The following is a 576716-nucleotide window of genomic DNA, read 5'->3' on the forward strand; positions in this document are numbered from 1 at the left end:
AAAAAGGAAAACGTTGCAAAAGAAAACTAATTCAAGCAGAAATGCAATATGATCTCACTGCAAATCCTCCAAAGAGAGTAAAAGACGTTAATACTTCATCAATTACTAAAACCAAAGAAGAATCTAATACTCAAAGTAACTCAGTTACTTCTTCAAAGAAGCAACACACACTCCGAAAAAATGACTTGGACACAGAACTATCTGGTCCATTCAAATTTTCAAATATAACTGGTGTAAATTGCTACGCAAATGTAGCAATCAATATTCCATTTCAATTGCCACCAATTGTTGACAACATTTACATACACAGTACAGACCAATTGTGTTTGCAAATGTTAGTCCTTCATAGAAATGCAACCAACAATCCTGACAACAAACATAGTGTTCATGGATTAAGACAAGAATTGGACTACTGTGCTGGAATGGTGAAATTCACTATAAACTCACAAGAAAATCTGCAAGAATTTCTAATGTACTTAACTTACTACAAGTACCGGAAAACAAAAACATACCTATAAATGAAATCTTCCAGAATTCATACATATGGAAACATACATGCACTGTCTGCAACAATATGCAACACGAAGAAATCCCTAATGAACGTTTTGTGTATGTATTGATACCTAACTGTGAATCCGTTCCATTTCAGGAATTTGTACAAAATGCAAACCATGGCAGATTATGTACTACCTGCAATTCAGATAATCGCGCCACCTTACTAATACAAACACATAGTAAATACGTAATACTAATGCTTCTACGTTACAATGCAGATGGTACCAAAAACAACTGCAAGCTGACTGGATTTACACATCGTCAAGTATCACTTGGTAAGAAAAACTTCACAACAATAGGTGTAATCTACCATGCAGGAGTCACAACCAATGCAGGTCACTAACTGCATATATAAAAAAGAATTGTGAATGGTTCGAATGTAATGATAGTACCATTACTTTAAAGCAAAGATACCAGAAAATCTTATAAACACTTATTTAATATTCTTAAAATCAAAATTTAATAACTAATCTGTGCATAAACATTAATAAAACTTCAATTAAAAAACTATAAACAGTTAGAATACGCCAACAGGTATCTAACTGCCCCAAGATTCTGCAACAACCAAACAGATAAATCAATACCACTAAATTATAAGAAGAAATAAACAGAATACGCCAACAGGTATCTAACTGCCCCAAGAATCTGCAACAGCCCAACAGATAGATTAGCAACTTGAGAATATAAATAAACTATAACCAGTTACAATTCAGCAACAAGTATCTAACAATCTGCAACAAGCTAACAGATAGAACACTAGCTAGAAACAACAGGTAAACACTGAAAAAAACTAAATAAATTTTACTGTACCAAAACAGAAAAAGTTTTTTTTTTTAATCCAACATGGATTTTTTTCCCCACAGACCCAATGATTTTAGCAACAAACACAGAAACTGAGCAAATTGCACAATACACTGGTTTGTAATCTACTAAATATGAGGGTCGAAATGAATCAGAAATGTCTATTATTCAATGTTATAAGTCTTTATAAACTACCAACACTAACATGATCTTTTCTTTTATCACAGAAATTGACAAAGAATATATGTACTCCAGTTACCAAACCAAACAGTAGGTATATTATAATAAATACAACTCGTAAATACTGCTCTATAACACAACCATTGAAGCAAACATATACCGTACACCACAATACAAAAAGTTTGCTTACATGGATATGTTATACTGCAGTGCTTGTTACCAAACTCTAAAATCTTAATGACATGACATAGCCAAAACTTCACAAACAAACTATACAAATCAAACAGTACATAAACTGTAGATTTGCAAATATTTCATACATATTCCATTCCATGGGTGTGATCTATGGTTGTGATATGCTGCGGTGGTTGCAGAAAGGGTCTAGATTCTTGGGTGCATGGCCTACGGCCTTCGGCCATGCACCAAAGACTCTAGGCCCTGGCCACAACCACCACAGCATATCACACCCATAGATCACACCCATAGAATCAAACATTTTAACTATGCTATAAGGGTCATTTTTTATGTCCGCGGACACTGCGCGTGTTCTAAGAACAGTTTCATTTTGCTTGCGTACAGCACGGACAGGTATAGTGTCCTTAGGGCACCCCCATTTTGGATAATTATGGACATCCCGGACACTGCACATGTTCTTAGAACACTTTCAACTTGCCTGCGGACAGTACGGACAGGAATACTGTCCTTATGACACCGCCATTGTGGTTAATTACGGACATCCCGGACACAGAATGTGTTCTAAGGACAGCACAGACAGGTATAGTGTCTTTAGGACACCCCCATTGTGACTAATTACGGACATCCCGCATAGCGCGGCTGTCCGCGGACAAGGTGAACACAATGGGGGTGCCTGCCACCTAAATAAATACAGCATTTGACCCATCTCTTACTCCCCCACCCTCCCCAAACACTCTTACACACCAACACACTTGCCAAAGTTGTATTTCCCCCCATTTGTCACTGCGCTGTCCGTGGATACAAGATGGCGGGCGCATCGGAATAATCTGATGCACTTCAGGCTCTTCACCATCCAATCAGCGAACACGTTGTGTGTCCGTGGACATTACGTGCGCCGATTAGCCAATCAGTTTCCTTTCCGCGGAGCGAACAGGGAAATGTGTCAGCGGAGCGGACATAGATATCACACATTTTTTTAGACCTACTTTTTGATTGTTTTTGACCAAATTTACAAAAGCACACTTTCGGGACTAAGCCACTGCTCCTGCCGCAAATTTGGTGAAAATTCGTCCAGCGGTTTGGGCTGTAGGCGTGAGCAAAATTTTTTTTCCCCATTCAGTCTATGGGAAAAAATTAGGTTTTGGGACCTCCTCTATAACTTTGCTCCCCCTGGACCAAACCTCACCAAACTTTGCAGAGTGGGTCATAAACTTTTTTTGCAAAGTTTGGTGAAGATTCGTCCAGGGGGAGCAAAGTTATAAGCCACCCAAAAAGTGCTCTTCCTATGGGATTAGCAACGTAACCATAACTACACAGCCACTACCGTGACTGTGTAATATTCAAGAGAAAACTTTAAGTTGCAGGGACATTAAGGTGAGAACGTAATGCAAAAAACCCTCTGAAATTAATCTAAAGCACCCTTAACTTTGCACCCCCTATTACGCACAATGATGATATCACAGAAGACATCACTGATGACATCACTAATACACTACAACAGTAACCAGCACTAAGCATGGCCTTTGGCCATGGTGCAGGGGCATGCCCACCTATATTTTAACACTTTAATGAGCCACTAGTCATAGTCTTTGGCCTTCGCCAGTGGCTACGGCCTTCGGCCGTGTCCATTGTAAATTATACAAACTAATCAGCCACTAGCCATGGCCTTCAGCACAAGAATAGCCAGTCGCCACGGCCTTCAGCCATGCTCACTGTATATTCTAGCATATAAATGGGCAACTAACCATGTCATTTGACTACAGCCTTCGGGCATCCCCACTGTATATTTTAAAATATTAACGTGCCACTAGCCATGGCCTTCAGCCATGCCCACTGTATATTTTAAAACTAACGTGCCACTCGCTATGGCCTTCAGACATGGCCAGTGGGCACAGCGTAGACCATGCCCAGTTTATATTTTACAACACTAACTGTTAGGGAGAATTCTCTGTTTAGGCTGAATTTCCTAACCTAGTGAGTCCCCCAGCAGCTTTGCTGGATTTTTGGGGTTTATTTTTTTCTCCTGCCAAGAGTGAGACTCTTTTACCCTCACTCTTGGACATGATTTGAGTGTGTTTCTTTGAATCTAGAAGTGTTTAATGGGCTATGGGGTCTTTTAATCCATAGGGTTTCATGTGTTTGTGTAATGTGTTTTACACAGCATCCTCAGTGCAGTGACACAGGGGTGTCTTAATGATCCCCCAGTATAGACTCCATACCCTGGGACTGACTACTGTCTCCCAGGGCATGTAAAGTCACCATTGACTTTACTAGTCTTAAATTCTGAACAGAACCAGTAGAAACCATCATATTGTGGACGTACTGGCTGGGGCAATTCGATTGCCCCAGGGTCTGTTAGTCGAGGGGGCACGTCTCCCTCCCCCCTGATCGAGTTTTGGCTGGTGGCAGTGGATACTACCTTTTATATTCAACCGTGAATATTTTCCTATGGGATTTCCCATTGTTTTAGGCTACTATCTTTATTTAATTATTTACGGTAGCCTCGAACATACCGCCGGTTTATTTAATTAATATTAATTCTCCGGTTGGTATTTTTTGCCAAAACTTGATTCTAAAATGGTGTTTGTGTTCTCTTCTGTGACTCCAACCCAAGTCGAGCCCTTTGTTCCACATTTTGGCGGGCTTCTCCACAGAAGCCCTCCAAAGTGGTGCCACTCTGTCTGGGGTACTTAGGAGGGGTGGAGGGGAATGTAGGCACCCTGGACTGAGTTGCCTAGGCAACTCAAGTCACACTCCATCCTGATTGGCCCAAGTGGTGAGCCGGCCGGCTCACCACTTAGCATGTTTGAGTGATAGCTAGGCTGGGTGAATGGGGGTTTGCTGCATAAAAGCAGGGCTTTGGGGACTGGAACTTCAGAAGTCGCCACAGGACCTAAGAATCCAACGAGGGAGAAGCTGAGCTGGCCTGCCACGACACCACCACCGGTGGAGCCGTGCTGGACCGCCTCACCACTTTTCCCAACGACAGAGGAGATCTCCCGCCGGAGAGTCTTCTTCCTTTGACTGGTGGGGATAACCAGTTTCACCGTCTTTTCGCTTTCCCGACGTACCTCGTGGCCGCCTTGCCCGTGCCAAGCACCCCAGCAACCGGGATACCACGTTCTACCACAACCGCGAAACCAAGGTACCACCTTTAACCGGAAAACTCTGCGGCTGGTTTCTTCCCTGGTAGTGCAACGACCTTCATCTTTCCTCCAAGTCGAGATCTTCTCTTCCCCTGGACGACGACGCAACTTGCTCCCACTACCAGGAATAACTGCCACCGCTGGAGGATCCTTCCCACTTAAGGTACCGTGTCCCGCCTGGCTTCCCTTGCTACCGACTGTACGGGGTAGATTTAGCCCCCGGCTTTCAAACCTGGGTTAGCCTGGGGCACCTTGGCTAAACTTTTCTAAGCCTCTCTAAACTCTTCTTGAACCCTCTGCAAGACTTTCTAAGCCTAGTGCAACTGTGTGATCTTGGGCGCATTTGTGCTCTGCTCCCTCTAAGAGTGGGCCCAGCCTTTGGACTTTGGCTCACCAGTGACTTTTTGCTCTCTGCCTTGCTAACAGTGTTCCTGGATCATAGAGTGGTGTACCTCTTCATATTCTGTCTTTTTCCCCCCCTTTCTCACAAACTTATTAGAGTGCAATCTACTTAAGCGCTCACCTCTGTATGAAAATAAGTGGTGTTTTACTGTGATTTATCTAATAGGGAAAAAGGGGTGTATATATCATAATAGTAACTGTGTTTAGAATATTTTTCAATAAGAGTGCTGGAGTGTTTCAACTGTGTGTTTTTAAATAAATAATTATATACTTTGATACCAAAGCTCTGGTCAGTGTTTGCTTGTATTATTGTATCTGAGTGCCTATTGAGTATACTTTGCATACTGCCTAACTCTTCTTGAGGGAAGTCTGACTGCTCAGCCACAGCTACCAGGTAAATCTGGGTGGTGCAGACTGCTACCAAGTGGGTTTACGGCCAACACCTGTAGTCTTAAATCTTTTGCAGTGTTCCCTAAGGGAACTGCACAGGTTTCTGCCTAACACTGGTGTACAGCGGTGGGATTTGTATTGAGTATACACTTTAGAGTACTTTAGGATACCTTAGTACAACTAACCACAAAGCTTAGCACTGAAAAAGTAATCTTTCTACATGTCAACTATAGAAACCTATAGTCAAGAGTCCCTTGCTACAAAAACTGCTGATTGTTTAAGAGTATTGAATAAGCATAAGAACCTCCTGACTAAAGGCAAGAAAATGGAGTTAATAGAAAGGTTGTTAGCTAACCAAAGTCTGCATGATGGGTCTGAGGAACCTAACATGCCAGAAAATGTAGATAACAGTATAGAAATTGATATTGATCAGAATGTTGATAATCTTGAGGAAGAGTCAGAAGAGGAGGGTGAGGCTGCTGTGACTGTCCCCCCTAGGCCTCTGTATGCTCTACCTGCTGTACCTACTGGGCCTTTACCAAGTCCCACACTAAGTCCTCAATATCTCGAATTAGAGAAAATGAAACTTGAACTAGAGTTCAAGAGACTGAATACTCTGGCTGAACAGAGACATCAGGAAATGAATCAAGAACTAAGGCTAAGGGAAATGGAGCTCAAGCATGAGCTAGAAATAAAGAAATTATCTGTCGAAAATGCTTCTCTCTCTGGCTCCTCTAGAAGTTCCAGTCCTAAAAGACCCCGGATGCCTACAGAATTGGTTGATATGTATGAACCTAAGTTGGATGTGTTGGATTGGTTGTCTCTGTTTGAATATAATCATGGGCTCCAGAACATCACAGGAAATGACTTGCTCACCTGGTTGTTCTCTAGGCTTCCCCTTGTTGCAACTGATGTGGTCATGGAGTTGGGGGAGGAGGATAGGAAAGAGTATGAATGTGTAAAACTAGCTTTGATAGCTAGGTTTGAGAAGACCCCTTCCCAGTATCTTAAGAGGTTTAGAACCCTCAAAAAGCATGATGGTACCCCTTGGGCTACCTGGGTGAGTGAAGGGTTGAACAACTTAGAGGGATGGATTAAGGGTTACAAAGTGAACACTTATGAAGGTATGAAGAATCTTTTTATGTTGGAGTCAATTTATGATGCCTGCTCTCCTGAGCTCAGACAGCCCTTGGCTGATTCAAAGGAATTAGATTCCCGAAAGCTAGCTAAGGCTGCTGACTTGTGGGTTGCCAACAGGGCACCTCACAAGGATTCTGGGGTAACTCAGAAAAAGGATGAGGGGAAACAGCCTAAAAAGGACTCCAAAGAGAATTCTAATACTGCAAATTCCAAAGAAGGCCCCAAATAAAACCAGAAGGGTAAGCCACAAGGGAAACCACAGCAGAATAGTGTCTCCTCTGGTGCCAAACCAGAGGGAGGTCAGACCAAGCTTCCATTCCAGAAGGCATTTGGAAAATGCTTTGTTTGTGGCTCTACTGACCATGTGAAAGGAGATCCCAGATGCAAGGGTAAACCTTCAGGGATCCAACTTGCCTCCTTAGCCTTCGCTCCAGAAGAGGAAGTCCCAATGGCAAGTGGAACCTTTCTACTGCTGGCTGATGAACCCATTGGTGTCTCAGCCAGTGTTTCTTTAGTCTCTCTGGGGGTGTGGGAACAACATAATTTAGATGTGTATAATTCTATCCCAGATAATACTAAAGAGTATTATAAAGACAGTGTCCAGGTGAATGGTCATGAGACTCCTGCCATTAGAGACACTGGGGCCAGCATAACTGTGGTGGATGAATCATTTGTCAAGGCAGAGGATGTTGCTAAGGCACCCAAATGCCCCACCAAGTTAGCTGGAGGGCCTGTGCAGATGTGTCCCCACTTACCAGTTCTCATCCACTGTAATGACATGGCTGTAGAAATACCTGTCAGTGTACAATGTGAAGTGTCAGGTAGGGTTATGTTGGGTAATGATCTAAAAGCTCTTGGAGTTGTGTCACATACCCCCAACCACCTATTAAAAGGTTACAGGAGCTCACAAAACCTGCAAGAGAGAAAACCCTGAGAGGGTTATCTCAGGAGATGATGGCAGAGATCACTCCTTTACCACTGGAGCAACTCACTGCAGTAACTACCAGATCAGGAGCAAAAAGGCAACCCAAGACTCCTAAGAAGAAGTCAACAGCAAGCACTCCAGTGCTTCCAACAGTTACACCTGTAACTCCACCTCCAGTTGAGGCTGAGAGGGAGGTACAACCCTGTATGGTTGAACTAGACTCTGAAGAAGAGCTAGTGGGAGGCCAAAAACGTATTGGAGATCTAGACCCTGAAGACCATCCGGAGCTGCAGTCTTTACTGGCAGAAGGTGGACCCAGCAGGGCAGCTTTCTGTAAGGGACAAAGAGAATGTCCAACTCTGGAGGGTCTCCACCAACAGGCAGCTGCTCAGGCTGATGGGCAAGAGCCTGGGAAGTATAGGTTGCACTGGGAAGATGGCCTCTTCTACAGTGAACCAACTGAGTCTGAACCTGGAGACTACAACGCCTTGTAGTGCCTCAAGAAAACAGACAACAGTTCTTGCACTTAGCCCACGAGATTCCTGTGGCTGGTCACTTGAGTTTCAAGAAGACCAAGGAAAGGCTCTCACTCTACTTCTACTGACCAAAAATGGGGGCCGAAGTAGATAAGTTCTGCAAGAGCTGCCATACCTGCCAAACTTCTGGTAAGGTTGGCGCCAAGAATGTGGCACCATTAGTGCCTCTCCCAGTTGTGGGAGTCCCATTTGAGAGGGTAGGGATTGACATTGTCGGTCCCCTTGATCCCCCTACTTCCTCAGGCAACAGGTTTATCCTTGTTGTAGTAGACCATGCTACTAGATACCCTGAGGCAATACCTATGAAAACTGTTACAGCTCTCGCTGTGGCTGAGGCCCTCCTTGGTATTTTTACCAGGGTTGGGTTTCCTAAGGAAGTAATATCCGACAGGGGGTCAACCTTTATGTCCCACTACATGAAAGCCATGTGGAAAACCTGTGGAGTTACTTACAAGTTCTCAACCGCCTACCACCCCAAACCAATGGGCAGGTGGAAAGATTTAACAGAACCATGAAGAGCATGATAGGTGCTTTAGAGGAACCCCTGAAAAGAAAGTGGGACCTTCTACTGCCATGCCTTCTCTTTGCTTATAGAGAAGTCCCTCAGGAGGGAGTAGGTTATTCTCCCTTTGAACTTCTCTATGGCCATCCGGTCAGAGGTCCATTGGCCCTGATTAAGGAGGGGTTGGAAGGCGCTCATCACCTCAAGCCAGTCAGAGTGACTGACTATGTGATAGGTCTCCGAAGGAGAATGTCACACATGATGGCAGAAGCTAGTGATAACCTGAAAGCCGGACAGCTTTTGGTCCAGCATTGGCATGATCAAAAGGCTAACATGGTTGAGTTCACTCAAGACCAGTTAGTTCTCGTTATGCTCCCAACAAGGCAGAGGGCCTTGCAAGACAAATGGATGGGGCCCTTCAAAGTTGTGGGAAAACTTGGAGAGGTCAACTATCTGGTGGATCTTGGCAGACCCAGGGAAGCTCCTAGAGTCTTCCACACCAACCGACTGAAAGCGTACATCTCCAGACCTGAAGTAGGCTCCTTGCTCCTAGCTTCAGCAGCAGAGGAAGAAGAGAGTGAGTCTCTCCCTGATCTCCTCAGAGGTGTACCTTTAGATGAAAAAATTGAAGGAGTCAATCTCTCTTCAGATCTGACACCTGAGCAACAAGAGGAGTGCAAATCTATGTTAAATCAGTTTGCCTCCCTGTTCTCACTCTCACCAGGCTTGACCCCTTGAGGACAGCACGAGATACTCAAGGGTGACTGTCTGCCAGTCAAAAGCAGAGGATACCGAATGTCAGAAAATGTGAGAACCCATATTCAGGGGGAGGTCAAGAAGATGCTTGATCTCGGGGTAATAGAACCCTCTACTAGTCCATGGTCTAGCCCAGTGGTGTTAGTACCAAAGGCAGGATCCAAAGACTTGAGATTCCGTGTGGACTATAGAGCTCTTAATGCAGTCACCAAGACTGATGCCCACCCTTTACCTAGGACAGATGAGTTGGTGGATAAACTTGGTGCAGCCAAGTACCTCAGCACATTTGACCTTACGTCAGGCTATTGGCAAATAGCCTTGACAGACCATGCCAAGGAGAAAACTGCATTTTCCACCCCAGTTGGCTTGTACCAGTTTAAGGTCATGCCTTTTGGATTAAAAAATGCACCTGCTACATTCCAAACTATGGTAAAAACAAGTTCTGGCTGGGATGGAGGACTTCTGCATGGCATAGTTGGATGACATTGCAGTCTTCAGCCACTCCTGGGAAGATCATGTGAACCACCTAGGACATGTTTTGCAGGCTCTTGGACAGGCCAATTTGACTATCAAGGCAGGTAAATGCCAGATAGGTCAAAGGTCAAAGTAAGGTGGTCTACCTTGGACATGAGGTAGGAGGTGGAGAAATAAGGCCTTTGCTCAGCAAGATTGAAGCTGTGCAAAATTGGACAACACCTGCTACTCAAACCCAAGTGAGAGCCTTCCTAGGCCTCACTGGGTATTACAGGAATTTCATTGAGAACTATGGGACCATAGCTTCTCCACTGAATGTAATCTCCTCTCCAAAATTCCCAAAAAAGGTCAAATGGAATGAGGAGTGCAATCAGGCCTTTGAAAAACTGAAGAAAGCTCTTTGCAAAGCTCCAGTATTGAGAGCTCCTGACTACCACCAAACTTTCATTGTACAAACTGATGCTTCCAATGTAGGTATAGGTGCAGTTCTTAGCCAACTGGATGAGAAGGGTAGGGAGCACCCCATTTGCTTCATCAGCCGTAAGCTGAAGGATCCTGAGACAAGGTGGGCAACAATAGAAAGAGAATGCTTTGCTATTGTGTGGGCACTGAAGAAGTTTAGGCCATACTTGTATGGTTCTACTTTTGTCATTCAGACTGACCACCAACCCTTGAGATGGTTAATGCAAATGAAGGGAGAAAATCCAAAACTATTGAGATGGTCAATCTGCCTGCAAGGGTTTGATTTCACCATTGAGCACAGGTCAGGGTGTCACCATCAAAATGCTGATGGACTCTCTAGGATGTATGTCATCGACTAGAGGTATGAGGTTCATCCAGGAGTGGATTCAATCCTCCTGTACCTTAGTCTGGGGGGAGGAGTGTTAGGGAGAATTCTCTGTTTAGGCTGAATTTCCTAACCTAGTGAGTCCCCCAGCAGCTTTGCTGGATTTTTGGGGTTTATTTTTTTCTCCTGCCAAGAGTGAGACTCTTTTACCCTCACTCTTGGACATAATTTGAGTGTGTTTCTTTGAATCTAGAAGTGTTTAATGGGCTATGGGGTCTTTTACTCCATAGGGTTTCATGTGTTTTTGTGATGTGTGTTACACATCACCCTCAGTGCAGTGACACAGGGGTGTCTTAGTGACCCCCCAGTATAGACTCCATACCCTGGGACTGACTACTGTCTCCCAGGGCATGTAAAGTCACCATTGACTTTACTAGTCTTAAATTCTGAACAGAACCAGTACAAACCATCATATTGTGGACGTACTGGCTGGGGCAATTTGATTGCCCCAGGGTCTGTTAGTCGAGGGGGCACGTCTCCGTCCCCCTGATCGAGTTTTGGCTGGTGGCAGTGGATACTACTTTTTATATTCAACCGCGAATATTTTCCTATGGGATTTCCCATTGTTTTAGGCTACTATCTTTATTTAATTATTTACGGTAGCCTCGAACATACCGCCGGTTTATTTAATTAATATTAATTCTCCAGTTGGTATTTTTTGCCAAAACTTGATTCTAAAATGGTGTTTGTGTTCTCTTCTGTGACTCCAACCCAAGTCGAGCCCTTTGTTCCACTTTTTGGCGGGCTTCTCCACAGAAGCCCTCCAAAGTGGTGCCACTCTGTCTGGGGTACTTAGAAGGGGTGGAGGGGAATTAAGGCACCCTGGACTGAGTTGCCTAGGCAACTCAAGTCGCACTCCATCCTGAATGGCCCAAGTGGTGAGCCGGCCGGCTCCCCACTTAGCATGTTTGAGTGACAGCTAGGCTGAGTGAATGTGGGTTTGCTGCATAAAAGCAGGGCTTTGGGGACTGGAACTTCAGAAGTCGCCACAGGACCTAAGAATCCGATGAGGGAGAAGCTGAGCCGACCTGCCATGACACCACCACCGGTGGAGCCCTGCTGGACCGCCTCACCACTTTTCCCAACAACAGATGAGATCTCCCGCCGGAGAGTCTTCTTCCTTTGACTGGTGGGGATAACCAGTTTCACCGTCTTTTCGCTTTCCCGACGTACCTCGTGGCCGCCTTGCCCGTGCCAAGCACCCCGGCAACCGGGATACCACGTTTTACCACAACCGTGAAACCAAGGTACCACCTTTAACCGGAAAACTCCGTGGCTGGTTTCTTCCCTGGTAGTGCAACGACCTTCATCTTTCCTCCAAGTCGAGACCTTCTCTTCCCCTGGACAACAACGCAACTTGCACCCACTACCAGGAACAACTGCCACCGCCACCTAAACTTTTCTAAGCCTTTCTAAACTCTTCTTGAACCCTCTGCAAGACTTTCTAAGCCTAGTGTAACTGTGTGATCTTGGGCGCATTTGTGCTCTGCTCCCTCTAAGAGTGGGCCCAGCCTTTGGACTTTGGCTCACCAGTGACTTTTTGCTCTCTGCCTTGCTAACAGTGTTCCTGGATCATAGAGTGGTGTACCTCTTCATATTCTGTCTTTTTCCCACCCTTTCTCACAAACTTATTAGAGTGCAATCTAGTTAAGCGCTCACCTCTGTATGAAAATAAATGGTGTTTTACTGTGATTTATCTAATAGGGAAGAAGGGGTGTATATATCATAATAGTAACTGTGGTTAGAATATTTTTCAATAAGAGTGCTGGAGTGTTTCAACTGTGTGTTTTTAAATAAATAATTATATACTTTGATACCAAAGCTCTGGTTAGTGTTTGCTTGTATTATTGTATCTGAGTGCCGATTGAGTATACTTTGCATACTGCCTAACTCTTCTTGAGGGAAGTCTGACTGCTCAGCCACAGCTACCAGGTAAATCTGGTTGGTGCAGACTGCTACCAAGTGGGTTTACGGCCAACACCTGTAGTCGTAAATCTTTTGCAGTGTTCCCCTAAGGGAACTGCACAGGTTTCTGCCTAACACTAACCAGTCACTAGCCATGGCCAGTGGCCACAGCCTTTGGCCATGCCCACTTTATATTCTAACATATTAATCGCCCACTAGCCATGGCCTTTAGCGGCCTTTGTCCACTGTATATTTTAAAACACTAATGGGTCACTAGGCATGGCTATCGACCAGGCACACTATATTTCACAAAACTAACCTGCCACTAGCTATGGCCTTTGGTGATGGCAAGTGATCACAGCCTTCGTCATGGCCAAGTTCATAGCCTAAATAGTTATTAAGATAATCAAAGTTTTTATGAGCTAACTTATAAATGATGTTATGTCTAATGTTGTTACTGGTGTAATCTGTTATGTACCATGTATTAGTGTTGTCACCAGTGATGTCATCGGTGATGCATTCTGTGATGTCATCAGTGAACTCATAAAATATGAAGTTTAGTTAGTAATGTGATCTGTGATGCCATCTGTGATGTCATTGTGGCCATAGGCTATGAAACAGTGGGGGTGAAGTTAAGGTGGCTTTAGCTAAATTTCAGGGGTTTCATTGTGTTTCCTGCAACTAAAGTTTTTTTCCATATATATATATATATATATATACTCAGTGAAAACACATTGTTAAAGGGACATTATAGTTAAAAGTAAAACCAAAAACCCTCCAGAAATTCGCCAGTTATGGTAAGCTAAGCAACCATAAACCTGCCAGCAGGTAACCCCTTTGCATTCTTGGAGGACAGTGCTCATCATATACTCTTGTTGGTCAGTGATCATTTTCACTCTGTTGTAATTCTTAGATATACATGTTCAGAAGCCAAAGAAAACTCCAGCGACTCTGACAGACTTTACATTGTGCATCTGTAAAATAGTCATACTTTGTTGTGTAATAAGTACCTCTTTAACTAACAGTTTTCACCCGTAGACCAATGTTTGATGGATTAATACAGGTACACTCTCAGATACTCGTTCCAAAGTAAAATTGAAAACAAATACTCTAGGTTGATAGTTCAAATACAGATTGACAATATTCTCTTCATTGCTAACCCTCTTTGAACCTAATTTTCATACTCAGAACATAATGCAGACGCATTTCGGATTGATAATTCTTCACCAGGGCGTGCGTTCCCATTTATATTCCACAAGGTAACATACTTTTTCATCTGTATACCTATAACACAGACTAGACTCAATGTAAACTCCCACTTCGTTAACTAATAAACCATTCTAATCATTACTCAGGGACAAGTGTGTAAATGAACACTAACCTCTTCTGTTAGCACTTGGCCACAAGGGCTTCCAACCTCAAGTGATAACTTCAATAGATATTCAATGTACCCATCCTTCACACAAACACTCATTCATAGACACTTAATGAACCATAGGTATCACAAACCATCTACTCACACTGTATGTGTACTGCCCGGGAATCTCGCATGGCATCCGCTGTAAGTTCCTGATTCTCTCCGTGTGCACCTTCAAAGGAATATGCATGGACAAAACCATTTCAGTGAGCCATGCGGTGTAAGACTCTACTGTGACATAGTGAGAGGATAATTGTGCATTATCTGTATGACAAGAACATTACTAGGTCACACCAGAGCTAATGTGTATGCTTAGAGCTCGCTGTGCTATAAACATTAAAAACATGAAAAAGTTCCCCTCTCCAAGTATTCTCCCTTCTCATCCAATCCGAGTGGTCTAAACAGTAAACCACCCTGTTCCGCTCAAGTTGCGTGCTGCGACCTAGGTTCTTCACTGAGCCGATCTCGCATTCTGCTATGCCTTTCATTATGACAGTATATTAATGATTGTCCTCCATTCTTAACTAAATGCTGCTCCGGTAATTTCCTAGTGTGGCTGCCGACATTGAAACCGGCCATTAGCCCCACACAAACTGTTTATGCTCTAGGTTGCCTAGGCAACCAGACGCAAGCATGGACGCTCGCTAGCCTTGCCCCCGGCCATCTTGGTAGGGGACAGCATGTTATTGTCTAGGAAGCTATCACTCCTATGAATAACTTGGTTTCTTCACAATACACGGGGACGGGGCACAAAGGTCATGCAAGTCGACCTGATGCCCCGCCCCCTTGTAAATCAATAATGAACAACGGTGCTAGTCCATGTGCGAGGAACAGCGCTGGAAGCGGCAACCATATAGGGCTCATTTCCATTAAGTGCCATCTAATTTAAAGCCATCCATAAGGGATTGCTGAAGCATAACTGTCTGCCACCAAAGGGCTTGCCTGGATACCATAGTGGGGGCATCCTGGGTCACTGTGCCCATACCGTAACAGGGCTGCTCCAGTGTCCTAAAGGGTAAGTGGTATAATCTGTGAGTTACATGTCCCCACAGGCATTCCAATAAACACAGCTGCACACGGCCCCTTCCCCAAATATGCAGGGTTATGCTGTTTATGTGCATCTCCTCAAACCATCAATTTGCCACAATGTTATCTCACACCTACATAGGGAGTACAAAGCTAATGCCATAAGTGGATGTTGTGTCCCTGTCTGACTCCAAAGTGGAAAGTCAGCTCCCAATCTCACACTTCCATCGTAACTTCGAACAAGCACTTAACTCAAGGAAACCAGGTATCCCAGTGTCTCTGCCTGGCTTCAAAGCTGAAAGTCAGCTCCCATTCAAGCACATTTATATGGTACATAATCCCAGCACTATGCATATGGAACCAGGATGATTCCTATTTATTTCAAAAGGCTGATCTTATTGCAATTTCAAAGCTAAAACAACGATGTAGGCTATACAAAACACATCAAGTCAAATTCGCAATTCACCCTCGGGGGCTGAGACAATCCAGTCTCTCTATCCATGAAATCTCTTCTGAAGTAGCTTCCTGTTAAGGACTCTCCCCATCCTCTTGCCTACTGTGACTTGTTCCAAAATGACACATTTCAGCAGTGCAATGCTGTTTATGGGCTCCACAAAGTGGGTTGCTACTGGAGATTTGAGATTCTTGGTTCTTATGTTGGATTTATGTTCTGTCCATCTTGTTTTAGCCTTCCCTGTAGTTATACCCACATAGTACAGGTTACACTGACCTTTTAAAGCATACACCACATTAGTGGAATCACAGGTACACGAGTGTTTGAGTTCTATTCTGGTACTCAAACGGGGGTGTCTGATTACATTGCCTCTGATGACATTGCTAGAATGTTAGCAGTTTAAACAAGGTAATGTGCCTTTGTGTGCCGCTTCTTGGGCCTTTTTTGTGGGCAATCCTGCTCTCACAAGTGTGTTTCTGATAGCCTGGCTATTCCAATAAGCAACCATAACTCATGCCACCACTGTGCACTGCTAAGACTAACACCCAGGACATGAAAGATGACATCAAGAATATCATTGATGACATCACTGATGACATCCCATATCTGTGAAATTTGTTTACTGACATGATTAGGTTACTTTTTTGTTTTTACTGACAATGAAAATTTCCAAAATGGAAAAGGTGCTACGTATCTACACAACAAACTTTTTGTATGTTCTTAAAGTACTTTACTTAGAGTTTAATCTGAGTTCATAGTGCACATGGGTCAATAAGCAGGCCTCAAACACAATGCATGTGTGTAGATGATGATTAACTCTAATGTTATTGTCATTTTTTGGTGTTGTTTGATTCTTCCGTACGTTAATTTCTCTGTATGTGCCTCTAATTTGTATGCATTCTGGGTTTGTATATGTATTTCTTCTACTAACACAAGTGTGTGGTAAATTTGCAATTGTTACTTATTTATACCATGTTTAACATTACTCAAAACTCTCATAAGGTAGTATTTATTATTTTACTATCGGAAATTACCAGATAAAAAATATTGCACTTCTATGGTGCATGCTGCAACCATTGCCTAGATGTATGTATGATTAGGTTTGTCTATTAACAACAACACTCAAATGGAATGTTTTGTTTACATGAATACATTCTTTAACACAATAAGTAGTTCATGATAAGTCTCCCAATCACCCCTAACATAGTAATGGTTTTTACCCTTACATCTCAGAATGTGCATGGCAAACGGGACTTTACTGGGTCTACTGCGGTTCAGGCAGATCCCGTCATTGCCGGTCTAGTGGTTAATGCGTCCTCTACGCATCTACCAGAAGGAGTGCGTCGAAGGGAAACCGCCGACACGCCCCCAGCGAGCAACGTACACACGTTAAAAGAGGAGAACGCGGACTGCAAGTCACGTCACTACTCTGCTAGAGAGTACGAGACGCTCCGTAAGTACGCATCAGGGCTAATCCAAAAGTTTCATTCTGTTGTTGATCTGTTTAAGATTCTGTCAGCCTTTGTAAGCTTACACACCTTTCTTTACTGCCTTATTCAAGGATCAAGGACTTGCTTCAGTGGACGCGTGATATCCACCCTCCATTCTATTCCATCAGCTTCTGTTTTCAGCTCTGGTTTTCTACATACCAGTAGGCACGTCTTTAGGGGCATACTTGTTAGTCTTATCTACCTCCACTGTTGGAGAGACACTATCCGATTCCTGTTTTCTTCCTCGCCCTCTAGGAAACAGCAATTGTCACAGGAATCACATTTACCAGCTCCGGGACTACCATTCCCAGAATCCTTTTCCGGACGCGATTCACACTCCTTCTCATTCTTACAGGGAGGCGCCGCTTCTTCTCCGTGCAGGTGGATAGTCTTTCTTTCTCATCTTTTCTCGACAGTATAGAGCCTTCTGCTATCAATCTATTTTTACAACCTCTGCTTTGTCTCTTAGCTTTCGCAGGCTTAGGGAATTTCCTCCTCTACCTCCGTCATTGAAATTCCAGTTCATATTGCATATCTGGTAAGGGGTGGGGAGACTCTTTGTAGCTTCAGTTACCCTTCCTCTTGGCAGTGTGTAGCTAATGATTGTTCTTTAACCTATTGTGCAGCTGGGCGAATTAGAACACGCAGCTACTCCTTCACCTGAAAGTAAGAACCCCTGGCTGGTTCCATGAGAAGGAAGGCGTTTATCAACGCTCCTTAGCAGCTCAGCACAGGGTTTTTTCCCCCTTGAGGGTTTCCCTGGGGTTCTCTTCGGGAGCCTTCTGGTGCTTTCCGCGCAGGGTGTTCCAGGTGAATCCTCTTTCTCGTCCGGGTACGGTGCCATCCACCCTTGCGCCTGTCTCGACGAAGACAAAGTAGGAACCGCTGTCAGACTGAATTATCTGTATATTGTTGGCACTCGAGAACTAATCAAGGTTGATTAAATACGTAATAGTTACAGTATTACAAACATCTTGTTACCAACATTATAAAAACAACCCCTTGTAGGGACTCTTTATTACAATGTATTTAATATGTGATCACATCAGTGCTGTCATCAATGACATTTGTGATGTCACCGATCATGTGCTGGTTGTTAGTCTTAGCAGTGCACGGTGGTGGCACGAGTTATGGTTGCTTAGTTTATCATAAAAGGTGAATTTCTGTGGGTTTTCGGTTTTACTTGTAACCATAGCGTTCTTTTAGCAATGTGATTTCATTGAATTTCATAGGTTTTTATTAGTGCAACTTAACCATAACGTCACTTTTACAATGTTTTTTCACTGAATTTCATAGGTTTTATTAGTGCAACTAAACCATAAGGTCCCTTTAACAAAGTTGTTTCAGTGAATTTCATGGGTTTTTACCAGTGCACCCTAATTTCCCACAATTTACTAATATCATACTTACCCCAAGATAGCAACATTTCTGTTCAATTTAGAAAGTTTCACCTTAAAGCTCTGCCATTCCCCACCTTCAAGCATAATTTTTAGCACTTCTATACACTTTTTTCTGCTTTTTCCACTGTTTTTGTGTTCGCCAATGTTCGCAAACATTTGACATCACTGCAGACCTTTCCAGACAATGTCAAGTGACCTCACGCGTGGCATGATGACGTGTTTGCGAACACATCTGCACTTTGCAAACAGATCTGTGCTTCGCGAACAGTTTGGAACTGCATTTTTCAGCTCATCTAGGAACTTTGAAGCTCACCTTTGCCCTTTGCCCTGTACCCTTGCACTGCTCCTACACATATTCTTACTCATTATCCTTTAACAATCTAGCACACAGCACATAATTGGACGAATATCAGCAAAGCTGCTATTTATCATCAGCTATTGCCACCCCTCCTTCCCAAGAGCTACCACCACCAACTGGAGGACCTACACAATGAAAGAAGCACAATACTTCAAAAGGCAATGAAGAGGACCACAAAGATGAAGTAGAGGGAGTGCCTACTTGTAGCACCCAGAGAGAATCATGGGTGTGGAAGTTCTTTACAACTGTTGGGAATGTACCAAATGCTAAAGCTACCAAAGTGAAATGCACTGTACTCTGTGATGGGCTAAATTGCCAGAACCCCCATGAGACCACCTGCATGCGTCACCACACCAATTCCAACCACCGCAAGGCTCTCATAAAGGCTGTTCCTTTCTTAGGAAGTAGTAGGCTGTCTTCCTCGATCTCATCTTCCTCAACCAATACTGCAACCTCACAGCCGACTTCTGTGGCACACAAAATCCCACCAGCTACCTCGCAAGGCTGTTTATCCATATCTTTCGAAGACAACACTACTCTCTATATACTGCAACACACCACTCTGCGGGGGGGGGGAGCAATTTCAAAGTGCTTTTGAAGCTGTAATCAAGGAACATGAGAAACACTGCCCTTACCTTAGATGTAACACACACCCAACCTCTTCCCCTGTCTACCTGTCCCTCCATATTTGTGCTTGGTGCCCCTTCCCTCATTTCCCATCCCCACATTACTTTCTGGCCTCTTCTGCAAAAAAAAAAGAAACATTAGAAAAAGCTTCATTTAGGTAGCAACTTTCACAATTATACAATAGAACTAAAAAATAAGCTTATAGACGCCATCTACTTTAGATTTTTCAATGAAGTATTTAGATTCAATAAGATTCTCCAGCATACCCATTAGCAGTTTCCCCTATCCTAATGGAAATAATGGACAATTGTATACTAGAGAAAAAGAAAAAAACACAAACAATTTTCGGTCTGAAATTCTCTAGTATACAATAAACACATACTCCATTGCCCTTTATGACTATCCACAGTCTCTCAATTCCCCTGTCTCGCACACGCCTTATCAGAAAACCCAAATTGCACATGCACACAAGACAGCCTTTCTACTCTTCTTACTGCTATGTTTGTAACATTCCCTCATTGCCTGCTTTAAACCATTCAACCGTCCCTTTACCAAAGTTTTTTCTCTCAATTGAATACATTTTTATTTGTAAGTGAAAATGTTTCATAATGTTACATCACTATATATAGGTTATTAATAATTCCTCTTTTAACATATATGAAACAGTTATAAACCTCCTTTAACAAACACATTTTTTGCAACACATACTTATGTGTATCGTTATCAGCAGCGCATGGTGGGGATGCAAGTCATTGTTCAATTGCCTTGGGCATGAGACTCAACCATGACCCCAGCCCCACCAAACCACCCCCGTTATTCACTGCACCTACCCAGGATCCCAGTTCATTGTCCACTATACCATCATAATGTAATCAATGGCCAGTGCTCATGGCTTGCATGGCCAGTCTCCACAATCCATGGTACATGGGCTTCGGCCATGCTGCATACCCCAAAAAGTAAATCAGAGTAGGCAGAGTAGGCATTCATTCTTGCCGAGGGCCGGGCCCATGGTTCATGCACCAAGCTTCTATCACAATTTTTGTGACACTGCCCACGGCAGAAAAGTTACATACCTATTTTTTGTACTTAAGTCTCGACACGTTCGAAAAAATAAAACAGGACAGATTTTCAAAAGCATCCTTTCAGGTCCTTGCTGATGTTCCTCACACAAGTTTGCTGCAATCCCATCCAGCACTCCGGGCTACAGCTGCAAGCAGAATTTTTTCCCATTTAAACCTAGACCTTCAGTCATACTGCATGCCCCAATAAGTAAATCAGAGAAGGCATTTGTCCTTGCAGAGGGCTAGGCCCATTATCCATGAATCAAACTTACATCACTATTTTCTGTACTTACATGTGGACACTTTGCAAAAATACAACACAAAACAGATTTGCAAAAGCATGCTTTCAGGTCCTTAATGATGCTCATTGTGCAGGTTTTTTAATTCAGTACAGCACTTCAGGCTGTGGCCTTAACCAAAATATTTTTGCTATTCAAACCTAAGGCTTCGGCCATGCTGCATGCCCCAATAATCAAATCAGAGTACAAGATCATCAAGTAATTGCAGGATAGTATAATACGTAGATCACTATACTTCATCTAGTATTTTAAATGGATTACCCTGCTGCTAGTGATGGGGTTCTTTTGTGAAAGTGCCCTTCCTTCTTCAAGTGTTAGGCTTCGAATAGGAGAGTGAACCCTGTTCACCTTAACGCTGGGTTATTCTTATTGTCATAATAAAGCAGTCTTGAAAACCATTATTGGTGCTATATTTATTGTTAAAAGACATCCGACATGTGTTTCGATGCTCTAGGGTGCTTTCTCAATGCGTGTGTATTAAGGACCAGTCATTGCTGCGAGGTTGTGGAAATGAGTCCGGCATGCAATCCCACTATCCTGTCCCGGAATGGTAGCAAATAAAGGTGATTAATGATTTGAAGGGGTGGCCTGATTCGGCACCCTCTGTAATTATCTGCTGATTAGCATTGTCTCCGAGTGTATGCAGCGGTAGTCACAGCGATCTGTTGATGGAATCCTGTGCAGAAATTCGAGCTCTAGCCACGGGCAGAATTTTAGCCACGGGCAGAATTTTAGCCACGGGCAAAAATGAAATCCCATTTAAACCTATCCCAATTTTGAAAAACTTGACCACATAGCCAGTCCCTGGTGGCAATGCTCACTTTAGCCCGATTGCCAGTCCCTTGTGGTCATGGCTTTTAGCTATTGCAGGCCCTGTAAAATATATATATTACATAGCCTGCAGTAGCTGCCATGTAGTTATGGTTAAGTTGTTAAACTCATAGGAAGAGCACTTTTTGGGCAGCTTATAACTTCATCCCCCCCTCCCACACGAATCCTCACCAAACCTTGCAAATAAAGCATATGGCCCACTCTGAATTTTTTGCAAAGTTTGGTGAGGTTTGGTCAAGGGGGGGAATTTAAATGGGGAATCCAAAAATTATTTTTTTCCAATAGACTGAATGGAGAAAAATGTTTCGGTCACGTCTACAGCTCAAACTGCTGGACGGATTTTTACCAAATTTGCTGCAGGAGCGGCAGCTTGGTCCCGAAAGCGTGCTTTTGTAAATTTGGTGTAAATCCGTCCAGTAGTTTTTTTTAGAACAACCAAAAAGTAGGTGCGATATCTATGTCCGCCGCCCTATAAAATAAATAAATATATATATATATATATATTTTTTCACTGAAAAAACTTTGCTGAAGGGACGTTATGGTTACAAGTAAAACTGAAAAATCCTTGAAATTTGCCAGTCATGGTATGCCAAGCAACCAGAACTCGCTCTGCCTCTGTGCCCTGCTAAGTCTAACACCCAGGACATCAAAGATTACATCACATATCTAGCCCGCTTCTTTTTATTCACTGACATATGTAAACCACATGATTTTGTTCACTGATAGAGACAATTTTACCAATGACAAGGTGTTACATACGTCCACATTAACATTTGTTTATGTTGTTAAGGCACTTTCCTTAGGATTTGGCCTCAGTTCATGGTACACATAGATGGAGAAATAAGCAAGCCCCAAACACACAAATCATTTGTGTACTTCATGATATAGTCTAATGTTACTGTCATTTTTTGGTGCTGTTGTTTCTTTCCTTCTTACTTAGGTTTCCTTGTATGTGCCGCAGATTTGTATGCATTGTAGGTCGTGATGTGTATTGTTTGTACTAACACAAGTATGTAGTAAGTCTTCAATTATTAGCTATTAGATGTTAGCTATAAGGGTCCTGATTAACAGAGTGTTTTCCAATGGGATTGTGTCATTATAAAAGTCTTCTGTGAATCAGGCACTAGCTATTTATTCCATGTTTATCATTACTGACAACTCTGATAAGGTCCCATTCATTATTTTACTATCCAAAATTACCAGATAAAAAATATTGTAGTTCTATAGTGCATGCTGCAGCAATTGTGTATTTATGATTAGATTGCTGAAGTAACAAAAACACTCCAATATTATGTTTATTAGAGATGAGTACATTCTTTAATACATTAAGTAGTTCATGATGGATCTCCCGATCACCCCTCACATCTTGTTACTAACATTATAAACACAACCCCTTTTAGCAACTTTTATCACAATTAATTTCATACGTGATGTAATTGGTATTGTCATCAATGATATTTGTGCTGTCATCTTTGATGTCCTGGGTATTAGTTTTAGCAGTGCACGGATGTGGCGTTAGTTATGGTTGCTTAGCATACCATAACTGGCAAATTTCAAACGTTTTTCGGTTTTACTTGTAACCTTAAGTTTTTTCAGTGAATTTCATGGATTTTTGTTAGTGCAACTTAATTATGACGTCCCTTTAACAGCTTTTCTTCGGTGAATCTCATACATTTTTACTAGTGCCCCTTTAATCTGCTACAAATGCTTTATATTATAGCCCGCAGCCCACCAATATATCAGATATGGAGCCGTGGACAGCGTGGCAGTCCGCAGACATGAGGCTGCATATACAAGGCTCAGAATCATAGGGGAGAACCAAATTAGACGTGCCCAGCAACCATCAAAACAGATGTACCTAAAATCACAACTAATATTTACAACATGCAGATAGACCTTTTTGGTACAAACACAAACTATTTTATTTAAAACACATTACAATGGAATGCACCAATCTCAAACTATAAATGTACGCTTCATATAATCTCCTCACTACAACTCAGCATGCAGATTGAGAAACACCAGGTGCTTATTTGACAAAACATTTTCACTAAATAGTAAGTGCATTGTATTTATTTCTCTATTAAAACATTCATCATGTAAACATGTGTTATAAGGCAGAACCCCTTTTTCACTCACAGAAATGGCAAGCATACTTGAATGGTTAGAGGAGAACCTCCGAAAAGAAGAAATGAGGTACAATAACATGTCCAATGGTATACAATAGATTTTTTATTTTTTTTGTGTTTACTTGTATTACAATTTTTACAAAAAAGTTTCCGTTGGTTGCATGTTTGAGTGAAAGATAAAACTTCCTCTGGCTTCTTTTTCCTTTTTTTCCCCTTAAAATCATCAGTTTCTATTTGTTCCCCGTTGGATTTCCTTTCAAATCCAAGCTTTCAAAGAACTTGGCTGTTGCCACGGTCAATGTCGTGTAATCTCCACTCATTAGGTTATTCCACCAGTCATCTTCACTTGTGGTCAGATGTTTGAGCCCATGTGGTCGTAGGTAAATTGTTCTGAATTTGTCTGTACTTGGGCAGTGAAGGAGTAGGTGTCACACTGTTTCGGTCTCCAAACTGTTACAGTACCGACAGTTGGTATCTTTTGATTGCTTTCTTTGGAATAGAATTTCTTTCGTCTTCAAGACGTTCAAACGTGCTCTTCGAAAAATTGTGCGTAGTCGTTTATCTGGAAATTTTTTCAGGTAGTTTCTTATCTCATCAATCCTTTGTGTATTGATTGTGTGATGAGTCTGGGATGTGTGCTCCTCTGCTTTTTCCAGCGTGTCAATCCAATCTTGAGTTTTTAATTTTTTCTTAATTTTTCCAGGAATACATTCTATGTCCCATTCAGAGCATCCAATTTTTTCTGATTGTTCCAGTAATTTGTTGTGCCAAGTCGTCAGCATTTGGGTTTTTTTGCTCTTCATTTCGTCATGGATGATGTCCAAGATTTTGGGCCGAGGACTCCTTAGAATTTTTCCCAGAAATAATAAGCTGTTTCTCTCTACTACAGATTTTAGTGATTGGAGGCTGAGTTCTCGTCGGATGACTGGTATGGGAGTAGAGTTCGGGAGTCGCAACACTTTGCTCCAAAAGACGCCTTCCAATTTTGCCCATAAAATCGATGGAAGATGTGGCATTGCCTCTGCCCCTTAAATTATGGCCGGTACAGCTTTTGCTTTAAAAAATGTGATTATTGGGTGGATTGTGAATTTGCCGAATTTTCTATCCAGGGACAATGCTTGTGCTGCAAGTGTCTTAGTCTTGATGAATAGGTGCTCTTGCATCGTTATTTCTATTCGACTACGAGATATTTTCACTCCCAGATAGGTGAAGCTTTTTACTGTGTCCAGTTTTTCCAAGTTTGCGAACCACTGAGATCTTTTGGTTGGTTTTGATGTTTTTTCCAGAACCATGATTTTGGTTTTTGTTGTATTTAGTTCCAAGTTGTTTTTCTTCAGGTAGGTTGAAAGGCTGTCCAGTTGCCGCTGCAGACCGATAGCTGTTTGGTCCAGCAATAAGATGTCGTCCGCGTAGAGCAGTCGTGTTACTTTCGACTCTCCGATTTTGGGAGGAAATGAGCGGGTGTCGTTTTCTGCTTCCACTATGTCTGCCATGTATGCCTTGTACAATGCCTGGGTCAGGGGGCAGCCTTGCTTAACCCCTCTGGCCGTTTTTTATGGTTTTTGACAACAGGCCGGCCTCATTGAGGCGTACTCTGATTGAGGTATCACTGTACATGGCTTTGACTGGGTCTAGAAGTGATAATGGACATTTTTGTTTTTCTAGTTTTCTCCATAGTTTGTTCCTGTTTACGCGGTCAAATGCTTGGACCAAATCAATCGAGGCTATTTATATTGTTGGCTAACCCTCAAAAGCTTTAGACTTCAGGATGCTAAGCATCATGATGTTAACCGAGGTGCATAGGTGCTTTTCAAAACCTGATTGTAATGGATCTGCTGTCTTTGCCTCTTTCTGCCATTTCCGAAATTCATCCAACACCAAGGAGCCGAAAAGTTTTCCCAGCACGTCCAATTGTGCTATCGGCCTGTAGTTTTTTGATTCGTCTCTCGAGCCCTTCTTGTAAATTGGGACGATGTTTGCTGTTTTCCATGTAGCAGGGATAGATCTTGTAATCCTGCATCTTGTGAAGATTTCCGTTATTAGCGGTGCCCAGGTTTCTGTGTCTATTTTAAGGTCGATGTTTGAGATTCCATTGGGACCTGGAGCACAGGAATTGTTTAGCTTCTTTATCTTCTCCAGAATGGCCTGCTCGGTGTGTACGATCCATTCGCTTGTGCCTCCTTTGCCTGGTATGTTTGCTTTTGGAGTTGGTTCCTTGAATAGATTGGTGAAGTGATCCAACCATTTGTCTTCAGAGACGCTGTTGGTGGTGGTCTTGTCTGTGACTGATGATTATCATCCAGAAATCTTTAGAATTCTTTTTGCAAACTGTTCTCAACATGGTCTCTGCATCTTCTTGATACAGTTTCCAACGAATTGATTGAAGCCATGACTTGTAGTTTTTTTTCTGTTTGTTTGCCAAGTCAAGATTTTCTTGTGTTGCATTTGTTTGAGCCCTCCTTATGACTTTTCTGAGGTTGGATTTCTTTAGCCTCAGTTCGTCATTGTGTTTATGTAGATGAGTTTTTTCTTATCTTCTTGTCTGTCTTGGATGTGAATACGGAATGAGAAGTGGGCAATAGTCCACTTTATCTGTGATATTATTAATGATGTTGTGTCTGGTTTTCTTTTTGTAAATCGCTGTGATGGAAATTATGGCTTGTGTTGTCAATTGTAGCCGGTTTCCTTGTGTGTTAGTTTCTATCTTTTGTGACATTATCACCGGCGAACATTTAGTTGTATGCCATGTTGCTGTTAATAAATTATGGTCACTTTGAGTGGTTTTCACTACCTCAAAACTCGATTAGTAAATATAGACCCTTAGAAGCGAAGATGTGATCAATTGTGCTTGTGTTTCCTTCGCTTTCCCATGTCGGAATCCTGGGTCGAGCTGTTTCTAGGGAGTTGAGATTATACAATAGATATTTTAATATAAACAAATAATGTATTTTGTACCTTACTAAAATAATAATTTCTATCACTCTTACACTACATAGTTTTCATGAAGAAACCACGCTTAGTTGAATTATACCGAATCCCCAGAATCACAAAGCCCTATCCCCAACTGCAAATAATCAAGCATGAACTTGTCCAACAAATTAGATGAACTTAGCAATGATTTGAAAGAGTTTGTACATATGTGAGAAATCCTGTCATTTAAAATGGTCCCCATCACTGTCCTTCTTTCACATGTCCCCTTGTCTCCAGCAATCATCCTAAGCAACATTTTAATGAAAGACGCTTTGATGAAACTTCACTCCCTTCCTCCCCTCACAATTATTGTACAAATGTTCCTGATTCTCCCATTTATGTTTCCCATTCTGATACCCCATGCCTTTCTTGCATCCCATACTGCATATCAACTCCACAGACAAGTAGAAGTGCTTGGCATGATACTTCACATGTGTCAACAAGCAACAGCACGACTAAATAGCTTAGAAAAATGTATCTCCAACACAGCCAGATTGGAGAAAATATTGACTGTCTAAACTGCAGAGTAATGCTAAAACGTGACCTTGACATAGAACAAAGTTTGGCGAATGGAGCAATTGGTACAGTTGTTGGCTTCCAAAGATATCCACAAGACAACATTCAGTTTGTCAACATCCACTTTGACAAACTTGCAAAAGTTAAAATAATTGACCAGATAATAGGATGTTTCCTTCTTTTCAAAGACATATAAGTATGCAGAGAGCAATTTTCTCTATCTCTTGCATATGCTGTCACTATTCACAAATCACAAGGTCTAACCCTAGATCAATCATTGATTGACATTGGCAGCACAGTCTTTAAAGAAGGTATGAGCTACGTAGCACTTTCACATCTGTGTACACTCAATGGTCTATTCCTAGTTAACTTTGATGCAAACAAAGTCAATGCTGACATTCCTTGCATCCTGGAATACAACAGGCTAGGGGCACTACACACCCCCATCTCGAGTTGTACCCTGTCCCCCCAAAAAAGAAACATTTTAAAAGACAAATAATAGAAACAGAAGCTATAGCAGATTAACCAACAATACCACTAAAAATACAATGACCAATTCCTTCTGCATCAAATAAAACAATCACAAAACTGTCTAGTACTAAATCAACTGCACATCCATCAGAAAAGAAACACACAAATCTCTCTTCTCCACAAACATCTGCAGGCCCATCAAATGATCCACAAACAGAACTCTCTGGTCATCGTCTTGTGGCCAATGCTGGAATTGACTTTTATGGACTTCATTGATTCACAGTGCGTCACCCTTTCTCAACTCTCATGCTGGACTTCCTTTGCATATTGTGCTTATGGTGGGCCTAAATCATGCTGTTCCCAGCTTCATCTTGCATCCTGCATGCAACATTATGTGTTACGACTGGCTTCTGCAATTGTATTTGCTCTCCCCTCTTGCTTCTCCACTCTTTTTGACTACTTACTCTCTGTTCTCCCCTCCTCTCCCTTTCTTCCTTTTCGTATCTCCTCCCCTTACTTTTTTCTATGTACTTACTTTATCAGAATTGTCCCCGGTTCTAGTATGATAGCAACCTCATCTGTCTCCTCACCCCTCCCCTTACTTGCCCCCCCCAAGCACCATCTGAAATGTCATCAGGCCTAGTATGATAGTCGCTTGTGTTCCTCCCCTCCCTTTCTGCACCCCTCTCCCTCACATTTTGTTTTTCTCTGGCTCTACCAGATATGTTGTGAGGCCTAATACGGTCATCACCTGTCTGTTTCCATTTCCTTCCCCCTTCCGCCCTCCCCCCCATCCTTATCTATTTCTTAGCTCTTGCACTATCTGAAATGTGGTCGATAGTTAATTTCACATCCTTACTGTTCATGGCCTGTAAGAATGTCGTTGTATTTTCCCTTGTTCGCTCCTTTGCCTTGAAGTGCTTTGAAACACATTTGTGTATAAGCGCTATATAAATAAACTATCATATAATTTAAATTCAGAAACACACTGGAGTAAATTGTTATGCAAATCTTCCCTTTCAATTGCCACCCATAGTTCACAACAATTACTTAAACGGCTCGGAGAAGTTGCGTTTGCAAATGCTCGTCCTTCACAGAAATATCACAAATTTTCCTCACAACACTTACAGTGTCTCAGGTATAAGGCAAGAATTGGACTAATGTGCAGGAATGGTAAAATCTACCATAAACACAGGAAGATCCACAAGAATTATTAATGTACTTTCTACAAGTAATGGAAAACAAAAACATCCCTATGAATGAAATCATCCAGATTTCATACACGTGGAAACGTATATGCTCTCTGCAACCATGTTTCACAAGACCAGATCCCTAATGAACGGTTTGTATATGTATCCACATCAAATTCTGAATCCATTCAATTTCACCAGCTTCTTCAGAATGCAAATCCTGGCATTTTATGCCCTTCTTGCAATTTAGACAATCGTTCTACCATACAAATAAACTCACATAGCTAATATGTCATATTAATGCTTCTAAGGTACAATTCAGATGGTACCAAAACTAAATAAGCTTACAGGCTTCACACACTGCCAAGTATCTCTTGGGAAAAAAACCTTCACAACAGTATACACACTGGTGCCGCAACCACTTCAGGGCGCTATACTGCATATGTCAAAATAAGAAGTGGTTGGTTTGAATGTAATGATAGCTCTGTTACTCCAAAACATAGGTTGCCTGCAATTTTAACAAATGCCTACTTAATAGTCCTGCAACCCAAATGTAGTCACTAAACTATAGCACAAATAAGTGAGAATATGCCAGCAGGTATTTAACTACTTCAATCATTCCCTTAAGCACACCATACTTCAAACAAACATACTATCACCCTTACACTCATGTAACTGTAATCAGGCTTTATTTTAAATCCACTATGGATTTCTTTTCCCAATGACCCAATGATTATTTAATGTCAATACAACACCAGTGTGTCATACACTAATGTTGTACCAAACATAGTACTTAGAAAGCACTGTTTATGAGGGTCTAAAAGGGAAAATGTATGTTTAAATGTGTATACAACTACAGCTTTCGAACTATCCTGCTTAACCAATTGTACTGTTTTTTTTCCACAGAAAATAAACCAGCGATTGCAGCTTTACAATGCTACAACACTAAGTAACCACAACAATTATAATCAAATACATATTCTATAAGCACTATCCTCAATTGTACTATAATCATAAGTACTATACACAGTTCAATCATGTAATTCCTCCATATTGCAAACACTATGTACTCCCACTACATTACCTACAATTACTATACACATATTCCTACTAATGTAATTATGGCCATACTTCTACTACATTACCTATAATTACTATACACATATTACTGCTGCAGTGGTTGTGTCCAGTGCACATATACTTGGGGACATGGGCTGCGGCCATGCCCCCCAGAATCTGGCCGCTGGCCTTAACCACCACAATACAACTACATAAGAAGTACGTACCATACACCGGCAACTAATAAAACTCACTCTGACCCCCTGCAATCGAAATGATGTCTGCGGACACCGAAGTTGACCGTGGACTCGGCGGCATTTCCAAACCCTTTTTTCATCTACATAAACAGCTCCACATTAGCTTCTTTCCACTTCCCTTCCATTTCTATGCCCTCTGTTAGGCAGAATTGCATGCAGTACCCTCTGGGACCATCACATACAATTAGGACTACAGGTGTAAGTCAAACCAACCTTTGGTATAAGTCTGTACCACACAGTTTTTGGTAGAGATCTGAGCCGCCAGGCTTATCTCAAGGGTGAATGTGAGCAGTACAAGAAGTTACAAAGAGGTATTTCAGTCACACTGGTTCAAGTAGACACTTATATTCAAGGTTTATTGGTAGAAACACTTATTAATTTATTACACAATAATTTAGAAAACATTTCACTAGAAGAAGAAATCTTATTATTTACCAATACACTTACAAAACTCCAAGATTTTGAGACAGTTTGAGCTCCCCTGAAATAGGAGTCAAATGGCAGTTCAGTTACTTATAGTTTCAGTTCACTGGAAGCGTTCAATGCAAGTCAATAGGCCTAGACCAAAGTCAATGGGCTAGGGTTCAGGATAGGAAAGAGCCGTTCTGGTATCAAACGTTAAAGTCTTTGCGAAAATTCTCACAAGTAGTTTAGGTGAAAAAGAATCGTTTGTTGGGTCACAAGCTGATTATGCCTGCAAGTTGAGAAAGTTTCACAAACTTTCACCGCGAGAGTGGCGTTCTCTCAATCGGGTTGGCACAGTCCCTGAGTATGAAGAAACAAATGCAGCTGAAGTCATTGGTTCCTGGCAGTTCCTGCAGATCTCACTGTTCCTGAGACTTAATCGTGGGGACAAGAGGGAGGATGTCGGGGGACTCCTGCACTGCACGGGATCGTCAAAAAAGCAAACAAGATTGAGTTACTTCAGTTCCAGTAGCTGTAGATTAAATCGCACAAGCTGGTGTCCCTCTCCCTGGTTAATCCTAACCAGCCTTGAGAATGGTATCCAGGTGGCTTACGAGTTGATTGGTCCCACCAACTCAAAGGATGAAGTGGTCTTTGAAGGGGCTTCTCTGTCGAGATGAACTTGGCAATTCGGACCTGCAGCAGGGCTTCACGGGGCAAACCAAAGGTCCAGGAGTTGCAGCAGCCATCCTCTTCCGACTCGTCTTCGTTTTTTTCGTTCCAGTGGTAAACTCTGCTTTCCAGTCAAAGAGACTCGCTTTTTAAACAGTTTTCTCCCATTCATTGCAGGCTAGCTGTCACTCACCCAGCAGGGTGGCTGTCCTTGCTGGACAGTCTGCCAGGCAATCACGCCAAGGTGCATTTGGGTCTCCTATGAGACTAAGCACAGGGAGTTTCGGGCACCTCTCTCACTTTCTGCCCACCACAGACACTCAGACGCCAGAGGCGGACTTCAGTCCTGAAGCCCGCCAAAGGCATACGAACAAAGGGACCAGAGGGACCAAGCCTGGTTTGGCGCGCAGAGGCAAACACTAGAAGGAGTTTTCCAAAAAGAAACGGTGAAAAAAGAAGTCCGGGACCCGTTTAAACAAAGGGGCTTAAGGCGACATTTTGAAAAACATGGCTCCCGTGATTTTTAGCTAGCTGGTGTTCGCAGTCAGGAAAAATCATGGAAGTTCATTTTAAAACCACTGCCACCAGCTTTTTCAATAGGAAAGGGAAGCATTCGACTGCTACATGAGTAGTTAGACATAGGGGATACTATGTAACCCCTCCAGCAGATGGTGTGTGCAGAGTCTATAAATTTGGAAAGTGTAGGAAAGTCAATGTTACTTTACATTCTCGGGGAAAAAGTAGTTTATCCCGGAGAAGGTATTTATCCCTGTGTCACTGCACAGAGGGTGCTGTGTAACACACATGAAAAGATGCCTATGGCGTTATCTTAAAAATCCATAATCAAAGAACACAGAAAACAAACAGAATCAAAAAGTACAGAGTCCCAAAGTTCAGCAAAAGAGCTGAGGGTCTCTAACGTAGAGAGGAATTAGCACATTTTGAGAATTCTCCCTAAAACCCTCTTCCAGTCATCAAATAACCCCAAATGTTTATTCCAGGCTGCCCATACACAGCACTATCCATGAACTACTGTGGTGTCCGCAGACAGTTTCAACACCTGCCTGGCCTTTTCCAACCTACAAAAACAGCCCCATATCATATTTTCCACACCCCCACCTTCACAGCCCCCTTTCCACCACCAAATGACCCAAAATGTGTTTTCCAGACTTTTTCCCCACTGCGATTTCCGCAGACACCAGTGAATGTCTGCGGATCCAACATGAACGGTGTTTCCAAAAATATGGCGCACCTTATGCTTTTTAACATCCAATCAGCATACGCACCTGAGATCTGCAGACTTCACTTCGGCCCGTGGACCAATCGGAGGCCCATCCGCAGAGCGAACCGGGAAGCAAGTCTGTGGACCGAACCCAGATATCAAACTTTTTTCGAACTTACTTTTTGGTCATTTAAAAAAAAAACGACTGGACAGATGTACACCAAATTTACAAAAGCACACTTTTGGGACCAAGCCGCCACTCCTGCCACTAATTTGGTGAAAATCCATCCAGCGGTTTGGCTGTTGGCATGAGCAAAATTGTTTTTCCATTGCAGCTATGGGAAAAAACACAAATTATGGCACCCCCATATACTTTTGCCCCCCCCTTGACGAAACCTCACCAAACTTCACAGGATCAATTTGACTGCCATATACTTTCTTTGCAAATTTCCGTGAGGATTCGTAAAGGGGGGCCCAAGTTATAAGCCGCCCAAAAAGTGCTCTTCCTATGGGTTGAGCAACTTAACCATAACTACAGGGCTGCTACCGCTATATATATATATATATTCACTGAAAAAACGTTGTTAAAGGGATGTTATGGCTAAGTTGCACTAATAAAAACCTGTGACATTTAATGAAAAAAACGTGTTAAAGGGACGTTATGGTTTCAAGTAAAACTGAAAACCCTTTGAAATGAAATTCGCCAGTTATGTTAAGATAAGCAACCATAACTCGCGCCACCAACGTGCACTACTAAGATTAGCACCCAGGACATCAATGATGACATCACAAATGTCATTGATGACATCACTGATGACATCACATATCTGGGCCACTTGTTTTTGTTCACTGACATATCTAGGCCAGGTGTTTTTTTTCACTGACACTAATGTCTCTCCGTTAAAGTTAATATCGGACAATTTACTGGACGGTGCATTTGTCTGCCTTTTGCATTTGCTGTCTGTTTTTGGTCTATACCGTATATGTGGCAGAAATGCTTCAATTTAAGACCCCTTAATATTCACTGTTTTCTAAAATTAAAATGGTGCTATATATCTAGATGTTAACCTTGTTGTATGGTCTTAAACTACTTTCCTTATGGTTTGGTCTCAGCTCATGGTGCACATACAAGGGGCAATAAGCAGCCCTCAAACACACAATTTATTTGTATACATAAAGATAAACATTCATGTTATTAATATTTTTTGGTGATGCTGCTTCTTTCTTCCTTACGTTAGTTTCCCTGTATGTGCCTCTGATTTGTATGCATTTAGAGTTTCATATGTATTGTTTGTACTAGCAGAAGTGCATAGTAAGTCTTGAGGTTTTGGCTAGTTATTACATGTTTAACACCAATAACTCTCCCAAAATGACTTACCCGGTCCTCAGCACATCTAGATGTGCCAGACTCAGATCACGGACCTACACCACCCCACCTTGTCCAGACTGGGATAACACCAAAGCTAAGCAATCCAAACTGATCCCACTACAGGGTAGCAACAGAACCCAAAGACTTAGGTCCTGATTTATAAACCACCCTGGCATATTTGTCCCGGCTACACCTACTACCATAGGCACTGTATACACACCAGCCTACCAAGCTAAACCATCCAAAATGACCACCATAACCAAATAACAAACCACCCCATTGAGATTTGTAACACATGCTTAACACCCTCAGTCCAGTCGCCACCCTCCCATGTACCTCAAAGCAGCGCTCATTAATGCACGCTCCATAGCCGCCCATGCCACTAAAATTCATGACCATATTATTGAGCAACAACTAGATTTAATCGTGGTGACTGAAACTTAGCTTCACCAAGCTTCTGGACCAATACTCACCATTGCTATTCCTCCGGATTACACTATCCTTAGGACTGACATAATGAAGTCAGTAGGTGGGGAGTAGCCATTATTGCTAAAACCCAACTTAAAATAAGAGCTTTCCCTATCAAGAACCCAGACGGGTACGAAATTCTATTAGCCAAACTAGCTACTAACCTCAAAACTACTATCAATATAGTAACTATTTACAGAGCACTCGTGAACACACCCACCCATGCGAAAGGGAGAACGTTAGATTGGATACTACCGCTCAATACTTCAATATCCATAGATTCCATTAACACATTACTTTGGTCAGACCACCATAGTGTACATTTCTCTATCACTTGTAATGAACCAGATTTACCTAAACCTACCACGTCAGAATCTTATGTAACTAGAAATATCCGCAAACTCTCAGCAGAAAACCTTAACCCAATGCTAACTAATGCCCTCAATGACAAAAGGATTAACAATGAGAATCCCTGTGCCCTGGCTGACATTTACCACAAATGCCTTACTAATACAATAGATCCCTAGCACCTTGTGCCACTAAAACTAGACGCATGGACAAAAAATCATCCTTCTGGTTTAACGATGAATTAGTTTCACTTAGAAGAAGTAAACGGTCATTTAAACACCGCTTTAACAAAAACCACACTCCAGAGGCCGCTGCAATGCCTTCTCTGATACAAAAGAGTTATTCTCCATCCTCAAGGAGTTGGAAAACCCTATCCCAATTATTAATCCGGTTCAACCGAGTCAAGAATGGTGTACAACTATTCAAGATGCCCTCGCCACCAAAATGAAACTCTTACAAAATAAAATGATCTCTAAAAGAAATCTGCTATCTGAAAAATATATCACCTCCAACCAACTCACTAAAACCATAGTAGACATCACTCCCACCTTCAATTTCGCCCCAGTATCCCAAGAAGTAGTACAAAATACCATAGCCAAACTACAAGCATCAGACTGCAAAGGAGACAACTTCCCAGCACATCTAGTCAAACTATGTGCCCCTACCCTCACCCCTATTATCACCAATTTTGTGAATTCTTCTTTCAATTCTAACCTGGTCCCAGCAAGCATTAAAAAAGTATGGGTCACGCCACTATTAAAAAAAGCCTACGCTAGATCCACTAGCCCCCACCAATTATCGCCCCATAACTACCGTCCCCTTCCTTCTGAAAATCATCGACAAACTAGCATACAACCAAATACAAACCCACCTTGAACAAAACAACCTACTAGGAACTAGACAATCTGGGTTCAGGCCCAACCATAGTACTTAGACAATTCTCATGGATTTGAAAAGCCAAATAGATACTATCAGAGATACAGGAAAAATGGCTACATTACTGGATTTATCAGCAGCATTCGACCTTGTAGACCTCGACAAACTCTGCGAAACTCTAAAAAAAAGACTTTAACTTCTCAAACAATGCCACACTTTGGATCAAATCCTTCCTAGGTGAAGGAACATCCAGTCACCATTGGAAATGATGCTGCTGATCCCATAGCAGTCCCCATAGGAGTTCCCCAGGGATCATGCCTTTCCCCCACCCTTTACAAAACCTATGCTAAACTCCTATTCTCAGCACTAGAAAATATGGGTGTCCTCTACACACATTTTGCAGATGACACCCAGATCCTTATCCCCATCACTGGGGATTACACCCGAGATACCCATACCATCAATAATGTCTATGCCATTAATCAAAACTGGATGGCTTTGAACAACCTTTGTCTCATTGATGAGAAAACAGAGATTCTTATCGTGGGCTCACAAAAAAGAATAAGCACCCTACATCCTGACTACTCACACATCAACATAGACGATACCCTAATCCCAGTACTCAAGCAAGTCAAAACTCTTTGGGTATATATAGACACCGACCTCACCATGACCTCTCATCCTCCACAGCAAACAGCTAAACTTATCACACTCAGTCGCCAATTCCTCACTCCTACAAACTGCATCACTCTCGCTAGAGTGCTGATTCTCACAAAACTTGATTACTGCAACGCCCTTCTACTAGGAACCGCCAAAACAAATATCAGCAAGGTACAACTACTGCAGAATAAAGCCCTTAGAGTGGCTTTAGGTATAAAGAAGTCTGAGCACATTTCCAACATTAGGCGAGAAAATCACTGGCTGCCTATCGAAGCCAGAATCATTTTCAAACCATTATGTGTTGTACATAAATGCATTACGAACGAAGCCCCCAGCTACCTCAACAACACTATCAAGAAAAAAACCTCTTGCAGAACCCTTAAATCTAATAACTCACCTCTTTAGGAAATACCACAATACAAAAAAAATAGAGCAGGAGGAAACAGTTTCAGAGTCCTAGCCCCAACTCACTGGAATGCATTACCACTTAGTATTAAAAATGAGGATACCTTATCAGGTTTCAAAAAAGCAATGAAAACTTGGTTGTTCAACAAATACTGACTCCTGCGAATCCCAATCAACCTGGGCACCAGTGTTCTCGACGTATCTAATCGCAACATTAAATGATGGTCCTATTTTTATATGCATGTCTCAGCGGTCTACCATGTCTGTAACAAGAGTTATAAATTGAATTGCTATTGCTTTTTTCATTGATATGTAACATTGTATAAGAAATGTTATAAGCTGTCTGTAACCTCGCCGTGATACCTGTAGGTTTGGGCAAGTAACAAATGTAATAATAAAAATAAAAAAAAATAAAAAAAGAAATTACTCAAATCTCTGATAATGTAGCATTCATTATGTTACAATCCAAAATTACAAGATAATAAATATTGTATTTCGATGGTGCATGCTGCAGCCATTGCCTTTGTTTATGTATGATTAAGTTCCCGTATTAACAACAACACTGCAATGTAATGTTTTGTTAGAGGAGTACATTTTTTAATAGATTAAGTAGTTCATGATAGGTCTCCCGATCAACCCCGACATCCTGTTACTAACATTCTAAACACAACCTCTTGTAGGGGCTTTTCATCAAAATGTATTTCATATGTGATGTCATCAGTGATGTCATCAATGACATTTGTGATGTCATCTTTGATGTTCTGGGCATTAGTCTTAGCAGTGCACGGTGGTGGAGTGAGGTATGGTTGCTTAGTTTACCATAACTGGCGAATTTCCGAGGTTTTTCGGTTTTTCGGTTTTACTTGTAACCATAATGTCCCTTAACAAAGTTTTTTCATTGAATTTCATAGGTTTTTATTAGTGCAACTTAATCATAAAGTTCCTTTAACAAAGATTTTTCAGTGAATTTCATGTGGTTTTACTAGTGCAAGCTAATTTCCTACGACTTACTAATATGATACCCCAATGTTGCAACATTTTTCTCCAATTTACAAAGTTTCACCTTAAAACTCTCCCATTTCGCATCTTCTAGCATCATTTTTAACACTTGTATACACTTTTTGCAACTTTTTCCACTATATTTGCGTCCATCATCGCGGACCTCCAGAACAGTGTCACGTGACCTCGCACACGCAGCATGATGACGTGTCCATGAAGTCCTCTGCAATTCGCGATCAGGTCCATGCTTCACGGACAGTTCAGAACTGCACTTTCTGCTGATGTAGCAGCTTTCAAGCTCAAAATGTACCCTTGCACAGCTCCTACACTTATTCTTACTCAGTATCCATTAACAATTTAGCACAGAGCACATACTTGGAAGCTACAGCAAAACTGCTATTTATTTTAAAAATGGCATCAGCTATTGCCATCCCTCCTCCCAAAGAGCCACCACCACTGCCACCACCAGCTGGAGGACCTACGCAACAAAAAATGTGCAGTGCTTCCAAAGACAATGAAGAGGACCAAGAAGATGAGGTAGAGGAAGTGCCTACCTCTAGAACCCAGAGAGAATCATGGGTGTGGCAGTTCTTTACCACTGTTGGGAATGTACCAAAGGCTAAAGCTGCCAAAGTTAAATGCACTGAGTGCAACGTTGTACTCAGTCGCGGACTACCTGGACAGTACTCCTATGGGACCACCTCCATGCACCGCCACACCCAATCAAACCACTGCAATGCTTTCAGAAAGGTTGTTCCTTTCTAAGCAAGTAGTAGGCTGTCTTTCTGCACCTCATCCCCGTCAACCAATACTGTAACCACAGAGCCTACTTCTGTGGGACACAAAATCCCACCAGCTACCTTGCAAGTGATAAAAGAGGCTGTTGATCCATATCTTTCGAAGACAACACAACTCTGTATATACTGCAACACACACACCACTCTGCAGGAGCGAGCAATTTCAAAGTGCTTTTGAATCTGTAATCTAGGAGCATTAGAAACACTGCCCCCTACTTAGATATAACACGCACACAATATCTTCCCCTATCCACCTGCCCCTCCATATTAGTGGTTGGTGCACCTTCCCTCATTTCCCCCACCTTACTTTCTGACCCCTCCTGCAAATAGAAAAAAGGTTCCTACACCAACCACCTTTCACAATTAAAAAATAGAAGTAAAAGAAATAACCTTATAGACTATGTCTACTTTACATTTCTCTATAAAGTAGATAGACTCAGTAAGATTCTCCAACATTTCCATTAGCATATTGTGTTATGCTAATGGAAGTTATGTGGCGTTTATCCCACATTCCAGAGGCTGTAACAGGCGATAATGGCTCAGCAGCCCAGGTTTTTGGCCCAAGTGATGTGAGGGCGGATAACAAGGGCTCCCGTCTATTATCCCACATTCCAGCCACTGCAATGGGGGGATGAAGTTCATTAGCACCCCGGGTTGCCAAAGCAGTAAACCGGGGTGCTAAAAAAAGCATTTTCCTTCCTACACTGTCTTGCTGTAAGCAGGAAAATCCTTTTCCAAGATGGCCACCATGGAAAGGGAAGCCGGGGCTCCAAACAGAGCCCCTCTTCCCTTTCCATGGCAGCCTGCAGAAGGTAAAAAAGAGAAACCCCTATGACCATATTAAGCTTCCACACACCAACTGTAGCTTCCACTCACCAACTGCCACGTAACAATCTTTTACAAATCTTTTCTATCTACATTCCCCTTACTTATCTCAAAAAATGTTACACAATGCTCCTATAAATGCACATATGCATTATGCAGTGAGAGAAGTGCATACATGGAAGGGGCAGTACAGATGGGCAAGTGCTCATGAGAACCCAGGAGGGAAATGGCAAGGTATGCCAAGGTGGGACCCCACTGGATAACTACTGGAGCAGAGGAGTCCAAAGGGTGGGATGCATCTTAGCCATAACACCCCTATAACTAACTTTTTTCTGTCATTGTAATATATGTTTGTAAGTAAAAATGTTTCATGGTGTTACATCACTGTATATAAGTTATTAATAATTCCTCTTTTCACATATATGAAAGAACTGCAGAGCTCCTTTAAGAAACATATTTTTTGCAACAAGCGGCAGTACAGATGGGCAAGTGGTCATGAGAACCCAGGAGGGAAATACCAAGGTATACCAAGGGAGGATGCCACTGGGTAACTATTGGAGCAGAGGAGCCCCAAGGGTGGGATGCATCTTACTGATAACATCACTTGAACAAAGTTGTTTCTGTCAATTTAATAGATTTCTATAAGTCAATTTTTTCATGGTGTTACATCACTGTATATAAGTTATTAATAATTCCTCTTTTCACATATATGAAAAAATGATAAAGCTCCATTACAAAACATATTTTGTGTAACACATACTTACGTCTGTTATCAGCAGCGCATGCTGGGGATGGAAATCATTGTTCGATTGCCTACAGCATAAGGCTCCACCATGACCTCAGCCAAACCAAACCACCCCTATTATTCACTACACCTACCCTGCATCCTAGCTCAGTGTTCACTATACCATAATAATGTAACCTTACTTTCACATTTAATTTGAATATTTTAAGTGTGATTACTGCATTATTCTTTCACATTTGTTTTGAACATATCACTAAACAAAGTACTTTGCCATGAATCCTCAAGCTCACTTGAAACTAGTTGAACTTTATTTCCTTTATCACTGTGTCTGTCATTTCAGTGGAGTGTACTTCTTCGGTACTAAAAAAAGAATATATATGCAAACTCAGTATTATTGATTTCTTTATTTTTTTATTAGATGTTTTTGTTTATTACAAACCTTTTACCTTTCCAAACATAGAACATGCTAACATCCACATACAAAAGGAAAAATGTTCTGCATTAAATGTCTTAACAAGACATTAAAAATCAAGAATACTTCAGTTCATCATTAAACCTATACACATCAACCAAAAAAACATGCAATAAATCACTCATTCTACAAATCTCTCCAACTTGTCCTTCAACTTAACATTTTCCATACTTTTGTTGTCCCCGATCACTTCATCTAGAAATTGTATCCCTGCAAAAAGCCACTCAAAGTGCCACCGCCCCCAGAAACACATCTGCCACCAAGAATCTACATCTTAATTGTTAATAGGTAATTTGATTAATTCGTAGTTTTAATGTGGCACATCTAATCAATTAATTTTCTTGCCTTTCCATCAATTGTTTGGTGCTTTTAGTGCATTGTTGATAAATGTTGCTACTACTGGTTATTTTAGATAAGTGAGCATTGTAATTGTTGCATGCTCTGCAGTGCTTACAATAATGGCAGCCACCATTAGTAGATCCTTCAGGGTTTGCGATAACCAAGCTTTCTGGGCATCAGATGGGGTATACATTACCAGGAACTTGCAGTGGGGGGCACCTAAGGAATCACAATCTAAAGTGCAAAAGATTTATGTGGAATAGAATGCTCTATTTGGAATATTGAAATGCTATGCAGGAGTACGGGCGTAAGTAGTAGCAAAATGACTTACTCTGACCTCACACTTCCACAAACCAACAGTCATCTGTGAGGGTCAGAAAGGAGAGCTAGACGCAAAGTTGTAATATTTTCAACAACAGACATCTTTATCAAAGAAAAGGGGTTGGATAAAGGTGTTCTTGTGCCTATGCTAAAGAGTGTTTCCCTGCCTAGGAGGCTAAAACTAAAGATCAGTCTGTGTTTCGTTGTCAAAATTATGCAAACTGTCCTTGTGGCCAAAACGGATCTAGCCCTCACACGAAAATCAAAAGGTGTAAGGTAAATGTCTCTGTTTTTTGAGTTAGCAAAAAGTGTGTAAAAACCAAAATGTAAAAATTCAACAAACAATCCAGTAATCCAGAAGGTAGTTCCCTTCCCTTGGATTGCTTCAGGTAGAACAGTCAAGGGGTCTTTTCAACTAATTATTCTTTAAGAGTGGCAGAAATGTCTCTTGCACACAAAACTTTCTTCAGAATGGCAAAAATATCTTTTGGAACAATATCATAGTGTGTCCTTTCCACAATAGCTTTTAAAGGATGACTAAGGTGTCTCTGTCACACAATAACTTCTCATAGGCATTTCCTGGTATACTCTCCTACTAGGTATCTTTTCAAAATATCTTTTTCCTTTTAATATGGATTACCTGGTGTACTCCCCTGTCAGGAATCCCTCCCCCTGGGTTTTGCAGATCTCCTGGTATACTCCCTTGCCAGGTATCTTTCTTGCATAAGGCCCACTGCTTCTATCACAAGAACTTTCCACAATGTTCTCTTTTAGTATAACACAGTTGTACTCCTTCACTGTTTATTCTGCTTTACTTTAGATACTAGATGTTCCAACTTTACCCATAGTGACATCTCATATATGAAGACGTGTATAAGTTTTGTTTGTTAACTTCTTCATTGGTAGTTATTTGCTTGTGGCAATGCTTTTTCCAGTTTTCCCCAGATAGACATCTCATATATGGAGAATTATACATATATTGCATTTGAACTTCTTCTTTGCTGTTCATTTTCTGGTGATAATATTTTCTCCAACTTTCCCCATATTGAATTCTCTTATAAGAGGACTTGTGTGAATCTCGTCTTTCCCATTTATTTGGTCAGTATTCAAAACAGGTAGTTAATTGTCCATGTGCTTGACTGTATGCCCCAGGTACCCAAACTCCTCTGGGCAGACTCACTGGTGTTACACTGATGTAGTGCCACATTCACTCTGGGAAGGCTTCCTCTGTTCGGCAGACCTTCGCCCAGTTCCCACACCGGCTTTGCATTCTCCCACCGGCATAACTGCTTCTGTTCCACAGGACCGCCTCCCCAGGAACCTCGCTGCCATGGCTGGTGGCGCAGCTGTCCTCTCACAGCACCCGCTGTGCTTCACCCAGTCTCCTGCTTCTCTGCTAAGGCAGGCTTGCAAGCGGTTGCTTGAAAGAGCCTGTCTCTCTTAGCACAGTCCGTTACTGTGCGCTTGTGTCTGCCTTCAGTTCTGCTTCCCGCACTGCCTGCTCTGCATCTCTCGTCTCCACCTGTCAATGGAAGGCATTCCCCAGGTTTAAAGGTACAGCACAACTGATTTTCATTATGACAACTAGTCCACCCATTTGGCTTGGGGTTTCCTTCAATCCACAATAACTCCTTCCTCCTCTTCATCGTCTCTGTACTTAAGGCTTTGTGGGAGTTGGAATCCATATGAACATTAGATCTTTTAAAGCTGATTTGTTTGCGATCTTTGTTTACATAGACAGGTGATGTTATGTGAGCAGTATATGTACTGGTAGTTTGCTCAGATTGACAGTATGCAATCAGCACTTGAAATTTAATTGTTTTCTTTAGAAAGTGGGGGAGTGTACAGTGTCTCTCCTAATAGAGTCAACGCCTCTTCCCGCTGGTCATCCCCTCCAACATAATTCTCCCACAGAGTACAACCCCAGGGTCAGGATCAGGTAGCGGCTGCCATTCCCTGGCCATGTGGGGGGGAGTCCACCAAAGGGGAATCAGTGATGACTCAGCAGGATTCATCACACATCCCAATTGGGGATCGAGGATCAACCAGGGTCAGTTTTACTGGCGATGAAGATCAGCAGTGAATTTGCTGGAGGGACGAGCAGCTGTTTGAAGGTGGAAGAGGGAATAAAGAGTGTGTATTTTGAGCCAATGCATGGTGCCGCAGCAAGCACGTTTGAATGTGCAATTTGTGTTCAAAGACCTTGATGAGTGCCAATGGCAGCTCAGGTGGGTCCTGATGATTCGATGTGGTCGAATTAAGGTTTTCAGTAGTTCAGCGGCAGGAAATGCATTAATAATGGCTGTTTTAATGCTCAGGGGCTGTGAGTCCCTGTCAGAGAGGGTGTCCGGGACAAGTGTAGTCCTTGTTCGCGGGCTCCCAAAGCAAGGAAAACTGGCACACACTTCCAGGGGTCCTTCACAACGATGAGGTCCTGGGCAGCAGTGTGACTGGCAGAGATGCCTGTTTTGTTCCAGCAGCAGGTTCACCCCCTACGTGCCCTGTGATGAGTAGGGAACAGAGCTCGCATCTGACAAGCACACTCAGTCTTCACCTCAATGGTGGAGAGCTTTGGAAAGTCAACTGTCCCAACAGAGGTCCAATGAAATTCTTTCTTAGGTGTTTGCTTCAAAGTGAATTCAAACAAGGAGTGTGAGACTTCTTCTTTTAAAGGCAAAACTCTTCAGGTGTTTGGTCAAAAGCAAGCCTGCTTTAAGGGTCCAATCCGTATCCTTTGAGCAACTGGACTTTGCCTCCTGGCAATATACCCACATTGCTTTGTGCTACAGGAAGTGGATGGGGGGCAGAAAGGAAAGATAGAGGCACAGAGAAATACAATCGTGGAAACTTCCTTCAGTTGTAAAGATATCCCTCTTTCTACATTAATCCCACCCCTTCTCAATAGAATCAAATGCCCTTTGGACTGCAGCACCATGATTGTGAATGGGTGTGCCCTTTGATTCCTGTTCTTAGGACATTTTCCTGTGGAGTGGCTGTCGCTCTGGGGAGGGTGTTGCCTGCCCCCACATAGAAACAAAGAGAGGCCCTCCCCAAGGCTACAATCTTGCTGGCAGCAGCAAGGACTGCCTAGCCGGGGCAATACACATAGTCCTTCCACAGCTGAGCTGGGCTCACAGGGCTGATACATGTGTGATATCAATGAGATGTAGATGTAATGATTTTGAGAAATATGACCTACCATACACTAACTCAGGTATGGGTTATCTATACAGTGTTAAGTGTCACCAGGACAGTAAACCCATAATTATATGGTTTTGGAAAAAAGGTGCATATTTTACATGCAGCCACTGTGTTGCAGTGACTGACTGTCACTACAGCTGTCAAGAGGGCACCTGTGTCATGAACCTAATCTGTGCCATGGGAGAGCAGGGGCTGCAGATGAGGATAATGATTCAGCCAGGCAGAGGTGTGTACTATGATTTTGGCATGGGGTTTAGGGAGAGGAACCTTATGAGAGAGAATTAATTGCATCATTTTATGTTTAAATAAAACAAATTTAAAAAGCAAGGGCTTCTACAATCATGGGACATGACAATCCTTTGCAGTGAACTAAACACAAGGCAAGTACATTCAGACTTCTCTCATTAAAGTTCAGCTTTTCTCTGGTTGGCTTTAGAAAGTCCCTGCAAAACTCTAGTACAACTATTGTCTGGGAATTATGTTAAAACTAACATAAAACAGTACATTTAATCTAATGTCTGGTCAACTTGTGCTCATGTAAAACACATGAATTAATAATCTGCGCTAAGCTGGATGGGTTTGGCCTAAGGACCCTGCTCAGGATAATGTTATGGCAGTAAGATGATTGATGTGTGGAATAGTAGCACCAGGTGTACTGGGACTAAAACCACTCCATTGAGGCTCAGGAGGCTGAAGACAGTACCGCTGTGAGCTGAAGCACTATTTGACATCAGGACACTGTAACAAATCCAGGGAATTCGTCCCATCTGCCCCAGGGGGAGCCACCCCATTTGGAACTAGGTAAGTGAGACTGCTAAACTTAACACCCCAGAGGGGAGGGCAATCTGGATCCCACTGGGGGTGTCTCCCCATCAGAAGGCAGTCAATCCCAAAATATGGGTATGTGTTTTGCTCCCTTGTACCCAGAATACAATATATGTGTTGGTTACATGGGTATTGACGCATGACTTGAGTTACCAATTCATATACCTAAAAGTTGGTATGGTTCCTGACCCTGTTCAGTCACTGTCATCAAACCGACCTGGAGAACAGGGCCTTAGCCCTCCCCCTCACTACAAGGAGAAAGGAGAACCCATCCACATTGATAAAAGGGAACAGAGAGACCTTTGGAGCCACATGCAGGACACTGCTCGAAGGAGTTGGTGCTTTGACCCAAAGTGGAGTCTACAAAACACCAGGCACAAAACTCTGCAGGAGAGGATAAAGAGTTTCAGTGCAGCTGGCTCAGCGGAGAGAGCCTGACCCCCCCCGAACTACTGTGAGACATGGTGCCACCACCAAAACCCTGATAGGAACTGCAGGGAAGTGAACATCTGGTCCAACAGAAACAAAGGATGCTGAAGGAAGGAGAACACAACACCTCCCCAAGATGCCAGATTGCAGGATCACTGCCTGAAAACACCAATGCAGGGTGAGTACCAAATAACCCTGAAGCAGGGTGATAACCAGACAACGCCAAGGCGGAGTGACCACCAGATAACTCAAAGTGGGGTGAAAACACAATCGACCCCGAGGGAGGGTTAAAACCAGATATCCCCATGGCGAGAAACGAGTGATACAGGCCAGAGTTGGGCCAAAGAGCGGCAACACCCAGTATGAAACCTGAGACCCCAGGGAGGGGTATCCAACAGGAATAGTGGAACAAACAGCATAATAATCACTGGAATGTAAGGAATGTAAGGCCCGGTGATGACCGGCATAGGATACTTTTCCACCCATCGACTAAACAGATTCATCACTCCCAACACCTGTAACCAGCAGTTCCCGCCATACTGATACTGTCAGTTTGACGGATGGGACTGATTTTCCTGGTTTGTGCAGACAGCAAAGGATGCAGTGCTCATTAATGCCTGCACAACTCTACCTAAGCCTGGTGTATACCATCCCCCTTGCACATGGGGTTTTATTGAATTTTCCCCCAGATGCGCAATGTCATGTGCTGACATTTATTAAATACCAATATGCTCCACTCGCTTCGCAAACTCTCCCCAAACTCCCTCTTTATTCTGGCTTGCATCCTATCTTTGCTGAATTCCCTGTCCCTGACCAATGTAACTAATTAACAAGTACTATTTTACCCCCTGTAATGCTGTTACCTCTACTACCTTATCTGCCACCTCATTCATTCCCCTTGCTACCAGATTCCCCCTGTGAGAAAGGCATGGTATCAAGCAGTAGACAGACACAATGGATTCAAGTTTGAAAACCTCTATTTATGAATTTGGTTTGGATGGTGAAACTCCTAATTTGCCCTAACTCTAAAATGGGAGTAATCTCTATAATAATAAATACATACAAGTCACTCTGATCAAAATAAAAAAAGGCCTATTCTAAGAAAACCTAACCTTTCCCTCCTGCTCAAGATAACAAATGTGTTAAGGGAATACAAAAAGGAAAATACTGTGTCAAAAATAAATGTCAGAATGGCTTTAGCACCAACACCCCAGTTGGATTGCACCGTTCTATCAGTCTTGCACACTTTGGGTTACTGGTACAGTTCAATCTCAGGCTTTTAACTCTTGGTAGTTCAATCAATTCTTGGGCTTCAGCCGACCTTGTCATCAATACTTAGTTCATGTGCTTTCAATTTTTCACAGTTCTGCACAGGCTTCCCTCTGCTGGGATCAAGACGTTTTATTCGTGGGGGGTTCCCTACCCCACGTTTCATCCAAGATATATTTCACTGTCGAAGACTTTCGAAACTGCAAGGAATTTACGTAGACCTCTGCATGACCACTTCGACCTGTCTTTTCATATTCCTTCAATTCCCAATCTTTTCTTGCAGAAGCAAGGCCTCTTGGTACTTGTAGTTCTTATTTTCTTTCACTTGCTTTCTTGGCCTTCTCAAAAGTTCTCATATTCAACTTTTACCCTCTTGGCATATTCCACAATTCACATATTTAATTTTCCTCTTATTCAACTTTCTTTTGTTTGATCTTCACTTGCAATATGTTTCAAAACAAGTATACAACATTTCGCAGAGACTTTTGAATGTGCGCCTTCCTTGCGCAGACCACTCTGCTACTTTGTTTCCTTTCCCTTTTACAAGTGTCCTCTTCATTCTTTATCGGCACATGTGCAACCTTCACCTTTCAAATCACAGTCACTTTCTATATAACATCAACCAGACTTTTGTTTCTCTTGATAACTCACCGGTTGGGCTAAATTACTTGCTTTCATCTTTTCCTCGCACTTCAAGGCTGTTACCACAATCTCCTCTGCTCATCCCCAACTCTGCCGTTCAACAGGGAGGGGCACAGGCTGTTTCCTAGCTCCTGGAAGGTTTCTTGTGTCTGCTCGCTTAGCTCTACTTTTCTAACACTCACAGCTTCCCGAAAGCTTGGAAATTTCACCTGGCTTATTCTTGATTCTCACAATTGTTGATTAGCCTATTGGCCTTCCAACTCCCACATCCTGGTTCCCCTCAGAAGAGCTGTTCCTTCACTTACCCAGCCTCGCTCAAAGTGTGCTTGTACGTCCCACCTTTCATTTTCACAGGGAGTCTTAATAAATAGCAGGTGTAATTTATTAGAGCTATGTGCGTGGCTCTGCCTGGCCTCATTACAGGGACAAAGCCAATGCAAGTCAGGGGAGGTAATTCTTCTAACCTCATGCCTCATCTGCCTTGGTGCAGTACTTTTGTCAAAACAAAGTGGGGAGGAATTATGGGAGTTGTAGTTTCCCACACAATAAACAGGGATATGGTTTAGATGTGTTGTGGAAAAAGGGGGATACCATGTCTCGCCATTGGGTGTTTCTCCCCCACTCCCCGAGGACCCCCTACCCAGGTGATACCCCCTCGCTTGCCCACCCCTAGTGTCGGGATACAGAAGTAATGGCCTTTCCCTGGCCACCTGAGTAAGGGATCCCTTGGGACTAGATTGTGAAACACCCTCTGGTTTTTCACACACCCTTGTATGAGCTTGGCACGTAACAATTACATTACGGTAAGGTGAACATCGAGAATAGAATAGGACTATAGTATCGGCCGGGTTAGTGATGGGTGGGCTAGTGGATGAAAGGAATCCCACCAGATTGTCTTAAAGTAGCCTTAAAATGACAGTTTGCACCAAAACAAAACTAATCATTAATGCAAATTGCTACAGGGTTTAAACATAAGTTGTGCAAGATCACATTTTCTAGTTACTTTCACTGTGACTACAAATTGCAAAAGGACTGTGTCTAACAGTGTGAGCGGGATGCGTCAGTGAAAGACCCCAGAAGCCAATCCCATCAGTGAAAAGACCCCCAGAAGCCAATCCAGACGGGAACTACTGAACTAGGTACGGTTCCATGGAAACGGGTAAACGAAGTGCTGCCTCACAAGCAATGAGGTGAGCAAAGTTTGCATAAAGGTCTGAGAGCGGCGCCAGTTGAATTTATGCCAGGGGTTACAACTGCAATTAACAAACAGCAGAGACCCGGGTTAACCCTGCAAGAGAACGCAGAACAGCCACATGGTGGATTTGAATTCGAACACTCGACTGCGACTCCGCCACACAGCCGGCTGGGAAGCAAACACTCACAATGGAAATGGGAGGGAAAGGAGAGAGCGGGGAAGTGGTTTCTCTGGCTCCGGTCTTTGCAGATCGAGAGAAGGGGAACGAACAATGACCAGCCTGCAAACAATAACGCAGAGTCGGAGGAACCAGATGACGGATACATTTTCCTAACCGCTTCCATACCCGAACTACTTAAACCTGGGCCTCATCATTATTCTCCTTATCAAACGGATCCAGGTGGTTCAAAGACTCTGCATGCCCTGAAGTCAGCGGCTGCACGTGTTTCACCGGAGCCAATGGGAGAGGGACCATGGCAAGCCCCAATCAGATGGGAAGGGGGCGGGGCTTGGAGGTGTATATATAAAAAAAATCATGTCACACAATCGCTGATTGGCCAGAAACTCTCCATCCCCTATCCAAGCTAGAAAGCAATAACGGACTGTGTGTTGTTCACCCGTTCACTTGCAGAACAGCCGAGCAGAGGAAGAGAGCCACACCAGAGATGCTCTAGGCCTATGAAGACTAAACTTCAGGCACAACAAGTGCATCATTATCTAAGAAGCTCCAGAAGGACCGTTTTGGTTGAGCAGACTGAATTAAGTACCTGAGTTCTGGAAAACAACTTCTTCTGTTTTTCTTTTTAATAACGAGACGTTCTGTTTCAGTTACCACAGCCATTCAGCCTCATCCTTACACACTGGCATATGATTTTTAACAATAATCTAATAATATCTTAGTTACCCATCTGCGGACAAACACAGTGTTTAAACATAAACAAAGATTTGCTCTCCTACTTAGAGAGGTGTCTGTTTTTCCTAAAATTAAGATCTCTGAATATCCATATAGAGTTAACACAAAGACGTGCCAATAACAATTGCGCTTGTCCCAAAGTGTTAAATATGTACCAAAGAAAATTAAGCACACAGGGCCCGATTCTGAACTTGGCGCAGTGAATGTGCTAAAGAGCACGATCCATTGTGCCAAAACAGGACGCCCAGGCTCCACCAGTATTCTGAAGTGGGCCTGGGCGTCCTCATAGTGCACGACAGTGCACCTTCCGGATTGCGCCTATTTTTGTCATAACAGGTGCAAACCTGAAATCTCAGCAGCATTTTTGTAAAATAAAGGCATTCATTATTTTACAAAAATTCTGCCGAGAACACGGGTGTATATAAACACTTTCATACACACCAAAGTAAGCAGCTGCAACGTTACAGAATACAACGTTGAAGCTGCTTGCTTTAGTGTATGTGAAAGTGTTCATATACACCCTGAATATGAACACCTTGATATACACCAAAGCAAGCAGCTGCTTACTTTGGTGTGTATGAAAGTGTTCATATGGACCACGGGTGTATTCAAAAACTTTCATGTACACCAAAGCAAGCAGCTTCAATATTGAAGCTGCTTGCTTTGGTGTACATGAAAGTGTTAATAAACACCCTGCACTGCCCCAAGGCTTCTTTTGGCACTCCAATATAATGGCACCAAACTGGTACTGTATATGTGTGCTATTTTAGCGCACATATAGAACTGGAGGAGTGCCACAAGAATACCCTTCTAAAAAGCCAGGTAAGGAATGTGGCAGTTGCTAGGTTGGTTTCCAACCCATTCTAGCAACCACCACATTTATTTCAAATGAGGCGCATTCCTTCCAACTTTGGAAGAATGCGCCACCTTCAGAATAGGTCTTAAATACCGAAACATGTTGTTAACCCTTTTAACAACCTTTTCAGTACTTAAGACCAGGTTGAGAATCAGGCCCTCAGTGTGCCAACATAATTTATTGTGCATATTTAATATTCGCCTTGTGATTGGCAACGTTCGCCTCATGATTGCCAACACGTATGTCAACCTATTCGGTCTTTTTCAAGGCAAAACAGAATTCTATTTGAATAACCAGTCACATTAAAAATAATCACAAAAATGTACATACACCAACCGGTAACAAAGTGTTTTTTTATAGCATATTATACAATTTACAGTATTCCATTTGCATTATCAGATATTTAACAATGTTCAATTGACATTAGTAGAGGAGGGGACAAAAGGGGAAAAGAAAAAGATAAAAAAGAAAAACTGATTAGCCGAAAAACATTAACATCACTCAGCATTCATTGTCCTCTTTAAATTTCCAATTGGCCAACATCTTTACAGTGGTCTAAAACCTCACAGTTCAAGCTAGATACTAGTATACTGACATGACGTCCATTTGAAGAACGATTCAATCTTTTAACAGAGACCAATATTTCATTAATGAGACCTGTCATATCACAATGACCCTAAGATTCAAAACAATACATACTACAGTAGTGAACCTATGCGTAGCACCAACAGTAGAAATTATCTAGCATCTCGAAAAAAACCTGCTTGCTCGAAAGCAGGACACCCCTTTAGAATGGAAAAAGTTTGCATATTGGTCAATTAGGCCACTTACCCTAGAACTTTGAGTATGGTCCTCACTGCTCGATTTGACGGTGAATAACTGTAGATAGTCAATATTCAATTACTCTGAAGGTAAATAAGAGGGAATGTGTATTATTATTTCCCCCTTTAATTATGCTTGCTTAGTATTTAGATTGTGTTCTCATATCACAATGGTATATAAAGTGAGATTATACTATCTAATCTTCATATTCTGGTCTAACCCATTTACTTATTTTAAAGATGCTAGAGTATTCCAGAGTACAAAAATTTAAGTTGAGATCTCAAACGTGTATCCCGGTCTAGGGCAGCTATTATAATGATGAGTCAGCAGTAACACCAGCCGTACGTCAAGATAATTTTACATGTTGGGTACAACACCCTTAGATTGCAAAAACACTTTTGACTCTTTCTCCAAATTATGATACAGTTTGAATTCTTTTCACAATGCTTCTGCATTCATTGATACTTTTGTCACCAATGTTTTTCCAACTTCACCACATGGCAACGTAATGTAATCACAGCCATGACATGCACATAGTTCGCTCTATAAAGATCGCCTTAAGGTGGCTACAAATAACAAAACGAAAAAAGACCAAAATATTGCACTGCGACAGAAGATTCAAATCAGGTACAAATCGAAATTGCAAAGAACTTACACTGAAACTGCCTGAGTTTCAACTTTTCTGAAATGGATTAAATGGAACATAACCACTCGGTTTGCCCTACATAAATCACGTTCCAGATTATTCAAAGTGTATGTGATATACCCGACTAACCAAGTATCTCTTTTCTAATCACCAGTCTGTGATCAAAATATGTCTATGACTGAAACATTACAGAAATTATTGTCCCATGTGTGTACAACTAAAGTAACAATAACAATGTATGCACCCAAATTCAACACTATACTACCTTTCATCCAAACAAAACTGTATTGGTACAACTGTGTGCTCTGCCGATCCATAAACCTCTCCCAGCGAGCATCCTATGTACTCAAGACTAATAGTCGGGACAACAATGCCCATGAAACATGCTCAACCCCCCATGTGTACTTTCCCGAAAAGGAAGACAACTGCTTATCTTACCTTACATCATACCGAACGTAGCGCATGTCACACGTTTGGATATTTCAAGCTTCCGACCCGTAACCCATTTCCCAAGCATTACATTCCGTCGTGCTGAGGTAATTAAACATAAACTCATGACTATTCTAAAATGCCCTTTTCATAATGGTATTGTGGCGGCCATGTTCAATAGATTTCACCAAAACTGAATTGTTGGTAGTATATATGTGTCTCCTTTAATACAATTCCACTGTATGTGCCACATCTAGAATCTGAATTACTCATTTATGTCTGATAATACATATTGAATAAGTGCAGTTCTATTAATAAACAAACAAAATCCTCATAAAAACTACTCAAACTGATAATATCTGTGTAAACAATCCCAGTAAAGGAATATGTCGTACCACCACCAGACGAGTGAAAAATAAAATGAAAAGGTGAGAAGAAAAAGTGAGAAATGCAAATACAAATGGAAATTAAAAAATTAAAAAGGAAAAAACCCAAAAAGGGTGAAAATCCAAACATCCTAATAGACAACCACTTTTTTTTTTTACAAGAAACAACTAAGTGACCAATCCACATTCATTCCAAGGGGAAACATGTTCTGTAATCTAAAAATCCGAAAAGCTTCTCTTTGTAAAAGTCTTTTTTGTCTGCTCCCACCCTGGGGATGTTGTGAAACCGTTTCTATGACTTTAAATTTCAACAGAGTCACTTGATGGCCCATCTCAATACAATGTTTTGCCACAGGTGATTTTAAATTGCAATGTTTTATATTGCCTTTGTGTTCCCCAATTCTTTTTTTAGGTCATTCTGGTCATCTCTTATACATATAACTTGCCACATGGGCATTTTATGCTGTATACGGTGTAATTAGTCATGCATGTGGCAAACTGCTTCAGAACAATGTGTTCTCCTGTTCGGGCGTGGTAACAAACATATTTCCCTGAATAACATTATTGCAATTAATACAATTCAGGCAGGGGAATGTCCCCGTGCAACGCGTTTATAAATAACTCTGTTGCAACCCCCTTGTGGTAATGTCTGCACAAATGAATATATCTTGTATGTTTGTTGTCGCGTACATGCAATTTGTTGGAATTCTTTCCATATCTTACTTAAAGCCATGTCAGTTTGTAGAATTGGCCAGTATTTCCTGAAGGCTTTAATGATGTTTGATGCTAAAGGCCCAAACGTGAGAGGTAAGACGAGTTTAGGGGAACTGTGCTGATGTTCCCGATATTCCAGTGGTTCTGTCCTGGTTTTCAACCATGCTTGATCGGTAGCTTGCACGATCACTTCTCCAGGGTAACCTCGGTTTGAATTTTTTGTAAGGTCACTTCTTTTTCCAAATCCTGATCATGTGTACAAATCCTTCGTACCCTCAAACATTCTGAATACAAAAGATTATGTAACAATTTCCTTGGATGATGTAAATTCCAATGCAATAATGAGTTTCTATCAGTTCCTTTATGGTGTACAGTGAAGCACATTTGGTTGTCGTGTGTGAACATCACATTGGTATCAAGAAAATGGATCTCTCAGTCAGAAAAAGATAAAGTTAATGTAATTGTATCATGCACTCGGTTCACATAGATCGGAAAAACAGACAACTCTGTTTTCAGATCCTCTTCAGAAGCAGAAAGCATTATCTATGTATCTTTACAATTTGGAAGAAAGGGGGAATGTCATGGCTGAGTCCAAAATGTTCTCATTCTCAAATTGCTGCTTGAATATGTTTGCATACACTGGTACAAATTTTGCCCCCATGGAGGTGCCTTTCGTTTGTTGGTAACAGAGTTACCCAAATTTTAAATAACTGTTAGTTTTTTTTAAAACAATTTTTACTGATTTTTTCAACAAACAAATTTCAATCAACATTCCCGACAGTTTGGTTGCAAGCTTTACAACATGTGTTTACGTTACTTGTTACTGTCTTCCCCCCTCCCTTCCTTAGTTTGAGCTTATTCCCATGTTTTCTAGTTATCCTGTTTTGGGGGAATCTTCCCTTTCTGGTCTCCCAGCCGTGTCTTGTACGCTTAGGCTGGACTGGGTGGGTCCCAACAGTGCAACCACCAGTTGTCGCCATGTTAGCAGAGGTCCCACTTCCTGGGGAGGTCATGCCACCATACTTCTATTCTTGGTCTGTGGCCTGATTTCCAACTCATGGCTATTCGGAGTTTAGCCAGGATGTAGGCCAAGTCCCTGAGCTTACTCACATGCCTCAGGTTTCGTGGTCTGGTGAATTCTCGCAGCATGCATGCCCATACAGACTCAACCTCCAGTTTTACCCCCTTCTCAGTTAGGTGTTGGTTGACTTCCCCCCCAGAATGTTCCCACCTCCAGGCATGCCCAGAACATGTGGATCATCCCCGCATTCACCTCCCCACACTTGAGGCATGTCTGTACACTCGTGTTCCCAAATCTAGCAATTATCTGGGGGGGTCATATATGCCCTATGGGTTTTGTATAGTTGAATCTGCTGTAGTCTAGAGTTCCTGGAGACCTTTTTGTGGTACCTCTGTGCCCTTTCCCATTGTCCATCTTGCATAGGTGTCCCAGCTTCCTCCTCCCAATCCAGTCTCAGCTGGGTCACTTCCTTACCCACTCTGGACATCAACAGTTCATAGATCTGGGATATCTCATGCCCTCCTTCCGAGATATCATATATTGTTTCCATTGCCGTATCAGGCTGCTTTGCTAGCGCTATTTCTGGCCACGTTTCCTTCACTCTTTGGACTACTGTGGTGTAAGTAATATATTGCCCCGGGTGTAACCCAGTTTCATCGACTATTGTTTGAAATTCCAGTGCCTTCCCCTCCTGCAATATGTCTCCCAGGGTTGCCAGGCCTACCTGTTCCCAGTACCTGCATATCCCCCTACGTAATTGTTCATCGACCCCACGTAGCGTCACTAGTGGTGCCTGGGGAGAGCACGGGGGCAGGTTGCCCATGACTCGGCACGCTTTATGCCACGTCTCCCAGCCCAGCTGCAATAGTCGAGTGCCCTTTTAGCTCCGATTTGGGTAGCCATATTAGTTCTTTCAAAAATTACGGGTTGCATTCGTCCCGTAACAGTCTGGATTCCGCCGTCGTGTATTCTGCCACCTAGCTACATATTGCAGCTGCCCTGCCAGATGGTACATCTCACAGTTTGGCAGGTTTATTCCCCCTCTGTCGTATGAGTTTTGCAATTTCAATAAGGAGATTCTATTCCTAGTGTTGTGCCACAGGAAGCCCCTGCACAGGCTCTGGAGCTTGGCGAAAAAGCGTTTGGGTGGCATATATGGGATGTTAACAAAGAAATGCAATAGCCTGGGCAAGACCACCATCTTCAGCAGCGCAGCCCTCCCCACCATATCCAGGGGGAGCTTTGTCCAGAACCCCATGCTGTTTTTGATATTTTCTATTGCTTTTTCAGTGTTATATTTGTGCTTGTCTTCTATTGTATGGTATATGTTGATCCCCAGGTATCGGAACGTGCTGGTTTCCCATGCTGTTTGTTTGGTCGGTAGGTTTTCTCGTGGGATTCCTTTGTATCTTCCCAGAGGGAACATGCATGATTTCTTGGGGTTCACCGCTATGCCGGAGAGTGTTGCATAACAATCCATCACCTCCAGGATGTATTGTAAATTCTCCTTCGGGTACCCCAGGTACAGCAACATGCCATCAGCATATAATGATATCAGATGGGGCCCCCTTTAAGTGTGCATCCCTATTTCATCATATTGTTGCCTCAGATATATTGCTAGAGGTTCAAGTGCCAGGATATACAGCATCGGGGACCACGGGGCAACCCTGTCTAGTGCCTCTGCTGAGCTGCCATTTATCTGAGATGACGGCTCCCATCTTGACCCTAGCCAGAGGGGAGCTATCAACCAGGTTCACCCACCTCAAGTACCCAGGCCCCATCCCACACTCTCTCATCACTGCCATCAGCCTGGGCCATCTCACAGAATCAAAGGCCTTCACCGCATCCAACGAGAATATTGCGGCTTCCCCTGGGTCGCCTTGCATCTGTTCTATTATATGGTGAAGCCTTCTGTGGTGGTCCGATATATATTCCTGCTTGGGACATATCCCGTCTGATCGGGGTGTATGAGCTTATTTAACACCAGTTTGAGTCTATTGGCCATCACCATTGTAAGAATTATGCTGTCCTGATTTAGCATGGACAGAGGTCTGTATGACCCACATTCGGTACTAGGCTTGTTGGGTTTGAGTAGCGGAATTATTGTTGCCTCCCTTAGGGATTCCGGCTGGCTTCACTTTTCAAAGGCCTCATTTAGCATTGCTAATAACGCAAGGGTCACCTCCTGTCTGTATGCTTTGTAAAATTTGCCGGGGAGCCCGTCCATCCCAGGGGCTTTACCTGTGGGCAAGTGTTTAATCACCATCTCCAGCTCCTCTGTTGTGATTGGGGCTTCCAGGTTTTCCCCATCTTCTGCGCTTAATTTTGGTAATCCTATATCCTCCAACGTCTCCTGAATCTCCTGCTCTGCTTCCTCCCCAGTATCCTCGTATAGGTGCTGAAAGAAGGCGAGGAAAGCCTCATTTACGCTCTCTTGAGTGTCACATAGGTGGTCTGTCTCCGCTTTTATCGCTCTGATAGCGGGTCTAGGTGTCTCATTTTTGTATAGCCATGCTAGCAATCTCCCCGGTTTATCCCCTCCCGCATGTTGTCTTTCGGTATATTTTCTGTAATCCAAGTTGCATAACGTGTCCCAGAGCCTGCTGCTTTCTTGGTGTAATTGACTCATAGTCTCAGCATCCTCTTGTGAGGTATTACCTTTATGCATTATTGTTTCGATCTTCTTTTCAGTCTCTCGTAACTCTCGTGTGATGCCCCTTTGGAGCCCTTTGGACTTGGATATGGCCGCGCCTCGCACTACCACCTTAAATGCCTCCCACAGGGTGCCCTCTAACTCTACGCTGTCATTGTTGTTTTCAAAGTATTCAATTATCTCCTCCCTCAGGTCTTCCTAAAATGCACTATCTTTCAGGGCTTCTGCCCTGAGCCTCCACGTTGGGATTCTGGTCCGGGTGGGGGGTGTCGCCACGCCAGAATCGAAGAGGAGTGGTCTGACAGTATTCTTGCTTTATATTCTGCGCTCACGGTTTCCTGGATGATTTCCGGCGTGGCAAATATATAGTCTAGTCTCGTGTAAAGCCCCTGGGGGGCAGCATAGTGCAAACAATGTCTATCGTACGGGTGTTGTTGCTTCCATACGTCCTCCAGCTGAAAGTCTCCCAGCAGGGTCTGTAGGGTACTAGCCGCGGCGGTGGGTCTACCTAATTTCGTATCTGATCTATCTATTGTGGGATTCAGCGTACAGTTAATGTCCCCTCCCCTCCCCCCCAAACCCTCCCACTCCCCATATGACGGTGCCTCCCTGATGTGGGCTGCTTTTGCTATATAGTGCCTTGAAGTAGGCTACCATATTCTGGTTAGGGGCATATGTGTTAATAATGCTGAGCTCTCCATTTTCAAGCATCCCTCTCATCACTACCATCCTCTCGTCCTGCTCCTCTGTGGTCTGCAACACCTGGAAGGGCACATGTGGCGCTATCCAAGTGAGCACTCCCCTGGCATATGCCGAGTATGTTGCCCCCACAGTGGTTCCTCTCCACTTTTTTTTTAAAACCTCTAGTCTCTCTTTAATAAGGTGAGTTTCCTGCAGCAGGGCAATGTCTATCCTTTGTCTTCTCAGGTACATCATGACCTTGTTTCTCTTCATATAGATGTTGAGTCCCCGAACATTCCACGTTACTATTCTGAGGTCCCCCATCTCCATCTGTAACCCATCCCATCTCCACCCCATTTTGTCCTGTGCCCCTATATTCATTTGTGTGAATATTAACTCGTTCCCTAACTATATTCACTACAAACTTCCCAACTCTCCCACCTCCCCCCACCCTCCCAGTCGCCAACTGTTTCCAATCCTTCAACTTCCAACCATCACCATCACCATCCCCTTCCCTTCCTCCAACTCCCCCAAACTGTTGCCCAGCTCCATAACTGGATCTCGGGCTTCCCCGCATCTAGCCCTCCTCTCGGAGCTACTGATATTTGGTGCTCTGCAGGGGGATACCGCTCTAGCAGTGTCCCAACTATACTACCTATAGGGGGATGGTAGCGTGTCTCCCAGTGCTTCTTCCTGCCCAGCGCTATGAGCGCGTGCTTGTTACTAGTGCCAGTTTCTATATTCCAGTTCCAATGTCACATGCAAGCTTTACTTATCTCTTGTATGTCAAGGCTGTGTGCCCATCCCGGCATGGCGAGGCCCTGGCTCACTTCTCAGTCGACTTCTCTTTTTGGGCTTCCATTCCGGTTGGGCAATTCTTCGAATCTAGCCAGGCAGTCACATCCTTGGGTGTTTCAAAAAATTACGCTTTGTTCTGTGGAGCTCTTTCATTTTCAATGGGTAAAGTAGCATGTACCTGTAGTTTGCTTTGCGCAACCTTCTTTTCACTGCAGTGTAGTTCATGCGTTGTCTTTGTACCCAGGGTGTAGTCAGGGTATGCAGTTATGGAGGCTGATGCCCTGTTTATGGTTCCCCCTTTACGGAAGTGCTCTAGAACCTTCTCCCTAGCCTTGTAATTCAGTATTTTGGCAATGATGGGTCTTGGCTGGGCTCCCGGTGGTGGTCTCCTGGATAGGGCTCTGTGCGCCCTCTCGACTGCAACTCCTGACTCAGGGCGCCTCCCGGAATCTCCTGTAGTAGCATGTTCTCCACATAGTTAGTTGGATCTGCTCCTTCCTCTCCTTCAGGAAGTCCTATGATGCGTACGTTGTTCCATCGGGCCCGTCCCTTGGCTCTGTCTTCAAAGTTGCGCATCTGCTGTTGTAGCACGTGGATGTCATTCTTGTTGGTCGTGCTCGTGGTTGCATTGGTTTTCAATTCCTTCTCGAGTGTCCCCGTGCGCTCCGCCAATGCTCGCACCTCTTGCCGCAGTAGATCGACGTCTATGCTTACTGCGTCTATTTGTTTCTAGTGCTCAGGTCCGAGATGGCGGTGTTCATTTTACTCTCCCATGCTCCTTTCAGCTCGGAGATAGCGTACAGTATTTGCTGGTTGCTGGGTGGAGGCTGTTCATTTTCTCGCAGATCCTGCCCCTTTCCGCTGTCCCCCAGTATGCCCTGTGGAGTTTTGGCGAAGTCTTCCAGGGTGGACTGCTTCCCCTTGCTTTTGGGCTGTTTGGATGCCATCTTCAATTTGGCCACCTCCAGGTAATGGGGGTTATGATGGGGATGTGGGCCTCACTACAATAGGCCTCTATGTGTGAGTAATCTGCCTTTTTGATCTCATCAACTACAGGACTCGCCGCTTCCTCCTCCCGGTGCTTACTTCCCAACTGCTCTCTGTGCTAGCTCCTCCGGTGTGGCGTGCTGTATGCCTTCCCGCTCTCCGGCACACTGGCTGGAAGATCTGTGGCTCCCTTTCGGAATGCGCTCTGGTTGACTCTGCCCCGTGTCCGCAGGTGCCTCTCAGAGAGCCCACCTGTTCCCTGGCTTGTCAAGCTACGCCCCCTTCAGGCTCTTACCGCGTCCAAGGGTTTCGCTGTGGATGGGCTGCAGCTGGACTCCTGCTTTCTCTCCAACTGTCCTCGTCGCTGTAGGGGAGGAGTGGTCCAAGGGACCCCCCCGGCCTACATCTCCAACCCAGGTGAGGGCCATGGCTCATCGGGCGTCCCCTCCTTACCACCCGGGCCCAGGTGGTGAATGGCTCGCCTGCTGAAGACATTGCCCACACGTATTGAATTTAGCTAGGCCTCAGAAAGCATTTTGCTTAATAAAGATGGTGTGAGCGTGGCGCACTGTAGTGCGGCCCCCACCCTCGGAGAGTTTCAATTATCCCTGTTGCCGCAGCACCCTGGCAGATCCGCTGTGAGCACGTTCCCACGGACATGAGCTAGCATAAGATACTAACACTGTAACATTTCACCGTCCGCAGTGTATCACTGCTCCCAGAATGACCCGGTCAGCAAGGCCTGGGCGATGGGAAGATCTGTAGAATGGTCATTTGATGAAAGCAGAAAGGTACCCAAATATGAATGTCAAAAAACACTTTTAACACATGTATCCTCTCCATACAACCACTTTTACTAAAGAAACCTGTAAAATTGTGTAATTATCGTACATGACACCAGCTGTGAAGGACCCACACCCCTGCAGGGGTGTGCAAATGATAAAAGCATTCCGGGGGATTATTCTTTATATGTATCATTGAAAGCCGTACACCCCGCGGTCCCGCGCCATAACTGAACTAATGCTGCTAGAGTACACAAGAAAGCGAATGTAACCATACAGAGGGCACATGTGAAGAGTGTGCGAGAATGCACTCGTCGCGCGTGTATGTCTAAGCCCCTTACATGCCACCACCGTCACATACGGTGACGGGTCATTTTCTATGTACTCCACCAACCTCAATACTACCTCACTTACTACAAATGTATATGCATATAGCTAAATACTGTAATTGTTGAAACATAGTGTACGAATAAGGTGCTCAGACTGGATATAATTGAGACGCCTCTAGCAAAATGAAATGTATGTTTTCAAGTAATTCAAACAAATATTATAAAGTGTTATAATGATTGTGATGTTTTCGCCTCCAAAAAACCGGCAACACGCGAGGAAGATACGTTTGTGAATATTTGCAAGGCCATTTCCCCTCCCACCCTGCGAAGACTGCCAAACATGAAAGCAGTGGCCCGCGCCGCGCTGCCCCACCTCCCCCAACTAGACTGGAGCCGCTTCAAAGATGTGTAGCCCCCTCTGCACCACCCAAGGCCCCGGGCCGCCACCTGCATTATTTACATCACAGCAGTAAACCCCTGCCTGAACCCACACTTCCAAAGGCGCCCCCTCGTAAACCCCACAACCCACCAGATCATCTTAGACTTATGGCCCTGTGCAATCAGGACACCCAACACTGTGGCAACACACAGCGGCACATTCATAACCACATCTAACAAGACAGGGAGGCATGGACCGTTCGTCCCGTGCCCTGAAGTTTAGCCCCTCAACCTATGGCCCCGGTCAACAGGACACTGGTAACCTTGCCCTGACGAATGACCATCAGACCCCTCACAAGGTGCATTCCTCCTGTGTTGCATTAACCTGTAGAATAACCTATTGGAAGATTTACTAAAGAAGATAATATTGTAATGACTGAATGACTGCGGTGTGCATGGCCTAGGGCAAATAAGTCAGGAAAAGACATTCATCTCTGACACTGGCCGCGATGGCACAACAACACCGCCCGGATGAACTCTGCCAACCTGCCAGGCCCAGCCCAACCCACGAGGCTGACCAGTGACGTTCTCCAGCCACGGCCAACCACATCGCAGCAGCACCTATAGTTAGTCGTCGCCACCCAATCCCATTGAACTTGTGCCCCCTATAGTGTATAGGTTCTTATGACGTTTTTTGTAAATATATACGCCTGTCTTTGCTATTGTCAGACAGAGCGCTCTCGGAGTTTGCAGAGTTCTTTGCATGCCCAATTCTGATTGATAAACTCCCATTTAAGCTCACCCGCACTCTGTCTTGGCTTTATTCCTGACTTGGGAGAGTCCGTCATTGTCTCTCATTGCGGGGAGGATCGTGCTGGCTGGGGACGCTCACCTTCAGTGGTGACCCCGAAAGCGTGATTATTTCTATTATTTTTTCCCGATCTAACATTACCGTCCGGGGCTGACTGTTGAGCTGACGGCGACACTGCCTGGACGGACCCAGTTTCGGAGACTATCGGTTCAAGACGGGCACGTGAGTATTGAGTGCGAGCGATTGTAAAGGGAGTGGGGGAAGAAGTGTAGGCCAGGGAACGAAGAGGGGGTACGCAGATCTACTAAGGATCATCCTAAAATTTCCTTGCTTTTTCTTTGCATATGGCCATTAGGATTAAGAGGTGAATAAGAGATAAAAGTGACGGGAACCTAGCTCCGAAAGGGGGTGGAAGGCGGCGCCGCATAGTGCTATCTTGACTAGTACTGGGAATATATGAAGAAGTGGAATATAAGATAAAAGTGTCCAGCAAAAGGGGGCACTGAGAATATATTAGTGACCGCTATTACTTCTTTCTTTTCTTTTCTTTAAGGTTAGGGGGGAAAATAAAAGTGAGATTAGTACAAAACTTAGGGAGAAAGTAAGAAAAAGAGAGTCCTACTATAAGAGGGAAGAGCAGACCAATATATATATATATGCGCATCCATACATCCGAATAAGAAGGACAGGGACAGCCGGCTAGGGAGGAAAGGGAGGACAGTTTGATTTGTGAATAGAGTGTTACCAGGAGGTGTGTGCGCCTCGTATGTGTCAGACGACAATCTGATGTTGTAAGTGTGTAAAATGGCTATAAATGTATAGAAATCGAATGGTCATGGTAAGTGTGACCGGATAGAACTTTTTGTAGAAAAGAGCGACAAGGTGAAGAGAGTGTGTACCTATTTGATTTCCGGGTTAAGGTTGTAGAAATAACTGATGGTTTGCTCTTGTATGTGCCCCCCCAAAGAGAATAGAATAGATACTGTGTACAGCAAGTTTTGTATTGCGCAAGTAGGGGGCAGGGCACAATGGAGCCCATTAGTGAATGTGAAGTAAAAGACGAAACCCATAGTGGTAAGAGGTTTACAATGTAATTGTGAACACACAGAGAGAAACAAGTACTAGGAAAATACACAAGATGGGGGCCGAAACACCCTTATCACATATATGTAAGAACCTACCAGGCTACGCGGAGCGAATTAAGAAATATCATGACCAATGGATAACCGAGTTGAAGGGAGAGGGGTTACCCCAGATATGGCCCGAGGGAGGGTCATTTGATAAAAGTGTTCTGGATATGGAGGCCACATGCATTTGTTTGAAGTACAAGGGGAAGCAGTTGCAAAATAGGAGAGAAGTATTAGATCTCTGGAGGTTATTTGAAGAGATACCACCGCCTAAAGCACCAGCATTAAATCCTGATCTCCCGTCCACCACAGACAATCCACTGATAATACAGAAAGATGTTAAAGAATTGTCAAGTGTAGCGCCACCGGTAGAGGTAATAAGTTTGTACCCGATATTAAACAAGCCTGTGCCCGCAGAAGGATACAATGACCCCACTTATGTGCCTCCCCCGACAACTACTACACCCCGCCGGCCCACAGCACCCCCGCCATATGAAAGTACAAGGGAGCGAACCCAGGCAAGTACACAAAGGGTGGACATAGAGAAACTCACAGATGATTTACAATCAAGACTCTCAATAGCAAAAGATGAGCTCTCGAGGATAAAAGACATGTGTGAACAAACAGCACTTAATGCGGCTAGATCAGGGTGCACGTCTAGAGCGCCGGGTGAGAATAGAAAACTTGAAGAGGGGTGGAAAAAAGGTGAGATACTGTTCAGGATTGAAGAAGAACCGACACGAATAATCGAAATAGGGACACGAGAGGGAGATATTGACAATGAAGAAAGGCCTATAGGGGACAGAGAGGAATTACTATGTGATATAAGGGACGATTTAGAAGAAAGCGACAGGTTGAGCATGGCAATGGGAGGGGGAAGCGAAGGGGGGATGGTACATGTTCAATGAGAACACTGGATGATGAGTGGACGGGGCGATTAAGGAACAGGGTGGGGAAGATGGCATCACTGGGGACCTCAGCAGCCAAAACGGGTCCAGATGCAACGACAAAAGGAAGGCTACAGCTCCCATTGATACATAGGGGAGGAGGGAGGCCGAATTATATCCCATGGGCCCAGATGGATAAAGCCAATTTACTAAAGCTGTTGCCCCCGTTATCGGGAGGGGCGAGCAAGTGGATATACGCCTTTGAGAAACACACTGCCGGGGTACCCCTAGCAATAGGAGATGTTAAGAGCTTGCTTGTATCAGCAGTGGGGGATCAAGCTGAGAGAGTATGGGTCAAGGCCGGTTTCCCAGGAGTAACATTAGACTGCGACCGCCATGATGGAGCCTCCTTTAAACACAGTGCGTGCCAGGGTGTGGGATGCCTTGCGAGAAACGTTTCCAGACACGCCAGACTTACAGTCAGTAATGCAGTGTACAATGAATGACGGGGAGGAGGGTATGGATTACATTTTTTCGGGTCCAAGAGATGTGGAGAGCAGAAACAGGTACGCCCTGGTATCAATCGACATCTTTATTTTATTTCATTATAAAAAGAGGGCTCCCCAAAGAAGTGCAAAAGGGGCTCGACAAATAGCAGGTATTGAGGCAAAGGGATGGCCTGAGATTCAGAGCATAATAGTGCACCATTGTAAGCGAATAAAGGAAAGGGAGAAGGAGGTGGCGCAGAGGAGATTGGCAGACGAAGCAAAGCTAGTGCAGACAAAGTTGGTGAAGGTCGCAGCGGCTGTAGCCGCACTCCGCCACAGCAGGGAGGGAGATGAGGAGGAGGAGGGTCTGATAGCCATACAAGGAAGGATGGCAACTAGTTGGGCTGGAGCCGGACAGCGGCAGTGGAATGAGCAGGAGACAGGCGGAGGGTCGCAGTGGCAGGAGTGGGCCCCTCGAGGAGGATGAGGTGGGTACAGGGGCCGAAGGGGTGGACCGGGATACGGAGGAATGGGAGGAAATGGATGGCAGGGCCCTAGAGGTGCACAAGGGAGTTGCTGGAACTGCGGAAGATGGGGGCATTACTCTAGGGAGTGCAGAGCTAGACCCAACAACGGGTTGCAAGAGGTAGAACAGTATGGCCATCCCCACCCGGGGAGCCCATATGGTCTTCCAATGGGACAACAACAACTGAGAAACCCAGGCCAAGGTAATACTGAGCAGCAACAGGGGCACCAGTATAGAACACAGAACCACCCACAAAACAATGACAATATGCAGTATACACCAGGCAACCCTTTCGCGACAACAGCAAACGGGGCCCCCGCACCAGCACCTTACAACGGCATGTCAGTGGTTTCAGGAAGTGTCTTTAATCAGGGGGGGTGATGAGACACCCCGCATAGGACAGCCCACAGAGAACACTTGCGTGTCCAGTTCTATCTACAACCTACAATGCAGCAGAGGAACCATTGGTAGGGGCGCAGATAGGAGACAAGCAGTTCATATTCATGGTTGATTCGGGAGCGGAGAAATCATGTATCCGAGAGGGCCGGTTCCCGTTATCCAACAGGAAGTTAGAGACGCAGGGGTTCTCTGGGGCTGAAATTGAAGTCCTTACACAGAAGCTTTGGATGTAACAGTGGGGGGTAAAACTGTAAAGACACCCTTACTGTATTATGAACACTCACCAATAAATTTATTAGGGAGGGATCTCCTGAGTAAACTTAACATGACCATATCATTTATCGAGAGAGGAATAGTGTGTTCTACACCCGGGATATGCCCCTTGCATGCGATGTTGGTAGTGCAAGCCTACACAACCACACAGGAAGTACGAGGGTTGCCGGAAAATGAGGAAATGTTTATTGAAGGGCTAAAGACTTTGGCCCTCATAATTCCAGAGCTAAGAAGAATGGACTGGAGGATTCCAGCGGAGTTCCTCTTCCGTCCCATAGTGTGTCCCGACACAGCACCAGGATCAGTGGTATCATTAGACTTGCACGCTGTACAGGTATCAGCGAAAAGGATCGGTGTGATTGGAGTGGATAGGGAAGGATGTGAGTGGCGTACAGTAGTGTGTACAAATGCCAACATCGCCCTACGAGAGTTAACAGATGAGGATCTCTTTTCAGACACAGAAGGGGATGGTGAGATAGTAATGGAAATAGCGATGCCCTGTGACATTTTGATTCAAGCCAGGGAAAACCAAGTCCAATTGATGGCAGTGGTAGGACCACCGCCGTCATTTTTTGATGATGACATGAGGCTTGTACCAAATAATTTGTGGACAACAGGCCCCCATGATGTAGGGCTGTTGCATGGAGTACAACCTGTGGTAATAAAGTTAAAGCAAGGAGCAATTTTACCCAGAGTGAAACAGTATCCATTGTCCCGTGAGGCTGAAGAAGGGATAAGAGACCATAAATGCACTACTAGCACAAGGGATAATAGTGCCTTCAACCTCCCCATGTAACACATGTATTTATCCAATCAAAAAAGCAAAAGGAGTGTCTTGGAGGATGATACAGGACTTACGCCCCCTAAATGATGTAATTCAGAAGGAGTTCCCTCTGGTCCCGAACCCTGCATCAATATTATGCAGCATCCCGAAAGTGGCATCACATTTCACAGTAGTAGACTTGAAAAACGCATTTTTCTCAATACCCCTGGCTGAAGAGAGTAGATACCTTACAGCATTCACACTGGGGGGTAAAAGATATGAACATTGCAGACTACCAGAGGGATACTGTGAGAGGCCGAGCATATTCAACCGCATATTGCATGAAGACTTGGGAAACCTATCAGTTGAGAGTACGATTATTCAGTACGTAGACAATTTATTGGTGTGTGCACAAGACGAAGTAACATGTAGAAAGGATTCAACAACGCTCCTGACTCTACTGGCCAACAAGGGGTACAAGGTAGACAAGGAGAAGTTACAGTACTGCCTGACAGAGGTCTTATACTTAGGACAACTGATATCAAAAGATGGAAAAAGAATAATCCCCGACAGGGTAGAAGCGATAAGATCTGTAGGAGAACCCACAACAGTGAAAGACATGCAGAAATTCTTGGGAATGTGCAACTATTGCCGAGCCTGGATATTAGACTATGCAGCATACACGAGGCCCATACTACAAGCACTCAAGGAAGCACAACAGGAAAATAAAAAAATAGAATGGTCAGAAGAAATGCGCGCGTCATTCCAATCATTAAAAGAATTAATTTCAAGCGCTCCAGTGCTAGCAAACCCTGATTATGGACGCAAATTTTACCTATTCTCACACTGCAAGGGAACACAGATGACAGCTGTACTGACACAAAACACGTCCCTAGGACACAAGCCTTTGGCTTACTATAGTGGTACTTTGGATGCCGTGATGCAAGGCCATTTCACGTGCGAGCAATCACTCACTGCAGCCGCGTTCGCGATTGAGAAAAGTGCCACAATAGTAATGGGTTGCCCTGTAACATTGTTTGTGGAACATTCATTATTTGCAATACTTGAGAGGTCAAAAAGCACACTGACAACACAGCGGGCAACAGCCTACGAGATCATATTGTGTAGCGTCAATATCCATGTGGTGAGATGCAAGACAGTGAACCCCGCCACATTCATTACAGAAGCGTGCACACTAGAGGACATGCAGGACCACGATTGCGCAACCTACACAGGAGAAAGAGGGGAGGACACAGTGGTGTGTGAGAACGCTCTGAGCGAGGGGGAAGTGTACTTCGTGGATGGGTCTGCATCGATTGATGTGGACACGGGAGAAAAGCATGTTGGTATGGCGGTGGTGAGATTAGAAGACGGTGAGTATGAAACATTAGTTCAATACCGCCTCCCATCACATTACTCCGCACAAGCAGCAGAACTGATTGCGCTCATAGAAGCACTGCATGCAGCAAAGGGTTGCGCAGTGAAAATATATACACAGACTCAGCTTACATGATGACAGTACATGGAGGTCTAGCGAGATGGGGGCGGAGGGGATTTCGATGGGCAGACGGAACACCAGTACAGCATGCGGAATTGTTGAAAGAGTTAATTGAGGCCCTACAAAACCCTACTGCAGTAGCAATAGTTAAGTGCCAAGCACATACATCGAACACAGACGTTGTGTCTTTTGGGAACGCGGCAGCGGACGCTGCCGCCAAGGAGGCTTCCCATTTTCAGAAATATGACGCAGGTGAGTACATGCTGCAGCATAAGACAAACGAAGAGCCCCCAGAAGGGTACAACATGATGCCCATATCACAAATACTAGAATTACAGGAAGGAGCTAGTGAAGACGAAAAATTGATGTGGACAAAACGAGGGTGCAGCAAATCGGGAACAGACTTACTATGGCGGCAAAATAACTCAGGAAAAGTGGTAATGCCAATCCAGTTACTAGAAATTGCGTTAAACAACTACACTTCCCTGCACATAATACCAAACAGCACATTGCAGCAGAAAAACAAGAAGAATGATTCGTGCCCTGTCTCCAGGAGCACGTATCTCGATTAGCAATGGAATGCACAACATGTCAGATCTACAATTCAGGAATGACATTACGCACACTCCGGGGAACAATTCCTAAACCCATTTGCCCATTCAGAGAGCTGCATATTGATTACGCAGACATGGGGGAAAGGTGTAATGGCGCACGGTACATGATCGTGGTTGTGTGCCCATTCTCAAGATGGGTGGAAGCAGGACCATTTGCACGGCCTGATGCCAAAAGCGCCGCCAAGTTCCTAGTGAGGGAAGTGTTCCCGTCCTGGGGAATTTGTGAAGTGATTCGCTCAGACAACGGCACTCATTTTGTGAATGAACTTTTCAAGGAAGTCACTACATTATTGGGAATAAAACATAAATTGTGTTCGATTTATCATCCTCAAAGTAATGGCGTAGTGGAAAAGATGAACGGACTGTTAAAGGGCAGGTTATCAAAACTATGCTTTTCATTAAAGAAGAATTGGATCTACTGTCTGCCCCTTGCGCTATTTGAACTGAGAAATCGGCCAAGTAAAGATCACCATTTGTCCCCGCACGAAATCGTGACTGGGAGACGAATGCACACAGCACACTCTCCACTGCACGAACACTCAGATGCACACAGGAGCGCCGCGATATTGGGAGAAGAATTCACGGACTATTTGAAAAAATTAACAAGGGCAGCGCGCGCAATATCAAAGCAGCTCTCCCCACCCTTCACTAGAGAGGAGGGAAACATAACAGGGTCTGTCACAGAGCCTGAACAACAGCTACAGCTAATGCCGGGCGAACTAATTTATGTCAGGAGTTTTGTGCGTCGATGGAATGCACCACGGTTCCACGGCCCATACGAGGTAGTGTTCTGCACGCCCACAGCTGTAAAAGTGAAGGGCTTGAGGTACTGGGTACACTTGACAGATGTGCGAAGAGCTTATAATAATGTGCAAGAGGAGGCAGATGAGGAGGCACAGACAACAGCAACCGATTCGACTGAACAGAATGTCTGAATATTAACTTGTGTTTGTGCGTCAACAATGAACATGAATGGGAAAGTGACTGATGAAGTATTGCTGCATTCTCTTTTTATATATTACTGGAAAAAAAAAGTTTTTTTTTGGACTTATATGTAATTAATGAAGTAATCAAATTATGACATGTTTAGACCCTTGTCTGTGAATACCCTTCCCTACAACCCTACCCGCTTCCATTACCCGTCAATATATATTGGCACTAATGGTGCCAACAAAATGTTTACATGCATGCACTTAATGCACTTTTATATCTCAAACAGGAACTACCATGGCATCTAACAGGCAGCCTGCAACGGATAGAATTAGTAGAATGAGAGAATTATTAAATGAGAGATGCAGATATTCGTATGAGTGCGGATTATCTGTGTGCATTATGATGTTTTTTATGCTAATGTTTGGTCTGGTTACATATTGGTTTGTAGCGTTCATCTCTATCGAGATGAACGAGGGGGGAGGGATTAACAGCACTGGGATTAACAGCACCACTGGGACCAATGTAAGTGCAAGTGTCAATATGAGGGAAGGTGATTTTCTGGTATGGGATGGAACTAAACTTGTATGGGGTTATCACACCACACCATCCAATGCTGTCATATCAGAAAAGAAAGAGCCACAGGGTGGAATGCAAAACAACACAGTGTCTCCACCAGTGATGTATAGGTATAATGCTTGCAGTTTAAATGACCGAAACCCGTCTGCCATATCGTGGTTGTATGATACCCCCACCAGTCAACCTGCCCCGTCTTAAAAAACAACCTGCAAGATAAACTCAGGTACGAAAAGGAAAAGATGCTAGCAGCACACAAAATCTTATACGATGAATGGGCCAAGGGGGGCGGGAATGAGAAAGGGGGTCTATTTTTTCCCTCGCCCAGGAGGCTGGGAAGTACATAAGGAACAAGAACAACAGACTGAAAAGGGAAACCGGGAGGAGGAAGTATGATGAGTACTGTGGGTTAGGATTAGATAAAATGGAAGACCCACGACACCCCCACCAGACAAATAAGTGGTATGCAGATATGAGTGCCACCGCAAAGCAAACAACAAATGAGAGCCGTTATGTCTGCTCCCTCATTCCTCATGCTTCAGGTACACCCAAAGTATTGCTACCCAAAGAGTTGCCAATTATAGATGCCCAATGTCTCCTCCATCTCATGTTATGCAGGATTAAGAACACCTTCCAGGCACATGAAGTTACTTTTAAAATGCTGCAGAACGAGAAAACTTGCTACCCAAAAACGGCAGGGGTGGTATGTCTGGAAGAACCATTTTTTGTAATAGAAGGGACACTTTTTTCAGACAACAAGTGGAAGGATGAAGAAGTAATGTGCAAAGCTGAAGCACTGAGAGGTGTGGCACCAGAGAAACTGCAGTGGATAGAAGAAACATGCACACCAGTATGGAGGGAACACATTTCAAAACTAACTTGGGTAACCGCCATTGAAAAACCCTTCAAACTACAGAGTGAAATAGACTATGAACTATGTTTCAGAGGAGAGGGGAAAATCACCATGGGAACAAACAAGAGCTGCAACAAGACCCTCACCATCCCAGATCTGAGAAAAGGGACAGCGGCCCTAATGGACACGTACTGGGTATGCGGCAATCAGGCATACCTGCACCTTCCCTCGCATTGGGGTGGCAGCTGCTCAGTGGCCACTCTACACTCAGCCCTAATGGTAATACCAGAAAGCCACATCGATGGAAGCAAAAGGACACAGGAGCGCATACAACAGAGTGCAGCCCAGCCGACTGCGGAGTCACAAATGTATGTCCTGTCCTCCGGAAACAAGGGAGAGGTGCTGACCCGTAACAGAAGAGCATCAAATTACATATCAAAGGCATCATCAGAACTGTTGGCTCAGATCCCAGACAGATATCGATTATTCAGCTCAGCAGAAACATTCTTTGCCTCACTCATCTCAAGTGTCCAAGCAAGGGCAAACGCAAAGTGGCTCCAGATAACACGTTGGGAACTGATTCAGCTGGCCAATGACACTGAAGAGGGGTTCAACGTAATAAAATGGAACTAAGGGCTTTACGGCTGATGACAATGCAAAACAGGTATGTCCTGGACCTGTTGACGGCGATGGATGAAGGTGTTTGCCAAAAAATTGGAAGTGCCTGTTGCACTTTCGTACCTTCCGAAGATGCAGAAAACGGCTCCCTGTCCCATGTGATCGAAGCAGTGCACGACCTAGGAGAAAAAATGAAAATGGAAGGTGGAGCAGAAGACAGTACGTGGTTCGATAACATTTTCTCCTGGGTCCCCTCGTGGCTTGGAACAACCGTGAAATTTTTGATGCCAGCTGTGGTGTTCCTCCTTTTTGTTTTTTGCCTGTGCCAGGTGGGTCTTCGATGTTGCGCTAACGCAGTACCTAATGGTGCAATGATGATGGTGACAATGGGCAACACTCGTGGGACAATGCATAACATGCAGGAAGTGCAGGTACAAACAGGAACAGATAACACACCAAGATATCAGCTGGTGCCTATCTATCACGACAAAGATATCGTAGATAAAGCATGGCACACCACCATTAGAGAGCCCTGTGTACTAGAATGGTACCAAGAGGTGTGGGTAGATCTGGTGGGAGATGGCGGATGTATATACCTGACTTGTACCCCAGACGAATATGCCAGAAGAGGGGAAAGTTTACGGGGGTGTCTAGAGCATGGATGCCCATAAAAGGCACACCTGCATGGGATGAGGCGGTGATGGACGAAGCAGAATGCAGAAGGCTGGAGGAGTTAAAGTATTCGTTACTTAAGTAACGAAAGGGGGGAAATGTAGGGGAGGAGTGGTCCAAGGGACCCCCCTGGCCTACATCTCCAACCCAGGTGAGGGCCATGGCTCATCGGGCGTCCCCTCCTTACCACCCGGGCCCAGGTGGTGGATGGCTCGCCTGCTGAAGACATTGCCCACACGTATTGAATTTAGCTAGGCCTCAGAAAGCATTTTGCTTAATAAAGATGGTGTGAGCGTGGCGCACTGTAGTGCGGCCCCCACCCTCGGAGAGTTTCAATTATCCCTGTTGCCGCAGCACCCTGGCAGATCCGCTGTGAGCACGTTCCCACGAACAGGACGGACATGAGCTAGCATAAGATACTAACACTGTAACATTTCACCGTCCGCAGTGTATCACTGCTCCCAGAATGACCCGGTCAGCAAGGCCTGGGCGATGGGAAGATCTGTAGAATGGTCATCTGATGAAAGCAGAAAGGTACCCAAATATGAATGTCAAAAACCACTTTTAACACGTGTCCTCTCCATACAACCACTTTTACTAAAGAAACCTGTAAAATTGTGTAATTATCGTACATGACACCAGCCGTGAAGGACCCACACCCCTGCAGGGGTGTGCAAATGATAAAAGCATTCCGGGGGATTATTCTTTATATGTATCATTGAAAGCCGTACACCCCGCGGTCCCGCGCCATAACTGAACTAATGCTGCTAGAGTACACAAGAAAGCGAATGTAACCATACAGAGGGAACATGTGAAGAGTGTCCGAGAATGCACTCGTCGCGCGTGTATGTCTAAGCCCCTTACATGCCACCACCGTCACATACAGTGGCGGGTCATTTTCTATGTACTCCACCAACCTCAATACTACCTCACTTACTACATATGTATATGCATATAGCTAAATACTGTAATTGTTGAAACATAGTGTACGAATAAGGTGCTCAGACTGGATATAAATGAGACGCCTCTAGCGAAATGAAATGTATGTTTTCAAGTAATTCAAACAAATATTATAAAGTGTTATAATGATTGTGATGTTTTCGCCTCCAAAAAACCGGCAACACACGAGGAAGATACCTTTGTGAATATGTGCAAGGCCATTTCCCCTCCCACCCTGCGAAAACTGCCAAACATGAAAGCAGAGGCCCGCGCCACGCTGCCCCACCTCCCCCAACTAGACTGGAGCCGCTTCAAAGATGTGTAGCCCCCTCTGCACCACCCAAGGCCCCGGGCCGCCACTGCATTATTTACAGCACAGCAGTAAACCCCTGCCTGAACCCACACTTCCAAAGGCGCCCCCTCGTAAACCCCACAACCCACCAGATCATCTTAGACTTATGGCCCTGTGCAATCAGGACACCCAACACTGTGGCAACACACAGCGGCACATTTATAACCACATCTAACAAGACAGGGAGGCATGGACCGTCCGTCCCGTGCCCTGAAGTTTAGCCCCTCAACCTATGGCCCCGGTCAACAGGACACTGGTAACCTTGCCCTGACGAATGACCATCAGACCCCTCACAAGGTGCATTCCTCCTGTGTTGCATTAACCTGTAGAATAACCTATTGGAAGATTTACTAAAGAAGATAATATTGTAATGACTGAATGACTGCGGTGTGCATGGCCTAGGGCAAATAAGTCAGGAAAAGACATTCATCTCTGACACTGGCCGCGATGGCACAACACCACCGCCCGGATGAACTCTGCCAACCTGCCAGGCCCAGCCCAACCCACGAGGCTGACCAGTGACGTTCTCCAGCCACGGCCAACCACATTGCAGCAGCACCTATAGTTAGTCGTCGCCACCCAATCCCATTGAACTTGTGCCCCCTATAGTGCATAGGTTCTTATGACGTTTTTTGTAAATATATACGCCTGTCTTTGCTATTGTCAGACAGAGCGCTCTCGGAGTTTGCAGAGTTCTTTGCATGCCCTATTCTGATTGATAAACTCCCATTTAAGCTCACCCGCACTCTGTCTTGGCTTTATTCCCGACTTGGGAGAGTCCGTCATTGTCTCTCATTGCGGGGAGGATCGTGCTGGCTGGGGACGCTCGCCTTCATCGCTCCGCCTCAGGCTTCCTTTGTCCTTATGCCACCATCTTTTGTATCCCACGGCAAAGTGTCACAGAACCTCAGATGTGCATAGTCGGCTTCCAGCTCCTCGGGTGTCCGTGGGCTTGCATACGCTGAATGCCCGATGCATTCATACATCCATTGATATCGCTTAAAGCTTTCCTGCTGGATTCCATATGCACTTAATTTCCAGGATAGTGGCCGGATCTGCAGGAGCACTCGGGAAACGCAACCTCCTACGTGGCCATGTAGCCAAACCCCCTATCCCCCAAAATAACTGTTAGAAACTGGTGATTTACAGCAATTACCTGATGTCTATGTAATGTTCTGGTGACTGCCTCAATCCCTTTTTCATGCAGGAAATGTGTGTAAAGGCAGGAGACATCCTAAGACACTAGCCAACATTTTCTTGAAGGAATCAGCATTTGTTCCAACATAACGATTAAATGGGTTGTCAGCCACCTATTCAAAAAGATGTAATAAGGCACAAGCCACATCACCAACCTAACATTTACTTTCTCGCGAAATTATACTAACTAGTCTTGATTTCTGGTCTAACCTATTTACTTATCCTACTATGCAAGCAAGACCTTTAAAACCTAAATACTCTAAAAGCAGAATAAACTGACAAGAAGTTAAAAACTAATATGAAAAAGTGGCTCCATGAACAGAAGATCGAACTAAGATAGGCCTGCACACACAAATCAAATGATCTTCCCTCCCCAGCCACGACTCCTATACTTGACTCCAGTGGTAGAAGTGTACAAAACAAAGTAGTGGAACTGTGACCTCAGTGGGGATGGGGTAGGCAGGAGCATAGTGAAACATATGACAAGGAGCTGTGGCTGGGGTAGGTGGAATGGATGAAAGAAGGCAGTGCCCCTGTATTACTTTTGTTTTTTTCTTGGTGAGTCAGTTAGTGGGATCATTTATATATTGCCTAGATTCGCTGATCATAAATGCACTACAATTCATACCTAACATCTTTCTGAACAAACACTGCTTCAATAGAGCCCAGGAACTAGAAAAATCATGTATTGTCATGAACACAATTGGGCAATTTACTCCAAACCCTGGGTCCCAAGAATGAAAGTCTTATCTCCTGTGGCCTAACAAGAGAGTTTTAGATATTAATAGTTTATGGTCCTGCATAGACCATGTACCAGGTGGTGCTATCCGGAAGGTAGGGCAAAGCAGCTGCATGGATGCATTTGAAAAGGATACAAAGAGTTTTCAATTTAATTCTACACTCAGCTGGAAGCCACACCCGGTGCTTGTGAAGAGTATCAACATGATTACTTTTTCTACGTTCAGAAACCAATCAGTTTTGAGCCACCTGGAGGCTGCTAATACATTTCATTAAAGGACCCTCCAGGAGTCCATTGTAATAGTCCAAGCGACTTGTCACTAATGCTCCTTCTACAAATGTCCACTTATCCAGGAGCATGAATGGACAAATCCTATATAGCCTCTTGATATTAAAAAAAAATCCCCAGTGAATGGCATGGCCCTTCAAAAACTATGTTGTCTTACTATTTTCCGGAGATGACAACTTGACAGATTTTCCAAAAATCAGGGGAAGATGGAGTGCGAGGAGAGATTCTTTCATAGTATTAGCAGGACTTCTTCTGCCTTCCCTTGGATAAGATGAAGCTAGCTAGAATCCAACCAGACACGGTCATTTAGGGTTAATATATATACAGCCAGATTTCAGTTTACATGCAACTGCTTTAAGATGGTAAAGTGAAGAGGTAGCCATTCAATTCAAAGGTACAGTTCCTGAATAGTGAATATGGTAGTAAAATGTAGCAGAACTGTTAACAGTCCAAAATAAAAAGTGGAACTCTGCTCCCAAACGTTCCCGCTCACTTTGATCTCTACTTGACTCTACCAAACATAGACTGTTTGACTAACTTCCGCCACAGTAGGCCACATTTAGATATTATCGGACAGCCTTGACTCTGCTAAAGGTTAACAGACTTGTACCTACATCCACTTAGTTTATGTTTGTTATACTGTGAAAAGCTTTCAAGCACCAGAATTGTAGTTACTCATGGTGCCTTTGCAAGTGTCACCCACACTATGTAACCCAACTGTTAGCTGAAATATCGGATCCTGACTAAGTAAGCAGGCAAATTGTGTGTGTAACCTCAACCTATGCTTCCTATCCTTTGTACATATATCATGCAAGCACTTTGAAGCTGAGCCCTTTCAAGTTAGAGCATTATAAAACTCAAACATGCATTTGCCCTTGAGTGTGCAAATATCATGCTCAGCGTCTCCTACTTCAGCATTAGTAACATTACCATATAAGTGGAGGGCAACATTGCAATATCACTTACTTGGCCTGCAAGGGGTAATGGGTATGGACTATGACTGGCATTATACCCATATAGTATTAGGGCAAAGAAGATATGTTTCGGAGTTCCAATAGGCATAAACCTTCACAAATGATGTGATAACTCGCTGCTATACACAAAACGGTTTCACCGAGCACTTGCATAATTCTACCCAACAATAGAAGGGTGGGGTAATCTTGGAGACACTTCAAAACAATTAGGTACATGCCGATTAATGACATTTTCTTAAACTGCTCATAACATAATGGTGAGGCTTTTAATATGTTTTGCTTGCAAAGAATTGTTGGTATGCAAATATCTCTCACTTTTTACAGAGCCCTGTGAACTAGTATTGGAGGCTAGCACAAGAGTCGGGGGAGGTGTGCGGGTGGAAGGGCACAGGAGCACATTCCTTCAGATGAAGAACAAATAAACTTTCAAAAACCCAGTAAGATGTTTTGGCAGTACAGTACAGTGAAGGACTTGTGTTGTTGGTTTGCTAAAGTACAGGAAACTGCACCTTCCGTTTCTTTCTATGTTCCGCTGCTATGGGCTTTTCAATATGATCAGGTGTTCTGTATTTAGCATCCCCATGCATCTGGTTTAACCGAGAACAGTGAATTGCAGAAGAGGGAGCCCAAATTAAAGCTGAAGGCACACAATCTGTTGCACCCATGGGCATTGCCGCTATCAACTTAAAAGGCAGACATATGTAGGGGGGTTTTGACATAGCTCCACAAGACACGTTCAGTAAGGCTCTTGTTGAGTTTTGTCTAGTTTGTGGTGAGAAAGGGTGGCTATAACTATAAGCTGTATTATGAGCCCTGTCATTTCACTTCCTATGTCAGGGATACAAGCAGGTCTCTGATAAGATTTTATTCCCTACAAAACATTAATAAGATTGCCAGTAGGAATTCTTCATGTTTATTAAAAAATGTTCTTCCCTTTCAAATTCCTCTTGAGATTGGGCAGTAATATTATTAGAGTTCCTTACTATGCCACTGCTCTGCTGGTTACTGATCAACTTAATATCAACATATCAGTGGACCTTTGAAAGTAGAATCAGGGGGTAGGCTCCTAAATGTTAATCGTATCCCCTTTTTGTCAGGGACATTTTTCTGTTTTTGCGATGTAAAAATGGGTGGTGTGTATGCCTATTACCTGTAAGGTAAATTTTGAGTAAGTGTTGTCACAACTCTACGTAATGCGGATAGTAAGCAAAAGCCCAGATATTCTGATTCTTCTGTGGTGGTTATTCTGATGGAGTGATCATCCTTACACAAGTTATGAGAGGTATGTACTCCTTTGAATTGCCTCATTAAAGTGGCATATGATTTCTTGTTGACATGTTTCCGACACATTTGTTTTAGTTGCCATTATTTCATCTGCGGACATTGTTTTCTGTCTGAATCTTTTTACCTCCACATCAGTGATAAGCAATATTTGCTTTTCATAATATACTTGGATGTTTTTTTTTTCCCCAATGGCATAAAACCCTTTCTAAATCATCTCTGAGAAGTGTCATCAAATGTCTATACTGAGCATACAATGCTTTTTGTGTGCATAAATTGCTTTGTACAGAAGTACTTTCGGTAGGCACTATGTCAGATCTTGAAGTCTTTGAATGGTTGATGAGCTCTCCTTATAATCACATATAGAACATTTGTTTTTGAGCCTATATGTTATAGAATGTGCTGTAAGATGCACCAGTTACACTGATTTGCAAAGAATTGAAGTGGTTGGGAAAGGGTTCGGAGAAGGTAGCTCACTAACTCCACATGCTCACAAAGTGGCTTATCTAGTTAGTCAGTTGCACGCATAGAAAATAATGTGCGCACGAAAGCCAAAGATTTCAGCACTTAGAGAAAAATTGTTTGTGTGCACATTGGCCACAAGGGCATTGCAAGCAATAACCGTGAATTATCTCAGAGACGGTTATCAGGGGGTGACCGCTTGGTAGCCTCCATTAATTGATTGAGTAAAGATTTGCCCAGTGCAATACCAGAGTTTACAATTAATTGAAAATCTTCCAGCCATCACACTTCTGTTTTGCCTGAGTAAGGACCTTTGGCAGTATCCACACACTCCAGATGTTTATAGGCTGAGTTCATTGCTTGAAGAAAAAAAAAAGAAAAATGTATCTTTCTATTTGTTTTACTTTCAGCTATGTTTATGCATTATAGATACCACCATGCATGCATACACATATACTTGGCCTGGTACAGAGAGACAGGATCTGGGACAGGCAATAGCTTGCCTTGCGGGGATGGCCAGGTTGATCCCAACATCCAGCTATCAAAATTTTAACCAAAGCAATTTTAATATACTCTAATAGAGCTAGAAATACCACAATTGCTGGCACCAGATATGCACCCCATACATCCCCATTAAAGGATTTCAAGTAAATTCAATCCAATATCTGCACCCCAAATGATTCCTTTATTGATATTTTTGTCACTACCTCACCAGTTTGGAAGGGTGTCATTTGCATGCCTGATGCTTTCTTTGGTTGTGGTAACTATTTTTCAGGCTCCTTTTCTGGAATCGAACCATGATTTGCTGTTATTCATGATTGAGATGACAGGCATAGAAGGTACCATTGAAAGTAAACATGCAGACATCCAAGTGTGTCATCGTTATCACTGTCAAATGCAATCTTCTCAAGGTTATCCAGGGTCAACTAAGTGTTAGTGCGAGCCAGGATTTGTCTGTCTGGAAAAAGCATGCATTCATCAAGGGCAGCAGTCCAGATGCACTCCAGAATTACAAGTTTATGGGAGAAATCAAAAGAACCATAATATATTTAATGAGCCATTTGCAGTTTCACTGTCCCAGAATTCTGTACTTTCATGATCTCATCTACGATACAAGCTTTTGCTATTGGAAGGATCAACCAGGTAGTATCCCTTGCTAGAAGGTAGTTGAGTGGGAGATTCTGCTCACCTTCAATGGATGTTCTGACCCTGGATGCTGTGAGACATGAGCATCGAATCACCCTGATGCATGCATGGTTGAGCAGGTTGGTCACATGAGTGTGTCGTGCCCAGCCTGCGCTAAATTATGGAGAAATGCACTCGGTGAAGAAGAGCAAACAATGGCATATGGAGGCGACATCACCATGGCGAAGTCAAGACATGCGACATCCATTCTTATTCTCTGTGTGCTGTCCATTTGGGGGGGGGGGGACCTACACTCCACTTTGGAGGAGAACAAATTGGGATCTGCAAGGTATGTACCATACTGAAGTTCCCTGCCTGACATTTGGGGTAAATGGTGGGCAGGTAACAGGAGCTGCTGCCAGCTACACAATGCTGAACCCAGTGTCAATGTGGGGAGAATTCCCTGGCATACCCTGCCATGCCCAAGTCAGTTGGCAAGGGCATTCGACATAGAAAGAGAACATGCATCTGTATTTTAAGGGATGCTCCCAATATAACTAGACCACCCTAAATCAGCTACACACATTTTATGCAATGGCAACTAAAACGAGCTACATGGCTACAGAATGATTGGCTTACACAATCAGATATCAAAAGTGAGCGGTCATGCTCTCAGAAACATTCAGGATCCCAGACCACGTAACAGTCAAACAATACCAGGAGGGACCAGAGGAAACGAAGCTATGTGAGAACAGCATCCCCATGCATGCAAAGGAATTCGGACCAGTTCACTAGGAAAATTATCAACAAACCCACGTGTTTTTGTCAGTTTTTTTTTTTTGCACATTTGCATTTTAAACATTCCTTTTTTGCCACCATCTTTTTTTAAGTGTTTTTTTCCCCCAAATCCCACACACTATATATATATAAATAAAATCAGTAAAACCGAATGGGGCAGCAAGAAAAGTGCACGTTTAAAAAGCAAACGTGTAAAAAGCCAGCAGAGAAAACGTGGCAAGCGCCACCAACATTTAGACAATGTTTGGGTACTTGGAGCATGGGGGGAGCTGTTTTGGATTCAAACTGGAGAAAGGCAGCTGCAGAGGAGGAGGCAGGAAGAAGCTAGTGAAACATAAGTAGGTGAAGGAGGTGGCCAATTGTAAGGAGGGGAATTAGGCTCTGATAAGGAACTTCAGGAGTATTTAGGATGAGGTGCTATGGAGTAAGGAGATGGCGTGTAGGAGCTGGAAAGGAACAAGGTGGTGGTAGGGTGAAACATTGGGAAGTGAGGAGAAGGTGGTAAATGGTAGGTGATGAGGCAGAGTGTTACGTAACATGAGGAGGTGGAGAACAGTCAGGAGGAGCACATAGGAGGGAACCCTTGGGGAGGCGACTAGCAATACATTCAAGAAGAGGTACAGACATATATTGAGAGAGCAGAAGAGAAACAGAGACACCCAAACTTTGTGAGAGGAGAAGAGGTGGAGACACCGCCACATGGTGAGATATCAAGGAGGGGAAGGAGAATAGGAGAGGAGTAGAATAGGCCACCTTCAGCATGAGACCATTGCATCCTGTTCAAGAGGCAGAGGATAATGGGGTGTTGAGGACTAAAGTTGGAACACAAGCAGGAAGGAGAACAAACCCAGACATCTATAGTCCAGCGCAGGACGATAGCCTCCTTTTGGAAGCTCTGGGATTTGACTTGATAATACCCATCCCCATCTTCCACTGCCTGCTGGCTCAGCCTCACAGGCAAGCACGAAGGGCCTGAAACACAAAAGGAGGGGGGTCTTACAGGAGTCCAGGAAAAGAAACAGGACAATAAGACTAGGGGCTGAAGAGGTATATATATCTATCTCTCCATTAGACAAACATAGAACAAGGCCCATAACAATAGCAAAGGGATCCATTCTTTTAAAAAAATGAATACCATGGCATGTATTACAAATGGCTATAGCCCTCAAAGCTTCATGAAGATTTGCATTGCTTAAAGCACAGAAAATACAGAGCTGCAGAGAGCAGACAGTAAATAGCAGCCAATGTTATTTACAAAAAGTAGGGGCCTGAGCAAGCCAAGGTGCAGTGCTTTAGCAGAATCAAATAGTGGAATATATTATTTCCAACAGTCTTGTTCACAAATGAAACTGGCATAGAGTCAGAAAAAAATAAGCTAGACGAGTTAGCCAATGAAAAACCTTTGGCAGTTTTCTGGAGAATGTGTCATCCCGCTAACTGCTTTTTTCAGGTTTTAAGGTTGTGAAATATCTTGTGATTCAGTGAAATTTGAAAAATAGCAAAGACGTACTGATTAGCATAAACGAGGTCATTGTGACAGGAAATTATCATGTGTTTCAGGAAGTGTTTAGGGCCAATGGAAAACAAGCAATGTGTTTTACCTTTATGAAAATTGGACTATCAAAATATAAAGTTCATATTAGCTTAACATTATTGTGTAATTCATGTCATCTTATAAAACTATGATGGATGAAGAAATGCAGTGAGATATTCTTGTTTTCAGCTTGTAAGAAGGTTGATTAAACAAAATGCTCCCAGCCGAATGTCTTTGTGTCTTTTCCTTGCACGGTATGTATTTTTTCCAGGGATGGCGACTACAAGGAGTTATGGCTAAGAAATAGCCTCTTTAACAGAGCCAACAAATAAGTGTGTGGACAGTGACTAAGAATTGATAATAAATTCCCACCCAGGAACCCCAAATTGATAACAAAATCAAGATACTCCGTCATAGGAACCCTAAGGAGAAGCCATCTTTCTGGTGTGTCTTATTTTCACGAGTTATCCCAATCTGTGTAGCCATCCCCAATAAACATGTGTTTTCCTTCTGCACCTGTCTCACATTGGTTCTGCTCAGTGGTGACAATATATATAAGTCAAAACTGTTCCAGTTGGGTGGAAGCTCATTGCTTGGAACAATGGCCACAAGGCCAAATAGTCCAGCCCTATACGCAGTAGGTTTGCCAAATGAATTGCATGGTGTGGAATGGGTAAGATTCACACAGGCAGGCTCCTGATGTCTGCATTTAAATTCATTCAGCTCATTGTGATTAAATCCCATGTATGAGTTTGGGAAGCAGCAAGAAGGTCCCCGAAAGCCGAGGAGACCCCCAGCCATGTCATGTCATTCCAGGAGGTGGAAAATGGCAGTACCCCAAGGCTTTCCCCATTCACAGGCTTCAAGATTGTGTTGAAGATTACCCCTGTGAAGAGACGGAAAGACATGATTTTCCCCACAAACAAACTGACAAAAACCAACAGGCTGATGCTCGAAACCTATGAGGGAGGCTTTCCCTGAGTCGTCTAATGAGGGGTGTGAGGAGACCTAGCCTTAGTGAAGTAACAGGGCCTCCACCAAGTTAGAGCAAACTCTCTCAATGGGTAACATAACAGAGCAGTCAGGATTCATTCTTAATAGGATAAATAAAGACATCCAGCACAAGGTCCAAGTGCCAGCAGGACAAGTCGTTCCGGACATGTGGCGCGTTATAAAAAATAAAGTAAAGTTATGTAAAGAAGAGCTGGTGGCACTGGGAGCCCAAGGCACATTCTTTCCCAAAGAAAACATGCAGTTTCTAGCTGTTTCAAAGACTATATTGTAAAATAAGCAGTTCACTTTATTAATGGCCACTTCATGCCATCCACCAGCACTGAAACAATCACTTCCCTGCAGTCAACTGCTGAGACTACACATAATAACTTCCTTTGATGAAGACTTCACACAAGTGGCTAATAAATTGATTCAAGTTACTATAGACCGGTTACTTTCAAGCATGTTCCCAAAAGAAATTCGGCATCAGCAGAGCTCTAATGTTAAAGTCTGTTGATATAAGAGCAATGGAACTTGCTTTTGCTCAAACATTCAAACGATTACATGTAAGACTCAAAAGGCATCATTACCTCCACATCCACTCTTCCTCGTCCCACTTCTAACTTCATGAGGCCCCTGCCTCCAACACAGGACTGTCTTCTATTTCTTTTCTCCCATATAAGTTATTCCCCTTAATCCCCTGCTTACAGTTTAAAATATCCAAGCCGGAGCATGGCACCCCTTCTCCCCCCTGTACGGAGTGAGAGGAGGGGCGTCAGTAGTGTGACGAGAAAGAGAAGGACTAAGAGTAATGTAGATTACCAGTAAGCGATAGGAGCATTTTGCAACATTGGAACAGTTTACAATCAGACGATGAAAGGTCACGAATCACCACTCAACCGCCCTTGCTGGCTCACAGACAGCAGAGAAGCATTAGTGGCATCTTGGTCAAAGCAGGCATCATTTCTCCAAAACCAGATCAACATTTTTCTGGCCATGCCTTTGAAAGGCACATGTCCATGTCTTTCATCCTGAGTATGCAATAATGTCACAAAAGGATTTTTTTTTTTTTTTTAGAAATGCTCATGCCAGTAAGGCAGGACGGTTGCTACAATGTGTCTGTGTTAACTTGTGTGCATTGGAGAAACGACACATTTGAGACAGTTATATAATGCACATGAAGCGTTTTCCCGGTAGTTTGTTATTTGTCCATGAGGTGGCGTAGTTGTGCTTGCTTTGGGATTTAGTACTTGATCTCCGGCATTCTCGCAGATCAGGTCATGAAGCACCACTTAAAGAACATTTATGTTTTGTTTTTTTCCTTAGAAAGCAGTCTCCTTGTAAACTCAATGAGGATTTTTTATGGGATGTTTTCTCATGACAGGTGCACCAATGTGTTATATGTTTGTTATTTAAGGAGACCGATTGCCTTCATATTCATGCCCAATGGGAGTCGTTTCCAAAGGCACAGGTGGTAAAAGTTGTAAACAAGGAGTAAGATCAGGGCGTAGAGAAGTGGAAGCCTTGCTTAACAGCTCCTGCTAATTTCGAAAATGTTTTGCAGGCGGAGTGGGAGTCAGGACAAGGAATCAGTACCCCTCTTCTTTGTACGCCTGCATGCGAGTCTCGTTCAGGCGTAAAATTAACGAAGTCCGTTGCAATCTCCCGGCATGGAGCATCTGTTAAAAAGATGTCGATTGCATGGTAATACATGCATCTGTTAAAAAGATGTCGATTGCATGGTAATACATTGTAAATGCCACCTGCAACGTGCTATTTAAAAGGTGGCATTTATATATTTTACAAAACGAATTGCAAAAGTCAAGAGTACCGGTGAGTTCACCTCGTTTTACCCCTTACTTTTATACTAACTTTGCAAAAGTCAAAAATAACATGCCGGGAACCTAACAGAACGTAGGAACTAACGTTAGTGATCCCCCCTCATGCAATTAGCATTTTTTGTAAAATGTACTTTTGTGTCATTTGTCAGTAATTATTTGTTCATGTTTTTAACGCCACCATTTCCACCTGAAAGGGGCTCTAGGAAATATGGAAGCTCAGCACATGGGCTGCATTCGCTGGTATAAGCTTGCCCCACGCAATCAAGTACTGTTTGACCTTGGCCCCTTCGCGCTCCTCCTTCACCCCTTAGCACCCGCGTAACCCACACTTGTGAGTTTCAATAAAAAAATTTTTTAAAAAAACTCTTACCTTGCTGCCCGACTCCACACTGTTGCCATCATTACGAGTCCGGCTGTAGCTGTGTCAGTAAATCTGGCGGACTGCCGCCGGACTCAAACAGTTACCGGCGCCTGGCTTGCCGGTAACACCGGGGTATTACAACCCTGGTTGCCGGTAAATCAGGCACTGGTAATTATGTTGTTCCCATTCCCATAGAGCCCCCACAGGACTCTATAGGAGTGGGGATCACTGAAACACCGGCACCGTTGATAATGGTGCCGGTGTTTCAGTGAAAGTCTGCGGGCAGGTGCCGTTCTGGCCACCTAGGCAGTCCTGGAGGGCAGAATAGCAACCCGCCAGCAAACTCGTAGTTTGCCGGTCTGGAAACAACGGTGTTGGTAAACTTACCAGCACCGTTGTTTCCGGACCGGCAAACTCGCAATGAGGGCCTGTATTTTCAAAGTCTTTTTTCCTTGATGACATCACATTAATAACAGTGTCAGTGTTTCAGTGAAAGGCGGCGGGCGGGTGCCGTTTTGCCCGCCAGGGCAGACCTGGTGGGTGGAACGGCAACCGGCCCAAAAACTCGTAGTTTGCCGTTCCGGAAACAACAGTGCCAGTAAGCTTACCGGCACCGTTGTTTCCAGACCGGCAAACGCATAATGAGGGTCTGTATTTTCAAAGTCTCTTTTCCTTGTTGATGATATAACACTCATCAACAAGGAAAACAGATGTCTAAAATACAGTGCAGGAAGGTAAGATTTTTTAAAAAAATGTAAACACATCCTTAGAATCCATGTATGAGCTACATAGGTACTAATGGCGATATAACCCTCAGCGGTGGGCCGACTGTGTAGGTAATGGCATTGTCATCTGCGTAAAGGGACCGTCACTTAATCTGGGCTCTTAACTTGGGTGGCGGGCTGCTACTGGCAGGGTCAACCCACTGCTTCCGGTTATATCGCCTCAGTATTAAACCTGTGCAGTGAAAACACATGACATTTGCTTTGTCGTGTTTTAGGCAGTGAGAACGAGCAGCCAGGGTGTTCTCATAGCATGCAGCCATTTTAAGGTCAGGGTCTTGGTTTTCAGTGACGAGCTTACATCCTGTTGGGTCCTCTGCATGCAATGTTTTACTTTTACACAATGGAGTGGAAAATGAAAAACAGATCAATTTGCCTTTATAGTTTCATTTTTAATCTCTACTGGCCTAGGAGTTGCCTTTCCTGCGGGAATATATGGGCAGATAGAGCCTAGGTCTGGCATAGCATTAAGATACAGGATTAATGTGTGTGCCAACCTGATTGAAAGAGACTACAGGGAATCATTCCAATTCCTCTGTTCAATCATGGGATGGAAAGATTTAAATTTGGGGAGGCGGGGATGTCATCACCCAGCTTATCTGTGAGTTCTCTGACTCCACAGAGGTAGAAGAGGAGGCAGAGATAATGGGTTTGGGTCTTTGGGAGTAAGGTCTTGGCCTCCCAAAGAACACGTAGAAACACCTCGCCTCCCTGAGCAGCAACAGCCAGAACGGCCTCCAACATCTGAGGAGACACTTAACAGTACACCCTGGGAGGAATTTGGCATTTCCAACCCCAGGAACCAGCCCTGCAGACCTCTGTTGATATAGCTATTGCACACAATGAATAGGCCTGCTCTACTGAATTACAAAGAAAGGAGCCACACTCGCTCCAACCTACTGGTGCCAGTGAAGTTTAGGAAGGCGGTCCTAAAGATTTCACGCTCCCATTGCTCCGCAGGGCAGAGGGTAACCAACATTCAGGCCAATGTCCTTCGCTGTTGTTGTCTAGGCAGGATACTCCATGCGATCAAGCAGTATTGCCTGCAATGCCCCCGATGTCAAAAAACTCCCCAGCAGGTATGAGCAAATCGCCTCTGCTAGTACTTCTCATTATTGACAAACTATTTGCAGGCATTGGGCTGGGCATCTCGTTGAGCAAACTCTTGAGAAGTTTGCCCCAGAAGATGGTCGAAAAGGATGCAGGGAATTTGGATAAGCTGCTACTCTGGGCACTGTTCACTGCCAGGACAACTCCACAGGCCTCAACAGTATACTCACCTTTCAAGCTGGTCTATGAAAAAAGGCCATAGATGTGCTTGACATTTTCAGGGAAGCCTTGGAAGGACCACAGGGAACAGGGGAATATACTATCAAATGCATTCAAGCCACCCACGAAAGTCTATGGCTTCTTCAGTCTCTTGCTCAACAACATCTGAAAGTCAAGAGAAAAAAAAACGTTGGATGGCAGCTGAACTTCCAAGATTTGCTGGATGGGATGACTTGTTTCCAACTCTCACAAATAAGTTAATAGCCAAGTGGAACGAGCCCTATGAAATGATCCACATCTTTAATGTGTAGCAATAAATTGGATTTCAATTATAGATTCTACCCTAGTGAGATACCACCAATTTAACCTCCTCTACTGATATAGTCCCACTGCACAATTCTGTGCAAGAAAACAGGCAGTTTTGTAAAACTCAAATTTGAGTAAAATTAAAGTTAAATCCAGACATAGGTGGTCCCCAGCTTCATGCGCTCGGGGTGACCTGCACACCACTTTAGCTCCGGTGCCTTACAGGTAAGGTTAGCAACTTTAGGACAGCTGCATGCCTTTTGTAACCTTTTGGGCCATTAAGCAGGACTTTCTCTGAACCAATGCTCGGTGTACTCATCACAACCACAATGCGCCCACTTCCTGCCTCCAACCCATCCGCCCACCTCCCTTCCCGCCCCCTGATTGGCGCTAGAATCAACCTCGCTACTGCTGGTATCTAGGCCCACTCAGGGTGACCTGCACACTACTTTAGCTCCAGTGCCTTGCTGGTAAGATTAGCAACTTTAGTGCAGTTGCGTACCTTTTGTAACCTTTTGGGCTATGTAGCAGGGCTTTCTCTGAACCAGCACTCCTTGTGCTCACCACGACCCCCATGTGCCTGCTTCCTGCCATCAACCCATCTGCCTGCCTCCCTTTCCAGTCCCGTCCCGATTAGTGCCAGAATCCCATTTAGAACCACCATCCAGGGCAGCCTCTTCCGGGGCAGCCCTGGGTAAAAGGCCACAAGACAGAAGGGCTGCTCCTGAAGAAGCATCATCAGTCCATGTTTACCGTGTTCGCCCGAGAAGCCTGCTGCAGTCAACCAGCAGCAACTGGCAAGGTAAGTGGGGTGTGGGTGGGGGGGAGTACAGCCATTACTGCATTCCAGTAAAATCCCACCACTCTGATTACCTACTAGAACATAGATAATTTCTGTCAGTCTGCCATGTTTCATATAGCCATCTGTGTCAGACAGACATATCTCACATTCAGGCCATTTGTATTAGTGAGCCATATCTTGCATTTAGCTCATCTGTGTTAGTGACCCCCCCCCCCCCATATCTCACATCTAGCCCATTTGGGTTAGTGAGCCATATATTGCATTCAGCAAATCTGTGTTAGTGAGCCATATCTCACATGACCCAATCCCGTCCTGACCCTAGTCCCCTCATCTCCCATTCCTCCATTTTCTCCACACTGCACCTCTTGCCCTCAACCTCCTCCACCTTCCTCTTTGCCCCCTCACTCCAACACCCCGTATCACTCACAACCCTGCCCACCCAGCACCTACACGGACACCCCACCAACTACCCTGCATTCTCATCAACACCGGGTCAGTATCCAAAAATAAATTCCACATCTCTGACCTCATCACAGAAAAAAACCCAGACATCCTTTTCATTACTGAGACCTAGTTTGCTGAAGACTACGAGCCCATCGCACACAAAGCCTTCCCACCTGGCTACAACATTCATGTCCGTACAGATCGCGAAGGGGGGGGGGGGGGGGGGGGCTTGCGATACTACACAAACACCAATTCCCACTAATAATTAAGGACACTGCAACCAACACCACAGACTTCAAATCCCTCATGGCAAAACCGCAACTCTCACCCTCCACCTCCCACAGATTCCTACTCATTTGTAGACCCCCTGGCTACAACAAAAACTTTGCAGACGCACTTGGTGAAGCACTGGCCACCAACCTAATCCTACATCCAACACTTAACATTTTAGGGGATTTCAACATATGGTTTGACTCACCCTCAAACCATATGACCCGATCCATCATAGAGAACCTACAATCACTCAACCTGACAATACATCTCCATACCCACCCACGAGTGGTCACACCCTCAATACAATCTTCAGCACTAAAACATATCTATTTCGGCCCCTATCATGGACTGATCACTCAGCAATTTACTTTTCCATACCACTGAGGACACCAGATGGCTGTCAAGGCCACACATGACCACCTCCCCTATCATTCAACTATGGAATAAAGTTGTAATCACCCCAGATCTAGCACACTCACTCCTCAACTCTCTCCATAGACTTTCCCTCCAGGAAGGACCTCCAACAATCGAAACTTTCGACCTCTGGCTCACGAACACCCTCACTCTAATGAAATCAGATCAGGACCAACACCCAGGTGGTTCATTACCAAACTCAAATCACTAAAAACCCTCAAACATCGTCTGGAACACGCCTTGAGAATGGACTCTACAGCACAGAACAAAACTGCCCTAGCAAGAATAACCAGAACATACAGAGTGGAAATCAGAAAAACCAAGAAAGAATTCTATGGGAACAGAATCCTAAATGTTCGAAACCCAAGCAAGGAACTACATAGAATCATATCCGAATTCAAATCCCCAGCATGCTCGAGCCACTCCCCAACAGTCTCCCAAGCCCCATGTGACACCTGATCACAGCAATTTCGCTATTGACAGACACTCTGCTATCATCTCTAAATTGGAACACATACCCGCGCCACTAACCCACCAACATACTGACCTTCCCCAAAAACCCCACCTCACTTCAAGTCTTTCTCTCCAATCTCACACCAGGAGTTCCACTCATCCTTGCAGACAGCTGCCCTTCCGCTCCCCTGAGGACTCCTGCCCACCCACACTCCTCAAAAACATCCTAGCCTCTACCTGCACATGTAGTATTGCAGGATCAATCCTCAGCCACTCACTCACTTCAGGATCTTTCCTGGAAACCCTACAAATTTCCTACATCAAACCCATTCTCAAAGAACCGACACTCGACCCACTCCTCCCCCAGAACTACCGGCCATTCTCCAACACGTGCTTCTTTTCCCAACTCATTGACCACGCAGCATACAAGCAGCTTGGCCTATTCACTGAAGCCACCAATCTCCTAGACCCTGCACAATCGGGGTTCAGGCCACTCAGGTGAACAGACTCGTCCCCATTGTCTTTCTGGGACGACCTAAAAAAAAAAACATCCGACGCAGAAGGCTGAGGTGTACTCTCCTACTGGACCTCTCCACAGCCTTCAATACCATAGATCACACTATCCAACTAGAGAGGTTATAAACACTAGGAATCAGAAACAGTCCTCTCACGGATCTCCCCTTTCATCTCAAATCACTCACAAATCATGCACCTCCACCAGTTCACATCCATCTCACAACCAGTAAGAAAATGTGTCCCACAAGGAGCATTCCTTTCTCCCCTAACCTTCCACTTTTACCTAAAACCCCTGCCCGCAATTATCCGCTCATACAATCTTACGTGCTAAAACTACACAGACACCCACATCATCCTTAAAATCACCAAAACTCAAGGCTCCGGCATCCCGGACGTGTCGTTATGCCTATCGGATATTGTCCGATGGATGACAACCAACCACCTCATCCTCCTCAATCCTGGGAAAACTGAAATCCTAGTTTGCAAGAAACAGCCGTCCTTCCCCAACAATTCCGTGGCCTCAATCCCTAGGACAAGTACTAGCAACTTCAAATGTGGTAAAAAAAAAACCTGGGATGCACATTGGACACAAAATTATCCCTCACCCAACACACCACCTCCATATCTAAAATCTGTTTCTTCCATCTACAGATCCTCAGGAGTATTTTGGAGTATTTTGCCTTACCTCACCTATCCCCACTGTTTTTCAGCCATCAACTCCATCTTCCTGTCCGCCCTAGACTATGTAAATTGTCATTACCTAGGCACCCCAGCGTTTAAACTAAGGAAACTCCAAAGAATCCAAAACGTGTCAGCACACCCGCTCATTAACCTACCCCCAGAAAACACATCAGCCCTACACTAAAAGTCCTCTATTGGCTCCCGATTGGTGAACACACTACCTTTAAAGCCATGTGCATCACCAACTGCACCATCCACAACTCCGGCCAGGAGTCCCTTCAAGACAAAATCCAGCCCTCATGGAATCTCAGATACTGCATAGCATATCGCCTAGTGGTCCCACTTCACAACTCCTCCAGGCTGGGCAGGTCCCCATTCTCTGTTCAAGCGCCAATTATTTGGAACCATCTACCTCTCCACATCTGCAATACTGAAAATCACCTGAAATTCAGTAAGGCCCAAAAAACCTGACTCTTTCCAACTTCTCCTGAACACCTCCCCCTCTCTAAACTACACTGCTGAACCGAACATTCCTATACACCAATCATATCTCTTATGCCCGTAGCATTCGCAGCAGCTCACCTTGACAAACTGTCACCCCAACAACATTCCTACCCGATAAATACTGCATGGAAGCCAGCAGCATTCACTGAGGCACACCAAAATAAACCTTATCCCCCCCCCCCTCCAACTAAAACACAAACAGCAGTATTCGCATCGGCTCACCCTAACAAACTATTGACACATAAACAACACTACTCCTACCTGGCAAATACACCAGGGAAGCCAGCAGCCTTCGCTGTGGCACACCGCAATAACCCTCACTCACCCTCGCCGCTCAGACTTTTGCACCCGATAGACCATGAATAATGAGACCATGCTGTCCACATTGGACAAAGAACGCAGCCAAACTACAAAGCATACAGTACGTATACCTTACAACACGTCGATGGACCCACGCCACAGGCACGGCCAAACATCTATGCACCGTAGAATGCAGCTAAGGCTATGCCCTTCTGGTCTAGCAGCGCACATAGCCGTCCACACTGGCACACCCAACGTACCTCAAAACCTCTGCCACTACATAGAGCGACTACTAACGAAAAGAAAATTCAGTATAGCTGGCCACTCATGAACTCTTGGCACTCTATCCCAAACCACCAACAGCACCCGCCCATGTGCCTGACCTTTCGGCTGCTTAGTGGAGCATAGCCAGCCACCTAAGACCTAAACTGGCAAAAATGCACACAAGCATCTCTTAATGGAAAACTCTTAGAACCTCCACCACATTGATTACGGTCACTGAGGGCGATCCAACCACAAAGCACATTGAGGCCATACAAATGGGGAAAGGGCATTATATAAATAACCGAATACAATACAATGTAGCCCATTTGTATTAGTGAGCCATATCTTGCATTTAGCCCATCTGTGTTAGTGAGACATATCTTGCATTTAGCTCATCTCTGTTAGTGAGCCATATCTCGCATTTAGCCATTTGTATTCGTGAATGTTGGAGTATTTAATAAAGGTCCCACAGACAAAGTAGTTTGAATTGGACCCGCCGTATTGGGGACTGGGATATTAGGGATGTTGCAAATTGGCAAAAATATAGTGTAGTTAATGTGAATGGGATAAATGTTACTTTTAAGGTTATTTGTGTAAGATGATGCATTTTTAGATTTGCACGTGTGCAGCAATGTGATGGCAACTTTGTTGATATGGTATAAATACAATATAAATACATGGCGTGTGACTCACCCTTAACGAGAAGCAAAGAGTTAAACATGTGCATGCGAGATGGAAGATTGTGAATGGAGATTGCAATTAGGGGACATAGTAGTCTATAACACACACATGCATGAACATACATACACAGGAAGCTTTTTGGGATAGTTGGGAGATATGAGGAATATTATGAATAAATGATTGTGTGTCCCCTCATTGTGGGGAGTCTGTCTGAACCACCAAAGCTTGGATCTGCAAGGTGAAACTTTGAATGGCCAGGCTGAGAGGGAGCAGCAGCTGCGGTCAATTTCGACCAAGCCCGTTTTATAGGATGCTGCTATTATAGAACAGAGATATAATCTCTGTAAGTACATGGGAGCCTCTTATTGAATGACTGAGGGATTTTGGCTACCTGGTAGGGCTGGGTTTAAGGGCCGGACAATTAACCTATTGCAAGGGTTGTTTGCAGGGAAGATGCACCAATAGATCACAGATTTTCAATTGAGCTGTCAGGGTGTGGGTTGGGACCATGTGGGCTGGAATGGTAAGTCGTATAGTTTAGAATGAAATCTGGACCCCAACAAGGTTGAGCAATAGAACCATCAACAATAGATCAAAAGAAAGTTTGTTTGTTCCCCTCCCCTTCACAGCAGTGGCATTTTTATAGAATGGCCATGTGCATCACAAGTAGGGATAAAGGTGCCCAACCAGATGTAACCGTAGTAATTGAAATGGTTTGCAAGTTGTAGGAGATGGGGCTGTGACCAAATATGGAAGGACCCAGAGAGGGGTGTAATGTAAATATGAAACATGTAATTATAAGTTTAAAGAGGATGGTGCTTAGATGAATGTATCCAATGAGAAGCGTGGGAACTGAAGGGAATATGGTTACATTGTATAGATGTAACCAGTCATGTGTCGGGGGTTGACTTTGTAATGAAACCTGTGGGAGTATTAACTGTTACAAATTGTATAAAATGCGTGTTCTTTGTGTGGTGCTGGGAGAGTTTGACTCTTTGATGTCATCAAGCCCCTTGCGGCCGTTTGTCCGTAAAGCAAGTTTATTGTACAAACATGCACTTGCTCTTTAAGTGGTGGGCCTACTTTGCATTATGGTGATCAAAGGCCCACTCCTAGATTTGGCATCCCTGGGTGGGCACTAGGCTCTCTAAGACGATAAGGGTCTCCGGTCTGCCCAGCTCGGCTGCAGCGCTTCTCTCTGGGGACCAGTCTTTCATGCATGACAAAGAGGTCTACATGCACCATATTGGTTAGCGGCCAATCTGACCCCCAGAGGTGTGGTACTGTGGCCCAGCTGTGCAGGACAGATTAAAGGAGCACCACTTCAGGCGCACTTTGGGGTTCACTTTCAAGTGAGTGTATCTTTGCCAGGTAAAGCAAGACAGTAACAAGGGGGAAGAAACAGGTTTTTATTTTGTTCTTGGAAAGGGCAATATAGGGGTGTGTGTGTAGAGTTAGATGAAGTTAAGTAGGTTGCAAGAGTGCATGTTGTTGGGGGAGTGGATGGATTGATTATGTTGCAAGTTTTTTTTTACCTAGCTTGTTATTTTAGAGGTGTGGTCTCCTGCACATCCATTGTAAGGATCAGTTTGCTTGTATGGTTGGCAGAGTCATGGTAAGTCCACCTGTAGATACCTTTCTGGAGTATACCCTTGGTAGCCCCCTACTTTATAGTGATTGTGCAGCCGAAGCCTGCACCTCACTTTTTCTTGGCTAATCGAAGTAGTGAAAGCTCCTGTAGTTAGGAAAAGACAGCACTGTAGTTAAGAGTGTTGCACTAGTAAAGAAGAGATTTACAGCTGTGTTGTAGCAGAAAACATTGCACTCCTTTTTTGCTCAAGAGAAGGAGAAATCTCATTAAAGAGGATTTTGGCCGGCGTGTGTTTTGATAATATGCTGGCTTTTCTGTATGCCTGAGGACTCTAAGCACCAAGACGGTTGTGGTGAATGTGGGAAATTCCTTTTTTTGAAAAGGGAAAACAAAAAGGGATTTTTTGGGTAGTGATTTCTTGTGCTGTGGGTTTGGTTCTTGGGGTTTATATCATGATTTTTAAAAATGGGGTTGAGTTCGTTTGGTTTCAAGTATGGAGACTCCATTGAATCATTTATGCCAGGTGCTACCCGGGTATAAGGTAAAGATTTTTAAATAGCATTGAGAAAGGTTGAGGGAAACAGAAGGCAAAATGCTAAATACTTGGCCTAAAGATGAGTCTTAAGATAGGGGTAAACCAGCGCCAAAATAGGAGCTGAAGGAACAAGAGGGAGGGAGAACCGTAAGGGAAATGAGCAATAAAGAGCTCTGAAGGGCGGAGGTGCCCCGCCACCAAAATATAACAGATTGTGGGATGGCAGGGGAGAGGCCAGAGCAACAGAAATGGGAAGAAGCAGTAAGGTTAGTGGAGAATCAAGTAGCATGGTTAGGACAGAAGGAGTGAAGAACAGGAAGAAGCAAACAGGAAAGTGAAGGAGAATGAGAAAGGCGATGGAGGCATGTTCCGATCCTTGTTAGGTTAGATAAATTAGTTATAAAGGGAGTAAATGTGGATCTGGAGCAAGGATGTGCCATCACAGGGACAGAATCAGAACGGGGGAAAAGTGGCATGCTACAACAGTGCCGAATACACTTCCATCCCCATAGAAAGATTAGGGGATGTGGTAACAGGAACAGGAGGAGGAAGAGGATTCTTGGGGAGAATTCTCATAAATGGTTGATTTACCTTACCTACTGAGTCCCTCAGCAGCTTTGCTGGATTTCTAGGATTTATTTTTTTCACCTGGTAAGAGTGTGAACCTTTTTTCCCCACTCGTACGTGTTTTGCTATGTGCATTTCTACTTTGTGTGATCTTGGGCACTGGAGCCTCACCTACTCAGGGCACCATATTCTCATGTGTGTTACACAGCACCTTCAGTGCAGTGGCACATGGTTGTCTTTGAGACTTCCCACCAACTCCATTTTCTGGGGCTGACTACTATCCCCCAGAAAAGGGTAAAGTTGCCATTAACTTTAGTCACTTTAAACCACAGCCCCAGTACACCCCATCTTACATGGAGTATTGGAAAGGGTTACCTCTTATCCTTTTTTGTCTGTGCCTCTTGGAGCATTGTTTCGCTCCCTTTACATTAAGACTTGGCTGGTGGCACTGATGTCTAACTTTTCTACCGCAATCATCTTATATAAACGTGGTATTGTTTTAGGCTATTATATTAGCCTCGAACATAAACCCGCTTGACCAAATACACTTTATTTTGGCTCCGGCTGGGTTTATTCCCCCATTTCTTTTTGTTAAAGTTTTTCTCTGCGCACCAAACCGGGGAGGACTCCTTTGTTTACTGTCTTTTTGCGGGCTTCTGCACAGAAGCCCTCCTAAAGGCACCTGAAAGTCTAGGTAGGCAGGATGTGAGGGAGGGATCTTCGGACCCCTGCCATAGGTTCCCTTGGTAACCCAAGTCGCATTCCTGTTTGATTGGCTGAGGAGACTGTCCTTGCCAGGACAGCCACCCTGCTGTGAGATTGACAGCCAGGCTGCATGAAGGGGGGAAAACTGCATAAAAATCAGGTCTCTGGGACTGGAAGAGCAGAGTCGCCACTGGAACAAAAGAACCAACGAGGAACTGGCAGAAGAGGACCCCTACAACGACTGAACCGCCCAGTGAAGCCCTGCTGCAGGTCCGAATCTCCAGAATCCGACAGGGAAGATCCTCCAAGAAACCTCTTCCCTTGAGCTGGTGGGACCAACCAGTTCACCCAAACTGCAAGCCAGGACCCCTCCTCTGGTCTAATTTGCTGTACAGAGCTACAGTGGGCCGGATTAGCCAGGAAGGTCGGACCCTGCTTGGGTTTTAAGGAGCGCACCTTTTATTTGTTGCTTTGCTCTGCTGCCGGTTTCTTCCCTGGGTAGTGCAGGACCCTCCAGTCTTCCTACTTATGATCAGTCCAACAGTTGCTTCAGGAACCGTGAGCCTGCAGGAACTACCAGGAACGTCTGCCTCAGCTACAGCTCCCTCTCTGGTAAGGTACTGTGCAAATCCGGTTGTTCGTTTCGTTCAGCCGCGGTGAAAATGTTTGAAATCTTTCTCCAATCTGAGGGCTTGTCCTTCACTTCTCTTTGAACTAACTTTTCTACCAACCAACCTCGTCCAGAAACCGTGCCACGAACATTACCGCAAACTACACTGAACTGTATTATCTTGAGCAAAAGACTTTTGAACCATTGACTTTGGCCCTAAGCCTTTTCTATCTGATTTTATCATTGTAATCTCTTGTTCGCTTGCCCTGAGTACTTACCTGTTGGTGTAGATTCATTTGTTAACTTCCGTCTTTCCCTCCCTTTTAAATTGCTAGAGTGCCATTTTGCTCCCACATCATTTTGTGAGCTTAACTTGTCTGGAATTTAAGGGAAGTGGTGTATTAAGAGTGATTTTTAGACTGCTTACAATGGTGTAATGTTATACAACTGAAGAGTGAAATAAATGTATATTTTACTTGAAAACCTTGAGTCAGTGTTTGCCCGAATCATAGTAATTGCTGTCCTTTGTGTAACTATTTGATACTGCTCTCTTACTCTCGAGATAAGTCTGGCTGCTCTGCTACCGCTACCACTTTAACTGTGTAGTACAGGCTTGTACCAAAGGTGAAATTGTACACTTGTAGTCTTAATTGTGTGTGGTGTTAAAGGGTACTGCATATAATTCTGCCCAACAAGGATGCATAGGAAACATATGATTAGCAGGGAGGGCAAGAGGTAGTAGTTGCGCCAAGTAAACCAAGTAAAGCAAACCAAGTAGTAACCAAGTAAAGCAAACCATGGGGCATTTGGATGCACCGTGAAGCTCACATGACTGTAGGTAGAGCCCAAGGACAGATATGGAAACCGAGGTAAAGGTAGGGGCAACTGAATTACCATTCGCGAAGGGTCAGAGGAAGATGAATTCGGTCCTGTGGTCATACATGGACTAGAATAATCTAATGAAGACGGGTCCTTCGCTCCCTGCAGGGGCTGGGAAGTGGATTTATGCTTCGGAACTTGCTGGTTTCACATTAGCGATTGATGACATGAAAAGCCTTTTCACAGCCTTTATGGGGGAACAAGCAGATGAGCTCTGGACAAAAGCAGGATATCTAGAGGTTCAATTGAACACAAATACCCATGATGGAGCCGCCTTTAATAATTATAGGGCACAGGTTTGGGGCCTTGCTGATGATGTATCCCAATATGCCTGACAGTTACTTACCAACTGGTAACGTTCTGTTCACTGGATGTTCCTCCAACATATTCCACATCTTTGACATGTAATGTTCACAGCTGTGCTACTTCGGAAATTCTTCGGCAGAGGACGTCCTGCATCGATGGCGTTGGGTCGATGTCCCTAGAAGGCCTCCGTTGAGGGCGACATCCACGGAAGTTCTAAATAGGACGCACAGCGCCCATAGCCTCAGTTTATGTTTTTTTTCTCCATAACGTGTGACTTACTCGTAAACAATGCAGTTTGACTGCACATAGCCCTGAGGGAACGCAAGCTGCAATAGCATAGGAAATTCTCCAGAGGGGCAGGCGATGTGGAATACGTTGGAGGAGCATCCAGTCAAAAGAACGTTACCAGTTGGTAACTTGTGCTTCGAATGGATTGTGTCCTCCAACGTATTCCACATCTTTAACAGACTCCCAAAGCAGTGCCAGTCTTGACCAGGAAGTGTATTCAGGGAGTAATATTTGACAAAGGTGTGGATAGAAGTTCATGCATCTGCATCACAAATATTCGCTGGAGGGCTGTGGAAGTAGCCACGCCCCAAGTGGAGTGAGCGTGCAAACCCTCAGGAGGGTGCATTACTGTAACATTCAGTAATGGTGAGGATAATCCACATGGACAAGGTCTGTTTGGTAACAGCCTGGCCCAATTGGTGTCCAGTGTACCCCACAAAGGGTTGATCATTCACTCTGACCCAGGACATCCTAGAAATGTAAAAGCTCAGAGCTCTCCTAAGGTCCAACCTATGGAGTCGCTCTTCTTCCTTACCAGTAGGAGGAGGAGGAGAGGAAGCACAACCTTCTGGATCAAATGAAACTCAGACACTACCTTAGGTAGAAAGGATGGACGTACCCTCAGTACAACCTTGTCCTTGTGGAACACAGTAAAGGGTTGCTTAGATGAAAGTGCCTGCAATTCACTCACTCTGCGAGCGGATGTAATCACAACCAAGAAAACAGTCTTGAAAGAGTGCAAAGGTTCAAACGGAGCACCCATCAGGAATTTCAAGACCAAATTCAGATCCCATACCGGCACCTGAAACGGGGACGGTGGGAGCACATTAGTGAGCCCTTTGAGAAATCGGGAAATCAAAGGAATCTTAAAGTAAGAACACTATTCAGACGAGTGCTTGAAGATAGACAGCGCTGCCAGGTAACCTTTAATGGTACCTACTTTAAGACTCCTGTGGGCCAAAGAAAGCAAGAAAGTCAGAACCATGGGAATGGAACACTGAAAAGGATCGACATCACGTCCTCTGCACCAGTTGCAAAACTTACGCCAATGGCAACGGCAACGGTACAGGGACTTGGTTGCCGGCTGCCTAGCCGAAAGCAACACCTGCATCACGTCATCACCAGGTCTCAATCCTTATTTCTCAACCTTTCAGAAACCAAGCGTGAAGTTTGAGAGTCTTGACCTCTGGATGGAGAACCCCCCCTCCCCCAATTTTGCCCCTCTGCACAGCGGGAGTGACCCTACCTCCCCCCCTTTTTATTACCAGTCACCACTGTAATCTTGAAATGTTTTATGGCCCTTAGAAATCTGTTTTTTGCCACTGCGTCCACTCTTTCCTTTTAGATTGAGGGAATGAAAAAGGGCCAGAAGTAAAGTGGGGCACATCGACTGTTTCAATATGCAGAAGTGCATTGGCTATGCATTAAAGAGTTAATTCTATGTCAAGACCGGAGACTCGGATTATGCCTTCTTCCTTTACTGAAAGCTCGAGCAGCATACAAAAAATGTTTAACATCACAACACAAAGGAGAACAACGTAACCAAAAATCTACATTTCCCACAATAAACTCCCAGGTTGTAGTTGTCACAGTTTTAAAGTCACATGACCTCCTCAACCAATACCATCCGACACAGCCTCTTCTCCTCTCATGTCCTTCTGTGTCCTTCCCCTTTCTTGCTGCTCGGGCAGCCAGATAAGTGCCTTTCTCATTTTGCATATGCATGGAGCCCTACAAGTGTAAATGACTATTTTATTGGTATTTACAAGGAGTAAAGTGTTAGGAGTAGCGGGACGCGAGCGCAGCGTTTAGTTGAGGTTTGGCGGAGCATATCTGCACTGCTGAAGAATAGCGGGTTACGACCACAGCACAGCCTCGTAGCTCAGGCAGCGCAACTCGATAACACAGCAAGGGGGCACGGTAGCACACTACGACACAGGAGGGCAACGGCACCTCACAGGTTCCGGCGTTCAGTGGTCACAGCGTATAGTAGTGCGACAGGCGCAGATCGGTGTGGAGTACTTCAAAGGGAGTTGAATTAAATCACGCGGGAACGGCGTTAAGATTTATGTACAAGCGGCTGACAGATAAGCAGTGGAACCTTGTGAAATTTCGCCATCTAGTGGCCATTCAGATTATTGACCCCAGAAGAGTAACTGGGGGAGAAACTGTTCGGTGCACGTACAGAGGCAGCAGCCAGGAAAACAAGTGCTAGGCACCAGATAACAGGCACAGACCCAGGAAAACCTGCTAGTTGGTACGCCCAGACCCACTTAACTGCATTAATTGACAGGAGCAGGCCTGATGCACCTGCAGATAATTCACCTATAGAAAAATGCATAGCTCCAGTGAAGCCGAGGAACCCCATACCAGCAGACAGTGGTCGTCAGCCAATAAGGCTAGAGCAGTACAATGTGTACCGGGGACAGGTGTGGGGGGGGAGCAGCGCATGGCAGGAACCTGGTGGAGGATCTCATTTCATTCTCTCAGGGGATGTAAGCCCTGAGAGGAGAAGCCCCAGAGAGGTTTCGCAAGGGGCATGGGGGAAGAAAGAAGGCCCTTAAGGTTCGCAGGTACCCAACACCCCCACCCCCCCCCCCAGGCTCGCCACGCAGGCTTAAGGTGACAAAAGGAGGTGTCTTGGGAGAGGAGGGGCACTGCATATACAGAAGACTAGTTCTATTCAAAGGACAAATGGGGGCGGAATGGGACGATTTGTCCGAATGTAGCTCACAAGGAGCAGATACATCACCTTCAAGCCCTCCTGTAAGGCATTAGGCTGCGAAGAAAAGGGATGACGAAGAGATTGGGGGGAAGTATTTGACCCCGAGTCGCTCATTCACCCGAGGTCAGCGGAGTGGGAGCCGCCAGCCAAGATTGGCAATTACATGAAGAAGAGAATAAGGTGCTCCCTATCCAAGGAAGCCAGAAGCAAGTTAAGGGCGGAATGTCCCAGGCCTTGGGTCCCAGATAACATGGCCGAGACAGCAGCGGTAGATGAGAAAATGATGTCCTCCATGGGGCGGTAGGGCAGCAACCTCAGGAAAGGAATTGAGAGATCCTGGAGGTCCTGCCAGGACAAGCTCCTGGATGCCTTGGGTCCATTGACCAAGACCTGGCAGATGGTGGAAGAGGCCAAGCAACCTGAACAGAGGGTGACCCCCGAGATATTGGCAGGCTGGGCTGAGAGAGCTATATGCCTGCTTGGCAACACCGACAGTGCGATTACAACCGAGAGAAGGAGGTCCATCCTGGTAAAGATCGACCCAAAAATGGGTGAATTGGCCATGGCGGAGTCGATCGCCAACAGTAAAGGGAAGCGGTTTGGAGATACCTTTATAAAAAGGAGATGGCAAAATTTGCCAGTAGGCAATCTGCGATAGACAAGGTGCAAGCCTTGCTCAAAACGATATTAGGCAGCAAGGTTTTCGGCAGGGCTGGCAGAGGCCGCTCTGCCCGCTTTTTCTCTTCCTTTAACCCCTACGCCAGTCACAGAAGCGGGAAGCGAGTGGAGAAATCAAGAGGAACGCCGACCTAACCCCTTCTTTCAATAAAGAGGAAGGGGCAGGGGTAGAGGCTGGAGAGGAAACGGAGGCCAACAGGCTAACACAGGCGAGCCAAAATGCAGAAACATATGCACACGAGGGAGCAAAGGAGACCCCACTAGTAGGGAGGAGAACCGCTCTTTATTTAGAGAAATGGTCAGAATTGTCAGGAGATACATGAGTAAGAGAAACGGTCTGAGGTTTCAAGTTAGATTTCCGGTGGGAGCCAATCCAGACAATGGAACCGAGACCCATAATGTTTTAATGAGAGGAAGATCTATTAGACAGATATCACACAGCTAGAGATAAAGAGCGATCGAAGGTGATGGATCCCGGGAAGGGTTTTGTGAGCAATAGGTTCTTGGTCACGGGCAAGAAGCACAGACCGGTGATCAACCTGAGGAACTTGAACGAGTTTTTAGTGTACAGGCACTTCAAGATGGAGGCAATCCACCTACTCTGGGATGTGTTAGAGAGCAGACAGGTTGGTCAGGATAGATCAAGGACGCATATCTGACGATTCCAGTAGTGCAGGAGGACCGGAGATACTTGCGGTTCTGGTGGAGAAACAGGAGGTGGCAGTTCAGATGCCTACCATTTGGTCTTGCATCGGCCCTGTGGGCCTTCACGCAACTGATGTGAATGGTAGTAACTCAACTCAAGGAGGAGGGCATCAGGTTAATAATTTACTTGGATGACTTGCCTGATGGGGCAGGACAAGCAGAGGTTGATACAGCAACCTGAGCAGCCAAAGCAACCAGCTTATTACAGGAGCTAGGATTCCTGATAAACTGGGGAAAGTCAGTGTTGGTTCCGGTTCAGACGATCAGATTCCTGGATTTTGTAGTAGACACAAATCGGCCACACTCAGCTTGCCCATTGACAAGGTGAATGCGATCAAAAAGGAAATCCGCTTGATGATTTCGAAAGAAGAAATACATTGCATTACGGGGTACTGCAGCACCTCAAAATGCTACATTTGAAGGGGTTGTCTTACGAACAGAAGGTGCCAATATCCACGGAGGCGAGAACAGAGCTGTGGTGGTTCGACCACATGGAGGCTTGGAATGGGAGAGCAATATTTGGCTCTGCCCCGGACCTGGTCAAAATCGGATGCCAGCCGCTGGGGAGCTCGGTGTGGAGAACCAACAATGGGAGGAAGACGGTCAGGAGAGGAACTAGAGCTCCACATCAATGGATTGGAACTTCTGGCAGATTCCTTTGCAGTGAGATGTTGGGCCCAGGACAGGGTGAACTGTTGTGTACTGCTGAAAATTGACATTGCGGCGTTCAGATAAACAGGCTAGGAGGGACGAGGTCCTGACTGTTGGCGGTGATGGCGAATGATTTCTGGCACAAGTGCCTAAGGAACAAGGCCAGCGTCGCAGCGGAGTATCTTCCAGGGATGTAGTTGCAGACTGGAACTTAAGACACCTGAGGGATGCCAGCGACTGGAAATTGGACAGGTCGGTCTTCGAGACCTTGGTGTTGAGGGGCAGATCTCTTTGCATCTAGGCTGAACATACAGTTGGAGACCAGATCCAGCGGTGGCATCGGATGTGTTTTTTACAGTCATGGGGTCCAGGGAAGGAGTACGCCTTTCCTCCATTCGCCATTATCCCTGAGAATGATAGCGCAGGTCAGGAGACAAGCAACGATAATATTGGTAACGCCACACTAGAGGAGTCAGGTGTGGTTTCCGGATCTTCTGGAAAGGTCTTTCGAAGACCCGCTAGTGTTACCACAGTTCAGGGAACTGATTCTGAATCCAGTGGGAGAGTGTCACCCACTGAACCAATCAGGAGAGTTGAGGCTGATTCCATTGGGCGATTTCGGGAATGCCTGGCAGAAGCCAGGTCTATCGAGAGAAGCTGCTAGGTTTATCGAAGAAGCATGGTCAAGGTGGTCTAGATGGTGTGTGGCACAGCAGATACATTCCAAAGGAGCAGATGTCACTCAGATAGTGAACTTTTGGCAGCGCAGGGCATGGCGTATAAAACAGTGAAACCTGTAGATTGGCCATTTCAGCAGGTCACCCCAAGATAGATAATGTTGCAGTAGAACATCCTCTTGTATGTAGACTCCTCAGAGGGGTGAGGATGTTGAAACCCCCTTTACCTAGATACACCCAGATGTGGGATGTGAATTTAGTGATGAACATGTTCATTAGCTGGCCGGATAATGATAGACTAACTAGGAAGGCATTATCGGCAAAACACACAACTCTTCTATGTCTTATATTATGAAAGAGGGTCTCAGATGTGAGGGCTCTGGGCAGACAGGAAGTCATTTAACCCAGGAGTCACCTTTTGGGTTAGCAGGAGAACAAAGACAAGCATACATGTGGTGTCATTTGCAGCTTTCCCAGACAAACCTAAATAATGTCCAGTCAGGCGTTTAAAGAAATATGAGGTGACAAATTAGCTTAGGCCTGCAGATGTTTCACAGTTCTTCAAAGCTCCTAGGAAACCATTCAGGGGAGTTGCGGGGCCAACCTTTGCCAGATGGGTTTGATGGTGCATGACCCAGGCAGGCATTGATACTGAAGTGTACGGGGCGCATTCCATTAGAGGTGCCATGGCATCCAATGCAGGGGTTAGATTGGAAGATATTCTCAAGGTAGCCAAGTGGTCGACGTTTAAACCGTTTTATTTCAGACCCATTGAGGGGGATGTGTACGTTGGTGTTAGGTAAGCTTTAAACAAGCATAATCCGAGCCTCTGGTCTGGACATAGAATACTGATTTTCCATACTAGCGTTATAGAAATTCAAGATTCTATTAAAGACATGGAGACGAAGGATTATCCCACTCATGTAATCGTTTATGAAATGTATTTCTGTGGAACTGTTGTGTTGAGTGGATGAATATTAACAGGACATCTATTGCAATTACTTACTGGAGATAATGAATTATGGCAACGATTACCCACCCTAAAACAGTATAACCAAGAAGAACAAGTTACTTCTTACCTTGTAACGTTCTTTCGACGGGATGTTCCTCTGACATATTCCTCATCTTAGATATCTCCTTCCAGCTCTGCTGGCCTCGGAAAATGTTTTCTCTAGAGGGCGCTGCGCGTCGACGTCCTCCGAGTCGATGTCCCTCGACAGCCGCCATATCGACGTCATCCTGCCTATAAAGGCCGCGCACAGAGTCCGTTGCTCAGTTCCGTTTTGTAGCCCACAATAATACTTTCTGGACTAACTAATCACCCTGAAGGAGCGTAAGCTGCAACAACAAGGGAAGTAGAACTGCGGGGATGGATGGGAGGGTCGATGAGGAATACGTCGGAGGAACATCCCGTCGAAAGAACGCTACAAGGTAAGTAGTAACTTGTTCTTCGAAGGGATTGTGTCCTCCGACATATTCCTCATCTTAGATAGGCTCCAATAGCAGTATTCTATTATCGGAGGAGGGAGTACAGACTGCACGCTGTCTTCTATTGATGAATAGAATGCAGTACAGCCCTTCCAAACCTAGTCTCTTGACTGGAGGAGGAATCCAAATTGTAAAAACGTGTAAAGGTATGGACAGACGACCATGTAGCGGCCGCACATATGTCTTTAACCGGCACGCCTCTTTTGAGGGCCGATGAAGCTGCAATACCTCTGGTCGAATGAGCCCTAAGGTTTTAAGGGGGCTCTTTCCATGCCAGTTTATAACATTCCAGAATGGCTAGAATGATCCATCTGGAAATGGTCTGCTTAGTTATTGGTAACCCCAGCTTGTGACCTGCGTAACCTACAAACAGCTGGTCTGCCTGTCTTATCCTGGATAGTCTACTGATGTAAAAACTTAAAGCCCTCCTAGGGTCTAGCCTGTGTAACCTCTCTTCCTCTTTCCCCGGGTGAGGAGGAGGATAGAAAGATGATAGGGTAATCTGAGTGATATGGAATTCAGAAACCACCTTTGGGAGGAAATTAGGCTTCACTTGCAGGACAACTTTGTCTTTGTGAAATATTGCGTGAGGGGGTTTACAAGAAAGAGCTTGTAATTCGCTCACCCTTCTAGCAGATGTAAGTGCTATTAATAAAACAGTTTTAAGGGTAAGGAATCTTAACAAACAAGAATGGAGAGGTTTGAAAGGTGTACCCATCAGGAAAGTTAGTACTAAGTTTAAATCCCATAGGGGAATTTGGAATGGTCTTGGGGGATAAACATTGGTTAACCCCTTTAGAAACTGTATTACCAAGGGTAATTTGAAATAGGATGGTTCGTCCGCAGTACGCTTAAAGATGGATAGCGCTGCGAGATAGCCCTTAATGGTGCCAACTTGAAGGCCTGAATTTGCCAAATGTAGTAGGAAGGACAAAACCATTGGTGTACCACATGAAAAAGGGTCGATATTCTGTTCTCTACACCAGCTGCAAAATCTGTTCCAACGGCAGCGGTATAAAGACTTTGTTGCTGGCCTCCTTGCCGAAAGCAACACCTCCATATCATCATCAGGGAGGTCCCAATCCTTGTACCTCAGCCTTTCAGAAGCCAAGCGTGAAGGTTGAGGGTTTTGATGTCTGGATGGAGAACCTGACCTCCCCTTCTGAGAGAGTAGGTTCTCTCTGAGTAGAAGTCGAATTGGAGGGCAGATGGACAAGTCTAGAAGGTCCGGGTACCACGTTCTCCTGGCCCAATCCGGGGCAATTAGGATCATGGTTCTCCGGAATCTTCTCAACCTCCTGATCATTTGAGGAATGACAGGGACCGGTGGGAACGCGTACAGAAGAGGAAACTCCCAGTCCACTATGAACGCGTCTCCCAGAGCTCCTCTCGGGGGAAATTCCCTTGAGCAGAACAGGTCGCATTTCCTGTTTAGGCTGGTGGCGAACAGATCTACCTGAGGGGTTCCCCAAAGGGTGAAGATCTCTTGAAGGACTTCCTGAGCTAGCTCCCACTCGTGGGAGACACTGTTCTGCCTGCTCAGAGCGCCCGCTGTCAAGTGCTTCTCTCCGGCTAGGTGAACTGCCGATAGAGAGATTCCTTCTTGGATTGCCCAAAACTAGAGCTGCATCGCCTCTCTGGACAGGGGCAGTGATCCTACGCCTCCTCTTTTGTTGAGGTAATGCATGGCCACCGTGTTGTCCGTCATTATCAGGACGTTCTTCCCTTGTACAGCTGGCAGGAACGCCTTCAGCGCAAGTCTGATGGCTCTCAGCTCTAACAGGTTGATATGTAGTCTGGACTCCGATGGAGACCAACGACCGCTGATGGTCAAGTCGTTGGCGTGGGCTCCCCACCCCGTGAGTGAGGCATCCGTGACTACGGTTATCTCCGGCCAGGGTTGCCAAAACTGTTCTCCTTTCAGAATGTTCTCCTGACAGGCCCACCACTGAAGGTCTCGAGCCACCCTGCCGGGAACCTGAAGAAGATCTGTCATTCTCCCTGAGAATTGTGACCACTGAGTCCTCAGTGCCCACTGGAGGGATCTCATTCTCAGGCAAGCCTCAGGCACTAGGAAAATGCAGGATGCCATGAGGCCTAGCAACCTCAAAAAGTCGAAGGCTGGGAGACGTTGGGCATGTTGGAACTTGATAACCATCTGTAGAATATCTTGAGCCCTCACCTCTGGTGGCGAGGCTTTTCCCAGGGAAGTGTCCAGGATCGCTCCTATGAACTGGAGTCTCTGCGATGGTATAATTTGTGACTTCTTTAAATTGAGGGAGAAGCCCGGTCTGTGAAGGAAGTGGCACACGTGATTTAGCTGGATCTGAGCTTGTTCCGGAGAAACAGCCCTGATCAACCAATCGTCCAGGTAGGGGTAGACGTGAATCCCTTCCCTCCTTAGACTTGCAGCCACTACCGACATTAACTTGGTGAAGACCCTCGAGGCGGAGGTCAGCCCAAATGGCAGCACTCGAAATTGATCGTGAGAGTTGCCAATTGCGAATCTCAGGTATTTCCTCTGTTTGAGATGGATAGGCACATGGAAATAAGCGTCCTGAAGGTCCAGAGATACCAACCAGTCCTGGAACGAAGGGCCTGGAGGATCTGAGAAAGAGTGACCATCTTGAATTTGTCTTTTCTGAGGAATCTGTTCAATTCTCGCAAGTCCAAGATGGGTCTCAGTCCTCCGTCTTTCTTTGGAATGAGAAAGTAAGGGGAGTTCCAGCCCTTGTTCCTCTCCGCTACAGGTACCGGTTCTATGGCACCTTTCTCTAGCAGGTCCCAAATTTCCTGCAAGAGGAGCGGATCTGGAGCTGAGAGCTGATCCCCGGTGGATGACGGAGGTATACGTAGGAAAGGCAGGCAGTAACCTTGGGCAACTGTTTCCAATGCCCAAGCATCTGACGTGATAGCCTGCCATACCGCCAGATGTTGAGTCAACCTGCCTCCTACAGGTTTCTTGTTAGGGAAGTCCTCAGAGTGGTTTTGGGGCGGCTGATGCAGATGCCAATGGATAGAGGTACCTGCTGTTGCTGCGGCTTTTGAATATCTACCCCGTCCACCTTGGGTAGTTCTTTGTCCCCTTTGAGCCGGTCGTCCTCTACCTCTTCCGAATGCGGAGTAGAAGCGAAAGGACTTGCCCCTCGCAGAGGTTCCTGTGGGACGAAAAGGAGTCTGACGGATTGCAGCTCCTAGGGATTTTGCTGCTGCTTTTGAAGTTTGCAGTTTCTCTAAACTGTCATCCGCCTTTTTCCCGAACAAAGAAGAGCCATCGAATGGCATGTTCAAGAGCCTGGCTTGCACATCTGGGGCAAAACCAGACTCTCAACCAAGCGAATCTCCTGGTTGATGTACTTGCCGCCATTGCTCTGCTGATACGGTCAGCCGAATCAATGCCCGTCTGGAGGGATTCGCACATAGCGTCTTTACCGTCCTGTATAATATTCAGGAACGCATCCCTTTCTTCTCCCTCCGGGATGCAGTCAGCCGCTGTAGAAGCACACTCCCAAAGTGTATGGCTGAACCTAGCAAGAGTGCAAGTAGCATTAATAGATTTTAACGCCATGCTACATGCTGAAAAGACTTTCTTTGCCAAAGTATCATATTTTTTATCGTCCCTGTCCTGTGGGACGGTAGGATAAGCCGTCTTGACATCGGTAGAGGATGCTGACTGTACCACCAGACTTTCTGGGGATGGGTGTTTAGACAAAAACTCTGGGTCTGTAGAAGATACCCTGTACTTTGTAGACAGTTTTTTATTTACTGCTGGTACTACATCTGGGGTTTCCCAGTTTGTCATGATCTTTCTCTGAAGAGCTTTATGAAAAGGCACCACAGGATTCTCCTGTGGGCCTTTGTCAAGAATATCCGTGAGGTCATCTTGTTGGAAAGATTGTGAAGGTGCAGACCACCCCATGAACTCGGTGATCCTGGCCATTAAGGCTCTATAGGGGGTTTCAGCATGCTCCCCCCCCGGTCTGGCTTAGCAAACTCCACCTCAGGGGAAGTGTCTAACCCACTTGCCTCATGTAAGGAATCATGAAGATCCTTTAACCTGCGCTCTTCAGAGGAAAATTCCTCTCTAATTGGGGTTACAGGTCCCTGCAACTCAAATGTGTCTTCCTGTTCAGACAATTCACCCTCTTCCAAAATTGAGGACATAGTTCTCAATTGTTCTGAACTCATAAAGGGAGTAAATCCCATTTCCAAAGCAGAGGGTGCCGAACTTGTCATTATCGGCCTCGAAAACGATGTCGTCAACGCCGAAGACCTCGACAGAATTGGAATTCTACTCGACAATCTCGAAGCCATCGACGTCGAGGACCTGGGGATAGTCACTGGGTGTGTCGTAACCGTGACTTTTCTTGGCGTCGACGCCGGTGTCGAAGCTGGTGTCGAGTCGACAGACCCGTGTGTCGAAGGTCCCTTCGACAATGGCGTCGAAAACATCGACCTCGACGGAACCCTCGTCGACGGAACCTTCGAGGAAGGTTTGGAGGTCATAGTCCTACTCTAGGGTTCGAGACACGCTCGAGAGGATTCCTTCGCCGGGTACTGCGACTCGCGGCGTTTTTGACCTTCGGTTCTTTCGACCAGAGCATCGCTCTCGGCAGTCTTCGAGGGGGTCGAGGCCGCTTTCTCGAAGACGCTCATCATATTTTTGCAGAATTCCTCCCATTCAGCCTGGGAACTATGTTTCGTGGGGCAAGGGATTCTTTTTGGCGAAACAGAGGAAGAGGAAGACGGAGAAGGGGATCTTCGACGTCTCCTCTTCGAGTGCTTCGATCTCGAGGAGTGATGAGACCCACTCCGAGTCCTGGAGCGCGAATGGTGACGAGGAGACGAATGTCTCGACTTCGTCGACGAAGAAGAAGCTTTAAAAAAGTCTTACCTTTCTCCAGCTTCCCCCTACGCTCCTTCAGGGCCTTAGCTGTCATGGACATACAGTCCTCGCATTCCGAACAATGGTGTTCAGCTCCCAAACACCACAGACAAACTCTGTGAGGGTCAGTCAACGTCATCTTTTTCCCACAATCTCGACATTTCTTGAAGCCAGGTTCGAGGAGTTGTCGGTTCCGATGAGGAAGCCATCGAGTACGGATCGAATGACTCGAGGTAAATAGGATTAATCTGACTAAGAACTGAGAACCGAGCAACGGTATTCCGAGGCACTGAGTAAGCGCGGAAAAACGGAACTGAGCAACGGACGCTGCACGTGGCCTTTATAGGCAGGATGACGTCGATACGGCGGCTGTCGAGGGACATCGACTCGGAGGACGTGGACGCACAGCGCCCTCTAGAGAAAAATTTTTCCGAGGCCAGCAGAGCTGGAAGGAGATATCTAAAATGAGGAATACGTCGGAGGACATAATCCCTTAGAAGGTTTTGTTTGGATTGCGTTGCAGGTACAGAAGGGAAGAATGCAGGATCTTGAGGAACATAAGGTGGAGGTTTTGCCACAAGGTTTTAAGTTAAGCAGGATGCAGACAGAGGAAGGACACAGAAGGACATGAGGATAAGAGGCTGTGTCTGATGGTATTGGTTGAGGTCATGTGACTTTAAAAGTTCATGGACATAAAAGAACGAACTACACACAGGAGTTTGTGGGAAATGTAGTTTTCTGGTTGCTGCTCGAGCTTTCAGTAAACGAAGAAAGCATAATCCTTCGGCTCTGTCTTGAATAGAATCTTGACTTTCTATAAAAACCAGTATGGAAAAAAATCAGTATTATCCACAATGCTTTCTGGGATTAATGCATAATGCAAACACAAAAGATGATACTCTTTCCGCACTGCATACAGGCCAGATTTCAGGACACCTATCAGAGCAGTTTTGAGTCTAGAGATGGACTTTGTTCTTATTATAGATCCACTACATCCCTTACAGATGGCAAGTGAAAATCGCAATATCTGAAACTAAAAACTGGAAGAACTGTTGCTAAGCTCCCAACAAAAAACAAGAACTGACAGTATCCATCCACTATTGCTTCTCCGATTGAAGTCTGTTCAAATCTGGAGCGTGGTTTAACTCTAGATTGACTTTTTATTCAGAAGTGGCCTGTAATGCAGGAACTCCTCCGAACTGCCAGGGGCAGTGCCATAAACACAGGCACACCCGAGTCTGAGCAAGCAAGAGTCTGAGAAGACGGACCTGCACTCAAGGCATTTACAGGTATTCATTTGTATGTGGCTATTGTCTGTTGTTCGAGCTTGCTCAAATCAGCTGCCATGGTTCTATTCCAGAACACGATTTTCCATGAAGCCATATTGAACACGCGTCTCTTCGTTCTGAATACAAACACATTTTCAAGACCTAGTACATCTTTCCCAATACGAGTCACGTATTTTGCATTTGTATTTATTGAATTTTATATAGCGCTTTCAGCCAAAGTGCTTTACATAGAACAAGCAATACATAAAGCAAAAAGAATTCATTTCATGAATCATGTAGCAGAGAACAATATAAAGAACAATTTAACATGAAAGACACTAATATAGACTTACACATAGCTGGACAGTGATCAAAATCAGCCGTTGATGGTCTGGCAGGTGACTGGAGTAGGTGGGAATTTAAGGAAGTGCGGAAGGAGGAGTAAGAGGTGAAAGCGGAGAGGCAGAAGGTTCCAGTGAAGTGGAGCAAGAAGTTGGAAGGAACGGAAACGGGATTGTGCACAAGGGGCGGGCGGAACAGTAAGTACGGAGTGATCAGCGGAGTGGAGAGAACGAGGGAGAATAGGAGAGGAGGGAAGCAAGTTAGGGGTCGGGCAAGTCCATAGAGAGATTTTAAGACAAGACAGAGGAAGTTGTACTTGAGTTGAGAATGGAAGGAGAGTCAACCCAGTGAGGTAAGTGATGGAGAGTCCTGGTGGGAGAGAAGACAGAACGGTAGAAGGATTTAAGAGGGGCTAGGAGTGAGGAGATTAATGAAGAAATTAGAAGTTTAGTGGCGTGGAAAGTAAGAAAGGGATGCATTTTCCGTATGTTGTATAGGTGGAAGCGACAGGCCCGGGAGGTAAGATGTGGTGAGTGAAGGAGAGGTTAGAGTCGAGGTGGAGACCAAGATTGTGGGCAGAGGGGGAGATGGGAGGGAGGAAAGAAAGGAGAAGGAGGAGGAAGGGTATTAGCAGGAAAGAATAGAACTTCAGTTTTCTCTGTGTTCAGGGTAAAAGTGGGAGGACATCCAGGATTTGATGGCAGTGAGGCTGGATGAGAGTTTATGATGGATGCGGGGGGTGAATGAGAAAGAAAAAGCGATTTGTCGTCAGCATAGAAGTGGTGAGATACGTCAAAGGCAAAGATAATAGGGGCGAGAAGGGAGGTGTACAGAGAGAAGAGAAAAGGGCCAAGTATGGAGCCTTGGGGGACGCAATACTCGAGAAAGCAGGAGAGGGAGGTGCAGACGCCCCAAAACACAGCAAAGGTGCAGTTGGATGGATAGGAAGCGAACCAATCAAGGACAGAGCCAATGAGGCCAAAGAAGTAAAGAGTGACCTACTTTGTCAAAGGCGGCTGAAAGGTCAAGGAGAATAAGGACAGAAGAGTATTTGGATTAGCGGGCTGTGAGGAGGTAGGAGAGATGTAAGCAGAGAGTTGAGAGTAAACAAGGCTTTCAAGGAGCTTAGATAGGAAGGGTAAGAGGGAGATGGGGCAAAAGTTTGAAACCAGGAGAGGGTTTGCAGAGGTCTTTTTCAGAATGGGAATGATTATTGCGTGCTTGAAGGGAAAGGTAGCGGTAGCAAGACAGATGTTGAAAAAGGAGGTAAGGTACCAGGAGCGGGTAGACTTGGTGATGAGAGAGGTGGGAAGGGGATCAACGCGAGCAACGGTTGGGTGGGTTTTGGATAGGACAAGGGAGACTTCAGAGTCAGAGACAGGAGTGAAGTTAGATGGTGGTGGAGGGGGTTGTGGGAGATGGGGAGGGAGAGTGTATGATGGTGATTGTAGAATGTGTTGATGTAGAGTGTACTCGAGGAGAAAAAGTTAGCGAGATCAGTAGACGAGAGGTGAGGCAACAGATCAGGAGTGGGGGAGAGGGAGAGTCAGGGTTTGGAAGATACAGAGGGGGTGGGAAGATGGAGTGTGGAGAAGGTCTGAAAAGGAAGTTTGTTTAGCATATTTAATGCAGTTGTCAGAGAGCGGTAGGAGAAGTAGCCTGGTTAGCTGGAGAGCAGTTTTTGTGCCAGCGCCTATCAAGGCGGCAGAGAAGGTGGCGCATTGTGGAGAGAGCCAGGGTTGGGCAGGTTTGCGGGAAGGGCAGGAGTTGAGAGGGTAGAGTTAGTAAAGACTGGACGCGAGGGAGAAGGAGTTTGAATGTAGCCTCATTCGCAGAGAGTGGAAAAATGAGTGGGAGAGTTGGTGCAGTTGTCATAGAAAAGTGAAGAATTTAAGTTAAGCAGGTTGCGTCGGGAGAAGGAGGTGGAGGGGTGGGGAGACAGTAAAGAATGGTCGGACATAGCTAGGGAGGTCAGATACAGAGGAAGCTGTAAAAGAAGAAACAAAGATTAGGTCTAGAGTTGAGCCGGAAGTGTGAGTGGGTGGAGTAGGGAGAGGCGTAAGTAGGTAGGAGTAGAGTGTTGAGAGGAAGGGGGGGTGGGGGGAGATAGGCGAGTGGTGGAGAGATGCAGGTTAAAGTCACCAAGCATGATCACAGAGGTGTGGGACTAGGTGAGATGTGGCGAAGGAGGTGGTCATTGTCATAGAAGGATCCAAGCGTGCCAGGTGGACGGTAGATAATGAGAAAGGATATGGGGTGAGGTGAAGATTTTGTACATTTATTCGAAGGAGGGAAAGTCTGTGAGAGGTACAGGACAGGGAGCGGATAGGAACTTTGCGTGATGTAGACCAATGCCACCACCACGTCCGGTGGTGCGGGGAACATGGGTGAATGAAAAGGAGGAAGTGAGAGATGCAAGTAACACCATTTATCTTGTATTTGAAAAACACCACCTAGTCAATTACCTGTATAAAAAGGTACATTGTACATGTTGTTCCGAAAGATTGCCAACTGTCTATTAAACAATGCTTTGCCCTTTATTCCCTTAGTATTCTAATCAATACCACAAGCTCTGACTTGGCCAGCAAGTCTAGCTACTTCCTAAATGGGAGCGTCTTTTGTCATCTTTCTACACTTCCTGCAAACCGAATCTGTGGCCGTGCGTGCCCAGTGCCGAGTAGGATGTGCGGGACAGACGGGTAATGATAGATAGGGAAGTCGTCGCTAGAGTGTCCACATCGTACTGGAGGATTGAAACAAACCCAGTTGGGGGAAGTGCTGCCCCAAAGACAAGGAAGAGGTGGGAGCTTCAGGGAAGTAGAAAGCGGCAGATGAAGATCCACTAAGGACCGAGTGAGTGCCCCCACTATTTATGAACAGTCTGCACAGTGCATGGACAGGCTGGGTGCCCACCATCAAAAGTTATTTCTCCAATACAACCTCAAGGCCCCTCTGCAAGTACACCCGCTCACATGGAAATACTCCTACCACAGGAACCACTCAGTATCGCTACATGAATTATCCCTAGCTCTAGGCACACCAGCCACTCATCTCTGCATCAGACACTTAGACATGCACCACCCAGGACTCCCGAGTACTCTAAACTCCAGGTACACCACAGGGTACCATTATCATAGTACCCAACTTGTTTCTGCACCAACCACAGCAACTCTTTCCAGTACCTTCAACCTATGACATTTTCCTCAAGTAACCCGAAGCACTGCTAGGGCACCAACATTAAACTGCTTTTCAGGTATGCCCTGCATATCTGCAGCCACATCAAAGTTCTCCACATGGCCCCCATCTTATAACCCCAGCACCAAGGATGGCTCTTAAAAAGCATCGTTACAGTAGCCCCTCACCACAAATCCCTCGTCCACATATGGGCCTTCTTTACCAGGCTAGTGCTGCCCTCATACCACATGCTCTGTCCAAGTCTCTACCACCCCATTAAGTATGCACCTCACTGAGCTACTCTTCTGCCCCCCCACCCCCATCATTTCAGTTCCACCTCTAGCTAACATGGCATCACACCCAATAAACTCCCACAATTACAAATCACTGCACTAAAATACACACTTTCAGTGACCTAAACAGAATCCATTAAAGGTCTACCTGCATGACAGACTGCCAATCACTTCACCCAATATCACTATGAGCTGCTAGCAATTAGTTCAACCATACAACACCCAAGAAAACATTAGCTGACACCACCCGCCCCAACAAAAACCAAAATAGCACAAACACATGTACCATTTACAAGTTTGGCACCAACCTACAAATTCACCAGATCAACTACATAGTTCTACACTCAAGAGCACTTGCATCTTCAGTTTCACATAGCAGCGTGTGAGCGTAGCAACCAAACTCTGTTATGGGAATGTTCCAATTCCATTTTTTTTTAAACGACGTAATCTGAATGATTGCGCAGGTGTGTGGGAACGTGTAGGTGTCACTTCCCTGTCCAACAGGCATGACCTGTTAAGACATGGTGATAGAGTTGAGCATGTCAAATTAGATCTGTCCGACAAAACATTTGTAGCACACAATTTACTGTTAATTTATAGTCCAATATTTTGTAGTTGTTGCACAGCTATATCTTTGGGAACTGCAACATTACACAGTACATCTGCCCATTGTGTCTTTCAATTATCCAGGTGAAGTAAGAGGCAGGTTCTGAGGAAGGAATGACCAACAGTAGCCATCCCTGCAAAAAGACTTAGGTTTTCCAGCTTTTGTTAACAGCCATTAGTACGTTTTGGAATAGTCAGTTTCCACCCATCAGCTTTTACAATATAAATTCTCTTGTTTTTTTCACTGCATCTTCTTCTTGGAGTTCACTCAAGATTCCACCAGTAGCTGCTTTTACTCGCTACCTTTCTTTTCAAAGCCTCAATTAGTCCCTCTGCATCACCATAGGGTTTGAAAAGTCTGTTGCCTCTTATTACTTTTTCTTGGCTGCGGGTATGAAAAATGCAAGTTTAAACTTTATAATGTTACTGCCAATACAACAAACATTTTGCTTGAGCTGTACACTGGGGGTAAGTGACTCCCGCTAAGGGTGATCGTATCAGTCCCCTTCGATTTTTGCTTATTCTTGCTGTCCTTAGTACTCCCCCCCCCCCCCCCCCCCCAAGTCTCCCCCATGCAGCTAGTGTAGCTGCTCACATACTGACCCCGACTACGGTCCCAGGGCATTCAACCCATAGCGCTTTGCCAATAACAAGATAAAATCAGTAGACCATCTATACTTTAGAGTTACTCTAGAGGAAAGATGCTGTAAAAGAGAGGCGGGCATTGTGCAGCATTCTATGTGTGAAAAAAGGGAATGCCTCCACTAAGGGACGTCAGATGTACCCTCCACCACCCCCTCCCCCAACATCAAATAGATGAACCAAAAAAAAAAAATAATACATTGCTTACCTGACTAGAAAAGCACAACTGCCTTGAAATCCTCTGCACATTTCTCTTCTACTATCTTCAAGACCCTTTATCATCCATTCACAATTAACTTAACCGGGAATTGCCATGGGCTCAAATTCCCCATCCCTTCAAATACACAGAGAATTGTCGGAATCAAAGGAAAGCACATAAGAGTGCCATGATGCAAGTTGTTGCCTAAAAGAAGAAAAAGTTAATTTAGTATGCACCAAGTATTTGTGAACCAGGTCTGTACCCAAAACCATCAATTCATAGTGGGCTTGCTATGGATGTTCCTGCCTGATATGTCCCGATTTGTGAGTGAAGCGCCTCTTGTTGCTTGGTATCTTCCTCCAAGACTTCACCCATCGTGGCTTTAACTAGTTGCATCTGCTCGCTAATAAAATTAGGAGGTGGGTGTTCTGGAGAGGCAATAAGTTCTTAACTGCAGAGCTCTTGTACCTAAAATGCTGCAGTCATTTTGTGTGTGTCCTTTAAACAAGCACCGGTTTCAGTTTCAACCATAGAGAGTCCCAGCTTGTAGACCGCAACATGTATATGAAATGATAGGGACCAGAAAAAGGAGGGTATGCAGGGCCAGAACCCATGACTAAAGCGATCTTTGGGGGTTGGGGGAGAGAGGAACACAAAGTATTACACCTTAGCAGGAAGGCCTTTGCTAATAAACATCCAGAAGGGTCAGAAGTCACCCCCCACCCCAGAAAACATTACTACTGTGCCATAAATGATGCATTACAGCTGAACTAGTGCAGCGCTCATAGCAATGAAAAATTCCTGCAAAAAACTAAAACCAAGTCATGGGTAAATTTTGCAGAGGCATGGTTTCTCACATGCGCCACAGCACGATACATGTAGATAACGTATTAAAGGGTCGGCTGCACCCATCTGAGGAAGGCATGAACCCATTTGTGTGAAACATTGTGGGGGCACTGGAGCAGCCACAGCGGGTAGCCAGTAGGAGCATTTATCTCCTACTTGGTGACAGTTTGAAAGCGATCAGCCTGATCTGTAGAACAGTCATTGTGTGGAACTGGGAAGGAGTCGCCCAACCCACAAAAAGGGAGCTTCTGTATGCTGAACAGCTAGGGTTCCTTAAGACAGTGGCTTGAAGGATTATGGTGAATGTTTTGGATAGAAAATATAAGCATTTGTGTGGGGAGGGGGGGGGGGGGGGGGGAGAACCAAAACTATATTTTACTCAAGGGGGCATCTGGATAAAAAGACTTGAAGTCCACTGCCTTAAGGGAATTCTTCTTTAATGCAAATTCAGTCGCTGGACAATTAAAGGATGCCACTTTTTTTGTTGGCTGGTGTTCAATGGCTTAAGTGAAAGCAGTAATCAGGTTGAAGAGAAATAAGGGGGTGTGGGGGGGGGGGAGCTCATCTGTTCACCGTTGGTTAGAGGAGCCCTTTTCTCTACCTTATTAATGTGAGCTTAGATGGCCAATATCTACAACCATTCTCTGTGTGCTGAATCACAGCAGCTTTTGTAAAGTAAAGCACAAAGCGCCCTGTGCCCAGAAGCAGGAATGCAGGAAGAACGCATTCATCAGGGCATTTCAACCATTCCCAGACGTGGGACATGGCAGCGTGTGCAGCACACCCCGTTCCACACAGCGGCTCAAACAGTCTGCCACACACTACCTCAGCCAGCTTTCATGCCAGCCAAACAAAACTGCCACTTGGCACCTTGCTTCAGAATTGAGCAATATTAAGATGCTGCAAAAGAAACGCATGCTTCCCACGAGCTACACAAACAATCCCAAAAAGGGAAATCTATGACAGCGGGCGTCTGTGCAATGACATGCAGAGGTCTCACAACTTATTGAAAATAAGCACTGTGCCCTTTATATACAATAGACATTCTCACAGGGGCTGTGCAACAAGACGACAGAGTCAAACCTTGAGTATCACTGTGCCCATGAAACTCTTTCCTTCACAGTAAAGCACTGCAATGATTTTGCTCGTGCCCACTGAAGGTGTGGTCATGTGTATGAGTTGTATATGCACCGTACCGTACAAGGCAAGCACATGGATAATTGACCACTTTAAAAAGCAACCAGGGATTTTTCAATGGTTTGTTTAGTACATTAAGCGTCTGCCGTTCAAGCCCATATGTGCACTGTCCTCCCTAGGGACCGTGGGAGGGTCTAAATGCTCTTCCAAACTAGCAATCAATTGTTAACATAGCGGTGCCAGCAAGATATTTGCCTTTTAAACACACCATTTCTTGATAGTCACTCTACAGCGGTGGTCTTCAAACGTTTGTTGACCCACAGCCCCCGAAAAAGTACCTGGCTTGGCCCCCCGCCCCATAGACATGGACTCCAAATGTTTATCGGTTGCAAATGGTTATTGCCCGCTGGTGTACAATGGTGCCCCAAATGGAGGTGAGGGTGCCAAACATCAAATTCTCTCAAAATCATCACTTTCAATAACTCAAATTAGATTAGAGGGCAAATATTTGTAAACACAGCATTCAGAATGTTTTGCTACAGAGGACTTCACTAAAAGCAGTGTTGCATATTTTTTTCCTACCGTAACGTTTGACCTGTAACAATTAGTTTCTTAAGTACAACACGATTACTATCAATGCAGTCACTTGTAAGTTGGACAGTGGCATACTGGAGAACTAGTGTGAAGGATGGGCCTGTCCTTCAGCAGCCAGCATGTTACTATTGGGTTAATTTTTGCAATAGACGACCACAAGTTTTCTTCCAGCTTTGACCGATATTTAGTCTTTATTGCTGAGAATCCAATCTCAGAAAAGGTATGAGGTGCTGAAAGGTAACAGTACATTTGGATAAAAGTAGGAAACTGCATTTTGGCAAAATCCACCGAAAGACAATTTTTTGAATTGGCTCTCCAGTAGGTGGTGACTTCGAAGCTCCATTGGTACTTCCTGGGGGTGCATTGGGAGGTGGCCCCTATGTCTGCTAGGAAAGGCTGAACCACTCAATCATTGATGCTACAATTGTCCTCTGGAAAGTACTGGTTCTGAGATTGTTTCCCATTAGTTCAGCAACACATGAAAGATCATCTGCTACTAATGGAAAAGCATCGGAATGCAGACATCAACCCTCCTCCTCCAAAGCTCCAGCTTCTTCTAGAAGGCTGATATGTTTGTGTTCATAGCTAATGATGTGGTTTCTTTTCTGTGCCTTGCAGGGAGATGTTTAGAAAATGTAGCTTTTCAAAGAGGTCACCATAGTAAGGCAACAGTACAAGCCAGTGTGAATCACAGAGGCTCTTTCGCCTGGTCTAAACCCAGGAGAAAGTGCCTAACTTTGTTCCAGAGTTCCTAAACGCGATTTAAAACCTTTCCCCCTGGAGAGCCACCGGACCTTCGTGTGAAACAAATCATGATGTTCAGCTCCCATTTCTGCATATAAATGTGGCAAAGACGGGTCCCTGTGCAGTGCATCCAGATAGGATTTTGCAGTGAGTATTTTACTCCCGTATTTTAGAGAGTAAATCCAATTACAAGAGAGTAAATGATTTTCCTCCTTTGCAAGAGACTAAAAAAAACAAAAAACTGACAACTATCCAATATGTGCGTAAAATTAAAAAACAGTTCGAAAACATAAGTGAAAAAGCAGCCATAATTCAAAGTGGTTCGAAATAGTTTATTGCACTTGTGGAAAACATTTTCCCCACACAAGAACCTTGTAGATGTATACTATCCAATCTCCATGATACTTGGGCACAAAGTTACTACAGATGCCAGCTAGTTACATCGGGTGATTCATAAATAAAAGTCCCTCGCTCTACCAGAATCACTTCTCTGCCTCTCGGGGCTACTGTTGCTGCCTAGCACTACCTGCCTGACAGCCACGCCATATTTTTGCACCATCTCTCCCTCCCTTTGCTACTTTGTTTCCCCAGTCTCTCACTTTCTGATGCTGTTCCTTGCACTCTGTGATGCCACATATTGCGGTCCGTTTCTCGTTTACTCTGGATCTCCCATCTCTGCATTCTATTGTTGCTTTTTCCCTCCTATATCTCACTATCCGTTAATATAATGCCTAGTCCTCCCTCGTGTCATTTTTCTGGCTATATCGGTTTTGTAATTTTCTCGGTTGTGGTTGCTACTCCTTTTGATAATCTTTCTTGTACTGTCTTATGCTATTGGCCTGTCCATCTCTAGTCTTGCTTTTCTATTTCCATCTCTCCCGACCTGCTATTGATCTGTTTTATTTCACTGATTTCAAATGTCTCTTTTGCTCTGCTTCTATCCCTCACTCCTAGTGTGTTTGTCCTATTAACTCAGTTTCCCCTTCTCACTTGCTGTCCCTATCACGTAACTCATGGCTCCCTCTTCCTGTTGCTCGATTTCTTGTTTTGGATTGTCTAGTATGTCCTCAGTCCCTTCTCCTGCCCATCCCCGCCACAACTGTGTTTCTGTATTGCTTAAGAGTTGCTCTTCCTCTCCTGTTTGTCTTTTAACATAGCAACAATAAATATCCAAAAAGCTGAAAATGCCCTTTCTATTTAAAAAAATCTAGTGCAGCTTTACCATTGGGTGCTAATTTTTAGATGTGTGCACACCTTTTAGCCATTAGGCTGGGAATTATAGAGTTAGAGGTTTGTCTGATCAGATGCAGCACTTGCTTTATTGTAGATGCTTTACCAATACTTTATGCCATTACAGGTACAAGAGCCCATATGAGAGATGTGCTCTGTGCCAGTACAGGCATAACCGCCTCAATGAGGTGTGTATTCTGAGCCATTACATGTATAGCAGCACTGAAGAGTTGTGTTCTGAGCCATCACAGGTATAGCAGCCCAGATAGATGAGGAGTCCTCATTAGAGGTGCTTCTTCTGAGCCATTACAAGTATAGTGGTCCTCATTGGATTTGTGTGTTCTGCTTCTGAGCCATCACAGGTATAGCAGCCCTGAGGAGGTGTGGGTTCTGAGCCATTACAATTATAGCAGCCCAAATTAGAGGTGTCGGTTCCCAGCCATCCCAGATATAGTAGCCTCAATGAGGTGTGTGTTCTGAATGGTTACAAGCACAGCGGCCACGAAGAGTTGTGTTCTGAGCAATCACAGGTATAGCAGCCCTGATTTGTGTGTTCCGAGCCATTATAAGCATAGCTGCCCTTAAGAGTTGTGATCTGAGCAATCACAGGTATAAGCCATTACAAAAAGAGCATCCCGGATGAAATGTGTGTGTTCCAAATCACTGAACATTTAGTAGTCCTTTTGACAAGTCGAAAGTTAAGTCAACTGTGTTACAATTGAATGTTACCTGCATCTTAAATGCAGGTCTGATGCAGACTCATTAACTCAACTATTGCTTTGAAATGTGCTAGACTTTTTGGCAGTGGGAATCAGTAATCAAACATGGGAGAAACAGAAGTTTTGAAAATCTCAAGAACGAGTAGAAGGTATTGCACAATATGACAGCAATACCATCTTCTCACACGGTCAGAGGTTGGTGGGAAGAGCTCAGATACTGTTCTTGCTCTGTACTTTAGCGCACTGCAGAAAATGCCAACGCATGTTCCTGCTGAAATTCAGGTGCTCTCCCAAAACATAGCATTATGCCCACATTTCTTAGCAGTACTGATATCAGCCCTGCTGTGAATATTGGCATTGTGCGATAACATGAAAACGGTATAGCAGCTCCGTTGATAGATTAGGCTTCTTTACCTGAATATATAGCAGTCCAGTTGAGAAGTACAGGCACAAGCTGTGTCACTGAAAATATATACAGCACTGCTTCTACCAGTATCCTTTATACCTGCTTGCGGTGGGTGGTCAGAAAGGGAGTTAAGTTCAGACCACATGCTTAGCGATGCAATTGGTGTGCTTCTGTGAGGACGATTACTAATTATGACATGTCCATGCTGCTGCAACTGCACTCCCTCTATTAAAGCCAATAAAGCAGAAATTCAGCCCTTGTTTAAGGCCATTTTCATTTTACACAATGCTACATGTGTCCTAAAGCAAAGTGATAAGCATGTTCATGATTCAAGATGTTTTAATAACACTAACCTACAAAATGCAGGCAGTTGAATAAAGTGAACACAGCACAAATTCCCTTTTGCATGAATCAGAAAGTATTATCTTGATAGAATCAGAAGAGCGTTAGAAAAAATAGAGTTAAAAAAATTAGGACTCACAGTTGCTTCTTTCAAGGAACTGTGTCGATTAAAGTAAAGTGTGTATTTGCAAGCTGCTTCTAGTCAGGCTGTCACTAGTGAGCTCCATGATTTATAGTGGTGCTGCCATAAATAGCCTGTATAAGTGGTACGCAAGGAAGAATTAAAAAGGCCTGTATTGACATTTCTGGGCGTAAAAAGGCCTCATGCACACCTTATCGGGAGGGCTGAGTGCATCTTAATGTACCATTTTACAAAAGAAGTCAGCAAACCTGAGAGTCCATTCCCAATATTGCGCACAGGCAAAGCGTGTGTCTACGATATATGTGGAGCTACTGCCAGCATTTGCTTTTAAGACAGCTCTAGCATCACACATTGAAGAAGCACCATCCATGCAAATACCACACTGCAGTTCTGCCCCGAAATGGTTCACAAAATATATTTCTCCAATATCTCTTTTCCACGGTAGTACCTCATAAAAGCAATCAAATGTGCTTCTTTTGAAATGTCAGTGACCTCATCCAACTCTAGGGCAAACTGTTTCAAGTGCAATATCAATTCTGTACTGATAGAGGACAGGTCAGTGATGCGGCGGAAAATTGTGGCGTCAGACATAGCAATACTTTTGCATTTCTCGGCTGCACCGTCACTAAGCATTACCCGGTTGACAGTGAGAATTGTTGGCAGAATTACTTTCTCAGCATCTGTAAAGGGCTTTTTAGTTTTTGTCCATATAATGTGGCAAGAAGCTTTCAAAGCATTTGCAGGTACTGAGGCCACCTTTAACAGTGTCTTTCTGCATGCTTTGCAGCTGCCGTACAAACAAATCCTGCATCTTTGTTGCTAAATCGGCCCGTTTTGTTTCCAAATGCCACCTTAATAGTGTTGGCTTCAGGCTTGCTAATGTAGCACTAAAAACCACAATGCAGCTTTACTTGTCCAGCAACTGCGATCCATGTGAACCCAGAGTCCAAATAAGACATACTAACGTGTTTTTGCATTTCTTTTGTCCGTTTCCATCGCTCATTCTGATTTTGATTTGAGATTCCTACCATCTTTGGGTGCTAGGAAACAAGCCAGTTCTATGTGATATTTCTGCACCTTAAAGCCGAACACAATAGAGCGATTTTTTCTGCCTTTTTTGCATTGGCTTTAAAAAGGCAGAAATATCACATAATTCCGCATCCACTCATTAATCGGGGGGTGGTTAACCCCCAATTTCCTCACCTCCCGCCAATCAACACACACCACACACACACTCCAAAACTCACCTCTCCCTCGTGCAATGACGCTGCTGGGGCTTACAGCGCCTGTCAGCCCCTGCGCGCACTTGTGTGCGGCAGGGGTTTGATAAGCACGATAGTTCAATTGAGAAAGACCGCTCTCTGCGGTTATGGAGCAACCTTTCTAAAATGAACGATCCCCCCCCCCGCCCGCCCCTCTCCATCGGTACAGTGAAAGATCTTTTCACTTAGTACCAATGATTCATCTAAAAAAGGAGCCTGAATCTGTGAAAACATTGCAAACCCCCACTTTAAGTCACATTCGTATTTAAAAAGCATTTTCAGTTCTCAAAAATTAAAAATGCTACAAAAGATTTAAAATGGCACACATGAAAAGGCTGGGGAAAAATAAATGAAACACACATTGATACAAGTCTCATAAGGCTCCCTGTTCAGATCGTGAAGTTCAAGCTCCAATTTCTTTTTGAAGTGTGGTCCTGGACTAGGCCACAGATGGCGGCGAAAACCACACCTGATGCACATTGCACAGGGCCGATATAACCCTTCAGCACTTCTACTCAACCAATAGTACAGAGGGAAAAGAAATCCTTACTAGCCTGTGTGACTGGGTCAAGTGCTTCACTGGATTTTTCTTGCTGGGCTACAGGTGGTTAGGCTGACACACCGACGCTTGGAGCGATGCTGCTGCAATGAAAACAAACAGTTAGCCAAGGATACATGGGTCTACTTGAGACTTCAAAATTAAGATTAGATGAGCAGGGGTTAAAACCAGCTCTTGTGCGTTAGGCATCCGCTAGTAAGTAGAACATAACACTGGGAAACCAGCAGAGTACATAGTGTATATAACTCCCATATGAGACGTGAACCTTCAGTACCACCCCAAACTGGACATGAGAAAGACCAGCCTCAAAAATAGTTTTGAAATCCCAACTATTGATGGGGGATTTCTCTTACGTGAAATGACCGAAGGGGATCTGATCTTTCTGGTGTCCACTCTTGCAAGATAATATTTCAAGGTGCCAGCCCAAAAGAGGCAGACAAGTTACATCTGTCCTCCTGAAGGGACAAATCGCATCCCTAATGGTTGATTCTACTTCACAGAGGTTGGGTTCACTCAATGCCAGGGGGATTGAATTTCTCTAAATAAGAGATCACTAGTGATGGAAGGAATTTAATAGGCTGAAATTGCACGTTTTATTCTTACAGGAAACTCACTGGGCTAGGGATAGGGAAATGGCATTTAAATCCAGGTCCATACAGGAAGTCCTCCGTGCCTCCTTCCAGTCCAAAAAAAGGGAAGTAGCAATCCTTCTGTCACCTAAAGCTCACTTTGTACCTAAAGCCCAACGTAAGGATCCGGGTGGCCGCCTTGTAAAGATGAAAGATCAGGGGCAACAAAGTAACGTCAGTATCAATTTATGCCTCCAACGAGGCACAGGACCAATTTTGGGGAGGGATTAAAGCAAAAATCATGGCTTTCACAGAGGGGTTCATCCTGGTGGGTAGCAATTTCATCATGGTCCTCCATCCCTAGTGGGACAAGAAGTCTGAACGCCCCTACTCTGACATGCACATCCAGAAAAGGATGGCTCTCTTTTCACACTACGAATGGGGAACTTGGCCTTCGAGACGGTAATTCCTCATGGCATGGACGAGGCACCCTCTTTACATTCTTTTCCACCCCACACTCCTTTTCTAGGATTATGTCCTGGTTGCCAAAACATTGTGCGAGAACAAGACTTCATTCCATGGTCCGATCATGACCTAGTTAGGGCCCAAGTTGGAATCCCCCAGGGTGCGCCCGATACCACTAGGTGGACTTGCAACGACCTGTTGAAGGACGGAGTCAGCCCAAACCCTCCTAGCAGCCATAAATAATTCTTTTAAAGAAATGACAACTGGCAGGTGGGGGTTGCGGGAGTTTGGAGGCCTTTAAAGCTCCAGTCTGGGGGTCCTAATGAGTATGGGGGTAATGGGAAAAGTCGGAGCCAAGGAGGAGAAACTGCTTAGAGACAAAATAGAGGCGATCTGACCGGGGGCCGGGGGGGTATGAGCTCCAAACAACTCGAGGCAAAACTCGCCGCTCTATTGGTTGGGCAGACTGAAAGGAAACTGGACTTTCTGAAACAAATATATGGAGAGGGGTGGGGGATGGAGAAGGCAGATCGAATCTTGGCTTGGAGGCTGCGTGAGCTCATAAATAGTAGGAGTCTCGATACGGTGCAACTACCTTGGGGGGTGGTGGGGGGTTGGAGCAAATGTCTAGACGACCCGGGAATAGAAGAGCAATACCGTCTGTACTAGGAGCGTCTCTACACATCTACGTACGTGGGAGACGGGTTGAGGTCGATAGTTTTTTGGACGACTCTTCTGATCCCTCGCCTCTCTCCGGAAAAGGCTGACCTCCCCCCACCCCCCTACACTAGGTCTATTTTTGTCCAAATTATTCAATGTGGTTCTGGACTCTGGGACTCTCACTCGGTCCATGTTAGTCGCAAATAGCCTGGCCCAACACCGCCCCTCACTAATTAATGGTGATCAAGTGGAGTTTATCCCAGGAAGGCAGGTGTCCGACAATAGGAAATCCCTGGACCTGATGTATGACGCCTCCAGCAATAACGTAGAAGCTGATCTTCTCGCACTCGACTCTGAAAAGGCCTTCAACCGTATTGAATGGTCCTGCACGGGCAAGGATCTGCAGAGGATGTGTTTGGGGGGGTGGGGGAGATTTAGTGGGTCGATTGCAGCTTTGTACAATGGCCCCTCCGCTAGGGTGGCAATTAACAGGGCCCTCTCTGCTCTGTTCCCCCTCTTCATGGGGTACTCACCAGGGATGCCCCATCTCTCCACTTCTATATGCTCTCGCAATGGAGCGCCTCGCCATAAGCATAAGATGCCACCGGGGGATCACAGTCGCTGTGGGGATCTCGACTAAGCTCTCTTTGCAGACAATATCCTCATTTACCCGACTAATTTAAACGTCCTTCTCCAGAGGCTTCTAGACTTGATAGATTGTTCTTCAGCCTGGAGAATGAATGTATCAAAATACTGTCTCATGCCTATGGGGAAAGGAGCCAAAGACATTGGGGGGAGAGAGTCTGAGGGGCATCAGAGCTGAGCGCACAGCTACTCCCTACCTGGGAGTCATTCTCCAGAGGGACTTGGGTAACCTTTTTGATCTCAACTCCCCCATTCTTTCCAAAGTGAGGTCGGACCTCCTCCGATGGGCCCCCCTGACCTTCATGGTTTGGGCGCATGGCGACTCTAAAAATGAACACCCCCCCGCCTTGTTTGTTTTATTTATTTCTATAGCGCTCCAAACCCAGAGGTAGAAAGGCGCTTAAAGAAGATGGTAACGTAATTGTGAAATATACAACTTACAGTTGTATTTTGCAAATTGTATATTGCTTAACATATAATTTCAATATACAGCCATTTACAGAATACCGACGTAGTCAAGCAGTGGGAGGTGTACGCGTATGTCTGGGTGGTACTTTAGTATCAAATACAGCAGTTTACAGAGCAGAGGGAAGTGAAGCCAGGTGTCAGTGGTGCTACTCTTTGTTGAGGAGCCAGCTGATATGTTTTGTAAAGATCTGGAAGGACTCGATAGTTTTGATGTTGAATGGTAGGGTGTTCCAGAGTTGGGAGGCAAGTACCGTGAAGCTAACCCCTCCAGCTCGTTTTAAGTGGAATCTGGGCACTGTCAAGCATAGAGTGTTGGAGGATCTAGTGGTTCTGGTGGCTGGTTTCATGGTGGATTTATTAGTTAGATATGGTGGGGCTAAGTGATTAAGGGACTTGTATGTGAGGCAGATGGTTTTCAAATCAATTTTCTGGCATATGGAGAGCCATTTGCAAGATTTCCTAGCAGTGGAGATATGCTCTCGCCTAGGAATGTTGAGGGCTACGCACAGTGCATTATTTTGAAGTACCTATAATTTGTTAATTATGGATTGGTTAGCACCTAGGTACAGGCTGTTGCAATAGTCCAGTTTGGATTTTATGAGGGCTCTGGCAAGAGTGATGCAGCTATTGGGTGATAGAAAAGGTCTACTGGCCCTGATGAGCTTGCCGGTGCAGGCTGAGGCAATCATATTGGTTTGTTTGGAGAGGTTAGTGTTGGTATCAAGGTAGAAGCCGAGGGTTTTCACGCTTTTGGCAATGGGGATGGTGTGACCATCGATCGTGATGTTACTGTAGTTGGGATTAAGTTTAGTTAGGTTGCTGGGGGAGCCGAGAAGGAGGAGCTCTGTCTTCTCATCATTCAGGCAGAGGCAATGAGAGGCCGTCCATGCCTGAATGATGGAGAATATTTTGTTGATCCGGGTGACGTCTGCTTGGTAGTTGCCTGTGATAGTGAGGAGTAGCTGGGTGTCATCTGCGTAGTTCGTGTAGGTGACACCCAGACGGTCCAGTTGGTCAAATAGAGGCTTTGTAAATATGTTCTACAAAGTGGGGGATACACAGGAGCCTTGTGGGACCCCACATGAAATGGGGATGGGGTCTGCTGCAGCTGTTGAGAAAACCTGCATAGTTCTATTTGCCAGAAAGGATTGTATCCATGTGATGGCAGAGGAGGAGAAGTGAGCTGCAGTGGCTACAAAGAATTTTGTGGTCGACCATGTCGAAGGCCGCTGAGAGGTCTAGGAGGAGTAGAATCGCGGCATTGCCTTGGTCTTTAATTTCATCAATCTGACTTTTGAGATCAACAAGGGCAGTTTCTGTTCCGTGTTGTGGTCTGAAGCCAGATTGACGTATTCCTAGCAGTTGGTTGGATTCCAGGTATTCCTGAATTTGGATGTAGGCGACTGTCCAGGATTTTTGGGACTGTTGTGATAGGTCTGTAGTTGGTGGGTCTGGCTGGGTCCAGGGATTGTTTTTTCAAGAGTGGGAGAACCCACGATATGTTTTAGGTTACTGGGGACCGAGTTATTGATGAAAGATAGGTGAATACGTTTGGTGATGAAGGGGGAAAGCCCTCTAGCTGCGTCTTTTATGATCTGGGCGGGACAGCTGTCCCTTTTGCAATTCCATGGTTTTAAGGAGGTGATGCTTTTTTGAACTTCAACCGTAGTAACGTTCTTGAATGTGCAACCGTAGTAACTTTCTTCAATGTGAAGCCTGATCTGGTATTGTTGGGTGTAGGTAAGCCAGGGTTGGTGACCTTGTTATTGGAGAGTTGTTGGCGTTTGTCCTGAATTTTGGTTTGGAGTCCTGTGATTTTGTTAAGGGCGTTTTGGATGCTGGTGCACCAGGGTTTGTCTTTCGAGCAAGTGTTGGTGGTGAGTGGGGGGGGTTTCTAGTTTTTAGAATTTTAAATATTTCTTTAGTGGAGGACCCTGCCTGATCAATCCTGATGATGTATACATCTTTTTGGTGCAAATGATCTCACTTTTGTATAGAGGATATATTCGTGAGATTAGATTTGTTTTCTGCAGAGGGGCTGGTTTTCCATGCGAGTTGTGCTTTAGCTTTCTTTTTTGAGTAATTTAAGTTGTTTGAAGGTGACAATCAGTAGGTTTAAATCAGCGTTGGCTGGGAGAGCGTTGAGGATAGGTAGGACCAAGGTTAGGACTTCGGCAGTAATGTTGCGTTTGTTCCTGGTAGGACAGGCTGGTGCCAGGGGGCACTTTTTGGGTAGTACATGATTAATGTGGACCTCAAGAGGGATCAGGTGATTATCTGTCCATGCCAGAGGTTGCGGGTCCTTACAGGTTGTTTGCAGTTGTAAGTCGCAACCCAGTCAAGGATTTTGCCCTTTTAGTGGGTGGGGTGGACATGGAGTTGTGCGAAGTCATGTTAAGACATCAGCTAGGGATGCAGCATGTGCGTCATTCGGGTCCTGGTAACCAAGGTTAAAGTCCCCCAGGATAATCATTTGTGCTGAGGGTGGAGTTTTTAGCAATGAGAGATGTGAAGTCTTCTTTAAAGACCCCAGGGGGAACTGGGGGTCTATATATGAGGTGGAAGGTGATTGTACTTGTGGGGGAAGTTTGCAATTTGGCTGCGAGTATCTCGCAGGATGTGAATGACACCGAGGAGACTGATCTGAAGTCTAAGGAAGATTTGGAGATGATCGCTACGCCTCCTCCCCTAGCGTTAGGTCTATCAACTCTGAGGATAGAGTATTTGTCCGGGATTGCTAGCGATAAGTGCGGTCCAGACGCTTCAGGAAGCCAGGTTTCTGTTAAGGCTAGGAAGTCGAGATCATTGGTAAGAATGATGTCGGCGATTTCTGTAGGGTGGGCAGCAAGGGGTCTGACATTGAGTAGGGATCCTTTTAGTGGGGGTGGTATGGGCTTATTAGGTGCATTGTGCTTCATGCTGGTTTTGGTATTAGGTTTGGCATTAGGCCTACTTGTTGTAGTGGGGAGCCTGGTGCCTAGTCTGTCGTTGCGGGCTATGAAGTTAGGAGTGAAGGAGGAGGGGGTTGGGCCAGGAGGCTTGGATAGGGCAGGATGTTTAGTTTTCAGTGTGGTGTGGTTAGGCTTAGCTTTAGGTCTAGGTGGCTGTGTGTTGGCGTTGGATGGGAGGCCTGTGTTTACGGGGGATGTACATGTTTGGTGGCGAGTGGGTGGGAAGTTGGACAAGGATGGTAGGAATGGTGTGGGGCAAGGGATGGGGTGGTGTCTTGGACATCAGAGTTTGGCTAGGCCGTCCTTGTAGGCTATGTAACTTACCGCTGCAGGGCACGTTGTCCAACGTGATACAGAAAGGGAACATACGAGCGAACCAGGAGATCATGGTCTGGCTACGAGGGTGCGTAGTGCTGGAGGCTAGAGTTGTAGCGCTAGTTGGAAGAGCAACCCAAGCTACGACTAGCAAGTAGCTAGTTTGAGCTGGAAAGGGGGGTGGGGGGGGGGGGGGGAAGTCTATAGGGCAGTAACAATTCCGAGTAATACACTCAAGCTAAGGCGCAGAGGGGCAGCTTCTAGAGTTAGAGTACGATATTTAAGCTAAAAAGCAATGGGGCAACACCTAGATTCTAAATAATATATTTGGCTAAAATTGCAGTGGGCAATGCCTAGATTCAAAGTAGCACATTTGGCTAAAAATGCAAGGTGGCAACACCTAGATTCAGAGAAGTATAGTGTGTCTAGGGAGTGAGCATACATACTTAGCAGTCATAAAGGCGCACAGTGATGGGCAGAATGTGAGGTGGGGAGAGGCCCAGAGGTATGCTTAGTACTAGTTTCAGGTGTCAGTGCAAAGCTATAGGTTAGTTGCACAAAGCAGGTAACTAGGCAGAGCACGGGACCTTCTGCAGGCATCAGGTACAGCAAAATGTTAAGGTGCGGCAGTGGGCTGGGTGTTTGATACCAAAATTCTAAACATAGCATGTAATGGCAGTAGGCTAGGTGTTGCGTGCGAGTGAGAAGATACAGCATTAAACTTGGCACAGATTTCAAGACAGCCAACTGCTATGCCCTAAGTGCTAATGCTAAATGCAGATGTCTCGGCACGGTTGAGTTAGTTCAGTTAGGGAGTCAGGGCACAGGAATAAGCAGGATATACAGTACACGTGTTCAGGCACCACAGGGAGCTTGATGCTGCTTGATAATGAGGTACAGCGGTATGTTAGCAGATACGTAAACAGTGAGGTTGGGATACTTGGAGAAGGGACAGGCGGTGTGGTGGGTTAACGAAGAATGGCAGATAGTGTCACAAAGTTGTTGCACTTAAATTAAATGTTAGCGGCGTAGTAATACGCAGGCAGATACTATGTAGTGCAGCGTGATTGAGTAACGGTCGTCCAGTCACCGTGTGATGTTTGCACGATTGCACAGTACCTGGTGTGTTGCAATGGTTGACGACATCATGTTGCAAGATGATCCGGCACAGTGAGAGGGCAACATCCTAGAGGAGCAACACGAGACGTTTTGTTTCAGAGATTTGGAGGGGAGATGATAATATGAAGGGAGCAGGTACGAGGGTCTTATCAGTTGTGATGAAGCACATGTGCAGGACCCAGGGGGGAGTCGTAGGGCTTTCGGGCAGCGTTCCTGGCCCAGGCTCAGGTGGCTCACAACAGGCTCTGGACAAGGAGCCTTGGTGTGTGGCCTTGATTGGCAGAAGAGTAGTCGATGGGCCAATCAGGCCAAGCCTAGTCCCTTAGGAAGGTAGTGTGATCCGGCGAGAGATGGCAGTCGGCCATTTTGGAGTTGGTTTGGCCTCCACGAGGCTAATGGCAGCCAATACAAAAATGTGAATTACACGGCAGCATTCGTAGCGATCTGCAAGGTGTACTCTCCAAGCACCTTCCAGCGAAATATAGGCAACAATGCAGATATCGAATTTACTCGAGATGGCAGGCTGAAAGATGGGGAGTGGCGGACTGGGCAGCAGGGGGGGGGGGGGTTCATCCTTGGCCTCACCTGGGCTGGAGGCAGCACTGCTCCTGCAGTGGTGGGGGTCCTGTGCCTCCGGGATGTCACTCGAACTTTATCTTTTTACCTCTCTCCCGGTTATCATTCCATAGTCATTTTTCAAAACCCTGCATTCCATGGACCTGAGATTCGTCTGGAACGGTAAGTCAAGAATTAAATTTACCATCTTGCTTCTCCCCAAGCCCCAGCAAGGCTTTGTCCTCCCGGATCTCCGGCAGCATTATAAAGCAGCCCAGCTTAGGGATAGGCTGGAGCACCCGAGAGATGAAATGCGTACCTTCTGGACGTATATAGAGGATAGCCACACACAGACCCCAGAAAAGTAAGACCTTTTGTGGGCTTCGCCCAGAGATCTTCCAGACAAGGTTAGAAACCATCCGACGGCGTCTGTCCTTTGGGCTCAATGGAGGCGTGGTTCAGTGAACAAATCCCTCTCCCCCTGGCCTTCCCCCTGTCCTACCTGTGGGGCCCACCCATTGAGCTGGGTGAGCAGGGTTTCCGAGATAGCCAAAGATGGTCAGACATGGGCCTTGAACGTGCTGCCCAGCTGTTTCACCAGAACGCCTTTGAGTATGATGCTCTAGCTGAAGCCATGGGGGACCACCCGATGTCGATATTTGATTACCTTAGAGTAAAAGGGATTCTGACCAATCCAAAATAGTGCGAATCCTTTACCCTCCCCCTCAAACTCCTTGAGAAAATGTTAGTTGAGGCCACCTCGGGAAATGTATCTCTGTCCAAGAAATATCCCGTCCCGGGAGGATAACTCAACGGCAACATGCACGCCTTGGAAGCAAGACGACACAAAGCAACACAGGTTCGATCCCTGGGTCCGTGCTTAGAAACCTCTGGGTGTAAGTGTGTTATAAATACGCAAGAAAAAAAAAACAATTCCCGTAACAGCGCCTCGATGCCCGTTGGCTGTGTGAGCGCATTAAAAATGCAAATTACACAAATATATAAAGTCTTGGTCGTAGCGCAGCTTGAAGGCAGGCAAGGGTTCAAGCATTTTTGAGGCAGCGCTGGAAGAAACGACTTGGTCCACAATCCATGGGGCAATACTCTTGGGTTCTCTCTATATGTCAGCCATGGAGCACAACTACAATGTTCTACATGCTTGGCACCTCCCCCGGTCAGGCTAGCAAAAATGTTGGCAGTGTTGCCCCCATGTGAGAGAGAATGTGGGCAACAGGGGTCCTGGTTCCACATTGTGGGAATGCCCCTCTATTCAGATCTATCGGTCGGAACTCTTGAGCTGGATCAAGGATATAGTGGGCCTCTCCCTTCACTTACACCCTATTGTTCTCCCGTTTGGTATTCCCCGCCAAGCTTCAGACTTCCCCAAGGCTGTTCAGGCCATGTTGAGGGCGGAGAGTGCCTTCCAGGGTATAGTGGCTTGCTAAACAGCTATTTTCACTTACGAAAAAATGACGGCGCCGACCCATTATGATATGCTATCTCCCATGACACGATTAAGGCCTCCTACACGAGGCCTGTGGTACAATGAGACTTGAAGATTGCTCCGCTGAACTAGCCCATTTGATAGTTTTGTAAATCTCCCTCCTTCTCCTGCATGACTTCGCATTCTATGAAGCAAACTAGTCAGCCCGATGAAGGGTTATGGTCCCGAGTTTGTGCTATCTGTAAACCCATGGCCCAGTTGGGCCCCAATTGTGTTCGAGCGGGGGTTGAGGGGGAGGAGAAGGATAATATCGATTTGTGGTACGATTAGAACACCACTCACAGCAAAATGCTATAGTTTTTAAAAATGGCATTCTTACCGTTGGCAAATCCTACTACAGATGTCAGGATTTTTTATGGTGCCATTGCTGCTGGGGGACATGGCTTCCAAGATGGGATGATAGAGCCAATTTGTGTTCCTGCAATTGAAAAATTACAATAAAAAAATAATAAATAGTCGTACCCGATTGAGCGCACCAATGTTTGCACACTACACTCGTAGGCACACATAAGGGACCCAGGGTGCAGGGCCCTACTGGGAAATCTCCAAAGTTCCCTATAGGCCAGTCCACCCCAGCTGGCAGAGTGCACAACAGTCAGAACATACCTGGAAACGTGACTCAGTATAATATATTCAGTCAGAGAGAAACAAATAATAGCGCAAGAGAAAGAGCATTAGCTTGTATTTTTGACCCTTTCTAATAGTTGAGAAGTCCAGCCTGCTGGGATTCCAATCATTCATCTACATATCTTACATAGAATCCGACAAAGTAGTAACTCACCGAGCTTAACATCAAGTAATCGCCATGTAGCTTTTACTGCAGTTCGGTGACAGTGCCGACGTAGCAGCAGACTGCCATGGCAGACACGAGGGCCCCATGCAGGCGAAGGCCTGGCGCACACACAGCAGGACGATATACTTTAAATCACTTCTATGGCAGTGGTCCACCCAAAGTACTATTGGTAATGCAGCGATTTTAGTACACCAAGGGATGTATAGAGTCACTCTCTGTTAGATGGCTACCGGGGTAGCTCAGCAAGTTGACAGACCGTTGCTGAGACGTTATATGGAAAATATAGTTGTGTATTGATAGTTTCTTTTAATGTGTTTAAGGTTGAATTTAACCAAAACAAGAAATATATGCAAAATGTTTTGCAATTACTTATTTTAAAAAAGGAAGCGCTATAAAAATGTGTTTGGCCATGGGATGGGCAATGGGTTTGGGTATTTCTGCCTCTGTAGTGAAAACCAAAAGTTGGCAGCCACAAACTCAGTTTATTTTCCCCAATAACTGCCGTCAGCATAACAGACGCATTAACTTGCGACTAACCAGTTTGAAAAACCTATCTTTATAAATATAATCTGTGATAAAACACAAAGCAAGGGGCACACAAATTACAGAGTATTGGTGCTGTGCTCATACCAAAAAAAATAAAAAATAAAAAAATCCAAAGAAAACTAGTGAGCACAAGTTTCAACAGCGTGAGTTTCGAAATAACTTTTTTCCCCATTAACATGAAAATGTGCATTTGAACAACAATAATGTGTCCACATGTAGAATGCCTGCTTTCAACAGTGATCACCCCCCGGCCCGCCGCCACAAAGATGCTCATGGACCATTGATTTCTGTGGTGTCCCTTTCAGGACAGAAGAAAACAATGGGATGAGCAAACAGAGCCAGGAAATGCACGAGTGGCGGCTGGGGAAAGGAGCACTGTAGATTAGGTCACCGAGCCTCCAGTCTCCCTCTGCAAAGCAAAGGGGGGGGGGGCTTGGTAAAGCCTGGTCATGGCCGAGGCAGGCCGGGTCCCGAGATCCAGCTAGACATCTGATGCCGGATCTCGGCCCCGGCCAGAGCCGTCCCATGGACCGAAGGGGGTTTACAAGGCAGAGGGGCCAGTGTTGTACGATATCTGGTTCCCCCACAGCAGATTGCAGGAGCCAAGCACTCTGCCATGGGGGAGCCGGATTACAACACTGGCAAGGCAATGCATTCTTCCGTCCCTGCTAGCCTCCTTCAATCAAAATAAAGCAAACAACAATATTATGGTTAAATTGTTACCTGGCAGGAATTAAAAAGGTTGAAGACCTGTTTGAAGCAGAAAGGTGGAAAGCATTTCAAGAATTAAAAGTCAAATACAGCACATCTGACTGCACTTATGGTGAATATCGGAAACATGCAGCGAGCCTGCGAAAATGAGATAATTCAGACTTAATGAGTATCATTAAGAAAATAGGCACTCAAAAGAATATGGCATCAAAAAATGTATACTCTGTTAAGCAGGAATTCAGAGGGAAATAAGATCCTGACAGCATGGTCTGCATGCCTAGATGAAGAATTGATGCAAGGAAGATGGGAAGCTGTGTGGAAACATCCAGAGGATGTCCTTAAATATAGGAGAAAGAGCAGGTCAAATGAAGATATTGAACAGAGTATTTTGGACACTGGTTTGAATGCATTGGAGCACATGTTTTGGGAATGCTAGAAGGTGAAAGATTTTTGGAAAGGAATAACCGTGATGAACAGATTAGTGACTGGAGAAAAGGATTTTAACTTCGAGACACTGATCCTGGGAGAAGATTCAATCCTAGAAGAGTTAGGACATCACCACGTAACCTGGATCACGAAGAGAGCTTCAGCAGCAAAAAAGATAATATTGCGAAATTGGAAGTCGGGTGGTTACCCAAAACTGGACATGGATGGGAAGAAATGTATTCAATTTGTAACATTGAAAGAGTGGTGCCAAAAATGCAAAAAAGGAAGCCCTCAAGAAATTTGGGGGAGGGATTCCTAAATTTGAAACTGGATTAAGCTTGTTTCAAGAAGAGGAGAAAACAGAAGTACAATTTTCAGTATATATTTACTGAAATTGATAATTGAGCTCTATGGAGGTATACGTTTTTTTTTGGCCCCTTTTCTTGTTCCTTCTTCTCCCCCTTCCTCCTGGATCTTAGGTTTGGATTTCATAGCTGGTTGCGCGATTGGGGGAGGGAGATGGTTATGTTAATGTTGCATTTAGGAAGGTTACTTTCGTTATGTTGAAGTTATTGTATGTTAATTGGTCTATTGGAAAAAATTGAATACAGTAGTTTAAAAAAAAAAAGAAATAAAAATTAAAAATCAACTGCTTTCCTCTGCGAGCAGGTCACGTGTAGAGGTCATTAGTGCTATGGTAGTCGGGTTTGTTTTTTTTTGTAGAAATTATTGGTGGGAGGTTGGGCAGATTCTAAATGAAAAGGCGTTGGGGACGTCATTCCGCCGGTTTCTTGTCTACAAATGTGGGCAGGTATGCGCTCATTTTTGCCTTCACAACGAGTTAACTAATGAAGGGCAGACATTATGGCCTCTGCTATGGAAAAAGTGTGCTATGCCACATGTGGATAAAAATAAAATATGGGTTGTGCGAGAGATTATTAGCACGTTGATAATGCAATCAGTTTAAAAAGACGCTATATATAATAAATATGACTGAGGTATAGCCTGTGGTCGTGGGCAGTAGCCAGATTGTCTGGGTCATGGCATAAGGTCATGACACGGACAATCTGGCTACTGGCCATGACCGCAATGGACAAAAAATATATATATATTATATATATTACAGCCATGGTAGTATATGTACCATTCTGATTTTTTTTTGCAAAGTTTGGTGAGAATTGGTCCGGGGGTGGGGGGGGGGGGGACGGGTTTGCGAGAGGGCAAAGAAGGAGGGGGGGGTCCGAAAATTTCTTTTTTCCCCATAGACATAATGGGGGAAAAAAAACACTTTGCTCACGCCTATAGCCCAAACCGCTGGACGGATTTTCACCAAATTTGCGGCAGGAGCGACGGCTTGGTCCCAAAAGCGTTTTGTTAATTTGGTGAAAATCCGTCCAGTAGTTTTTTTTTAAATGACCAAAACGTGAGGCAAAAAATGTAGTGATATCTATGTCCGCTCTGCCGGCTCACTTCCCTGTTCGGTCCGCGGACTGGTCTCCAATTGGCCAGAAAAATTCACTGACTTTTGCAGGGTCCGCGGACATCGGGACGCACCCACCGATTGGCTGGTGGGAAAACGTGAAATGTGTCGGTTTTCCTGAAGCACCCGTCATCTTGGATTTGCAGACTTTTTTGGGGTCCTGACAGCAATGAAAACATTTTTTTTTAAAATCAGCATTTCACTTGTCAAACTCAAACAATCAATCTCTGGGGATGTGGGGGGGGGGGGGATGAGGATTGGATATGGCCATAAGAAGCCAAAAAACGGGTTGTTTCACCGCCCCCGAAAGTCCGAACACTCCAGATGTCCTGGGGTAGTGCTGTGGTGTTCGCGGACACTTCAGATGTACCTATCTGCACCTATTTCTGCATTACAGGGTTGGGGAAAACCAGTTTTTTGGATGGCTTACAACTGTTGCGCCATCCAATGCAACTGCATGTAATTTTGCAATATTATTCTAAAACTAATCCTGAATGTTTTTGCAAAGTTTTGCAGGATTCTGTCAAGAGGGGGCAAAATTAGAGGGGGTCCCAAAATATTGTAAAGTCATAAACGTGGTGTCATTTGACGAATCTGCACAACATATGGAAAAACTATTTTGGATCTAGATATAAATGGTTTTCTAAAGTTTGGTGGAATTTTCTCAAGAGGGGGCAAAATACGAGGGGGGGGGGTCTTATTATGCTATTTTACAATGTGGACAAAAGTCATACCTTTGGTGACTGAGGTATAGCCTGTGGTCGTGGGCAGTAGCTAGATTGGGTCATGGCATAAGGTCATGACGAGGACAATCTGGCTACTGGCCATGACCGCAATGGACAAAAATGGTTTTAAAGTGGCTATGTCTACCTGGGACGGCTATCTGGTAAAGTTATTCAAAGGTAGGATAGGTTTGAAAGGGAGAAAAAAAAAAGTGCTTGTGGTAATAGGTTCATAGGGTTTTGCAGGCTGCCATGGCAAGGGAAGAGGGGCTGTGTACGGAGCCCTGCCTTCTCTTTCCACGTTGGCTGTCTTGTAAAAGGATTTTCCTTCCTGCGGCGTCCCGCTATAGGAAGAAAAATCTATGTTTTAGCACCCTGGGTTCCCACTTTGTTTATATGAACAAGGAAGGACCAATCAGGGCCGGGGGAGGCGGGATTTGCAGGTCCAGGCCTCTTGGGCATTGACCTACATGGCAGCAGTGGAGTCAGCCGGAGCAGACAGCTAATTCATATCAGCCCTGTCCTAGCCGAGTACTGCTCACAAAACAGACATTAGCAGGATGTCCAAATGCTGTGGCGGTAGAATGGTGTCACCTCAGTAGCCACAATACAATAACATGGCTTATATTTACAGTTAATGTGCTACCAGGCTGACTAGGGTACACAATTATGTTCTGACCAGAGATGCAGAAGATTAAATAGCCGCATCTGCCTGTTGGAACATTGTGTTCCAGTAGCTGTCAGCAATAATGCCCACATGACCTTTGAACCTGCCCTGCGGCCACTGCAAAGCAGTAGCTGGAGATGCAAGGAAAGTGGTGGCAGCAAAGATACATAAAAGCACTATGCTTTTGGCATGGTGCATTACAAAAAAAAGGATGAGGGGTCTGGTTAGCAGCCCAATATTTCACAAACCTAATTATCTGCATCATTTTATTACTAAAAATAAAAAAGGTAAGGCTTTCAAATTTGCAGATGGCATTCTATCACACACAGTCAGACACTCTACTAAAAGTACTAGTTTAACAAGTGACTAAACTGCCAAAATAAGACATCCCTACAACTTACTGGACCACAACATCTCCCTCCTATCCCTGCAATTACTCTAAGGGTGAGAATGTGTGTCCTTTTCTGCATAGGAATGCATAACATCTCAGCACTTGAGGGGTTTTAAACAAGGAATTCTGAACACATGCATTTAAGCAGACACATGCATTTAAGCAGATACAAGCACAACCAGCCCCATCTATCCTGTTCCTCCCAATTCAATTCCCCATTAGTAGTTTTTCCTTCTTCACTTACATCTTTCCAGCACTTGATCTGACCGCAGACTTCGGTTTGAAAGCCTAGAGCATGGAGAATACCCAGGTCTCTAAGCAAGCCCCAGCAACAGAAAACTGTACACAAGTAACTGCACAGGAGAAAGGAGGATTCAATATGCTATCATGGGTAGGATCATTTGCAGCAGTAACCACCGCTAGCCAGACAGTGTCTCTAACCAGGCATCATGCACCAATACACACAGCACCGGTCCCGTTACTGGGCAGCCCCTAGTCTTCTGTTCTACAGAGAAACACCATACCACCTTATCTTTGATTGCACCAACATTGCCCCGCCCTTCCCCCGCCCTTTTCCGGTCAGCGCGACGCGCAGATGTTGCTCTCTCTACCTCTGCACATGGCGCCCGTCACCGCACCGGTTCACTTCACCGCCATCCACTAGTTAGCCCAGTGCTATTTTATACACCTTCAAAGTTGCAGAATTTCTTCTCTTTTACAACCTCTTGCTGCCTTCATGACTTCGACTTTTTAAACAAAAGATGAACAGTTTTTAATCTGATCACACTCCTTTATGTTTTTGGTGGAGTTAGGCAGTGAGCAATGCTATATGCCGGGGCTCAGGCACCGCTGCAGTTGGGGGTGGTGAAATGAGGCGACACTGCGTTGTGTTTATCAAGAAAAATATGTGAAATATAATTAGAAGGATTTGAAAACCCTTTTAAAACCATGTAATCCCTGGCTATTTTTCTTAAGTGTTTATTTTTTTTAATAGTTCTTATATATATTATGCAACCTGCAGGCTCCATCATTTGTACGGCGCACTGTCACCAATCGGAATTGGTGCGCAGGAGCTCAGGCAGATCTGCCCAAGTAAAAAAGGAAAAACTTCCTGGAATCATTCTGAAGTCATCCAGTGACTCCATCCATGGCTAGTTTAGGGAGATCATCCAAAACCATTTCGATGTATGTGTAGAGGCCACAATATTTAAATGCGAGGACTCTAGAGTTATCACAGAAACTTCTCCAGGAACTACTCCAGGATGAGGTCCGGTTACTTCCAGTGATGATCTTGTATTACTCCAGGGTGACCCCATGACAACTACATTGGTTTGAAATTGTAAAAAATTATTGCAGATCATGTTGTTTCCAAAAGATTTAGGAAAAGGGTTTTGATTCCTTGTGTGCAAGACGGGTGGTATTACTATAGGGCGAGTGTAAAGACTTAAGGATAGTTTACTAAAGAGAATTTGCAGCCATTACTTTCCATCTTTGCTAGAGCACTCAAATGTCATTAACTAAGTTAGAGGATTTAGTACACAAAACTACAAATCCAGCCCACAATGTCTGACCCAACCTGTAACCTCCCTCATTCCAGTTATCACCTCTGGTTAACATGGCATCACACCAAATAAACTCCCACTTACAAATCACTGCACTAAAATACACATTTTGTGACCTAAACAGACTCCATTAAAGTTCTACCTGCATGACAGACTGCCGATCATTTCACCCAATATCACTATGAGCAGCTAGCAATTAAGTTCAACCATTCACAACACCCATGAAAACATTAGCTGGCCCCCCTGCACCCCCTAACAGAAATCAAAATCATATACCATTTACAAGTTTGGCACTAACCTACCAAATCACCAGATCAACTACACACAAGAGTACTTGCATCTTCAGTTTCACATAGCAGTGCGTGAGCTATAATTACCTTGTTGATTAGTAGCAGGGGCTGAAGTAGCAACCAAACTCTGTTGTAGGGATGCTCCAATTCCATTTTGTAGGGATGCTCCAATTCCATTTTTTTTAAAGACCGCAATCTGAATGATTGCGCAGGTGTGTGGGAACGTGTAGGTGTCACTTCCCTGTCCAAACAGGCATGACCTGTTGAGAAGACATGGTGATATAGTGGAGCATGTCAAATTAGATCTGTCCGACAAAACATCTGTAACAGACAATTGACTTATTTTATAGTCCAATATTTTGTAGTTGTTGCACAGCTACATCTTTGGGAACTGCAACATTACACCAAGACATCTGACAATTTAGTCTTTCAATTGTCCAGGTGAAGTAAGAGGCAGGTTCTGAGGAAGGAATGAACAACACTAGCCATCCCTTCCAAAAGACTTAGGTTTTCAAGCTTTTGTGAACAGCCATTAATATGTTTTGGAACAGTCAGTTTCCACCCATCAGCTTTTACAATATAATCCCCTTGTTTTTTTCACTGCATCTTCTTATAGTTCACTCAAGATTCCACCAGTACCTGCTTTTACTACCTTTCTTTTTAAAGCCTCAATTAGTCCTTCTGCATCACCATATGTTTTCAATATTTCGTCAAATGTTTTCTGTCAGGCAAGTTGAAACTTCATAATGTGACTACCAATACAACAAACATTTTGCTTGAGCTGCACACTGGGGTAAGTGACTGCCCTAAGGGCGATACGATCGGTCCCCTTGGATTTTTGCTTATTCTTGCTCTCCTTGGCACTTTCACTCCCTCCCTCCCCACAACTCAGTCTAGCTGCACACATACCCTGACCCTGGACTACGGTCCACGAGGGCTTTAAACCCATAGCGCATTGCCAATAACAAGATAAAATCAGTAGACCATCTATACTTTAGAGTTACTCTAGAGGAAAAATATGCAGTAAAAGTGGTGGGCAGAAGGGACGTCAGATGTACCCTCCACCCTAGGGATGTACGGTATACCGTTAAAGATACCGTGAACCACTTAATTGAACAAAAATAACCATCACATTGTTTATACCGGTATACTGTCTATACCGTTAAGTGTGCTTTTCAATCTGATTTGGAAAGGCTGCAGTAAGCAAGTGCGGCGCAGTCTGTGTCTTGCACTGTTGGATGTGCCATCTGCCACGCAGTATCAGTTGGAACAGTTTTTAATGCCATTCCATAAACCACACGTGCCCGACACAAAATCAGTATGTTAGCAATAGGAAGAATAAATACAGTGCCAAGAAGGAAAAGGGTTTCTTTGGGTTGGCGGCTTTGGGGTTTATATATTTATAATGGATAATGTTTGCTAAACATATGACAATGGGGGATTTCCGTGGTTCTATCATTGAATTTACATATAATAAGTCACACTGCGGAATTCACTCATCGGTGGGTATTCCCCCACTGCCAAAGGGTAAGATGTCTGTGATTACTGAACACCTTTTGGCCCTCAAGTAAACTAAAAGGCTGTAACGTAAAGAGCGTGCGTGTTTATGTGCATGCGCACAAGCGTATACTACCATCAGCCTCCATTGATCTGTGGCATGCAGGCTATAAAGATGGCAACATGTTCATCTTCACCATTAGCCAGTGGGGGAGCTAAAAGCTTAAATGACCACTTAAGAAAAGCTATTCAGTTTGCTTTGCCAGTCGCAGCAGGGCTCCTCCTCCTCTCTCCACAAGTGTGTTTGGTGGAAGCAAAGGGTGGCATTTCAGTAGAAAGTATGTTGTAAAGCCCAATTCTGGCCCTGGGTGCCTGTTTTTGTTTGTGATGAAAAATCTGACAATTTATGACCTTTTTAGAAAATATTTGTTAAGATTGGATTACTCCACCTGCTATACCGTCATTTGGCAAGAAGGTTATCGTACAGTCATAAAACTAATACCGTGACAACCCCCCAAAAAACAAATAGATGAACAAAACAAAAAAACCAAAAAAAAAATACACATTGCTTATTTGACTAGAAAAGCCCGACTGCCTTGAAATCCTTTTCTTCACGTATTTCTCTTCTTTCTTCAAGACCCTCTATCAGCCATTCACAATCAACTTCACCGGGAATTGCCATACGCTCAAGTTGCCCATCCTTTCAAATACACAGAATTGTCAGAATCAAAAGATAAAGAGTGCCATGATAAGTTATTGCTTAAAAGAAGAAAAAGTAAATTTAGTATGCACCAAGTATTTGTGAACCAGTTCTGTACCCAAAACCATCAATTTATAGTGGTCTTGCTATGGATGTTCCTGCCTGATGTGTCCCGATTTGTGAGTGAAGCGTCTCTTGGTGCTTCATAACTTCCTCCAAGACTTCACCCATTGTGGCTTTAACTAGTTGCATCTGCTCGCTAATAAAATTAGAGGTGGGTGTTCTGGAGAGGCAATACGTTCTTAACTGCAGAGCTCTTGTACCTACAATGCTGCAGTCATTGTGCGTGTCCTTTAAAAGACAAGCACCCATTTCAGTTTCATAAATATAACCATAGAGAATCCCAGCTTTCAGACAGCAACATGTACAGGAAACGATAGGGACCAGAAAAAAGGAGGGTATGCAGGGACAGAACCCATGACCAAAGCAATCTTTGTGGTTTAAGGGTCAGGGAGGGGCAGGGGATGGGGGGAGGGGACAAAAGTAAATATTAGGCCTTTGCTAATAAACATCCAGAAAGGTCAGATGTCTCCCCACGCCCCAATAAACGTTGCTACTGTGCCATAAATGATGCATTACAGCTGAATTAATGCAGCACCGATAGCAATGGAAAATTAAAAACTAAATTCATGGGTACATTTTGCAGAGCCATGGTTTTTTACATGTGCCTCGGCCAGATACATGTAGATAAATTACTTAAGAGGGTCGGGTGCACATATCTGAGGAAGGCATGGACCCATTTGTGCAAAACATTGTGGGGGCACTGGAGCAGCCACAGCATTAAAGCCAAAGGGGGCAGCCAGTAGGAGCATTTATCCCCTACTTGGTGACGGTTTGAAAGTGATCAGCCTGATCAGTAGAACAGTCATTGTGTGGAACTGGAAAGGAGTTGCCCCGCCCACTAAAAGGGGGCCTCTGTATCCTGAACAGCTAGGGTGCTGTTAAGGCAGCGGCCTTCAAACTGCCCCCTAGTGGGGGGCTTGAAGGATTATGGTTACCGTTTTGAATAGAAAACAAGCATTTGTGGTGGTGGTGGGGGGGGGGCAGAAACTATTTTACTCAATGGGGGCCTTCGGACAAAAAGACTTGAAGAGTTCTGCCCGTAGCATTTGAGTGTAGATGCTCTGGCCTTGGCAAGCACCTTACAATCCGCTGGGAGGTCGTAGCCCCCAAACTCGTGCAGCAGGAGCCAGGCCTTCAGGTTCAGCGATCCTGGGTCGTGGTGCAGAATCGCCCTTTCTTTCCTGGCAAGAAGATATGCGACTGCCGGAAGCTTGACTGGAGGGAACGCTGACATGTCCAGAAGGTCTGGGTAACATATCTGTCTCGGCCACGCCGGTGCAACGAGGATTATCCTGCACCGGGACCATCAGAGTTCGAAGAAGCAACGGAGGGAATGCATACAGAAACAGGCCGTCCCAGGGGAATGAGAATGAGTCGACCATGCTGCATGGCTGGGGAAGCCTGCTGGCGAACCTCCGGCACTTGGTGCTCGTCGCAAACAGATCGATCTGGGATTGCCCCACTTACTTGGTCCCGTCGAACTTCACTCGTGGCAAGAGCGCCGCTCCCTGCCAGCGCCATAGGTCCTGCGCCTCTTTGGAGAACGCCAAGGATCTGGACGTCCCTGCTTCCTGATGTAGAACATCGTGGTGGTGTTGATCCGTGAAGACCCGTACCACCTTGCCCTTGAGGGACGGCAGGAAAGACCGGAGGGCCCAAAACACTGCCCGCAGTTCCAACACAATGTGCAACGTCTTCTACTCTGGCAGCCACAAGCCTCTTGCGTGAAGACATCCGGTGTGCGCCCCCCCATCCTTACAGAAAGGCGTCCGTCGTGACTGTCTCCTGATGAGGTGGGGTCTGGGAAACAGCACCCGCGGAAAGATGTGCACGTACTCCCCCACCACTATCGCTCGACAGAAAGTCTATATGAGAGTCTAATCTTGTCCTCGAAGCTGCCCGACACCTGAATCCAACGGGCATTGAAGAACTCCTGCAGTGGACGCATCCGTAGCCTGCACAGCCGAATGAGGTATATGCATGACGACATGCCGAGCAAGGACTTGATGGACCTCACTCTTGCGATCGTCTGGGCCAACAGCTGTTGCACCTTGCCCAAGATGCCCACGATCCTCTGACTGAGGCACTAGGCACGACAGCGTTGAGTCGGGATCCCAGAAACAGAGCATCCAGCAGGACTTTTAATAGTTCACCGAGAATCCCAGATCCTTTAGGAGTTGGACAGACCTCGCTGTGTGTTCGACAGCGATGTCTATAGAGCTTGCCCGTATGAGCCAGTCATCCAGGAACGGGTACACGTGGATCCCTCGTAGACGCAGCTGTGCCGGCTCCAGGCACTTGGTGAAAACTCTTGGCACTGACTTCAATCCGAAGGGAAGGGCCTGGAACTAGTAATGTTGCCCTTGAACCACGAAGCACAGAAACTTGCTGTGGCCCATGGGGATGTGAAAATAGGCACCCTCCAAGTCCAGCAACGACAGAAAATACACCTCTTACAGCTGTCCTAGCACATGCTGAAGAATCGCCACCCAAAGCTTTTGCAACTTGATGTACTTGTTCAGACGGCAGAGGTCTAGGATAGGCCTCCAACCGCCAGTCTTCTTGACGAAGTAGTAACAAGAGTACACTCTTGAGCCTCTTTGGGATGACCTCCATCGCACCCTTTTTTTAAGCATGGCCCGCACCTCCAGCTGAAGCTGGGAGATGTGTTTTTCCTGCCGGGCCACTGGTGGTAAACTCCCGGGTGTACCCGGGGGCGAGAGCATCCAGCACCCAACTGTCGGTGGGGATGGTCTACCACACGCTGATGAAGTTCGCCAGCCGGCCTCCCACCGGGGTACACAGGTGGGGGCCCAACGTCACAGCCGGTTCAATCCTGTTCCGCCCTCGAAGCGCCACCCTCCAGATATGGCGCAGCCCCTGTAGGTCTCTTGGACCGACGAGTGGGAGGGTTGATGGTAGGACGAGGTACCTCCACCGAATCCTTTGGAAGAACCATGGGACTTGCTGACGGAAGTCCGAAAGGAAGGTAGTCGCTGTTCTGGGGGCAGTGGACACGCAGGGCTTAGCCTTATGTTGGGCCCCCGTGGGAGGAACGCCCTCAAAAGGTCTTAGAAGACTGCTACGGTTTCTTCTGGGCAGGGGAGGCATGCTGCCAGGACTCACCCAGAGCAGGGGCCTTAGCCTGCAGCCACTCGTTCAGGCGCCTGCGTCGGTGCGGGGCACCATGTCCTGACAAAACGTACATTCATCCTCAATGCGTGTCGGGTCTGCATGCAGACAGTAAGGCACAGGGAGTGCCCGTTGTCCGAAAAGATGTTCCGCAGCCTGGACAAATTTTGAACAGGGGTGCAGAGCCCTTCTTATCCGCCATGTCCACGCGGCATAGGCCATGAAGAAGCGTCTGGAACCCTCCAAAAAGGTACGACAAAATTCGCCCTTAAGGGGCGCTGAAGAATTTGAAAAATGGGTCCCCATCAATCGGAAGGTAGATCGATGGAGCTTGAGGCTCGATTGACCCAAAACAATTAATAAAAATAAAACTCTTAGAAAGAGCGCAAAATGCTGTAAAAGCCCGAGTGCTATGAACGAGGACTCCCACCATTTGAACATGCGGTAAAAATATGAAGATGGCTGTCAGAGGAGGGGCTTGGGTAGAAGGCAGTCATTGACTGGGGGCCAGTATGAGCCAGAGACCAGTGATTGGAGGAGAAAGACAGTTCAGAAGTTAAACTGATTTTTTCCTTTACAGAGGATTCCCCACCGACAACTGGGAATATTCATGAGCATGTGAATCCATGCCAGACCCCATACAGGAGGAAGGTATATTTCTCGGCTGCACCGTCACTAAGCATTACCCGGTTGACAGCGAGAATTGTTGGCAGAATTACTTTCTCAGCATCTGTAAAGGGCTTTTTGTTTTTGCCCAGTTAATGTGGTTAAGAAGCTTTAAGAGCATTTGCAGGTACTGAGGGAACAGTTTTAACAGTGTGCTTCTGCATGCCCTGCAGCTGCTGCACAAACAAACCCTGGGTCTTCGTAGCTAAATCGGCCTGTTTTGTTTCCAAATCCTGCCTTAATTGTGTTGGCTTCAAGCTTGCTAATGTAGCACCACATGCCATACACAGCCGCTTAACTTGTCCAGCAACTGCGATCCAGGTGAACCCAAAGTCCAAATGACATGCATTACTTACCGTAAAAGCATTTCTGATGATTGTATCTGCTTAGATTCACATGCTGTGCATATGGTCCGACAGCCAGTGGTAACCGCAGAGTAGTGCATCTGGTCTTTCGGGGACCGAAAGGGGGCGTCGGCATAGGCGTGTGAAACACTATCCCTATTGTGACGTGTGTAGTACCCAAAATCTCACGCGCCGAGGTCCCTCCGATTGTATTTTTTCTGCCATGAGGGAGCCCAAGGCTATAGTGAGTACATGAAGAGAGAAAGTAGTAAGACGTCTATGTTCCTCCACCCCGAGCAGGGAGGGCGCATGTGAATCTAAGCAGATACAATAATCAGAAATGCTTTTACGGTAAGTAATGCATGTCTTCTGATGCTTGTTAATCTGCTTAGAATCATATGCTGTGCATAGACTAGCGCGCGGTACCTGGAGTTGGAGGTGGGCTGTGAGAAGGAACAGTAGAAAAAAAAAAGATGTCTTAGTACTGCTTGTCCCACCTGAGAATCAGACCTAGAATGAGTGTCTAGGCAATAGTGTTTTGTAAAGGTGTGTACAGAACTCCAGGTTGCCGCTTTGCAAATGGACTCTAAGGGAACATTAGCAATGAATGCTATGGATGCCCCAGTGCCTAGAGTAGGATGTGCTCTAGGCTTGAAGGGCAGTTCTCTCTTTGCAAGAGAGAAACATAGTGTGATGCATTTGACAATCCACCTTGATATTGCTGATTTAGAGACAGGATCCCCTTCTCTACCAGCTGCCACTGAAACAAAGAATTGTTTAGTTTTCCTCAGTGGTTTAGTTCTGTCCATGTAGAACATAACTGCCCTGCGCACATCTAGGGTGTGAAGGCTTCTTTCGGCCATGTTAGTAGGTCTCTGGAAGAACATGGGTAGTTCGAATGACTGGTTCACATGGAACTACGAAATACATTACGGTGCAAATCTGGGATGTGTGCGCAGAACTACCTCATCTTTGTGGACTGTAACAAAGGGGTCCAAAACCAAGAGGGCCTGTAGTTCGCTAACTGTTCTGAAAGAAGTGATAGCTACTAGAAAGGCTGTCTTGTAAGTCAGGTCTTTCAGACTAGCTTTATGCATAGGCTCAAAAGGGGGTCCCATGAGCCTGGTTAAAACCACATTTAGATCCCACCCAGGGGCTGGGTGAGTGACGGTGGGGGGGGGAATACATTCTTTTAACCCCTTCCATAAAGGCTTTAATCACAGGTATTTTCCACCACGACACCTTCTGCTGTGACGTGGTGTAGGCTGACAACGCCGCTAGGTGAACGTTTAAGGAATTGAAGACTAACCCAGGGACCAACAGATGGGTTAGATATAACACAATGTGTGAAGGCGAGCTATTGGTGGGATTGATGCCTTTGGAACGGCACCAGATGACAAAACGTTTCCATTTGCTGGCATAGCAATAACGCGCATTCGGCTTTCTTGCCTCCCTTAGTATGTCCATGCATCTTTGAGGGAGTTGCAGATGTCCAAACTATGACTTCAGGAGCCAGGCTGCTAAGTTCAGAGTTTGTGGGCATGGGTGCAGAGTCTCCCCCCTGTCCTGAGACAACATGTTGTAAGGGCAGGGCAGCTTGACTGGTGGGGAGCGGGACATTTCCATCAGGTGCGTGAACCAAGGCTGGCGGGCCCACATGGGAGCCACCAGAATTATGGTGACTGGTTCCTGGTGCATCTTGTGTACTGTCTTGTTCAGAAGTGGAGTCGGGGGAAAAGCATAGACAAATTTCCCAGACCAAGTTATCCAGAGACCGTTCCCCTTGTATCGGTTCTGGGGGTACCTGGAGGCGTAATCTTAGCATTGGGCGTTCTCCTGAGTAGCAAACAGGTCGATCTCTGGAAACCCCCATTTTGCAAAGACGTTGGAGTTGTGCAGTCGCCATTCGTACTCTTCTGGCAGAGGAAAATCTCTGAGTACGTCTGCCAGAAGATCGAGTTCCCCTGGAACATGTTGGGATATCAGGAACATCTTGTGTTTGAGAGTCCATATCCAAATGTTTAGGGACAGCTTGGATAGCCCTGGAGAGTGAGTGGCCCTTGTTTGTTCAGGTAATACATTGCTGTTGTGATGTTGGTTAGGACCAGCACGGTCTTCCCTTGCAGTTGCTCCTGAAAGGCTTTCAATGCTTTGAACACTGCTAGTAGCTCCAGTAGGTTTATTTGGTTGGACGCTACCCCCCACCCCGTGAGAGATGCGTCTGTCGTGAGTGGCTTCCACTGCAAAAGTGGTGAAGGTTTTCCCCTTCAAGAGGTTCTCTCTCGACCACCACTGCAAAGAGAGAACGATGGCTGGCGAGACAACTAACAGATCTCCCCATTGTCCGCTGGCCTGACACCACTGGCTGTTGAGCCACTCTTGCATGGGACGCATGCACCATCATCCCTAGCAAACGCATAGCTGGGTACCGTCACTTCTCGACTGGATACATACTGAGGAACGAGAGCGCTAGTTCTGAACCCTCTCGCTGGAATGGAAGGCTAGACCATCTTCCGTAAGAATTAGAGCCCCCAGGAACTGTTTTACTTGTCTGGGGACTAAGCTGGATTTCTTTTCGTTGATAAAAAAAATCCCAGGCTAGGTCTACTGTTTCTTGGGTATTCGAAAAACAAACGTCGAACGAGTCCCCCCGTGATAAACCAAACGTCAAGGTAAGGGTAAACTGGAACTGAAAGTCTGCGCAGGTGTGCCACTGCCAGGACCTTGGTAAACACCCGTAGCGCCGAGGCTATGCCGAAGGGGAGTACCTTGAACTGGTAGTGTTTGTCCTGAATCACGAACTTTAGGAATTTTCTGTGCGCTGGCAGCATTGAAATATGAAAGTATGATTCTTTCATATCCAATGTTGTCATGAAGTCCACCTGTTTTAGCAATGGGATCACCTCTTGCAGTGTTACATGAAAAACTTCTGGGGCTTTATTAACTTGTTCGCTGGGCGCAGGTCTAGAACAGGACGCATGGCGAGATCCTTTTTGGGTACAAGGAACTACACTGAATAGATACCCTCGTTTACCTGAAGAATCGGGACGGCTTCCATGGCGTCCTTTCCCAGCAGCGCTTCCAACTCTTGGACCAGGATCTGCAGATGTTCCGGTGAAAGGCGTCGATGTTTTGGCGGTCTGAACTGTGGAGGTCGGGCCAATTCTATGCAGTAACCGTGGGCGACCGTCTTTAAGACCCACTGGTCTGAAGTTATCCCCTCCCATGCCTTGAGGAAAGATGTTAGTCGCCCCCCCCCGACCGGGGAGACATGGGAGGGGACCTGGACTTGGTGGTCATTTCTGACCCGCAGTTGACGCTCTTCTGGAATTGGAGCCTCTGCCGCTATTCTTTCTGCGCTTCTGACCCCTCTGGGGGTAGCAAGTGGGGCTTGCAGCAGGTTGACTTGAGTTGAAGTTGCCCGTGCCGAAATTGAGCGGCGCAGGCTTGTCCTCGAAAGGACCGCCGAGAATTGCTGCCCCTCTGTGAAGAGGGTTTCTGGGAAATTTGGTGCATCGAAATAGTCTCGTGCTCCATCTTGGCTGTCTCCAACGCATCGTCTACCGCCTTCCAGAAGAGGGTCGGCCTCTTCGATGGGTTTGTTGATAATGGATGCCTGGGTCTCAGGCCTGAAGCCCGACGTGCGCAGCCACGCGTGCCTCTTTAGGAGTTCCCTATGCGAGAGACCTGCCTGCTGTCTCTGCGGTGTCCAGGGTATTCTTTACCACATTCTGATTGGCAAGTTTGCCCTCCGAGACAATGGCGAGAAGCTTGGCTCTGGTTGGTTCCGGAACCTCTCGAAGGCCTTCCTGGAGTAGGTTCCATTGGGCGTCGACGTAGCTTGCCAGTAACGTTGTGTTATTGGCAATCCGGACGGTATAGGCCGCCGCCGACGTAACCCGTTTGCCTAAGGCGTACAACCTTTTGGACTCCTTGTATGGGGGTGACTCACCCGTGGCAAGGGGAACCCCTGCTCTCTTGCGAGTGTTGGTCACCACCAGCGAGTCTGGGATTGCGTGTCCTTTGATATAAAGCCGGTCGGTGGGGGAGGGTCAGAAAAGCTTTTCGACCCTTGGGTTCACAGCCCTAGTCTGAGCGGGTGTGAGTAAGGAAGGGGCCAGCCGTCTCTTTACAGAGCTCAAGGGAGGGATAGACTGGCTTGCCGGAGGCTTTTCATTAATGTCCTCCGCAAAATCTTGTTCGGGCAAGGCTTCAAGCGTGGCAATTTTAAAGAATACTGCTGCTTTTTTCAACATATTGTTGAAAGCCATTTGATCATCCACCGGGGAAGCTTGTCGAATTGGGGTGGATGGGGGGGGGGGGGAGAGTCGAGGCAAACGATAGAGTTGTGATCGTCTTGTGGGTGTCCTCCCAGTTGTCCGTTGCTCCTTGATCTGGACATCTTCTTGATAGTCAACTTGGTGTTGGACATCTAGGTGTTGGACATCTTGTGTTTGAGGATTAGGGTCTACCCGAGCTTTTTTCAGCGGAGGTTGATCAGAAGCCCTGAAAAACTGCTCCAGCCGATCCATACACCCCTCGAATTGCTCCGTGGTCCACTTGGATGACCCAAATGGGCCTAGCTGCGTAGGAACCGTGTTCTCCGCCCCAAGGTGTTGAGAGGATCTCCTCAGGGTGCTTGAGAGGGGTACCTGGCTTTCTTCGTAAGAGTCTTCGGGATCGTCTTCCAAATCCGTGGAAAACTTTTAGGCGGATTGGCCCATAACTGTGGGCGGAACCGGTACTAGGCCCACCGCCGTAGCAATCCTATTGATGCTCTTACAGATAGTCACTGAATCTTCGGGAGACGCTGCCTCCGATGATGTTTTGGCAGTGAAAATGTCTTCCGCGGCTCCAGAAGGGCCAGCGGATGGCTTCTCGGGTAGAGGCCTACTTGTAGTTTGAGCCTGTATGGGCCTTGGAAACCATCGAAGTTTCTTGTTCTGAAACTTCGGCGCGTGTAGCTTGGGGAGTAGCGCCCTTGTTATGTTTGTTATGCTCAGTCGTCATGCGCTGCTGCGGATGCGGGGAAGGCTTCGGATCAGACCGATCCGTGGGCGTTGCAGAAGTTTCCGGCGGACCGTTTGGCGCTTTCGCCTTATTCGCCGAAGTCGTCGAGGAGGGCACTTGGGTTGTGTGCTTTGTGCGGTGCGATTGTACGCCCGTGTCACCGGGTGTGGTCCCTGTAGCAAGACCAGAGTCGAGCCAGGAAGGGTGTGGCGGCCATAGAATAGTCGCCCTCAAGGTTTATAACGTCTGCGTTGGACGTTTGGTCATCCGATGTACCCCTGTCACTTTGGCTGTTGTCGCGGCAGGGGAGTCAACATGCGTGACATTACGTACGCGGCCCACCGCTTCAACCGGCGCACCTTACACGACGTGTGCTCGGCTTTCCACGGATATCTGACCCTACACACAGGGCAGAATCTAAATGGAGTCCTTTCCATAGCAGAAGGGAAGGGTGACCAGACCAAAAAGGAAAGCAGTGCAAAAGAGGAAAGGCATAATAACAGTATGGCAAACCCCAAGCCCACTCTCCCTACTGTGGAGGCCGGCCAGAAGGCCCGACCACGTGGAAGTCCGAACGCCAGATCTTAGGCGCCGTAACCCACAGCCGTAGACGATTCCCCCGTAGTCTTCGTCGAAGATGTTCTTGATGGGCGAAGTGACTTAACGGGGGATTAAGCCGATAATTCGGTAAGATAAACAATGTCTCATGAAGAGCTCCGCTATAGGGCGACCAGTTACCTGGGCGGAAAAAACTATCTGAGGGACCTCAGCGCGTGAGGGATTTTGGGTACTAGATGTCACAATAGGGATAGTGTTTCAGACACGCCTATGCCGAGGTCCCCTTTCGGTCCCCGAAAGACAAGATGCAATACTCCGCAGTTACCACTGGATGTCGGACCATATGCACAGCATGTGATTCTAAGCAGATTAACAAGCATCAGAAAAGAGATTTCTGTGTTTTTGCATTTCTTTTGTCCGTTTCCACCTCTCCTTCTGCTTTTCATTTCAGATTCCTACCATCTTTGGTTATAGTTACTAGGAAACGAGACCGTTCTGTGTGATATTTCTGCATTTTAAAGTCCAAACACACAAAACAAAAAAAAGGCCTGTTTTTTTTGCCATTTTTTGCATTTGTTTTAGTATCACATACTGCCCCACTCCTTCCCCACCCGCTCATTAACTCGTTAATCGGGGGCTGGTTAACCCCTGCCCCCCAAACAAGCACCTTACCCACACTCACTCCAAAACTCACCTCTCCCTCCTGCAATGACGCCGCTGGGGCTTACAACGCCCGTCAGCCCCTGCATGCACTCGTGTGCGGCAGGGGTTTGACAAGCATGATAGTTCGATTTAGAAAGACTGCTCTTTGCGGTTATGGAGCAGTCTTTCTAAAATAACCACCCCTCCCCCACAATCGGTACAGTGAAAAAGATCTTTTCACTTAGTACCAACGATTCATCTAAAAAAAGGAGCTGAATCTGAAAACATTGCAAAATTAAAAATGCTTCAAAAAGACTTAAAATGGCAAACACCATTTGCAAAGACTTAAAATGAACCACATGAAAAGGCTAGGGAAAAAAAAAAACAAAAAAAAGTCCCCAAAAAAAAAAAAACATGTGAACAGCTTGGGGGGAGGAGAGGGGGAGAGGAGGAAACTGGTCAGAAATACCAGTTGCATTAAAAAAAGAATGAAAACACCACGTTGATACAAGTCTCAGAAGACTCCCTGTTCAGATCGTGAAGTTCTAGATCCAATTTCTTTTTGGAGTGTGGTCCTGGACTACGACACAGATTGGCGGCGAAAACCACACCTGGATGCACATTGCACAGGGCCGATATAAACGTTCAGCACTTCTACTCAACCAATGGTACATAGGCAAAAGAAATCCTTACCTGCATGCATGACTGGATCAAGTACTTCAATGGATTTTTCTTGCAGGGGCACAGGTGGTTAGGCTTGGAGCGACGCTGCTGCAATGAAAACAAACAGTTAGCCAAGGATACATGGGTCTACCTGAGACTTCAAATTTAAGATTAGATGAGCAGGGGTAAAAACCACCTCTTGGGTGTTAGGCATCAGCTAGTAAGCAGGACATAATGCTGTTAAACCAGGAGAGAGTACACAGTGCATGCAACTTCCTTTCTCATCTCCAGTTTGGGGCGGTACTGAAAGTTCAACTCATGTGGCACCAGCCTCAAAAATAGTTTTGAAATCCTTGACTGACTCCCAACTATACCTTTAAAATTGTCCCACCATCACCCACAGCAAAATACAGTTTTTTTTTTAAAAAAAAGGAATTTTTACCGTCTGCAAATTCTACTACAAATGTCAGGATTTTTTATGGTGCCATTTCTGCTGGGGGACTTTGCTCCCAAGATGAATTTGTGTTACTGATTGAAAAAGTACAATAAAAAAAAAACAAAAAACAAAAAGATGTACCAGATTGACCATACCAATATTTGCGCCCTACACTCATCGGCACACATCCTCCCCCGCACGCAAGATGGACACATAGGGTGCAGGGCCCTACCATGAAATCTCCAAAGTTCCTTATAGACCGCCAGTCCACCCCAGCTAGCAGAGTGAACAGAACAGTCAGAGCACATACCTGAAAATGTGACTCATTCAGTCACAGAGACAGACAAATAATAGAGCAAGAGAAAGAGCGCGAGCTGGTTATTTTTTACCCTTTCTATTCCCAGGCTAGAATAGTCGAGCAGTCCAGCCTGCTGGGATTCCAATCATTCATCTACATATCTTACATTGAATCCAACATGGTAGTTGTTTAACTCACCAAGCTTACTTTCATCGAGTAATAGCCATGTAGCTTTCACTGCAGTTAGGTGACAGCGCTGACGTAGCAGCAGACTGCAGCGGCTGCCATGGCAGGGACGAGGGCCCCATGCAGGCGAAGGCCTGGCACCCACAGCAGGACGATATACATGAATTCCACTTTAAATCATTTCTATGGCAGCAGTGCAACCAAAGTACTGTTGGTAATGCAGTGATTTTAGTACATCAAAGGATGCATAGACTCGCTCTATAGGGGTAGCTCAGCAAGTTGACAAGACCGTTGCTGAGACGTTATATGGAAATCATAATTATGTGTATTGATATATTGTTTCTTTTACTGTGTTTAAGGTTGAATTTAACCAAAACAAGAAAACGTGTTAATCAATGACTTTTGCAATTACTTATAAAAAAGGAAGCACAATAAAATGTGTCTGGGGATGGGTTCGGCTATTTTTGCCTCTGTAGTGAAAATCAAAAGTTGACAGCCACAAACCCAGTTTAATTTCCCAATAACTGCTGTCAGCCCAACAGAAGCATTTGTGACTAACCAGTTTGATAAACATAACATATTTATAAATATAATCAGTGATAAAACGCAAAGCAATGTGCACACAAATTACAGAGTATTGGTGTGGTGCTCGGACCGAAAAAAAAAAAAATTAAAAAAAAAAAAAAATCTAAAAAAAACAAATCACAAAAGAAAAACTAGTGAACGCAAGTTTCTGCAGCGTTTGAGTTTAGAAATTACTTTTTCCTATGAACGTGTAAAATGCACATTTGAACAACAATAATGTGTCCAGCATGTAGTGTGTGCTTTCAACAGTGAATGCACTCCACCACCCCATTGACCATTGATTTCCATGGTGTCCCTTTCAGGACAGAAAAAAACAAACGGGATGAGCAAATAGAGCCAGGACATTCGCGAGTGATAGCTGGGGAAAGAGCACCGTGTAGATTAGAACACTGAGCCTCCAGTTTCCCTCTGCAAAGCAGGGGGCTTGGTAAAGCATGGTCATGGCTGAGGCAGGCCGGGTCCCAAGATCCGGCCAGACATCTGACGTCGGATCTCGGGCCAGACCAGAGCCGCCCCATGGACCAGAGGGGCAAGCAAAGACAGGGGGGCCGGTGTTGTATGATATCTGGTTCTCCCACGTCAGATTGCTGGAGCCAAACAATCTGCCATGGGGGAGTCGGATATCATACAACATTGGCAATGCATTCTTCGGCCCGCTCGCCACCTCTCCCCAGTGGCCGCCAAGGTGGGGGCACCAGCATCGCAGTGATATGGCGCCCCCATGCTTGCCTCTTCTCCCCACGCATTCGCCATTGTGGGTCTAAGGGGGAGAGGGAAGCAGAGGGACCGGAAAGAGACTTAACTACTTGCTCTCGGCTCTACGCCCAAATGTGGTGTGGTGGGCTGAGCCGAGAAGCAACCTCCCTTACCAGGAAAAAAGGCACGGACCAGCAGGAACACAGCATGCACGCGCTATCCAAATGCAGGAAAGCGCACGCCCAGACTGCGTTTATTTCCTGTTTTGTGGCCATGTCACACTGGCTGGGCATGGTGATTCAGTGGCTCGCCATGCACAGTTAAGTGAGGCAAACAAAGTATTTTCTCACGATCCTGGATCGCACTCCCCACAGATTGAAGACCTCTTCCTACAGTATGGCTACTTTTAAGGTGAAATACTCAATTGTTATCTTGCTGGCGACTCTGCATTTTCACTGTGTACTAGCAAAGTATACATGAACATGCAGGCACCTAGTCAGTAAGACAACGCAGGGAATACAGACATACAGCGGAAGAAAAACATCTGCACTTAAATTTCCTTGGCGGCCACAAATCACTTGTTTGTGGGTGGGGGGAGCCAGGATGGGGATAATACCAGCCAAGAAGACACAAAGAACCGCTGTTGCTACAACCAAAATCAAAATAGGAAAAATAAACCTACCAGCACCCAAATATACAATAAACCTGGCGCTTCGAAACACTGCCAAGATGTAGAAGCGCCATATAAATAGACTAGGGTGGCCAACTGTCACGGAATTCGCGGGATTGTCCCGCAATTAGGGACTCCGTCCCGCCGTTTGCAGAGTGGCTGTGTGGGACGCAGGTTGTCCCGACTTTCGTCAGGACAACCTGCCTCCAGCACAGCCACTCTGCAAATGGAAGTGGCCATGCACACAGCACGGCGCTGCCGCCTGCTGCTTTCTTTCTCTGGGCTGCTCTGCAGCCCTGGATCCTTTTGAGCCTCCAGGTCAAGCTGTAACGCTCCGACACCTGGTTTGATTGAAATGCTAATGCTTTGTTCCTGGGGTCCTGATGGTCATGTTTACAGTTAAAAAACGTGACCATCACCTCCCAAGGACAAACCATTTCCATTTCAGTTAAGCCAGGTGTTAAGAACATTAAAAAAAATGTACATTTAAAAAGGTTCGGGTCAAATGTGAATGACGTTGGTTGCGACATCATCGCTGCCTTGTGGGCAAGTGTCCTGCTAAAGACTATCAAAGAGTTGGCCACCCTAAAATAGACACAAAAAATACGTGCCCGTACACAGCATGGAGTGATCCTTCCTCTGTGAATCTCCTGCTAAGCACTATAGACGTCCTACGCGAAAGCGTCCCGATTTAACAGAAATACGTCATGACGCTGTAAAGGCCTTTTTAGAAAGTATCGGCAAACGTTTAAACAAACGCACCATGGCAGGGTGTCATGGGGACTTTAAGTGAACAACCCCCTCCCCGGGGAATACCAAGTCCCCCGCCCCCAATACAGGAGAAAAAATAACTTATGCTGGAAATCCGTACCCAAATGCGTCTGTATGCATAAAACACATACCCCCTCCCCCACCCCATCTGCTGCAGATACATCTGCCACACACAAGAAATCCTCCAACCATCCCCTCTCCAGTGGGGAGAATTATTAACTATTCGCTGTACTGTTCACTGGTGCAGTGGAAATCCCATTGGGAAGGGAGGAACACGCGGCCCACGCCACAAAATACATTTCCCACGGGCAAATCGCCTTTAAGTAAATTAACCCCTGATGCACATTACACATTCCCAAAACACACAAAAATACTACCTTCCCCCGCTATGCATTAATGTAACAATGAACATAAGAACACTTTAAGACTAACCATAAACCAAACTCTAATAACAAGCAACTATACGAAATGTGGTTTGTAAAAAAAAAAAGGAATCTCTCCCGTTGAGTCCTGTAACGCTTCGCCTTCTCTCTCCGTCCCGCTTGTCTAACGCCTAGTTAACTTGCATGCCTACCCGCTCATGCAAAAAAAATGACGAAGTGAACGTTGCAGAGCACGTGATGCGGATCACGTGACGACGTGGGGTGGAGCGTTGCTATGGTCCGTTTCTCAAATGGGAACTAGACACTACCCTTTACGAAACGTCATATCCTGATTCTAGGCAGAATCAGGTGAGTGCGTGCGATTCCGCTCTTGTAGTGAATTTTATATGCATTTCTTTTAGCATCCATTCACTTAGACGTTCTCATCCCTTCGTTATATTGTTAAGAGGAGTCCTTTTGCCACCTCTGGAAATGCAAGTTGAAGCTGTATTTCGTTGTATTGTACTTATCACATGTTGAAATTAAACCTTGTAAGTACGTTAATTTCTAAACATCTGGTTTTGAAATTACACAGGGCAGCCTGTTGTTGGTATTGTAGACTCAGTAGCTGCTACGAAGCTCATTTATGGTATGGTTCAGGCTCTGGAATGCTCACAGACGCAGTAGCTGCTGTGCAGCTACTATACAGACCCTGCTCTGGTGGAAGTGACTACATATATGATAATAAGGCCCGCTGCTTGACCCTGGTGACTGCCCAAGGCTCAATTGCCCCTGGGGGTGAAATTGCCCCGGCCCCTTGAGTGCAAAATTTCCCTGGTTGTGGGGCGAGATTGCTGTGGGGAGAGTAGCCGCAGCAGCTGCTGACTGGCAGTCACATAGTACTTGCGTAATGTTATGGAAGTCAGAGGCTCTCTGAACTTTCGCACTTAGTCTCCGGGTTTAACCCGGAGACCAGGTTTTTATGCTCTTCTCCAGGTTTCCCTGCGCATACTAATTTGTTATTGTTAATGCCACTATCACCACCGTAGTGGTCCACTGGCGGCTCTGAAAAAGGGAGAGGGAGGTGAGTTAGTGGGAATGAGCTGGAAAAGTGCAAGATAGCAGTGATGTGCTGTTGGCAGCCTGAGCACGGTGGGTCAGTTGGCTCTGCTTGGGGTGTTTTCCGGTTAGTAGTAGTCGTGTGCTGTTGTGCAAGTCTATGTGTGGTTTGTTTTGTTGCTGCAGTGTAGTGAAGTTTGTGCGGTTTGCTGCAATTAAAGCTTGTGGTTCTGTTTGGTTTGAGAGGTGTATGCAGAGGAGTGACATTGTTAGTGGGTTGGTTATTGATTCATGAATGCACGCTTGGTCTAGGCTTGGCAGGAGAGTCGTATATCAATCATTGAATAACATCTCTATCTAGATGCGATGCAGGCTACGTTGAGGATTCCAACAAAGTGCGGCATATGTTGACATTTACAATTCTATCTAGATGTGGCGCATGCTAACGATTATTACACCTGTCAAAGGTGACATAGGCTGACCTTGACCGTTTTCTATAGGTTAGTAAACATTGTCACTAGTTAACATTGGCTTTGCGGACCTATCAATGATATACAAAGTGCTATACAAATGCCAAGCAGCATAACATAACAGTATGTTGGTGCATAGTGTAGAGCAACATTTATGGTAGTCCATGTTATGGAGGGGTAGGTAGAGTGGCAAGGGCTTTCTGGAGTAGAGTGATTGCTCTACCTCCCACCCATGTGCCATACTTACAGTTTTGTTGGTGTCTATTAGCTGCTAGCTTCCTTTGCTTCCCCTGCGGACACCGGCAGGCATCTTTGAGCTGCCAGTGCAGGAGCTGCCCTTTACCTTAGAGCCCTTAGCTGCAGGGCAGCCAGGCAGAGGGCTGCATTGGTTGGGTTAATTAAGACCAGACAATCAGCCAATCACTGGGGAGGGAGGTCCTGGAGGCAGGCAATGTAAAAAAAAATCTGTTTTAAATTATTGCGTATGGTACACTGTTTTATCAGAAAATGAAGTATGTTTATAGCCACTTCCCTTTCCGCTCATATTGACGTCATTTTTTTTGTGTGGCAAGTGTATGCGGGAGGGTGGATGAGTCTTGCTGAAAAGGGGGCGGTGCATTTGTGAGGTCATTCCCTGGGATTCTCGTCTAGAAATGTAGGCAGGTATGGTGGGGGCATAAAAGGGAGCCTTTACTGGTGGCCACCAGCCTTGGTAATCAAGCCAGAACAATACACCACAGAGGAAAGAAGACGGCTGCCTTTGAGCGTTCCCGGCTTCCCGCCCGACACTTCAATTGCTTTCTACCCGTGCGCAAAGAAAGAAGACTTCATTGCCTCCCGACTCGCTTGTGTGCAGAACTACTCAGAAAGAAGGTAGGTACAACCTGATGCTTCTGTTGACATTTAAAAAAATCTTCCTTTAAACTGTGTACATAGTGTTTGGCTAGTGCTCAAACAGTAGTTTGCATAGTTCGGAGTGCATTCTGCACAAGAACAGGTAAATGGGAATATTTTGTTTTCCACTTTCCTAGCCCAGAATTTTTTCCAACGTGTAGACGTCTGCCTCGGTTGGATCGAGTGAGTGTATTGCAGTCGCTTTGCTGTGTTCCTGCTTTCCCTTTTTAAAAGATGTCCCGCGCCTGAAAGGGTAAATTGCAGAACGTAGCATCACTCTGTTCTGGCCCAAAAAAGTCTAAATGGCAGAAACATTTCTCAGTTAGAGTTGAAAACGTATATTGGAAGTTGCTGCTGTTCTGGACACCTTCAGCCACAACCTTTCTTCTTTTATGGTTTTAATTGGACAGGTTTGAAACTTGTACTGTTTTCTGCAGTTCGGAGAACTTCATTTGTTTAGAGTTAGGATTCAGGGCAGGAACATATGAAACTATTACACTTCTTTTCATGGTTCCATTGAAGTTTTATCGCCATGCAAATTGTTCTTTGTCTTGACGGGAGTCCTTTCTCGTACTGAGTTGGCTGCAGTGCTGCAGCTAGGAATTCCCAACAGGGTGAAGCTGCGCTGTGTACACATGGGCCTATGGTAAAGTTCCCCATAAACCAAGGGGAATATATTTGATGAGAATGTTTGCTTTTGCTCAGTCCCGCGGACCAAATCAGAGTTTGAGCTTTGATGGTTTAACTTTATTTCATTGTTTAGAACAGTAAAATGGTACTCCTTTCATCGGCACGGCAAGGATGATGGACAGAAAGGTTCTTGCCAGAATTCAAAAACGCAGGCAATGCAAAGATCTCTGGAGGTTTACATGCATGTGTAACTGGCCCTATGGGGTGAGCCGGTTGCTTGGACAGATGTAAATGTTTCCTGCTGCACAACATTAATCAGAGTTGTGTGAATATTTGACCACTAGTAATGCATTGAGACCAATTCCCCACTCTTTGTCACATGCTTTTTTCCACACTCTTGTTTCTTTAAAATAGGCAGAAGAAGCACTCTCTAATCCACTCTTACAGGGAACTGCCATCTTTATGTGTTTCATTTTAAATTCCTGTAAATTTTATATAAACACGCCTACATGCAATCTGATATGAGGTTTATTATTTCAGTCCAGAAATTGGACTACTTTGAGATCCTGTTGTGTGGGATGAATTACTTTGAAAAAGTTTGATGGACGGATGGTATAGTGAATGGGTTCCACTTCCATTTAATAAGTGACCAAATGTAAGGTCTCTTTCACTGTAAAGCTCAAATAAGGACGGCCATGCGGAGTGAAAGAGATTAAAGTGGGACAGAAAATGAGATGGTCAAGGAAAAGGTGAGGAAAGCGAGATTAAGAAGGGGGGAACGAAAGGGGAGAGATTGCACATGAGAAATGGAAGCAATGGGCGCTTAAAGGGCAAGAGTGAGATGGAAGAAAGATGAGTGTAGGGGTAGATGCGACTGGCAGGAGGAGGAGGAGGAGTTGAAATTTAACTGGGAGAGAGCACTGTGACCAGACTGGGTAGAGACCACTTTATCACACTTGCTGTGAAATGCACACCAGGATGAGCAAATTGGCTAAGCTCCAGGGCTGCAGGAGGACTCTGTGAAGTGGAGTCCAGCTCTCCATGCTCACATCAGCTGAATGCCTCTTTTTGATGTTTCGTCAGAAAAGTTGTTTGCTGACCTTAGACTTTCCTTTGTCACAGAGCACCCTGAGGGTACTGAAATGTGAACGCTCGTAGATGTGCCGGTAGGCTGTAGTGACCTGCAGCCTATTTGGAAAGTTGGTCCTAGGTGAAGTGGGGGATGCTCTTACCTTCAGGCCACACCCTGCATTTTATTTACCTTCATGCCCCTTGCTTCACTCTGGCCTTGTAACAAAGCTCGCCAGTGCTCCTGTGGTGTTCTGGTTCCTCACCTCTGTATTGTATTAGATCGATTGAGTTTCTGGTCAGATGCTTATTGCCAATTTGACCGGGAGGCTGGCATCTGTGGATAAGTAGGATGTTTCCACTGTATGGCTATGTGAAATGAGTAAGCAGCTGTGATGACCTTCTGCCCTTTCCTTACGAACAAATCAAACAATCTGAAAGCACCATCACTTTAAAAGTGACTTTGAAATGACAAATGGCTCTCCAAAAACTGCTCAACAATCTGACCTGTTTGAGGTCATTGGTGAGATGTCATTGAAAGGAAACTCTGTAAACAATTTCAAGCAGCCCTTTCTCTGAACCAAAAGTTATTGCCTCTCACAAACCTTAAAGTGCAGTTCGTGGTAATGAGTGGAGTTTCCAGACTAAACTTTTACCCCATTTGCCAATTCAGAGCCTTGTTTTGTTGTAGTTGGGTAAAAGCGTATTTGGTTGAGAGGGATTGACACTTGCAATGTGAGATGGTGAACTGGAACCTGTCAGCCAGTCGTAGGAATTGGCATATATCGTATTTGTACAAATGCTAGAAATGTTTTGTTCAAATAGGTACGGCCATGATGTAGCCTCTCCCAAATTTGGCCCACGTTCAACTCGGCACCTTTTTAGAATGGAGCCTCTTTACCGCTACTTTGCTTCGCAATGAATGCATCATTTAAACTGAAAAGACTTTAAAAAAAGGTTTGTGGGGAGTTTGGATTATTCCTAGCAAGAATATTGCAACATGTTATAATTGGGCCATACTTTCTGGCTATTTCTTTTACTTCAGGCGTTTGAACGTACTGGCAATGTCGAAACCAATAAGACCTTTGGGAGCACAGAACCAGCAGAGAAAAAAACAAGTGGCGCAAGGTATCAAAAGTGCCAAAGTACTGTCCTCATTCTTCAAAAGAAGGAGATAAGCGCCCTCCCCAAGGCCAGGCAACAGGCATTCCTGAGGAAACAGAACTGCCTGTGGTCATGCCACAAGTTTCAAGAGATGAGGCCTCAAGAACCCAAGCACTAGAGGGCAATGATGACCAACAGGAACAAGGCACTGAAACATGTTGGTTTGAAGACATTTCTTTATGGCCTAAATCAATGCCTGGACATGTGCATGATCAAATTGTAATGGGAGGGCCACAGGCTATGCCACCTCCTAGTTATTCATACCCAAAGGATGACAAAAATATACACTTTTCTTCTTCATATAGGCTCATGGTATTACCTAACAAAGAAACAGTCTCGAGGACATGGCTGCAATATTCTATTTTGACTGATAGTGTACTGTTTTTCCTGTAGGCTTTTTGTCCCTATGCCAAAATCAAAACTTAGTGATGGCATTAATAACTGGAAGGATATTGGTAACTATTTGAAAATGCAGAAAGGGTCTCCTGAACATGCCAAATCCAGTGGCAAGTGGGTGGATGCTGAAAGGTGCCTCACGGGACATGGTGGTATTGATTCTCTCATGCAAGATCAAATACAGGCAGAGACCAAGAGTTGGCGGGCTGTGCTTGAAAGAATTATGTCAGTTGTTGGCTTTTTCTGTCCAACAATTATTTGGAATTTCATGGCTCTTCAAACCAGTTATTTATCCCAAACAATGGACATTTCTTAGGCCTTGCTGCACTACTAGGGAAATATGTTCTGATCATGATGGGTCATTTGCATCGAGTGACCTCACACGAGATCCACAGTCACTATTGCGGAAATGTTTTCAGAATTAACTAATTAGCTTATGCAATTTTACAAAGGGTGAAGGCTTCAAAATATTCCGTTATTTTGGATTGTACCACAGATATCAGCCACACCAAGCACAACAGTCTTACACTGTAGGAATTGTGGCTATTACAGGCAAAGACATTTCTGTGAAAGAATATTTTATAGGGTACCTCCCTGCAGACTAGACATCTGGTGAAGGACTTGCAAACCTTCTGTATTCTGAAATGTCAGAATGCAGTCCAGAGTTGGACAACTTCCGTGCTCAGGGGTATGATAATGGTGCAAACATGATTGGGCTAAACAAAGGAGCTCTCGAGCAATACCCCCATGCATTTTTCTAACCCATGTTGCTGACAGTCTTTAAATTTGGTTGGCGATGCTTCCAAATCCTCCGTGAAATCTGTATCTTTTTGGTGTACTTCAGAGACTCAATAATTTGTTTGCAGCTTCAACCAAAAGCTGGAACATTATCAGTGAGCATGTAAAAAATCTTTCCATGAAAAAGGTCTGTGAAACACGATGGGAACGCAGAATTGAAAGCTTGAGAGTAGTGCAGTATCAATTTGTTGAGATACACGCAGCACTCATGAGCATTGAAGAAAGTCAATGACCCAACATTTTCCCCGGAGGCTGAAGATTTCAGTTTTACTTGTACTTAAATTGTGAGGTATGACCTATTTCAGGTGAACATTGTAAGAAAATCCATGCAGTCCAAACAAATTGATCTGCCAGTCTGCAATGACCTGCTTAAGAACTGCATTGCCTTTGTCAAAAGTTATAGTAGTGTTGGTTTGAGTACAGCAAAAGAAAGAGCCTTACTTTTAAGGCACCCTACTTTTTAAGGAAACTGAAACGCTTAGGAAAAATAAGAAAATGTTTGCGTATGGGACTCAGGACGAGAGCCCTGAGAATGAAGAAGAACCTTTTAAAGTAACCATATTTTATACCCTGATGGACGCTGTAACTACTTCGCCTTAAAGGCTCTTTTCCCAGTTGTCTGCGCACAATACAAGCTGGAGTTTCATGTACAACATAAAGTTCTTGCCTGGAAAAGAACTGATGCAACTAGTGCAAGCCACTGGAGCAATTGTTAGCAAAGGGTGGTAATAGTGCACCAGAATCTGATATAGAAGGTTTCCCATTTGCGCGAGGAACTGAGACTTATCCAGCCATCGTTTCAGAAGAGTTCTATTATGCCACTTCAATTTTTGCAGCACATTCATCACACAAAAACACATTGGTTGTTTCTAAATGTGTGGGTTGCAATGAGGCTCTTACTAACAATTCCAATTACAGTGGCAAGTGGCAAGAGTAGAATTAGTAAATTGAAACTGATAAAAACGTACTTGCGCTCCACAGTGGCTGAGAAAAGGCCATCAGCCCTTGCAATACTTTCAATTGAGGGTGAACTTGTTGAAGAAATTGATTATGCAGCGGCAATAAATGCTTTCACAGCAGCAAAGTCAAGGAGAGTGCCCTTAACATAGACTAAAAATGGACACAAAACTTTGTACTATATACTGTTTGTGTACTCTGCTTTGTCTGAGAAATTACTGCAAAGTTCTTGAATCATGATGTAATAAAACCAATTTCATTTGTTAAGCAGTGATTTATTGACCTTGGGTAGGAGTTAGTTAACATTGTAGTTTGGGAGTGGCCCGCGGGCGGAGGCGCTTTCTATTGTTTGCACTGGGCACCAAATGGACTAGAAACTACCCTGATAATACCTGCACAGGCTAATGATTGCAGACGTGTACTTTCTCCAGCTCCTCTAGTTTCGTTATGTCCCCATCACCTACTGGACAGTCCTGCTCGCATAATGCTCAACTGCGACTGAATGGTGTTCGATATCTTGTCCCCAAAATTCTGAAAGCATTGGCGAAGGACCTCCTTGGTGACCAATTAATCTTTTGCAGTGCCTGCCAGCGCCCCCAGATCCTCTCCTGCCCGGGCCCATGATCTCCCCCAGCCAGTACCCCGCTTTCTCTGTGCAGAGCCTCTGCAGTTTGCTCTCCTGTGGTTTCTTCAGACTTGGGGGCAGCTTGCATGCCCTTCCCCTTGTTATTGGACATAGTACGTAGGCAGGTCTGATGGGGGGGGAGACCCTGGCCCCGCCTCTTCTCCCTGATACTGTTTTGCATCCTTTGGACCTCCTCTGGACATTTTTACAAGGCGTAGGAACCTCCTCCCTGCGCTGCTTTGTGGGCCTGCCCTTGACTTTGCGGGGAGAGGGGGGTTGGAACTCCCCTCTAACTGTGCGCAGTTGAGCCACTGTTTGTCCTCCTCGGGGTTTCAAAAGACCCTCCTCCTGGCCTTGGTGCCAGGAGCACTCAGCCCTGAGCCCAACCAAATGGCCTCTCGCTTATTTTTCCTTGCCCACCATGGATGTAGATGGACTCTTTAACCCTTTATTCGGCCTCTTGATTGGCCCGGGAGGCCGGCTCTCCACCGGTCACTGTCTTCTATGCGCGGTGCACCTCTTTCTCCCTTGCTGTGGTTCTGGATGGGAGATTGCTGCCTGAGGCACGATATGCAGTTCCAAAATCGAAAATGTACCTCAAATGGGCCTCCAGCCTCCCCAGCTACAACACCACAGGGCCTCCCCTGGTCTTCGCTTCAAAGCTTGGGCAGGGGCCCTCCTGCCACCCTCCCCCACACCTCAATGTCGCTCTGCTCAAAGCTGGTGATCACTGCCTGGTGATCACTGCCTGCACTGACCAGCCACTGGCTGCTAGCGCCCTTTCCTTGGGCCAGGGCGCACGCTGACCTGTGATGGTTCTCTCCCCCCCCCGAACCCTCCTCCCCAGCAAGGGAGAGTCTAAGTCCCCCAGTGATCCGGGCTGTTGCACTGCACCACTGCAGCCTACATTGATAAATCCTCACCTGGAGAAGGCTCTTTTAATCTATCTTTAATGTCTTTGGCACGGGGAAGGGGGGGGATCCTGATCTCCCCTCGGTGGCCATCTTAGAATCACGCTGCACTTTTTAATGGGTATCCATCACAGATGCCAGTACAGCATGATTTTTATTTTTTTTATAAAGGATATGTGCTTTTATGTGGCTGCACTGGCATTTTGGGGCACCCCAGTCCAGCCATTCTTTGCTGTGGCATGACATTTCATGTTTTTTCCCTGTGATTCTATGACAAAACAAGCATGATGAGTGTTATTCTGTGTCTGGAATTGCATTTAGGGCAGCCAGTCAAGCCATTTCTTACTGTGGTGTGGCTTTTCTCACTCGGTATCAAAGGTAAAGCAAACATGATAACCATTATTACACACCTAGACTCGCCTGCATTATGCAGTGTTTGGGCATGTTTTCTTATTGTGACAAGACATTTTTAAAGGCAAAGCCAACAGTAGTGTGAGACAGAGCCATGATGGGCATGTTTTCTTATAGTATCATTACTGGCATTATGTTATGTACAGTTGATTTGTACCGCACCACTGCCACCCAGGGGCAGTCTCTAGGCGCTCCAGTGGATCTTCAAAAAAGTGGGGTGGGGGGGTTAGTGGGGGAAAACGGTGAGAGGATAGGTTCCGAACCAGGAGAAACTGGCGTCTGTGAATGTTTTGCATGTGGTCACTTGTGAGCTGCCTCGCACATTGTAACCGTATGGGTAAGAATCCATGCCTCAGGTGTGTGGTAGTGTTTTGCCTTGGTGTTAGTGTTGTGTGGTTATGATAGGTTGGTTGTGTGCACTGGTTAGATAGTGTCCATAAGGGATTCAGTCACAGGTGGTCGTAGCTGTAAGGTAGTCTGGCATCTTGATGTTGTTGCATTTTGGATGGTATTGGGCTATGTGGGTGGTTCACTCTGAATGCCGGCATAGTAATCGTTATCTGTATGTTTACAAGTGTGACTAGTCCAAGATCTGGTGTAGAAGCATCAGTTATGTAGGAGGAGCAGGAAGGGAAGAGGGTTCGTAAAGTCTGTCAGTTTGTTGTGGCCTCTGCCGCTTCACGGTATTTAGCCTGGTTCTTGTTTGCAGTTCTTAGGCCCCTCTCATCTCCTCTCTAGTTGGTTTGTCTGCGTTTTGTTGTTGCTGGTGTCCCTTTATAGGTTGTCATTGTCTGTTGAAGAGCAAGGTTTTGAGAAGTTTCCACACAGTGATGTGGTCTTCTGTGGTTATAATTACTTTGCTAACACCTGGAACAACGTGCCCAATTAGACGTGAGAACGTTGTTCCGACAAATTTCCTTTTGTCTTGGTGCTTTGCCTCCATTTGTAGGTCGTTGCTGGATCTTAGTTCCCTTCCTGGGCGATACCGGCTAATCTTGTCTTGGAGGAATTCCACTCCTTGTCTGTGCAATGCTTTGTGGGCGATGCAGAGCGCTTTGAATTGGATGCACTTTTTTTTACTGGTAACCCTTGTAGTGTTTTCAATGCTCTGGTGATGTGGTCTCTTCTGTTTACTCTTAGTAGGATCCTGGCTGCTGTATTTTAAACCCTTTGCGGTTTCTTGGTGAGTCTTTCTGGCATTCCTAGGTAGAGGTTGTTTGCGTAGTTAATTCGTGTGAGTATCAGGGATCTGAGTAGTTGTAGGAGGAAGAAGCATCTTTTGGCAGTTGTTTTGACATGCGGTTCCTGTGATAGTCCGTTGTCATGAGTATTCCTAGGTTGCTTACTACATTGGTAGCCTCTGGTTGCGTTCCCATGCTGATTTGGCCAGTCCAATTGTGCGTTTCATCTGTCGAAACCTGCGGGTGAGAGCATTATTTCGTTTTTTTACAGTGTTCAGTTAGAGGTTGTTCGTTGTCATCCATGTCTGTGAGGCATTTGTTGAGGGTTGTTATATTGTTCCTGTGTTCTGTTTGTTTTCACATTCAGTTGTGTCGTCTGCATAGTTGTAGGCGGTAAGTCCGTAGGATTGAATGATTTTAATCAGTGGGCACATGTAGATGTTGAAAAGTAGAGGGGAGAGGCTAAAACCCTGTTGGACTCCGCAGGATATATTTCTGGTGTTTGAGGTGAACGGTGGATGAGGATGAGCCAGATGCTTGCCACTACCGCTCTGCAGCTTTGCACTTGCGTTTCAAAGCTGCCGAGTCCTACCAAGAGTTGCATTTGGAGGCATGTTTTGTCTGGATCCTCATGACAGGGCAAGGATGTGCAGGGTGTTGGAGATAGAGAGATTGAGGTTAGCTAGAACGGAGTCAGAAGGAGAGGCCATTAAAGGGTGAAGAGGAGGGATGAATGAACAGGCAAATGCAGCGACTGACACACGCTTCATTGGTCGAATGACTAAGAAGGAGAGTGTCAGTGCGGGCAGAGGCATCATCGGGGATCTGGGGAGCTTAAGGTGGGAAGAGAGGGAGAGAGTGGTCAGACCAGGACAGAGGGGTAGTAAGAGGATTGGAGAGTGTGGTTGGGCTAGTGGGAAGGATGGTGAGGGAAAGCGTGTCGCAGAGGTCGTGAAAGAGTACAGTAGTCACATTGAGAGTGGAGACGGATGTTTAAATCCCCAAGAAAGGGCCTGGGATTGGACAGGATCTTGTAGCCCTCAGGGAGAAGTGTCAAAAGCAGTGACAGAGCTGGCCCTGGAACACGTCTCAGTGAGAGCAAGGACGTCACGGTCTCCAAGGAGGATACATATGAGTGTGTGATAGTTTAGCTAGAGTTGAGGCTAGCTAAGTGAAGCAGGTTCCCCCTTTTAAATGATTTGCGGGGGGGGCACCGGGCTGGGGTGTCGCCACTGGGAAGGAGATGAGGGGTGGGGGGAGTTGGAGAGAAGGAAGACTCCTTTCAAGAAGGAGGAGTTTGGGCTGAGAGCCCTGGGCCATGATGGTGCCATTGTTATAGACATTAATGATGCATTTGGAAGATGTGACGTCAGCCAAGAGCACTTCCCATCTGGTGCCACCAGTAATGGGTGAGGAAGAGATAGGGGAGAGAACAGAAACCATATGGGGACTTTATAGGTTAGAGGAGGGAACATCAGTGATGGTCTGTCTGGATCAAGCATTGATGTAGGTGTCTACAACGGGCTGACCAGGGTTGGAAATCAGGAGTGCCTTTTTAAATGTCTTCCTTCCAAACTTCGTGAGAGAGGGTGGATAGGAGATGGATATGATATGATAGGTTATTTATGACACGCTTAATACCCAAAGGTTTCTAATCGCGGACCCGGGGATCGTACCTGTGTTGCTCCGTGTCGTCTTGCTTCCAAGGCGAGCACGTTGCCGCTGAGCTATCCTCCCAGGGAAGCAATTAGAATAGATGGGAAAGATGGAGAGCACCATGGGGGAAGAGACAGAAAGGTGTGGGTGGGGTCGGAGGATAGCAGGGGAGAGGGTTGGAAGCACTATGCAACAGTAGAATCTCACCAGGCAGCTAAGCAGACAGGCAATGAACACACTGGAACTGGCCAGATTCAAGAATCATTCAGAATTTGGAAAGTGCACCTAAAGGCAAAATTTGCCAGAAAGCACTAAAAAGCAGTACAAATTGGAATGAGTGTGCCTGGGAAGGAGGAGAAAAACAAATTGAAGGCGATTCATCTTCAGTAGAGGATGCTGATGGCTATCAAGACTATGACCGCATAGTGGACCACTGTAGCAGAACAGCTGTCCAGTCGGCAGCACAATTACCCATAACTTGGGTGACATGTTTGGTCTCGATGGCATAAGGCACCCGAAATCGACAGTGACTACTTTCACCGGGACTAGCTCTTGTATGGCACAGCGGATTAGGATGTGGTAGGAGAAAGAAGTGCACTTCCAGATGAAAACGGAGTCTCCAAAGTAATGGACACACCAGAACTCGATGCGAAGATGGTCACGTTTGTTCGACCAAAGACATCAGGCGAGACCTGGACCGAGCCTGGAAGAATTGCCAAGACAAGGTCCTCAACCTAGCCGGACCTCTGGCAAAGATAATGAACTTGGTGGAGAGAACCATGGACACTGGCGAACCCATGCATGCTCCCACCCTGGCTAGTTGGGCGCAAAGAGCTGTATGCCTGCTCGGCATTGCCAGCTGCACTGAGAGACTTCTGCTGAAAATAGTCAGTAAGCTGGGAGCTCTCACCAAATATGAGGTAGGTTAAGCTGCTCATGGACTATTTGGTGAAGCTTTCGCTAAAGAGATGTCCTGATTTGTAGGGACTTTTACTACACAAGAGAGTGCAGACGTCAATTTGCAAAATATTTGCTGGGTAACGGTTGCCACAGGCCGATCGTTTTGGGTCGACAAGGAAGCCCCAAGGTCCGAGTGTCCAATATTGGGAATGTCTGCAACAAGCTGCCTTCTTTCTGTCCAGAGGGAGAGTTCTGCATGGACAGAGAGGACGCCAAGGCTATAGACAGAAAAGCTTCACCAGTGGTAAGTGCACAGCACGAGAAGTAGCCCCAAGTGGGAGTTGGAACAGAGCAATGTATAGCCAAATGGCAAGCGCTATTGGATGATGCTTGGTTTTTGCGGACGGTGTCAGGCTTCAGGCTAGAGTTCATAAGCCACCCGCAGCAGAGGCGGCTTCATGCGAGGTTAAAGATTTGAAAGGAGGACGAGATTCTTCTTGACAGGGAATTGGACAGCCTAGTAGGAAAAGGGGCGATAGAACGATGTTCGTGGGAACGAGCAGGGTTTTACAGCAATATGTTCCTGGTACACAGTAAAGGGAAAGTGCAAACAGTGATCAATTTGAAGGAGCTGTACAGTTGCTTTTCTACAGACATTTCAAGATGGAGGGTATTCCCCTCCTCTGGGACATTCTGCACAATGCAGATTGGCTAGCAAGGCTAGCTTTGAAAGATGCCTATCTGACCCATCCCAGTGACGTCACAGCACTGCGCATTCACCAAAGTTATGCGGTCAGTGGCACAAGCTGTCCAAGTGAGGCAGATCAGGATCATCGTCTATCTGGACGACTTTCTGATTGTGGCACAGGACAAGTCAGCACTGACCAATCGGGTACAATGGGTGAGTGCTCTACTGATCTCATTGAGTTTCCTAGTACATATGGAGAAGTCTGAGTTGGTCCAAAGGCAGCGGATGGATTCCTGGGTCTTGTAATAGACACCATAAAGGCCATGTTAGAACTGCATCAGCTGAAGGGGTGCAATCAAGAAGGGGCTGAGAGTAGTGCTTGTGAAGACCCCATATTTTGATTTGGAATCTAGCCAGGATAGTAGGGCTCCTAGCATCCTCAATTTAAGTCATATTCCCCAGGTGCTACAGAGGTTCAAGAACAGACACTTGTGTCCGATATCATCAACCTATGACCTTCATTAAGTTACATTTGGTTGTTCTGTCTAGTGACACAAATTGTAAAAATTCTCTGGGACATGGCTATGAGAATTCAGTAGACCTGGTGTGTTCGGACCATTAGGGTACAGTGTATTATCCTTAAACTCTGGATTTTGTTATCACTTTCTGTTGCTCTTTCGTGGTTTATTTCTTCTGGCCAGTCCTAGACACTCCTGGGTATCCATGTTTTCCCTGCATTTCTCAAGTCACCCCCAAGCATGACATAATCCCGTTCGGTGCTTTGCAAATAGCTGCATGGCCATTCTAGTGTGGTATTGATATATCCCTCAAGACAGTTAGCAAGGTCATTGGGCTGTGACCACAGGGTGTTATCTGGGTAACAGCATCTGTTCGTTGGGTACCTTTTTGCTTCTCCTACCTGTTATTGCACATCTGTTTGACTGCTTTCATCTTTCCGCCGAGGAGTGCCACTACCTGTCATAACGGTAAGATATTTGTTTTTATTGTCACGGGAAAAACAGGTGATAATTAATTAAATGATATATGCACCAGAGTAATACCAGGAGGATGAGGCTAGGAAACCAAATTCAACCAAGATGTACAAGCCCTGATGTCATCCATGACGTAAACATTGTCCGATGTTGTCTTTAGCATCCTCCTTCCTCTTCCATGTCCATTGTAAATGTGTCCATCTGCTTGATAGCTACAGTCAAGGCCCCATTATCTGCATGGTTGGGAGGCATGGAGGTACAGCAGGTGCCTCCTATTTTCCTGCAGACCCCGCCCTCCATTGCTGTAATTGAGTGTCGTGATTCCTGCCCCTCATGTCCCCAGCCTCCAAGATGTCAGGCTGGAGCCAGGCCACGATCACCTACATGGCCCTCAAGGGCCTCTCCATCCCTCCAAAGACCCACTTGGAGTCAGACTTGGCGCTTGTGGCACCAGACTCCCTCATTCCCATAGGATAACATTGGGGATTGGACTTGTAGTGCATTGATGGGGACAAGATGGATGCCCCCACATATTTCGGTTCCCAGAACTGCATGTGCAGTTTAGTCTTTTGGGTGTGGTTCAACCCAGAGAGACCTGGGATACCCAGAGACTATTTAAGTCATGCCCAGGCTGAGAAACATTCTTTGTGTTTTCTGCACCTGCAGCGTGACACTCACCGTGTTTGCATCGGTCTCCAGTAGGCCTGCATCTTTCTTCTGCGCTCAGCACCTGCAAGGACAAGAACACAGTTGGGAACAGCCTTACCTTGCGGCGCTTCTGCCCATCACTCATCGCTCCTTCTGTTCTGCGGGCATCTTCGGCGGTGTCATTCCCATCCCGGCACGCCACTTCCTAAGGAAAAGGGAAAAGAACAGAAAAAAGGCATTAGTAAGCATTCAGCAAATCTTTGCTTATTTTTAAACTCTGTACGAGCTTCAAACGCTTACCTGAATCCCAGCCGCTCTGGGGGAACTCTGTCTCCGGAACTTCTCATCCATCTGCAAGAGGGAAAAGACAATCCAGGTTAGCGTGGAAACATCTAGAGGCGCCGCATACCGCGCTTACTCACCGCATTTCTTCTTCATAACCGGCATCCATGCTGAAAACGTCACAGCACCTAAAAGACACAGAAAAAGAACTCCGTTCAATACAAATACAAAAGGGTCGCATCGCGCTCTCACTCACCTTCAGCGCTACTCCTCTCAGCAGCACGTCGCCATCCCCGGATGCCGGCCATCATCTAAGGAAGGAAAGGAACGAAGTTGGAGAACTGTTCAAAAGACTCATTATACTTACCTGTCGGACTCTTGTCAGTGAAGTAACTAGGCAGCAACAAGCCCGTATCGATCAACGCACCCCTGTGCTGAAAGCAGGACGGAGGGCACACTTTTTCCAAGAAAACAAGGCCCAGTCTCCAGTCGAGTAGACTCCAGGGAAGGGTTCGAGGTTTTAAGAGGTCAGAACAGGTTGAGTGACGTCCCCGTGGATACCAGGTGAGCGTTACATTGAGTCAAACATCATGTGATTTTGGAGTGCTATGATCCTGCTTGCACAGAGTTCCTCACTCTCTGCATTTAATCTGTGTTCATTTGCATTTGAGAGCTCCATCAAGTTACTGCGGATGAGCCATTTAGAGTTGGTGGCCACTTGTATTCCAGGGGCCAGCAATAAGGTGAAAAAGACTTCTGTTTTGGTGAATAGGCGCAACTGGGGTGGCATATTTTCCAATGTTTCATCCGATTTCTTTGAAAAATACCTGGACCTCTTCTTTCTTTGCAACTCTAGGTGAGTGAAAATGTCATGCATTCGTTGGAGGTTGTTCAAGGGACTGGGACTTTCCTTTTGGTAATTTGATGTGCTTCGCAGGAATGACCATGAGCGGTGCATGTAGGGTGGCAAGAGAGCAAATTCCATTCCATGATTGTTGCAAGTAGTGGTAGGCCTTACTGCCACACTGCCAGAGGATGTCAATTATGGCAGCTGTGACTTTATTCAAAGCTTCCATCTGGTATGTCCGGTTGCACTTATTGTTGACGCCAATGGGCACACTGCTTTTGCATCTGAAACAAAATGAAGATCGAGTGAGTGTCTGTACTTTTACAGGTTGTTCATGTTGATGCAAACTTGTCAACTTGTTCACATGTAATGCTCACACATGTCTGCACAGTTCATCTGTCCGCTTTACTACTTCCCTAAATCCCATTATTCCCTCAGTGTTGAATACTGCTTGTGCCTTTACCCACTTCTTGATCAAAAATGTTGCCCCTTCTTTCACCATCAGTGTTTTTTCTGGACAGTGTGCCCTCTCGCTTTCCTATCTTTTTTCCATTCTTCAGATCGTTTTTCCATTCTAATATACATTGCGTCTCCCTTTGCAGGTTACAAAATGTGCCAAGCACTGTGCCTTTAAAGTCAGCACTTCTGTGATAATATTCTGGGGGTGCCAACCGCATGTGGGAGAAGCCCACAAATGTAGCATGACTCATTTACCTGGGCCCTAAGATTGTACCACAAATTCGTGCCCTCTGAGTGATGTATATCTAGTACGCCACTTGTTTCTGTACTCACTTGCCTTCTATGTCTAATCGTAATGTTTTTTCTAAGTGTGAATACATTTTCTACCTGTGAACCGTTTTGTTTACTACCTCAAAGTCCTAATCTTAACAGCTCTGTTAGGAGGATAAGAGAAAAGAAGAGAGAAAATACACATACTTGAGCCTTCTGCATATAAATAGTTGCACTTGTCCTGCTATGCCTGACGGGCCTTGATTTCTTCTTGTATTTGTTTTGTATAATCAGCTTGTGTGCTCCACTTTTGTTGTTTGTTCCGGTGTTAGAGATGGTTGTTCATCAGAGTTGAGGTCCTGTGCTTGTCTTTCCTCAGGTCAGTCGGGTGCACCCAGGCAGATAATCTTTGAGCTTTGCAGCAGTTGTGGTGGAAAGCTCCACCTTGTGTGGTCTGGTGAACTTCGGATCACTCCATTTACATAGGTGTGGACTTGCATAGACCTTGTCAACACATTGTAGCTGCAGAGGTTCCTCTGTTGTGGCGTCTTGTTAATCCATTGGGGCCCTTTTATTTGCCATGATGTTTATTTGTGAAGAAATTAACTTTGCGCAGGTTGACATGGTCTTAATCTAGACATTGAATTCCTATATACTGCCATGCGTCTGACACTGTTCGTGAGGGCACAGCCGGTTCATACGTTCTCCTGCCTGGCACCACCTCATGGGGTGCAAGGTGGTGGTCTTTGCTAGACTGGTTTTCTAAACTGAATAGTGGCAGGCAGTGAAGCCAGCTTCTTTTTGTGTTAATTGCAAAGTTTGGGCAATTTTAATTTTAGGAGGCGATTTGGCCTCTCTACCATCCCATTTGCCTGTGGGTGATATGCAGTACACAATTTAAGCCTAATTCGTAGCAGTCAAGAGATCTCTTCCAAGAATTTATTCACAAAGTGGGGACCATTATCTGACCTTGGCTACCCTATCTAGGAAACACTTCCCTTATAAAGAGCCTGGCAGCAGATTTAGCATCTGCATTGACACAAGGACCTGCCTCAATTCAACTGGAGTATGGACAAACTACCACTAGTACATACATGTATGTGTTGCAAAGGTTCACCATATCTATTTAGTCTATATGGAGTCGGTTGAATAGGGCCTGTGGGGCAGGGGCAATGTTCCCTTGAGTGTATGTCCTGGATGAAAGTTGTGACATGTAGTGCTGGTAGCCATGAATTTGTCAACTTGTTCTGCCAAATGTGGTACAAACCATTCCTCACTTATGTCTGCTCAAATGGCTGCTCATTTTACCAAAATTGCTCCCGTCGTCTTTTTCTGCCATTTTAGGGTTCCTTCTCCTTTCTTATTCCTTTCCCTGACCTCCAGGGTGGTAAAGTCCTTTGTGTGATTTTTATCTTTGACGGGAGACCTCTGTCAAGCCCGCCCTGGCTCCAGAGTGTCTGTGAAGGCATGAAAGCGAGGGAAGAGTCCAAATGGCTGCAGCCATTTGACTTCCAGCCTGACTGTGTTAATTAAGTTCAAACTGGGAGGCTGGCTGTACTGAAAGGACTAAGTTTGAATGTTGCAAGTCTTGTTTGATTGGCTGGGTTCCTGCATAAAAGTCTGATCCTGGAAGCTGAAGAGGTAGTCGACCACTTGGCCTGAATTCGAAGAGGAAGATGAAGAAAATGCAGCTTAGATTATTGCCAGCGACCAGAGAGCCTGCTGTGTAGCCTGAGCCTGCTGTTACCCTTCCTTTCAAGTGACCTGCGGACTCAGGAAAACGACGACCCCGAGCCTGGTGAGATCCACTAGACACAAGAAGACCTGCTTTTTGATCATCCCATATCGTGCTGCGTCCTTCCAGGGCTGCAATACCCGCGGACCTCGAGCCATCGTACGGTGCATGGTCTTTCGAATTCCGCATCTAGCTGTACCTTTGGTGACCTGCTGCTGGACCTCCAGATACATGATTCCAGTGCTTAGGGTCTGCTCAGCAGAGGGCTGCACCAGATTCGCAACACCAATCCAATCGGAGATATTCAGTCTTCTTCTGGTGCCTGAAAAGGGAGCCAAAACCACAGAACTGCGAAGAAATTCTTGCCTGTGGCCTTCCCGAAGATCCCTGCTGCAAAGCACTTCCAGTGTACTGTCTTCATGATGAAGGAATTCGGCCACAAGGTTTTTAGTCTGCAGATCGTGAAGTCTTCTGGCTGCAACTCTTCTTCTGTGCTAAGGTACTGTGTTGGCTGGGTTATTTGCTTACCTTAACTAAGCCTGTGCGATTTCCATAAAGCTTTGCGGTGTTGTGATTGAAAGTCCTATCATCCAGTTCACCCAGACCTAGTGCTGTAATCCTCCCAGTGTCTTCTCAGATGTCCCTGGACTCTAACTTTAAAGCAAAATATGTATTGTTTGAACAGCCTTCCACAGGAGCTCTGACTTTTGCCTGCAACTGAGCCCTATCTCACCCTGCCTACAGCTGGCTCCTAGACCACTAGGGTTCTTCATCTACCCCTGACTAGGGTTCTTCATCTACCCCTGCAATAGAATAGGGAAGGACTAGATAAGTAAAGGATTCTGTCTTGAAAAGGATAACGGGTTTAGGGAGAATTCTCAGAAATGTGCTAATTCCCCTCTACCTTAGAGGTCCCCAGCTCTTTTGCTGGACTCTAGGACTTATTAATTTTTAACCTGAGAGAGTGAGACCTTTTTCCCACTCTCATGTATTTTCCTGTGATTTAAACTCTGTGTTTCTTTTGGTTTGGGAGTCTGACAAACTCATCTTTTTACAAGTGGCACAAAGCACCTTCGGTGCAGTGGCACAGGGAAGTTTTTCAGATTTTCCCAAGGCTTAAATACATTCTCTTGGATAACTACTGTTTTCAAGAACAGTGATGTGTAATTGACTTTACTTACATTTGTAACTTTCTAGACCCAGCACACACTATCTTACAATAGGGTTTTGTTGGGGTTACTTAGTATCTCCTTTGTTTAGGTTCTCATGTAACATTTTTATGTTACCCTTTCTACAATTAATGGCTGGTGGCAGTGGTTTACGTTTTACTACCATTGTGTTTTTACAGTGGGCTGCATTCGCAGCTGCTGTAAGGCACCCATGGGTGCCCATTTTGTCAAAATGGCCCCCGTCTTCTTTTTTTGCCATTTCTTGCTGGAAAGGTCCTTCTTGAGATTTACTCTGCGTGCCAAACAAGGTTTGGTCCCTTTGTTCGTTTTGTATTTGGCGGGATTCACGAGTGAAGCATGCCTGTGGCTCCAGTGTGTCTGGCAGGGACAGAAAGTGAGGGAGTTGCCTGAAACTGTTTGCTTAATCCCCTTGGTTACAGGAATGCACCCAAAGGTGATTGGCCGGCTGGCTGTCCTCGGAGGACAGCCACCCTGCTGTGTGATTGACAGCGAGGCTGGGATGAATGGGAGAAACCTACCGAAAAGGCAAGGCTTTGTGGCTTGGAAGGCAGAGTCGACCACTGGACGAAGGAATCCAAAGAAGAACTTGGAAAAGACGCCTGCTGCAACTCCTGGACCGTTGGTTTGCCCAGTGAAGCCCTGCTGCTGTGCTGAAGCTCCGAATTCGCCTTGACTAGAGAAGCCCTGCAAGGACGACTTCTTGGTGGGACCAATCGACCCCAAAGTGAACTCGTCTGGACATCATCTCAGAGCTGGCTGTACTTCCACTGCTGCTGGAACTGAGGTGCCAGGGAGAGGAATACCAGATTGAGTGCATCACTTTTAAGTCATACCCGAACTCCAGGAAGATCCTCCGGACTCCCAGGAAGCAGGACTGTCCAAGCCTGAGCCACCTCAACAGAGTGCTTGACCCAAGATGCAAGGAAAGTCCACAGTGGTAGCTGCGACCCGTGATTGTGCTATTTGCTGAGACGCGAGGAGCTGAAACCGCGAAGTGCCGCTGAATTGAAGTTTCCCCATTGCTGCCGCTGACCTTCCCATTGCAGTGCAGGAGTCCCCAGATAGCCTCCCTCTTGTCCCCACAACTGAGACCCAGGAACAACAGGATTCGCAGAGCTGTACAGGAACAGAAGACAGCTGGAACCATTTCTTCTATCCAAAGGTACTGTAAAACTTAGGGGACTTACCTCTTGTTGTGTAGCCTCACTTTTTCTCAGTTGAGACTAGTCTTGGTTGCCTTTGCAGAGTTGCTTGCAGCTTTGCACCTCACAAGCCTCCCAGCTTGTGGCCCTACATGTATTCTATTTTTTCTACAAAGATGTCTAACACATTGTGCAAGACTTTTAATTACCTGCAAAAAGTGCTCCAGCTCACCTAGACTTTTTTTTGTTCTATTACATTGGCTGTCTTGGCTCTCTGAGAGACTCTTCTTACCTCTGACTTTGTGCTTCACCTTTCCTCCAGGAAAGGGTTAATTTACTTTGTATTGGGGGTTAAAAAGTACTTAATTTGTGTAACCTTTGTTTTATTCCCAAACCGTTTTCTTTAACACCAAACTCAGAATTGCTTTAAATGTACCAGTGATATATTAGTGTCCTAGTTATTTGTCACCTGTGTGTACGAAGTCTGTGTGCTATCCCAAATGGGAACTTGCTGATTTAAAGAAACTGAGTGTGTATTTTGGAGTGTATTTGTATGTTACTGCTATATTGCCCCTTCTGAAGAAGGCTTATTGAACTGACTGTTAAATACATTAATAATTGTTTAATCAAGAAACCTTGCGTGTAAGAGTTTATTTGAATACCTGTCACTGTAGACCTCTGTGTAAGAACACTACTGCTCACATTGACCCCTCTTGAGATGATCCTGGCTGCTCAGCCACACACTACCAACCTGTGCAGTACAGACTTATACCAAAGGTTTGGTTCGTATTACCAGGAGGTCATGGTCGCTGTAGTCTCCCAAAGGGTACTGCACACAATCTTGCCTAACATGGGTGTTAAAAAGTACTTACTTGTGAAAGATTTGATTGGTAACTGTCGCTTTGAGATTGAGCAGTAACAAAGGTTCTTATTTACCTTGAATGTGGGTTGCAGCCAAGTGTATGTAAGGTTATTATACTCACCTGTGAATTGGTTGTGCCTCTTCCCCAAGAGTAATGCTGTTGGCTTCTGTTAGGGAGAATTCTCTCTTTAGGCTGAATTTCCTAACCTATTGAGTCCCCCAGCAGCTTTGCTGGATTTCTGGAGTTTGTTTTTTTCTCCTGCCAAGAGTGAGACTCTCTTTCTCCCACTCTTGGACATGATTTATGGTTCCTTTGACTGTTAATGTGTTTTATGGGCTATGGGGTCCTTTGTGTTTTTTACTAGGTGTGTTACACCGCACCCTCCGTGCAGTGACACCCCACCATAGTGTCACCCCACCATAGAATCCATAACCTGGGACTGACTACTGTCTCCTAGGGCATGTAAAGTCACCATTGGCTTTACTAGTCCCAAATTATTAACAGAAACTGGTACAAACCATCATATTGTGGACGTACTGGTCGGGGCAATTCGATTGCCCTGGGGTCTGTTAGTCGAGGGGGCACGTCTCCGTCCCCCCTGATCGAGTTTTGGCTGGTGGCAGTGGATACTACTTTTTATATTCCACCGCGAGTTGCCTATTGAGTATAGCTGTTGTCTCTCATTGGCAAGAAGCCATGCTTTGACTCCGTTTCTGAAGCGGTAAAAGGAGGGTTCAGCTCTGAGCGTGGTGGGGAGGGAAGTTCCAAAGCTTAGATGCGAGTACGGTGAACCTGGTGCCACCTGCTTTTTGTAGCTTGAATCTAGGGATGATTAAGGTTTGTGTTGAGACTGATCTAGTTGGGCGGGATGGAATGTGGAACGAGAAGTTGTCTGATAGGTATCCGGGTGCTTGGTTGTGTAGACACTTGTGTGTAAGGGAGAGCGTTTTGTAATCGATTCTTTGAGGTATGGATAACCATTGATTAGAGCGTCTGATGTTTGATATGTGGTCATACTTGGGGAGGTTCAGTGCTGATCTAAGTGCATTGTTTTGGATTATTTGAAGTTTGTTGATGTTCTTGTTGCTTGTGCCCGGATATAGGGCATTGCAGTAGTCGACTTTCGAGTGTACAAGTGCTCTGGCTAGCGTAATGCAGTTAGGGGTCGAGAGGTAGGGTCTACACGCAGTGATGAGCTTACAAGTGTAGGCAGTGGCGGATGAGGTGGCATTGATTTGTCTGGTCAGAGTGAGGGAGGAGTAGAGATAAATTCCTAAAGTTTTGACGTTGTTGGAGGTTGGGATGTTATTGCTGTCAATAGTGAAAGATTGGTATGATTTGTTGAGGTTGTTGAGTCTGATTTGAGATCCTAGGAGGAGCAGTTCAGTTTTGTCGTCGTTGAGACATAAGCCGTGGTTAGCCATCCATTCTTGTATGATGGAGTATATGTTAAGTACAGCGTTGTCAGTGGCATAGTCTCCAGTTAGTGGTATGAGTATTTGGGTGTCGTCTGCGTAATTAGTATATATGATGCCTAGTTGGTCCAGTATGTCAAATAAGGGTTTCGTGAAGACATTGTAGAGTGTGGGTGAGACACATGAGCCCTTGGGGACGCCGCATGTGACGGGGGCTGAGTGGGCGGCTGTTGTAGGAGCGAAGACCCTCATGGATCGGTTATTCAGGAAAGACTGGATCCATGCGTTTGCTTTGTCCGAGAAGTTGGCTGCTGAGGTTAGGTGTTGGCATAGTATGTTGTGGTTTACCAGGTCGAAGGCGGCAGAAAGGTCAAGAAGTAGAAGGAGGGCTAGTTTGCCTTTGTCTTTGAGATTGTCCATTTGGGTCTTGAGGTCGATAAGGGCGGTCTCTGTGCCTGATTGCCTAAGTCCTAATAGGTTTTTTTTTCAAGATGGTCCTGTATTTGCAAGTAAGTCGCTCTGTCGAGGATTTTTAGTAGGAAGGGAACGGTAGTGATGGATCTGTAGTTTGTGGGAATGTTGGGGTCTAGAGTAGGTTTCTTGAGGAGAGGTAGTACCCACGAGTCCTTTAGGTTGTTGGGAACTATGCTGGAAGTGAAGGAGGAATTGATGAGCGAGGTGATGAACGGGGCAAGATTCTTGGCCGCCTCTTTAATGATAGGGGCTGGGCAAATGTCTTCTTGACATTTAGAAGGTTTGAGTGAGTTTATTATGTCTTCAACCTCCTTGATAGTGATGGTTTAGAATTCGAATGGGTTGTTTTTGGCTTGGCAGGTAGAATTAGTAGGTGATGTGAGGTTGTTTATGAGGGGGAGGCTTGCTTTTTTAGACACAATTTTGGATTGTAGCATGACAATTTTGCCCAGGAGGGCTTCTTGTATTTTGGTGCACCAGGCAGTGTCTTTGGTACAGGTGTCGGGTATGGGAGATGGAGACTCAAGATCTCGGAGAATATTAAAGAGCTCTTTGGTGTTGGATTTGGCTTTGCTAATTCTGTCGTTATGCATGTTTTTTTTGTTTGTATAATGGATGACTTGTAGGTGAAGGAGGCAATTGAATAGGTGGTTTTGTTGTTAATGGAGGGAGATTGTTTCCAGGTTAGTTCGGCTAGCCTTTTATTTTTGCAGAGAATTTTCAATTCAGGTGTGAACCATGAATTAAGGTGTGCTTGTGGTTTGGGTTTGTGTAATTTGAGGGGAGCTATGGTATTGATGGCCTTAGTGATAGTTGAGTTGTATAGGTCGACTAGGTCGGTGGGATTAGTGAGGGTAAGCGGGAAGTCGATAATGGGTTGGAGTAGAGGGATGAGTTTCTCAATGTGATGTTTTTGCTGTTTCTTGTGAAAGTGGGAGGTGCAATGGGCATCGGTGTTGGAATTTGTTTGCCTTTGTTAATGGTGAAGGTGATGAGATGGTGATCGGTCCATGCGCATGGTGTATTAGCAAGGAGAAGTGTGTTGCAATTCAAGTCTGCGATCCAGTCGAGTGTACGGCCTTTGTTGTATGTAGGCTGGGTGACCTGATGGGTAAATCCTAGTTCAGAAATGGTATTTGCTACCAAGCTGGCTTTATCATCTTTCTCATTATTGAGGCCTAGGTTGAAATCGCCAAGAATAAGTATCTCTGTGTAGCACTATGTCTTCATTGAATGAGGAGATGGGGCCTGGAGGTCTGTATATGAGGTGGATGGTGATGGTGCTAGAGTGAGTGGCAGATAGTTTAATGGTGAGTAGTTCAGCAGATGGTAGGGTTTGGTTTGATATGTGTCTTATGTTGATCAAACTTCTTGCTATGATTGCTACACCTCCGCCTTTGGCAGATTCTGTCCGAGCGGTAGATGGTGTAGTCATTAGGGATGGCTAGAGCTAGTGTAGGGCCTGCAGCTGCATGGAGCCAAGTCTCAGTGAGGGCAAAGAAGTCTAGATTGTTGAGCGAAATGATGTCATCAATGTCTAAGGCGTGGGCGACTAAGGATCTTGCGTTGATTAGAGCGCCTTTGAGCGTATCGGTAATGGGTTAGCAGGTTTTTCTGGTGGAGGAATAAGTGAGTGCAGCAATTGGGTGGGGTGTGGTTTGTTGTGGAGTTGCTTTTGTATGTGGAAGATTTTTTAGTAGTAGTTTTGCATTTCCTTACGCTCAGTGTTGTGTTAGGCATGTACAGAGTGATGTGTGTCCTGGTTCTGAGGCGATTGTGTCTCGGAATGCCTGTGCAGGGATGCAAGTTCGATATGGGATTGTTTGGGGTGGGCAAGGGGTCGAGTGTAGATTCGATGGGGGTGTCTGAGTTTGTGCTATTGGTAGTTTGATTGTGTCTGGTTGGGAATGGGGAGAGGTTGGGTAGGAAGGGTGTGGGACATGGGATGGGGTGGTGCCTGTGGCAGACTGGCCTGCTGAGCCCTTTGGGGTGTGACAGGAAGTGCGCTCCTGTCCATGGCAAGTCAATTGGTACCAGGCAGAAGGGAAACATAATGACGAACCAGGCTGGCATGATTTGGCGCCAACATGTGTGGGCGTGTTGTGTATGGATGGAGGTTTGACTGCAAGGGTGGTGAATACAAGCTGACACTAGTGCGTCTCAAGAAGGGAGAGACCTAGATGCAGTTTTTATAGTGTAGTCGGTCTAAATAATCTAGGACATTGTCGTTACAATATGATAGAGGTCACCTAGATGCGATTTTCAAAGTATGCCCAGTAAATGCAGGCTAAAAACACTTTTGAAAACAATGGAATATAAGGTCACCTAATAAGGTCTTGCTTCACATGATTTGTTGGTATTTTGTCTAGCATAAGTCTGCCCTAGCAATGCAAAGCCAGCCTTAATATGAAGTGGACCAGGCGAGTAATTGGAAATTCTGAGATTAATTTGGTTGTCTATCTTGTTGGTGCTGCCTAAACGCGTGTTTGGTTGCTCCCAAGGCTGAAGAGAGCTTGAAACGTAACAACAAAGAAAAGGTCCAAACACTGTTTGACAGGCGCTCCAAAGCAAATGTTTTATTTGTCTTGTTAAAGAAAAAAGTGTATTCTCTTGTACATCATCAAAGAGAATATGTGTTGCCTTATTTTGCCCTCTACATGTGTTTTCCCACTTTGATTTTAGTGGTTCATCAGGAGGTAAGTATGCATATCATATCTAGCTATTGTGAAGAAGAAAAAAGAAGAGAAAAAGAAGAATAAAGATATTTCAATTTTTTTGAAAAAGAGAAGGAAAATTCAATTTTTGAATTAAAATGTAAGTTTAAAGTATTCACCAACTTGATGTGCTAATGGCGCAAACATAATTACTAAATAAACATAAAAAATTACAATTTAGGTCAGACAAAGTGACATTGGTCATTTTGATTGTAATAGCTGTTGCTTACCTATACAAACAGTTAAACCAAAGGTAAAAGCTATGAATTGAAACAAGATATGTATCAAAAAAATCTTACTGATTAACAGTTTTCTTGTGGCTCATAGGTGTAAATTGGATGGTTGCATTCCTTAGCATCTTAGTTGGTAGGTCTTTTACTGAGGTTTTTGCTTCGCATATAGTGTGTGGCAGTTCCTATTTGGTTAGAAAACACAGAGACTGTGTTTGTAACATGGATACAAATTATCCATCATTCTATTAAAAAAAAAAGAGTTACAACAAGCTTATATGAGGTCAATAGGTTTCCTTATTTGCTCACCTGGATTTCTCCTGGGGTGCGATTCCACCGGATTACAAGGTGTAATTGGAGCTGCTCATTTAGGCCATCTAAGATGGCCGCTATTTATGTAAGTAGGACGGCGTATGGTTGGTAACTGTCACTTTGAGATTGAGCAGTAACAAAGGTTCTTACTTACCTTGAAGGTGTGTTGCAGCCAAGTGTATGTAAGGTTATTTTACTCACCTGTGAATTGGTTGTGCCTCTTCCCCAAGAGTAATGCTCTTGGCTTCACTATTCTTGTTAGGATATAAATGTATGAGTGCCCCAATAGGGTCTTGCTTCACATGACTTGCTGGTATTTTGTCTAGCATAAGTCTGCCCTAGGTTATTTGCTGATGGCTCCTTTAAAAGATATATGGGTTTTACCTTGAGTTAGCTGTGTGCCATCCTAAAATAAGTTAGCTATTGCTTACCTCAGCCTGTGTCCAACTGATCTGAAAAGCAACTCAAATAGTACATTACATTAGGCTTTACCTGCCTAGAATAGCTGTGTGCCATTCTTAAAAAGTGTTCTTTGGGTGTCGCTGACCTTGGTCTGCCCAGTGCAATCCTAAATTAGTGTAGAGTACTTGGTTATCTTAGTCTTTGTTCCACTGAGCGGAAAATCAACTTCTTCTTCTTCTTCTTAATTAATGAACGCGTGGGCGGACCCACGCAGGCGCTTCCCCATCCAATTGGATGATGTGCACCTATCCACTATTCAGCATTCAACCTACGTAAAACTCACAATTCCTCCCACCGTCCTGTCTGCCTCACAAAATCCAACAACACACTACTCCTCCTCCTGCCACTCACCCCGTCACCTCCCAACAAAGCCTTCCCACTCAACTCAGCCACACCTTGCGCAGACAATCGAACCCTCATCAATTCTCTCTCTACAGCGTATCTCTCACACCTAAACAGAAAATGTTCCACAGTCTCAGGCTCTCCACATACCGCACATTCCCTCGACTCTCGTTTCCCAACTCTAAACAGATATTCATTCAGCCCCACATGCCCTATTCTCAATCGATTCAGCATTACCTCCTCCCCCCTCCTCCATTCTAGAGGAAAATCAACTGTAATTGTAAATTACACCAACATTCTTACTCACCTAGTATAACTATGTTATCCTAAAAGTAGTTATAGGTTTATACTGTTCCTTTTAATCTGTGTTCCACTATTCAGAAAAGTATCCTGGCAATCATTGTGGTGTGTTTTGATAAATGTGTTTGACTCTATGACCAGTACTTACCCCAGAACTTAACTTGGCCTACTTTTTGTTTCTATTGAATCCTTGGGTTCAGTGTACTTTCCTACAGCCCTCTCTCCCTCCTAAAATAAGTGTGGCTGCTCCGTCTACGCTACCATATACTCAGGTGGTACAGCCTTATACTAAGAGTGGAGTCTTGTACTGTCTCAATTGAATGCTTTTACTAGGCCCTTAGTTGGACTTCAGAAAAACTGGCCTAACAGTTGTCCCTGTGTGAAAGCGATCATTTGTATTTGTCCTACATTCTGGGGTTGTACAGACCCAGGGGGCATACACTGGCATGGGGGCTGCAGCCTGCTATGCATAACCTGTGTCCCTTGTGTGTAGTATGGAGCTGGAGGTGCTCCTGGATGATTTTGCATTGGGGGGAGGGTCTACTGCAACAGTCCTCACTGAGACATGTCCCATTTTCCCGCATGTCCTACAAGTTCAACCACATTGTGGCCCTAATCCTCCAAATACTCACCCTTGTCTTTTCTGTGGGTTGCCTCGTGCTTCTTGGTCGCCCTTCCCTTATCTCTCCTGTTGTCTTGTGGATTTCCCCAGTTGTGTGATGGTCCTGATTGCTGAGGCGTGTCTGTGGGGTTTGTCACTACTGCACCCTCCATAAGGACTTTCGCTAGCTTCTTCTGCACTAGTTTGGCTTCTGCTTGCGGCTCTTTCTCTTCCGCTGCTCTTTCACTCTTGCGCTTGCAAAAAATGCACTGTGTGCCTGTATTTCTATCCATCCCTTTGCTTCCATACCCACGATACTATCCAGCTGTGCTTGAAATTCAGTAAGTAGGCCCTTCCTTCGCACGTGGTAGAAGAATCCTATGTTTTGTTCCCACATTTCCCCTGTCTCTTCTCGCCACATTGTCTGAATGGACTGAAAGTAGAATGCAGGGTTTTCATCATGCCTCATAGTTCGTGCCATTAGATTACCTACATCAGGTCTGTCAGGGTACACCCTCCTCAATGCATCCCATACGCAGGGACGGCAGTTATTAAATCTCGCACCGTCATGTGCTTCACCCTCTAATTCAACCCCTGGGCACCCTGCTCGTTCCCATATTGTGTTTGTCTGATCTCCAATTATGCCAGCTAATAAGCTCTTAATGTCTCCAATTGCTAGGTTAACCCCTGCTGTATACTCATCTATTGCACTAATCCGTTTACCTGCTCCTCCTGTGAGAGGTGGTAACATCTTGATTAAATTATTCTTAGTCACATGCAGCCATGGTACATATTGCGATATGCCCACTCCTTTCTGCATCAATGGAAACTGCCTTCTCTGCTTTTGGCTATGCTACGTCATAGCCTCATTCTTTCTAACCTCTGTTCTAGTTCGTGGTCTCATTTGTCTCCCCCATGGAGTTCTCTCTTCCTGGCCCTCCCCTGTTTCCCAATTCTCCTCCCCTTCCTCTGGCTCAATCTCACTTTGTTTTATCTGTCACATAATCTACATCCCGCGGGTCTAATTCTTCAGTTTCTACTTTTACATCATTTATTACCGTGTTATGCAATTTCGTTAATCTCTCCCGCTGCCCATGTTTTGGCATCTACTATTGGACAAGGCCCTTCCCTTTTTCTAGTCTCCTTTTGCTCTGTCTTGTGTATCGCTGCGTCTATATTTTTGCTTGCTTTGTCTAATTTGACTATTGCTTAATTTGATCTGTCACGGTGCGCTTGCTACTTTCGTTTTTTTTCGGAGTATGCAGGTTGCTTATTTATTGTGCATTTGTAGGGCGCTTATACATCAAGAAATTGTGTCTCAAAGCACCCACAGGGCAAGGGGGAAGGAACAAGGGGTCCAAACAGGACAATTGGAGTAAAAAACAATGAGCAAAAGGTGGAGGCGTTCCTACTAGTCCTTGTGAACATTCTGAACTTAAAAAGTGAAGCAGGAAAGGATAGGGGAGGAGGCTAAGTGCTAGAGGTTGTGCTTCTTTGATTTTTAATTAATTTCTGCTGCTAATGCGTGCGTGTTGAATTGAATTCGTGTACTTGTGAATTTTATTTCGAGGGGATTGGGTCCTCCGACGTATTCCATATCTATGACAGGTAATGTCCACAGCTGTGCTGCTTTGGAAAATCTTCAGCGTCTGCGTCCTGCGTCGATGACGTCGATGCGCCGTCCCCGAGGACCTCCTCCGACATCACCCGATGTGATAAGTAGGACACACGTCGCCCATAGCCTCAGTTCCGTTTTTTCCGCGAATGTGTTCGCTTCGTGAATCTCGGTACGCCTCGTCTCTTTGGAGTTTGCTGTTTTCTTCTCGATTCGTTGAACCTGTTCGGTTTTTTGTGAAGACCTGTTCGTGGCGATGTCTACTTTGTCTTCAACCCCGCGTCCGGGCTTCAAGAAATGCAGGGACTGTGGGTCCAAGATGTCGGTCACGGACTCGCACGACGCCTGCCTCTGGTGCCTCGGGGAGGCCCACGATACGGACGACTGTGTTGACTGCTAGTCGCTCACGGGAAAGGCCTTGCGGGAACGCAAGAAGCTGTCGGTAGGTCAGGTGTCTAAGCCCCGGAAGTCGAGGTCTGCAGGGCTTTCGACGGATGACTCGAGGGGCGCCTCTCCGTGTCATCGTCGGAAGTTCAGTGGGTCTCCTTCCAGGAGTTGGTCTCGCCACTCCTCCGCCTCTTCGAGGCATTCCCAGAAGCGCCGGCATTGGTTGCCTTCCCCGTCCTCTTCTGAGGACTCCGCCTGTTGGCGGGTCGCTTATCCCTCCATGCAAGCGACACCGGAGGAATGGGCTTCCTTCGGGAAGCAGATGCTAGCGATTCTTAAATCGCAGGGCACCGGTCCGTCTGCGCCTCCGAGTGGGGTTGGTCGGCACCGGTCGAGAGACACCGCTGGTACGGCTTTGGGCTCGGGTGGTCGGCACAGCTCGCGGAAGAGGTCCCGCTCGGACAAGGGTAGCCGTTCTCGCCATGCCCGTTCCAGGTCCCGGTCCTCGACGCGCTCGAGACCTCGTGATCCTGTGCCGTCTTTGCAGAAGACGTCGACGCCTGTGGTGCCGAGGTCGTCGACGATTTCTCTCGAGGCTCCGCCTCCGAGGGGGTCGTCGACACTGTCGGCGTCTAGGTCTTCGAGAGACCCACTCGGAGCTCCGGCTTCGAGGCCTGTGTCGGTGCCGTCAGCGCTGCAGCTGACATTAAAGCCGTTTCTGTCGACGCCGACTCGTTCGGCGCCCTCAACGCCTTTCGAGGCGGTGGTGTCGGAGGGGCCCCGTGGCAAGGGGTTAGCCCCTAGAAAGGCTCTGGCTAAGGTCAGGCACTGCTCTGGTCCCCAGATGTCTTCCTCTCAACGCCTGGAGTACATTTCAGAGGGTGATGAAGGCTCTGATGACGGCTTGCTTCCAGTTACGGTACCAGATGAGCTTATCTCGGGCCATAGCCAGTTTGATGACCTGAGGCAGTCACTGCATGATGCCAGTGGACTGGACACCTCTCCGGAGGTGGAGTTTTGTAGGCCGGAGACTGGCACTCATGCCGATTCTTGTTATCAGCGCCTTATGTCTCGGGTCACCGAGTACTTGGGTTGGTCAGCTCCCCCATCGGAGTTCGTTCGGGATGATCTCACGGACGTTCTTGATCTTGGTCCTCCCACTGACCCGGTTTTGCCGTTTCATATGGCTCTGCAGAGAAGGGTGGCGGCGGCGGCTTGGACTGCTCCGGAGAGTCTCCCGGCAGTGGGCAAGTCTTTGTCGTGAAAATACCATCCAGCCAGTAGCGACCCCTGCTACTTGTCCAGGCATCCCACTCCAGAGAGTTTGGTGGTGCAGGCGGCTACGGCCCTTTCAGTTTCGGGTCCTGCCGTTCGGATTGACCTCCGCCCCGAGGGTTTTCACCAAGCTCATGCTGGTGGTGGCAGCGCATCTCAGGAAAGGGGGGGGGGATTCACGTCTACCACTACCTGGACGATTGGTTGATCAGGGGGAGCTCTCCCGAGCAAGTCCTGGATCATCTGTCCGTCACCTGCCACTCCCTTCACAAGCTGAGCTTCTCCCTCAATTTACGATACGTCCCTGGGGCAGTGTTTTCCTCCCCAGGTGAGGGTTCTTCACATTCAGCAGATGGTGCACAAGTTTCAACTTGCACAGAATCTCCCAGCGTCCAAGTTCTTGAGACTGCTCGGCCTCATGGCATCCTGCATTCTTCTGGTGCCAGAGGCTCGTCTGCGGATGAGATCTTTGCAGTGGGCACTCAAGCTCCAGTGGTCTCAGTCCTCTGGCAGGCTGTCGGACCCTGTTCAGGTGCCGCCCTCGGTCTCCCAGGACCTTCTGTGGCGGGCCGTCTAAGGCAATCTGATGAAGCGGTTGCCCATTTTGCCTGCCCTGGCCGGAGGTGACAATCGTGACGGACGCATCCCTCACGGGATGGGGAGCTCATGCCAATGAGTTGACCGTCAGCGGTCGTTTGTCTCCGTCGGAGTCCAGACTCCATATCAATCTGTTGGAGCTGAGGGCCATCAGGCTTGCCCTGAAGACTTTTCTGCCGACTGCACGAGGAAAGAGTGTCCTGATTCTAACGGACAACACAGTGGCCATGCACTACTTCAACAAAAAGGGGCGAGGGGGGGCAGGGTCACTTCCTCTGTGCAGGGAGGTGATGCAGCTCAAGTTCTGGGCCATCCAGCAGGAAGTTTCAATCTCGGCTGTTCATCTGGCTGGAGACGACAACGAGACAGCGGACGCTCTGAGCAGGCAGAGCACGATCTCTCACGAGTGGGAGCTGGCTCAGGAGATTCTCCTGGAGATCCTCGCCCTTTGTGGGACCCCTCAGGTAAATCTCTTTGCCTCCAGTGTCAACCGGAAGTGTTTTGCTCACAGGAATTTCCTCCAAAAGGAACCTTAGGAGACACGTTTGTGGTGGAGTGGTCATTCCCACTGCTGTACGCATTTCCTCCAGTCCCCGTCATCCCGCAAGTACTGCAGAGGTTACGGAGGTTCGGTTCCCGGATGATCCTCATTGCTCCGGCGTGGGCCCAGAGGACGTGGTACCCGGACCTTCTCGACTTGTCCATCTGCCCTCCACGTCGTCTTCCCTACCGAGACGATCTGCTCTCACGGGAGGGGGTGGGGTCAGGGTCTCCATCCAGAGGTCAGATCCCTCAACCTTCACGCTTGGCTTCTGAAAGGTTGAGGTATAAGGATTGGGACCTTCCTGAAGACGTGATGGAGGTGTTGCTCTCGGCCAGGTGGCCGGCAACACAGTCTCTGTACCGTTGCCGTTGGAGAAAGTTCTGCGACTGGTGCAGAGTTAAGAATGTGGATCCTTTTGAATGTGACATTCCCATGGTTCTGTCTTTTTTGCTTTCTTTGTCCCACAGGGGCTTGCAAGTGGGGACCATTAAAGGTTACCTGGTGGCGCTGTCCATATTTAAGCGCTCGTATGAAGAGTGTTCCTATTTTAAGATTCCTTTAATTTCTCAGTTTTTGAAAGGGCTCACTAATGTGTTCCCTCCGTCACCTTTTCTGGTGCCCGGTTGGGATTTGAACCTTGTTCTTAAGTTTCTTATGGGTGCTCCGTTTGAGCCTTAACATTCTTGCCCTTTGAGACTGCTAACTCTTAAAACTGTGTATTTGGTTGCGGTTACTTCCACTCGCAGAGTGAGTGAGTTACAGGCACTTTCAGTTAAGCCAGCCTTCACTGTGTTTCATAAGGACAGGGTTGTCCTTCGAGTTCGTCCTTCTTTTCTTCCGAAGGTGGTTTCGGAATTTCATTTGAGCCAGAAGGTTGTTCTTCCGGCGTTCTATCCTCCTCCACATCCTGGTAAGGAAGAGCAGAGGCTCCATAGGCTTGATCCTAGGAGAGCGTTGAGCTTTTATATTTCGCGCATGTCCCGGGTCAGAGTGGACGATCAACTTTTCATTGGTTACGCTGGAAAGCATTTGGGACAAGCTGTGACGAAACAGACTTTGGCCCTCATTACGACCCTGGCGGAAAGCAACTGACCTGACCGCCATAGCGTAAATAGCGTTTCCGCCATGGCACGACAGAGTAAAGTGCGGCTAATTCTGACCCATCGGGCACGAGCAGTACACCTTGGCGGAAGTGCAAAGTCTGCGATGGCGGAAATGTCCCCAAAACGCCCCTCACCGCCGTCGTACGGCTACCTAGGTGCAATTCCGCCACCGGACATAGCGGTCACCGTAAAGAGCGGCAATCGTAAAATACGGTGACCGTAAATATACGGAAACGGAAGCAAAAACATGGTCCCGGAACGGGAAACAGCACGCCGTACACCTATAAAATCAGAACATTCACACAACCATTAAAAACACTACCCTGAGAGACATCCCAACCCGTCATCCACCCTAGTGAAACCAAAACAATGGGAAAAGTAGCGAAAAAAGCGTGCGACCGCAAGCGGCAGGTCCACTTCTCACGTGAGGAACTCACGGTGCTCACAGAGACCCTCCAGGAGAATGCTGCCGTCGTCTTCTCGACGCAAATGACCAGGACGGCACTTGCGAACAAGAAGGCCATATGGGCCCTGGTGGCACAGCGGGTAAGTGCGGTGGGGACCGCACCCCGCAACCCACAGCAATGCAGAAAGCGATGGGACGACTTGCGGATACGCGTACGGAGCATACTATCCGCCAGCAGTAACATTGCCACAGCTACCGGGGGAGGATCGGAATCACCCATCAAGCTGACCCCTTGGGAAGAAATCTGTGCCTCCACCATTGGAATGGAGACCATAGAGGGAGTCGGAGGGATGGAGAAAGGAGTGCAGACATCCGAAGAATCAGGTAGGTGGCCCAAATAAAACTATGCTAAAACCACAATGTCCAATCATGTGAAGTACCATGTGTCCACATAGTGCAACAGAAACACATGTCCAGGAGAACGTCCACTTACATTGGCCTGATAGCGGACATTAAAAGTCAAATTAAATAAATAATTAAAATTCCTAAAAACACCCTCTACACGTGCAGCAGGCACCCCCTAACTGCAGGCTGCAATACAACTGCACCCTCAATCCACACAAAAATGAAACCACCTCCAAGGCCCTGACCCAAATCACCCTCAGGTACCACCCCAATGCATGTGATACATTGCCATTCCAATTTCCACAGACCCATTAATAACGCTCGCCCTCCTTTACTCCACCACAGGGTCCGATTCAAACGACGAGCTCCAGGACACCCCTACCAGCACACCTGCAAAGAGGGCCAAGACCAACGGCCAAAGACCCTCCACCTCAGCTGCACGCATCAAGACACGGCAGCAGCACAAATCAAGTGGCAGCACACAGGAGGGGACTTCAACAGGCACCCCAGCAGCCAGCATGGCCACAACACCACCACCACCACCACAGGCCCCCCCCAATGGATGCCACAGAAGGCACTGCTTCTGGTGGCAGCAGCACCATAGGTGACACTGCATTAATGGCAGCATGCTCCGACACAGAAAACGGTGATGTCGATGTACGATCCATCCATGACCTGTCTCAATCCCCCTGTTTGTTTCATCCCGTACAACATGAGGATACCACGCAGGGGCACTCACAAGACGACGACTGGCCATCCCCCACAAGCCCTGTGTCAAGGCAACATGAGGTGATCAGCCCCTCTGTGACACCACCGCAAATGGCCATGGCCCAGCAGAGGCAACAGTCCCTCGACCAGGTGATCGTGCAACAGCAGCAACTGGCCACGCTCCTCAAGGACCATGCTGATGAATGTGGGGGTACCAAGGCAGCCATAGAAACATGTACAGAGACACTAAGGGCAGAAATGGAGAGAAGCACCGAGAGCCTGAGAGTACAAATGGAGAGAAGCACCGAGAGCCTGAGAGTACAAATGGAGAGAAGCACCGAGAGCCTGAGGGGGGAACTGCATGCGACGTCCAAAGACGTATGTGCTGAACTTGCCGCTGTGCGCCGTGTGCTCACTGAGCTCTCACAAACCCTTAGGGACATGCATGGACGTGAGCAGGCAGAGACATCATCCGTTGCAAGTTCCGTCCAGGGCAGCCCCCAACGTAGATCTGGGAGGAACCTGCGCTCCACAGGCAGGGGTGCCCCTGATACCCGGAGAGGGGGCTTGCAATAGCGTCTGCCCACTGACAATGAGCATCCTTGGACACTGGTGTTCGGAGGGGAGGTAGGAGGGTGGAGGGGGTGTGTTGGGCTTACTTGGGTGGCGGGTCGATGGGGTGTGTAACACAATTTCACATTTGCTATAAACATTTCACAATCATCCAATGAGATGTGTGGACATTGATCTTTGTGTACGAGGCCATCATAGGCGTACAGTTCATATTGTGCATGTTCCAGACACACACAGTGCCACAACTCCCGTGTCCATGTATCAACCACCAGGCGTGAGTGCTAGAAGCATGAATCTATGATAATCTGACGAATTTCACGGCCCTCCTGTGCCTCGCGGACTCCTTGAGGTTCTGCCACATCCCCACCCACATCATGACCATATTCTGGTGCTTGCAGTTCTGCGTCAGGGGGCATGGGCACATTTCTACGTATGCACATGTTGTGTAGCATGACACATGCCATGACCATCTTAGCAACCTTCTCATGGTGGTACAGGAGTGCCCCGCCAGACCTGCTGAGGCAGCGGAAACGACCCTTCAGTAGACCGAATGCCTGTTCTATGACTACACGGGTACGTGAGTGGGCATGGTTGTAGTCCTCCTCATGCTGGTCCTGTGGGTTCCGGAGTGGTGTAAGGAGCCATCTCTTCAGTGGATACCCGGCATCACCTGTATGTGGACAATAAAGGATGTTTGAGGAATGACATTGCTACGTAAGCACCCCCCCCCCTTCCTGGCAGGTCATTGCCGCATCACATACCCCACATTATCATGCATGAAATGAGACTCACCGAGTAGCCAGGATCTGTTCCCTGCATGTCGCTCCATGTAGCGTGGTATTGTAGAGTTCCGTAAGACCATGGAATCATGGGTTGATCCAGGAAATCGGGCACAACAATGTGTAATGATCCTGTTTGAGTCACACACCATTTGTACATTAAGAGAATGATATTGTTTTCGGTTGCGGTACTGGGCCTCCATGGCATGTGGGACAACCAATTCCACATGGGTGCAGTCGATGGCACCAATGCAACCCGGTATGCCGGCAAGTGCATGGAATCCCACTTTTGTGTTCGTAATTTCCTGCTCCGAGCGTGGTAGAGAGATGTAGTCGTCTGCGTGCTTCAGGAGGGCATCGAGCACTTGCAATAGTGTCCGTGACAACAGTGGCTGTGAAATGCCATGCAACTGTCCGACTGTGTGCTGGTAGGTGCCTGTGGCCAGGAAGTGGAGTACAGACACCACCTTCAGTAGGGGTGGGATGGCGGTGGGGCTATCTATCATGCTGACAAGGTCAGCGTGTGTCATGTCCACAATGGCGGTTATGGTGTCCCGGTCCAAACGGTAGAGGGTGTGGATCTGCTCATCAGTGAGGTTGAACGGATGTGCTCGGAGGCGTGGGATTGCGGGCTGCCTGCGTGGTGGTAGTGGCCCTGCCTTGCCCTCCTCCTCCTCCTGCGTCTCCTCTGTGCGGCCGGTTGTTGTAGTAGTTGGTGTTCGTCTTCTTCTTGAAGTTGGAGTACTTGCAGTGCTATCAGGTCCCCCAGGGCCAACATCGCAAGTCCTGCCGGTAGCATTTTGGAGTGGGTGTGGTTGTGGGAGGGGGTTGGGTGTGCAATTTATGTGTTTCCAAGCTGTATAGCCTCCACCTGTGGTGATTCATTCCACCTGTGCAAGCTGCAATCCCCTTTGGGCGAGCACGTCCCGCACACAACGCTGCAAATCGACGCATGGCATCTTGCTATTACAATCATGTATTTCATCCCGATGGCAGTGAGATTTTGCTTCATATGTTAATTCTGCTATGCTCCCATTGTTTCACATACTATCTTTGCAGTCGGGAACATACTTGTGAAGGGTCCGTGGAATGTAGTACTCGATTAACAGTGGACCCTCATGCAGCGCTGTACCGCGGTTCACCGACGGGCGGGGCGTCCCATTTGTGAGTGTAGCCAGTTGCCATTTTCACACACTGCCGCACTAAATGGATGGATTTGTGATTTCAAGCGGTCACAGATGCCTTTTCGACGTGATGTTGCAAATGAGGAATTCGAAGGACAGCGCTTTCGGTTTCCAGCTAGCGGCGAGGAGACGCCCACAGGTCTGACTGCAGATAGAAAGTTCTATTGTTTAATGTCCTTGGGACAGGGGCCATGCCGAGAATGCAATGATTGATATGAATAGTATGGGATGCGCAATAGCGTAGTGGAGGATAAGGCAGGACGTTCCCAAATACATGTTACTTCACAACACTAGAATTCCGGCCTGGAGCACAGTGGATTTTGCAGACTGCATTAAGCACAGATTCAATGGAAATTTCTAATGTTATGTGAGTAAATAATCAGGCGTTTTTATACCGGGATGAGGGAATGATGTATGGATGCATGGACAGATGATTTAATAGTCTGCCATGTACATGGCTTTTTGGAATCTATCAACTTCCTCTGCGCTATGTGATGCAGGGCTGCCATAGTGGGACCATCGTCTATCTGCCCTTGTTGAACCCTCCCTGTCTCGACGCGCCTTCAAACACTTGTGTCTATGCACGTTACTAATCCCATCTAATGGCTTCTGTTTTAACAGACGCATGCACACAAACACTCGTTTGTGATAGTGTTTTCACCTCGATTTATATGGTTATGATTCGCAAGTGATTATTGGGTGCGAATAATCCTTTTGAGTGGGCTAGCATGCATATGGCTGTGGATTTAGTGTGATCTTTGAAGTGAGTAATTCAAATGGAGTTCAGATGCCCATACTATTCTTTTTCGTTTCATTTGGGTGACAGGTATCTCCTCCCCCTTTTGCCGCTGCCATCTGTATGCCACTCCTGCAGATGGCTTTTACTCCCGACACCTGCTGCTTCGTGTTAATCAGTGGAGCACCATTATGATCTTATGGGACGATCGCCAATGGCCCACATGCCCTTACGCAGTACTAGTGGCTAGGAGCAACATTTCGAGCTTTCAGCTGGCCTAGTGCCTACCTAATGGGACGGCCCTGCGGTTCTAGGCGCTTCCATGTTGCCTTTTTGAACGTGGATGTAGCCCCTGTGTACCATGGAGGAACAGGGCGTCACACAAAAAGAAGCTGGTCATTTATTGCGGATGCAGCCCACAATTATGAGATATGATTTGGAGTTCATGACCTAATAGCTGTATTGCCCGGGTGATTTTGTTGTGCATTAAATTTTGATCATGATATTGACCTTGTAGCGTTATTCTTTGCAAGTAATGTAGCATATTCCTATTTGTGGAGCGATGTATTGTGAGGAGATCTGCTTTGGGTTCGGCCTTCTGAGCATAGTTGCGTGGTACTGTACTGGGCGCGTTTGCCTACGAAGGCCAGTAAGGTCAGGGATAGGGGCTGCCATTATGACTGTTTTAATGATGTCATGCTCATGGGAGGGGGATTGACTTTTGTGTAACAGATGCCGGTCAGCCAGGTGGATTGGTGGAATGATGTGATTTTCAGTATATGGCTGGTCACAGGTGCCTGTGTTTGCGTGCGTTTCTTGGAGGGAGACTGAGGTCATGTCCATTGGAATGGCTTCTGTATTCGTGCCATCTGTGCCCTGCTGCTCCCATTGGCCCCTCTTGAGATGTGCCTGGCTGCTCAGTCACTCTGCCAACTTGTGTGGTACATGCTTATGCTGCTGGTTGGTTTGTTTACTGGCAGGAGTACAGGGCTGGTGCAGTCTCACTCAGGATACTGCTTTGTATGTTGCCTTGCACTGGTGTCAAGCGATGGGGGGCCTGTTTTTGTTTGTCTCAGTTTTCAGTTCATGTTGCTGTACTTGGAGCTTCACATGCCTGTGCTGCATCAGTACGGCAATGGTGCCATGGCTAATATGGATGGCCACTCACAAGGCACTTGGAGCCCCTACATTCATTTGTTCGTTGGCATGCATGGGTGACTTGTACATTTCACTGGTTGCATTGTTTGACTTCATTGCACCTACGAGGAGTTGTGCAATGTGGCCAGGGAGTGGTGTACAGGCACTCAGTAAGGCCTTTTACGGTTGGTTTGCGATGCCGTACTTATCACCATGGCGGAATGGTACTTTCCGCCATGCTTGATGGCGTTAGGTACATGTCCGCTAGGGTCAGAATTCCCGTACCGTTGCGCCATGGTGGTAATTACGGTTTCGCAGTGCGCGCGTGCGCGTACTTGGTGCAGTTAGCGTTGGCGTTCACTACGGTGTCGCTAATGGCATCGTACTTTACGGTGACGGGTCATAATCGCAACGGGCGGTATTCGAATGTGGTATTGCATTTCCGCCATCGTTTTTCGGTTTCCGCCAGGGTCGTAATGAGGGCCTTTGTCTCGTTGGATTATTTTAGCTATCTCCGAGTGTTACCGCTTGGCGGGTAAGGACCCTCCGGCTGGCTTGCGGGCCCATTCTACCAGGGCAGTGGCTGCGTCTACTGCCCTGCAGAGGGGGTGTTCCTATTCGTCACATCTGTGATGCAGCCACCTGGGCTTCAGTACATACTTTTGTACGTCACTACTCCCTCGATTCCACCAGAGGGCAGGATCTGGCCTTTGGCAAGGCTGTCCTATATTCTGCAATTTGATTGGGCATGCTAAATTTGTGTTCTAAATTCTTTTCCCACCCCCTTGCTTGGTACTGCTTTGGGAGTCTGTCATAGATATGGAATACGTCGGAGGACCCAATCCCCTCGAAGAACAAGTTACTTTCTTACCTAGTAACGTTCTTTCGATGGGATGGTCCGACGACGTATTCCATATCGCTCCCTCCCTACCTTCCCCGCTGCAGAATTTCTTTTGCGATTGCAGCTTGCGTTCCGCAAGGCCTTGTGTGTCTGACTGGCAGAAAACTGGTGGCACACGTTCTGGGGGAAAAAACTATAACTGAGGCTATGGACGTCGTGCGTCCTACTTATCACATCGGTTGACGTCGGCCGTCGGAGGAGGTCCTCGGGGACGGCGCATCGATGCAGACGCCAAAGATTTTCCGAAGCAGCACAGCTGTGGACATTACCTGTCATAGATATGGAATACGTCGTCGGACCATCCCATCGAAAGAACGTTACCAGGTAAGAAAGTAACTTGTTCTTTTCAGGACACTGCATTTTTCAGTCCTCTTTCTACTACTGAAGTGGGCGGTCTTCTGCCTCACTTCGCGATTCCCTCGGGCCTGATAAATGTGCCGCGGGATTCGCCCGGGCAGCGGACGGGTGCAGCAGTGATCCATCAGCACAACAAAGATTTTCTTAAGGCAAGCCCGTCTGTGCCCGTTCGTGCTCCGGCCGCGCAGGAAAGGAAGCTGTCCTTGGAGATGTAGGTGAAAATACCTATTTTGGCGCAGTTCCTTGTTATCTATGGCCCCATACACTACTAGGTGGCCTAATGGCTTTATGATATGTCCTAACCGTGCTGTAAGTAAGGGAAAGGAACTCCAATGCCGGCTATTAAATACCTGCTCCCTCATAGCTCACTCCATGGAGTGTTTTGATCTTATAGCTACTCTGGATCTCTTATTCCTGACTGAGACTTGGTTAAATGAGTCCTCTGGCCCTGCCATTGTCCAGTCGCTCCCGCCAGACTATGAACTGATAAATGTTGACCAGAAGGCTATCCATCCGGTTGGTGGACTGGCAATTTATTTACAATGCCAAACGCAAAGTTAACTTTTCAAATCCCAACCATACCATGGAAATGGAATGTCTTCTTGCCCGCATCTGGATATCCTCAACAGTTACCCTTCCAGTGCTATTAATATATCGGCCCCCTGGAGTCGACACTTTTTGTTTTGCGCTGATTTTCCGGCGCTTGCACTTGAACTGCAGACTCAACACCCCAACTTAGTTATCATGGGAGATTTTAATCTTCCTAACAACCCGGCCCTCAGTGGCCAGGGGGAAACATTTCTAGATCTGATGCTTGACCTTGGCCTCCACCATTGGGTGACTAAACCTACCCACGTACGGGGAAATGTCTTGATCTAGTCTTTGCTCTGGAGCAATCCATTACTTTGTCCCTTCCTTCCCCTGTTATCTGGTTCCTTTCTTGATTCCTATGCCTGTATCCATTGCGGTGAAACCTAAGCCAGCTATTTTGAAACGTGGCTGGCATAGGGTGTCAAGGTCTTCCAGAACTCCTGCCCTGGCTACTCATTGTGGCCAGCCCATGTCCTGCTCCCTGTCTGCTTTGGTATTTGCCTTCTCCACTACTGCTGACCAACTGGCTCCTCTTAGGATGTGCAAGCAAAAAGCACGTCCGTCAGAGCCATGGTATACTGATCAGCTGCGAGCTGAAAGGCTTCTGTGCAGACAGGCTGAGAGAAAGTGGCAGGCTGACTATTCGGTTGAAACTAAAGCTGTATTCTGCCAGCGACTCACTGCCTACCATAAATCTGTGGGAGATGCCACGAAGGCGTACTTTGCCCTTAAGGTTGAAGGAGCCCTTAATCAACCCAGGGCCCTTTTGTAGCTTGTTCAGTCCCACTCCTCCCCTGCGATGACTAGCATGAAGACAACTCCTTCCCAAGCTCTATGCGATTCCCTGTCCTCTTTTGTGTCCAAGATTGCCGCTATTCGTGACAATATCAACTGCGATGCAGTGTGTCCGCTAGTCGCCAAAACATCGACTGAGCCCTGTCGGGAAGAAAGGACATGGTCCTCATTTCACACTTTCCTAGAATCGAATATTCTTGCTGCCATATTCTTGGGACCCTATCCCGCTGGCGCTGCTGAAGGAGAACTCGAGGGCTATTATCTCTCAGATTACGGTAGCCGTAAAAGCCTCCTTTATGGAGATTGTGATCCCATTCACATTTAAACATGCCCTTGTGATCCCACTATTAAAAAAACCCTCTCGATCCAGAGGTGTTAGCAAACTATTGTCCTATTTCTTTACTCCTGTTCCTTGTGAAATTGTTGGAAGCCCTGGTCTCCCCCCCCTGCTCTCCACTTTTCTGAAATCTTCTTATTTTGACGTATTTCAATCTGGTTTCCGGCTTGATAGGGGAACCAAATCTGTCTTGAACTCTGTGCTCGATGACGTGGCTCGCTTGGTGGACCAGGGGGGTGTCAGTGCAGTTGTTGTTTTAGATCTGTTGGCTGCGTTCGACACAGTCGACCATCCCACCTTGATCTCCCAGGTCTCTACTGCCGGGCTGTCTGGTAGTGTTCTAGACTGGTTTGTCTCCTTTCTGGCCGACTGTTCACAATCAGTTTCTCTCCCTCTTTTTCGTTCTAACCCAGTTTTGCTATCCTGTGGTGTCCCGCAGAGATCTGCCCTCTCCCCGAATCTGTACATTAGGCATCTTCTGGCTCTCATCCACTCCCATGGTTTCCGCTACTATTCCTACGCCGATGACACCCAAATTCTGGTCCGCATTGACCGTAATCGCGCCAATACGGCCAGTCGGTTTAGTTTATGCCTTCAGGCGGTCGGGGAATGGATGTCATCCAATTGCCTCAAATTAAATAGTAGCAAGATAGAGGTGTTGGTGGTTGAGACTATCTCGCCTCTTCTTTATTGGACCAATGACTGCTGGCCGGCCTCTCTTGGCCCTCTCCCGGTCCCTGTGGCATCCGTAAAGAACTTGGGGGTTATTTCCTCTTCTCTTGCGATGGATGCCCAGGTAGCAGCAGTATGTAAGAGCAGACATTTTAAACTGCGACTACTCAGGAATGTCCTCCCCTTTGTGCCGGCAAAATGTTGTGCTCCGGTTGTAGCAGCACTCGTCTCGAGTGGTCTAGACTACTGCAACTCGCTGTATCTTGCCCAGCCGCATTGTGATTCATCGGTTACAGTTACTGCATCCTTTGGCCTCCAACTTTGGCCTCCAACTGGGGCTCACATTACCCCTCTGTTGACGCAGCTTCCCTGGCTTCCGGTGGGCAAGAGGATATTATTCAAATCCTTGTGTATGGTACATCAGGCTTTTAACAGCCTTGGGTCAGAATATATCCAAGAAAAATTCCCCCACTATGTACCAAAACAGTGTCTCCGCTCACACTCTGCTTTTCTGGTTAAGGTCCTCTGTTTTAGACTGACGCGTACTAGCGGCCGTGCCTTCTCGGTGGCTGCTGCCAAGGCTTGGAATGCTATTCCACTGGCATTGCGGATGACCGTTGACCACCTAATCCTTTGGTGTATGCTCAACACATTTGTGTTTTAATTTGGTTGTTAGGCTGCTCCCTACTCCTCTTAGCGCCAGGGAGCCTTCGGGTGTTTGTGCGCTCTATAAATGTTTTTAACCTAACGTAAAATAACAGGTTCGACAAAGGGGTAAGTGCTAGAGAGCCAGTTGCAAGGCAACTGGTAAGTGCCAGGCAGCGATCACTTGGTAGGAGAGTGGTCCAATGTAAGTACAATAAATCCGGGCCTGTGAGACACCACAGGCCAGTGGGTGCTCAAAAGCAAGTGCAGGGGGAGCGTGGAGGCTGCAAGCGATGGGACGGGAGGACACATAAGGGCCGAGGCCGCCAATCTCAGCCACTGGGGGTTAGTATGAGAGGGGGAAGGAGGAGGTGGTGAAGAGGAATGTCTTGAGGCGCTTGCAGAATTTGAGGAGATCTGGCTCAAGACGGAGAGGAAGGACGAGATGTCCAACCGCTTGCTGCTTAGAGAAGCACTTGACAAGCAGAGAGTTGGAGCCGGAAGATCAGAGCGATCTGGAGCGAGAGTATTTGGTGAGAGCAAGTTGTAGATTGCATAGTCACAGGCCCCGGGCAACCTTATCGGTGATGCAGAGGGACTTGGATTTGATCCATGCAGCAACCGGGAGCCATTGGAGAGAGTTCTAGGGCTGGAGAGATGCAGTCCCTGGCTTGCGGCCAAGGATACGTCTTGCAGCCCTATTCTGGATTAGCTGGAGGGAGCAGAAAGAAAGAGGGTTGATTAAGGAAGAGGCTGTTGCAATAGTCCAGCCTAGAGAGTGCCAAAGCTCTAGAGACAATGGGTTTCAGGGGAAATGTGTGGAAAGGGAGGGTACCTCAGAGATGGTGTAGGTGGAAATGGGTGGGCCTTCTTGGTAAGGTCCAGGATGTGAGGAAGGTATGAGAGCCAGGAGTTGAAGGTGGCTCCAAGGTTTCTTGCTTCAGAGGAAGGAGATTGGGTGGGGGGAGGAGAGCCCATCGAGGGTGGCCAGAGTGAAGGGAGGAATGAGGGAACAGGAGTACCAATAGGAAGGATTTAAGTCTTGCTGGCATTGAGACAGAGATTGTTAGTGGCACACCAAGACTGGATAGCAGACAGGCAGTCAGGAATGTTAGAGGAAGTGGGAAGTTTGAAAAATAGTTGGGTGTCATCTGGATAACACTGCAAGTGAGGAGATAAAGTGGAGATTAGGAGAGCAAGCAGGGCGAGATAAATGTTGTAGAACCAGGGCGAGAGGATAGAGCCCTTGGGAACTCCACAAGTGGAGATTGAGGTGGGGGAGGAGAAAAGAGCCAAGGATAAACTGGGAGGGACAATCTGGGAGGAAGGAGGTCAACCAGTCTAGCGCCCACTCGGAGATACCCAGGGTATCATGTAGTCGCTTTATGTGGATAGAGTGGTTGACGGTATGGAAAGCAGAGGAAAGATAGAGTAGGATGAGGACAGCGGGTGAGTTTGAGTCAAGAGATGCAAGCAGTTCTTCACGGTGTTCACAAGAGCAGTTTCCGTGCATCTGGATGCTTGGAATCCAGATTGATGGTTGTGTAGGCAACCAACGAGCTCAGTATGCTGGGTTAGTTGGGGGAAGACCAACTTCTCCAGAAATTTTCCAGGGAAGGGAATGATGGAGATGGGGTGGTAGTTAGCTGGACACAAGTGGTTGGTTGAAGGCTTTTTCAGGAGGGGTGCACAAGGGAGTGCTTAAGGGAAGGGAGGCGGGGGACCTGGTAGCAAAATAATTAGAGAAATCAGCCGGGGCAAAGGAGCCGATATTGTCCTTAATAGTTCTGGAAGAACAGGGGGAGACCTGTTTGGCGGACACCTTCACAGAACAGAAAAATCTAGTGACCGCTTCCAATGTGCTAGGAGAGAAGGAGAGAGAGGGGATGAGAGGCCAAGAGTGGCAGGCAGATAGGAGTAGGGGGGGAAAGGGAAGAAGAAAGAATACTCATGATGTCCTGAGCTTTTGCTGCAGTGAAGTGAGTGGCCAGTGCAGTGGGCCTGGGAGTGAAGAGGTGAGGTGTAGACTGCATAAGGATTGGATAATTCCTTGCAGATTTTAAGGATTTCAGCTGCATTGTTGGATGATCCAGAGATGCAAGCCTGGATGTGGGCCCTCTTTTTGGAACAAATGGCAAGACGATATTGCCTTTGGAGAAGGCGACTGGCCAGTTTGTCAGAGGATGAGCCTGAGGTCTGCCACTTCGTTCTGCACCTCTGCACTTTTGTTTTAGGGCTGCTAGATAAGAATTGTACTAAGTGTTACATTTGGTGGCAGGTTTTAGGGGGATCCTCATGACTGGCGAGAATGTCGAGTATGTTACTGATGGCAAGATGGAGGTTGTTGAGAGCTGAGTCAGAAGTAGAGTCAGCAGTGGGGGGGTGAGGAGGGGATGAAAGCGGAGGTGAAGGCAGCAACTGACACTAGTTTCATCAGACGGATGTCTGTGAATGAGGCTGGCAGAGCTGGGTGAGGTACGGTCAGAGGGCTGAGAGGACCCGGGTGGGAGGAGAGAGAGGAGGGAGTGGTCTGACCAGGAAAATGGAGTGGAGCAGAGAGCAAGAGATTAGTATGAATGAAGACATCAAAAGTGTGTCCAGCTGAGTGGGTAGGACCAGAGGGGAGAATAGAGCGGGACAGAGGTCACTGAAGAGAGTGGAAGCCGTGATTGAGGAGTCCAGGTGGATGTTGAAGTCAACCAATAGGAGGAGTTTAGATGTAGATGTAGATGTCAGGAGAGAGGAGAAATCGGCCCATTCAGAGAGGAATGGGGAGATGGGGCCAGGAGGCCTGTAGATCGTGGCAATGATTGGAGAGGAAGTGGAAGAGATGCCAACCTTGCAGACAATGCTTCTCGAAGGAGGAGTAGAGCTGGGTGGGTATGAGGGAAGAAGGGACCCACTCGGGAAAGATCAATGCAACCCCACCGCCACCACGGTTAGGGCGAGACTTAGAGATCTACCTGTAGCCATCAGGTAGCAGAGAGTCAAAAGCAGTGACCGTCTCGATGAGAACAAGGATGTCGACATCAAAGTCTTCAAGGAGGAGGCAGATGTCCGAAGAAGGTTTGATAGCAGAGTGAGCATTAAGTGTAGCTAAGGGAAGCTGATAACCCTTGAAGGTTTTCCGAGGTGGGGGACGGGGGGATGGTACACCAATTGGAGAGAGAGGGAGAGGCATGCACGCAGAGATCAGAGGAGATTAGGTTGAGGACCCTGAGCCATAGTGGTGCCATTGCAAGAGACATTAATGATGCACCTGGAGGATGAGAAACCAGCCAAGAGTGCTTCCCATCTGGTGCCACCATTAATGGGTGAGGGAGAGAAATGGGATAGAGTGGAGTCCATGGGTCTGGAGAGGGGACCGAAGTGGCGCTGACATAGGAGTCTGCGATGGGTAGGCCAGGGCTAGTAGAAAGGAGATGTTTTTCTTTTTTAATTTTTATTCTTTCTTCCAAACTTTTTGAGAGGTAGGATAGGTGATAGAATAGCAGTTAGAGTAGATGGGAGAGATGAAGCGAGGGCCATCATGATGTTTAGAGAAGGGAGTAAAGGGAAAGAAGTAGATGCTGCAGAGGCACGAGGTGGCTCACCAGGCGGCCTAGCAGCCGAATGCACACTGAGATTTAAAGAGCACTGAAATAGCCCAAAATGGGGGGGGGATTAAAATATTTTAAAAAGCACACGTAGATTTGACTTTGCCGGGGAGCACTGAATTGGCAGAAAAAGTAAACCTTAATTACAAAAATGGATGCACAGATGGAGAGCACACCTAAAGTTTGGCATAGACAGAGAGCTCTTAAATGCAGCAGAAAGGGTAATTGATTGTAAGGTGAGCGCATAGCAAGAGACCCATGTAGGTAGTGGTGGACTACAATTGAAAGAAAGTAGTCCCGGGATAGCCGACGGTAAGAAGCGCAATCAAAGTTGTGATGAGGGGCACCGAAGGAACACTGTACTGGAGAAGGCGACCGGTTGTAGTCTAAGTTAGAAAGAAGCTGTATGGCATCGCAGTGGGGAGGTGGGAGATGGCAGGGTGCAGCATAGGATCAGGGCATGGCCAGGAGCATATCAGGCAGGGTCTGGCGAGCAAGCAAGAGAATCAAAGGGAAAGAGACCAATGGGCTGTAGAGGCATTAGGGTGGGGGAAGCAGCTGCTTACCAGACTGAGAATGTCCGTTGATACATCACAGCAAGTGGTGTCATGGAAGAATCAGGATTGAAGAATGGAAACATCCCACGCAGCCCGCCCATACCGGGACAGGGCCAGAAAGGGCGTGGTATGGCTTTGAAGTAGGCCATTTGAGGGGGCCGGCGATCGCCTGCCGACTCTGGGCATTCTTTAGATCTTCCGGGATACCGCCGATCAATCAGGCAGCTGGCTCTGGTCACAAGTGCTGATTTTACACGCCACACAGGGCAGACCTCATGAACGTCCTCGCTGCAGGTTGATAAAGGGCTGCACTCCCAGCTCTGATGTAGAAAAAGAAACAAACTGTGTTTAGGGTTTGTGTATCCTCGGCTGGCTTTAAAGTGTAATTTCCTGCTAGGTGTGGGATTGCCCGCTGCACAGGCGCTGAAGCCTGTGCCGATTGGGTGTCTTTCTCTATGTTCGTCTTGGGCATCAACTGCGCAGGCATTGAAGCCCGTGTAGATTTGGTGCTGTCTGACAGGGGCAGGGCAGATACGCCCTTGGTTTTCCACATTTCTTTAGGGTTACTCTTGACTTCCTCATAGAGCTTCTAAAGCTCTAATATACTGTGTTTAATTTGTTGCCTTCATGTGGAGAGTCAATGGGGATACGTATGCGCAATTATGGTTTTATTCACTGGTGCCCTCAACTGGCCAGGCTGTAACATTTTCCTTCTGTTTCTACCGCTCACTCTTCATTATAGTATCTCATTTTCTCTATACGTGGGTAGTTCACTCTAGGGGAGTGTTCATCTTTTTGGCTTCTATAGTACTAAATAACACTACTAATCAATTTACCTTGTGTAACAAGCAAGAAATCAAAACAATTTGCAAGACAGAAATCAAGACCGTTCACAAAACAGAATGTTGCCTTCAACAATATCACAAAGTGCTGCTCACTTTTGGCACACTCTTAACCTGTTTCAAAAACCTCAAAACGTAGACTTCACTGCATAATTAACACCTAAACTCATTCACAATGTGCTCTTGCGCAAACCTGCAAAATTTCCTAATCGCACCCCCTTCCGAATTCTGTCTACCCCCCAATCTTGTACCGCTCAAAATCTTATCAACATGCCTCTGATTGTTCGTTACCATTTGTAAAATATATACAATGAAATTAAGAATAAAATCACAGTTCTATAATGTTCTACTATTATCCGACTCGCACCCCTTAATTATAGGCAGAGGGGTATGGTTCTTGCCTATGCAGAACCTCCCATTCTTTTACTAAAGCAGCGCTGCCCCTTCCTCATCTACTGAGGGATCTGTACACTCCACTTGACAATTTTGATGGTGGTGTCACAGCTCCTCACTACAGGAGCCCTCTCGACTATCTACTATATTAGAAACCTTTGATGAAACCCATCACGTCACTCACACCATCATTCACCCTACTTCCGCATTTGTACTCGCACTCCCTGTAGTTTGCATATCAGGTGCATCATTTTGCTGTGGTCATCCAGAGTCTTTCGGACTGCTGCTATCCTCAACGGCCTGAACTCGAGCGGTGTCCTGTGAGCCTGTAGCGGCCAGGTAGGCCTTCTGGGTTTAACGCTGGTGTCTGCTACCTTCCTCGTGGGTTTTGCACAGTCTTCTGTTCCTTCCAGGAAGATCTTGCTTGTCCCCAAAGTGCAGCGGAGAAGCCCACAGATTTTCCGGGTGAACCTGGATACCCTACTCGGGCCACCAAAATATATGACAAGTCCCTTTTTGAATTGAGAAAAATTATCCAAAGAGCCAAAGAATGCGATGGATGCACGAGATATGAGAAAGAAACATGTTTTCTTGCCAAGGCAGGGAAACCTCTAACAAACCTTCAAATACTAGTCGAGAAAATGAATGGTTTTATCGTGGCTGCAGAAAGCAAAAGACAACCAATGTTTCGAGTGTCTTCAACGGCAATTGGCTGATGTGAGTTACAGTATAGGCGCTTCGATACATTTTACAACTTCATTGGTCTATTCTAACCATGTGGTAAAAGTTACATATATGCTAGTTGGCTCAGTTTCAGTGAAACCTCGATTGAACAATGATCTTTGAAACATGCATCAGTCAGGTTTGGTTTACCATGGCTGCTCCATGGAGTGAGTAAGTACAGACATCTCAACCAATCATTATGTGAGATGTGACAGTGTGACACAAAAATTATAACATTTAAATCTCGTCCTCAATGATGTAAGCTGTTGGCAACAGAATACTGTTCCCATCATTATGAACTGTGCACTATCAGTTGATTTTGCAACTCACTTGGTGGAAAAATGACTTGCATGCACTTCCTGTTACCCATGATTTCATCTGTCCGGACTTTGACCTTATGCGCTGGGGCCTAGCTGTTTACAAACATTGCTCTTTTACAATGGCGCAAATGCGTATGTGTTTGTGCAGTGTACATTGTCATAAAATTGTCTTTGGCTACTATCACATTCAAGCGGTTTGCCTCAGGTGTGTGTTACTATACTGATCTTTGTTTCCTTCCCTTTCCTTATCAATTCTTTTGTAATGGGAATGGTTCTCGTGTGAGGTGTAGATTCATGAGTTGTCATTATCACTGTTGCATTAATGCGATGTGAGCTATGTGCGAACCTCTGTGCTATTCACTAATTCCTAATTAAGTCTACTTAATTAGGAATTAGCGGATAATGGTGTCTTACCTAACTGTTTCTTTGACAATGAGAGCCATGCACACATGATTTTACCCTACAGGGGGCAATGTTGTGCTGTGATTAGTCGATCTCTACAACCATGCTTCTTCATGTCTTACTGCTCAACCTCTGCCAACGTGTGACCTTCATTAAATACGTTTGGTTGCTCTGTGTAGGGACACAAATTGTTCTAATTCTCTGGAACGTGGCTATGGGAACTCTGCAGACCTGGTGTGTTCTGACCAATCTGGGTACAGTGTCTTGTCCTTAAACTTGGGCCACTTACATCATTTTGTGTTGCTCTTTCATGATCTCAGTACCGCAAGCTAAACCCTGGAAAGCTTTTGCCCTCCTTGCTTTAGCCGATCACTGTGAGGCCTTTACTCTTTGGCTGTCTGAGTGTTGCAATTTGGAATGTGTGCCTTTCAGAAAGGGTCTGGCTTCTGTTTTCTGCTGTGTGGTGATGGGAAGTTGTGCATGATTCAGGGAAAGCTTACTAAATCTTGACGCCTACATGTAACGAGTTCAGCTAATGTATAAACAATGGCGATTATCTATTCATCAATCTAAAAACTTCTACATTTCTCTAATTGATGTTAGATGCACCTGGGTTTGGCTAGAGATACATGGTTCTGTTTATCCACATGAGTTGTGTAATGGCCTAGTTGAAGCGTGGCTACTAGTGTTTTGTTGGCCTATTGCAGGAATCCTTTGCTAAGAAGGGTTCCTTGCTTCTTCGAAGTGCGTTTTTCGCACAGTGACTTTCGCAGCCTATTTCGTGCAGGTTTGGATAAATTCATACTCCTCTACAGCATCCTTGCCTAATACCATACTTCACACTGACAAATACACTGTATCCATTTGCCTCAGGTCTTTGTATTATTGGGCTTAATGTTCCAAGAGAAACTAGCAAGTGGTAATGGTCCTAGCCCTATTAAGAGGCAAAAGGTTTTGAAATACCGCCATAATGAGCGTTCGTAATACTACCATTTTGGGCTTTTGTGTAGGCATGGGAAAAGCATTTGCCAGGAACTGCTGTAGTAATATTAACTGCCCATTGATGGTATCGGGTGCTCAATGGTGAACATACCTGAGCATCTAATGGTAGTGCCTGGCAAATGCCTATTGCCTAGAATGGTTGGCTTTGCCACAGCTTGTTTTAACAGGACTTCAGTAAGGGGCACACAGAGTGCAAATAAATCGAATGACTGAAGGCAGGAGCATGTGATTTGGGTGGGCTGGGGCGGGAACTTGGTGGAAATGGCCAAAGGGAATGGCATAGCCATGGGCAGTCAACGGGTGGGCAAATAATTAAACTACAAGAGTTGTGTCCCACCTATATGCCACTTCACCCTATCTGTACTCTAATGAAAGAGTTTTGACTTATCGGTGACGCAAGCACCACCTAATAGCCCAAACTAAAAAAGGAAGTAATACAGCAGTTATTCAGGTGCCTGTCTTCTTTAGCAGGATGACTTTGATGGTTACAGGTTTGAGTTGGTACTGTGATCTCCAGTTCACATTCTCAGAATTCAATTGAGAGTGGATCTTTTTTTTTTTCTAAAAAAACATAATTGTGAGATGAATAAATACAGGGATGAGGACAATACAGGGATGATAATAGCTGTAGCCATACTTTGAAAAGAGTAGTCAACCTACAAATTGGCTAGTTTATATGCACTAAACCCAGAAGACGCTGCTTTCTTCAATAACCTGAAATGTGTTTTAATGGTAGGTTCAGCTGGTGTTTCAAACAGTGGAGCTTTAGCTTGCCGTCATGCCATTCCCATTTGGAAAGTCCCATAAGTCTCCTGCGGATATTGTGAAGAATCTGAAAGAAAGCATGGCGGTTCTAGAAAAACAGGATATTTCTGATAAAAAAGCTGAAAAGGTATGTACTCGTCACAAAAGCTTACTTTCCTATTAGTATATCCTTCTGATTTATAAAAATATTTTTCATAAACTCTTGTTAAATTGTTCTCAGATTTGTTTTTTTGGCATCGCTGGTTTAATATGGTGCACCTTCTGTAGTCTTACACTCGCCTTTTAAGAATAATATTTACGCACAGTTCAATATTGCTATATTTGTGAAAATGGAAGTGGGAAGTGAACACTGATGTTCTCAGTTATACCAATGTGACTTAAAAACTAGTCAAAATATTCAAACATTGAAAGGCAAGTCTACACACAGTGTAAAAGATTTCTTGGGTCAAAAAGAGATCTAATCATTACTTATAACAAAAAAATAGTATTCTGCTTTTTCTTTTTAAAAAAAACTTTTTGAAAGTTTGCTCAGTACTAGGCCAACAATGTTTCAGATACAATCGTTAAGGTTTCTCTCTGCTCGCGTATGCGATGCAGTCTGTTAATTTAGGTACATTTTTTTCTATTCTTACTATTTCTCCAATTTCTTGCATTTAAAAATCATACCTTTGCTATGAATAGGTGATGCCAGTGCTTTCTTTGGTGAAGCCATGCCAGTGGCAGAGAAGATAGTGAAAAAAGTAACAGTTGTACAAGGGTGCATGTTTATAGTGCAAAAGGGAAGAAAAAGAGGCCAGAAAATATTCAAAGAAACTTAACTGGCTTGCATTGCCTGCAGAATGCCCGTTTGCTAAAACATAACCTATTAACCTGCAGTTACCCTCCTGTTGACCAGATTTCTTTGAGAGCATAAATTCATCAAGGGTTTCTCCCCGTATCGCCTTCCCTGCTTCTGTGCCTGCTGTTATTGGGTTAATGCTTGAGATGAGGCTATCCGGGTCAATTGCTATAAGCCATAATCCTGTTCCCCCACTTCAGTTTGACTTAACCTCCGTAGATATAATACACCCATCAATATCCTGCAACAAATCCTCTATTTTGGAAATTAATATATTCACATCTTGTGTTGGATTAAAGATTTTGAAGAGTCTCGCTTAACCTCCCTCCCCCCCCCTCCCGGAGAGATTACAGAGGTAGCTTTCCTCTTGGGCATTTTAGAGACCACCTATTCTGCGTGGAAGTACACAATATTCTACTTTTTCAGAGACTTACTGGCACAAAAGCACTTCCTACCCAACTAAGAAAAGTGTTACTTAACACTAGGCTGTGATTCTGCTTTTGCGCTTTGCCTTCTGTTATGTGACCGCACCTCAAGCAACATATAAAACAGTTAAAATCAGTTAAGAATCAATACAAAGTGGTTACAATTAAACACTAAAGGAAACTGCTAAGCCCGGATCAAATGAGAACAGAGCGGAGCGAGGCATGCCTGATGGCTCGAAGGGCCACCTTAGTCAGCCCCCCTCACTCCCGCAACCAAACTCCTGCTCACCTACGCAAATAATTGGAATCCCAGGCCACAGTGCCGCACACTACCAGGACAAGTTACAGTCGGCTTGTCCAAGTTCCCGCTGGCAGTAGCGGAAAGTAATCGGAGTAGCCGGAGGACAAATTAGTAAGAGACAGCAGTTTGATGTGTGGGTCTTTCAGTTACACTCAAAACGTTTTAACAACAATCCTGCTACAGGACTCTTTAGATATGCACGGCGTGAACACTCCTCGATTTACTTCATCTCCTGGGTCACGGCGCTGATGATCCTTTGTGTGCACCTAGTACACTTTCTTGCAAAAGTTAGCTCTCATCCGCCAACCGCAACAGCAGGTGGTTGAGACCCCTCCTGCCTCTATTGGCCACTTTAGCCTCAGCAGCAAACAGCCACCCTCGCTGCCAGCCCAGACTCTGTTATGGGAGATGCCTCCCCCGGCGACCGACTGCTACAGACAGCCACGCCCTTGGAGCAGGCTTACGCCGCAAGGGTGTGAATGCTGGGATTTTATCCCTCCCTTCGCCAGCAAGGCTTCTTGTAGAGCACCAAGACTGCAGCCATGGAGATTCGAGCACCGAGCTGGATGTTCGGGGAGACCCGAATACAGCCTACACTGAATGAATAAGACATTCGCCAGAGACCTGTGTGGTGCTGAAGGAGACTACATAGGAATATGTCATATTTTTCCTTCCCCATTGCTAAGAAAATAAACAAAGGGAGGCCTCTAAACAAAATGGACGGGTTGCAGGGCTTTTGAAAGAGCTTGGTATCTAAGTGGCCACCGTGTACGATTTAATAAAGGCTGCAGCATGGTGTAGCCAAAAGTAAAATGTATGGTCACTGCCAGCCTACTGCTTTCTGGTTGCAAGAACTTGCCCAGGGACTTAATGGGATGCTTAAGAGGCAGCCTTGCCCATGTTAGCCAGATCAGCTGCTGAGGATAGTACATTGAAAGTGAGTTGCAATTGCAGTGGGCCTCCAGCAGAGATTCCTCACAAAAATAGTCTTAAAAACCATTAAAGCTAGCATAGTGGACTCTCAAAGTTTAGATTAAGCAACCACAAAAATGTATTATTTCCTTAATGCAGTTTGTTTTGCCCAGCTGCAAAATGTTTCCCACCACTGTTACAGATGTTGTGTGGAAATTAAAAGCATGCCGGGGGGGGGGGGTGGAAGTATCTTATAGCTATACCAGTAGGTGTAATGTGGAACTAACACAATAGCGTTGTTAATTTCTAAATATCATTGTTCTTCCCCCCCCCCCCCCCACAGGCTACTGAAGAAGTTTCTAAAAACTTGGTTGCCATGAAAGAGATTTTGTATGGCACAAATGAAAAAGAGCCACAGACCGAAGCAGTTGCACAGCTTGCACAAGAACTATACAACAGTGGACTTCTCAGCACTCTAGTATCGGATTTACAACTAATCGATTTTGAGGTAATGAGAAAACGTATGGTTGTATTATTTTCTTAACTCTCTGGGCTTGCTTTTACAGACCTTTTCAGTTTTTCTGCAGAATGACTCCCCAGTTACAAAACATATATGTTCAACATTCAGATGTTGAGGAAGGTCTAATAGAGGGGACTGCATACTTGGGGACAGTTGGATGGTTTAATTTTGTTGATGATGCCGTCCACTTCAGCAATTGTGAGTGGGAAGAAGGTGAAAGGTTTAAAGTTAGGGGTGGCTAAGGGTGTGGCACTCGGGAGAAGTGGTACGAGGCTTATCTGTCTATAGACAATTTTGCTTGTCTTTGATTTTAGTTTGGAGGGAAGCAATTTTGTCCAGGAGTGCTATCTGTATGTTTGCACACCATTTGCTATAATTGATACAAGTATCAGGAGGCATAGCAGGTGATTCAAGTTCCTTTTCGACTCTTAATGCTTTAGTGTTTGGGTCTGCTTGCGTAATGCGATTTAAAAAAAATCTCTTTAGCCTGGAAGATAGCTTCTTTATAGTTGATGGAGGCTAAAATGAGTCCGTCCTTGTGGGCATCAGAGGGATGGCTTTTCCACCAGGTTTCAGCACTACGTTTTGCTTTTCGGAGCACTCTTAGCTGTGGTGTGAACCACGAGTCGAGATGCGCGTGTGGTTTCGGTTTCCTAAGTTTTATAGGGGCGATTGAATTTAGAGCTGTGAGCATGGCATGATTATAAGTATCCGCTAGGATCGATGGGTCAGAGCAGGAATCTGTAATTTTAATAAGGGTGTGAAGGATAAGCGGGAGTAATTTGTCTCTTATGTCCCTTTTTGTTTCTAGTGGGCAGGGCAGGCGCGATCGTTGGTATGGGACGGTGGACAGCTTCTATGTTGAAAGTAATAATATGGTGATCTGACCAAGTGCATGGTAAATTGGTTTGTAGACTGATGCAGCAGTTAGTATCAGCTAGCCAATCAAGTGTCCTCCCTTTGATGTGGGTAGGATCTTGGATGTGATGGGTGAATTCCCAAGTCAGTTAAGTTATTAGCAAGGTCTGTCGCAGTGGAGTCATAAGGATCTTGCTAGCCCAAGTTGAGGTCCCCTAGGATGACGATTTGCGATTTTAATTTTAGATTTGTCTAGTAAGGATGTAATCTCATCCACAAAAGATGTTGAAGAGCCAGGCGGTCTGTAGATAAGATGTAAAGTGGCCGTTTGGTTGGGAGATAATGGTAACTTAACCGAGAGTAGCTCAGCTGACTGGATGTTTAGATTAGGTATAGCTCTCAGACCAAGAGTTTTTGTGAATGACAGCAACTCCACCCTCTCTGGATTGTGAAGTATTACGGTCGCATTTAGTGATGGAGTAGTCTGTAGGTATGGCAAGGGAGAGTAAGGGTCCAGAGGCTGCATGTAGCCCAGTCTCTGATATCGCAATAAAGTCAAGCTCTTGAGTCTTGATCAGGTCGGCAATGTCTAATGCGTGAGCCGAAAGGGATCTGGCGTTGACAAGGGTGCCCTTGTCTTTGCATGAGGCTGCTAGGATGTTAAGATTAGTTTTAGGTGTTGGTGTAGAGGGCACCTGGTGGCTAAGGCTAGGAGAAAATAGTTTGGACATGGTGCAATGATTCTCAGTAGGACTACTAGTGCAAGAGAATCTAGATCCTAGCCTCTTGTTTCTGAGGTGTAGTGCACAAGGTTGGTTAGGTGTAGGTTTTTTTAGTGAAGTGTTCCAACCATAAGGCGGGGGAGTTGAGGTACCGGTTGGTGGAAAAGTTATTGTCATTAGGCAGATTATCACATATCGGGGGCTGTCCCGCAATGTGGCTATGTGGTTGCAATATCTGTTGTGGTGGTTGATTCAAGATGGCACTGTAAATTGGATCTATCATCATGACAGTAGGAGTGTTGAATGAAAGTGAACTAGCGAGCTGTGGTTGGGCAGTGTGGATAAGTGCCCTAGCTGTGATGGTTAAAAGTAGGTGTAACGTTTTAAAGGTTTGCGCTAAGTTACCCAAAAGCATGTTAAACAATTGAAGTGGCACATTTATGTGGAGGCAGCTAAAATCACTATTCGAGCAGTCACGTATAGTTGAGCAATTGGGCATATTCAAGAAAGGGCACCTAGGATCGCTGTTGGTACAATCATGTTTAGGCAAGTGACTACAATTGGGCACATTTATGAGGGGGCAGCTAGGTTAACTGATGGTGCAGGCAAGTAAGGAGCTAGGCAAATTAGGCACATTGGAGTAGTAGCATCTAGAATTACTGTTGGTGCATCGGGAATAAATGACCAAAAACAGTTGGGCACAATCGAATAATGCCATCTAAAAATTACTGTTGGTGCAATCGGGTACAAACAGACAAAATAGTTAGGCACATTCAGATGGGGGCAGCTAAGATCACTAGTTGAACAGTCACAGCAGCTGTGATGGGCAGTCGGGGATGTCCCCAAACTGGGTTATAAGAGCACATATGTGGCAGTGACTAGGTCTATTCAGGTATTAAAGCAGTTGCAGATGTGAGGTAGATGGCATTCCATTAATCGTGTTGTAAACCATACTAATGCAGAAGAGCCATAAAGCGTTTGGGTTACAGTCTGATATATAGTGGTAATAGAATGCAGTAACACAGAGGCTTGTGTAGACAAGTTAGCGGGTAGAAGTAACGTGCGACCATAGCAATGCGGTAAGGCAGAGGCAATAGTTAAGTCACACAGTGCGGGTGCATCAGTGAGGTAGAAGGAGTGAGAAGTAATGAGGATGGAGAAGATTTGCTCAGTAAGCGCTCCAAGCTCGCAGGGGAGGAGGTGCTACTCTGTAGGAAATAGATTTGTGCCACGGAGGCGTAGGAAGTGGGAGTGCAATGGCACATGATGCTTCTCCGGCTTCTTATGTGGAGGCAGAGGGCAGGGGGGACATTGTTGAGCGATTGTACAATCAGGTAGAAAGAAAAGCTTTGCGGAGGGTGGTACTGACGCAGTTAACTGTATGGACTTGATGCACGCAGAATAATAAAACAATATGCAATATGTTTTGCTACCAACTGTGCCTAGTATCCAAACAGGCCATGCCACGTGGTTTTTTGTTTGTCCCTTGCCCATCTTATCACTAACCCTTGATCTTGGCCTGTGAGGCTAGGAAAATCCTTATATGCATTACCCACTCCCTGGCTGCTGCAGGGCCATGTGTGTTTGCTGCCAGGGAGTGGGTTGGACTTTCTGGTGCCAATCAACAAACTGGTTAGTGTATCTAAGTGATATTCATGAGTTGTGCCACCAGTGGTCCTGATTGGACCACTGCTGGGGTGTGTGTGTGTGGGCCAGATCTGTGATTGGCTAGTGTGAGTTTTGACCCTTCTATAGTATGGGGTCTCGCATGGATTCACATGCTCGTGAATATTCCCCGTCCTCAGGCTGGGAATCCTCAGTAAAAGAAAAAACGGTTTCACTTTCACTTACAAACTGTCTTTCCCCTAAAAAAAAATAAAAAATTCTGAGCTCTGAGTCGTACTACTCTCAGCCAATCACTGCCCTCTCCCTAAGCCCCTCCTCTTCAGATTTTTACTGCACGTTCAAGTGTTGGGAGTCCTCATGTTTTGCTCCAAGAGCTTATCTACTTTTTTGCGCTTTTTAGTCAAGAAGTTCATACTTTTTTCAAATCGAGCCTGTGTGGTCTTTCGTTCCTTTGACTGGCAAGCAGGGATCAGTTTGTCGGCATCTTTCATCGCCCGTCAAGGGCAAGAATCATTGACGGTTCATCGAAAATTCCAGAAGGCCATCGTGCCTACACTGCACGCCGGACCATGTCGGAGGAGAAGGACGAAGGTTCTTTTCTTCAAGCTGTGCTCCAGCTGCAGATTGTTGAATGTGTTTGTGGAGGACAAACACTCACAGTGCCTCTACTGTCTCCATCCGGATCACAAGGTAGAGGATTGCGAAATTTGCTTGGGATTCACTAAACGCACCATAAAGGATCTGCACAGTAGATTGGCTGCGTGGCTCAATGTCAAGGCTTCTACCCCGTGTGGCAAGCAGGGGCATGCCTCACCCCGGACTGGCTGGTCCGAGTCCTTTGAGGGCACCTCATCCGTTGAGGCCCAAGACGAGGCCAAGCACAGCAAGTCAGTTTCCGTCAGGGTCGCCGCGCAAGCAGGTCCTGCGACGAGCAGAGCGCGCTCATCTTCGTCGCCTGCCGCCATCGCTCCAGTTCCTCCTCAAATTGGAAATTGGCTAACCCCGGGAAGCTGCGGGAGAAGCTGGAGAAGGCCAAGGCACAGGCTAAGGTGTCTGATCTACCCCGAAGACCCAGGTGGTCCAGGAGAAGTTGTCCTCCACAATCGAGCTGGTGGCAGCCGCCCTCGCGATGGTAAAAAGCGGCTGATCCGGTCCAAGCTACCCCTACGACGCCCACAGTGGCCCTTCCTCCCAGGCGGGAGGCTTCGAGTAAACCGGTGGAGAAGACAACAGAGAAAAGTATGCCACCTGTAAGCCTGGCTCCAACCCCTCAGGACGCAAAAAAGGGGGGCAGTGGAGGCCTCTGACATGCTCCAGGGCACGGATATTTCTTCTTCTGACAAAGAGCACATGGTATCCATTCACACGGTCCTGGAAAATGTGGAAAACGACACCACCACCAGCGGTGATGATGGCAGAAACCACCACCACCACCAGCGGTGACAATGGCAGAAACACAGAGGACAATGTAATCGTCGAGGAGGACTATGACGGCGGCGGAGCAGACTATGTAGGCGCTGGGCCCAGCAAGCCTACCCCCCCCCCCCTCCCAGGGAATTGTCGCTGGACATCCTGTCAACTCTCCACACGCTGGTGTCGGAGATCCTGAGGAGGATGCCGACTGCACCCCTGGAGCCGGCCCCGGTGGTACCGGACTCCCCGGCAGTAAAGAAGAGGAAACAGCATCCCACGCCTCCTCATCCACCGCCTCACATACTCAACCCCCACTACCCCCCTCAGGGTTCTGATGCCAGAAGAGACCAAGAAGGAGGGTTTCCTTTACCATCGCGGAGAGGCAAAGAGGAAGACCATTCTGGCAGTGCCTCTCCTGGACGACATCTGGGATGAGGGCCTAGTGCTCGTGAGGAATCCCATCTCAGCCCCACAGAAAAAAGAGGCAGGAAAAGAAATGCTGGGTGCCGGAGTCTGCACCCAAGGGCCTGCAGTCGCAGCCCTTGAAAGACCAAAGGAAATATCGAGGCTTAGTACCACCAAATGAAATACACCAATCACGAGTTCAGGGTTAGAAGTATACTTTTTAATCAAAATACAGATGGCTATCTGGCTCTCGAGCGCCTCGCAGTGTGTACCAGCAGACACTGTGAGGGAAGAGAGTGCTGGACATCATGAAGCATGCATTATTTATACACAGTCCCGGCCACATCATCCAGCCCTTCTCCAAATTAATATCTTACAAGGGTTCATGCCCAGTTCACATGACAAATACAACAATATTGTTTTTAAATACTTTAGATGTTTTCCAGTCTACAAAATACAATGGTTACAACCTTGTTCTATCTGGTCATGTTGTTTCTCCAGCTTAAAGTAAGTCCAGTTTCAAGAAACTAATTCAATGGGGTTCTATAACGGTACATAATTTTAGTTGTGCAACATTCAGTTCCAGTGTTTGTTTAAGGATGAAGCTATTGGTGCAGGCAACACTTGAATTGAGGTTCACTTTGGCTCCAAGGTTTCTTAGCACAAGACAAAATATTCTACTCTCAGCAGCCCCAATATTGACATAGTTCAAAGCTCATTTTGCTCTGCTGCAGCCAAAAACACAGGTTAGCATTTTAGGACAGAAAGGAGGAGTTGGAAAGATTTTTTTCATAATTTGGTGTGCCCAAAACTGGCGCTGAACACCACGCAGCCTTGAGCAGATCAAAAGCTTTCTGGCAATCCATGTTCCATGGTAAAGGCAAAGAAATGCCCTCCTTTGTCAATGCCAACAAAGGTTTTATCATTAATGAACAATTTGGGATCCACTGTCAAAAGTATGAAGCCATACCTTATTATTGTGTGTGTGTCTCTCTATCTCTATCTCTATCTCTATCTCTATATTTGGGACAGACATGCTACAGATGCTTTGTATCCGTCAGTCTTCTTCCCTCATTTGACAGGAGGTAGCCTAAATAGGTGACTTCTTGTTGACAATACTAAAACTTTTTAATGAAGCCTTATGCCCATGTTCTGCTAAATGAATAAGCAGCAACACAGTGCACTCCTTGCAAGCAACCTCAGAATCTGCAGCTAGAAGCAAATCGTTTACATACTGCAAGCAGAAGGTAACTCAGTAGAAGGTATCAAGCTTTTCTTCAATGCTCTACTATAAATACTTGGCCTCTCAGTGTACCCTTGTGGCACATGAGTAAATGTAAACAAGCGCCCCCCCCCACCTAGGGTGAACGCGAACAAATAACGACTGTCAATATGTACAAGAATACTGAAAAGCATTTTTCAAATCCACAACACTAAAATGAGTAGCTGAGGCTGGAATCATGGTCAATATTGTAGTAACATCAGGTACAATTGTAAACTGTGGGGCAACAACCTTATTAATTGCGCGTAAGTCACTAATAAAGCGAAAAGGAATCACATTCTCCCATTTCTTATACACGCTCCGTGCAATTTCCTCAATCATACCAATGTGTACAAAATCAGAAATAATACTCTTCATAGCCTGCTCACCTTCAACCGAAATCTTATATTGCGGAATACACAGTAATTTAACACCTGGTTTCAATACAGTTTTAACTGTTTCAATTTGTAAAATGCCAATGTCATTGTAATTAGCTGCCCATAGACATGTCGGAACCTTATTCAATTCGGACACTAAAGGTCTAGACAAAAATTGAGGAACAGAAGTTTGTTGAGGCAAAATCATTTACCCTCCATCCGGAGAAAAGTAAATTACAGCATTCCATTTTTTCAACAAATTCAATCATTTTCGCCACAATTTGTCGTCCAAAGGAATGGACCTGAATCAGTAAATGGCCTCTGTAAAATCGATACCGGCTGAGAGACCGGACTAGCCACTGGCGTACCAGAAAACCCTACAGAAATGTTTCCCTGACAGGGGAATATCTGGAACCCGTAAATGATCAATAGAGCACTTCTGTGCTCTTGTATCTATCAAAAATAGATGCTCCCAATTCCCCAACTTCATTTCAACATAGGGCCTTTTCTGATCGACGGGAGTAGGTACTGGTTCCAGACTCTGCTTCGGGCTGTCTTAGCGGAACAGTATATCATCAAATGCAAGATCCTCAGAAAAATACAGGCGAAGGATTATCGAAAATGTTCCCACCATTAACACTATGTTGCTGACTATCCTGTGAAGATGACTGTTGATTCTGAGTGAACTGACTTCTACCAGGACCCCTATCCCAGGACGGCCTCTGTATCGTCTACCCACGACACCATATGTGCTATTCGATCTCTTGCTCCCCAATTACTTTCCTGTCTACAATAGGCACATTGGTTCATGTGTACAGGACCCAGTTTCACAATACTCTCTGGTGTAAATTGGCCTCTAAACTGTGTATTCCCACCTCTGGCTCCTCTAGCGATCTGCTGCAACAGTACTCTAATTTTCAAGTCTCCCTTCTTCTTTTCCAATCTTTCCTTCTCTGAATTAATGCTATTTTCATAGTACTGAGCCATATGTAATACTTCAGATTGTGATTTTGCTTGCAAAGCTCTTTCATGCTTCATTATCTGTGATTGAATTTCAGGCAATAATCCGCGTACAAACTTGTCTTTTCCTTGACTCCGTGCTCAAATCTTGACCACTAAAGTCTGAAAATACTTGCTCAAATCTATTCAAATACTCAGTTACACCCTCTGACTTCAATTGTACGCAAGCCGTAAGCTTGTCCCATATGATTTAATGTAACCACTATTCTGTCTGGCAACATCAGTATCACTTGTGGCGGTTTCTCGCCAGCATTCCTTTCTCCATCTATCCGTACCAAGTTATTCCATGTATCACCCATCCCTGCCTGATCGTCTACGGTTCTAATTTGCTTCCATAAATCAGCAGGAAGGATCACGGGAAACAGAAAATCTATATCACTCGGCGTGAAAACTGATGAATGCAAGACAGATTTAATTTCTTTATAAAATCCTTTGGGATTCTTCTTAATATCTGGAATCGTTTGTCTAATGGTATTCACTTTCTGTCTAGAAAATGGGACATGGACAAACTGTGAGACATAATGTGCTTCAATAGTAGTGGCTTGTGTGCCTGCTGTGGCATTTGCTGGAATTTCTACTTTCGGAACAAATGTCGGAGGAATCTCTCTCATTGGCATTTGAAAAATAGGCAATTCTAAACGCTTATTAAGCAACAAGGCTAAATCAAGTGACAAAGTAGTCAAAGCAGTATCGGGCGAAAATGCTCTTATAAATGACCATCAAATCTGCGGGACAACAAACATTTCTGTTCACAAACTCATCTTGTAGATACTCTACCATCACCTGTAACACTTTCCTTTGCATTGCCAGAACATACTGACTAAACGTGTCGTGCACTTCAATGGGAGAAATTGAAACATCCGAAATCCATCTAAGAGCGTCTCTTGTGCAAACGCACATTTCTTCACTCATTGGTTTCAATGGAGGAGTAAATCGTTTCTGCACATATAAGGCTTCCAGTCTATTACCATCTAGTTCCATCTATTACCATCTATTCCCACTAGTTTTGAATCCCTTTTAGCGAATTAAAATCAATTTTTAGCATTTTTCCCAGTCGTTTCAAATCACATTCAAAAGCATTTGACCTGTTTAAAATCATTCCTGTTCTCTCTAAGCTTGCTGGGGAATTGGGATTGAACTGCATTGTTGATTGTATATTCCTGAAACCTGTGTGCCCCATTCCATCTCCATATTGCATATTAGGGGGGATTGAGTAGTAACAGGGGGAAAGAGTGATTACATTATCTTTGGTTGAATTCCTATCCAGTTTTATTTCTGTGCTGCCTTAATTTCATATCATTGCATTTCATTGAACCCACACAAAGTTATTCTCTGCTACATTATTCTTATCACCCATACCCCTATTGATTAAAGAGACTGTTGATTGTATGATATCACCCATAGCTGATCAGTGTATAAATATTAATAAGTGTGATATCTAGATGTTGTTCATATTCATTAAAGTGTGATATATTGTTTAATTCATCAAATCTTTTAACTTTGCAAAACAAACCTACTTCTTGGTTCAGTGAGATCGGGGGGAATTCAAAGAGAGGGGCGTGATATAAGGGTACATCATCCAGGAATAAAAGAACTTTTGACATAAAAATATATAAATAAGGGTTCCAGCTGGGCATCTCACGCTAGGCATTGACTTGGGTGGAGTGCTGGGTTGAAACCACTTACAATCCAAATGAGGTCAAAACAAATGAGCGAGTGAGAAAAAGGTCTTACTCACTCCAGGGTAAAAATGAAAAAGCCCTGAAGTCCAGTAAAATAGATGCCGTTCTCTAAGGTTGAAGGGTATTAGCACAGAAATTAGAATTCTCTTTAACACTGCGGGACGATCTCAGGGCGATTGAGGACTCCTTTGAGAGCAGTGACAACTTCAGGAGAACGCAGTATCCCTGTGACCCTCCTGTCTTCCCTCTCGACCCTTCCTATTCCCCAATACTGACATGTGCTATAGCAGCATATCCCAAATGAGCACCACTGGGATGAGGAAGAGGCTACAGGGAATGATGATCACTATCCAGAATGACTGTGCGTTCTAGTCTTCCAGAGGTTCCTACTGGCCCGCTGTCAGTTGTAGAATGAGAGGTAAGAGAATGATGGTGTCTTCATCTTCGGTCCAGCACCGACCGAAAACTAAAAGAATTAAAATTATTTGCCACCCCATCAATGGGCCTTGCACAGAATACAACTCTGCATGCAAATAGTCACTTTCTTTGATTACGTTTTCCAAGTTTGCAGTCTGCACGGCCTTGGTCAGCATAGCCTGACTGACAGCATGTGATCACATGCTTTTTGTTTTTTCATGGCTTTTATACATAAATACAGACAGGAAACTAATTATCTTTATGTCTGTATTTATGTGTAAGAATCTGTAAAAACATCAAACCGGGAGTCACAACTATAATACGGTGGCCTCTCTGAATCCACTGCCACGGTTGATTCTGAAAATCCCATTTAACACCTTTCTTGCCAGGTGTGTTAGCCTTTCCCCTTGGGTTAGTGGTTGTAGGATTCTCTACACTGCACGTTACAAAAACTGCCTTACATGTGGTGAGCCTTTATTTAATCCTTGATGATTTTGCAGAGGCATTGGGAAGGGCATGGGGGCAGTGTCCTTTCAATGAAGTACAAGGAGATTTGGGTGCCCGCTAAAGAGCCCAACCACTCGGCTTGTGGATGCTATGGGTTTTCACTGATCTCTACAGGCAGGAGTGGCATTTATGCCTATTAAGCAACCACAAGGATTACATCTTTCAACGTGCACTGTGTTGTGTAGCAACAGGAATAAGTGCCCATGACCTCTAATCCAGCCTTCCTTGCCAGCACCCTCAAATAACAATTGCCTTTGCTCCTTGGACATTATTCACAACATTAGACACCAACTTGGTGTACCCACCTCCCTTTGACACCCAGGCCACCTGAATTAATGGTTAAAGCCCCAAAGAAACCTATTGCTTTAACGCATTATTTATGCATGCGCATATATATATATATATATATATATATATATATATATATATATATATATATATATATATATATATATATATATATATAGTTTTACAAAGGTAGCGGGCGCCCCTCTCTCGCAAGAACAGACATGATAACCTGTTCAGTGGTTATTAACCACTTGAGAGTTCGCAGCCACTGCTTTTACTCACTGTGCCTTTCACAGATGGGAAATATCCATTTGCATATCAGTCTTTGTCCTGCCCAGGGGCAGTCCAGCACCGAAATACAATGGCAACTCCAATCTGAACGAGAGTACCACCAGCAACCCCATACACGTGTTTCACCCTTGTTGGGGATCATCAGTGAGGTGAAGCTGATGCCTCTCTAAGCACAGTGAGAGGGAGACCACGTCTGGTTGCCCCCAGGAGACCTAGGGTTACCAATCCCAGGTTCCTTAAAAAATAGTTTTACAAAGGTAGCGGGCGCCCCTCTCTCGCAAGAACAGACATGATAACCTGTTCAGTGGTTATTAACCACTTGAGAGTTCGCAGCCACTGCTTTTACTCACTGTGCCTTTCACAGATGCTCACTGATGATCCCCAACAAGGGTGAAACACGTGTATGGGGTTGCTGGTGGTACTCTCGTTCAGATTGGAATTGCCATTGTATTTCGGTGCTGGACTGCCCCTGGGCAGGACAAAGACTGATATGCAAATGGATATTTCCCATCTGTGAAAGGCACAGTGAGTAAAAGCAGTGGCTGCGAACTCTCAAGTGGTTAATAACCACTGAACAGGTTATCATGTCTGTTCTTGCGAGAGAGGGGCGCCCGCTACCTTTGTAAAACTATATATATATATATATATCACACACACACTACCATTCCCATGTGTACTAGACATGGACACCTCAGTAATTTTGATCCCTCCCCAGGTTGCTCCTGAGGGTTAAGATCCCTCTGTTCGATCCAAGGAGGGGAAAAGCACAGGTGCCTTGATTGCCTTGTAGCCATTGCTGTACTGAATGAGCAGGCCATTCCTGGCAAAAGCAAACTCTCTGGGTGAGATGGCTCGCATTCCTTGTCAACATTTGGTCAATTCTGTACATTATCGTGAATGGTTTAGAAGATAAAAAACTTGGAGTAAGAAAACAGAGTATCCAAGCATCTAAGGAACGTGCCTACTCCTAGTTCATAGGCAATCCCACTCAGCGCTGCAAGAGTAAGATCGAGTTCTTGATGATGGAGAAATGGCATACCTAGCTACCGTTGCTCAGCCTCTTGTCAATCCATCGCTGATCCATTAGTCATGCAAGCCTTTCCCAGCTACTTCCGTCCAACACAAATGCCTTACATCTTCAACCACCCTTGAAAACACTAGCGTGCCTCCACTGCCTCTGACTTTATATCCCCTTCAACACCACGTGCTCATTTATTTGACCACTTATTTGTAGTGAAATTCATGTTGAGTCAATATATGTAAATACAACAAAAAGCAAACAGTAAAACTGTGCGTGTTCTCGGTCTGTCTCTAGGCCCGAGTGCCAGGAATAAAGGAGGGAGTATAAAATCACCCCGAAAATGATAGGCCGGTGGACACTTTGAATAACATTTTACACATTGAACTGTACAACTGAGCTGTGGATCTGTTGATTGATGGTTAGCTGTAAATCAACATGCCTTCTGTCTGTTATTGCCAGTAAAATGTTGTAGGTGTTATTAAAATACATACATTAATACATTGCATTATTCTAAAAGGAACAAAATAACACATCTGCCGTAATGATGATAATATGATTATCCAAATCTGATTAAAAAATATTAAAGATTGTTCAAGTTTTGTTAGCCTTGTTTGATGTAAAACAATTGATAATGCTTACCAAGCATTCTCTTCAACAGGGTAAAAAGGACGTGGCTCAGATCTTCAACAACATCCTAAGACGGCAAATTGGTACAAGAACTCCAACAGTGGAATACATATGCACCCAACAAAACATACTTTTTATGTTGTTAAAAGGGTATGTATTTATTATATTATATGGTACCCCTGACCATTTATACCCAGAATTGTCTCTTGATAAAAGCTGCTGGTGGGAACTTATTTTTGTCAGTATGCACAGCTCCCTTCAGTCCCACTACCACAGTGGCTTCAGGGCAGAAAGAGTTTAGATGTACTCTGAAGCAGCTGTGAAACCTGAGCAAGAAAAATACTGCCTTTCTGGTGGAGGTGTATAAAGAAAAACGTCCTGGACAAGTATGCTAGACTTGATAAAGACTGCAGAAACTAGGATTTATTACCAATACCCTCTCTGTGAGCTTCAACATGAAGATCTAAAAAAGACAAATGCACGCAAGGAAATTAAGTGCTAATTCCCTTCAACCTTGGAGACCCCCAGCTCTTTTGCTGGACTTTAGGACTTTTTAATTTTAACCCTCGAGTGAGTGAGACCATTTTTCTTACTCATGTGTTTTGACCTGATTTGGATTATGTGTTTGTTCTGTTTTCGGAGTCTGACAAACTCCATAGACATCTACTTTTTGTATGGTGACACACAGCACCTTCAGTGCAGTGTCACGGAGAAATCATTTCGATTTCTCAGAAGGTTTAAATACCTTTTCTTGTGTGAACTACTGTTCCCAAGAATAGTGAAGTGAAATTGACTTTACCTACCTTTTCTCTTTGTAGGTCCAGCACACACCATCTTATGTGGAGTGCTGGAGGGTTACTTAGTAGCCCCTTAGCCTACATTCTCATGTAACAATTTTATGTTACCCTCACTACTTTAAATGACTAGTGACAGTGGTTACATTTTCCTACCATTGTGCTTTTCTACTGCAGTATGAATCCTCAGCTGCAGTATATAGCACCCATGAGTGACCATTGTGTCAAACTGGCCCGATCTTCTTTTTTCGCCATTTTCTGTTTGTGAGGTCTTTCTTAGGGTTTGCTCTGCGCGTTGAGCCAGTTTGAGCCCTTTGTTCGCTTTGCCTTTGGCGGGCTTCAACCCTGAAGCCAACTTCCCTGTCCTTTGTTTCTAGGAATGCCTGAATGCAACCAGTCCTGATTGGCTGGCTGTCCTTTCAGGACAGCCACCCTGCTGTGATTGACAGCCTCGGCTGTCCATGAATGGGAGAAACCTGCATAAACGGCTAGGGTTTTGGGACTAGAGGCAGAGTCGACCGCTGGGAGAAACGCCTGACGAAGAAACAGTGAACAAAGCTTGCTGCATCAACCTGGACCTTTGAATTACCCTGTGAAGCCCTGCTGCTGTGCTGAAACTCCTTATTCTCATCGACAAGAGAAGCTCAGGAAGTGTGACCAACTAACCCTGAGACAAACTCCACTGGACCATCTTCCCTGATTTGCTGTACTTCTTTGCTGCTGCAGGAACCGAGTGCCAGGGGCTGAGAAATCCGTAGTCCAGAGCAACGTCTGAAATCAGGCCAGAAGGTCTAGGAGTCTCTAAAGGACCCTCCAGAAGCAGGACGACCCAAGCTAGAGTCCCCTAACCAGAGTGCAGGACCCAAGGAGTGAAGGAAGCCCAACCGGTATCCGAGATGCGCAGTGGTGCAGTTTACCGAGCGCTGAAACTGCGAAGTGCAGCTGATCCGAAAAGAGCCCATAGCTGTCGACAACCTCCAAATTGCTGCCACTTTAGCCCTCCAGACGTCCTCCCTCTTGTCCCCACGACTGAGGCTCAGGAACACCAGGCCTGCATCGCTGCAACAGGACCAATTCCATCTGGACAATTCTTTTTAAAACCAGATGTACTGTTAAGACTTGGGGTACTTACCTAGTTTTCTTTCTAGCTGTGCTCTTCTCAGTTGAGACTGTTATTGGCTTATCTGTAGAGTTGATTCCAACTCTGCTTTCCATGGGCTTAACAGCTTGTGACCCTACAAGTGATTTCTACAAACCTCTCTAACTTTGCAAGACTTTTATTATCTAAGAAATACCTTACCTACATAGACTGCTCCAATTGACTTTGGCTGTCCTGGCTCCCTGCAGACTCTTCTAGTCCATTGACATTGATATTTGTGTCCCTCATAGGTGGTACTTGTTTTAGACTGTTATTGATGGGAAAGGCTTGTCTAGGCTTCATTGGAAGATTTAAGTATACCTTGAGAACCTGTTTAACCTTTTTCTTTCCTTTTAACCTTTCCTTTCTGCAACCTCAGAATCTACAGTATAACTAGTGATACATAAATGCTATTACTGTCCTTGTGAAGGAAGTCACCTCAGGGTGTAGGAATTGTGTATGAAGCATCTCTAAAGAGTATCCACTCACTTGTGCTGATCCTGAAATAGTTTTAAAGTTTATTTGATTGTTACAAAAATTGCCCTTTTAAAAGAATACTTATTTAAAAATTGATGTTAAATAACGATTTATAACAGAAACCTAGAGTATAAGTGTTACTTGGTTACTTGTAAATACGAATTTCATTGCTACAGCTCAATTTGACCCTTCTTGAGTTAGGCCTGGCTGCTCAGTCACACTACCAACTTGTGTACCAATAGCAAAAGGTGGGTTACCTAATACCAAGCAGATAAGTGTTGTGTAGTCTCACACAGTGTGACTGCACCAACATTTACCTAACCACTCCCCCTTTTACAGTCAGTGAAAAGGATAACACCAGCTTAGGTCAGCTTAACTCTTACAAATGCAGTTAAAGCATCATCTTACACCAGAATTACTAGTAGCAACTACAGCTCGCAAACAGGCAGGGACACCATTGGCGTCTGAGTTCCCACCTGATAAGGGGAGTAAAAAGATGTATGATCTATGGAGAAAGGTCGCTACCTCTGCTGCATATAAAGCATGCATTGTTAATTCAACAGCAGTGGGCTGTTATAATAGAGCCCAATGGGACCAGATGGACGACCTAGTTAAGGAAGTCCATGAACCGCTTAGATCCCAAATGCTAAAGGTTTTCAAGAGGGCAAAAAATCTGCAAATGTGATTTTATAAAAAAATTACCTTGATTCGTCGGACTACGGACATATTTATTGTGTAGTAATCGGTTATTAACATGGCCTGGCTTCAAGGGTTCGGATTCACATGAGCGACCCAAACTACTCTCCTTGATATACCAGTGGAAGAGAATCTGTTTGGCAAAGTGGCAGATGAAGCTTTGAAAAAAGCCAAAAAGAACACACCATCAAGTCTATAGGGCACATTGCAGTAAAACCCTATTAACATAGTGGCTTTCCTGCTAATAGATGTGGTTTTTGTTCTCAAAGTTTCCCCAGGGCATTATCACAGTCCACATAACAGCAGCCTCAGCAACTGGCTTACCAACCAGGGCTCACACTAGTAGTGTCTGAGATAGCACTTTGAAAGCCCACTTTGGGTGAAGAGGGTTATACTACTTGGGTTTAGCCTGCAAACACACATGGGTTTGGTAGAATGGCTAGCAGTTGGTCTTAGTCTGAGGGACGAGGGCTGTAGTAAGGTCAAAAGAACTCAGAACATACTAGTTCAAGAAAACACTGATACGCTATGAAGTTATATTCAATATAGTTATTTAATTTCTGATGCTTGAGAATCTGCTTAGAATCAATCACATGCTGTGCATATAGTCTGACATCTAGTGGTAATCTCAGAGTATTGGATCCCTTTTCGAAGATCAAAAAGGGATGTTGACATGGGCGTGACTGTAACAGCATTCCTAACGTGACATGTAGTGTACTCCAAATCCTTTGGGCATTTCGGTCCCCCCAGATTGTTTTTTTCCACCTTTCTGGTCGGTCACTTAATGCAGAGCTAGTCTATGGAGTCTGTATTGCTACTTGTTTGTTTGGCGATCCATCGCCTGATCTTCGGCTGTTCGACTATCGTCACCCTTTTCGATGGCTGACCCGGTTTTGCCGATTCCACACCTCCGGCCACTGAATTGCCGTTTCTTCTCGGCCTTGGACCTCGGGCCTGAGATTACAGTAGGGCGAGTGGGGACACGGTCTGACTATTCTCTTGAGAATGCCTTTTCCTTGCCCCTCCCCCTCTTCCTCCTTTCATCTGGCTGCCTTTTCCCTCCACTGTGGAGTGAACTCCTTTCAAATCTTGCTTGTCGTATTACTGTAAATTCCCCTGGAAGGATATTCATAGAGTATGGAATTGGGGTCTCCCTTGTGACGACGAACAGCGTTGCAAGCTCTGAAAGCTCTTTCTGCCTAAGACCCTTACGGACAGGCACATCAAGTGGTGGGCGGCCTATGCCATACAGGCCGAGAGTCACTCTCCCGCCAGCGCCATCGCCTCGGACAAGGAGTCTGTAAGCAGCCACGGCTCTGGATCGGAGCCCATAGACAATAACGGTGTAGTCTATCGACTCCCGCGTAACTGTCCATAGCCCTGATAAGCATGCTGCCAGCAATGCGACAAAAAGACACACACCATTCCCATAAAACCAAACGCACACCCCTCTGCCTCATTTGATGGATTTGCTGAAGAAACCATTGACACCCGTAGGCCAGTCGAAGAGTTTGGTGGCGCCTACTGAACCTTGTGGTTCCGGCCCTGCTGCTCCCCCGTCATCTTGGCCGGCGCAAGGCCTTAGGGCTTCGGCCTTACCGGACGGCTTCCAATAAATCTTTAGCGCACAATGCAGTAGCGTCAAAAGACGTGCTGAAACGTGCATCTCTCGAAGAAAAAAAAACACTGCCATAGCTTCGGGAGAAGCTTTCCAAGGCCCATTCTCATGGCTCCGTCCTTAAGGCCTTACCTGAGGGATTTTCTCAAGCCTCTCCCCCTTTTCCTTAGGCCCATCAGAGTATCCTACTCCAGCTGCTCCATCTTTCCCTCCCCATTGAGGAATCTTCTTCCTCATTCTGGACCAGGGAAAAATGTGAGGCCTGCATGGACAAAATGTCTGAATTCATATACTTTCCAGCTAAATTTGTTGAAACTTTGAAAAGACTTTGGTGCTCAATTTTCATCTTTTCCTAGACGGTCTCCCTGAAACTCCTGTGAACATCTTTCAGGATGACGACCTATTATGTCACATATCCGGATCAGACCTCTCGAGCCAATTTCTCAAGATCCAGATACCTGGCCCATCAATGATGACCATTGTACTTGGCCCAATACTCCTGCCCGCAAACCTGACCCGGATAATATCTTCCTGGATGCTACTCCCGTCTGTGAACCACAGGCGGCTTTGTGTGTCGATGATCAGATGTTGTTCAACTTCCTCCTCAGAAAGGCTGCTGACCACTTCAAAATCATCACTCAGGAAGTCGTTCAGTGATTAATGCTCCTGCGGATTAAATCAGTGCTCCTATGCACAGCGCCGTACCGCCTGTGCTCCCCCCCCCCACCCCTCACCGAGCATCAAATGGTCTGCCATAGCGACGCACATCCAAATGAGGTCCTATCTGTACTTGCCTCTGCTTGTCCTAATGCCATAACCGTGCCTTGCATTACCGATGTATACTAGGTCTGCCCAAACTGGTTTACATGATAATGTTGCTAAAAAGGCACATAGTTCCACCATGCTGTTTGCTGCATTGCTGCTGCATCTTTGAATGTTTGCTCGCTTAAAACTGTTATTGTCAATCTTGATTGTGCAAAATATGCTTCCAGCCCCATCAATGCTGCCTGCTGCATCGACTCATTTTCCGTTAAAATTTCTCCTACCATTGCTAGGTGTGCTAAAACTGCCATCTGCACTGACTATGTACTACTGCATGCCTGCTCTGATAGAACTTCTCCTGCCAATGTTAGCTCTGCTAAAACTGCTACTAGCTCTAGAACTGCTCCTACAAATGTTTGTCTTGCCAAAACGTTTGCTACCCCTACTGCATCCTACGTGACACTGCATTATTGAATGTCTGTTTTGCTAAAATAATAATCTGGTTAATGCCAGCAGTGCAGAAATTGCTAACTTTCCTATCTCTTATGCCTCCTACAATAACAATGATCTAATCAAAACTTCCTTGCCAAAAAAGCCATGATAAATGTTAGCATGCCCTGCTCCACAATGCCAATCACCCAAGCTACTCCCATAATTGTGGTATGTCCAATTTTCACCAACCTCACTATGCCTAAGAAGTTAGACACAATCCCACTAGGAGAGGGCCGTCACTTTACGCTTGCTCCCTACCTGCGCATGCCCTTGACATTAACAACCTCACCTCTCGCAACCTACATGCATTGGCCATCTCTGAAACATGGCTTCGTGAAGCATCTGGGCCAGCCCCCTCTTTAGCCATCCCCCAGGATACTCGATCTACCGGAAAGACGAGACTAAGCGGTGTTCCCTTCTTGGCCAAAGGTTCCTTTCACATTAGTCAGATCAACAACACCTTTTAAGGGAATGGAGACCTCCTTTCCCTTAAGTTCTTCCCCCTCAACCACGTGTACTAGTTCTACCCATCTCATCTACCGCCCTCCAAGCCCTACCCTGAGCTTCAAAGAAAATCTCCTCCATATCCTCGGCGATAATATCAAGATCTCCTCTAAAATCATCTCACTAGACAACCTAAACCTAGGCCTCAATGACACCCAGGACCCTCGTGTTGCCTCGTTAGCCTATGCCCTCAAAACCTTCGACTTCAAGCACTGGGTCAACAGTCCCACCCACACCAAGGGCCGTACACTGGACTGGATTGCTGACCTTAACTGTTCTATCACTGTTGATTGTAACATCCCATGCCCCTGGTCTGACCATAACATCATTGGCTTCAACATCCCGCACCACATAAAACTGAAGCCTACTACTTTGCCTCTACCACCCTTGCTGTCATGCAGCTCACGTAAGCTAACCAAAGAACGTATGCAGCCCTTTCTAGACTTGCCCAACCTAAAGCCTCCTTACTTGAAGGATCTCAACATCCTGACAGACCTCTATGCTTCTAACTTAATCACAGCAGTAGACATCATTGCCCCTAACTGAAGTCACTCTGTGTGCTGGATATGAAAAGTATATGAAAAATTACACGCCTGCATGATATTTCCTTTTATAATACTATTCCTTTTCTAAGTGGATGTTATTGGTAGTTGCTGCATTTTGGATTTTCTTGTGTGCCTTGTGTATAAATACAGAATATAATTGAATATAACTTTAAGTGAGTAGGTGTTTTCTTGGATCTCTGTATGAACTGATTTCTTTGTGCTGCTTTACAGCTCACATAACGCCCTGCTGCTCAGCCACTCTACCAAGTTGTGTAATACAAGTCTGTATTAATAGTTGGCTCCCTAATACCAAGAGATAAGTCTTATGAAAGTCCCACACCAGTTGTGGAAAATCTACCGAACACTGCCTCTAGAACATTAAGCTCTGCAACTATTTGACAAACCAACCTTTTTCATTCCTAAAGGACTTTGTGGTTTTGCTAACTAAATAAAATGTTCCATCCTCATTTAAGTATGCTGCGATCATTCCAATCTTGAAAAAACCTTCTGCTCGTGTATCCTCTGCTTCTAATGTTCATCCCATTTCCTTCCTACCTTATCTTTCTAGAATTCTTGAACGCATCATTTAAACTCTGGTTTCTACTTTTGTTTCTCGTAATTCCACCCTAGTTATTCCACAAGACTGCTCTTCTCTCTGTCTGGACTCTTTTCATTCTGCACGTCATGCTATGCACTCTTATCTTATTTTCTTGGAGCTTTCTGCAGCTTTCGAAACTGTTGATCACACACTTCTACTGTCTGCTTTTTTGGCTTTTCTGGCTCAACTTTATCCTGGTTGGAGTCGAACATGTCCCAGAGGACTTTTTCAGACGCTTTGGTCGCGGTTACCTCTGAAACGTGTCCACTTACCTATGGTGTTCTTCACGGTTCGGTTGTAGGTCCTTTCATTTTTTCCTCTCTATACTTCCTCACTTGCTGGGGTTATTTCTCCATTCGGATTCTCACATCACTTTTATGCTGATGACACACAACTCTTGCTTTCCTTTCCGCACTTCACTGACGACATCACCTTAAGCTTCACGCCTGTTTCCTCGCCATTCGGTCTTGGATGACAGACCACTTCTTGGTACTCAATGCCGCTAAAACTGAGGTTATTTTCTTTCCTTCCACCACTATTTCCCCTTCTCCGCCCCCTCCATTCATATCATTCCCTCCTCTGAAGTTACCTACTTCTATAAAGTTCTTTATTTTCTTTCCTTCAGTCACCATATTTCCTTATCTGCCCGTTCCTGTCGATTTTGTTTGTACAACATTAGAAAAGCCCGTCCTTTCATGACTTTTTTAAAGCCACTCAGCTGTTGGTGTCTGCCCTCATTTTCTCATAGCTTTTGGACTTCCTTTATCTCGTCTTGCTCCTCTGAAATCTGAATTTAATGCTTCAAATGGATTGTGTCCTCCCATGTATTCCTTATCTTTGATATTTCCAATATCCAATATTTGCCACCTTTGGTATCTGCTTCCAGAAGCTCTCCCAGTCCGCTCGTTCCATTCTAACCCCCAGTTGCTGTTCCCATCCCCTCATGTACGCCCAGGTGATTTACGAGCCGGTGCACTCCAACTGCCTATAGAGATTCAATATTAACCCTCTGGACCCTTCATGCATTAGAAGAAACCATTCAAATTGCGTCAGGTCACGGATAGCAGTCTTCCTTACCTCCACTGACATGACCTAGGGCCTAATCTGGAAATATCAGTGCCTCTCCCGCTCGCCCACCCCGAACTACTGCTTGCATTCCTCAAACATTTTCACCTTTTTTCCACAAAACATGTCTCTGAGTGCTGCAACCCCAACTCTCCCACTTATGGAACGCCCCTTTTTTTCCAACCCTGGTGTGAAGTCACCCTTATTGAAGATGGGGGGGGGGGGGGTGAACAGCAATGGCAAGGTCAATCTCCTGCTTCTCCACCGCCCTGCCCCAGCTGTCCACTCCCTTCGTAATGGCACTGAGGTAGAGGTGAGGTGGTCTCAGCCTTCGTGGAAGCCACAGTACTTCCCCCAAATGGTGTCGATCTACTGCTCTAACCATTTTCACCCAATGTTTAAGGTAGTCCTCCCCAAACCATTCCCTAATTACCCTAAACTGTGCAGCTTCATGGTAACGGCGAAAGTCGGGGACAGCTAGGCCCCCCTCCCCCTTGGACGCCATAAGTAGCCGCCTGGACAAGCGCGGTCTCTTGCCCTCCCAGACAAATTCCTTGATCGCCCGATCTAATTTGTTAAAGAAGCTTGCCGGGACGGGTGGGGGGGGGGTGGAGTGGTGAATCACTATTTTGAGAACTGACCCTCTTTCCAACCAGGATGTCACCAGGATGTCCTTAGGACACCCCATTTCCTGAGGTCTTTTTTGATTGCCGGTAACATGGGCTCATAGTTCGCTCCGTACCAGCCCGTGAGGGGGTTATTCTCTCCCCCAAATATCACAGCCCAGCCGGACTCCATCTGAACGGGGAGATTGCCCTCATCTCCTCCGCTTCATGCCCCCCTGAGGTCAGGTTCATTAACTCTGATTTCTGGAAATTTACCCGCAGGCCCGAGAGCTCCCCAAATTTGGTCAGTAATTCTATGCTTGCCTTGATTGACTCCTTTGAGTTTGTCAATGTGAGCAACATGTCGTCGGCAAAAGCCGCTACCTTATGCTTGGCTCCCCCCAAATGGTATACCCTGAATATTGTCTGCCTCTCATATTGCCAGGAGCAGGGGCTTCAAGTATATTGCATAAAGCAACGGGGAAACGGGGTACCCCTGTTTCGTCCCCCGCTTCAGTCTGAATGGGTGAGACATTTCTCCATTTACCAAAATACGCAATGTGGAATTAGCAGTGACCACATTTATGAAACTGGTCCCCAGGCCCATTATTTCCATTACCTGGAATAAAAATGACCACTCCACCCGATCTAATTCTTTTTCAGCGTCAAGCGCTAAAAAGAATCGCCGGAGTGGTCGTCTTTCGTGACTTCTCCACCTGGTGAGCCACCCGCCTGATATTGTCGGCTGTTTGCCTTCCCAGCACGAATCCTGCCTGGTCTTGGTGGATCACTGAGGACAGGTGCTTTTCCAGGCGCTTCGCCAATATTTTGTAAACATTTTTGTCTCTATAAGGGCGATAGGAAGTACATTCTTCCAGGTCCTTCCCCACTTTATGGATAACTGTAATTTTGGCCTCCTCCATCGAAGGGGTAATTCCGCCCCCCCCACCCCGAACGTGTTAAATAATTGTGTTAAGTGCGGGACCAATAAATGGGAGTAGGGTTTATAAAGGGAAGCTGGGTAACCATCCAGTCCCGGAGCCTTGTTACAGGCGAGTGACACTATGGTACCTCTCAAATCGTCCTTCGTGATAGGTCGGCCCAGATATTCGCCTTCCTCCCGGGATAGTCGCGGGAGAGGTAGGGCCCTCAAGAACTCTCTCTGCGGCCGTAGCTGTGGGCCCTGTGAAGTGTACAGCGCTTCATATAATTCAACTAGTCTCCCCCTAATCTCTTCGGCCCGGGTGAGTCTCTCTTCCCCTCTCGTCCTTGATGGCCGTTATAACCTTCTGCTCCCTTTGTCCCCTCAGGAGGCGAGCCAGGAGTGTGTCTGCCTTATTGGCCTTTGCGTAGAATTTTTGTCTCACCCTGAGCATTGCTTCTTCCGCCTTTTTGCAGACCCTCCAGGATATTGCAGCCTGAAATATTTTGCGGCATAAAATGTATTGCTGCATTTTTACCTGATTAAGAGGCCCTGAAAAAATGCTTAAATAAATGCAAGTTTTGCAGCACAAAATATTTCATGCCGCAATATCCTGGTGGGTCTGGTGGTCAAAAATTTTGGTTCTTAAAATCCCCAGCTGGCCTTCCGCTAACCTATATTCCCTATATACCTTCCTTGTCAGGGTCTCCCGTACTCGCGCCCTGGCGTCTTCCACCTCCTTTTCCAACTGAGATTCTAGACCTCTCATTAGCCTGTTTCTCTCCGCCTTCATAGCGATAAATTCCCCCCTCAAATTCGCCTTGAATGCGTCCCACCTTGTGCTCTGGCTCGTGTCCGAGCTATTGTTCCTCTCAAAGAAGTCCTGGATCTTGTCTCCAATCTCCTCCCGCAGCACTTGGTCCCTCAGGAGTTGCCCCGGGTATTTCCAGCTCCACACCCCTGGCCTTCGCCTCCCCAGCCGCATTGTCATCTGCACCACCTTGTGGTCGTCTATTGTTAGGCGGAATCCTGTGCAGTTCCCTTGGGGAACACTGCAAAAAGATTAAGACTACAGGAGTAAACCGTAAACCCAATTGGTAGCAGTCTGCACCACCCAGATTTACCTGGTAGCTGTGGCTGAGCAGTCGGACTTCTCTCAAGAAGAGTAGGGCAGTATGCAGAGTATACACAATAGGGCCAACACACAGTAGAGCACACAAACACTGACCAGAGCTTTGTATAAAAAGCATATCATTATTTCTTTAAAACACACTTTATGGTATATACTAGCACTCTCAATTAAAAAGCAAGTTCGAACACAGTCAGGTAAAGTATAAACACCTCCCTTAATAGTTATCAGAAAAGTCAGGGTTAAAACACTACTATTTGTAAGAACAGATGTGAGCGCTTAACCAAGATGGCACTCTGATAATGTAGTTAAAGGGAGAGAAAAAGGCAGAGCATAGAAATAAAACAGTTCCCAACACTTGAGTTCAGAGCAAGGGGAGAAAGGCAGGTTATACTGTAGAGCCAAAGTTCATAGGCCAGGCCCACTTTAAATGGAGGAAAGCGAAATGTGCCCAGGATCACACGGTTTAAAGTGCACTGAAAGTCTTTGCAGAGTGTTCAAAAGAGGTTGGGGTGATTCAAAAGATATAGTTAGAAGGCCTGGAGCCAACCCAGTTTAGAAGCCAAGGATTTAAGGGTCACCTTTAGCAATCTGTAGAAAGGGAGGCGAGGCAGGACACAGTACCTTAAAGAGAAAGGAAGCTCCAGCGGGGGCAGTTGTCCTGGCAGTGGTTGAAGTTCGTGGTTCCGACCAGGGGAAGAGAAGATCTCTTCGAGGAGCGACCGTGGAGTCATCACACTGCACAGGGATGAAACCAGCCGCAGAGTTCCCGATTGAAAGGTGCAGTCCTTTTATTTGCGCTCAAAAGTAGTGAGCTTGGCTATCCAGCCGCCGGGGTGCTTGGCTCGGGCGATTCGACCAAGAGACGTCTTTGGAAGGCGAAAAGGGCGAACTGGTTGATCCCACCAGCTCAGGGGAAGAAGACTCGTCCAGCCGAAGATCTTCTCTTGTCGTCGGGAAAGTGGTGAGGTAGTTGCAGCAGGGCTTCACCTGTGGTGTTGTCGTTGGAGATGGCTCAGCTTCTTCCCTCTTCGGATTCTTAGGTCCTGTGGCGAATTCTGAAGTTCCAGTCCCAAAGGCCCGGTTTTTATGCAGAAAAACCCCCATTCATCAGCCTAGCTGTCAATCACACATGTTAAGTGGTGAGCCGGGCGGCTCAACACTGGGCCAGTCAGAGTAGAGTATGACTTGGGTTGCTAAGGCAATGCAGTCCAGGGGTGCCAATTTCCCCCTCCACCCTTCCTGTGGAACCCAGACACAGTGGCACCATTTGGAGGGGGGCTTCTGTGGAGAAGCCCGCCAAAAAGTGGAACAAAGGGCTCAACCTTAGTAAGAGTTACAGAGACTGACACAAACGCCATTTTTGAATCGAGTTCTGGCAAAAAGACCCAACCGGTGATTTGATATTAAATAAATAAACCAGCAGTATCTTTAACATTGCACCTAAAAGTGGTGCGTTTCAAAATCAATGGGAAAATCCCATAGAGAATATTCCGTTGGAATATTTCGCATGTTAACCACTGCCACCAGCCAGAAACCCGACGAGGGGGGACAGGATAGTGCCCCCTCGGAAACAGACCCAGGGGCAATCGAATTACCCCTTACCAGTACTTCCACAATATGATGGTTTGTACTGGTTCTGTTCCCAATTTTGGACAAGTAAAGCCAATGGTGACTTTACATGCCCTGCGAGAAAGTAGTCAGTCCTAGGGTATAGAGTCTATGTTTGGGGGTCACTGTGACACCCCTGTGGTACTGCACTGAGGGTGCTGTGTACCACACATACAGAAAAATAGATGATACTCTATGGACTAAAAAGAAACCCCCTAGCCCATAAGCACATAACAAGTCAAAGACATACCTCAAATCATGCCTAAGAGTGGGAGTAAAAGAGTCTCACTCTTAGCAGGAGAAAAAAAAAAAAACCAAAAATTCAGCAAAGCTGCTGGGGGACTAACTAGGTTTGGGAAATTAGCCTTATAAGAGAATACTCCGTAACGGCTAACCCAAGAGGACCCACCTCGACAGACTCCACCTCCCCAGCCAGGCTAGCGGATACCCAGATGTAATCAATTTGGGACTGGTTTCTGTGGATATCAGAGAGAAAGGTAAACCCCTCCTCTTCTCCCCGTAATACCCTCTCGTAGGCCGGCCACCTCCCATCTCTCCTTCAGCTGGGGAGAAGCCACCACACCGCCCCCACCTCCCTCATGCTGGGACCGATCCTGCCTCCTATCCCAGGCAAGATTGAAGTCTCCCATCAGTATCACTTGTCCCCTCGCAAAGTTCTCTAGGATGTCCAGGGTTTCATGCAAGAACTGGTCCTGACCCACATTAGGGCCATACACATATGCGATGGTATAGGACGAGCCCATTATCTCACCTCTCGCCATAATGTATCTCCCGTTAGTGTCCCTAAGAATATCCTGGGTTCTAAAGTTTATCCTCCTCCTGAAAGCCAGGGCTAGCCCCCCTTTCTTTGTAGGACCCGATGCAAACCGTATCTGTGGGAAGCCCTTCAGTCGCAATCGCCCCTGGTCCTGCATAAGTAAATGGGTCTCTTGCAACGCCAGCACATCTGGCTTGTGGGACCTGGTAAATTGCTCCAGTTTTGTTTGTTTGAGGGGGGCGTTTAGCCCCCTCACATTATGTGTTAACCACCTAAAGGTTGAGTTGAATCCCGGTGCGCCCTCCTTGGCCACCCTGCCCCCTCGGACACGCCTGCTCTTACTCGTTCCAGGATGTTTTCACCTCTATCCTCCCAGGCCCCCATAGAAAGCCCCTGTTCCCCACCCCCCGCCCAAATAAGGCTTCCTACCGAGAGTCTATGTACCCAGTTTCCCCCGCACTGCCCCTACCCTTCCCCTCTTTGGTACCGCCAGATTCCCACGCAGCTGGCCCCCGCAGCGCCACCTTCCTCCTAACACGAGTCCGCTCCCCCACCGTGGACCAGTCCCATGGTCTGCCCCTCTCCCTTTGTTTGTTTGCCCTGGCTCGCCCCCTCCCCCCCCTTATCTTCCAGCTCCTGTTGGATTATACCGGCTGCCTCCTGAAGGGTAGTACCTCGCCTCTGGCTCCCCTCCCACTCTAACACCAACCCGAATGTAAAGGACCATTTGTACTTTATCCCCTTCTTGGCCAGCTCCTTTACAACCGGGCCAATATGCCTTCTTTTCACCAGCGTACTGGCGGCCAAATCCTGGAACAAAGAGATTTCTTGCCCTTTATAAAGCACCGGTTCACTCTGCCTCGCCGCTCTCAATACGGCTTCCTTTTGACTATACCGAGCAAACGCCAGCAAAACATCTCGTGCTCTGGTGTTGGGTCCTCCCGGGGTCCGGCCCACCCTGTGAACCCTGTCTAGTTCAATCGCACCTAGGGATTCTTCCCCCAGGAGCCCCGCAAAGACCCCTTGGACCTCCCCCTTCAATTGTTTATCGGTGACGGTCTCTGGCAACGATTTAATCCTGATGTTGACCCTCCGAGATCTATTTTCCAAGTCCTCGATCGTTGCCTCCAAGTTCCTTGTTGGAATGTCCAGTCTATCTATGGCCTCACCATTTGCTATTGTGTTCTTTTCGCACTATTGGAGGCCCCTTTCCAATAGATCTGTCCTCTTCCCCCAGCTGCGCCGTCTCCTGCCGCAGTTCTCCCAGTGCCGCGTTTAGGTTGCTCCTCATCAATTGAAATCGCTCTTGAAAAGTTTTGGCCAGGGAGTCCCTCAGGTTCTGCATTTCCCTCTGAGGTCTTGGCTCGTCTTCTGCATTGGTGCCTCCGGTCCTTCTTTATCCTGCGCCTCCCTCGACTGTTCACCCACTCCTTTGCCCAGGTCTCTACCCTCCATTGCTGGCAAGAGCGCAGTCAAAGTTCCCTGGGGTTCGCTCCACAGATGAACAGCTTTCCCTGCTCTCCCCTTGGACCTGGTAGACATTTATGGTGGGTCCACTCCATGGCTTGGCAGCGTCGTTTACCAGCGGTCGAGATCCCCACCGGACCCTTGATTGCTTGGAGGGCGTTTCTCCTTCCGTGAACCGGGTCCCCCACCCCGTAGATGGCTGTTCTAACCTCTGTGTGACGTTGCCCAGTCTCCTCTGGTGGGCTTCCACTCACCACTGCCTTATAGCTCAGGCCCGTGGGCCGCTACCCCCTTTTCACCTGGCCCTCGCCGTCCCCTAATCGGGGGTGCTTCCTAGCACTTGTTGCAGCACTCAGTTTACTTCCAGCAACCAGCTCCCCCGTCAGATTAGGCTCAGGAACCTGTACTTCCGTCCGCCACCGTGGGGACCTAGGTGGATCAACACCACTGTTCCCTTCCAGCTCTGGGCCTACACCTCCCCTTCAATATTGAATGCTTTGTTGGCACACCCTCTCTTGTTTGGGGGGGCCCCCCTCACTGTCCTCCCTCCCTTTATAGGGGCCTGCTCTATTCACTTGGTGGGTGCGCTCAGTCCTCCTCTCTCCCCTTCTTCCCCACTGCCACACTCCTCACCTCTGCTCCAGCGTGGGCATGACACAGGTGGGAGGCGCCAGGCGTCAGTGTCTGTTTCTTGAACACTCTGTCCATGCCTGAGGCACCGTCTGCTGTAAGAGCTTTCCCGCCCCTCCTCTGGGACCTCCACTGGCTGCCTGCCTCTCAATGGGGCCCCCAGCAGGCGGCAGTTGCCACTGGTATTGGTGCGCTTCTATCCGATTTCCTCCTGAGATGCACCGGAACTCCAGCGTGCCTCCACCAACCTTGCCTGTAGCTGTTAGGGCCGGGCTCCCCCTGACGTCACAGACCTCCTGCTTGCTCCCTGCTGGGGGGTGGGGGGCAGGGATTACCCGCCCCTCCTCTTCCGCATGGCTCTGGTGCGACGCCGGGGCCCCGGCTCCTCTTCGTGGCTCTCCCGCCACCTGCAGCACTCGTCCTGGGGGGAGGGGGGTGGGATCCCCGCTCCTCCGAGCCTCGTCTCACTGCTGGCACTTCGTGGACACCGGCGTGCCACGGGGGCTGCACTGCTGTGGTCTTGGGTGCTTCCTGGCTCCAGGCACTGAGCCTCAGTGCGGGAGGGGTGGGGTGATGGGGCCACCCAAACCAGGCCTCGGGCTCCGGAGCTGCCGTTGGCACGTCACACAGTGCCGGCGGCCATCTTGGAATCCCGAAGCAAGTGATTTTAACACTTCTCCTGAAATTGATTTTGGAAGGCAGATCCAGGAGATCATGCTGAAGTAACGTACAGACAACTCATGACAAGAGTCATGGAGTATATGGGATGGTCCAGACACACGCCTGTTTTCGAACAGGACATTCTAACAGATATATTAGACAAAGGGCCATAGGAGGACCCAATGGTCCCATTTCATCAGGCTTTGCAGAGAAGAGTTACTTCCAATTGGGAAACACCTGAGGCTGTCCCGGCCGTAAATAAAAAAACTTACAGCAAAATACAGAGCTTCTAGTTCTGACCCTCTGTACCTCTCAAAGCATCCTACACCAGAAAGCCCGGTAGTGCAGGCAGCCACTTCTTCAGGAAGACAAAATGCCTATCCCACGATACTGCAGGATAGAGATGATAAACACTATGATGCCATGGCCAAGAAGGTTTTCTCGGTCGGCAGTATGGCTTTTAAAATCTCCCAATGCTACGTGCACGCTAGCGAGATTTACCCACACCCTTTGGGAATGCGTTTCTAAAGCGGCTGACCATATCCCCGAAGGGGAGGAGTGATATGGATTCCTTAACTTTGGGGAAGAAAGTTATGTGCGAATTCCTCCAGACTGGTCTGGACTCTTGACAGCATCAGCAGAGCTATGGCGGCTAGTACAGTGATCCGCGGATTTTCTTGGTTGCGTAAGTCGGGATTTGCCCCATGCGAATAGTCCAAACTTCTAAACATGAGCATTGCCTGCACACATCTATTTGGAAATAAAGCCGATGAGAGTTTAGAGAAGCTGCAAACTTGAAGGCAGCAGCCAAATCCCTTGGAGCTGCAATAAGGCAAACTCCAAACCACCCCACAGGTGCACCCTGGAGGGGTAGGTCCTTTCTCTATTATTACGCATTCGGAAGAGGACAGCCATTTCAAACAGGACATAGAAAATTCCCCCATGGTGGACAGGGGAGAGGTACTAAGACCGCAACAGCAGCGGCTGCCTTACCTTCAGCCGCTCCAAAACCTCTATTAGGTCTTCGTAAACAAGACTGCACTAGGAGGCAGGTTATCACAGCATCTGACAGAATGGCAGGCTATTACTTCAGATGCTTGGGCATTGGAAACAGTTGCCCAAGGTTACTGTCTACCTTTCCTGCAAAAACCTCAGTCATCCACCAGGGAACAACTCTTTCAAAGTTCCAGATCCACTCCTTATGCAGGAGATTTTAACCTTGCTGGAGAAAGTTGCTATAGCACCAGTACCCGTAGCGAAAGGAACAAGGGTTGGTACTCCCCATATTTTCTAATTCCAAAAAAGAATGGAGGATTGAGACCCTTCTTGGACTTAAGAGAATTGAACAAGTTCCTCAGGAAGGACAAGTTCAAGATGGTAACTCTTTCTCAGATCCGTCAGGCCCTCCAGCTTCAGGATTGGATGGTAGCATTGAACCTCCAGGATGCTTCATGTGCCGATCCATCAAAAGTACAGAAAGTACCTGAGGTTCGCTGTTGGCGGTTCTCATTATCAGTTCCAGGTTATGCCATTTGGGCTGACCTCCGCCCGAGGGTTTTCACCAAGCTAATGATGGTAGTGGCAGTGAGTCTCAGGAGAGGGGGGAAATTCATGTCTACCCCTACCTGGACGATTGGTTGATCAGGGCCAGTTCCCCAGAAGATGTCCTGGAACATCTCAACTCCAACTGTCACTCCCTTCACAGGCTGGGCTTCTCCCTCAACTTCAAGACCTCCCACATGATATCATCACAGACTCCAATTTATCGGAGCAGTCATGGATGCATCCCTGGGAAAAGCCTCGCCACCAGAGGGGAGGGCTCGAGACATTCTGCAGGTGGTGACCACATTCCGGAATGCCCAGCATCTACCGACCTTCTATTTATTTATTGAGGTTGCTCATCCTCATGGTATCCTGCATTTTTCTGGTGCCAGAGGCTCACCTGAAAAGGAGATCTCTCCTGTCGGCTAACAGAACCCAGTGGTCACGGTTCTCAGGAAAGATGTCAGATCTCCTTCAAATCCCAAACAGAGTGGCACTGGATCTTCAGTGGTGGGCCTGTCAGGAGAACATCTTGAAAGGAGAACCGTTTTGGCAACCATGGCCGGAGATGACGGTAGTGACGGACGCCTCATTCACAGGTTGGGCAGCCCATACCAGCGGCTTTACCATCAGCGATCTTTGGTCTCCATCTGAGTCCAAACTACATTTAGAGCCGAGGGCCATCAGACTAGTGCTAAAGTCCTTCCTGCCATCTGTATGGGGAAAGAATGCCCTGATAATGTCGCACAAAACAGTGGCCATGTACTGCCTCAAGAGAGGAAGTGTAGGGTGACTACCACTGTGCAGAGACGCAATGCAGCTCTGGTTCTGAACAATACAAGAAATAATCTTTGTCGTGAGTTCACCTAGCCGGAGAGAGAAACACAACAGCGGATGTTCTCAGCAGGCAGAGCAGTCTCCCACGAGTGGGAACTAGCTCAGGAAGTCCTTCTGGAGAACTTCACCCTTTGGGGGACCCTTCAAGTGGATCTGTTCGTGATCAGTGCCAACAGGAAGTGCAAACTGTACTGCTCAAGGGAATTTCCCCCGAGAGGAGATCTAGGAGATGCGTCTGTGATGGACTGGCAATTTCCACTCTTGTATGCGTTTCCTCCAATCCATGTCATTCCTCACGTAATCGGGAGGTTGAGGAGGTTCAGGTTCCATGATTCTAATTGCCCCGGACTGGGCCAGGAGGATGTGGTACCCGGACCTTCTGGACATGTCCATCTGCCCTCCAATTCGTCTTGCACAAAGAGAGAATCTTCTCTCGCAAGAGGAGGGTCGAGTTCCCCATCCGGATATCGGGACTCTCCGCCTTCACGCGTGGTTTCTCAGAGGTTGAGATACAAGGATTGTGACCTTCGGACGATGTAATGGAGGGTTTTGCTTTCGGCCAGAAGGCCAGCAACCAAATATTTATACCGTTGCCGCTGAATAAGTGCTGCAGCTGGTGTAGAACTAAGAATGTTTATACTTTCTCACGCAATACACCATTGTGTTTATCTTTTCTATTACATTCAGCAAATCTGGGGCTCCCGATTGGTACCATCAAAGGATACCTAGCAGCGCTTTCTATTTTTAAGCGCACTTCAGAGGAAGTCCCCTATTTGAAGATTCTTCTAGTAGTACAGTTCTTAAGTGGTTTAATTAATTTTTACCCTCTGACCCCATTAAGTCCCACTGTGGGATCTCAACTTGGTTTTGAACTTTTTGATGGGTGCTCCTTTCGAGCCTCTACATTCTTGTCCATTAAGACTTCTTACGTTGAAAACCGTATTCTTAGTGGCAATTTAATCAGCCCGAAGGGTGCATTAGCTACAAGCTTTATCCTGTAAGCCTCCTCATGTTTTTCATAAAATCAGTGGTACTAAAGGTAAAGCCTACCTTTCGCCCAAGATCGTTTGAGTTTCACATTACTCAGAAGATAAGATTACCTTCTTTTTATCCTTCACCTCATCCGGGGAAAGAGGAAGAGAGACTTCACCGGCTCGACCCTAGACCTGCACTGAGCTTCTGCATTTCCAGACTGTCTGAACTGCGGCAGCATGACCATTAATTGGTGGGCTATTCAGGCCACAAATTGAGTTTCGCCATCCCCAAGCAAACTATCTGCAGATGTATCATTTTAACTAGATCCGAATGTTAAAGACCCCCCAGACCATCTGAGGGGTTGGTCAACCAGGGGTGCTGCAACTTCGTCTGCTTTGCTGAGCGGCGTTCCGATAAGATATATGCAGCTGCCACATGGTCGTCTGTGCACACTTTTACTAAATATTAGTCTAGTTTCCTCCATGAGCCATGATTCTGCTTTTGGAAAAGCAGAATTGCACTCTGTGAATACGTGATCACGATAATTTTTACTCCCTCCTCCAAATTAGGTAAACTGCTTTGGGAGCGTATCCTAGATGAGGAATACGTGAGAGGACACAATCCATTTGAAGAACGAGTTACTTACCCATGGTAATGTTCTTTTGACTTCTGAGCAGTAAAACCTCTTGCGATTGCAGTCTACGTTCTCTCAGGGGAAGTAACCGTCGAACCCAAGGCAGTACTCCTCTCGTCAAAACAGAACGGAGGCCATCTGGCGCTGCGCATGCTACTTATACTTGTGGTGTCATCGACGTCGAGATGGAGGCCTCCGAGGGACATCGACTCGACCAGGCTTTGACGCACAGCGCCCTCTACAGAAAGAAAAAATCTGAGGCAGCAAGCTGGATATCGGCACTATCAAAGATAAGTAATACTTGGGAGGAACATCCAGTCGAAAGAAAGTTACCATGGGTAAGTAACTTGTTCTTCTATTTGTGTTTGATGTCTTCTTGCTCCTTCCGATTCCATTTCATCTTCTTTGACTAATCGAGGATAGCTCTCATCTTAGTTTTAAAATTGTATTTTTTTTATGTCTAGTTATTAAATCTCTCTGTGGCCTTGCACCACCTTATCTCTCGTCTCTTATCTCAGTTTATTCTCCTTCTCGTTCACCATTTAATTCTTTTTTTATTTTTAACACTTTCTTTATTGGCACACTTGGAATCACATTACAACAGGTCAGGGGATGGCACAGAGTGGGCATGAGGATTACATGGGAAGGGGTTTCGGGGGATCGCCTGAGCTTGACATAGTCTGTAGTAATCGGTGCTCCAGATAAGATTTTGAGGTGGAAGTATTTTACTCCCTATTTTTAAACTTTGAGAGTAAATAGTATTCAAGAGAGTAAAAATGACTTTTCTCCTTTGCAAGAGTAAAATGTATGTGACATCTAGCCGATGTGTGCAAAAACGGTATGAAAATCAGTACTATGTGGCAGATTTCTGCATTGTGTAAACCAGACATGAATTGTATTGTGTGTTTCGAGTTTCGATAGCAGAATTGTCTTTTGATGTTTAATGAAAATTCGTATTTTCTCGAGCTATTGCTACCTAATGGTATACCAATGTTATGGTGCAATAGTGCAGAGAGGAAAGGACACCATGCTAAATTCAATATCTAATCTCATGGTAAATGGTTGTTTGTTTAGTGCTTTTGGCAAAGTGCTGTACATGGAGCATATTTATCATAATTATCACCAAACCAAAGTCGGTATTCCTTTATCGACCTCGAAAGGATAAGATGGCCTTGCCGGGATTCGAACCTGCAACCTGCTAAGCATCATTTGTTACAAAAGATTAGTTCTCAATTGCAACTTAGTTTTCCATATTATTAATGGTTCAATCATAAAATGCTAGGAAAACAAATCTGCACAGTGCTTCAGTTTGCTCCATGAGCAGCAACAGAGCGGACGCTGAATGGAAAGAAACCATTCCTTTTATCAGTGTGCATTTCATTTTTTTAAAAGGCTTCAGAGAAATTTAGTTTCAGTGGCTTTCATCCATGGCTTGCAATTGCAACCATGTAGATAAACACACCTTATCTCGAGGCGTGGTAGCAAGTATAGTCTCAGTGGGGCTCAGTGGGGGCCATATGTCCTTAGGCCAGGAGTTGAGCAGTTGCATCTGTATTCATGGCTCCTCCCAGTCATTCGCCCACACCACATCTCTCAACCACTGCCCCATATTAGGGTCTTGTGTGTTTGTCCACCTTAGGAAAATACGTTTTACAAGCAATAAACACAATTTCACAAATGTACTATTAGGTGGTTTGGGGGGGGGGGGGGTGTCGAGGATATGGAAAAGGCACAACGGGGGGGGGGAGGTTCGACAGGCTCACAGCACTGAACATATTTCTTTCCACAAGGGGCTTAGCATGGGGCAGTCCCAGACCATGTGGAGATATCTAGCATTTGGGGATCTGCAACATGGGTATGCCCCGGTCTCCTCATTGGAGAATAAATAAAGCTGACTCAGAGTGTAATGGCCGCCGGGAGTCCTCAATGGAGAAGGCAGCAAGACGGAGCTCAGAGTTCAGCAACGCCGACGTGGGGAGCCGTCCGTGGCCCCATCACACCAGGATGTCCCCATGCTAGGGAGCATTCTCAAAAATGTGTTAATTCCTCTCTACCTAAGAGACCCCAGCACTTTTGCTGGACTCTAGGACTTTTTAATTTTTAACCTGGAGAGAGTGAGACCTTTCTCCCACTCTCTCATGTATTTTTCTGTGATTTAAACTCTGTGTTTCCTTTGGCTTTTGGAGTCTGACAAACTCCATAGGCATCCTTTTTGCATTGTGTCACATCACCCTTAGTGCAGTGACAGAGAAGTCTTTTAGATTTCCCAAGGTTTAGATGCCTTCCTCTTGGATTAACTACTGTTTCCAAGAGCAGTAAAGTGAATTGACTTTACTTATGTTGTAGCTTTCTAGCCCCAGCACACACTATCTTAAAATAGTGTGCTGGAGTCATCACCTAGTATCCCCTTTGTCTAGCTTCTCATGTAACATTTTTTATGTTACCATTTACACACAATTAATGGCTGGTGGCAGTGTTTACTTTTTACTACCGTAATGTGCTTTTACAACGGGCTGCGTTCGCAGCAGCAGTGAAGCACCCATGGGTGCCATTTTTGTAGCAATGTCCCCAGTTTTCTTTTTTTTGCCATTTCTTGTTGTTTAGGTCCATTGTTCATTTTGTCTTTGGCGGGCTTCACGAGTGAAACCCGCCTCTGGTTCCAGTGTGTCTGGTGGGGGCAGGAAGTGAGGGAGGTGCCTGGAACTCCCTGTGCTTAGTCTCCTAGGAGACAGGAATGCACTCCAAAGTGATTGGCCGGCTGGCTGTCCGGTAAGGACAGCCACCCTGCTGCGTGACTGACAACTAGGCCGGAATGAATGGGAGCAAGCTTCATAAAAGGTGAGGCTTTTTGGCTTGGAAGGCAGAGTCGACCACTGGACGAAGGAATCCGAAGAAGAACTTGAAGATGCCTGCTGCAACTGCTGGACCATTGGCTTGCCCGGTGAAGCCCTGCTGCTGTGCTGAAGCGCCAAATTCGTATCGACATAGAAGCCTGCGAAGACTACTTCTCCCCTTCAGTTGGTAGGACCAATCGACTCCAAAGTAAGCCACCTGGACATTTTCTCAGAGCTGGTTGAATTTCCATTGCAGTCGCTGCTGGAACCAAATAACATTGGAGAGGTACACCAGATTGTGTGCGTTGCTTTTAAGTTGACCAAGAGCTCCAGGAAGATCCTCCGGACTCCCAGGAAGCAGGACTGACCGAGCCTGAGCCCCCTCAACCAGAGTGCTGGACCCCAGAAAGCCCATCGAGATAGCCAGAAATGGTGATGTTGCTGTTTGCGGTAGGTTCGAGGAGCTGAAACACTGAAGTTCCACTTTTTTTTAAGTTTGCTGGTTGCGGTCAGTGACCGTGCTGTTGTGGTGCAGGAGTCCCCAGAGGTCCTCCCTCTTGTCCCCACGACTGAGGCCCAGGAACAACAGGATCTGCAGAGCTGCACAGAAACAGAAGTCATCTACTGCATTTTTCTTCAACCTTCTTTGTAGATTTTCTTTTCGCTTCTACTTCAAATGTCTCACGGCTTGTGGCCCTACATTTGATTCTTCTTTTTCACAAAAGACTTCTAAAAACATTGTGCAAAGACTTTTACTCGCCTGCAAGAAGTGCTTCAGACACATGGAATTTTGCCCATTGACATTGGCCTAGTCTGGTTCCCTGAATTACTCTTCTCTCCTCTATTGTGTTGCACCTGTCCTTCAGGAAGGGGTTAACTTACTCTGCATTGGAGGGTCCAAAAGTATTTGCCTGCTTAAAGAATATTTGTGATCTCGTGTTTGTTCTGATAACCCTTTCTTTTGACAACCTCAAAGCCTAATCTGATTACAACAGTGATATATTAATGTCCACAGCGTCGTAGTTATTGAAGTCACCTGAGGGTGCAGGAAATGTCTGTGTGCCATCCCCAATGGGTCTTTACTGCTTCTGAGAAACCTAAGAGTGTGTATTTCTGAAGTGTATTTGAGTATTGCTTTTATATTGCTCCCTTCTGAAGAAGGCTTGTGTAAATGACTGGTAAATGAATGAATAATTGTTTTTATCAAGAAACCTTGGGTATCAGTGTTTATTTGAATACTTGTCACTGTGAATCTCTGTGTAACTCCACTACTGCTCACATTGACCCCTCTTGAGATAAGCCTGGCTGCTAGGCCACAATACCAACCTGTGTAGTTCTTATAGCAAAGGTTGGGTCCCTATTGCCAGGAAGCTGAGGTTGTTGTAGTGCACCAAAAGGGTACTACCCCAAATCTTTACCTAACACCCCAGCTATGCGCTTACCTGCACCAAAGACTCCTGCGGCAAAGGCGTAGCTCCAGGGGTCCCCACATGGACCAAGAACCGTCAGTGGGTGCCTCCCCAGCACGGGTCTGCAGATCAGAAAGCCGGTCCCACCGTTGGAGACCCAGGAGCAGGCAATAATGGAGCAGATACCGTTCTCAGCGGGCCTTGCAGTCACAATTGTACATAGGCCGCCTCAGGCAGGACGCGGTTGCCGTCTCTCCCTCTACACAATCCGGAGTGGGCACTCGTTGGCAGCAGCCACAGAACAGCTTTGAAGGATGACACGTCAGTCGGAGGGCTCACCTTGTATCTCATTCACCGTGTCTCACATAAGGGGAGCCCACTACGAGTCACAGGTTGTCCGAGGCAAAGGTAGGGACCTTGCCAGGGTGTAGGGGGCAGGAGTCGTTGTAGGAGTGCGCCCAGACACTCCTCCCTCACTTTTGCATCCGAACTGGGCTGTAACTTTGGGCGCTTGCCACTCTACAGAACAGGCACGCCAAGGAGTCAGATCAGGATCAGTGGATCGCTGGTACCTTCAATGGCACTTCAGCCAAGAATGCAGCTATGATGGGTTTAATCCGAGGTAGCTTGCAGCCTCGTGCCGGCAACGTGTGTCGAAGCTCTAAAAAGGAGCCGCCATGTGCTCAATCTCGTTTCCGTTCTTGCTCTCTTTTGGCACCTTTTACTCTGGAATGCTCTCCATTCTCTTTGTTCCATCACTGTTTATTTATGCTTTCGGGTCTCTCTGAGATCCTACCTTTTCTCGACTGGTTAATGAAGATTATTGTAACCGCTGTTCTGATGCTTGTTAATCTGCTTAGAATCACATGCTGTGAATATGGTCCGACATCCAGTGGTAACCGCGGAGTATTGCATCTTGTCTTTCGGGGGACTGAAAGGGGACGTCGGCATAGGCGTGTCTGAAACACTATCCCTATCGTGACGTGTGTAGTACCCAAAATCCCTCACGCGCCGAGGTCCCTCAGATTGTTTTTTTCCACCCAGATAACTGGTGGTCCTATAGCAGAGCTCTTCATGAGACATTGTTTATCTTACCGAATTGTCGGTTTAATCCCCGTTAAGGCACTTCGTCTATCAAGAACATCTTCGACGAAGACTACGGGGGAACCGTCTACGGCTGTGGATTCTGGCACCTAAGATCCGGCGTTCGGACCGCCATGTGGTCGGGCCTTCTGGCCGGCCTACACAGAGGGGAGAGTGGGCTCGGGGTTTGCCATACTGCTATGTTTTCCTCTTTTCCACTTCTTTCCTTTTTGGTCTGGTCACCCTTCCCTTCTGCTATGGAAAGGACTCCATTTAGATTCTGCCCTCTGTGAAAGGTCAGATATCCGTGGAAAGACGAGCACACTTCGTGTACGCTTGTCTCCCCCTAGAGCACTAAAGCAGTGTTCGGCGTATAAACCCCTAAAGCTAATCCCTTAAGGAGCGGCGGGCCGCATACGGTATGTCACGCGTGGAGCCTCCCTCCCCTGCCACGACACCAGCCGAGAGTGACGGGGGTACATCGGATGACCAAAAGTCCAACGTGGACGTTGTAGACCTTGAGGCGGACGATTCTAGAGCCGCCACGCCCTTCCCCGACCCTTCCAGGCTCGACTCCGGTCTTGCTACAGGGACCACACCCGGTGACGGGGGCGTACAATCGCACCACACAAAACACACAACCCAAGCGCTCTCCTCGACAACGTCGAAGAAGGCGCAAGCGCCATCGGATCGATCTGATCCAAAGCCTTCCCCGCATCCACAGCAGCGCATGACTGTGCTTAATAAACTTAACAAAGGCGCTACTCCCCAAACTACACACGCCAAAGTTTCTGAACAAGAAACTTCGACTTTCAAGATTTTCAAGGCCCGTGCAGGCCCGAAAACTACAAGTAGGCCTCTAACTAGCCCTCTACCCGGGAAGCCATCATCGGAGGCATTGTCCCCCGAAGATTCGGTAACTATCAGTAAGAGCATCAACCGGGTTGCTACGGCGGTGGGCCTAGTACCGGTTTCGCCCACAGTTATGGGCCAATCCACTGACAGGTTTTCCACGGTTTTGGAAGACGATCCTGAGGACTCTTACGAAGAGAGCCAGGTACCCCTCTCAAGCACCCTGAGGAGATCTTCTGAACGCCTTAGGGCGGAGGACCCGGTTCCTGCTCAGCTGGGTCCATTTGGGTCCAAGTGGACCACGGAGCAATTTGAGGGGTATATGGATTGGCTGCAGCAGGTTTTCTGTGTTTCTGATCAACCTCTGCCGAAAAAAGCTCGGGTAGACCCTAACCCTCATACACAAGTTGCCCAACACCTAGATGTTCAACACTATGTTGATTATCAAGAAGATGTCCAGAAAGACATGGATAGAGACATCTATACAGAAGAAGAGGAGACTTCTTTTCTGTACAATTATGGGGAAGATCAAGGCGCAACGGACAACTGTGACGACACCCAGCAGGACAATCACAATTCTGACATCGTTTGCCTCGACTCTCCCCCATCCACACTGGTTAGGCAGGCTCCCCCGGTGGATGATCAAATGGCTTTCAACATGTTGAAAAAAGCAGCAGAATTCTTTAAATTTGCCACGATTGAGGCATTGCCTGAACAGGATTTCGCGGAAAACATCATTAATGACAAGCCTCCGGTCAGCCAGTCTATCCCTCTCTTGAGCTCTGTAAAGAGACGGCTGGCCCCTTCTTTACTCGCACCCGCTCAGACGAGGGCTGTGAACCCAAGGGTCGAAAAACTCTTCCGGCCCTCCCCCACCGACCCGCTTCACATCAAAGGGCACGCAATCCCAGACTCGCTGGTGGTGACCAACACTCGCAAGAGAGCAGGTGTTCCCCTTGCCACGGGAGAGTCTCCCCCGGACAAGGAGTCCAAAAGGTTGTATGCCTTAGGCAAACGGGTCACGTCGGCGGCTGCTTATACCGTCCGGATTGCCAATAACACAACGTTACTGGCAAGCTATGTCAACGCCCAATTGAACCTACTCCAGGAAGGCCTCCAGGAGGTTCTGGAACCAACCAGAGCCAAGCTTCTCGCCATTGTCTCGGAGGGTAAACTTGCCAATCAAAATGTTGTAAAGAATACCCTGGACTCCGCAGAGACAGCAGGCAGGTCTCTCGCACAGGGTACTCTCCTAAAGAGACACGCGTGGCTGCGCACGTCAGGTTTCAGGCCTGAGACTCAGGCATCCATCATCAATAAACCCATAGAAGAGGCCAACCTCTTCGGGAAGGCGGTAGACGATGCGTTGGAGACGGCCAAGAAGGAGCATGAGACTATTAAGTCGCTGCACCAAATTTTCCAAAAACCCTCTTCACAGAGGGGCAGCAATTCTCGGTGGTCCTTTCGAGGACAAGCCCGTGCCGCTCAAAATAATTTTGGCACGGGCAACATCAATGCAAGTCAACCGGCTGAAAGCCCCACTTACTACCCCCAGAGGGGTTAGAAGCGCGGAAAGAATAGAGGCAGAGTCTCCAATTCCAGAGGTGCGTCAACCTCGGGTCAGAAATGACCACCAAGTTCAGGTCCCCTCCCATGTCTCCCCGGTCGGGGGCGATTAACATCTTTCCTCAAGGCATGGGAGGGGATAACGACCAGTGGGTATTAAAGACGGTCGCCCACGGTTATTGCATGGAATTCGCCCGACCCCCACAGTTCAGACCGCCGAAACATTGACGCCTTTCACCGGAACATCTGCAGATCCTGGTCCAAGAGGTGGAGGCGCTGCTGGGAAAGGACGCCATAGAAGCCGTCCCGATTCTTCAGGTAAACGAGGGTATTTATTCAATATACTTCCTTGTACCCAAAAATAATCTCACCATGCGTCCTGTTCTAGACCTGCGCCCAGCGAACAAGTTCATAAAGCCCCAGATGTTTCGCATGGTAACACTTCAAGAGGTGATCCCATTGTTAAAACAAGGGGACTTCATGACCACATTGGATATGAAAGATGCATACTTTCATATGTCATTGCTGCCAGCGCACAGAAAATTCCTAAGATTCATGATTCAGGACAAACACTACCAGTTCAAGGTACTCCCCTTCGGCATAGCCTCAGCGCCTCGGGTTTTACCAAGGTCCTGGCAGTGGCAGCAGCACACCTGCGCAGACTTACAGTTCCAGTTTACCCTTACCTTGACGATTGGCTCATCAAGGGGGACTCGTTCGACGTTTGTTTTTCGAACACCCAAAAGACAGTAGACCTACTGTTCAGCCTAGGATTTTCTATTGTTAGGCAGAAACCTGTGCCGTTCCATCTGGGACCACTGCAAAAGATTTAGGACTGCAGGAGTTTGGCAGTAAACCCACTTGGTAGCAGTCTGTACCACACAGATTCACTTGGTAGCTGTGGCTGAGCAGTCAGACTTCCCTCAAGAAGAGTTAGGCAGAATACAGAGTATTCACAATAGGTCAAGAGAACACAGTAAACACTGACCAGGGCTTGGTGAAAAGAGATATAATTATTTATTAAAAACCACATCTAGAAAAACACACAGGCACTAATAGTAAGCAATTCAAAAACACTGTCAATAAAAGATATACACTCCCTTAAAAGAATATTGGACAAGTCTTAAGTAAAGCCCCACTTATTTTGAGACAGCGGTGAGGGCTTAACATAGATGGCACTCTAATAATTCGTTTTAAAAAGGGAGAGAAAAGCAGAGAATAAATTGAAACAGATCCCAACACTTTTTCACGAACACACAAGAGAGAAGGGCAAAGTAGCACCGTGAATTCAGAGTCAATAGGCTGGATCCGCTTTAAGAGGATCAAAACGAAATGTGTCCAAGGTCACACGGTTGCAGTGCACAAAAGTCTTGTAACGGTTCAAAAAGGAGTTGGACAAAGGAAAGGGACCAGTTGGAGGGTCAAGGCGGCCAGCCCAGTCCAGAAGGTTAAGGAGTTATTATTCCCTTGTTGCAATATTTAGAAAGGGAGGCCTGGCGGACACGGTACCTTAAAGTGGTGGAATCGCTCCAGCGGGGGCAGTTGTTCCTGGCAGCGGATGCAAGTCGGTGCTTCGTCCAGGGGAAGAGAGGATCTCGTCGTGGAGGAAGACGGGAGTCCTTCGCACTGCCAGGGAAGAAACCAGCCGCGGAGTTTCTCAGGTACAAGGAGCGGTCCAGTGGTTCGCGGTTCAGTGGTGAGTGGCTATCAGGCTCCCGGGGTGCTTGGCATGGGCAGTTCGACCACAAACCGGGCTGGGGTGCGAAGAAAGAAAGGTAAACTAGTTGTGCCCACCAGTCAGGGGAAGAAGCCTCTCCAGCCGGGAGATATTCTGTCGTCGGGAAGTGGTGAGTTGGTTCTGCAGGGCTCCACCGGTGGTGTCTTCGTGGTAGGTCGGCTCAGCTTCTCCCTCGTCGGATTCTTAGGTCCTGTGGCGACTTCTGAAGTTGCAGTCCCCAAAGCCCTGCTTTTATGCAGAAAACCCCCATTCACTCAGCCTAGCTGTCACTCAAACATGCTAAGTGGTGAGCCGGCCGGCTCACCACTTGGACTAATCACACAAGAGTGCGACCTGAGTTACCAAGGTAACTCGGTCCAGGGTGCCTAAACCCCCTCCCACACTCCCTGTGGTACCCAGACAGAGTGGCACCACTTTTGGAGGCTTCTGTGGAGAAGCCTGCCAAAAAGTGGAACAAAGGGCTCGACTTGGGTTGGAGTCACAGAAGAGAACACAAACTCCATTTTAGAATCGAGTCTTGGCAAAATTTACCAACCGGAGAATTAATATTAATTAAATAAACCGGTGGTATGTTCGAGGCTATGAGAATTAAATAATTAAAGTTGGTAGCCTCGAACAATGTGAAAATCCCATAGGAAAATATTTGCGGTTGAATATAAAAAAGTAGTTTCCACTGCCACCAGATCAGGGGGACGGAGACGTGCCCCCTCGACTAACAGACCCCGGGGCAATCGAGTTGTCCTGACCAGTACGTCCACAATATGATGGTTTGTACTGGTTTCTGTTAATAATTTGGGACTAGTAAAGCCAATGTTGACTTTACATGCCCTTGGAGACAGTAGTCAGTCCCAGGGTATGGAGTCTATGGTGGGGTGCCACTATGACACCCCTGCATTACTGCACGGAGGGTGCTGTGTAACACACATAGGAAAAACACATGAGACCCTATGGAGTAAAGGACCCCATAGCCCATAAAACACATTACCAGTCAAAGGAATACCATTAATCATGTCCAAGAGTGGGAGAAAAAGAGTCTCACTCTTGGCAGGAGGAAAGAAACAAACTCCAGAAATCCAACAATGCTGCTGGGGGACTCACTAGGTTAGAAAATTCAGCCTAAAGAGAGAATTCTCCCTAACATCTATCAACGAAAAGAAATCCAGCTTAGTACCCAGCCAAGTAAAACAGTTCCTGGGGGCTCTAATTCGCACGGAAGATTGTCTAGTCTTACCTTCCAACGAGAGGGTTCAGAACATGCTCTCTCAAGTTCCTCAGTATGTAGCCAGTCGGAAGGTGACGGTACGCAAAGCTATGTGTTTGCTAGGGATGATGGCGTCATGCATATACTTGGTCCCCCACACGCGGCTGCACATGCGTCCCATGCAGGAGTGGCTCAACAGCCAGTGGTGTCAGGCCAGCGGACAATGGTAAGATCTGTTAGTTGTCTCGCCTGACCTCGTTTTCTCTCTGCAGTGGTGGTCGAGAGAGAACCTCTTGAAGGGGAAAACCTTCACCACCCCTGCAGTGGAAGCCACTCTCACGACAGACTCATCTCTCACAGGGTGTGGGGCTCGCCTGCTTCAACAGACAGCGCACGAAGTGTGGTCCCATCGGGTAGCTTCCAACCATATAAACCTACTGGAGCTACTAGCAGTGTTCAAAGCATTGAAGGCTTTTCACGAGCAACTGCAAGGGAAGACCGCGCTGGTCCTAACCAACAGCACAACAGCAATGTATTATCTGAGCAAGCAGGGGGGCACTCACTCTCCAGGGCTATCCAAGCTGTCCCAAAACATCTGGATATGGGCTCTCAAACACAAGATGTTCCTGATATCCCAACATGTTCCAGGGGAACTCAATATTCTGGCAGACGTACTCAGCAGAGATTTTCCTCTGCCAGAAGAATACGAATGGCGTCTGCACGAAGACATTGTATCCAACGTCTTCGCAGAATGGGGGTTTCCAGAGATCGACTTGTTCGCTACTCAGGAGAACGCCCAATGCCCAGTTTACGCCTCCAGGTACCATCAGAACCGATCCATGGGGAACGGTCTCTGGATAACTTGGTCGGGGAAATTTGTTTATGCTTTTTCCCCCCCGACTCCCCTTCTGAACAAGATGGTGCACAAGATGCACCAGGAACCAGTCACCATGATTCTGGTGGCTCCCATGTGGGCCCGCCAACCCTGGTTTGCGTACCTGATGGAAATGTCCCTCTCCCCACCAGTCAAGCTGCCCTGCCCGTACAACATGTTGTCTCAGGACAGGGGGGAGACTCTGCACCCATGCCCACAAACTCTGAACTTAGCAGCCTGGCTCCTGAAGTCATATAGTTTGGACATCTCCAACTCCCTCAAAGATGCATGGACATACTGAGGGAGGCAAGAAAGCCTAACACACGTTATTGCTATGCCAGCAAATGGAAACGTTTTGTCATTTGGTGCAGTTCTAAAGGCGTCAGTCCCACCGATTGTTCGCCTTCACACACTGTGTTACATCTAACCCATCTGTTGGACTCTGGGTTAGTCTTCAATTCCTTAAAGGTTCACCTAGCGGCGTTGTCAGCCTACACCACGTCACAGCAGGAGTCGTCGTTGTGGAAAATACCTGTGATTAAAGCCTTTATGGAAGGGGTTAAAAGAATTTATACCCCCATCACTCACCCAGCCCCTGGGTGGGATCTAAATGTTGTTTTAACTAGGCTCATGGGACCCCCCTTTGAGCCTATGCATAAAGCTAGTCTGAAAGACCTGACTTACAAGACAGCCTTTCTAGTAGCTATCACTTCTATCAGAAGAGTTGGCGAACTACAGGCCCTCTCGGCCTTGGACCCCTTTGTTACAGTCCACAAAGATAAAGTAGTTCTGCGCACTCATCCCAGATTTGCGCCGAAATTTATTTCGAAGTTCCATGTGAACCAGTCAATCGAACTACCCACGTTCTTCCAGAGACCTACTAACATGGCCGAAAGAAGCCTTCACACACTAGATGTGCGCAGGGCAGTCATGTTCTACATGGATAGAACTAAACCACTGAGGAAACTGAACTATTTTTTGTTTCAGTGGCAGCTGGTAGAGAAGGGGATCCTGTCTCTATATCAGCAATATCAAGGTGGATTGTCAAATGCTGATATAGAGACAGGATCCACTGCCACTGAAACAAAAAATAGTTCAGTTTTCCTCAGTGGTTTAGTTCTATCCATGTAGAACATGACTGCCCTGCGCACATCTAGTTTCTCTTTTGCAAAGAGAGAACTGCCCTTCAAGCCTAGAGCACATTCTACTCAAGGCACTGGGGCATCCATAGCATTCATTGCAAATGTTCCCCTAGAGTCCATTTGCAAAGCGGCAACCTGGAGTTCTGTACACACCTTTGCAAAACACTATTGCCTAGACACTCATTCTAGGTCTGATTCTCAGGTGGGTCAAGCAGTACTAAGACATCTTTTTTCTACTGTTCCTTCTCACAACCCACCTCCAACTCCGGGTACTGCTCGCTAGTCTATGCACAGCATGTGATTCTAAGCAGATTAACAAGCATCAGAAGACATGCATTACTTACCGTAAAAACATTTCTGATGATTGTATCTGCTTAGATTCACATGCGCCCTTCCTGCCTCCCCGCTCGGGGTGGAAGGAACATAGACTTCTTACTACTTTCTCTCCATGTACTCACTCACTATAGCCTTGTGCTCCCTCATGGCAGAAGAAATACAATCGGAGGGACCTCGGCGCGTGAGGGATTTTGGGTACTATACACGTCATGATAGCGATAGTGTTTCAGACACGCCTATGCCGACGTCCCCTTTCGGTCCCCCGAAAGACAAGATGCAATACTCCGCGGTTACCACTGGATGTCGGACTATATGCACAGCATGTGAATCTATGCAGATACAGTCATCAGAAATGCTTTTACGGTAAGTAATGCATGTCGTATATGCTGTTTCAAATGTTAATTCCTTTTTATTTTACCGTTGTTCTGATGTGCAGCGCTTTGCTGTAAAGCGATTTATATAAAAACCAAATAAATACCCCAAAAATACAAAATACTGTATATCTTTGTATGTGCATGAGTGCGCGGCTGTACCGATTAATACGGTAGAATTGTTATTAGTGTCAAACTCTGTAACAATTGTTCCGCAGCAACTACCAACTAAGCAGTGGCCTTTGAAAAGTATTTATGCATTCTTTTGTGTGTTGGCTAAGTGATCTAAGTATTCAAGACATTCCTTGTGTAAATATAATAAATATATATTTTAATGTTTATTGGTTGGACTGCTGTACAAACTGGGTTCAGTGTACTTTCCTATAGCGCACATCTTCCTCCTGAAAGAAGCCTGACTGCTCTGCCACTCTACCAAGATTCCTTGAGACTACGTGGCAACATTGGATATGAAAGATGCATACTTTCATATTTCAATGCTCCCTGCGCATAGAAAATATCTGTGATTTTAAAAAAAGTGGGAGTTCATTACCAGTTCACAGTACTCCCCATTTGCATCGCCTCAGCGCCAAGAGTATTCACAAAGGTGCTCGCAGTAGTGGCAGCATACCCGCGCAGAGTTTCAAACCCTGTTTACCCTTAGCTGGACGACTGACTGACTGATCACTAAGGCATTTCCTCGAGTATGCAAACAAAATACCACCTTTTCAATTTGGGTTTCGTCATCAACGAAAATAGTCTAGTCCCTAGCCAAATAAAACAATTTCTGGGAGCAATTCTAAAGACAAAGGAGGAGCTGGCTTTCCCATAAAACGAGAGCGTTCAAAACATGCTGTTGCAAGTACCGCACTACAAAACCGTTCGCCAGATAACTGTCTGCAAAGCAATGCGCTTGCTCGGGATGATTCCCTCATGCATTCAGTTGGCTCCCCGCCTGCAAGCATGCGCCCAATGCAGGAATGGTTAGCCAAACAATGGTCACAGGCAAGCGATCAGTGGGACAACTTAGTTCTCCAGCATGGGGTCTGGGATGGATTCACATGCTCATGAATATTCCCCGTCGTCAGGCTGGGAATCCTCGGTAAGGAAAAAATCAGTATCAGTTTCGTTTCTGATCTGTCTTTCTTAGTAGTAACCAATCACAGGTCTCTGGGTCATACTGCCCCCAGCCAATGACTGCCCTCTCCCTTAGCCCCGCCCCTGGCAGCCATCCTCATTTTATTTACCGCACGCTCAAGTGTTGGGAGTCCTCGTGCTATAGCTCTCGAGCTTTTACTGCGTTTTGCGCTTTTTCAAAGAGATTTATCTAATTTTTCCGTCTAATCGAGCCTCAAGCTCCACCATTTCTTCTTCCGATCTACGGGGATCCGTTTCGGATTGATCTACGCCCCTCAAGGGTGAAGTTTTCATCGAGTTACGCTTCTTGGAGGATTCCAGAGGTTTCTGAGGCCTACCTCGTGGACGAGAAGAACATGGCCCAGGAGAAGGGAAGCTCGACTCACGGCAAGCTGTTCAGGATCTGCCCGGGATGCAACCTACAAAATGTGTTCAAGGAGGACGAGCATTCAAAATGCCTTTACTGCCTCCCCGAGGACAAAACGCACGTGGAGAAGGACTGTGCGTTTTGCTTTAACATGTCGGATCGGACGATGAGGATCGCCGGACCCGTCTCTCCAACTGGCTGGAAGGCAAGAGCCCAGCAGGTGAGAAGTAGTCCGAGCGGTCTTAGTCCTGTGAGGGCACCCCGGTGACGGGGGCCCAACAGAAGGCAAAGCACTGCGAGTCCGTGGGCACCGGGAGCACCGAACGGTCAGGCTCCTCGGCTGCCAGGCAGGGCGCACCTTCACTGACGCCATCAACCGCGAGCCAACGCTCTGGCTCGGGGAAGGGAAAATCCAAGAACCCGGCTAAGCTTCTGGAGAGGCCCCGGTCGATCTCGGAGGAACCGGCCGAGGGGGAGCGAGGCAGTGACCCTCCCCCTCAAGTGAAGGCCTCAAGCGCGCCCAAGGTGGTGAAGGCATTGATTCACCTGGGTAAGGCCTCTATGGAGAGAGTTGCTGCTGCCCTGGCGAAGCCTGTGCAGGCTATCCTAGTGGAGGCGACCTCGGGGCCCAGAGTTTCCCTGCCTCGTGGAGGGAATCCTCTTTTAGGCCCATCGAGAAGACCCCTGTGAAGACCCCAGTGGAAAAAGAGGGGGGGTGGGCGGTGGCCGTCACGGACACATCCTCCGAGGAGGAACTGGCCGAGAATTTGGAAGAGGCCCAGCCCCACGGGAGGAATCCCGAGGAGGGGGGATGACAAGAGCGAAAGGCAACAACGAGGTTCCCGTGGAGGAACAACCGTCGCTCCCGGCACGCCCGTCGCTACCTGAGCCTCAGGACAACTCGGTGCCCATTTTGACGGCAATCCAAGCCTTATGCACGGAGATAAGGACGAGCCTGCCCCTGCCCCAGACAGACGACCCAGCTGTACCGGGTCCATCGGGAAGCCCTCCGAACAAGAGGAGGAGAATTCAACCAGTGCCCCTTCAGCCCTCACGGCCTTCTCAGCCTTTGTCGCCTTCCCCGATCCCGAGGGACACGGGAACGGACACGGCCACTACGGGGACGGACGACGACGGCGGTGACAACGGGACTGGCCTCCCGTCTCCGATTCCTCGGGCATCCCCGCCCGACGATATTGGCTCCTTCCACGCCATGATTGCCAGGGCATCCAAGCTTTTTCAACTCTGCCCTGAGGAGAAGAAAGGCTTCCCATAACAACGGCGCAAGGCCAAAAGGAAGTCTGTCTTCGCAGTGCCGTTGCTGGATGACATCTGGGACGAGGGACTTGCCCTCCTCAAGAACCCGTCCACGACACCTGCGAAGAGGGACCGGTACGAGAAGTACCAGGTCCCTGACGCCACCCCATTGTGCCTTAGGGCGCAGCCGACCTCGGATTTAGAAGTCTCAGCGGCAGCCAAGAAGAAAGCGGGGGGGCATCGGCGTCATCCTCAACTTCCCCACCGGACGGCGAGGGAAAGAAGCTGGACGCCATGGGACGACGAGTTATCTCGTCGGCGGCGACTACGATTAAAGCGCCAGCGGGGGTGGCTCAAGGCGACGGATTTCCACCAGGACGTGCAAGCCAAGGTTTTGGACATGCTCTTCGATGGGAACAATCGGTTTGGAAAGACTGTGGATGAGTCGCTGCAGGCCATCAAGACTGACACGGAGACGGATCGGACCTTGGGAGTTCTGCAGCAGCGGCGGCCGCCCTTTCAGAACTCCGAAGGCAAGCAAGGTGCCTCCAAAGGATTCGTCGGCGGCTCCTCGACCTACCGTCAGGCGGCCCGCTCCTTGTCGCAAGAAGCCTACAGGGGACGAGGCAAGTCCGGTGGATCTCGCCGTCGTCGCCAGGGAGGCCAGGGCGGCAAGGCTGCTTCCAAGAAATACTGAACCGGCTGTCGCGTCGGGCCCCCACCGAAGCACCCCAGTCAGAGGCCGGCTGACGAGATTTGTCAGCGTGTGGAAGTCCATCTCCACCGACCGTTGGGTGCTGGGTGCTGGATGCCCTGGCCCACGGACACACTCTGGAATTTCTAAAGAAGTGCCCCCGAATTCCTCCTGTGGCCAGGAAGGAAAACCACGTCCCTCAACTACTGTTAGAGTTAAGGGCGATTCTCAAGAAAGGAGCCATCGAGCTTGTCCCAAAGAGGCTCCGGGGCTCTGCAGTATACTCAAGATACTTCCTCGTCAGAAAGAAGACCGGAGGTTGGCGTCCCATCCTGAACTTGCGTCGGCTAAACAAATACATCAAGGCACAGAAGTTCCGGATGGTCACCCTCCAGCATGTGCTTGGCCAGCTGGAGGAGGGCGACTTCCTATCGTCGTTGGATTTGGAGGATGCGTACTTTCACATCCCCATCCTAAAAGGACACCAAAAGTTTCTCAGGTTCGTAGTCCAAGGGCGGCACTACCAGTTCAAGGCCCTCCCATTTGGATTGAAGTCGGTGCCCAGGGTGTTCACCAAGTGCCTAGCACCAGTGTTGGCACGGCTGCGCCTGCAGGGGATCCACATCTACCCCTACCTCAACGACTGGCTCATCCGAGCAGGGACAAGGGAACTCGCCGTAGAACACACAGCAAAGACCGTCCGGCTACTCACGGACCTGGGATTCCCCATCAACTTCCCCAAATCCCACCTGGTTCCGTCGCAGGTCACGCTGTTTCTGGGAGCCAAGCTTGATACAGTAGCGAAGTTGGCCTCGCAGTCGGAGGAAAGAACGCAGGCCATCCTAGGAAAGGTACGGCATCTGCTGGCCATGGACATGGCCAGAGTGAGGTCCATCAAGTCCCTTCTAGGGATGATGTCCTCTTGCATTTATCTTGTGCGCCTGTGCAGGCTTCGGATGCGCCCTCTGCAGGAGTTCCTCGACCCCCGTTGGACGCAAGCGACGGACAGCTTCGAGGACAAGATCTCGCTCAGCGAAGCATTCTGCCATGCAATTCGATGGTGGGGCACCCGCACGCATCACGCCGCAGGCACGGATTTTCAGACTCCAGCATACCAGGTGACGACGGATGCCTCCCTGGGGGGGTGGGGAGCGCACACCGGAGATCTTCACACAAGAGGGCCTGTGGCTCCCAGAGGAGAGGCCTCTCCACATCAACATACTAGAGCTGTGTTCTGGGCCCTCAAGTCATTCCTCCCATCCCTCAAGGGCAAGGTGGTGAGGATCTTCACCGACAAGACCACCACGATGTTCTACATCCGGAAGCAGGGAGGAACCAGATCCCCAGCCCTGTCCAAGGAAGCCCAGGATATGTGGCACTGGGCCGTTGCCCAGGGGAAGTTTCTGGTACCTTTTCATCTGGCAGGGATAAAAAAACACCATCGCTGACTCACTCAGCAGGGAGCTGCGCTCGTGCCACAAGTGGGAACTACGCCAGGATCAAGGGATCATCTCTTCCGGCGATGGGGCAAACCCCAAATCGACCTGTTCGCGACGGCGATGAACTCCTAGTGTCAGAGGTTCGCCAGCAGGTTCCCCCGGCCGAGGATCATGGGCGATGCTTTCTCGTTCCCCTGGGACGGCCTGTTCCTGTATGCGTTCCCGCCGTTGCTGCTCAGGCTCATCAACCAACTCAAGCGGTCCCGGTGCAGGATGATCCTCGTCGCACCGAGGTGGCCAAGACAGATATGGTTCCCGGACCTTCTGGACTTGTCAGCGTCCTCACCAGTCAAACTGTCGACGGACGCAGATCTTCTCTCCAGAGAAGGAGGCGCCATTCTTCACCACGACCCGGAGTCGCTGAACTTGCAGGCCTGGCTCCTGCAGCACTAGAGTTTGGAGGGTACGATATCCTGGCTGACTGCAGAGAGGTTCTTGCAAAGGCCAGGGCGTCCCAAACTCTCAAGTGCTACGGACACAAGTGGAAGAGGTTCTCTGTCTGGTGCCGTGCACAGAAGCTCAACCCTCTACGGATTACAGCCCCTCAAGTGCTACCGTACTTACTGTCGCTGGCCAAAGCTGGACTAGCGCACGCTTCCATCAAGATACATCTGGCAGTGATTTCCCGATAAACCAGAACTGCAGGACGGTTGTCCCTGTGGTCTCATCGCCTGGTGAAGGAGTTTATGAAAGGACTGTTCCATTCGTTCCCGCCGGTGAAGGCTCCAGCCCCGGCGTGGAAGCTCAATTTGGTGCTGACCAGGCTCATGGGCCCGCCATTCGAGCCCTTGCATTCGGCACCGTTGAAGTGCCTGTCGTGTAAGACAGCCTTCCTTGTGGCCATCACCTCTGCACGACGCGTGGGAGAGGTTCAGGCCCTTTCCTGCAAGCCTCCATACTTGACTTTCCACGAGACGAGAGTGGTGCTGAGGACGCACCCCTCTTTCATGGCCAAGGTGCCGTCGGTCTTCCATCTCAAGGAACCCATGGTGTTATCTGTCTTTTTCCCGTCGCCTTTGTCGCCGGCCGAGAGGACTTTGCACTCGCTGGATGTAGCTAGAGTGCTGAAGTTCTACGTGGACCGAACGAAGAGTTTTAGGAAGACATCACAGCTATTTGTGAACTTTGGACCTGTGAACTAAGGGAAGGCTCTCTCGAAGGCTTCCATTTCCAGATGGCTCTCCGGCTGCATCATGTACTGTCATTGGTTGGCAAACCGACCGTTGCCCGGCCGTCCGAGAGCCCATTCGACCAGAGCGATCACTGCTACCAAGGTTTTCTTGTCTTGTGTGCCCCTGCTGGACATCTGCAGGGCTGCTACAGGGAGGTCGACGCACACCTTCACAAGATTCTACTGCGTCGACCGCGATTCCAGGGAGGAGTCCAGAGTCGGCCAGGCAGTGCTGCACAACCTGTTCGATTAAGGAGAGCCTGGTGAGGAGGTAAGAGATGTTTTATGTAATGCTTAATGTTGAGCCTTGACACCTCCCGTGGTTGTGCATGTGTGTACTGCTATGTATTCTAATATTCATGAGCATGTGAATCCATGCCAGACCCCATGCCGGAGAAGGAACAAGTTACTTACCTGTAACTGTTGTTCTCCAGCATGGGTCTGGCATGGATTCACATGCGAACCCTCCCTCCTATCCCTCTGCGGCTCTTCACTTGGTCATACTGCCACTTTATGTGCTACCAAATCTGAGGATGGCTGCCAGGGACGGGGCTTAGGGAGAGGGCAGTCATTGGCTGGGGGCAGTATGACCCAGAGACCAGTGATTGGTTACTACTAAGAAAGACAGATCAGAAACGAAACTGATAGTGATTTTTTTTTCCTTACCGAGGATTCCCAGCCTGACGACGGGGAATATTCATGAGCATGTGAATCCATGCCAGACCCATGCTGGAGAACAACAGTTACAGGTAAGTAACTTGTTCCTTGTTGTTTCGCTAAACCTGGTACAGGGTCTTCGCTGCAGGCCCAGAAAACCCTTCCTCGTTCACCAGCACAAGCAACCCGAACTACAGATGCCTCACTCGCTGGATAGGCGGCACACTTCCTCCACCACACAGCCCACGGCGTGTGGACACACACACACACTACAGCCCAAAGACACATCAACTTCCTTGAACATTTGGCAGTTCTCAAGGCTCTTCAAGCCTTTCACCAATATCTTTCAAATCAAACCGTGCAAGTCCTCACAGACCGCACCACTGCCATGTTCCACATAATCAAGCAGGGAGGCTCACACAATATCTGTCTAGGCTATCCCAAAAATATGGAGGTGGGCACTCAAGCGGAACATGTTCCTAACCTCTCAGCACATTCAAGGGGAACTCAATGCTCTGGCAGACACTCTAAGCATATACCCTCTACCAGAAGAACATGAGTGGCAACTCAACAAAGATATCCTAGATGGAATCTTCTCCCAATTGTCATCCTCCGTTGGATTTGTTTGCCACAAGCCTAAACGCAAAATACCCAAACTTTGCGTCCAGTTTCCCCAACCAGGGCCCAAGGGGAACGCTCTATGGATGAACTGGTCAGGAAAATTGCTTATCCTTTTCCTACAAAAGCACTCCTCAGCAGGATTGTGCACAAGATGCAGCAGGAACTAGTGACTCTAATCCTGGTTGCTCCTATGTGGGCAAGACAACCTTGGTTTTCACATCTGATCAAACTGGCGATATGCAACCTAAGCTCCCGTGCCCCTACAACATGCTAACGCAGCACAAAGGGGCATCCCTCTACCCTCATCCTCATTTCTATGAACTTGAAAGCCTGGCTCCTGAAGTCATAGAATTCGGCCACTTAAATCTTCCACAAAGGTGTATGGATAGCCTAAAGGAGGCACTGAAACCCAACACCAGACACTGCTATTTCAACAAGTGGAAGAGATTTGTGATATGGTGCAGACCACAAATGCTAAACCCAACAGAATGTTCCCCAGGTAACATTCTACATTACATGCTTTAGCTACTAGACTCCGGCCTAGTATTCAACTCCATCAAAGTACACGTGGCGGCTCTGTCAGCTTACACCACTTCACAAAACAAGGTGTCCTGGTGGAAAGTTCCTGTCATTAAAGCATTCATGGAAGGGCTAAAGAGGCTATACCCTCCCATCTCTAACCCTCTACCGGGTTGGGCTCTTAATGTCTTGCTCTCCAAACTCGTGGGTCTGCCCTTTTGAGCCTATGCCCAAGGCCAGCCTAAAACATTTGACTTGCACAACTGCTTTCCCAGTAGCCATCATCTCTGACTGGTCACTGAGCCACAAGCTTTATCCATACAAGACCCTTTCTTCATAATCCACAAAGACAAGGTTGTCCTCGGAACACGTTTTTAGGTTTTCACCTTAGTTCATTTCAAAGTTCCATGTTAATAAATCCATAACTTCCTACCTTCTTTCAAAATCCATCCAACTCCGCTGAGAGAAGTCTCCATACACTTGATGTATGGATGGCGGTCTTGTACTATGTGAACAAAACGAAACCCCTAAGGAAAACGGATAAACCCTTTATTTCGATAGCACCTGTGAGAGAGGGCGATCACATAACAAAACACGCTATCTCCAAAACGGATAGTCCAGTTCATACAGCTCTACTATTCCCTATCCAAAAGAGTTATGTCTCACTCCCAGGGCTCACTCTACCAGAGGTACCGGAGCTACCTTAGACTTCATTGCCTACGTCTTTCGGGAGGTCATTTGCAAAGCTGCTACATGGAGTTCCGTTCATACTTTCACAGAGCATTATTGCATGAACACTCACACTAAAGCATATTCACCGGTGGGACAAGCTGTTCCAAAACATCTATTTGCCGCCGTACCTTCTCACATCCCACCTCCTTCTCCAGATATTGCTCACTAATCTATGCAGAGCATGTGATCTAAGCAGATCCACAAGCCTCAGAGGGGATGCATTACTCACCGTAAATGTATTTGATGCTTGTATCTGCTTAGATTCCCTTGCGCACACCCTTCCTCGCCTACTGGAGTCAGTTTTCTGGTTTCTCACTGGTTCTGCTTCATCACATCTGTACTCATGCTACACTTCATGCAACCTCATGTCAGAAACAATCCGAAGGACCTCGACGCTTGACGGACCATGGGTACTGTTGGGCAAGATTTTGGGCAGTACCCTTAGAGTGCACTACACAACCTTGGCCTCCTGGCAATGCGAACCCTATCTTTGGTATACGTTTATACTACACAGGTTGGTAGTGTGACTGAGCAGCCAGGCTTATCTCAAGAGGGGTCAATGTGAGAAGTAGGGTGGTTACACAGAGATTCACAGTGACAAGTATCCAAATAAACACACTCAAGGTTTCTTGATTAAACAATTTTAAATGTACTTAACAGTCAGTTTGAATAAGCCTTCTTCAGAAGGGGCAATATAATAGTAACACCCAAGTACACTTCAAAATACACACTTAGTTTCTCTAAATCAGCAAGTACCCATTTGGGATGGCACACACTGTTCCTACACCCACAGGTGACTTACTTAGCTAGGACAGTGTGGACATTAATATATCACTGGTACATTTAGAGCAATACTGAGATTGGTGTCAATGAAAAGGTTATCAGAATAAAACAAGAGATCATAGAAATATTCAGCAACAGTAAGTACTTTTGGAAACCCCCAATGCACAGTAAGTTAACTCTTTCCTGGAGGGAAGGTAAAAATACAGTCTGAGGGAGAAAGAGTTCTTCAGGGAGCCAGGCACACCAATGTCAATTGAGCAAACGTCTAGGTGAGCTGAAGCACTTCTTGCAGGTAGTTAAGTCCTTGAAGTCTTGGTAGAAAACGTAGAATCAATGTAGGGCCACAAGATGTTGAGGCTTGTGAAGTGTAAAGCTATATGCAACTCTACAGGAGCAACACAGACAAGTCTTAACTGAGTGCAAGTAAGACTACACAACAAGAGGTAAGTTCTCCAGCTGGCTTCTGTTTCTGTGCAGCTCTGTAGATCCTGTTGTTCCTGGGCCTCAGTTGTGGGGACAAAAGGGAGGACTTCTGCAGACTCCTGCACTGCAATGAGACGGTCAGCAGTCGCAAAGGACAAACTTAAATTCAGTGGCACTTTGTGGTTTCAGCTCCTCGCGTCTCAGCAAATAGCACCACCTCAGTTCTCGTTTACCACTTCAGACTTTCCTCTCATCTGGGGTCCAGGAGTCTGTTGAGGTGGCTCAGGCTTGGTTAGTCCTGCTTCCTGGGAGTACGGGGGATCTTCCTGAAGCTCTGGTTCAAACCTTTGCGAAATCCGAAAGGCTTCCCTGTGCCACCTTTGATGCTGTGTGCCATAATGTAAAAAGATGCATATGGAGTTTGTCAGACTCCAAAACCTAAAGAAACACAATTTAAATTACAGAAAAACACATGAGAGAGTGGGAAAAAGGTCTTGCTCTCTCCAGGTAAAAAATTAAGTTCTGGAGTCCAGCAGAAGTGATGAGGGTCTCTAAGGTAGAGAGAAATTAGCACATTTCTGAGAATTCTCCCTAACGGGTACAGTACACGCCACACTAGGGATAGTATTACTAACGTGCCCTGTCGACGTCTGTTTTTGACTTTCGAAAACCAATCTTGTAATACTCTGTGACTTTCGGACTATGCCGAGAGCAGGTAACGAGCATCAGAATAATGATTACGGTGAGTAATGTATCCCATTATATACTTTACTAAGCTAATTTATTTTTAGAAAATGGGCATAAACTTCTTCTCCAGCAGGTTACCTCAGCAAGACAGCCTCTGGGACGCTTTGACATTTCCATGGACTGGTAGGTTCCTATATGCTTTGTGACTGTTTCCCCTTATCCCAACAGTCCTCACACAGCCAGACAGCAGCTGTGCAGACTGATTCTTGTGGCTCAGCATGGGTGACACATTACTGGTTCCCAGAGCTTGTTACTCTATACACAGTCCTGCCTGCGCACAACCAACTCTCCGATGCAAGGGCTGGGGGTTCTCCACCACAACGCCTCTTCTCTCAAAGCCTGGCTCCTAAGTTCTTAGAGTTCAGCCACATTTTCATGCCCCGGGATTGCAGAGGTGTGGACGCCCCCCACAATCTCTGGTTATGATCAAAAATGGAAGAGGGTCACACATACATCTTTAACGCCTTCTCTGCGGTCACAGAGACTTAAGGATTTCATGAATAGACTTGTCTTTTCCTCTTGTATACAAGCATGCGCCGCCTTTGGTATTGAATGTGATTCTAAACGGATTGGTGGGACCCCCATTAGAGGCCATGCATAAAGCACAAATAGTTTGTCTTTTGGAAAGCTGTGTTCTTGGTGGCCATCACCTCTGCCAGAAGGGTAGGTAAGATTCAAGAGTATTCCTCTCAACCGCCTTACCTCAGATTCCAAAAAGAAAATGTTTTATTCTCGACCAATCCGATGTTCATGCCTAAGGTGCCACCCTCTTTCAACCTGTATGAGCCCTTGGCCATACCTTTTCTCTTTAGTACACTAACACCTGCTTCGCTCATTGGATGTCATGAGAGCACCCAAATACTACCAGATACCAGATAGGCCACCCACTACGAGAACAGTCTCGTCCACTCGCGTTCGTTTAGCAGGAGTGCCGCTGTTGGACATCTGCACAGCGGCCACGCGGAGGTACCCACATAGCTACAATGGATTGTATTGCAAGAACTCTGCAGAGGAGTCCAGAGTGCAGTTTTTCGGAGCCTTTGCGCCCGAGCTGAGCCGTATTCCCCTTCCTTACATATTGATGCATTGTTACAACTTTGTAATCTATTCAGCAGCATGTGAACCTCTGAGATATCCAGTGCTGAAGAGGGAATACATTACACGTAGCTACTGTTCCCCAGAGTTTGTTTATTTTCCTAGATTCAAATGCAACCCTCTTGCCTATCTTGCATAAGGCCCATCTTACTTTGCACTATTATGTGCGCTATACAAATCTGAAGATTGCCTCTAGGGGAGGCAATGCCCATTTGCTAGAGGGTAAATCATCCAAAACAAGTCTAATAGAACATTAAAGTGAGTGCAGTTTCTTATCTTTCTTTGAAACTGCTTTGTTTCAGAGGATTCACAGCCTGATTACTGGGAATATTCAACAGCATGTGAATTCCTGAAAATACCAATGATGGAGAACAGGAGTTTCAGATAAGTAACCTATTCTTTTTGTATTTTAGAAATAAGTAATATTACTTGTAACACAGCTAAAGTGACTTTAATCATCTGAAATGTTGTGCACATCTGCTGGCCAATATAGATATTTGGGATGTTTTCCCAACCAATAACCAGCTTGATTCTATGGGCTTCTATCAAAAAATGATTTATGAGAAACTGTATTGTTTATTTGACTTCAATTCTGCTTTACGCTTGATGGAATTCAACACATTTTTTCAGCATCATGTAGCTTGAAAAATGCAATGGTTGCACTGTCATTCTCTTTGCTGAGGAAACTACCAGTCTCATGCATCTGTTTTGTTACTCATATTCTGTTTGTCTTGGCCTGTGAAATTATTCCCCATTTGTCAGTTTTGCTGAGAAGACTTTATTTCCCATCATACCGCAACTGTTTGCTTTGTATTCTGGTTAAAGCTAACCTGGCATAACCTATTCACACCCCGACCCCTTATTACCCCATACTGTTCATCAAGTCTTTTCTGTCTTAAAGTGCATTGGCTTGATCAGGTACTGTATACTGGTGGTTAGGCACGCCTTGTTAGTAGTGGCACTGGATAAGGTTGATGACCATGGTTGTGTTTGCTTTTTGAAGGGCGTCAAAAACACCTTGTTCGTGTTAGATTCAATTTAAATTTTTTGAATATTGAAACCATTGTCCTGGCACAATGTGTGCTAGGTGCATGAGAGAAAAGCCAACGCGTGTTTCGACTGAAGTCTTTGTCAAGGCAGTTGCTGAATGAATGGTTAAGGATCCTTCTTGGGGATGGCGGCGGCCACGGGATTGTAGAATTACTGGTTCTGTGTAAGATTGGCTGTGTAGCCACTGTTCAGCTTAGCAGCAGATGTAAAGCCTGATGGCGATGTGCACAGTGAAGATTCTGTGCTTGCTTTGGTTTGGATCACAGGTAGCCTTTTCATGATAACCCCTCTTTGGGATTTCTCTCACTTCACTACTTTGTAGCCCTTTCCTCTGTGTTTTTCGTTCATCATCCTCTGCACCTCTCCCTCTGTGTTTGCTTGCAGTGGTACTCGCATTCTCTTTGGGAGAGTCTGTGTGTTAGCTGCATTGGTTGTCTGCTTGCAGCGCCAGGCCACCATTTGGGCATCTCTTCCATTTGCTGAGCATCTCACAATGTTCGGTGACTGGTATGTTTCTGCTTCAGCATCTTACAGCCTGCAGCTCTTCTCAGCACTCATTCTTGTTCCTCATTTCTCATTGACATTTTGCAGGTACTCAAGGGACCACTTTCGTCCTAGCTAAAGTCTGTTCTGAGTTTACAGCATGATCCTTGCTTTTTAATTTTGAAATATTTTTGAAGAGAGTGAGCTTGCCAGGCCGTTCATACGACAACTGAAACAGAAGATACCTTGGTTCTTCGTTTGCTGGGGCAAGGGGGCCGCCTCGTCAGATTTTACATCTCAGCCACACAGGCCCCTCTCCCTTTTTAGTCCCACTTATTTTACTAGTGAATTTCAATGGCTACCGTGTGAAGTCAGATCTTTATTATATAGGTGGATTCAGCCCTGTTGGAAGTGTATTGACTATAGTTCAGCGATGATTGACCTACAATTAATTGGATTTAGTTTTAAGCTCTGTTTGAGGATTTATTTCAAGTCCTTCAAAGTTTCTGAATTACTTGCAGCCATTTGGCATGCAAATTCAATTTCCTAGTAGGGGGTTTAACAGACAACAATCGGTGCTACAAGAAATTAATGGACTGAAATAACTAAGACACTCACGAGAGTGAAATTTCATTGCAATATCTTTTATGATGATAGACAAGTTATGAAAACGAATGATTGGCACAGATGGTCTCTGGTGTGTGATTTTTATTTTTTTTCATAAACCATGTATTTGTTTCATTTTTGCTGTTGGAGTATTTTATCAATTAGTGATTGAGTGGTCTGCTGTCATTTTGGGTAGAGATTGAATTAACAGGAACTAATGTCATTTTGATACCCTTCATTTTTCTTACTAATAGTACACTCTACTTTTACAGCTACGAATCGCCCGAAATCGCTCTCAACTGTGGCATAATGTTAAGAGAATGCATCAGACATGAACCGCTGGCTAAAATTATTTTGTGGTCGGAGCAGTTCTACGATTTCTTCAGATATGTTGAAATGTCAACATTTGATATTGCCTCTGATGCATTTGCTACTTTCAAGGTAATTATAATATACTGCTTTGTCTAGGAGACCTTAAAATTGAAGCCGTTTTAAAAACAGTAACAATGTCTTAACAAATGTGCTAATTTTGGGGACGATACTAGGAGAAATTGCATCTATGTTCGGGTCATGACGAGGTTTGAAACAAATGTTGCTCAATAAATACAATGTGCTGGAAGTTGGTCTCCTTTTGAAACCATGTGTCCTGTTTTTCACTGCTTGATTTTTTAAGGAATCAGTAGATTTCTCAACTGCAGATTTGCTAAATCAACCAAGTTGCAGTATCACCTTTTTAAACATCCATCTTCCATTCAATTTAATCTACTGTAATACGTCTCCAGAGTTTAGGTCCTACACTACGCAGCAGGCAAAGTAAGCCTGTAGGTTCTTTGGTCAGTAAAAGATGTCTGTAGCCTCTTAGAGCTAATGCAGTTTCTTGATCATTCATACATAATTATTGAGAGCGATTTATACAATTGTATTTACAATTACAGCAAAATGGTCTGTTTTATCGGTGGTGGAAATGTGCATAAAAACTTATCCCAAGAACAAAATAGCCAATTTTTCTTGTTTCGCTAAATCTGATTGGTCTGCCATGGAACACCCACTGAACAGATCTACCTCTAAACATAATAAGGTACATAGTGTTTATAAGTGTGGATATTTCTCACAATACTTGTATGTTGTCTTTGACCATGAAGACCATTATGCCATGTTTTGCCGCTGCATTTTCGGTATCTGTTGTTTCCGCGTAGGGCCTTGGGCGCAGGTCTCTTTTAGGCACACCCTGTTGGCAATACCAAGGGGCAGGGACCTCTGCCCCTTGGTATCAGTTTGATTAACTATATTGTCAACTGAAGCACTGTAAAATACAGTGCTCTGGTTGAGTATATTAAGGCAAACACTAGCCAAACAGTACATGGAGCTGTCCTGTAACTGACAGCTGAGCGTAAATAGGTTGCTGTGTCCTGCATATTATGTTCTCAAGACATCACAGCAACCTATTTGTGCAAAATAGAGGCTATTCAAGGAGGCCCTAGGTGCCCTCAAGGGTTAGACCAGCAACTTGAGGTAAGTACGAAGACCTGGGGGAGACTACTTGCTCAGAAAGCCGCATGAAGAACACCCAGGGGTTGCAGGTGTAGTTTATGGGTCAGTATTGGGTCTGGCTGCTGTTTCTAGCTTCACTTTAGGACTTATAGTCACAGAAGATTTGTAGCTGGTCTTGGGGTTCCCGGCCAGGAAGACCTGCTTTGAGGTCTGTAGAGCCGGAATAGGGCTGAATATGCAACTAGCAGTGACCAGTCTGTAGCTGACCCAGCAAGGGTCTCCAGGCAACAAGGAGAGGGCTAAAGACATCAGCTCTGGTGAGCCAACTCGGTCTGGGTGCTACAAGCAGCAGCAGAGCCATGGAGATGCCCTTCAATGATGTCTCCTACCATGCTGAGTAGCAGGTACAGCAATTCAATGTCCCAGTTAGAGGTTTTCCATCTCCATATGCGGACCTTCTGGACTGGTTCAGGGCTGTTGTTCCTAATACGAATTGGGTGCATGCTGAAAAAAGTGCTGGATGGAGAACCAATTGTACCCTCTGGTTCTACTGGGGAAGAAACCTGAGCTTGGCTTCCTCTGGTGAAGAGAGGCATTACTTTGCCTTATGGGAGTTGTCGTGGTCAATGACATTTGCAGTGCTATCCAAGCACACTTTAATTTCCTCTTGGTATTTTGAATAAGGGTGCAAGTGGTAGACTCTCAAATGGCTCAGATTCCTTCCCTTTATGTACATTCTTATGTACACAAAGCTGGGCTGAGGATTCCCTAGTCCACCTATCTGGACACCTGCACCATTCAATCTGATTGGTTAGCCAATCCTAGATAAATAACTTGTTTGACATCATGCAGGCCTGGATATGGAATGGTGTCGGGAACCCCATACTATGTCAAACTATTTACAAGCACGCAGAGTTCCCTTCCAAGGCACGCAGACAGGGTTACCAAATGTGGAACTTCTTACCTCTGAAAAGGAGGAGCTTTGCCAAGGGCAGTTCTTCGCGCAGAGGTGCCTTAAACAACACGGTCATTTTTATTTGATGCTTTATCCTTTTGGCCATTGTAGTGGCCAAATATCTTGCAGTAAAAATAAAAGTGCACTGTAATGTACCAATAAAATATGGATCACACTGCTACCATCTTGTCGATGTAAAATACAAAAAGAAATTTGGAGAAAAGGGTGTGGGGAAGGATATGCTCCCTCTGCACTATTAGCCGTAATGACTGTAGTAGGTTATACAAAAAGTAAAATGGGAGAAGAGGTCAATGTGGACAGGTAGCTATAGGAACCTACCAGTGCTGTCCCGAAAACAGAGATGAGATTGCATAGTCTTTCCACTTTATGCCCTTTTGTAGCGAGCAATACACGACCCCAGTCCATAGTGTTTAAAAAGAATCTGGTTTTGTGTGAACTATCTACACTTGAAACCCAAGAGCAAGAACCTTTCAGAACCTCTCGAATGGGAAGTGTAAAGCCATTAAGTTCCTAGCCAGTAACAAAACAATTGCTTTGGGGGTAAGCAGATAAACGAGGAGCCATAGTCGTGCTCGACAGACAAGCTTATTTATTTTATTAATTTGCATTTGTAAAGCGCCAAAGACCAAAGGCATCAAGGTGCGGTTGCGAACCAGTTGACGGTACATATACCTGAGGGAAAAAAAGCAGACAACCGGTAAGTGTGGAGCAAGCGTCAAGCCTCTTCGCTCCCCAAGTCTGTGGTCAACCAGAGAAAGGATTAGGTGAAGTGCCAAGTTCTAAGGGCCTTCCTGAAGGCCCAGTGAGTTTTCCGAGTTTAGCGAAGGCGGGAGGGCGTTGGATGTGGGTTGACCTCCCAGGGGTTGGTTCTGACAATTATTTTGGGCCAGATACTCAGGTGCTGTGTTTAGCAGGCATTTGTGAGTGATGGTAAGTATTTTGGAATTAATCATTTCCTGGATCGGAAGCCAGTGCACCTCCTTTCTTGCTGCTGACATATCTTTTGGAAATATTGAGTGCCGAGTGTAGCACATTGTTTTGGATTACCTGCATTTTACAGATATTTTTCTTAGATGTGCCTGCCAAAAGGTCATTACAATAGTCAAGTCTTGCTCCTGTTCTTGAACATGTGGTGGTGAGGCAGCTTGTCGGTCTAAGGAATTGTCTGGCTGCATTAAGATGTTTGGCCGTCTATGCGGCTGACTAGGCAATTGCATAAACTTTTTTTAGTGAGGGAGAGGGTGGCATCTAGGTGCACGCCCAAGGTTTTCACGGACGTTGAGACTGGGATTTGAATGCTGTCCATCAGGAACAATGATTATGGGGGGGGGGGTGGGGGTTTCTTTAGCATAGCTGGAGACCCCACTATTAGGATCTTCGTTTTATCGTTTAGACAAAGATGGTTCGTGGCCATCCAGGTCTGTATGGTTAGGTAGATTTTGTTGATCGTCATTGTGTCCTCATCATGGGACCCTGTGAGAGGGAGGAGAATTTGGGTCTCATCGGCATAGTTGGTTTAGGTTATGCCAAGATCATCCAGGAGGTAAACGAGGAGTTGGGTAAAGATATAGTAAAGGGTGGGGGAGACAGTGGAACCTTGCGGGACGCCACACGGGATGGGTGCTGGGGTGAGGGGGGGTAATTTGCCGAATCGGAGAAGACTTGTGGATCTCCCCTAAAGGAACGGTGCAACCCAGGTCATGGCTTCTTGGGGAAAAGTTGGCGGCTGCTGTGAGGTGGTGGCACAAAGTTTTGTGGTCTACCCGGTCAAAGGCGGCAGATGGGTCAAGGAGAATGAGAAAGGCTGTCGTTCTTCGTCTCTAAAGCAGTCTAGCAATGCTGACTGTGTTCCATGACCTGGACAGAGCCAGATTGGCGCTTTACTAGGATATGGTTGGATTCAAGATCAGGTTGAATTTGGTTGTATGCTACCCTATACAATATCTTTAGTAGGAATGGAACTGTGGTGATCGGGCAGTAGTTGTTGGGAGCTAAGGAGGTCAAGGCTAGGTTTTTTAAGTAGGGGGAGGACCCAGGATTCTTGCAGACTGGTAGGTACATGGTTCGATGAGAAGGAAGCGTTGAACTAGTGATCAACAGGGACTATTATCAAGGACATCAGCGCAGGCCTTGATGATAGTTGCTGGGCAGATCTCCCCTTTGCATTTTGAAGGTTTGAGTTTTCTGGTAATATTCAGTTTTTTCTTCCGTAATTTCTCAACTGAAAGGTCGGGGTAAGGGGGCAGGTTTGAGGGGGATAAGACCTTGGGTATAGGTGCCTTAATTTTGATGAGGTCTTGTTTCAGGGATATTTTCTCCTCTAGGGAATGTATATTTTAGTTCTCATGGCAGTTTGAATGCTTGACCACCACAAATCATCTTATGTTGATGGATGGGGGGGGGGCAGCTGGCGTTTTAAGTTCTGCGGCGATTTGGCAGCCGCATCGCTCCCTTCTTCGCTTCAGGTTCATGGGCTGCCATTTCCAATACAGGCTGCTACCCTTTGGCCTCAACTTAGCCCCCAGGGTATTTACCAGGCTCATGAATGCAGTGGCAGCCCTCCTCATGGCTGAGGTTTACCACGTCTACCCGTACCTGGACGACTGGCTCGTCAGGGTGGGATCTCAGGAGGCGGTTCACCACACTTCCTCCACACTTATGACCATACTCCACGACTTGGGGTTTACGATAAACCTCAAGAATTCTCCACTGCAACCTCTACAGAGCCTGACCTACCTGGGCCTCAACTAGGACATTAGCTCCGAGAGAGTCTTTCCCTCGGAGGACAAGATCACGGCCATCAAGAGGTTCACAACTCTCTTCCTTACCTGAGCAGTAACCTCAGCCTGGTGGTACCAACACCTATTGGGTATCATGGCAGTGTTTCTACCGGCCGTACCGCACACGAGACTCAAGATGAGATTACAGCTGCACTTCGCAGCCTCATGGAATCAGGAGAAGGGCTCTCAAGCCGAGCCGGTCAGCATTCCTCCTTCTCGCCACTCGGACCTCACATGGTGGTCCAGGGACTGCAGCCTGCACAGGGGCAAGCCCTTCTGGCAGCCGGCCCTGCAGGTCACCATCACCACGGATTCCTCCCTGGAAGACTTGGAGGGCCACTCTGGACAACCAGTGTCCATGGAGTTTGGACCCGGCAGGAGCAGGAGTCTCATATCAACTGGCTGGAGCTGAAAGCTATCTGGCAAGGTCTCAAAGCTTTCCTTCCGCTTATTGGTGCCAAGATAGTCCTCATACAGACCAACAATTCCACCAGTATGTACTATGTCAACAAGGAAGGGGGGGGGTACCAGGTCCCCTCCACTACGCAGCCTAGCCATCATCATGTGGGAATGGGCACTGGAGAACATCTAACTTGGGGCCCTCCACCTTCCAGGGGAGTCCAACCTGGAGGCGGACAGGCTCAGCAGACTGGGAGCGGACAATTACAAGTGGCAATTGAACGATCAGTTGCTACTGGAGATCTTCAACAAATGGGAGCCTCCTCAAGTGGATCTATTTGCCTCCTGGGACAACAAGAAGTGCCAGCAGTTCGCGTCCTGGCAGGGGCAGGGCCCCGAATCCCTAACCGACGCATTCCAGATACAGTGGAAAGACATGACAAGCATATCCCTTCCCTCCCACAACCCTGGTCCACAGGGTGATCTGCAAGATAAAAGAATCTCTGCTTCATCCTGATAGCTCCATGGTGGCCAGCTAGACTGTGGTTCTCTGAGCTTCTCAGCCTATCGGATAGACCACCCATTCACCTACCGATGGGCCCGGATCATCTTCTGACGCAGCAGGAGGGCAGAGTCATACTCCCCGCTCCACACAAATTAGCCCTTGCAGCGTGGTTCCTGAGCATGTCGCGCTGAAGCACCTGAGCCTTTCGCATGTTAACCTAGAAATCATTCAGGACGCTAGGAGCAAGGCTATTGGGAGCCAGTACAAGAGTAAATGGACTAGGTTCTGTCATTGGGCGGACCCTAAAGAGATCAATCCCCCCCCCCTTATGTGCACTTTGGATGATGAACTCTCAATTTTGGGACACCTTGCTCACTCAGGCGTGCAGGTGGACACATGCTGCGCCTATTTGGCAGCCATAGGGGCCTACAGAAATTCGGAAGAAGGTGTCTTCTCCTCTTCCAACCTGGTGATCAAGCGGCATTTGGCGGGCATCACTAGGCTCTACCCGCCCATCAAAAAACCACACCCCGTGTGGGACCTCAATGTTGTGTTGGGCGCCTTGGCGCACAAACTGTTCGAGCCAATGGCGTCCGCGGACATCAGACTGGTCACCATTAAGACAGCTCTTTTGGTGGGCCTCTTCTCTGCTCGCAGGGACAGCGAGATCAAGGCAGTGGTGGCATCGGAACCCTACACTATTTTTCACAAGGAAAAGATGGTCCTGCGAACGCACACCGCGTTTCCACCCAAGATAGCCACCGCTTTCCATCTAAACGAGGAGATAGGTAAGACTATGTTTTTCGCCGACCCTACGGATGAGGCTCAGAGGGTCCTGCAATGTCTGGATGTCAGACGTGCTATGAAATTCTATCTGCCCTAATCCTATGACTTCCGCAAGTCGGACGCCCTGTTTGTCACCTTCGGGGGCGGGGGGTCAAGGCCCGGGTATCAGCCTTCAAAGACATTTATAGCAAGGTAGATGGTTCCGCCCATCAAGGAGGCCCATGTGGGGCAGCAGAAGCCACTTCCAGCTAACATGCACGCCCATGCTATCGGATCCAAGGCCCCGGCCATTGCATATCAGCGGCAAGTCATCAGCAGGGCGGCCACCTGTGCCGCCCCTTCGGCTTTCTGTAAGCACAACTGTTGGGACGCTGCCTCTAGGTCAGACGCAGCTTTCGGACAGGCAGTTCTAATGAATCTGTTTGCTTAAGGAGGGTCTCCTCTCCACTCTGGGGCTACATTCAGTTGTAATCGCCCATACAGTATGGAGGAAAGGGGACGGGACATAAGAGTAATTTAATAGTTACTCACCTTAGTGACTGATGTACTCTAAGTCCATAGTCTCCTATCCTCCATACGTCCCACCACCCCCCCCCTAATAATGGTGTCATTAGGCAATGTTAAATATTGTTGATGCGTCAATGGGGACTGAAAGTGGCGCCGGTGGGTGGAGTCAGGGGAGCGCATGCTTCCAGGCCTTGCCCCTGCGCGCCTCTAAATTTAAAGGGGGAAAAAGGTTTTTTTCTGGTGAAAAAGGTTCCATCTTCTGTCCCTAGCGAGGGACGCCCATACAGTATGGAGGAAATGGGACTATGGACTAGAGTATGTTAGTCACTACAGTGAGTAACTATTCATTTTTGGAAGGAGGTAGCTCCCCTTTGACTCTTCCAAGACTCACTTTTAAAAGAGGTAAACACTTCAAGAATCTCCTTACTATGAATGATACTCCTATTCCATTTGATAACCAAATGAGTATCACAGAAACATTGGGGGGTTACCCAAGCCCGTGTGTCACACCCACTGTGATACATGTGATACATGTAATACAGTTAATTCAAATAAAAACCCCTTTGCCACCATGACCAAGGAGCAGGTATCAGGGTCTGTAACACTGCCTCGGTAAAGACGCCAGTTGGAACATCTTCATTTTTAAGGTATTGTGATGCTTGAGGTGCAACTACCTTGTGTCATTTACATTGCTTCCTGTTGGGGAGAATTCCTATTTCTGTGCTAATTCCCTTCAACTTTAGAGACCTCCAGCTCTTTTGCTGGACTTTAGGACTTTTCATTTTTATCCTGCAGTGAGTGAGACCTTTTTCTCACTCTCATGTATTTTGATCTGGTTTGGACGATGTATTTTCTTTTGTTTTTGGAGTCTGACAAACTCCATAGGAATCTACCTTTTTGTATTATGACACACAGCACCTTCAGTGCAGTGTCACTGAGAAGTCCTTTGGATTTCTCATCAAGTTTAAATACCTTCTCTTGGGTGAACTACTGTTCCCAAGAGTAGTGAAGTGAAATTGACGTTGCTTACCTGTTTATCCTATGTACGTCCAGTAAACCCCATCTTATGTGGAACTACTGGGTGGTTAATTAGTAGCCCCTTTTCCTACTTACTCATGTAAACATTTTTGTTACCCTCACTAAATTTAATGTCTGGTGGCAGTGGTTTAGTTTTCCTACCATTGTGTGTTTTACCGCAGGCTGAATCCTCAGCTGCAGTAATGCACCCATAGGACCCATTTTGTCAAAATAGGCATGATCCTTTTTGCCATTATTTGCTTGAGGTCCTTCTTGGGTTTTAGTCTGCGCGCCTAACTAGGTTTAACCGTTTTGTTCATTTTGCCTTTGGCTGGCTTCATTGCTGAAACCCGCCTGTGACTTCAGTGTGTCTGGTGAGGGAGGTGCCCGCAACTCCCTGTCCTTGGTCTCCTTGGTTACCTGAATGCACCCAGTGCTGATTGGCTAGCTGTCCCTGCAGGACAGCCATCCTGCTGTGAGTGACGACTAGGCTGTCCATGAATGGGAGAAACGCTGCATAAAGAAGAGTCAACCACTAAACTAAACTTCCGACGAAGGAAACTGGAAGAGAAGCTTGCTGCACCCTCCTGGACCGGTGAAGCCCTGCTGCAGTGCTGAAGCTCCAATTTAGTATTGACCAACTTGGGACCAGCTGACCCCAAGATGAACTTTGCTAGAAAACCTCTTCCTGCTAGCTGTACTTTGCTGCTGGAACAGAGTGCTAGTGGTCAGGAAAACCAGAATAGAGTGTATTGTCTTTGAGCCTGACCAGACCTCCAGGAAGCTCCAGAGGACCCTCCCGAAGAAGGGCGACCCAAGCCTGAGCCACCTCAGAGTGCTAGACCCCAGAAGCAAGGGAAGCCCATCAAGTGTCCAACAACCACAGTGGTGCTATTGACCAGTAGCTGAAGCCGCAAAGTGGCGCTGATCTGAAGAGGGCCCGTAGCCACCGCCGACCTTCCAACTGCATTGCAGGAGTCCTCTAGTTGTCCTCCCTCTTGTCCCCACGACTGAGGCCCATGAACCCAGGATCTGCAGGATTGCAACCGAAACAGAAGCAAGCTGGATCCTCTTCTACAAACCAAAGGTACTGTCTTGACTGAAGGAGTACTTGCCTCTTTTGTCTGTAGCTTGCTTGTTCCCACTGGAGACTTGCAGTAGCTGCTTTTTGCAGAGTTGATTCTAACTCTGCCCTTCCAAGCCTTAAAGCTTGTGGCCCCACAGTGATTTGTTTTACTACAAACTATCTAATAACATTGTGCAATACTTTTGTGCCATCTTTGCTGTCCTGGCTCCCCGCAGACTCATCTGACTCATTGACTTTGGTTTTAACTGTCCCTTATGGGTGGTGCATAAGTTAACTTGTATTGCTGGGAAAGGTCTAACCTAGACTTCATTGGGAAGACTGAAAAGTATTCACATGTTAACCCTTTTCCTTCCCTTAACCTTATCCTTTTTCTTTTCCACAACCTCAGAATTGTATTAAGTGCCAAAAGTGATGTATTAATGCCAAACATTTTCCTAGTAATTGAAGTCACCTTGGGTTATAGGAAGTGTGGGTGAGGCCTCCCAAGATGGTATCTACGTGCTTATCATAAATCTGAGGAATTGTTATGAAGTGTATTTTTATTGTTGCATAATGCCCTTTTTTAAAGAAGGCTTATTTAAAACTGACTGTTAAATAAATCATTATTTTACTAGAAAACAGAGTAAATGTTATTAGAATACCTGTAATTGTGAATCTGTGTTACTTCCCTACATCTCACATTTACCCCTCTTGAGAGAAGTCTGGCTGCTCAGTCACTCTACCAACTTGTGTAGTACTGACCTATAACAATAGGCGGGTTACCTATTACCAAGAGGATAAGGCTGGTGTCGTCTCCCACAGGGTAACTGCATCCATTCTTGCCTAACAGTTCCTAGCTTGGGAAGTGCTGTTTTCACCAATCTAGAGTTGACCTCAGCTCACTTGTGCAGGCCTTTGAGCTTGTGCACATTCAGGTAGGCTCCTTGAGCTTCTGGAATTCAAGAACTACTGACTGCGAATAACCTTTTCTTTGAAGAACTGCATCAGAACTAGAACTATCCACTTGACTCTAGTTATCCTGGTTGCCTAAAGGCCACTCGTCTCAACCCTATTGGCTTTGGCAGTGCTGGTTCCCCCCCCAAATTGTGTAACACTTTTTTTTTTCTGCTGGGAAACAACTACCTACATCCCTCTGGGAGAAAAGACAATTGTAACAGTTGCTAAAGTGTGTTCTATCTAACTTTGAAACTTTCCCTCAAACTCAATGTGTAAAGGTGATATATGTATAAGTGCTATTACTGACCTTGATTGAGGTCACTCTGTGTGCTGGAACTGAGTATCATAGAAAAAAATTACTCACTTGCATTATTGATTCTTCTATTAATTTAACTCCTTCTTCCATTGAATGTTATAGTTAGTTGCTGCCTTTTTAGTATGATTGATTTGCCCTCTGTGTATATATAAATAATGTAATATAACCAAGTGTGTAAGTGTTTACTTGGATCCTTGTGTTTACTAATTTCAGTGTACTGCGCTACAGCTCACATAACGCCTTCTAAAATGAGCTTGGCTGCTCAGCCACTCTACCGACTTGCGTAGTACAGGCCTATATTAAGAGTTGGGTCCATGATACCAAGAGTTAAGTCTTATAGAGTCCCACACCAGTTGGACTTTAGAAAAACATACCAAGCAAGAGGTACGACGACTTCTCCCAACAGCCGTTTCCTTGAGTTTGTTTTAGATATCTTTAAATGTCCGGCACAGCAATGCACTCTAAAAACTAGCACGTTCCTTGAGCTTGGGGCTCCTTCTGCTCTGTATCATTGCTTTCTTCCTGCTCATCCCACTACTTGGTTATTTGTGGAAAATGGAGTGCATTTATGTTTACTGATGCAGATTACTCGGGAAATCACTTTCAATGGTTCTAAAGGATAAGACAATTCCATATGGAGGGTAATTAGAACTGAAAAGGTAGTTTTGGAGATTTTACTTTCTAGAGCAGGGATGAAAGCCTGTCCTAAAGGGTTTCGGAAAACAGTTTCTGTATCTTTGCTAAATGGGGGGGTATAGATGCATGTTAGTAGGCCATCAGGGTATTGGGTATCAAGGTATTATTTTCATGGGCAAATGGGGTTCCCATGTCTCATCCAATGAAGCTATGACATCTCCCTGGAGGCAGTTTCCTCCCTCATATAGCCACCCCCAGGGTCCATATCAGGTAACGGCTGCTGTCTCCTGGCTACATGGTTGGAGGTTACTGCTGGGGAATCTGAGATGACTCCATTGGATTAATCACAATACCCCCAGTTTATGTGAATGGGTGTCCTTTACCATGTTGACAATAACTGGGGGAAAAACGAGTAGCTGTCATTGGAATGTCTGCGTGAAAGATACCCCGAGCCCTCTGCTGGCTACACAATAAGACCCTGAAGTAGTCGGGTGGCAGAGTTGATGGCTGTTCATAAGCCACCCTCACTGCAGTACATCATGAACTCGAAGAACTGGTCATAATCATTCACTACGATTATGTCAAGAATGGGTTTGTGTATTAACTGGAAGAATCGAGGCATGTTTTGTGCTAACAATAAACCCTTAAAAGCATGGGAAACGAAGCTAAGAGGTTATTCCAAAATGTAAGGACCAGGTAAGACTGGAAATGACCTGGCTGACTAGTTGGCTAAAACTGGAGCTCCGTAGGGGATTCCATAGATACACCAGGTCACAAACACGTGCCAACAGTGAACTCACGACTTCTCAGTGGAGTAAAGATGCCCCGGATGTAGATTTGATCACTGCACAGAAAGAGGTCCCTATCATTTGAAAGTTCTATCGACACATTGAAGACCCCGTGAGTTGTCCTCTAACTGAATCGGATTATACCGGTAAAGAGGATCTCTGGGTGTTTAATGAGGTTTTCCAAAATGTTTCCGAATCCAAGACTGTTTGTTGGTACGAAAATCCCTATCTGAATGTAACCAGTGGGTGGTACCTATCTCATTCCGGAGCCTGATGGTGAATCGCGCCCATGGCACGGTCACTGCAGGTTATAGGGGTTTTCACATGACATTGGAAATCTTGTGTGATGTTGCAGACTGGCCACAACATATATTTAAAGGGGTGTCTTGCATGTGCACAATTTCAGCCAAATTCCCCCACACTCGGCGCTCCTCTACAAAAAGGTAATGACACTGCCTTGGTCCGATTTGCAAGTTGATTTCATTGGGCAAGTGATTCGCTCCTCTAGAGGAAACAAGTACATGTTGACTGTAACATGCTTGTTTACAAAGTGGGTAAAATGTCTTCCTGCCCCGTATTCTAAGGCAGAGACGGCTGCCGCGCCAATGATCATTCACATTGTCTCTCATTTCAGCCACCCGCAAAGGATTGAGTCATACAGAGAAAGTCATTTTACCAGCAAGTTGATTACCAAGCAGCGGGAGATTCTAGGGGTAAAAAGAGAACTCCTCATTACCTACCGCCAGACATCGAGTGGAGGGGTTGAGAGACGCAATAAAATGATTCTAAGCATACTGAAGTCGTGGCTGACTCAGGACCTAGTTGGGACCTTCAGTTACCACTGTGCCTCCTGGTCTTTGTATACACCATCTTCTGCAACTAAAATGTCTCCATTTCAGCTTATTACTGGAAGAAAAATGGTTTTGCCTCAGCATCTGCTCTATAGAACTGAGTATCAGATGCTGATTAATGCACCTACTGCTCATGAGTACATTGAGAACCAAAGGAAGCACCTCCAGCGCGCGTTTGCTTATGCACAGCACAACTTGGAGAAGTCGGCTGAAGGAATGAAATCCTACTACGACCTAGAAGCCATGAAGATGTAGGTGACCGGGTTTACCTATACAGTTTACAGAGGAACCAGACCAAGGAACAAAAATGTCTTCTGTCTTGGCTTTGTAATTTTTAAATTGTGGACAAAATCTCACCTGTTGCCTAAAAGATCTGCATCCCAAAAGGAGAACAGACAGAAGAGAAATGGGTCCACATCAGTCTATTAAAAAGCTGTCGTTCGAGACTGGCTTGAAGGGTGATTGAGGAGCCTACTGAAGTTAGAGCCGAGGATCCATCTGAGATAGGCAGGCAAGAGCAAAACCCCGGATGGAAACAAAAATATATATAACAGGCGAGTAGTTTAATATTTGTGGAAATGTAAAAGGATTATCTTAAATATGTAAAAGTGAAATTAGATAAGTGTTTTAATTTATACGCAATGTTGTGCCTCAATGTATATGTAATATCCGGGGAAATCCTGTCTAATCAAAAATACTTAACTCTTTTTACTCCTCTCTAGAATTAACATCCTTCCTTCCAACCTGGGGAACGATTAACTTCAGTCCAGGAAGGACCCTGGAAAGGAACTAGGGAGTAAAAGGTGGGAGGGGTCTGTGACTATACCCCTGTAATGAAAAAATAAGGCGACGACCAGAGAGCCCACTCCCTGAACAATGAAGACGAGCAGGACGTTCCCCACCGAGAAATTTGAATTGTGAGAAAAACCCACTCTCACCTGCTCTTTCCCTGGAGTTATCATGATAAATGAACAGAGGAGGGGGTGGTTTCAGTGGTCTTTAAAAGCCCACCCCACATCAAATATAGTGAAAGTCCATGTTTGGCCCGAAATGTGCAGAAATACCTTCTTGTCATGGAAAGGCGCACTTGCAGACTGAAAAGCCATCATCAAAAAGTTCAACACAGCTAATGTGCGTAGTGAATTCAAATGTATGTACTTGTTCAGTTGAAGCAAGGAATGTGTGAAAAACAAAACCAGGCTGCAGACGGGAATTAAAAAGGCACATTGTGAGCTGACCGACATATAGGCAGCATTTCATTTTCAGCTGCTACATCAAAAATGTTGTTTTAAAAGAAAGAGAAATACACGAAGTAAGCCTTGTAGGCCATTGTCAAAGCCAAAGAAAAACCAGAGGCCTACTATTCATTCAATGTGATTGATGCCTGACTTGATAGTTTGTAAAAACAGAACTTGCCATCATGGGAAGTGAGTTCATGTGCAGCTTAAAACAATGAACAGATGGGTGATGGCAAGAGCCATTTATATTAAAAAGAAACAGAAGGCCTTGTGTGCCAAAGGAAATGTAACCTTCACAAACAGTTTCTGTTTCTAGAGGCATGACTTTAAGTTTCTATTTCCTGAGAAGGGTTCAGTTTCTGTTCAGAACACTCAAGCAGTGAGCATGAAGGAATTTTATTGGGGCCTGTTCTCTGGGATAAGTAACAGATGGCCATTAGCCCTGATTGAAGAAAGGTTGATGGGTTAATTGCAGGCTCAAGTCAACAAAGGAGCAGCAGAGATTGGATCAGATGCTCAGAGGAGAAATTAAACTTCACTGTGAAATGAAAGTCGGGGTTTGCATGGATGTTTAAAGATACTCATTAGTTTAAATGGACAATCATAGTTTGTTCATTTTCTTAAGAATTATTATGGTATTTGAGTGCGGACATTGGTTCGAGAAGCAACGGAGAGGAGGTATACAACACTACAGATGCATAACGGAGCACTTTTCAGAGGTAACAGAACAGAGCTACAGCAGGGGTATAATACAGAGAGACACGGAGATGGGGTACCGCTGTACAGGGTGGCACGGAGGAGAGCGGTGGACGGCATCTAGCAAGTCTGATGACACACCATAATGCTTCAATTAACACCAAAAGTCTGCTGAACAGGCCTATTTATTGAAGTTACACATGTCAAAATTCGATTTTGGGGACAAGTTACAACCTAAAATGGGTTCTTAACTCCCCAGAAAATGTTGCAAAGCAGAGATTCGAAAATGTGATAACTTTAGATGTCTGGCAAAAAATGTCATATTCATAACGGTTTGAACGTGCAAACATGTGAATTGTTTCAAGTGTGGCATGATTAGGGGAATCTAAATATGAATATAATATGTTTATTTGTAAGATACAAACGTTTTTCATGTATAGACTTTTTAGGTGAAAAGTGGAAAATCAAAACTAAAGTGGGTGGCTTCGGGGTGCGTGGCTAAGCGGCCATGCAGTGAGAAGCACAACAGGGAAGCTCCTTAATGATCCTGATGATAATCCGATAAAAACTGATTTAACTGACCCGTAATTTCACAGGCAGGCGTCGGAAGATTCCTTGACCAGCCGATCCGAATCCTGAGAAAAATCTGACTGCGGAAAGTGATTAAAAAGAGTGACGAACACACGGAGCACTGCAGGCAAGATGGCGGCCCGTTAAGGGAAACCCTGCAGTGCAGCGACCCGAGGCAGGAGACAGCGAGAAGCCGCCGGACGGTGCCGCGGGCTCGAGGAAAGGAGAACATCAGCGGGGAGCGCAGGAAGGAGGAAGAGCGGCCGCGACAGTGAGAGTCGAGCGGAGCGGCCGCGGAGGAGGAGGCGCCGAAGGTACCAGCGAGGGCTCAGCAAGCAAGGAGCGGGCACCAGGGCCCCCCGGAGCAGCAGCGGCAGGCGGCTGGAGACAGAACAGCCGTGACAGTGAACGCAGAGAGGCCACGGAGGAGGAGGTGCTGAGGGAGCTGAACGAGCCCCCCACTGAGCCTCACACATGGCAGAGAGACCCGGAGGACCATCGGAGTCAACGGGAGGGACAGTGGAGCGAGGAGGAGAAAACAAACCGAGAGGTGGCTGCCTGGGGATCGCTCTAAGGACATCCACGAGGCCCAGCAGCAAGAAGGTGAGGAGAACGCTGGGAGGCCCACATAATACCCTTAGGGTGCCCAGCAACTCCCGAAATCAAAGGGACCCCCCAGGAGAGAAAGGACAATACTTATAACCCACTGAGGGGGAAAAAGGGCGACAAGAAGCTGAGAACTTTACAACAACAAGGCGGACCAGGCTGCGACACCTCATAGACAATATAGAAGAGATGAGCCCCGAGCACACAAATCTAAAAAGAAATACATAGCTGGGACTACAGTCTGAGCAGAACCCACTGAGGGACGACACCAGGCGGGGATAAAAGTTGAAATATCATATGCCGAGACCATAAGCCTGGAGAAGAGGGGCAGGAAGGGAACCGAGAGACTGTAACAAGCCAAGAGACACTAGTTACCAGCAGCCTAAACCCAAACCGGATCCGACCCCACACGGATCCTGTGCACAGACCACAGGCAAAGGGCGAGACAACAGGGCGGCGCCCGAGGCCCACACGGTGACAATGTCCAACAAGAAAGCAGAAGGGAAAACGAAACAAGTCAGTATGGACACCTTTGCCAAGGCACCAGACAGTAGGCAGCTGAGCCCACCGGAGGCAGCAGTGATAGAAATGAATACCCCACACCAACCAGACAAGGGAAAGGATGGACAGATCTTAGAAGCGATTGCCTCTCTACAGACGTCCCTTGAGAAGAAGATGGACACAGCCATAGGGTCCCTGAAAGCGTCCCTAGAACAAAAACTGGACACGGTCATGGTGGACATAGGCTTCCTCCGCCAGGATGCAAGGAACTTGACAGACAGGGTAACAACAGTAGAGCAACAGATACAGCAGAACACAGCGGACTCTGTCGTCACACGGACTCAAATGACGGAAGTGCTCCAGAAAGTTAAGATCCTGTAAAGGAGAGTAGAAGATGCGGAGGGAAGGGCAAGGAGGAATTACGTCCGCATAATCGGGGTTCCGGAAGGAGAGGAAGGAAATGACCCCACAGAATATATCGAGAACATGCTCCTACAGGCGGTCGGAGCTGGAACACTGTCCCAGGGCTTTGTGGTGGAACGAGCGCACAGGGCACTGATGCGAAGACCCCAGCCGGGCGCCCCTCCAAGGGCCATAATCACCAAGATTATGAATTTCAAGGATAGAGAAAGGATACTGGCATTCTCGAGGGGAGGGGGGGAGATTACCAGGAATTCCTCCAAGGTCACCATGTACCCGGACAATACAACTACGGTCCAAAAACAAAGCGCACAGTTCGGCCCCACGAAGGAGCGCCTCAGGAGAGCGGAGATACGATATATGCTCCTGTTCCCGGCTAAACTGAAGGTTATTCACAAAGGGAAGACACATTTCTTTGAGCCCACGGAGGAGGCCTATACGTGGATGGACGCCCAAGGAATTCTCCAACTGGAGCAGAGAAATGCTGCCAGGGGTAGGGTCCAGCCGGGGCAAGAGATCCGCAGATAGCAGAATCACTGAAGCCAAGTACGTAACAAATAAAAGTCAGGAAAAGAAAAGTTACTATGAAGGAGCGATCAACCCTACTAAACCGCACCAGCTAATCAGAACGCAACCCCAGGAAGAGCGTAAGAGTGTTCAGATGTCAGTTTTAAGGCATCGCGCTGCGGCAAGTCAGCTTCGCCTAGAGGAGCATGACGAGGGACGCGGCGAGGCCCGAGCTGGGGGAGGGTGGCTGGGCGTTATTTTTCAAGTTACAGTTTGGGTTATAGACAAGAGGGAATGGTTAGAAGATGGCATTGGCGACGGAAGACATGATGAAGACTATGATGGGGATGCACCATCACAAAGAGGCTGGGACAGAACACAGCAAAGATCCTGGAGACGCGAACGTCAAGAGAAGGAGGAAGTGAGCCCTATGGGGGCAACCTCGGCCAGCAACGGAGGGAACAAAAGCACGGAAGGGGGCATAAGTGCAAGGCCATGGGAGGACGAGGCCACGATGACAAACAATCATGAGCCGGGATGAGCTAACAATTGCAACATGAGGGGCCTTAACGCGTATGTTAAGAGATTGCGGGTCTATGCCTGGCTGAACAAAATGAAGGTCAAGATAGCAATGCTCCAGGAGATGCACCTGACACGAGAGAAGCAGTCCAAGGTCGATCAAAAATGGGGAGGACCGGTATATAGTGCCACATATTCCAACTATGCAAGAGGAGTATTGATATGGATTGCACCGGGAGTGCCATTCCAACTCATTAAGAAGGAGATCGACCCAGAATGGAGAATGGTGATAGTGCACAGCATGCTGAAAATAGGGAAGTGTGCCTAGTTAATACCTATGCTCCAAACCACGACACGATGGAATTTTTCAAAAAAATAACACCTAAATTGGCCCAATGCAGAGATATGTTTATTTGGGCTGGAGACTTTAATTGCACCCTAAATCCGCTCCTCGATCGATCAGACAACGAGTATAAGAGGCCAACACCACCTGCCAAGGAACTGCAGAGAGCCCTGGATCACCTGAAGCTGGCGGACGTCTGGAGATAGGTACATGGGGCAAGAAGAGGGTACACACATTATTGTGCACCCCACGGAATATTCACACGAATAGATTATATACTCACGGGCACAGAATCACTACAAGACTTTACAGGGATTGAGATAAGAGCCCGAACACTTTCAGAACGTGCCTATACTGACAACATGGGCACACACACATGGGAAAGCCCCAATACCAACGTGGCGACTCCGGGCAGAAGCCTTAGGAGAGGGCGAATTCCAGGAACACCTCCAAGAAGCAATAGATGATTACTTTGACCATAATGAAGGAAGTGTAGAGAGTAACGCCATACTCTGGGATGCGTTCAAGGTGGTAATAAGGGGGGTAGCAATTGGTGAAATGGGAGGTCTAAAAGGGGCAGCCATAAAAGAACTTAATGAATTGGAGAGGCGGATAGAAACAGAAGAACGCAGGGCACAGGCAGTGGGAGGGGAGCCTAAGGAATTGATCGAGCTGAGAACGAGGTGTATGGAGCTTTGGGAGAAGCTGGGCCGGTTGAATTATAGGAGGTACCTGCAAAGATTACACACGGAAGGGGACAAACCTAGTAGACTCCTAGCCTGGCTCACTAGGCAAGAAACTAAAAGGGAGCTCATTACAGTGCTAGAAGACGAGACAGGGATAGAGATCAGGAGCACATTAACCATTTATTTGCGGGCTTCTATGAAAAACTATATGCCCCTAACCCAGAGGTGGACCCTGAGGATATAACTGATGCGTTGGCAGAGATAAGACTGCCAAAATAACAGATGAGCAGATGAGCAGACCCAAATACTTGATGCTCCCCTCACAGAGGAAGAGATAGCGGGTGTAATAGCAGAACTCCCCACAGGCAAATCCCCAGGCCCGGACGGACTCCCAGGTGAGTTCTATAAAACGTTCAAGGACACTCTCACCCCAAGGCTATTGGAGACATGTCAAGACGTGTATGAACGTGCACGACTGCCGGCCAGCATGTCAGAATCAATTATCGTACCGATCCTTAGGCCAGGGAAACCGCCCACAAAGTGCACGACATATAGGCCGATCTCCCTTATTAACAAGGATGCCAAAATACTAACAGCGGTTTTAGCTAACCGCCTGAAACACGTAATTCCCTCATTAATACATCCTGATCAAACGGGTTACGTTCCAGGACGAAATGCATCATGGAACCTCCGTAGACTACATCACGTGATAGACAGAACAAACCAGGGGCGAGGAGAATGTGCGATCGTATCCCTCGACGCAGTCGAAGCATTAGATTTGGTGAATTGGGGCTGGTTGATGAGTGTTCTTGCCCACTTTGGCATTGGAGAGGGGTTCCTTAGATGGATTAGGGTATTGTTTAGTGAACCTAGAGCCAGGGTGAAGACAGGACGATATATCTCGCAAGGCTGGAGGATCTATAGAGGAACAAAACAGGGTTGCCCTCTATCACCAATGTTATACATCTTGGCCCTTGAGCCGCTGGTAGTCTTCCTCAGAGCAGAATACGGAGACACAGGAATAGAGGTAGACGGAGTGCTCCACCAAATTTCGTTATACGCAGACGACATGTTGTTTGTTGAAAACCCACGTACCAGTCTGCCCTGCCTCCTAGAGGCGATAGGAGCTTACACCAGACTTTCAGGTATAGCAATAAAAAAGAAGTCTCTGATCTTCCCCCTGGTGAACCTGTGGTGGGTCCCCCCGGTGGAACTCCCAGACCTAGGCCTAACATGGGCAACTCACTCCTTTAGATATCTGGGAATAGAGGTCCACCATGACACTGCAGACTCTCACGGACACAATACGCAGGCAGCCCTAGAAAAAACACGAAAATGCAGGACCGTCTGGGGAACACTGCCACTGGGAATGATGGGCAGGGCGGCCCTCCTGAAAATGGTAGTACTCCCACACCTGTTATATTATTTCACAAACATTCCGCATAGCATCCCTAGGGCCTTTTTCTCTAAACTAAACACAATAGCAAGGGCAGGGGGAAGAAATAGGATTGCAATGAAGACCCTACAGAAGGATTATGAAGGAGGAGGTATAAGGTTGCCGGACTTTGAAAAATACTATTTAGCTGGGCAGTTGAAATTCGCCGTCAAATGGTTGGGGGAGGAGGAAACAACTGATGGGATTAACTTCCAGCCGGCACTGAAAACACATTACCTATATTGTGGCAACAAAAACCCCTGCTTAGGACACTGCCGTATCTGCTCAACCTCGCAGTGCGGTTGTGGAAAAGAGCATGGAAACTACAGGGGACGGAAGATCCCTGCTCAGCACAAATCCCCCTGGCGGGCCTAATAGGCATGGACACTAATGCGTTGGCAATGTTCCGATCACAGTGGGAGGCCAAAGGCGTAGCGCAGATTGGGGATGTGAGAAAAGAGGGGAGATGGGCCGATTTTCAAAAGATGGTGGAAGAACACGACATACACTAAGGCCAATTCATCCTGTATAACACACAAATCCTCTGAATCAAAAGTAGATGGCCAGAATGGGAGGACCAAGAGGAAACAGCAGGAGCACTGGATATGTGGTACGACATATCAGAGGGGACACGTACTACCTCCAGATTTTACGACCAGATGCTGAGACCTCATACTGGACAAGAGCTGCATGTCAAACAACGCTGGGAAGAAGAATTTCACAAACCACTCAGTGACCAGGAATGGGGCAGGGTATTGCGATACCCAAAGAAGGTGTCCAGAAATGCAAGGTTCAAGCAAGCACAGCTGTATGTGACACATAGAGCGTACCTCACACCCAAGAGGATGAACGTGATGTGTAGAGGGGATCCCCGTGGGTGCCCCCGTTGCTCGGCTGACGAAGCAGACATGGTGCACATGTTTTGGACATGCCCGGTGGTACAGACTTTCTGGGAAGGGATTAGGACCAAAATAATGAGGATTGGCCTTCAAATACAGGCAGAGCGCCCCAAATGGTACCTGCTGGGCCTCTTCCCACGAGGGGGCAGAGACAAAGCACATCTAGCAAAAATGAAAGACTTGATATGTATATTGGCCAAAATAAGGATCGCCGTGTCCTGGAAATCTAGAGAAGGCCCGACCGTAGAAGCGTGGTGGTTGGACCTCTGGAAGTGGATGCAGGCGGAGACTGCAGAGTGGATCAGAGCAGTGCAGAGAGAGGGGAAGGCGAAACGGCTCAAAAAATCGCGGCATGGAACTCCCTAGTGCAGGACTTATTTGGACAAGAAGGGAAGGAATCCAAAGAGGAGGACCCGGAGGATGCACAGGGACACCAGAGGACACAGGACAGGGAGACACTAGTGACCGAATAATAGACAATATAAGCACCAACACCGATGAGGCCCACATAAGTGGCTACAGGCAGAGGAAGCACGGTCGTCGGACAGTTCAGGGATAACGAACCCATAGCAGAATCTGTGGGATTGCCAAAATGCCAGTTCAATTTGCATGTTTGTATGTTATGTATCTGTATGTTGTTAATGGAAATAATAAATAAATTTTAAAAAAAAGTGGGTGGATTCATCCATGTTAGCAAAGATTTCTCTTTACTGCACCTTTCGTTCCATCTTTATGAAACCCCCAAACTTTGTGCTTTTATTTTTGATTCTGACTTGTTCTTTTTGCAGTACAGTGAAGCCTTGCGTCACTGCTCTAGCTTTGCTCATATGTTATGGGGAAACTGACATGTCCTTCAGGCTGTCAGTACTGGGTAACATTGTTTCTCCAGCATGGGGTCTGGCATGGATTCACATGCTCATGAATATTCCCCGTCGTCAGGCTGGGAATCCTCGGTAAAGAAAAATCAGTATCAGTTTCATTTCTGATCTGTCTTTCGTAGTAGTAACCAATCACTGATCTCTGCGTCATACTGACCACAGCCAATGACTGCCCTCTACCTAAGCCCCGCCTCTGGCAGCCATCTTCAGATTTTTACCGCACGTTCAAGTGTTGGGAGTCCTCGTGCTTAGCTGTCGAGCTTTTACTGCGTGTTTTGCGCTTTTTCAGGTGAATTTTCACTTTTTTTCGGTTAATCGATCCTCAAGCTCCACCGTTTCCACTCCCGTTAACGGCTACCCGTTGCGGGATTTTCCTACGCCCCTCAAGGGTGAAGATTTCGTCGAATCGACTTCTTGGAGGATTCCAGATGATTTGCGGCCTACTTCAAGATGGCCCAGGATGCAAGTTCGTCACCCGGTCCCAAGCTGTTTCGCAGCTGCCCTAGATGCGGGCTGCAGAATGTGTTTAAGGAAGACGAACATTCGCGATGCCTCTACTGTCTTCATGGGGACAAGACTCATGTAGAGAAGGACTGCTAGTTCTGCAGGAACTTGTCGGAGCGGACCATGAGGGACCGTCGATCCCGTCCCGCAAGCTGGTTGGAGAAGGGCTCGACGGGTGAGAAGAAGAAGAAAGGGTCCGAGCGGGCTTCTAAGTCCTGTGCGGGCGCCCCGGCGACGGGGGCCCAACACCAGGCCAAGCGCCGCGATTCTGCTGGCTCCGGGAGCGCCGAAAGGTCGGGCTCTTCGGTCGCCAGGAAGGGCGCACCGTCCCCGGCACCGTCAACCACGAGCCAACGCTCCGGTTCGGGGAAGAGGAAGTCCGAGACCCCGGGTAAGCTTCGGGAGAAGCCCCGTCCGATCTCGGAAGAGGGGGAGCGAGGCGTCGCCCCTCCCCCGGAGGATGGGGCCCGGGGCGCACCTAAGGTGGTCAATGCCCCTACCCAGCAGGCGAAGGCCTCTATCGAGGCTATCGCGGCGACTCTGGCCAAGCCGGCAGAGACACCGCCAGCGGAGACAGCCTCCAGGACTAGAGTTTCCCTGCCACCAAGGAGGGAATCCTCTTTTCAGCCCATCGTTGTGGCCGCCATGATGGAAGAAGCGAGGGGGGGCACGGTGCCCTCCTCGAGCTCGGAGTCAGCCTCGGAGAAAGTGAGGAACCTCGAAGTCCAATTCGAGAAGGTTCGATCCCGTCAGGAAGATCCTCGGGAGATAACCGAGGAAGACGACGATGGTGAGGAAGAGCGGCCTTCCCTTCCGGCGCAGCCCGATCCTAGGCCTCAGGATGGCTCGGCGGCCATTTTGTCTGCCATGCAGTCCTTATGCTCTGAGATAAGGACGAGATTCCCACGGCCCAGGCCGGAGGACCCTCAACCTGGCCTGTCGGGAAGTTCTCAGAACAAACGATGGAGGACCCAACCCTCTCTCTCGCTCGCCCCTGTGAGGCCTACAGTTCCTCCTCATCCTCCCACGAGTCAGGAGATGACGGTGCGTTGGGCTTGACGATGGGTTCTGAGGGCGACGACGAAGGAACGGGTCTCCCGTCGCACGGGCATCGCCAGGGTGTCCGAATTGTTCCAGCTCTGCCCGGAGGAGCAAAAAAAAAAAAGGTTTCCTCTATCAGCGCCAGGAGGCCAAGAGGAAGGCGGTCATCGCGGTGCCCCTAATCGATGACATCTGGGAGGAGGGCCTGACGGGTCTGAAGAACCCCTCCACGGCACCAGCCAAACTGGACCGGTACGAGAAGTACCGGGTCCCCGAAACCGCTCCCCTGTGCCTCAGGGCCCAGCCAACGCCAGACTCGGTCATCTTGGTCGGTGGCGAAGAAGAAAGCGGCGGGGTCAGGAGCCTCGACGTCGAATTCCCCGCCGGACGGCGAGGGAAAGAAGTTGGACGCCATGGGGCGGTGGGTCATTTCGTCTGCCGCGACGACGATCAAAACAGCCAACGCCCTGGCGATTGTGGCCCGTTACGACAGGGAGCTCTGGTTTAAGCTGGCCCCCATATTGGACTTCCTGCCGGACGACAAGAGGTCCGAGGCTCTGGAAATACTGCAAGAGGGCGAGGTGGCATCAGACCACACCATAACGGTGGCAACCGATATTGCCGATACCGGGTTCCGCCAGCTGGGCAACGGTGTTTGCCTACGATGACGGGGTTGGCTCCGGGCGACCGACTTCCGTCAGGACGTCCAGACTAGGGTGTTGGACATGCCGTTTCAACGACAGCAACTTGTTCGGGAAGGCGGTGGACGAATCCCTCCAAGACATAAAAGCGGACACGGAGACGGCCCGCACCCTAGGAGCCCTTCAGCAACGGCAGCCCTTTCGGAGCTCCGGAGGCAGACAGGGTGCCTCCAAGGGATCCAGCGGTGGCTGGTCGTCCTACCGCCAGGCGGCACGCTCCTCGTCTCAGGAGGCCTACAGGGGTCGCGGCAAGCAGGGAGCGCCTCGCCGCCGTCGGCAAGGTGGCCAGGGCGGCAAGGCCACCACCTCCAAGCAGGACTGAACCGGCCGTGGTCTCGGGCCCCCACCGAAGCACCCCGGTGGGAGGCCGGCTGACGAACTTCGTCGGCGTGTGGAAGTCCATCTCCACTGACCGTTGGGTGCTGAATACCCTGGCAAGAGGACACTCTATCAAATTCCTGAAGAAGTGCCCTCACGTTCCACCTGTGGCTAGGAAGGAAAATCACGTCCCGCAACTGCTGTTGGAAGTACGGGCGATGCTCAGGAAAGGCGCCATCGAGCTTGTCCGAAGAGGCTCCGGGGTATACTCAAGGTACTTCCTCGTCAGGAAGAAGACGGGCGGCTGGCGCCCCATCCTGGACCTTCGTCGTTTGAACAAATACATCAGATCACAAAAGTTCAGGATGGTCACCCTCCAGCACGTACTGGGACAGCTGGAGGAAGGCGACTTTCTATCGTCGTTGGACCTGGAGGATGCATACTTCCACGTTCCCATCCTCATAAGTCACCGAAAGTTCCTCAGGTTCGTCGACCAGGGACGCCACTACCAATTCAGAGCACTGCCGTTCGGATTGAAGTCGGCCCCCAGGGTCTTTACCAAGTGCCTAGCACCAGTGGCGGCGCGGCTGCGCCTGCAGGGGATTCACGTCTACCCCTACCTGGACGACTGGCTCATCCGCTCAAGGACGAGGGAACTCGCCGTCGATCACACTGCAAGGACCGTCCAGCTACTCACAGACCTGGGATTCGCCATAAACTACCCAAAGTCCCACCTGGTGCCGTCGCAGGTGGCCCTGTTTCTGGGAGCGAAGCTCGATACAGTGAGGCGCCTGGCGGCCCCGTCGGAAGAACAGATGAAGACCATTCTAGGCAAAGTGCAGCGCCTGCTTGCCACGGACGTGGCCAGGGTGAGGTCCATCAAGTCCCTCCTGGGGATGATGTCCTCTTGCATCTACCTGGTGCACCTCTGCAGACTACGGATGCGCCCTCTTCAAGAATTTCTCGATGCCCGTTGGATGCAGGCGACGGGCACCTTCGAAGACAGGGTCCCCCTCAACGAGGTGTTCGGCGGGCGATTCAGTGGTGGGGCGTTCGAGCGCACCTCACGGTGGGCAAGGACTTTCAGACACCGGCGTTCCAGGAGACGGTGACGACGGACGCCTCCCTGGAAGGTTGGGGCGCCCACACAGGAGATCTCCACGCAAGAGGCCTCTGGCTCCCATAGGAGAGGCTCCTGCACATCAACGTCCTGGAACTTCGAGCCGTGTTCTGGGCGCTCAAATCGTTCCTCCCGTCGCTCAAGGGCAAGGTGGTGCGGATCTTCACGGACAACACCACAACAATGTTTTACATATGGAAGCAGGGAGGCACCAGATCCCCAGCCCTATCCAAGGAGGCACAGGATTTGTGGCACTGGGCGGCCGCCCAGGGGATGTTCCTGGTTCCCTTCCACCTGGCAGGAGAAAGCAACACCATCGCTGACTCGCTCAGCAGGGAGCTGCGCGCGTGTCACGAGTGGGAACTGCGCCAGGATCAGGTGGATCTAATCTTCTGACGATGGGGCAAACCCCAAATCGACCTGTTCACAACAGAGACGAACTCGAAGTGCAAGAGGTTCGCCAGCAGGTTTCCCCAGCCGAGAAGCATGGGCGATGCGTTCTCGTTCCCCTGGGACGGCCTATACCTGTATGTGTTCCCTCCGTTGCCGTTGCTGCTTCGACTCATCAGCCAGCTCAAGAGGTCCCGGTGCAGGATGATCCTCGTCGCACCGGCGTGGCCGAGGCAGATCTGGTTCCCGGACCTTCTGGAATTGTCAACGTCCCCTCCCATCAAGCTGTCGGCGGACGCAGACCTTCTCTCCAGAGAAGGAGGCGCCATCTTTCACCACGACCCGGCGTCGCTGAACCTGCAGGCCTGGCTCCTGCAGCGCTAGAGTTTGGAGGCTACGATATACCGGCCGATTGCAGAGAGGTTCTTGCAAAGGCCAAGGCGTCCTCGACTCTCAAATGCTATGGTCATAAGTGGAAGAGGTTCTCTATCTGGTGCCGAGCACAGAAGATCAACCCCCTACGGATTACGACCCCTCAAGTGCCGCCGTACCTGCTATCGCTGACAAAGGCTGGGCTAGCCCATGCCTCCATTAAGATTCATCTGGCGGCGATCTCCAGATATACCAGAACCACAGGACGGACGTCCCTGTGGTCCCATCGACTGGTAAAAGAGTTTATGAAAGGACTGTTCCGGTCATTCCCGCCGGTGAAGGCCCCGGCCCCGGCGTGGGAACTTAACGTGGTGCTGACCAGGCTCATGGGGCCCCCATTCGAGCCAATGCACTCCACACCTATGAAGTTTGTGTCGTGGAAGACTGCGTTCCTGGTGGCCATTACCTCCGCACGACGAGTGGGAGAGATCCAGGCCCTATCCTGCAAAGCACCGTACTTGACTTTCCATGCCTCGAGGGTGGTGCTTAGGACGCACCCCTCCTTTATGCCCAAGGTGCCATCGGCCTTCCATCTTAACGAGCCCTTGGTGTTACCTGTTTTCTTCCCGTCTCCTTCGTCGCCGGCCGAGAGGACTTTGCACTCGCTGGATGTGGCTAGAGCGCTGAAGTTCTACGTGGACCGCACAAAGAGTTTCCGGAGGACATCACAGCTGTTCGTGAACTTTGGACCTGTGAATCAAGGGAAGGCTCTCTCGAAGTCTTCTATTTCCAGATGGCTCTCCGGCTGCATCATGCACTGTCACCGGTTGGCTAACTGACCGCTGCCAGGCCGTCCGAGAGCCCATTCGACCAGAGCGATCGCTGCTACTACGGCGTTCTTATCTGGTGTGCCCCTGCTGGACATCTGCAGGGCTGCTACATGGAGGTCGACGCACACCTTCACGAGATTCTACTGCGTTGATCGGGATTCCAGGGAGGAGTCCAGGGTCGGCCAAGCAGTGCTGCGCAACCTGTTCGCTTAAGGTGAGCCTGGTGAGGAGGTAAGAGATGCTTAATGTTGAGTTTTTTTGTATTGCTTAATGTTGAGCCTTTTGCCACCCCCCCGTGGTTGTGCATGTGTGTACTGCTATCTATTCTTATATTCATGAGCATGTGAATCCATGCCAGACCCCATGCTGGAGAAGGAACAAGTTACTTACCTGTAACTGTTGTTCTCCAGCATGGGTCTGGCATGGATTAACATGCGAACCCTCCCGCCTACCCCTCTGCGGCTCTTCACTTGGTCATACTGCCACTTCACGTGCTACCAAATCTGAAGATGGCTGCCAGAGGCGGGGCTTAGGTAGAGGGCAGTCATTGGCTGTGGTCAGTATGACGCAGAGATCAGTGATTGGTTACTACTACGAAAGACAGATCAGAAACAAAACTGATACTAATTTTTCCTTACCGAGGATTCCCAGCCTGACGACGGAATATTCATGAGCATGTGAATCCATGCCAGACCCATGCTGGAGAACAGTTACAAGTAAGTAACTTGTTCCTTCCCTTAGTCGTGTTACTGTGTTCATACTTTTTGTTACTTTGTATCACTTGTAGTAACTTCTATCATTGTACAAAGCAGCTTTCACTGCAGTACAATGGGGTACACTTTTTGTTTTGCCCTAAACTAACACTCAGAGGCTTTTTGGTTAATCTGGGTGTGCTAAAAGGATAAACTGGTGGCAGCAGTTACTTTTCCCACTTTTTGGGACTTTTCGTTTTAGCTTTACCGCGTTTACCAAGTTTGGCTACTAACTGTGGCTAGTGTCCAAACATGGCCGTGCCTCATGTTTTTTCGCTTGTCCTTTTGCCATCTTGTTCTTTAGCCTTCTTCCTGACCTGTTAGGTTAGGAAAATCTTTATAAGGACTTCCAGTTCCCGAGAAGGCAGAAGCTTTTGGCAGACTACTGGAGGGCTGTGTTTGCTGCCAGGATGTGGGCTGAGACTGTCTGGTCCCAATCCACAAACTGGTTTCAGTGTGCCTGAGTGATGTGCACAAGTGTTCCTGCCACTGGTCCTGATTGGGCCACTGCTGGAGTTTGTGGGCTAGTCCTGTCGTTGGCTAGTGAGGGCAGCTGCTCTTACCTGGCTTTTAGGATAAGAGGAGTACCCCTTCCTCAGAAATCCTGTAGAAACCTGAAGGAGCCAAGACTTCTATCAATCTGTGAGACCTGCGAAGAAGCCAGAGACCTGTCTGAAGGAGGCCTGGTCCAACTTCTGCTGCTGTTCTGGAGGAGCCGTGTCTTGCAGAAGATCTTTAGCAGTCCTGCAAAGGAGCTGTGAGCTTGGAGTGAAGGGAACATCCATTCCGACGTCTGCTCGGTACCCAGCAATGAAAAACTTTTTCAGAAGTGTCCTGGGACCGTCCTGTGGCTGACCAGCTCAGAGTTTGGACTGCCGGAGTCACCGTTCCGAATTTTGACCTGGAACTTTGGGGATCTTCAGTTGGCCGCCCTACAAGACTCAATTCTGCAAAATGTTGGTATACTAGCATCAAAGGGACCCCAAATAGGAGGGAAAGTCTGACCGCAGCATTTGAGTCCCTTTTGCGTCGCTGTGCTGCAGTGACCAGTCTGAAATCATTCACCTGGCCAGAGTCCAGTCCTCGGAGGGGTCCTGCATCTAGTTTTGCTGCATTCTTCATTCGAGAGTCCTTGCAAAAGTGAAAGACACCAACCGGAGATCAGCTAGAACCTGTAATCCCTGCAAATCGAGGACTGTGACTCGGCAGGAAAAGCAACCTCAAACCCCCTTCCTTTTGTCCTGCCAGGTCTAGGAAATAATCTGAGTACGGGAGGATAAGTTACAGTGATTCTTACCTACCCCTAAACTCCCATTATAAGTCTAGGGGCTTATAATAAACTTTATTATAACAATATTGGCTTTTGCCATTGATTGCTTGCGCAAGACTTCTGAAAGTTGGGGCCCCTTTTTTTAACTAGTTTCACTTGTACTCTGACAATTAGAACCCTTCACTGGACCCCAGAGACCCTGCATGCATTTGTTCCTGCTTCAAAGATTCTGTGCAACTTTACCTGAACTATTTGGAAAAATGCCCAACTTGGGGCTGGACAATTTAAGTTGGGGGGTCATTTTTCTATAGTGTGTTTTGGCCAATAAATAATTGTATTTTTATACATCCTGTCTAAGTGTAATCTGTGATTCCCATTGTGTGACCTCATTGTGGACCCTTTACAAGCTCACCAACTCTGAAGAACTTTGCCTAGACCGTCTGTCACTGCTACCTGAACTGGTTTGGCTACAGCACCCCAGAGTTGTCTGTCATAATATAGGTTGGCTTCTGTACCTCTGTTCACCAGGCCAGAGTGTAGAAAATCAGTCCTAACAATCACTCCCATAATTTCAACTAGATAACTCTAGGAGCCTATCCACATAGAGGGGCTGGGCCTTGGGGGAGGAGAGGACCGTAGGGGTCCTAATAAACTAGCACCTCCTAATTTGAATTTTTCCACAATATGGTTTGGATGCACAAGCCAGAGAGGAGAGCTGCCTGGAATCATCTGGGGCATACAGTGTTAATAACAAAAAATAGATGACGACAAAACAAATTCTGTAATGCCCAAATTACATTTTTAATAAAGGTATATGTGGGGGAGTAGGGTAAGGGATAAGGGGTGGGGGGCTTGAGGAGATATTAGTAAAGTAGGAGAAACGGGAGGGGGGCAGGCTTGGGGGGAGGGGCCCCTAAATTAAAAAGGTTTGACATTTTTTTTGAGTGTCGCAACAAATCTTAGTTATTTATTGTGTCGTTAAAAAAACACACAGATCCGTCATCTGGGTGAATACTGAAAGAGGGTTGCAGAATGTAACCTTGCCTGGAATGAGTGCTGAAGGAAATCTGGGAAACCGAGACAGATGCTGGGATCTTTGCAAGGAGAGGCACATAGAGGGATGAATGCTAGTGGCTATATGTGATTGAGGTGCCTGTCCAGATCCCGTTTCCCCCAAGAGTGGGTCTAGAATTGCTGATGTCTTCCTTGAGCACCAGCCCCAGAGACATTCTATGTTAGTAATGTGTCTAACTGAACCAAGCGTGGGGATTTGTTTGATTTAATACCTTACCCTGAATTAAGGTAGACCTTAGCATTTTACAAAATAATTCAATTAATTCCCCTATAAATAACACAGGATGATTTTTTTTTGTTTTTATTTTTATTCCGCCCCCCCCCCCCCCAAGTTCAGAAATTCAAAATTAACAAAACCGCTCCCAATGTGAATAAGAAATATAGTCCTTTAAAGTGAGTTCTTATTCCTAATTTCATTCCTAACCCCAAAACTTCCTCAAGGGAAATGGTGTCCTAGTCTAAAAATGAAATTCCTAATTGTTCACCATTCCTCACACCTGGCCTTAAGGCAAATGGATGATAAATGTACAATGAATGTCAGGGTTGTTGGTGCTGAGGCAGAGAAGTGTCTTGCTGAATGAAATAAAGTGAATTCTCTAATTGAAATATACACACTCTCATGAGAGTTAGAAAATGGCCCTGATGGAAGTGAGATTTTGTATTGCTTCCGGGTGAAGTGGGAAATGGTTCCATGTGTGATGAATGTTTTTCAATGTTTGATGTGCTTTCACATTGATAGTTTGACATGTGCGCAGGTAGAAGTCGAACACTGCGTCGGAGAAAGTGTTTTGCACAAATGAACAATGGTGCTGTGTTTTAAATCCAACTTCAGAAAAAGATCATAAAGTTCATGGTTTAGCAATGTTCCACAGTTTTGTTTAATTTTGACATTCAGTGATTTTGGTGGGACCGGAGGGTTTAGCTGTTTATTTGGCCTGTGTTCCATGTACATGAGACCTAATAGTGAAATCCCAAAAAGTGAGTTTTTGTATTGAAACTTTTTGTTCCACAGAGAAGGTGGTGTGTAATCATTTGGTGCAAATATTAATTGGAAATATTGTTCAATAAATATATTTCTGATGCTTGTGAATCTGCTAAGAATGACATGCTGTGCATAAAGTCTGACATCTAGTGGAAATCGCGGAGTATTGTATCTTTCTTTCAAAGATCCAAAGGAGTGCATGGGTGTGAGTGTAACACTATCACTAGCGTGACGTGTAGTGTACCCAAAATCCCACACGCGTCAAGGTCCGACCATATTGTTTTTTTCCTGTCAACCTAGTTGGTCGCTTATGCAGAACTCGTAAGAGTTTATATTGCTAAAGTTTATATCCTCTGCCTACGGTCATCCAGTCACTTTGACAACCTTCGATGACTGCATCATGGGTTTCCTGTCGCCGACGACATCTACATTTGCTCGACGACTGTGGACTGCGTGGCCTCGGCCCTCCTGCCAGGCCCTAGGGAGAGGAGGTTTTATTCATCTCTGAGAATATATTTCCTTCACACACCTTTCTCTTCTTGGTCTGGCTGCCGCTACCCTCTTCTATGGAGAGGACTCCCTTTAAATTCTGCCCTTCGTGTAATGGCACGTTTCCTTGGTAGCCAAATGCCTTTCCACCGTCGGCGTTGTCGCTTCGAACGATGAGAAATCTGTCAGCAGCCATGGCTCTGATTTGAAAGCCATCAACCTCTCTGCTGAGCCTGCCTGCTCCCAGATGCGTGTCCCCAGCCCCAATGGACAGGTCACCGGCACTGTTATGGGGAAGTCTCACCCCGGCAACAAGGGTCAAGCACCACGTGTACAAAAGCACGCAACCAATGCCCGCAAGTCCGTCGAAGTTTCAGCGGCCCCTGCCGAACATCGCAGTTTGCCCTCCATTCAACCGCATGCGTCACTTGCGACTGGGCACCCTTCTGGACGGGTGTTCTCTCTAAAAAAAAATCCTCGGTAACCAACCGGCCATCCAAGAGCGCACATGTGCCGAAGGACCCGGGGGAGTCGCTGACGGCGACTGCACCTTCAGGCTTGTCTAAACCCTCTACAAAACTTCACAAATGCCTTTTGGAGATCATTTTGGCTGCAGAGGAGTACAGGGGCACACCCCCTCTCATTGAGAGGACTATTCTGAAGCCCCCCAGCCCATCCCTAAGGCCTTATTAGGAAAGTCTCCCACTTTTGAGGAACCCTTTCCTCCTCCTGACCATTCAGCTTCTTCTCTATGGACAAGGGAAAGATTTGAGCAATACATGGACAAAATGCACCAGTTAATTGACTTTTCAGACCGGTATATTATTCCCAAGAGACCTAGGGAAGTGGACTCTTGCCCCATACTCTCAAAATTTCAGAGACTCCCCACCTCTGCACAGGGATACCAGGAAGACATCTTGCAGATCCCAGATGACCTAAACCAAGAGGAGTCTTATGACTAGGGTATCCCTTTTGATCAGGACCCAGCTGATCAGAACCCAGACTGGGACCAGACGGCGGGTCAGGGCCCTTGGCTTAAACCGGCACATACTGTTGACCCAGACGCCATTTGTCTGGATCCCCATGCTACCCCTCCACAAACAGTCGTCCCCTGTGGACAACCAGAAGTTCACTTCCATTTTAAAAGGAGCAGCTGACCATTTTAAAATGTCAATGCACAAAGCCTCTCCAGACTCACTTTGTGTAGTATACCCTCAAGGAGAAGGCTCCAACTATCCAAGCCATCCCTTTACTGAATTCTGTAAAGATGTGCCTGGCCCCTTCTTTGCTATTCCAGTCTCTCACTCGGGCAGTTAACCCCCAGGTGGAGAAATTATTTTGCGCATCGCCCTCAGACCCCCTCTACATCAGAAGCCATGCCACATCCGACTCCTTAGTTGCTACGACCATTCTGAAAAGGGCAGGGTTAACTCTGTCCTCAGCAGACTCCCCTCCGGACAAAGACTGTAAGAAGCTTTACACCCTAGGCAAACAGGATACCGCCTCTGCAGCCTACTCCACAAGGATTGCAAATAACACACTACTGGTAAGTTAGTGATGTCCAGTGGGGCCTAGTGCAGGATGCTCTTCGGGGCGTTCCATAGTCCACCCGATCACGCCTGCTGGCAGTCGTGGCTGAAGGCAGATAAGTAACCCAAAACCTACTTAAGCAAACTCTGGACTCGACTGCTAGGACGCACCTTCACGCAGGTTACCCTGCTTAAGACTTGCCTGGTTAAAAAATTCTGGGGTCAAACCTGAGATTCTGGCCTCTTTAATCAATAAGCCAGTGGAGGATTCAAACCTTTTCGGGAAGGCGGTTGACAACACCCTAGAGACGGCAAAGAAATAACACGAGACCCTGAAATCACTTAGCCAGATCACGGTTAAGTCCTTTCACCAGCGTGGAGGCTCCAACTCATGCCGGTCCTTTCGTGGAAAATCCTTCTACCTCTCGCCTCAGGGGTAATATGGCTCAGGAAATAATGGCCCTCCGGTCCAGGGTCCTCGGGTAACTTCCAATACCAACAAAGTGGCTCTCTGAGAGGCACGGGTAGAGGCCGAAACTCTACTCCTAGAGGCTCCCAATCATCCACCTCAAAGTGACTCGCCGGTTCAGGTCCCCTCCCACGCTTCCACGGTGGGGGTCGCTTGCCTTATCCACGCCTGGGAGAGGATCACTTCAGGTCACTGGGTACAAAAAACTGTGGCCCACGGGTATTGTATTGAGTTTCTCTGACCACCACGTTACCACCCATCGAGAAGCAGACGCCTGTCGCCAGAACACCTGCACATCCTGCTGGAAGAAGTTCAGGTCCTGCTGTAAAAGGGCACCATCAAAGTCGTCCCCCTTCTCCAGGGTATTTATTCAGTGCACTTCCTTGTACCCAAAAAGGATCTCACCAAGTGTCATGTTTTAGACCTGCGACCAAGTATGTCAAACCTCAAAAGTTCAACACTTCAGGAGGTAATCCCACTGCTACAGCACATTGGCCACGAAAGATGCATACTTTCATATTTCAATGTTACCAGCGCACAGAAAGTAACTCAGGTTCATGATAGTACTCCCACTTTCTGTTAAAGATTATCCCCTTCAGCATTGCCTCAGCCCCAAGGGTGTTCACGAAGGTACTGGCGGTAGTAGTGGCTCACCTACGCCAGCAGTCCATCAGTCTATCCTTGCCTCAACAACTGGTTCATAACGGATTCGTACAGGACATGCCAAACAAATAACCAGAGGATGGTAGATCTCCTCTTCAACCTAGGATTTTCGATCGACGAGAAAAAATCCAGTCTAAACCCCAGCCAAGTCAAACAGTTTCTGGCTGCTCTAATTCGGACAGAAGACTGGCTCGCCTTCCCCTCCAACAAGAGGGTCCAAAACATGTTGTTCCAGATCCCTCACGATGTAGCCAGTCACCAAGTAACCGTATGCAAAGCCATGTGACTGATGGGGGTGATGTCTTCCTGCGTCTGCCTAGTTCATCACGCTCGCCTGCACATTCGCCTTATGCAAGAGTGGCTCTCGAACCAATGGTGTCAGGACAGCGCCCCCAACGGGATGATCTAGTGGTTGTTTTGGCAGCCCTCGTTAAGTCTCTGCAGTGGTGGTCAAGGGAAAACCTTCTGCAGGGGAAACACTTCACCACCCCTGCAGTTGAAGCCACTCTCACCATGGATACATCGCTGACGGGTTGGGGGAGCTCACTTTCTTCAACCGACGGCGCACAGCGCGTGGGCTCCAGCAGTAGCATCCAAGCACATCAACCTATTGGAACTACTAGCAGTGTACAAGGCCCTAAAGGCCTTCCAAACACACCTGCAGGAGAAAATGGTTCTAGTCCTCACGGACAGTACTACAGCCTTGTACTACTTAAACAAGGGGGCACTCACTCTCTAGGACTGTCCAAACTGTCGCAAAACATTTGAAAGTGGGCACTCGAACACAAAATGTTCCTCCTTTCACAACATGTTCCAAGGGAACTCAATCTTCTGGCAGACGTACTCGGCAGAGATTTCACCTCTACCCGTAGAGCACAAGTGGCGGCTACAGGAGGACATTCTACTCCGCGTCTTTGCAGAATGGGGCATCCCAGAGGTCGACTTATCCGCCACTCTGGAGAACGCTCAATGCCCAGATTATGCCTCCATGTACCCACAGAACCGCCCCAAGAGGAACGGTCTTTGGATAACATGGTCCTGGAAATCTGTCTATGCTTTCCCCCCCAGATTCCTCTGCTCAACAGGATAGTGAACAAGATGCACCAAGAACCAGTCACAATGATCCTGGTGGCCCCTATGTGGGCCCGCCAACCTTGGTTCTCTCATCTCATGGCAATGTCAGTCTCCCCTCCCAGGAAGCTGCCATGCATGTACAACATGCTGTCACAGGATCAGGGAGAGACAATACACCTATGCCCTCAAATTCTCAATTTAGCAGCCTGGCTCCTGGGGTCATAGAGTTCAAGCACCTTCAGCTCCCTCAGAGATGTATGGACATACTCTGAGGCACGGAAACCTACCACCAGACATTGCTACTCCACCAAATGGAAGCGCTTTGTTATCTGGTGTAATGTCAAGGGCGTCAATCCTAAAGATTGCTCTCCTAAAGATATTGTCCTTTACCTAACCCACCTTTTAAGATTCAGGACTGGTTTTCAGTTCTCTTAAAGTCCACCTGGCTGTGCTTTCGGCGTACACCACATCCCAGAGCAAGGTCTCATGGTGGAAAAGTCCTGTAATTAATGCCTTTATGGAGGGGATAAAAAGACTTCATGCCCCTATTTCCTACCCAGCTCCCGGGTGGGACCTGAATGTTATTACCAGACTAATGGAGCCCCCTTTGAACACATGCTCAAGGCAAGCCTCAAAGCACTCCCTTAAAAGACCGCATTTCTGGTGGATATCGCCTCTCCAAGAAGAGTTGGTTTACTGTAGGCCCTTTCAGTTCAGGACCTATTTGTCACGATTCACAAAGACAAGGTAGTTTTGTGCACACACCCTAGCTTTGCGCCCAAATTTATCTCAAAGTTCCATGTAAAGCAGTCTCTAGAACTACCCGCCTTTTTCCAGAACCTCTCTAACATGGCAGAAAGAAGCCTCCACATGCTGGATGAAAGGAGAGCGGTTATCTACTATCTGGAAAAGACAAAGCCACAAAGGAAAACAAACCAGTTCTTCATCTCAGTGGCAGCTGGTAGGGAATGGCACCGTCTCTAAATCAGCTATTTCTAAGTGGATTGTAAACTGCATCACACAATGTTGCACACTTGTAAAGATAGATCTATCCTTTACGCCTAGAGCACACTCTACTCAGGGCACAGGGGCTACCATAGCATTAATTGCAAATGTTCCTCTAGATTCAATTTGCAAAGCAGCAACTTGGAGTTCTGTGCATAACTTAACACACCACTACTGCCTGGATACACAATCTAGGTCTGATTTTCAGGTGGGAGAAGCAGTGCTAAGACATCTCATAGCTACTGTTCCTTCACACATACCACTACCATCTCTGGGTACTGCTCGCTAGCCTATGCACCGCATGTGATTCTAAGCAAATTCACAAGCATCAGAAGACCTGCATAACTCCCTGTAATAGCATTTCTGATGATTGTGTCCATGTCGACGTCCCTTTCGATCTTCAAAAGAAAGATCCAATAGGCTGCGATTTCCACTAGATGTCGGCCTATATACACAGGATATGTATCTAAGCAGATACAATCATCAGAAATGCTATTAGGTTGAGTAATGCATGTCATTCTGTCTGTACCCGGCCTGTGTCTTGGCTTATTGGTGCCACAGGAGGAGGGATCTATGTGGCTCTAGATGAATCGGAGACAGGGCTAGAATGAATAGGACAAATGATCTACATAGCTAGTCTCTAAATATATAATTACAGGTGCTCACAAGAATGGGAGGTGGATTCTATGAGTGAATCTCTAGACTACTAGGACAATGTGCCTACAAATGTTTTGGTAGGGAACACATCTGTCGGCTTGGACATGCGGCCACCTGGTAACATAGCGTTGGCTGGGGCTGTAATCACCCTGGCAAAAACAGCATACTGAGGCCTCCACTCATCCGGTAGAGAGGCTGGCCATTTGAAAGTCACGCCCAGGACTGTAAGCAGACCTGCCTTTGCAAAACTGAAGCCTGAGGCCCTGACCAAGTAGCGAGAGTTGGGGGACCTTCTTCGACAAAGTTCTGTAAAAGGGCATATTTTTCTCATTCTCAAGCTTATGCAAAAGCAGTCCCTAATGCCTGTTTACAGCACGGAGACCTGGGAAGAACAGGGATCGTGTATAGTGAGCCTGCATATCCCCAAACCCAGAAACCAAGCCTACAACAGAGTGTGTACAATATATGTTGGGCAAAAACATCTTGCAGTGAGAATACTTTGGAAAGGTTGATTCTTCCCTTCTACTAGTGCTGCATGCGGAGTGCAAGTAGAGCATCCCTTCAAAACAAATCTTACTTGGCAAGCCCAGTAGACGGAGTAAAGGGTCCTTGAAACCACTTTGCATCAGGTGTTCCGTTTGAGAGGATAGGTATTGATATTGTGGATCTCCTTAACCACAACCGACTACAGCAGCAATCTGCTTATTTCTAGTGTTTTAACAGTGCAACCCCTTACACTCAGACCCAGTGCCTCTGAGCAGCAAGTCCATTGTGGTAGCAAACTGGATTTAAAGATTTTCATGGGCTATGCAGAGGCGGTGGCTTTTGACTGGGGTTCCAACGGTCATTCTATATGAAGACCATATGGACAGATTGTGGGGTAACCAAAGTCTTACCACTGGCAAACAAGTCTAGTCAAGCCCTTTAAAGTAGGGGTTCCTATTGCTTGGTTTTTTGTAACAGAAACAAGTGCATGCCTGTCCCTTGTAACTAATGTTTAGCCACCTTGTAAAAAGCCCTCTCACTTAAGTGAATGGAAGATATGAAGGAAACCACTGCAATCCAACCTATTATGTGGTCTATTTGTGGGTTCCCTATTGAATGATGACTTGGCTCATGTCGAAGGCAAAAGAAAGGATTTTAGGTGCTATGGAATGAGCGTTCGCAGTTGGCACCTTTTTAGAAAACTCTAATAAGCAGACTACAATGGGAATCATACAGTGGTCCGAGCTGTATGACCAGAAGATCACTCCTATCTGCTGAGTAGGGCCGACAGGTGGTTCCAGTGATGGAGGCAACATAGATCGATGCTTTGCTTTCGAGGACAGTAGATGTCCATATAATGTCCTTAGACAGGAGAGGGGTCATCTACTTGGTTTACATTGGAACAACTTGATATTCCTTGGGCAAGAGTTATTCACAAAAGAGGGAGATATTAACCTTCTATTTGATGGACCACAAAGCAGTGCCACATAATTTATAATCAAGTGGTCCTGAATTATATTTGTTTTTTAGCTAAATCTGTTCCACATTTTCAAACACTTGAATACATGTAGGTTCATAAATTCAAGAAAAAATATCCCTCTGAACAAAATGAAGATTGGTTATATTATGGTGAATGATAAAGTACGTATGTCCCTTATGTAGTTGAGAATTGTAAATCTGCATTAGAGCTGTTTTTTGTGTGCTAAAATCTGAAGACTAAAAATGTGCTAAAAAGGCAAGTGCGCATTTGCAGGATTTCTTTCAAATGTCATAAATATGAGGAAGCAACCCATATTTGATCGCGTTTTACACGCAAGTTACCTTTCTGTTTCACAGCTGCTGTGTGAGTATGCACATCATCAAATTTTATTGAAGAATATTGTTGAGTAATATTTTGTTCAAAATAGTTTTTGGTGTTCATTTGATACTTGTGTGGTGAATACAAAGTGTTTTCTTAGCATTTTCAAGCTGCTACATTTTATTAAAAAATCAAGTATTTGTGAACAAGAGCTCTAAAATTCCATGTAATCCTTGCTTTTCCAGGATTTGCTGACCAGGCACAAATTGCTAAGTGCAGAGTTTTTGGAGCAGCATTATGATAGGGTGAGTAAATTCATCCATCTTAAAATGTCCTCTCTTGAAACCGCTTAGAACTGTTCAAGCTTTGCAGGTATCCTCATTTTTATGCCTGCCAGTTATTCTTTGGATGTATTTTGGGACAGCCAAGTGGTGAAAATACTGTAGCCCAGGTTCTCTTAATGGATGTTCAAGAAGTTCCATAAAAGGTAACTGTTTAGTTAGTGCATGTTAGAACAGTTTTTCTGAAGTCCAATTAAGGGCTTAGTAAAACCATTCCACCGAGACAGTACAAGATTCCACTCTTAGTATAAGGCTGTAGCGGTAGCACCTAAATAAATGGTAGCGTAGACCGAGCAGCCAGGCTTATCTTAGAAGGGGAGAGAGGGCTGTAGGAAAGTACATAGAACCTGTAGTATACAAAGGATTCAATAGAAACACTTACAGCCAGAAGTATTATTAAAACAAATAAAGGTGTATTATAAATATAAGTAGGCCAAGTTAAGTCTTGGGGTAAGTACTGGTCATAGTCATAAACGCATTTATAAAAATACAGCACAATGCTTGAAGGTACACAGACCATAGCATAAAACCTTCTTCAGAATACCTAACCGTAATTCTAGGGAAGTCGGACATTATCAGCAAAAGTGGTTTTAGGTCCTCATCACATTGCCAAACACAGTTGCACACTAAGGACCTTTGTTGCCCCCTGCTACTGTCAACTGAACAGTAATTATCACTACTGCCTAAGTATGTCAACTAAACTGACCAATATGTCCGGTTACCTAATAAAACACTACAATGACGTACATCGTGCAATGACCCTGCCTAGCCATAGATAACCCTGATCTACATCCATGCCTCTACATCTTCCAGACTACAAGCTTCATCCAGCTGACCAACCTCCTCCCCGCAGCTCCCAACCACTGCTACAAGGCACTCCAAGTGACTAACAACTTGATCAAATATAGTGACAAGTACAGTCGACCTTGCCCACTGACACATGGGAACAATCTGGCAACTAGAACTAAGCCTATGAGAGACATTAGTATCACCTATGCCCCCACTATCCCTAGAAAGAACTCTCGCCTAACGTTCAGAACTGCTCGCACATGTACACGCCTACCAAATCTCAAACAGACCAACACCAGACCCCAACATTCTAGGCACCCTCATCAACGCCAGATCGCTACCAGCCCATGCACTAGACATCATTACAACACATAAGTTGGACTTCTTAGCCATAACAGAATCTTGGCTCCACACGGCAACAGGCCCAGCCCTTGGACTCGCTGTGCCAGAAAGCTATTCCATCTGTTGGATGGACAGATTCTCAGCCAAAGGCAGGGGAGGTATCCATCATTGCAAAAAGGACTTTGAACATGAGAGAAACACCTTCACTCCAATTACATCAGTAGAACTACTCCCAGTAAAAATATCACAATCTGCTACAGCCACACTAAATATCCACCTCATCTACAGGACTCCAGGGCCTGTATCTACCTTTTGAGAATGATGTAACACAAATCCAATGCCAAACCTAAATCACAATCCATTATTCTGGGTGACTTTAACTTGGTTTTCAATGACGCACTTGACATAAATGCCCTATCCATTGCCAACACTATGTCAGCACTCGGCCTCTTGCACCGGATCGTGAATCCGACACATGCGAAAGGTCTGATCCTTGACTGGCTTGCAGATATTGACTGCAATTCAGCAATCCTCTTGAACTCCCCCAGTCCATTGTCTGATCACCATCTTATAACATTCAGTATTGATACTAAGATTAACTGCACCAATCTCCTAAAGCTGGCCCTAGCTGCCCAGTCAAGAAACAAACGAGATAGCACGGCCAATAACGTACTACCTTTGATGCAACCCGTCTTAGTGATACAAAACATGGGTAACTCTGATCCGACAAAAATAAATAAACTGTGCAATGAAACTATACTTGCAGCCATTGACAAGCTAGCTCCTCTTGCCCTACGCAAAGCCAAACAACCTGCCCGTTTAGATGGGTGGTTCACTCCCACATTGAAAGCATTAAGAAATGCTAAGCGAAAAGCTGAATCTCGCTGGAAACAATCGCCTACTGAACTAAAACGTGAATTTGACAAAGCCACCATTGAATATAAACAAGTCCACCTAACAAAAGGTTTGCTGTATAATGATGGAATCACCAAGGCTAATTCTAAAACAAAGGAATTGTTTTCAATCCTCAGAATTAGAAACTCCAATTCCCCCAAAGTTGTAACAACATCGCAACTGGTGTCTGAACATACAGAATGCTCTCCAAGACAAAATCACACGACTCCGGTCAAAATTTGAAGCAAAAAAAAAAAACCTTTGTTAAACTTACTGATCCTCTCATCATGCAAACGACCCAACCAACAATGAAGTGCCACAATTTGAATTCACGGAGGTCACAAATTCAGAAATCCTCCAAATCATCTCCGGTCTAAAAACCTCAAGGTGCCAAGGTGACCCCTGTCCGGCAACTGTGCCCCCAACTCACTCAATTCATCACAAATCTTATCAATGCCTTGTTTAAAAACTATTTTGTCCCCACCGACCTAAAGAATGCTTGGGTTTTACCCTTACTGAAAAAATCTACACTCGACCCAAACATACCTACTAACTACCACCCAATAACAGTACCCTTTCTACTGAAAATTCTAAACACGGTAGCCTACCTTCAAATACAGAAATGTCTTGAAGCTAATAATAACCTTAGGCTACGACAGTCGGTTTTCCGCCGAGACATGGGATGGAAACAACACTCTTGGATTTAAAAATCCAAATGGACGACCTAAAAGATAGAGGGAAACTAGCCTTGCTTCTCCTCCTTGACCTCTCTGCTTCGTTCAACCTTGTTGACCACAACATCTTGTGCAAACACTTGGCCTCAGCAGCACATTTCGAATGGATTGTGTCCTCCCACGTATTCCTCGTCTTATGATAATTCGTTATCTCCAGCTTCGCTGCTTCGGCAAAAATAATTTCTCTCGGCAGAGGGCGCTGTGCTCGAGGTCGTGGCGTTGATTGTCCCTCGACGGACTCCGTACTCGATGTCACCGGTGGTATAAATAGCTCGAGCCACGCCCGTTGCTTCAGTTCCGTTTTTCCGATCGCTTCGCTATCGAGAACGGCGCGCTTGAGATTTTCTGTGACGAAAATGTCGTCATCTTCGACTCCTTCGACACCCAAGACTGGGTTCAAGAAGTGCACAGATTGTGGATCAAAAATGTCGATTACGGATCCTCACCGGGTTTGTCTCTGGTGTGTTGGTTCCAGTCACCGGACCGACGACTGTGGTTCCTGCCAATCCATGACTGAGAAAGCTCTTCGGGAGAGGAGAGGTAAACTGTCGGTGGGGAGGGAAGCCTCTAAGAAGGCTATGTCCAAAAAACATAAAGCGACTGATTCGAAGAAATCGGATCGCCATAGGCACTCCAAGAGATCTCGATCCAGGAGTAGATTGAGACACTCTTCTTCCTCATCCAAAAAAATGAAGAGGAGACGCAGATCTCCCTCATCATCCTAACAGATAGAACATTGAGTCTTCTCCCCTAAGGCTGAAGCACCACCTACCTTTGTATCATCTGGAGTACCCAAAGGATCGTGTGCATTGCCAACGCTATACAAAATCTTTACCAAGCCTTTATTTGACTGATTTGACGATTTGGGTATCACCTACACTAACTATGCAGATGACACCCAAATCCTCATACCTATCAATGGGGACCATGTAACGGACACCGCCACACTCCATGCCATCTACTTAACCATCCAAGCCTGGATGGCGCATCACTGGTTGTGCTTGAACGACAAGACCGAGCTGCTCCTCGTATTCTCTCTCTCTCAACTCGGGCTTGTCAAACTAAATGATGCCTTCAAAACACTGGGATTTTACCTGGACTCATCGCTCACTCTGTCAAAACAAGTAAATGCTACCACATCAGCTACAACCTACACTTATAAGCTCATCAAAGTATGTAGACAATTTTTATCACCTGACCGCTGTATTACGCTGGCCAGAGCCCTAGTCCTAACATGACTAAACCACTGCAACGCCCTATAGGCTGGCACTAAGACCCATATCATCCAAAAACTCCGGGTACTGCAAAATAACGCCCTTAGAGCCGCACTCAATATCCCCAGATCAGCTCATGTCTCCTCAACAAGAAAACCTCCACTGGCTCTCAATACAGGAATGAATCATGTTCAAAACACTCACCTTGACACACAAATCTCTTCATCGTGTGGCCCCCCTCTTACCTATCTGACAAAATCTCAAAACCCCACCTGGCAAGGCCTACAAGAGCAGCCTACATGCACCTTTTAGCCACGCCAAGATTCAAGCTTCAAAAAGCGGGTGGCAGTAGCTTTCCTACGATTACTAGCAAGCAGTGGAATACCCTGCCTGTCCAACTTGGAGCTCAAGAATCCTTATGGATTTTGCATAAACAACTCAAAACTTACCTCTTTAGACAAACATGGGTAATTAACGTACCCCACTCATGTCTGCTGCACATATATATAGTTTTCGCTGGACTCCTCTATTCAACCTTGTAAATGTATCACACCTCAAATAAATGCATCCATTATTTTTGAGGTCTGTTGTAAATATGTAACCTTGGAAACAGTTGTAACCTTTATCTGTAAGCAAGCACCAAGATGCCTTTGGGCTTGGTGCGCTATAAAAGCAACAACATGAATACATCATAGACATTTAGTATAGGCCACACCTATTCATGGGGAGTAAAACCAATAAGTTACTTTTAGATTACTTTACACTAAGTCCAGGGTAGTAGACCCTGTCAGTTATGCAGTGACACTCGCCAAAGAATCCACCAACCCGGTTACCAGGATACATGTTTGGGGGATTGATTGATTGATTGATTTATTTATTTATTATTTGAAATGATGCAGTTTATTTCTAAACTTTTCATTTCTCTGCATTACATTCATGTTGTCAATCTGCACATATAAAAGAGAAAGAAAGAACAAACAACAAAAAAACTGAGAACCCTCTGCCCCATCATTTCTAGTTCATTACATCCTCTTTGGTAATATTTCTCCAAAATTGAATTATCGCATAAGTCAATTTATTTCCTAACAGTATCCCATCTTTCCTTTACGTTCAGCTGTAATGTGGATCGCAAAAACATTCCACTGTAGTTTTCTTTTTTCCATCAGTTCTTCACGTTCCATTAGAACATGGAAAAGAGTTTCAATTTGTGTTTGTTTCTTGCAAAATCTACAGAAAGCTTGTGCTTTAGAGATTTGCTTGATTTTGAGTAAGCGTTCACGTGTAGGAAGCAAGTTGAGGTGTAGTCGCAGAAACAAGTCTCTGATATTCTTGTCAGGAAAGAGTTTCAGCTAATTCGGCAAATGATTGACAGGCCTTATCTCCATATCACAGTTGAGATTGATGTGATATTGCATCTTTAGTTGGATTGTGAGGATCCAGTCATTTTGCATTATTTCCTTCACGTGCTGTGGTCTGCCTTCTCAGGTTTTCTTCGATTTTTTTTTTTTTTTTTTTTTTTCCTGTTCAGTGTTTAACTGTTGCAGGATTAGTACGCAGTATCTCAATAGCTGGGATATGTTCGTCACTTAGGGAGATTTATCATTTTTATGCTTCATCCCCTCTCCTAGTCAAACCTCCAGAATTTTCTGCTGGACTTCTGGTCCTTTTTTCTTTCAATCCGGAATTGAAATGAGTGGAGGCTTTTTGCGCTCATCCATTCTTGTGGGCTTTGTATTTTGGAATTCTATTCCTTGTATTCTACCTGTACTCTTGTCTGCTCTATAGTTCTTAAAGGCATCAGAGTTTTACGACTGCATCACACAGCTCCTCATGGGCAGTGTTGCTCGGGGTGGACCCTTGGGGGTCCTCCTTTAAGATTCTTTCTTTGTATATCCTCAAGTAACTACAGTTCTTAAGGATAGAGAGATACTTAGTATCTCTCCCAAAACTTTATAAACTGAGATTGGCACACCCCACCTTCAGTGGAGTGCCAAAGGGATACCTTGTATCCATCCTCCTTCTCTCTGCTCCTGTGACTTTTCAGTCACATAGACAATCACCGAGAATTGGTGGCAGTGGATGTGTTCTACCAACTATTGTGTATTTTTTGTTCGGCAGGTTATGTACATAGCCTCCTTAGTGCACAATAAGGACACCCAAGTACCATCTTGGAACCCTCCTTTTTTGCCATTACTAGTGTGGTTGTTCTTTGTCAGCCCATGTGTGTGTGTGTTTTTTCGTTCGTTCTCCTTTGGCGGGAACCCTTGGGTATCTGCGCATAGGCTCCAGAATGTCTGGGCAGGCAGGAATTGGGGGGAGGAGTCATCCACCCACCTGTTTAGTCTGCCAGAGTGCCTGAATAGGTCGAGGTCCCACAGTGGATTCTGGCTGTCCTGATTCCCTTTCTGTAAAATGCTGAGAGAGATTGCAGAGGTGTGTGTGTGCTGGCACTGTGTAAAAGGTGAGGCTTCTGGCGTGAAAAGCAATTCGACCACTGGAAGCTGATGTATCCGACGAAGACTACCAGAGATACCTTGCAAAACTGTGAAGCGACCACTGCTGTCCTGACCCCATTTTCTGTGTGACAGAGGAGCTCCGAAAAGGGTTCCTTACCTTTTGGCTGATGGGAACAACCGGTCCCAAGACTAAAAGCCATCTCCCGAGGTCCTAAGAGTTTCCATAGCTGCGGAACCCCAATACCAGGAGACCTACCTGATTCCCATTTCAAGTGCATTGTCGTGGAAAGGCCCAATTTGTCCAAATCTTTGCTGAATGCGCAAGGACACTCCGGTGGTCCGATCCAACACGCCCAGAACCCCCCATCAGAGTGTGGTACTTGAGGAAGCGAAGATTATTGACGAGGCTATCCGTGTCCGTTGTTTGTGCCGCAGAAAGGTGCCAAAACCGCAGAGAGAAACCCAGAACTTGCTGAAAGTCGTGCTACATGCCCTCCCTCGCGAATGCTCTGAAGAGATCCGTCCATTGTCCTGCCTTAAGTCTTCAGACAAGGGAATACGGAAGTCTGGTTCAGAGCTGCAACATTGCCGACCATCTAGCACAAACATTTTCTTCTAACCTAAGGTACGGTGGGGAAAAAAGTATTGCTTACCCGATTCCAAGAAGTCGCTCCAGAGCTTTGGAGTGCACATAGATGTTTCCAGGGCAACCCCCTCCTACCTAAGACACAAGCCGCTGCATGTGTCCTCTTCTCAAGTCTGTTTTAAGGTCTCCCTTTTTAGTAGTTAATTTGCCGTTTCAATAACACTAGAAACTGTAAGAAATCCACTGGAACTCTTCTTAATCCGCAGCTTTTCAAGCCCTCTCCATACTGCCTTTCACCTGGGTTGCGTTTTTTGACTTGAAGGACTTACTAGGTGAAGAAACTGTCTCTAGCACCTTGAACTAAGTTAATGTTCCACTAACTAACCATTTTCCTCCAGTCAAGGAGAATTTAATTTCTCTGCCAATCCCTTTTAACCTTAGAGACCCCCAGCTCGTTTGCTGGACTGGGCTTTTGCATTTGTACGAGTGAGTGGGACCATTTATTTTCACTCACTCATGTGTTTTCCTGACTTTCTATGTTCCTAACTGTTTTATGGAGTCTGATCAACTCCATAGGCATCTGCTTTTGCATTGTGACACACTGCATCTTGGACATCTCTGAATGTTTAACTACGTTTTCTTGGGTAAACTACTGTTGCCAAGAATAGAAGAATAGTAAGATGGCCCCCATCTTACTTACCTTTTACTTTATGGGTCCAGCACACACCAACATATGTGAAGTGCTGGGGGAGTTGCATAATAATTCCTTTGACCCATTCCTCATGTACTATTTGGTTAAACTAACTCACTTGAATGGCTGGTGGCAGAGGTTTCATTTTTACTATGTAGTCACATGTATCTGCAGGTTGATGGCTCAGCTACACTGATGCACCCGAGTGTGACAATTTTCTGAAAATGGCCCCCCTCTTCTTTTTTCGCCATTTCTTGTTAGTTTCTTCTGGTCTTTTACTTTATTTGCATCAGGTTTCAGTCTTTTGTGTGTTTTCTGCCTTTGGCTGGCTTCAGCCCAAATCCCGCCCAGGCTCAAGTGTCTGGAAAGGCAGGAAGTGTGGAAGGGCCCCAAAACTTCCTGTCCTTTGTTTCTAGGTGTGCCTGAGTGAAACCAGTTCCAATTAGCCGGCTGGCTGGCCTGGAGGACAGCCACCCTGCTGTGTGATTGACAGTGTATGGCTTTGAATGAATGGGAACTTGCATAAAAAGCAAGGTTTTTGGGACTATGAGCAGAGTCGACCACTGGAGGACAACATCCAAAGCAGAAGACCAGAGAAGACGCCAGCAGCGCTCTGCTGAATCGCAAAGTGCCTGTTAAAGCCCTGCAGCTGTGCTGACCCCGTTTTTGAATTTACAGAGAAGACCTGTAAAGGTACCTGAGGAGGAAGGTATTGCTTACCTGATTCCAAGAAGTCACTCCAGGGTGTTGGAGTGCATGTAGAGGTGTCCAGGGCAACCCCCTATTATCTCCAACCCAAGCTGCTGCTTGTGTCCTATTCTCGAGTCTGTTTTAAGGTCTCCCTTGTTAGTTGTCAGCGTTCTGTTCAATAACTCTAGACGCTGGAAGAAATCCACAGGAACTGTTCGTAATTCGCTGCTTGTCAAGACTTCAAGCCCTCTCCGAACTGCCTTTAGTGAGGGTTGTGTTTTTGGACTTAAAAGACTTACTGGGTGAAGAAACCGTCTCTTGAACCTTGAACTAAGCTTATGTTACACTAACAATTTTCCTCCCTTAAAGTGACTTTACTATATGTGTTTGCAGAGTAAATATAATACCATATAAACCGTTTAAAACCGCATGAGTGCGCAATAACCAATAATCCCATAATTCTTTTCCCTTTCTACCGTTGCTACAAATGTAACTATGAACAAACACAAGTGAAAGTTCCCTTTGAAGTGTATTATCAAGTAATCATTAGTGTTGGAGTATAAACGTATGACTTATTTAAGGTGATTCTGGTGTAAATATAATACATTTCTCCACCATGGGGCCTGACATGGATTCACATGCTCATGAATATTCCACGTCGCCAGGCCGGGAATCCTTGGTAAAAGGAAAACACAGTTTCACTTACAAACTGTCTTTGTTAGGTAAGATTTGGAGCAGTACCCTTTGGGTGCACTACAACAACCTTACCCTACTGGCAATAGGGCCCCAAACTTTGATATAAGTCTGAACTACACAGGTTGGTAGTGTGGATGAGCAGCCAGGATGATCTCAAGAGGGCTCAATGTGAGCAGTTAGGGTAGTTACAGAGCTTCACAGTAACAAATGTTCACATAAACACTGATACTCAAGGTTTATTGATTAAATATTTATTAATGTATTCATCAGTCAGTTAACCAAGCCTTCTTCAGAAGGGATAACAAGCAAATACACTTAAAAAATACACACTCTTAGACTTCAGCAAATACCCATTGGGGATGACACACAGACACTTCCCACACCCTCAGGTGACTTAAATAGCTAGGACACTGTGGACATTTAATATATCACTGTTGCATTCAGAGTATGGCTCCATGAGTGTCAATTAAAAGGGATATCAGAACAAACAAGAGATCATAAATATTCTTAAGCAGACAAATACTTTTGGAACCCCTCAATCCAGAGTAGGTTACCCCCTTCCTAGAAGAACAGTTGCAACACAATGCCGGAGGACAGAAGAGTCATTCAGTGAATCAGGCTAAGCCAATGTCAATCGGCAAAAGTCTATGTGGCTGAAGTACTTCTTGCATGTAAGTGAAAGTCTGTGCACAATGTTTTAGAAGTCTTTGAAGAAAAATAAGAATCAGTGTAGGGCCACAAGCTGTTAGGCTTGTGAATAGTAGAAAAAGCAAGCAAAATGCAGCAGATGACTCCTGTTCTTGTGCAGCTCTGCAGATCGTGGTGTTCCTGGGCCTTAGTCATGGGGACAAGAGGGAGGACCTCTGGGGACTCCTGCACTGCAATGGGACGGTCATCGACGGCAACCGGCAATGTTCAAACAAGTGGCACTTCAGTGTTTCAGCTCCTTGCATCTACCGCAAATAACACCCCCTGTAAAGACCGGAGGGGGGTGTCTGTACTTCTGCTCACTATATGGTAGAGGAGAGCCACAGAGGACCCCTGCCAAGATTCTCTATTATTGGTAACGTAGTCGAGCAATCAAGGCCTACCTTCTCAGGAGGTGATACAGGCTGGTTCTTAAGTACAGTGTAGTCCCCAACCACCCACAAAGGAATGTCCACACACTGTATCGGTCAAAACAGTCTTTATATAATTAATATTCGAGGTGATATACACTATCACGATAACTCTCTTTGTGCTCAGAAATCAACAATGGTAAATATATACATTTCTAAAGTGGTACCACAAACGTTATCAGATCTCATTAAAGTGCATACGGTCAGAATGACACACAGATCAAAATAAAGAGGAAACCAGCAGTAGAGAGGAAGGAAAGCAAGATGATTGAACAATTGGCAGAATGCTGGTCACTACCGTTAAACACGGCTCCGTGTGGAGATCCCCTCCCCCCCGTCCCCTAACGTGGGCAACCTGTAGAAATAAAGATACAAGCCCAGTCCACATTTTTCTCACTAGCCTTCCCAATAGTTCTGCAACCCTAAAGTACCTGGCGTTGTAGTGTTCCTCGTCGGGGGAATCAACAGCCCTTCTTGAGTGTCCTCCCTTTCAGGCAGGAGTCACGGGTCGTCGAACGTCTGACGGAGAACAGGTTGAGCTACGATAGTGAAGTGGCCGCGTCGTTCCTAGCGGTGCTCGTTGACAGGGAAGCGTAAATGTCCTGCAAGGAAGAGGCGTGCTGGGCACCTCGGTGTTGATAGTTCTGGACCGCAAAGAGGTTGAAGAACTATGGCCCAGCAAGGCGTTGAGTCGTCGGCGTCTCTGTGGTCTTTGGGTGGCGGGAAACCCACCGGTGGATGCTCCTCAGTGCATCGACGGTCAGGCCTTCTCCAGCAGGATACAGCGGCGACGATGCAGACGAGGGCGTCCTTGGATCAAATGAAGTTCTTAGGCAAACGGGAGCACGGCGGCTCCAGTCGGTGACGGCGGTCGTCGACAGTGGTGGACAACAGTCCGGGCGCTTCTCCTTGGAGTTCCGCAGCAGTCCCCATATCGGGTTGGCAGCCTGTCAAAGGTCTGTCTACCAGGGAGCTTTAGGCAAAGATCAGCTGGTACATGATGGTCCCTTGTAGTTCAGGCTCCAGCCAGTCTGGTCGGCACTTCCCCACTCTACCATATATGAAACTTCCACCCAACAGCCAGTCAGGGGGAAGGGACAGAGGCAGGGCTTCCTGGGACTTCTGGAAGATCACGGTAACAGGTCATGGAAGGCAAGAGGCCATGGGGGCCATTTTGTCGCCATCAGGAATCTACCGATTCCAATGACGGGGCCTGGGCATCCCAAAATGGAGGACGCTCGGGGCACCAGTCATTTCCGCACGGAGCTGCCACCAGCCCATACCCTGCTCTGTGGGTCACACATAGGTGCCCAAAAACATACACTAGGGGCACAGGGTTGTACCCCAACCCGTGGGTGCCATAAGGGTATCCCATAGGTCTGTTCACCAAACCAAAAAGCGAGCTGCACCGCCAGGAGTCCCACATTAACTTCTGCGCGGAAAACACGACAGAACACACAATAAAAGCAGAAAAGGACAAGGATACGGAGGCCCTGTGCCTCCGATGCATTTCCATCATCACAGTCCCCCCCCCCCTCCCCCCTCCCCCCTCCACCCCACACGGTTCTTGGCGGTCGATGGGCTTTCCTTGCATCTGGGAATCAAGTACTCTGAGGTGGCTCAGGCCCGGTCAGTCCTGCTTCCTAGGAGTCTGGAGAATCTTCCTGGAGCTCTTGGCCAACTTGAAAGCAACGCACACTCCCATGCTATTCGGTTCCAGCAGCGACTGCAGTGGAAATTCAACCAGCTCCGAGAGGATGTCCAGGTGGCTTACTTTGGAGTTGATTGGTCCCACCAATTCAAGGGGAGTAGTAGTCCTTGCAGGGCTTCTCTTGTCGAGGTGAATTTGGAGCTTCAGCACTGCAGCAGGGCTTCACAGGGGCAAACCAAAGGCCCAGGATTTGCTGCAGGCATCTCTTTCAAGTTCTTCTGAAGATTCCTTTGTCCAGTGGTCGACTATCCCTTCCAAGCCAAAAAGCCTTGCCTTTTATGCAGGCTTCTCCCATTCATTCCAACCTGGCTGTCAGACAGCCAGCCGGCCAATCACCTAAGAGTGCATTCCTGTCTCCTAGCTCAGGGAGTTTCGGGCAACTCCCTCACTTCATACCCCCGCCAGACACCGTGGAGCCAGAGGCGGGTTTCACTCGTGAAGCACGCCAAAGACAAAACAAACAAAGGGACCAAACCTGGTTTGGCGCGCAGAGTAAATCTCAAGAAGGACCAAAACAACAAGAAATGGCGAAAAAAGACGACCAGGGCCATTTTGACAAAAATGTCACCCCTGGGTGCTTTACTGCAGCTGCGAACACATCCCCATAAAGGTGGTAAAAAGTAAACCACTGCCACCAGCCATTAATTGTGAAAACGGTAACATAAAAATGTTTCATGAGAAGCTAGACAAAGGGGATAATAAGTAACCCCTCAAGCACCCTATTGTAAGATAGTGTGTGCTGGGTCTAGAAAGTTACAAATGTAAGTAAAGTCAGTTTCACTTTACTGCGCTTGGAAACAGTAGTTTATCCAAGAGGAGGTATTTAAACCTTTGGGAAATCTGAAAGACTTCCCTGTGTCACTGCACTGAAGGTGCTGTGTGACATCATGCAAAAAGATGCCTATGAAGTTTGTCTGACTCCAAAAACAAAAGGAAACGGAGTACAAATTACAGAAATAAACATGAGGGAGTGGGGAGAAAGGCCTCTCTCTCCAGGTTAAAAATTAAAAAGTCCTGGAGTCCAGCAAACTTGCTGGGGGTCTCTAAGGTAGAGCGGAATTGGCACATTTCTGAGAATTCTCCCTAAAAGTCTTTCTTCTATAAACCAATCACTGAGCTCTGGGTCATACTGCCCCCAGCCAATGACTGCCCTCTCCTCTTCTGCAGCCATCTTCATATTTTTCCCGCACCTTCAAGTGTTGGGATTCCTCGTGTTTGCTCCAAGAGCTGTTCTGTTTTCGTGCTTTCCGATAAAGATTCTATTTTTGTCAAATGGAGCCTGTGTGCTCTTTCGTTCTGCTATGGAGAATTCTCATTTCTGTGTTAATTCCCTTCTACCTTGGAGATCCCCCCCCAGCTATTTTGCTCGACTTTAGGACTTTTAATTGTTATCCTGGAGTGAGTGAGACCTTTTTCTCACTTTCTCTCAAGTATTTTTATCTGATTTGGGCTCTGTTTCTTTTGGTTTTGGAGTGTGACACACTCCATAGGCGGCATCTTTTTTGTATTGTGACACACATCACCCTCAGTGCAGTGTCACAGAGATGTCCTTGGGATTTCTACTAAGGTTTAAATACCTTCTCTTGGATAAACTGTTTCCGAGAGTAGTAAAGTGAAATTGTCTTTACTTACTTTTTTCTCTTTGTAGACCCAGCCCACAACATCCTATGTGGAGTGCTGGGAGGTTACTTAGTATCCCCTTTGTCTACTTTCTCATGTAACATGTTTGTTACCTTCACTACAATTAATTGCTGGTGGCAGTGGTTTATTGTTCCTACCATTGTGCGTTTTTACCGCAGGCTGAATTCGCAGCTGCAGTTTTGCACCCATGGGTGTTCATTTTGTCAAAATGACCCCGGTCTTCTTTTTTCACCATTTCTTGCTTGTGAGGTTTTTCTTGGGGTTTACTCTGCATGCCAAACCAGGTTTGGTCCCTTTGTTTTTTGTCTTTGGCGTGATTCACGGGTGAAGCACACCTCTGGCTCTAGCATGTCTGCCAGGGCAGGAAGCAACCAAGGAAGGTTCATGAAACTCCCTGTGCTTAGTCTCCTTGGTTACAGGAATGCACCCAAAGGTGATTGGCTTGCTGTCCTTGGAGGGCAGCCACCCTGCTGTGTGAGTGACAGCTAGGCTGCGAATGAATGGGAGAAACCTGCATAAAAGGTGAGGTCTTTTGCAAGGAAGGCAGAGGCGAGCACTAGACGAAGGAACCGAAGAAACAAACTGGAAGAGAAGCTTGCTGCACCTCCTGAACCGTTGGTTTGCCCAGTGAAGCCCTGCTGTAGTGCTGAAGGTCCAGTTTTCATATCGAATAGAGAAGCCTGGAACGGACGACTTCTTCCCTTGGGTTGGTGGGACCGACTAACTCCAAGACAAACTTGATTGGAACCCCCGCTCCCTGCTGGCTGTACTTTGCTGTGGCTGAAACAGAGTGCCAGGGGACAGAAACACCAGGAAATAATGCACGCAGAGGACTCTGCTTGCCGGAGAGCGCTCTGCCAAATATTACATGAACAGGGTATTATAAACCCAAAACACGTCACAGGTGATGTAATCACATACAGTGCGAAATGACGATTTTTACTGGTTGCTCTGCATGGCTCATTATATGGCATAGCCTAAGTCAGATTCTGATTGGCCGCTGTGGCAGAGGCGGTGAGCAAGCACGTGGGTCAGCTGGGCTCATCTCGGCCGGGTCGAGGTCAGGCTTGGTTCATAAAATGTTACATTCATAACTAATCTAAACTACACAATAGTCATGGACATGCAAAGAATAGTGTGAGACATAAAACACTAGGATAAGTGGACGGATATATGTACATTCTAACCCATGCCTTTCTGGGGGCATGGTCGAATTGACCCCTCTCCCAGGTGCCTGATTTGTTGGGTTTGATCTGTGAGTTATTCACCCTGATGCCTCACGATTTATGCAAGAGATAGACAGGTGTTAGTTTAGGAATGGATATATGATCACACTGGATTAGATATATGGTGGGCAATTTAGGTTGGTCTAGGGGACAAGATCCTTCAGACAATTAAGATCCGAGAAAATAAAGAATGCACGCAAAGGTTCTGTAAGCAAGACCTAAAGGTGGGGGTCGGGGTTCCACATGCAGGTTTGTGGAGACGGATGGGCACCAGGACAGTGGTTCAGCTCCAGTCACATGCAGGGCAATGATCTCAGAGGAAGAGAAAGAAAACTTTATCATTGTGCAACATTTCATGACTGAACTCCCGTGAGAAAATAGTTTGTACGGCGAATACAGAGGAGGAGGAGGTGATAGTGGGGGCTGTCGGGCTGGCTGTGCAAGGCACTGAACAAGGGGAGAGATGGCTTTTTAGAGATTACTGTGCAACCTAGTAAAAAGATGGAATCTGGGGTAGTACAAAATGGAGTCCTTATGTGTCATTCAATGGCTCTCGTTGCCTGTCGTCAGAGCATGGCACGTAGGGATGTCGCCGTGACTGAATGAGCATAAGATTCATTCCATACAGAATGTACAGGGGGGTCAAAAGGACCCTTCCTCCCGTACTCTGTAGACTCTTCTGACCCTCTGACTTTGTATTTCTGTCCCTAAAAGAAGTCATACACAAGTTAATTGTATAGCTGGGAAAGGGATTAACCTATACTTCATTGGGAGATTGAAAATAACTTACCTTAGCCTTTGATCCCTTCCCTAATCTTTTCCTTTTTCCACACTGTCAGTATTGCATTTAAGTGTAAAAGTGATATATCAATCTCCACAGCGCCCTAACGATTGAAGTCACCTCAGGGTGTAGGAAGTGTCTGTGTGTGAAACATCCCAAAGGGGGATCTACTTACTTAACTGAAACTGAAGGAGTGTATTTTTGAAGTGTATCTTATTGCATATTTATTGCCCTTTCTAAAGAAGGCCTATTTTAAAACTGACTGTTAAATTGATAAATAATTATTTTAATAAACCTTGAGTATAAGTGTTATTTCAATACTGTGAATCTCTATGTTGCATCTCTACAGCTCACATTGACCCCTCTTGAGATGATCTTGGCTGCTCGGTCCCTCTACCAACTTGTGTAGTATAGGCCTATACCAAAGATTGGGTTACCGATTGCTAAGAGGACAATGCTGGTGTAGTCTCCCACAGGATTATTACATACAATCTTGCCTAACAGTTCCTTTGACTGGCAAGCAGGTATCCGGTTGTCAGCGTCTTTCAACGCCCCTCAAGGGCAAGAATCGTCAAGAGTTTAATCGAAGATTCCAGAAGGCCATCGGGCGGAAACCGCATGCCGGACATTGTCGGAGGATAAGGAGCAAGGCTCCCTCTTCAAGCTCTGCTCCAGCTGCGGCTTGACAAGTTTGTGGAGGATAAAACACTCCCAGTGCCTCTACTGGCTCCCTCCAGACCACAGGGAAGCAGATTGTTTGGGATGAGGGCCTGGCGCTGATGAGAAACCCAGCCTCAGCCCCGTTGAAGAGGGATAGGCTGGAGAAGTACCGGGTGGCAGAGTCGATACCCAAGTGCCTATGATCACAGCTCTCTCACCACTCTGTGTTCTTAGTGGCAGCGAGGAAGAAGTCTTCTAATCCTTAATCTTCAGCCTCCGTTCCCCCGACAGCGAGGGGGAGAAGTTGTATCCACTGGTTGGAAAGTGATCTACTCGGCAACGACAGCCAAGGCAGCGAATGCACTTGCGATCCTGGCCATATATGACAGGGAGCTGTGGTATAAACTGGCCCGGCTGCTGGAATTTCTACCTGAGAAGCGGGTCGGGGAGAATTGAGATCTTCCAGGAGAGTGAGGTGGTATCTGATCATGCCATCACTGTGGCCTTGGACATCGCGAACACAGGGTTTTCCGACAGATTGGGGAGAACGGTGTCTGCCTTCGTCGTCGTGGCTGCTTGAAGGCCACCAACTTCCATCAACAGGTCCAGACGAGGGTGCTGGACATGCCCTTCGACAGGGACAACCTCTTTGGGAAATCCTTTGGCAGGCCATTAAGACGGACACAGAGACGGCCCGTGCCCTGGGCACTCTTCAGCCGCATTGTCCATCCTTTCGTGCCTCTTGGGGAAAATCAGGCAGATCGTCGAAGTGTCCTCCTTGTACCGTCAACCCTCCCGGTCCACGACCCAAGAGGCCGGCAGGGGCCGCTCCAATGCTTTCGGTGGAGGTGTCCGACGTTATCGCTCCCAAGGTGGCGCACAGGCCCTGAAGCAAGATTGAACCGACCAGGACGTCTGGCACCCACCCATGCACTCCGGTGGGAGGCCGTCTGACAGGCTTCTTCAGTGAGTGGGAAAAGATCTCCACCGACCGGGTGCTGGGTGCTCTCAGTTCCAGCAGAAGTGTCTGCGGATACCACTGGTGGCCAGGCAGGAGCAGCACATCCCTCAGCTCCTGCAGCAAGTACGGGCCATGCTAAAATCGGGGGCGATCCTGGTTCCAAAGCGAATCTGGGGCTCCAGAGTCTACTCAAGATACTTCTTGGTAAAGACCGGGGATGGAGGCCCATTCTAGACCTGTAGCACCTCAACCGATACAAGTCCCAGAAATTCAGGATGATCACGTTGCAGCACATGCTCGGCCAACTGGAGAAAAACTTCTTGTTGCTGGATCTGGATTACCCATACTTCCACGTCCCCATTCACAATACTCATCAGAAGTTGCTGCGTTTCGTGCTACAGGGAAGGCACTACCAGTTCAACGTCCTACCCCTTCGGATTGAAGTCGGCACCAAGGGTGTTCATGAAGTGACTAGTGCCAGTGGCGGCCCATCTGCGTCAACAAGGGATACATGTGTACCCATGCCTCGTCGACTGGCTCATCGCGCCAAATCCAGGGAAGTAGCCATCGAACAGACAGAGAGGACTGTTCGGCTGCTGACAGATGTGGGGTTCTCCGTCAACTATCCAAAATCCTGCTTGATACCATCACAGAACACGCTATTCCTTGGGGCCAGGCTCAACACGGTCTCCTGCCTAGCGGACCCTCTGGAAAAGAGGATAGCGGCCATGCTGAGCAAGGTGCAACAGCTCTTGGCACTGAAGACCGCCACGGTGCAGAACATAAAGTCACTGCTCGGCATGATGTTGTTGTGCATTTACCTGATCCCGACTCCGCAGGTTGCAGATGCGACCACTGCAGGAATTCCTGGATGCGCTGTGGATTCAGGTGTCCGGAAGCATCGCAGACCAGATTGTTTTCGACCAGAATTTCCTTCGAGCAATGTGGTGGGGCATGTGCATTTGAAGGATTTAAGACCTTTTGTTAAGCTTCAGTCTTAAGAGCTCCTGACTACAGCCAAACCTTCATTGTGCAAACGGATGCTTCCAATACAGGTATAGGTGCAGTTCTGTGTCAGCTGGATGAGAAAGGTAGGGAACACCCAATCTGCTTCATTAGCAGGAAGCTGAAGGAACCTGAGATAAGGCGGGCAACCATAGAAAGTGAGTGTTTTGCCATTGTGTGGTCGCTGAAGAAGTTTAGACCATACTTGTATGGATCTACTTTTGTGATTCAGACAGACCACCAATCCTTGAGATGGTTAATGTAGATGAAGGGGGAAAATCCTAAATTGTTAATATGGTCAATCAGCCTGCAGGGGTTTGATTTTTCCATTGAACACAGGTCAGGATGTTATCACCAAAATGCTGATGGTTTCTCCAGAATGTATGACCGACTGGAGTAAGGAGATTCATCCAGGAGTGTGTAAATCCTTGTGTCCCTTAGTCTGGGGGGGAGGACGGGTGTTGGGGAGAATTCTCAAAAATGTGCTAATTCCCTTCACCTTAGAGACCCTCAGCAACTTTGCTGGATTTCGATGACTTGATTTTTTTTTTTTACCTGGAGAGTGTGTGACCCTTTTTCCCACTCTCCCATGTGTTTTGAAATATGTTTTACTTTCTTGGTTTTCTTTGGTTATGGAGTTTTAGACCACTCCATAGGGATCATCTTTTCATGTATCACACAGCACCCTCAGTGCAGTGGCACAGGGAAACCTTTTCAGGCTTTCCCAAGGTTTAAATGCCTTCTCTGGGATAAACTACTGTTTCCCAGAGTAAGTAAAGTGAAATTGACTTTACTAGCCTTTTTAAATTCCTAGATCTAGCACAGCCTATCTTACAATAGAGTACTGGAGGGGTTACCTAGTATCCCCTGTGTCTAGATACTCATGTAGCAGTCAAATGCTAACCTTTCCTATTGAAATGGCTGGTGGCAGTGGTTTTACAACGAACTACCATGATTTTTCCCGACCGCGAACACCGGTAGCATTAAATCGCGGGAGCCATGTTTTTCAAGATGGCATCTGAGCCCCCTCTGTAAAAACAGGTACCGGTCTTCTTTTTTTGCCGTTTCTTTGTGGAATGCTGAACAGCTCTGATCAGCTGAATCAAGCTAGGTTTGGTTCCTCAGTTCATTTGCCTTTGGCGGGCTTCAGGACTGAAGACAGCCTCTGGCGCTAGAGTGTCTGGGGTGGGCAGGAAGTGAGGGAGTCTCCTAGCTGACCCAAATGCACTCTGGCGTGATTGGCTGGCTGATTGTCTGGCAAGGACAGCCACCCTGCTGGGTGAGTGGCAGCTAGGCTGGAATGAATGGGAGGAAACTGGATAAAAGGCGAGTCTCTTGGCTTGGAAGGCAGTCGACCACTGGAACGAAAGAACCAAAGACGAGCTTGAAGAGGGCAGCTGCTGCAACTCCTGGACCGTTGCTTTGCCCGGTGAAGCCCTGCTGCAGGACCGAATCGCTAAGTTCATCTCAACAGAGAAGCCCTGCAAAGACTATTTCTCCCTTTTTGAGTTGGTGGGAACAATCAACTTGACACTAAGCCACCTGGATACCATTCTCAGAGCTCGTTGTATTTTCCTCAGAGTGCTGCAGTAAACCGAATAACCAGGGAGAGGGACACCAGTTTGTTTGTTTGACTACAGCTACCGAAATTGAAAATGTGCCAGTTGCCAACTTTTGGACCAGTCCCCGTGCAGTGCAGGAGTCCCCCGACGTCCTCCCTCTTGTTCCCACGACTGAAACCCATGAACAGCAAGATCTGCAGAAACTGCCAGGAACAGAGGTCACCAGCTGCATCTTTTTCTTAATTAGTAAAGGTACTGCCTCGCGCAGTGAAAGTGCTTGAAACTTTCCTAACACACAGGCCTCATCAGCTTGTGACCCAATGTATAATTCTTCTTGCTACAAACTTTTCCTACAAACTGCTTTACCCTATCCAAGACTTTAGCCCATTTACTTTGGCCTAACATATTGAATTGAATCGACTCTTCTGGTGATTTCTAAATATCTGCACTGACTAAGAATAACTTGTAACCTTTCATGTTCTGAATAACCTATTCCTTTTTGCTCCTACTTCAAAGTATTCTAAATGCCATGTTTGCTCCTCCTTCAAAGTAGTCTGTCTCAGAAACTTCAAGTGTATAGTACTGAAGTATATTTGTGTGTGATCTGTAACTGCCTCCTTCTAGTGAATGATTTATAACTGACTGTTGAATAAATTAATTAGTGTTTAACCAAGAAACCTTGAGTGTAAGAGTTTATTTGAACACGTGATTGTAGACCTCTGTGTAACATCATTACAGCTCACATTCCCTCTTGAGATAAGCCTGGTTGCTCAGCTCTGCTACCAAAAACTGTGTAGTACAGACTTATACCAAAGGTTGGTTTTGCTTACACCTGTAGTCCTAGTTGTGTGTAGTGGTCCCAAAGGCTACAGCATACAAACTTTGCCTAACACCCTCCAGTCAAGCTTCTGGTGGTCGCAGATCTTCTCACCAGGGAAGAGGGAGCAATTCTGCACCACAACCCAGGATCACTGAACCTGAAGGCCTGGCTCCTGCAGCATTAGAGCTCGGGGGTTACGATCTCCCAGCGGATTGCACGGAGGTTCTTGCCAAGACCAGAGAGTCGCCTACTCTTAAATGCTATGGACATAAATGGAAGAGGTTTGCTCTGTGGTGCCGTGCACAGAAGATGAACCCTCTACGAGTCACAGCTCTGCAGGTACTGCTGCATTTTCTGTCGTTGGCCAAATCAGGACTGGCACATGCCTCCAAGGGTCATCTGGCGGCTATCTCCCGCTACACCAGATCCCATGGTGGAGAAGGAACAAATTTACCTGTCACTTTTGTTCTCCAGCATGGATTCACATGTGAACCCTCTTTCCTACCCCTCTGCGGCTCTTCTGTTGGTCCTACTCCCCCTTTACATGCTACCAAATCTGAAGATGGCTGCGAGAGGAGGGGTTTAGGTAGAGGGCAGTCATTGGCTGGGGGCAGTATGATCCATAGCTCAGTGATTGGTTGTTAGGAGAAAGACAGTTCAGAAATGAAAGTGAAACCGATTTTTTCTTTACCGAGGATTCCCATCCTGATGACAGGGAATATTCATGAGCTTGTGAATCCATGCCAGATCCATGCTGGAGATCAACAGTTACAGGTAAGTAACTTGTTCCTTCTCATCTCTCTCCTAATGCACACCCTCCATCCATTTGTGTACCAGGTAAGTAAGTTCTGAGTCATTATTTTGGTAACTATAGATTGTAACCTCTCTGCTCTTTCTCTCCTTTCAACAGTTCTTTAGTGAATATGAAAAATTACTTCATTCAGAAAATTATGTGACGAAAAGGCAGTCGCTGAAGGTGAGACATTTTGGTGTAGTTTGTTTGTTTGTTGTGTTGATTTCCACCAGACTCTTGGCTGGCCTTGGGAAATCGGGAAACGTGTTGGATGCTGCAGGAGAGACACCAAGCCAAATGCTGCTTTCAGTAATGAGTTTGTGTGTGCACACATTTCGTGTTTCATCTTAGCATGAACGATCAGCACTTTACTTCATCAAAATTATGTTGGCCTTGTAATCTGCCACATTCTACAATTCAAATTGAGTTGAATATTGATGAAGGTGAACCACTTGTGTTAAAAGCAATCTTGCCAACTCTCATGACGTATCATTTCAAAACCTCAGACCACTGTTACAAAATATCTTTTTGTGCTGCTTTCCCTCCATAGATATCAATAGGAGGCACTCCTATTTGCTATTGTGTTGAACTTGCCCTAACCTTTGAAGAGAAGTGATTCCTTTTTTCTCCATTTACCTTGCAGGGCTCATCTGCTTTGGGGGCACTCGCCGAACAGTCCCTATGGCTATCACTGCAGGCAAACTGTTCTCCATAATGAAGTTCTCCGTTTTACTTTGATTGCACACATCACCTTTATGTGAAGTGTGGGAAGGGCACTTTATGTCCCTATAACATTGTTTTTGTTAACTTAGTGGTTATTTGGATGATGTGTACATGATAGGCTAGTGGCAGATGATAATCATCTAGTGCGAGTCTTGTGCACTTATGTATTTTGACGCTTTATGCCATTTAGAGTACCATGTACTCGAAAATGGCGGTGCCACAAGATTTCCTTCTGTCTTTTGACCATTTTATCGTTTGATCTTGGTAGCTGGATATTCCATGTTTGGTAAACCCTTTCCAGGGGGAAAGCTCCAACTTTTATGGGTAAAGTGGCGTTCTATGTGGTGACAAGATATGCGGGTGGGGGTCTCTCTGGACCAGTCCACATTCAAACCAAAGTGTGTCTGTTGGTTGGCAGATACAGTGACCATAGGCTGTCCAGGATTGGACAGCCCCAACAGTTTGAATAGTGCAAATCCTTCCGATTGGTGGTCTTGGTGCAACTCCAGCCCGAATCGGGGATAAAAGGGGGACGCTTGCAGATATTCTTCAAGCTATTGCTGGAGCCAAGCCCCCTATGACATTGAGGGCAGCACACTGCATACCTGGAACACGTTGTTGGAAAAAAGATACAAGCAGCCCTTTCTTCACTTGCCTGGCAAAGCCTTGCCTCATCTCCTGGAGACCATCAGTGCTTTGACCCTTGGACAGGTGGCAGCAACTAGTACTGTACTGTGCTTGAAGATCAGACGCTGGAAGTGCTCTGAGAATGTCCTGTAACCATTCTGTGGGCAAGCCAGACTTCCTCCTGGGCTACATTTTGGCAATAGACCCCCCCACCCCCTTGAGTTGAGCCTTGGGACACTGCAGATCCTCAGCTTATGGCACAAGCAGCATTTCCCTGAAGTTGAAGCTCTTAACCACAAAAATAGCCTTTGTATGACCAACTCCTTTATTTTTACCACCATGGTCTCCTGCCATTATCTTCAAGTGGCTATCTCGGTTTGCCACCTGCATCGTGTCCTTGGAGTCCTCTGATGTCGTCGCTGGAGGGGTTGCCCAGTAGCCGGTATGTCCTGTATGTTCTGGGTGTCTAGCTGTCCAGAATCCAGGTCTGGTCCATCTGAGTCCAGAACTTCGAAGTGGCCGGACCCAGTGACCCGACACCTGAAGTCACTTCTTCACCCATGCCCCCTGGGCTTCCTCCAAAGGCATGAATCCAGATGGCCCAGCTATTTTAGGTTCTCCTACGGTGGTCCCTCAGTGAATTGTAGTACAGGGGTGTACACATGACTGTTTTGCCACACACCCCCTGTCTCCATAGCAGGGTTTGAAATTGATGTGAGCTGCAAGCTATTAAGCCCCTGCTTATAGCCTACAAGATCCTGGTTAGCTTAACACAAACAGCTACTAGAAGCTACTTTTGCCCCCCCCACCTCCCAGGTCAATTGATGCCGAACACACAACTATGAGACACAAACACTAACGTGGGATAATCGGTAAATAAGCTTTAGGAACCATCTATATGACACTCTAAGCATAAGGGGTCGGTCATACATGGCCCAACTGTTGAGCTTGCATCTCATGTGGAAGTATGATTTGCAGAACCCAAACTACTAGTTCCCCCTTCCTCAGTGGTAGCTCCTGCTCTGTGATTCATGCTGGATTGAGAACCTGCTTTTACATCCTGTTTATCCAATCTTCATTTCAATCCCTGACATAGTGTTGCGTCAGCTTAAAATGTACTAGCCTGGTCTCTCCCTTGCCTACTCTTGTACAGTGCTTTTCTGGCCTGGAATCCGCCCCTTGGTCTCCTGTAAGGTGGTTGGGCTAATAAAGGGTCTTAATTGTGGAATACCTACAAGCTACTTGTTGGCTCTAGCCAGCACTTTTTCATACTGTCTAAAGAGACTTATGAAAAATCTTCTTTTCTTACGTGTTACCCTATAGGCACAATGTTTCCTTTTCTAGCTAGGCTAGGAAAGGACTTTTGTAAGAATAGTGCCTTAAACCTAAGGTTTTGTTTAGTGTTTTATGAACTTTTTCATTTTCAGTCTTAGTTCTCAGTGTTGATTACTTATATGGTTCTAATTCTTTAATCACTTGCTTTAGTGCACTTCATTGTTAGACAAGATTGTGTGCAGTACTCTTTGGGTGCACTACAACAGACTTGACCTCCTGGCAATAGGATCCCAACCTTTGGTATAAGTCTGTACTACACAGGTTGGTAGTGTGGCTGAGCAGTCAGGCTTATCTCAAGAGGGGTCACGGTGAGCAGTAGTGTGGTTACACAGAGATTCACAGTGACAAGTATCCAAATAAACATGTATACTCAAGGTTTCTTGATTAAACAATAATTAATTTATTTAACATTCAGTTTGAATAAGCCTTCTTCAGAAGGGGCAGTATTGAAGTAACACACAAATACACTCTGAGTTTCTCTAAATCAGCAAGTACCCATTTGGGATGGCACACACACACTTCCTACACCCACAGGTGACTTAAATAGCTTGGACACTGTGGACATTAATATATCACTGGTACATTTAGTGCAATACTGAGATTGGTGTCAAAGAAAAGGGTTATTTGGAATAAAACAAAGGTAACACAAATATTCTGAATCAGGTAATTATTTTTGAAACCCCCAATGCAAAGTAAGTTTACCCTTTCCTGGAAGGAAGGTAAAACACGTAGTCAGAGGGAAGAGTCATTCAGAGGGCCAGGTTTGCCGATGTTAATTGAGCAAAAGTCTAGGTGAGCTGAACACTTCTTGCAGGTGAGTAAAAATCTTGCACAATGTTTTAGAAGTCTTTGTAGAAAAAGTAGAGTCAATGTAGGGCCACAAGCTAGGAGTATTGTGAGGGGTAAAGTTGCAGAAACTCTACAGAAGTAACCAAGACAAGTCTCAACTGAGAACAAGTAAGGCTACACAACAAGAGGTAAGCCCCCTTACTTTCACAGTACCTTTGCTTAGAATAAATGGTTCCAGCTGGCTTCTGTTCCTGTGCGGCTCTGCAGATCCTGTTGTTCCTGTGCCTCAGTTGTGGGGACAAGAGGGAGGACTTCTGGGGACTCCTGCACTACAATGGGACGGTCAGCAGCAGCAAAGGGCAAGCTTCAATCCAGCGGCACATAGCGGTTTCAGCTCCTCGTGTCTCAGCAAATAGCACCACCGCAGTACTCAGCTACCTCTTTGTACTTTCCTCAGATCTGGGGTCCAGCACTTTGTTGAGGTGGCTCAGGCTTGGTCAGTCCTGCTTCCTGGGAGTCTGGAGGATCTTCCTGGAGCTCGGATCTGGCTTATGTGATGCACTCAATCTGGTGTTCCTCTCCCTGGCACTTCTGTTCCAGAAGCAGTGGAAGTACAGCCAGCTTCGAGAGGATGTCCAGATGAGTTCACTTTAAAATTGATTGGTCCCACCAACTCAAGGGAAGAAGTCGTCCTTGCTGGGCTTCTGTAGTCGAGGCAGATTCGGAAATTCAGCAGTCCAGCAGTTGCAGCAGGCATCTCTTCCAAGTTCTTCTTCAGATTCCTTCATCCAGTGGTCGACTCTGCCTTCCAAGCCAAAAAGCCTCGCATTTTTAGCAGGTTTCTCCCATTCGTTCCAGGCCAGCTGTCAGTCGCCCAGCAGCCAGCCGGCCAATCACTGTAGAGTGCATTCCTGTAACCAAGGGGATTACGCACAGGGAGTTTTGGGCACCTCCCTCACTTCCTGCCCCTGCAAGACATCCTGGAGCCAGAGGCTGGCTTCACTCGTTGTTGGGTAAGATTTGGGGTAGTACCCTTAGGGTGCACTACAACAACCTTAGCCTCCTGGCAATAGGAACCCAACCTTTGGTATAAGTCTGAACTACACAGGTTGGTAGTGTGGCCTAGCAGCCAGGCTTATCTCAAGAGGGGTCAATGTGAGCAGTAATGTAGTTACACAGAGATTCACAGTAACAGGTATTCAAATAAACACAGATACTCAAGGTTTCTTGATAAAACAATTATTAATTTATTGGTCATTTAAACAAGCCGCCTTCAGAAGGGAGCAATGTAAAAGCAACATTAAAATACACTTCAAAATCCACACTTAGGTTTCCTAGATTCAGTAACTTCCCATTGGGGATGGCACCCACACTTCCTACACCCTCAAGTGACTCAAATAACTGACACTGTGGACATTAATATAGTTCTGTTATATTTAGAGTAGGCAGATAGTGTCAAAGAAAAAGTTATTTACAATAAACAAGAGAGCACTCTTTAAGCAGGCACATACTTTTGGACCCCCCCACTGTATAACGGAGGAGAGAAGAGTCACTCATGGAACCAGGCTAAACCAATGTCAATGGGCAAAAGTCTATGTAACTGAAGCACTTCTTGCACGTGAGTAAAAGTCTTTGCACAATGTTTTTAGAGTCTTTGTTGGAGAAAGAAGAAGAATCAAATGTAGGGCCGCAAGCTGGGAGAATTGTGAAGTAGAAGAGCAAGCACATCTACAGTGAGAGGTAAGTCCTCTACAACTTTACAGTACCTTTGGTTTGAAGATAAAAATGCAGCAGATGTCTTCTGTTCCTGTGCAGCTCTGCAGATCCTGGTGTTCCTGGGCCTCAGTCGTGCGGACTTCTGGGACTCCTGCACTACAATGGGACGGTCACTGACGGCAACCGGCAAACTTCAAATCTGTGGTTCTTTGGTGTTTCAGCTCCTCGCGTCTACCGCAAACAGCACCACTGCAGTTTCTGGCTGTCTAGATGGGCCTTCCTTGCATCTGGTGTCCCGCACACTGTGGGGGCTCAGGCTTGGTCAGTCCTGCTTCCTAGGAGTCCGGAGGATCTTCCTGGAGCTCTTGGCCAACTTAAAGCAACGCACACAAACTGGTGTTCCTATACATGGTTATTCGGTTCAAGCAGCGACTGGATTGGAAATTCAACCAGCTCCGAGAAGGATGTCCAGGTGGCTTACTTGGGAGTTGATTGGTCCCACCAACTGAAGGGGAGAAGTAGTCTTTGCAGGGCTTCTCTGTCGACGTGAACTTGGAGCATCAGCACAGCAGCAGGGCTTCACCGGGTAAAAAATTGGCCCGGGAGTTGCAGCAGGTGTCCTCTTCAAGTTCTTATTCGAATTCCTTCGTCCAGTGGTCGACTCTGCCTTCCAGCCAAAAAGCCTTGCCTTTTATGCAGGTTTCTCTCATTCATTCCAGCCTAGCTGTCAATCACTCAGCAGGGTGGCTGTCCTTGCCGGACAGCCAGCTGGCCAATCACCTTTGGAGTACATTCCTGTCTCCTCAGAGGAGACTAAGCACGGGGAGTTTTTGGCACCTCCCTCACTTCCTGCCTCTACCAGACATACTGGAACCAGAGGCGGGTTTCACTCGTGAAGCCCACCAAGGACAAAAAGAACAAAGGAACCAAACCTGGTTTGGCGCAGAATAAATCTCAAGAAGGACAAAAATGATAAGAAATGGCGAAAAAAGACGACCATGGCAATTTTGACAAAAATGGCACCCATGTGTGCTTTATTGTAGCTATGAACGCAGCCCATGGTAAAGACACGACACGGTCGTAAAAAGTAACCACTGCCACCAGCCATTAATTGTGTAAAGGGTAACACAAAATTTTTTACATGATAAGCTAGACAAAGGGGCTACCAAGTAATCCCTCCAGCACCCTATTGTAAGATAGTGTGTGGTGGGTCTAGAAAGTTACAATGTAAGTAAAGTCAATTTCACTTTACTGCTCTTGGAAACAGTAATTAATCCAAGAGCAAGGTATTTAAACCTTGGGAAATCTAAAAGCCTTCCCTGTGTCACTGCACTAAAGGTGCTTTGTCACACAATGCAAAAAGATGCCTATGGAATTTGTCAGACTCCGAAAACCAAAAGAAACAGAGTTTAAATCATAGAAAAATACATGAGAGAGTGGGATAAAGGTCTCCCTCTCTCCAGGTTAAAGATTTCAAAGTCCTAGAGTCCAGCAAAAGTGCTTGGGGGTCTCTCTGGTAGAGAGGAATTAGCAAATTTCTCAGAATTCTCCCTAACAATACTCTGAAAAATGATTGTTAATGTATTTTAAAAGAAATGTTATTGCTCTTTACAGAGCACACCAAGTGTACACAACATATAAACCACATGTGTATATTTTAGTAGTGAATGTTTTAGCGTTACTTACCTGTGGTTTTTCCATTGATGAGATTGATTAAAACCTAAACAAATCACTGTATTGATATACATTTTGCCTAACTTGTGCTATTAGGACTGCTCTGTGTGTGCTTAACCGATTCATTCACCACTCTTTCACCCTCCTACATCTAAACCTTGTTATGTCACACTACCCACATAGTTTGGCTAGACATTGGTATATGCGTCCCTGTTCATCAGAATAGAACGGCCTCTCAGAATCTTTCCGCTGGGCTTATTTTTGATTATTTCTTATTTCTGAAAATCCACCTTAACAAACATAAAATAAAATTGTTAATGTCTATAGCCTATTTTGATTTCTTTGCGTGGATTGCTCTTGGACTACCATTATGTTCCACAGAGCTAGGATCAATGATCTTTACATCATGTATTGGCTCCTTTAGAGCAGGTCATGTTAGGATGGTTCTATGTCCTTAGTTCACCAGGTTTGATTATTTGGCAGAAAAAACTCATCAAATGCTCAGGGGGGGGGGCCCGTTCCCACATCGCCTATTCCCCATACCCCCTCAAATCCTCATTCGCACCCTCCAGCCCCCTTTATTTATTTTTTTGACGAAAATGTTTCGGCAAAAAACTTTGCGAAGAAAAGCCTGGTGATGTAATCACATCTTACCGGTCAACGTCACTGTGGGTTAGGTTTATAGCCCCAGTGAGTTTTGCAGAATTCATTGGATTACATTTCTCGGATAGTAGTGAGCCAAGTAGGTGGAGTTACTGATGTATACACATCTAATTGACACAGGGGATAGGGTCACCCACTATTTAATTGGTACTATGGATAAGAAGATCATACCTAGGAGGGGTTCTGCTTCAGAGACTGATTAGGCAAACGGGTGGAAAATTATCTTAACATTTTTTATTAATTGTTTTATTATCCTTATCTCATGCTTACTGGTATATTTGTTAGTATATATCCATCCTTCCAGTCATCTAGGCTGATAAAGGTTTTATCCTCGAGTAATCATCCCTATCCTTGATATTTGATTCCTGATAAGCCTTAATGTAATAATTTCTTGTATAAAGGTTGAATGCCGAACACATTGATGCCAGACGGAGTAGACCCTACCACACTGGCTATTACCGGTTAACTTTACATGCTCTTGTTTTGTTTCAGCCTCCAATACGCTAACGTCCCGTCCCCTTTCTTCCATTCTTGTGGGCGTAACCAAACATGGGGACAGTACCGTGAACCTTTTGGCAGCGAAAAATTGAGCTTCCTCTTTAAACTTAATATAGCGTGCAGGGTGCAGCCTTTGGCGTGGGAATGCCTGGCTGAGGCCCCGCCCTCCAGCACCTCACCTCAGTCCCGTTTTCTGCACGGATTGTGTCGGGCCTGGCAGCCAGCACTGAGACTTTTTTAGCTTTCCGCTTGTTCCTTTTTTTTTCCGCTTGAACACATTGATGCCAGACGGAGTAGACCCTACCACACTGGCTATTACCGGTTAACTTTACATGCTCTTGTTTTGTTTCAGCCTCCAATACGCTAACGTCCCATCCCCTTTCTTCCATTCTTGTGGGCGTAACCAAACATGGGGACAGTACCGTGAACCTTTTGGCAGCGAAAAATTGAGCTTCCTCTTTAAACTTAATATAGCGTGCAGGGTGCAGCCTTTGGCGTGGGAATGCCTGGCTGAGGCCCCGCCCTCCAGCGCCTCACCTCAGTCCCTTTTTCTGCACGGATTGTGTCGGGCCTGGCAGCCAGCACTGAGACTTTTTTAGCTTTTCGCTTGTTCCTTATTTTAAAAAAAAATTTCTTTAACTTCCCTTTGGTGCCTTGCCTCCCCTGGCGCATATCAGCCACAGGAGGATTCACGAGATGTCTCATACTTGCCCTTGTTCCTGTCCTCGGACCCCCATGTACTCTGTCTCAAGTGTTTGGGGCCCGACCACCGCAGGGACGCATGTTCAGCTTGCAGTGCTCTGTCACAGGGCATTGAAGAATCGGCTGTCGCAGTGAAGGGAGATCTTGCACACTTTTCCTCTGCCCCACCTTAAGGACTACGTCTCCTGGACCTCTCGTCAAGACAAGAAAGGCCCTCATTTCAGAACAGCTCCACACCGCAGCAACGCCTTACCTGGGGTTCCCACGGATCAGGGTTCCTTGGTTTTAGGGATAATTCTCAGAAATTTGCTAATTTACTTCTACCTGAGATACCGCCAGCTCTTTTTGCTGGATTTAGGACTTTTAATCTCTAACCTGAAGCGTGAGACCTTTTTCCCACTCTTTGATGCATTTTTCTATGATTTGGGCTCTGTGTTTCTTTTGACTTTGGAGTCTGTCAAACTCCATAGCCATCATCTTTACATTGTGAAACACAACACCTTCAGTGCAGTGGCACAGGGAAGTCTTAGATTTCCCAAAGGTTTAAATACCTTCTCTTGGATAACTACTGTTTCCCAGAACAGTGAAGAGAAATTGACTTAACTTTCTAGACCCAGCACACAATATCTTACTATAGGGTGCTGGAGGGGTTATTTGGTATCCCCATTGTCTAGTTTCTCATGTAACATTTTTATGTTACCCTTTCTACAATTAATGGCTGGCGGCAGTGGTTTACTTTTTCCTACCATTGTGTGTTACTGCTAGCTGCGTTTGCAGCTTCAGTAAGGCACCCCTGGGTGCCCATTTTGTCAAAATAGCCCCGGTCTTCTTTTTTCACCATTTCCTGTTGGAAAGGTCCTACTTGAGATTTACTGTGCGCACCAAACCAGGTTTGGTCCCTTTGTTCGTTTTTGTCTTTGGTGGGATTCACTGGTGAAACCCGCCTCTGGCTCCAGCATGTCTGGCAGGGGCAGGGGCAGGAATTGAGGGAGGTGCCCGAAACTCCCTTTGCTTAATCCCCTTGGTTACTTGAATGCACCCAAAGGTGATCGGCCAGCTGGCTGTCCTTGGAGGACAGCCACCCTGCTGTGTGATTGACAGCTAGGCTGCAAATAAATTGGTTTGCCCGGTGAAGCCCTGCTGCAGTGCTGAAGCTCCCAATTCACCTCGACTAGAGCAGCCCTGCAAGGACGACTTCTCCCCTTGGGTTGGTTGGACCAATCGACGCCAAGCTCATCTGGAAATCCTCTCGGAGCTGGCTGTACGTCCATTGCTGCTGCAGTAACCGATTGCCAGGGAGAGGAACACCAGAATCCAGTGGGTGTCTTTACATACGGGGTTATGCCACACTGGACTCCCTGGTGGTTACAACCACTAGGAAGAGGGCAGAGGATTTCACTGTCCACAGCGGAAGCCCCTCCGGGTAAGGATTGTAAAATAAAATGTCCTCGGAAAACTAATCCCTGCCTCTGCAGCCTATTCAACTAGGATCGCTACCACAACTCTCCTGGCAAGCTACAGCAATGTTCAGTGGGGCCTAGTCCAGGATAGCCTTCAAGAGCTCCCAGAGCTTGCCCGATCACGCCTGCTTGTGGTCGTGGCTGAGGGCAGACTGGTTATCCACAACATATTAAAAACTCCTCTGGACACTGCTGAAACTGCTGGACAGACTCTAGTCCAGGGGACTTTACCCCCGAAGTGATATTACGGGAAGCGATGGAACACAACCTTTCACCCGTTGACAAAACAGGAAGTGGTGGCATCACATAGCATTGTACACGATGAAAAATATGGTTACGATATCACTATGTGATGTACATTTCATACAAGAATGGATCGCCATATGTATCGTTAAGATCAGTGTATATAGGCCCATATTACTCAATTACTGTAAATGCAAGCAGACGTCCATGACCAAAAGATAATGTGTTATTATATGAAACTTACACTTAAGTGATTTATATAGAAAAAATGGTTCCATGTGATTTCATTGCATGCTGTTTCATCGGCAGGCTTTTAAACGTGCACATTCCATTGAATGTGCCCGACCCTCACTTACTGTTGCCCATCCACCCAAACCCTTATTTGCCCCCCCCACCCCTAAAGAATTCGATGAGCACATACGATGTAATGTGCATGTTTAAAAGCCTGGCGATGAAACAGCGCCGATGAAACAACGTTGTACCAGAAAAAATATATACACCCAATATTACCCAACCTGTATTGGTACTCATTTATCGACCTCAGAAGGATGAAAGACTGAGTTGAGGCATTTAAGAACAGACTAAATCGGTGACTCGCCCCCCTAAGTGAGCCTGAAATAAACCTTTGAGTCTAGCAATTATTGTATAGAATTCCAGAAAGATACATTTGGTATTCCTATTCTTTCTTTTTTAGGGTCAGTGCTGTAAGTGTTAGATTTGTGGCACTCCTGTTCTTATTTTTCTTCTTTCTTTTTTTTTAAAGGGGCCTCAACAAGAAAGCCAGCCACTGCAGAAGTAGAGCCACATGGTGCTGGCCACAGCCCAGAAGCCGGCATTACCAAAAAATAAATAAAATTGTTCTTTTTTCTTTAAAACAGAGATCGCAAGGAGACCACAGAGGTCGCAAGGGAGACCTCAGGAGGTTGCAGTTGCGACCTCTGGCGACCCCTAAATGACGTCCCTGATAGTACACCCTAGGTAGGATTTTAAGATGTACCAGTCTGAGCCTGGAAGAGATTGCAGTTTCCCGCGGGTACCTCTGCGCCAGCGCCCAATCCTCTAGCTGTATTGGCCCAATGTCAATTTCCCATTTCAATTTAAGATTCGAAAGTTCAGGCATTGCGAAGGAGGTTATGACGTTGTACATCGTAGATGTGACCTTGGTGGGAATGTGTTTGGAAACAAGGTACCTCTCTAGAGGTGTGCATTCTGGCAGGTCAGAGAGTGAGGTGAGATGCGCCAGTAGTGCATGGGAGAACTGAAGGTAATGGTATTGTTCCACACTTGGGAGGCTAAATCTATTTGCGAGGTCTTCAAATGGGATCAGCCTTCCGTTTGTGATTGCACCCCCAACCATCACTATTCCTACCGCTATCCCTCCCGGCCACATTAGTAGTTTAGTTAGTACAGATAGATTATTATTCCTCCACAATGCCTGCACTGGGGTCACTTTTTTATCCCTTCCAATGTATTTATGGGCATCTCCCCATATAAGCGTGATTCAAGCAGCTATTGTTTGTGGGGGGGCCGGTGGGACTACTCGGGGCCCGATAAAGATTCACAAGCGGGGACATGTCATGCAAAATGGCAATCTATGCTTGAATATGAGGAAGATTCCTAGCCCCATGTAAGGTGTCATTGACCACCCCCATCTGACTTGCCCAGTAGTACGATTGGAGACGTGGCAATCAAATTCCACCCTCCCCGATAGATCTTTGCGTTGTCTGCAACGCGATACGTGGGTCCCACCCCCGCCCCTTAACAAGCTTCTAAGGGCGCTCTCTATCTTGTGAAATTCTAGATTCCGTGGATCGCGTTCGCAGCCACAGTAAAGCACCCATGGGTGCCATTTTTGTAAAAATTGCCCCGGTCTTCTTTTTTCGCCATTTCTTGTTGTTTTGGTCCTTCTTGAGAATTACTCTGTGCGCCAAACCAGGTTTGGTCCCTTTGTTTTGTCTTTGGCGGGCTTCACGAGTGAAACATGCCTCTGGCTCCAGAGAGGCTAGTAGGGCAGGAAGTGAGGGAGGTGACAGAAATTCCCTGTGTGCTTAATCTCCTAGGAGACAGGAATGCACTCCAAGGTGATTGGCCGGCTGGCACTCCAGCAAGGACAGCCACCCTGCTGGGTGACTGACATCTAGGCTGGAAGGAATGGGAGAAACCTGCATAAAAGGCGAGGCATTTTGGCTGGAAGGCAGAGTCAACCACTGGACGAAGGAATCTGAAGAGCTTGAAGAGGACGCCTGTTGCACATCCTGGACCATTGGTTTGACCGTTGAAGTCCTGCTGCTGTGCTGAAGCTCGAAGTTCACCTTGACAGAAGCCTGCGAAGACGACTTCTGCACTTGAGTTGGTGGGACCAATCAACTCCCAAGTAAGCCACCTGGACATCCTTCTCAGAGCTGGTTGAATTTCCATTGCAATCGCTGCTGGAACCGAATAACCAGGGAGAGGAACACCAGTTTGTGTGCATTGCTTTAAGTTGGCCAAGAGCTCCAGGAAGATCCACCGGACTCCCAGGAAGCAGGACTGACCAAGCCCGAGCCCCAACAGAGTGCGGGACCCCAGATGCAAGGAAGGTCCATCTCGACAGACAAACCACAGTGGTGCAGTTTACGGTAGATACGAGGAGCTGAAATACAGAACCACTGATTTGAAGTTTGCTGGTTGCGGTCAGTGACCGTCCCGTTGTGGTGCAGGAGTCCCCAGAAGTCCTCCCTTTTGTCCCCACGACTGAGGCTCAGGAACAACAGGATCTGCAGAACTGCACAGGAACAGAGGTCACAAGCTGCATCTTTTTCTTCAAACTAAAGGTACTATAAACGTCAGAACTTATCGCTCATCGTAGATTTGCTTGCTCTTCTACTTCACAAGTCTTCCGGCTTGTGGCCCTACATTTGATTTTTCTTTCTTCAACAAAGACTCTAAAAACATTGTGCAAATACTTTTACACACCTTCAAGAAGTGCTTCTGCCACATAGACTTTTGCCCATCGACATTGGCATAGACTGGCTCTCTGAATGACTCTTCACTCCTCTGTTACACATTGGAGGGTTCAAAAGTATTCGACTGCTTTAAGGATATTTGTGATCTCTTGCTTGTTCGAATAACCCTTTTCTTTGACACTCTCTCTGCCTACTCTGAATGCAAAAGTGATATATATATATTAATGTCCACAGTGCCTAGTTATTTATGTCACCAGAGTGTGTAGGAATTGTCTGTGGGCCATCCGCAAAGGGTCTTTACTGATTCTGAGAAACCTAAGAGTGTGTATTTCCGAAGTGTATTTGAGTGTTGCTTTTAAATTGCTCCTTCTGAAGAAGGCTTATTCAAATGACTGATAAATAAATTAATAATTGTTTAACCAGGAAACCTTGAGTGCAAGTGTTTATTTGAATACTTGTCACTGTGAATCTCTGTGCAACCCACACTACCAACCAGTGTAGTGCAGACTTTTATTAAAGGTTGGGTTCCTATTGCCACAAGGTCATGGATGTTGTAGTGCATCCTAAGGGTACTGCTTCAAATCTTGCCCAACTAAGTGGCACTCTATAGATGTGTCTCAATGCAGTATTAACAATTTTAAAGGCATGCGACAGGTGAATATTCACAGTTCTCCAAAAGTGCGACGCAGGATAATATTCGCAGTACTAAAGTGGCTCGGGTAATAGTCACAAATCTCACTAGTTGTGAGGCCGGCTAGTATTAGTAGCCTGGCTTGATGTGTTCAGAGGGTAGGTAGAGTGGCAGGGCTTCCGGAGTACAGTGATTGCTCTACTCTACACCCAGGCCACAACTACCTTGGTAGTCGCTGCTGGTTGATGGCTGGTTACTGGCTTCTCCTGCTGACACCTGCAGACACAACCTGGAGCCGCCTCTGTTGGAGCCACCCTTTTCCACGGGGCCCTTAGTTGCAGGGGCTGCGCGGGCAGAGGGCTGCCCTGGGAAGGCGAGTTTAAGATCTGCAATTGAGCCAATCAGGGGAGGGTCGGGCTGGGAGGCGGGAGGGAGGGAAACAGGATATGGATGCAGGGAGGGGAAATCGAGGGTGCAATCAGGGGCTGAGGCACCAATGCAGGCAAGTGAAGGGCAAAAACAAGGCCCAGGATGATCTCGAACGGCCTGCACTCACCTGCTACGCCAATTGGAAAGGGGCATGCAGGGAGCAGTGCCGGTGTATGGGTGAGGCAAGGCTTGGTCCTGTTGACCTAATCAGGGGAGGGGGTGGGCTGGAAGGGAGGGAAATGGGAAATGGATGCAGGGAGGGGTCGGTGAAATGGAGCGTACAATCAGGGGCTGGGGCCTCAATGGAGGCAAGTGGAGGGCAAAAACAAGACCCAGGATGGTCTCGAATGGCCTACACGCACCTGCTATGCCGGATTGCACATGGCTAGCCTTGTGCATTGCTTCAAAGGGAGGCCCCATTAGTCTAATAAGAAAAACATTCAGGTCCCACCCGGGAGCTGGGTTGGACATAAGGGGAGGAAGCCTCTTCATCCCTTCCATAAATGCTTTAATTACCTGAATTTTCCACCGCAAAACCTAGCTTTGGGGCATGGTGTACGCCGAAAGCGCAGCAAAGTCGACCTTTAAAGAATTGAAAACCAGAACTGAATCAAACAGGTGGGTTAGGCGTTGGCTTCAGTTCTGTTTTTCCAATAGCTTTTGCTTCATGTCACAAACTGTGCTTCAGTTTCTGAGAACGTCTTCTTCGTCAAATCCTTCCACGAACAAAAATGGCTTAAAAGAATATCAGAAATGTGGGAAGATGTCGATCACCGACCCCCTTCGAATTTGCCTCTGGTGTTTGGGCCCTGACCATCGGGTCGACGAGTGCGGTTCCTGTCAGGCAATGACCAACAAGGCTGTTAAGGAACATAGAGGTAAACTAGCTGTGGGGGAGGAATCCTCAGTCGTCTTCGAGAAAACAGAGAGTCGAGAGAGTCGAGCATTAAATCTCGACATAGGTCGAGGAAATCGAGATAGAGGTGTCGCTCGAGGAAATCGTCCCCTTCTTCATCTAAAAAATCAAAGAAAAGACGACACCGATCTCCCTCTTCCTCTTCCTTGTCGCCTGACACAAGGGTCATCACCTACTCTGCAAAACATGATTCCCACAGGAAGCCTCAATGATGAAAATTTCAGAGAACGCGGCCCAAACCCCCTCAAAAAAGTTGCGTGAACACCATGCCCCTACTCACTCTAGAAGTGACCGAGGGAGGTCAGAGACCAGATGCGCAAAAGCCGGCGATAAGTTGTCGAGGGTGTCGTCGGAAGAAATCTCTCCAACACCTCATAAAAAAAGCAGATCAAAACTACTGTTGCATAAATCGGAGGCAACACCTGACAAAATGGCACCGGGTATCCACCACTCTATCAAAGGAGCCCCCAGCGCCAGTTTCGAAGATGGCGTTGACACCTTTCCCGATGAAGACTACATCGATGGCTCCTTCGAGTGTCGAAGCCAGCATCGATAACATTATTTTTTTTTAAAGAATTTTTATTGATTTTATTTAAACAACAAAAGAACAACCAAACCAAACTTACAGTGGATGCATAACTTGCTGACAATTACACATACATTCTTATATTCCGCCCACTGTATTTCCCTTCCCTTACCCCTCCGATGTCTACTTTCCCACATTACTAGTCTCCACCTCTTGCGGTGGGGAGTCCTCTTCCGCCACGCTCATTGAGTCCTCATCACTTGGTCCATCATACGAGGGCCCAAATAGTTATGCTATCAGTTGTCTCCAACCCAATAGGGCTCCAGCTTCTCCTTCCACGTCCCCTTTACACACTTCCTGCCATGCCACTATTTCTGCCTCCGCCCACTTCTGCAAGTCCCTCCACCACGTTTCCACTTTGGGCCTATGACATTCTTTCCAGCCCATTGCAATCTTTCTCTTTGCCAGGACATATGCTAGATCTTTTAATTTACTTATATGTTTGAGATTTCGCGGTCTGTGGAACCCTCCCAACAAACAGGCCCACACAGTATCCACCTTCATACAGATCCCCTTGTCTTGCATTTTCTGTGCTATGTCCCCCCAATATGTCGTTATCAGCGGGCATGCCCAGAACATATGCACCTTACCTGCATTTTCCTCATTACATTTTGGGCACACTTGGCTTCCGGCGTTTTTAAATTTAGCTATCTGTAGTGGCGTCAGGTATGCTCTGTGAGTTATATACAGCTGTATCTGCTGCAGCCTAGCATTTCTCGATACTTTTTTATGATATCCTTGTGCCCTCTCCCACATCCCATCACTCATCGGGTCCCCTACTTCTTCTTCTTCCCAGTCCAGTCTAAGTTGCACCACCTCCTTGCCCACTTGCGTCATTATCATCTCATACACTCTAGACGTTTCGTGCCCCCCTTCCGCTATATCATATATCATATCCAGTGTGGTGTCCGGTTCCTCTGCCAGTTCCACCTCGGACCAGGTAGCTTTAATTCGTTGCACCATCCCATGATATGTAATATATTGCCCGGCACTCAACCTCGTTTATTCCACCAGCTCCTCTAATTCAAGTATTTTCCCCTCCTGCCACACATCCCCCATCGTTGCTATACCCACCGGTTCCCAGTGCTTCCTAATCATTCCCCTTAATTGCTTTCCTGTTCCTGCCACTGTAACCAGTGGGATCTGCGAGGAGCACGGGGATGGCTTATCCATCATCCGGCATGCCCTTTGCCACATTTCCCACCCAAGACCCAACATCCTTGGGCGACCTCCCAGCTCCCGCTTGGGCAACCATATCATCTCTTTCAGGAAATATGGGGCACAGTCCCCTTGATGCAGCCTATGTTCTAAGGTAGGCTCTTCAGAGAGCCATTTGGCTACATATTGTAATTGGCTCGCTATGTAATAGACTTCCCAGTTTGGTAGTTTGATGCCTCCTTTCTCATGCGGATTTTGTAATTTCCATAGGGCTACCCTGTTCCTCATCCCGTGCCATAGAAATTCCCTACATATGCTGTCCTACTAGTAAAGAATTTCCGAGGTATGGAGTATGAGATGTTCGCGAAGCAATGCAACAGTCTGGGCAATGCCACCATCTTGAGCATTGCCCCATCATTGCTAAAGATAGTTTCGCCCAGAACTTCATGCTATTCTCCAGTTTCTTCACTGTTCTTTCAGTGTTATGCCTCTGTTTGGCTTCTACCGTATGGTATATGTCTATTCCGAGATATCTGAAGGTTGTGACCTCCCACGGTATCTGTAAAACCAGCAGCTTCTCCACCGTGGCACATCCACTGAGCTTTGGAGACGCCTGTTTATGTAGTAAATACTACTTCACTTGTATTACAACTTAGATTTGGAGGGTTTTTTTGTGTATATAGTACTACTTTGGTGGTCAATCATCCATGTGATGACCCCCATTGTGCACTTATATTTAAATCACTTATGCATTATTGCTTTTTAATTTTTCTTTATTGTATTCATTGTGGCAGAAGCCCTTGCTGATGCATTTCGGACTAAGTCCTTCCTCAGGGCGAGTTTCTTCACCCCAGATACAGTCAGTTTAAACAAAACAATCAAATCTGTGTGAAATCAACATTCATAAGTGATTTGAGGTTACATGCCAACATAGCAACACATACCTGCCCAATTGGTATGTATTTTTCTCTTTAGGCTATATCATCAATTCACACACTGTGGTAGCCGTGAGCTATTCTTAAAGAGAACTTCGAAGGAATTGTGTCCTACGATGTATTCCTTATCTTTGATAGATCATCTCCAGCTCTCTGGCCTCGGAAAAAAATTTCAGTAGAGGGTGCTGCACGTCAACGTCCCTCGAGCCGATGTCCCTCAACTGCCTCCGTGTCGGCGCCGACGTCACCACGCATATAAATAGACTCGCGCAGCGTCCGTTGCTCAGTTCCGTTTTTCCGCACTTCATGAGGCCTCGGAATATCGTTGCTCAGTTCTTCAGTCAAATATAACAATATATTCCTTGTGAATACCGTCTCGTACTCAATGACTTCCTCACCCGAACCGACGACTCCACGGTCCGGCTTCAAAAAATGTCGAGACTGTGGAAAGAAAATGTCGTTGACGGATCCTCACAGGATCGGTTTGTGGTGCCTGGAAATCGAGCACCATTGTGCGGAGTGCGAGGACTGCATGTCCATGACAGCGCAAACCTTGAAGGAGCGTAAGGGGAAGCTCAAGAGAGGTAAGGCAGTTAAAACTTCTCCGAAAGTTTCCTCGGCGGAGTCGAGACATTTGTCTCCTCGCCATCACAAAAGACATTCTCGTTCTAGGTCTCGAAGCAGCTCCCATCACTCTTCGAGATCTAAGCAGTCAAAAAAGAGACGTCGAAGATCCCCTTCCTAGTCTTCGTCTTCCGTTTCCCCAAAAAGGGTCTCCTGCCCCACAAAACATAGCTCTCGGGCTGAGTGGGAGGAATTCAGGAAAAAGATGCTAAGCGTCTTCGAGAAAGCGGCCTCGACCCCCTCGAAGACTGCTTAGGGTGATACCCTGGGTGAAAGACCCGAAAAATCAAAAAGCCGCAAGTCGCAGTACCCGGCAAAAGAAGCCACTTGAGAGCGTCACAAACCCTCGAGTAATGGCTTCGAAGCCATTAACGTCTGCGTCGACGACGTCGACATTTTCTCAACCAATCATGACAAATTTGGCTCCTTCTGCCCTGGAAATGGGAGTTATACCATTTTCAAGACCTGACCACTCCAGGGTCTTATCTTCTATTTATGAAGAAGGGGAGGATTCGGATCAGGAAAGAGTTGCAGGGATCTGCAACTCCTGCACCAGAGGAATTTACCTCTGATTAAGGTAGGTTGAAAGACCTCCATGAAACCCTACAGGAAGCAAGTGGGTTGGACACTTCCTCAGAAGTGGAGTTTGCCACACCAGACCCAGGGGAACATGCTGAAACCCCTTATAGAAACTTGATGGCAAGGATAATAGAGTTTATGGGATGGTCCACACCCTCACCTGCTTTTCAGCAAGATGACCTCAGACATCTTGGTCAAAGGTCCACAGGAGGATCCTGTGGTGCCATTTCATGCAGCATTACAAAGGAGAATATTGGCAAACTGGGAAACACCTGAGGTAATCCTGGCGGTTAACCAAAAATTATCAGCTAAATATCGGGTGTCTTCTGCTGACCCTGAATATTTATCCAAACACCCAACTCCGGAGAGTCTGGTTGTTCAGGCAGCTACTTCAGCAGGTAGTAAATCGGCTTACCCTACCGTTCCACAGGACAGGGATGATAAGAGATATGACTCTATGGCCAAAAAAGTCTTTTGCGCATGTAGCATGGCGTTGAAATCCATCAATGCTACTTGTACGCTCGCAAGGATCAGCCACACACTTTGGGAGTGTGCTTTATCAGTGGCTGACTGCCTCCCTGAGGGAGAAGAAAGGGAAGGGTTTCTCAACCTCATTAAGGATGGTAAGGACGCAATGTGCGAATTCCTTTAGACTGGCATCGATTCTGTTGACAGTATCGGCAGGGCCATGGCGGCAAGTACAACAATCAGGAGATTTGCTTGGTTGTGAAAGTCTGGTTTTGCTCCAGATGTGCAATGCAGACCCTTGAATATGCCCTTTGACGGCTCTTCTTTGTTTGGTAAGAAGGCGGATGACAGTTTAGAAAAACTACAAACATCAAAGGCAGCAGCAAAATCCTTAGGAGCTGCTATCCGTCAGACACCATATCGCCCCTCAGGAACCTCTTGGAGAGGTAAGTCCTTTTGCTTCTATTCCGCATTCGTAAAGGGCAGAGGACAGCTGGTTCAAAGGGGTCAGAAGATATTCACCCGAGGTGGAAGGAGTAAAAACACAAAAGCCGCAGCAGCAGCAGGTGCCTCTTTACCCTCGGCATCTGCATCAGTCGCCTCCAAACCGCTCTGAGGACTCTCTTCACAAAACACCAGTAGGGGGCAGGTTAACTCAATATCTGACGGAATGGCAGGCTATTACGTCAGATGCTTGGGCATTGGAGACAGTTGCCCAAGGTTACTGCCTGACTTTTCTACGCATCCCTCAGTCATCCACCGGGGAACAGCTCTCTGAGAGTTCCAGATCCGCTCCTCTTACAGGAAATTGTAGACCTGCTAGAGAAAGGTGCCATAGAACCGGTACCTGTAGTGGAGAGGAACAAGGGCTGGCTCTCCACCCCCCCCCTTACTTTCTCATACAGAAAAAAGACGGAGGACTGAGACCTATCTTGGACTTAAGAGAATTGAACAAGTCCCTCAGGAAGGACAAGTTCAAGATGGTAACTCTCTCTCAGATCCTTCAGGCCCTCCAGCTCCAGGACTGGTTGGTATCTCTGGACCTCCAGGATGCTTATTTCCATGTGACAATCCATCTCAAACACAGGAAATACCTGAGGTTTCGCAGTTGGCGGCTCTCATTATCAATTTCGAGTTCTGCCATTTGGGCTGACCTCCGCCCCGAGGATCTTCACCAAGCTAATGTCGGTAGTGGCTGCAAGTCTAAGGAGGGGAAGGGATCCACATCTACCCCTACCTGGACGATTGGCTGATCAGAGCTGTATCTTCGGAACAAGTTTAGATCTAGCTAAATTATGTCTGCCACTTCCTTCACAAACTGGGCTTCTCCCTCAATTTAAGGAAGTCACAGATGATACCATCACAGAGACTCCAGTTCAATGGAGCGGTCCTGGACACTTCCCTGGGAAAAGCCTCGCCACCTGAGGTGAGGGCTCAAGATATTCTGCAGATGGTCACCAAGTTTCAAAATGCCCAACGTCTCCCAGCCTTTGACTTTTTGTGGTTGCTAGGCCTCATGGCATCCTTCATCTTCCTTGTGCCAGGGGCTCGCCTGAGAATATCTCTTCAGTGGGCACTGAGAATTCAGTGGTGGCAATTCTCAGGGAGAATAACAGATCTCCTTCAGATTCCAGACAAGGTGGCTCAAGACCTTCAGTGGTGGGCTTGCCAGGAAAACATCTTGAAGGGGGAACTGTTTTGGCAACCATGGCCGGAGATAACCGTAGTCACAGATGCCTCACTCACGGGGTGGGGAGCCCATACCAAAGACTCGACCATCAACGGTCGTTGGTCTCCATCGGAGTCCAGACTACATATCAACCTGTTAGAGCGGAGAGCAATCAGACTAGCGCTGAAGGCTTTTCTGCCATCTGTACAGGGAAAAAACGTCCTGATAATGACGGACAACACAGTGGCCATGCACTACCTCAACAAAAGAGGAGGCGTAGGATCACTACCACTGTGCAGAGAGGCACTGCAGCTCTGGTTTTGGGCAATTCAAGAAGGAATCTCTCTATCGGCAGTCCACCTAGCCGGAGAGAAGAACTTGATGCCGGACGCTCTGAGCAGGCAGGGCACAGTCTCCCACGAGTGGGAACTAGCTCAGGAAGTCCTTCAGGAGATCTTTGCCCTTTGGGGAACCCCTCAAGTGGATCTGTTTGCCACCAGTACCAACAGAAAATGCGATCTGTTTTGTTCAAGGGAATTTCCCCCCAGAGGAGCTCTAGGGGGCGCGTTTGTAGTGGACTGGGAGTTTCCACTCCTGTATGCGTTTCCACCAGTCCCCGTCATTCCTCAAATGATCAGGAGGTTGAGAAGATTCCTGGAGAACCATAATCCTAATTGCCCCAGACTGAGCCAGGAGAACATGGTACCCGGACCTTCTGGACATGTCCATCTGCCCTCCAATTCGTCTTCCACTCAAGGAGAATCTTCTCTCACAGAAGGGAGGTCAGGTTCTCCATCCAGACATCAGAACCCTCAACCTTAGAAAGGTTGAGATACAAGGATTGGGACCTCCCTGATGACGTCATGGAAGTATTGCTTTCGGCCAGAAGGCTAGCAACAAAGTCTTTATACCGCTGCCGTTGGAACAAGTTTTGTAGCTGGTGTAGAGAAGAGAATATTGACCCCTTTTCATGTGGTACACCAACGGTGTTAACCTTTCTACTCTACTTGGCAAATTCAGGCCTTCAAGTTGGCACTATCAAGGGCTATCTCGCAGCGCTATCGACCTTCAAGCGCACTGCGGAGGAACCTTCGTATTTCAAATTACTCTTAGTAATACAATTTCTAAAGGGATTAACTAATGTCTACCCTCCAAGACCTTTCCAGGTTTCTTTATGGGATTTAAATTTAGTCTTAAATTTCCTGATGGGTACTCCTTTCGAACCACTCCACTCTTGTTCGCTAAGATTTCTCACCCTTAAAACTGTCTTTAGTTGCTTTAACATCTGCTAGAAGGGTGAGCGAATTACAAGCTCTATCTTGTAAACACCTTCATACTATTTTCCATAAAGACAAGGTTGTCCTACAGGTGAAGCCTAATTTCCTCCCAAAGGTGGTTTCTGAATTCCGCATCACTCTGAATATTACCTTACCTTCATTCATCCGCCTCCCCATCGGGGGAAAGAGGAATAAAGGCTACATAGGCTGGACCCATAGTGGGCTTTAAGCTTTTACATCAACATACTTGCTAGGATTAGACAAGCAGACCAACTGTTTGTGGGTTACTCAGGGCACAAGTTGGGACTACCGATAACAAAACAAACCATTTCCAGATGGATTATTTTGGCCATCCTGGAATGTTACAAACTGGCAGGGAAAGAGCCTCCTCAAAATCTTAGGGCTCATTCAACCAGGGGTATTGCAGCCTCCTCGGCCCTCCAAAGAGGGGTTCCGGTTCGAGACATATGTGCGTTTGCCACATGGTCGTCCGCACATACCTTCACAAGATTTTACAACCTGGATTCCTCCACTAGTCAAGAGAGTAGGTTTTTCAAAGCCGTATTACATTCGGTTCATTCCTAAAAGAAAACATGGAGTTTTACTCCCACCTCCAATTGCACACCACTCCTATGGAAATCTATCAAAGATAAGGAATACGTCGGAGGACACAATCCCTTCGAAGAACAAGTTACTTCTTACCTTGTAACGTTGTTTCGATGGGATGTTCCTACGACGTATTCCTTATCGCCCCTCCCATCCATCCCCACAGTAATACTTCCCTTGTGGTTGCAGCTTACGCTCCTTCAAGGTCAATAACCAATTCATGTACAACATCTATTAACGTCAAAACGGAACTGAGCAACGGACGCTGCGCAAGTCTATTTATACGCGTGGTGACGTCGGCGCCGATACGGACACCGTCGAGGGACATCGGCTCGAGGGACGTCGACGCACAGCGCCCTCTACTGAAAATGTTTTCCGAGGCCAGCAAGCTAGAGATGATCTATCAAAGATGAGGAATACGTCAGAGGAACATCCCATCGAAAGAACGTTACAAGGTAAGAAGTAACTTGTACTTCTGTGTCGTATCTCGTGTATGTCAGCCACAGTGTATTAAGCTGAGGAGCAGTTTGAATACTTGCTCATTGTTGTAGATGCATTCATAGAGATTCTGGAATGAAATAAGCAATGATGCGCTTAACTAATGTCTGAAAAGTCTATTCTTATTGACATGATGACATTAATGCTTTTACACTCTGCTCTGTGTGAAATGATAGGAAAATGCACTAGTGCTCTTACGTCATCCAACCGCCGGTGAAGTGTACCATTAATTGGATCCCATGAACGGATATCAGGGCTGAATGTTCCGTCTGACTCGTTCTATCTAGACGAACGACACGCTGTTTAGTTAAAAATGCGCTCGTTTCCACTAAGGCTGCGTGCGATTATACAGGCATTATTAAAAGGCTTACCTGTTTCTTCTTCTCTATGGGATCGCGCGCAGCATTGTGGTGTCTGGGGCAACAGAGGTTTCCCCTGGCAACAGAACGCTGCGCGTTGTAATGCACGATTAAATGTGCCACGTCATCATGTAGATTACGCGATGACGTGAAACAGTAGTCCGAAATATACTGGGAAATGTCGTTCTTCCTGAACGATGTCCACATACTCGTGAAACCAAGTCTGCCGACCAAAAAGCTAAGTTAAGCCCCTTGATGCATTTTGTCAATGTAGTGCTTATAAAGGCATATGTAACCTAATGTAATAAAATGAGGTGTTAACGGTGTGGCAGTAAGTTGAATTGTGTTATATTCAGTGCAAGAAAATACATTCTAAGTACGTGGTCTGTTGGACTGTGTAAGCGTGACCTATACGTATATAAGTACACTGTTTGCGCGCTCTACCTGGGTACTGATATTAAGGATCAAAGAGTAGGATTAGTTCAATCCGTGTCTTCGAAAATAAGACGCATCATCATTACTTATCAATTTCATTCACTAGTTTGACAGATTACCTCTATACATACTGTACTTGCCTAAAGTTACAGAATGGCACAGTTATGTGCTAACAATAGTTGTGATGAAATCAGGACTCTTGTCGGTCCCTATGCAGACTTGTACAAGTAGTTGTAAAATCCTGACTGAGTTGCTCATTGGCTCCTATTGCCATGTATCATTCATCTAAATCACTTTGTGCATATTTAAACATGCAATTGTTGTGGCACGGTATGGTTATTCCTTGCATATGTTGTCACTTATATCACATGATCACTCAATCGCTTACACGCACAACCTAGGAGCTATTTGCATAGAAACTTATACAGCGTTTTGTCAGCAATTCCAGTCTTGTGCCTAAAGATAACATGCTTTTGGCGGTTGCCAGACATTTGGTCGAAAAAATTGGTCGACCAGACAAATGGTCGAACCAATTTGGTCGAAAACCAAATGGTCGAATTTTTTTTTTTTTTTTATTTTAACCCTTTTTTTGGGGGGGGGGGGGGTCCCCCCAAACCCCTTTTTTAACTAAACGAAAACCCGAAAAATAAATATATAAATAAAAAAAAAATTCGACCATTTGGTTTTCGACCAAATTGCGTCGACCAAATTGCAGTCAACCAGTTTTTTTTCGACGAGTTGACTGGACACCACTTTTGGCTCCATTCGGGACATATCCTGTCTGATCGGAATGTATTAATTTATTGATGACCTTCTTAAGTCTATTTGCCAAGACCGCTATTAGAATCTTACTGTCTTGGTTCAACATCGACAGAGGCCTATAGGATCCACAGTCACTACCGGGCTTATTGGGCTTGGGAAGTGGTATGATAACCGCTTCACGCAAAGATTCCGGTAGCTTCCCAGCTTCATATGCTTCGTTAAGCATCTCCAGCAGCGGGGGGTGGGGGGGGGGGGGGGGAGTACCTCTGTTTTATATGCCTTATAAAATTTGCCGGGGAGTCCATCGGTTCCCGGGGTTTTACATGTGGGCAGCTGCCTCACCACTTCCTCTAGTTCCTCCAGGGTGATCAGAGCATCTAACTCCTCCCTCTCCTCTGTGCTAATCTGGGGTAGTCCAATATCTTCCAGTATGTCCCCTATTTCCTTTCTGTCGCTCTCCGTCTCGTCCTCGTACAAACGTCTATAATATTCTGCAAATTCCTGATTGACCCCCTCTTGTGTATCCGCTACGTTACCATTGTCTTTCACTATTGTTCTAATTGGGGGCGTAGGGGTCTCATTTTTATAGAGCCACGCCAGGACTCTCCCTGGTTTATCTCCTCAGCATGTTGTGGCTCTATATAATTTTTATAGTTGAGATTGCATAACTTCTCCCAATATCCTGCACGTTTCTGCTGCCTGTATCTTCCTTGGTGTTACTGCCCCGTTCCAGCACCTTTTCTAGTTCCTTTTCAGAGTCCTGCAATTCAGCTAGCATGCCATTCTGCAGCCCTTTAGACTTGGCTATGGCAATTCCTCTCACTACTACTTTAAAGGCTTCCCAGAGCATGCCCGCTGTCTAGACACTGCCAGTGTTTATCTCAAAGTAACTTATTATTTCCTCTCGCATATCCTCCCTAAATACACTATCTTTGAGCGCTTCTGCACGCAATCGCCATGTGGGTATCCTTCTCCTTGGGGGTCGATATTGCCACACTAGCATCAGTGGCGAGTGGTCCGAGAGGACTCTGGCTTTATATTCCGCCTGCGGTATTTGAGTCATTAGTTCCAGTGTGACAAACGGATAGTCTAGTCTAGTATACAGTTCCTGTGGGGCTGCATAATGTGAATATTGTCTATCCTGCGGATGGCGTGACCTCCATGCATCTCTCAGCCCAAATTCCGCCAACAGTACATGCAGTGCCTTTGCAGCCAGGGTGGGTCTGTCTACTTTAGTGTCTGATCTATCTAGACTGTGGTTCAATGCACAATTAAAATCGCCCCCCCTACGCTACCACTGAGTTTACTATACAGTGTCCTAAAATATACCGCTGTGCCCTGGTTCGGGGCATAAGTATTTACAATGCAGATCTCTCTATTTTCCACCGGCCCCTTCATAACCACCATCCTGCCATCTGCCTCTGCCACGGAGCTCAGCAACTGGAACGGGACATGTGGGGCTACCCATGTAATTACCCCTCTCGCATAGGCAGAATATGCTGCCCCTACTACTGTCCCTCTCCACTTCTTCCGTATCACTTCAAGTTTATCCTGCGTTAAATGAGTTTCTTGTAACAAGGCTATGTCCACTCTGTCTGCGCAGGTACAACACAACCTTGTTGACTATCATAAGGTCTCCCATGGTTCGTCTTGTTTTCCCTGGGACGTGGGCTCCCACCATAACTCCTCCCCAACTACAACACACCACAGCACACAACCCCTGCCCTCCCCTCCCCCCTCCCCTCCCCACCCTACCCCAACCCCAACAAATGCCCACCTCCATCCCTGGATCTCAGGCTCCCCCGCGTTTAGGCCTACCCTGGATCCCCAGGTTAAGACCCCAGCAGGGTGTCACCGCACTATCGGCGACCTAACTAAACACTAAATGGGGGTACGAAGATTGGCCCTGCAAGGCTCCCTAACAAAGCAATAGTCACAGTGCTCATGGATCATATTTCCCCTGCCTGGCAATACCCGTTAACGGGCTACTTCAGTTACTATAATCCAGTCCCATAGTCTGAAGTCCTGATACCCCCCAGTGTCCCCTTTGCTCATTACTTATCTTCTCCTTCTCCTCCTCCTTCTCCCTTCTGCGTGTCCGACTCCTGGGGGCAACCCTGCGTGTCGAGCCATCCCATAGCATCTTCCGGAGTTTCAAAAAAGAAGGTCCTGTTCTTGTGGAAGACTTTCAACTTCGCCGGGTATCACAACATGTACTTGTGGCCCGCCTCTCGTAGTTTCCTCTTGACCGTCCCAAAGTTCATACGGCTCCGCTGCACCATCCGAGTATAATCCGGGTATGCAGTTATTTTTGCTGTTCCTCTTTGTATTGTTCCACTCTTACGGAAATGTTCCAGGATTCTTTCCCGATAGTTGAGGATCTTAGCAATCACCGGTCTGGGTGGGTTGCCCGGCGGTGGCTTCCTCGTTAAAGCCCTAGGCGCTCTTTCCACCGAGAACCCTTGGGACAAGGCTCCCCCAGCTATGTCCTGCAGCAGCATAGATTTGATAAACTCCGTGGGGTTGTGACCCTCCGCTCCCTCCGGCAAGCCAACGATCGGATATTGTTCCTCCGGGCACGTCCTTCCGCCTCCTCCGCCCTATTCTCTAAGTTGCCCATACACTGCACCAGGGCGTGAAGTTCAGATTTGTGTGCAACAGTGTGCTGTGTTCGGGCCCCCTTCCTTCTCCAGGCTCTCAGTGCGCTCTGCCAGAGACCTGACATCTTGTCGGAGAAGATTAAAGTCCTCTTGCACCGCCCCGACTTTGAGCTCCAGCGCTGTTTCAAATTCTGTCACAGCCAGTTCAAGCTTGGTTTCTCAGGCTATCTTCAGGTCAGCGATCGCAGCAAAGACCTCCTGGTTCGTGCTAGTGGCGGCCACGCTCCCAACAGGGGCCCTGTCCTTACTCCTCGCCCTTCCGGGCAGGGGGGTGTCCCGGCATACTCATCCAGCGTGGGCTGCTTGCCCTTCACCCTTGGAGGTTTGTTTGACATGGCGCTGCAACCAGGATTCGTAGGCTGGCCCCAACTCTTGTGGCTTCCGACCCCAGCAGAGCCAAACTTCTGCTATTGCCCGGGCCCAGGGGGCCACCCAGTAGCACCCCAAAGCTACCCCCTGGCTGTAAGAATGGATTGTCCACCCACGTAACCTGCTTGAATCTCACCTCCACCCTTCCTCACAAGCTGAATGGGCACTTTGCTTATTTGTCTGCTTACTTTGATGCCCGATCAATGGGGCACTAGCCGTTCATTGTCCGGTCCAATCCCTTCCCTGTACCATCAGAGGCAGTCTGCAGTAGCCTGCCAATCCACTTTCTCCCCCCTTCTATTAGGGGCAGTGTTCAGATACCTATAATGCCTCAGCACAAGGGTCTGTGCTGTTATTCCATGGGTGATGAGTGGAGGGGGTTGTTACACTGCAATGTTGGTGTTTATGCAACTGAATCGTCTTGTTTCCAATTGCGGGTTGTGGCCCTTTACACCTCGTCTCTGGGCCGCTTTTAGTCATCTGCTTCCACAGGCTGTGGGACCCACATGCAGCGCGACGGCTGCAACGCTGCAGTTAGCCGTTCCCAGCGCCCGCGCAGGCCCAGCGCACACCGCTCGCTCCTGCTACTCTGGAGAGAGGCGGGTTGCTGCTTCGATTTCCCTGCGAGGTCCGCTCCGCTCACCAGCATGGTCAAGCCCCAGCGCTGGCCGCCTACCCTCACGGGCTGTTCTCTGAGCCCGCACAGGACGATGGAGACTGCCGGAGACACCGCATGGTCTGCAACGTCATCCAAGTGGTGCGCGGATGCACACACGGCCCTTTCCGCGGCCGTCCACATCAATGTAGAAACCTTTGGAGTTTGTTGCGAGGTCCGCCTCGCTCGCAAGCACGGCCGGGCCCTAGTGCCGGCCGCTCAGCTTCACGGGCTGTTATCCGAGCCCACACAAGTCAGCGGAGGCTACCAGAGACACAGCGTAAGCTGTAATGTCGCCCCAGAGGTGCGCCGATGCGCACACGGCTTCCGCGGCCGTCCGCCCACAGAATGCCCGTGTCCCTTAGGGCCCTTTGTTACACGAGGCCGCCATTTTGTCCATGCCAGTCCACGGCTCCGGGGGCTTATCACTCTCAAATCTCCTGTTCCCGGGGCTGCATGGATCTCGCGTCTTCAGCAATTGTTGCCTGTGCCTTCATAAGCAGATGCTTATGTTCCTGGCATCAGAAGGTTCCTGTAACTGCACTTTTTATAGGATAAATGAAGGATCTCCGGGAGCTCTCCCACTGGCACGTCTCTTCACATGGCCTCCAAGCCATGCCCCCCGCGTCGATAACATTGACGCCCTTGTCGAGGCCAACTTCAATTCCAGCGCCAAAATCGACTCCCTTGTCGAAGTCGAGTTCGATGACCATTGCATCACCCAGTAAAATGTACCACCCACAAACTAGACAAGATTCTTTTCAGATCTGTCTTCCATTTTCGAGGAACAATCTTCTGAAGAGGACATTACCCCTGCTGGAGTAAGATTTGGGACTAGAGATGTCACTGAAAATTAATAGATCCAAACTCAAAGATGGCTGACCTGTAAGAATGCCTACAGCCAGCCAGTGGCCTGGATACTTCTCCTGAAGTTGGTTTTGATACACCCGACCCTGCAGACCATGCAGACTCTGGGTACAGAACTCTGATGAATGGAGAAATAGAATTTATGGGATGGAACACAAATTCCCCTAATTATGATCAAGACGACATGACCAACCTCCTCAATGAAGGCCCTCAAAAGGACCCTGTCCTTCCCTTTCACACAGCACTGCAAAAAAGAGTTATGGCCACATGGGAAACAGATTCTGGGCCAGCTGTAAATAAGAAATTTGTAGGAAAGTACAGGCCTTCCTCGTCTGATCCACAATCTGTCACAACATCCCTCGCCTGAGAGCTTAGTGGTCCAGGCGGCTACATCCACTAGGCAATCAGTTTACCCTTCAATTCCCCCAGTTAGGGACGACAGAAAAGTTGATGCCTGGGCCCGTAAAGTTTCTTTTCTTCGGGGAGCATGGCTTTAAAGTTGACAAACGGGACTTGCACCCTTGCAAGATTCACATACACCCTGTGGTATTGTATGACGGCAGCGGCTGAATTCCTGAGGGCGAGGAACGAGAAGGTTTCCTTGCAATCGCCAGTGATGGGAAAGGAGGCTATGGGGGAATGCCTTCAATCAGGTCTGGACACTGCAGACAGCATAAGCAGGCCCCTGGCGTCTAGCACAGTCCTACGCAGATTTGCATGGCTGAGGAAGTCATGCTTTGCACCAGATGTGCAGGCCAGACTACTCAATATGCCTTTTGACGGCTTGAGGTTGTTTGGCAGCAAGGCGGACGAGAGTTTAGAAAAGCTGCAGACCTCAAAGGCGGCGGCTAAGTCACTTTGTGCCTCTATAAGACAACCTCAACAACACTCCTACCCAGGGTCATCTTCCTGGAGGAGTTGTCCCTTTTCGATTCTACTCCTCGTTTGGGAGAGGTAAGGGACGGATGGGCCAGTCAAAAAGGACAACAAAGAAAATCTCCTCGTGGTGGAAGAAGAAATATTTTTAGTTCAGCCCCAGCAGCGGCAACTGTCCCCTTGGCCACTGCTGCAGCCGCTGCAAAGCCCCTCTGAGACCTTGACCCACAAGACCCGGTGGGAGGCAGGATCACTCAATATCCGAACGAATGTCCGGGCATTACTTCAGATGCTTGGGCACTGGAAAAGGTAGCCCAGGGTTACTGCCTTCTTTTTCGACAAAGGCGTCGACACCATCCACCGGGAGACGGCTCAGCCAAGATTCCAGACCTGCTCCTTGTGCAGGAGATTTTAACCCTGCTAGAGAAAGGTGCAATAGAACATGTACCTGTAGCAGAGAGGAACAAGGGTTGGTACTCCCCTTACTTTCTCATTCCAAAGAAGGATGGAGGATTGAGACCCATCTTGGACTTAAGAAACTTGAACAAGTTCCTTATGAAGGACAAGTTCAAGATGGTGGCACTTTCTCAGATCCTCCAGGCTCTCCAACTCCAAGATTGGTTGGTATCATTGGACCTTCAGGATGCTTACTTTCATGTGCCAATCCATCTCAAGCACAGGAAGTACCTGAGGTTCGCGATTGGCGGTTCTCACTATCAGTTTCGAGTTCTTCCATTTGGGCTGACCACCACCCCAAGGGTTTTCACCAAGCTGATGGCTGTGGTGGCAGCGAGTCTCAGGATGGGGGGGATTCACGTCTACCCTTACTCGGACGATTGGTTGATCAGGGCAAGTTCACCTGACCGAGTCTCCAGGAACATCTGACCATGACATACCACTTCTTAGACAGACTGGGCTTCTCCCTCAATTACAAGAAGTCATAAATATACCACTCCAAAAGCTCCAATTCATCGGAGCAGTCCTGGTTACGTCCTCGGGCAAAAAGCCTCGCCTCCCGAGGAGAGAGCTCTCCACATTCTGCAGATGGGAACAACGTTTCAGAATGCCCAACATCTACCGGCCTTTGATTGCTCAGGTTGCTTGGTCTAATGGCATTCTGCATTTTTCTGGTGCCAGAGGCTAGATTGAGAATGCGATCCCTTCAATGGGCCCTCAGAAATCAATGGTCCCAATTTTCGGGGGGTATGTCCGATCTTTTATAAGTTCCATCCCGAGTGACTCAAAATCTGCTATGGTGGGCTTGCAAAGACAATATACTCGAGGGAGAACCTTTTTTGGCAACCATGGGCGGAGATCACGGTAGTGATGGATGCCTCACTCGCGGGGTGGTGAGCCCACACCAACGGTCTGACAATCGTCGGTAGTTGGTCTCCATCAGAGTCCAAACTGCACATCAACCTTTTGGAGCTTAGGGAAATCAGACTAGCTCTGAAAGCCTTTCTACCCTCTGTATGGGGAAAGAATGTCCTGATGATGACGGACAACACAGTGGCCATGTACTACCTCAAAAAAAGGAGGTGTAGCGTCACTACCACTGTGCCAAGAGGCAATGCAGCTCTGGTTCTGGGCAATACAGGAAGGAATCTCTCTGTCAGCAGTTCACCTGGCGGGAGAGAAGAACACGGCGGTAGACACTCTGAGCAGGCAGAGCACAGTGTCCCACGAATGGGAACTCGCTCAGGAAGCCCTTCAAGAGATCTTCACCCTTTGGGCAACCACTCCAGGGGATCTGTTCGCAACCAGGGTCAACCGGAAGTGCGAACAGTACTGCTCAGAGGAATTTACCCCAAGGAGCTCTAGGAGACGCGCTTGTGGTGGACTGGGAGTTTCCACTCCTGTACACGTTTCCTCCAGTCCCCGTAATTCCTCACATAATCAGGAGGTTGAGAAAGTTCAGGAGAACCATGATCCTAATTGCCCCCGTTTGGGCCAGGAGAACATGGTACCCAGACCTTCTAGACATGTCCATCGGCCCTCCATACGTCTTCCACAAAGAGAGGATCTGCTCTCGCGAGAGGAAGGTCGGGTTCTCCATCCAGAGGTCAAAACAGTCAGCCTTCACGTATGGCTTCTGAGAGGCTGAGATATAAGAATCAGGACCTCCCGGACAAAATAATGGAGTTCTTGCTTTCGGCCAGAAGGCCAACAACAAAGGCCTTGTACCGGTGTCGTTGGAACAAGTTCTGTAACTGGTGCAAGGAAAAGAATGTGGGTCCATTCCTATGCAACACTCCTATGGTACTCCTTTCTTTTACACTTGGCCAATTTGGGGCTCCAAGTTGGCACGATAAAAGGATACTTGGCAGCGCTAACTATTTGTAAGCACTCCTCAGAAGAGGTATCCTACAGCAAAATGCTCTTGGTTATTCAGTTCCTGAAAGGGCTCACAAATGTGTACCCTCTAACCCCTATTCAGGTACCCGTCTGGGATTTAAATTTAGTGTTAACATTCCTCACATTTATTCCATTTGAGCCCTTGCACTCTTGCCCGCTAAGACTTGGTACCTTAAAGACAATACTTCTGGTGGCTGTTACGTCAGCCCGCAGGGTGAGTGAGTTGCAGGCGCTCCTCCTCACACCATTTTTCATTAAGACAAGGGTACCCTTAAGGTCAAACCCTCTTTTTTGCCAAAAATAGTCTGACTTCCATCTGTCACAGAAAATCACTTTACCTTCCTTTTACCCTCCTCATGCAAGTAAGGAGGAAGAAAGACTGCACAGGCTGGACCCAAAAAGGGCTCTCAGTTTCTATATTACCAGATTGGCTAAATTTACACAGTGATCAACTCTGTCAGATGTACTGGACACAAATTATACTTGGCGGTAACCATACAGACATTTTCCAGATGGATAATCTTAGCAATTACTGAATGCTATAGAATGGCTGGGAAAGAACCCCCAGAGCTCATTCAACTAGGGGCATGGCAACTTCAATGGCTCTTCAGAGGGGTGTCCCGGTGCAAAACATTTGTGCAGCGGCCACATGGTCGTCTATGCACACTTTTGTGAGACACTACTCTTTAGATTCATCATCTCAAGGAGGTCTTTTTGCCAAAGCCGTCCTTCACACAGTGCATGATTAATACTTCTGGTACTCCCTCCTCCAGATTCATAGTGCTTTGGGAGCCTATCGAAGATGAGGAATATGTGGGAGGACACAATCCATTCGAAGAAAAAGTTACTTACCAACTGTAACGTTATTTTGATTGGATGTTCCTCCCACGTATTCCTCATCGACCCTCCCAGCCTACCGCACCGTATAGTTCACGCTAGTTATACTCCAAATTCCTTAAGAGCTGAGGGTCAATGATTGCCTGGTCAACTATGCGGATGGTGATATCGTAAAAACAGAACTAAAGCCAACGGGCGCGGCCCAAGCCATTTTATACTGCGGATGACGTTGACGCTCGGCGGGAGCTTTCGAGGGACATCGACTCCGCTACCTGGAGCACATCGCCTTGTGGTGAAATGTTTATTTTTCCGAAGCAGCAAAGCTGAGATGACGAGTATCTAAGATGAGAAATATGTGGGAGGAACATCCAATTGAAAGAAAGTTGCAGTTGGTAAGTAACTTGTTCTTCTTAACCTTTCCCTGAAAATAGCATGCCTTGCCCTTTCTAAAACAGTCGCCTCATCCCCCTCTTCCTTCGACTGCCCTCCCCCCACCACCCTCTCTCACTCCCCCGGGACCCAAGCCCACAAAACGCTGAAAGAATGTTCAACCCTCTCCCTCGACTCTCCATATCTCACAACTTCTGCAATGGTCAATCCTCCCATCCCTACCATCAGACCCTCCCTTCTCTCCCCGTCTCCACTCCCTTGGTCTCGACATCTCACCCAGTACACCTAACCTACCAGCGCCCTCCAGACTCAGAACCACAATCAACCTGCCTAAACCCTCGCACCTCAAGTCCACCACCCACCCCCAATCCCTCTCACCATGTCTCTCCCTTACCTACCACCGCCCGCCTACTCTTCCCACCCACCCATCGATCTAACCCACTCACCCGACCCGCCAATTGTGCATGCATACATACCCCCCTCTTCCATCCCTCAGTCATCCCCAACCACCCTGACCGATCCTGCTACACCTGCCATCTCACTGGGCACCCATGTCCACAGAGCAATCACAGTGATGAGCACCACGAAAATCGCCTCCCCTCATGAAATCACTTCTGTACGAGCGCGATAGAAATAAAATATCAATCAATCAATCAATCAATGCCCGCTCTGTAGCAAGAAACAGGCACAGCATCTTTGACCTCCTTTCCTCTGACAATTCTGACCTCATTTTTATCACTGAAACCTGGTTCTCGGACGACTTTGCACCAATTACGCACAAAGCCTTCCCTCATGGGTACTCGCTTATCGCCCACAACAGACCTTCCAGAAGTGGTGAAGTTGCAATACACTCCAAACCTCATTTCTCCGTCTCACGGGTGGAAACCCAGACTTGCAACGCTACCTGTGAATCCCTTCTAGTAAAACTCTCGCTACCACCAACACTCATAGCTTCCTACTCATAAACAGACCTCCTAGATACAACTGACATTTTGCCAACAATCTCTGTGACTCAATAGCTACCATTCAGGTAAATCACTCTACTCCGACACTATTGGGAGATTTCGATATCTGGTTTGAAGTGCCCAACAAACCCCCCACCCCCCTCTGGTTGACAGTCTTGATGCACTCAACCTCTCCCGACATACCACTGGTCCAACTCACTCAGGTGTTCACACCCTTGATGCGATCTTTATCACGACCTTGTCTCTACATCCAGTCCCAAACCGCTTATCTGGGCAGACTTCTCTGCCATCCCTTTCACTATCCGCCACCAGCCTCTCCCACAGCGCAAACCCCCCCCCCCCCCCCCCCACCTCTGATCAAAAATGCTGGAACAAAGTCCGGGTACTCCCTGACTTGGCAGAGTCCCTGCTACTCTGCCCCCAGCAACGCTGATCTGTGGTAGACCCTTAACCATCGAATCCTTTGACTCCTGACTTAAAGAATCACTGATCCCTCTTACCCCCTCACGCCCGCAGCTTCACGCAAAGGACTGTTGGGACAGTTTTTCTGAAGTCCAACTAAGGGCTTAGTAAAACCATTCAACTGAGGTAGTACAAGACTCCACTCTTAGTATAAGGCTGTACCACCTGAGTTCATTGTAGCGTATACGGAGCAGCCAGGCTTATCTGAGGAGGGAGACGGGGCAGTAGAATCAGTACAAATTAAATTGTAATGCAAATGGTCCAAAGAAACACTGAAACACTTTGCATTGTAAAAATAAAGGATTTATTTAAATACTAGTAGGCCCAGATAAATCTATGGGTAACAAAGTACCATCACACAGTATATGTACTCACAATTCAAAACACACTATACTTGTAGGTACACAGACCAAAGTATAAACCTTATTTGCAACACCTAACAGTAGTTCTAGGGAAGTTAAAACCTTTTCATAAGCATTCAGTATAGGTCAAGCCTATTCTTGTGGAGTAAAAACCAATGGTTACTTTCACAAATACATTCAGTAATGCAAGGGCGGTAGACCCTTCCAGTGGCGCAGTGACTCTTGGTACAAATCACATAACCAGTCAACTGGACAGTATACCTTTGGTGAATAGTGGAACACTTATTCCAGGTGCAGTAAAAACCTATAACTACTTTTGTGATAACACACAGTTATACTAGGTGAGTAAACCCTAAGGATGTAATATTCAATTACAAGTGCTTTTGAGATCAGTGAAACACAGAAGGAGATAATCAGTAACTCTTGTAACTTATTTTTGGATGGCACACAGCTAACCAGAGTTAAGTAAAACCCATATACTTTTTTTTCTCTCACAATGGAGTCCAGGTTAGATCTTTCCCAGCTATACAAGTACCTTATGTGTGATTTATTGGGGACAGGTAGAACCCACAGACTCTTATTGTGCCTTTCTAAACAGCACAGGGAAAGCAAATCTCAATGTTACACTTTACTGAATGACTCAGTTATTCTAGGTAGGCAACAACCTAATACAGACTTATTCTGGACGGGCTAGTTCACAGCTGCAGTAAAGGCACCTAAGGGTGCTCATTTTACCAAAATTGCCCCGGTCTTCTTTTTTTTGTCATTTTAGTGTTTCCTGTCCTTTCTTGATCCTTCCCCTGACATCCAGGGCTGGAAATTCCTTTGTGATTTTTATCTTCGGCGGGAGTCCCCCGCCCAGGCTCCAGTCTGTCTGTGAGGGCAGGAAGTGAGGGAAGAGTCCAAAACTCCATAGCCCTTTGTCTTCCTCCTTGCCTGAATGGGGACAAATCCCAGCAAGGTGCTGGCTGTCCTGATTGGACAGCAAGACCGCCCCTTGTTGTAAAATGCAGGGTGAGAATGCATACGTTGTGCTGTAGTTCCTGATAAATACTGCAAGCATGGAAGCTGTTGAAAAGTGTACCACTGAAACTGAAGAGGTTGATGAAGGAAAGTAGCAGAGACGATTTCCAGTGACCGGAGAGCCTGCTGAGTAATCGGAGACTGCTGCAGCCCTTCCTTCCAATCGACCTGGGGACTCCGAAAACGACGACCCTGACCCAGAGCCTGGTGAGACCAACTAGACTCAAGAAGACCTGTGTTGTCAGTGACCACGACAAGGAATCCACTGACCAGGTTTAAAGTCCTCCGGCTGCAAAATCTTCTTCAATGCTGAGGTACTGTGTTGACTTGGGTATGTACTTACCTTAAGCCTCTTGGGATTTCTGTGTAGCTGTGGGGGGTGATTTCTGTGATGTGGAGGTCTCTCGTGCAGTGCACCCAGTCCCACTGCTAGAATCCTGCTAGGTTGTCTTCTGTGAAGCCCCTGCACCCTCTTCTAACTAGAAGTTAAGTACTCACCTGTTTGCCCAGTCTCCCGAAGACTTTTGCTACTTAAGAGCCTTTTCTGACACTGTCTTTTAGTCACTGGTCCCTATTGACCCCCTTTCTGCCACTGAGAACACTCATGCTCCAAGAATAAGGGAAAGACTTTGAAGGGATTGGGCTTCTTGCCTAGAAAAGAAAATCTGTGTTTAAAAGTTAGTTACTTGTAAAGAGTTGGTTGGTAACTGTAACTCTAAGAGTGAACAGTTATAAAAGTTCTTAGCTACCTTGGATGTGTGATGCACTATTCTTAAAAGTATATGTAACATCTTCCTTTCCTTAGAAATTGTTTTGCCATTCTAATAGAAAGTAGATGTGAAGGTATTTTACTCACCTGTGATTAGGTTGTGCCTCTTCCCAAAAGTCATGTGTTGGTTTCACCAGATTATTCCTGCAGGATAATTGTATGAGTGTCCCTCAAGTTGAGTCTTCCTTCCCCCGACTTGCTGCTAGCCCGTCCAGAATAAGTCTGTATTAGGTTGTTGCCTACCTAGAATAACTGAGTCATTCAGTAAAGTGTAACATTGAGATTTGCTTTCCCTGTGCTGTTTAGACAGGCACAATAAGACTCTGTGGGTTCTACCTGTCCCCAATAAATCACACATAAGGTACTTGTATAGCTGGGAAAGATCTAACCTGGACTCCATTGTGAGAGAAAAAAAAGTATATGGGTTTTACTTAACTCTGGTTAGCTGTGTGCCATCCAAAAATAAGTTACCAGAGTTATTGCTAATCTCAATCTGTGTTTCACTGGTCTCAAAAGCACTTGTAATTGAATATTACATCCTTAGGTTTTACTCACCTGGTATAACTGTGTGTTATCACAAAAGTAGTTATAGATTTTTACTGTACCTGGAATAAGTGTTCCACTATTCACAAAAAGTATATTGCCCAGTTGACTGATTACTGCCCTTGCATCGCTGAATGTAATTGTGAAAGTAACCATTGGTTTTTACTCCCCAAGAATAGGTGTGACCTATACTGAATGTGTATGAAAAGGTTGTGACGTCCCTACAGCTACTGTTCGGTGTTCCAAATAAGGTTTATACTTTGATCTGTGTACCTTCAAGTATAGTGTTGTTTTTATAATTGTGATTACATATGTGTTAGTACTTATTTACCCCTAGATTTATCTGGACCTACTTGCATTTAAATAAATCATTTATTTGCACATACATAGTGTTTCTTTGGACCATTTGTATTCAAATGTATATTTGTACTGATTCTACATCCCTCTCTCCCTCCTAAAATAAGCCTGGCTGCTCTGTCTACACTACCATGTACACGGGTGGTACAGCCTTACACAAAGAGTGGAGTCTTGTACTGCCTCCGTTGAATGGTTTTACTAAGCCCTTAGTGAACGTCAGAAAAATGGTCAGAACAGCGGTACTGGAAGTGGTGCTGGCGTCTCTGCTCGACTTCTGCTTAGGATCCCTTGTTCCAGTGGTCAACTCTGCCTATGGTCCCAAAATCCTTGCCTTTTATGCCGGATCCCATTCATTCACTCGGAGCTGTCAATGGCCTGGAGGTTGGCTGTCCTGCAGTACAGCCAGCCGCCCAGTTAGAACTGGTTTCAGCCAGGCTGACCTAAAGACAAAGAACAGTGAATCTTCGGGCTCCTCCCTTGTTAGGGAGAAGTTTCATTTTTGTGCTAAATTCCCTTCCACCTTAGAGACCTCAAGCTCTTTTGCTGGATTTAGGAATTTAATTTTAACTCCTGAGTGAGTCTGACCTTTTTCTCAGTCCCTCATGTGTTTTTCCCTGACTCAGATTTTAGGTTTTCACTGTTGGAGTCTGACAAACTTCATAGGCACCTCTGTGTCACTATACAAATCCCTTGGATTTCTCTTAAGGTTTAAATACCTTTTCTTGGGTAAACTACTGTTTCCAAGAATAGTAAGGTAAAATTGATCTTACTTACCTTTTTACTTTGTAGGTCCAGCACACACCATTTTATGTGGAGTGCTGGGGGGGGGGGTACCTAGTAGCCCCTTATCCTACTTTCTCATGTAACATTTTTTGTTACACTTACTACTTTAAATCGCTGGTCACAGTGGTTTACTTTTTACTACCAGTGTGTGTTCATACTGCAGGCTGAACCCTCAGCTGCAGTACAGCACCCCTGGGTGTGACCATTTTGTCAACATGGCCCTGGTCTTTTTTGCCATTTTCTTTTTATAAGGTTTTTCTTTTCTTTTACTCCGTAAATTGAGACAGGTTTGAGCCCTTTGCATGTTCTGCCTTTGGCAGGCTTCCACCCTGAAGCCGCCCCTGGCTCCAGTGTGTCTGGAAGGACAGGAAGTGAGGGAGGGTCCCAAAACTCCTTTCTCCTTTGTCTCTAGGTATGCCTGAATGAAACCAGTCCTGATTGGCCGGCTGGCTGTCTGGGAAGGACAGCCACCCTGCTGGGTGAATGACAGCCTAGGGCTGTGAATGAATGAGAACAAGCTTAAAAGGTGAGGTTCTTGGGACTGCAGGCAGACGACCACTGGAAGAAACCTCAGAGGAAGAAACCATGATGAGAAGCCCACTGCAACCTCCTGGACCTTGAAGTGCCCGATGAAGTGCTGCTGCTGTGCTGACCTTTTTCAAGTCGACAGAGAAGCGACGGATGGAACAACTTCTCCCCTTGGGCTGGTTGGGCCAACTAGCCCCGAGACAAACTCCACTTTGGTGCAATCCCCGACTTGCTGTGCCCCTTCAGTGCTGCAGAAGCCGAATGCCAGGGTTCGAGTGTCCATTATCGAATGCAATGTCTTCCAAGGAATGAATCCGGCCAAAAGCTCCAGGAGCCTCCTAAGGGCCCTCCAGAAGCACACAATCCCGGTCCAGAGTACCCCTCACCAGAGTCCAGGACCGGGGGAGCAAGGAAAGCCCAACTGCAAAATATTCATCCTTCTTCAGTGCTGTTGGAAAGGCGCTGAAACCGAGGAGAGCCGCTGAATCCAAGAAAATCCACACTGACAAAGCCCTCTTCGGAGTACTGCTGCAGGAACCTGCCAGTCGTCCTCCCACTTGTCCCCACGACTGAGGCCCAGGAACAACTGTCTGTTGGCTGTAGCAAGGACGAATACAGCTGTAACACTTCCTTCAAACCAGTGTTACTGTGGGGGCTTGGTGTACTTAACTTATTGCCATAAGTCGTGCTTTCTCACTTGAGAAGTGCACTGGTTTTACTTTTGGAGTTGATCTCAGCTTGTGTTCTTGCAGTGATTTTCTTGAATTATCTGACTTTGTGAAAGGCTTATCCAAGATGAAGTGCATTGGAACGATTGACTTGGTCCATTTGACTTTAGCTGTCCTGGCTCCTTAAAAGCACCCTTCTGAATCTATTGGCTTTAGCATTGCTTGTCCCCTCATAGGTTGTAATTTGTTGAAAACGTTTACTGCTGGGAAAGGCTTACCTAGATTTCATTAGAGGATTGGAACAGTCTTCACATTATAAGAAAGTATAGTCTAACCTTTCTATTTCCCTAACCCTTCCTTCCTGAAACCAAGTGTCTAAAAAGTATATTGGTGTTTAAGATAAATGCAATACTATCCTTGTTGTTGAAGTCCGTTCAGGGTCTAGAAAAAATGTATTGGCATGACCAAAGAGTAATCACCAAAAATACTCACTTTGTAAAGTGATTCCAAAGTTTGCTTGACTGTTACATAATGCTTAACTAAAACTGATGTATAAAGAAATGTTTACAACTGAAACATTGTGACTGATGTCATCTGTACAGCTCTAGAGCTCCCTTTTACCCCTCTTGAGATAGGCCTGGCTGCTCAGTCACAACAACAACTTGTGTAGTACAGACCTATAACAAAAGGTGGGTTACCTAATACCAAGCAGATCAGTCTTGTGTAGTCTCACAGTCACAAGGACAGTAATGGCATTTATATAGCTCACTGATGTATACTTAAATACCCAAAGACTTAACAGTACCTCTGGTTTGAAGAAGAGTGGTCCAGCTGGATTTTGTCCTTTTGCAGTGATGCAGACCCTGGGTTCCTGAGCCTCAGTCATGGGGACAAGAGGGAGGACGTCTGGAGTACTCCTACAGCAGCAATTTTGAGGTCATCGGCAGCAAGGGGCTTGTGGTTTCAGCGCTTGGTAAACGGCACTGTTGCGGATCTCGGATACTGGTAGGAGCTTCCTTCACTCCTTGGGTCCTGCACTCTGAGGGGCTCGGGTCGTTCTGCTTCTGGTAGGTCCTTAGACTCCTGGAGCTACTGGACGGATTTTAGATGTTGCACTATATGGATTTCTTGACCCATAGCACTCGGTTCCTGCAGCAGTGAAGAAGTACAGCCAGTCTGAGACGGTAGAAACCAAGGACATGGGAGTTTTGGGAACCGCCCTCACATCCTGCCTTTCCACACTGGAGCCAGAGGTGGGCTTCATGGCTGAAGCCTGACAAAGGCAAAATGAACAAAGGCCTCCAACCTGGCTCAACGCGCAGCGATATCTAAATTCGAGACAGGTGAGAATTCAAATAACATACCCTCTATGTGACTGACAAGGCTGGGAGTCTGTATTTTGCAAGGTTTGAGGTGTTTTTTTTTTTTTTTTTGTTTTTTTTTTTTAATTTTGGTTTGAAGGTCTGTACGTGGTGCTTTTAGTTAAACTAAAAGATTGTTAAAGTGTCCTGTTTGTTTAAAGAGCACCTTTCCTGGCTACAGGTTGCATAAGATTTGAACAGCTGTTTTCAATTAGTCTCAGTTCCTGTCACCCCTGTCCTTTGTCTGCCAGAGTGCCTGAAGAGGTCCAGCTACCGCAGGGGGGGTGTGGCTGTCCTGATTGGACAGCCAATCGCACCTTTCTGTAAAATGCTGAGCGAGATTGCAGAGAAGTGTGTGCTGGAACTGTATGAAAGGTGAGGCTTCTGGAGTGAAAAGCAAGTCGAACCCTGAAAACAGAAGTAACCGAAGAAGATGACCAAACACGCCTGTGCAGGCCCTTTTCAACACCATGAAGCAGCCAATGCTGTCCTGACCCCGGTTTCTGTGCCACAGAGGAGTTTGAAGAGAACAACTCCTTCCCTTTGGGTGGTGGGAACAGGCAGTCCCAAGACTAACTTTGAAACGAGCCATATCCCGGGGAGGGGGGGGGGGGTCCTAGGAGTTTCTAGAGCTACCTACCCCAATACCAGGAGAACTGCTGAATACCAGGAGACTTACTGCCTCTTTCGAGTGCATCATCGCGGAAAGGCCAAATCCGTCCAAAGCTTTGCTGAACCCGTAAGGACACTCCAGAGAACCGATCCAACTCACCCAGACCCCCTCACTGCAGGAAGCGAAGAAGCTTGACTGGGCGATCCGTGTCATCTGATGGTGCTGCAGAAAAGGCACAAAAAACGCAGTGTGAACCAAGAAGTTGCTGAAAGTCGTGCTACAGGTCCTCCCTCGAGAATGCTGCTGAGAGATCCCGTCCATTGTCCTGTCTTCAGTCATTGGACCAAGGAATCCGGGAGTCGCGTTAGGACAGTTTTTCTGAAGTCCAACTAAGAGCTTAGTAAAACCATTCAACTGAGGCCATACAATACTCTGCTCTTGGTATAAGGCTGTACCACCTGAGTTCAGGGTTAGCGTAGACAGAGCAGCCAGCCTTATCATAGGAGGGAGAGAAGGATGTAGAATCGGTACAAATGAAATTGTAATACAAATGGTCCAAAGAAACACAAACACTATGTATTGTAAAAAATAAATGGTTTATTTAAATACTAGTTGGCCCAGATAAATCTTGGGGGAAGTAAGTACGATCACATTATATATAACCACAATTATTGAAACCCAACACTATGCTTGAAGATGCACAGACCAAAGCATATAACCTTATTTGGAACACAGAACAGGTGTTCTAGGGAAGTCAAAACCAATAGTTACTTTTTAGATTACTTTTAGTAATGTAAGGGTAGTAGACCCTAGCAGTAGTACCGTGACGCTCAGCAAGAAATCACTTAGTATCCCAACTGGACAATATACTTATTGTGAATAGTCGAACACTTCTTCTAGGAACAGTACAACGCCTATAATTAATTCAGTAGAAAGTATTCTAGGGGAGTTGGACTTTTGGGTGTAATATTCAATTACAGTTGCTTTTCAGTTTACAGACGTAGGGAGGCAATTACTCTAACTTCCTTTAGGTTAACAGTTATGCTCAAGGTAAGTACAACCTATACACTTTTTACAGGAGCTATCAGCATCTTAAAGGCAGGTATAAACCCAAGACTGTTTTGGTGTCTGTCTACAGTAGACCACGGAAAGCAAAATCCAGTGTTGCACTTTATTCTAGGTAGGCAAAAACCTAATGCAGACTTTTCTGGACAGGCTAACAGCAAGTCAGGGGAAGCAAGACCCCCGTTGGACACACTTGTACATTTATCCTAACAGGAATAGTGAAGTGAAACCAACAGCATTGCTTTTGGGAAGAGGGAAGAGGCGCAACCAAATCACAGGTGAGTAATATCACCTTACATCAACTTTGTTAGAATGGCGAAACCGTTTCCAAGGAAAGAAAATAGTTACATATACTTTTCAGAATGGCAGAACATTGCTAAGGTAAGTAATAACATTTGTAACTGTTCACTCTGAGTTACAGTTACCAACTAACTTATTTTGCAAGCAAGTACCTTTTAAACACAATCATTTCTAGGCAAAAGGCCCGATCCTTAGGTTTCCCTTGTTCTTGGAGCACAAGTGTTCTCAGTGGCAGAAGGGGATATGGGGGTGGGGGGTGACTAGTGTCCAACAGGCAGGTCAGGATAGGTTCCTAAGTAGCAAAAGTCGGAGTTCCTAAGGAGGACTGTTAGAACAACAAAGTACTTTACTTTGGAGTTAGTTGAGGGTCCAGTTGCTTCACAGAAGACACCCTACGAGGATTCCAGCAGAGGCATGGGTGCACTGGACGAGAGGACTCCCAATCACATAAAACACCCCAAAACTACACAGGAATCACAAGAGACTGAAGGTAAGTAAATGCGCAGGCCAGCACAGTACCTCAGCACAGAAGATTTTGCAGCAGGAGGACTTCAGGATCTGTAGGAGCCAAAAACCTGGTTGTTGAATTCTTTCATCAAGACGATGGAAGACAAAACACTGGAAGGACATTTGCAGCAAGGATCACAGGGAAGGCTCTATGCAAGGTTTTCCTCACGGCTGGATGTGGTTCTGTGGATTTGGCGCCTTTTTCAGGAGCACAGAAGAAGACAGAATATCACTGGTCGGTTTATCATAGTTTGCAAGGTACAGCTTTCTGTTGAGGAGTGTTAGGACAGTTTTTCTGAAGTCCAACTAAGGGCTTAGTAAAACCATTCAACTGAGGCAGTACAAGACTCCACTCGTAGTAGAAGACTGTACCACCTACGTACATGGTAGCGTAGGAAGAGCAGCCAGGCTCATTTTAGGAGGGAGAGAGGGCAGTAGAATCAGTACAAATGAAATTGTCATACAAATGGTCCAAAGAAACACTGAAACACTATTGTAAAAATAAAGGATTTATTTAAATACAGGTAGGCCAAGATAAATCTAGGGGTTAAGTAAGTACTAACACATTATATGAAATCACAATTATAAAAACACAACACTATACTTGAAGGTACACAGACCAAAGTATAGACCTTATTTAGAACACCTAACAGTAGTTCTAGAGAAGTCAACACCTTTTCATACACATTCAGTTTAGGTCACACCTATTCTTGAGGAGTAAAAACCAATGGTTACTTTTCATAATTACATGCAGTAATGCAAGGGCAGGAGACCCTACCAGTTGTACTCGGACCCTCGGTAACAAATCACATAAGCAGTGAACTGGACAATATACTTTGTGTGAATAGTGCAACACTTATTCTAGGTGCAGTAAAAACCTAGAACTACTTTTGTGATAACACACCGTTATACTAAGTGAGTAAAACCTAAGGATGTAATATTCAATTACAGATGCTTTTGATATCAGCGGACCACAGAGAGAGAGAGATGAGCAGTAACTCTTGTAACTTATTTTTGGATGGCACACAGCTAACGCAAGGTAAGTAAAACCCACATACTTTTTTAACCTCACAATGAAGGGGAAAGTAATACCCAATGTTACTCTTTACTGAATAGTTATTCTAGGTAGGCAAAAACCTAATACAGACTTATTCTGGACAGGCTAGCAGCAAGCCAGGGGAAGAAAGACCCAGTTGGGGACAATACAATTATCCTGAAAGGACTAATCTGGTGATACCAACAGTTGGAGGACACTCGTACAAATACCCTGCAGGAATAATCTGGTGAAACCAACACATTACCTTTTGTAAAGAGGCACAACCTAATCACAGGAGAGTAAAATACCTTCACATCTACTTTCTATTAGACTGTTAAAACAGTTGCTAAGGAAGAAAAGATGTTAACCATACTTTTGAGAATGGTGCATCACACGTTCACGATAAGTAAGAACGCTTGTAACTGTTCACTCTTAGAAGTACAGTTACCAACCAACTCCTTACAAGTAAGTAACTTTTAAACACTTCATTTCTTTTCTAGGCAAAAGGCCCAATCCCTTCAAAAGTCTTTCCCTGGTTCCTGGAGCATGAGTGTTATCAGTGGCAGAAGGGCGGTCACTAGGACTAGTGACCAACAGACAGTGTCAGAATAGGTTCTTTAGTAGCAAAAGTCAGAGTTCCTTAGGAAAACTGGGGAAACGGGGGGAGTACTTTACTTCTAGGGTTACAAGTGGTTCCAGGGGCTTCGCAGAAGACGCCCTAGCAGGATTCTAGCAGTGGGACTGGGTACACTGGATGAGAGGCCTCCCCATCACAGAAAACACCACACAGCTGCACAGAAATCCTAACAGGCTTAAGATAAGTACATACCCAAGCCAACACAGTACCTCGGCATTGAAGAAGATTTTGCAGCAGGAGGACTTCAGGATCTGCTGCCAAATACCTGGTCGGTGGATTCCTTGTTGTGGTGACTGAAAACAATACCTCAGAAGGAACGTTGCAGCAGGGATCGATGTAGAAGGCTCTAAGCAAGGTTTCCCTCGCGGCTGATTGCAGTTCTGTGGATTTGACACCTTTTCAAGGAGCACAGAAGAATACAGAAAATCGCATCGTTTTAAAGATCCAGCACTCTGGTGAGGTGACTTTTCGGACTTGATTCCCGTCTCTGGAGATCCACCAGGATGCCCACGAACTTTCAGCAAGATTCGTAATTCGGAAGACCGTGCACCGCACAATGGCTTGAGGTCCCAGGGTATTGCAGAAATGCAAGGTCGAAATGCATGTCTTCTTGAGTCTAGTGGGTCCCACGAGGCTCAGGGTCGGGGTCGTCGCTTTCGGAGTCCCCAGTTCGATTGGCAGGAAGGGCTGCAGCAGGCTCGGGTTAAAAAGCATGCTCTCCGGTCCCTGGAAATCGAAGTTGCAGTGGTCGACTACTCTACAGCTTCCAGGTTTGCAGTATTTATCAGGAATTACAACACAACTTCTGCATTCTCTCCCTGCATCTTACCAGAAGGGGCGGTCTGGTTGTCCAATCAGGATTGCCAGCCCCCCCACTGGGATTTGTCCCCATTCCGGCAAGTTATAAGACAAAGGGCTGTCGAGTTTTGCAGTTAGCAAAAGAAAGTTAAAAGGTGAGCCCCTAGGGCAACCCAACAACAACAGGCACATATTGCCAATAAGTTGTTAAAGAGGTTAACTTTAAAAAGACACTATGGAGAATCTTAAAAATGACGCCCATAAAAAGAGTTAAAGATTATGTGAGTGTGGAAAAAGGTTCCCACTCACTGAGGTATTATGAAAAAATATCCCACTAGTAAACCAAAAAGTTATTGGTTGGAACCAGGTCAGAAAGATTTACCAGTTCTGTGAAAATCTTACCTAATAAAGGGACTTTTTGGACTGGAATAGTGCCTCTGGGGATCCAGCAGGATGCCCACGAAATTTCAGCGAGATTCGGAAATTGGAAGACCGCGCAATGGCTCAAGGTGCCAGGTTATTGGGGTATTGCAGCCCGCAAGGTCGCACCACGGTGTGGGATCGCTCAGAATGCAATTAGTCTTGAGTCTAGTGTGTCTGACCAGGCTCTGGGTTGGGGTTGTTGTTTTCGGAGTCCCCAGGTTGATTGAAGGGAGGGCTACAGCAGACTCTGGTTACACAGCAGGCTCTCTGGTCGCTGGAAATCGTCTCAGCCGCAAATTCTTCAGCTTCCTCTTCGGTTTCAGTTCCAGTGGTCAACTACCTCTTCAGCTTCCAGGTTCGGACTTTTATGCAGGAATCCAGCCAATCAAACAGCCTTGCAGCATTCAAACTTGGCAGGTCTTAGGCGGGGAATCCTTTCAGGACAGTCATCCTTCCAGTTTGAACTGGAATCTCGCACTCAGGCTGGAAGACCAAGGGCTGCAGAGTTCTGGACTCCTCCCACGCTTCCTGCCTTCACAGACTCTCTGGAGTCTGGGCTTGGAGTCCATTGGACTCCCGCCGAAGATAAAAATCACACAAAGGAATTTCCCAACCTGGATGTCGGGGGAAGGAACAAGAAAGGACAAGGAATACTAAAAGGGTGATGAAACGGGACAGTGGCCATTTTGGTGAAATGAGCACCCATGATGCCTTAACCAGGGCTGTGCAAATAGTCTGCGGTAAACGTTCACCGAATGAATAAAAAGGTTCACTGCCACCAGCCATTAAAAGTAACTTTGTCCTTGTAACATAAATGTTACATTTAAAATAAGAAAGGGGATACTCCGTATTTCCTCAGCACTTCACATAAGGTGGGGGGAGGGGTTGCTGGTCTCACCTAATAAAATGTAAGAGGGATCCAGAGATACTTTCTACACTTGGGAACTGTAGTTCTCACAAGGTTAGCCAGGGAAAGTTAAAAGGGGAGCCCCTATGGCAACCCAGCAACAATAGGCCAAAAAAGTTGTCAAAGGGGATAGTTGTTAAGATGGATTTCTGAACTCGGACCTGGAGGGGCAGAGGTTCAGAAGGCCAGCCTAGTTTCATGGAACAGGGTAACCTCTGGACAAGCCAGACCAATCAGGGTAGCGATGTCGGCGGTCAAGACGAAGTCTCAAGAGGGGTGAGAGTGACTGAAAGACCTCAATGAGCACACAAAGCAAGGACACTTACAAATTACTCCAGACAGGTATCATATTAAAAATATAGACACATTTATTACAAGGCCTTTGTAACATCGACCATAGCAAAGAATCACAATAATACTAAAGTAAACCAACACATCACAATCAATACAATATATATACAAGACCGAGGGGCCTACGGAGTTTTGAGCACCTAATATATAGACCACCTAGATGGGGAGGATAACAGGCAGTGCTAGTCATTAGACCCAGTTCAACATCAGAAATACACCTATTTAGGAGAAGGTCTGAGCCCTACGAAGAGAGGAACCTTATGCCCAGAAGTACATGCACGCGATTGTGCTAATGGACAAAAATAGGGTCTCTTCAAGGGTTTCTGACTGTTCAGGAAGGTGGATGAAAAACAGGTCCCGCACTACTTGAGCACGACCGCCACTTGCGGGCGGAGGCAGGGTGAGAGTGCGGGACAGATCCGCTATTTCGCAACAGCGGTGGAAGAGAAGTGGTTTCCTGCGCTAGGGGCCACCAGTTGGGGTATGGACTACTCACCGGTCCCCGACGCAGGCAGACCCAGACTTCGCCAGTTCAGTTCACGTTGCTGACAGGTTCAGATGCGATGATCAGGACGTCTTGACACCGTGTAGATTCCGCGGTAGCAGGATGCAGGGGCGAGGGTGTTCCAAATGCAGCAAACGTGCTGTGAAAATCTTATCTAACACGTCTAAAGCTGCAACATCGGCCTCCAGCACAAACATTTTCTTCAAACCTAAGGTACTGTGTGGAAAAAATGATTTGCTTAACTGATGCCAAGAAGTCGCTCTAGAGCGTTGGAGTGCACGTAGATGTGTCCAGGGCAACCTCCGTCTTACCTCAGACCCAAGCCGCTGCTTGTGTCAGATTTTACGGTCTCCATCGTTGGTTAACTTGCTGCTTCGATAACACTAGAAACTGGAAGAAATCCACAGGAACTCTTCGTAATTCGCTGCTTGTCCAGACTTCAAGGACTCTCCAAACTGCCTTTAGCTAGGGTTGCGTTTTGGGACTTAAAAGACTTAGTAGGCGAAGAAACTGCGTCTAGAACCTTGAACTAAGCTTATGTTACACTAACCATTTTCATCCCTTTAAGTGACTATACTAGGTGTTTGCAGTGTAAATATTACTGTATAAACCGTTGAAAATCACATGAGTGCGCAATAACCCATAATACGATAACCTAGTCTTTTCCCCTTTCTAACGTTGCTTCAAATGTAACCGCGAACAAACACAAACGTGAAAGTGCCCTTTAAAGGGTATTAGCAAGTATTCTAGTATAAACGGCTGAAGTATTTAAAGTGATTCTGCTGTAAATATAATACACTACTAATTATATAAAAAGTATATGTTTAAGTGCTTCTTTGTTGTGCCTGTCTAGCTAAGATTGTTTACTTAACTACAGCTTACATCTTCCTCTTAAGATGAGCCTGACTGCTCTGCCACACTACCAAGATCCCGAGCTAGTACAGACTGATACTAAGAGTTGGGGATCTACAAACCACTGGGATAGCTTACTAAAGTCTTACTACCAGTAGGACTTTAGGAAAACTTCCCAAACACTATTATTGGGAACTGTAGTTCTCACAAGAAAATAAGAGAAGTTTAAGGAACATTTCAGTGACACTGCACATAGGGTGCTCGGTGTCACAAAGCAAAACGCAGATGCCTGTATTAAACATATGGAGTTTACCAGACTCAAAATAGTACAAATAAAAATCCCAGTCAGAGCACAAGAATGAGTAAGTGGCAAAAGGTTCCACTCAGGAGTTTAAAACAAACCAGTCCAGAGTACAGCAAAAGTGCTGGGGTCTCTCAGATTAAAGGGAATTGGCATATAAACTAAAAATTCTCCCTAAATGGGACCTCTGGGGAACGCATTGACGGTTGACTGGACTCAACCTCCTTTGTGTTCACGCTGAGCACGGTCATTCCACTAGGTTTATGGAGATTGCGCCTGGAGAATCTGTTACCGAGAGTTGCTGGACATGTCCATCTGCCCTCCCTGTTGTATTTCGAGGAAGGCAGCAGGATCTTCTCTCCCAGTCAGAGGGGCAGGGGTCCTCAACCCCAAACTCAGCAGCCTGGAACTTCATGCTTGGCTACCGAGAAGCTGAGATGCAAGGAATGGAAATTGTCAGGCGACATCCTGATGTACTCTTTTCAGCCCAGAAACAGGCCACTAAGTCGATGTATGCTTGTAGATGGAGTAAATTCTCAACTTGTTGCCGGGAGAGGGATCTAAACTCCATTTCATGTTGTTTATCCGCTGTCCTGGATTTTCTGCTATTTTTCGCCCGATCAGGCCTGTAGATTGGCACTGTAAAGTAGTATCTTGCCTCGAACCTCGACTCCAACACTCTGTGTGTTCTCATTCTGCTCGATCTCTCTTCTGCCTTTGACACTGTCAAGCATGCCATCCTGCTCAACCATCTCCGTGATAACCTGGGTATCACTGGTCAGGCTCTGGCTTGGTTGACCTCTTTCCTTTCCAATCGACCCTCCCAGGTCCAACTGGGGTCCTTCCTCTCTGACATCTTGTTCTCTACCTGTGGTGTCCCCCAGGGATCTAATCTCTCTCCCTGGCTGTTTAACCAGTATCTGGCACTCCTTGCCCACCGCATCGCCACTCTCTGCCACAACTTTCAGTGCTATGCGGACGATACCCAGCTCATTTTCAGGCTACCCTCGTCCTCCTCTCCTTCCCTCATCTCCGACTGTCTGTCTGCTATCCAGGAATGGTGTCCCGCCAATGACCTCTGCCTTAATGCCAGTAAGACTGAGATTCTACTCATCGGCACACCCACTCCCTCCTTCCCTGCAGCGCTCTGGCCAGCCTCTCTTGGCCCGCTTCCTGCTCCTACTTGCAAGGCAAAAAACCTCGGGGTCATCTTCGACTCCACACTCTCCTTCTCTCCTCATATATCTGAAGTCTCTAAGAAGTCACACTACCAGCTGCACCTCCTCAGAGGTATTCTTCCCTTCCTCTCCTTCCCCCAGAAGTTCACGGTCTCCAAAGCCCTGGTTCTCTCAAAGCTGGACTACTGTAACAGCCTCTATCTTAATCTGCCTGCCTCCACTCTCTGCCCTCTGCAACTCATCCAGAACAGGACTGCGAGACTTGTCCTTGGCCTCAAGCCCAGGGACCGTATCTCTCCAGGACTGAAATCTCTGCATTGGCTCCCTGTGGCTGCGAGGATCAAGTTCAAAACCCTCTGCATTGTCCACAAGGCCTTCTGGGGGCTGGGGCCTAAATACCTTCAACTCTCTCTTCCTAAATATCTTCCTTCCCGAGCCCTTTACTCATCTGTCTCCAACTCTCTCAGGGTCAGCCGCTTCTCGAAGCAACGAGCTGGGGGTAGATCTCTCTCTGCGGCAGGGGCCTCCCCCTGCAAAAGCCTTCCTGCCTCCCTGAAACTGGAGGAGAACTATCTTCGGTTCCGGAAGCACCTCAAAACCTTCCTCTTTGCTTCTGCTTTCTCTCTCCCTCTCCCCTGCTAAATTCTTCACTGAAACTGCACTGAACCTGCACCTGGGCCACTCTCACCGACCTCGGTCCTTGGCCCAGCCACTCTCCCCTTGCACTGCCTCCCTGGCAACCCCTGAACTGCGGGTCTGTCGCTGCATCCCTACAGCCCCCCCGCCCAGCACTTGTCTGCACTTATCTTGCACTTGCCACCAGCTGGCCCTATTTTTTTATTTATTTTTCTTTTATTCTACTTACCCTGTTCAGCACTTCCCACCCCTCTCCCCTTCCCCTTGCACTTTTTCCCTTCCCCCTAGCCCTGCACTTGCACGATCTGAATGACACCTGGCCTAGTAGGATCATTGTCTGTCTTCCCCCCGTTTGTTCCCACCTCCCTGCCTCGTCGCGCCTTGAAACACTTGTGTATAGGCGCGTTACAAATGCCATATCATATCATATCTATCTCTGTTTGCAAACTGTCCCCTTAGCAGGGCTCTTTCTGCACAAACACCAAAGTTACTTTTATGGTTCTACGTTATAACGAATTAAATTACTTTGTGTTAATTTACTTCTTTGTAATTACTACAAATTTTGTGCCACTCTCAATCCCTCCCTACCCCCTTATACTTCCCTTAATGTCCTCCCCACGAAGGAATTTACTTCAATAAAACAGCATACATTTTTTACAGGGATTATGCAATCAGTTTCCTCCAAGACCTTCCTCTTCGCTTCTGCCTTTGCCCCTCTTATCCCTGGCTGATCTGCTTTCTCTCGGCACCATGCACCTGGCCACCCTCTGTCCATCAGGCCCAGGTACCTGCTCACCCTGCCACCCTCCTGCACTGCCTCCGGGCCACCCCTTGCACTGGACCCTGTATCTGTACTCGTACAGTCCCCCACCGACCCTTCTTCTGCAATTATCAGATGCACCCTATCTGACTAACCTAGCACTCTGCCACTTGCCGGCTGCACTACCACTGTTTATCACATTTATTTATTTCCCTTGTTATTATGTATTCTGTTCTCTCCTCTGTTCCGCACTTTCCCTTCCATGCACTTCCCCCTTTTCCCTTCCCCATGCACTTGCGTGTTCTCAATGTCACTAGGCCTAGTAAGATTGTTGTTTTTTGTTCTCCCTTGTAACCCTCCCTTGCCTGGTCGTGCTCTGAAACACTTGTGTACCAGCGCGATATAGATAAAATATCATATCATATATGCCAACTTGTGGTCTTGGAATGGGATTTAAATTTAGTGTTAACGTTTCTTATGCATGCTCCATTTGAGCCTCTTCATTCTTTTTCTATTATACTTCTCAACCTTCAGCTCATTATACCACAGACTGGCCTACACTTCTACCCTGCAAAGAGGGTTCCCTGTACTGGACATTTTCCAGTTGACTATGTGGCTGTTGCTGCACCCATACATCAAACATTACTGTCTGGATTCCCGGTCTGGACTGAAAGCTTGTTTTAGTAGAGCAGACCTTGGGTGTGTATTCTGGTATGTGGTGGTGTCCTTGCTCTCCTCGTTTTCGAAGATCAGCTGCGCTGCTGATAGGATTGTTGTAGATGAGGAATCCATAAGAGGAACATCCATCAGAAAGAGTGTTACCGGGTGGTGAGTAATTTGTTTATCTATTGGAAAGTTAACAGGGCCTGGCCAAAAAAATATATTTTTTAAAACAGTAAAACCATATTTAAATTGTTTCACATTTAAAGATGTGTTTTTTTTCTTCTTTTAGCTCCTTGGTGAACTGCTGCTAGACCGACACAACTTCACAATTATGACAAAATACATTAGCAAACCTGAAAATCTTAAACTGATGATGAATCTTTTGCGAGACAAGAGCCGTAACATTCAGTTTGAAGCCTTTCATGTCTTTAAGGTATTGAAAATCAGCTCATGCTGATCCTGATGAGCTGAATCTCATCTTTTTTTGTGGTATTATTGTACTTGTAGTTTTACTTATTTTGACTTTGAGATGCTTATAATACTAATTCACTGTCTTAATTGGTATCTTTCCCCTACTGCATAAAGAAGCCTGCATAAAAAAATCTTTTCTATATTACATTAGTGCACAAGGTTGGTGCCACAGCCGATCAGTTGGCTCGGAATGCAGCCCTTACCCACTAAGACCTGCAATCCTAGCCCTCTGACCATGTGGTGCACCACTATACCATATGCCCCACTTTGCATTCATCCCCACAGCGCACTTGCCCGGATCGCTGACCTTGCACCTTGGAAATGAAGAAGGGACTCAATCTAGTTCCTGGTCAATATTTCCATGGTGACAGTCTTTTTATATTTATTTTAATTTTATTTTTTCTTAACATGATGATTTTCTGGCGCAAACTGCTTGGGCTGCTACTCATGAACATTACAAACCTAGTACGCAAGACATCATACCAAGGGTGTAGTAGCTGTGACTCAGAGGGCTTTACTAACATGCTATCATGGCGGAGGCATCATTAAATGCAAGAACGTAGCTGGCTTTCATCTGGTAAAGCCTCAATCTGCTTCACCAGAACGCAAACCTTTACAGAGAGAAGACAACGTTCGAAGCTGCAGCCAACAACTTGCACCCTCGGGCTCCATTTGCTACATGCCAGAATTAACTTCTCCCTTGATGATTCCCAGTGATAATGTTGTGTTTATTTGGGCCACAGCCTTTACCACCCAGTATATTACTCAGAATGCAGCATTGTTGCTTAATTAGAATATTATAATATTTGGTGGGCCATTGTTGGGAATGGATATCGAGGTTCTTGACCACTGTTTCAAGGCATGCTGTTTCCCGGTGTCAACATGTGACATTCACAGTGCTCTATTCAAGCCCCTTCTCCATCTGTTTCCTTTGTAACCTTTTTTTGTGTGCTTTTGACATAATATAATTTCATTACAGCTTTGGGAGGAGAGCTGTAACTAGTGTTATCGTCCTTTACCCGTGTTATACACTCTCAGCTTCACCTTGTGCACATGCAGGCTAAGACCTGCTACAGCCCCATTCCCCCCTCTTCCCATGGTCACTAATGCCACAGTAGAAAATGGGCATACAAGGAGGTATGACAGCAAGTTTCCTTAGTTTCATGAGAATATGAAGCTGCCTAAGTTGGGAAGAGATTTGTGAATGATGCTTTAAAAACCTATTTAGTTTTCCTGCCTGTTGGGTAACTATTTGGGGTAGTACCCTTTAGGTGCACTACAACAACCCCAGCCTCCTGGCAATAGGGACTCAACCTTTGGTATAAGTCTGAACTACAAAAGTTGGTAGTGTGGCCTAGCAGCCAGGCCTATCACAAGAGGGGTCAATGTGAGCAGTAGTGGAGTTGCACAGTGATTCACAGTGACAAGTATTGAAATAAACACTGATACCCAAGTTTTCTTTATAAAACAAGTATTCATTTATTTACCAGTCATTTACACAAGCCTTCTTCAGAAGGGAGCAATATAAAAGCAACATTCAAATACACTTCAGAAATACACACTCTTCGGTTTCTCAGAATCAGTAAAGACCCATTGGGGATGGCACACAGACATTTCCTGCACCCTCAGGTGACTTAAATAACTAGGACACTGTGTTACTGTTGCATTCAGAGTAGCATTTGAGAGTGTGAAAAGACAGGGGTTATTAGAACAAACAAGAGATTGCTTGTTAATCTGTTTAGAATAGCATGCTGTGCATGTAGTCCGACATCCACTGGTAACCGCAGAGTAATGCATCTTGTCTTTCGAGAATCAAAAGGGGATGTCTACATGGGCGTGTCTGTAACACTATCCCTAACGCGGCTTGTAGTGTACCCAAAATCCCTTGCGCATTGAGGTCCCTCCGATTGTTTTTTTCCGCCCATATTACAGATCGCCCTAATGCGGAGCTCTTAATAAGAGATTGCGTTATTGTTGTAATTATTGACTTTGGTAGTTTATTCCCAATAAGTCACTTTGACTGTTGAATCCTGTGCAACGGCAAAGCCTGTACAGTAGGGAGAGTGGGATCGTGGAGGCCATATTCTTTCAAGTATGCCTTTCCTCTTTCACCCTCTTTGTTCCTTGGGTTTTGTCATCGCTGTACCTGTCTTACGTTATGGACAAGACTCCATATAGATTTTGCCCCTCGTGTAGGGCCAAATATATTGAAAGTCGAGCACAGTTGGTGCAACAACTGTCTTCCCCTCAACCACGAGGCGGCTTGCCCAGCGTATAGACTCTAGGTCCTAAGACGATTAAGGAGCGTCGTCTGAAGCGGTGGGCGGCCTGCGGCATGTCACAGGCCGAACGTTCTTTTCCCCCGTCCACCCTGCCGCTGCAACCCCCGAGTCTGATGGACGGGCTAGCGATGACCCGGTCTCCGTTTCGGAGGCCATTGACCTAACGGCGGAGAGTTCTTGATTCGCAGCGTCAGTCCCCAACCCCGGCAGGCACGATGTGAGTCATGCTATGGAGAAGACACCCGGCTACATGGGCGCACAAGATTCAAACACCAAATACGCAACCCAAGGTTCTGCTTCTGCGGCACAGTCAAAGCGTTCCAAAGCGCTAACTGACCTGTCGAATACTTCGACGGGATCCGCTGATCTTTATGATCGGCAGCCTTCCCCGCAACCGCAGCAGCAGCCTGCAACTGGGCAATCTAAAGTAAAGGGCGTTAGCACTAAAATGCACACGGCCGTCGAGACTCTCCAGGAGAGAGCGCAGACGCCGCTTATGGCCCTGTGGCGCTGAAATCCACTTCGCGGCCTCTGGTCCACCCGGCACATCTCCCCATTACCCCAAGCATCTGCGATAGTATCGCAAGGATCGCCTCGGCGGTTAGACATAGGGAACAGTCGAAAGACACAGCGAAACGCAAGGAATGGTCTAAAGATACGCCGAGAGACGCGCCACAGCGTCCCGAAACCCCGCAAGGACTATGCTGAGAGTCCTGGGCCTTTAATCCAGCACACTAGGGGACACATTTCGATGTTCCAAAGAGAAAAATGAGCCCTTTCCTCCCCTGGACTCATCTGGTTCATCCTCATGGACCAGGAAGATGTTTATGGGGTGTATGGACAGACTAGAGAAATGTCTTATTCTGAAAGGTTTGCTCCCAAGGGGCCTCGGGAGGACCTTCCTTTTACACCTATGGCCAGGTTTCAAAGGATGGACGATCCTCAGGAGGAATATACTTATGACCTCACTGATGACGATGTCACTGTAGACACCTATGTACAAGATGATGCCCCCTTTGGGGATGATTACAATATGGATGACCCTCCAGATCCTATGGAAAATTGGGAAGACAGCCGCCAGGTTGAAGGTCAACACTGGGCATCCCCCTACTCCCACCCCAGACCCCGATGCCCTGTGTATGGATTCCCTACACTCCAGTCCGCCAAGCCTCCACTGTGGATGATCAAATGGTGTTTAATGCCATCTTGAAAAAGGCGGCTGAATATTTTCAGATCGCCACACAAGAAGCTTTGCTGGATTTGGATTTTGTAGTGGACATACTCAAAGAAAAACCTGCCAGCCAGGCCATTCCTTTGTTGAAATCTATCAAGAGGAAATTGGCACCTTCATTGTTGACACCAACTCAGACCACAGCATTGAACCCTATGTTGGAGAAGTTGTTTCGTCCTTCTCCTACCGACCCTGCCTACATCAAGGGCCATGCCACTCCAGATTCTTTAGTAGTTAACACTACTAGGAAGCGGTCTGATTTACGCTTGTCTACAGGGGAGGTACCGCCTGATAACTCCAAAAGGCTGTATGTACTGGGGAAAAGAGTAACCACTGCTGCTGCGGTCTCCACCTGAATGGCCAATCCCACCACTTTGTTGGCTAGCTACGCAGACGTCCAGTGGAACCTGCTGCAAGAAGGCCTTCAAGAAGTACCAGAACCTATGCAGGCCAAGTTGCTCACCATCGTATCTGAAGGCAAGCAAGTGAATTAGAATATGCTTATAAGTACACTTTTAGACGCTGCTGAATCAGCGGGAAGAACCTTGGCACAAGGTACCCTGCTCAAGCGACATGCCTGGCTGTGGAACTCCAGGTTTAAGCCGGAGACCCAGGCAGCCTTAATAAGCAAGCCAGTTGAGGAGACCAACTTGTTCGGCGAGGCAGAGGACGAAGCACTTGAAACAGCCAAGAAAGAACATGAGCCACTCAAGTCCCTTCAACAGATTACCAAGAAACATCAACGGAGAGGGGGCGGCTCTCGCTGGTCCTTTCGTGGGCAATCTCGCTCCCCTCAGAACCAGTATGGTTCAGGTAACAACTGAAGGTCAGGACAAGGATCTAACACCACCACCTACCCACCTAGAGGACAGCGGCGTGGAAAGGGTAGAGGCCGAAGTTCCACCCCCAGAGGCTCCCCGACCTCGGGTCAGAATTGACCTTCAGATCCGAGTCCCCTCCCATTCCACCCCGGTTGGGGGAGAGGGGGTGGCGTCTCACATTTTTCCTTCATACATGGGAGGGGATAACAGACGAGTGGGTGCTCAAGACCGTCGCCCACAGGTACTGCATAGAATTTTGCCGACCACCTCAATTCAGACCGCCAAAATCAAGACGCCTGACTCCAGAACACCTGCGCATCCTACTGCAAGAGGTGGAGATCCTTCAAGAAAAGGGCACCATAGAAGTCGTCCGTATTCTACAGGTAAACAAGGGTATTTATTCAGTGTACTTCCTTGTACCCAAAAAGGATCTCACCACGTGCCCTGTGCTAGACTTGCGCCCAGCGAACAAATTTGTCAAACCTCAAATGTTTTGGATGGTCACTTTACAGAAAGTAATCCCGCTGCTGAAACAGGGGGATCACATGGCAACACTAGACATGAAAGATGCATACTTTCATATTTCAATGTTGCCAGCGCACAGAAAATACCTATCAGTTCAATGTACTCCCCTTCGGCGTTGCCTCGGCGCCAAGGGTGTTTACGAAGGTACTGGCAGTAGCAGCAGTGCACCTGCGCAGACAATCTGTCCCGGTTTATCCTTACCTCGACAACCGGCTCATAACAAGGAAGACCTACGGAACATCCCTATTGAACACTCGGAAGACAATAGACCTCTTATTCAGTCTGGTCTTCATCGACGAGAATAAATCCAGCTTGGACCCCAGTCAAGTTAAAGAGTTTCTAGGGGCTTTAATTCAGACAAAAGACGGCCTTGTCTTCCCCTCCAACGAGAGGGTTCAGAACATGCTGTTTCAGATCCCTTAGTATGTAGCCAGTTGGGAAGTGACGGTACGCAAGGCCATGCGACTGTTAGGAATGATGGCGTCCTGCAGTTACTTAGTTCCTAATGCGCGTTTGCACATGCGTCCAATGCAAGAGTGTCAACAGCCAGTGGTGTCAGGTCAGTGGACAATGGGAAGATCTGGTAGTTGTGTCGCCAGCCCTCGTTCTCTCTCTGCAGTGGTGGTCCAGGGAAAACCTCTTGAAGGGGAAAGCCTTCACCACCCGCAGTAGAAGCCACTCTCACGACAGACGCATCTCTCACAGGTTGGGGGGCTCACCTACTTCATCAGGCCGAGCACTGCGTGTGGTCCCCAGTAGTAGTGTCCAACCACATAAATCTGTTAGAGCGATTAGCTGTATTCAAAGCACTGAAAGCCTTTCAGACACAGTTACAGGGGAAGACAGTCCTGATCTTTACAGACAGCACCACAGCCATGTGCTACCTGTTCAAATGAGGGGGCACACACCCTCCAGGGCTTTCCAAGCTGTCCCAAAACATTTGGATATGGGCTCTCAAACACAGGATGTTGCTGTTGTCCCAACACGTTCCAGGGGAACTCGATCTTCTGGCGGATGTGCTCAGTAGAGACTTCCTACTGCCCATAGAGTACGAATGGTGACTACACGAAGACCTCGTCTACAACATTTTCGCGCTATGGGGCTCCCAATAGATCGACTTGTTTGCAACTCTGGAGAAAGCTCAATGCTGAGATTACACCTCCGGGTGCCCCCAGAACTGTTCCAAGTGAAATTTTATTACACTTCGTCTCCCACCCCACCCCCCGACTCCCCTACTCAACAAGATTGTGCAGAAGATGCACCAGGTCACGATGAAATTGGTGGCCCCGCCATCCCTGGTTCTCATCTGATGGAGATGTCCCTCTCTCCTCTTATGAAACTGCCTTGTCCGTACAACATGTTATCTCAGGACAAGGAAGAAACGCTTCACCTATACCTGCAAACCCTGAACTTAGCGGCCTGGCTCCCGAGGTCGTAGAGTTCGGACACCTTCAACTTCCTCAGAGATGCCTGGACATCCTTAGGGAGGCGAGGAAACCTAACACCCGATATTGCTATTCCAGTAAATGGAAGCACTTCGTTATCTGGTGCAATGCTAAGGGCGTCAATCCCATTGACTGCTCTCCTACTCGCATTGTCTTGTACCTGACTCACTTACTAGACTCAGGCCTGGTTTTTAATTCCTTGAAAGTTCACTTAGCTGCTCTCTCAGCCTACACTACATCACAACAGAAAATGTGGTGGAAAATACCAGTTATTAAGGCTTTCATGGAAGGGGATAAGAGGATTTATCTCCCCCCCCCCCCCCCATTTCTAACCCGGCTCCTGGATGGGTCCTAAATGTGGTATTGACTAGATTTATGGGGTTTCCCTTTTTGAGCCTATGCATAAGGCAAGTTTATGTAACAGGCTTAGTTACATAATTACAGGGAATGAGGTACATAGGCATAGAAAAGAGCATGATACTGAGGTACATAAAATCTGACATTATATATATATATATATATATATATATATATATATATATATATATGATATTTGTTAATCTGCTTAGAATCGCATGCTGTGCATAGTCCGACATCCAGTGTTCACTGCAGAGTATTGCATTTTGTTTTTCGTAGTCGAAAAGGGGACGTTGACAAGGCGTGTCTGTAACACTATCCCTATAGTGACGTGCAGTGTACCCACAATCCCTCACGCGTCGAGGTCCCTCAGATTGTTTTTTTCCGCACAGATATTGGTCGCCTTTACGCGGAGCTCCTCGAGAGACATTGCACTTGACCATTTGGTCGTTATTTATCAATACCACACTCGACCTTTGGTCGTTACCTAACGTTACCTTCCTCCTTCGACGAAGCTGTTCTCCGCCGACAAGATCTTCGACGGCTGTGCCTTCAACGGAGGAGACCCTTCGGCGTCGCCGAACACGTGGCCTGGCCTCGCCGGCCTCAAACAGTAGGGAGAGTGGGGTCGTGGGACATTTCTTGCTATTTCTTTAAGAATGCCTTTCTCTTTCCCCACCTTTTCCTTCGGGGGTGTTATCACGACTGTCCGTAACCTCAGCTATGGCGAGGACACCGTTTAGGTTTTGCCTGCGCTGCAAGGGCAAATTCACCTGGAAAGACGAGCACAAACGGTGCAACCGTTGCTTGCCCCTCGACCACAAGGAAGACGGTTGTGCGGCCTGTAAGCTTCTTAAACCCAAGACTTTAAAGGATCGCAGGGTCAAGAGGTGGGCAGCCTATGCCATGTCTAGGTCCGATTCCTCACCCGCTGCCGAAAGTGGAGAGGAAAGTGATAACCCGACCTCCGCATCGGAGGTTGTACACCCCTCTAGGGAGCGGTCACGCTCCTCGTCATCTGTCCCCGGCCCCGACGAGCTCGGCTCACGCCCTGCTTATGGGGATGAACACCCCGGCGACATAGATGCACACAAGCACACGACCCACGCTGCTTCTTCGTCAAAGACGAAGAAAGCATTGGCGCCAATGGAGATGCAGGTCCTACCGGCGGCCTCCACGGACCGTAAGGGTCCAAAGCCCCGCTCGCAAATGCGACTGGGCTACCCCCAGATAAGGGTGCTATCACCAAACCGCCAGACGACGTGCCCCGCCAGCGAGCGCCCGTCGGCGTAGAGGACGCGAAACCTGTAACATCGAGGCCGGAGGATCCCTCGACAGATGTTTTAGTCGTGGAGAGCCTGGCACGCATTGTTTCCAGCGATAGCCAGAGAAGGACGGCGAGAGAGATGCCGAATACCGCTCGCAAGGCCAGGGAAACGCCGAAAGGGACGGAAGGAAGGCAGGAACCGCCCCCTCTGTCGAAAGGGACTCCCAGCCTACTAGAAGGCTTTTCAGAAGGCGATGGGAGCTTATCTTTGACGTTATGGGATAGGTCAAAGCGTTTACAGGCCAAAAGCCTTCCCTTTTCCCCCCCAGACCGTTCTGGGCTACCACAAGGGACATTAGAGAGACTCCAATTTTGCATGTACAAGATGGAGAATTTTATATCTACCCAATACCTGCCCACACCCAAAAGACCAAGAGAGGGGCCTCAGGAGGATCCTAGGGCTAAATACCCTAGGCTGTTCAACCCCCCACAGGGGGATCTAGAGTTGTATGACCTCACTGAAGAGGACTCCCACTTTCAGGAAGATGAGGAGTTCTTGGGTAACAAACGAGAACAAGACCTAGACCAGGAAGGTTTTGAGGATGACCCAGACAGGGGTGGTGGGGGTTTTGAAGAAGGCCCAGAAGAAGGTGCTTCACAGCCCTGGCAGGCCCCTTCAGCATCTACAGACCCCGATGCCCTAACCCTGTCCCCTCCCAAAGACTCACCAATCAGGAATACGTCACCTATAGACGATCAACCTATCTTTAATGCACTACTACGTAAAGCAACAGCACATTTCGAAATCGAAACTTGGGAAATTTCTCCTGACATAGACTTCGTTGTAAAGATTATCAAGGAGAAACCCCCCGTCAGTCAAACCATTCCCCTCCTTGCCTCAGTAAAGAGATAAATAATTCCTTCGCTAGCTACACCCGCATTGGTCAGAGGGGTCAACCCAAGGATAGAAAAATGTAGTCCTTCTCCATCGGACCCGTTATACATCAGGGGCCACTCAGTGCCGGACTCCCTAGTGGTAACTAACACAAGAGAGAGGGCAGGGGTCCCGCTATCAACCAGCAATGCGCCTCCAGATAAAGAGGGTAAAAAGCTGTATGCCCTAGGTAAAAGGATTACAGCCTCAGCAGCCTTTTCCACTAGGATTGCTAACAACAAGTCCTTACTGGCTAGTTATGCAGATGCTCAATGGAGCAAACTACGCAAAGACATTGAGGCGGTACCTGAACCCCTAAAGACTCTGCTTCTGGCCACGGTTACAGAGGGAACCTTCGTGAACCAGAGCATCATTAAAAATACTCTAGATGCTGCAGAAACAGCTGGCCGTTCCCTAGTCCAAGGAATCGTCCTCAAACATCATGTCTGGCTACGTATTTCGGGGTTTAAACCCGAAACTCAAGCATCTCTCATTAACAAACCAATAGAGGATGCCAACCTCTTTGGGAAGGCGGTGGATGACGCGCTAGAGAATGCAAAAATGGAATTTGACACCATTAAGACCCTAGATCAGATTTGAAGGCCTCCCAACAAGCGAGGTTATGGAAACAGACGGTTTTTTCGAGGCCAGCGCCAATAACAACATCCGCAACAGCAGCAGTACTCTGCAGGCAACTGGTCCTCTAATCAAGGAACCAGTGGACAATACTCCCAGAGAGGACAGTGTCGTGGCAAGAGAAGAGGTCGGGGTTCCATCCCTAGAGGTTCCCAGGCCACCAACACCAAATGACCCGAAGATTCGGGTCCCCTCCTATGCATCACCGGTCGGGGGCCGGCTAACATCCTTTCTTCCAGCATGGGAGGGAATAACATCAGACCGCTGGGTACTATCAACCATAGCCCGCGGCTACTGTATAGAATTTAACCGGTCCCCGACGTACAGACCCCCAAGGGGACGACGCCTGTCACCAGAACACCTCGCCATCTTTCTTCAGGAAGTGGACCAGCTACTAGAAAAAGGGGCTATAGAGGTTGTGCCTCTATCACATGCAACGGAAGGTATTTATTCAGTGTACATCCTTGTACCCAAAAAGGATTTAACCATGCGCCCTGTACTAGATCTGCACCCAGCGAACAAATTTGTAAAACCTCAAAAATTTCATATGGTGAATTTACAGGAAGTAATCCCCCTTTTAACGCAAGGGGATTACATGACAACACTGGCCATGAAAGATGCATACTTTTATATTTTAATGTTGCCAGCGCACAGAAAATACCTCAGGTTCATGATAGAGGGCAAACACTACCAGTTCCGAGTGCTACCCTTCGGCATAGAGTCAGCGCAGAGGGTATTCACGAAAGTAGTGGCAGCGGCCCACCTGCGCAGGTTGTCCAACCCAGTATACCCTTACCTCGACGATTGGCACATAACAGGGGATTCTTACGAGACATGCTTCTCAAACACCCAAAAGACTGTAGACCTTTTGTTCAAACTGGGCTTCTCCATCAACGAAAAGAAGTCCAGCCTAGAGCCCAGCCAAAACAAACAATTCCTAGGGGCTCTAATTAGAAAAAGGACGGCCTCGTCTTCCCCTCCAACGAGAGGGTCCAAAATATGCTGTTTCAGATCCCTCAATATGTGGCCGGTCGAGAGGTGACAGTGCGCAAAGCAATACGTTTGCTGGGAATTATGGCGTCATGTATATATTTGGTACCTCACGCGAGACTGCGCATGCGTCCAATGCAAGAGTGGCTCAACAGCCAGTGGTGTCAGGCCAGCGGACAATGGGACGATCTAGTGGTGGTCTCGCAGGCCTTGGTTCTCTCGCTACGGTGCTGGTCGAAGGAAAACCTTGTCATAGGGAAACCATTCACCACCCCCGCAGTGGAAGCCACTCTAACCACAGACACATCCCCTCACAGGATGGGGGACTCGCCTATCCCATCAGACTGCACACAGAGTTTGGACTCCGAGTGTAGCATCCAAACACTTAAACTTGCTGGAACTTTTAGCGGTCTTCAAAGCACTGAAGGCTTTTCAGGCACACCTGCAAGGGAAGACAGTGATGGTCCTCAGACAGCACCACAGCTATGTACTATCTGAACAAGCAAGGGGGCACTCGCTCTCCAGTACTGTCCAAGCTGTCCCAGAACATCTGGAAGTGGGCTCTCAAACACATGTTCCAGTTGTCACAACATGTACCGGGGGAACTCAATCTGCTAGCAGACGAACTCAGCAGAGACTTCCCTCTACCCGCAGAATACGAATGGCGGTTACAAGAAGACATCGTTTTAGACGTCTTCACACAATGGGGATTCCCAGAAATAGATCTCTTCGCAACTCTGGAGAACTCCCAATGCCAAGATTACGCCTCCAGGTACCCCCCCCCCCCCGACTCCCCTTCTGCACAAGATGCACCAGGAACCAGTCACCCTGATACTAGTGGCCCCTATGTGGGCCCGGCAACCATGGTTCACTCGCCTGATGGAGATGTCTCTGTCTCCACCGGTGAAACTACCTTGCCCGTACAACATGCTGTCACAAGACAAAGGCAAGACACTGCACCCATGCCCACAGACCATGAACTTAGCAGCATGGCTCCTGAGATCATAGAATGTGGTCATTTACAGATCCCGCAGAGATGCATGGACATCCTCAAGGAAGCTAGAAAGCCTAACACTCGTCACTGTTACTCTAGCAAGTGGAAGAGATTCGTCCTATGGTGTAGAAATAAGAGCATCAACCCGGTTGACTGCTCTCCCACACACATTGTTCTCTACCTGACTCACCTACTCAGGATTAGTGTTTAATTCTATTAAGGTTCATTTGGCTGCACTTTCCGCTTACACCACTTCTCAACTTAAAGTGTTGTGGTGTAAAGTCCCAGTTATTAAGGCCTTCTTGGAAGGGGTTAAAAGAATACAACCTCCCATAGCTAACCCAGCTCCCGGATGGGACTTAAATGTGCTACTAACCAGGCTGATGGGCTCACCCTTTGAACCCATGCACAAAGCAACGCTTAAGGACCTCACCCTTAAAACTGCTTTTCTAATAGCCATCACCTCCATCAGGAGAGTAAGTGGACTACAAGCGCTATCTATTCTAGACCCCTTTGTAACAGTTCACAGAGATAAGGTGGTTCTACGCACACACACCCTAGGTTTGCACCTAAATTCATTTCTAAGTTCCATGTGAACCAATCCATAGAACTACCAATGTTCTTTCAAAACCCTTCAAACTTGGGAGAAAAAAGCCTGCATACACTGGATGTGCGCAGGGCTGTTATGTTTTATATGGAAAGAACTAGAGCACTGAGAAAGACTAATCAGTTCTTTGTCTCGGTGGCCGCAGGAAGAGAGGGAGATGCAGTTTCAAAATCCACTATATCTAGATGGATTGTTCAATACATCACCCTCTGTTACACTCTTGCTAAAAGAGAACTACCCTTCAAGCCAAGAGCACACTACTTGAGGCACTGGGGCTTCCATAGCATTCATTGCAAATGTCCCTCTCGAGTCCATTTGCAAAGCGGCAACCTGGAGTTCTGGACACACCTTTACAAAACACTACTGTGTAGATGCCCACTCTAGATCTGATTCACAGGTGGGACAAGCAGTGTTAAGACACCTTTTCTCTACTGTTCCTTCTCCCAACCCTCCTCCAACTCCAGGTACTGCTCGCTAGTCTATGCACAGCATGTGATTCTAAGCAGATTAACAAACATCAGAAGACTGCATTACTTATCGTCTGCTTAGATTCAAATGCGCCCACCCTTCCTCCCCGCTCGGATGGTAGGAACATAGACATCCTTTTATCTATCTTTTCTGTACTCACTCGCATCCATAAGGCTCCCTCAGGGCAGAAAAAATACAGAGGGACCTCGACGCGTGAGGGATTGTGGGTACACTGCACGTCACTATAGGGATAGTGTTACAGACACGCCTTGTCGACGTCCCCTTTTCGACTACAAAAAACAAAATGCAATACTCCGAAGTGACCACTGGATGTTAGACTATGCACAGCATGTGAGTCTAAGCAGATACAACCATCAGAAATGCTTTTACGGTAAGAAATACATTGTGTTGTAATACATTGTGTTATATTATATATATATATATATATATATATATATATATATATATATAACAATGAAAAACCTTTGTTAAAGGGACGTTATGGTTAAGTTGCGCTACTAAAACCTATTAAATTCAGTGAAAAAACTTTGTTAAAGGGACGTTATGGTTCCAAGTAAAACCGAAAAACCCTTGAAATTCGCCAGTTATGGTAAGCTAAGCAACCATAACTCGTGCCACCACCGTGCACTGCTAAGACTAACACCCACAACATCAAAGATGACATCACAAATGTCATTGATGACATCACTGATGACATCACATGTCTGTCTCACTCTTTATTCCTTTACTGACAAATCTAGGGCACATGGTTTTATTCAGTAGCAGGTAGGAAATAACAATTGAAAAGGTACTATATTTGTAGAGTTATCCCTCAAGTATGTTTTTACAGAAATTCTATTAGGGTCCAGTCATATCATAGGAAACATACATAAGGGAAGACACAAGCTTGAAAGACAGCAATCCTTTCTGTGCATGAACATAATCAGTAGAGATATCAGCACTTTCTGATAGTTCTGTTTTTTTATTACTGTAATTTCCCTGTATATGCTCATATTTGTATACATTGTACTCACACTGCTTTCCTTAGGGTCCAATCACATCATGTGATACATATACATAGGGTAAATAGCAACTTTGAAACAGAGCAATCATTTCTCTGCGTAAAGATAATCAGTTAGGTTATGAACTGTTTCTGCTACTACTGCTGATTTTTTGCTTACTTCACTTTCCATGTATATACTCAAATTTGCATGTGGTGTTGTCTCTTTGTGTTTTGTCTGTAATAATTCAATTATGTAATACTTGGGTTTTATTAGCTACTTATTACGTATTTCACAGTACACAACTTTAATAAGAAAACAGTTATCATTTAATTATTCAACATATCAACATTATGAATATTATACCTTTATTTTTTATGCTGCACACAATGCCTATGTTTCTGCATGAGTAGCTTAGTATTCTGGATAGAACTTCATAATAGAATGCTATTTATATCAATGCATTGCTTGATGCACTAATTAGCTCTTGATATTTATTCCAATGATCTTTGATACTTTTTTCTCACCATTATAATAAGAATCCCTTGTACGGACATTTCATGAAAAGTAATTGCATATGTGATGTCATCAGTGATGTCATCTTTGATGTTGTGGGTGTTCGTCTTAGCAGTGCACGGTGGTGGCGCGAGTTATGGTTGCTTACCTTACCATAATTGGCGAATTTCAAGGGTTTTTCGGTTTTACTTGGAACCATAACGTCCCTTTAACAAAGTGTTTTCACTGAATTTCATAGGTTTTTAGTAGCGCAACTTAACCATAACGTCCTTTTCAATAGATGAAGACCACTAGCATCCAAGGTCCTCAAAGTGGGAACCCCGGGTGGTAAAAAAAAGTTTTTTTTTTCCCAAACCGGGAAGGAAGGAAAATCTTTTACCAAGATGGCCGCCATGGAAAGGGAAGGCGGGGTGTATAAAGAGAACACAACAGGGCATCAGCGGGGGGGGGGGGGGGGGGGGGGCGGAACAGGGGAGACACGTGGGCATGAGCGGGCGGTGGGGGGAACAGGGGAGACACGGGGCATGAGCGGGGGGTGGAGGGGAACAAGGGAGACACGTGGCATGAGCGGGGGTGAGGGGGAATAGGGGAGACACGTGGCATGAGCGGGGGGTGAGGGGGAATAGGGGAGACACTGGGCATGAGCGGGGGGTGGGGGGGAACAAGAGAGACACGGGGCATGAGCGAGTGGGTGGGGAGGGGAACGAGAGACACGGGGCATGAGCGGGGGTGGGAGGGAACAAGAGAGACACGGGGCATGAGCGGGGGGGTGGGGAGGGGAACGAGAAACACAGGGCATGAGCAGGGGTGTGGGGGGAAGGAGGGAGACACGGGCCATGAGCGGGGCGTGGGGGGGGAGGGAGAGACACAGGCCATGAGCGGGGGGTGGGGGGGAACAGGAGGGAGACACAGGCCATGAGCGGGGGCTGGGGGGAGCCACGGGGCATGAGCGAGGGTGGGGGGGAACAGGGGAGCCACGGGGCATGAGCGGGGGTGGGGGAAAGAGGAGGGAGACACGGGGCATGAGCGGGGGGTGGGGGCAAAAGGAGGGAGACACACGGGGCATGAGCGGGCGGTGGGGGGAAAGGAGGGAGACACACGGGGCATGAGCGGGGGGTGTGGGGGAACAGGGGAGACATGTGGGCATGAGCGGGAGGTGGGGGGGAACAAGGGAGACGTGGGCATGAGCGGGGGTGGGGGGGGAACAGGAGGGAGACGTGGGGGTGGGGAAGGGGGGAGACACGGGGCATGAGTGGGGGGTGGGGGGGAACAGGAGGGAGACGAGGGGCATGAGCAGCGGGTGGGGGGAACAGGAGGGAGACGAGGGGCATGAGCAGCGGGTGGGGGGAACAGGAGGGAGACGAGGGGCATGAGCAGCGGGTGGGGGGAACAGGAGGGAGACGAGGGGCATGAGCAGCGGGTGGGGGGAACAGGAGGGAGACACGGGGCATGAGCAGCGGGTGGGGGGAACAGGAGGGAGACACGGGGCATGAGCAGCGGGTGGGGGGAACAGGAGGGAGACACGGGATATGAGCAGCGGGTGGGGAGGAACAAAAGAGAGACACAGCATGAGCGGGGGGTGAGGGGAAAAGGAGGGAGACGAGGGGCATGAGCAGCGGGTGGGGGGAACAGGAGGGAGACGAGGGGCATGAGCAGCGGGTGGGGGGAACAGGAGGGAGACGAGGGGCATGAGCAGCGGGTGGGGGGGAACAGGAGGGAGACACGGGGCATGAGCAGCGGGTGGGGGGGGAACAGGAGGGAGACACGGGGCATGAGCAGCGGGTGGGGGGAACAGGAGGGAGACACGGGGCATGAGCAGCGGGTGGGGGGAACAGGAGGGAGACACGGGGCATGAGCAGCGGGTGGGGGGAACAGGAGGGAGACACGGGACATGAGCAGCGGGTGGGGGGAACAGGAGGGAGACACGGGACATGAGCAGCGGGTGGGGAGGAACAAAAGAGAGACACAGAGCATGAGCGGGGGGTGGGGGGAACAGGAGGGAGACGAGGGTCATGAGCAGCGGGTGGGGGGAACAGGAGGGAGACGAGGGGCATGAGCGGGGGGTGGGAAGGAACAAGAGAGACACGATGGCCTGCGCCGCACCGCCTTTAAAGAAACATTACTGCCTACAGGTACACTCGAGGCCGATGCAGAGCCAACGCAGCACACGTCTACACTGTGCAGGCGGCAGATCCTGCTCCTGTTGACAAAGCCTCTCAAGCGATAAACAAAGATGGCGGGCGTCTCTGAAAATAGATGCACTGCACGCTTCACCGCAGCCAATAGGAAAGCACGTCAGATGTCCGCGGACATCACACAAGCCGCTTGCCCAATCCCTGTCCTGTCCGCGGAGCGAACAGGGAAGTATGTCCGCGAAGCGGACAGAGATATCACTAATTTTTTTCACTTACATTTTTGTCATTTTTCAAAAAACTACTGGACAGATTTACACCAAATTAAAAAGGCACGCTTTCGGGACCAAGCCGCCGCTCCTGCCGCAAATTTTGTGTAAATCCGTCCAGTGGTTTGGGCTGTAGGCATGAGCAAAGTTTTTTTTCCCATAATGTCTATGGGAAAAAAGAAGTTTTGGGACCCCCCCCCCATAACTTTGCCTAGAGCACAGTTTTCATGGCTTTGCGGAATGCTAAGTGGGAGACTTCTCCTCGTAGGGGTGGTGGTAGTGCGTTCCATTGCAGAGCTGGAAGGTAAGGGAAGCTAGCACCCCCGGCTCGGGCCCTCTTAACTCCAGGGACTGTGAGCATGTTTGCGTATCGTGTTCTGGTTGGTCTTGTGGAGACTGATGGGTGGATTCTTTCAGAGAGGTAGGGTGGATCCATGTGGTGGATACACTTAGGAGTGAGGGCAATCGCTTTGAAGAGGATTCTTTATCTGACTGGGAGCCAGTGTGCCTGTATCCTGGTGGCTGTGATGTGTTCCTTTTTGGGGATTCCTGTGGCTGCATGTAGAGCGTTATTTTGTATTATCTGCAGTTTGTCCAAGTTTTTAGTGGAGGTCCCCAAGAACAGTGCATTGCAGTAGTCTAATCTTGATCCTGTGATAGCTCTGGCGATGGTGATGCAGTTGTCCTTGGACAGGAAGGGTCTGGCTGCTGTCATGAGCTTGGCATGGTATGGCGCTGATGAAGCAATGGCGTTGACTTGCCTTGTCAATGTTAGGTGGAGTAGAGATAGACACCCAGTGTTTTTACTGAGCTGGCTACGTGAAGTTTGATTCTATTGATCATAAAGTGGCTGAATTTGGGGTCAAGGTTCTTGAGTTTCCTTGGAAACAACCATTAGTAGTTCTGTCTTGTCTGAATTAAGGCAGAGCCCATTGGCTGCCATCCAGGCTTGGATTGTGTTGTAAATGTTTAGTGTCTTGGAGTCGGTGTCATAGTCCCCCGTTCGAGTGAGGAGGATCTGAGTATCATCGGCATAGTTAGTGTGTGGAAGTACCTAGGAGGTCTAGAATGAGGAAGAGTGGTTGTGTAAAGATCTTATAGAGGGTGGGTGAGATGTATGATCCTTGTGGGACACCACATAGGATGATGGTAGGTGAGGCAGAGGCCATGTCAGAGAATACTTGCATGGTCCTACCTTGCAGGAAGGAGGTGATCCATGCGGTGGTGATGGGTTAGAATTTGGCAGTGGTGGAGAGGTGGTGGGATAAGACCTTATGGTCAACAAGGTCGAATGCCGCTGATTAGTCCAAGAGTAGGAGGAGAGCGGGTTTCCCCGAGTCTCTTGCGTCGTCCATTTGGTTTTTTAAGTCAAGTAGGGCTGTCTCAGTGCTGTGCCCTGGACAGAAACCTGACTGACGCAGCCCAAGGAGTTGGTTCTCCTCAATACATTGTTGTACGTGCAAATAGGCCTCTTTATCCAGTATCTTGAGGAGAAAGACTGACGTGATGGGCCGGTAGGTGGTAGGTGTGTATGGATCGAGTATACGTTTTTTGATGAGGTAGGACCCAGGCTTCCTTAAGGCAGGATAGGACTGTGCCGGTGGCAAAGGAGGCGTTCACCAAGGCTGTGAGGAACGGGGTGAGTTGGCTTGCAGTGTGGCTGTGCAGATGTCCCCTTTGCAATTAGGTTTGATGGACTTCATGATCTTAGTGTTGTCACTTTTTTGATTTCCTTGAAGGAGAAGGAGTTAGTAGTGTCTGGCAGGTGTGGTGTTCTAGAAGAGGGCAAAGTGATGTTGAGTGCTTGCCTAGTTGCCTGAATTTTGGTTTTGAGGGAGTTGAGCTTGTTGTTCATGGCTGATTGGATCCTGTCACACGAGGTTTTGTCTTTAATGAAATTCTGTGGCCTAGGTGTAGGGGTCTCTAGATCTCTGAAGATAAAGAATATCTCTTTGGTTTTGGATTGGGCCTCGTGGATTCTGGTTTGAAAGGAGGTGGCTTTGGAGTGAGTTATGGCTTTTTTATATTCTTTGGCCTTTAGTTTGAAGTCACGTTTGGCTTCCTCTGAGTGGGATGTTTGCTATATAGTTAAGGCTGCACGTTTCTTGGATCGGAGTCTGAAGAGGTCTGAGCTAAACCAGATATTAGTGTGGCTGGTAGGTTTGGCTTTTCTAAGTTTGAGTGGTGCAATAGCTTCCTCTGCTGCTTTGATAGCTATGTCATAGGTGCGTACTAGGGTCTCCGGGTCGGCCGAGAAGGGAGGCCTGAAAGCTGGTCCTGATAAGAATGGGAGTAGGTTGTCTTTAGTAAGTTGCCAAGAACTTTTTGCGAAGGCTCGGGGCAGGGCTGGCTCTGATATCTTTTTGCTTCTGGCAGTAGGGATGCTGAAGTGAATGATGTGATGGTCGGACCAAGGGGTTGGTGTATTGGCTGTGATGGAGATGGGACAGTTGTGCTCGGCTATCCAATCTAGGGCGTGTCCTTGTGTGTGCGCGTGGGTCCACTAATAGTGTTGGAGAACCCAAGGGTTTCAAGGGCAGTATTGCGTGCCTTGGCTCCTGGGTAACGGGGGACATTGAGCCCTAGGCTAAGGTCTTCTAGTAAAATGCCTTTGGTTGACTGTTTCAAGTTATCAGAGAGGAGATCAGTCAGGGCTGGTTATCTTACCTATAAGAAAGCCTTCCTAGTGGCTATCACTTCTATAAGAAGGGTTGGTGAACTACAGGCCCTTTCAGTTCTAGACCCTTTTGCTACAGTTCAGAGATATGGTGGTTCTGCGCACTCACCCTCAATTTGCGCCTAAATTTATTTCCAGGTTCCATGTGAACCAACCAATAGAACTGCCTACTTTCTTCCAGAACCCCACTAACGTGGCCAAAAGAAGCCTACACACATTAGATTTGCGCAGGGCAGTCATGTTTTACCTGGAAAGAACTAAACCACTGAGAAAGACGCATCAGTTTTTCGTTTCTGTGGCAGCTGGTAGAGAAGGGGATCCTGTCTCTAAATCCGCCATCTCAAGGTGGATTGTCAAATGCACCACACTCTATTACACTCTTGCTTAGAGAGAACTGCCCTTCAAGCCTAGAGCACGATCTACTAGAGGCACTGGGGCTTCCATAGCGTTCCCCTAGAGTCCATTTGCAAGGCGGCAACCTGGAGTACTGTACACAATTTTACAAAACACTATTGCCTAGACACTCATTCTAGGTCTGATTCCCAGGTGGGACAAACAGTATTAAGAAATATTTTCACTACTGTTCCTTCTCACAACCCACCTCCTACTCCGTGTGCTGCTCGCTAGTCTATGCACAGCATGTGATTCTAAGCAGATTAACAAGCATCAGAAGACATGCATTACTCACCGTAATAGCATTTCCGATGATTGTATCTGCTTAGATTCACATGCGCCCACCCTTCCTCCCCGCTCGGGTGGAAGGAACTTGAACGTCTTAATACTTTCTCTCTTTATGTAGTAACTCACGATTGTATTTTGTCTGCCATGAGGGAGCCTAATGACTATCGGAGGGACCTTGATGCGTGAGGGATTTTGGGTACACTACATGTCATGTCATGTTAGGGATAGTGTTACAGACACGCCCATGTCAACGTCCCCTTTCGATCCTCGAAAGGCAAGATCCAATACTCTGCGGTTACCACTGAATGTCGGACTATATGCACAGCATGTGAATCTAAGCAGATTCAGAAATGTTATTACGATGAGTAATGCATTTCTTAAGCAGGCAAATACTTTTGGGACCCCCAATGCAGAGTAAGTTAACCCCTTCCTGGAAGGACAGGTGCAACGCAATAACAGCGGAGAGAAGTCATTCAGCGAACCAGGCTAATCCAATGTCAATGGGCCAAAGTTCATATGGCTGAAGCACTTCTTGCAGGTGAGTAAAAGTCTTTGCACAATGTTTTTAGAAGTCTTTGAAAAAGAAGAATAAAATGTAGGGCCACAAGCTGGGAGACTTGTGAACTAGAAGCGAAAAGCAAATCTACAAAGAGAGTCAAGTTCTCTGACTTTACAGTACCTTTTAGGTTGAAGAAAAATCAGCAGATTACCTCTGTTCCTGTGCAGCTCTGCAGACCCTGTTGTTCCTTGGCCTCAGTCATGGGGACAAGAGCGAGGACTTCTGGGGACTCCTGCATCACAACGGGATGGTCACTGACAGCAACCGGCAAATTTCAAACAAGTGGCACCTCAGTGTTTCAGCTCCTCACGCCTACCACAAACAGCAACACTGCGGTTTCTGGCTGGTATGAAATGGGCTTTCCTTGCTTCTGGGGTCCAGCAATCTGTTGAGATGGCTCAGACTCGGTCAGACCTGCTTCCTGGGGGTCCGGAGCATCTTCCTGGAGCTCTTGGCCAATGTAAAAGCAATGCACACAAACTGGTGTTCCTCTCCCTGGCTATTTGGTTCCGGCAGTGACTGCAATGGAAATTCAACCAGCTCCGAGAATTTCCAGGTGGCTTGCTCTGGAGTTGATTTGGTCCCACCAACTCAAGGGAAGAAGTCTTTGCCTGCTTCTGTCGGTATGAATTTGGAGCTTCAGCACAGCAGCAGGGATTCCCTGTGCAAACCAACAGTTCAGGAATTGCAGCAGGCGTCTTCTTCAAGTTCTTCTTCAGATTCCTTCATGCAGTAGTTGACTCTGCCTTCCCAGACAAAAAGCCTTGCCTTTTTTGTGCAGCTTGCTCCCATTCATTCCAGCCTAGCTGTCAGTCACCCAGCAGGGTGGCTGTCCTTACCGTACAGCCAGTCGGCCAACCACCTTGGAGTGCATTCCTGTTTCCTAGGAGACTAAGCACAGGAGTTTCGGGCACCTCCCTCACTTCCTGCCCCCACCAGACATACTGGAGCCAGAGGCGGGTTTTACGCATGAAGCTCGCCAATGACGAAACGAACAAAGGGACCAAACCTGGTTTGGCGCGCAGAGTAAATCTCAAGAAGGACCTAAACAAAAAGAAATCGCGAAAAAAGACGACCAGGGTCATTTTGATAAAAATGGCACCCATGTGTGCTTCACTGCTGCTGCAAACGCAGCCCGCGGTAAAAGCACATCGGGTAGTAAAAAGTAAACACTGCCACCAGCCATTAATTGTGTGAAGGGTAACCTAACATTTTTTACAAGAGAAGCTTGACAAAGGTAATACTAGGTAACCCCTCCAGCACTCTATTGTAAGATAGTGTGCTAGGTCTTGAAAGCTACAATGGAAGTACATTCTTTTTATTATTTTTTTATTTATTGTTCTTAGCTGATAAATCAACTTTAACATAATTTTTCTATACATTACCATTTTCCAAGTTTTACACAAATTGAAATATAAAACAATTTATCTACAACAGAATAAAAAGCAATATTTGTAGCAGTATTTAAAACGATTTTCATCAAGTAACATAAGCAATTTAGTTCCCAACTAAAAGGTCAGGCTTTAGCCCAAATTTCCCAACATTCTCAGCGCAATGTTAACAGGCTTAATTAAACTCCAAATATCGCTTCCAAAAAATTCTTAATTGCAATGAAAATTGTCATGCGATTAGTTGAGGAAAGTAAGTTCCATTTTTCATCATCATCAATAGTGTTAAGATGCATATAATATTTAGTCAGATATAATTCTCTTTTCTCAACAACTTTGGGACACTCTAATGTCGTAGAGTTTCTCTCTGATCTACACTTTTAAAAAAACGACAGAATTCAAGTGAACTACTAAGCAATTTGCGTTTAACCATTACCGCTCTAGTAGGCCATAGATTATTCTGAAGTGTAGAAAGGTTGAACGAAGCGCTACTGAAGGATAACGAATCAAGTAAGGGTCACATACTCCAAATCTTTTTCTCAAAAAGGGGTTCTCTCTGAAATCTTTAAATAAGCAACATTGGTCTTGTGTTTTTATCCAATCGTACAGATATAGCTTTTTCTTGGCTCTCTCTGGATCCTCCAATAAAACAATTTGATTGCAAATGCATGATTAGATGTAGCAAGAGAGGGACGAGAGCAAATTGTTCTGAGTATTTGCCAAGATGCATTTTCTCAACAGGGCACACTGGCGCCATTGATATATAATCATCAAAGAAAGTAGGCCAAATTCATAGCGTATCAACGCAATCGGTAAACATTGTGGTAGACTTAAAACTGATCTCCAGTATTTCCCTTTGAGTCTTTGTAAGATGTTATTTTCTAAGTTAAGCCATGTTTCCATGCCATAGAAGAGCACCCGAGTACTTTTCTGGGTGTAATATGTTACAGCCGAAGATAATGAGAATTTGCCATATTTGTGTAATATTAATTTAGTTTGAGAGATAGCTGTTAAGCATGACTCCCAAATGTGACCCGTTAAGTTGTCGATTATCAATTCACTTCAAGCTCTGACTCTTGTAATGTAAAGCTCACCTGATTCCCACGGAGGCGCCGGTCTTGGCAGGATGGTGTCTGTGACTCAAAGTGAAGTGCAGGACTCGATTGGCTTCCGGGGCTGAGCCTCTTCGCACTGTGTGTCTAACTCGAAGAGTGAGATATCTTAGATAGGTGAATGCTGGACTCTCCATCTGCGTCTGGTGCAGGGTGCCGTTGCCAGTTCCTTCACTGGGTGAAACATAGGCCTCTTGACATCAGAGGATTGCTACCGTCGTTAACTGCACGAACGGTGAGTTTCCGGACACCTTTTAAGTCCTTACAGTCTTTAGGTGCGTGGGCACGTTAATGTGGAACAGGGCTCTGTATAATGCTTTTTCTATTTGTCTTGCAGGGCTCTTGAGGTAGAAGATGGTGTGAAGAAAGCCGAAGTTCGAGCCAGAGTCTTGGAATGAAGCGCTTGGAAATGCGTAAGTAAATGCCGGTTGCCTGCTTTTCAAAAGCTCTGTCTCTTTTCCCTTGCAGTTGTGAGTTCGGGTGTTGAAGAGACGCTGGAAACGCCAGAGTATTTGTAGGCGCCCTATTGTGGCGGGCGCGATGGCGCATAAGTAAAATACCTGTCTAATGTCTCTTCTTTTGTCTTTCAGGTGCAGGATTGCAGCGTTGAAGAAAACCGGAATTCGCGGAGTGCCGGTAAGTAATTCCACACAGGAATAACTATGCTTTTGCCTTCACAGGCGGAGGAGCAGCGTGAAGAGATGGTAGCTGCCAGTTGTTTTCATGCAGCAACACGTTTTGTTTAATGGTAATAAAGTCGCAAAATGCCACACAATGCTTATTCACCTCAAAAAAGAATAAATTCAGAATAAATTGCCACTTAAATCAAATGCAAGCAGATTAGAACAAAAGAAAACAGAATAAAATCGTCACTCTTGGCAGTGTTTTATAGCCACGGCGTGCTAAGTTTTTTGGCGTAATCCAAGGCATTAAGAAAAAGGGGACCCCCAACCAGTGCAAGACAGCAGATGACCGCCCTTGCACAACAGCCCTTTCACAGGAAACGTGCGCGCATGAAGCTCAAATTTCCTGTTCTAAATGGTTTCTGGGCAATGAGGGCAGAGACAAAGGGACTTAGAAAATTTCCAATGTTTTCTAAGAATAATGGAGAAAAATAGGAATTAGCCAAATAATCAAATAGTTAAATAGTCTTTTACCACTGTTCTTACAGCATCTCCAAAAGTAACAGTTCGTACCAGTAATCCATCGAATGCAATGCAACAAAGCCATAGCAGAAGCAAAGTAGAGCAAGTAGAGTAGTGTTCCCAGCTGTAGACAGCCATTACACCACAGCCCTTTCACAGGAAGCGCAAGTAAGTAAAGTCAATTTCGCTTTACTGCTCTTAGAAACAGTAAACCTTGGGAAATCTAAAAGACTTCCCGGTGTCACTGCACTAAAGGTGATGTGTGACACAATGCAAAAAGGATGCCTATGGAGTTTGAGAGACTCCAAAAACCAAAAGAAACCAAGTTTCTCCAGCATGGGGTCTGGCATGGATTCACATGCTCATGAATATTCCCCGTCGTCAGGCTGGGAATCCTCGGTAAAGAAAAAACCAGTATCAGTTTCGTTTCTGATCTGTCTTTCGTAGTAATAACCAATCACTGGTCTCTGCGTCATACTGACCACAGCCAATGACTGCCCTCTACCTAAGCACCGCCTCTGGCAGCCATCTTCAGATTTTTACCGCACGTTCATGTGTTGGGATCCTCGTGCTATTGCTCTCGAGCGTTAGTGCTATTTTTTCGCGCTTTTTACAAAAAACTTGATTCTTTCGGTCAAAAGAGCCTCAAGCTCCACCGATCCTACATCCGATCAACGGGGACCCGTGTCGGATTCATCTGTGCCCCTCAAGGGTGAAGATTTCGTCGAGCTACACTTCGGAGGACTCCAGAAGCTTCTCAGGCCCTGTCTCGGAGATGGCCCAGGAGAAGGGAAGCTCGACGCCCGGAAAGCTGTTCAGGGTCTGCCCTGGATGCCAGCTGCAGAACGTCTTCAAGGAGGACGAACACTCTTTCTGCCTTTACTGCCTTCATGAGGACAAGACGCACGTGGAGAAGGACTGTGCGTTTTGCGGCAACATGTCGGAACGGACCATGAAGGACCGCCATCAACGTCTCGCCAACTGGCTGGAGGGTAAGAGCCCGTCTGGCGGGAAGAAGAAGAAATCCGAGCGGTCTTCTAAGACCTTTGAGGGCGCCCCGGCGACGGGGGCCCAACATAAGGCCAAGCACCGCGAGTCCGCTGGCACCGGGAGCGCCGAACGGTCGGGCTCTACGGGCGCCAGGCAGGGCGCACCCTCCCCGGCACCATCAACCACGAGCCAACGCTCTGGGTCGGGGAAGAGGAAGGCCGAGCACCCGGCGAAGCTCCTGGAGAGGCCCCGGTCGAGCTCTAAGGCAGAGGAGGAGCGTGGCAGTGCCCCCTCCCTCAAGGATAAGGCGGTGAGCGCACCTAAGGTGGTGAAGGCCTTGATCCATCCGACCAAGCCCTCTATCGAAACGGTCGCGGCGGCCCTGGCTCAGCCTGTGGTGGCTGCACCAGTGGTGGCGACCTCAGGGCCCAGAATCTCCCTGCCTCCTCGGAGGGAGTCTTCCTTTGTGCCCATCGATAGGACCCCCGTGAAACCCTCCGTGGGGAAGAAGAAGGGGGGGCAGGGCGTCGTCGTAGAGTCGGCCTCAACCTCAGAAGAGGAGCTGATCGAGGTCTTAAGCCACGGCCTAGGCGTGGAAGAAGGCCAGCCCGTCGGAATGGACCCCGACGCAGGTGACGACGACGACATCGTCGAGGATACCGACGGGGCCCCTGCTCGCCCGTCGGATTCCCCTCTGCCAGCGCCGCAAGACAACTCGGCGGCCATTTTGTTGGCCATACAGTCCTTATGCTCCGAGATAAGGACGAGGCTACCGTTACCGACGGAGGAACCTCTCCCGTCGGGGGATCCAGAACCGGGACCTTCTGGTGTTCCCCCTACTAAGAAAAGAAGGATCCATCCACCACCTCCTTTTCAACCGTCGCGCCCCTTCCAGCCCTCCTCCCCGTCCACCCGAGGGGATGATACGGGGACTGACACGGCAGCGACGGGTACGGACGACGAGGCATACGACGAGGATTTTCCGTCGTCGCCTCCCACCAGGGCCTCTCCGCCCGACGAGATCGGATCTTTCCACTCCATGATCTCCAGGGCTTCCGAGCTTTTCCAACTCTGCCCTGAGGAGAAGAAAAAGGAAGGCTTCCTTTATCAGCGGCGCGAGGCCAAGAGGAAGACGGTCCTCGCAGTGCCTCTGTTGGACGACATTTGGGATGAGGGCCTTTCCCTCCTCAAGAACCCTTCCACGACGCCAGCTAGAAGAGACCGGTACGAGAAAAAGTACCGGGTCCCGGACACGGCCCCCCTATGCCTCCGGGCGCAGCCTACCCCGGACTCCGTCGTCTCCGCGGCAGCCAGGAAGAAAGCGGGGGGGGTGCGGCCTCCACATCGACTTCCCCGCCGGACGGCGAGGGAAAGAAATTGGATACTATGGGGCGTAGAGTCATCTCGTCGGCAGCGACGACGATTAAAGCGGCCAACGCCTTGGCTATCGTGGCCCGCTACGACAGGGAGCTCTGGTACAAGATGGCTCCCCTGCTGGATTTTCTGCCGGACGACAAGAGGGCGGAGGCCCTTTAGATCCTGCAGGAAGGTGAGGTGGCCTCGGACCACGCCATCACCGTGGCGACGGACATCGCCGACACTGGATTCCGCCAGCTGGGCAACGGTGTTTGCCTTCGACGTCGTGGATGGCTCAAAGCTACGGACTTCCGGCAGGACGTCCAGACCAGAGTCCTGGACATGCCCTTCGACGGGAACAACCTGTTTGGGAAGACAGTGGACGATTCCCTTCAGGCCATCAAGGCGGATACTGAGATGGCCCGGGCCCTTGGAGCCCTGCAACGACGGACGCCCTTTCGGAGCGGCGGAGGCAAGGGCGCCTCCAAAGGTTCCGGCGGCGGTTTCGCTTCCTACCGTCAAGCGGCCCGCTCGTCGTCGCAAGAGGCCTACAGAGGACGAGGCAAGTCTAGCGGACCCCGCCGTCGTCGCCAAGGAGGTCAAGGCGGCAAGGCCGCGTCCAAGCAGGATTGAACCGGCCTTGGGGTCGGGCCCCCACCGAAGCACCCCGGTGGGAGGCCGGCTGGCGGGCTTCGTCAGCGTGTGGGAGTCCATCTCCACCGACCGTTGGGTGCTGGACGCCCTGGCCCGGGGCCACGCGCTCGAGTTTCAAAGAAGGTGCCCGCCCGTCCCCCCCGTGGCCAGGAAAGAACTTCACGTCCCTCAACTTCTCCTGGAGGTAAAGGCGATGCTCAGAAAGGGCGCCATCGAACTCGTCCCAAAGAGGCTTCGGGGCTCCGGAGTCTACTCGCGATACTTCCTCGTGAAGAAGAAGACGGGAGGATGGCGCCCCATCCTGGACCTGCGACGGCTGAACAAGTTCATCAAGGCGCAGAAGTTCCGGATGGTCACCCTCCAGCACGTCCTGGGTCAACTGGAGGAAGGAGACTTCCTATCGTCGTTGGATTTGGAGGATGCCTACTTCCACATTCCCATCCTAAAGGGGCACCGAAAATTCCTCAGGTTCGTGGTCCAAGGGCGTCATTACCAGTTCAAAGCCCTTCCCTTCGGACTACGGTCGGCACCCAGGGTATTCACCAAGTGCCTCGCACCGGTGGCGGCGCAGCTGCGCCGCGAGGGGATTCACGTCTACCCCTACCTGGACGACTGGCTCATCCGCGCCAAGACGAAGGAGCTCGCCGTGGTCCACACGGCAAGGACCGTCCAACTCCTCACGGACCTGGGATTCTCCGTGAACTACGCCAAATCCCACCTGGTGCCCGCGCAAGTCGCACTGTTTCTGGGAGCGAGGCTCGACACAGTGTCCCTTCTGGCCTCCCCGTCGGAGGAGAGGACCAGGACCATCTTGGGCAAGGTGCAACGGATGTTGGTGGCCGACGCGGCCAAAGTGAGATCCATCAAGTCCCTCCTCGGGATGATGTCTTCCTGCATCTACCTCATTCCCATGTGCAGGCTCCGGATGCGCCCGTTGCAAGAATTCCTGGATGCGCGCTGGATCCAGACGACGGGCAGCTTCGAGGAAAGGATCAAGCTCGACGAGAGTTTCCGACGAGCGATACGGTGGTGGGGCACCCGCGCGCATCTGACGGCGGGCATGGACTTCCAGACCCCAGCCCACCAGGAGACTGTGACCACGGATGCCTCCCTGGAAGGGTGGGGAGCGCACACCGAAAATCTGCACGCGAGGGGACTCTGGCTCCCGACGGAGAAGTCCCTGCATATCAACGTCCTGGAGCTCCGTGCAGTGTTTTGGGCCCTCGGGTCCTTCCCTCCGTCCCTCAAGGGCAAGGTGGTGAGGATCTTCACCGACAACACCACCACCATGTTTTACATCAGGAAACAGGGCGGAACCAGGTCCCCAGCGCTGTCCAAGGAGGCGCAGGACCTGTGGCATTGGGCCGTCGCCCAAGGGATTTTTCTGGTGCCGTTTCATCTGGCAGGGATAAAAAACACCATCGCCGACTCACTCAGCAGGGAGCTGCGCTCGTGCCACGAGTGGGAACTACGGCAGGATCTGGTGGATCACCTCTTCCGACGGTGGGGCATACCCCAGATCGACCTGTTCGCGACGGTGCCGGAGGTTCGCCAGCAGGTTTCCCCAGACGAGGAGCATGGGCGATGCTTTCTCGTTCCCCTGGGAGGGCCTGTTCCTCTACGCGTTCCCTCCCTTGCCTCTGCTAATCCGGCTCGTCAACCAGCTCAAGAGGTCACGGTGCAGGATGATCCTCGTCGCACCTGCGTGGCCGAGGCAGATATGGTTCCCGGACCTTCTGGACTTGTCAGCGTCCCCGCCGATCAAGCTGCCGGCGGACGCGGATCTACTCTCCAGGGAAGGAGGCGCCATCCTCCACCACGACCCGGAGTCGCTGAACTTGCAGGCCTGGCTCCTGCAGCGCTAGAGTTTGGAGGATACGACATACCGGCCGATTGCAGAGAGGTTCTTGCAAAGGCCAGGGCGTCCTCGACTCTTAAATGCTACGGACACAAATGGAAGAGGTTCTCTGTCTGGTGCCACGCACAGAAGATTAACCCTCTACGGATTACGGCTCCCCAAGTACTGCCGTACCTGCTGACGCTGGCCAAAGCTGGTTTGGCACACGCGTCCATCAAGATTCATCTTGCTGCGATCTCCCGATACACCAGAACCACGGGGCGGACGTCCTTGTGGTCTCATCGTCTGGTGAAAGAGTTCATGAAGGGACTGTTCAGATCGTTCCCGCCGGTGAAGGCTCCGGCCCCGGCGTGGGAGCTCAACGTGGTGCTGACCAAGCTCATGGGACCTCCGTTCGAGCCTCTGCACTCGGCCCCGTTGAAGTTTCTATCGTGGAAAACAGCTTTTCTTGTGGCCATCACCTCCGCACGACGAGTGGGAGAGATCCAGGCCCTTTCCTGCAAGGCCCCGTACTTGACTTTCCACGACACGAGGGTAGTGCTCAGGACGCACCCCTCCTTCATGCCCAAGGTACCGTCGGACTTCCATCTCAACGAACCCTTGGTGTTACCTGTGTTCTTCCCGTCGCCTTCGTCGCCGGCTGAGAGGACTTTGCACTCGCTGGATGTAGCTAGAGCGCTGAAGTTCTACGTGGACCGCACGAAGGGGTTTCGGAAGACGTCACAACTCTTTGTGAACTTTGGACCTGTCAATCAGGGGAAGGCTCTCTCGAAGGCTTCCATCTCCAGATGGCTCTCCGGCTGTATCATGTACTGTCACCGGTTGGCAAACCGACCGCTGCCTGGCCGTCCGAGAGCCCATTCCACCAGAGCGATCGCAGCTACCACGGCGTTCCTATCTGGTGTGCCCCTGCTGGACATATGCAGGGCTGCTACGTGGAGGTCGACGCACACCTTCACGAAATTCTACTGCGTCGACCGGGATTCCAGGGAGGAGTCCAGGGTCGGCCAAGCAGTGCTGCGCAACCTGTTCGCCTGAGGTGAGCCTGGTGAGGAGGTAAGATGCTTAATGTTGAGTTGATGTGATGCTTAATGTTGAGCCTTTGCCACCTCCCGTGGTTGTGCATGTGTGTACTGCTATGTATTCTTTATTCATGAGCATGTGAATCCATGCCAGACCCCATGCTGGAGAAGGAACAAGTTACTTACCTGTAACTGTTGTTCTCCAGCATGGGTCTGGCATGGATTCACATGCGAACCCTCCCGCCTACCCCTCTGCGGCTCTTCACTTGGTCATACTGCCACTTCACGTGCTTCCAAATCTGAAGATGGCTGCCAGAGGCGGTGCTTAGGTAGAGGGCAGTCATTGGCTGTGGTCAGTATGACGCAGAGACCAGTGATTGGTTATTACTACGAAAGACAGATCAGAAACGAAACTGATACTGGTTTTTTCTTTACCGAGGATTCCCAGCCTGACGACGGGGAATATTCATGAGCATGTGAATCCATGCCAGACCCATGCTGGAGAACAACAGTTACAGGTAAGTAACTTGTTCCTTAAATCGCAGAAAAATACATGAGTAAGGGGGGAAAAAAAGGTCTCACTAGGTTAAAAATTAAAAAGTCCTAGAGTCCCATCAAAAGTGCTGGAGTCTCTAAGGATGGAGAGGAATTGGCACATTTGAGATTCGCCCCCCCCCCCACACTGCCGGTTGTTACTTTTATGTGTTTTTCAATTTTGTGCTGCTTCGCGTTCCTATTGTTTTTTTTTTTTTCTGAAACCTGCCCTGCACCACAAGACAACAAAAAAAATCAGCATTTAAGAAGCCAGGCAACTTGGCTTTGCCAATACTTTTTAATTTTTTTTACATTTTTAAAGAGGAACGCCCTTGGTTACACTCTGCTTCGCTGCTCTACTACCCCTATTGCTAAGTTAAATATGGGAGGCTGTTCCGGTTTTGTAGCTTTTTCCCGTCTTGTTGCCTTTTCTCTACTACCATGCAATTATCATTCAATTTTTGAACTTTTTTTCTGTATGTTTTTTGATGTAGGAACCAAAGATGGAAAATATTGCTGAGAGATTTAAGGCATTTGTGTACAGGTGCTGTACTTTGAGAGGGAAAATAATGACAAACTTGTTAGGAAGGACACCTTTCCCTCTACATAGTCCTCTGGGACACCATTCTTTTGCACCTTGTCCTGACTTTTTGGAGGTCAGTAAAGCAATAAAGCATTATGCTTTACTTCATTTCATTTTACTTCATTTGCCTGTAATACTTACTCTTGTGGGGAAACGGACTAGTTCCTAAGACAGTCGGTACTGGGAGACTTTTGTATTTTTAAAATTGCACACATCCCCTTACAGTGAAGTGCAGTTAGCATACTTTCTATCCTTATAGCTTTTTATAAAATGGCTTTTTGGTTAATGTTACAATGTGCCTAAAATAAGCTGGTGGCAGTTGTGATTTTTACAGTTTTTGTGATAATTTTCTCATGCCCATTTGCATTTAACAAAAATGGCTACTAAAGGGTGACTAACACCCTAGGATTGCCACAAGATTTGTCAGTGCTTTGCCCATATTGTTGTTTGGCCTTCTTCCTGCCTTCTCAGGTTAGGAAATGCCTTGTATGGAAATCCCTTTCCTGCGGAAAGCTGAAGCTTTCGTGGTTAAGGGAGCCTTGTGTGTGTGAGCCAGGGGAGGGGGCTGGAACGGTCTGGTCCCAGTCCACACCTGGGCTACCTCGCTGCAGCCATTGTCATTCCGAGTTCATCTCTGGAACTTGACAGATCTTCAGCTTATGCCACAAGTTATCTGTCCTCGCAATTTCAACTGTCTCACTCCAAAGGAAGCTTTGCTCGGGGGTGCTTCTGTGTTCGCCGGATAGCCTGTTACCACCTGACAGTGGTGACCTTAGTTGGGACAGTTTCTTCAGATCTTGTATGGTGTCCTGAAGGGTTGGCATCGCAGAAGTCTCCACATTTTCTTCATTTGTGGTCTTCTTGAAGCTGACTGGGACTATTGGCTGTGCAACATGACAACTCCTGAGAAGAAATGTGGCACCTGCATCCGTAACCACCTCGGCCTTCCTCACATGAACCAAGCACAGAAGATTGTGTCCCCAACTGATTTTGAAAGACCTGCAGTGGTATCTGTCATGTGCCTGGTCACGTTATTTCCCGTTTTGAATGCGAGGTATTTCGCTCTTGGATATTCCCCGTTCTCCAGTTTTTCGACCTGTGTTAATGGTGTAGGGGCAGACATCCAGGGTCCCCCTTGCCGTAACAAACCAGACGGTGTCCCTGAGGGCCAACTCACCACGCCATAGCTGTTTCCGGATTAACGTGGCGGAGGGGACAGTGTAGGGCACTGGCCAGGACAGTGGGATGGTAGATGTAATCCCCACATGTGATGCAGTGGAGAATCCTGAGGCAACTCAACAAGGAGCACAGGTCAGGATAATGGAAGGTGCTCAGGTTGAGCAAGCAGGAGCCACAGGGCAAGGCAGACCAAGAAGGCGATGGCAAGGAACAGTAGTAAAGGAATGTTGGGTATGGATTTGGGGTAGTACCCTTTGGGTGCACTACAACAACCTAAGCCTCCAGGCAATTGGGACCCAACCTTTGGTATAAGTCTGATCTACACAGGTTGGTAGTGTGGCTGGGCAGCCAGGCTTATCTCAAGAGGGGTCAATATGAGCAGTAGTGGAGTTACACAGAGATTCACAGTTACAAGTATTCAAATAAACACTGATACTCAAGGTTTCTTGATAAAACAATGATTAATTTATTTACTGGTCATTTAAACAAGCGTTCTTCAAAAGGGAGCAATATAAAAGCAGCACTCAAATCCACTTCAGAAATACTCTCTTAGGTTTCTGTGGGATACATTTACCTACTCAGCAGAATTCCCCTCCATCTCCAAGCTGCATATCAGCAGTTACCAGCAAAATGACTGTGCTGGCTCTTTTGAGCACAATAGCCTCGCATCAAAACTGTGTTTTGCAGCTACAAAATGATGGCTGCACTGTCTTGCCAAACACCTATTTGGCAAGATCGAAAAGGGAGCACACTGAGAAAGGCTGCCAGTGTGTTTTCTTACATGCACCAAAGAAGAAAATTGAAAAGCGGCACTGCTTTGTTGCTAGCTCCACATTTCCCCTTGAAAAGGGCAATATTTGGCGTTTAAAATGATGGCGCCCTTATGCTCTGTTTCATCTATTCAACACTACACAGTTCTGATCCAGGGAGATCCAGCTGTGCCCATCCACATTCAGATTGTGCTACAGCCAAAGAAAGCATTATCACTGAATGACCAGCTGTGTCCGGCAAGATCTGGGGAATCACCCGAAACTTTACTCTCAGCCGTACAGAAAAACGCTTGACTTTTTGCTATACAGTGTAAAAAAAAACCTCCAAAAGAAACCCTTGCTCCCTGTGCACATGTCAATTTCAGTGGACATTTGCCTTAAACATACTGCTGTGTAAGAGAAATGACTAGGGCTGCAACCAATGTTTGGAATCCAGATGGGAGAGAAACCTGAATTTGAAGGGGACATCCCAGCAGAATTCACTACGTGTCAAAATGTGATTTTGCAAAAGAGAAAAATGCTTGTTTTAAAAGTACAATGTGATTAAGGCCCTGTCCTTGCCTAGAAATGTGAAGGGGGGAGAGAGGGTTTGGTGAAATCTAAATAATGGTTTATTATAACAGACTGGATTCTGATTCAGAACAAAGTAAAACAAAATAAATAATTAAATGCATTGGCTGTACTGGGGAACCAATCAAACAGGGTTCCTGCTCAGTTTACATGGACATTTGTGTGCTGACAACAGGAGTGGCCTCCCCAAAAAGAAGCCACAAAGGGATTTCTGGGACACATACGTGTTTAATTTCTTCCCTTGGAAACCTTGGCCAAGAGGAAGAATATTACACCCCCATCAGACTTCTGTCTGGGCTTCAGCTTGAGACAATAGATCCTGGGACACCTACGTGTTACTTTGGAAGTGACACTTGCCATTCACTCAAACTGGGGAAACTCCAGAGCAGCCCTGGGCTAAAGTGACATTTGGTGGTAGCCTGCAAAAAAAATGGTCCCAGTTAAAGGACAAAGGCCAGTCCATTTTGCTCAAAAGACCATTTAATGAATACACTTTAAAGACTGTTAATTCCAAAATCGGACAATGCAGTAATGTAAAGGTTTTACAGTTTAAAGGTAATTTTCATGGCTTTCAAACAAGATATCATGGCTTTCCATAGCAGGCTTGGGACGTAAACGGCAGGATAATGTGAATCATGGAAAAAGTACATATATTGGAACATTAAAAATGTATGGAAATGGTATACAGTTCTTTTGCCGCAGGATTTCTTTGGGGTGGGGGGTTTAAAAATGTAAATATTTGTGGGTGAAAGGGAATAATTTAAAAAAATAAATAAAGGTGGGTTTGGGGGGGGAGTAACCCCCCAGGAAAAAAAACAACAAAATTGTTTTTTTTCGATAAAAAAACAGCGACAAAAAATCCCTGGGGGAGGAGCAGTGGTACCCTTGTGGGAGTATCCTGTGACTAGACTGGCTTTTTTGCCACTACCTGCATGCCATCTGTACCCTTACCCTAGCCACCCAGTGACCAGACTTGCCCAGCTGTTTGCTGCTAGGGGAGTCTGCCGCCTTACTTTGACTAGAGCCTTTGAGTCCTGAACCTGGTTGGCTGTCCCAAATTCCAAACTCTAGTGCGGCTTGTGAGTATTTCTCCATCCCATAGCAACACATAGCATACCCCATCTTGATACCTTGTCTTTGTTCCACTCTCTTGACGCCTTTGGGTATTTTTGCCTGCAATCTACCTTTGGAGTACCCCGATGTGGTGGATCCTCCTAGGAAGGCTACAGCGAAGTCTGTGAGGCCTGTTTTGGACTCTAAGGCCCTCTTCTGTCACCAGACCTGGGTTTCAACTCCCTCTGGCTGACACTTATGAAGAGGAGGAAAGGTCTGAGTTTGAGGACCCAGGTAAACTTGATGAAGCTCCACTGTTTAGTGGAGACAGTCAGTTGGAGGAGTTGAGGCAGACCCTCCATGATGCCAGTGGGTTGGACACTTCCCGGAAGTGGAATTTGGTAGGCCTAAGCCTAGGGCTCATGCGGAGTCTTCGTACAGGAGGCTCATGGCGAGGGTCTCGGAGTATCTGGGCTGGTCCAGTCCTCCTGAAGACTTTGTGCAGGATGATCTAATGAACATATTAGATCAAGGTCTGTCCTCTGACCCCGTTTTACCATTTCATCTCACCTTGCAGAAAAGGGTGGCAGCTGCTTGGCAGTTGCCGGAATCTCTTTTGGCTGTTAATAAATCTTTAACTAAGAAATACCACCCTTCCGTTAGCGGCCACAGCTATTTATCTACTCACCCCACCTTCGAGAGTTCGGTGGTTCAGGTGGCCACAGCCACCTTGAGGCAGGCGTCGTACCCTACCAATCCTCCGGATAGGGACGACAAGTGTTTAAACGGTTGGGCCCAGAAGGTATTTTCTGCTGGGAGAATGGCATTGAAATCGGCCAACTCCACTTGTGCCTTGGTGAGGTTTTCACGCACTCTGTGGAACTGTTTTCTTTAGCGGCTGAGCATATTCCTGAGAGGGAAGAAAGGGATGGGTTCCTTGCTCTCGTGCAGGACGGCAAGGATGCATGCGTGAACCCCTGCAATCTGGGTTGGCTTCAGCCGACAGTGTTAGCTGATCCAGAGCCGCGAGCACCGTTATACGCAGATTTGCGTGCTTGCAGTAGTCTGGGTTTCCTCTGGATGTGCAGGCCCGTCTTCTCAACATGCCCTTTGATGGCGTCGTTTGTTTGGCAGCAAGGCTGACGAGAGCCTTAAGAGGTTGCAGACCTCGAAAGCTGTGGCTAAATCTTTAAGTGCAGCTATGCGTCAACCTCCACCTTTTCGTCCTAGAAGACAGCAATGGAGTGGAGGTTCTTTTCGTTACTAGTCCTCCTTTGGTAGAACGAGGTGGGTCGCCAGTCAGAGGCCAGCGAAAAAGTACCCATGGTGGTCTGGGAAATCGTGGTGCCAGAGCTGCTCAGGCAGCTGCCTCTTTGCCTTCAGGCACTGCCACAGCCGCTACCAAACAGTCATGAGGCCATGTCCCATGGTTCCATGGTTCGCCAGTTGGAGGCAGACTGTCTCAGCATCTCAAAGAATGGCAAGCCGTTACTTCAAATGTGTGGGTGCTGGATACCATTGCCCATGGCTACTGCCTTCCATTGCTTCAGCAGCCTCACGAAAATCCACCTGGGAAGCTCTTTGAAGATTCCGGATCCACTGCTTGCGCAGGAAATCCTAACCCTGCTGGAGAAAGGCGCTATAAAACTGGTGCCGGTAGTGAAGAGGAACAAGGGATGGGTATTCCCCTTATTTTTTTGATCCTGAAAAAAGACTGGGTAGTGAGACCCATCATGGACTTGCTTTGGTTGAACAAACTTCTCAGGAAGGACAAATTCAAGATGGTTACTCTTTCTCATGTCCTCCAGGCCCTTCAAATTCAGGATTGGTTGGCGTCTCTGGACCTACAGGATGCTTGTTTGTATGTGCCGATTCATCCCAAGCACAAGTACCTGAGGCTTGCGGCTGGCAACTCGCACTTTCAGTTCCGGGTCCTGCAGTTTGGATTGACCTCTGCCAGAGGGTCTTCACCAAGCTAATGGTGGTGGTGGCAGCGTATCTCAGGCAAGGGGGTGGGGGGTTCACGTCTACCCCTACCTGGACGACTGGTTGATCCGGGCGCACTCTGCCGAGCAAGCGTTGGATCACCCCAGTCCCACCTGCCGCACCCTCCACAGGCTGGGCTTCTCCCTGAATTTCAAGAAGTCGCATCTGACACCTTCCCAACAGCTCAAGTGCATCGGGGCTGTGTTAGACACGTCCTTGGAAGTGCTCGCCTCCCAAGGTGAGGGCTCATCACATTGTGCAGACGGTGGATAAGTTTCAACATGCCTAGAGTCTCCCGGCTTTCGATTTCTTAAGGTTGCTCGTCCTCATGGCATCCTGCATTTTTCTGGTGCCAGAGGCCAAGCTGCGCATGAGATCCATGCAATGGGTCCTCAAGATGCAGTGGTTGCAGTTCTCCGGCAAGATGACGGATACCGTTCAGATTCCACTCTTGGTCTCCCAGGATCTTCTGTGGTGGCCCAACGAAGGGAACCTGATGAGGGGGAACTGTTTTGACAACTGTGGCCGGAGGTGACGGTAGCGACGGACGCTTCCCTCACAGGATGGGGCTCTTATGCCAACGACTTGACCGCCAGAGGTCGTTTATTTCCATCAGAGTCCAGACTCCACATCAATCTGTTAGAGCTGCGGGCCATCGGGCTAGCCCTGAAGTCTTTTCTGCACTCTGTACAGGGGAAGAGTGTCCTGCTCATGACGGACAACACAGTGGCCATGCATTTCCTCAACAAAAAAGGGGGTGGGAGGGTAGGATCACTCCCGTTGTGCAGAGAGAGAATGCAGCTCTCCTCCAACGTATTCCACATCTCCCTCCCAGCCTGTCCCTCTGGAGAATTTCCTATGCAATTGCAGCTTCTGTTTCCGCAAGGCTAAGTGCAGTCAAGCAGGCATGAGACTGGTGCCACACGTTCTGAGGGAAAAAACTTAAACTGAGGCTACAGGCATCCTATTTGTAACATCCAGTGACGTCTCCCTCGACGGAGTCCTTCGAGGGACATCGACCCGACGTCATTGACGCAGGACGCCCTCTGCTGAAAAAGTTTCCGAAGTGCATAGCTGTGGACATTACATGTCAAAGGTGTGGAATACGTTAGAGGAACATCCAGTCGAAAGAACGTTACCAGTTGGTAAGTAACTTGTTCTTCTTTAGCACTACGTTTGCCAGGCCATTCGGGCCTCGTGCATTAGGTGACTTAAGTTTCAATATTGCGTCCATCAAAATCCTGCGACTCAAAGGTAAAAGCCGTGGCTCATGAAAATGGACTACCTTAGGGGAATGGCTTATCCATGTGAAATTTAGCAGATGTGTGTGGCCCATTGGGTGCCAGATATGGTGTTCAAGATTCTAATTAACTTTTCAACCACGGCTTTCGCAAGTAATTTCCATATTTTCCAGCTATCTTTGCTAATCATTACTTAGACGAATTGCTGCTCAGATAACCAGTAATGTTTCGGCCAGGAGCGGTATTTCCCCCTTATAGCATTCATTGCTCTATGCGCCTGGGAGACCGTGCCAAAGTGCTGGGCTTGCGCCCTTAAGGCTCTGATCTCTCTGCACATTCTGTGCTTTTGATGACAGATGTTTGTCAAAAGTTTTACTTCCCCCAGCTTTCCACATTAGGCTAGGTTTACTATTGCTCTTAGAAACTGAGTGGGTTAACACCTGGATCCATGCTTCAATAGCCTCAGGGTGTTTATCCCTGAGGCTATTACCCACCTCAAACCCTACGCGAAAGGCCACAGCACACATCTTATCAATTATTTCTTGCGTTCATCGAATTCTATTTCCAGCATGTTTAGGCATTACATCTCTACATAAACTGATGCCCTCCCCGACAGCAGATGACAAAACTGCCAACGTAAGGATAGCGTGGTCACTATAATCATTGACAGACACTTTTAGACAAGCTACTTGCTCCAATACAGTTGTTCACAGCCATGTAGTCCTGTGTCACCTCTTTTACATCAACCAACCAAGTAGCGAGGCCAGGTTGGTCCCCAGTAGTATGTCCATTCAGTATGGTCAAGTTCCATTCTTTTAGAAAGTCGAGCCACTGTCTTCCCTTATCGTTGGATTTAACCGTTGACATTACACAGTAATCGAGTACATTTCTGTGTATCCCTCACCCATCTTTTTCCACACATTTAGCATTCCAGTCTCTGCAGAGGATCACTGGGTTATCACTTGTTGTTTCATACCAGGATACTAGTATTGGTTCCACTCTGTTATATAGGTGCCAGGAGGGTCGTAGATGTTAACTACCAACATGTTCTTGCGTCTCTCACCCCCCCCCTCCTCCCCCCTCCTCCCCTTCCCTCAGGGACGGATACTTATACAGCCAATATGTTGCCTCCTGGCAGACCATGGTAAATAATTCTTGGATTGAGGCTATTTTTAGCTCCAATCAATAGGCCACCAGCAGGCAGCCCACGCTCATCCTTTTTGGCTTGGGTCTGGAATATTACATAGCCGTCTAACTCCAACGCAAAGGTTGCCCATGTCTCCTGAAGGGCAAATATTTCACAGGCCGTAAGCAAGTCCCGAGACCCACCCTGGCAAAGCCAATGTTTAAAACCCCTGGTATTCCTGCTTAGGATAAAGTTATTTCACTAGTCTCTTTTGTGGAATCGTTCTCATCAACCATTCCCATCCCTGGTTGTCGTTTATCTTTACTGATGCCTGTAAGCTCTTTTGAATAGATGTAGATTTTACGTCAGCTCGAGAACAGCTGCACTCAGAGCAACCCGTAAGCCTCTCCTCTACGGGCAGCGGAACATCCAATAGATAACCCAGATGAACCAGGGAAGACTGGTGCTGACGTTTGAGTGCCGCTGTCTCGGGTAGGCAACAGTGTATCTGCGTTGTTTTTTGACATACGTTACGAAGGGGTTCAATGATGTCAGTCTCCCGAGTTCAAAATCCTTAGTGAACGAAATGTACTGAACAGTGCCATGAGTGTTGAACGATTTAATTGGCGACAGACCTTGGATGTATGCAATGGGGTTATGGTAAGTTATTTCTCATCCAAGGTAACCATGGTAACTTTCCTAGTACCTTTGTCTCTGCCCAGGTCTTCTGAGACTGAATTCGATATATTAACTTCCTCATGCCTGTTAGTTATTTGAGGGGGATGGAGTGGTTGATGATCACATTATTAGATGAAATGTGCTCCTCTTGCAGAGTTTGTTCTTTTCCAGGTGTCTTCACTACAAGCCAGCTTGTTAAGGTTCCCACAGACAGTGCAGACCTTCTTTTGCATCGTGCTACTCTTTCGTTGTTTCTTTGACGTGATGTTGTTACCAGGGCGCAATGTAGAATTTAGCGGTTGGGTATCCGCCAGTGGGCTCTGTTCGGTAGGTGCAAGTCTGCGTTTTGACTGTTTAATAGAGTTTAAGTTGTTTCGTAGAATGATAGAGAATTGAGGAGTTCACCTCGCTGTCACTAATATTTAACGGTTCACTGTTGGGGCCCAAGGCATCATCAGGGATTACAATCCGGAGGAGCGGCGAGGATTTAGGTTTTTGCAGGCCATGCTTTTGAATTGTTTCCTCGCGAGGAACAGTAGCGAGTGGCCCTTCAGCAGCTTTAAAGTCAATTAACAAATTGTGCATTGCTGCTATAGTCCGCCCCTGATCTTTGATATCCTTGTGCATTGTTCTGCAGAGTTTTGATAAGATCTTTACAGCATCCGTTGCTCTGCATAGTTCCAGAGGTTTCGTGAGCACTAAAGTCATAATGCACTGAGCAGAATGCACTGTTCCAGATTCATAGAGTAAATTATTACTAGCAGATAGTCTTTGATTCATTGTGATCGATGCCTGCAGCAGAGAAGCAGGTAAGGAAGAAGCTGAAAAGGGGGCCAGGAAAGGTGGACATTTGAGTGATGGTAGGCCCAACTCTTCAGGTCTATTCGTTGCAATCTCATCCAACTCCAAGTTGGTGCTGTGACCAATTTCAGCTGTCACAGCGATGGGTGTCACCAAAGCAACAGGAGGTCCATTTCACCTATATCCAGGTCAGCCGGAGCATTTCTTTGTAGGGCATAGGACAGTTAAAGTAGCAAGTCATTATCCAAGTCTAGGGGGCGAGAGCTGTTATCAGCCTCTAAAGAATGGTTTAAAGCCTCTCCTGTTGCCAAAGCCACTGTGGGACCAGGCTACTTCATGAGAAAACATTTCTCCAACGGGTCTCGCAGCTGCTCCGATTAGTTTCCCTTTGTTCAGATGACTCCAATGCAGAGGTACACACTCCGGTGTGTTTTCCTGAGTGTAGCCCAGAGGGCTTTTTGGTGTGGCATGACGCAGCCTTAGCACTATTCTGGGCTTTGCCAGGCATGAATGGGTTCCATGTGTTAATATCCCCGCAAAAATATTGCCATACAAAAATATTGCCATATTCTTGAAGGGATATTAAGGCATGGAACCTGCAGAGGAGACCCCCTGCATTATTTTTAAAGGAGCGGGGGGGACACCCCAACAAACCCTGCCCCCAAAAACCCCAAAAATGATCCCCCCCCCCCAAAAATATCGTCTATGGCCGTTCCAGACGACCATATATACGGCGTGATTTCTGGTGGGGATAATATGTAGTGATACCCATGGATGTACACTGAGTGACTTTTCAAAGGTGGAAGGGTAGAGAGAAGGGGAATAAAGGAGCACACTGAATAGGCACAGGTTATTTTATCTGATACCCAGCACAAAGCGTGCATTAGAACAGGAGAGGGAGAATGGTTCAAAGGACATCTTCCCACAGTCACCGTCGCTCCCACAAGAGGGTAAATAGGAGGGCATGCCAAGCAATCATAGATTCTTTGTCAGACTCACTATGTGAAAAGTAAGTTGGGGCTGGGGGTAGGACAATTCAAAGGATGTTTTTTCCACAGTCACCGTCACTCCCACAAGTTGATCTATAAACCTGCAATTGTTGCTGCCTCAATGGCTAATAAGGCAGCTCCACGGTAGAATGCCCCTGTCATAACGGCTTCCAGATAAAGTCTGGAGATGAAAAGCTGCAGTTTTGGTATATGTGAGGACTTTTATGCTGCAGCACGTATAAGCGAACGCCTCAAACTCAGAAAAGGTGCTGCCAATTTGAGCAATTGTACAGCAAATGAGTCTTTCAGTGGCAATTAATGATTCTTTTCAAATACAGGAGTTCCAAACGAATGTCATTGGATGTTGGCTTAAAGCATAAATGAACAAAGAGCAGCTTTTGTTGCGGGCGTACTTCCGTGTGATGAAGCTCAGCTGTCTCCGAAGTCACAGGAACACGGAACACTTGGCACAGTCTCCGCAATACGCTCCGCTATGGAGCAGGCTTTTAAGGGAGGCACGTCCTCTGCATGGTAAAGATGGAGGAAAGACTTATTCTCGGCCAAAGAAGCACAGCAGCAAAGAAGTGTTCCCAGGCACAACCAAAATAATTATAACCAAAACATTGAGTGTAAGTCTACTTGTATTGGTGGATTTTACTGCTACAGCTCTACAGCTCTCATTTACCCCTCTTGAGATAAGCCTGGCTGCTCAGTCACACTACCAACTTGTGTAGTACAGGCCTATACCAAAAAGTGGGTTACCTAATATCAAGAGGACAAGGGTTGTGTTGTCTCCCACAGGGTTACATCAATTCTTGCCTAACAATCCTATATATGATTTTGATTGACACTACTTACCTGTGATGTTTATGCTTAGTGGTGGGTAAGATTTTCATAAATGTGAATAATCTCCCTGACCTGCGTCAACCCCAGAACATTTTACTTGGACTTGGTAATTGTTTGTCCTTGTACCTAGGTGAGTGGTGTTTGGTAAGAATTACTGCAGTCCAACTGGTGTGGGACTACACAAGACTTCTCTTGGTATTGGGTAACTGACCTTTTGAAATAGACCTATACTGCACAAGTTGATAGTGTGACTAAGCAGCCAGGCAGATCTTATGTGAGCTGTAGAGCTGTACAATTAAATCAGTAAATACAGGTATCCGAGTAAACACTTACACACTTAAAGTTATATAATACATTATTTATTTCTACACAAAGTTATTTAAAGCATTCTTTAAAAAGCAGTAATTAGCTTTAACATTAATCCCAAGTTAGGATTCAATTCAAAAAGAACAATAAAGCAGGTTAGTAATTCATTAATGTTACACATTTTACAGCACCCAGAGGTGACAACATTTGAGGTCAGTATAACACTTATTTTTTATCACCTTTGCAGTATTCAGTTATTAAGGAGGGAAAGGTTAGTTTAGATCAGAACAGACTGGTATTCTATAAACAGTTAGATTCTGCCAAAGGGATGCAGGTAGTCTTTCATCCCAGCATTATGTGTTCAACAATTAAAATCTGTAACGGAACAACCACTGCCAATGCCAAATATGTTAAGAAGGAGGCCTTTAGGAAGCCAGGACAGCCAAAGTCAGGTTCTGATGCTTTTCTTAGAAAAATGTTCTTAAATAATCAGTGTTCCAAAAAGAAATCACAGTAACTCAAGAGGAGTCCCCTTCAAGAAAACACAAGCTGAAAGGCCTGTGATGTCAACTCAGAGTAGGGTTAAATAACATTCCCAAAGGTAGGAAACACCCCAAATGGTAAAGGATATTATACCCCAAACCCCACATTACCTTTGAACTGAAGAAGTTGTTCCAGCTGGATGCCTTCTGGATGCAATGTATCAGACCCTTGTTCCTGGTCTTTGGTCATGGTGACGAAAGTGAGGATGTCTGACGGGACTCAGCAGCAATGGATTTCTCTCGATTCAGCTGCTTTGTGGTTTTGGCACCTTTTTCGCAACACCAAAGAAGAACGAACCGCTCTGGTAAGAAGTTCCTTGATCCCTGACTCCTGGACTCTGGTGAGGGGACTCTGGACGCAGATGTCCTGCTTCTGTAGGGTCATCTGGATGCCCACAAAGTTTTGCCCAGAGGCGCACTTCGGAAGACAATGTACCCACAAGTGACCGAAGTACCTCGGGTATTGGGATTCTGCAGCCTTGGAAAGTTGCAGAAAGTCTTGCGGCTAGTTGGTTCCACCAGCCCAAGGGAGTGTTGAAGAGAATTTTAATTTCTGTGCTAAATTCCTCCCACCTTAAAGACCCCCGCCTCTTTTGCTGGAATTGTGAATTAATTTCTCCTGATTGGGTTAGACTTTTTCTCACTCATGTTTGTTTTTTTCTCCCATATTTGGTTTTTATGTTTTCACTGTTGTTGAGTCTAACAAACTGCATAGGCATCTGCTTTTTGTATAGTGACACACAGCACCTTTGGATTTCTCTTAAGGTTTAAATACCTTTTTCTTGGGTGAACTACAGTTCCCAAGAATAGTAAGGTGAAATTGAAACCTTTGTAGGTCCAGCACATACCATTTTATGTGGAGTGCTTGGGGGTTACTTAGTAGCCCCTTATCCTACTTTCGCATGTAACGTTTTTGTTACCTTGACTACTTTAAATGGCAGTGGTTTAATTTCTACTACCATTGTGCTTTTCTACTGCAGGCTGAACCCTCAGTTGCAGTACAGCACCCATGGGTGTCCTTTTGTCGAAATGGCCCCAGTCTTCTTTTTTCACCATTTTCTGTTTGTGTGGTCTTTCTTGGCTTTTACTCTGCATTGAGACAGATTCGAGTCCTTTGTGTGTTTTGCCTTTGGCGGGCTTCAGCCCTTAAACCCGCCCCTGGCTCCAGTGTGTCTGAAAGGACAGGTTATGAGGGAGGGTCCCGAAACTCCCCTGTCCTTTGTCTCTAGGAGTGGCTGAACCAAACCAGTCCTAATTTGCCAGCTGGCTGTCCTCAAAGGACAGCCACCCTGCTGTGTGATTGACTGTCTAGCCTGTGAAAGAATCGGAAACTTGCTTAAAAGGCAGGGGTTTTGGGACTAGAGCCAGAGTCGACCACTCGAAGAAACATCCGACAAAAACTGTGAAGAAAAGTCTGCTAAAACCTCCTGGACCTTCAATTGCCTGGTGAAGCCCTGCTGCTGTGCTGACCACTTTTTTCACCTAGACAGAGAAGCTCCGGACGGAACGACTTCTCCTCTTGGGTTAGTGGGACCAACTAACGCTGAGACGAACTACACACTCTGTTGCTGCAGAAGCCTAATGCCGGTGGTCGAGTGTCCATAATCCAGTACGTCTGACACTGAACAAATCCGCCCAAAAGCTCCAGGAGCCTTCTAAGTACACTCCAGAAGCAGGCAATCCCAATCCAGAGTCCCCTCAACAGAGTCCAGGACCGAGGGAGCAAGGAAAGTCCAACCAGAGATATTCGATCTGCATCAGTGCTGTTTGCCAGGCGCTGAGACCACGAACTGCTGCTGAATTGAAGAGAGCCCGTAGCTGCCGAAGTCCTTCCTGCGTACTGCCGCAGGAGCCCTCCAGATGTCCTCCCTCTTGTCCCCACGACTGAGACTCAGGAACCAGTGCATGCATAGCTGTAGCGAGAAGACCTCCAGCTGTACCACTTTTCTTCTAACCAGAGGTATTGTTTGGGCTTGGGGGTACTTACCTTCTTGCCTTAAGTCATGTTGTCTCACTTGAGATTTGCACTTTCTTGACTTGATTTCAGGTCCCCTTTGCACAGGCATCACAGCTTGTGTGTCTTCAGTGGTTTTCTGTGACCGATCTGACTTTGTGAAAGACTTTATTCAAGAAGTGCATTAGAACTACAGACTTGATCCAAATTACTTTGGCTGTCCTTGCTCCCTAAAGGCACTCTTCTGAATCCATGACTTTGGCATTGCTGTGCCTCCATTGGTTGTAGTTTGTTGAATAGTGTTACTGCTGGGAAAGACGTACCTTGATTTCATTGGCAGATTCAGTTGTCCTCACATTATAAGAACCTGTTGTAACCTTCCTATTTTTCCTTACCCCTTCCTTCCTGAAACTCAGAATCTGAAAAGTATATTGGTGTGATCTATAAATGACGTACTATCCTTGTTATGTTCAGGTTGTAGGAGAAATGTATTCGTATCTCCAAAGAGTATTCACCAACTTTCTTGATTTTGAAAAGTAATTCAAAAGTTTGCTTGACATTTACAAACAATTGCTTTTCTAAAGAATGCGTTCTTAAAACTGATCAATATTTTTTTAAAATGTTTTTGTTTTAAGTTTTTTATTGATAGAATTTAGGTATACCAGGCAACTAACATAACCATCATAAATTGAACATCATAGCGAATAAAAATACAAAGAAGTGGTAGATAATTAATGCAACTATAAGCCAAGTATCCTAATATTGTTTTATAAAAGGTTGAGTTATGAACATTTCAGAGTATAAGGGGGTGGGGGGTATAACACAACAAGACAAAAACAGGACCGGACATGTATGAGAGGAAGGAAATGGGAGGGAGGAGAGGGGTAATGAGGGTACACCAATAGCAAGAAACAGTTACAGGATAATGATTCACAACTTCTTATTGTGGGTCCGCAATAGATGATAAGCCAATGAAGGATTGCCATTTTAACGGATATTTACTAAGTAGGTCAGGGGGGGATGCATTACACCCTTCTAATCTATGGATATTGCAGATCGAGTGCCACCAAAATTTGTAATGAATATGCCTTAGATTTTTCCAGTTTGTAGTAATAGTTTGAATGGCAACCATTCCACATAAATCATACAAATAGTGTGAAGATTGAAAATATTTTTGATGGTATTCCACACGGAGTTCCAAAATGGTTTGACATATTGACATTCTGTGAACATATGCTTGAAAGAAACTTGGGAATGTAAGCGGCTCCAACAGTTGTCATTGGGTAATAAGCCACACTTGAAAAGGGAGACGGGTGGGGGGGGTAATAAAGGCTCTGTGATGAAAAAATAATAAGTTTTGAATTAGGCTAAAAGAGGCTGTAATTTTAGAGATGTGTTGCCATTGAGGAGGCCAGTAAAATTGATTATCCAGTAGCATACAATCGCCTCTCCATTCATTATGAAGACAGTTAACTGCTGGGGTAGACGAAGTAGATAGTAAAGTTTTATAATAGATGGAAGCTGTAGTATCTGAGTTCAACATACAAAATAGTCTGCGTGTTGGGATTATTGGAATTCTAAATTAATGATTCAAAATGTTCTACTATTGCAGCAATAATGGCAAGAAATTGCTTCAGGGAAGAAACAGGCGTATGGAACTTAGTAATAAATTAATCAAAAGTAGTGGGAATACCTTGCACAAAGAGTTGGTTAAAAAATGTGATGCCTTTAGAGAGCCATGGCTTCCACAAAATAGATTTACCCTTAATTTTGATCAGGGGATTGAGCCAAATGAAAGGAGAAATTACTTTTTGGCTATATGTGCGAACATATACAGCCTGAGGGATAAGACGGATTGGCGAACACATGAGTAATTGGTAACTTTATCCTTCCCTTTAATAAAGTAAAGGTTTGCGGTGGATACTGGAGATGCCATAGCTCTTTCCAGGCATACCCACCTGGGTACACGGAATGAAATATCTACGGGGAACCACCACTGTGTTTGTTTAATAATAAAAGCCATGTGATATTTTTTGAAGTCGGAGAAGCCAATACCACCATGAGAATGGGCTTTTTTTTAAGTCTACTGAGCGAAATTCTGTTTCTTTTTCCCCCCTTAGGAAATTGGTAAGACAGGAATCAATTGATTTTATAAAAGGAAGGAGAAAGGGAAATTGGCAACATATAGAGGAGGTAGAGTATAATGAGGGAAATAATCATTTTGATAGATTCCAATCAGCCCCACCAGGAGAGATAAAGGGGGGACCATGAGGATGTTAACTCTTTAACTCTGGCTAGTAGGATGTTCAAATTATTTTTACAAATACTTTTGCTAGAAGAAGAAATATGGATACCTAAATATTTGAATCCTTGGGGACGACATTTCATACCTAAAGTATGGGTGTACAATGTATATTAAGGGGGAGAATCTCTGATTTGTCATTATTAAGTTTATAGCCAGAAGCTTTTGAAAACTTAGATAATAAGTATTGTGCACTTAGCTGTGGGTTTATTAAGAATAAAAGTACATCGTCGGCATAGGACGCCAATTTAATATGTATGATCAATTGGAACACCCCGGTTATTATCGTCCTGTCGTACTGCTTCTAGAAAGGGTTATAGTGCTAGAATGGAAAGGATCGGAGATAATGGGCAGCCCTGGCTTGTCCTTCTAGATAAAGGGTAGAAGGGGGGCATTTGACCATTCACAAAAACTCTAGTTTTTTGGTTGGAATATAAGACCTTAATTATGGAAAGAAAAGGGCGACTGAAGCCATGCCACTTAAGAGCCTCAAACATAAAATCTCATTCAACTCTGCAGAAATCTTTTTCTGCATCTAGAGCAATAGCAGCATGGGGTCATTTGATTTGTGTAATGTGTCTGTCATGGAAGTCTAATATTGGAAGAGGACACTACCTTTTACATATCCTACTTGATTTTGCTTAAGGAAGGTTAGGTAAGAAGGGGAGAAGTCAATTGGCTAATACCTTGGCATAAATCTTACAATCTGTATTCATAAAGGAAATAGGACGATAGTTCTGGGGTAGTTCAGGATCTTTATTGGGCTTTGGAAATGCAATTAGCATAGCTTCCAGAAATGAGCCTTCGGCGATATTATTTAAGATGACATGAGAGTGGAGATCGTTGAGCTTTGGGACTAGCAGATCAGAAAAATGGGCAACAAAATCAATAGGGAAGCCATCTGGTCCCGGAACATTTCCTTTTTTTTTAGATTTTTAGTAGCAAAATGTATTTCGGGGGGAGTTATTGATGCATTAAGTGATATAAGATTAACCTGAGGGGTGGAATTACGGGGTATGTCGTGTAGGAAGTCCTTAACAGCGGGATTATCGGAAGGGGCCTCAGAGGTATACAAATTGGAATAAAACTTTTTGAGGCTTGGACAATTTCCTTATCTGAAAATGTTTTATTCCCTAAATGATCTTTTATGACTATAATTTTGGATTTCTCCTTAAGTTTGAGGTAAGAGGCTAATATTTTACTAGTTTTGTTGAAGAATTGATATATCTTTGCTTTATATTTCAGCAAATTGGTGCATGAATATTGCGTGATAATTTTGTTGTGTTGGAATCTTAGTTTCAGAATATCCTTGAGAATCGAGGTAGAATTAGTACAGGCAAATTGGGTTTCTAAGGGTTTAAACTGTTTTAGAATATATTCTGATTTTTATTTTATTAGCAACATAAGAAATAATGACCTCTAAGGACCACTTTATAGCAGTCCCCATTATTGGTAATAGAAGTATCTTGATTCTTATTCTGAGAGAAAAAGTTATGTTGCCGTATGATGAACTGTGTAAACGAATAGGCTAGTGTTAAATCTCCATCTTTTAGAGTTGGGAGAGTTTATTGGGGAAGCAATTTGAACATGTACAGGTGCATGATCCAATATCGTAATGGATTCTATTTGGGCATCAAGGAGAAGATTAACCATGGAGTTGGGGATAAAAATGTAATCCAGTCATGAGAAGGAATTGTGGCGTAGAAGGTAAATTCAGAGTCAGTAGGATGAAGGATGCGCCAAGCATCACTAAGGCCAGCTTCAGAAATAAAATTGATAAATTGTGTATGAGAAGTGGTGTGAGAATAACGCACATCAGATTTCCTATCTGGAAGGGATCTACAACCTAGTTACAATCTCCAAAAGCAATAAGATTCTGGGGGTTGCATAGAAGCACACAGTGGTCGAAGTGTACGAAAATAAGTAGTGGAGCTATGTTCCATGCTGGCTTGCCCCTGCTCCCCACAAACCCCATTGCCACAACCCCTCACACACACACACAATACACCCCCAAACACTTGCACCTGCTGTTTAAGGGAACGTTCAGTGCAGTGCACTGAAAGTGAAGGTTTCAACTTCTTCCTACACTTTTATTTTAAAACAAAACCATTCTGGAAAGTTTCTATTTTTGTACCAAAAGAGCCAAAAGAGCCTGTGTGCTCTTCTCTCCATCTACCGACAGCGGGAATCCGTTTGTCGGTGAATTTCAGCACCCCTCAAAGGCGAAGAGCATCAAAGTTTTCGTCAAAGTTTCCAGAAGGCCATCGTGCCTCTCTGCGCCTACGACATTGACGGAGAAGGAAGGCAGGTCCCTCTTCAGGCTCAACACTAAGTGTGGGCTACGGAACGGGTTTGTGGAGGACAAGCGCCTCTAATGCCTCTGTCTTCACCCGGACCACAAGGAAGGAGAATGCGAAATCTGCCTCAGCTTCTCCAAGAAGACGACGAAGGATCAACACAGTAGGCTAGTGGCGTGGCTGAACCCCAAGGCCTCCTCTGCTCCGTGCTCAGAGTAGGGTCATGCCTCACAGAGGCCCGGGCTTCTAACTCCTTTGAGGGCACCCCACCAAGTCCTGTTCCACCGGGGTCGCCGTGCAAGTGGGTCCTGCGTTGGACAGGGCACGTTCAACATCACCATCCACCTCCATTGCCAGCCAACTATCGCGCTCCACCTCCAAGAGGAAGTCTCCTAACCCGGCTAAGCAGCCAGAGAGGTCCGAGAATTAAAAGTGGTAGGAGAAGACTACCGGACTGCCCAAGAAGTCCCATTCGGCTCTCATGAAGGCACAAGGGGCTGACTCTGTAAAGGTGGCCCTCTCAATGGCAGGTGTCCCTACCTCTCCCCCGGTGGAAATGGGGACGGATATAGCCATGGCGATGACAGACGATGACGATGATATCATCACAGCAGGTGAGTCTCCGCAGCCGAGGGCGTCCCCACTGGATGAGGTAGGTTAGTTCCATTCCATGGTTGCAAAAGCCTCTGAACTTTTACAACTTGCGCCCAAGGAAACCAAGAAAGAGTGTTTCCTGTTCCAGAGGCGTGAGGCCAAGAGGAAGACCATCCTGGCGGTTCATCTTCTGGGCGACGTGTGGGAAGCGGGCCTGGCCCTCTTGAAGGTCTCTTGCATGGCTCCAGCCAAACAGAATAGGCTGGAGAAGAAGCACTGGGTGCCGGAGTCCACACCCAAGTGCCTGAGGTCACAACTATTCCCAGACTCTGTGGTTTCGTAGCCACGAGGAAACAGTCAATGAACCCTTCCTCATCCTCGGTCCCTCCGGACAGCGAAGGGAAGAAAATGGACACCATGGGAAGCAGGGTTATTTACACTGCAGTGTCCACCATCAAGGTGGCCGACGCACTGGCGATCCTAGGCAGGTACGACAGGGAGCCTTGGTACAAGCTGGGCCCGATTCTGCCGTTGCGCCGGAGCAACAAGAAGATGGAGGCGATAGTCCTCTTCCAGGAGACAGAGGTGGCTTCGGACCATGCCATCATGGTGGTGCAGGACATCGCGACGCAGTGTTCCGGCAGAATGGGAATGGTGTCTGCCTTCATTGTCAAGGCTGGCTGAAGGCCTTGAATTTCCGCCAGGATATCCAGATGAGGGTAGTGGACGTGCCATTCGACAGAGAACCTTTTTAGGAAAGTCGTCGACTAGTCCCTACAGGCCATCAAGGTGGATACGGCCATGACCTGTTCCTTGGGCACGCTCCAGCAGCACAGCTCTTTCTTTTGCTCCTCTAGGGGGAAGTTGAGTTTATCCTCAAAAGTTCTTTCCTCGTACCGCCAACCTCCAAGGTCCACGATGCAGGAAACGTACAGAGGCCGTTCCCAGGCCTATGTTGGAGGAGGTAAGCACCGCCTTCGACTGCAAGGCAGGATGCCAGGGGAAAAGCAGTCCTGAACCGGCCAGCCAAGTCGTCGGGGCCCCCACACCGTGCACCCTGCTGGGAGGCCGGCTGATGGGATTCATCAGCAAGTGAGAGAAGATCACCACCGACAGATGGGTGCTGGATGCTCTCACCCACGGACATACCCTGGAGTTTCAGCTCAGGTGTCTGCGGATCCCTCTGGTGGCCCGGCACATCCCTCAACTCTTGTAGGAGGTACGGGCCATGCTACAAAAATATAGCTGGTTCCCCAATGACTCTGGGGATCCAGAGTCAATTCCAGATACTTTTTAGTCAAAAAGAAAATTGGCGGCTGGAGGTCCATTCTAGACCTGCAGCGTCTGAACACGTACCTCAAGTCCCAAAAATTCAGGATGGTCCTGTTGCAGCACGTGCTCGGCCAAATGGAAGTAGGAGACTTAATGTCGCTGGATCTGGAGGACGCCTACTTCAACGTCCCCATCCACAAGAAGCACCAAAAGTTCCAGGGATAGCACAACCAATTCAGAGCCCTTCACTTCAGCCTGAAGTCGGCCCCCAGGATGTTCACGAAGTGTCTGGCACCAGTGGTGGCTCATTTGCAACTACGAGGGATACACGTGTACCTGTACCTCGATAACTGGCTCATACAGGCCGGTTTGCCAGAGTTAGCCGTCGGACACACAATGCCGACCGTCCAGCTGCTGACAGATCTGGGATTCTCCATCAATTATCCAAAGTTTTGATTGACACCATTGCAGAACGCTCCGTTCTCCAGCATGGGGTCTGGCATGGATTCACATGCTCATGAATATTCCCCATCTTCAGGCCGTGAATCCTCGGTATAGAAAAAAATCAGTATTAGTTTAGTTTCTGATCTGTCTTTCTTAGTAGTAACCAATCACTGGTCTCTGGGTTATACTGCCCCCAGCCAATGACTGCCCTCTCCCTAAGCCCCGTCTCCGGCAGCCTTCCTCAGATTTTTACCGCACGTTCAAGTGTTGGGAGTCCTCGTGCTGTAGCTCTCGAGCTTTTGCTGCGTTTTCGCGCTTTTTCAGGAGATTTTTCTAATTTTTCGGTTAAATGGAGCCTCAAGCTCCACCGTTTCTACATCCGATCAACGGGGATCCGTTTCAGAGTTTTCTACGCCCCTCAAGGGTGAAGATTTCGTCGAGTTACGCTTTTGGAGGATTCCAGAAGTTCCGAGACCTACCGCGGACATGGCCCAGGAGTAAGGAAGCTAGACGCCCGGGAAGCTGTTCAGGACCTGCCCTGGATGCCAGTTTCAGAATGTTTTCAAGGAGGAAGAGCATTTGTTATGCCTCTACTGTCTCCATGAGGACAAGACTCACAAGGAGAAGGACTGTGCGTTTTGTGGTAACATGTTGGAGCGGACCATGAAGGATCTCCACCTCCGTCTCGCCAACTGGCTGGAAGGGAAGAGCCCGTCGGGCAAGAAGAAGAAAAAGAAGTCCAAGCGGTCTTCTAAGTCCTGTGAGGGTGCCCCGGCGACGGGGGCCCAACAAAAGGCTAAGCACCGCGAGTCCGCGGGCACCGGGAGCGCCGAATGGTCGGGCCCTGCCTGGCGCCGGGGAGGATGCGCCAGGCAGGGCGCATCCTCCCCGGCGCCATCAACCACGAGCCAACGCTCTGGCTCGGGTAAGAGGAGGTCCGAGAACCCGGCAAAGCTTCTGGAGAGGCCCCGGTCGATCTCGAAGATTCCGGCAGATGGGGAGCAAGGCTCGGACCCTCCCCCCAAGGTGAAGGCCCCAGGCGTCCAGAAGGTGACGATGGCCTTAATTCACCCTGCTAAGACCTCGATTTAGGATGTCGCCGCGGCCCTGGCTCAGCCTGTAGAGGCTACACCAGTGGAGGCGTCCTCAGGACCCAGAGTCGCCCTGCCACCACGGAGGGAGTCGTCTTTCAAGCCCATTGAGAAGACCCCCCACGACGACCTTGTTGGAAAAGATGGGGGAGGGGCTGGTGGCCATCGTGGATACGGACACGACCTCTGAAGAAGAGCTCATCGAAGTCGTGGAAGAGGCCCAGCCCATCGGGAGGGATCCCAACGAGGGCGACGACGAGAGCGACGATGTCGCCGACAAGGCTCCTCAAGAGCCCTCGCGCCCATAGTTTCCGGCGCCGCAGGACACCTCAGCGCCATTTTGTCAGCGATTCAGTCCTTATGCTCGGAGATAAGGACACGGTTGCCCCTTCCCCCGACGGAGGTACCTGAGCCAGACCCTACGGGGGAACCGGAGCCAGGACCTTCGGAGAGTCCACCGCATAAGAGGACGACGACGCATCCTACGCCACCCCTCCACCTCTGCGGCCTGCTCTGCCTTCCCCCCGCTCTACTACCCACGGGGATGATACAGGCACAGACACGGCTACGACAGGTACGGATGACGACAGAGGCGACGACGGGACGTTTCCCCCGTCGCCCGCTGCTCGGGCGACCCCGTCCGACGAGCTTGGATCCTTTCATGTCATGATTTCCAGGGCATCCGAGCTTTTCCAGCTCTGCCTAGAAGAAAAGAAGAAGGGTACCTATACCAACGGCGCGAGGCTAAAAGGAAGATGGTCCTCGCCGTACCGCTTCTTGATGACATCTGGGATGAGGGGCTCGCCCTCCTCAAGAACCTTGCACGGCGCCCGCAAAGAGGGACCGGTACGAGAAGAAGTGCAGGGTCCCCGACGCTGCCCCATTGTGCCTTCGGGCACAACCTACCCAGGATTCGGTCGTCTCGGCGGCGGCAAAGAAGAAAGCTGGGGGGGCATCGGCCTCGACATCAACTTCCCCGCCGGACGGCGAGGGCAGGAAGTTGGACACGATGGGACGACGGATAATCTCATCCGCAGTGACGACTATCAAGGCGGCCAACGCCCTGGCTATCGTAGCCCGCTATGACAAGGGAGTTGTGGTTCAAAATCGCCCCTCTGTTAGACTTCCTTCCGGACGCCCTTGAAATCCTACAGGAGGGGGAGATTGCTTCGGACCACACCATCACGGTGGCAACGGACATCGCCGACACCGGTTTCCGTCAGTTGGGCAACGGTGTTTGCTTGAGACGACGAGGATGGCTCAAGGCCACGGGTTTCCGCCAGGACGTACAAACCAAGGTTTTGGACATGCCCTTCGACGGGAACAACCTGTTTGGGAAGGTGGTTGATGAGTCCCTTCAGGCCATCAAGACAGACAGACTGCCCGGGCACTGGGAGTGCTCCAACGACGACGGCCGTCCTTTCGGAGCTCCGGAGGCAGACAAGGTGCCTCCATGGGATCCGGCAGTGGCTCCTCCACTTACCGCCAAGTGGCAAGATCTTCGTCCCAGGAAGCCTACAGGGGACGCGGCAAGTCAGGTGGTGCCCGTTGTCGTCGACAAGGGAGTCAAGGAGGCATGGCGGCCTCCAAACAAGATTGAACCGACCGTGGGGTCGGGCCCCTGCCAAAGCACCCCGGTGGGAGGCCGGCTGGCGAGGTTCGTCAGCGTGTGGGAGTCCATCTCCACCGACCGTTGGGTGCTGGATGCCCTGGCCCAAGGGCACACCCTTGAGTTTCAGAAGAAGTGCCCTCGCACTCCACCCGTGGCCAGGAAGGAAAATCACGTCCCTCAACTACTGTTGGAAGTAAGGGCGATGCTCAAGAAGGGTGCCATCGAGCTCGTCCCAAAGAGGCTTCGGGGCTCCGGAGTTTACTCAAGGTACTTCTTCGTAAAAAAGAAGACAGGAGGATGGCGCCCCATCCTGGACCTACGACGACTGAACAAGTACATCAAGGCACAGAAGTTCCGTTTGGACACCCTCGAGCATTTGCTGGGACAGCTGGAGGAGGGCGATTTCCTGTCGTCGTTGGACTTGGAGGATGCGTACTTACACATCCCCATTCTAAAAAGACACCGAAAGTTCCTCAGGTTCGTGGTCCAAGGGCGGCACTACCAGTTCAAGGCCCTCCCGTTCGGATTGAAGTCAGCACCCAGGGTGTTCACCAAGTGCCTCGCACCGGTGGCAGCGCGGCTGCGCCTACAGGGGATCCATGTCTACCCCTACCTGGATGACTGGCTCATCCGGGCAAGGACAAGGGAGCTCGCCGTGGAGCACACTGCGAAGACCGTCCAGCTGCTCACAGACCTGGGATTCTCCATCAACTTTCCGAAATCCCACCTGGTTCTGTCGCAAGTCGCCCTGTTTCTGGGAGCCAAGCTCGGCACAGTGGCGCTGCTGGCCTCGCCGTCGGAGGAAAGGACCAGGACCATTCTGGGCAAAGTGCAGCGTCTGCTGGCCATGGACATGGCCAGGGTAAGATCTATCAAGTCCCTCCTCGGGATGATGTCCTCCTGCATTTATCTGGTGCGCCTTTGCAGGCTTCGGATGAGACCCTTACAGGAGTTCCTCGACGCCTGCTGGATCCAGTCGACTGGCACCTTCGAGGACAGGATCCCTCTCCGAGACGTTCCGTCAGGCGCTCCGGTGGTGGAGTACCCGCGCCCATCTGTCGGCGGGCACGGACTTTCAGACCCCAGCTCACCAGGTGACGACGGATGCCTCCCTGGAAGGTTGGGTAGCACACTCCTGAGATCTTCACGCGAGAGGCCTTTGGCTCCCGGAGGAGAAGTCTCGCCACATCAACATCTTGCAGCTCCGCGCGGTGTTCTGGGCCCTCAGGTCCTTTCTTCCGTCCCTGAAGGGCAAGGTGGTGAGGATCTTCACCGACAACACCACCACGATCTTCTACATCCGGAAGCAGGGTGGAACCAGGTCCCCGGCCCTATCCAAGGAAGCCCAGGATCTGTGGCATTTTGCCATCGCCCAAGGGATGTTTCTGGTGCCTCTTCATCTGGCAGGAATAAAAAACACGATTTCCGACTCACTCAGCAGGAAGCTGCGCTTGTGCCACGAGTGGGAACTACACCAGGATCGACTCTTCCGACGATGGGGCGAACCCCAAATCGATCTCTTCGCGACGGCCGCGAATTCCAAGTGCCGGAGGTTCGCCAGCAGGTTCCCGCAGCCGAGGAGCATGGGCAATGCTTTCTCGTTCCCCTGGGACTGCTTATTTCTTTATGCATTCCCTCCGCTGCCGTTGCTGCTCCGGCTCATCAACCAGCTCAAGAGTTCCCGGTGCAGGATGATCCTCGTCGCACTGGCGTGGCCGAGGTAGATCTGGTTCCCGGACCTTCTGGACTTGTCAACGACCCCACCAGTCAAGCTGCCGACAGACGCAGACCTTCTCTCCAGAGAAGCAGGCGCCATTCTTCACCACAACCCGGAGTCGCTGAACTTGCAGGCCTGGCTCCTGCAGCACTAGAGTTTGGAGGGTATGGCATCCCGGCCGACTGCAGAGAGGTTCTTGCAAAGGCCAGGGCGTCCTCAACTCTCAAGTGCTACGGACATAAATGGAAGAGGTTCTCTGTCTGGTGCCGTGCACAGAAGATTAACCCTCTGCGGATTACGGCCCCTCAAGTACTGCCGTACCTACTGTCGCTGGCCAACGCTGGACTGGCTCACGCCTCCATCAAAATACATCTGGCTGCAATCTCCAGATATACCAGGACGGGACGGGCGTCCTTGTGGTCTCATTGCCTGGTGAAAGAATTCATGAAGGGACTATTCCGATCATTCCCGCCAGTGAAGGCTCCTGCCCCAGCGTGGGAGCTTAATGTGGTGCTGACCAAGCTCATGGGGGGGCCCCATTCGAGCCAATGCATTCGGCGCCTTTGAAGTTCCTGTCGTGGAAGACGGCTTTCCTCGTGGCCATCACCTCCGCACGATGAGTGGGAGAGTTCCAGGCCCTATCTTGCAAGCCTCCATACTTGACTTTTCATGACACGAGGGTGGTGCTGAGGACACACCCATCCTTTATGCCCAAGGTGCCGTCGGACTTCCACCTCAACGAGCCCTTGGTGTTGCCAGTTTTCTTCCCGTCGCCTTCGTCGTCGGCTGAGAGGACTTTGCACTCGCTGGATGTAGCTAGAGCGCTGAAGTTCTACGTGGACCGCACGAAGAGTTTTCGGAAGACGTCACAACTGTTTGAACTTTGGGACTGTGAATCAAGGGAAGGCTCTCTCGAAGACTTCCATTTCCAGATGGCTCTCCGGCTGCATCATGCACTGTCACTGGTTGGCAAACCGACAGCTGCCCGGCCGTCCGAGAGCCCATTAGACCAGAGCGATCGCTGCTACCACGGCGTCCTGTCTGGTGTGCCCCTGCTGGACATCTGCAGGGCTGCGACCTGGAGGTCGACGCACACCTTCACAAGATTCTACTGCGTCGATCGGGACTCCAGGGAGGAGTCCAGGGTCAGCCAAGCAGTGCTGCGCAACCTGTTCGCCTAAGGTGAGCCTGGTGAGGAGGTAAGAGTTGCTTAATGTTGAGTTGTTGTATTGCTTAATGTTGAGCCTGTTGCCATCTCCCATGGTTGTGCATGTGTGTACTGCTATGTATTCTCTTATTCATGAGCATGTGAATCCATGCCAGACCCCATGCTGGAGAAGGAACAAGTTACTTACCTGTAACTGTTGTTCTCCAGCATGGGTCTGGCATGGATTCACATGCGAACCCTCACGCCTACCCCTCTGCGGCTCTTCACTTGGTCATACTGCCACTTTATGTGCTACCAAATCTGAGGATGGCTGCCGGAGGCGGGGCTTAGAGAGAGGGCAGTCATTGGCTGGGGGCAGTATGACCCAGAGACCAGTGATTGGTTACTACTAAGAAAGACAGATCAGAAACAAAACTGATACTGATTTTTTTCTATACCGAGGATTCCCGGCCTGACGACAGGGAATATTCATGAGCATGTGAATCCATGCCAGATCCATGCTGGAAAACAACAGTTACAGGTAAGTAACTTGTTCCTTCCTAGGAGCCAGACTCACTACAGTCTCCTGCCTAGCGTCGCCCTCGGAGCAGAGGGTAGCAGACATGCTGGGGAAGGTGAAGACCGCCACGTTGCAGGCCATCAGGTCACGGCTCTGCAAGATGTCATCTTGCATCTACCTTATCCAGCTCTGCAGCGTACGGATGCAACCTCTTTAGGTTCCTGGACGCTCTCTGGATACAGGTGTCCGGAAGCTATGTGGACAAGGTCTAGCTCGACAAGGAGTTCCGTTGGGCAGTAAGGTGGTTGGTCGTTCACTCCAACATCGTCCGGGGCACAGGGTTTAAAAAAAAATCCCCCATTGCAGGAAACGGTCACCGCGGACGCTTCCCTGGAAGGCGGGGGAGCCCCCACAGGACGTTTGCACACCAGAGACCTGTGGCTGCTGGAGGAGAAGGATCTCCAAATCAATATCCTGGAGCTGCGTGCTGTGTTCTTGGCCCTCAAGTCATTCCTTCTGTCTCTGAAGGGCAAAGTGGTGAGGATCTTCACGGACAACACCACCACGATATTCTACATCAGGAAGCAGGAGGGCACTCTGTCGCCAGCGCTCTCCAAAGAGGCGCAGGACTTGTGGCACTGGGCTGTCGGACAAAAGATGTTCTCCAGCATGGGGTCTGGCATGGATTCACATGCTCATGAATATTCCCGTCAGGCCGGGAATCCTTGGTAAATGAAAAAAGTTTCACTTTCGCTAGCAAACTGTCTTTCTCCTATAAACCAATCACTGAGATCTGGGTCACACTGCCCCCAGCCAATGACTGCCCTCTCCCTAAGCCCCTCCTCTGGCAGACATCTTCAGATTTTTACTGCACGTTCAAGTGTTGGGAGTCCTTGTGTTTTGCTCCATAGCTTATCTACGATTTATCGTGCTTTTTCGGTTAAAAGTTTGATTTTCGTCAGATAAGAGCCTGTGTGCTCTTTCATTTCTTCGACCAGCAAGCAGGGTTCCGTTTGTCTGGGTTTTTATCTCCCCTCAAGGCCAAGAATCGTCACGTTTCATCGAAGATTCGAGAAGGCCACCGGGCCTACGCCGCACGCCGAACCATGTCGGAGTTGGACGACAGAGGTTCTCTTTAAACTCTGCTGCGGCCTAAGGAACGTGTTTGTGGAGGACAAACACTCCCAGTGCCTCTAATGCCTCCACCCGGACCACAAGGAGGCAGATTGCCTGGGATTCACCAAATGCACCATGAAGGATCAGCACAGCAGATTGGTGGCATAGCTCAACGCCAATGCCTCTACCCCAGGCAGCAAGCTAAGGCATGCCTCACTCAGGACCAGCCGGTCCGAGGAGCGCACTCATAAGTCCTATGAGGTTGCCCTATCCGTTGGGGTCCAACACAAAGCCAAGCACTTCAAGTCGGTTTCCGTCGAGGTCGCCGCGCAAGTAAGTTCCGCGACGAGCAGGTTACGATCGACAGCTCCATCTGCTTCCATCGCAAGCCAATGCTAAAGGTCCTCCTCAAAAAGGAAGTCAGCCACTCCCGGGAAGCTGCGGGAGAAGCCGGAGATGGCCAAAGCGCCTAGCAAGGTGACCGACCTGCCCCTGAACGCCCAGGAGAAATCATCCTCATCAATCGAGCTGGTGGTGGCTGCCCTCTCGAAGGCAAAGGTGGCTGTCCTGATCCAGGGGACCTCGGTTATGCCCAGAGTGGCCCTTCCTCCCAGGCGCAGTGCTTCGGCCAAACCAGTGGAGATGACACCGGAGAAGATGCCAGCCTTGAGCCCGGCTGCAACCTCTCAGGATACAAAGAGGCGGGGGGGGTTGTGGAGGCCTATACGGTGCTCCAAGGCACAGATATTTCTTCTTTGGATGACAAGGACATAGCACCCGTTCACAGTTGTAGAGGACGTGGAGAAAGACACTGACAAAAACGCAGAGGACAGCGGCGGTGAACCCGTTGAGGGGGACGACTACAGCAGAGCTGATGATGATGAAAATATAGGGGCTGGGCCATCATGCCTACTCCTCCTACTCCCAGAGACGTGTCGCTGGACATCCTGTCTACACTCCACACCCTGGTGTTGGATATACAGAAGAGGATGCTGATGACATCCCCGTCACTAGTGGCTCTGGGTCTGCTGCCCATGAAAATGAGGAAGCCGCACCCCACGCCGCCTCATCAACCGCCTCACACACACCCCCCCCCCCCCACAGGGATACAGATTTGGCGACGACAGAGACAGACGACGGAGTGTCCCCTCTGCCGAGAGCATCTCCACCGGATGAAGTGGGTTCATTCCATTCCTGGGTCGCCTGCGCATCTGGGCTCTTCCAGCTGATGCCAGAAGAGACCGAACGGTTCCTGTATCAGCGCAGATAGGCCATAAAGAAGACTATTCTGGCGGTGCCCCTCTGGGACTACGTTTTGGATGAGAGCCTGGTGCTGCTGAAAAGAACCCGGCTGGAGAAGAAATACCGGGTGCAGGTGTGTCTGCGGTCATAGCCATCACCAGACTGTTTTTTCCTCCGCCTCCGTTCCCCTAGACAGCGAGGGGAAGAAGTTGGATGCCGTGGGTAGAAAGTTAATCTACTCGACTGTCGAGGCGGCTAACGTTTTAGCGATCCTGGCCAGGTACGACTGGCTGTTATGGTACAAGATTGCCCTACTGGAATTCCTCCCCAAGGACAAACGGCTCGAGGCGCTGGAGATCCTTCAGGGGGGCGAGGTGGCGTCAGACCACACCATCACTGTGGCACTGGACATTGCGGACACAGGGTTCTGCCAAAGTGGTAACAGGAAGTTCAGACTAGGGACCTGGACATGCCGTTCGACTGGGACAATCTCTTTGGAAAGGCTGTTGAATTGCTACAGGCCATCAAGACTGACAGCGCCGTCCGTCCTTTTGTTCCTCGGGGGGGGGGGGAGGAGAGGGGGGAGTCGGGCAGATCATTGAAAGGTTTCGGCAGAGGATTGTCCTCGTACCGCCAACCCCACCGTTCCTCGACCCAGGAGGCTTACAGTGGTCATTCCAAGGCCTTCGGAGGTGGTTGTTGTCAAGGCTCCCAAGACGACGTACAGGCCTCCAAGCAGGATTGAACCGGCCAAGACGTTGCCCCCTGCGCACCCTGGTGGGAGGCCAGCTAGCAAATTTTGTCAGCGCGTGGGAAAACCTCTCCACCGATAGATGGGTGCTGGACGCTCTCGTCCACGGACACACTTTGGAGTTTCAGATAAAGTGTCTGCGGATACCACTGGTGGCTTGACAGGAACAACACATCCCTCAGCTGCGGCTGGAGGTTCGGGCCATGTTAAAAAAGGGGCCGATAGAGATGGTTCCAAAGCGGCTCCAGGGCTCCGGCGTTTACTCCAGATACTTTTTGGCAAAAAAGAAGTCCGGGGGCTGGAGGCCCATTCTCGATCCACGGCGACTCTAAAAGTACATAAAGTCCCAATATTCAGGATGGTCACATTGCAACACATGCTCTGCCAACTGGAGGACGGAGACTTTCCGTCCCTATTCACGAAAAACATCGCAAGTTCCTGCGCTTCGTCGTATAGGGAAAGCACTACCAGTTCAAGGCCCTTCCCTTCGGACTGAAGAGTCTTTATGAAGTGCCTGGCACCGGTGGCGGCCCATCTGCGCCTACAAGCAATTCATATGTACCCATACCTCGACGAGTGGCTCATCCGTGCCAAGTCAAGGGAGATTGCCGTCGATCACACAGCAAGGGCTGTCCGGTTGCTGTGGTTCAGCAGTTTTCTGTAAACTATCCGAAGCCCTGCTTGATTCCATCGCAGGACGTTCGGCTCCTGGGGTCCTGGCTCAACGCCGTCTCCTGCCGCGCAGCTCCCTTTTGAAGACAGGATAGCGTCCATTCTGGGCAAGGTGCGATGGCTGTTAGCACTGAAGATCGTGACAGTGAGGAACATCAAGTCACTTCTCGGCATGTCGTCGTGTATCTACCTGACCAGACTCTGCAGGTTGCGAATGCGCCTCTTAGGGAGTTCCTGGATGCTCGTTGGATCCAGGTGTCCAGAAGCTTTGCCGACAAGATTGTCCTCAACGAGGAGTTCCGTCAAGCGGTAAGGTGGTGGGACATGTGCTCCAACATCACCGGGGGCACGGATTTCCAGAACCCGCCTTACGAGGAGACAGTCACCACGGACGCTTCCTTGGAGGGCTGGGAAGCTCACACCGGACGTCTCCACACCAGAGGCCTGTGGCTGTCGGAGGAGAGGGACGTCCACATCAATATCCTGGAGCTGTAGGCAGTGTTCTGGGCCCTCAAGTCGTTCCTCCCAGCCCTCAAGGGCAAGGTGGTGAGGGCTCTTGACGGAAAATACCACCACAATGTTCTACATCCAGAAGCAGGGGGGCACCAGGTCCCCAGCGCGCTCCAGAGAGGCGCAGGATTTGTGGCACTGGGCTGTCTCCCAAGGGATGTTCCTCATTCCTTTTCATCTGGCAGGAGTCAAGAACACCATTGCCGACTCCCTCAGCGGGGAACTAGGCTCTTGCCACGTGTGGGACCTTCAGCAGGATCAAGTGCACAGACACTTCCTCAAGTGGGGCAGGCCCCGGATCGACCTGTTTGCAATGGTGACGAACTCAAAATGCCAGAGGTACACCAGCAGGTTCCACCAGCCGAAGAGAATGGGGGACATGTTTTCCTCCCCTTGGGAAGGCCTGTTCCTGTAAGCGTTTCCTCCATTGCCCCACCTGCTGCGAGTCATCAATCAACTCAAACCGTGCCAGTGCAAGATGATCCTCGTCGCCCCAGCATGGCCGAAGCAGTTTTGGTACCCGGACCTTCTCAGACTCTCCATGTCACCAACAGTCAAACTACCAGTAGTCTGCTCACCAGAGAAGGCGCAATCCTGCATCACGACCCAGGTTCGCTGAACCTGAAGGCTTGGCTCCTGCAGAGTTCGGTGGGTACAAGCTTCCAGCGTACTGCAGATAGGTCCTTGCCAGGGCCAGATCGTCATCGACTCTGAAGTGCTACAGCCACAAGTGGAAGCGCTTCGCAACATGGTGCCGGACAAAGATCAACCCCCCCCACCCCCGCAGATCCTTCCCTATTTATTGTCTTTGACCAAGGCGGGACTGGCTCAAGCCTCCATCAAGGATTGTGGGTAATCCATTCTGGGCCTCTTCGCGCAAGTCACACCTCTGCATTCCCACGGGTGTCCTCTTTTCAGAATTGCATGGTGTTCCGAGTTTTCCTTGGTGGCCTGGACACCCTAGGCCCAAATCAGTATGGTGTGCACATTAGCCAAAATCCTGCAATCCTGCTGTGCGAAAAGAATTGGGGTTGCCAGTGTTTTAGGCTTCCCTCTTGGCGCCCAGGTAGGTGCACCCACACATGTGAGGTACTGTTTTCATCGGGACACCTGTGGGAACGCGGGACGGTAAGCCATGTGCTGTTGGCGGCGTGTTTCGGTGGGTGAGCAGAGTGAAATGTGCGGAAAATGAGTTTTTTTTGCCACATTTTGGACTTTGCTGGGGTTTCTGAATAATAAATTCTGGGCCGATTTGCGCAAGTCTGACCTCTGCGGATTCCCAATGGTGTCCTCTTTTCGGAAATGCATGGGATTCCCCGTTTTCCTTGGTGGCTTGTACACCCTAGGCCCAAATCTGTAGGTTGTCTCCCCAAACCCTTTGGGGGTTACAAGTGGTGTAGCCTTTTTCCTTTTGTGCCCCGGTAGGTGCACCCACACATGAGGTACCGTTTTCGTCGGAACACCTGTGGGAATGCGGTAAGGTATGACATCTGTTGTTGGCTGCGTGTTTCGGTGGGTGAGCAGAGTGAAATGTCTGAAAATTGTATTTTTTACCCCCAAATTTGGACTTTGCCGGGGGTTCTGGGTAGTAGATTCTGGGCCGATTTGCGCAAGTCAGACCTCTGTGGATTCTCACGGATGTCCTCTTTTCGGAAATGCATGGGGTTCCCTGTTTTCCTTGCTGGCTTCGACACCCTAGGCCCAAATCTGTAGGTTGCCCACATGAACAAAATGTGCTGTGCCGAAGGGCTTGGGGTTACCAGTGGGTTACCCTTTTCCTTTTGTGCCCCAGGTAGGTGCACCCACACATGTGCAGTACCGTTTTCATTGGGACACGTGTGGGGATGCGGGAAGGTAGCCATGTATTGTTGGCGGTATGTTTCAGTGGGTGGCCAGAGCGAAATGTCTGAGAATTGTCTTTATTTCCAGCCAATTTCAGAGACCTTTCCCTCTGTCCACTCACCGAAACACATAGCCAACAGCAGATGTCATACCTTCCCGCGTTCCCTCCGGTGTCCTGACTAAAACGTTACCTCACATGTGTGGGTGCACCTACCGGGGGGGGGAAAGGGTAACCCACTGGTAACCCCAGACCTTTTGGCACAGCACATTTCGTTTGTGTGGGCAACCTACAGATTTGGGCCTAGGGTATCGAAGCCAGCAAGGAAAACGGGGAACCCCATGCATTTCCCAAAAGAGGACACCCGTGGGAATGCACAGAGTTCTGACTTGCGCGAAGCGGCCCAGAATGTATTACCCAGAACCCACTTTTTTCATTTGGTATCCCAACTCCCCTTGGCGCAGAGGGGCACATTGGTGTGCCAGTCTGGCCCCGGGGGGCCCAAACCTTACTGCCCCACCCACTGGGGGGCCTGTCCCACAATTTTTGGGGGATCTCTCCACCCTCACCCCAAATGGGTGGCGGGGGCACCTCATGCAGACCTCCCTGGGCCTCCTACAAACGGCTGCGTGAGGTATGCCCCCCTCCATTTGGGGTGGGGGGAGAGGGCCCCCAAAAATTGTGGGACAGGCCCTCCAGTGGGTGGGGCAGTAATGTTTGGGCACCCCGGGGCCAGATTGGCGGACCAATGTGCCCCTCTGCGCCAAGGCAAGTTTGGTAAACAAAGACAAAAAATAAAATGGCAGGCTGCCCTTTAGGGGGGGCTGAGGGGCACCCTACACTGCCGGGGAATATTCGAATGTGAAGGGGGGTGCACCTCTCCACCCCCACCCCAATTGGAGGGGCGGCGCATCTCATGTAGCCCTCTCGGGGGGCAGATAAGTGGGGGGCTGTCCTGCACTCCTCCCTGGTCTCGGGTGTCCCTTCCTAGGAGCAGTTATCTGAGCCCAGGGAGGGCTGCATGACATGGCCCCCACTCCATTGCGGGTGGGGGCGGAGGGGGTCACCGCCCATCCCATTAGAAAATTCCCCATCTCTTTGAGGTGCCCCACAGCCCCCCTAAAATGTGTTCCACCATTTTCACTTTTTTCCTTTGGTATCCCAACTCCCGTTGGCGCAGAGGGGCACATTGGTGTGCCAATCTGGCCCCGGGATGCCCAAATCTTACTGCCCTACCCACTGGGGGGCCCTGTCCCACAAGTTTTGGGGGCCCTCTCCCCCCCCCTCACCCCAAATGGGTGATCGGGGCACCTCATGCAGGCCTCCCTGGGCCTCCTACAAACGGCTGTGTGAGGTACACCCCCCCCTCCATTTGGGGTAGGGGGGAAGAGGGCCCCCAAAAATTGTGGGACAAGCCCCCCCCATTGGGTGGGGCAGTAAGGTATGGGCACACTGGGGCTTGATTGGCACACTAATGTGCCCCTCTGTGCCAAGGCAAGTTTAGTAAACAAAGAAAATAATTCAAAATGGCAGGCTGCCCTTTAGAGTGGGGCTGAGGGGCACCCTACACCGACAGATAATGTACTGGGGGTTGACCCTCTCCCCCCACACCAAATGCAGGAGGGGGCATCTCATTCAGCCCTCCCTGGGGGCAGATAAGAGGGGGGTTCTCATGCAGCCTTCCCTGAGGTTACATGCCCTTTCCTAAGAGCAGATAAGTGCCCCCAGGGAGGGCTGCTTGGTATGACCCCAAGTCCATTTTCGGTGGGTGAGGGACAACCCCTTTCCATAAAAATAAAACTCCCTGGTGGTCCAGTAGCGGGGGCTTCCCCCCCCCCCAACACCAGCCATGGTAATTGTTTTTCTTTTTTTCCCACCCTTGGGGGCAGATGGACACCCATCCACCCCAGGGGTTTCCATGCTTTGGGGCCACAGGGGCGAGGTTGACGATTACCTAGTAAGATGCCCGTCTCCCCCACCACTGTAACACATCCCTGGTGTCTAGTGGCCATTGCTGCCCCTGGATCGAGCCCCCTCTGCCCTTCCCATGCTGCTTTTGAACCTGTTTTTATTTTTTTGTCCCCCACCCGTGGGGGCGGATGGTCACCCATCCGCCCCCAGGGGTCTCCATACATGTGGCCCCATGCTTTCAGGCCATGGGGGGAGGGGGCGCTTACCTATTAAGCAGTCCCCGCCTACCCCCCCGATGTAAACACATCCCTGGTGTCTAGTGTGCATTGCTGCTCACGGTTCGGTATTGTTGGAAAGGGAAGAATCTCCCCTTTGCAACAATACCTGCCTCGATCTCCGGCTTGAAATACAGCCGTAGATCGAAGCAGAGAGAGAAGGGCACTCACCTTCTCTCTTCACCGCGGCAGCCGTAAATGGCTGCCACAGTGAATTTACTTTCAGTTTCACGCCAGCGTGAAACTGAAGGCAATCCAGCCCCCTGGCAGTGAGGGGGGACCTCCCCCTCACACAGCCGGGGGGTTGGATTCCAGTTTTGAGCGATCCCTGCTTAGGGATCGCTCAAAACACAATGCTAAAAAGGACGAGCTATCTCGTCCTTGCCACTACGGAGGTAATGTCAGGGACGAGATAGCTCGTCCTTGGCACTGAAGGGGTTAAAGGACTGTTCCGATTGTTCCCGCGGGTGAAGGCGCCCGCCCCGGCGTTGGAGCTCAACGTGGTTCTGACAAGGCTCATAGGGGGTGGGGGAGTGCACTTCGAACCAAAGCATCAAGCCCCTCTCAAGTACCTTTCGTGGAAGACTGCTTTCCTCATGGCTATCACCTCTGCCAGGAGAGTAGGTGAGATCCAGGCCCTGTGCTGCAAGCAGCCTTATCTGACTTTCCACGATACAAGGGCGGTGATGCGGCCGCACCTGCTCCTTCATGCCGAAGGTTCTGTTGGAATTCCATCTCAACAAACCTTTGGTGTTGCCTGTGCTTTTTCCGACGCCTTCGTCGCTGGCTGAAAGGACTCTGCACTCGCTGGATCTGGCGCGTGCTCTGAAGTTCTATGTGGGTCGCACAAAGCGTTTCCGGAAGATATTGCAACTTTTTGTGAACTTTTGTGTGAACCATGGGAAGGTCCTTGTCCAAGGCTTCCATTTCCATGTGGCTCTCCGGCTGTATCACTTGACAAATCGACCGCTGCTAGCTGTCCGAGAGCCCATTCTACCAGAGCGATCGCTGCAACAACAGTGTTCTTGTCTGGTGTGCCCCTGCTGGACATCTGCAGGGCTCCTATGTGAAGGTCCACGCACACCTTGAAAAAGTTCTACTGCATCGACAGGGATTCCAGCGAGGAGTCCAGAGTCAGCCAAGCAGTGCCACACAACCTGTTCCCTTGAGGTTAGTCTTTTCCAGATGTAAGAGGAATTGTTTCTGTTGAGCCTTGCCACCTCCCGTTGTTATGTAATGTTGTACTGCTATGCATTCATTATTCATGAGCATGTGAATCCATGCCAGACCCCATGCTGGATAAGGAACAAGTTACTGACCTCTAACTATTTTTCTCTGGCATGGATTCACATGCAAGCCTTCCCTCTTTACCCGTCTGTGGCTCTTCTTGGTCATGCTGCCACTTTGTCCTTACCAAATCTGAAGATGGCTGCCAGAGGAGGGGCTTGGGGAGAGGACTGTCATCGGTTGCGGGCAAAACAACCAGAGGACAGTGATTGGTTTAGTGGAGAAATACAGTTTACACGTGAAAGTGAAACAGTTTTACTTTACCAAGGATTCCCGGCCTGACTGGGAGTATTCGTGTGAATCCATGCCAGATCCTTTCTGGAGAACAATAGTTACGGGTATGTAACTTGTTCCTTCTTTAACTTCCCTTCAATGCCTCACCTCCCTGACATATGCCGGCCACAGGAGGATTCACGAGAAGGTCCTCGTGTGACCGCTTGTTTCTGGCCTCTGACCCCCACACACTCTGTCTTGAGTGCTTGGGTGCTGACCTCCGCTGGGACTCATGTGCGGCTTGCAGCGCTCTGTCACAGGCCATTGAAAAATAGTTTGTCACGGTGAAGGGAGTTCTTCCACGCTTCTCCTCCTCCACACTTTAAGGACTTTGTCTCTGTGATTTCTCATGAAGACAAGGTAGGAACTCTGTCCAGCATGGCTTCACAACGCAGGGACTCCTTCCACGGGTGCCCATGGTTCAGGGTTCCTCACATTCAGGTTCCGGCAGGCCTGGGGCCTGTAAGGCTACCAGCTCCCAAGCCGAGGGGCTGTTTGGGCGGTCTGAGAGGCAGACCTTAGGCCTTCCGGGCTACTGGCTCCCAAGCTGAGGTGGCCCGGGACCCTAGCAGGCTGTCCTCTGAAGGACAATTGGGCCTGTCCTCTTCTACCCTAGTGGGTAAGGAATTGAGTGCCACCTCCAAGAGTCGTTCCTCGGCTGGATGCAGCACTGCTACCGGCTCGCTCTGAGGCCGTTGTGCAGGGTGTTTCCACTACCGGCCATCCGGCTGAGGGCTCCATGCCTACCAGAGGGCCCTCTGAGGTTAATGCCTCTGATAAGGGGGGGGGGGGGCAAGACCCAAGCTGTAACTTCCGATGTTTAAGGCCTTTCCTAGGTCGGGGCCTTCGCGCCCTCACGCCCAGGGCGTGGCGCAAGGCTTCAAAATGGTGGAGCGGCACTTGGTGGAGCCTGCCAGGCAGGCAGCCATTTTGACCCCAGCTCCAGGCCCCTCAAGTCTTTCATTCATCGAGTGGGCTCGGCAGGACGATTGCAGCCCCCTTCCCTCGGGAAGCGGAAGCGGATCCTATGGTGCAGGGTTCTGGTCTCTTCAGGGGTACATCTACCCATTATACCCGTACTGCTGTGCGCACCAGATGCCTCGACTCTTGGACCAGGAGCGGAGGTCCAGCGCCTCGGAGGTCAGGGCCCCTAGTTACCTGGCAGCTTGTGAGGACCGCTTCTTTGAACGCTTCCTCTACCTCATGCGCCTCCCCCCCCCCCTGATTAAGGGGCTCCTAAAGGATATTGTGAAGGTCATCTCACAGGTTGCGCCGCCTCTTCCCCCTCCCCTGGGTGTTGCTCCAGCCATACCGTTCCAGGTGCCGGTCACTCCACCGGTTCAGGCACTACCGGTCGTACTGACACCTCCACCACCTCCTATGCCTCCCCCTCAACAGCCACTGGACTTGTCCTCAGCTCCGGACCTGGTGGGGCCAGGGGGGTGGGGGAGAGACTCCTGCGGCACCTGTGTCCCAAGGCCCAGACTCCCCTCAGCCTGTGAAAAAAGGGGGGGCTATGATGACAGTGATGACACCGACACCCAGGACGAGCCCCGTTAAGGACTTTAATGACCGCCTTTGGGGCCTGGTGGAGTTCTTGGAGGGGGGTTGAGGGGGTGGACAGGGGTGGTTCCTCTTGCGGATGAAGCCCCTTAGGAGTCAGGGGGTGGCGGGGGTCCTCGCAGAGGTCTTAGGGAAGCGCCCCACAGTCCAGTCCGGCATTCCCCGCCACAGGGATGTGCTGCAGTTTGCACAGAAGGTCTGGGAGAAGCCCAGGGCCAATGCCCAGATGAACAAGAAGCTGGACAGCAGATTCAGCCTGACGGACACGGAGCCTATCCTCCTTGTCTTCCCCCCCGCAGCCCCATTCTTCTGTCGTGGCCGCGGCCTCCCTGAATTCTAAACCGTGTCTGTTGTCTTTCTCCATGGGTGCCACCTCCAGTTGCCTCTCCAAGAAGGATCATTGGAGAAGTGCTGTTACTCCATCTTGGGACTCCATCTGCGACAGGCCAACACAGATGAGATCTTGGCCGTGGCTAACCAGAAGCTGTGGCGGGAGCTCAGGGAATGCCTGCCCGACCTCCCTATGGACAAGCAAGCCTCCTTTAAGGCCGGGGTAGTAGATGCCTGGTCCTTTGCGCAGGACCTCATGCAGACTTCGGTCCCCCACATCGATACAGCCCGCAGTGGGCTGTGTCTTGGGGTCGAGATGAGGACCACAGCCTGGATGGCTGCCAAGCTTTCATCTGACGTGCAGGAACGAATCCTAGACCTGCCCTTCAAGGGCGGGGACCCTTTTCATTTGTTGTCTGATGACAAATTGATGAAAAAAAAAACCTCCACTCAAACCGCAAAATCCTTTGCCATCCTAACAAAATGGGGTCGGAAAGGCTTCCCTCAAATCCAGGGTAGGACAGAGTTCAAACCCTAAACCTTCTCAGACTTAAAGGGTTTCAGAGACCACGGTAGGTGGAGGTCTGACTGGTCACTCAGCGACAACAGAAGGAAACAGCAGAGGACGTTGCAAGGGTTTTTACACTCCCCCTGTAACGCTCACCTGACTCCCACGGGGGCGCTGGCCTGGTTCGCGCTGCTGTGACCTCGTCTAAGGTGATGCGCAGGGTTCGGAAGACGGACTGGACTGGGCCCCAGATCTGGCTTGTCTGACTCGCAGAAGTATCCTTCTGTAGGTGAGAATATGGGGTTAACTGTCCGCGGGGTAATGCAATCGGCCTCCCACTTACCCCTCTCACCCTCCTCAAAACCCTTCTGTGCTTCCCCGTAGCGTCTCACCTTAGGGTCTGGAAGGACGAGCTCTCCATCCTGCTTCTGATGCAGGGGCGCGTTGGTATCCAGTTAGGTCACTGGATTGTCGGATGGGTGAGAACCAAACTTACTTGGCTTCCAGGTAAGTTTTCTATAAGTGGTTCCCCTTGTGTCCATGCATTAATGTTCTAATGCTAGTGTCTTTTTTCCCCATAGGGGCCGGGGTACGGAATGCCGAGGAACAGGGACCGACCCGGGGTGAGCGGTGAAATCCTTGTGGAAATCCGGTAAGTCTTTAATGAGTGTTTTGGTAATGTCTTTTCATTCACTCATTAACGCTGATGTCTTTTTCCCCTTAGGGGCCGGGGTCCGAAAATGCCTGGATGCGGCGCGGACCCGAAATGAAAAGGGAATGACCCAACAGGTAAGTCTTGACATGGAGTTTTAGGTCATCTTGAGAATCGGGTCATCTTGAGTAACCAGTGGAACTGACCAATCGGCAGCGCAGCCGCTGAAATGACAATACAAAGGCTACTTTGGTCTGATCATTAGGGAAGGCCCCAGGTCTGCATAGGAAGTGCAAACGACACTGATTCATGAATACAGCAAATCGTTTGGGGTCCCCACGAAGCGTTCAGGTGGGGCCAGCGGCATGTTTCCAGGTAGATTAATCTGCACAGGGTTACTGGGAACCACAGGAGCGCGGGGTTCCCTCCGGAATAGGGTAGAGGAGTTTGTCCAGCTAGATCTTGCAAAAGCTGCCTGGCCAGGTCATCAGTTCTTTCCCTTGATATTATTAATTCCCTCTTGAGGGCATTAGTCTCTTGACGAGCGGCATATACTTCAGCCCGCAATTCCCCCAGTAATTGGGCCAACTGATCAGTCTCAGAAGTTTCCATAGCGCCTGGGTGGGAATTTGTAGGAAGGCTTTGCGTTCTGTAACGCTCACCTGACTCCCACAGGGGCGCTGGCCTTGTTCGCGCTGCTGTGACCTCGTCTAAGGTGATGCGCAGGGTTCGGAAGACGGACTGGACCGGGCCACAGATCTGGCTTGTCTGACTCGCAGAAGTATCCTTCTGTAGGTGAGAATATGGGGTTAACTGTCTGCGGGGTAATGCAATCGGCCTCCCACTTACCCCTCTCACCTTCCTCAAAACCCTTCTGTGCTTCCCCGTAGCGTCTCACCTTAGGGTCTGGAAGGACGAGCTCTCCATCCTGCTTCTGATGCAGGGGCGCGTTGGTATCCAGTTACGTCACTGGATTTTCGGATGGGTGAGAACCAAACTTGCTTGGCTTCCAGGTAAGTTTTCTGTAAGTGGTTCCCCTTGTGTCCATGCATTAATGTTCTAATGCTAGTGTCTTTTTTCCCCATAGGGGCCGGGGTACGGAATGCCGGGGAACAGGCACCGACCCGGGGTGAGCGGTGAAATCCTTGTGGAAATCAGGTAAGTCTTTAATGAGTGTTTTGGTAATGTCTTTTCATTCACTCATTAACGCTGATGTCTTTTTCCCCTTAGGGGCCCGGGTCCGAAAATGCCTGGATGCGGCGCGGACCCGAAATGAAAAGGGAATGACCCAACAGGTAAGTCTTGACATGGAGTTTTAGCTTCCCTTTTCCCTTTCTCTCACCTTTGGTCTTGTAGGCGCGGGGGCGCGACTGCGAATCCGGATGGTCGCTTCTGAACATGGGGGCGCCCTGTAAATGTGAGTAGAATGCGGCGCTGCAGCGATCGATGCAATGTGCATTTAAAAATAAATGTCTTCCTTTTCAGGATTGTCGGCGAAATGTCTCTGGCATGCAGATTTAGCAGGTGAGGCCTTTTCCTTCTTCTGTTCTCTTGTTCCCTTCCTTTGCAGGTGATTCAGGATGCTGGCAGGTGTGGCAGAAGTCAAGATGCAGGAGCAGACACGGTGAGCATCCAGCTGCTAGATGCAGAACAACGCGAAGCACGTGTAGCTGATCGGGTGTGGTTTAAATAGCCTTGGAAGAAGTTCCTAGAATGTGTCCTTCCTCCAATCAGGTATGTATCCTTCCCCGACCACGCCCGGGTGGTGAGTCCCACAGGTAAAGTAGTTCCTTTCAGGCCTCAAGGAGGCCGGGATTCTGCAGCATGGTTTGCATCAGGTAAATTCACCCAAACACTTTCATAATGAGCCTGGCGCCTATGGCGCCAGGACTGACGTTTTCTATGAGCCTGGCGCCATAGGCGCCAGGACGCTGTCCAAAGGGCCCCTATAAGGGGTTGCTGGGACCTTCCCCGGGGACTTGATGTCCGCTTTCGGGGACGCAGGGCCTGAGCCGGCTCCCCGGGAGCGGGCATCGTGACACCCCCTCTTCTGCCACCGTCTCTGGCGCCAAGAAACAGTGACGTCAAGGTCTAGGAACACAGCTCATCTGTGGGGGGCTGTTTGGCTCTGTTCCGGGACACCTAGAAGCGTCTTTTCAACAACCCATGGATCCTACCGATAGTCTTCAGGTGCTACAGCTGTCCTCTACCTTCTCCTCCTCCGTCAGATCGTGTCCCTGGCTCTTTTACGGGAGGTCTTTTCGCTCTTGGAGATGCAGGCAATAGAACTGGTTCCTCTTGTAGACCGGGGCTTCGGTTGCTATTCCAGAATTTGTGAGTTATCCAAGTACAACCAGGCTGGCCTGACAGTCGTCTGGAACATTTCTGAATCTGTCTTTACTGCTGGAATGCTTCAAGATCATTACTCCTGCGCACATAGCTGAATCTGTGTGCAGGGGACTGAATGTTTTCTCTGGATCTCAGGGATTCGTACCTGAATCGGAAATGTCTGCGGTCCACGATTGTCGTACCACTTCTAGTACAAGGTGCTGCCTTTTCGGCCTGAACTTGGCCCCTCGCGTTTTCACAAAGTTGATGATTACAGTGGCAGGCCTTCTTCCGCCTGGAGGCCCATTACCTATACCCTTATCTGGAAGACTGGTTGGTGAGGATGGGGGTCACCTGAGGGGGTGGTGCACTCCTTCCAGAGATTGGCGGATACCTTTTAATCAGCTGGGGCTTTCCCTCAACCGGAGGAAGTTGCAGTTATGCGTGCCACAGGAACTGGTCTTCCTAGGGGTGTGTTGGAACACTACCTTTCAGGGGGTGTTCCGCCACGCCGGAGAGGCTTATTTCCCTCCGCAAGGCAGTGGGGCACTTTCTGGCCAACTCGACCACCTTAGCATGGTGGTTCCAGCACATTCTGGGTCTGTCGTCTTGCGTAATAACCGTGCAAGATGAGGCACCTCCAGCTCCACCTGCTGGCCAACTGGGATCAAGAGACTGGGTCTGTCGGACAGGATCCCAATCCCACCGTTCCTTTTAGCGGACCTTCACTAGTGGCTGATGGATGACAATGTTTCAGTGGGAGCCCCCTTTACCCATCCAGAGCCTACGTGGTGACTTCTCCTATCTTTCGAGTTGGGGGGCTACTCTGGAAGGCTATATGATTCATGCAGCATGGTCCAGGACGGAGGCCCTCCTACACATCAGTCTGCTCAAGCTCCGGGTCAGGACCGACAAATCTACTACAATGTTTTACCTGAACAAGCAGGGTGGGACCCCCTTGTTACCCCCTCCTACATGAAGGCAGTTTCGATCTGGGAATGGGCCCTCACAGAGGAGAATTTGGATTTCCGCAATCCACATTCCGGGGGATACTAATGCAGAACCGGATCAGTTGAGTCACTTGGGGTTCAACACCAACGAATGGGAGTTTCACAATGACTCCTTGTTGCCCCTGTTCTAGGTTGGGCGTTCGCGGACTTTGACTTTTTCACATCCCACCAGAATGCCAAGTGACCCCACTTTGCTTCATGGGCAGGTCAGAGCCTGGGGTCACTGGGAGACTCATTCCATATCTATTGGCATGGCTCCAGGTGTTGTGTTCGGGCCCACTCCCGTGCTTCAACAGACTCTCCACAAGTTCTGAGCCTCCGTGGTTTGCAGCCTAATCCTGGTTACTCCCTGGCCTTCTAGATCCTGGTTTTTTGGTTCTGCTGCACTTGTGCTCCCAGGGTCATGTCCATCTTCAGATCCCCAGCAGGGGTTTCCTGATGCAGCAGGGCGCGGCAGTGGAACATCCGGACACGGCCCAACTTGCTCTGTCAGCCTGGTTCCTGATCAGCTGAGGCTTAAGCACGCTCAATTTTTAGATGACAACTGGGACATCATTCAGCAGGCCAGGAGGGCCTCGACTTGGTCCCATATAAGAGCAAATGAACTAGGTTCTGCCATTGTGCTTGCGACAAGGGTATGGACCCGGTCACCTGTCCTCTGGATGACGTACTGGCTTTTTCAGCGCACCTGGCTCCAGGTGGACTCTTGCTGCACGTATTTCGCAGCCATAGTGGCTTAAAAGAATTCTCCTGAGCATTTGTTTTCGGCAGACAACCCAGTGGTTAAGGCCTACCTTAAGGGGTTGTCTAGGCTTTTTCCTCTGGTGCACAGACCTCATCTGGTCTCGGACCTCAATGTGGCTCTGGCGGCCTTGCAACGCAAGCCTTTCGAGCCCATGGCTTTTGTGGACAGCCACTTGGTGACACTAAAGACTGTTTTGCTGGTGGCCTTCATCTCTGCATGCAGAGTTAGTGAGCTACAGGTGTTGTCCTTGTGCGAGCCATTCACCACATTTCACAACGACATAGTCATGTTGCGCATTCACCCACATTTCTTGCCCAGGTTGGTCTCCCCATTTCATTTGCATCAAGGGATCTGCCTGCTGGCGTTATTCCCAAACCCACAATCTGAAGCAGAGAGGGCCCTGCATTCCTTGGACCTCAAGAGGGTCCTCCAGTTTCATCTCTAGGGCAAAATACTTCAGCAAGTCTGAGGCATTGTTTGTGACTTTTGGGGGCTCCTCCCCCAGCTCTCAGGCTTCCATCACCTGTTGGATGGTCCAGGACATTTCAGAGGCCTACACGGCCATGGGCAAACCTGTTCCTGAGGGGATTCATGCCCATGCGGTCAGAGCTAAAGTCACGGCTGTCGCTTTTCGGAGACCTGCTTCTTGGGATGTCATCAGCAGGGCGTCTACTTGGGCCACTCCGGCCTTCTGTAAACACTATTCGCTGGACACCAGCTCCAGGCGCGATGCAGAGTTTGGTCAGGCGGTTCTGAAGAACCTTTTTGCTTCATCCTAGATATGAGGCAGGTTGTCACAGCTCCACCCTATGTTCTTGTTCTGTGGAATCACCCACAAGGATGGAGGAAAGTGGACGGGATGTATAAGTAATTGTTACTCACTGTAGTTTCTAGATTAATCATAGTCCATAGTCCCATTTCCTACATATGTCCCACCCACCTTCCTCCACGAGTATGCCATTGGCTTATATGTAATATGACTAGCCAGGTATTGAAGCGTCTGATGTGTTCAAAGGGGACTATCGTGGGGCCCCTGCACGCTATACTAAATTTAGAGAGGAAGCTAATTTTTTTTCGCTAACGAAGATTCCGGTACCGTCCCCATGTTGGGAGACGCCCACAAGGATGGGGGAAAGGGCACTATGGACTATGAGTACTGTAGTCACTACAGTGAGTAACTTTAATGTTTGCTCTAATGATTGACAGTAAGTGTGGAGGAACACAGTCTTGGTAGTCGTACTAAAAAAGTGCACACAAATACAGAAATGTCCGCTCCAGAGATGGCAGCTTAAGTGCTGAGCTTTTGTGCCTGCTGTTGAATTCCTTTTCCTAATGATGGCTGAGGACCCCAATTCTGCTGAAACTGCTCAGCCTGCTAAAAGGCAAAAAGGAGAGGATGAAAGAAGGGATGACAAACTGCTGGACCTGCTCACAAAAGTGACAGTGCATATTGCTGACGTCAAAGCGAAATTGATAAGTGCAGACGAAAGGTATCTGGACCTCACTACTAAAATGGTAGCTGTTGAAGATCACGTCACTACTATGGATAATAATACATTGAGACTTGCGGATTAGGTGAGGCAATCTTGAGATCAAGAACAAGAAGTTGTCGCTCAAACTGTCAAACTTTTCAAGGAGAAATAACATAAGGGTAGCCAGATTTCCAGAAAATGCGGAGAGAGGAAACGCTATTAGTTTCTTGGAAAAGGCACTTGTCTCCATGCTTCATTTGGATCCTAAAATATCATTGGAAATTGAGAGGGCGCATAGGTGTCACTGGGCCAAAAACCAGCCTTCGGCCAGCGTCCCAAACATTTAATTGTTACGTTTTTAAGATTCCCGACCAGAGAATTAATGCTTAGAAAGTCAGTGAAATTAGTGACTTGTTCGGGGGAGGGAACACAATCATGGTGCTTGCTGACCTGAGCAGAGATGTCATGGAGAAAAGGAAATATTTTGGTGTGGCAAAGGAAAAAGCAAGACTAAAGAAACTCCAGTATTACATGATATATCCTGCAATTCTGTGTGTTGTAGTGAAAGGTCAATTACATTCTTTTGCTAACCATAGGAGTGCAGAGGCTATTTTTTACAGATTTGGACGTTGAGCCTATGGAAGCTGCCTCAGCCTCATTCTCCCAAAAGCTTGGGCAATCTAAAAAGAAAAGATGAAATACAACTCTAATTGCATTGTGCTGGTTTTTGTGTGTATGTATATGTATATATATATTTCTGAGGCTTGTGGAATCTGCTTAGATCACATGCTGTGCATAGGCCGACATCTAGTGGAAGCTGCAGAGTATTAGTTTGTTTTTCGAAACTCGAAAAATGGGCGTCGACACAGGGCGTGCCAGTAATACTATCCCTAGTGTGACGTCCACTGTACCCAAGATCCCTCGCGCGTCTAGGATCCTCAGATTGTTTTTTCCGCCATACTGGTCGGAAGCATTTTGCGGAGTCCACTGGCCTTAGCCATACTTTTGCTAAAAATTTAAAATAATAATCTATTGACATCCTTTCCCACCCCAACGTCGAACTTCGACACTCTACGCTGGCTGGAGAAGAAATCGACCGTCGGCTGCTGCACAACGGATTTGGGCCTCGGAAGGCCTCTGGCCTCGGCCCTGCAAGTAGGGAGAGTGGGGGGGGTTGTACATACTCTACACTCTTGGTATATAGGTACACCTTATACATTTCCTACACTTAACAGCCCGCTACCTCAAGGTGCGTATGGAGGGTACCCCTTTTCAATTTTGCCCCAAGTGCAATCGCAAATACCCTTGGGTCGACAGGCACGCCACGTGCAATCTCTGCTTGCCGAGGGACCACCCCGAAGCGAACTGCAGAGAGTGTAGTAGGTTTAAACCTAAGACACTTAAGGACCGTTCGACGAAGCGTTGGGCCCACCACGCCAGGCAGGCGGCCATGGCAGCGGAGGGCGCCTTCAGCGACGGCAGCGACGCCGTACTTTAGGACGGCGAGGGCATTACGCCGTCGAAAGACAGCCGAGCGCAGGTCCCCGACCTCGGAAGGTCGTCCGGCAGGGCGGCTATGGGGACGACCCCCAGCGACACAAGCGCTTCACACTACACACACTAAACACACGAAGTCCAACTGAGACTCGACGACGTCGAGTTCTCGGAAAGAGGCACAAACAGAACGGTCCGATTCGGTGTCCTCTGGGCGCTCACAATCATGATTGCCACATGACTCCAGGCAATCATCCACTCTTGCCAAGAGTGCCTCGCTCCCTAGGCTAACAGAAGTTCGATCGTCGGGACACTAAGACGACTTCCACCCCCAGGCCGCGCTCCAGGAGTCGGAGCCCGCAGTCAAAATCAGCAAGGCCCCACGCTCGAAGGACAGGGACCCCGCCCCCGATCCTCGACGCCAGGCGTCGAAAACCTCCGAAGACACTAAAGGACAGGGAAAACATTTTTTCACTCACGGGGAGGGGGGAAAACAGCAGAAGAAGCAGCCTTTACACTCTTCCACACCTGTGAAACGCACCACTCCCCCTAAACAGACAGACAAAACCAGGTCTGCTGATATGTCTAAAACCAGCAAATCTACTCGAGACAAATCCCATAGACTTGCTGAGAGAGTCATTCCCAGTTCCAGAAAATGGTCGAGTGAAGACATAGATAGGGTCATGTCAAGGATGTCTTCTTTGGATGATTTTTATGATACAAATCCAGAACATTTCCTCTTGTATGATCCACAAGGGGCGACACCCTCAGGCTCTAATGATCCTATCCCCCAGAGTAAAAAGCCCCGGTTTGAAACACCGATGAGGTCAGACCCCTTCGAGATACAACCATACTCAAGACCATACTCACTATATCAAGGAGAGGCTTCCTTTGGTGAGGACCAAGAATTTGGCATGGTAGAAGAGCAAACCGGCACGGGCTACTATGGGGATGATGAGGATGAGGAAGAGGAAGACCCGGAAACATACAGAGTAGATTCCCCGGTCGATAACCAACCCCTCCTAAACGAGGTTCTCGCACGCGCAGCAGAACATTTCCATATTGACACCCACGGTGTCCAGGAGGAGAGGGACTTCGCAGAAGAGTTGGTGGGAGAAAGGAGGCCTGTTGCCCAGACCATCCCTATTCTTAAGTCCATTCAGCGAAGAATAGACCCATCCCTGGTGAACCCGAACCTCACCAGAGCAGTCAATCCCAGGGTTGAAAAACTTTTCAGGGCGGCCCAGTCTGACCCTCTCTATATAAGAGGACATCTGAAGCCAGACTCCCTAGTTGTCACCAACACTAGTAAGAGGGCTGGAACACCCTTGTCATTGTCCAAAGCTCCTCCCGACAAGGAGAGCAAAAAACTATACGGTTTCGGCAGGAAAGTAGCCTCAACGTCCTCCTATCAAGCAAGGATTGCAAACTCCACCACCCTGTTGGCCAGCTACAACTGCCATCAGTGGGAAGAAGTCGCAGCACTCATAGCCTCTGCTCCTGAACCTTTAAAGGGCCAGTTAGCTTGGATTTCCGCAGAGGGTAGAGCCGTGTCTGGTTGCATTTTGAAAGCAACCTTGGACGCCGAGGACAACGCAGGCAGATTGATAGCAGAAGGCACTGTTATCAAAAGACATGCGTGGTTACGGCAGTCTGGTTTTAAGGCAGAAACCCAGGCATCATTGTTGGAGAAACCGGTGGAAACCGATCTGTTTGGTAAGGCGGTCAAAGACGCACTGAAGAATGCCAAGGACGAATACGAAACACTCAAGTCCCTTGGCCAGTTAACCAATAAACCCCCTAACCAGAGAGGGAATAGTAATTTTCGTTGCCCACGCGGCCAGAATTCCCAGAGAGGATCAAACTATTCCCACGGGCAGGGTACACAGTGGAACAACAACCAACGGTCTACCCAGGGTTACGGCAGGGGTAATAGGAGAGGTCATGGTAAAGGCAGAGGCAGCCCCAGCAAGGGAGGCGGCACGCCTCCACCAAAGCAGTTACGCTCAGTTCAGGGTCCCTTCTCACGCAACCCCAGTAGGGGGACGCATTTCCAACTTCACCCAGGCTTGGGAAGGGATCACATCACATCAGAAAGATGGGTGCTGTCAACAGTATCCACAGGATATTGTATAGAGCTACTGCAGCGTCCCCGGAACCATCCTCCACGACAAAGAGTACACTCTTTAGAACATCAGAAGATTCTCCTCGAGGAGATCGCCATTCTGCTAGAAAAGGACGCGATAGAACCCGTCCCGGGACACCAGGTAAACAAGGGTATTTATTGAAATTACTTCCTTGTTCCAAAGAAAGATTTGACAATGCGCCCAGTATTGGACTTACGGCCTGCCAACAAGTATGTCAAGCCCCAAAAGTTTCGTATGACCATGCTACAAGAGGTAATCCCCCTCCTAAAAAAGGGGGATTACATGGCAACCTTGGATATGAAAAATGCTTATTTTCATATTTCCATGTTCCCAGCACACAGAAAGTATTTGCGCTTCAAGGTGGACAATCGACACTACCAATTCAAGGTACTGCCCTTCTGGATAGCTTCAGCACCAAGGGTATTCACCAAGGTACTGGCGGTGGCGGCTTCACACCTACGCAGGGAGGCAATCCCAGTGTACCCTTATCTGGACGACTGGCTCATAACGGGGGAAACCCCAGGAATTTGCAGGATAAACATTCAAAGGACTATCGACCTCCTCCACGAGTTAGGCTTCTCAATCAACGAGAAAAAGTCAAGCCTGGTACCAAGAACCTCCAAACAATTCCTAGGAGCAATCCTAGATACTCGAGAGGGGTTGACCTTTCCTTCAGAAGAAAGAATTCGAAATATACTACTGCAAATTCCGCATTATCAGTCCGGTTAACAAATAACGGTACGCAAAGCAATGCGTTTATTGGGCATGATGGCGTCATGTATTTACCTGGTCCCCCCACGCGCGCCTGCGCATGCGTCCCATGCAGGAATGGTTGGCGAAAGTGGTCTCAGGCAAGTGGTCAGTGGGACGATCTAGTGGTCGTTTCGCCAACACTGGTACAACGCCTTCACTGGTGGACAAGAGAGAATCTCGCACAGGGGAAACCCTTTTACGATCCCGAAGTACAGGCAGTAGTCAATACAGATGCATGTCTGACGGCGTGGGGAGCTCACCATCTCCACCACACAGCTCACGGTCTCTGGTCTCACTCAGTGGCCAAGAACCACATCAACCTGCTAGAGCTTCTGGCAGTATTCAGAGCGCTTCAGGCGTTCGAGCCCCACCTACTAAACCTGTCAGTGCAAATCCAGACAGACAGCACAACAGCCATGTTCTACCTGAACAAGCATGGAGGGACTTGCTCGCCAAATCTGTCCAAGCTTGCCCAGAAAATCTGGATATGGGCACTCAGACGGAACATCTTCCTGTCATCACAACATGTTCCAGGGGAGCTCAATTCCCTAGCGGATGCTCTGAGCAGAGACTCCCTCCCAGAGGAACACAAATGGGTTCTACACAGAGAGGTCGTAGAAGATATCTTCTCTCAGTGGGGTTTCCCCACTATAGACTTATTCGCCACAAGCGAAAACAGACAATGCCCAGGATTTGCATCCAGGTTCCCCCAACCAGACTCCCAGGGGAACGCCCTGTGGATGAACTGGTCAGGGATGTTTGCGTACGCTTTTCCACCAACTCCTCATCAGGAAAGTGGCGAACAAGATGAACAGAGTCGATGACGCTCGTCCTAGTTGCTCCCATGTGGGCAAGACAACTGTGGTTCCCACACCTACGCAGGATGGCGGTGTGCGAGCCCATCAAACTTCCAGCCTGGTACAACCTACTGTCCCAGCACCAAGGTCAAACAGTGCACCAGCAACCCAACTCAATGAACCTGGCAGCATGGCTCCTGAGGTCATAGAGTTTGGACATCTCAATTTGCCACAGAGGTGTATGGACATCCTAAAGGAATCTAGGAAACCAAACACAAGGCACTGTTACTTTGACAAGTGGAAGAGGTTCGTTATCTGGTGCCAGAGTAGACCAATCAACCCGGTTGATTGCACTCCTTCCACTATTGTTACATACATGCTCCACCTGCTAGATGCAGAATTGGTTTTTAACTCACTGAAAGTACACCTGGCAGCCCTGTCGGCTTACACCACTTCCCATAGCAAGGTTTCGTGGTGGAAAGTACCAGTAGTTAAAGCCTTCATGGAAGGAGTAAAGAGACTTCACCCTCCTATTTCAAACCCACCACCAGGGTGGGACCTTAATGTGGTGCTAGCCAAGCTCATGGGCCCCCCTTTCGAACCCATGCAAAAAAGCAGTCTCAAACACCTGACTTATAAAACGGCCGTCTTAGTAGCTATTACTTCTATAAGAAGGGTCAGTGAAATTCAGGCTCTGTCAGTGCATGATCCCTTCTTTACTGTCCATAAAGACAAACTGGTTTTACGCACACACCCTAGGTTCTCACCTAAATTTATATCAAAATTCCATGTAAACTAGTCCATCGAGCTTCCGGCTTTCTTCCAGGACCCGCAAAGCTCGGCTGGGGTGAAACTACACACCCTAGATGTGCGTAGGGCGGTCCTCTACTATGTAAATAAAACCAGACCGCTAAGAAAAACAGACCAACTGTTTGTCTCCGTAGCTACAGGCAGAGAGGGGGATCGCGTCTCTAAAGGTGCCATCTCGAAGTGGATTATTAACTGTATCCAGCTGTGTTACTCACTCTCTGAAAGAACTCTGCCTTTCACGCCTAGAGCCTACTCTACTAGAGGCATTGGGACCACTCTGGCTTTCATTGCAAATGTACCCCTTGACACCATTTGCAAAGCAGCTACTTGGAGCTCTATTCACACTTTTACTCAGCATTACTGCATTGACACCCATTCCAAGGCAGATACACAAGTGGGACAAGCGGTTCTAAGACACTTATTTGCTCATGACCCTTCTCACATCCCACCTCCTTCTTCAGGAACTGCTCGCTAATCTATGCGCAGCATGTGATCTAAGCAGATTCCACAAGCCTCAGAAGGGATACATTACTCACCGTAATCGTATTTCTGATGCTTGTATCTGCTTAGATTCACATGCGACCCACCCTTCCTCCCCTCTGAGAGAAGGCGCATGATTGCTTGTAGTCTTACCTTTCTGTCTATCTGCTTGGATTATCTGTACTCATGCTACTCCTCATGCTACCTCATGTCAGAAAAAATACAATCTGAGGATCCTAGACGCGTGAGGGATCTTGGGTACAGTGGACGTCACACTAGGGATAGTATTACTGGCACGCACTGTGTCGACGCCCATTTTACGAGTTTTGAAAAACAAACTGTAATACTCCGCAGCTTCCACTAGATGTCAGCCTATGCACAGCATGTGAATCTAAGCAGATACAAGCATCAGAAATACGATTACGGTGAGTAATGTATTATATATATATTATTATTATTATGTTTATTTTGTTCTGAGTTTTTTTTCCCCTCTTTCTGTATGGGTTCGTATTACCATTGATTTGAACTGACTTGATGGATTTTAAATGCCAGAGGCTAGAGGAATGGACCCACTCCTTGAACATACTTTACATTTTACGTTTGTCGTGTCCAGCTGGATTTGTGACCCGCCATATGCTCGCAGATTAAGTGGATGGCGTGTGTTGGCTCCCGATGACAGGAGGAATGAGTTCCTCCCTGCGCTAAGCGGCGGAGCAGGGTGGAAGGAGGAGAGTGGATGAAAAGGGAGCCTGGGTGCCTTGTCTCGAAGTCAACCAAGCCTCAGGTGGAAAGAGGTCTTCAGATGGTGCAGGAATATACGGAATATGAAAGCGAGATAAGAAGACATTTTCAACAGCTGATTGCGGTCCACTGCTGCCTAGATGAATTTTGCTAGGATATTTCACTGCGCCAGGATATTGCGAGATGCCTGGGGTAATGAGCGTATGAAAATGCAAGGGAAGGGAAGGAATCTTGCTGTGTTTCTGACGACACTTCCTGTTGTTGGGGACACGCATGGTACGATCGGGGTGTTTTGAAGCAGAGGGAAGTGCAGGTCCAGGGCACGTCGAGGTGTTCGAAGTAAGTTCACACGTCGGAACCGGCTTGTGACCTGAAGAGAAGGATTGGCACAAATTTATAGATCAGAATAAACTGGAGAAATCTGTTGTTCAGATTACAGCCTGTGGATTACTGGGGTGATCCGAACGTACTGACAAACTTAAAGGACCGGCAAGACCGCTTCAGTGTACACTCTTTCGTCGCGGTTGGTGGATGCAATCTCCGGTGGCTTTTCAATTGCTATACACCGCATGTTGGATTGGGTTTCAGTGCATTTGTGGATTTGAATCCTGATGTGTTTTTAGCAATCCTTCTCTCACAAAAGGCTGGAATTTCACTGATCACATTTTCAAGGCAAGAAAGGAAAAATAACTTGAAGGTTGATTTGAGGCCCCTTCTCCTCACATTTCCAATGATACAAAATAGTTTGAACTACACCTCCTGCAGACAAAGTTGTTTTTGGTAAAGGAGAAATACACTGTGACAAACCAAGACAGGCCAGGAACACACATTTTGGTTCTGGCAGCTGGTATTTGCAACATAATGCTAAACCCCTTGCGCGCAAAGGGGCTTTCACTGTACCTTCTTATTCAAAGATATAGTGGCAGTATTATTTGTTCAAGCGCTGATGCCAAAGTGCTTTTTTGACTTATATTGACAGGCTACTCGTAATCTTTAAGGGTGATATTTTTGGCACCATACACCCATGAGATTACAATTTAGACATGTATTGATGCATATGGGTGTGTAATGCTGTAAAATGTACGCCCTTCCCCAAAGCTAACGCGGGAAGATGAGGTCCCTTGGTGGAGAAGGTAAAAGGCTGGAACATTTACATTGTTGGGTCGTCATGTAACCAATTGTGAATGTCAGCCTGTTGCATTTCACTTGAGCAATCATTAGTTAAGTCTATCAAGTGGAACCCGATTCTGTCCACTTTTAATAAGAGACAGTTGGAACGGACTGTCTCTTGTCCCGACATGGGACGGACAAGCAGGTGTTTTCATGAATGTATTCTATTCATTTTTAAATATGACAGTGAAATATGGCTACTCTGGGTGGTTGGAGTGGCTAAATGTATGTGTTACTGTTACTGAATATTGAGGGGGTTAACTAGCTTTAAATAGTTTGAATAGTTAGTTAATTTGTTACACCATCCCAGGAAGTTGTCATCTGAGTTGTCTAAAGGGGGGCAGGGGTGCTTTTATATACGCAACCACATGGGCTGTAGTGGGCTCAGCGTGGCTCTCAATAATCTGATTGATGTTCGAAGGTTTAGGTATAATGGGAGGATGAAATTCTGGGGACAGGTATGGTAATGTTAAGTGTTTGTAAATTGAATTGTACCCTTTTATCGGACCGCAGACATAGACTGGTGAGTCAGGATGAGATTTCCGGGTTTGAAATTCTCTCTGATGCAGCTGTGGGGTGGCAACTCATTGAAGGATCTTTTGCTACTAGATACATTGGCAGGAAGGGATTAACTGTGGTGAATTGTTTTAAGATTGTGTGGAGATTAGATGTTGATGGCTCTTAGTGGATATACATATATTTGGGCATGATTGGGAGACGCTGACGTGCGAGCTGGTGAACTGGACTGCCGGATGGCTGATTGCCCATTGTGTTGGGCCTTGAGCTGGTAATGTATGCATTATGAGGAGGTGGTGCTAGTGGGGTGTTAGGGGTATCCATGAGCTATAGGAAGATATAAGTCACTTAAAATCTGGACAAGTTGGTGAGGATGAAGAAAATTGTGGTGTATATGGAAGAAGTTTTATGAAATGTAAGGTTATTCTTTAGGGGTGGTTTGGAGGTCCATTACCTACTCAAAATTAGGGGAAGAATTTGATACGGAATATGAATTGGATACAAATTAATATTACGGGAGTCTATGGTTATGGGAACTTGGTGTAGACTCTGAGATGAGCATGGATAATATTGGTAAGGAGAAGAGGAAGATTTGCATTAATAAGATAATGAGCACAGGATTCTGGGAGCATAGTTAAGGATTGTTTTTACCATGTATTTAATAGGCTTTTGGTAAAATCCAAGTTGAGTTGGATTTTGTTTAATCAATACAACTATTTTGTGTTTTTGTGGTGTATTTTGTTTGTTTTTGTGCGGAAGAATGCAACAAATGACGCTTTACTCTGTTGCAATGCTACAATAGTGAGTTTGATGATAGTCATTAGGCTATTGGAAATGTAAGTAAGATGCAGACAAATGTACGTGAAGTATATGATCGGAAAATGGACATGTATGCTGACAGTCTGTATGTGAATTGTGATGGGACTGTTTTCTATGAGTACTTGGATGTGAAAGGTCTGAATTGTCCAAGGAAAAGGAAGAAAGTATCGTCTAAACTCCAGAGGGAGAAGATCGACGTAGTTTTTTAGCAGGCAACTCATTTGATGGATGGTTCTGAGGATCTCCTAGCTAACTCAAGGTATAAGAAAATATTGTTGAACTGTTATTCTTCAAAATCTAGAGGGGTGGGGATTCTGTTCAGGAGGTGTTTTAACAGGAGTATTGATAAAGTAAGTATGGAAGAAGAGGGGCTTATTATACTGGCAGATTTGAGACACAAGGGTAACTTGATCACGATAAGTTCTATATATGGTCCGTGTGCAGGAGGAGAGAATATCTGAGTCCTTGAGGAAGATGTTACATGATATGGGTGGTAAAGTGGTTATTCTGGGCGGTTATTTTGATTGTGTAGTAGATTATAAAATGGATAGATTTTCGCATGTCCTTTTAAGGGACAGAAATAAAGTAAGGAGTTCCAGGAATTTATGGAGATATGATTTGTTGGACATTTGGAGGAATTTGCATTGGGGAGACGAGGAACTTTCATTTTACTCGCCAGTGCATGATTCCTATTCCAGACTTGACTATATCTTAGTGTCAGATAAATTGGTTGAGGTGGTGATGGGGGCAAAAATAGAACGCAATCTTTCAGACCACTCAATGGTGTCTATTAAGTTGAATTTTAACCAAGATAGGCAAGGAATCTATAGCTGAAGGATGTAAGCGCCTTGAACGCCTTTAGGAACTTTATAACACATCACTTTATAGAGAATAATGGGTCAGCAGACAGTTTAGTGGTATGGGATTGCTTTAAAGCTTCTTTAGGGTGGAATTGATAAACTGGACTGCAAGGGTACGGAAGGCAGTCGAAACATGACTGAAGGTGCTTGAGCTGAAACTGGGGGAACAGCAGAAATATGCTTTGACTAAGGATAAGCGAGATAGACAAGTTAACTAGAGTGAAGGAGACATTGTAATGTGAGTTGGACTCTCAGATTGAGAAGGGGTATGTATTATATGAAACAAAGTTATTGGGAAGAAGGAGACTGCTGAGGCAAACTATTAGCGAACAGATTGAGAAGTTGCTCAGAATGGTCGTATGTCCATAAGATTGTTGATGGGTCAGGGAATATGGTTGTAAAAAGAGGAGCGATAGGCGAATGTTTTCGCTCCTTTCATGCTGCCCTATATGCTGAAGACCTTGATCCTCAAGCGCATGAATTAGATTGTTTTTTGAAAAAGTTGATGTCCCTTCCCTGTCTGAGGAATGTAGGAATTCCATTGATGGCCCAGTTACCATCACAGAGGTTCTACCAGCAATTAGCGAGCTGAAGGTGGGGAAATCGCCTGGTATCGATGGATTGCCTGTCTAATTTTATCAGAAATGAGCAATTGGCGCCAGAACTGTGTAATCTCTATAGCGATTTTTAGTGGAAGGGTCTTTACCTCAATGAAGGAGGCTATCATTACGGTCATTCCAAATTTAGGGAAGCATGTGACCAGATGTTGTAATTATCACCCCATTTTACTGCTTAATGTGGACATGAACATCTTCACCAGGATTCTAACAGTTAGATTAGACAAATATATAGGAGAGCTGCTTGATGGGGCCCAGGCAGGATTTATGAAGCAACAGTATAGATATGATAACATTAGAACGCTTTTGGATGTCTTGAACCTGCCAGATTCCGAGGGTAGAGATATTTTATTGATCTTTTTAGACGCAGAGAAGGCATTCGACAGGGTGAACTTGACGTTCCTGAACTATACGTTGTCGAAGCTGGGATTTGGGCCTTTATTTATTAACGCAATTGGGGCACTGCAGTCGGACATAACGGCTAGGGTATGGGTGAATGAGGGTTTCTCTGTTATTCGAGTTGCATAGAGGCACAAGGCAGGGTTGCCCGTTATCCCCTTTCCTTTTTAATTTGGTGCTGGAGCCCTTGTTAGCATATTTCCGGCAGAATGGGGGGGGGATTAGGGGTTTATGTGTGGGAGGTGAAGAAGTTAAAGTATTGGCTTATGCTGATTTATTTATTTATTCATTCGTATTTGTTGAGCGCACAGCAGCCCTTGGGCATCGTGGCACTTGTTACAAAGAGTGATCAAAACTTAGTTACAGAGGTTGGAACAGAACTTGGTTGCAGAAAGGAAGCCAGGAAAAACATAGTACATAATTAACACCATACATTTTACGCGATATACATAGTGCAATGCGGGAAGATGTGAGGAGGTGTATGGGATATAGGAAGTTGATGTGGCAGGGGCAAAAGGGAAGGAGTTAATTGAAGAGGGCAGTTTTCAGGTGTTCCCGGAAGGCTATGAGGGACGTCTCAGCTCTGAGGGCAGTGAGGAGAGCGTTCCAGAGTTTAGGGGCTAAGAACGGGAATCCAAACCCCCCTGCTTTGGCCGTATTGGTGTGCGGGATGTTAATTTGATTGGTGTAGTGATTATTTTGAATAATCCTAAAGAAGGGAGGCCACCTCTTAAAGAGCATGATTGAAGAAGTTGGAACGTTGTCCGGTTACTGGATGAACTGGGGGAAGACCGTGGTATTTCCTGGGAAATATTCTCCAGGTTGTGGTCAGTTGCTGGGTTGAAATTGTAAGAAGGAAAAGGTAGAAGTATTTAGGAGTTTATATTGTTCGGGATGTCAAGAGAATTGTCGAGTATAATGTAGATAAGAAGTCCTCAAGAGAGATGTTAGGAAATGGGGACGTATTAATTTGACTATCTGGGCTAAAGTCCACGCTATCAAAATGTCGCTGCTGCCTAAGGTTTTATATATTATTCTGTCACTATCACTACGATTTACAAAGAGTCTCCTTGGACCTATAAATAAGTTATTTCAGGAGTTTCTTTGGGGAGTGGGGAAAAGAGCTAGAATTCCTCGACCTTTTATGGTTCGAAGTGTCCAGGATGGTGGTTTTGGATACCCTATACTTCAAAACTATTGTAAAGGTTTTCTATTGAAAAAACTGGTTAGTTATACCAACGAGGACTGGAGCCAGATGCTGTGCTGGGTACGAATAGAAAAGCAGAAATTAGAACCATTCGATGCAAACAGTCTATACTCTTTAGGGAGGCTACCTAGACAAGTGTCGAACTTAATGACTGTTGCTGTCACCAAAGACACACTAACTTCATTGATAGTGGGAAGTGGGCAAGGGCTATTCATATATGAGGAGGCGTCGCTTTGGCATAATCCAGGATTACAGATCAATAATAGGATGTTTAACTGGAGAAGTTGGATCAATATAAGGGCATTTTAATGATTGGTGATGTTTGGAGCAATGGTGGAGTGCTACCTCAAGAATGTTATGGAGACTTTTGGGCTAAATAAAGGAGTTGGGAAGATGTAGAGTTTTGGAAGCTTTGGTTTCTGAAAGGCGACAGAAGTTGGATACACCGCTCATGCAGAAGCCACAGATTTGTAAATTATTTAGCTCTGTGTCGCAGAAAGTGTCCAATTTTCTGAAACTGATGCCATTGGAGGGAAATGGTTGACCTCATGGGAAAAGTTGAGACAGACCTAGTCAGAGGAGTTAGGTAGGGATTTGCCAGTGGGAGACTTGGAAAAGCTCTGGAAAGTTCTAGTTAAAGCAAAGATAGACTTGCATTTACGTTACCTTCATCAGAGGATACTGGGTAGAGTTTATTCGACCCCTGTGCGTAAGTGTGCTTTGGGGATGACTGGTGGTGACTGCTGTTGGGGCTGTGGGAGGGTGAAAGGTACTCTGTTACGTGTGTTGTGGCGTTGTGAGAGGGTGGGGGATTATTGGAGGGAGGTGCTAGACAGGATTGACACAATCTGGAACATCACATTCCCACGTAACCCTTTAGCAGTGATTCTACAGCTACCGACATGTGGACGCAATGATGTCTGGGCAATTTCGTGCGGGATTAATAGAGCCTTGCTGGTGGCAACTAAGCAGATACTAAAAGTGTGGAAAACAAGGAAGAAACCAATGGTTGAAGGATTGCTCTTAGATGTGCAGACTCTCTAATTATGAGAAAATTATGTTTTGTAAACAACGCAGAGAAGCAGTATATGATGAATTGTGGGGGATCTTTTTAATTAACTCAATGGATGATACTGAATTAAAATTTCGAGTAGCATTGTAGTAATAAGGTATGGGAGTTCTGGGGGTGGGGGTGGTTATTTGTCATGTCTATTGTCTTGTAATGTCCTTGTCGTGTGTGTATTTTAAGCTTTTGTTCATGGTTATATTCAAAGCTAGGTCTGGAAAAACAGGTGAGTTGTTGTATGCTGTTGAATGCTTTCTCTGGTCCGATCCTGTTTCATGATTTCGGAATTGTTAATGATCCAATGACCTACTTTGTGTTTATTACTGTGTTTGGATGTCTTTATTTCTTAATTTGCAACAAGAGTTTTTCTAAAAAAAATAAACGTGCACACCATAGTCATTATTTGATTTACCTTAAACTCATGTTTCATTTAGTTGGTTACCTGCATTGTCATCCATCCCTACCTCCTGGTAAGAATTATAAGAAAAATGAATGCTACAAAAAGCACATGTTGCACAGAGGCTTTTAAATTTGAATTTGCAATTGTTAAAAATTCTGGGCTACTGTTTTTCCATGAAACCTTAGTCTGAGTAGGTGGGTATAGGAACACAAACCGACTCTCTGCACAAGAATCGCAGTGGTTAACATGTACCTACTGCTTTTATATACAAGTGTATTGCTCTCCCTTTCCAAAATGGGTGAAAGTGTTTTCAATTTAGGAATCACTTTGTCTACTCCAATACATCATTTTGATTTCTTTTTTACTTTTTTATTGCAGGTGTTTGTAGCCAATCCAAACAAGACGCAGCCTATTCTAGACATCCTTCTCAAGAACCAGGCCAAACTTATTGAGTTTCTTAGCAAGTTTCAGAATGACCGGACCGAAGATGAACAATTTAACGATGAGAAGACCTACCTAGTTAAACAAATCAGGGATTTGAAGAAGCCAACTCAGCAAGAAGCTTAGATCACCTATGAAACATTAAAACAGCAAAAGTAAAATCATCATTTGCTGTTGGGTATTCTGCATCAGGCACTCGATTTATGAGGAACATTATTGCTTAACTGCTGTTCAGTGAACGGTTTTTGTTTTTTATTTTTTTATTTGGTCCAAGTTCATTAAAAAAAATAGCTGCTTAAAATAGCTGCTGCTTTCTTGCACATTATAGCACAATGTGGACTTTATTTCTTAATATTTGTGTCATTTCAAAATGCTAAGACACTGCTTGTTTTTAGAAGTCCTGAAAGGAATGAGGCCATATGTTAATCACATAACCTCTTGATGCTAGTGTGTTTCAGGACAACAATGGCATTTATGTAGTTTTAAACAACAGGTTGCATGCTTGCAAAACTGTTGAAACATCAGTATGTTTGCATTTACTTGTTTGAGATGAGCACAACGTGACCAGTGCAAACCTTTGGAATTATAGCATAATATTGTATGCCTTGAGTTAAAAGAAAAACAAACAAATCTAATTGTGCAGTGCTTTGCTTGTAATCAAATGGGACAAATGCACAATTTGAGCTTTTTGGTTAAAGGTTTTCTTGAAGATAAATCGATAGTGCAACTTTAGAAAAAGCGTGAAACCTCATAAGGGTTAAACTACATTGTAAATACAGTACCTATGCCTTTCAACTGCTTTCTAGATTGTTTTTCTTTGTTTCTTTTGGACATGCTATTTTTTGAGAGTGGACTGTGTATACCCTAGGATTATGTCCTAAGGTCGTTTGATTAATTTTACTTTGAAGTTATTTCAAACAGTAGAACTAGCAGTGGCACACTGCATTTCATTTCAGATACTATTACTGGTGTCTTTTGTACATAACTCTTAGACTGCTCATTTCTTTTTAAAAATATTTCATTTGTACAGCAAAGGAATGTTATTGTATTATTAGTCTATTATCTGATATTAAATGGGGTGGGGGTATTTTTTGTTGCAAAAATGACCGCTCTTATGTAACTGAATACTGGTGAGGTCATCAAAGTGCAGGTATACAGTATTCTTCAAGAACTGCATCAGTTAAACATCTAGTTAATTACTGTATTCAGTTACAAAAAAAAGGCGCAATCAGTGTAGCATAGGATGATAACCTAGAACCTGGTAAATTGCATTATGTCTGGTTATTTTTGGCCTTATTTGCTAAAATATTTCAAAATGATTAATGTAATTCCTAACTTCTTAGGCCTCCACATCAACCTTTTTCCCCTTTCTCCACCCCTATTTTAGAGGAACCTCTTATAGATTATTCCAGTGCAATAGTTGTCAAACAGGTTTCTTATTTTTTTTACATTTGTGACACATTAGACCATATTTAGCGATATTTTCTATTGTGTGTAGTCACTTGTCCTGTTTACAATTTTTGTATCAACCTGTATTATCTGATGTTTCAAATGATCAGTATTAATTGAATGTTTGTTTGCATTCTGATCATTTTTCACCCTTACTAGACCTGTTAGTGGTAGAACTTTCTTTCATTATTATACAACATCTAAATGAGTTAATCTTATGGTGCTATGTAATCCTAGTATAGCAGTATTAGCTAATCAGCCAACTTGGCTTACCGTACAAATTCCTAATTCTGCTTAGCTGGAAGGGGTTCATTAAAACCTTTGAGGTATGGATGCCATTTCTGCTACCTAATTCCAAATAATATATACAATATATTTTTCGCAATTCGCTTTGACGTGTATAACAATTGCCAGAAAATGTTGGTATAAAACCTAAGCAAGAATTTATCAATCTAGAACTTTTGTCAGCCGTTTATATTGCAAAAATAAAATGGAATATTGCGGGCCTACAGAACACCGGGATAAACTCTGAAGATGTACACAAAATTGGAGTTCTGTGAACCCCATACTTCAAGTGAGCTCTAAAGGAAATTCTGCAAATTTGGCTGAGAAACGAGCAGGGTGATGCAAAAGAAATGTATCCCACTTTGTGTATAGAAATGATGTGGTGGGTTTCTGCATTAGTATAGGTGCCAGGTTTGTATTTTATATTTATTTCGGGCAGCAAATGTTTTCATAGGATTCTGAGTAATGCCACATTTCAGCTGACACATGGTTTTAGACGTTTGTGTAAAATAGAAATGTGCTTCCACATTCATGTTTCTAATTTCACTGCAAATAACCCTTTTTACCATCTTCCTGTAGTCTTTTTCTGTCTATTTTGGCTTTACGTTCTAAAGTCCATAAGCATTAACGAAAAACTGCTTGTGATGTTAACTGAACATTGTTGTTTGCATTATTTAAATCTAGTTTTCCGTAGACTTTTTAGTTTGACTGTGTTTAAAAAAATATCTATTTTAAGATTAATAATAAAGCATTGTCACTTAAAATAAGTGGACAATGTCCAATTAATATCTTAAATGTAGTATATTCCATTTTAGTCCTTGCAAGCCTCAAATTGAGTGAGTATTGTACAGAGTTTTGAACCTTAGATGTCATAAAATAATTCTGCTACATTGTTTCTCTTTAACATTAAGTTTATTGAATACTCCAAAAAAGCAAATATGCAAACAGTAGAAATTGTAATGCGGTACAAAATTAGAACTCAAAAACATGAACTAATATTTGTCAAAATATATGAAAATTGGCATGCAAGTAAAGTATTTAAAGTTATTTAACATGTTTATGTGTATATATTTATATATAACTATTGTACTGGAAGTAGTTCCTTCTCGCCTGCTTTGAAATTTCAGATATTACTAAAAGGCCTGCAAAAAAAGTAATTTAATGTGAGCTTTTTTGTAGTGGAGATGTGTACAATTGTAACTCTTCTTCAGTGACAGAAGTATTCACTCTCCTTAGGAAAGTGGGTTTCTTATTAGAAAATCAGGTTGGCCCCATCATTTAACCATTGAAATAAAATTTTGAAGAAACATCACTTTGCGTATCATTATTTGGCTTCACTAATAATAAACCTCTTTATAGTTAAGATTGCCTTATTTCTAATAACATTGGGTATTTTTGCGATTTATAGTATTTGATATACTAGAATATGTACTATTCTTGTCGTGTGAAAAATGTTAACTTGTCATTGTGTATGTTTAGGACACAACTTCAGGTTTTAAGATGTCTGATCAAATCTTTCAAATGCATCATATATTTGAATCCTAAACCATCAATTAAAATAATCCTATTTAGCGGGAATTATGTATTGCAGGATGTTCTCTCCCTTCATATTTATGGCTTTCGCCGTTTGTAACTTTCTTGTCATAGATTTGTTTTAAAAAGGAGGTGCCACACTTTTTACAGTTGATCATCTTTGATTAAAAATAGCATTTTACAGTTAAGTGCTATGGGGATTATGAATATATTGACATCAAATTAATAGTTGCATACAGAATGTATATTCTTAATCCGGAAGCACATCTTTCATTTCTCATGTTATTATCCTTCTACCCCAAGTAATCCTGCAGTTAAGTGGCATAATGCAGCAGTTGTTTAACACCATACCTCATTAGGACCAAACTTTCTGGACTCATCCTTTTTTTCAACAATGCTTAGGAACCTCATTTGCATGCTGTCGGTAAAAAATATAAAGATACAGTACTCTCATTTGAGTATATGTGGCTTATCTGTTAAAGTAAGTAATTGCAGTTTTTTTTATTTGCTCTTTACTTTGGTGGTGCTATCAAAAACCTTGTGGCAAATAAACATGGAGAAAACATTGAGGTAACACTGAAAAAACTGCAAGCTGTTTGAACTAATCACCCTTGACAGAAACCTAAAGGGCATGGCTGATTAGAAAAAAAAATATTCTGGTACTGTTATTAAAATTTTCTAAGAAATTGGTAATCTATCATCCACATTGGACTTCTCTTGAGGCAGGATTTTACAATTTGACCTTCAAGATTGGATTATGCCAGCATGTTAAATAGCTTCATGTTGTCCAGGAATTTGGTAGATTGTAGTCTCAACCGTTGCTGACAAATAAGATAAACTACATTACTTTGTAGTACAAACAAAGTATTGCTTTGACAGAGATGACTGGTGTTGCATTACTTTTGACGGTTGTTGTGTTGGGCGGGGAGTTGTGTTGGACTCAGTAAATTGGTGATCGCTAGCATTGGAACCAAATTAGGTTGTTGGCTGTTGTGTGCTGTACTAAAATGTGGAGTGAGCAGAATGGTTTCATCTGGTTTCTTTGTCTTAATGATTTGTGACATTACTATTTATCCGAAAGCAACTGTTTGACATTGTGGGCTCCGTGATTAACAGGATTGTATTTAATGCAGTTTACACATGACATTGAGGCAGCCTGAAACCTGAGTACCAATTTCAGTTGGGTGATAATGTATGTAAATAAGTGCTCTGTAAAGCGCTTTGGATTAAGGCGCTATATAAATAACACATAATTATCATTTATGTCACTGATTCTCTCAAAGTAGCATTGTACATTTCCTCATATGTTTGGGATTGATCTGGTGGCAGCAATTTACTTTTAAAGTACGTTTACGTTTGGCCCAGGGCTGAAAATGGCCATGCCACAAAGTCTTTTGTTCTTTCCTTTGGCCACTTTGTCCCTTTGCCTTCACCCAGGAGAAAAGACCCAGGTGTTCCTTATTTGGGCAAGCAGCCTCCCGCGAAAACCCCATCTTTCGTGGACTCCTGCATGTCAGGTGTGCTAGTCCCGAGGAAGACGGTTGGGACTGTCTGGTTCCAACTACTAAGCCTGAATGACTGGAACCTCTATGGGCCATGATTGGCCCACGCCTGGCGTGCATGCAAGAGAGCAGATCTTCCAATGGCTATCCCACATTTGAGCATAAAACAAATCTTGGATAAGAGATGGGGCTCTGCATCCATTCCAGGTCGATCACCTGAAGTTCATACCGAACTGCAGAAGGAGCCAAGTATCCTGAACAAAAGAGCAGACATGTGGAACGGCTGGAGATGTGCTGGAAGGTTTGGCACCCTGACCCCGCTGTTGTCCTGTCAGACCCCTGCTTTTGTATTGTACCAAGAAGGCCTGCAAGGGTGCTTCAACCTTTTGGAGTAGTGGAACCAACTACTCTCAGCACCTCCTGCTTGCCCTCGCAAAGAGCCTCTTCGGAAGTGTTCCTGGGCCATCCAGTGAACTGACCAGCTCGAACCCAAGGTAGCGTATAGGAGCGCCCCCGTCCTGAGTTGAGACTCAAGACTTTGGGATTACTTACGTGTGGACCTGGGCCCTCACCCACCAAAACGCTTGGTCCTGGCGCCTCTAAGTTGTGATTTATGAGAGTGTGCCCCCTGTGGTGACTGTCGCTGTAAGTGCCTGCAGACCTGCCCCCCCCCTGTGTCCTGAGATGTGTTGCATCAGAACTATCCTTAACCTTTCTTCGAGAGATGAGAAAAAGCTAATGTCGCGCCACCGTCGATCGTCCCATCCTGAAGCCGCTGAGAGCCGGAGTGTGACCTGTAACTGCAGGGGCGAAACCTACTAGCGAACTGAACCACACTGGCAAAGTTTGGCCCGGACTGTGTCGAAGGTCAGTGAGTACTTGCATCACTTACCGGTGGCCCCCTGGCACATCCATCTGTTTTATGCACGAGAATCCCTGGGGAAAAAAAACTCACCTTAGCTGGGCTAGCCCTCGCTCCCCAGCTATGCCCATGCTCCAAAAGTTGCTCTACCTGCAAGTGTAGGGCTTTATTCTTTATCGCCTCAACCCCCTTCCTGAACAGCTACAGCTCCCTGAAGAGAACCCACCTTTCGCTTTACGCACAACTGTGCATTGTTAATTCACTGCTGTACTTTTGAGCATAAGGCTCCTCACATCTTAGGGCTGGACTGCATAAGATAGGGATGGACTTCGAAGAACTGCCTAATGCGTTATCTGTGTTGAACTTGCCTCTTCTTTTGCAGGTTGTGGATATTTTCTCCCCTTTCATCTGCATTAGGCTAAGCACATTTTGTATATATGTTACATAGAGAAAAGTGTGTGTGGTAACTGTTTTATTGTTACAGTGGTTTATTTGTGTTTAGTTATAAAGACCTATAATAAATGTATTTTTGATACACATCTGTCTAAGAGTAATATGTAGAGTTTTACTGTGTGCATGCGCATTGTGGGCTTCCGATTACTCTCACCCCTCTTGAGACTTAGTCTTGACCACCTGCCATGCTACTGTAGATTGGTCTGGTTAGTCCAGAAAGTGCCCCAGTTCCACTAAACTAGGGTGGCTTCGGTCAAGTTTAGAAATCCATCTTAGCACTACATCACTATGGCCATTCCATCCAGGCTGAGTGGGTGGCTGCTGGCTTGATTTCCCATCTGGTGAGAGCCCCTTAGGGCCTTTGGCAGTGTGTGTGTTTTTAAAGTTGGTGCCCCTGTCCCCCGTGCACTGCTCCCTCTGTGGTTTCCTTCTGCTTTCTTCCCCTCCTTCCTGCTCGCTGACACCCCTCATTGGGTACTCTGTTGTCCTTGTGGGGTGTAGCAAGCCGTAGCACACCGCACTCGCCATTCCATCCAGGCTGAGCGGGTGGATGCTGGCTTGTTTTTCATCTGGTGAGGGCCCCTTCTGGCCTTTGGCATTGTGTGTTTTTAAAGTTGGTGCCCCTGTCCCCCATGCACTGCTCCCTCCGTGGTTCCCTTCCGCTCCTCTAAGTTCATCATAAATGTTTAATTGAATGGCACCGTCTTGGTCCAAGGCCCTCAGTCCAAACTTCTCTTCGATAGACTCTTCTTGCGCCTCATCAACTTCCTTTCTTCTCCTGCTGTCCCCTCTCTCCTCCGCTTCCTAGCCTCCCCGTGCGACCTCCTCTTTTGCTACCTTGCCCTCTCCTTCTTCCTTTTCTGCCCCCCTCCGGCTACTTCTACACCTCCGTTGGGCATACCTCTGATTTGTACCCCTCCCCAGAAGTCTGTCAAGGATGCCAACCTTCTCCATATTGCCACTCTAAACTCTCACTCAGCTGTCAAACACTGCTCCGGCATTTGCCGTCCTGGGGGAACAGGACCTTAATGTCCTCGGTCTCACTGAGACATGGTTCACGGCCAGCTCTGTCACGAGCTTTGACACTCTCCTCTCCGACGGCTACAAGATCCTCTCTGCGCCCAGGTCCAACCGTTCCGGAGGGGGTGTAGCCCTCATCTTCCCCGAGTGGATTCCTGCCTCTGTCATTCCTGCGCAGGCCTACTCCTCTTTCAAATGCCTTGTCTTCTCTCTCTCTCTCTCTCTCTCTCTCTCTCTCTCTCTCTCTCTCTCTCTCTCTCTCTCTCTCTCTCTCTCTCTCTCTCTCTCTCTCTCTCCCCCCCCCCCCCCCCCCAGCCATTCCCTTACTTTGGCCACTATCGGTCACCTGGTCAGATCTCCTCCTTCCTCTGAGTGGGTGGACCTCTCCTCTTCCCTCCTGGTCTCAACCACTCAACTCCTCCTTCTTGGAGGCTTCAACATCCACCTGTGTGCTTCCTGTCCTTCGTCTGGACTCTTTCACGACCTCTGCGACTCTCTCTCTATTCTCCCTTCTGGCCCGACTCACTCTCCAGGGCACACTCTGGATGTTCTGATCTCCTCAGACCTCCCCCTTTTCTGTCACTCACCACTCCTCTCTCCTGGAGTGATCACTTTTTCCTTTCCTCCCAGCTGACCCTCTCTACCCCTCAGGCCAAGCCAACTGCTACACTGCCACCCACCATCTCGGTCATCCAACCCATGAAGTGTGTGTCAGTTGAGGCTTTCACCACCACTTTCTCGCCCCCCCCCCCCTCCTCCTTTGGCTGACTCGCACCCTGACACATCCCTTTCCATACTCCACTCTGCTATATCTGATACTCCCGATGTTCTTGCCCCTGTCATGAGGATCCGCCTGAAGCCCAAAGCCAAGTGCAACTCCTGGTACCACTCGGACCTAATCACCCTCAAACGCAAATGCAGGGTGGCTGAGAGGAAATGGTGTGCTTCTGGTACATCCTCTGACAAACTGGCCTGCCGCCTGCTCCAAAGGCAATACCGGCTCTCTGTCCTCATCAAGAAGAGAGCTCTCATCCAAGCCCGTGTCTCTGCGGCATTTAACAACTCGGCTGAACTCTTAAAAATCTACAAGGAATTGCCCAATCCTGCTGCAGTTTCTACCTCTCCTGTCCGTTCCCAGGCCCTCTGCACAGCACTGGCTTCTCATTTCATCTCTAAAACTCAGGACATCCTGTCCTCTCTCTCCTCCTCTCCCTTTCCTCCCTCTACTCCCTGCTCTTCCCCTGGCCCTTCTTCAGCCACCTCTCCCCCCTCCTCTGCCTTTCCCCTGTTCTCCCCAGACGAGGTTTCTATACGAGTCCGATCTATGAAAGTCTCGTCAAAACCGGTTCTTCAATGTTCCTCCAAAATCATCAAGGACCACATTGACTCCCTGGCTCCTGCTCTGGCCGACGTCTGCAACCACTCCTTTGCCACCGGAGTCTTCACCTCCTCTCTTAAGCACTCTCTTGTACACCCTCTCCTTAAGAAACCCTCTGCCCAGGAATGGAGTGATGGCGATTGGGCAATAGTTACCCGGGCGGGACGGGTCCGCAAACTCCTGTAAAAGTTGTCCATCTCCCAGCTCAATCTTCACACTGAATCTGTTGGTTGTCTCCATGATCGTCAGTCTGGCTTCAGAGCTGTCAGAAGCACGGAAACTGCTGTCCTGAACATCCATGAAGACCTGCTCACCAAACCTTGATTCCAACACCCCCTGTGTCCTCATCTTACTTGATCTCTCCTCTGCCTTTGACACGGTCAACCATGCCATCCTGCTCAACCGTCTCCGTGATAACCTGGGTATCACCGGTCAGGCCATGGCATGGCTGACTTCTTTCCTCTCTGAGCGAACTTCCCAGGTCCAACTTGGGTCCTTCCTCTCCTCTATCTCCATCTCAACCTGTGGTGTTCCCCAGGGATCTAACCTCTCTCCCTGGCTGTTCAACCAATATCTGGCACTTCTTGCCTACCGCATTGCCGCTCTCTGCTCCAACTTCCAGTGTTATGCGGATGACACTCAGCTCATTTTAAGGCTACCTTCAGCCAACTCTTCTCCCTCTCTCATCTCCGACTGTCTTTCCGCCCTCCAGGCGTGGTGTGCCGCCAATGATCTCTGCCTTAATGCCAGTAAGACTGAGATTCTCCTCATCGGCACACCTGCTCCCTCCTTTCCTGTCACTCTGGCCGGCCTCTCTTGGCCCTCTTCCTGCTCCGACGTGAGGCTAAAAACCTCAGGGTCATCTTCGACTCCACACTCTCCTTCGCTCCTCACAACTCTGGCGTCTTCAAGAAGTCACACTACCAGCTGCGCCTCCTCTGAGGTATTCTTCCTTTCCTCTCCTTCCCCCAGAAGCTAACTGTGTCCAGAGCTTTGGTTCTCTCTAGGCTGGACTATTGCAACAGCCTCTTCAGCCTTGAACTGTGATGGCCCTGAATATTGATAATTGAAAAAGGCACCATTATACTACAAGTCAATCAACAGTCAATCAACTGATTCCACCAAAGATGTTTGGCGAATGAGCAGCTAGGGATTTATCCACAGAAATATTTTGCCTTGAGAACGACCGATTGGTCAAAACCCATGTCGGCTGTGCATAGAATAAATCACTAGTCGCACATCGGATAGCTACATCTATATTTCTTGACAGTGTTTTGGGACTTTAAAACTGTTTGAGTATTGATTACTGCAACTTGAAGTCTGTTTGCGCAGTACAAATACACACTCCAATCTTTAACATATATCATAAGTCTCTTAACTGGCCTGCCGTGCATGAAGGACTTCCTTCAAACTGTTTATACAGTTCTCAGATCCCCACAGACAATGCTTGTGAGCACGATTGCCCATGATGGCTGAGTTTCCACCATCATAAGTGAAAGGCCAGATAAACCAAGAATATATGCTGGGGATATAGAGCACAATGGCATCTGCAAGCTCGGTTCACAGGGATGCCTACGTGCTCTCAGGAGCTCCTGTGTGAAGCTGCGTACATGCCAGACAGATTGCCCATTGACAGAAAACATGTATGCAGTGTGTGTAACCATCAGAGTGGACACTGACCAAGAAGAAACATCAAGTAGACATTGAATCATTCAGACCACAGTGATGGCCCAAACTTTGGGGTGGGAGGAATGATGAGTCCAAGCATTGCAGGTCCTTGTGTGCCTGCGTTTGGGTGCTCAAGCGGATGGCTCAAATAAATGCATCAGCAAGGCAAGGGGTCCCACTGCATGAGGACCAACAACATTCACCTGCTCTTTTCCATTCTGTCCCCAGCCCCAAAGTCCGTCAGTGGTTGCCAGAGGGGAGCAGCTGCTACCATGGCAATCCCTTTGTCTGTGTGACCCCTGGTCCACAGTAGTGACACCTGACCAATTGCCTTAGTTTACTTTTTGAAACACGTGACCTGAAAAGAATCATGATTTTGACACTGAGGAACTGCGATGATCCATTGTTTCAAAATGATGCTGGCTTTAGTTGCCAAAACCTGCATCTCATGTTGGAGTGAGACTCATCTATTGATTTATTGGCATAATCAATCTGAAATGTTTTCACAGTATTATCTAATGTGTGTGTAGTTGTGCGAGTATTGAACGTTTTTTGCCAAAGAAAAAAGGTTTGGGATGGGCGATGCGTCAATACAATCCCTACCATACTCATGTGACCAGGATGCTGCAAGCATCCAAGTCCTCAGACTATCTTTTCCGCTGTTGCCTGTCTGGGCTAAAATAAACAGAGAATACTCTGTTTAAGTACTGCCCTGATTGTAAGAGTAGGTTTGCAGCACACACCCGAAACTGGTGAATTTTCGATAACTGCCTCATGACCATATCGAGGACAAGTGCCCGGCATGTACAGGATTTAACCCTAAAACGAGCAAGGCTCACAGTGAAGAATGCTGGCAGCCTATCGAAAGTTCAAACTTTGTACCTACGATGGCCACTTGGCATTGAGAGGTGGTCATCAAAATCCCAGGTGAAGGGGGCGGTTCTGACCCCTAGGAAGCATTACCAGAGGATGCCAGGGACACCCATGCCATGAACACTTGTCATAGTGGCCAAGAGGCTGTTCACCATAAAAGTCATAGCCAAAACATGCATAGCATGTAAAATACTAGACTCCAGAGATGTCAACTGCAGCTTGCAGCACTTGGAATGCGTCCCATAAACATGGTGCCACGCCTTCCAAATCTGCAGGCAAAGATGACGCAGATGAAAACAATACTACTTTGAAACATGGCGAAGACACAGCCCATTATGTGGATAAACTCCCATTATTAAAATTAACAAAATGAATGTTGTACTCGACCAACTCGCACACTAAGGTGACATGGCAATAATCACTATGCTTCGAAGAAGCGGTCTCGTGTATGGCTCTAAGCCACCTTCAGAGGCAGGATCAGCGTCACCGCTTTCGACCCTGTTGTATGTAGGTGGTTTACACACTCAAGGAGACACAAGCAGTTTGTCAGCAAATAGCCAATGCATGTTCCACCATACACTTTGACACATACCGCAGATCCTCAGAGGAAGACCTTGTTAACGTTTTTCAAAACAGGAGCTAAAAGAGAAGGAACACCATCTTTTAGAATGGACCATTCAGCCTATCAACAGTACTCCTAACACTTGACAACTCCAGGATACCCAGAAAGAAATTATATTAAGTGGCCAGGCACATCATCACACCCCTAATCGAAAGGGCTCTATCCTTTGAAGAACATCCTCAACCGAAGGCATCGAAGAGATTGCATTCATACTAAAAATGTACTAGACGACTAGGATAAATAGGGGAAGGCAAGAACCACAGAAAGAGGAAGACCCCATTGATTTATCCTATCGATTCCTCTGAGGACTTTAACCACTCACCTCAAATCCAGTATATTGCATTGCTGAAATGGACAGCAGCCAAATTTGGCATTGCTACAGATTTTACGTAGCATACCTTGGAAAATCCACTGGCGGCTGCTCATTGCATTCCCATTTTTAAATCTGCTAAACAGATTAGGAAAACTATGGAGAAATCGGTTACAAGTAGAAGTGCAAATGTAAAGATCGAGAAGTATTGCTCCCTGACAAAAGATCCTGACTGATTGTAAGCACAGTCCATCCCTGATCCGTTTGTTGTACTTTAGCATGGAAGAGTTGAGGGCCTGGCATCAACATCCAAGATGCCACCAGAAAGCGTAGGACCATATACCAAATGGGATGTAAGACTGCGTCTATGCATATCTTACTTAGTTACTCAACAGGCCTACTGACCCATTACAATCAGGCCCATTGGTACTAACTGAAAGTGTTGGATAAGGACATACCTAAGGCAATGCACAGGTTAAGGTGAAAGCTATTGCTCAAAGTTGTAATAAAGGGATGGTTGTGTGCATCAGGGATCTAGACAGACAAATTGCAAACACAGGTAGTAAAAAGCCATGCTTGTCTGTGTTGTACAGGATTGATCCTGGAAACTAAGGCGGTGCTAATAAAACCCGTGGAGAAGTCCTTTTTACAATAACTAGTTGAGGCACTAGATGAAGCCAAAAAGGAATTTGACACTCTTAAAATACGTAGGCTAACTAGACAGCAGACCCTATGCCAAACATGGTTTCTCTAGCACACACGATGGGCCCAGAAATCAAACTTATAACCCCACAAACAGGTTGTTCAACTTTTCCAAGTATGTTAGGGCAATCCCTATATTCCTACCTACACGCCCAGTACAGGCAACCATTGCCGGATAGAGAACTTTGAAGGTGGTAAGCTCAAGCGATGCTCCCTCCAATAATGACCTGCCCTTCCAGATTCCTCCCTATGTCACCGCAATAGGGGGTGAATAAAATAGTTCACCCGTGCATGGGTCGGCGTGCTCTAGAAAAAAATTCAAAATCTTCTACAAAATGGAGCCATAGAAGTAGTTCCAATTCACGAAAGGCTTCGCTCTGGACGATAACTTGGGCTGCCAGACAGTTCGTTCCAGCCCTGGAATGTGGGATTAACGCCATATAAATGTCTAAAAATTGGTCATTTGTGGATCAAGATTTATGTATATTTGGAGGACATTTCTTTACTATGTGACAAATGCGTTTTCAATTGTGTTATGAATATTGCTTTTTAAATCTTAATCACAAGGCTTTGACGTTGTATAACATCCACCTAAGCCCCTCTGGTGCGGCATCGGAATAACCTCTAGGATGACACCAGGTGCAATGCCAAATACATCGGTCCCAATATATGAGGTTTTCCAACATGGCACCTCCATGTTCCATTAGTACCAATACAAAAAGCGTTGATGTGTACTAAATGTTTTGGTTTGCAGAAGCGCAAATATTTTTCAGTTTTCATTATTCACTAGGAGAAACACAGGTACATTAGAATTAATGACGTAGATATTTATGGGAAAAAAAATATTGTATAATTGATGGTCGGACGAGCACGCCCAGAGCTTGACTGACCATGGTGACCGCTCGGAACATCTTTAACTACGTGCCCGCGGCAGAATATATTGCTGCTTTGACCGCGGGCGATCACAATTCAGTGCTGCAAAGGGGAGATGCATGCCGCTATCACTAGAGCGTGACACACCGCTATGAGTGCGGGAAAGATTAACAGAATGCTATGTTTTAGAATGTCCTATTGTTTTAAACAGCTGGACCAACACAGAGCGAAAAAATGCTACATACTTTAGACGTGTATGCCCCAGTATGACACTTGGAGCATTGTAGGTACGGTGGCCATGTAGGGGACATGCAAGTTAGGTACACAAGTGCTGTTGTACTTTTTATATCAGTACTTTCAGTATTAGTTCAATAGAATAGGGTCATCGCTGTGGGCTATTTCTTTTAGCAGGTCATTCATTAGACATCTTATAATGTATATATGACTCCAGGGTAACACAAGTGTTTTGGGGAGTTACTTTGAACAGGCGGGACCCCATGATTTGGTCCTTATTAATTTTCCTTTTAGGGACCATAGGTCAGTTAGATACCTGTTGATACCTTGAGATGGATGAGGTTTCACCTTGTGTACGATGACAGCAAATGGAAGGTCAGTATAATTTCTGACCAAGGCTATAGCCAGGGACTATTTGTTAACAGAGAGATGAAGTTTTTAAGAATGTCATGGTTGTTTTCAGATGATTCTGTCCGACTGTGATGCAGGTACAAGAAATTACCTGTGCGCCCCTGTATAACTACAACAAAGAAAAGATTAGTAGTGAGCTCACAAATGCAGAATATTGGTAGTTTGAGTCTACTTAGCAGAAGGATGCTCCAACTTATTATATACACTTTTAATTTGTTTTTATAGAAACACATACCGAATGGGTCAGAGAGGATCTTGAATCTCAGATAATTGAAGATAATTTGTCCTGACGAAGGCCTAGAAGAAAAATATAGAGATTGCAACGGAAGGCCGAATCACATGGGGAAAGGGCGAAATGCTATGTGTCGACATTGTTTTAAATCAAATCCGGTGGCAGCAACATAAGGGATATCCGATAAGAAGAATCCCTAGGGAAGTTGATGAATGTTCTATTAAGCTTTGAGAAAACGGTGAGTTTGCAAAATCATATGAAACATGGACTCAGTAACTGGAAGTCAGGTGGTACCTGTACACCTCACAATCTATTTAGGAATACAAAAATATCTTGCTTGTAATAACTACAACACTCCCTGATACCAATGTAAGGTTGAAACATTGTACTGTATTTTACTCATTTACAAATATTTTGCACTTTAACCTCAGGTGCACTTTTGCATTTTGTAACGTGTTTAGGTGATTTGATCCAAAAATGTTGTTTTAATTATAGGTAATAAAATAATCTCTATTAATTCTATCTAAAGAGATGTTTTGAATATTCATCAAATATGTTGGAGCCCTATGAACAGCAAATTGTATGACTGTTTCTGAATGCATTCACAAGCTATTTTTTTGGATAAGATTTATTTTATTCTCTGTGAGGCGTTAACTTTAGGTTTTTATTCCATACCCCCTCTAATGATGCAGTGACGTTCGACGTCACTAACATGACAGCATGATGCCCTAATGCGCATATGTCATGTCATCTCACGTCTGTATAGCACATCATATGTATGTGGCAACTGGTGTGCTTCGGTTCCAAGAGTTGCCGTCAATGATTGGGTCCTGGTTTCCGAGTAACACTGCTTGTTACTAAGTAATGTGAGGGTTCAGTATTGAGAGATCGAAACAGGTGGCATTTTTGATGCTACAGTCATTTATTCAAATGAAAAGTAGGGTTGGGGAAAGGCCTCACTCACTAGCCGCAAAGCTAAGAGTGGGATCCCTGCCTCAAAATTAATCTCAAATGGGTCAGCCAGGATGTCAAAATAAAATGAAGTTCACAGTTGTGTCAAAACCCTAACTCTAGCCCTTGCGCTAACAACCCAGTAGAAGTTGCAATGGAGTTATCTTCTCTGCCGGTCATAGTTCTTTTCCATGTTCATAAGTTCCAAAAGGTGCATTCAACAAAGTTCCACAGGGTCAAGAGGATGCCTTCCTTCTCTTGACTTCTCATAATTTTCACAAGTCACAGTGGGAGAAATTCCCCTTCCCTGGTTTCCTTTCCACTTCCTTGAAGAGCCAACTAAATATCTTCCTTCTCTTAGCTTTGCCACAATGTTCACAAATCCCATGGGGTCATCTCCCTTCCCCACGTTTCTCTTCCTTTGCACAGCCAACCGGGTTCACGCTTCTCTCCGGTACTATGACTAAGAAGAGGAGAAATGATCGGTCTTAAATGGGCGTGAGTCCCAGACTTATCTGGTTTAAACAGTTTCTCCTGCCAAGTACTACCTCTCACACAGCCAACTTCACTCACTTTTCTCCCAGGTACTATGACTATGAGCAACTGTTGTGTTTCCGTTATGCAGTCCCAGTCGTCTTCTTCAGGTACGCTTGGTTTTCTCTCCTGCCAAGCACTAACATATATTATCATCGATCTGAAAGTTTCTTCAGTATTGCTTCATTGCTTAGTTCAGGGTATTTCTCACCCCTCCTACTTGCCACCACCTTCTTTGCTTCTGAAGGTCCCAGTCCCTAGGTTTGGGGATCCCCCCCCCCTCTCTCTCTGCTTGCCACCACCTCCTCTGGTTCCTAGTATTTCTACCCCTCTGGGTACCTGTTTTTATGGTTCGCAAGGGTAACCACCTTCTTCCAGCCTTCTCCATTGGCCGCGGGACTCGTGGTGCTTGGGGGCGTTATTTTGGTCTGCAGCGGCTCCGCAGCACTAACCGTCCTTCTGGAAGCCTTTGTGCTTTCTAAGCCTTGGGACTGCCTGTCGCCTGTGTCCACCAGCCTGCTGTCCTTTAGCAGTCTCAGGTCTGGCCCTGGAGCGCTCAGCTTCCACCTGGTCATCCCGGCTTTTTCCACATCTCCTGCATACATGGTGCCTTTCCTCATGACTCCCCCAGGGAGGGCTGGTTTCAGTGGCAAGTCCTTCTTTCCTTTTTATTCCAATGCCGTGTTTGGCTAGATTGAATAGGCTTGTCTACCTAATGTTGTTTCCTCAGGGTGCTCTTCTGCTCTCTGCATCATCTTCGTCTCAGTACATTTCTTTAAGATGTCACAATTGTTCTTTTTCATCCCAGTACTATTTAGGGGAATATAAGGTTTTACTTTGCTCACATGAGAGCTACCTTGAATCTTCCTGCATGAGCTATTGTAGATCCTACACTAACAAATCCTATTTAAAAAATGGTTTGCTACCCTAATTGGGTATTCTTAACACATATACACTACATGCAAGTATCCATAGCATGACATGAGAGGAATGGTCCCTTTTCCCTATTTAACTATTACTAAGTTATGCGACACCCTTTGGTTTTTGTGTTCTAATAGTTGTTTCTTCTATGCAGACCCAAATTTTAGTGGTGTACTGAATAGTGAATGTACTATTCTGTTGAGTACCAAACAGTTCGTCCAGCTATTCGGCTGCAGCCAATAGTGAGCCAAATAGTTTTTTGTTTGTTTTTGTTTTAACAAAACATGTTATAGAGCATAATACACAACACTTCATTCCCAAAAAATGAGGAGCTATTCTTTTGCATGAGTATTCAGGTTTATTAATTGGCCACATATATAGCTCACTAAGCTTATTAAATAGATAAAAAGAAAATAAAGAAAACAGATCTGAAAGAGAAGTCCAAGTTCAGTTTACTCTTATGTCACTAATAGATGAAACCTGTATGGGGAAGCTTGTATTTTAAAAAAGAAATAAATAAATAAAAAAAGACAAGACGCTCTACACTTTATGGTAAAAGGCTACTTCTGAAAAAATCTCTAGCTGCACTGAATTCTCTCTCGCTATCCACACTGGTATGAGGAGGTGCCAAGTACACACAAGCAACTTTCGCTTACCCTGGATTTTGCACATTGGTAATTTCCCACCACTTCAGCAGGCCTTAAGTTTTAGAGAGCAGAAGCTTACTCGCAGATCGTGCGTTCAGTATCTAAGGAACTGATTGATTGACTCACACCAGCTGTGGTCTGCTGAACAAGAAGGCCCACATGCTACATGGTGGAATGCTGATCTTCTCCAGCATGGGGTCTGGCATGGATTTACATGCTCATGAATATTCCCCATCGTCTGGCCGGGAATCTTCTGAAAAAGAACACTTACAAACTGCATTTCTCCTCTAAACCAATCATTGTACTCTGGGTCATACTGCCCACTGGCCAATGACAGTCCTCTCCCTAAGACCCTCTGGCAGCCATCTTAAGATTTTACCACACGTTCAAGTGTTGGGAGAACCCGAGTTTTGCTGCGTGAACTACTTTTTTTGTTTTTCCACGGAAAAGGTTTTTATTTTTGTCAAAAAAGAGCATGTGCTCTTCTCTCCATCTGTCGACAGCGGGGATCCATTTGCTGGTGAATTTCAGCACCCCTCAAGGGCAAGAATCGTCAAAGTTTCTTGGAAGTTTCCAGACGGCCATCAGGCCCACTCCACACCTCTGGCCATGACAGTGGAGAAGGAAGTAAGATCCCTCTACAAGCTCTGCACCAGATGCGGACTACAGAACGTGTTTGTGGAGGACAAACACCCTCAGTGCCTCTGTCTTCATCTGGACCACAAAGGAGTGTGCGAGATCTGCACCAGCTTCTCCAAGAAAACGATGAAGGACCGACACTGTGGACTGGCGGTGTGACTAATTGCCAAGGCCTCTGCCCCCTTACCCCAAGCAAGGGTCATACCTCACCCTGGACCGGCCGGTCCGAGAAGCGGGCTTCTAAGTCCTTTGAGGGCACATCATCTGTGGGGGCCCCAAGTACAGGCCAAGCACTGCAAGTCTGATCCCCTCGGGGTCACCGCGCAAGCTGGGTCCCGCGATGGGCAAGTCACAATCGCACCATCCACCTCCATCGCCAGCCAGCCATCAAGCACCTCAAAGAGGAAATCTTCCAACTCGGCTAAGCTGCGGGAGAAGCCAGAAAAGCCCAGGACGGAGGAAAAGGTCGCAGGCCTGCCCAAGAAGTCCCATGCGGTGCAGGAGACATCTTCAATGATTGAGCTAGTGGCGGCTGCTCTCTCAAAGGCCAAAGGGGCTGACCCTGTGAAGGTAACCCTTACTGTGCCCCGGGTGTCCCTGCCTCTGAGGCAGGAGGCCTCAGTGGGTGCTGTGGCAAATCCTACTGTCACGCCAGAGACAAGAATGCCATCTCTGAGCCCGGCCCTGACCCCTCAGGGTGCCAAAGGGGGGTGTAGGGGGGATGATGTCCCAGCCACAGGCCATGCCCCAGTCCATGGATGTTTGGTCCACAGACGACGAGGACCTGCAGTCCCTGCACACGGTCCATTTGGACGTGGAGGATGACGGCGGCAACGCCTTTGACAACCACACAAGGTCAAGTGTTCCGACCACCCCAGCTCAGCCGAGAGATGTATCCCTAGACATCTATCGACCCTACACACCTTGGTGTCAGAAATCCAGAAAAGGATGCACCATCAAACACCCCTGTATCGACATCTGCATCAGGTGCCCTCCCCCGGTGGACACAGGGACGGACAATATTGTCACGGCAGGCAGATCTCAGCAGGTGGGGTCGTTTCATTCCATGGTCACCAAAGTGTCTGAGCTTTTCCAGCTTTCGTCTGAGGAAACCAAGGAGGAGGGCTTCCTGTATCACAGGCGTGAGGCCAAGAGGAAGACCATCAATACAGTTCCCCTCCAGGAAGACGTGTGGGAGGAGGGCCTGTCCCTCTTGAAGAATCCTGCCACGGCCAAGCGGGATAGACTGGAGAAAAGGCACCATGTGCCGGAGTCCGCACCCAAGTGTCTACGGTCACAACCATCGCCAGACTTGTTTGTTTCGGCAACCGCAAGGAAGAGGTCGGCAAACCTTCCTCTTCCTCGTTGTCCTCAGTGCCTCCGGACTGCGAGTGGAAGACGTTGGATGCCATGGGGAGGAAAGTTATATACACTGTGCCATTGACCATGAAGGGGGCCAACGCACTGGTGATCCTGGCCAGCTACGACAGGGAACTGTGGTACAAGCTGGGCCCGATTCTGGAGTTCCTGGAGGCAGAGGTGCATTCAGACCATGACATCACAGTGGTGCTGGACATCGCCGACAAAGGGTTCCAGCAGATGGGGGAACAGTGTCAAGGCTGGCTGAAGGCCACCAATTTCCGCCAGGAGATCCAGGCAAGGGAACTGGACATGCCTTTCGATGGTGATGACCTCTTTGGGAAGGCCATCAACGAGTCCTTGCAGGCCATCAAGGCAGATACGGAGACAGCCCGTGCCCTTGGCACTCTCCAGCAACACTGCTCTTCCTTTCGTGCCTCCAGAGGGAAAGTCAGGCAGGTCGACGAAAGGTTTCTCCTCATACCCCCAGCCCTTCAGGTCCATGACCCAGGAGGCATACAGAAGCCATTCCAAAGCCTACGGTGGAGGTGGTCAGCGCTGCTGTCGCCCTCAAGGTGGGACTGAACCGGTCAAGAATGGTGGGGCCCCCATCCATGCACCCTGGTGGGAGGCCGGCTGATGGGATTCATCCGCGAATGGGAGAAGATCTCCACCGACAGATGGGTGCTGGGCGCTCTCACCCACGGACATACCCTGGAGTTTCTACACAAGTTTCTGCAGATCCCTCTGGTGGCCCAGCAAGAGCAGCACATCCCTCAAATCTTGCTGGAGGTACAGGCCATGCTACGAAAAGGGGCGCTATAGCTGGTCCCGAGACTACTCCGGGGCTCCGGAGACTAATCCAGATGCATTTTGGTCGAAAAGAAAACCGGGGGCTGGTGGCCCCTGCGGGGTCTCAACAAGTACCTCCAGTCCCAAAAATCCAGGATGGTCACGTTGCAGTACCTGCTCGGCCAACTCGAGGAAGGAGACTTCTTTACATCTATGGACTTGGAGGAAGCCTACTTCCACGCACCCATTCCCAGGAAGCACTATATATTCCTATGCTTCGTGGTGTGGGAACGGCACTACCAATTCAAGGCCCTCCCCTTTGGCCTGAGGTCAGCCCCCAGGGTGTTCACCAAGTGCCTCGCACCGGTGGCGGCGCATCTGCATCTACCCGGGGATTGCACCAGTGGGCCCAGATCAGAACACCCCAGCAGCCTCACTTTGTGTGCCAGGGTGGAGCGAGAAGGGGAGGGGGGATGGCTACTTAGTGATCCGTCATTGGCATAAGAAGTGAGGGAAGGAAACGGGTCCCTTCCCTCACTCCCTATTTCAAGCAGGCTCAGGGTGCAGCAGCCAATAAGAAACCAGTTTATTTGACTTCTGCAGCCTCTTTTGAAGTGTCCCACTTTCTATGATTAGCTGTAATTGTTAAGATGGATTTCTGAACTCTGTCCTGGAGGGGCAGAGGTTCAGAAGGCCAGCCTAGTTTCTTGGAAAAGGGTAACCTCTGGACAAGCCAGACCAATCAAGGTAGCGATCGCGGCGGTCAAGACTAGGTCTCAAGAGGGGTGAGGGTGGCTGAAAGCCCGCAATGAGCACACAAAGCAAGGACACTTACAAATTACTCCAAGCCGGTGTTATATTAAAAATATAGACACATTTATTACAAGGCCTTTGTAACATTGACCGTAGCAAGAAATCACAATAAAACTCAAGTAAACCAACACATCACAATCAAGTATAATATATATACAATAACCGAAGGGTCTAAAGAGTTAGAAGCACAAAATATGCAGACCACCTAGAAGGGGAGGAAAACAGGCAGTGCAAGTAATCGTTTAGACCCAGTTCGCCTTCCGAGGCCACCTAACTAAATGGAAGTCCAAGCCCTACGAAGAGTGGAGCCTTGTGCTCAAAAGTACCTGCACACAATGGTGCCGATGGGCCAAGAGGAGTCTCTTCAAGGACGTCAGGCAGTTCAGAGTGGTGAACAAAGGAGGGCGAACAGATCTCCGCTACTCAAGTGCGGCCTCCACTTGCAGGCAGAAGCAGAGCGCAAGTGCGAAAAAGTTATGCTGTTTAACACAGCGAGGTAGAGCGACCAGTTCCTAGCGTTGCTACTCACCGGTCCCCGATGCAGGCAGACCCAGGCTTCTCCGTGTCAGTTTCAGTGCTGGCAGGTTCAGATACGAGCAGGGGACGTCTCGGCGTCATGTAGATTCCGTGGCAGCAGAAGTTAGAGTTGAGGATGTCAACGTAGTGAACCCGCACAGATTGTTACCACAGCAGCGCAACGAGCAGCTGTGTGTATTTCAGCCCAATGTACACTTCTCACTTCAGACCTGGGAATGCCAAGTGTATGAATCGTGTGAGAGTGGCAAGGACTCTTAATACAGCAGCAACCTGACGGTGGTTACAGAGCAAGACTCCTGGGTAGGCTGGTCAGTCCACTGGATGGCCCAGAGACACTTCTGAAGGCTTACGTGCAGTAGATGGTGAAGATGCCGAGAATAGTTGTTCCCACTATTCCAAAGGGTCGAAGTACCAGTACAGGCCTTCTCGTTCGATCAGAGGTAGAAAGGGTTTCACAAAGCGACAGCAGTGCAGAGGAGCAGTCCTTCAGCGGGTCACCAGCGATTCCTCGGTTCAGCCTCGTAGTTGCAGGATACTTGCCTCCTGTATCTCTTTGTTCGCGAGAACTCAGGAGATCGACATGGTAGTGGTGTTTCCAGCCTCCTCTTATCGATGGTTCCGTTCGCGTCAAAACAGAGAGGACCCAATGGGAGATCTGCTCACAAAACACTCACACCATACATGGACCTATCATGGACCACGGTGGTCCCAGGCATTCACGACACACTAGATACTCTGGCACCCAGCATGTGTATTGGGACCAGACATCCTAGCCCACATCCTGGAGGCACACACAAGGCCTGTAGAAGCCCGCGAAAGCATCTGTGTTTCGCGGGAAAGTACATGCCCAAATAAGGACGGCCCTGGGTCGGCTTGACCTGGGGAAGGTGAAGGGGGCAAGACGGTCAGCGGGCAGGACAAAGAGCCTCGTGGTCTGGCCATTTTGGAAACCAGGCCACCATTTTGGGCTAAGCGCAAAAAACGCGCTTAAACCGCCAAAAGGAGCTCAAAACACAAAGAAACGATCGCTGCCACCAGTCCTGTCCGTGATTCACTTGCACTGTTCGTTAACAATCCAAAGAGTGTGTCTAGGGCCTGTAGAAGACTAGAGACCCAAGAGAGCAGTAACTTAGCTTACAGTGCCCTCTTGTGTCATGTTGCGCGAAAACATGATAAAAGAACTACGGAAAACAACATTTCCCGGTACTGACTGTCTTAAGGGCATGTCAGTTTCCCTGTAAGAATGGAGCGAAAGCCCAGAGGAGTGCGGCAGAAGGCTGCACTTCTCTGGCAAAGTCTAGATCATGGTGAAAACAACAGCAAAAAGTTTAGGGGTTGCCACATGGAAAGAGAATTACCCACAATTAAGACATCTTTCCTAGCAGTAATCTCACAAATGGGTAAAAGAAAGCTAATCCTAGAAAATGGACTTCGGCTTTGAGTCACTGTTGCAGAAAGTATTTGGCTGAATAGCTGTTCGGTACAACCCTACCAAATAGGTATACTTTTCTGCTTGGGGCCAAGTAATAATTCAGGATAACAAGAATAATAGGGTCACCAGTTTGTCAACTTTTGGGTATCCAAGACTTAAACTATTGGTGAGCTTTTTGCCTTGTTTTGACCCTGGCTTTAATGTGACCTCAAACTATATTAGTTAGAAATATCCCTTTATTCTGTCATTAACAGGGTCTTATGGTCCTGAAGAAGGTGATATATTTGTTAGCCGCCAAGGTGTATATCTGCTTTGATGCAGCCACTACACCAAGATTGATTCATGAACTGACTGTCATTATCATTTATTCATAAGCACTCTTATAACTAAAGTGTGCAACATTGAACTCTACTTGATTTGCATCAAATCTTTTAAAAAGATATATATGTATATACATATATCACCCTTTGTCTTTGCTGCATTTACTATACTATTCTGGTTCTTTGACTATCATTAGTTTGTGTTTTTTGCACTTGTTATTGTCTTTACACAATAAACCCCAAGCTGGGTGCGCTTTGCTCAGGCACAGAAATGTGGGGACCGGCAAATAACTGATGCAGTTTATTGCCATTTGTATCGCTGGTGTCTTTCCCAGGATACTCATAGGGATGGTGTGACGGACTGGTTGTGGCAAAATACAGTGAGGGTTGATGTGATGCCGAACACGTACCTAAAATGGCTGCCTTGTACATTATGGCAAAAACTAGACCGTTGATTTTGTTTATATAACAGATGGTGTTTGGTGGCCATGTTGGAAATTAATTTGTTAACGATTTAGTCCATTAGTTCTGAAATAAAATTAATACAGGAAATAATGAATACTTCAGCAATATATTAAATACAGCACCAATGTATAAAAAAAATTAATGAATACTGGATCCATTTATTAAAATAAAGAAATAAAGTGAAATGGAAAAGAAAGTGGCGTTTTAGACATCAGGCAGTTGAATGTCGTGGGATGCAGATTTGTGGGAGGGCGTTTGAGAAAATAGTTATGGACACTGCCGATGCTGTATATGTGGCAAAAATGGCAGCAAAGGGGTGAGAACAGAAAACTGAAATGGATAAAATGCTGGAAACGGAAATGTTTGTGGCATGAGGTGCGTTAGGAAGAGGGTTTTCGGTGAAAGGTAAATCCTGTATGACGGCCAATTGTTGCATTTTGGTGACTACAGAAAATGGCTGTTTTATCACTATGCTGTACTATTTGAGGTTTCGTCCCCAAAAACGTTTTGGGAAAGAAAGTTATCTTTTTCAAGAAATTAATGTAATAACTAGCATGTATGATGGTCTGTACGATTTATATCAATTTATTTCCTACTTCTATTGCCAGGTTAAATTTGCATCTAGATGCAGAAAAGATAAATTGAAGTAATTAGAGTAATTGTCATCTGCCAGGAACAACCTCCTCCCCCCACCCCCTCCCTGTGATGCCCCAGGGCAAGGTGCGCAATACAAATAAATAAATACAAAATACAAATGTACTCAATTCAAGACTTCAGGCAAGCAAACAAATTTGTAAAGCTTCAAAAATTCTGCATGAACACTCTCCAAAGGGTGCTTGCAATGCAGGGACACTTGCTGGCCATGTTGGACAAGAAAGATGCATACTTTTATATTTTCATGTTCCACATGCTTCAATGTTCTCTGTGCTTTTATGAGGGCTGTGGGGCGCTACAAAGGGCTTCCTTTTGGGATGGCATGTATTAACAAAGGTGCAGGCTGCAGTGGCTGTGCATCTATTTTTTCAAATTCATCCCTACATGGACAACTTGCTCATAACAAGGCACAGGTCTGAATAGTGTCAAAAGAACACAGAATATAAACGGTTGCAATCCACCAGGCTTCTCCCTTAAAATGTCTACCCTTCTGCCAAGCTGATACCAATTCCTGGCAGCTCAGATAAACACTGACTTGGCAATCGACTGTCCATCAAGGGAGGTTGCAGGCATTGCAGCACAAATCCGTTTTCATTGGCTGATCCAACGGCCGCCCATTTGTGTTCCCGCCAGTGCTAGCGACCATTAAAACAGATGCATTTCTGGTCTGAGGGGATCATCGTCAGTCTCTTGGTTGGCTGAGGAGATCATCGTCCGTCTCTTGGTTGGCTGATCTGGCTGAGGAGATCATCGTCCGTCTCTTGGTTGGCTGAGGAAATCATCGTCCGGTTGGCTGAGGAGATCATCATCCTCTCTTGGTTGGCTGAAGAGATCATCGTCGGTCTGTAGTTGTCTAAGGAAATAGGTGGCTACAACCGCCAAGAACTCCGTATTAGTGTACTAATAGCAATGCAGTACAGACTCTGTTTTCAAAAGCAAATACATCACAAGAGCGTACTGCTCGAGATGGGCAACACTACCGCTGTGTTTTAAAGAAACAAACAAAGCAGAACTCGCACTCCAAATTGGTCAAAGCGTGCCCAAAGAATCTGGCACGTGCACATCCGCCATGGGATGTGCCAGAATCAGAAGACGTAATGGGAATACAAAACTGTCCAGTGGACACCCTAAACGCGTCAGACACGCAAGAACACGATTGGTAGCTAAACATGAATGCATTCGGACAGATTTCCAACAGTTGGGGATTCGCAAATGTACATTTATTTGTGAAAAAGACAACAGAAAAGGTCCAACCTTTGCATCCAGATACCCACAGACAGGGTCTCTAGGAAATGCACTATGAATTAAGTGAGAAGGGAGATTTGCTTATACTCCCCCCACTGACCCTCTCTTTTCACTGGATAGTAGACAAAGTGTTTCAACAGAAGGCAACATTGAGTTTATTTAAATGTGTATAGCGCACAGCAGCCCTGAGGCATCGTGACGCTGTTACAGGTTGGTTTGTTTGTGCGTTTATATAGCGCTACGAACCCTCGGGTATCTGAGCGCTGCTTATTTCCCACGGTGTGTGGTGCTTGTTGTGTGGGGGTCTAGTGTTTTGTTGACGTGAGCGCCGTGACTGTGTCATGACGCTCACGTGCTTGTTTAATAAAAGGGGCTGTGCTAGCGCTGTGAGGGCAGAGCAGCAGAGCCCCAGGAAGCGGCAACTCGTGTCTGTGTGTGTGTGCTTGGATACGGGTTGTGGGCCTGCCACGTGGTCGTGGCCTTGTGTGCGACACAGCCCGAGTGCCCTCGGAGCCGCGACCGCTGGAGTCTGGGGGTGGCACCCCCGCACTGTGTAGCCTGCGCCCGGTGGCAACGGACGCCGTAGGGTACTTCCCTACAAGAGACACGTCGGTTGTCCACCGACGTGCCTATGCTATCTGGTGATCCCGATAGCATCTCTGGGCTGCCCCGGAGACCGGAGCTAGCCCCCAACACTGGCGACGAAGGTCGCGCCCGCCATCTGGTGGTGGGTGGTAAAAATGGACCCGCGCACACGGCCGCAATCGGTCGTGTAGGAGAGGGACGTGGTGGCCGCAAGATTGCGGGTGGCCCCGGGACCTGTTGCGGTCCTCCTGCGCCGGTCGCCTGGTGCCAGTGGCGGGAGCTGGAGGGGGCCCAGACCGCGGACTGAGTAAGGGGGCGTGGCTTGGAGCTCCAGCCCACAACTCGCTTGCGGGCCTCATCTGAAGGCCTGTTTTCTTCCCCCAGGCGCCAACAAGAAGAGCGGGAAGGGGTGTGGCCTGCCGGTGAGCCCCGCACATAAAGGAAGGGGGCGGGGTCAGGTCCCTGCTTCACCTGCAGAGTCTAAAAGGGGGATCCCCACGCCCGGGCTGCCGTGGTGAACGGCCCCACCGAAAGTAAAGGAAAGCCCCTCCATATATGGGCCCGCAGGAAAAAAAAACGTTTTCAAGTGTGGGCATTGTGACTGGTTGGGCTGCCCTGGGGAGGGAGAGAACTTGGAACAGCCCAGGGAACGGACATTGCCCCTCCACAAGCTGCATTTGTGCCAAGCCCTGGGTGTTGCGGCTCCATCTGGAGTGCTACTGCGCCCCTGGGCAGGAAGAACGGGGGCATCCAGGGTGGTGAACAGTGCAGTGAGGACACCCTGTGGTGCATCAGCAGCGGGCCCAGAAGGAGGAGTGCAGTCCTGGGTGCATCTGGGTGCCGTCAAAGGTGCTCCCCACCAAGGATCAAGATACCTGAAGTCCAATAACAGCAGGCATATATCCACACCGGTGACGGCATCCGGCATTCCCAACTGCAGTCAGCATGGTGGATGACGAGGGCATATGTCGGGGTCAGCTGGCACCAATACCCAACTTCGATGTCCTGGGTGCACCTCCAAGTCTGGGACCCCGGTGGACAGCATGGGTGGAAAACCTGGAGCTGTACTTTGAGGCCATGGAAATCAAAGACGCAGCAAAGCGCCTGACACTCCTGTACTCGGCCGGGCTAGCCGCCCAGCGGCTGTTCAAGACATTAGCGCCCAGAGATCAGTCTTACGATGCAGCCATCGCAGTCCTGAACGACTATTTCAGGCCCATAGTCAACAGGGACTATGAACGGTTCAGGATGAGGTGTGCGAGGCAGGAGGAAGGGGAAAGCCTCGATGCATTCCATGGGAAGCTGCGCGGAATTGCACTCTCCTGTGACCTGGGGAATTTCGAGGAGGACGAGATCCGGGGCGCAGATTATCTATGGCTGCAGCTACACCAAACTGCGCAGGCAGGTTCTGAGGGATCCAGCGCTGACCCTCAATCGCATATTGGAGATTGGCAGGGCCCAGGAACTGGCGGAGGTGCAAGCCTCGGTCATGGACTCCTCTAGACACCACCTAAAGATGGAGGTCCCCATGCCGCGAGTGAAGGTTGAGGAGGTGGCGGCTGTCGGCAGGTGGCCAGGAGGAAGAGTGATGAGGAGGGGAGACTGGCCGAAGAGAGACCCCAATGCTACCATATGTCATCAGTGTGGGTGGGATCTTCCACACCCGCAGGACTGCCCGGCGGTGGGACAGATCTATGGAAGGTGCGGGAAAGGAGATCACTTTGCACGAGTGTGTCTCGCTCCAGCCCCAGCCGGCATGGTGGGGGCATCAGGGGGGAGTGGGATGATGGGGAGAACAACCCCCAAGGTGGCTGAGAGTCCCCGAGAAGCACTGTATGACATAGGGGAGGAGGAGTACGAAGAGAATGTATTCTTCTTGTCCTGATGCGATGCCGGGGGCCAGTTTGATCCCGCGATTTTCTAAGTTGGAGGAGCCCGTCATAGGGCCCCATGGTGTGAGGACTGGAACACACTTGTTTGTTTTACAGTGTCAAAAATGTTTGAGTTTTAGTAGCCTGTAGGTGGTGCGTGGACTGGAATGCACCAAATGTTTGCGGTGTTTTTTTTTTTTTTTGCTTTTGTTTATAATAAAGGAGGGATGTTGTGTGGGGGTCTATTGTTTTGTTGACGTGAGCGCCGTGACTGTGTCATGACGCTCATGTGCTTGTTTAATAAAAGGGGGCTCTACTGGTGCTGCGAGGGCAGAGTAGCAGAGCCCCAGGAATCGGCAACTCGTGTCTGTGTGTGCTTGGATACAGGTTGTGGGCCTGCCACGTGGTTGTGGCCTTGTGTGGCGCGGCCCGAGTGCCCTCGGAGCCGCGAACGCTGGAGTCTGGGGGTGGCACCCCCGCACTGTGTAGCCTGCGCCTGGTGGCACTGGATGCCGTAGGGTGCTTCCCTAAAAGAGACACGTCGGTTGTCCACCGACGTCCATATACTATCGGGTGATCCCAATAGCATCTGTGGGCTGCCCCGGAGGCAGCCCCCAACAGTGCTCATTTATCGACCTCGGAAGGATGAAAGGCTGAGTTTGGCCCTGCTGGGATTCAAACCTGCATCAGCAGGCTCTGCATGGATGTCAAAGCGTGCGCTCTACTCGCTTTGCTATCTGACCGGCACAGGAGAAGTCAACTCTGGTTACAGTGGAGCAAAAAGCTGTTAACGGCAGGAATAATGATATGCAGTTACAGTAACAAATATTTATGCATACTTAGTTACAGTCACCAGTATCAAGGGAATACAGTTGGTCACAAGTCTGGCGACCACCACCTTAACATGGTGGTAGAGCCACCAATCCAACTGCTCCAAACGCATGAAGCAGCACAATCACCAGATAACACACCCACATCTACAAACCTTGAACGTGGCAGCTTATCTCATGAAGTCGTAACTTTTGGTCATCTGAACCTTCCCAAAGTTATGGATATATTTCATGAGGCATGAAATCCCAAATACAAGAGCCTGCTACTTTAACAAGTAGAAATGCTTTGTCGCTTGTTGCAAAACTATATGGATCAGCCCTGTTCACTTTGCCCTGGTCACCTATTTACCATACTTCTGCAGCATTGCAATATTCATAGATTCCGATGATTATTCCCTATCAGGCAGGGAATCTTCAGTAACATAAAGCAGTTTCATAGAAATCAGAAGCTGCATTCACTGTAGTGTTCTCCCAGTGTTTTGGGTCATTTACCATGCGGCCAATAGGCAGTGCCTCCCTTAAAATCACCCATGGAGGCAATTTTCAGAGTCTCTGAAGCACATTTTAAAGTTAGGAGTCCTCGCCAAAGTTGTCGCCTTTATTCCATGTTTTGTGGAAGAAACGTCATTCTACCTTGCTTTTACCATCATTTGAAAATAACAGATATTTACTTTGTTACTCTAAAGTTTAGAAGTTCCTGCACTCACTCTACAGGTGACATAAGTTACACTGTATTTCTTTTTTAGAGTTCAGCCGAGGCTAGTGTAGTTTATACCGCTCAGCATGAATGATTCAAGGGCCAGGAAGAGTCTTTTTAAACTTGTTCCACCTGCAAACTTAAAAACATCTATGTGGAGGGTTGGTACAAGGAGTGTCTTTGATTGTACCCAGATCATATTATGGTTTCCTGCTCCATTTTCTAACAAGGCTCTCAAGGCTAGACACAGAAAACCTGTGACTCGACAAAGGAACTGTAGCCTCTGACTCGGCTTCTATGAGGAGATGTGATTCACTTTGTCCTAGCAGGCCCACAGAGCATATGCCCTCTTCCAAGAGGCCGAGATCCCCTGAGGAAAGTTCCTATGAGAAAAGGGTGACGAAGGGTGATTCCAAACGTACTCTGGCAGGCTACGATAAGCATTCCATGCCTCAGAAACTTCCATTGTCTCACAAATAATCCACCTCGATGGCCAAACCATAGACTCTACAGTCTACGAAGCCCTCGACGAGCGCATCCTCGAGCCATGTTGAATCATCCACGAACCCCATTGTTGACAAAGACCAAGTCGACCACGAAGCTTAAATCGCCACTAACTCCAATAACGTCCTTGTCAACAACCACAAAACACTCCAAGCCTACCCCATCCATGACATTGTTGATCACTTCGAAACTTCCCATCGACTACTTAGATGACCAATCGTTCATCTGCAGCCCAGTCTACGCACCCTCAATCAGCGCCTCCCATCCAGTTCCTGAACTGCTCAGGTCGCTCCATGGGCATTAACGGCCCCTTTTTTTACTCTGAAACCTTATGCCCTGACTATCTTGTCTGTGACTTCCAATATTTCTGGAGCAGATTGACACAGACCTTGAGGGCCTAGAAGAGGTGTATTCTGAAAAAGTATCCTAGCTTGCCTCCAGTGCATCCCCCTCCACCAGTGTTTCGGACACCAGCTCCTCCATGGACATTTTACCTACCCTTCTAACTCTCGTGTCTGAATTCCAGACAAGAATTCCTACTGTCCTGCCCAACAGGACCGATCCCCTGCTAGGCCACCCCAGCCTTGGCCTCTGCACATCAGGCGTTCAGCGTTTGCCTATACTGGAACAACCACCTCGAGACGTCTGCAGACCCTGATTAACTCAAGGGTAGACAACTATACATGGCCTCTAGTCATTCCTCCAGTACTGATGAGTTCAATGATCTCGTACTAGTAGATGGAAAACTGGAAGAGCTTGCACCTATGGGCTCCCCTTGGATACAACTGGTGCTTTCTGTTCCACCATCTCGAAGGTTGCCAAAATGTTGGTCCTCTTGCCCACTGAACAAAGGAAGTAAGAGTTCCTGAAGGGAGAAGTCCAGAAAAACAATTGTCTTGCCTAATCATGGATATCTGGGAAGATGGCTCGTTGCCATAAAAAAACCCTTTCATAGCCCCACCAAAAAAGACTGTTTTGATGAAAAATAAAGGGACCAGACTATGCCCGAAATATGCACCAACCCTATTCCCGTTTTTTGGTCTCTGCTGCAGCCAGTAGAAAATCAACCAAATCTTTATTGCGATGTGCTATCCCTTCTGACATGTAAGGCAGCCAGCTCGATGCCTTTGGCATGAGTCATTGCAAGGCGGCTACCACATTCCAGTCTGTAAAATTCACTCGCCATGCAGGCCTGGTGTGACCGTGAGCTGTGGTTCAAGCTTGTTCCCATCTTGGAATTTCTCCCAAAAGACGAGGCTTTTGCACTGCTCACGGAAGGCGATTGCCCCTTGCACCATGACATCCCAGTGGCAGTTGACATTGCTGACACAGAATTGTTCCATATGGGCAACAGCACAGTCCTAGGATGCCAAGGCTTCACTGAAGGGCATGAATTTCAGACCTGATGTGTTGGTGAAGGTAGGTAGTCGATATGCCCTTTGATGTGGAAGACTTTTTTTGCAAGAAGGTAGACAATGCCCTTCCATCCATCAAAAGAGAGAGTTCGGTCCCTGAGTACTCTGAGACAGTGGTTTCAGTCTTTTCGCTTGAAACAGCACCTCTCCACATCTGGCAAAGATGACTACTACAGGGTAACATTGTGCACCTCGGGCGAGAAATACAAGGCCCGATCTCACTCTTAAAGAGGTGCCCATGGATGTCGCCGCTCCTCTCAGCCCAAAGGACAGGCCAGCAAGCAGGCTTGACCCCTGTACAGTACTGGCCTCCTGCTTCAGCACCCCAGTGGGAGGTCGCCTGTCTTCATTCCTACCTCAATGGAGAAAATAACTACACATAAATGGATGCTTCTGTTAATCTACAAAGGCCATGCCCTCACATTTTTTCAAAGACCACCAATCCCCCCCCCCCCCCCCCCCAACTGCTTCAGAAGAGCACTTTCTTCTTTCCAAGGAGATTTAAAACCAGTACAGCACTCCTAGCGGAATCGAGGAATGTACTCCTGGTATTTCCCGGTGCAAAAAAGTCACAGCCATCCTCGATCTGCAATATCGGAACAAGTTCCTCCAGCCCCATTTGTTCTAGATTGTCACGCTGCAAAAACATCCTCAGCCCAGATGGCCAGCGTAGAATTTGTCATCCCTCAACATGGAAGATGCTTATTTCCGCATTCCACTGTTCTGGCAAATTCCTACACGTTGTGATGGCAGGTCGCCACTTGGAATTCAAAGTCCTCCCATTTAGCCTCATCCGCCCCAATGGTGTTTACCAAATCCCTTGCCCTGGCTGCTGTGCACCTCTGGAATTTAGGGATACACGTCTACCCTCACCTTGTGTACTGGTTAATCAGGGCACCTTTCATCAATCTAGGCCTGCAACACACAGCAGCCACTAAGGTCCGTCTTACTTCATTGGTCTTCTCTATCAATTACAGAAAATAATCTATGGCGCTGTTGCAGCAAATGCTGTTTTTAGGGGGATGCCTGAACACCATTTCTTCCTCTGCCACCTTGTCAGCCGAAAGGGTCAAAACGATACTTTTCAAAGTCCAAGCATTGTGCCAGCAGCTGGTTACATCGGTCCGAACACTCAAATCCCTCCTGGGCATGATGTCTTCGTGCATCCCTCTCGTCAACTGCATGGACCGCATGTCCCCCCTGGCAGGAATTCCTAGATTCTCGCTCTGACCAGGTTTTTGGACATTGAGACAACCTATTCTCCCTCGCCAGTCCTTTTCACAAAGCGCTGCTTTATCTTGCATTGTATAGCTCCTCCTCCCATGGGTAATACTGTTGAAGCGCTTTGCCTGTCAGAGAGGCAAAGGAGGAGTACAATGGAACAATGCAGTAGTGGTAGGGAGGAGTTAAGTCAGGTACATAGTTGGGATGAGGGCGGAAGATAGACCAGAGACATGGAAGGCATGTGTAAGAAAAAGGTGGAGGAGCTGTGTGTACAATTGGACCGAAATTTATCATGGGACTTAATGGTGTTTTATGGGGCGCATTTCCTGAAAGAGGGACGGCTGGAGAAAGGTGTTTGCTGTGCCAGGGTGTATGTCTGGAATGTACTCATTGAATGCTGAGCTGAGGCATGTTGAAGACATGCCCATGAATACACTGACACCAGAAAAACCAGGAACTAGAAGGGCTTTGCTGTCTCTTTGTTGATAAGCATTTCGCAAAAAAGGATCCTTTTCAGGACTTTCTCATTGAAATGCTTATTGACGTTCCATGTCAACCAATGCATTAAACTTCAACTCCTTCCGTAATCCGGTCACACCAGGCAAAGGGCTTTGCATTCACTGAACATCTGCACAGCTGTCATATTTTACAGCACAGAACTTGGCACCTGCCTGAGAGCGGTCAATTCTTTGCTTCTTTTGCCACAGGGGAAGAGGGTTACCTACTAACGAGGCCATAATTGCACAATGGATTATGTGTTGTACACAGAAATATCACAAATTGGCACACAAAGCTCCCTTCACAAGAAGGGCAGGTGCCACATTTGCTTTCATTGCAAATGTTCCTCTAGACACCATATGCAGAGAAGCTACTTGGAGTTCAGTTCATACCTTCTGTGAATTAAAAACTCATGACTAAACTTCTCTTTTGGGTGATGTTTTGGCAAACCTCAATAGTAACAAAGTGGAAGCTGACCAGGAAACACTGAAGATGTTTTCAAACATAGCAATTCCCCACCTCGGTCTCATCGTACATAGGTTGTCTAGTACATTGAAAACTATGTGCAACTCAAGGAATTTAGAAGGTTACAATTCAATGTAAGGAGGCTCCTCTAGCTTTATAATTATCCTCCAAGTGCCTCCAAAGACAAGCTGTCAATACAAGTTTGTCTGGCCTATTCACCTAAACATCATCAGTACTGGGCTGTAAATTAAGCAAAGTGAACAGGGTTACATAAACTAGTCTGTGGCTGCTAATGAGCTAGTGAACAGATGGATATTTGTGTGCCAACACCCAAGTCCATTTTATAAGCATGAATAAATATTTAAACTGAATTCCTTTAACTAAACGAGGCCATTGCCAGATTATGTGGCCTAGTCCTTGAGTAAAACAGTATTTTTGCAAGCTTTGTATTCAAAATATTTCATACGAACATTCTCTTGTTTCCTTATTTTAACTTTCATTTTTCTACCACATCTTTGCAAAGCACAGCTGTATAGAAGACCATGGCCCTCATTCCGACTCAGGTGTTAAGGGGTTTACGGCGCCGTAAACGGCGCCGACCCTTAACGCCTGATTACATGGTTCCCTTTGCGGGATGGCTTTTAACGGCTGCTTTTTGCATGCCGCAAAGGGACCTTGGCGATAATTACGGCACCGTAATTTACGGTGCCGTAATTATCGCCTTTCCCCATTCCCATTATGCCCTATGGGGCAAAAATGGGAATGGGGAAGGGTAAAATGGGAAATGGGGATTTACCGCCCCACTCACCTTGGAATGGGGCGGTAAATCCTCCAACCACCATGGCGTAAACATAGTTTACGCCATGGTGGTAAGGGTACGACCCAGGCGGTAACTTACCGCCTGGGTCGTAATGAGGCCCCATATTTGTCCAACTCCAAGCCTCGAGCGCTGGGAATCCTGAACGGCTTTCAGGATATCCCTCATTAATAATCATGATAAAAAATGTACATGCATTTAGTCACTGTATGCACATTTAGCTCATGAATATTAATGAGGGATATCCAGAAAATCCAAAATGTTTGCGGCCCTCTAGGTCTGTAGTTGGACAACCCTGGTAAAGATGCACAATCGAGGACATATGGCTAGGTAGGTCAGGCTATTTTAACACATTCACCACTGTTCCTTCAGCTCGACAACCACCTTCATCCATTCACTAGTCCATGCAATGTATGCGAGTCTAAACAGACCCACAAGCCTCAGAAGGTGACGTTACCAGGAAGTCTTTCTGTGGCTTGTATCTATTTAGTCACATGTCTCCACCCATCATCACATAGGAGCTGTGCAACATTTCAGTAAAGAAACAGTCTGAGAACGTCTAGGCCTGCAGCATCATGGTTACATACATAGGGTAGTGGTAGTGTGGCAGTGCTGCCCATGTTGAGGCCCTTTTACCTTGGGGGTTGGGGGGAAGAAACAATTTGTAATACTCTGGACCAACCACTAGATGTCCACCTACATAAATACTACATAGAGACTGTGAATCAAAAATCATACAAGCAGAAACACATGTCTGCTCATATATATAATTGTAGGGTGGCGGTCGCCGCCCTACAGTAAAGGAGAATCAGAAAAATTCTTATAACTTTTGATTTGCGTGACGGGTTTGGTTGAAATTTTGAAGTCAATTAGGGATGCATGGGCCTCTCAGACTGCAAAGTTTGGTAAAGATTTGTTGAACAATAAAGGTTATTAAAAATACAAAAAAATAAAATCAAAGTTGCGGCTCATTTTTTGCTGGAATGCACAGTCTAAACCGCTGGATAGATTTGTACCAGGTCTGAAACAATTTGGGCACAAAGTCTTTACTGGAGGCCTTTTTGTGGTTTGGGGTTATTTCATGCTGTAGTTTTTTACATTTTTGACAGAGAAGGGGGATAGCTATATATCGGGTAAATTGCTGGAATTGAGGGTTTCTAGAAACGAAACGGCCGCCATAGTTTTTTTCCCCCTCAATGCGAGAGATGGCAGTGGCTATCGGAAAATGAAAATCAGGAAAAAAGGCATTTGCAGATCAAAATACATGCAAATATCATTAGGCTAGAGGTGGGTGCCAATGGACACAAAGTGAAATTTAGGAGTTGGAGGGGGGTCTAGAGACCGAGTTGGGAACACAAAGCTTTGTCATCTCGGCTGTAGCCAGGAATAGCCTACATTTGAAATCAAACTGCGTAATGGAAACACCATGTGGTGTGTTATGGGGGGAATGGGAGAGGGTAGAGGAGGTGAGGAGGCCATCAAGGGTGTGCAGGGAGCCGGCACTGAGTGGGAGAGGCACTTGGTGAGGACTGGGGAGTGGGGAGAAGCAGGGAGGCATTTTGTTCCCCTGATAGTTTTTTCTAGCTGTATGCGGTTATGAAGAACGACAGACAGCCTAGGGTATGTGTAGTTCGTAACCGCTGCTATATATATATTTTTTAAAAGATATTTTTTCATCTCTAGTGGCTTCAGGGGTGAAGGCCAGTGAGACGGTAGCTATTTGGCACCCTTATCCATGCAATAAGTGCCACTGACTTTGCCTAGTTGCGAGGAAACTGCCAGCTCCCTTAGGGTATGTTGTCTAATAAATTAGCATAAGTTACTTTAGAGCTAGCCTTTGTATAACAGCATACATATTTAACTGTTTACCTTTTTGACGCAGGTGACTGAGCTTAAATGTTTACTTGTTTGCACTTGTTTTAAACTTTCAGCGCAACTTTTCAATGGAGTATGACCACTTAAGACGGTCAATAAAAATGAAACCTGTGTAGAGCTGTCATTTATTGTGATTGATAAACTATGTTCTCTAGATAATTATATATATATATTGCCACGGTTGAAAAGTGAAGATTTGTTGAACAATAAAGGTTATTAAAAATACAAAAAAATAAAATCAAAGTTGCGGCTCATTTTTTGCTGGAATGCACAGTCTAAACCGCTGGATAGATTTGTACCAGGTCTGAAACAATTTGGGCACAAAGTCTTTACTGGAGGCCTTTTTGTGGTTTGGAGAGAGGTTGAAAGATTGAGGAAGAGGCTGTTACAGTAGTCCAGCCTAGAATGGACCAGAGCTCTGGAGACATTGAGTTTCTGGGGGAAGGTAGGGAAAGGGAGAATACCAGCCAGAGGGGGGAGGTGGGAGTCGGGTCCCAATGGAAATTATCTCAGTCTTACTCGCATTAGAGCAGAGATCGTTGGCAGCTCACCATGACTGAATAGCAGTCAGGGATGAGAGGTGAGGAAGAGGAGGCAAGCTTGAAGGAGAGCTCTGTGTCATCTGCATAACACTGAAAGTGAGGAGAGAATGAAGAGATCAAGTGGGCCAAACAAGCAAGGTAGATGTTGAAAAGCCACAGTGAGAGGATAGAGTCTTGGGGGACACCGCAGGTGGAGTGTGTGATAAGAGAGAGAAGCAGGCCCAGTTGAACCTGGAAAGGTCGGTTGGAGAGGAAGGAGGTCAACCAGTCTAATGACAGGCCCATGATGCCAATGGTGTTGCAGAGCCGATTTGTCAGGGTAGCATGATGGACTGTGTGAAAGGCAGAGAGATCCAGGAGGATAAGAACTGAAGGAGAGGTATAGTTAGGATTAAAGAGCAAGACATCACAGGTGTTCAGTAGAGCAGTTTCCGTGCCTCTGGCTGCTCCAAAGCCAGACTGGTGGTCGTGGAGATAGCCAACAGATTTGGTGTGTTGGGTCAGTTGGGAGATGGCCAGCTTCTCCAGGAGTTTGCCAAGGAAGGGGGCAGTGGAGATAGGATGGTAATTAGCAGGGCAGGAGGGGTCAGAAGAGGGCTTCTTAAGGAGGGGATACACAAAGGAGTGCTTGAGTGGTAGAGGGATGGAGCCAGTGGCAAAGGAAGGGTTTAAGAAAACAGCCATGTAAGGTGCAAGGGAGGCAATGTTGTCCTTGATGGTTCTGGAGGAGCAGGGGAGCGCCTGATTGGAGGAGAATTTCATAGAGTACTGGTCTAGAGACCTCATCCGGTGCTATGGGTGAGAAGGAGGAGAGAAGTACGGAAGGGGAGAGAGGAGTCAGGGTAGGCATGAGTGCTGGGGAGGGAGTGGAGTAGAGGAGAGTGAGGCCAGAATGTCCTGAGTTTTGGAAAGGAATTGGGAGGCCAGAGAGGTACACGGGGTCAGGGAAGGCGAGTGAGATGTGGAGACGCAGAAGGATTGGCGAGTTCCTTGCATATTTTAAACAGTTTGCCAGAGATGTTAGAGGTCCTGGAGATGTGGGGGGGGGTTGAGCCCTCTTCTTCCAGTGAATGGAGAGTCTGTATTGCCTTTGGAGCAGGTGACAGGCCAGTTTGTCAGTGGATGTGTCTGATGACCACCACTTCTGCTCAGCCACTCTGCACTTGCGTTTCAGAGAGGCCAGGTTGTAGTCATACCAGGTGTTACACTTGGAAGCAGGCTTCATTTGGATCCTCATAACATGTGCAAGGATATATAGGGTATTGGTGATAGAAAGGTGAAGATTAGCAAATGGCAGTGTCAGTGTGGGTATCCGTGGCAAGAGTGGGAGGGGAATGAAAGTGGCAGCAACTGACACTAGCTTCATCAGTTGAATGAAGGAGACCGGCGTTGCAGGCAGAGGCTTAGCAGGGGACCTAAGAGATCCAGATGAGAAGATAGTAGGGAATGGTCAGACCAGGAGAAGGGGTGTAGTGAGAAGGTTGGAGATAGGAATGTCTGAGGAGATGAGAGCATCCAAGATATGTCCAGCAGTGTGCGTCGGACCGGAGGGATGGATGGTGAGATAAAGACCATCAAAGAGTCTGCGTAAGAGTCTAGTGGCCACCTTGGGAGAGTCAAGGTGGATATAGAAATCACAGAGGAGGAGAGGTTTGGAGGTAGAGCTAAAACGGGAAGAGGTGAGGTCAGACCACCCCAGAAGGAAGAGGATGCCCGGACCTGGGGCCCTGTATCGCCTGGAGCGGCATTGGTCCTTTCAGTGTTTGTCATATATGTTGTAACTTAACGAGCAGCAGCTGTTGTATCATCTGCAATATACTGTACATCAGTATTTGCATTCCAAAGCTGAGCAATGACATTATTGTAATCATTAATGCATTGGCATTCCTTATATCTTTCAAATGGTATGTATTCCTGGGGATTTACCAGTAACATGTTGTCAAGCCAATGACATTAGATAATTTGCTCAACCAACAGGTGTAACATGCCTAGGAAACCCAAATCTGTACTGAGTATAGTACTTGTATTTTCTTTTATATTTTCTCTGATAGTACTTTCCACAAAAGTGGTTTTGGAACCTTTCCACCTTGTTCTGTTAATCAGCATTAAAATGCTGAGCAGGGATGGAACACGTAACATATTTTTGTATAAACTCCATCACGCAGACATCACATTTTTACCAAACTGAGCAGCATCTTTAATCCAGAACAGCATATGTATATGTGGAACCCCATGAACATGATGGTCTTTTCTCCAAAATAAATATTCCACAATACCTATTGGATCATTTTCTTTATTACATATAAAGTGTAACAAGGCAAAAAATTGGTGATGGAAGAATCTCAATACACTTACCAGTTCCAAGGCACGCAATTCTCCTGGTGTCATGTGTACTATGCCTTCTTTTTGTGGATTGCTTTCACAAATCCACTCTACAAGATCATCCCAACTATACTCGGCACAACATACCAGGTTGGAGGGCCCAAATTTCTGATCATGAAGCTAAACTCAGAGTGCCTTTTATACCAATATTCCTCTCATTGTGTCAAGGATATTGGTAATTTGACTTTCTTAAATTTCTTTTATTTCTTTCACCTGTTGCAGTATCTCACATGCAGAAACATTTTGAAAAATAGTTTGTGTCTGAAGTGTATGAGCAACCGTATAACATAAGTTTGAAAACTCACTCTCATAAGGTCAGTGTAAAATATATTCAATATTGGTGCGGAATCGGGAATCTTCAGAATACATTCTTGAACAACAATATTATCAAGAAGAAATTGTAAGTTTCCGATCATCCAATCTGCCTCCTTTTCCAGTCGGAAAAAGCATTGGGAAACAACCAGCATCAAACGTTTTTCCACAGATGCTGAACGGTGCACTTTTTTTTTATTTCTTCATATATAATTACAGACTGTCACCCATTATGTCACGTGAGTGTAGAGAATGAATAGTGTAATGCTCATTCAAAGTGAGTCATCGTAACTGACCTTCACTGCTCTTGCTTCACAATCAACATCAAGCATAGAACAGCCTGGTAAAGTCAGACTGTCTTTGTACAAATCATTGTGCTTCAGTACAAACTGTAAAGCTTCTTTGACCTTTCTGATGTCTCTAAGCTGTTGCAAAACTTTCTTATCTTTTGTGGCAACACCATTTACTAAAACAATCAAAGATTTTGCGATGTCACTTTTATTCCTAGAGTGTTTACATTGTCTGGCACATTAATAGGTAAATACACAACTTTGCTTCTCACATCTTGCATTAATTGTAATTTTAGTCATGATTTATATAGCGCCTTTTACCATTACTATAGTCTCAACGCACTTGTGTTGGGAATGCCCTCGGGGACTGCAATCCAGAGTATAGTACATTCTCATAGAGGTTTAGAATGTGTATTTCCATTTTGGCCAAGATAAGGAATGGCCAGGCTCCTGGAAGCAACACAAGAGGTCAGGCCTGTAGATCATGGGTGCACAACATACGGCCCGCGGGCCAGTTGCGGCCCGCCATGCTCTTTTGTCCGGACAAAACACTGGCCCTCATTGGCTCAGCAAACACACGCATCACGTCGCTCCTACGAGCCACGTAATGCGTGTGTGCTGCACCAATGGAGGGCCAGCACTACGGCTGGCGTGGACCATAAGGCTTGATGCCGGAAGGCATTTCAGCCTTGGACCACGCCAGCCGTAGCACGAGTCCAGCGTTCCTGCTTACCTGCCGCTTACCTGCCTGCGTTCCAGCACGTCTCCGGTAAGTGGTCTGTTTGTGTTTGTGTGTCGGGTCTGTTTTGCTTTGTTTGTGTGTGTGTATGTTGCGAGGGGGTGTCGGATGTGTGTCGGATGTTTGGATCTGAATGTATTTTGTGTGTATGTTGAGATGCGGGGGTGGGGGGGTGTCGGATGTGTGTCGGATGTTTGGATCTGAATGTATTTTGTGTGTATGTTGAGATGTGAGGGTGGGGGGGTGTTGGATGTGTGTCGGATGTTTGGATCTGAATGTATTTTGTGTGTATGTTGAGATGTGGGGGTGGGGGGGTGTTGGATGTGTGTCGGATGTTTGGATTTAAATGTATTTTGTGTGTATGTTGAGATGCGGGGGTGGGGGGGGTGTTGGATGTGTGTCGGATGTTTGAATTTTAATGTTTTTTGTGTGTATGTTGGGCTGGGGGGGTGTTGGATGTGTGTCGGATGTTTGGATCTGAATGTATTTTATGTGTATGTTGAGATGCGGGGGTGGGGGGGTGTTGGATGTGTGTCGGATGTTTGGATTTGAATGTATTTTGTGTGTATGTTGAGATGCGGGGGTGGGGGGGTGTTGGATGTGTGTGGGGGGTGGGGGTTTGGGTCTGTATATTTGCATGTTTGAGAGTGTGCTGAGTTGGGGGGTGGGGGTTCGGGTCTGGTTGGGTGCTTGTGTGTGTGTGCTGATTTGGGGGGTGGGGGTTTGGAGTTGGGGGGGTGGGGGGTTCGGGTCTGTATGGGTGCATGTTTGTGTGTGTGCTGAGTTGGGGGGGTGGGGGTTCGGGTCTGTGTGCTGAGTTGGGGGGGTGGGGGTTCGGGTCTGTGTGCTGAGTTGGGGGTGGGGGTTTGGGTCTGTATGTTTGCATGTTTGTGCTGAGTTGGGGGGTGGGAGTTCGGGTCTGGTTGGGTGCGTATGTGTGTGCTGATTTGGGGGGTGGGGGTTTGGAGTTGGGGGGGGTGGGGGGGTTCGGGTCTGTATGGGTGCATGTTTGAGAGTGTGCTGAGTTGGGGGGTGGGGGTTCGGTTCTGGTTGGGTGCTTGTGTGTGTGTGTGCTCTGATTTGGGGGTGGGGGTTTGGAGTTGGAGGGGTGGGGGGTTCGGGTCTGTATGGGTGCCTGTTTGTGTGTGTGCTGATTTGGGGGGTGGGGGTTTGGAGTTGGGGGGGTGGGGGGTTCGGGTCTGTATGGGTGCATGTTTGAGAGTGTGCTGAGTTGGGGGGTGGGGGTTTGGAGTTGGGGGGGTGGGGGGTTCGGGTCTGTATGGGTGCATGTTTGAGAGTGTGCTGAGTTGGGGGTGGGGGTTCGGGTCTGGTTGGGTGCTTGTGTGTGTGTGTGCTGATTTGGGGGGTGGGGGTTTGGAGTTGGGGGTGGGGGGTTCGGGTCTGTATGGGTGCATGTTTGAGAGTGTGCTGAGTTGGGGGTGAGGGTGCCATGGAGCATAGTGTTTGGTTGGGGGTGAGGGACATGGGGCATAATGTTTGGTTGGATGTGAGGGGGCGATGGGGCATAGTGTTTGGTTGGGGGTGAGGGACATGGGGCATAATGTTTGGTTGGATGTGAGGGGGCCATGGGGCATAGTGTTTGGTTGGGGGTGAGGGACATGGGGCATAGTGTTTGGTTGGGGGTGAGGGGGCCATGGGGCATAGTGTTTGGTTGGGGGTGAGGGGGCCATGGGGCATAATGTTTGGTTGGGGGTGAGGGGGCCATGGAGCATAGTGTTTGGTTGGGGGTGAGGGACATGGGGCATAGTGTTTGGTTGGGGGTGAGGGGGCCATGGGGCATAGTGTTTGGTTGGGGGTGAAGGGGCCATGGGGCATAGTGTTTGGTTGGGGGTGAGGGCCATGGAGCATAGTGTTTGGTTGGGGGTGAGGGACATGGGGCATAATGTTTGGTTGGATTTGAGGGGGCCATGGGGCATAGTGTTTGGTTGGGGGTGAGGGGGGCATGGGGCATAGTGTTAAGTTGGGGGTGAGGGCCATGGAGCATAGTGTTTGGTTGGGGGTGAGGGACATGGGGCATAATGTTTGGTTGGGGGTGAGGGACATGGGGCATAATGTTTGGTTGGGGGTGAGGGGGCCATGGGGAATAGTGTTTGGTTGGGGGTGAGGGGGCCATGGGGCATAGTGTTTGGTTGGGGGTGAGGGGGCCATGGGGCATAATGTTTGGTTGGGGGTGAGGGGGCCATGGAGCATAGTGTTTGGTTGGGGGTGAGGGACATGGGGCATAATGTTTGGTTGGGGGTGAGGGGGCCAAGGGGCATAGTGTTTGGTTCGGGTCTGTATGGGTGCATATGTTTGAGAGTGTGCTGAGTTGGGGGGTGGGGGTTTGGAGTTGGGGGGTGGGGGGTTCGGGTCTGTATGGGTGCATGTTTGTGTGTGTGCTGATTTGGGGGGTGGGGGTTTGGAGTTGGGGTGGGGTGGGGGGTTCGGGTCTGTATGGGTGCATGTTTGAGAGTGTGCTGAGTTGGGGGGTGGGGGTTCGGGTCTGGTTGGGTGCTTGTGTGTGTGTGTGCTGATTTGGGGGGTGGGGGTTTGGAGTTGGGGGGGGTGGGGGGTTCGGGTCTGTATGGGTGCATGTTTGAGAGTGTGCTGAGTTGGGGGTGAGGGTGCCATGGAGCATAGTGTTTGGTTGGGGGTGAGGGACATGGGGCATAATGTTTGGTTGGATGTGAGGGGGCGATGGAGCATAGTGTTTGGTTGGGGGTGAGGGACATGGGGCATAATGTTTGGTTGGGGGTGAGGGGGCCAAGGGGCATAGTGTTTGGTTGGGGTGAGGGACATGGGGCTTAGTGTTTGGTTGGGGGTGAGGGGGCCATGGGGCATAGTGTTTGGTTGGGGGTGAGGGGGCCATGGGGCATAGTGTTTGGTTGGGGGTGAGGGCCATGGAGCATAGTGTTTGGTTGGGGGTGAGGGACATGGGGCATAATGTTTGGTTGGATGTGAGGGGGCCATGGGGCATAGTGTTTGGTTGGGGGTGAGGGGGCCATGGGGCATAGTGTTTGGTTGGGGATGAGGGCCATGGAGCATAGTGTTTGGTTGGGGGTGAGGGACATGGGGCATAATGTTTGGTTGGATGTGAGGGGGCGATGGAGCATAGTGTTTGGTTGGGGGTGAGGGACATGGGGCATAATGTTTGGTTGGGGGTGAGGGGGCCAAGGGGCATAGTGTTTGGTTGGGGTGAGGGACATGGGGCTTAGTGTTTGGTTGGGGGTGAGGGGGCCATGGGGCATAGTGTTTGGTTGGGGGTGAGGGGGCCATGGGGCATAGTGTTTGGTTGGGGGTGAGGGCCATGGAGCATAGTGTTTGGTTGGGGGTGAGGGACATGGGGCATAATGTTTGGTTGGATGTGAGGGGGCCATGGGGCATAGTGTTTGGTTGGGGGTGAGGGGGCCATGGGGCATAGTGTTTGGTTGGGGGTGAGGGCCATGGAGCATAGTGTTTGGTTGGGGGTGAGGGACATGGGGGATAGTGTTTGGTTGGGGGTGAGGGACATGGGGCATAATGTTTGGTTGGGGGTGAGGGGGCCATGGGGCATAGTGTTTGGTTGGGGGTGAGGGGGCCATGGGGCATAGTGTTTGGTTGGGGGTGAGGGGGCCATGGGGCATAATGTTTGGTTGGGGGTGAGGGGGCCATGGAGCATAGTGTTTGGTTGGGGGTGAGGGACATGGGGCATAGTGTTGCACTCCAAGAGTGAACCCAATAATAAAGCTAAAACAGGCACAGTTGGGAGATGTTCATCTTTGGCTTTTTGAGGAAACCTGACTCAATGAAGGCCTTACTCCTCTTGGGCAACCCAAATAGCAAACTGTAGCAGTCCAAAATTATGGCATGTCCAATTTAGGGTCAATAAAATATATATAAGTTAACTAAACATGCGAGATACAATAACTAAATAAAAATAAATTATAACAATGGAAAATGTGTAGTACAAAATGTAAGTTTGAAATGCAAATAAAAATCGTTACCCCTCAAAAACATTATTTTTCCTTGTGTTTAGTAGAAATTGGGGGTTTAAAAAGCCTCCTGCCACGCCACGCCCCGCCTACAGCCCCGCCCACATTTACTTTTCGGCCCACTATAGCCCTCATGTAAGGTACTTTCGGCCCTCTGTCAAAATCAGTTGTGCACCCCTGCTGTAGGTGGATGCTGAGTGACATGAGTGTGTGCGAGTGCAAGAGACTTGTTATGTGTCCAGTTTGACTGAAATGTAGTTGTGGGTTGTCGCTGTATCCCAATGGCAGGGGTGTTGAGGCAAGTCTGGTGTAAGTAGGCATAAAAACATCCAGCTAGATCGAATTATGTTGGATGTCGTAACTGCATTATAATGTGTGTGGATGGATAGCCGTGCCTTAAACGTACCAAGAGCTCAGGTGGAGCTTATCTTAGATGTTGCTGTATCTTCAGATCGTCTGTGGGGAGAATACCAGCTACTCTCATAGAGTCTTCTAGGCACTATGGCGAGGCTACTCTCAAGTGTTCTAAGTGCAATAGACTGGCTGTCCTAGTACATCCTCTAGGCATGACAGACAGGCTACCATAGGATCAGGATAACCGGATTCTCTAAGCACCATAGACAGGCTACCTTTATAGTTGTACTAAATATCTTCTAAGATCTATAAATGCCACCAACAGCCATCTACTGACTGTGATATATGGCTACCTGCATATAACTTTGGTGCGTTACAATGGTTAATATAAGATCTTTAAGTGCAATGGAAGGGTTACCAGCAATATCTACCAGTGTAATGGGGTGGCTAACATTATAAAGCGCAACACAAAATCACTCTTGGATAAATCTAAATGCAGCACACTCTCTGATCCATCTAACTAATACCGTTCTTCTAAATGCAAAACAGGTGCCCACCTTCACGGTTCGTCAACTGAATAGCGAGTGATAAATCTACACCGTTCTTCTAAATGCAGTACCTGTGCTGACCTTCACAATTCTTCAAGAGCAGTATGAATGTATAGACTTCACAGTTCTTCATGTGCGATGTGTATGTCAATCTACCCAATTTATTCTAAGTGAAATACAGGTGCTAACCCACAGTTACTTCTAGGTGCAACCCAATTGCTGGCCTTCACAGTTATTCAGGTACAACTAGTGCTCTAAGCACAATAAATGTGCTGACCTACAGACCTTCTAAGTGCAATACAAGTGCTAGGCTTCACAGTTATTCCATGTGCAATGCATGTGATTACTTACATAATTGCTCCAAGTGCAACTTATGTGTTGACCTACATGTGCATTCTTCTAAGTGCAATACCAGGCTACAAGTGCATCTCTGTACAAGCCCTTGTTCTAGGCACAAAAGGCGGGCTACAATCAAGAAACTGCCAGGTCCAGTATCAAGGCTAAGTGCAGTAGGCACGCTATCCTGTCATATATTTAAGATTTTTGATTTGCCTCTCCCATTATTATTTATTAATTTAGCCTGATATTAACAAAAGGTCATTTACTTTGCTGTTGTGTCCCTTTTTTGGGCCCCTTCTTCTGGGACACCCCCACCCTTGCCCTGGTCCGTTCTCCCGAGACACTATCTCTCACCCCTGCCCTCCGGCACCTCTCCCACCTGATCAATATCATTCAGTAAATCCCAGCAATCAATATTCTTCCTTAATAGTGGCAGTCAGGTGTACGCTTCTTTTCGAACCCTGCACAGGTGAAATCTGTGTCGATGATTTCCCTTTAGACATGATGATACTACTTCAAAGGGTATAACCACCCACCTTATACTGCTATAGGACCCCAGTCATTACGAGGTTGAGCTTTTGCAATATTCATCAAAAGTGCAATGTACAGAAATATTGCAAACAGTGCAAAAGTTTTAAGTGCAAGATACAAGTGTAAAAGCAAATACATAAACACATTTACAAAAGGTTATAGCAATGACAATAATATGAATAGGAAAATAATAATAGTAATACAATCTGGTACTCAGATAAGTTAAGCAATATAATTCACACCCTTAAAGCCATAGCATCACAAATGCTGATCAATAAAACCTAAAGTCCCATAAAATAAAAGGCAGGACCTTATTATGCCAGAGGGTGAGAAAGGGCTAAAAAGTTTAATGTAAAATTCACTAACAGCACCAGCCCTACGCCTAGCTCCCTCAGGATATAATTGTTCACAGCAGATGAAACAGGAGGCGAAGGAACGGAAGTCCCTGGGTAATCACTTGCTGTGTGAACTCTGGAGGAACGCCCGACTGGCTCAAGGGGCTACCATAGTCAGACTCCCCATGCCCCCCAGGAGCCCTTGAGAGGCACCTAAAAATTACAGACACAATTTGCTGCGGAGTCCGGAAAGGTTCAAATGTAAAACATGCACCACACTAAGAACCCAGGTTTTGTGCCCCCCTGGTTCTGGCGTACAGAGTCAAAACTTCCAATCCGCCTCCAGGGTGACTCGGCCCTCCTATAGCTTACAGCGAGTGTTGGAAATGGGAAAACATTTCTGGGGGGACCCTCTCATCCTTGGAGGGGCGGCTTGTGGGGAGGAGGGGGCGGACCCTAGGCCAGGTCATGCAATACAATATCTCTTCCTAGAACCCAATCCTGGCGATTTGCATAAAAAGCAAAGAGCATTATGGGAACATAAGTATGTCCAGAATTTAAAATTTGAAACATGCCTTATTGTGAGTCAGTGAGAAACCCTTTTGTGCGAATAATGGGAGTTGGCATTGGCAGTTTTAACTGGTCACACTACTCACCCAGAGAAAAACATGGCTCTACATTGCGGGACACATATACCAGTTTGGTCAAATACAAGTATGTGAGACTTTGGCTGTTTCTGTATTCAGTACCCCATGCCCAGTCGACTGAAAGTGTCAGTTGAAATGTGAGTCGCTCGTGCATTTGATAACTCGGCTTCAGGACATCTCGCTAGCAGCATTCTGTTCTGAAGTCGAGTTGCCACACCACTCACACACACACGCTTCCTTGAGTAGACCACTTCGACAGTGCTGCAGAGCCTTCTGAAAGCCGCCTGCTCATTGAAGCGTGGGTGTAAGTGTCGTGGGCAAGACATGTTATGCCGGAGCACTGCTCTGTCGCGTTCGGGCCCATTTCCTGTGCAAATTACACCCTCGCAATTAATAGCCAGCTGGCTGCAGCAACAGCACCACACAAAGTTTGCCAAGTTATCCCAATTCTATACAGCCATCACCACTGCCGGTAGGCAAGGCAATCACACTGGAGGATAGCCTCTGTTCCACTAGGATATTTACATATGTGATGACGCACGTGATAATGGGGCAAGCAGGTTGGCCAGCACAGTGGGGAAAACACACAGATAACCAGCACGAACCGTTCCACAGTACCATGGCCCCTCCGGTGTAGCGTAAATATCCTTTAAATACTGCCACTCTTGTTTACCTCGGCGCCGGATTGAGTCAGATGCCAGAAATACCAGGAGAAGGAGAAAACTTTGTGACGAAGTTTGAAATTAGAATTCAATTATCAGGCTACAGGGCCGCAGCAGGGAACAGCACGTTCATGGCCCGCTCTGCTGGGTGAGCAGGGGAAATGCTTTATGCAGCTATGGGACAGCACGGGTCGGCTCCAGGCCTTCCTCCTGTCAAGTGCCTTCAGGTGCTTGTGTCGCAGCAAGAACATCCCTCACTCGACCCCGCTCCGCTGGGCGAGCAGGGGAAATGCTTTATGCAGATATGGGACAGCACAGGTCAACTCCAGATCCTCCTCCTGTCAAGTGCCTTCAGGTGCTTGTGTCGCAGCAGGAACATCCCTCACACTCCTTCATGTTCTTGTGTCGCAGCAGGAACATCCTTCACACGACCCTGCTCCATGGGGCGAGCAGGGGAAATGCTTTATGCAGATATGGGACAGCTCCAGGCTTTCCTCCTGTCAAGTGCCTTCAGGAGCTTGGGTGGATTGGTAGGTGCCAGGTTTGGGAGGAATAAAGCCCTTCCACGTTGAGGCAGCAGGCATCTCTCTTCTGTGCCACGCAGCCCGGGCTCAAATGGCAAGAAGCTGTCCCATTTCTCTCCTCGCAGAGCAGTGTATTTACTTACGTTTAAACTTGCTTTTAAACTTTAAATGTAAGCCAGGGGATGCGCCGAGTGCAGGGAGGGCTGTAGCATGCGCTGCTGTAGCCACTCCCTGCAGAAGGCCGCCTTGGGCCCACGTATCTCCGCCGCCCCTACCATAGGGACTAGACCAATTGGGGCACCCTCCCAGACCCACAGACGCCACACTTAGAAGATGGGCATGGGGGAAGGAACCCAAGGTGCAAAAAGGGCGGGTTGGGAGGGGAAGATTAGCCCACCCCATAAAAAAGTGCTTATAAGCACCAGGATACAAAGAAACCCCCTCTTTGACTATCTGACAGGGTAGAAAGAATTAACAGCCCGCCCACCCTCGAATCGTAATGCATAATGTGAATTGTTTAATTTGTCATGATTAGTATTTAACAGCAGAACCGTCATGGTACATGATGCTCCAGGCTGGTAGGACTGCTGGAATCCACAAGGGACTGACAGTGTCCGACAGTGTCAGAGATTGTCGGTGGTGGAGTAATTAAGTCAGGAGGCCAGGGAAAAAGGGGGGAGGAATGTGCGGGTGGTGGGATGGAAGGGGAGGCGGAAAGGTACAAGGATCTAGAGTTTGGGGTGACAAGGCGGGGGACTAGGCAACTGGCGGTAGGGGCTGGCAGCCACAAGGTAACAGGGCGCAGGGGAAACAAGTAAATCGGGAGCATGGGGAAAGGGCCAAAGGTACGGAAAGACCATGCAGCAACTTGGGGAGTTGGTTGAGGACTAGTGATTGGTTACCATGGGGGAGCAAAGGGGGAGGAGAGTGAGGGGGAGCAACCCCCAGGGGAACAAGGAGGAGTCAACAGTGGTAAGGGAAGGGGGCAAGCGCAACAGGGAATGAAGGAGAATAGGAAACCTAATGGAGGCATGCAAGAGGGTAAGTCACACAAGCAATGGGGAGCGAGTAGTAGGCCTAGAGACGGGGTGGAAGAGGCAGAGGTTTGGTACCAAGGGAGGGGATGGGTGAGGAGGCGAGAGAGTTACAGGTGCCTGGGGGCGAGGAATAAGATAGGGACCAGGAAGATCAGTGTCAAGCTGGGGGTCGGTGTATGAAGGGGTTGGGTAAAGGGAACGTTTAGAGCACTTACACCTGGCCAACAGGGAGCAAGGGGGGCAGGAAACAGGGGTGAAAAGATGTTTAACGATCCTGCACCTGGGAGAAGTAGTAAAGTGGAATCGGCTCAAAGTGAAGCCGTTGCCATAGTGTCTTATTTCCGGGGGGGTGTTGGTGGAGGGCATGGTAAAGAGGAAATGTGTGGGGGGCCGCAGGGTAAACAAAGTGGAATTGGAAACCACGTAAACCAAATGCGGGGCCCCGGGGAAGGCCTGTGTGGGATGTTGTGGCTAAGTGAATGCACCACTCTCCGAGGTGAGGAAACAGTTGTTAATGCGACCGTGCCTCAGCAAACGTGCAGAGGACAAACGCCTGCCCAGGGATGATATCAATAGATCCCCCTATGTGTAAGCTAAAGGCTTAACTGCTGGGCTCTGTTACTGAAAGACACAGGAAACCCCAGACTCTAGATTAGGGTATTAATAAAGTATTGATCTCGGAAAGAAAACCCAGAGGCTTCAATTTAAAAAAAGTAGTATCCAGAATTTTATTATACTAGATACATTCATTATTTTTGTGAATTGAATCACGATTTAGTCAGCACTCAGGCAATAATTTTACATAGCAGGAAAAAAGATTTTTAAGATCACAGACGTTTCAACAATTTAATTCAATACACACTATACCCTCATCCAACCATTCATACACACTCATTCATCATACATTAAATCACTCATACCAGACATCAATAGGTACAAGATAAAAACAAAAGGTAAAAATCTATTACAAATTTATAGCAAACAATTCATCAACAAGTTAATCATTATACACAAAAAATGTGTGCAAAACAGAACATATGGCCACCAAGAATCTAATAAGTGGTCAACAATTGAGGTGGGCCCAAAAAGATCTTCAAAAGCGGCCTCAACCCTAATATTCTCTACCGGTTTCGACGACGAGATGACAGAATGACTTTCTAAAAAGAGAAACAACAAAGCATTGGTTTCCTATAAGGATGAAATAGATACCTTAAAACTATCTGTATATAAAAACATAGTTTCACAACAGTCACAATATTAAGATAAATGCCTGCTCCCACCCCAAATCTGTGTCTTTGGAGTGGCCCCCTAGATGTCTGATGGGAACTCCCGGGCTCAACTTTTAGTTGGCCCATACCCCAATGATTAGCGTTGCTTTGTTTAACTAAATGGTCTGTGAGATGCAGAGGGATAGATATGGTAGGGCCTGAGCTGGTCCAGAGGGAAACGGGTAAGAAAAGAAGTGTGTTTTTGTTTGTATGCAAGGGAGTCTGAGGGAGTGTGTAAGTGCATGTATGTTTGTATGTGAGTGGGTGTATAAGTTCAAGCATATATATATATATATTTTTTAATTTTTAATAGTGCCCAGACCCGGAGGTATCACAGTGCTTGTACAGGATAAGTCGCAACATATAATCAGACAGTAGATAAGTGAATACATGAGGTGTAAGTCATTCAGGTAGGTTATACATATTTGTTAAAAAGGCAGATGTTTTAGGAGTTTTTTTTAATAGCAAAGGCGAGTGTTTGTTTCTAATGTGGTCAGGGAGAGTCTTCCAGAGAGGGTAGGAGCGGTCATGCAAAAGCTTGTGCCCCCAGCTCGTTTAAGCTTGAATTTGGGGATGAGTAGCGAGTGACTGGCAGAGGAGAGAAGACATCGGGTCATTGGTTTTGCAGCAATGCGAGGGATGAGTTAAGAGTGTTTGCTCTGGTTGATACGTCTATGCGCTAGGACAAGCGTTTTAAAGTCAATTCTTGCGTTTATGAGTAGCCAGTGGACATTTCTTCCTACTGCTGTGATGTGATCAGAGATATTAAGGCTGAGTGCTGCCCTTAGTGCCATATTTTGTAGGAGTTGAAGTTTTGCCAAGTTCTTGGTGGTGCCGGAAAACAGCACATTGCACTAATCAAGCTTATTGCCAATGATAACTCGTGCGAGGGTAAGGCAGTTTGTAGGTGAGATTAATTTTCTACTCAGGGAGATGAGCTTGTCAGTATAAGGTGTGGATGATGCCTGTTGAGTTCCGCATCCAGATACTTGCTTAGTGTCTTGACGTGCTTTGAGACTTGGATTGTCGTCCCATCAATGAGCTAGGAAGAGTAAGCTGGGTCCAGGGTGCTTAGTCAGTGAGGGGAGCCAACCATGAGGAGATTGGTCTTCTCATCATTGATACAGAGGTTGTGGGCAGCCATCCAGTTCTGTATGATGCTGTAAGTCTGGTTGAATGAATACAGTGTGAATGGTGTACATGTGTGGGAGTGTGCGTCTGAATGACAACGCAGTGTGAATTTTCTGGGTGCTCGTGTGAATGACAGAAGCTGTATGGGGGTGTGTGTTTGTGTGCGTGCGTCCTTGTGTATATATATGCTGTATCACTGTGTGAGTGAGTGTATCTGTGTGTGAGTAACCGTGAAATTGGGGCCCAGGGAGGGCCATTAGAGCATGACTTTTTTTTGCCAGGAGCATGACATGTTTTACTGGCATTTTTTGGGCATAGCAAAGCCAACTTGAGTGTTATTATGCAAAGGAAAGGTTGGAAGAATACTGCAATGGGGCTTGCTAGGTCCTACTGAGGCATTGAATGTTGTACTCAGATCAAGGACAAAGCGGACATGATGAATGTTCTTACTTGGGTGAGGGCATGTTTCCTTACTATAGCATCGCATTGTTTTAGGTCAAAGGCAACATAAGTGTTCTTACATAGGTGGGGGGGGGCAATTGCACAGCTCGCAAGGCAATGTTTTCTTACTGTGGCATGACATTTTTTACTGGCATTAGGGGGAAATGCAACATGAGTGGTGTTATATGGGGGATTTGTCTAATGATCATTTGTTATTTTTACATTGATTTTGCCAAAGCACTCTACAGAGAACATATTTATATAAAATGATCACCCAACCAAAGTTGGTACTCATTTATCGACTTCAGTAGGATTAAAGGCTGAGTTGGCTTTTCCAGGATTTGAATCTGTGAACTGCTGCTCGCACTCAGATTGCAGCAGTGAGCGCTCAACCTGCTGAATCCGGAGCTGAACACTGGGTGCCCTTGACGTGAGCAGCCGGGAAGGCATATGGTAGAGGCGCACCGGGAGGAGCTGCATGGTGTGGGGGAGCTCCGGAGCATTGTTCCTGCGGACTGAAGGTGCTGGCGTCTGCTCCTGCTAATGGCTCAAGAGCAGTTTAACCTGCATGGAAGGAGAGGAGGGCTTTGACTGAAGGAGTTGCTGGCATAAACATAAGTGGGATCTGAGAGCGGTGCACTGATGGAAAACATGAGTATTTTCTGATGTGGGAATACTGGCATATATGGGTGCAGCGGAATGGACATGTTTGGACACAATCAGTATGCAAATGTTCTTTTACACTTGCAGGTAACTGACATACTGTGGGCAAAGGCATTATGAAAATGTGTTTGAAAATGCTCCTGTGAATTGATAATGAATTGGCATCTAACGGATTTTTTTCATGTCTTGCCCCACAAAACCGATTGTAAACTGTGTGGCTTTTTATCTAATGATTCACCGAAAGTGTTCTGTAATATGGACAATTTTAACACCTTATTTCCACATTGTTCTCTGGGGGGGGGGAGGATTCAACCAGGGACGTTATTTCACCAAAATGCCATGGGTAGCGCAAGTGACATCACACGACCCTTGACCTATGATGACATCACAGGAAGTGATGTATTTTGACCCCACCCTGAAGTGACATCTCGGGATGCAGTGGAACACAACCTTTCACCCCTTAACGAAATAGGAATTGGCATCACATAGCATCGTTCCTAAGTACACTACGAAAAATATGGTTACGATATCACTGTAATGTGTTATACATTTCATACAAAAATGAATCAGCGGGATGGGGGCGGGTGGGGGGCGGACGTGGCTAGCCGTGGAAGCATTGGTTGCCTCTCTGGTGAGCTCCGGCATCCTAGCCCGTTCCACAAGCCCTAACGCCTTGGGAAATACCTGATTCCTGCTGAAAAGTTTGAGCAAGGTGTAGGAGCCTGTAGTAACCGTAAGGCACCCCTGAAAATTTGGAGAGGTTTTGCTGGCGGAAAGGCGAGAACTGGCCACCAAAAATTCCCGGCCTGTAACTCCCAATATGGTGTCTGGTCACTGCTGAGACATATAATGACCACAGTGCCGGGTGAATGAGGCCACAGCTGGGAGTGAGTCCCGTTGGTCGGTTGGCGCAGGCATTGCCCTGTCACCGGGTGGCGCAGGCAGAGCCCTGGTCGGCGCTGAAGGGAAGAGCTGGGGGTCTCTCTGCCTGTTCCTGGTGCTGGGGGTGGACTGGAAGAAGTGGCGTGGGAGCCTCGACTGATGTGGGTGGTCCCTAGGCTGCTGCTGTGCTCAAGGGTGTTCGCTGCAGCGAACATTGAATGGCGGGAGCCTGCCAGCCCACCCGTGAATCCGGAGCTGAACACTGGGAAGGCACATGGTAGAGGCGCACCGGGAGGAGCTGCATGGTGTGGGAAAGCTCCGTAACATTGTTCCCACGGCCTGAAGGTGCCATCGTCTGCTCCTGCTAATGACTCAAGAGCAGTTTAACCTGCATGGAAGGAGGAGCGCTTTGACTGAAGGAGAAGTGGTATCTGAGAGCGGTGCACTGAAGGAAAACATCTAAATACTTCAACTTAGCTCTAAACCCGCAAGGGAAGGGAGTAGGGTTCCCTGGTCACTGTGGCTGTGCTTTAGAATTACTGCAATAATGCTCTCCAGTTCCTCTCCTGCACTTGTACACCTGCTCATTCTCCAGCTTGGATCCCTGCAAAAATTCATCTTCCTGCACTCCCTTGTGGAGGTATCAATCATTGCCTGCCTGCCCTCTACATTGGAAAAAACTGATGGCTGACTGGTCAAGGATGAGTTGAAAACCGCAATAGCCTTTTACTTTGTGGCTCCTGCTCAATCTGGGAAGGCTGCATAAATGAGGTTGGATGCTAACTGAGGGTCAAGGAAGGAATCCCTGAGCGCTAAAAGGTTGCCTGCCTGGGAACCCACTGTCTCCACCTAAGGAGATTGGAGCAGACAACAGGGAGGAAGACGCATGGTATGAGCATTGCCCTGAATGGAGACGGCAAATATGCAGCGCCCTCCTTCATTAGGTCTGGTTTCCCCTCGGCATGCAGTGAGCCTGGATGCTCCTTGGGGGCGCCATTGTTGATCGGGGCCTGAGCCTGGGAGGAGTTGAGTGCGGCAGGCGGAGAGGAGGGGCTGACCCACAACCAGACTTGTCAGAATGACGTGAAATCAGGAGGCGAGATTGAAAGGGCCCAGCAGAGGCAAGTTGTAAGTGGGACTTTTGGTGCCAGCCGCTGCGTGGGGACGTCTGACCCTGGCAGGGTTCGCATAGATAATTCTTCTTGGCTTTAGAAAGCTTGACCCCCGGGAGCTGGCATGGCGAAGCAGAAGGGACCCATGTCAGGGGACAAAAAAGCACTCATGCAGGGGTCTGAGGCACAGAAGCGCCCGCAGCAGTTGACAGTGGCTCAGGTACCACCGCCTCCCATTTCTCAGTCGGAGGCCGACGACCGGACTACAAGGAGATCAGATTTAATGAAAAGGTTGAAGGAACTTAAGAAAGACATGAAGGACAGCGCTTCTGACCTTACCAAAGCCATTCCGGACCTTAATAAAAACGTCCTTGCGGTGGAGAGAAGGGTGGATGAAGTGGAAACCGCAATAAGCGAGCAGGGCCATGAACATGACGAATTAGCACAGCGAGTGATCACCATGGAACAGCAGCTGGAGCAGGTCCTCAACAAGCAGGAAGACGCTGAAGGTAGATCCCGGTGGAATAACATATGCATTTGTGGGATAGCCAAGTCCGTACCAGATGCAGACCTGCAGGAATATGTGGTGGCACTGTTCCAGCACTTAGTGGACTCCTCAGCTGAGCGAGAGATCGTCCTGCACCAAACCCATCTTGTGTTCTCTTCTTACCAGTTGAGCAAGAATTTGGATCCTGATGTCCTGACTGAATTCATCTGTATCAGGTGAAGGAGGAAAGTATGCAGGCGGCATAAAAATGAGAGCCGGTTCGGTGCTGGGACACCCTGCTTACACTCTACCAGGATCTGGCCCAGCTGACACTGCTAAAGTAGAAACGACTGCAAATGGTCACTGGCTGGCTTAAGTCCAAGGATGCTTATCTCTCAGAACGGCTTACAGTTGATCGACCACTACGATCCCTCCGCTCTAGTGACAACTACACATTCAAGCAGCCTCACTGTTCATGCTGGTTACATTTGGAGGCGTTATCTTTCCAGTAATGAGCCCTAAAGCTTGCAATGCCCTTCCACTACCGATCAGAGCCTGTAATTCCCTGCTGGCATTCAAAGTGGCAGTCAAAACCTACCTGTTTAACAGGCCATAAATAGGCTCATCCCGTCTAAGGCATTGAAATTCTTGGTCCGGATCGCCCTAAACTCTGATATCTGTTTGTTTGTCTTGTATTGTTACGTGGATGCCCCGAGGCCCATGGGCACATGGCGCGATATAAGAAATAAAATAAATAAATATGTATCCGGTGGAAATTCCCATTTGGCTTGCGTTTAAGGTCGAAGGGTCAGCTATACACCATCTCCAAGGACGTGGAGGACATGGAAATGATGGAGGGAGATGGAGAACCGCGCACCAAGGACCCGGATGATAACCCGCCTGCAGCACTGCTTCCCAAAAGGGAAAAATTTAAGATGGGATGTCTGCATCTGAAGGGAAGCAGTAAGGGCGGCTGAAATGCAGCCCCCACCTGATCAGTAACAAATAAGACCGGACAGGGCATCCTTGGTTGATCACACACATCAGGAGGGGACTAGGGAGGTTAATTTGCCTATTGGACAGGACAGAGCGGGCATTACTCTGAGTCAGGTTTATATCCGCGGTTTCTCATCTTAGGGAAATTATTTGAGGAGGGGTGGGCAGGAAAGGGTCAATGCTGGAAAATAGTCCCATACAACCCAGGCGTTGCAGTAGAGCTTGGTGGTTGGAATTGATATTCATTATGTGAAGGGGAATTGGAGGGGGGGTTATCTTGTCTGTTTACAGTTCGTGGTACACATGAGTCCTGGTTACAATTATGGGAGGGGGTCTCTGTTGGGCTTTTTGGGACATCATGGACTGGAACTGGATGATGGCTGAAGTGCAAATGGTTTCGGTGAATGACCAGGGCCTAAACTCACTGATGAAGACACGATTGATTTGAGGCGCTTAATGGAGTTGCGCACCTCTGTGGTATGGCACACATGTTCTCCCCAAGGATGAGGCCCGTATGAAACACGAAGAGTTCCCCAAACAGTTCTTTGCATCTAGTGGCACCAAAAAGAGGGGAGTTGCAATCCTGATTGCAAAGGATATAGGGTTCAGTAAGCGATTTCAGTATAAAGATCCAGAGGGTTGCTACTTGGTCCTGGAGGGGCAGTTGCTGGGTCAGCTGGTCACCTTATTAGCACTGTATGCGCCTAATCAGAAGCAGGACCAGTTCTTAACAGATCTGTTGGGTAAGTTAACAGAGTGGTGTGTGGGCAAGGTGTTGGTGCGGGTGGATTTTAATTGTGTTATGGATGCCTCCATGGACAAAACTCTGCCGCCCACCCCCAATGATGGTAGGAACAGACAGGCGCTGGCACACTTTCTCAGGGAGTTGCACCTCATTGAAACATAGCGATTTTTCCATTCCCAAGCCCGGACATACACACACTTATCTGCCGCACATAGAGGGCTCTCACAAATCGACATGGTTTTAGTATCGGATGCCTTTATGCCCAGGAGACTGACTGAGAGTTTGGGGTGCGATACCTGACTGACCATGCCCGGTTATCCCCCAGGTGAACCCTTACTACCTCCCCTGAGGGTCCGTAGACCCTGGAGGCTGAACGACCTGCTACTAAGAGAACTTTCCCTGAGATCTCATATGGAAAGAGTTATGAGAAACTATTTCCGGGAAAACGAGAATGGGGAGGTGGACTGGCATATGGTTTGGGATGCTGGTAAAGCCGTTATAAGGGGGGAGTTTATTGCCCAGGCAGCTGCCTTCTTGAGGGAACAGGAGCTTTAAACGGTATCCCTGGAATGGCAGGTGCAAGAGGTACAGGACTTGCATATGGCCCAGGGTTCTCAGAAGGCTTGGCAGGCGTGGTTGAAGGCTAGGGTGAAGCTGGAGGCGCACTTGGCAGATAAGTCGGCACAACTCTTAATCCAAGCGAAACAATCATGTTGTTTGAGGGGGGGATAAAGCGAACTGCTTTCTCACAGAAAAATTAAGGAAGCAAAAAGCCAAAAACTTTATCACACAATTGACAAATCCGGTTGGGAATTTAATAAGGGGGGAGTTGGAGAAAATGGAAATCATGCAGGCATTTTATTCCCAGATCAAACAAAGGCAGAACTTAAACGCCAACGCTCAGCAAGCTTTCTGGGGAAAACAGAACTATCCCGAAGAACAGCGGAAGATAGACTGCTCTTGGAAGCCCCGATTACTGAGGAGGAGGTGGACAGGGCTATTGGATCTCTCCCTAGGAATAAAGCACTGCGGTCAGATGGGTTTGGGAGTGCTTATTGCAAAACATCCTGGAACATACTGACCGCCCCTCTGGCAAAATATTTCAATCGGATAAGGGACAAGGGGACAGTGTCCGGGGATATGGTCCCTGCCACAACCACCTTATACTGAAACCTGGAAAGGACCCAACTGAGTGCGCTAGCTATCGCCCTATCTCCTTGATTAACGGGGACTCCAAGCTCTATCCAAAGATTTTGGCTCAACGAGTAATGGGGGTGTTACCAAAAATCATGCATCCTGACCAGGCAGGGTTCATTATGGGGAGGCATACCCAGGACAATATCCGAAGGGCAATGAACGTGGCGAGATGGGGAGGCAGGGCACCCCAAAAGATGTCCATGATAGCCCTTGACGCAACTAGGGAGTTCGGTAGCCTGTACTGGGATTACCTGAGGCTAACACTAGAGAGGTTTGGACGTGGCCTGATTTTACACATATGGTCTTGGCTAACTTCCAGATCTCCTCTATGAAATTACAGATTAATGGGCATCTCTGGAACTCAATCCCAGTGAGAAAAGGTATCCCAACAGGGATGCCCGCTGTCACCACTGATATTTCCCATGGAGCCATTGGTACAGGCGGTTAGGGCAGATCCAGAAATCCAGGGGTCACAATTAAGGGGGACACACATAAGACTGTACTATATGCAGATGAAGTACTGCTGTTCCTCTGTGATACTGCTTGCTCAGTCCCAAGGGTTCTGAGGCTCCTGGAGGAGTTTGCGCAGGTATTTGGATTCCGCATCAATTATTCCAAATCAAAACACTCGTTATCACGGAGGACCCAGAGCCTGGTGGCTAGTTGGAGTAGGAGATTCCCCCTGACATGGGAGCGGGACGATCTAGAATATCTTGACTCCAAGCTACGAGGGCTTGTTTGCAGCTAACATATGCTAGATGACTTTAAGAGGTGGGACATGCAAGAGCTCTCCTGCTTTACCCACATAACAGCCACCAAGATTACACCGTTACTGTGGTTCTTGGTTCTTCCGATCAAGATCCCAGTCCAAATGATCACAAACCTACAGAGGAAGGTCCTACGCTTCATTTGGAGGGGAGGGGGGAAGAAACCCAGAGTGCCTAAGGAGGGTCCTTTTCCAGGCTCTGGGGCTGGGGGCCTTGGGGGTTCCAGAGATTGACCGCTACTCCCGGCTGTGCATGTAGTCCCCTATGTTGCAATGGACCTCAGCAGAGCAACAAAAGGGTTGGAGAACTCTGGAATAAAGTGCTACAGACATTCCAATGGGGTATCTGGGGTTCCTTGAGCAATCAGTGAGGGGGGGGGCGGCCCATTACTTGAAACCACATAGTGTTCCCTCACCTATTGGGAAAAAGCTGTGCGGGACAAGAAGCTGAAATTGGGAATGGGTCCATTCACACTGATGGGGTTTAATGCAGACTTTGCACCAGGCAGATCTCATAACCTTTGGGTGAACTTTGCAGGGCAAGCAACCGTAACCCTAATGGACTTCTACACCGCATAGGTCCCGCTGCAGTTTGAGGACTGTAAAGCGAAATATCATGTAACAGAACTAGAACAGTTCCATTATGTCCAGCTCAGACACTGGACCATGAATAGGCTGGTCAGGGAGGCGGCTAATAGAGAGGCCACTGGCTTAGAAGTAACAATGAGAGACAGGTCACTGAAACGTGGAGTTGCAAGACTTTATCGCTTGATATATGGGGCTGTACCCTGGGACATCCTGCCATAAATGTCTTAGTGGGAGCAAGACTTTGGGATGGGGGAGGTCACCATAACGAAGGAATAACGGGGCCTGGTCTGGCACAGAGGGCTTAAGAGCTCCAAATGCACAACCATTAAAGAATCGGCATATAAGATATGCTTCCGGTGGTATATGACCCCACACTGATTGCATTCCGTTAACCCCGAAATTTCTCCCCTGTGCTGGCGGAAATGTGGGCAGGTTGGGAACCTGGGCCATATGTGGTGGACGTACCCAAAGGCATGGGTTTTCTGGAAAGATATTCTGAGTCACATTAAGGACATATTGGGCATAAAACTACCTCACAGCCCGATGGTGGTCATATTGGGGGCGGTGGTAGAGGGTGTATATATACTGCTAGTGGGGCCCTGGCTACCCTTATTACTCACATGCTGGTGGCGGCAAGGATTACATTAGCCCATGGTTGGATAACGGAGCAAGGCCCAATTGGGGCTATGTGGTGGGTCAGAATGTGGGGCATTATGGCGATGGAGAAGGTGTGTGCATTGGCCAACGGCACATATACAAAATGTCTTTCAGGTGGACTCCCATTTCACGAATATGTATCCGACAGAGAGCAGAACTATTTCAAGCCTGCTCTGTTGCAAAATGTTTCGGTCCGCTGAAGGGGGTTTGTAACAGCACCAACAAGGTGGAAAGCCCTTGAAGGGAAGCTTGACTGTAAATGGGAAGATCTCTGTGTTGCCACCACTGGTTTACTTTGTTTGGTACAGTTTAAGGAGTGGGGGTTGTTAACATAACGGTTAAACATTGGTGGGAACTGAGACTACTACTATTTTGCATCATATGACTTCTGGCTGTATGTTAACAATGCTTGTCTAGTGATCACTGAAACTAAATAAAGCTTATAAAAAAAAAAGAATGGATCACCATATGTATCGTTAATATCAGTGTTTATAGGCTCATATTACCAAATTACTGTGAATGTGAGCAGACGTCCAAGGCCAAATGATAATGATGCATGGCCTGCGGTTGCGGCCATGTAGTTATGGTTAAGTTGCTCAACTCATAGGAAGGCCACTTTTTGGGTGGCTTATAACTTTGCTCCGCGTGGACGAATCCTCACCAAACTTTGCAAAAAAGTATATGGCCCGCTATGAATTTCTTTGGTAAGATTGGTGAGGTTTCGTCAAGGGGGGAATAGTTGTAGGAGGGATCCCAAAAATGTGTTGTTTCCATAGACATAATGGGAAAAAACTTTGCTCATGCCTACAGCCCAAACCACTGGACGGATTTTCACCAAATTTGCAGCAGGAGCGGCGGCTTGGTGCCAAAAGAGTGCTTTTGTACATTTGTTGTAAATCCAGCCAGTAGTTTTCTTTAAAACTGGCTAAAAGTAAGTAAAAAAAATTAGTTATATCTGGCTCTGCTCCACAGACCCATCTCCCTGTTCGGTCCACGGACAGTGATCCGATAGGCCAATCGAGCTATGAGAAGTCTGCGGACATTGGGCGTGTGCGCTGATTGGATGGTGAAAAACGTGAAATGCGTCCATTTTCTTGAAAAGCCTGCCATGTTGAATTTGCTGACTTTTGCGTGGGTCCGCGGGCACCACAGAAAAAAAAGAGAAAATAACGCAACATTGCACTTGTTAAACTCAACAAATATTCTCTGGGGATGAGGATGGGATGGGATATGGCCATAATAAGCCAAAAAACAGGTGTTTTTCATCCACAAAAGTCCGCGAACACTCCAGATGTCCTGGGACAGTCCTGTGGTGTCCGTGGACACTTCAGATGTCATAGGACATCTGTGCCTATTTTTGCATTACCGGGTTGGTGGAAAGCAAGTTTTGGATGGCTTATAACTTTGGCTTCCTGTTGGCTTCGAACATCAATTCCATTACACTTATCAATGGCCGGCCGCTCTTACTTACCTTCTGAAGACTTCTGTAATCGCACCCACTGCCCAGCCCACAGAGTGACGCACCTGGAAGTATTGTTTTCCTGGAGCTCCCGCTCGCCGGGCAGCCGTATCTCTCCATCAGCAGACGGCACATATGGCTTTACCCTTCTAAGCTACACTGAAATCACTTTTGAGGTAAGCCTGTTTCCGTGCAATAACCCGTGGGACACTAACACCATGCTGCTGTATTCCATCCCAGCATATCCTCTTTCGCACTGATGCCTTCTCCAGTTGTGTTGTTCACTGTCGCAGAAGAACAAGCCTTGATGTAGGACACTGCACATCATCTGACCCCAGAGATCCCAGGCTGAACAACTTGTGACATGGCTCTCCCATATTTGTTTTGTCTCCCTTGCAGGGGACGTAGCAGCTCGTTCACAATGCCTAAACTTGGGGCAAGTTGAAAGACTGATCTAGTACAGAATGCAACTAATGGTCCTGAAGAAGATGGTTTAAATCACCTCAACCATTGAAACTGGTCGACCTTTCTGGCCATGGGTCTCCCATGACCATTTAGATAGCCCTGCCAATCAGGGAGCGGTACATAAACATCAAGACACCATCAAAAAACTCACATTACGTGAGCCGTTTAAGGTGTATCAGATAGATGGGTAAATTTTTATATATAAACACTACTTCTGCATGTTGTAAATTAGATGCTTTAGTGTGAATAAAAAATGGATGGAAATCCCACGGCAATATGAAGTCCATGCAAGCTAACCAGCTGCTTCAACACGATCTAATAGCCAGTCTTGTTGCCTGCAGTCGCCATTAAGTTGTGTTTTTTTCTCTGGTTGCTCTTTTATGATTAATTGAATTTCTATGAAATCTGTGATTCCCATACAATTGGTGAGATGAGGGACAGCTTCCTCTACCCCTATTAGATAGGTGTTAAACCACACGCCACCTAGGGCCAGGCACCCCAATCAGGCACCCCCGCCAGGGTCCGGGTGTTCTTCCTGTAGGGATAGATAGCACATTGTTTCTTCCCCATTGGTATTTGTCTCAGTCATTTGTACACTCAGTTGTTATTAATGTTGTTTCTCCCGAAGAACCGTTCATGTTGTGATACAGTAATGTTTGCTTAACGGTTAGGGAATGTAGCTATTTTCCCACATTGTCTTTGAATTTACCCTGGTGTTTTCTCTTATAACTTTGGCGCCACTCAATGAAACTGCATGTAATTTTGGAATTATATTCTAGACCTAATCCTGGAGTGATTCTGTTAAGAGGGGGCAAAATTAGAGGGGGGTGCCAAAATAATGTAAAGGCTTAGACATGCGGTGCTATTTGATGAATCTACACAAAAGTTTGCAAAAATATTTTAGATTGAGATACAAATGTTTTTCTAAATTTGGTGGGATTTTCTCAAGAGGGGGCTAAATTAGAAGGGGTCTCAACATTTTTAGACAAAAGTTTTGAGAAATATTATAGACCCAACCTTCAATGTTTGCGTAAAGACTGAATGGATTGTATGTACAATGATTTTGACGCTTTTGAAAAAATAAAACATGGGCAGATTTTAAACAAACTCGTGTAAGGAGCATTGGCAGGGACCTTAAACACAGGCACATTTGCAACACCGTGCTTTTATTTTTTGACAAGTATCATAATGTAGGTACAAAAAATAGTGATATACCTTTGGTGACTGAAGTATAGCCTGTGGCCATGGGCAGTGGCCAGATTGTCCGGTTCATGGTATAAGGTCAGGACCCTGACAATCTGGCTACTGGCCATGACCGCAAAGGATGAAAAATGGTGTAAAGTGGCCATCTCCACCTGGGACCGGCTATGTGGTAAAGTTATTCTAAAGTAGGATAGGTTTCAAAGGGGAAAAAAGTGTGCTTGTGGTAATATGGTCATAAGGTTCTGTACGGAGCCCCTCCTTCGCTTTCCATGGTGGGCATCTTGGAAAATAATTTTCCTTCCTACAGCAGGATGCCACAGGCGTCCTGCTATAGGAAGAAAAATCTATTTTTTAGCAGGAACTGTTACGCTCACCTGGACCCCACAGGGTTGTCGATCGGACCCGGACAGCTGCGGCCTCCTTCAACGTGATGCGTAGTGCAGAGATTACTGTCTGGACTGGCCCGCCTAGTCTTGTCTGCTGGACCCGAAGAAGTATTTTCCTGCAAGTGGAGACAGGGATTAGCCACCTATGTGTTTTAGTGATGGCCTCCCAACTGTTCTCGCTCTCCCCCACTAATCACCTCCGATATCCCCTTAGTAACCTCACCTTATGTTCGTAAAAGATGAGCTCTCCATCCTGCGTGTCTTGCAGGGGTGCGTAGATACCAGTTACTTCACTGGTTTGAAGGCGTTGGGAGAGTTCCGGTAAGTATTGACTCTGAAGTCCCTGGCGGGATTGGTAAGTATCAAGTTCAAAGAGTTCAATGTGCCCGATAGTTCACTCTTGTCCCCTTCCTTCCTTAAGTTGCAACTGAGTTCGTGAGAAGAAGGTCTCGTAGCTGCTGCTGGCGTTCAGGTAAGAGTCTGTGTTACCCACAGCTGTCCGGTAACTATTGCATGCGTTAACGTGTTGTTTTTCTCCCTCTTTACAGATGCGGCATGTGAAAATGTGGGGAGTTATGGAATAATACCGCCGGTGGTATGTCAGGTAAGTCTATGGTGGTAAGAGGTTGTATTTGTTGATTCCCTTGGCTCACCTTGTTTTTTCTTGTGTCCCCTAGGTGCCGGATTACGGCGAAGAAATGATGGAGACAGTGCCGGATCGAAAGATGCTGTGAGAACTGGTGAGTATGGCGCCGTGCTGGAGCTTGCGAAGCAACGCGTGCAGGACTGATGTACTTTCCAGGTCCGGAGATGAAATGGTTCCGGAATTAGGTGATTAATCTGAAATAAGTTTGTTTTCTAACCTTGTCCTTTTCTTCTTCTTTATTCTAGGAGCTCCGGATTCGAGGCAGGTGTGGCAGAAGACTGTATGCTGGCTGCAGGCACGCGGGATTGGCAGAAGACTGGATGCTGGCTGCAGGCACGGTGAGCGTCACGCTGCTGGATTCAGAATAACGCAAAGCATGTGCTGCTGTTCGGGTGTTGTTTAAATAGCCTCCAAAGTAGTTCCAGGTAAGAAGATCCCTAGAGCCACGCCCGAGTAAAAAATAGTCCCTGTAACAAAATAGTCCCATCCAGGCCTCATGTAGGCTTGGACTCTTTTGCAGCATGGTCTGCATCAGTTAAGTAAAGTCTATGAGCCTGGCGCCTATGGCGCCAAGACTGATTTCTATGATGAGCCTGGCGCCTAAGGCACCAGGACTGAACCCAGACAGCCCCTAGCCGGGGCTGCTGTGGTTTAAACAAATGTCTGGATGCCTGCTCCCGGAGCTGAGGGCCTTGGTCCTGATGCCCGGGGTAGGCATCATGACAGGAACCCGGGGTGCTAATGGCCTTTATCTCCCATTGCAGGACCTGCAATAGAAAATAATGGTCCGGAGCCCTCGTTATTTATTTATTACACGCTGAAGCCTGCAGACATCAGGGCGCACATGGACACACTTCACTTGGGCTGATAACTTGTGCTGCCGGGCTGTTATCCTCTGTTCCGGTACCTGGAACGGGGAATGAACGTCAGAGTATTTCTATTAGCATAACACAAAATGCTAATGGAAATGTTGGAAAAACCTATTGAGTACTTTACTGATAAATGTAAAGTAGATGGAGTCTATAAGATTTTGTTTTAGTTCTATTTTTTAACTGTGAAAGGTGGTTCCTAAAGCAACCTTTCTTTTGTTGTTTTTTAAAAAAAAAATGCTTGCAGGAGAGGTTATAACATAAGGTGAGGAGGGAATTGAGGGAAGAGGGACCAAGCACTAATATGGAGGAGCAGGTGGACAGGGGAAGATATTGTGCGTGTGTTACTTCTAAGGTAGTGGGCATTGTTTCTCATGCTCCTTGATTACAGCTTCAAACGCACATCGAAATTGCTTCCCCTTGTAGAGTGGTGTGTTGCATTATACACAGAGGTCTGTTGTCTTCCAAAGATATGGATCAACAGCCTCTTGTATTGCTTGCAAGGTAGTTGGTGGGATTTTGTGTACCATAGAAGTAGGCTGTGTGGTCACAGTACTGGTTTAGGAAGATGAGGTGGAGGAAGACTGCCTACTAGTTGCTGAGAAAGGAACAACCTTTCTGAGAGAATTTCAGTGGTTGGATTTGGTGTGTCAGCGCATGGAGGTGGTCCCGTAGGAGTACTGTCCAGGTAGTCTGCGACTGAGTGCACTCAGTGCATTTCACTTTGGTAGCTTTGGTCTTTGGTGCACTCCCAACAGTGGTAAAGAACTGCCACTCCCATGATTCTCTCTGGGTGCTAGAGGTAGGCACTTCCTCTACCTCATCTTCTTGGTCCTCTTCATTGTCTTTGGAAGTGCTGCACTTTTTTTGTTGTGTAGGTCCTTCAGCTGGTAGTGGTGGTGGTGGTGGCTCTTGGGGAGGAGGGAGGGCAATAGCTGATGCCATTTTTAAGAGAAATAGCAGTTTTGCTAATATTCTTCCAAGTATGTGCTTTGTTCTAGATTTTTAATGGATAATGAGTAAGTATAGGTGTAGGAACCGTGCAAGGGTACATTTTGAGCTTTAAAGCTCCTAGATCAGTCGAAAAATGCAGTTCCAAATATTCCTCGAGGCATGGACCCGATCGCAAAGTGCAGACACCTTTGCAGACATGTCATCATGCTGCGTGCGAGCACATGGTCACTTGGCACTGTCCGGAAGGTCTGTCTGACATCAGACGTTCGCGGCCATCGACAGATGCAAAAACAGTTGAAAAAGTTGCAAAAAGTGTATAGAAGTCTTAAAAATGATGCTAGAAGGTGGGAAATGGCAGAGTTTTAAGGTGAAACATTGTAAATTGGACAGAAGTGTTATATTGGGGTAAGTATGATATTAGTAAGTTGTGGGAAAATAGAATGCACTGGTAAAAACCCATGAAATTCAGTGAACAAACTTTGTGAAAGGGACGTTATGGTTAAGTTGCACTGATAAAAACCTATCCATATTATGGTTACAAGTAAAACCGAAAAACACCACAAATTCGCCAGTTATGGTAAGCTAAGCAACCATATCTCACACCACCACTGTACACTGCTAAGACTAACACCCATGATATCAAAGATGACATCACATGTGCAATTAGTTTTCATGAAAAGTCTCCACAAGGGATTGTCATTATAATGTTGGCAGAAAACTATCAGAGGTCATTGGGAGAACTATCATGAGATACATAGTTCATTAAGCAATGCATTGCTATGAACACCATTGCATTGCAGAGTTCTTTCCAGTACATGAACCTACTCATGTAGAAACATAGGCATTGTCTGTATCATGCACCATTGAGGTGCAATATTCAAAATCTTGCCATGTTGGATAGTAAAATGATGAATGGTTTCATTTCAGAGTTTTGCGTACTGTGAAACTTGTAATAAGTAGCTAATAATATCTCACTTACTACATAATTGTGCAACTACACACAAAACATAAAGAGACCACAACACATACAAATATGAGCATATACAGGGAAAGTAAAGTAAGCAAAAGAGCAGCAGTATTACCAGAAAGTGTTCATAACATAACTGATTATCTTCATGCACAGAAATGATTGCTGTGTTTCAGGCTTGCTTCTTCCCCTATGTATATGTATCATATGATGTGACTGACCTCCTGAGGAAAGTAGCGTAAGAACATATGAGAAGAGTAAGGTCTACAAATATAGCCCTTTTGAATTTTTAGCTCCTGACTGTCAGTGAAGAAAACCACCTGGCCTACATATGTCAGTGAACAAAAAAAGAGGGAGCCAGATGTGAGGTCATCAGAGATGTCATCAATGACATTTGTGATGTCATCTTAGATGTCATGGGTGTTAGTCTTAGCAGTGCACAGTGGTGGTGCGAGTTATGGTTGCTTAGCTTACCATAACTGGCAAATCTCCTGGGTTTTTAAGTTTTACTTGTAACCATAATATGGATAGGTTGTTATTAGTGCAAAGTAACTATAATGTCCCTTTAACGAAGTTTTTGCACTGAATTTGCTAGGTTTTTATTAGGGCAACTGAACCATACGTGTATTACATGGCCACGGTAGAGTCTTGGGTGCATGGCCATATGGCCATATAAGAGGGTCCCAAAACTTTTTTTTCCCCCCATAGACTGAATGGGGAAAAAAATTTGCTCGCGCCTACAGCCCAAACCGCTGGACGGATTTTTACCAAATTTGGACCAGGAGTAGCGGCTTGGTCCTGAAAGCTTGTTTTTGCAGATTTGGTGAAAATCCATCCAGTAGTTTTTTAAAAAATGACCAGAAAGTAGGTCACAAAAAAATTGTGATATCTGTGTTCGGTCCGTGGACAGACTTCCCGGTTCGCTCCGCGGACACTGTTCTAATTGGCCAATCGGCTTGCGTGATGTCCGTGGACATGTAACGTGTTCGCTGATTGGACGGCGTAGAGCGTGAAGCGTGTCAGATTTTCGCTAGCGCCCGCCATCTTGGATTCGTGGACATCCGCGGACAGCGCAGTGAAACTTGGTTTAAAAATTGTATTTAGTAGAGTGTGTTGGTGTGTAAGAGTTTTTGGGAAGGGTGGGAGAGTATGAGATAGGTTAAATGTTGTATTTTTTTATGTGGTAGGCCCTCTTGTTGTGTTCGATTTGTCTGCGGACAACACGGCTGTTCTGAAATGTTCTAAATAAACTAAATGGGGGGGTGTTCTGAGGACGCAATATGTGTCCGTTTTGTTCGCATGCAAGCTGAAACTGTTCTAAGAACACTGGCAGTGTCCTGAAATGTACGTAAATAAAGAAAATGGGGGTGTCCTGAGGAAGCTGTCCATATTGTTCGCTGCCAAGTTGAATGTGTTCTAAGAACACTCGCGATGTCTTGAAATGTTTGCAAATAAACAAAATGGGGGTGTTCTGAGGACGCTGTCCGTATTGTTCGCTGGCAAGTTGAATGTGTTCTAAGAACACTTGCGGTGTCCAAAAATGTATGTAAATAAACAAAATGGGGGTGTCTTGAGGATGCTGTCCGTATTGTTCACTGGTTAGTTGAATGTGTTCTAAAAACACTCGCAGTGTCCAGAAATGTTCGCAAATAAACAAAATGGGGGTGTCCTGAAGACGCTGTCCGTATTGTTCACTGGCAAGTTGAATGTGTTCTAAGAACACTCGCGGTGTCCAAAAATGTACGTAAATAAACAAAATGGGGGTGTCTTGAGGATGCTGTCCATATTGTTCGCTGGCAAGTTGAATGTGTTCTAAAAACACTCGCAGTGTCCTGAAATGTTCATAAATAAACAAAATGGGGTGTTCTGAGGACGCTGTCCGTATTGTTCGCTGGCAAGTTGAATGTGTTCCAAGAACACTCGGGGTGTCCTGAAATGTATGTAAATAAACAAAATGGGGGTGTCCTGAGGACGATGTCCGTATTGTTCGCTAGCAAGTTGAATGTGTTCTAAAAACACTCGCGGTGTCCTGAAATGTTCGTTAATAAACAAAATGGGGGTGTTCTGAGGACGCTGTCCGTATTATTCGGTGGCAAGTTGAATGTGTTCTAAGAACACTCGCAGTGTCCTGAAATGTTCGTAAATTAACAAAATGGGGGTGTCCTGAGGACCCTGTCCGTATTGTTCGCTGGCAAATTGAATGTGTTCTAAGAACACTCGCCGTGTCCTGAAATGTTTGCAAATTAACAAAATGGGTGTGTCCTGAGGACGCTGTCCGTATTGTTCGCTGGCAAGTTGAAAGTGTTCTAAGAACTCTCGCGGTGTCTTGAAATGTTCGTAAATAAACAGAATGGGGATGTCCTGAGGACGCTGTCCGTATTGTTCGCTGGAAAGTTGAAAGTGTTCTAAGAACACTTGCGGTGTCCTGAAATGTTCGTAAATAAACAAAATGGGGGTGTCCTGAGGATGCTGTCCGTATTGTTCGCTGGCAAGTTGAAAGTGTTCTAAGAACTCTTGCGGTGTCTTGAAATTTTCGTAAATAAACAGAATGGGCGTGTCCTGAGGATGCTGTCCGTATTGTTCGCTGGCAAGTTGAAAGTGTTCTAAGAACGCTTGCGGTGTCCTGAAATGTTCGTAAATAAACCAAATGGGGGTGTCCTGAGGACGCTCTCCGTATTGTTTGCTGGCAAGTTGAATGTGTTCTAAGAACACTTGCGGTGTCCTGAAATGTTCAGAAATAAACAAAATGGGGGTGTCCTGAGGACGCTGTCCGTATTGTTCGCTGGCAAGTTGAAAGTGTTCTAAGAACACTTGCGGTGTCCTGAAATGTTTGTAAATAAACAAAATGGTGGTGTCCTGAGGACGCTGTCCGTATTGTTCGCTGGCAAGTTGAAAGTGTTCTAAGAACACTCATTATGTCCGCGAACATTAAAAGTTCCCATAAGCCATAGTTAAAATGTTTGACTCTATGAGTGTGATATGCTGCGTTGGTTGTGGCCAGGGCATAGAGTCTTGGGTGCATGGCCTATACGGTGGTTGTGGCCACAACCACCGCAGCATATCACACTCATAGTGGCTTATAACTTTGGGATCCAAAAACAATTTATAAGGAACAAAGTTATAAGCCTCTATGGGTGTGATATGCTGCGATGGTTGTACTTATTATAATATACTTACTGCTTGGTTTAGTAACCGGAGTACATGTATTTCTTGTTCATTTCTGTGATAAAAGAAAAGATCATGTTAGTATTGGTATTTTGTGACGACTTATTACATTGAATAATCAACATTTTTTTTTTACCCTCATATTTAGTAGATTACAAATCAGAGTACTGTGCAATTTGCTCAGTTTCTGTGTTTGTTGCTAAAATCATTGGGTCTGTGGGAGAAAAAAAAATCCATGTTGGATTTAAAAAAAACCTTTTTCTGTTATGCTACAGTTTGTTTGTTTGTTTTCAGTGTTCACTTGTTGTTTCTGGCTAATGCTATATACATTGGCTTGTTGCAGTTTTTTGGAGCAGTAACATATCATTTATTTGTTTGGATATTGTAACATTTTGGAGCAGTTAGATACCAGTAGGTGTATTCTAACTGTCTATTTTTTTTATTTAATTTAGTGGTATTGATTTATCAGTTTGGATATTGTAAAATTTTGGGTTAGTTAGATACCAGTTGGTGTATTCTAACTATCTATTTTTTGCTCTAATTTAGTGGTATTCATTTATCTGTTTAGTTGTTGTAGAAGCTTTGGGCAGTTAGATACCTTTTGGAATATTCTAACAGTTTATATTTTTTTACTACAAGTTTACTTAAGGTTTAAGCACAGTTCAGTTAATACATTTTGGTTTTAAGAACATTAAATAAGCGTTTGAAAGATTTGCTGGTAATCTCTGCGTTAGAGTAATGGTACTATCATTACATTCAAACCACCCACATTTCTTTTTTATATATGCGGTGTAGTGACCTGAATTGGTTGTGGCTCCTGCGTGGTAGATTTTACCTATTGTTGTGAAGGTTTCCTTACCAAGTGATACTTGCCATGTGTGAATCCAGTCAGCTTGCAATTGTTTTTGGTACCATCTGCATTGTAACGTAGAAGCATTAGTATTACGTAGTTACTACGGGCCTCATTCCGAGTATGGCGGTAAGGGATAGCGGCCACCGGTAACGAGACCGGTGGCGGTGATCCCTTACCGCCATACTCCGAGTTCCCTTTGCGCCCTCGCCCTTAACGCCTGCTTTGAGCAGGTGTTAAAGTCGAGGGCGCAAAGGGGCCTCCAAGCCAATAACGGTGACCGTAATGAACGGTCACCGTTATTTGCATCTTCCCCATTCCCATTGAGCCCTATGGGGGCTCATTTGGGAATGGGGAAGAGCCTTGGTGAATGGGGAATTACCGCCCCGCCAACCTTGGAATGGGGCGGTAATTCCGCCATCCACCAAGGCGCTGCCGGTCCGGGTACGGCGTCAACCGAGGCGTTAATAGCGCCATTGGTTAGCGCCGTACTCGGAATGAGGCCCTATGTGTTTGTATTAGTAAGGTGGAGCGATTATCCGAATTGCAGGTAGTACATAATCTACCATGGTTTGCATTTTGCACAAGATGCTGAAATGGAATGGATTCACAATTAGGTATTGATATATATACGAAGCGTTTATTGGGGATTTGCTCTTGTGTCACATTGTTGCAGAGAGTGCATGTATGTCTCCACATGTATGAAATCTGGAAGATTTCATTTATAGGTATGTTTTTATTTTCCAGTACTTGTAGTAAGTACATTAGAAATTCCTGTGGATCTTCCTGTGAGTTTATAGTGAATTTCACCATTCCAGCACAGTAGTCCAATTGTTGTCTTATTCCATAAACACTATATGTGTTATCAGGATTATTTGTTGCATTTCTGTGAAGTACTAACATTTGCAAACACAATTGGTCTGTACTTTGTAAGTAAATGTTGTCAACTATTGGTGGCAATTGAAATAGAATATTCATTGCTACATTTGCATAGCAACTTACTCCAACTATATTTGAGAGTTTAAATGGACCAGGTAGTTCTGTATCTGATTTCTTTTTAGTTTGTCTTCCTTCTTTGACGAAGTACCTGGTTTACTTTCCCTAATGGGTTCTTTTATGTTTGTGGTACTTGATGAAGTTTTAGTTTCTTTTACTCTCTTTGGAGGATTTGCAGTGACATCCTGTTGCATTTCTGTATGATTGTCATGCTGTCATGATGCCTACCCCCGGGCATCCGGATAAAGCCCATCAGCCCCGGGAGCAGGCAACCAGACATTTACAAAAACCCCAGCAGCCCCAGTCTGGGTTCAGTCCTGGCACCGTAGGACCAGGCTCATAATAAAAATCAGTCCTGGTGCCATAGGCGCCAGGCTCATAGACATTACTTACCTCATGCAGACCATGCTGAGAATAAATCCAAGCCAACGTGAGGCCTGGATGGGACTATTTTACTACAGTGACTATTTTTTTTACTCGGGTGTGGTCCTGGGGAACTTCTTTCCTGGGACTCCTTTGGAGGCTATTTAGACCACGCCCGAACAGCAGCACATGCTTCGTGTTATTCTGCATCCAGCAGCGTGACTCTCACCGTGCCTGCAGCCAGCATCCAGTCTTCTGCCACGCTCGCCTCGAATACGGAGCTCCTATGTACATCAACACATGTCCGTCACACACATACACTGGTTGGCATTGCTTGGGTAATGCCAACATTTTCACATGCATCAAGCCAATGAGCAAATCCCACACATGGAACTAAAAAATGAAAATGTATAATGTTCATGAAATCAAAAATAAAATGAAAGCATACCAAAATATGAAACATGAAATGAAAAGCATGTGAAAAAGATGATTGAATGAAAATGATAACCAATCCATGTAAATTGGAAAGGAAAACAGTCCAAAGTCACCCTCCAACAACGCGAATCCACAGGAAATGTTAAAAAAAAAATCCATTGCTTCATGTTCATAAAAAAATGAAAGAGAAATCAATCCATAGTCCAACTGTTTACAATCCATTGTCCGGGGAAAAAAATATCCATTGCTCCATGTCCATAATGCACAACAAAAAAACGAAAACATGATTAAACTATGTACAATCCATTGTCCAAAGATGTAAAGGGTCCATGATCCCAACCAAACAAATGAAACCTGCCTACCTAACTACCTAAAAATATAACTATATACAAATTTGGGTGGCATTGTCCATTGACCACAAATGAAAGGAAAACATAAAGGAAACCTAACTCTAAAAACTATTTACAAGCGCAGCGGGCTAGTTCGACGGCTCACTTTTGGATGTCCCGGGCCAGGGCATCATCGAACTCCTGGTCAATGGTCCTTGAGGCGGTCCTCTTCCATGGCCCCGAGGGTTCGCAGGGACGATGACATGTTCTCCTCCAACTCCCTGCAAATTGCCTCGAGGCACTCGGCGCGCCTCAGGGCCCTCCGCATGGAGTTCTCCGCCCTAACCATTGTGAGCCGTGCCTCTTCTGCCCGCTGCCGCTCCGCATCTATAGCATGGCCTAACTGCTGCCACACGGAAGACACTTCCAGTCCTGGGTCCTCCTGCCCTCTGGCCGATGCCTGCCCCTCCGATGTCGAAGGCCCCGAGCCATGATGGCTCCCACCTTGTTGCTGCTGCTGCTGTGCCTCTGCCTGTGCCCTGGCTCTTGCTGCCTGCACATCCTCCTCCGGCTGGGGTGCAGTTGTTGAGGTGGCCACCCCTGCTGGACGTCCGACTCCTGACTGTGGCAGGGATGTGTCCTCCACAAGCCTGGCCGCAGGGTCAGAGGCAGCTCCACAGGGTACCCAGGTGATACATAGGTGGGAAGATGGCTTGGAGGATGACTGGGGCATAGGGGGTTCAGTTGAGGAGGGGGTCGGAACAAGGTCCAGAAAATGGAGTAATCCGGCCCTGGTGAGCTGTCCCAGTAGGTCTACGCGGTCAGCGAGCCATCCGAGAAGATGTGCAGTCTCCTCATGGAAAGACTGCAGGTCAGCTCGCATGGCCCGTTGACGCAATGCCACCCCACCCAGGACAGGCTCAACCCTGTCCCGGATAGCCACGTCCGCAGGGAGAGGAAGGCCAGTTGTTGTAAGCGGATCCCCTCCCTGGAAACGGGTCTAGACGTAGGCATCCCTGCTGGTGCGGGATGATGCAGTCACAGGATCGGGAAGAGGATTACACACAGGCACCTCCGCGGTGGCCGGTGCTGCCTCTTGTCCCTGCCCCTGCACTGCACCACTGGCACCAGTGGAATCCCTACCTCCAGACCCCGTCTCTGTCCCTTGCACGGCCTCCTCCTCCATCAAACCCCCCACCAACCTGGATGACTCCGTGCCATCTTCCTCCGTCGGACCCTGTGGGGTCTCAGCTGCCCCTTCTGCTGCCGAGGAGTCCAACTCCAACCTCCGCCTCTTGGACCTTCCCTCGGCAGCTGCGGCCTGGGACGCGGTACCGGACTCCTCACTCCCCGACAAGATGACAACCTGGGAGGGGAGCCAGGCCTTGCGTCTCCGGCTGGCGGGATGATCCCAGCCGCTGTGCTCCACAGCACCCTCTCCGCCCTCTTCTTCAGTTGACGATGCAGACAGGGAGAGATAAAACACAGGCATCAGGGCTCTGTACAATGGACTGATACACACATGACAGTTGCACATGACTGGCATTGTTTAACTACAGACACGGCATCAACTCCACGACACACATGTCATTTCAACTCACACACATGAACATTTCAACAGCAACATTGCACCAGGCAGCACCATCCATACACATACAACAGCATGAACAGGCAAAGGTGAGCCTAACATCACATGAAACACAAGGAGTGCACTAGACATGCACACACGCCACCACACTTACATGCATGTCTACATCTCCTCCAACTATTGCAGTGATGAGATCGCCATACATATCACATCTGCCACTCATCCTTCTACATATCAGTGTCACGTGCATCCTTGTTGCATCACATTTGCACACTTGTCAGATACACATACATGCACATGTACACATTGCAGATACATGCATTATGAACCACCATCCATGCCACAACCGTGCCAATGTGCATACACATAAATTCAAACGTGTGCTCCCACACATGCATTTGCCCAGCATGCTTACCAACACATACACCATCAATGTGTCTCACAACTGAGAGGACTCACATGTGGCTGCCGCACGCCCATGTTCATACACATCCCTACATGCCCCTACATAAAAACATGTGCAACCTGCACACTACTGGCACACCACGTCACGTACAGCGTACTAACACCATGAATCTACACTTACCGCTCGACTCCAGACGGGTCTGCCTCTCAAGGATCTGGACGTAGAGCGCTGGGCATATGCGTTCCAGGACCCTCATTTGATGGTTCGACAGCTGGCCCCAGCGCCCCTTGGCATCCACTGCCTTAGCGAGGCGCCGGGCCTTGTTGAGGGTCCTGGACCTGAAGTCCTCCCAGCGCTTCTTGACATGATGTAAGTCGCGGACTACCACCCCCTCCGCGTTGATGGCAGTCACAATGTCCATCCAGATCCTGGTCCGTCCTTCATTGTCGGCGCGCAAACTTCCAAAGAGGGCATCATACTGCCCCAGGACTTGCTCCACCAGGACACCATCTTCGGTGGCAGTGAAGCTGGTGGCCCTCTGCCTCTCTGGCTGGGGGTTGCCAGTGCTGCTAGATGGTGTTGTGCCGGACATGGCAACCCCAGAGGCAGGTGTGGGTGGGCAACTGGGTCCTGGGGCTGGGCTGTGGAGCGATGGAATCCCAGTCGGGAGTTTTCAGTTCCAGCAGGGGTGGTCACAGCACCTACACCCCTTGCTGACGTGCAGGCAGCATATGCCAGGGCATGTGGGCAGCAGGCAGTCAGGCAGCAGCAGATGGCAGGTGGGAGCGTGCTCGGGGCTCTGGGGGGCAGTAATTCGGCCTTCTGGGCAGGAGCGTGGTCTTCTGTGTGTTTTCACGTGGCCAGCTAGATACAGAGTGATTTGGCACATGAAGAAATTGCACGTCAGTGTGTAATTCGAGGAAAGGGCCTTAGCGCGTAAGTGCGTCAGCAGACGCACGGGATTCCATTGGACCAATGGCCCTTAGCGCGTAAGTGCATAAGTTACATTACGCGCGCAGGCGTTTCCCTCATAGCACGTGATGACAGAGCACACGTGGAAAAACTGCACGTCCGAGTGTCATCGCGTGTAATTGGAGGAAAGCGCATGCGTACACGCGTATCTGATGTGTACGTATGGGCCGGTTTAAAAGCTATGTGTAGGACGCCATTTCCTTGTACGTGCTTTTCATGGAGAGCGAGTGGGTGAAATCTGTACTTCTTGTTGGTTCACACGCGATTACTTCACAGCGTTTCTAGTTCGTACTCCCTGTTACCTCTGATAGCTCTTTTCTGAATTTTTGTTGGGCCTGTTTCCTCTAACAGAGTTCACTTCCCCTTTTGTCCTGCCTCCTCAGACAGCGTACAATTCTTCTTTTGGCGGGGGTGTTGCCAACGCGCACACGCGCGTATTTTTCACGTTCTTTTTCCAGGCAGACGGTGAGTTCCGCACGTACTTAGCAACTGTGCTTGCCCCGTGTGTTGCGTTCCCCTACAGAGGTCATTGTAGGCTGGGTGTATTACGCGTACGCTTATTTTTGTGTTTCTGGGTGCCACAGCGTAGTGTGGGTTCATTTTTTGACGCACATAGTCTACGAGGGGTTGCGTGCATGTTAATTTTTGATATTGGGCTGCCTGTGCGTTGCGTGACCCATCATCTTCCCCCAGGGGTCACAGACAGCCTTATTAGAGCACCAGGGTACAAATTCCATCTAGTATCCTACCCCTTTGACCCCCAATTGCCCTGGACAATAGTTTACTGCAACTCCCATACGCACAACAACATCAGTGCCATGGCTGGGAGGCGACCAAGCGGTAAGGGAGGCAAAGGTGGGCAACCTTCAAAAGGTGGCCATGGTGGGTGCAGTAGGGGACGTGGCTGGGATTTGCAGGGTGCCCCTATACCCCCATGTGTGGAGGAACAATCAGGAACACCCATGCCCCCCCATGGTTGAGGGAAACGTGGCTGACACCATCCAAGCTCAGCCCCTGTTGGACAAGCCCATTTTGGCACCTGACCTGGCACAGGATGACTCCCTGGCTGACTTTCAGGTCAGCAAGTCTAGGCCACGTGTGGCGGTGCAAGTTGTTGTCACCAATCCACGTGGATCTGGGGCAGATATGTCATCTGCTGCCCCAAGTATGCAGGGTGGGGAGGCTGCAGGGGCAGCTGCAGCTCCATCCGCCCCAGCTCTGACTCTCCCAGCCAGGACAGTGTCAGTCCCGGTCCATCAAACTGACGTTCCCCCTGCCAACATTACCCTGCAACCAATGCCTGCATCAAGACCTATGGTCATTGTGCATTCCCACACTCCTACTACCCAGTCCACCGGTGGTTCTGCCCCTACTGACCAGAGCGGCGTAAGCCACTCTGGCTCTGCTCCACCTTTAAAGAAGAGGAAGAAGGGTGCTCTGGCACGACAGGCTGAGACCCCAGACACGGCTACACAGTCCGGTACCTCAAGGAAGCCTTGCTTTAATGAACCGGAACTTGATGCACTTATGGGCTATGTGTCGGCACATAGCCACGAAATGCTGGTGACTGCAGGGTGCAAGACCACACCTGGTCAACGTAAGGCACACTGGCAGACCATCGCCGACCGCATAAGTGCCTTTGGATTTGTGACGCGCTCAGCTGATGATTGCTACAAGCGGTGGAATGACCTGAAACGCAGAGCAAAGAACAAGCTGGCCTCAAATCATGCCGCTACTCTGGTGACTGGCGGTGGGTCTCCACAAGAGGACAACAAACTCACTGAACATGAGTCTGTTGCTGGGGCCTTCATCACAGCGGAACAGATCCAAGGTGTGGGAGGACTACCTGATTATGATGCATTGTCCGGTGAGTGCCCATGCATGTGTGTGTAATGCATGTGTATGTTGTTTGGGTGACGGGTTCTGATTGAGTGCCAGGTGAGGGTGTGTGTGCCTGAGTGGTATGGGTCACCCATGTGCTTCATCCAAAACATTCAGCGACCTTGGGTTTGGGTGTGACAGTATCCCTTCGGCCCACATTAGTAATTTTGCTCAACATTACGGGAGTTGCCCTTGAAGTGGCATCTTGCAACAACATTGTTTGTATTTTTCAGTGTTCGTTCAGGCTGAATGTTTCAATTCTCCCACTTTTGCTATGCATTCTTCAGCCCTATTGTCACATTTGTGACATGCTTCTGTCATTGATGAACCCCACATTGGCCCACATGTGTTACCTTGTTAGATGAATGATTTGACCATTCAGGCTAATTGAGTATTGGCCTGATCACAGGAATTTTTGGGGCCTGTTTGAATGTGGAACATGATAGTTGTTTCCTGTCATGTTGAAGTGACCAACCATTGATGTGTACATCGGCCTGCAATCAATGTATTTTTGTACACTGGATGTGTTGCAGTGTGTGGCACATCCCTATTTTGTCACACTATGTAGCATTTTTGATCTTATCATGTCCATCTCACATGGATGGCTGACAGTATTCATTCACTGACATTTGGATGAACTTGTGGAATGTACCATGGCTATGGTACATGCCATTTGTGTGTGATGGCATGTGTCATGTATGTGTATTGGACATGCCACTCACAGGCCAATGTGTGATGGCAGTGCTACCCAGCATGCAGCAAATGTGTTGCTTTTCCATGTTGGTGTCATCAGTGTCTCCCTTTTGCCTCCCCTTCCAACTCAGTGACATTGCATGCATGGGAGGGTTACAGTCATGTGGGACATGTGTAAATCATGTACTGGTTCTGTAGCTTGTCAGGCCTATTTGTGTGCTATGGTGCTAATGCCTGTTTCCATTTTTTGTCTTTCATGTTTTTGCAGGGGATGACACACTTGATGCTGTTGAGGTTGAGGAGATGGTGCAGACCCAGGAGGAATCTCAGGCACGACCGGGCACCAGTGGGGAACGTGGTGTGGTGGTGGGTGAGAACCCAATCTTGCTGCAGACCATTCTGTCGAGGGGTGCCTCTGGGTGCACCTCCCCAGACCTCTATTCAGTTATGTTATGTTATGTTATATATATTTGTAAAGCGCACGGTCGCCCAGAGGCATCATGGCGCTGGTAGGGAAGCTGCGAGCTCAACAAGGACAGACGCGTTAGAACAGGGTGGTCTTCAGGGCTTTCCGGAAAGCCAGATGATTAGCCGAGGATTTAAGTGATAGTGGCAGAGTGTTCCAGAGCTTGGCTGCGGTAATAGAGAAGGCTCTGCCGCCATGTCTTTCCCGATTGAACCTGGGGACCTTAAGAAGGTTGGTTGTAGAGGAGAGAAGGTCACGATCCGGGATATATCGCGAAAATTTATCTTGAAGGAATTCCGCTCCTAAGCCATGAACTGCCCGGTGGAAAATGCATAATGACTTAAAGTTAACACGCTGTGCCACCGGGAGCCAGTGGAGACGACGAAGTACCGGTGAGATGTGGGCACCATAGGAGGACCCAGTGGCCAGTCTGGCTGCCAGATTTTGCATACGTTGGAGGCGTTGTAGCAAACCCGTCGGTTGAGATAAGTATAAGGAATTACAATAATCCAGCCGTGAGAGAACCAGTGCCGCCACCACTGGGGAACGCATGGTTTCTGGGATCATAGGTAGCACCCTCTTTAGAACCCTGATCTGGTGGTGTGCGGACTGACAGCCGAAACCTGATTTGACATAGAAAGGGATGCAGAGCGGATAACCCCCAGATTCTTTACCTTGTTTACAGGACAGGGTAGAGGACCCAACGATGTGGGCCAGAAAGCGGTGGTCCATTAAGACGGATTAGGAGGGGAGCCCACAAGCATTACTTCCGTTTTATCACCATTCAGTTTGAGCCAATTTTGGTCCATCCAAATACCGACTGACTTAAGCCAATCATGAAGACGAGCTGCAACCACAGATTGATCCTGATCAGTGGCGGCTGCTATGATAGGGCGGCCGGGCGCCGCCGCCCCAAAAAAAGAGAGAAGCTAAAAGAGATTCAGTCAGAGAACTTCTCTGATTGAATCTCTTTTAGCTTTAGTACTGCTGCATTTCCTTTGACAACAGCGCGGGGGCGCTGTGGCAAGGAAACAATAGTGTGTCATGTCGGCCCAGCGCCGGGGCTGTCCCAATTTAGTATATATTTTTTCTATAGTCGGGTGCGTGGAGCTCGTAGCTTCCCGCACCCTACGTAGCCCCTTTCATTAGAAGCCTGGCGGGGCGCTTCAGGGGTGGCCCCGCCAGCCTGAAATGTGCGCAAACAGCGCACTTATTCCCTCTCCTGCCATGGATACAGTAATATCATTGGCTGGCAAACAGCCAATGATATTACTGTATCTATGAGTCAGACTACTGGCGGCGCAGGGTGTGTGCGTGCGCCTGCGCGGCCTTCACACCCTGTTGACTGTTTCTCTTTCCAGCCGCGGTACGACGAGTCAACATCAACAAGTTGTGGTGCTGCCCAGTGAAGTGACCAGGCGCAGCGGTAAGTACCCCCATTTCTTCTCTGGGCCCGGGGACTGGGAGTGTTACTTACACTCCCCTCCCCGAGCCCAAACTATGTGATCCACCACACGGCCCAGGGCTAGGGCTGAGTCAACACTGAACGACGTGTAGGCCAGGGCCTACACGTCGTTCAGTGTTGCTGCCGTGCTGACTGCCGTCAACTTGGGGCGAGCCTTGGTGGTAGCGGGCCGCCCCAAGTGGACGGCAGTCAGCTCGGCGGGGGCCGCCTGGGCCTAGCCTTGTTTTGTTTACCCCCGGTCCGTGCGTGGCCCAAGGGCCTTGCCTTGGGCCACGCCGGACTGGTACGCAAGGCCGCAGGCAGGAGTGCGCTGCTGCTGCCCATACTGCAGCCGCGGGCAGCTGCGACCACTCCCGCATCTGCTAATAGTGCCGTTTTATATTTTCGGCCTTTTTCCACAAACAATGCCGAAAATAAAAACGGCCGGGAAATGGCACAAGTCACCAGGGAGAGTCCTGGCAGGGAGAGGGCCTCTCCCTGCCAGCCAGGCTCTCCCTGGTGACTTGTGCCGTTTTATATTTTCGGGATTTTTTGTCGGAAAATGCTGAAAATATAAAACGGCACAATTAGCAGATGCGTCGGGAGTGGTCGCGGGCCGTGGCTGCAACCACAAACGCATCTGTGATGTATTGAAAACACAATACTTTGAAGTGCATGTATTTTAGACACAGTAAACTACTATTTAACTTATGCCAGCCATAAGCAACGGAATGCAAACTATTTTCTTTGTGAAACGTTTAACTACTAGAAGCATGAAGATGTTAGTTGTTACAACGTAAGTATTGCATATAAAATAAAATAACACGCAGTGTTGATTTTCGCTGGCTGTTGACGTGTTATTGGCGCGTGGTACCATCCTCAGCCGGAGCTTTACGTTATCTAAAATTAGAATGGCAAACGAAAGACTGGGGATTTGATCTCTCCATCCCGGCAGCTGCGCAATGGGATGACACTGCCACCTCGTCTCTTCCTCCAGGGAACATCTGGCTGTGTTGGAAACAAGTCGCTAGTTCTCCCCAGTAAATGCAGATGACAGAAGATCTTCCGTGAGGTATGATGCTGCGTGCCATGTCAGGCAGCTGGGTATCTAGAAGCCCTCACAAAAGCTGATGCCACGGGCCTGTAATCACGTGGTGCCATATGTGTCCTCTTTTTACATCTGAACAAGGCATTCTTTCAATAGCGGGACTCTCCATCTGAACCAAAGCACCCCATTTCCAAGTGTGTACTGCTGCCCAGCCTGCCTGGCACCCCTGAAGCAGCATGGGTGGGTGGGAGAAACACTGGCCCACCGCCACCTCTATGGCCCCACTAACGGAAACAGTGTGGGCTGAGGGCTCTACAGGCTCCGAGGGCCAATGTATACAGTGTGCCTCACATTACCAGGCTATGGACAGCCAGATACCTGACGCGGTGCAAGCCACTGTGCTTTCACTGTCAGCTCCCATGAAAGGGAGATTTAAGGGGAGCGATTTAGTAGTGGAGTGGTGATGCCTGTCCATTGCCAATTACCTCTCCCGTAATGGGCACACAATGGCACCTGCCATCCAACCTTAAGCTAGATAATGATAATGGTTTGTTATTTATATAGCGCCTTAAGCCAAAGGGCTTTACAGAGAACATATGTACATACATTTATCATCCCAACCGAAGTTGGTGCTCATTTATCGACCTCGGAAGGATGAAAGGCTGAGTTGGCCTTGCCGGGATTCGTACCTGCGACCTGCCGAACACATAGATCGCAGCAGCGAGCGCTCAACCCGCTGAGCTATTTTACCGACAAATGGTCAACCCTCATAACAACTTCGAGAAAGTGCCATGTTGTGCACAACTGGTGTCAACTGATTTTGGTAGAAATAAACCACAACTTGAGCACAAGTTCACCTTTTCAAAACGGTGTTGAGCGATTGGAAGCAAAAGAATGTAAGCAAGGGAACAAGCAGGATAACAGGGGGCGGGCGGCATACCGCCAGAGACTCTGCTGGCATGTGTTTCATTCGGGTTTATCACCAATAATGACTCGAGGTGTGGTCAGATACCCCTCTGCATAGCTGAGTTGGCTCTGCAGCCTTAATTCTACAAGCAAAATCCCTTTATCATCCAGGAGAGTGTGGCAGTGCACATCTGCTCCCCCTTTGCTTATGATAAAATTACTCCCTCTGGCACTGCGGGAAGGGCATCGCTGACTGATGCTCAATCCGTCCAAATCAAAGCTGTTTAAAGTGCTCACATCCATAGTGCCACATGCCACCTCTTCTCACATCTCATTCCCGTTGGGCATCATTTCACCTGCTGCCGCAATCGTCCATCCTTGGGGTCCAGCTGGACAGCGAGATGTGCCTCCCCGCAATCATGACTAATGCCAACAATGCAGCCACCTCCCGCTACTCATCGTGCGCAATGTCTGTCCCGTCTCACCTTCCACTGATCCAAACCTCAATGTTGAGCAACTACCCAAAGGAGTTAATCAGACGAATTCTTGATTTAGGGCCTACAAAAAAGTCACCATATATCCCCTCATTCCCTTCGAATGCCTGCCCTCCTTTGCACCAGATTCAGTCCCGTGTGTCTGTCTGTGTGTGTGCTGTGCGTGGACACGCCCGTCCCTTGTAGTATGTATGCAGCACTGCAGCAGTGACATTGGGATCCTAGGGTGAGGCTCTAAATGTTGCCTTAGTAGATAAAAGGGCAAACGGTTTTGTTAAGTTTAACTCTGGGTATAACTTAACGAGACTACAAGGGAAAACCTTTGTTTTATTGTAGAGACTGAGAGCCCCCAGGCGGGTGCACTCTCCATAACGGTCAGCAATACACTCTTGACACTGTTTCCCGAACTCCCAGGAGTTCGAGAACGGCATCAGGATCATTACAGGATTACATCACAACTGGTAATTTAAATGATTCATATAGTTCTATTTCTGCTTCAACGCGTCTTTTAATTTCTTTCTGCAGGGATGGCAGAGAGTTTACTGAGTCCAAATCTATAGCACTTGTCACCATGCTGTCTCAGCAAGTCTCCAATGGTTGCTTTCTTTCTTAAGGAGAAACTAATGGCGCCTCACCATTCACTCCCCTGCTGCCCCTGTGCGAGTGAATGGTGGTGTACGCGTATGTGCTAACGTTCCGCAATGGGCTTCGTGGGCATGGCGTTGGAAGTGAAGTGGTTTGGGCAAAGGCGTTTAAAGTAATTTGAATCCAAACTCAGCGAACGCCTTTTTCAATAGCCTTTATTTCACTGTGTAGCTTTCTTAAAAAAAAAAATAATAATATATGCTGTCAAAGCGTATGTACAATTAGGGCAGAAATACCCTTTGCTGGAAGTTAGCCCAGGACAAGTCTACTGACATGAATGTTAGAGGTACTCTGATAACCCTTTAGCGCTAAGGACGAGTACACTTGCATAGAGCTCAGCATTTTCTACAAAAAAACGCTTTGTTGTTTTGGTGTGATTCCTTATTTTTTTTAAACAAAGCAAATGCTAATAATTAGCCGAACTAAGACCCATGAGGGGGCCAACCCTACCCCCTGCTCATGCTGTGTGTGATAGCTCTCTATTTCGGGCTGATAACTTCTGGTCCTGCCTGTTGTTTTGACTTTTGCAAAGGTGTGGATGTATACCTTTATAACTGCAGCCATGATACCATTCCCCGTTGACCCAAGTGGGAACAGTACCACTTGGCCCTTTACAGTAGCAATACTGTGCTACAACTTATTTATGTATTTCATTTGTATAGCGCGCAAACAGCCCGGAGGCATCGAGGCGCTGTTGCAAGTAAATGTGATTTGTGATGCATTCATACAAACATTATTGCATTAGGTTACATGTATATTATATATATGTAGGTACGAAGGAGCCCCGACGATGCAGTTAAAGATTAGCATTAGCAGAAAAGCTAATCAACTGCACATCAAACACAAATGGCCTTGTCACATACACTTTTTCAAGACTCACTAATTCAATGCTAACACACAAATCAAACATTCTATGTGTCCCTTGACCAGATATGTGCAATATTGTTACTGGGGTATATAATATAGAGCCGTAAAGATGATATTGTTTCTAATTTTCTATTTCACAATGCTTTTTGAAGTCTGGGTTCATGCCCTCGAAGCCATTCTGCAAAAACACTGTCTTTGGGCTGCCAATACTGTCCAATACAGCATTTATAGTTTCCTTAGATGTCTGAGCATTCGTGACCAAGCATGTGCACAGCCACTCACCCTCTTGGCCTCATAATTAATAAAATGTTCTGTTCAGCATGCATCAGTTCTTCTCATGATCTACGTGAGCAACAGAAATAAATAATACGATACTGAAGTTGCAAATGGCAGAGGACCTCTGTGCCCATATTAGGGGGGCTTTATAAAGGAGTGCCTTGCTGCTGCAGGCACGCAGCTCGTTATGCATGAGGAGATGGCATCTGCAATCCCAAACAAGTCAATGACAAATAAGCTGGCATCACGGGAATGACATAGACAGCGCTCAACACTTCACGTGTGTGTGTTTAGTACCAGCTATTCTCAATACAAGCTGCTGTAAAATACACCATCGCACTTGCACACGTAAGAATAGTGTACCACCATTAATATGTAAAACCCAATGCTTTTTTCATATCTGGTGGGTTTTTTGGACAGTAAATTGCACATTTTGTAGGCCATTTTTCCAAAAATGTCCCTTCGGGGGGGGGGGGGGGTGGGCTCGCGTGCTGCGTGCGCTCGCTACTAAATTCGCCCTGGGAAATTTACACCCCACCAGCTTTCAAACTCACCAGCCGCCACTGATCCTGATCAAGCCGGATCAGGATCTGTGTGTCATCCGCATAGGAATAACAATTAAGTCCGTAAGAGCGGATAAGGCAGACCAGTGCCCAGATATAAATGTTGAACAGGATCGGAGAGAGAGAAGATCCCTGGGGAACACCACAGGTGAGTGCACAAGGGGCAGAAAGAAAGGGAGGCATGGCGAGGGTCTGAGTGCGATCAGAAAGAAAGGAAGTGAACCAGGCGAGAACAGAAAAGGAGATCCCAATCTGTGCGAGACGTGATAGAAGGATGGAATGGTCCACCGTGTCGAATGCGGCAGATGGATCCAGCAGGATTAGGGCCCCTACTCCGCCGCATCAACCAGTCTGGACATATCATTTTGTACGGAGAAAAGTACACTTTCCGTCCCTCTACCAGGTCTGAAACCAGTCTGTGCATGGTCATGGTAAAAAATATTAGAAGATTCCAAGAAGGAAGACAGAAGGGGTGAAACCAGAGATTCCAAGAGTTTAGCTAAGAATGGGAGAAGAGAGATCGGGCGGAAGTTGGCAGGGACGGTGGGATCAAGAGAAGGCTTCTTGAGGAGGGGAATGACCCTGGCAGATTTCAGTTCAGGGGGGACCAGTCCCGTTTGGCAGGAATTGTTAATGGCCGCAGTAATTTCAGCCAGAATGTCTGGGGCGATCGTTTTCATAATGATAGCAGGGATGGCGTCCTCAGGGGAAGAGGATTCAGGTGCAGATTCGGATGATGAGACCTATGTGGCATCGCAGGTAAGTGTTTCTGGCAGGGATTCTGTTCTGTCCAACCCACCTGTACCAGGGGTAGAACCCTCTATGGGGATGTCAGTGTTGGTAAGTCCACCTTTGGCGGTTACGGATGCAGGTTCACACTCCACAACATCTGATCTTGTTCCTGGGCCAGCAGATCAGAGGGGGAATGCAGTCCTGCAGCCTCAGGCAGTGCCGGCATAGCAAGGCGCAGATCACCTTGCCCCAAACAGGTGTGGTGCCCGCCGACGCGGTGGCCGTACGCCACCATGCAATACCGCATGGGAGAATCCATTTACGGTATGGCAACCCAGCAGGCAGCATCAGTTGAGATGATGGCTCAAGCAATGGAGAGGGTGGCCACTTCCATTGTCCCCCCTGAAAGGCAGATGGAGCAACTACAGCAGGCAACAGACTCCATTTGCCAATCACACAGGGAGGACATGTTGGCATCCAACAGGGACAGACGGACGGCACTGGAGACTCTACGCCAATCGATATCAATAGAGTCCCACGGCCACAGGGAAGCCCTGAGGGTAGAACTCCATCACCTCAGGGAGATTCTTGTTGACCTTGAGGCTTCCACTAACTTGAGGACAGAACAGCAGCTGGAGCGGCTCACACGTTCGCTCTCAGCTGAGATGCAGGCAACTTGGGAGGAGATCCGGGCATCACGTCAGGTGTTGCATGGGGATCTCCGCTATATAATCCTCCAGAACGAGACCATCCACACCCACATGCTGGCTGCCATGGAGGACCATACCAGGGCTTTGCGTGGGCTGCCTCCCATAGCACCAACACCTCGTGTGGCAGCACCACCTCCTGTGGCAGCAGCAGAGGGTGATGAGAGCGACAGCAGTAGTTCTCCCACATTGGCATAGCCGTGCAGGCCATGAAAGAACACAAGGGGGGGTTTGTCCTGGCTAAAACAGTCAAAGCTAATTGCAATTTGTTGGGATGCAAATACAATTTGATATGTATCTGAATCCCTGTTATAGCTATTATTTATACATATCCAGGGGAAAGATGGGAAAGCATCAAGGAGAAAAAACATATCACAAGCACTTAGTTAATATAAATCTGGGAGTATTTTTTATTTACTCTCCTCAGTCACGTGTTCACTTTTAAACAAACAGAAATTGCATAGACCCATAAGTAGTGCGTGTGACAAATTATGCGGTCAGCATATAAACAAAGCAGAAACAGATTGATGCATAAAAATACCATCAGGTAACATTCTTAGAGGAAAACCTATGTACACGCAGCTTTCTTATCATATTTAGTACATTTCATGTTCTTCTCATTGAACACCTTAAATGGATAACAGGTAAGTGGCATGTATACCTCGATTTAATAAGACCAACAGAACATTTTGTTGCTCTAACACAGAACCTTGGATAGGTCTGACAGAAGCCAGGCTAGAGGGTGACCAAAATGGATCGACATCGCTGACATGAATCAAGGCCAATTGGAAAACGGGGACCTATTAACCCCTAAGGGGGGAAGGGTCCCAGGACGTTTCGGCTAAACAGTGGATCACAGCCTTCTTCATGGAGCCAAGGTTTGGAGAACCCCTGTGAAAGAGGAAGGGGTGCTATGGTTAAAACACCTTATGTAATGGCAGGGCATGGTATATAAAAAGACTCCATATATAGAGTTAATGAGATACATACACAAGGACACACTGATTAAAACGGGGGAGCTCTGGTAGACTCATATTGGTGGTCAAGTACTGACCTTACACAGGACAGGTCCTGGGTGGTAGCCAACTGGCTAAAATGGAATTCCAGTGAATAACACTAGTGGAAAATGATATTTGTTTCTGGCAAGGAGGAGCTGGAAAGCAAGTGAAGGAGAAAGTGAGGCTCGTGTATAAGGAGGACCCCTGTGATGTAACTAGGGGCAAAGAACGTGAGTAAGAAGACAGGCAGTCGGGGACTGTTACAGCACGATTACCTGGAGTAGAAAGTGATGACCCCGGCGCTTCGGCAGTCCAAATAAAGAAGAGCTAGAAATGCCGGCTTGGGTAACAGGGGAACCGCAGTGGACAGGGACAGTTCGAGTCTGTGGAGTAAAAACCAGGATCAGCTCGAGTCTGTGATATAAACTGTAAAAGCCAGGCAAAATCAGCCCATGGAGGTGTTTTTTTTCCCAACATGCACACAGGTGGGTGTTGGTGCGCACCCTGTCCTCGGACCTCCTGGGTGGCATCCCTCCCCCCCCGTCCCCACATGGCCATTTTTGATTTAAGATTTTTGATTTTTGATATATATATTTTTTTTATAGTGTGTTGCCTTGTGTGGCTCCGGTGGGCATCCACTGTATTCCTACTGGGCACATGCAGGCTTGTCCTAGGCCATCTACTTTGGAGATGGAGTTCATGTTGTAAGCAGTGCACTTGGACATTTGCGTGGCAGCAGCACTGTACAGTTGGAAGTGGCCGATGTGCTGGCATGATCAGGTTGTAAGACTACCACTACTTTAACTTCGTACTGTCATGTTTATGCTATGTTTGAGGTTGTGTAGCTGCATTGTATTGTTGGTAAGTATTTGGTCATGTGTGTTGTTAGTTTTAAATTACTGGCAGCATATTGTGTGTGGGCAGTTTCCATTAGGGACACTGTACTTTGACACTTGTGTCATGTTTTGGGGATAGCTTTGTTTGCTCTCACATAGCATGACATGCCATGGTGTGTTGGGTGGCGGTGCTGGGGAGGGGTTGGGTGACATGGCACTGTTGTCATGTTGTATTTTGTAAGGGGGAAATGATTTTTGCAGCATAGAAGTGTGTCTTTTGATGACACATCATTTGTGGTGTTTGTGTAGGTAGGGATGCACACAATGTAACACTTCCAGGTGACCAATCTCAGGCTGGTATGGTTGTGACAGTTGACTGTCCCTTATGTCATCATCATTGATTGTCAGATGGTATGTGCCAGGGCTGTGTGCACTCCACAGGGTGTGATTTTAGGTGAAGTAATTAGCCACCAGCTGCGTACGGGCTGCCTCACCACGTGCCCTTTCCCCTCCCATGCGCAGCGGGCGTGCATGTGGTTGGGGATGTGGGGGCACCACCATGTCCACGGGCAGGCCCCAGCGTGTTGCAATGTTGTGCAGGACACATGCTGCCACTTTGATCCTGCACACTACTGGGGGAGCGTATAACAGCTGCCCGCCAGAACGGTCAAGGGAGCGAAAGCGTGACTTGAGCACTCCGAATGTGTGCTCCACTATGCCCCGGGTTGCAATGTGGGCTGTGTTGTATCTTACCTCGGGTGGTGTGGTGGGGTTCCGAATTGGCGTCATCATGTGGGTGCTCAGAGGGTAGGCACTGTCCCATGGGGAGGTGGTGATGGGTATCATTAGTGGGGTTGTGACATTACTCAGTATCTGACATGCATGCATGTGCTGTGGCATTTATACTCACCGAGGAGCCATGTATCGCCATGCCACCCAGCTTCTAGGTCCCGGTTTAGGGTTGACATTCTGTAAATGAAACTGTCGTGGGTGGACCCAGGATAGTTGGCATATACTGAGGTGATGATTCCCTTGGCATCACATACTACCTGTAAGTTGATGGATTACCAGTGCTTGCGGTTTCTATAGATGTGCTCTGATGCCCTGGGGGGACATAGAACCACATGGGTGCAGTCAATGGCACCTTGCACTTTGGGGAAGTGTGCCAACCTGTAAAAATCCTGGATGACAGCCTGCTTTTCTGCAGGTGTTCTGGGCAGGTATATGTGCCTGTGGACTGATGGGCGTGCAGTCATGATGGCCAAGACCTGGTGTAGGCAGCGTGACTGCGTGGCCTGTGATACCCCCCCACTACAGCAGTTGTCTGTTGAAATGATCCAGTGGCCAAGAAGTGCAGTACATTGAGGACCTTATGCAGGGGGCTGAGTGCTTGGGAGCACAGGGTGGGTGATGTGAGGTCATCCTCCTACTCACTGACCAGGTCGAGTATTATGTGAGCTGGAAACCTGTACCTCCCATACACCTAGTCATCAGGCATCCCAAAAAGGCTGTTTCTGGGTGTAAAAATTCTGGGCCTGACTATCCTCCTCCTCCTCCTGCGGTATCCCATGACCACTGCTGCTAGGAACGGTATATTCATCCTGGCGTCTGTTCTTGTTTGTTGTTTGCGCGCACTTTTATGCTGCGCGGGTCCACGTGCGCCTGCTTCCTGCTGGCATACGTGTTTCCTGATTAGCGCGTCTTTTTTGGCGCACACCTTAGCCCCGTTCGATTCCATGAATACGTGTTTTGAACATGCGTGTGGGCGTTCCGCGCACTTGCCTCCTGTACTTCCCCCGTGACGCCCACATTTTCACAAGTTGTTTCCCATTCCGCGTGTCATGGCCCGTGTTCCTCCTACTTTTGTTGTGTGCGCCGCACTATGTGCGATTTCGCTGTGCGCTTAGCGCACGCTGTTTGGAGACGTGTGCGCCGGCGTGCGCCACGCAGAAATTTGGCGCACATCCTGGGATTTACACACACACGGACTTCCATGAATCGCTGTACGTGGGTTTCGCTGCGATTTTCGCACTGGCACTGCGATTCGCACGCTTTCGCACGCATGCGCTGAAAATTTCAGCGCACATTAATTCCATGAATCGGCCTCTTAGTCTTGTTGTGGCTTGCTCACACATGGGTAGTGTCATACAATGTACATCTAGTTTGTCTGTGGCACTAATTTCCATTATTGGTTGCATTTTTTTACTTATCAACTTTGATTATTGTATATCCAAGAGTAATATACGTATCTCCACACTGAAGTACTCATTCTTTACTTAAAGTGTAGTCATGTATTTTTCCATTAGGTCATAGCTCAAGTATGGAAGATAATAAACCACCACGTTGGGCTCATGTAAAACAGAGGGGGATCACTTTAATGTAGCCAATGCATTTCGGAGAGTATTTATCTCCTTCATCAGGGCCATGCCCCCTAAGCATCAATCATTATATTTACATTTTGCAAAACAAAAATTACATATGTGTGTATATAAAGCAAAAGTTACATACCAATTGAAGTATTCAGGGAATTTCCAAGACCAAAAGTTGAAAATGAAATAAACAAAGTACACATAAGTCAAGTATTCGCAAAACACCCATACATAATCACAAAGCCAAATTATATAATTCATTTCTCCTTTCTTAATCCTCACATAATACAAGTAAATACCTCATTAGTTTCTTTCTTCTCGAATTCCCTGAACCAAATCAAGTTCAGAAATCAGAACCTCCCTAAAAGCAAATATGTATATCATGTCAAAAACACGTGGTCATTCCAACGTTATCTTAACTCTCAGCACTGTGAATGACTCGTATAGAAAAAAATACACTCCGCTTACTTGCATGTTTTCTCGTGACTGCATGTAACCCACGTTGAGTCAGAGCATACCTTTAAATACAGTAAAAAAGTATCCTTGTCAGAGCCTGTGTGAGTACCTCGATCCTGACATCATTTAAACGTTTATACATAAGTACAGGAAGCTCGGCAAAGAGCAGTGTTGCCGCTTACCTTCTTTCACGTTCTGACGTGCCGCGAGGAATGCGCACGCGTCCTCATTGCACTTGCATTTATTAGTTGCCATGGTAGCAACCGAGAGACGCCTGAGACTGATGCACCCGTGGGTGTGTCATGACTCAGCCGTCTCGCGCCCCATCCCCGCTGGAAAAGCAGAGGCCGGGATGTGCTGCCACTATGCTGATTTCAAATACGTGATTCTGTAAATCGAAAGAGAACAGATTTTACATTATCTGCAATAGTTGTTCCTCCATTCCCCAAACTGTTGGTGAATAGGCCCCAATGGTTCACTCACCACCTTGTAGCAACTTAAAAGCAAAAAAACAAAACAAAACAAAAAATGCCTGCCACAATATATAGCATAACGGTCAATATGCTTACAACTTTCTGTTATAACTTCACATTATATGTTATTCACATGCAATAATAAGGAAGGCAAATCAACGTAAGCAAAAAAACTCAAAAAACATAATAGAGTTAAATAACAATCCACATAGTGGGACAGATCCAGCTTCTAAAATTAAACATCAATGGAAAGCATTCAAATGTACATTTAAAGATAACAATGGTAGTTGATCTCATCATTCATTCCAGCCGGGTTTAGACAACCCAATTTGTCGATCCAATAAGTCTCTCTTTGATCCAATTTAATGTTCATATTTTCATGTGGATTCCTTGTCCTCACTACCTCCAAAATCTGGAATCTTATCTGCGATACATGATGTTTGTTCTCTACCCAGTGTCTGGCTACAGTTGAACCCATGTTGGCATTTCTTATGCACGACCGGTGCTCATTCCACCGTATTTTGGCCATTCTTTTTGTTTTGCCCACATAGTGTAAGCCACATGGGCATTTGATCAAGTAAATAATGTTTGTACTGTCACATGTGGCATAATCCTTGAGTTTGATTTTCTGTCCTGTACGTGAATGGCTGACTGTGTCCCCTTTAGTGACAAAGTTGCAATTAGTGCAGTGCAAACATGGAAAAGTTCCTTTTCTGTCAGTACTAGATTTCCTTATAGGTGGTCTGGTGGATATGAGTTCATCTCTTAAATTCCTGCTTCTTTGGTAGGCGAAAGTAGGAAGTTCTTTAAACAGATGTTGCACTCTACTATCACAGGTAAGTATTGGCCAGTTCTTCTTGATTACGTTCTTAATCTTTTTACTTTGGATGGAAAACTTTGGTACATATACCAAATTGGGTGAATATCTGGTCTTATCTCAGGTTTCTAGCAAGTAGTCTCTGTTCTTAGTTTGTGCTCTCTCTGTGGCTCGAGTGATGTCTGTTTCTGTATATCCACGTGCTAGGAATTTATTACACATGCCTGCTTGTTCCTGTTCATATTCAGATGGGACACTAATTATTCTCTTGATGCGTAACATCTGACTGTAAGGCAAATTTTGAAGTAAACTAGGTTGATGGAAGCTTAACCGGTGAAGGAGATTGTTCCTCTCTGTCTCTTTGCGATATAAAGATGTTTTGAATCCAGTGTCCATTTTACTGACCAATCCATCAAGAAAATGGATCTGTGTGTCGGAACATTCATAGGTAAATTGTATCCGTTGATCTATGGAATTCAGATATTTAAAAAATTGTGTAAGTTCGTCTTTTGTTCCTCCTGATGAAGGAGATAAATACTCTCCGAAATGCATTGGCTACATTAAAGTGATCCCCCTCTGTTTTACATGAGCTATGACCTAATGGAAAAATACATGACTACACTTTAAGTAAAGAATGAGTACTTCAGTGTGGAGATACGTATATTACTCTTGGATATACAATAATCAAAGTTGATAATTATATATATTCTTCAACTTAATACGGTAACCTCAGTCAGAGGTACAAAAGAGAGAGCAACCGTCTAGTGGGGTGTGTTACACTCCACTTTTTTGTTTTCACGTTTTTTTCTGAACCTAGGTGTCTCTAGGTTTTTATGACGGTATGCACCTCAAAACTCATTAAGGAACATTTTCCTATTTTGGATAAAACGTATGAACATTGAATGAAAACTTAAGAGGATTAGGTGGTGCCCGCCATTTTGCCTTTTTTTGCATTTCTTTACTTAACATTATTTCATTGAATTTGAAACAGCTTGCAAGAGTTGGCATTAAGGCCATACAATTGACATTTTTATGGGCTAATTGTTCCATAACATCTGTAGCACATACAGTATTGCCATAAAGTGCATGAATGTGCCGGGTTTTCAATATTGCTTCTGCTTCTTTAGAAAGTATACCAACTCTGATACTTTTTAAGATGTTGGCACAAGTGAGATCTGCAGATTGCCGCATGTTTTCTGTTAATTCTCTTTATTGGAAATGTTGCCAAAGGTTGACATTTCCAATGCTGCCAACAGTTTTACGACAGAGTTTGTGTCCTAATGTTTTAAAAATAGGCTCACCTTTTACTGGTGTCAATTGAAGAAGATCTCCGAAAACAATACAGTGTTTTCCTGCAAAGAGCTCTTCGTAGTTTGTTTTGAGTACTTCTTGT

At 47.0% G+C, this 576716-nt stretch overlaps 1 protein-coding gene and 1 long non-coding RNA gene across 14 annotated transcripts; one reads left to right on the forward strand and one right to left on the reverse strand.

The window, feature by feature from the left end:
* Positions 1 to 111545: 111545 nt before the first annotated feature.
* On the reverse strand, positions 111546 to 158982 carry LOC138491664 (uncharacterized). 12 transcript variants are annotated; one of them, XR_011276064.1, is made up of 7 exons: positions 158840 to 158982; positions 154796 to 154870; positions 141518 to 141690; positions 134162 to 134260; positions 124583 to 124674; positions 116620 to 116814; positions 111546 to 116154 (listed from the first exon to the last, which is right to left on the reverse strand). It is a non-coding gene; the product is annotated as an uncharacterized lncRNA (long non-coding RNA). The 12 variants fall into 12 exon arrangements; XR_011276059.1 differs by having other exon boundaries at positions 124583 to 124671; positions 154796 to 154873; XR_011276067.1 differs by having other exon boundaries at positions 124587 to 124674; positions 154796 to 154873.
* Positions 158983 to 159077: 95 nt separating this feature from the next.
* CAB39 (calcium binding protein 39) lies at positions 159078 to 482751 on the forward strand. 2 transcript variants are annotated; one of them, XM_069618308.1, is made up of 9 exons: positions 159078 to 159138; positions 212174 to 212329; positions 215022 to 215186; positions 227745 to 227863; positions 275709 to 275877; positions 315078 to 315137; positions 336661 to 336726; positions 390502 to 390645; positions 481894 to 482751. In XM_069618308.1, the coding sequence occupies exons 2-9, from the start codon at positions 212216 to 212218 to the stop codon at positions 482080 to 482082; spliced, it is 1026 nt and encodes a 341-aa protein (XP_069474409.1). In that variant the 5' UTR covers positions 159078 to 159138; positions 212174 to 212215; the 3' UTR covers positions 482083 to 482751. The 2 variants fall into 2 exon arrangements, with proteins under 2 accessions (XP_069474409.1, XP_069474410.1); XM_069618309.1 differs by lacking the exon at positions 159078 to 159138 and adding an exon at positions 161059 to 161171 and having other exon boundaries at positions 481894 to 482276.
* Positions 482752 to 576716: the final 93965 nt, after the last annotated feature.

Source organism: Ambystoma mexicanum, chromosome 10 (genome assembly GCF_040938575.1).
Source record: "Ambystoma mexicanum isolate Mex_15411 chromosome 10, UKY_AmexF1_1, whole genome shotgun sequence".
Lineage (NCBI taxonomy): Eukaryota > Metazoa > Chordata > Amphibia > Caudata > Ambystomatidae > Ambystoma > Ambystoma mexicanum.

What these genes read in the sequence shown, in the direction of transcription:
- CAB39 (XM_069618308.1), top strand. Translation starts at nt 212,216, where the DNA reads ATGCCATTCCCATTTGGAAAGTCCCATAAGTCTCCTGCGGATATTGTG. An exon ending in CTTTTTATGTTGTTAAAAGG is followed by an intron (nt 227,864 to 275,708) that starts GTATGTATTTAT and finishes CTACTTTTACAG; the next exon opens with CTACGAATCGCCCGAAATCG. An exon ending in TGGAGCAGCATTATGATAGG is followed by an intron (nt 315,138 to 336,660) that starts GTGAGTAAATTC and finishes TCCTTTCAACAG; the next exon opens with TTCTTTAGTGAATATGAAAA.